At 41.9% G+C, this 576,716-nt stretch overlaps 1 protein-coding gene across 4 annotated transcripts; it reads left to right on the top strand.

The window, feature by feature from the left end:
* The first annotated feature begins 225,091 nt into the window (after positions 1 to 225,091).
* edil3a (EGF-like repeats and discoidin I-like domains 3a) lies at positions 225,092 to 494,292 on the top strand. Of its 4 annotated transcripts, none has more exons than XM_029677442.2 (11): positions 225,092 to 225,555; positions 268,469 to 268,543; positions 310,427 to 310,456; positions 337,150 to 337,278; positions 393,578 to 393,691; positions 408,200 to 408,381; positions 430,523 to 430,678; positions 432,391 to 432,535; positions 432,768 to 432,952; positions 488,938 to 489,093; positions 494,017 to 494,292. In XM_029677442.2, the coding sequence occupies exons 1-11, from the start codon at positions 225,492 to 225,494 to the stop codon at positions 494,164 to 494,166; spliced, it is 1,386 nt and encodes a 461-aa protein (XP_029533302.1). In that variant the 5' UTR covers positions 225,092 to 225,491; the 3' UTR covers positions 494,167 to 494,292. The 4 variants fall into 4 exon arrangements, with proteins under 4 accessions (XP_029533302.1, XP_029533301.1, XP_029533303.1 ...); XM_029677441.2 differs by having other exon boundaries at positions 310,424 to 310,456; XM_029677443.2 differs by lacking the exon at positions 268,469 to 268,543 and having other exon boundaries at positions 225,093 to 225,555; positions 310,424 to 310,456.
* Positions 494,293 to 576,716: the final 82,424 nt, after the last annotated feature.

Below are 576,716 nucleotides of genomic sequence, written 5' to 3'. Positions count from 1 at the left end.
CAACATCCCAGAGTACGACCCTGCCTCACACAGGAAGCGGCGCAGGTCCTAATCCAGGCACTTGTCATCTCCCGTCTGGATTACTGCAACTCGCTGTTGGCTGGGCTCCCTGCCTGTGCCATTAAACCCCTACAACTCATCCAGAACGCCGCAGCCCGTCTGGTGTTCAACCTTCCCAAGTTCTCTCACGTCACCCCGCTCCTCCGCTCTCTCCACTGGCTTCCAGTTGAAGCTCGCATCCGCTACAAGACCATGGTGCTTGCCTACGGAGCTGTGAGGGGAACGGCACCTCACTACCTCCAGGCTCTGATCAGGCCCTACACCCAAACAAGGGCACTGCGTTCATCCACCTCTGGCCTGCTCGCCTCCCTACCACTGAGGAAGTACAGTTCCCGCTCAGCCCAGTCAAAACTGTTCGCTGCTCTGGCCCCCCAATGGTGGAACAAACTCCCTCACGACGCCAGGACAGCGGAGTCAATCACCACCTTCCGGAGACACCTGAAACCCCACCTCTTTAAGGAATACCTAGGATAGGATAAAGTAATCCTTCTCCCCTCCCCCCCTTAAAAGACCTAGATGCACTATTGTAAAGTGGCTGTTCCACTGGATGTCATAAGGTGAAAGCACCAATTTGTAAGTCGCTCTGGATAAGAGCGTCTGCTAAATGACTTAAATGTAAATGTACTATACATCAATCATGACATATTTGACAAATATCCACTTTTTTTTACACTTAATTAACCCCTTTTCTAGGGAAGGCACAAAACTACCTACATACTTCCATTCCTTTTTCAAACCAGTACAGTGTACCTTCAGTCGAGTATCGTGACACTTGTGGGGGTCGTAGAGTGAAAGTCTCCCTTTCCACAGTGGGGTCACATTAGTTTGTAGCCCAAACAGTTCGGATGCTACAGCTGTATTCATGAGAATCCCAATTTTTGGGATGTCTCATGGTCTCACAAACATCACTGTAGCTCGGCTACCTTCCACCGGAAGGCCATCATAGGCGGATGTGTTGGATTGAGACGGAGCCCATGCAATAACACGCATACTGTATCTATCGCTTAACGCATTCTGATGTTTTTAAAAAAAATTATGTTACTTATTTTGACGCACCAGTGCACTAGGGTGATTTATACAGGATGCACAACCCCCACCTAGCATCAACCAATCATGTCAATATAGAGCTATGTGGAGCTCTCCGCATTGTACAAAAATTGGGGAGGTGCACGACATCGTCATAATGAGCTTGATTTGGCCTCTGCAAGCCTCTGTAGGCTCCGTAATTCATCACACCCTCTGTACGGAGTCTGTGGACCTAATTTCTGGATCAAACATATTGGCTTTAAGTGTGCTTGCAGTGTGAGTGACCATCTCCCTCCTTCTCCATGGGCACGCCTTCCCCAACTGTATGCACTTTTTAATTGTTCTTGAAAGCTGATATTGAATCTAACTATTGGATGGCTTGTTGTTTGAGCAATAGTGGAGATCGCTCCAATTATTTGTTATTTATGGTGGTATTGAGAGCATTGCTGCTTGCTGCTACAAAATAAAACTGTCTATTGCAATCTCACCTTGTAATTTACAAGCTCCACCACTGATTTGAAAGTGCCTGTGCTTTTTTTTTATTATATTTTTTTATCTGAGGACTTCACCTTGTTAAAAAAGGTGGCATAGTGGCTACAACCTTCTCCCTATCACAATAAGAACGGCATTCATGTCCGCTTTGGTTTCTGGATTATTTTCGATCATCTCATTGCCACCAGGTTCATGATGTATTCTTTATCTTTTTTATTTCAAAAGTACTGTCTGCTTACAGCTCTTTCATTACTGTTGGATAGTCTTCTGACTGAAGATACCTTTTTCAGGCCTGACTTAATGATCCATGAGGGCAATTGTCTGGTGCAAAATTGACATACTGTACCTTGAGTAGGCAAGTCCTTCAGTAAATTATGTAGTTTATTCCAGAAATTGGAAAAGCTGCCTGTCAACATGACTTGTAGCATTGTGCACATTTGGCATTGTGGGTCAATTCTGCCAAATCCACTAGCCTAGCGTATTGGCATATCTGGTAGAGGACAGCAGCTGGCACATAATTGTCCCACTATAACAGCTTTGGAGATTTTGGTTTGAGTGACCCACAGTGCCTCCTGTTTCTCCTGTGATGTGGCCATCTGTGCCGAACACTATCCTGTCTCCTCTCAGTCCCTGGATTTGGGAGAAAAACTAACAAAAAGGTTATTTCCCAGAGGGCTCTAGAACAGGGATGGACAACTGGAGGCCCAGGGTCGCATGCCCTTCTGTTGTAGGCCGCGGATCAATTTCCCAAAAATGACCTCGGTCGGGGTTTCAAATGACTTTTGAAAGATAGAATAGTAGAACTCATAAGGTGCAATTTCAAAATGTGGTTGTGTATAGTTATTTTTCTCCCGACCGGGGGACCCCATTGATTTTGTTAATCACTCTCACTCGATATCATATTAAGACCTGCAAACATGTCTCTAAAATGCTCAAATGTTTTGCTCACAAGGTGCCCCAACAAAATGTAGTTTAGAGTCCCCAAAAGCTAGGGGTATGGACTTCATGTGTGGGTATGGATGTGGGTACGCAGACCAGTGAGCCACAGTGATCCCTCATGATGAGTTCAGATTTTTGAGGCCCTCATCAAAGTTGCCCATCCCTGCTCTAGAACATTCTCACGACACAGTAACACCTGCATAAAACAATCACAGTTACAGAGACAGTGGTGATTGTTTGAACACAGGCCTACATTCAGAGGAAGACTGTAGGAATCCATTAGTCATAGACCGCTCAGAAAAATGTAAATATACTTTACAGAAGATCATGTAGGCCTACAATACATCTACATATATGATTCAGTCAAAAAGTATGGACGTGGTTGAATCTATGGTTGGCTAGCAATGGAATGGCCTTACTGAATCACCTGTTTGATGAAAACACTGAGACACCCTATCTGCCCTCTTGCCTCCCAATGGTCATTCAATTCCCCATATCAGTCACGGTGAGAGGGGTTTATCACCATCCTTCCCATCTCGTCATCCTCCTGACGGTGTCAGAGCAGGAAGGAGACAGAGTACACTACAGTATGTGCACATACTGTACCTCATGATGACATGATGTGCCTATGATAATCCTAGGGTTTGGAGCAGTTTCTATGTATTTAGATTTCATTTGCTCACAAACAGATATTACTGTATTTTCAACTGGTGCTGTTGGTGATGTAATCTAGTTCTCTTAATTCAAACAAACTATTTCAAATGTTTGTATACCTTGAGTGTCCTAAAGTTGAGCTGTGTCCATGTCCCACTGCATTTATTTAATGTATCCATAAAAACTGCTCCAGAAGGAAGGAGAAACAATTCACACCCCACTGGACACACCACCTACCACTAATGGCTTAGCAGCTAAAGTTACTAGAAAGTAGCTAGCTAAGTATCTTGGCTAACTTGGTTATAAAGGCAACCCAATAATGCCAATACTGACCTGAACAGTTGAATGGCGTTATTGCGTTGCTCAGCAGGGCAGAACATTACATTTACATTTTACATTTAAGTCATTTAGCAGACGCTCTTATCCAGAGCGACTTACAAATTGGTGCTTTCACCTTATGACATCCAGTGGAACAGCCACTTTACAATAGTGCATCTAGGTCTTTTAAGGGGAGGGGGGTGAGAAGGATTACTTTATCCTATCCTAGGTATTCCTTAAAGAGGTGGGGTTTCAGGTGTCTCCGGAAGGTGGTGATTGACTCCGCTGTCCTGGCGTCGTGAGGGAGTTTGTTCCACCATTGCGAACAGTTTTGACTGGGCTGAGCGGGAACTGTACTTCCTCAGTGGTAGGGAGGCGAGCAGGCCCGCAGTGCCCTTGTTTGGGTGTAGGGCCTGATCAGAGCCTGGAGGTACTGAGGTGCCGTTCCCCTCACACACTAGCAAGCACCATGGTCTAGCGGATCGAGCTTCAACTGGAAGCCAGTGGAGAGAGCGGGGGTGACGTGAGAGAAGTGTCACTCACTACATACAGATTATATACAGCCTATATAGAGACTACATACAGATTATATACAGCCTATATAGAGACTACATACAGATTATATACAGCCTATATAGAGACTACATACATATTATATACAGCCTATATAGAGACTACATACAGATTATATACAGACTATAGAGAGACTACATACAGATTATATACAGCCTATATAGACACTACATACTCACTACATACAGATTATATACAGCCTATATAGACACTACATACTGCTACATACAGATTATATACAGCCTATATAGAGACTACATACAGATTATATACAGCCTATATAGAGACTAGATACAGATTATATACAGCCTATATAGACTACATACTCACTACATACAGATTATATACAGCCTATATAGAGACTACATACAGATTATATACAGCCTATATAGAGACTACATACAGATTATACAGATTATATACAGCCTATATAGAGACTACATACAGATTATATACAGCCTATATAGAGACTACATACATATTATATACAGCCTATATAGAGACTACATACAGATTATATACAGCCTATATAGAGACTACATACATATTATATACAGCCTATATAGAGACTACATACAGATTATATACAGCCTATATAGAGACTACATACAGATTATATACAGCCTATATAGAGACTACATACAGATTATATACAGCCTATATAGAGACTACATACAGACAGACTACATACATATTATATACAGCCTATATAGAGACTATATACAGATTATATACAGCCTATATAGAGACTACATACATATTATATACAGCCTATATAGAGACTACATACAGATTATACACAGATTATATACAGCCTATATAGAGACTACATACAGATTATATACAGCCTATAGAGACTACATACATATTATATACAGCCTATATAGAGACTACATACATATTATATACAGCCTATATAGAGACTACATACATATTATATACAGCCTATATAGAGACTACATACAGACTATATAGAGACTACATACATATTATATACAGCCTATATAGAGACTACATGCAGATTATATACAGCCTATAGAGACTACATACATATTATATACAGCCTATATAGAGACTACATACAGATTATACACAGATTATATACAGCCTATAGAGACTACATACATATTATATACAGATTATATACAGCCTATAGAGACTACATACAGATTATATACAGCCTATATAGAGACTACATACAGATTATATACAGCCTATAGAGACTACATACAGATTATATACAGCCTATATAGAGACTACATACAGATTATATACAGCCTATATAGAGACTACATACAAATTATATACAGCCTATATAGAGACTACATACAGATTATATACAGCCTATATAGACACTACATACAGATTATATACAGATTATATACAGCCTATATAGAGACTACATACAGACTATATACCGCCTATATAGAGACTACATACAGACTGTATACAGCCTATATAGAGACTACATACAAATTATATAGAGACTACATACATGTTATATACAGCCTATATAGAGACTACATACAGATTATATACAGCCTATATAGAGACTACATACAGATTATATACAGCCTATATAGAGACTACATACAGATTATATACAGCCTATATAGAGACTACAAACAGATTATATACAGCCTATATAGAGACTACATACAGATTATATAGAGACTACATACATATTATATACAGCCTATATAGAGACTACATACATATTATATACAGCCTATATAGAGACTACATACATATTATATACAGCCTATATAGAGACTACATACAGATTATATGCAGCCTATATAGAGACTACATACAGATTATATGCAGCCTATATAGAGACTACATACATATTATATACAGCCTATATAGAGACTACATACATATTTATACAGCCTATATAGAGACTACATACATATTATATACAGCCTAGAGACTACATACAGACTATATAGAGACATTACACAGATTATATACAGCCTATATAGACTACACACAGGTTATATACAGCCTAGAGACTACATACAAACTACATACATATTATATACAGCCTATATAGAGACTACATACAGATAATATACAGCCTATATAGAGACTACATACAGATTATATACAGCCTATATAGAGACTAGATACCAGCCTATATAGAGACTAATACAGATTATATACAGCCTATATAGAGACTATATACAGATTATATACAGCCTATATAGAGACTATATACAGATAATATACAGCCTATATAGAGACTACATACAGATTATATACAGCCTATATAGAGACTACATACAGACTATATACAGCCTATATAGAGACTACATACATATTATATACAGCCTATATAGAGACTATATACAGATTATATACAGCCTATATAGAGACTACATACAGATTATATACAGCCTATATAGAGACTACATACAGACTATAGAGAGACTACATACATATTATATACAGCCTATATAGAGACTATATACAGATTATATACAGCCTATATAGAGACTACATACATATTATATACAGCCTATATAGAGACTACATACAGATTATACACAGATTATATACAGCCTATATAGAGACTACATACAGATTATATACAGCCTATATAGAGACTACATACATATTATATACAGCCTATATAGAGACTATATACAGATTATATACAGCCTATAGAGAGACTACATACATATTATATACAGCCTATATAGAGACTACATACAGATTATATACAGCCTATATAGAGACTACATACAGACTATAGAGAGACTACATACAGATTATATACAGCCTATAGAGACTACATACATATTATATACAGCCTATATAGAGACTATATACAGATTATATACAAGAGACTACATACATATTATATACAGCCTATATAGAGACTACATGATTATATACAGCCTATATAGAGACTACATACAGACTATATAGAGACTACATACAGATTATATACAGCCTATATAGAGACTCATACAGATTATATACAGCCTATATAGAGACTACATGATTATATACAGCCTATATAGAGACTACATACAGACTATATAGAGACTACATACATATTATATACAGCCTATATAGAGACTACATCAGATTATATACAGCCTATAGAGACTACATACATATTATATACAGCCTATATAGAGACTACATACAGATTATACACAGATTATATACAGCCTATAGAGACTACATACATATTATATACAGATTATATACAGCCTATAGAGACTACATACAGATTATATACAGCCTATATAGAGACTACATACAGATTATATACAGCCTATAGAGACTACATACAGATTATATACAGCCTATATAGAGACTACATACAGATTATATACAGCCTATATAGAGACTACATACAAACTACATACAAATTATATACAGCCTATATAGAGACTACATACAGACTATATACCGCCTATATAGAGACTACATACAGACTGTATACAGCCTATATAGAGACTACATACAGATTATATAGAGACTACATACATGTTATATACAGCCTATATAGAGACTACATACAGATTATATACAGCCTATATAGAGACTACATACAGATTATATACAGCCTATATAGAGACTACAAACAGATTATATACAGCCTATATGACTACATACAGATTATATACAGCCTATATAGAGACTACAAACAGATTATATTATATAGAGACTACATACAGATTATATAGAGACTACATACATATTATATACAGCCTATATAGAGACTACATACAAACTACATACAAATTATATACAGCCTATATAGAGACTACATACAGACTATATACCGCCTATATAGAGACTACATACAGACTGTATACAGCCTATATAGAGACTACATACAGATTATATAGAGACTACATACATATTATATACAGCCTATATAGAGACTACATACAGACTATATGCAGCCTATATAGAGACTACATACATATTATATACAGCCTATATAGAGACTACATACATATTATATACAGCCTATATAGAGACTACATACATATTATATACAGTCTATATAGAGACTACATACAGACTATAGAGAGACTACATGCAGATTATATACAGCCTATATAGAGACTACATACAGACTATATACAGCCTATATAGAGACTACATACATATTATATACAGCCTATATAGAGACTACATACATATTATATACAGCCTATATAGAGACTACATACATATTATATACAGCCTAGAGACTACATACAGACTATATAGAGACTACATACAGACTATACACAGATTATATACAGCCTATATAGACTACACACAGGTTATATACAGCCTAGAGACTACATACAAACTACATACAAATTATATACAGCCTATATAGAGACTATATACAGATAATATACAGCCTATATAGAGACTACATACAGATTATATACAGCCTATATAGAGACTAGATACAGATTATATACAGCCTATATAGAGACTATATACAGATTATATACAGCCTATATAGAGACTACATACAGATTATATACATATTATATACAGCCTATATAGACTACATACAGACTATATAGAGACTAGATACAGATTATATACAGCCTATATAGAGACTACATACAGATTATATACAGCCTATATAGAGACTATATACAGATAATATACAGCCTATATAGAGACTATATACAGATTATATACAGCCTATATAGAGACTACATACAGATTATATACAGCCTATATAGAGACTAGATACAGATTATATACAGCCTATATAGAGACTATATACAGATTATATACAGCCTATATAGAGACTACATACAGATTATATACAGCCTATATAGAGACTAGATACAGATTATATACAGCCTATATAGAGACTATATACAGATTATATACATATTATATACAGCCTATATAGAGACTACATACAGATTATATACCGCCTATAGAGACTACATACAGATTATATACCGCCTATAGAGACTACATACAGACTGTATACAGCCTATATAGAGACTACATACAGACTACATACATATGATATAGACTACATACATATTATATACAGCCTAGAGACATTGTCTTATGTGAAGATCTCCATAGACCTGTGATGACCAAAAGTATTTATGCTATCTTGAATATGTTCACTTCATATGATTACATGAGCAAAAATGTATAGTAACCACAAAATTGGTCATAGACGTGTTACACGTTTTAAGGCTGAATGAGACATTAGTTTGTAGGATAGCCTTAAAGATGCAGTAATTCATGTCAGAAGCTAGCAGATTGTTCACTTACCAACAACAGAACGGCAATTGCACCATCCGCAACCACAGGGCTCACCAGAGGGTGGTGCAATCTGCCCAAGGACATCTACAGCACCCGGTGTCACAGGAAGGCCAAGAAGATCAAGGACCTCAGCTACCCAAGCCATGGCCAATTCACCCCATTATCATTCAGAAGGTGAGGTCAGAACAGGTGCATCAAAGTTGGGACTGAGCAACTGAAAAATAGCTTCGATTTCAAGTCCATCAGACTGTTAATAGCATCACGATTTAACCGTCTACCACCCGGTTACTCGACCCTGTACCTTAGAGGCTGCTGCCCTATGTACATACATTTTTCTTATTTTGTTGCCTTACAACCTGGAATTTGGGGTGTTGTATCATTTGATTTACACAACATGCCTACCACTTTGAAGATGCAAAATATTTTTGGGTGAAAAAAGAAAAAAAAACTGAAAATTTGAGCGTGCATAACTATTCATCCCCCCCAGCAAATACAGCTGCAAGTCTCTTGGGGTATGTCTCTATAAGCTTGGCACATCTAGCCACTGGGGTTTTTGCCCATTCTTCAAGGCACAACTATTCCAGCTCCTTCAAGTTGGATGGGTTCCACTGGTGAACATCAAATGTGCTTGCTTATTTTTTTCTTGAAGCAATGGCTTTCTTCTTGCCACTCTTCCGTAAAGCCCAGCTATGTGGAGTGTACGGCTTAAAGTGATCCTATGGACAGATACTCCAATCTTCGCTGTGGAGCTTTGCAGTTTTTTCAGGGTTATCTTTCGTCTCTTTGTTGCCTCTGATTAATGCCCTCCTTGCCTGGTTCTTGAGTTTTGGTGGGCGTCCCCCTCGTTTGTTTGTGGTGCCATACTCATTCAACTTTTTAATAATGGATTTAATGGTGCTCCGTGGGATGTTCAAAGTTTCAGATATTTCTTTACAACCCAACCCTACCCTAACCTGTTTGGAGCGCTCCTTGGTCTTCATGGTGCCCCTTGCTAAGTGGTGTTACAGACTCTAGGGCCTTTCAGAACAGGTGTATATATACTGATATCATGTGACAGATCATGTGACACTTAGATTGCACACAGGTGGAGATTATATAACTAATTATGACTTCTGAAGGTTATTGGTTGCACCAGATCTTATTTAGGGGCTTCATAGCAAAGGGGGTGAATACATATGCACGTACCACTTTTCCTTTTTTTTTTTTTTTTTTAAACAAGTTGAAAAAAAAAATCATTTCACTTCACCATTTTGGACTATTTTGTGTATGTCCATTACATCAAATCCAAATAAAAATCTATTTAAATTACAGGTTGTAATGCAACAAAATAGTAATAATGCCAAGGGGGTGAATACTTTTGCAAGGCACTGTAGTTATGGAACACTGGTCACTTTATTAATGTTTACATACTGTGTTACCCATGTAATATGTATTTTCTGTATTCTAGTCAAGGCCATCCTATTTAACTAATGCTGTACATACAGTGGGGCAAAAAAGTGTTCCCATGATGAAAATGTCATGCCTCTCTCATCTTTTTAAGTGGGAGAACTTGCACAATTGGTGGCTGACTAAATACTTTTTTGCCCCACTGTATACTATTTTATCCTATGTATTCTTCAGATTACTACATATTCTATCCACATACTGTCCATAATGTCTACACACACACACACACACACACACACACACACACACACACACACACACACACACACACACACACACACAGTAACAGTCAAATGTTTTGACACACCTACTCATTTAAGGGTTTTTGTTTATTTGGTCTATTTTCTACATTGTAGAATAATTTTGAAGACATCAATACTATGAAATAACACTTATGGAATCATGTAGTAACCAAAAAAGAGTTTAACATATTTGAGATTATTCAAAGTAGCCACCCTTTGCCTCGATGACAGCTTTGCACACTCTGTGTATATTTTGGGAAGTGAGGAGTTTTTTCCGTTTTGGATGGAAACATTGTCAATAAAGCGCTTATGTTTTTAAGGATGTGTGTCTGACCACAGATTTTCTCACAATCGAACGTCAGTTATAGTAAGTGAAAAATATCATAGCTAATGAGGTCTGGGTAAAAACCATGGATGCGAGAAGAAACTGTACATAGATCAATTCTCCAGTAGGAGGTGGTTCCCAGCCTTTTGTTTTTTCTTCCGACAGTGGATACAAAACTGACCTTGTTTTAAAGGTACCAATTCAGCTTATACCACAGCATTGTTGAATACTAATTTCTGATTGACCAGAAAGGCATTCAAGAATGGGCATTAAAACCAGATATACAGGACAACTAGAAAATACATAGGACACCTCTAAAGTAGTTCCAACAATAGTCACCTTTTTTACCATTCTTAAAGCACTGCAACATGCTACAAAGAAAGGAAGAACCACACAAACCCGAAATTGGATATATTGTAAATGCAGGTCCAACAAGGACCTGCTAGAATTCATTTGTTTTAGCAGATACATATTTGCAGCATATGATGACCTAACTTGCTGAGTCCTGTTTTCTGTTTTCAGCAACTGGTTTTGTTGAATTTGGTTGTTATATTGGCAGATCTACTAGCAACAAACTATTTAGCTAGTTTCTAGCATAGTGTTTCATTTGCAGTGTGATTTCCTCTGCTGTAAAGAACGATGTCCAGATGAGAGAGCAAATGTTCTATGCCAGGCGAAATCACACATGATCAGCTCATTGTTATGGAGGTATCCAAGTAAGTGTCACTAGAAAACAGCTTAAAGGGATGATTTTGGAAATGAGGCCCTATATCTTCCTCCCTAGTCAGATTAACTTGTGGATAACATTTTTATGTCTCTGTGCACATTGAAGGAAGTTGCTAAATAGTGTTAGCGCAACTGGAAGTCTATGCAAACAGCTAGACTAACAGGCATTGCACTAATGCTAGTTAGCATTGGCTCGCATAACTACCTCTAACTTCCTACATACTGGATGCAGAAACAAAATCCAGAACTATTCCCTTAAATCGCACTATTACTATCAACAGAATCCTAAAGTTGCACAAACTGCAATAGGATAAACATTTATAGTCAGGTTTGTGTTTAAAACTGTCATTTCCCTCTACCAGAGTTCTGACGGGAATGTTTGTATTTCCCAGTAGCAAGCAAGAGTAGCAGGGTAATGCATTGTGGGAGAAAGTGACATCCCTATTACCTGCTGGCGGCTGCAGGGACAGAGAGGGCAGATCCTCTGTGTGTCCTTTGGGTTGTGACACTCTCCCTTTTAGCTCCCCTCAGATTTACTGGAATCCGTGGTTGCTACTGAGCAGGGCACTTTATAAATACATCTCCTCTCAATTACTGTGTCCATCGGCCCTGGGCAGCCAAGTGGAGCTGGGATTACTTTATCCCCTGGGACCTGGTGCAATAAATCAGGCCTCCGAATGGCCGCCTAACCCGTTATCAATCTGTGCTATTGCACACCCACGCAAGGGACACACAAGATGCATTCCCATCTAATCAGTGCAGTGTGGATCACTGGGAGGTAGAATTTCAAAGGCTTTATATCCCTTGTCTTTAGGTTGATCAGTGGTACAGGGGAAAGAAGATCCGTGATTGATCTGGTAAAAAAGGATGTCTGCCTACAATGGTAACTGTATATCATCTGAATTCAAATATACAGGTCAATCAAACAATCAAAAATGTATAAATATATCCCTTTTTACTTCAGCCGATGTCACAAAGTGCTATACAGAAACCCAGCCTAAAACCCCAAACAGCAAGCACTGCAGATGTAGAAGCACGATGGCTAGAAAGGCCGGAAACTAGGAAGAAACCTAGAGAGGAACCAGGCTCTTAGGGTTGGCCAGTCCTCTTCTGGCTCTGCCGGGTTGAGATTATAACAGTACATGGCCAAGATGTTCAAACGTTCATAGATAACCAGCAGGGTCAAATAATAATAGTTATAATCACGGTGGTTGTAGACGGTGCAACAGGTCAGCACCTCAGGAGTAAATGTCAGAGCAATAAATGTCAGAGTTCAAGACGGCAGGTGCGGTAACTGCCAAATTAAAGGAAACACCCATAAAAACAACATCTTAATAGGGCATTGGGCCACCATGAGCCTGAATGCACCTTGGCTTCAATGCACCTTGGCATAGATTCTACCAGTGTTTGGAACTCTATCGGAGGGATGCAACACCATTCTTCCACTACAAATTCCATAATTTGGTGTTTTGTTGATAATGGTGGAAAACACAGTCTCAGGCGCCGTTCCAGAATCTCCCATAAGTGTTCATTTGGGTTGAGATCTGGTGACTGAGATGGCCATGGCATATGGTTAACATTTTCGTGCTCATCAAACCATTCAGTGACCATTCGTGTCCTGTGGAGTTGGGCATTGTCATCCTATGGGGGCATAGCCATGGAAGCCAAAATAATGGCCTTCCCAGCATGACCCTAAGCATAAGCATAACCAGACATGTGTGAAACACCTGCTTTCAATATACTTTGTATCCCTCATTTACTAAAGTGTTACCATTCCTTTGGCAGTTACCAGTATCTAATAAATGTTAGGTTACTTAGTACTTAAAGCATGCACATAGAGCCTTTATAGGCATGCATACAACCTTAATAAGCCTTAATAATGTAATTATAAAGTTTAAAAGGGTTTTGTTTGGATAACGGAGAGCAGGATACAGAACAATGGATCATTATAACTATTAAAGACATGCTCGGGTACTTTGGTGACTTACCAAGTATTTTTTTGCCTGCCGCTTTATTGGGCTGGAAGTGTCAATGCGTACAGAGCCCTGAAAGTGACATTGACTGAGATAAAACGTGCTCAAGATTTATAAAATGAGCTCATGAAGTATTAAACGTGTTCAAAAATTACTAAATCGCGTGCCTGAATTGATATAAAACAAGCTAACAAATTATAAAACATACAAATTATTAAAATGTGTGTATGAATTGATATAAAACATGCAAGACAATGACACACAACACAAATAGACACATACTGTGTCTTACTTTTGAAAGTGCTGCTTTCAAAAGTAAGAATGTTCTAGGTTATTGCATTATCCTGAAAGCAGTTAAGGTTCTTATTTCAGATTAACATAATGACCAACGTTAGCCAATGTTAGCTAGCTAAGGCCAGGCAATCTAGCTAGATAGCTAGCCTAGCTAAATCGAGAGTAAACGTGAAGGTAATCATGTGCTATTTTTGGAGGTGTAACTCAGCTAGTGCCTCGTGTCTTGCGTGTCCACATTGATCATTTGTGGTAAAGTGTTATTAATGTTAGCAAATGTTAACTAGAAATTAGCTAAGTAAACAAGGCTGGCTAACTAGCTACCGGTAGTTAACGTGACGCTAACCAGATGCTATTTTGGAGTGGTAACCCCAGCTATTTTCTCATGTGTGATGCAATGGAGGAAACATTTGATGTTTTTAAAGTCATCATCAACAGCAACATGGAAAAACAGTCTCGCTTACTACCCATTAATTTGCTCTACTACATTGGCAGTAGTGGCACCATTCTATCCCTTCCCTACTCCTTCAGTAATCAAGGAATAGATCTCAGGCATACTAGCTAGTTCCATGGCTTTGTTTTGTGATTGTGTCCATTGTGTGGCTCTCACCATCTCCTTTGTGTTTTATCTACTCAATAGAGAGGTTGTGTGTGTGTGTACTGTTCCCGCAAACTTTACATTATGTCCAGCAAGTCATCCAGCCTAGGATGTTGTTCCATTGTTCATCCATTCACTCACAAATACACAAACACTCAACGTGTACATTGTCATCCACCTGAACTCAACATTGTTAATGCCCTCCTCTATTGATTTGAACGTGTTCTTTATTGAAGCTGGGTTGTGTTCAGTAGAGCACACACCACAACAAAATGTGTTGCAACAGAAAAACCTAAACAAGCCTTTAATATTGCAGATAGTATTATACCTCTCGGTTTCACTGTGTTCTGCCTTATGCACATTACTCTGTCCTTTATTGACTTCTTCTCTGTCAGTCTCTGTAGTGGACTGTTGTTATTGTTATATTGACAATGTTGTCTTCTGTTGTTATTTCCCCAGTGGCCTGGCTGCGTTGGGCCGGGCTGTAAGGTTTCTGGGTGCTGGTCTAGGTGGAGAGGCTGTGGGTGTTGAGGTGGTGGCTCTGCTCTGCCCTCCCTACAGACACAGGTAGGAAGCAGCCTCAGCAATGGTTAAGGACCCAGGAACAGGTGAAAAATGGAGGGGGATGACACAGATATAGAGATAGAGACAAAAACAGACACTGTACTTCAACAAGCAGGCGTAACATCGCCTCCCAAAATAAAGACCCACACACACACACACACACACACATACTTTATTTATTTACACAAGGCTCAATCCATGGGAAATTAAATGTGTAAGCTTATTTGAGAACATATTTGGGGTTGACTATATGTCTGCAACTACCATAAAACAGTCATATCTTCCTGACGTAAGATGCCTGCCCTTTAATTTTCTCTCCCATTTTCTCTAACAAAGTCATTCCTAAATCCAGTCCTTGAGTAGTCCAACAGTAAACATTTTTGTTTTAGCCCCAGACAAACTCATCTGATTCAACTCATTGAAGGCTTGATGATTAGTTGACAAGCTGAATCAGGTGTGCTTGTCCAGGACTACAACAAAAATGTGTGCTGTACACGGGGGAATAAAAATTCTTGAAAACATTTTCCCTGAGGGGCAAGAAGGTATGGCAGCACAGAGGAGGGGATTGACCTAATGATATTGATTATTGAAGCAAGAAGGCCCAAGGAGGTTTGGTATATGGCCAATTTAACATGGCTAAGGGCTCTTACGCACAACGCAATGCGGAGTGCCTGGATACAGCCCTTATTCACGTGGTATATTGACCAAATACTACAAACCCAGAGGTGCCTCATTGATATTATAAACTGGTTACCAATGTAATTAGAAGAGTACAAATAAATGTTTTGTAATACCCATGTTATATGGTCTGAAATAGCACAGCTTTTTAGCCAATCAGTATTCAGGTTTCGAACCACACGGTTTAAAATGACGAATATACACTTATGGTCAAATGTTTTAGTACACCTACTCATTCATGGGTTTTTCTTTATTTTTACTATTTTCTACATTGCAGAATAATAGTGAAAACATTATAGTGAAAACAACAAAACTATGATATAACACATATGGAATCATGTAGTAACCAAAAAAGTGTTAATTAAACAAATCAAAATATTTTTTATATTTGAGATTCTTCATATCCTTTTGCCTTGATGTCAGCTTTGCACACTCTTGTCTTCTCTCAGCCAGCTTCACGAGGTAGTCACCTGGGATGCATTTCAATTAACAGGTGTGCCTTGTTAAAAGCTAAATTGTGGAATTTCTTTCCTTTTTAATGCGTTTGAGCCAATCAGTTGTGTTGTGACAAGGTGGGAGGTATACAGAAGATAGCCCTATTTGGTAAATCCATATTATAGCAAGAACAGCTCAAATAAGCAAAGAGAAATTACAGTCCATCATTACTTTAAGACATTAAATCAGTCAATATGGATCATTTCAGAACTTTGAAAGTTTCTTCAGGTGCAGTCGCAAAAACCATCAAGCGCTATGATGAAACTGGCTCTCATGAGGACTGCCACAGGAATGGAAGAGCCAGAGTAGGAACAGCATAAAGTAGTAGGAACTGCATAACTCAATTCTCATACAAACAAGAAAATGTAGGGTACATTAGTCGTATCACTAACTGAGGAAAGAGTGACCTAACACAATCAATCATATTTAGCTTACTCTCAGCTGACAGAAACCATAATATGAATTAGCTAATAGCAATTACTATTTACAATTCATCGCATCACAAGTGACCTCACCATTGATCAAAATAATTTTGTAAAACACTAAAACAATCTAAAGTAATCCGACGATGGCTAGTTTGTGCCCGCCGCCATGTTTGTATTTTCATGCCAACTAAAGATAAGAGGTTGCAAGAAGAGTTGGGTCAGTTTGCAGTATGCATGTTCAAGGACGTGTGTCGTTTACCATCATTCACTTCCGGAAGTTTACTAGAAAGACGAGTGAACCATCCCTTCACCTCGTTTTGTTATAACATCTTTGGTCTGAAAACCAGAATAATATTCCATGACGTAAACAAACATGGTGCCACACATAGCTAGCAATTAGCTCATCATAATCAGTACAACCTTCAAAAAACTATTTTACACACAATCTATGCAAGAATCGGAAAGCATGATTTTTCATCAGTACTTGAACACATGAATAAAACACAAAATACGTTATGCTCTATACATACATACGGTGTGCTACAGTAAAAACGACAACACGATATACAGAAACTATAATGACAAAGTAATAATGCACTTACTTTGATAGGAACGCACACATGTCCAAAAGTTATTATTAGTAGAGAAGCCTATGTGGCCGACTGCCAGAAAATGTGCCAGGGAGGAAAAAGGTTGTGCTTCGGGTCGAGTCGGATCAGGAAAGCCTCAAACATAAATTGTCTGCAACAGTGAAATGGGCTACTTCTATGTGAATTAATGAGGAGGCGGAAACTCACCTCAATTAAAACTGAAACTCTCCCCAAAAGAGTCTTCATCAAAATGATTGTATTGTCCCTTCAGGTTAGAATACGGTTTAAAACATCAATGATTAAAACTGTGGGATAACTGAGACCTCTGTGGTTTAAGACCTATTCTAATCTATTCTTAATTTGATGAAAAGCCCTGCATGTAAATCCATTTCTCGTTAGCTATTAGCTAAACTATCTGCTGTTCAAAAACTATTCCACAATGGGTGGTACCACCCACTCAGTTCTGCAGTATAACATGACAAATGTTATAAAAACACCTGTTGCTAGTCAACATGCATGAGGACCTGTCTGCCTGTCCTCTGATCAAGTAGGCAACAATTAAGCCTCTATAATATATGTTGTCCAGGGGGAAGGATAATAATAATAAAATTAATACATGTACAGAAATATAGAGCTGAAAAAAAATCAGACATACATTTTCTCAAGTATGATAAAATACTGTCCAAGCTCTGTTACCCAGGAATAAACAGGGTACGTACAACACCACTCATTCAGCTCATCTCTCCTCCATTCCTCTCCTCTCAGCTCATCCTTTACTCACCCCAATCTAGTTCAGGTGACCTTCTCTGTTGGCATCATCGAGTTCCTCTTCCCCACCCGGGTTTCTTAACATGCTCGTGGCCCAGAGAGAGAGCGAGAGAGAGAGAGAGAATGTGGACACATGCTCATCGAACATCTAATTCTAAAATCATGGGCATTAATATGGAGTTGTTCCCCCCTTTGCCGCTATAACAGCCTCCACTCTTGTCTTTCCACTAGCTGTTGGAACATTGTTGTCGGGACTTGCTTCCATTCAGCCACAAGAGCATGAGTGAGGTTGGGCAATGATGTTGGGCGATTAGGCTTGGCTTACAGTCAGCGTTCCAATTCAACCCAAAGGTGTTCGATGGGTTTAGATCAGAACAGTCATGTTATTCCACACTAATCTTCACAAAGCATTTCTGTATGGACCTCACTTTGTGCACAGGGGCATTGTCATGCCTTCCCCAAACTGATGCCACAAAGTTGGAAGCACGGAATTGTCTATAATTTCATTGTATGCTGTAGCGTTAAGATGTCCATTCACTGGAACTAAGGAGCCATGAAAAACAGCCCCAGACCATTACAAATCCTTCACCAAACTTTACAGTTGGCACTAAACATTCAGGCAGATAGTGTGAAAAGCAATCAAATTAAATCGTTTACCTTTGATGAGCTTCAGATGTTTTCACTCACGAGACTCCCAGTTAGATTGCAAATGTAATTTTTTTCCAAAATTAATATTTTTGTAGGCGAAATAGCTCCGTTTGTTCTTCACGTTTGGCTGAGAAATCGCCCAGAAATTGCAGTCACGAAAACGGCAAAAAATATTCCAAATTAGCTCCATAATATCGACAGAAACATGGCAAACGTTGTTTGTAATCAATCCTCAAGGTGTTTTTCAAATATCTATTCGATAATATATCCGCCGGGACTGGTGGCTTCTTAGTAGGAGAGACAGAAACAATGGAAAACAATTTGTCCTTTACGCACCAAACACTATGAGAGACTTCAGCTGACCACTGACGCAATGTTGACATTCAGGCTCATTTTTCAAAATAAAAGCCTAAAACTATGTATTGTGACAGATTAGGGAAGCCATAGAAAAAGTAATCTGGTTGATAGCCCATTCACTGCTCAATAGGGATGCATAGGAACGCAGAGCCTTCTAAATAAGAGTCCCTTCCTGTTTGGATTTTTCTCAGGCTTTCGCCTGCAACATCAGTTCTGTTAAACTCACCGACAATATTTTTTACAGTTTTGGAAACTTTAGAGTGTTTTCTATCCGAAGCTGTCAATTATATGCATAATCTAGCATCTTATCTTGACAAAAAATCCCGTTTACTACGGGAACGTTATTTTTCCAAAAATGAAAATACTGCCCCCTAGTCACAAAAGGTTAACAATACCGAAGAAAATATAAAAAAAGAAGGTCAAAGCTGATTCTATATCAATTTACAGAGGCCAGATCATGAAGGAAGGCTTGACCATTCAAGTTTTTTAGCAAGTGTCTATGACAAATCAGGATTCCAAATCAGGAAACCGATGACTATTATATTATTCATTCATTTAGAATTATATAAAAGCCCTTTAGATATTCTCAGATATTCTCACATTTCCTCACAGAAACTGCCCCTTAAATATTAATTTAGAACTCAATCTACGTTAAATGAAAACGAAATCTTCAAAATATAGTTACTTTTTAAACAAAGCAATTATTATTATACTTAATTAATTTAGAATAATATAAAAGCCCCTTAGATATTCTCACAGATCCTAACAGAAACTGCCCATCAGATATTAATTTAGAATACTCCAATCTTCTAAATGTAATTATTGGTGGAGAGTCACGTCTTTGAATTTAAAAATAAATAAATACTGTAGGCCTACTATAGGTGAAATGAGTTGGAGTTGAAGCAATTGGAGTTGAAGCAAAATATTTCAGCATTGTTTCGCCCTGCCCGCACGACACTGGGATTTTTTAGCTAAATAGCCCAGTACTATACTGCCGACCGTCACGTTGTACAGTGCCATATGTTCCGTTCCATCTAATGGAAACCCAGAGGGTTTTTCGTTTTTATTGGAATAGAAACACCATAATATTAATATTATATAATATAATAATAAATTAATTAAGCATGTACCATTCAAAAGTTTGGACACACCTACTCATTCCAGGATTTTTCTTTATTCTTCTTATTTTCTACATTGTAGAATAATAGTGAAGACATCACAACTATGAAATAACATATGGAATCAGTTTTAAAAAAACATTTTTTACAAGGACAGCCTACTCCTTCCTCCCCATCGGGGAATTGAACCCCGGTCTCCCGTGTGCCCGCAATCTCTAGTACAGACATGGCCTGCTCTCCCTTATATAAGGAATTAAGCACTTTCCCATGTTTACTATTGTAGGCTATGTTTACTTGTCAGACTGCACAGTAGCCTAATAAACAAATGCAGGGTGGCTTATATCTTCAAAATGCTTTATTATCCAAATGTAAAAGCATATACTGTACAGTACTGTATTTCTTCATCAGCCTCTTTATGCTTTCGTTAATAAACTAATGATAAAAATACTCTTGCAAAATGCATATGTTGATTTAGTTATGGATCCATAACAAATTACTATGGAAATAAATATCACTGATTTATAGAAATATTGGAACAAAGTTGTCTAATGAAGGCAAACAATTTATAATCATCCAATTCTCTCATGCTGTAGCCTACCCCCGACCGTCACTTTGTACAGCACTATATTATCCATTCCATCCTACAACTCATCCAGAACGCCGCAGCCCGTCTGGTGTTCAACCTTCCCAAGTTCTCTCACGTCACCCCGCTCCTCCGCTCTCTCCACTGGCTTCCAGTTGAAGCTCGCATCCGCTACAAGACCATGGTGCTTGCCTACGGAGCTGTGAGGGGAACGGCACCTCAGTACCTCCAGGCTCTGATCAGGCCCTACACCCAAACAAGGGCACTGCGTTCATCCACCTCTGGCCTGCTCGCCTCCCTACCACTGAGGAAGTACAGTTCCTGCGCAGCCCAGTCAAAACTGTTCGCTGCTCTGGCCCCCCAATGGTGGAACAAACTCCCTCACGACGCCAGGACAGCGGAGTCAATCACCACCTTCCGGAGACACCTGAAACCCCACCTCTTTCAGGAATACCTAGGATAGGATAAAGTAATCCTTCTCACCCCCCCTTAAAAGATTTAGATGCACTATTGTAAAGTGGCTGTTCCACTGGATGTCTTAAGGTGAACGCACCAATTTGTAAGTCGCTCTGGATAAGAGCGTCTGCTAAATGACTTAAATGTAATGTAAATGTAAATCTTAACAAAAACCCTGATGGTTTCGTTTTAGTTTTTTCCCGGAATAGAAACACCATAATATTAATCAGATTTTTTAAGCCAAATTTATTAAAATCAATCCCATGTACCATGTTAATACAAACCATGTTTTAAATGATCTAGTAATGCCAATTTGGGAGACCATCAAATGCTTCTCAAAGATGCTCTCTGGTGGTCAAACTAAAATGGCTAACAAATAAATAACGTGCCATAGAATGCTGCAGCGGTCCACAAGGTGTGCTGCAGTATGACAACTTTTAAAGGAGGAACCACTGCAAGTGGTTGTCTTTTGTGCTTGTCTTTATTTTCTGAAAGGTTAAATGGTGGTTGCAAAAAAAGTGAGGATCTGAAGATTGTTAACTTCTTGACACTACCCACCCCTTAAGCGGGATAATTGTCATCAGCAACCGCTGAATAGCATAGCGCCACAGTCAAATAATATTACAAAAAATATTCATATTCATGAAATCACAAGTGCAATATTGCAAAAACACAGTCTAACCTGTCGTCTCAGATTTTGTAATTATGCTTTACAGCGAAAGCAATCCAAGCGTTTGTGTAAGTTTATCGATAGCAAAACAAAACATTATGTACACTAAGCATTAAGTAGCTAGGTCACGAAAATCAGAAAAGCAATCAAATTAATCGTTTACCTCTGATGATCTTCGCATGTTTTCACTCAGACTACCAGTTACACAATAAATGTTCCTTTTGTTCCATAAAGATTATTTTTATATCCAAATACCTCCATTTGTTTGTCGCGTTATGTTCAGAAATCCGCAGGAAAGAGCGGTCACGACAACGCAGATGAAAATTCCAAATAATATCAATAATGTCCACAGAAACATGTCAAACGTTTTTTATAATAAATCCTCAGGTTGTTTTTAAAATATATATTCGATAATATATCAACCGTGAGTGTAGGTTTTTCAATAGGACCGGGATAAACAATGGCCGCTTTACTCTGTTACGCAAAACGATCTTTCTTGCTCATTTTTCAAAATAAAAGCCTGAAACTATGTCTAAAGACTGCTTAGGGAAGCCATAGAAAAAGGAATCTGGTTGATATCCCTTTAAATGGAGGATAGGCATGCATAGGAACAGAGAGGTTTCAAAATAAGAGGCACTTCCTGACACGCAAAAGGTTCAAAAGTAAAAAACGTAAAGTTGTCAGGTAGCAAAGTAAGGTTGGCAACAAAATGCACAGCAACACGTAAGCAAGTCTGCAAGTTGTGACATGCATACCCCACCAGACATGCCACCAGATGCCACTAAATATATGTCATGAACATATTATGACAGGTTGTGACAAGTTATGTCAGCAGTTGACATATTATGATATGGTTATGACCATGTCATAACGTGTTATGATGCTGGGTGTCAAGTAAAGTGTACTGAACTGTAACTCAGTAAAATCTTTGAAATTGTTACATGTTGCATTTTATATTTTTGTTCAGTGTAGTAATGAGTGATGAATTGGGATGTTTCACTACTAGTGCACACTAAATATTTCCTTCTCAATTCACAACATAATAATTTCTTAATGATTGCTGTCTAACTTCTGAGAGTTTGGGTATCTACTACCTACACATTCCTACATGTTCACTATTGTATTACCACACAATGCACATTCCTACATGTTCACTATTGTATTACCACACAATGCACATTCCTACATGTTCACTATTGTATTACCACACAATGCACATTCATACACGTTCACTATTGTATTACCACACAATGCCTACACATTACTGCTGTATGTTTATTCAATCCCATTGAATTACTACTGACATCTGTGTAGTGAACCAGTAGTTATTTCTGTATTAATTTAAGTAGCAATGGGGGTAAATTGGCATATACAGTATGTCTACTAGTGAACACCACATATTTCCTATGCAAATCACTACACAATTCGTCCTCATTGACTACTGTGCAACTACCGGGCTTTTGGGTGTCTACTACTTAAAACCTCCACATTCTTCAAACAAGAAATAAGCTTATACAAACGTAACTACATTAAATAAATTACTTAACTGCAACACTTTTAATCCATTTGAGTCTTCAATCAGCTTTCACTTAAGGCTAATCTGAAGATGGTGCTGGCTAACGCTAAAACTGGCGAGTGTAAAGATATTGTTATCCACGTCGGCACCAACGATGTTAGGATGAATCAGTCAGAGATCACCAAGCTCAACATAGCTTCAGCTTGTAAATCAGCTAGAAAGATGTGTCGGCATCGAGTAATTGTCTCTGGCCCCCTCCCAGTTAGGGGGAGTGATGAGCTCTACAGCAGTCTCACAAATCAATCGCTGGTTGATAACTCTTTTCTGCCCCTCCCAAAAGATAGAATTTGTAGATAATTGGCCCTCTTTCTGGGACTCGCCCACAAACAGGACCAAGCCTGGCCTGCTGAGGAGTGACGGACTCCATCCTAGCTGGTGGGGTGCTCTCATCTTATCTACCAACATAGACAGGGCTCAAACTCCTCTAGCTCCACAATGAAATTAGGGTGCAGGCCAGGCAGCAGTTTGTTAGCCAGCCTGCCAGCTTAGTGGAGTCTGCCAGTAGCACAGTCAGTGTAGTCAGCTCAGCTATCCCCATTGAGACCGTATGTGTGCCTCGACCTAGGTTGGGCAAAACTAAACATGGCAGTGTTCGCCTTAGCAATCTCACTAGAATAAAGACCTTTTCCATTCCTGACATTATTGAAAGAGGTCGTGATACCTCACATCTCAAAATAGTGCTATGTTAGATCCTTCACTTCATAGTCAATGAACTAATCACTGATCATAATCTTGATGTGATTGGCCTGACTGAAACATGGCTTAAGCCTGATGAATGTACTGTGTTTAATGAGGCCTCCCCTCCTGATTACACTAGTGACCATATCCCCTGTGCATCCCACAAAAGGTGGAGGTGTTGCTAACATTTACGAAAGCAAATTTCAATTTACACAAAAAAAATACATTTTCGTCTTTTGAGTTTCTAGTTATGAAATCTATGCAGCCTACTCTATCACTTTTTATAGCTACTTTTTACAGGCCTCCTGGGCAATATACAGCGTCCCTCACTGAATTCCTATCAGACCTTGTAGTCATAGCAGATAATATTCTAATTTTTGGTGATTTAAATATTCACATGGAAAAGTCCACAGACCTACTCCAAAAGGCATCATCGACTCAGTGGGTTTTGTCCAACATGTCTCTGGACCTCCTCATTGTCACATGGAATAAATGTTGTGGATCTTAATGTTTTTCCTCATAATCCTGGACTATCGGACCACGATTTGTATTACGTTTGCAATCGCAACAAATAATCTGCTCAGACCACAACCAAGGAGCATCAAAAGTTGTGCTATAAATTCTCAGACATCACAAAGAATACTTGATGCCCTTCCAGACTCCCTCTGCCTACCCAAGGCCATCAGAGGACAAAAATCAGTTCACCACCTAACTGAGGAACTCAATCTAACCTTGCACAATACCCTAGATGCAGTTGCACCCCTAAAAACTAAAAACCTTTGTCATAAGAAATTAGTTCCCTGGTACACAGAAAATACTCAAGCTCTGAAGCAAGCTTCCAAAAAAATTGAAACGGAAATGGCGCCCACCAAAATGGAAGTCTTCCGACTAGCTTGGAAAGACAGTACCGTGCAGTATCGAAGAGCCCTCACTGCTGCTTGATCATCCTATTTTTCCAACTTATTTGAGGAAAGTAAGAACAATCCGAAATTTATTTTTGATACTGTTGCAAAGCTAACTAAAAATCAGCATTCCCCAAGTGAGGATGGCTTTCACTTCAGCAGTAATAAATTCATGAACTTCTTTGAGGAAATGATCATGATCATTAGAAAGCAAATTACAGACTCCTCTTTAAATCTGCGTATTCCTCCAAAGCTCAGTTGTCCTGAGTCTGCACAACTCTGCCAGGACCTAGGATCAAGAGAGCCAGTCAAGTGTTTTAGTACTATATCGCTTGACACAATGATGAAAATAATCATGGCCTCTAAACCTTCAAGCTGCATACTGGACCCTATTCCAACTAAACTACTGAAAGAGCTGCTTCCTGTGCTTGGCCCTCCTATATTGAACATAATAAATGGCTCTCTATCCACCGGATGTGTACCAAACTCACTAACAGTGGCAGTAATAAAGCCTCTCTTGAAAAAGCCAAACCTTGACCCAGAAAATATAAAAAAAACTATCGGCCTATATCGAATCTTCCATTCTTCTAAATTTTTTGAAAAAGCTGTTGCGCAGTAACTTACTGCCTCCCTGAAGACAAACAATGTATACGAAATGCTTCAGTCTGGTTTTAGACCCCATCATAGCACTGAGACAGCACTTGTGAAGGTGGTAAATTACCTTTCAATGGCGTCAGACCGAGGCTCTGCATCTGTCCTCATGCTCCTAGACCTTAGTGCTGCATTTGATACCATCGATCACCACATTCTTTTGGAGAGATTGGAAACCCAAATTGGTCTACACGGACAAGTTCTGGCCTGGTTTAGATCTTATCTGTTGGAAAGATATCAGTTTGTCTGTCTCTGACAAATCAACTGTAAATGTCAGTGTTCCTCAAGGTTCCGTTTTAGGACCACTATTGTTTTCACTATATATTTTACCTCTTGGGTATGTCATTGGAAAACATAATGTTATCTTTCACTGCAAATGCGGATGACACACAGCGAAGCCCCGAAATTGACCTTATGTCACGCCTTGGTCATTATATTTTGTGTTTTTGGTATATGTTTGGGTAAGCCAGGGTGTGACATGGGTTTATATGTTGTGTTTCGTATTGGGGTTTGTAGTATTGGGATTGTGTTGATTAGGGGTGTGTCTAGTTAGGCTTGGCTGCCTGAGGCGATTCTCAATTGGAGTCAGCTGCTTATCGTTGTCTCTGATTGGGAACCGTATTTAGACAGCCTCAGTTTCGCTTTGTATTTCGTGGGTGTTTGTCCTGTCTCTGTGTTATAGTCACCAGATAGGCTGTAATTAGTTTAACGTTCCGTTTGTTGTTTTGCTTTGTATGTTATTGAGTTATTTCATGTACGCATTCTTTCATTAAAGTCATGAGTAACCTACACGCTGCATTTCGGTCCGACTCTCTTTCTACAAACGAAGAACGCCGTTACAGAAACACCCACAACTCAAGGAGCGAGCAGCGTGTGAACTGGCAGGATCTGAAGGAGGACGTTATGGACAGCAGAAGCATGGAGTATACTACGTGGGAAGAAATCGACAGGTGGGCGGCCGACCCAGAGCGAGTGCAGGAGCCCGCCTGGGATTCCCTACAGCAATGCGAAGAGGGCTATAGACGTATGGAGTCGAAAAGGAAAGCACGGAGGCGCAGAGCGAAAACCGAAAGTAACGGGAGAGAGTGGCTGAGTCAGGAGTCAGACCTGAGCCTACTCTCCCTGTTAATTGTGAGGAGCAGCAATATAAGGACTTCTGGTCTTGGGAGAGGATCTTAGACGGAAAAGGACCCTGGGCGCAGCCGGGAGACGATACGAGGGAACAAGGTTGGCAAGGAAGCCCGTAAAGCAACCCCAAAAAATTATTGGGGGGTGGCTAGAAGGGAGAATAGTTATGCCAGGTAGGAAACCTGCGCATACTCCCTGTGCTCACCGTTGGGCTAGAGAGACCGGGCAGGCACCGTGTTATGCTATGGAGCGCACGGTGTTTCCAGTGCGGGTGCAGAGCCAGGTGCGGCACATACCAGCCCTTCCTATTGGCCGGGCTAGAGTGGGCATCGAGCCAGGTAAGCTTGGGAAGGCTCGGTGCTCAAGAGCTCCAGTGCGCCTGCACGGTCCGGTCTATCCAGAGCCACCTCTACACACCAGTCCTCCGGTAGCAGCTCCCCGCACCAGGCTTCCTGTGCGTGTCCTCGATCAAATACCACCAGTTCCAGCACCACGCACCAGGCCTTCAGTGCGCCTCGCCTGTTCAGCACAGCCAGAGCCTTCCTTCCCTCCTACGCTGCTGGAGTCTCCTGCCTGTTCAGCGCAGCCAGAGCCTGTATCCTCTCCTGCGCTGCCGGAGCCTCCTGCCTGTTCGGAGCAGCCTGAGTTGCCAGTCTGCAGAGATCTGTCAGTCTGCCAAGTGCTGTCAGTCTGCATGAAGCAGCCAGAGCTGTCAGTCTGCCCAGCGCCGCCAGTGCTCCCAGTCTGCCCAGCGCCGTCAGTCTGCCCAGCGCCGCCAGTGCTCCCAGTCTGCCCAGCGTCGCCAGTCTGTCCAGCGTCGCCAGTCTGCCCAGCGTCGCCAGTCTGCCAGGATCCGCCAGAAGTGCCAGTCTGCCAGGATCCGCCAGAAGTGCCAGTCTGCCAGGATCCGCCAGAGGTGCCAGTCTGCCAGGATCCGCCAGAGGTGCCAGTCTGCCAGGATCCGCCAGAGGTGCCAGTCTGCCAGGATCCGCCAGAGGTGCCAGTCTGCCAGGATCCGCCAGAGGTGCCAGTCTGCCAGGATCCGCCAGAGGTGCCAGTCTGCCAGGATCCGCCAGAGGTGCCAGTCTGCCAGGATCCGCCAGAGGTGCCAGTCTGCCAGGATCCGCCAGAGGTGCCAGTCTGCCAGGATCCGCCAGAGGTGCCAGTCTGCCAGGATCCGCCAGAGGTGCCAGTCTGCCAGGATCCGCCAGAGGTGCCAGTCTGCCAGGATCCGCCAGAGGTGCCAGTCTGCCAGGATCCGCCAGAGGTGCCAGTCTGCCAGGATCCGCCAGAGGTGCCAGTCTGCCAGGATCCGCCAGAGGTGCCAGTCTGCCAGGATCCGCCAGAGGTGCCAGTCTGCCAGGATCCGCCAGAGGTGCCAGTCTGCCAGGATCCGCCAGAGGTGCCAGTCTGCCAGGATCCGCCAGAGGTGCCAGTCTGCCAGGATCCGCCAGTCTGAGGTGCCAGTCTGCCAGGATCCGCCAGAGGTGCCAGTCTGCCAGGATCCGCCAGAGGTGCCAGTCTGCCAGGATCCGCCAGAGGTGCCAGTCTGCCAGGATCCGCCAGAGGTGCCAGTCTGCCAGGATCCGCCAGAGGTGCCAGTCTGCCAGGATCCGCCAGAGGTGCCAGTCTGCCAGGATCCGCCAGAGGTGCCAGTCTGCCAGGATCCGCCAGAGGTGCCAGTCTGCCAGGATCCGCCAGAGGTGCCAGTCTGCCAGGATCCGCCAGAGGTGCCAGTCTGCCAGGATCCGCCAGAGGTGCCAGTCTGCCAGGATCCGCCAGAGGTGCCAGTCTGCCAGGATCCGCCAGAGGTGCCAGTCTGCCAGGATCCGCCAGAGGTGCCAGTCTGCCAGGGATGCCAGTCTGCCAGAGGTGCCAGTCTGCCAGGATCCGCCAGAGGTGCCAGTCTGCCAGGATCCGCCAGAGGTGCCAGTCTGCCAGGATCCGCCAGAGGTGCCAGTCTGCCAGGATCCGCCAGAGGTGCCAGTCTGCCAGGATCCGCCAGAGGTGCCAGTCTGCCAGGATCCGCCAGAGGTGCCAGTCTGCCAGGATCCGCCAGAGGTGCCAGTCTGCCAGGATCCGCCAGAGGTGCCAGTCTGCCAGGATCCGCCAGAGGTGCCAGTCTGCCAGGATCCGCCAGAGGTGCCAGTCTGCCAGGATCCGCCAGAGGTGCCAGTCTGCCAGGATCCGCCAGAGGTGCCAGTCTGCCAGGATCCGCCAGAGGTGCCAGTCTGCCAGGATCCGCCAGAGGTGCCAGTCTGCCAGGATCCGCCAGAGGTGCCAGTCTGCCAGGATCCGCCAGAGGTGCCAGTCTGCCAGGATCCGCCAGAGGTGCCAGTCTGCCAGGATCCGCCAGAGGTGCCAGTCTGCCAGGATCCGCCAGAGGTGCCAGTCTGCCAGGATCCGCCAGAGGTGCCAGTCTGCCAGGATCCGCCAGAGGTGCCAGTCTGCCAGGATCCGCCAGAGGTGCCAGTCTGCCAGGATCCGCCAGAGGTGCCAGTCTGCCAGGATCCGCCAGAGGTGCCAGTCTGCCAGGATCCGCCAGAGGTGCCAGTCTGCCAGGATCCGCCAGAGGTGCCAGTCTGCCAGGATCCGCCAGAGGTGCCAGTCTGCCAGGATCCGCCAGAGGTGCCAGTCTGCCAGGATCCGCCAGAGGTGCCAGTCTGCCAGGATCCGCCAGAGGTGCCAGTCTGCCAGGATCCGCCAGAGGTGCCAGTCTGCCAGGATCCGCCAGAGGTGCCAGTCTGCCAGGATCCGCCAGAGGTGCCAGTCTGCCAGGATCCGCCAGAGGTGCCAGTCTGCCAGGATCCGCCAGAGGTGCCAGTCTGCCAGGATCCGCCAGAGGTGCCAGTCTGCCAGGATCCGCCAGAGGTGCCAGTCTGCCAGGATCCGCCAGAGGTGCCAGTCTGCCAGGATCCGCCAGAGGTGCCAGTCTGCCAGGATCCGCCAGAGGTGCCAGTCTGCCAGGATCCGCCAGAGGTGCCAGTCTGCCAGGATCCGCCAGAGGTGCCAGTCTGCCAGGATCCGCCAGAGGTGCCAGTCTGCCAGGATCCGCCAGAGGTGCCAGTCTGCCAGGATCCGCCAGAGGTGCCAGTCTGCCAGGATCCGCCAGAGGTGCCAGTCTGCCAGGATCCGCCAGAGGTGCCAGTCTGCCAGGATCCGCCAGAGGTGCCAGTCTGCCAGGATCCGCCAGAGGTGCCAGTCTGCCAGGATCCGCCAGAGGTGCCAGTCTGCCAGGATCCGCCAGAGGTGCCAGTCTGCTAGGATCCGCCAGAGGTGCCAGTCTGCCAGGATCCGCCAGAGGTGCCAGTCTGCCAGGATCCGCCAGAGGTGCCAGTCTGCCAGGATCCGCCAGAGGTGCCAGTCTGCCAGGATCCGCCAGAGGTGCCAGTCTGCCAGGATCCGCCAGAGGTGCCAGTCTGCCAGGATCCGCCAGAGGTGCCAGTCTGCCAGGATCCGCCAGAGGTGCCAGTCTGCCAGGATCCGCCAGAGGTGCCAGTCTGCCAGGATCCGCCAGAGGTGCCAGTCTGCCAGGATCCGCCAGAGGTGCCAGTCTGCCAGGATCCGCCAGAGGTGCCAGTCTGCCAGGATCCGCCAGAGGTGCCAGTCTGCCAGGATCCGCCAGAGGTGCCAGTCTGCCAGGATCCGCCAGAGGTGCCAGTCTGCCAGGATCCGCCAGAGGTGCCAGTCTGCCAGGATCCGCCAGAGGTGCCAGTCTGCCAGGATCCGCCAGAGGTGCCAGTCTGCCAGGATCCGCCAGAGGTGCCAGTCTGCCAGGATCCGCCAGAGGTGCCAGTCTGCCAGGATCCGCCAGAGGTGCCAGTCTGCCAGGATCCGCCAGAGGTGCCAGTCTGCCAGGATCCGCCAGAGGTGCCAGTCTGCCAGGATCCGCCAGAGGTGCCAGTCTGCCAGGATCCGCCAGAGGTGCCAGTCTGCAGAGAGCTGTCAGCCTGCATGGAGCAGTCAGAGCTGTCAGCCTGCATGGAGCAGTCAGAGCTGTCAGCCTGCATGGAGCAGTCAGAGCTGTCAGCCTGCATGGAGCAGTCAGAGCTGTCAGCCTGCATGGAGCAGTCAGAGCTGTCAGCCTGCATGGAGCAGTCAGAGCTGTCAGCCTGCATGGAGCAGTCAGAGCTGTCAGCCTGCATGGAGCAGTCAGAGCTGTCAGTCTGCATAGAGCAGCTAGATCCGCCAGCCAGCCAGGAGTTACCGGAGCCTACTACCTGTCTGAGCTTCATCTCAGTACTGGGCGTCCTCTCAGTACTGGGCGTCCTCTCAGTACTGGGCGTCCTCTCAGTACTGGGCATCCCCTCAGTCCCGGGCTGCCCCTCAGTCCCGGGCTGCCTCTGTCCCGAGATGCCCCTCTGTCCCGAGATGCCCCTCTGTCCCGAGATGCCCCTCTGTCCCGAGCTGCCCCTCAGTCCCGGGCTGCCCCTCTGTCCCGAGATGCCCCTCTGTCCCGAGCTGCCCCTCTGTCCCGAGCTGCCCCTCTGTCCCGAGCTGCCCCTCTGTCCCGAGCTGCCCCTCTGTCCCGAGCTGCCCCTCTGTCCCGAGCTGCCCCTCGGTCCCGAGCTGCCCCTCAGTTATGTGGGGATCAGGGTGAGGACTATTAGGCCATGGTCGGCGGAGAAGGTGGATTATCCCAGGACGCGAAGGGGAGGAACTAGGACATTCATGGAGTGGGGTCCACGTCCCGAGCCAGAACCGCCACCATGGACAGATGCCCACCCGGACCCTCCCTATGCTCTTGAGGTGCGTCCCGGAGTCCGCACCTTAGGGGGGGGGGGGTTCTGTCACGCCTTGGTCATTATATTTTGTGTTTTTGGTATATGTTTGGGTAAGCCAGGGTGTGACATGGGTTTATATGTTGTGTTTCGTATTGGGGTTTGTAGTATTGGGATTGTGTTGATTAGGGGTGTGTCTAGTTAAGCTTGGCTGCCTGAGGCGATTCTCAATTGGAGTCAGCTGCTTATCGTTGTCTCTGATTGGGAACTGATTGGGTATTTAGACAGCCTCAGTTTCGCTTTGTATTTCGTGGGTGTTTGTCCTGTCTCTGTGTTATAGTCACCAGATAGGCTGTAATTAGTTTCACGTTCCGTTTGTTGTTTTGCTTTGTATGTTATTGAGTTATTTCATGTACGCATTCTTTCATTAAAGTGATGAGTAACCTACACGCTGCATTTCGGTCCGACTCTCTTTCTACAAACGAAGAACTCCGTTACACCTTACTAGAAGCCTGTGTTTCAGATGCAAACTTTCTACTTTGAAACGGACAAAATAGAGATGCTTGTTTTAGGCCCCAAGAAACAAAGAGATATTCTGTTGAATCTGACAATTAATCTTGATGGTTTTATAGTCGTCTCAAATAAAACTGTGAAGGACCTCGCCGTTACTCTGGACCTTAATCTCTCTTTTGACAAACATATCAAGACTGTTTCAAGGACAGATTTTTTCCATCTACGTAACATTGCAAAAATCAGAAACTTTTTGTTCAAAAATGAAACAGAAAAATGTATCCATGCTTGTGTTGCTTCTAGGTTAGACTACTGCAATGCTTTACTTTTCAGCTAGCAGGATAAAGCACTAAATAAACTTCAGTTAGTGCTAAATACGGTTGCTAGAATCCTGACTAGAACCAAAACATTTGATCATATCACTCCAGTGCTAGCCTCCCTACACTGGCTTCCTGTTTTATTAAGGCAAGGGCTGATTTCAAGGTTTTACTGCTAACCTACAAAGCATTACATGGGCTTGCTCCTACCTATCTTTCCGATTTGGTCCTGCCGCACATACCTACACGTACGCTACAGTCACAAGATGCAGGCCTACTAATTGTCCCAAGAATTTCTAAGCAGACAGCTGGAGGCAGGGCTCTCTCCTATAGATCTCAATTTTTATGGAATGGTCTGCCTACCCATGTGAGAGATGCAGACTTGGTCTCAATCTCTTAGTCTTTACTGAAGGCTCATCTCTTCAGTAGGTCATATGATTGAGTGTAGTCTGGCCCAGGAGTGTGAAGGTGAACAGAAAGGCTCTGGAGCAACGAACCGCCCTTATCTCTGTCTGGCAGGTTCCCCTCTCTCCACTGGGATTCTCTGCCTCTAACCCTATTACAGGGGTTGAGTCACTGGCTTACTGGTGCTCTTTCATGCCATCCCTAGGAGGGGTGCGTCACTTGAGTGGGTTGAGTCACTGACGTGATCTTCATGTCTGGGTTGGCGCGCCCCCCTTGGTTGTGCCGTGGCGGAGATCTTTGTGGGCTATACTCGGCCTATACTTGGCACAGTGGGTGGGGTTATATCCTTCCTGTTTGGCCCTGTCCGGGGGTATCATCGGATGGGACCATAGTGTCTCCTGACCCCTCCCGTCTCAGCCTCCAGTATTTATGCTGCAGTAGTTTGTGTCGGGGGGCTAGGGTCAATTTGTTATATCTGGAGTACTTCTCCCGTCTTATCTGGTGTCCTGTGTGAGTTTAAGTATGCTCTCTCTAATTCTCTCTTTCTTTCTCTCTCTCAGAGGACCTATGCCCTAGGACTACCTGGCATGAGGACTCCTTGCTGTCCCCAGTCTACCTGGCCGTGCTGTTGCTCCAGTTTCAACTGTTCTGCCTGCGGGTATGGAACCGTGACCTGTTCACCGGACTTGCTACCTGTCCCAGACCTGCTGTTGTAAACTCTCTAGAGACAGCAGGAGCGGTAGAGATACTCCTAATGATTGGCTATGAAAAGCCAACTGACATTTACTCCTGAGTTGCTGACTTGCTGCACCCTCGACAACTACTTTGATTATTATTATTTGACCATGCTGGTCATTTATGAACATTTGAACATCTTAGCCATGTTCTGTTATAATCTCCACCCAGCACAGCCAGAAGAGGACTGGCCACCCCTCACAGCCGCCTGGTTCCTCTCTAGGTTTCTTCCTAGGTTTTGGCCTTTCTAGGGAGTTTTTCCTAGCCACCATGTTTCTACACCTGCATTGCTTGCTGTTTGGTGGTTTTAGGCTGGGTTTCTGTACAGCAACCTGAACTGGAGCAGCAGCACGGCCAGGTGGACTGGGGACAGCAAGGAGTCATCATGCCAGGTAGTCCTGAGACATGGTCCTAGGGCTCAGGTCCTCTGAGAGAAAGAGCTAATTAGAGAGAGCATACTTAAATTCACACAGGACACCGGATAAGACAGGAGAAGTACTCCAGATTATACAAACTGACCCTATTCCCCCGACACAAACTACTGCAGCATAAATACTGGAGGCTGAGACAGGAGGGGTCATATACAGTGCCTTGCGAAAGTATTCGGCCCCCTTGAACTTTGCGAACTTTTGCCACATTTCAGGCTTCAAACATAAAGATATAAAACTGTATTTTTTTGTGAAGAATCAACAACAAGTGGGACACAGTCATGAAGTGGAACGACATTTATTGAATATTTCAAACTTTTTTAACAAATCAAAAACTGAAAAATTGGGCGTGCAAAATTATTCAGCCCCTTTTCTTTCAGTGCAGCAAACTCTCTCCAGAAGTTCAGTGAGGATCTCTGAATGATCCAATGTTGACCTAAATGACTAATGATGATAAATACAATCCACCTGTGTGTAATCAAGTCTCCGTATAAATGCACCTGCACTGTGATAGTCTCAGAGGTCCGTTAAAAGCGCAGAGAGCATCATGAAGAACAAGGAACACACCAGGCAGGTCCGAGATAATGTTGTGAAGAAGTTTAAAGCCGGATTTGGACACAAAAATATTTCCCAAGCTTTAAACATCCAAAGGAGCACTGTGCAAGCGATAATATTGAAATGGAAGGAGTATCAGACCACTGCAAATCTACCAAGACCTGGCCGTCCCTCTAAACTTTCAGCTCATACAAGGATAAGACTGATCAGAGATGCAGCCAAGAGGCCCATGATCACTCTGGATGAACTGCAGAGATCTACAGCTGAGGTGGGAGACTCTGTCCATAGGACAACAATCAGTCGTATATTGCACAAAGCTGGCCTTTATGGAAGAGTGGCAAGAAGAAAGCCATTTCTTAAAGATATCCATAAAAAGTGTCATTTAAAGTTTGCCACAAGCCACCTGGGAGACACACCAAGCATGTGGAAGAAGGTGCTCTGGTCAGATGAAACCAAAATTGAACTTTTTGGCAACAATTCAAAACGTTATGTTTGGCGTAAAAGCAACACAGCTCATCACCCTGAACACACCATCCCCACTGTCAAACATGGTGGTGGCAGCATCATGTTTTGGGTCTGCTTTTCTTCAGCAGGGACAGGGAAGATGGTTAAAATTGATGGGAAGATGGATGGAGCCAAATACAGGACCATTCTGGAAGAAAACCTGATGGAGTCTGCAAAAGAACTGAGACTGGGACGGAGATTTGTCTTCCAACAAGACAATGATCCAAAACATAAAGCAAAATCTACAATGGAATGGTTAAAAAATTAACATATCCTGGTGTTAGAATGGCCAAGTCAAAGTCCAGACCTGAATCCAATCGAGAATCTGTGGAATGAACTGAAAACTGCTGTTCACAAATGCTCTCCATCCAACCTCACTGAGCTCGAGCTGTTTTGCAAGGAGGAATGGGAAAAAATGTCAGTCTCTCGATGTGCAAAACTGATAGAGACATACCCCAAGCGACTTACAGCTGTAATCGCAGCAAAAGGTGGCGCTTCAAATATTAACTTAAGGGGGCTGAATAATTTAGCACGCACAATTTTTCAGTTTTTGATTTGTTAAAAACTTTTGAAATATCCAATAAATGTCGTTCCACTTCATGATTGTGTCCCACTTGTTGATTCTTCACAAAAAATACAGTTTTATATCTTTATGTTTGAAGCCTGAAATGTGGCAAAAGGTCGCAAAGTTCAAGGGGGCCGAATACTTTTGCAAGGCACTGTATATCCCATGGATGTTTATTCAACATATCCATTTCTGTGTGGTTTGTACTGAAAAATTTAAGTTTTAAGAGAATGAATCCATCTTTTTGTCGCCTTTGGGATGAGTGATGCACAGATGTTTAAGTCCTCCAATGACAGGCGTGTGGATCATTCTCATCATTTGTTTGCATGACACATTCTCAGGAAGCATCCCAATAGACTACCAGGAGGACACAAGCAAGTGAGATAGCGAGATAGAAAACACTTAAATGACTATATCATTGTTTTGGTTAACCCGTGAATCAAATACAAGTTTATGTGCCATTATAACCAGTGAGTGAACTAATTCAATTAAAAAACGTTGCACTGTGCTATGGTGCTTTGCTCCCAGACATCCATTGGCATGTGAGTCACAGCTCTCTCCATTTGTCCCTCTAACCAAGGCCATATGCTGCCAATGACCTTTGAAACAGGACATTTTCATTAATCTCATATCTAGGCTTCACTTTTACAATACTGATAGAGCCTCACTATATGTGTTCCTCTCTCAATGTCAGCATTGATTGACAGAAGCCTTAAGATGGGTGATAGAGCAGCCACATTTTAGGAGATGGACTAGGGAAAAGAGTCAAGTGAGGGTTGTAAAAAAACAAGAATGTTAAGGGTTTGATAGTTAACCTGGCAGGTGCATGATGCCCAGAACCCATTCAATAACCTGGACTTGAACACATCCAGTTCTTTGTCTTTCACAAAAAAAATCCATTAGAAAGTTCCCTCTCCCCGGGTTTACAATGCATTTGCCTTGTACCATAAAAATCATGCCCAGACTAGGCCCTCTGCCTACTGTGGTCTCCCATTTGTCATGCTTATTCACAAAAACACCCATACAGACAGCAAGATGCTAGGTCATAGAACCAAATGCGTCAGAAAAACAAAGACAGTTGTATGGGTTATATTCCATTGATTTGTTTGTGTCTTGATGGGAGGTTTTCAATGCAGTTATTAACTGAGTCCAAGAAGCAACACGCTTCATAATAGAGCAGGGGTGGGCAACTTTATGGGGGGAGCACACAAATTGTGAACTTATCATGATGTGCCGCAGAAGTTCGCAGGTTTGTGTATCCACATCCATACACACCCATGCAGTCAGAGCCGTTAGCCCTAGTCATTTTTGAGCCCTGAGTTAGATTTTATCGACCATGATTACTACAAATTGAGATAGTAGTCTAGACTAACTTACCAATCTAAAATATGTCCCAAGGTCTTACAAAAGGGGGGGGGGGGGGGTTGCCCATCCTTGTAATAGAGGGTTTTTAAACTTGTATGGAGTATCCAATGATCATTTGGATTGCATTGGGAGAGTGAACATCAAAACATTCTGTTATTAAATATAGAGACAGTGTATACAATTAGGTATTGTAGAAGGCCAAGGTATTGTTTTATTCAGTAGGAGAAAAAAACTAATTGCAAAAACCAAGCATAATTGAAACAGCCATATGGGGATATTTTCTGTTGTTTACTCTGACATTTTATGAAAACCTTCAATTAATCAACAAAACAAAGCAGGCAGGTTTCTCTCTAATTCATACCTCTGTGCTTAAAGTTTCAAATTCTAATATCGTAACTTGTGCAATGGCGATGCATACACACAGACACCAGTGGAGGCTCCTCAGAGGATTAAGTGGAGGACCATCATCCTCAGTGAATTTCAGAAAAATAAAATAGTGAAACAATTAAAGGTTATACATTTTTAGATAAAACTATTCTAAATATATTCATGTCACCAAATAATTTATTAAAACACACTGTTTTGCAATGAAGGTCTACATTTAGCTTCAACAGCACTCTGTAGTGCTCGGTACATTGACCTCCATAGAAACCTAGAAGGCTCGTGGTTCTCACTCCCTTACATAGACTTACACAGTAAATATGATAACTTCCGGAGGATGTCATCCAACCTATCAGATTTCTGGTAGCTTCAATAAATAGTACCCGCAAAACACCAGTCTCAACGTCAACAGTGAGAAGCAACTCCGGGATACTGGCCTTCCAGGCAGAGCTGCAAGGAAAAGACGTAGCTTAGACTGGCCAATAAAAAGAAAAGATTAAGATGGGCAAAAGAACACTGGACAGAGGAACTCAGCCTAGAAAGCCAGCATCCCGGTGTCATCTCTTCACAGCTGCCAGTTGAGGACTTGTGAGGCATCTGCTTCTCAAACTAAACACTAATGTACTTGTCCTCTTGCTCAGTTGTGCACCGGGGTAGGCAAGAGAATAGTTGTGGACATGCAAAAAGGTCAAAACCAGATCAGGAGGTCCAGGAGGTACATAGTGGCAGACTGACTCGTGGTCAAGGCAGGCAGAATGGTCAGGCAGGTGTGTACAAAGTCCAGAGACAGGCAAGTGTCAAAACCAGGAGGGCTAGAAAAAGGAGAATGCAAAAAGCAGGAGAACGGGAAAATGCTGGTTTACTTGGAATCATACAAGACGAACTGGCACAGAGAGACAGGAAACGCAGGGATAAATACACTGGGGAAAACAAGTAACACCTGGAGGGGGTGGAGACAATAACGAGGACATGTGAAACTGATCAGGGTGTGACAGAATGATGGTTGCTGATAATGGGCCTCTGTACACCTATGTAGATATTCCATTAAACAAATCTTCCGTTTCCAGTTACAATAGTAATTTACAACATTAACAATGTCTACACCGTATTTCTGATGACTTTTATCTTATTTTAATGGACAATAAATGTGCTTTTCTTTCAAAAACAAGGACATTTCTAAGTGACCCCAAACTTTTGAACGGTGGTGTACATTGTAAACTTTTATTCATAGGCTAGGTAGCTAGGTGGCAAACCTCATGATGCGCATAGAGAACGTTTTAGTATCATGTAGTAGCCTAAACCAATCAATGTTACATTGAGCTGGGTGATTGGTATATGAATGACAGTCATTGAATACGCCGTAATAGAAATAAAGCCATGCTCATAAAAAAAATCTTCCTCTCTCATCTTAAATGTCACGACCGCCACTGAGAGATGCACAGACACAAACACATGAATGAATGTGCACAAACAGACACACACATATAGCACAAGCAATGGGCTCACACAAATACACTGATTAGCAGAGCACGTGCACACACAACAAGATCTATGCACTGTAAAGGGGAGGATACTTAGTTATGCTTCACACTGACATTCTAATGAAGACAGAAAAGTTGGATGAATGAGTATCCAATTTCAGAATCACCAGCAATCCCCCAACGTACTCATAGATTTGCTGCCTCCTTCTTTATGCATTACCAGGGCAGATATTAAATGGAAAATTATTGGACATTTGCCATATTATGGTAAGTCTAAATATCCCTGAATCTTTTAGTACTTCTAGAAAAAAAATGGATCCCCACTTTGAATTGAAAACAGCTAACGCTACCACAGTTGTGGTAATTTTAAAAATAAATCAAACTCACCGCTAATCAGATATTCACATTTTATAGATCAATGTCTAAGGTTCAATATTATAACCTTTAAAATTGCTTTGATTGGAGGAAATGTCTGTGAAGTCATGTTTTCTGTTCATATTGATTCAGTGGCAGTCCAATTTGTGTTGACCTCCATTTACCCTTCCATATCATACAAACAAGATTATTTCATCCACACCTGTCCCTATCAATTTTATTTTGTTGGGATGGCCCCACTATGTCTTATCACTCCCATTGCTTGTTGTACATTTTTTCAGCTATCTAGACCTTATCTGTTTTTTGGATTCAAATGGCATGCCACACAACATGACTTGAGGAGAAGCCGAAGTGAAAGGACTGCATGCCGAGCGAGATGGCTCAACTAGTGAAGATTAGCTAGCTACTCTAATGTAATGAATATGTGTGGTGAGCTTTCAGTGTACCTTTTGGGGCACTGAAAGTGGGTGCTACACAGAGTGGGTGGAGAGGAGTAGCAAGGAAGCTAACCACTAAAGCCTGCTGAGGCTACGGACCTGACTGTCTCTCTGACCCTGACCGGTTCCCTCCTCCATAATACCATAAATGTTTCCTGCACTCTCAATGCCATCCGATCTTCTTCAACTCCTAGATCATCATCCATCCTTCAGCTCCCATCCTGACTTTCTGCTTTCTTATTATTGTTCTTGTTTACTTGTGTGCTGTTTTACTACAATTCCTCTAGTAGCTGCCAAGTACCGCCTACACGTGATAATAATAATAAACCAGGAAATCTTTTTTTATTTGTGCGCACAACATTTTATGAAATCCCTTTCTCCAGACCTACAGAAATCCATCAGTAACTTATTAAATTGTACTGTGAGTGAGTGTAATAATCAAGGTTAACCATTGTTACCAGCCTCTGAGCTGTCATGTCTTTCACCAATCCACAATACAGAGATAATTCCCCTGTCCATCTCTCTGTGTTAATTCAGTCATAAATCATGCTGTGACATTGACACAATTGCTTTTGATTGTGATCTTGAGGACTCCTGGTGTGATAGTGTGTTTGATTCCTGATGTAGCTCTTTTTTCTCAGCCACAAACAATCTCTCTATTTCTATATCAGCCTTCCATCTCTGTAGCCGTCAGAAAAGTTGAACATATGCTTTGGAAAGTCCAGGTCAAAGTTAATGTGGAGATGAATCTAGGTCTAGGAAGATAAGCTTCCTTCTCTTTTCTCCACTCCTCTCCTTTTGCTCCAAATTGGAGTCGTTTATAGTCTCTCTCAGTCAGATTGACATGAAAGTGGCAGGGATATGGAAGGCAATTAGTTGCGTCTCAAACTGACGTCACCTCAAGGAGGCTGGAACGGGCTGCGGAGGATGTGCTCAATTAGAGCTCTCGCAACATTTTACCCAGGATGCCGAGGGAAATGTCAATATACATTGAATACAATATACACTGCTCAAAAAAATAAAGGGAACACTAAAACAACACATCTTAGATCTGAATTAATGAAATATTCTTTTTTCTTCACAAAAATACTTTTTTCTTCACATAGTTGAATGTGCTGACAACAAATCACACAAAAATTATCAATGGAAATCAAATTTATCAACCAATGGAGGTCTGGATTTGGAGTCACACTCACAATTAAAGTGGAAAACCACACTACAGGCTGATCCAACTTTGATTTAATGTCTTTAAAACAAGTCAAAATGAGGCTCAGTAGTGTGTGTGGCCTCCACGTGCCTGTATGACCTCCCTACAATGCCTGGGCATGCTCCTGATGAGGTGGCGGATGGTCTCCTGAGGGATCTCCTCCCAGACCTGGACAAAAGCATCCGTGAACTTCTGGACAGTCTGTGGTGCAACATGGCGTTGGTGGATGGAGCGAGACATGATGTCCCAGATGTGCTCAATTGGATTCAGGTCTGGGGAATGGGCAGGCCAGTCGATAGCATCAATGCCTTCCTCTTGCAGGAACTGCTGACACACTCCAGCCACATGAGGTCTAGCATTGTCTTGCATTAGGAGGAAGCCAGGGCCAACCGCACCAGCATATGGTCTCACAAGGGGTCTGAGGATCTCATCTCGGAACCTAATGGCAGTCAGGCTACCTCTGGCGAGCACATGGAGGGCGGTGCGGCCCCCCAGACTCGTATCCAGACTCTGTCACGTCTGTCACATGTACTCAGTGTGAACCTGCTTTCATCTGTGAAGAGCACAGGGCGCCAGTGGCGAATTTGCCAATCTGGTGTTCTCTGGCAAATGCCAAACGTCCTGCACGGTGTTGGGCTGTAAGCACAACCCCCACCTGTGGACGTCGGGCCCTCATACCAGCCTCATGGAGTCTGTTTCTGACCGTTTGAGCAGACACATGCATATTTGTGGCCTGCTGGAGGTCATTTTGCAGGGCTCTGGCAGTGCTCCTCCTGCTCCTCCTTGCACAAAGGCAGAGGTAGCGGTCTTGCTGCTGTGTTGTTGCCCTCCTACGGCCTCCTCCACGTCTCCTGATGTACTGGCCTGTCTCCTGGTAGCGCCCCATGCTCTGGACACTACGCTGACAGACACAGCAAACCTTCTTGCCACAGCTCGCATTGATGTCCCATCCTGGATGAGCTGCACTACCTGAGCCACTTGTGTGGGTTGTAGACTCCATCTCATGCTACCACTAGAGTGAAAGCACCGCCAGCATTCAAAAGTGACCAAAACATCAGCCAGGAAGCATAGGAACTGAGAAGTGGTCTGTGGTCACCACCTGCAGAACCAGTCCTTTATTGGGGGTGTCTTGCTAATTGCCTAAAATGTCCACCTGTTGTCTATTTCATTTGCACAACAGCATGTGAAATTTATTGTCAATCAGTGTTACTTCCTAAGTGGACAGTTTGATTTCACAGAAGTGTGATTGACTTGGAGTTACATTGTGTTGTTTAAGTGTTCCCTTTATTTTTTTGAGCAGTGTACATATCTGCTGTCCACACAGCAGAGAAAGAGAGCAGAGGAATCAGGGATTTAAAGTTAGATGATGGATGCGCAGAGTGATGCGACTGAAACCTCTCAAGGAAAGAAGGCCTCAGCACTGAAGTAAATTAAAATGTGTAAATAGACATTGTGAGTCATTGAGATATTCAACAAGTTCCCAACTTCTAAATATTTCTCACCCCTAAAATGTTGATTTTCAGATAGAGTGCATTCAGACCCCGTGACTTTTTCCACATTTTGTTAAATTACAGCCTTATTCTAAAATGGATTAAATAGTTTTTTCCTCCCCAATCTACACAAAATACCACATTATGACAAAGTAGGTTTATTTAATTTTTTTAAGTATTCAGAACCTTTACTCAGTACTTTGTTGAATCACCTTAGGCAGCAATTACAGACTCAAGTCTTCTTGGGCTCTGAACTCTGGCTGGGCCACATTCAGAGACGTGTCCCGAAGGCGCTCCTGAGTTGTCTTGGCTGTGTGTTTGGGGTCGTTGTCCTATTGCAAGGTGAACCTTCACCCCAGTCTGAGGTCCTGAGCGCTCTGGAGCAGATTCTCATCAATGATCTCTCTATACTTTGCTCCGTTCATATTTCCCTCGATCCTGACTAGTTTCCCAGTCCCAGCCGCTGAAAAACATCACCACAGCATGATGCTAACACCACAATGCCTCACCGTAGGGATATTGCGATGTTTCCTCCAGATGTGGCGCTTGGCATTCAGGCCAAAGATTTCAATCTTGGTTTCATCATACCAGAGAATCGTGTTTCTCATGGTCTGAGAGTCCTTTAGGTGCCTTTTGGCAAACTCCAAGGAGGCTGGCATGTGCCTTTTACTGAGGAGTGGCTTCTGTCTGGCCACTCTACCATAAAGCCTTGATTAGTTGAGTACTGCAGAGATGGTTGTCTTTCTGGATCATTGTCCCATCTCCACAGAGGAACTGTGGTGCTCTGTCAGAGAGACCATCGGGTTCTTGGTCACCTCACTGACCAAGGCCCTTCTCCCCAGATTGCTCAGTTTTGCAAGGCAGCCTGCTCTAGGAAGAGTCATGGTGAATCCAAACTTCTTCCATTTAAGAATGATGGAGGCCACTGTGTTGTTGGATGTCACGAACTGGCTCAAAGCCCGTAACAAAAGGGAGACAACGTGGAGATAAGGAGTAACAAAACATATATTTATTAAATAAGTAACTAAGTACAATATACAATGGTGTGTGTAATCAGTAATGTAAGTGAGTGTTTCGCATGCATGAATGAATGTGATAATGCAGGGTGTTGAAAGGTGCCAAAGCAAACAACCAAAAGGCCACCAGATACAAAACACAATCTGTAAAGATGTCTGCATGGAGAGAGTCTCCTCCATGAATGGGGAAGTGGTGTATTTATCCTGGAACACACCAGGCCCAGGCGTTTCCCATGTAGCTGACGACCCTCCCAACTCTGCCCACCGACATCCTAATAAGGAAACAAGAACAAAGAGAGAATACGGCAGACAGAGTGGGAGGGTCGTCACATTCCCCCCCATAAAACCGCGGATCAACAAGGACCCCGGAACAACACACCAGCCTCTGCGTCCCAAATTGACACAGCCTCTGCGTCCCAAATTGACACAGCCTCTGCGTCCCAAATTGATGAGGGGTTATGTGTTCACACCTCCACCTGCCCCAGCCAACCTCCTCCTCCCCAGACCTCAGCAACCTTTGCGCATAGGAAGCAATGTTTAAGAGGAAAGAAGAACACAAGACCAGGAGGGAACAGACAGGAAAGATAGAACATGACAACACCAAACAATGGTCAGTCACATAAACCTTCAGGAACATGGCACAAAAGACCATAACAGCTACAAACTCCAACAAAAATAACATCAGGGTCCTTCTTAATTTTTATAACACCTTCCAACGATTCATAGTCACTTCCAACGATTCATAGTCACTTACAAAGAATCATAGTCACTTCCAACGAATCATAGTCACTACCCAACGTAACAGAATTTCACTAATTTCAATCATTCAACCTTGTAGTGTTCAGCGATCTTCAACAGCTTTTCTTTAGTACATAATTCTAACAGTTCCTCTGATGGAAAGCGAATGAACTTGTCTACATAAGACACCATAGTCATAAGTAAATAATCTTGCTCAACCCCTCTGCTGAGCACATCAGACCACAACCAGAGAAATGACAATCACCCTGAGCACCACAGAAGAGAGATGAGATACGGAGCTTCCCCAAAACCTACAATAACTCAACCCTAGTCTTCGTGCGGATTTGCGGTGGGTATTTACGCACTGTAGCCTGCTGGCAAGGAAATAAAACTCCCCAGCATGCTGACAAATTCCACCAAGCCATGGATGTGCCCCCGAGACAACTGCTCAGTCCACAGACACCACACAAAAATAACAAACATTTATCCATGCCCAACATATTTAAAAAATGAAACATGTCGCTAAGCCTATCAGGGGAAAAATGCTATAGCTCCAAGTGTCAAGTTCCACTACCCTACCCAAATCTCCCACCGAGGTACACAGCCGATTTACTCTCATCCTCAGACCAATGTCCCAACAGAAAGTAGAACAAGATTTTCCAGGCTGGAAAGGGCCTGGAAACCAACCATTATACTCTCTCCAACGCAGCACACAAACCAAACAACAAAGGCAACCAATATTGGACCCATCTAAATCAAACAAAATATGCAAACCAAACACGTACCTCCACGGTCTCCCAAACCAATACGTTCAAATATCCCGGATGAGCCCCCACTTGTCATGAACCGGCTCAAAGCCCGTAACAAAAGATATATTTATTAAATAAGTAACTAAGTATAATATACAATGGTGTGTGTAATCAGTAATCAGTAGTGTAAGTGAGTGTTTTGCATGCATGAGTGTGATAATGCAGGGTGACGAAAGGTGCCAAAGCAAACAACCAAAAGGCCACCAAGATACACAACACAATCTGTAAAGGTGTCTGCATGGAGAGAGTCTCCTCCATGAATGGGGAAGTGGTGTATTTATCCTGGGACACACCAGGCCCAGGCGTTTCCCATGTAGCTGACGACCCTCCCAACTCCGCCCACCGGCATCCTAATAAGGAAACAAGAACAAAGAGAGAATACGGCAGCAGAGTGGGAGGGTCGTCACATTGGAGACCTTCAATGCTGCAGACAATTTTTGGTACACTTCCCCAGATCTGTGCCTCGACACGATTCTGTCTCTACGGACAATTCTTTCAACCTCATGGCTTGGTTTTTGCTCTGACATGCACTGCCAACTGTGGGACCTTAAATAGACAGGTGTGTTCTTTCCAAATCATGCCCAATCAATTGAATTTACCACATGTGGACTCCAATCATGTTGTAGAAGGACGCACCTAACCTCAATTTCGAGTCTCACAGCAAAGGGTCTGAATACTTATGTAAATAAGGTATTTCAATTTAACTTTTTTTATTATTATTCATGCTAATGTCAAAGAAACCTGTTTCCACTTTGTCATTATGGGGTATTGTGTGTAGATTGATGAAAATCATATATATTTTAATAATGTTTACAATATAGCTGTAACGTAACAACATTTTTAAAAGTCAAGGGGTCTGAATACCTTGTGAATGCATCACACATAGGGTAGCAATCTCTAATAAGGGGTAAGGTTAAGTACCCGGTGGTAGCCGACTAGTAACAGTGACTGAAGTTAGGAGCAAGGTAAACAAAATAGATGGCATAATTAGACAGGAAAATTATGTGGAAATATTGAAGCAACATCTGAAGACATCAGTCAGGAAGTTGAAGTTTGGTCACAAATGGGTCTTCCAAATGGACAATGACCACAAGCATACTTCCAAGGTTGTGGCAAAAAGGACAACAAAGTCAAGGTATTGGAGTGGCCATCACACAGCTCTGACCTCAATCCTGCAGAAAATGTGGGGGCAGAACTGAAAAAGTGTGTGCGAGCAAGGAGGCATCCAAACCTGACTCAGTTACAGCAGCTCTGCCAGGAGGAATAGGCCAAAATTCACCCAACTTATTGTGGGAAGCTTGTGGAAGGCTACCCAATACATCTGACCCAAGTTAAACAATTTAAAGGCAATGCTACTATATACTAATTGAGTGTATGTAAACTTCTGACCCACTGGGAATGTGATGAAAGATATAAAAGATGAAATAAATAATTATCTCTAATATTATTCTGACATTTCACATTCTTAAAATAAAGTGGTGATCCTAACTGACCTAAGACAGGGCATTTTTACTGGGATTAAATGTCAGTAACTGTGAAAAACTGAATTTTGCTAAGGTGTATGTAAAGTTCCGACTTCAACAGTACATTGTAATATTTTGGAGCGGAGCATTAGTCTGCCTATTACCTGGTATTTGCATCAGGAGCCAATGTTTTCCACCCCATTGAGTCTTTCTCGGTGGTTTAATGGGAAAATCTCAGGAACAATTGCATGGGTGTTTTGAGTAAGTTTTAATAAGAAAATTGTACAGTCTCCAGCACACCTCCAGAGCAAGAGAATGAGTGAATTTTTCAACATGACATGTCAATGCTGGAGATACTGTAGATGTGGGTAATGTCACTTTGTATTGTAGATTAAACATGTAATATGTTCACATTGTATTCTGTTTGTTCCATTAACTCTATCTGGAATTGAAATGACCACATTCCCCTACTATAAGGTCAACCATGCCAAATAGTGATTCCCAGCAGTGTTACAGTGTTATAGTGTTCATGTTTACTTTTAAGCTGTGTTTGTGTATGAAATGAACAAGAGCTAATAGCCAGTTATCACCTCAGAACAAAGATCATTAGTTGGATGATTTTCTGCTTGGGCTCCCGAGTGGCACAGCGGTCTATGGCACTGCATCTCTGTACAAGAGGAGTCACTACTGTCCCAGGTTTGAATCCAGGCTGTATCACATCTGGCTGTGATTGGGAGTCCCATAGGGCGGTGCACAATTGGCCAAGTGTCATCCGGGGGTTGGCTGGGGTAGGCCATCATTGTAAATAAGAATTTGTCTTAACTGACTTGCCTAGTTAAATAAAGGCTAAATAAAATACAAAATATATACTGGGCTTCAGAGAGACAGAGTATCTTTTGTAGTACAATTTCATTAAGATCAAGGATTAAGCATCTCACTCGCTCTCTGCGAGTTTGCTCGGTCACCCACTTCTGTCACTGCTGAGACAGAGACAAAGAGGCAAAAATATGTTATTAAAAGTGTCAATCACGTTTTAAAATCTGATAATGTCCTCCTGCGGGAGTAATGTCAATGGTCACCTCGTGCCGTCAGAGCCAATATTCATCTGCAGACTGTCACTATTGGAGGAGAGTGGGAGGGCTGGATTAATAATTCAAAACAGAGTTATTCACAGGCTTGAAGGCAGACAGATTGAGTTTGTTTACCTCCAAAATATCCTCCACAGAAGCTGCCGCTGAGCACACACCTGGGGGAGAAGCCATTCTGCGATGCTGCCTCCACACAAAGACACTGGGAGTGTAGGGTAAAGCCAAACCTCTGGGTCCCCTGTAGGTCCCTGGTGCAGGGTAGTAATATGCTGGCTGCCCCAGAGGGCGGCACTGGGCTAACAGGGCCCGAATCTGTGGCAGTAGAGGAGAGTTGGGGTGTTGAGGGCGGTGGGATCAGGTGATACTTTAGGTGAAAGGAGATGGGATGGTAGAGGTAATGTTAGGGGATAAGGTGATAGGAGGGGGGTATATGGCCCAGAGTTTGTCTTAGTCAGGTCATGTGGTCAGCAAAACCTCTTGGCTGATCCTAATGTTGTCGGAACATCTTTAGCTTTCTGGAGATTTAAGAGTAACTTTAGAGAGCCGTTTTATTTCTCTATTTGGTTAGGTCAGGGTGTGATGTGGGGTGGGCATTCTATGTTTTGTATTTCTGTGTGTTTGGCCGAGTGTGGTTCCCAATCAGAGGCAGCTGTCTATCGTTGTCTCTGATTGGGAATCATACTTAGGCAGCCTGTTTTGCCACCTTAGTTGTGGGCAGTCGTCTTTGTTAGTCACCTGTATACCCCTGGAAAGCTGGCGACATTCTTAATAAATAAAATGTACGCTCACCACGCTGCACCTTGGTCTGGTCATTTCCACGTTATATGAAGATGTTTCTAAACACTTCTACATTCATGTGGATGCTACCATGATTATGGATAATCCTGAACGAAAAGGTTACAGAGCATACATATTTGGGAGTATATTGTATTTCTAACAAAGCCATTCTAGAATCAAGGAGTAAGCACTTTTCAGCTAGCACCAGTGGCGTTTCTGGAGGGGGGGCAGTGCCCCTGTGACAACAATTTTGGACCCCCTTGTGGCCCCCCTAAATGTGGAGTATGAAATAATTTTTATATAACTCATTTTTGCTATCGTTATTTTTTTTTTACATCTGTTATTAGACAGTGGCAACAATGATGATTATGATTATGGTCTTTTTCCTGCTAATGCCTGCAATGCAGTGAAGCGATGACAACAATAACATCTATGTAACTGGCCCCTCTAACAGTACAACTGGCCCCAGCTTGGCCCCCCCAGTAGAAATGGTCTAGAACCGCCACTGGCTAGCACTAGACACAGTCCAATGTGGTTTGAGTTCAAACAGTCTTTTTCTCTGTTGTATATTATTTTTATGACTTTTTTCAGGCTTCTTTGGCAGTATAAAATCCATCAGAGGTCCGGCAGACAGACTGTGCAGCACCAGTCTCAGCACACAACCACACAATATCACACACCAAGAACCCATAGGCCTACTGTGAGAGAACAACACAACCACATGTTTAATCCACAAATATCCATTCACACTGGGATGCACCTATACAGTAGATTCACCATCCAACTCTCCGTCTCAACCATTCATAGGTGTGTGGATTGACTTGAATGTAAATAAATAAAAAGCGCCAAAATAAGGAATGCTGCAGAGATCAATTCAAAAATGAAATATTAAATGTGGTGGAAGAATCTAACTCCCTTTATGGGCATGTATAAAAGTGTCATGCCAGCATTGCAGCGAGAGACTTGATTGATCTGCCAGAAGCTGCAAGGTGTTGTGCTGCATTAGAGACCTGTTCGTCAGACATTGCTCAAGCCAGGCTAAAAGTCCTACACTGTGTTGGCAGGCCCACCCTCAGTCTGAAATGTTAAAGGGGCAGTGCTGTGGAGAAATCCGCACCCAAAACAAATATATGATTTTCCTGTTTTCTTATTCTTTTCAAACTATGAGGTCAAAATAACACTCTGCAATTGTGATAATGCCCTTTTAGTGTAAGAGTTAAGAACAACTGCAGGAATTTTAGTCTGTTCAGGCTGAATGGAGTTTTTGGCCAACTGCAATACTTCACAGTCTAATAGGATTATGCTGACCAATGACCATTCCTCTTTTATTTTGCACATGTATCCTCCTACTCCTAGAACGAGACAGTGTCTTTTCTCAAATAACACGTCCTGCCCTAGGCTACTAATGTTGCCGTCAATATTTTAATAATGATAGGTCTTTGTATTACTCATATTTTCATCATGGACAACATGCAAGGTGAAGCTACAGCTTTTTCAATAATGTGTTGCCGTGAATTCAGCTGGTTGATGCCGAATGAAAATGGTTTCACTTTGTCTTCTGCCATTAATCATTTTTATTTATTTATTTTACCTTTATTTAACCAGGCAAATCAGTTAAGAACAAATTCTTATTTTCAATGACAGCTTAGGAACAGTGGGTTAACTGCCTGTTCAGGGGCAGAACGACAGATTTGTACCTTGTCAGCTCAGAGGTTCGAACTTGCAACCTTACCGTTACTAGTCCAACACTCTAACCACTAGGCTACACTGTGTAGCCTAGTGGCCGCCCATTAATAGCTACATACACAGGTAAGGACTATGTTACAGTTAAAATTGCAAGCTAGCTACATGTGGATAATTATTTAGTTAAACTGTGTCAAAGTAATTTTCTTTGGTAACTTTATTGTTAGCTACTGGTAACTAGCTAGCTAGCTGAACGGCAGCTGCATAGCTGATGTTAGTTTTGGGTTAATGGTGATTGCTCATGTGTTAGTTAGCTCAGATAATCATCTTTGACGCAATTGTCAGTTTTTCCTGTGTAGCCTAACTGGTTTAAATTGTTACTGGAGCCCATGTTGAGTCAGTGGTACAAACTGGTTGTTGGTTAAGTTGGCTAGCTAGCTAGCTTGGATTTGTCCAGTCAACTAGATTTCTAGCTAGATTAATACTGTATACTGAACAAAAATATACATTTACCATGATACAATTTCAAAGATTTTACTGAGTTACAGTTAATAAAAGACAATCAGTAAATCGAAATGAATTCCAAACATTTTGGGCTCATATTTAAACATGAAAATGTGTTTAGTGGCAAACTGTTTGTAAGGGTTTTCTTCTGGTGAAAGAGAGGCGGACCAAAATGCAGCGTGGTGGTTATTCATGTTTTTAATAAAGACGACTATACATGAACAGACTATACAAAACAAGAAAAGTGAAAACCTAAACAGTCCTATCTGGTGCAAACACAGAGACAGGAACAATCACCCACAAACCCAACACAAAACAGGCTACCTAAATATGGTTCCCAATCAGAGACAATGACTAACACCTGCCTCTGATTGAGAACCATATCAGGCCAAACATAGAAATAGACAAACCAGACACACAACATAGAATGCCCACCCAGCTCACGTCCTGACCAACACTAAAACAAGGAAAACACATACGAACGATGGACAGAACGTGACACTGTTGCGGTAAATCTGCGGCAATTCTGGAAAACTTGTGATGAACATTATTTTTTATGCAAACAGAATACAAATTAGATCAGGTTTTTATTTACTGTGTGTTAAAAAACATTGAAATGTATATACATAAACCAAATCACAAAGCTTTAAATGATCTTACTTCACAGAGAAAAAAAATGAAACATACTAAATGTAGTAAATATATGGATCAAAATAAATCAAATACAACTTGAAATCATCAGCATGGTAAAGAGGAAAATAGCAAAGACTGGATATTTCCCAAATAAATGGTTTATTTAATATTTTTATGTAGCTACAACATGTACATGAGAGAAATGTGAACACTATGGGGATATTGACCTTAGGATGTTTAAAGGGAAAACTACATAATTATTTACATGAGCCAAGTGACACTGAGCAATAGATTAACCAATGGAATTTCAAAACATCATAACAACATTACAAAAAATAAAACAAAACATAAATCAAATGCAATTCAGAAATATTGGTGTTGGCAACACTGTGGAAATCCTTCGTCCAAAGCTTGTTGAATGCATGCACTGAAACTATCAGAAAACAAAACTAAATTAGGATGCTGAAAACAATTACTGAAAATAATTTATATTTCTAGAAATTGAGTTATGCCTAATATGGCAATTCATATAATTTTTCCAAAATCAATGCTGGGTTAAAAATAACCCAACTTGGATAAATTCGACAACCCCGTGCTGGGTCAATATTGGTCAAACACAGCATTGGCCTAATTCAACCCAGCGGGTTTGGGTTGCTGCTTCTAACCCAGCACCTTGGGTTGAGCGTTTGACCCAACCGCTGGGTAAATTATATTATATTGTTTAAGACAACCCAGTGTGTAGTGTTGTCACATAAACCCAGCACATTGGGTTGGAAGATTTGCAGAGCATCCTAACTTAAATTTTGCTTGACTATTTTTGCCTTCTCTACCATCCCACCCACCCCCTCCGTTTCCTACACACACACAACCAAGATACAATGTTTCATTTCAAATAATTAATTTCTATTGTCTAAATTTCAAAACGTACAGTTGAAGTCGAAAGTTTACATACACCTTAGCCAAACACATTTAATCCTAGTAAAGATTCCTTGTTGTAGGTCAGTTAGGATCAGCACTTTATTTTAAGAATGTGAAATGTCAGAATAATAGTAGAGAGAATTATTTCTTTCAGCTTTTATTTCTTTCATCACATTCCCAGTGGGTCAGAAGTTTACATACCCTCAATTAATATTTAGTAGCATTGCCTTTACATGGTTTAACTTGGGTCAAAAGATTCTGGTAGCTTCCCACATTAATCCCACAATAAATTTGGTGAATGTTGGCACATTTCTCCTGACAGAGCTGGTGTAACTGAGTGAGGTTGGTAGGCCTCCTTGCTCGCACACACTTTTTCAGTTCTGCCCACACATTTTCCATGGGATTGATGTCAGGGCTTTGTGATGGCCACTCCAATACATTGACTTTGTTGTCTGTACCTTTTTATGGCTGCAGGGGCAGTATTGAGTAGCTTGGATGAAAGGTGCCCATATCAAATGGCCTGCTCCTCAGTAATAGTTGCTCATATTTGCATATTATTATTAGTATTGGATAGAAAACACTTTGAAGTTTCTAAAACTGTTTGAATTATGTCTGTGAGTATAACAGAACTCATATAGCAGGCAAAAACCTGAGAAATTCCACTTCCTGTTTTTTTTCGGGAGGTGGCAGATTTTCAACCAAGGTCTCATTGAAATTACAGCGAGATATGGATGAGTTTTCACTTCCTACACCTTTCACTAGATGTCAGCAGTCAATAGAACTTTGTCTGATGACTAATGTGAAGGGGGGTGGATTGACACAGGAAATAGTCACCACAGCCATGAGTTGACCATGCATTCACCATGCGCGTTCACAGGGGAAGGACTTGCGTTCCACCGCTCATCTGAAGTAATTTTAATTCTCCGGATGGAACGTTATTCAAGATATATGTCAACATTCTAAAGATTGATTCAGTACATCGTTTGACATGTTTCTACTGACTGTTACGGAACTTTTGGACATTTCGTCACGTTATAGTGGACGTTTGTTTACCAAACGCGCTAACCAAAGTAGCTAATTGTACATAAATAACGGACATTTTCGAACAAATCAAGCCTTTATTGTGGACCTGGGATTTCTAGGACTGCATTCTGATGAAGTTCATCAAAGGTAAGGAAACATGTATCATGTATTTTCTGGTTTCTGTTGACTCCAACATGGAGGCTAATTTGGCTACTGTTCTGAGCGCCGTCTCAGATTATTCCATGGTTTGCTTTTTCCGTAAATCTTTTTTTGAAATCTGACACAGCGGTTGCATTAAGCAGAGGTATATTTATAATTCCATGTGTATAACTTGTATTATCATCTACATTTATGATGAGTATTTCTGTTGAAATGATGTGGCTATGCAAAATCACTATGTTTTTGGAACTAGTGAATCTAACGCGCCAATGTAAACTCAGATTTTTTTTTACATAAATATGAACTTTATCAAACAAAACATGCTTGTATTGTGTAACATGAAGTCCTATGAGTGTCATCTGAGGAAGATAATTCAAGGTTAGTGATTCATTTTATCTTTATTTCAGCTTTTTGTGAATGCAATATTTTGCTGGAAAATGGCTGTGCTTATTGTGGTTTGGTGGAGACCTAACATAATCGTTTGAAGTGCTTTCGCTGAAAAGCCCATTTGAAATCGGACACTTTGGTGGGATTAACAACAAGAAAAGCTTTAAAATGATATAAAACACATGTATGTTTTAGGAATTGTAATTATGAGATTTCTGTGGTTTGAATTTGGCGCCCTCTATTTCCACTGGTAGTTGTCATATCGATCCCGATTGCAGCCATAACAGGTTAAGCCATTTTGTCACAACTTTGGAAGTATGCTTGTGGTCATTGTCCATTTGGAAGACACATTTGCGACTAAGCTTTAACTTCCTGACTGATGTCTTGAGATGTTACTTCAATATATCCACATACTTTTCCTGCCTCATGATGTCTTCTATTTTGTGAAGTGCACCAGTCCCTCCTGCAGCAAAGATCCCCCACAACATGATGTGGCCACCCCCGTCCTTCATGGTTGGGATGGTGTTCTTCGGCTTGCAAGCATCCCCCTTTTTCCTCCAAAAGACAACGATGTTTATTATGGCCAAACAGTTATATTTTTGTTTCATCAGACCAGAGGACATTTCTCCAAAAAATACGATCTTTGTCCCCATGTGCAGTTGCAAATCGAAGTCTGTCTCTTTTATGGTGGTTTTGAAGCAGTGGCTTCTTCCTTGCTGAGCGACCTTTCTGGTTATGTCGATATAGGACTCGTTTTACTGTGGATATAGATACTTTGGCACCTGTTTCCTCCAGCATCTTCACAAGATCATTCGCTGTTGTTCTGGGATTGATTTGCACTTTTCACAACAAAGTACGTTCATCTCTAGGAGACAGAAGATCGTCTCTTTCCTGAGCGGTATGACGGCTGCACGGTCCCATGGTGTTTATATTTCCGTACCATTGTTTGTACAGATGAGCGTGGTTCCTTCAGGCATTTGGAAATTGCTCCCAAGGATGAACCAAACTTGTGTATGTCTACAATTTTTTTTCTGAGGTCTTGGCTGGTTTCTTTAGATTTTCCCATGATCTCAAGCAAAGATGCACTGAGTTTGATGGTAGGCCTTGAAATACATCCACTGGTACACCTCCAATTGACTCAAATAATGTCAAATAGCCTTTCAGAAGCTTCTAAAGCCATTTTTCTAGGGGTAACTGGGAAATATACACATTCAGAGAAACAGTTTGTTGTTCTGCTTTGGTAGTTACATTACAAATTATTAAGAAACTTGACGTGATTGTCCTTGAAGGACCCACGGACAATTTTAACTGGATTGAATATAGAAATATTGTTATATTATTCAATATTTTTGAGGTTTCTATACTGCAAAGTCTTTATCTTCGGTAACAAATGGATTCATTTTGGCAGAGTGCGGAAAGGATATTTTGGTATTTACGACCATCAAACTTGCGGTGGGAGAGAGAGAGAGAGAGGAGGGGGGCTATGATCCTCACCCAAAAAGGGGCACGTCATGACACACCCTTTATGACAGCTTTGCACACACTTGGCATTCTCTCAACCAGCTTCATGAGGTAGTCAACTGGAATGCATTTCAATTATCTTGTCCGCCTTGGTAACTTCTTGATTTACCCATCCCGTTAGCGGGATCTTTGCCGGCAATATCCGCTGAATTGCAGAGGGCCAAATTCAAATTAAATTACTAAAAATATTTAATTTTCATGAAATCACAAGTGCAATATAGCAAAACACAGCTTAGCTTGTTGTTAACCTGTTCAACCTATGGGGGCGCTATGTCATTATTGGATAAAAAGACGTGCCCGTTTTAAGCGCAATATTTTGTCACGAAAAGATGCTCGACTATGCATGGAATTGACAGCCTTGGAAAGACAAAACTCTGACATCTCCAAAACTGCAAAGATATTATCTGTGAGTGCCCCAGAACTAATGCAACAGGCGAAACCAAGATGAAGTTTCATACAGGAAATGCCCCAGATTCTGAAGGCGCTGTGTTCCAATGTCTCCTTATATGGCTGTGAATGCGCCAGGAAAGAGCCTGCGGTTTCTGTCTATTCCCCGAGGTGTCTGCAGCATTGTGATGTGTTTGTAGGCATATCATTGGAAGATTGACCATAAGAGACTACATTTACCTGGTGTCCCGCCAGGTGTCCTGTGTGCGTAATCTGTAGGTCCATGCGCGTTCCATTTCTTCAGAAGAGAAAGTAAACTGCCACGATGGATTTTATCGTCGATAGATATGTGAAAAACACCTTGAGGATTGATTCTAAACATCGGTTTGCCATGTTTCTGTCGATATTATGGAGTTAATTTTGAAAAAAGTTAGCGTTTTAATGACTTAATATATATATATATTTTTTCCCCTCCCCAAATGTGATGAACAAAACGGAGCGATTAGTCGACACAAATAATATTTTTTGTAAAAACGGAACATTTGCTATCTAACAGAGTCTCCTCATTGAAAACATCTGAAGTTCTTCAAAGGTAAATGATTTTATTTGAATTATTTTCTGGTTTTTGTGGAAAATGTTGCATGGTGAAAGAGAGGCATAATACGATGCTAGGCTATCAATACTGTTACACAAATGCTTGTTTAGCTATGGTTCAAAAGCATATTTTGAAAATCTGAGATGACAGTGTTGTTAACAAAGGGCTAAGCTTGAGAGCAAATAGATTAATTTCATTTGCGATTTTCATGAATAGTTAACGTTGTGTTATGCTAATGAGCTTGCGGATAGATTTACACAATCCTGGATACAGGTTTTTTTTCGTAGCTAAACGTGACGCAGAAAACAGAGCGATTTGTCCTAAACAAATAATCTTTCAGGAAAAACTGAACATTTGCTATCTGAGAGTCTCCTCATTGAAAACATCCAAAGTTCTTCAAAGGTAAATTATTTTATTTGAATGCTTTTCTGGTTTTTGTGGAAAATGTTGCCTGCTGAATGCTAACGCTAAATGCTACGTTAGCCATTAATACTGTTACACAAATGCTTGTTTTGCAATGGTTGAGAAGCATATTTTGAAAATCTGAGATGACAGTGTTGTTAACAAAAGGCTAAGCTTGAGAGCAAATAGATTAATTTCATTTCATTTGCGATTTTCATGAATAGTTAACGTTACGTTATGGTAATGAGCTTGAGGCTGTATTCACGATCCCGGATCCGGTATGGCTCGACGCAAGAAATTAATCCACCTGGCGTGTCAGATTTCAAAAAAGCTTTTCGGCGAAAGCATACCAAGCGTTTATGTAAGGACATCTCTCTCAGTAGACAAAACATTACAAACCGCTAGCAGCCAAGTAGATTGGTCACGAAAGTCAGAAAAGCAATAAAATGAATCGCTGATCTTTGGATGTTTGCTCTCACGAGACTCCCAGTTACACAATAAATGTTCCTTTTGTTCCATAAATATTATTTTTATATCCAAAATACCTCCATTTGTTTGTGTTATGTTCAGTAATCCACAGGCTCGAGCGGTCACGATTGGGCAGACAAAAATTCCAAATAGTATCCGTAGAAACATGTCAAACGTTTTTCATAATCAATCCTCAGGTTGTTTTTCCAATATATAATCGATAATATTTCAACCGGGACTGTAGCTTCTTCAATAGGAGAGAGAGAGAAAATGTCTGCTCCAAGTTGTTGCACATGCATAATGCTGCTGGCACCCAGGCATACAATGACGCAATGTAATCTTTCTCGCTCAGTTTTCAAAATAAAAGCCTGAAACTACGTCTAAAGACTGTTCACAACATGTGGAAGCCATAGGAAATGGAATCGGGTTGATATCCCTTTAACTTCTTCGCTCTTTAAATTTTTGGATAAAAAACGTTCCCGTTTTAAACAAGATATTTTGTCACGAAAAGATGCTCGACTATGCATGTAATTGACAGCTTTGGAAAGAAAAAAACAAAACTGCAAAGATATTATCTGTGAGTGCCCCAGAACTAATGCTACAGGCGAAACCAAGATGAAGTTTCATACAGGAAATGCCCCAGATTCTGCTGTGTTCCAATGTCTCCTTATATGGCTGTGAATGCGCCAGGAATGAGCCTGCCCTTTCTGTCATTTCCCCAAGGTGTCTGCAGCATTGTGACGTATTTGTAGGCATATCATTGGAAGACTGACCATAAGAGACTACATTTACCAGGTGTCCTGTGTCGAAATTATCGCGTAATCTTTAGGTCCATGCGCGTTCCATTTCTTCAGAAGAGAAAGTCAATTGCCACGAAGGATTTATCATCGATAGATATGTGAAAAACACCTTGAGGATTGATTCTAAACATCGTTTGCCATGTTTCTGTCGATATTATGGAGTTAATTTGGAAAAAAGTTCGCGTTTTAATGACTTAATTTTCGTTTTTTTCCTTACCCAAACGTGATGAAGAAAACGGAGCGATTTGTCAACACAAATAATATTTTTGTTAAAACTGAACATTTGCTATCTAACTGAGTCTCCTCATTGAAAACATCGGAAGTTCTTCAAGGGTAAATTATTTTATTTGAATGCTTTTCTGGTTTTTGTGAAAATGTGGCATGCTGAATGCCAGGCTTAATCCTATGCTAGGCTTTCAATACTGTTACACAAATGCTTGTTTAGCTATGGTTCAAAAGCATATTTTGAAAATCTAAGATGACAGTGTTGTTAACAAAAGGCTAAGCTTGAGAGCAAATAGATTAATTTCATTTCATTTGCGATTTTCATGAATAGTTAACGTTGCGTTATGCTAATGAGCTTGCGGATAGATTTACACAATCCTGGATACAGGTTTTTTTCGTAGCTAAACGTGACTCATAAAATGGAGCGATTTGTCCTAAACAAATTATCTTTCAGGAAAAACTGAACATTTGCTATCTAACTGAGAGTCTCCTCATTGAAAACATCCGAAGTTCTTCAAAGGTAAATGATTTTATTTGAATGCTTTTCTGGTTTTTGTGAAAATGTTGCCTGCTGAATGCTACGCTAAATGCTACGCTAGCTATCAATACTGTTACACAAATGCTTGTTTTGCTATGGTTGAGAAGCATATTTTGAAAATCTTTTGTTAACAAAAGGCTAAGCTTGAGAGCTAGCATATTGATTTAATTTAATGTGCGATTTTCATGAATAGTTAATGTTGCGTTATGGTAATGGGCTTGAGGCTGTAGTCACGATCCCGGACCCGGGATGGCTCGACGCAAGAAGTTAAATGGAGCGAAGGCAGGCAATGCAACAGAGAGCTTTCAGGAAAAACAGCACTTCCAGGTTGGATGCAATATCAGTTCTGTTACACTCACAGACAATATTTGACAGTTTTGGAAACTTTAGAGTGTTTTCTATCCTAATCTGACAATTACATGCATATTCTAGATTCTGGGCCTGAGAAATAGGCAGTTTCATTTGGGTATGTTTTTCATCCAAACTTCAAAATACTGCCCCCTACACTCAACAAGTTAAAAGTTAATGTGTTTGAGCCAATCAGTTGTGCTGTGACATGGTAGAATTTGTATACAGAGGATAGCCCTAAATTCATTAGAGTTAACTGCACGTCAGATTGCAGCCCAAATAAATGCTTCAGAGTCCAAGAAACAGACACATCTCCATATCAATTGTTCAGAGGTATCTGCGTGAATCATGGTCGAATTGCTGCAAAGAAACTACTACTAAAGGACACCAATAAGAAGAAGAGACTTGCTTGTGCCAAGAAACATGAGCAAAGGATATTAGACCGGTGGAAATCTTTCCTTTTGTCTGATGAGTCCAAATTTCTGGTTCCAACTGGCATGTCTTTGTGAGACGCAGAGTAGGTGTCCATGCAAAGTGAAGCATGGAGGAGGTGTGATGGTGTGGGGGTGCTTGCTGGTGACACTGGTGATTTATTTAGAATTCAAGGCACACTTAACCAGAATGGCTACCACAGCATTCTTCAGTGATATGCCATCCCATCTGGTGAGTTTAGTTGGACTATCATTTGTTTTTCAACAGGACAAGGAACCAAAACACACCTCCTGGCTGTTTAAGGGCTATTTGACCAAGGAGAGTGATGGAGTACTTCGTCAGATGACCTGACCTCCACAATGTCACGTTGGCATAAATGATGCTGGAGACAGGCGCAGGAATACATAATAGTTTTTTTTATTATACACTTCTTAACATTGTTTCTTCTTATCTATTTTTTTTACTGTCTTTTTATATATACACTACTGTTCAAGGGTTTGGGGTCACTTAGAAATGTACTTATTTTTGAAAGAAAAGCACATTTTTTGTCCATTGAAATAACATTAAATTGATCAGAAATACAGTGTAGACATTGTTCATATTGTAATTGACTATTTTAGCTGCAAATGGCAGAATTTTTATGGAATATCTACATAGGCGTACAGAGGCCCATTATCAGCAACCATCACTCCTGTGTTCCAATGGCACGTTGTGTTAGCTAATCAAAGTTTATTGTTTTGAAAGGCTAATTAATTGATCATTAGAAAACCCTTTTTCAAGTATGTTAGCACAGCTGAAAACTGTTGTGCTAATTAAAGAAGCAATTAAACTGACCTTCTTTAGACTAGTTGAGCATCAGGGTTTGTGGGTTTGATGACACGATCAAAATGGCCAGAAACAAAAACTTTCTTCTGAAACTCGTCAGTCGATTGTTGTTCTGAGAAATTAAGGCTATTCCATGCGAGAAATTGCCAAGAAACTGAAGATCTCATACAACACTGTGTACTACTCCCTTCACAGAACAGTGCAAACTGGCTCTAACCAGAATATAAAGAGGATTGGGAGGCCCCAGTGCACAACTGAGCAAGAGGACATGTACATTAGAGTGTCTAGTTTTAGAAACAGACGCCTCAAGTCCTTATCTGGCAGCAGAAAAAGCCATATCTCAGTCTGGCCAATTTGTAAGTCGCTCTGGATAAGAGCGTCTGCTAAATGACTTAAATGTAAATGTAAAATGTAAAAATAAAAGATTAAGATGGACAAAAGAACACAGACACTTGACAGAGGTACTCCGCCTATACATTTAGTTATATTCAGTGGCAACACTTCAGTAAGCTAGTGTCATGAGCATGGTCGAGATGCTAACATTAGGTAGCTACAGGCTACATTAGGTAGCTACAGAGAATTTGTTGGCGAGTGGGTAACCCACTTTGACCATCCGTCCTATTAGCAAATGTGCAGTCATTGGAGAATGAACTGGATGAGCTCTATTTGAGACAATCCTACCAAGGGAACAAAAACAGTAATATCTTATGTTTCACAGAGTCGTAGCTGAATGACGACATGGATAATGTACCATTAGATGGGTTTTCCGTGCATCGGCAAGACAGAACAGCTACCACCTCCATAAGCAAACAAGAAAATGCTCATCCAGAAGCGGCACACCTAGTGTCCGGGGACTTTAATGCATTCAAACATAAATCCGTTTTACCTCATTTCTACCAACATGTCACACAGAGGAAAAAAAACTCTAGAACACCTTTACTCCACACACAGAGTAAGTAGCACAGACTGGAATATGTTCCGGGATTCATCCAATGGCCTTGAGGAATATACCACATCAATCAATGGCTTCATCAATAAATCAAATTGCAGTTAACGCGAGTGTAGCAAAATATTTGTGCTTCTAGTTCAGACAATGCAGTAATAACCAATGAGTAATCTAACCTAACAATTTCACATGAACTACCTTATACACACAAGTGTAAAGGGATGAAAAATGTGTACGTAAAGATATGAATGAGTGATGGTACAGAACGGCATAGGCAAGATGCAGTAGATGGTATCGAGTACAGTATAGTATATACACATAAGTGGCATTGTTTAAAGTGGCTAGTGATACATGTATTACATAAAGATGGCAAGATGGAGTAGATGGTATCGAGTACAGTATAGTATATACTGGGGCGGCAGGGTAGCCTAGTGGTTAGAGCGTTGGACTAGTAACCAGAAGGTTCAAGTTCAAACCCCCGAGCTGACAAGGTACAAATCTGTCATTCTGCCCCTGAACAGGCAGTTAACCCACTGTTCCTAGGCTGTCATTGAAAATAAGAATTTGTTCTTAACTGACTTGCCTGGTTAAATAAAGGTAAAAAATACACATAAAAGTGGCATTGTTTAAAGTGGCTAGTGATACATGTATTACATAAAGATGGTAAGATGGAGTAGATGGTATAGAGTACAGTATATACATATGAGATGAGTAGGGTTATTATATTAAGTGGAATTGTTTAAAGTGGCTACTGATACATGTTTTACATCAATTTTTCCAATATTAAAGTGGCTGGAGTTGAGTCAGTATGTTGGCAGCAGCCACTCAATGTTAGCAGTCTGATGGCCTTGAGATAGAAGCTGTTTTTCAGTCTCTCGGTCCCTGTTTTGATGCACCTGTACTGACCTCGCCTTCTGGATGATAGCGGGGTGAACTGGCAGTGGCTCGGGGGGTTGTTGTCCTTGATGAATTTTATGGCCTTCCTGTGACATCGGGTGGTGTAGGTGTCCTGGAGGGCAGGTAGTTTGCCCCTGGTGATGCGTTGTGTAGACCTCACTACCCTCTGGAGAGTCTTACGGTTGTGGGCGGAGCAGTTGCCGTACCAGGCTGTGATACAGCCCGACAGGATGCTCTCGATTGTGCGGCTGTAGAAGTTTTTGAGTGCTTTTGGTGACAAGCCGAATTTCACCAGCCTCTTGAGGTTGAAGAGGCGCTGCTGCGCATTCTTCACCACGCTGTCTGTGTGGGTGGACCAATTCAGTTTGTCCGTGATGTGCACGCCGAGGAACTTACTACCCTCTCCACTACTGTCCCGTCGATGTGGGTAGGGAGGTGCTCCAATGGTGTCGTTCTCAGTGACTGTACGTATACCCCAAACAGAACCCATGGATTAGAGGCAACATCCGCTCTGAGATAAAGGGTAGAGCTTTCAAAGAAGCAGGACCCTAACCTGGACACTTATACCATCCCGGGCACTATTCCCTCTGATGAACCATCAAAGAGGCAAAGCGTCATTACGGGACCAAGATTGAAGACTCCAGCCACCCTAGTCATAGACTGTTCTCTCTGCTACCGCACGGCAAGCGGTACCGGACCGCCAAGTCTAGGTCCAACAGGTTCATTAACAGCTTCTACCCCCAAGCCATAAGACTGCTGAACAATTAATTAAATGGCCACCCGGACTATTTACATTGACCCCTCGATTTGTTTTTACACCGCTGCTGCTCGCTGTTTATTATCTTTGCATAGTCACTTTACCCCTACAGACAGAACAGTACATATTCCCTCAGTTACCTCGACTATCCTGTACCCCCACATATTGCCTCTGTACCGGTACCCCTTGTATATATAGCCTCATTATTGTTATTTTATTGTCATTTTTTTTCCAAATTTAATTTATTTAGTAAATATTTTCTTAGCTCTTATTTTCCTTAAAACTGCATTGTTGGTTAAGGGCTTGTAAGTAAGCATTTCACAGTAAGGTCTACACCTGTTGTATTTGGCGCATGTGAGAAATAACATTTGATTTGATTTCAATAGCAAAAAGAGGATCAGGGAAATAAATTATTTTCATGTAGTAGTTATTAGACAGATAGTGATTTAAAATGTTATTACAAAGACTGCATGGGGGTTTTAAACAGAAATTAGGGGAAATATTTGAGTCAGGGCCTCACCTTGCACGTGTCAAAAGAATGAAGTCAGGGCTGCACCTTTGTACATGTCAAGATAGTAAAGTAAAGGGCCTCAGCTTTGTACCTGTCAAAAGAGTGGAGTCAGGGCCTCAGGTTTGTACCTGTCAAAAGAGTGGAGTCAGGGCCTCAGCTTTGTATGTGTCAAAAGAGTGGAGTCAGGGCCTCAGCTTTGTATGTGTCAAAAGAGTGGAGTCAGGGCCTCACCTTTGTACGTGTCAAAAGAGTGGAGTCAGGGCCTCATCTTTGTACCTGTCAAAAGAGTGGAGTCAGGGCCTCACCTTTGTACCTGTCTAAATACTTGTCAGGGCCTCACCTTTAGTTGCGTCAAAAGATTGGAGTGAGGGCCTCAATGTTGTACCTGTCAAAAGAGTGGAGCCAGGGCCTCACCTTTTTTGCGTGTCAAAAGAGTGGAGCCAGGGCCTCACCTTTTTTGCGTGTCAAAAGAGTGGTGTCAGGGCCTTACCTTTGTAAGTGTCAACAGAGTGGAATCAGGGCCTCACCTTTGTATGTTTCAAAAGAGTGAAGTCAGGGCCTTAGCTTTGTACGTGTCAAATAAGATGAGTTTGATGGAACCCAGACATCTTAGAGGCATTTTGCCAAGCAAAGTGGAGACTATACCTACTGTAACTGATTCTGGATTTGTCTGAACTCGGGGCTTGAGAGTGGTCAGTGAGGGAGCCTTGAGCTGCAGCTCCTCTCTCCTCTCCCTCAACCACACACTTCCTTCCAGCTTCATTAGAATTCTTCTGCTCCAGGTGTCTTAATCTACTGATAAGGCAAAGCTCCTAATCTGTCAAAAGAGATCACAGGGCTAACAGTTTCGTTTACCGTTGAGGAATCAGCTTTTGGCAAATTACATTTTTTTCCTTTGCTCTAAAACGTTGACTTTGCTCTTTTGTAAATGCTGATCTGTGTGGAATAAAATATACCATTCTAACATAATGCCTGGTTGTCTTTTTCTCAAATTATTTTGGTGGTGGTCGTCGGGGTGTGTGTACTATGAACACTACCAACTTAAATGTATCATAATGATATTTGAAGCATATTGTGTGATCTTGCTAACACTAGCAGGTAGTGTCAATGCTACACTGTCATTTTGGATACAATTTGTGACAGCAGACCTAAATGAATGACAGCAAACATTGGGATATCTGACAACTGTAGGTAAAATATCCAATATCTGACTTTGCTACACGGTGCCATTTTTGGGCTCCAGTTCAGCCAAACAATACTCGAAAATGTGTTCTGTGAATGTAATGAAAAATGTTCAGTGGAAAACATGAATAGCTCCATGCAATAGGTATTCTGTAGTACAAGAACACAAACCAACACCTTTGTTACTATGATTAGGGCCATTATAGGTAGGCTTTCCTACAATTTCTACTGAGCCATAAGTCAATCAGGAATCCTTATACAGTACACTGGTAGCTAGGCAGACCCAAATGCAGACACAGGAGGCAGATAGTTGGAATCTTACAATGTTTATTAATCTAAAGGGGTAGGCAAGAGAATGGCCATGGACAGACAAAAAGGTCAAAACCAGATCAGAGTCCAGGAGGTACAGACAGACTTGTGGTCAAGGCAGGCAGAATGGTCAGGCAGGTACAAAGTCCAGAAACAAGCAAGGGTCAAAACCAGGAGGGCTAGTAAAAGGAGAATGCAAAAAGCAGGAGAACGGAGAAAAACATCTGGTTGACTTGGAAACAAACAGGACGAACTGGCACAGAGAGACAGGAAACACAGGGATAAATACACTGGGGAAAACAAGTGACACCTGGAGGGGGTGGAGACAATAACGAGGACATGTGAAACCGATCAGGGTGTGACAGCTGGAGCAACTTGTTCCACAGGCCATGAACCTTGGCAGAGCAGCTGTCTATACCGAGATACATAATGTACTTCTGAATCACCTCGAAGGTATACTTCAAGCCCTTTAGATAGTCAATGTTCAGGGCATCAAGAATTTCCATCATCACATGAATGGGTTGGGGACGACCCTCAACTCATGCAGGATGCTGTGCTCCTCCAAGATAACAGAAACATTGATGATATCCTTAAAGAATGCATCTTCTCCCTTTTCAGTCACTATTCACTATTTCAATGTCTACTCCCTTTGTGGTCTGCTTTTCTGGACAGACAGGATTACAAAATAACCAATAACTAATGTGTGCACACACAACGCCAATATCATAAAGCTTATCCACTTATGAATTGACTTAGGTACAACCCACAGGGCACAAACTGGTGGAATCAACGTTGTTTCAATGTAATTTGTCAACATATTGTGATGTGGAATCAACGTCGATTTTATTTTGGGGGGGATTTTCATCGTTATATCCACTTTCAGAAAATAACAGTAGACTGGGCAGAATCTCCAACTGGAGAGTTGATCTATCTGAAGCTGTTAATTTGGTTTCCCATCCTGGGTTTTAACCAAGCCCACCGCTGCTTAGCTTTGATATTTGTCACTGACTACGAACAATGTGCTATCATGAGAATTAATATTAATAGCTAAATATCTCTTAATAACTAAATATATTCACTGATGCTATCAAAGTAATTCCAAGGGGTAGTTTTAGCAGAGAAAATTAAATGTAACCATACTTTATATATCCAACCCAATGTGCAGTAGAATAATTGGTGCTTGAGTCTGCGACTTAAAAATTGGTCACATGTCAGGGATAGGGTTAATAATATTCATGTACAGATTCCCCAAAAAACGACGTAAGTAGTACATTCAAGTATTTTTATTTAAGTACTTTACTCCACTGGAATTCTGAAAACTGAAACATCAAATGTTGAATAGTTGCTCTTTTGAGACTCTTGATTCCAACAAGATATTGGCTGCTCAAAGCTGAATAAAATCTTGCAACCATTCAAATGTCTATGTTATTGTAATGCTTCAAATGACTGTTGGACGTGCAGCGGTTCTGGATTGGGCCTTGAACATGTTCCTGAAATGTTTTCCTCCCTTTGCATATTAACGACTGCAAATTTCACTCCAAATTTCAGTCGCCCCAACCGTGCTGCGGAAGTGTAAACTCTGCCATTTGTCCTGCCATTCAAAAGGCAATCTTCTCAAGCATTACTGATTGTGTCATTAGCACTCAAGAATGAATCCGTTGCCATGTTTGGATGAAAGTTGCATCTGTACCCTTGGCTCCCTCAATTCCCTGAAAATGTATTTGTCAAGAGTCCATGCAGAGTTTCATCAGAGGCCAGATGGTGAGATGGTGAGCCTTCCACTGCCTAAAATGTGCTTTTACACAATCTTTTGATGAGAATTACATTTTTTCTCATTTTATAGGACATTTGAAAAATCATGAAATGGTACAGGGTCCAATTAAAGACTCACGATTTAAAACAAATGTCTACTCAACATTCAACTCACATAAATTGAGGGACCATCTGTATTTAAGCTCAACTGATTTCAATGATATAGTTGAGACACAGAACTGAGTCCCAAGACTAGTTAATACCAACAATGATGTGTCAAGTGATGTGTGAAAGCACTGCTTCATTGAAACGATAACTGCAGCCAGCAAAACCTGGCTTCTTACCTTTTGAAACCAAATCGGTTCTTCATGTGTCACAGAGTGCAACTCAATAAATATTTGTCAACTTTTAAATACTAGTCAAACCACTTCTCAAATAAATAGTTTTGCAAATTCTAGAGAAAAATACATAAATGAAATAGTGAACGGCATAGAAGACAATTACTTTCTTCACAGTTGCACATCCAAAAATTTGACCACAGCAAAAACAAGGTATTATTGTTATGATAAAACAATCCATATGTTGAAGCCAATTGAATACAGGCCAGAAGGCAAAGAAATACAAACACATAGAAAAATAACATAGAATGCCCAACCAAATCACACCCTGACCAACCCAAAAATAGAGACATAAAAAGCTCTCTACGGTCAGGGCGTGACAGTACCCCCCCCGGTCGCAAAACCTGAACCTATAGGGGAGGGTCTGGGTGGGCATTACTCTGCGGTTCTGGTTCTGGTGAGGGACGTGGACCCCGCCTCACCTCTGGCTCGGCCCACTTAGGTAACGCCTCTAGAGCGGGGACCCGGACTGAAGGCCCTCGTAGAGAGCCCCGGACTGGAGGGCGTCACTGGAACGAAGGGCGCTTCCGGCAGCTCTGGACAGGAGGGCGACTCTGGCAGCTCTGGACAGGAGGGGGGCACAGGACTCACCAGGCTAGGGAGACACACAGGCGGCCTCCTCCTTGGCCGAGGCACCGGACACACTGGGCCGTGGAGGCGCACTGGCGGTCTTGAGCGCAGAGCTGGCCCCACCCTTTTTGGCTGGATGCCAGCTTCCACCCGGCAAATGAGGGACGCTGGCACCGAGCACACCGGCCTGTGAATACTCGGCCGAGACACAGTGTGCATCACCCCATAGCACGGGGCCTGACCAATCCCATGCTCGCCACGGTAAGCACGGGGAGTGGGCTCAGGTCACCAACCTGACTCTGCCTAAGTATGGTTCTCAATCAGAGACAACGATAGACAGCTGTCCCTGATTGAGAACCATACCCGGCCAAAACAAAGAAATACAAACACATAGAAAAAGACCCTAACCAGCCTGCCTGGTGTGTTCCTTGTTCTTCATGATGCTCTCTGCGCTTTTAACGGACCTCTGAGCCTATCACAGTGCAGGTGCATTTATACGGAGACTTGATTACACACAGGTGGATTATATTTATCATCATTAGTCATTTAGGTCAACATTGGATCATTCAGAGATCCTCACTGAACTTCTAGAGAGAGTTTGCTGCACTGAAAGTAAAGGGGCTGAATAATTTTGCACGCCCAATTTTTCAGTTTTTGATTTGTTAAAAAAGTTTGAAATATCCAATAAATGTCGTTCCACTTCATGATTGTGTCCCACTTGTTGTTGATTCTTCACCAAAAAATACAGTTTTATATCTTTATGTTTGAAGCCTGAAATGTGGCAAAAGGTCGCAAAGTTCAAGGGGGCCGAATACTTTCGCAAGGCACTGTATATAGAGAGTTGAAGGTTGAAGGTTGAATATAATAGGTTGAATATATTATTATATTATTATTACCTGCTAGATCTACGGTCTCTTTTATATTATGACATTTCAGCTAGATCTACTGTCTATTATATTACAACAGACCAGCTGTATCGACTGTCTCCATTTCACTTTGGCCATTGATGGGGTCCTGCCCTCTCCTCAACAGCCTCAAATAGGCTATTTCATGTGGGTTGGGGTGGGGCGGCAGACACACGCATCTCACATTTCATGACATCACATGTTTATATATTGCTTCTAAAATAAAATTAAAATAAAATAATATTTTATATTATTAATTTCAAACAAGGGCATTAGCATGATAAGAACTTACCAGTCCAAAACGATGTCCTCTCCCGTTCAAAAGATATCGCCACAATCGCTAAATGAAGCGTCCTACAACAATCTCTGTCTCACCTTCCCAATCAATTTATTCTCAAATTGTGTGTACATCTGTATATCTAGACTTAGATTTAGCTTTCCCTGACTTAGTCGCCATAATGAATGACTCTCGTACAATTCCTTCGACCTCCTGGCTTGGTTTTTGCTCTGTCATGCTTTGTCAACTGTGAGACCTTATATAGACAGGTGTGTGCCTTTCCAAAACATGTCCAATCAATTGAATTTACCACAAGTGGACTCCAATCAAGTTCTAGAAACATCTCAAGAATGATCAATAGAATCAGGATGCACCTGAGCTCAATTTCGAGTCAATTAGCAAAGTATCTGAATTTATGTAAATAAGGTATTGTTTTTATTCATATTTAATACATTTGCTGAAATGCCTAAACCTGTTTTCACTTTGTCACTATGGCGTATTGTGTGTAGATTGATGAGGAAAATGTTTTATTTGATCAATTTTAGAATAAGGCTGTAACATAACAAAATACGTTCCCAATGCACTGTATGTCTCCATCCTCTAGATGTTGTTGCAGAAGCTGCTTAAAAAAGTAATGTTTTACAGGAAGAAATTAAAACATCTGGACTGCCAAATGGCCAATATGCCTCATATTGTGAAGGATAATTTTGTAAGGAGAATGGACTGCTGACTTGTGAGGATTTAAAGCTAGCTATTCAAATGTTTGCTGTACTCACTTGGTACATTGACGAAAAAAACATAAAATATGTTGTGTTTACTGGACTATCTCAAATATTTCCAACATATGGTTCATATCTGGATACAATAAAGCTGGCGTTGCTATGCAATTCAAATGACATGAAGACTTTGGATATGTCAAGGTTTTTGGGCCACTGACGAATGACCTGAAAATAATGGGAAAGGATTATATCTACAGTTGAATTCGGTACTTTACATACACCTTAGCCAAATGCATTTAAACAAATACTTTCAGTTTTTCACAATTCCTGACATTTAATGCTAGTAAAAATGCCCTGTCTTAGGTCAGTTAGGATTGCGACTATTTTAAGAATGTGAAATAATTGTAAGGGCGTTCTTCGTTTGTAGAAAGAGAGTCGGACCGAAATGCAGCGTGTAGGTTACTCATGTGCTTTAATAAAGGAAATAGCGATACATGAAATAACTGGGAGAATACAAAACAACAAACGGAACGTGAAACTATACAGCCTATCTGGTGAATACACAAAGACAGGTACAATCACCCACGAAATACAACGCAAACTCAGGCTACCTAAATACGGTTCCCAATCAGAGACAAAGAGAAGCACCTGACTCTCATTGAGAACCGCCTCAGGCAGCCAAACCTATACCACACCCCTAATCAGCCGCAATCCCAAATAATACAAACCCCAATACGAAACACAACATATATACATACCCATGTCACACCCTGGCCTACCCAAACTATTAACAAAACACAAAATACAATGACCAAGGCGTGACAATAATAGTAGAGAGAATTATTTCAGCCATCACATTCACAGTGGGTCAGAAGTTTACATACACTCAATTAGCATGGCCTTTAAAATGTTTAACATTGGTCAAATGGTTTGAGTAGCCTTCCACAACCTTCCCCCAATAAGTTGGGTACATTTTGGCCCATTCCTCCTGACAGAGCTGGTGTAAATGAGTCAGGTTTGTAGGCCTCCTTGCTAGCACGCAAGTTCTGCCCACAAATTTTCTATAGGATTGAGGTCAGGGCTCTGTTAAGGCCACTCCAAAACCTTGACTTTTTTGTCCTTAAGCCATTTTGTCACAACGTTGGTAGTATGCTTGGGGTAATTGTCCATTTGGAAGACCCATTCTTCCTGACTGATGTCTTGAAATGTTTCTTCAATATATCCACAATTTTCCTACCTCATGATGCCATCTATTTTGTGAAGTGCACCAGTCCCTCCTGCAGCAAAGATCCCCCACAACATGATGCGGCCACCCCCGTCCTTCATGGTTGGGATGGTGTTCTTCGGCTTGCAAGCCTCCCACTTTTTCCTCCAAACATATCGATGGTCATTATGGCCAAACAGTTCTATTCTTGTTTCATCAGACCAGAGGTGATTTCTCCAAAAAGTGTGAACTTTGTCCCCATGTGCAGTTGCAAACCGTAGTCTGGCTTTTTTTATGGCGGTTTTGGAGCAGTAGCTTCTTCCGTGCCGAGCGGCCTTTCAGGTTATGTCGATAAAGGGATCGTTTTACTGTGGATATAGATACTTTTGAAACTGTTTCCTCCCAGCATCTTTGCTGTCCTTTGCTGTTGTTCTGGGATTGATTTGCACTTTTTGCACCAAAGTACATTCATTGCTTGGAGACAGAACGCGTCTCCTTCCTGAGCAGACAGGAAGGAGACATGTCCTGAGCATGACATGTTTATATTTGTGTACTATTATTTGTACAGATGCATGCGGTACCTTCAGGCATTGGGAAATTTCTCCCAAGGATGAACCAGACTTGTGGAGGTCTACAATCTTTTTTTCTGAGGTCTTGGTTGATTTCTTTTGATTGTCCCATTATGTCAAGCAAATAGGCACTGACTTAAGGTAGGCCTTGAAATACATCCACATGTACACTTCCAATTGACTCAAATGATGTCAATTAGCCTATTATAAGCCATTACATAATTTTCTGGAATTTTCCAAGTAGTTTAAAGGCACAGTCAACTTAATGTATGTGAACTTCAGAACCGACTGGAATTGTGATAGAGGGAATTATACGTGAAATAATCTGTCTGTATCCAACTGTTGGAAAATGTACTTTTGTCATGCACAAAGTAGATGTTCTAATCAACTATAGTTTGTTAACTAGACTAACTAGTTTGGTAACTAGACATTTGTGGAATGGTTGACATTTAATGACTCCAATCTAAGTGTATGTAAACTTCCAACTTCAACTGTATGTTTAATCTTTTGATGAATGTATGCAGGGGACTATGTTGTGGATGATACTTTGGCTGCAGATGGACTTGGAGGGTTTAAAGAGAGGTTTAGTGGAAAATACTATTGCAGGTTTTGTCTTGAGTCTAAGGAGGACATTCAAACACATGCAGTTCTGAAGAATATGGTGTGATATTGTGTTTTTTCACAGCAACTGCAGTACCTATATTCAGTAAGTGGATTTCCTCCAGACATCTTTTATGATTTCCTGGAAGGTGTTGTGGCGGTAGAGTTGGCATTGTACCTACAACAACTGATTAGAAATACCTTTTTCTCTTTGGAACAATTGAACATAGTCATTGTGAAGTTTACATACAAGAACAGTGATTAGGTTGATTGGCCTCAGCCTATCCCTAAAAACATCTCAAAAACAAAATATTTTGGATGTAATGGGCACAAAAAGCTCACATTGCTAAGGCTTCTTCCTTGCATAATTATCTTGGAGGTCCCAGAGGATGAAAAAGCATAGTGGATTTGAAAGACCTGGTGGAACTTTTGTCCCATGTTTACTCAGAAAAATTTATACAGTACTTGACTTAAACAATGTCAGATCAGGGACAACTACTGTAGGGGGGTATTTCCTGATTTACGCATCCGTCCAAGGCACCATTTCATTGAACAGCGTTTCAGCTCGCTTGTCTATGTCTGGGTTATCAGATTTGAAGGAAAGCACAAAGTTTAAGAAGATTGTACAAGATGCACAAAACTTGACAGTATTTTTGATCATGCTTTTACAGCTCAGTAGGATGAAGCTCAGTATTTCATACAGGGAATAACTGACAGCATCACAGTGTAGAAAACATTAGTTTTGTCAATGGCATGTTTGTGTGAACTGAACTGTACAGGGGCTTACCCTGATTCAAGTAAATTATAAACATTGTACTGATCAGGAATCAAACTCTACTCATATCCAAAGACTGTCAATCGTGGTACCAGTGGTGTAAATTACTTAAGTAAAATTATTTAGGTTGTTTTAGGGGATATCTGTACTTTACTATTTATATTGGCAACTTTTACTTCAATAAATTCCTAAATTATAATAATGTACTTTTTACTCCATACATTTTCCTTGACAACCAAAAGTACTTGTTACATTTTGACAGGAAGGTGGTCCAATTCAAACACTTATCAAGAAAATATCTCTGGTCATTTTTACTGCCTCTGATCTGGTGGACTAGCTAAACTAAAATGCTTTGTTTGTAAATTATGTCTGAGTGTTGGAGTGATGGCTAACCATAAACAAAACAAGAAAACTGTGCCGTCTGGTTTGGTTACGCGGAGTGAACACAGGGGAACCCAAGAATGGACTCAGATGTGGAGGCAGGGATGATTGAACTAAAATGTTAATTGTACACAGAGAGATATGGAGTGGACAACCGGGGCAGCTCAGATGAGTTGCAGAAAAACCTGAAGTGTAGAGTGAGGTTGGAGTTGACTGAGTTGAACAGGGTAAACCGGTCCTGAGGGGAATCCAAGGTGGTGAGTGAAATCCAACAAGCACAGCAGAACAACAGGATCTTGATAATGAACAAAAGGCTAGGATAATAACTGACTGAGCAGAGATTACAATCTGGCAAAGTGGAAGTGGCAGGAAGGAGTATTTGTAGAGTTCTTGATTATGGAACGAGTTGCAGCTCATAGGGATCTGCTCTGACTCCAGCACACCTGTCTCCAACCACGCAATTTAACCTCTTGACGCTTGCGTCCCAACTAGAGCTCTGGAAATGCAAATGTGCTATGCTAAATGCTAATAGTATTAGTTAAAACTCAAAAGTTCATTAAAATACACATGCAGGGTATCAAATTAAAGCTACACTCGTTGTGAATCCAGGCAACAAGTCAGATTTTTTAAATGCTTTTCGGCGACAGCATGAGAAGCTATTATCTGATAGCATGCACCAATACACTACAACAGAAAAGCACAGCAGGGGACGTAAACAAAATAATTAGCATTTCGGCGTTACACAAACCGCACAATAAAATAGAAAACAGTCATTACCTTTCACCATCTTCTTTGTTGGCACTCCTAGATGTCCCATAAACACTATTGGGTCTTTATTTCGATTAAATCGGGCCATATAAAGCCAAGATATCGTTATATGTAGACTGTGTGATAAACGAAAAAAACAGCAATTTCCCAACGTAACGTCATTTTTTAAAATTCAAAAAGTAGACGATAAACTTTCACAAAACACTTGGAAATACGTTTGTAATGCTACTTTAGGTATTAGTAAACGTTAATAAGCGATAAAAATCATCCGTAGGCGATGTAAATATAATTAGCTGTCGTCTTGGAAAAAATTTCAGGAGAGAGCTCTTCCGGAATGATCTGGGCGGAGACCGGAGGTAAGTCGTGCCCCTCTTTCGGTTCAACCAAGAATCAATGATGATTCAATTCACAAGACTCTAGACAACATGGGGATGCTGTGGGAGTTGATTGCTCGGTCTTATCTAATTCGGCTCACTGTTAACAATTGCTGGAAGTGGCGCAAGGATATTTATTTCCATTTTCTGTGATCAGGTTTTCCTGTGCTTTCCGATGTAACGCACGTTATGTAATAGCCACAGTCGTGATTTAACCAGTTTTAAAAACGTCCGAGGGTTTCCTATCCACACATTCTAACCATATGAACGTACTATATTCCTGGCATGAGTAGCAGGGCGCTGAAATGTTGCGCGATTTTTAACAAAATGTTCAAAAAAGTAGAGGGTCGACTGAAGAGGTTAACAGAGAGTACAGTGGGAAAACTGCAGGTCAAGAACACACCGGACGAACACCAGAGGGCGTAGCCAGAGCAGATGTGACAGTTTGCTTAATATAAGAAATTTGAAATTATTTATACTTTTAGTAAACCCATCCAAAACTTTTAGACTTTTACAGTATTTTACTGGGTGAATTTCTTGATGCACTCATCCCGTTATCAGAATCATTTGTCAACATCCGCTGAATTGCAGAGCGCCAAATTCAAATTAAATTACTAAAAATATTTAATTTTCATGAAAACACAAGTGAAATATAGCAAAACACAGTTTAGCTTGTTGTTAATCCACCTGGTGTGTCAGATTTCAAAAAAGCTTTTCGGCAAAAGCATACCAAGCGTTTATTTAAGGACATCTCTCTCAGTTGACAAAACAAACCGCTAGCAGCCAAGTAGATTGGTCACAAAAGTCAGAAAAGCAATAAATGAATTGCTTACCTTTTGATGATCTTCGGATGTGTGCACTCACGAGACTCCCAGTTACACAATAAATGTTCCTTTTGTTCCATAAAGATTATTTTTACATCCAAAAATCCACAGGCTCGAGCGGTCAAGACCGGGCAGACGAAAACTCCAAATAGTATCCGTAAAGTTCGTAGAAACATGTCAACATTTTTTTAATAATCAATCCTCAGGTTGTTTTTACAATATATAATCGATAATATTTCAACCGGGACTGTAGCTTCTTCAATCGGAGAGAGAGAATGTCTGCTCCAAGCTGTTGTGCACGCAAAACGCTGCTGGCACCCAGCCATACAATGACGCGATGTGAGCTAATTTTTCTAAATAAAATCCTGAAACTATGTCTAAAGACTGCTCACACCATGGTGAAGCCATAGGAAAAGGATTCTGGTTGATATCCCTTTAAATGGAGCGAAGGCAGGCTATGGAACAGAGAGAGCTCTCAGGAAAAACAGCACTTCCGGGTTTGATTTTCCTCAGGTTTTCACCTGCAATAACAGACAATATTTTGACAGTTTTGGAAACTTTAGAGTGTTTTCTATCCTAATCTGACAATTATATGCATATTCTAGATTCTGGGCCTGAGAAATAGGCAGTTTCATTTGGGTACGTTTTTCATCCAAACATCAAAATACTGCCCCCTACACTCAACAGAGGTATCTTTACTTTTACTCAAGTATGACAATTGAGTACTTCACCGCTGCTGCAGAATTCTGATGAAAAAATATTACACTTTTTTTGTGTTTTATTGTTTTCCAGATTTAAAAAAAGTAATGCACTTCAAATGCAGATGATTTCAAATAGCCAAACGTGTTGAGAGATTAGATGTATGATGTGGTTGAGAGGTGACTAGTGTGTAGCTCTGACATCACATAAAATGCAATTACACACAACATTGTTCCGTGTATTTGGGGGCTATTCTTTGGGTGCTGAAATCAGTATTTTAAATGTTATGTGATGTTGGAGCTCCCTTCCACCAACACTAGTCTCTGCTTCGTAAATTGTTGAGCAACCACTTGTCACAAACGGTGTAATTGTTCTTTAATGAAAATCATTTACGACCATTGCTTTAGCCAAATAAATCAGTTTCAAAGAATAGCTAGCTATCAGCCTTGCTAAACCTTTTCTTAAAACATGTGAAATGTTGATTCATTGCAGAATATAGACAACATTAGGTAGCTAGCAAGTAACCATTTTCATTTAACATTACAAATAGCAACTAAGTTAGCTAGCTACCTGGGACCCAGCCCGCGAAAATGCCTCGTAAATGTGTGGCAAGCTAGCTAATGCAACTAGCCAGTCATATTAGATAGTTGACTCAGAGAGAGAGAAAGACAATAGTTTTGCAGTTGAAAACCAATTAATTTTTTAAAAAATGAATGAGAAGCAAGAGAGAGAGAGATTCTGTTCTATTTTTTTACTCTCTCACTTGCAGCTATCAAGTTTAGCATACTCAAACAACCGGCTCAAACAGAGAGGGATGCTATGTTAACTAGATGGCTATTGTTTATTCAACAACGGAACATTTCCAAGTCAAGGTAAGCTTTTGATTTTATTAATTTATTGCCACCGGGTTACCACAGGTATAACTGCACACTGAATTGCATGATTGTAGCAGGTTTGCTAACACATTAGTTATAGTAGCTATGTTGACTATGATGTTAGCTAATATGGTAACAACAATGTAGGCTGTGTGTAGCATTTAGCGGCTATGCTATGAAGGCTTGGGTTATTTTTTTTTGCCTGGTCATGACAGTTTATGTGCACTGAAGTCCACAAGCAAATGGAAAAGGTGAGAGGAAGAGAGCAAGAATAAATGATACAATGATCAAAGTGATCATGCTGTTCGTATGTGGCTTCTATGAAAGTGAACTGTGTTTGCGTGTCATCAGGGGTGTATTCACTCTGAAGATTCTGTTGAAAAATGTTTTCCAATAGAAACTCTTGTTGTTGCAACTGTTGGACTAATGATTACACCCTAGATGCAGGCAGGCGTGTGCAATCCGGTACTGCATGTGTCACTGCCTGTCATCTTGATTACTCAAATTACTCAAATCTCGACCTGTTCTCCTATGTTATACACTTTGATTCATAGGCTAGGTTGCAGCAACCTTGTGATGGGTATAGGAAACATTTGAGTATCATCTAGTAGCCTAAACCTATTGATGTTGATTTGAGCTGGGTGAATGGAATATGAATGACAGTCATCCAATATGCTGTAATAGAAATAAGGCCATGCTCATGAAAAATAATCGTCCTCTCTCATTTTAAACGTCACTGACCACCACTGAGTGACACTGACAGCACAGCCAGCTGAGACACACTGTCTGAGAACAGAGGAGGAAAGGGGAGAACTGAAGAGGGCAGGAGAGGAGATGGGCAGAAGGGGAGAGGGCAGGAGAGAAGATTAGGGTAAGAGGAGGCTGAGGGTAAGAGGAGGCTGAGACTGAATTAGGCTTAGTAGCCCCCTTTCCAGAACACAGGGCTGATCAGGGCCATCCATGTTGCTCATTATTTATGCCATTGCATTTCCCCTAAAATGTAATTAATTTGGCTCCCTTTTCATCTTTCTGCCTCCAGAGATGATTTGTCAGCCGGTGTGTGGTCTAATATTAAACAATAGTGCCATCGACCCCGTGTTACATGTTGAAATTGGCCCTGCAAGCACCAGTTAGCCCTGCTGTTGATAACTGGCTAGTGTGTCCCTCTCTGCTGTCTTTCCCATGCAACCACCAGACAGACAGCATGCTGATACCACACATCTGATGTGCCTCAAGCAACATTCACCAGAGCAGTGCTGTTAATCCCTATATGCCCAGAGGATCACCTTTACTCCCTAAGAGGGCCTGCATTGCTTCCCTCAATGACCTCCAATCAACAGCACAGCATTATACCACAGCAGCACGTAGATTTATAGCCTTAAACAGCCCTCCAGGGGAGAAACCAATGCAGCACATGCATCAGGAAGCATCATAGTTTCACAGCAAATTTTTCCAATTAGCTAGGCTACTGACATATGCTGAAAAAAACTATAAACGCAACATGCAACAATTTCAAAGATTTTACCGAGTTACAGTTCACATCAGGCAATTTAAATACATTAATTAGGCCCTAATCAATGGATTTCACATGACTGGGCAGGGGTGCAGACACGGGTGGCTCCCACCTTCTGAGGAACCAGGCCCAGCCAATCAGAATGAGTGTTTGCTCACAAAAGGGCTTTAATAGAGACGGAAATACTCCTCAGTTTAACCAGCTGTCCGGGTGACTGGTCTCAGACGATACCGCAGATGAAGACACAGGATGTGGAGGTTCCAGGCTGGTGTGGTTACACGTGGCATGTGGTTGTGAGGCCGTTTGGAAGTCCTGCCAAATTCTCTAAAATGATGGTGGAGGCAGCTTATGGTAGAGAAATTAACATTTGATTATCTGGAAACAGCTCTGGTAGACATTCCTGCACTCAGCATGCCAATTGCATACACCCTCAAAACTTGAGAGATCTGTGGCATTGTGTTGTGTGATAAAACTGCACATTTTAGAGTTGCCTTTTATTGTCTATAGCACAAGGTGCATCTATGTATTGATCATGCACCTTGCCAGGTGGATGGATTTCTTGTCAAAATAGAAATGCTCACTAAAGTGATGTAAACAAATTTGTGCACTAAATTTGAGAGAAATAAGCTTTTTATGCATGTTAAACATTTTAGTGATCTTTCATTTCAGCTCATGAAACATGGGACCAACACTTTTGTCGTGTCTTTGGCATAATTAAATTGAAGACTGTTATTTTATCAAATAAATTCTCTGTAATTATTATTACGTGATTACCCTAATCATGTAAATGTAATTAACTAGGAAGTCGGGGCACCAAGGAAAATTTCAGATGACAAAATTGTTATTTTAATATCTGATCAATTAGTCTTCTAATTAATGAATTATTCTTTACCTCACGTTAGTCTCATTCCAAACGTCGTAAATTGTCAGTTATCTGCACGAACCCAGCCTTTACTATGAATCATCCATACACCAATTGTCTTAATTAATAATGTATTTACTAACTAACTAAATAATCACAGAAATGCATCAACAAACAACAGTTATGGTTACAAGGAAATGATAGGGGAGGTTCCCCAGTGGGCTAAGCCGATATGATGGCTTGGTGGACACAGTACTACTATAATTATATGAATTGAAATGCTAATCCTTTGCACATGAATGCTCATTCAATCTGGGATAATTGCATCAATATATATACTTACGCCCAGTGTGTCGTCGTGATCTCTGTTGGAATCGTCAGTCTTTCTGTTGGAGAGTCAGTTCATCATCGTCTCTCTCTCTGCTTCCCTGAAGATCAAAGTCTTCCGTGGTTAGAATGCATACTTCGGAGTACCATTCAGAAATGTTCTTATAGATAGTTATGAAAACTTAGGACACTAAAGAGGCCTTTCCACTTTCTACTGACTATGAAAAAAACCCAAAAGAAAGAAGCCCAGGGTCACTGCTCATCTGCGTGAACATGCCCTAGGCATGCTGCAAAGAGGCCTGAGGACTGCAGATGTGGCCAGGGCAATGAATTGCATTGTCCGTACTGTGAGATGCCTAAGACGGCACTACAGGGAGACAGGACAGGCAGCTGATCGTCCTCGCAGTGGCAGATCACGTGTAACTACACCTGCACAGGATCGGTACATCCAAACATAACATCTGCGGGACAGGTACAGGATGGCAACAACAACTGCACGAGTTACACCAGGAACGCACAATCCCTCAATCAGTGCTCAGACAGTCCGCAATAGCCTGAGAGAGGCTGGACTGAGGGCTTGTAGGCCTGTTGTAAGGCAGGTACTCACCAGACATCACCGGCAACAACTTCGCAAATGGGCACAAACCCACCGTCGCTGGACCAGACAGGACTGGCAAAAAGTTCTCTTCACTGACGAGTCACGGTTTTGGCTCACAGGGGGTGATGATCGGATTTGCGTTTAGCGTCAAAGGAATGAGCGTTACACCGAGGCCTGTACTCTGGAGGTGCAGGATCCGTCATGGTCTGAGGAGGTGTGTCACAGCATCATCGGACTGAGCTTGTTGTCATTGCAGGCAATCTCAACGCTGTGCGTTACAGGGAAGACATCCTCCTCCTTCTTGTGGTACCCTTCCTGCAGGCTTATTCTGACATGACCCTCCAGCATGATAATGCCACCAGCCATACTGCTCGTTCTGTGTGTGATTTCCTGCAAGACAGGAATGTCAGTGTTCTGCCATGGCCAGCGAAGAGCCCGTATTTCAATCCCATTGAACACATCTGGGACCTGTTGGATCGGAGGGTGAGGGCTAGGGGCCATTCCCCCCAGAAATGTCCGGGAACTTGCAGGTGCCTTGGTGGAAGAGTGTGGTAACATCTCACAGCAAGAACTGGCAAATCTGGTGCACTTCATGAGGAGGAGATGCACTGCAGTACTTAATGCAGCTGGTGACCACACCAGATACTGACTATTACTTTTGATTTTGACCCCCCTTTGTTCAGGGACACATTATTCCATTTCTGTTTGTCACATGTCTTTGGAACTTGTTCAGTTTGTCTCAGTTGTTGAATCGTTATGGTCATAGAAATATTTACACTGAAAATAAACTCAGTTGACAGTGAGAGGATATTTCTTTTTTTGCTGAGTTTAGTTTCATTTTTACTTATTCATTTTATACAATAATTAGATGCAAACCCCATGATTGAGAAATGTATACATTCAGATAGTTGTGTGTTTCCTGTCCTCTCAGAGGTCACCAAATGAAAAACAGTCATTATACCCATTCCCCCCTTCTCACAAATGGTAATTTTGTATTAAATTCCCATTTTGGGGATTTAGGAGTTTGCCATTGTTCTCATTGTTCTCTCTATGTTTCTCTCTTTCTGCATGGCCAGGGAGAGAGAGTCTCCGCCAGGAATTTATGACCTGAGATAACAGAACCTGGGTGTAAGAGAGAGGGGGATGCCACGATCTATACCCAGAAAGGACCACGTCATGACATTTTACATGTTGCATAACAATGTTATGTTAGAAATGGTCAGTGGGGGAAAATGGTCAGTGGGGAACTATGTAAAACTAATGTAATATTGCTTTCAATTTTGTGATGTCATTAAAAACTGTAACTTGGAAAGTACATCCCCTTAATCTGTCAAGTTTTCATCCAATATGTTATGCTTTTAAAATGAAAAATGATGTAAAGATATGAATGTGATTATAGGAAGTTCAGTGGTTCTTCCTTTAAAAGTTGCAGCGTTCCGCAGCAAAGTTTGCGGGGCGCCACATAATTCTATGGCACGTTATTTAAGTGTCAGCCATTGAATCGGACAATGACCCAACACACCTGCAAGCTGTGTAAGTGCTGTTTGTCCAAGAAGGAGAGTGATGGAGTGCTGCATCAGATGACCTGAACTCTACAATCACCCGACCTCAACCCAATTGAAATGGTTTGGGATGAGTTAAGCCGCAGAGTGAAGGAAAAGCAGCCAACACGTGCTCAGCATATGTGGGAACTCCTTCAAGACTGATGGAAAAGCATTCCAGGTGAAGCTGGTTGAGAGAATGCCAAGACTATGCAAAAGCTGTTAACAAGGCAAAGGTTGGCTACTTTGAATAATATAAAATATGCAATATATTTGGATTTTTTGTTACTATATAATACCATATCTGTTATTTCATAGTTTTGATGTCTTCACTATTATTCTACAATGTAGAAAATAGTAACAATAGAGAAAAACCCTGGAATGAGTAGGTGCTTTCAAACTTTTGACTAGTACTGTATATATTTTCCAAACCGAAACCAAAGTGACCTCAAAAAGCACTAGGTCTATTTTGTAATAGCCTTTCAAAGATGTGCTTGGGAAAGCAAGATAAGCACAAAACTATGTTCATAATGGGTTTGTTGTGAGAAAAGATGACGAATTACATGGTTGTGTTCAGAACGCAGAAAAAGGGGGCACTTCGATTCTCAGAAAAAACAATGTATATCTCAAACGGACAACATGCACCCAATTCTATACATTTTGTTGTTGAAGATAACTAAGTCCATTGACTAACTTACCTTGGAAAATGTTATCACTTTCAACACCAAATATGAGATAAAAGTAGTATTGTGTAAACATTTCCAAAACATTGAGCGTAGAAAAGCAGACACAGCAGAAAATAAGCAATATACAGAGTAATCATGATTCAATATGTGGAGAAATGGGTTGATTCAATATGTGGAGAAATGGGTTGAGCCACCAGAATCACACTGATACTGTATGTTGACAAACGTCGAACAAAAAGTTTACCTGAAGCTACTACACTCAGAGATAGATATCAATGGACCCTGCCTTGGGTTATGTCACATCCGTAGCCTCAAAGATGTACAGCAGAAGCTTGCATTGAGATTGTCACCCAGGTGAGCTCTGAGAGGTTTTGACAGGTTCTCTCACATGAGCCTCCTCGGGCCACCGGCCGAGCGGGGTGGTAGAATTTACCAGCCAATTTCTCAGGGCCCAATACCCTGTGTGCTGAGTGACCAAGCATTTCACTGCTGATCACAAGAGAACCAGCCCAGCAGCAATGCTTGACACGTGAATATACGATCCAGGCAGAGCACTGCTCATGTATGGAGGTAAATTATAGTTCTCGGAGGCTGTGACGAGGAAAAATTGCTTGACGAATTGTTCCTAGGTCACCCCAAAGGAACAGGAAGGAGAGGCCAGACTAGGAGAGAACCTCTGGAAATATTTGTATTTTTTATTTATTTAACTAGGCAAGTCAGTTAAGAACAAAGAACAATTCTTATTTTCAATGACGGCCTAGGAACAGTGGGTTAACTGCCTGTTCAGGGGCAGAACAACAGATTTGTACGTTTCAGCTCGGGGGTTTGAACTTGCAACCTTCCGGTTACTAGTCCAACGCTCTAACCACTAGGCTACCCTGCCGTCCCAAATATATGGCTGTTCCCAAAAGTGAAGGACGGATGCTGCTATTTTCATCTTGCTTTTGTCTTCTGCTGCCTCTTGTTTGTAGACGTAGCAATTGCTTTGAGTTTGTGTGTAGCTTTGAACAAATGGGTCATCGATGGGAAGTGATTAAAAGATGACAAGGTTACAAAATGTGGTGTGTGGGAGGGGTGGACATACAGTTACACACCCCTTGCACAGTCTTCAACATTTTCTGCCTTATAATTAAATCTCAAAAGGGAATACATTTGATTTGTTTCTGTACCTATAAGAATATTTTGAAGATAAATACGCAACGCAGAGGACGAGAGCACTAAACTAAATATAGCATTAATGGTCAATAGGGAATTGTCAATGTAAATTGTTGGTCTTCAGTACAACAGCTGTTTAGAATATGTTCCTTTGTTCGGTGGAGAAAAGCTGAGGACAGGGGAGACTGAACATCTACCTCCCAGCATAACATCTTGATTTGTCCTTTTCAAATAAACCTATTTTTCTCCCCCTGATTTGCTTTGGAGTTTGTGTTATTGAAGAATAACATCAATTGCTAAGACTACCAATCTACACAACCTACTCCACATTTTTAAAGTGAAAGAACATCATGAAAAATATAAAGAGTCTTGATTGCGTATGGCTTCATACCCCAGAGTTAGAACCTTAAGCAGCCATTACTGCTGTGAATAATTTTGAATAAGATTCTACCAACAACGGGACAACGACACAGCTCGATCTTTGGACACTTCAAGATATGAAAACATTTGACCAAATTTGGGTACAACTTTACATTCCAGCTATGTAACAACCAGGTAATAAGATGGTAATAACTACTAATAGCTATTAATTACCATTAGTTACCAATAGTAGTTACCATGTAGTTTCCCCGCCAATTGTTTCCTGACAGCCCAACCAGCCTATGGTTGCTACCTGGAAACAGAGATGGTAGTTTCTATGTAATAACGCCAAATCAGTGCGGGAAAATTCAACAATACCTGTTTCTATTTAGTTCTACCATTATATCCCTTTAAATGTCCCAACTTGCACATGGTTTGTAACCTGGAAACAGAGATGGTAGTTTCTATATAATAACGCTGTATCAGTGCTGCAAAATGCATAATTACCAGTTCTCTCTTTAGTTATAGTATTGGTTTTTGTATGGTGAAGGGAACATAACAGTGACATATGTCCTTGTAAAGTTCAGGGTAGGGGAACATTACATGTAAAAAAACGTATCTGTAATCCTTTAGGTTACCAGCAAAAATATTGTAATCAATTTACAGAGACCTTTGAAAAATGAAATCAGGGATCGGCAATTGGCGGCCCCCCTTTTGAAGGCCATCGGATCGATTTCCACAAAAATGGTACTAAGTCGGGATCTCAACATACTGTTGAGAGTTAGAATAGTGGAATACACGATGTGCAATACCAAAATTTTATCTGTGCATCAGCAGTTTTTCTCTTGTTATGTCAGTCACTGACAGTCACTCAGTTAGCCCATGTCAACAAAACATGTTTTGATTGGTAGGTTAGTCTAGCCATCTATCTAAAGTTGTAGTAATCATAAAAACTGCAAACATTTCTCTCCACCCTGGGGCAAAATGTGTAGAATTAAATAACATTGTTATAAAATTGCAAAATATGATCTGCGCCTCATAGCAAAATGTGTAGAATTACTGCATGGATGTGGGTAAACAGACCTGTGAGCGATTGAGGCCCCTCATGAGTTCAGCAGCATCAAAGTCTCCGATTCCTGTTCTAAATACATAATTATTACCATCTCATTACCCGGTTATTACCGAGCTGGAATGTAAAGTGGTACAAACATTTGTTTTAAGTATTGCCCAATACATTTCATGTTCTCATCTTTTCAAAGTAAAATACACAGAGAGAGCGAGAAGGGGGCATTGAGAAACAGTGACAGAGGACGGACTGAGGCTTCCCCTCAAACAAAGCCCATTTAGGACAAACAGATGAATGGGGTTTACACTAATATGCACATAATGCATTTCTTTCCCTTCTTTATCTCTTACATAATCCTCACAATCCCATTTCAATTCATTGGCTAAGGGATTGTTCAGTCTTTGAAAATGTAATTGTCTAGCCTTAATACATTACTTTGGATTCCGTGTTCATTAGTTCCGTATTGCTCAATGGGTATTTCTTTAGGTTGTAATGAAATTGTTATGAGACCTCAATACAACCAGTTGTATCAGATTAGACTTTCTAATGATTTGATGCCCTAGAGTCCAATGCATAATTCAAGCGGATATTTCATTGTACGACATAGAAAAACTGTATAGTACACACATTTTCACGTATGAAAACTGAAAGTAGCATGGACATACAGAACTGTCCTTCCAAAGTAACCAAAATAGAGGAGTCAATATCTGGCTCTGAAAGGTAATTTGTGTCTTCAGAAGATAACTTTTATCGATGTCCTTGGAGAATGAGTCGCTGATGTATGATGATTAAACCCTCTTTCAGACAAATGAATTAGCTATGGAAGACATTTGATTGACTCTCAGTATACTGTAGATGAATCGTGCTTTCCCCCCCATTTCCTTTTCTTTGTGATGAAGATGAGATACTCCCTAAGTAGAAGTGAAAGGCTTTTTGTGTTCTAACACCGACACATAGCTCATATCCATTTCTCAAATCTACAGATTTTTTCCATATTAGTAAATGTTTCTATCACAGCCTTGGTCATTGCAATCAAAGAAGACAAGCTCTAAATAAGGTAGAAAGGAGACGTCTAATCTCATCTATGCAGAATTAGGTATCCTCAAATGTGCATGATTAAATTTATCTTTTTTTGAAAATCCTAACTTAAATTACTTTTTGAGGACCTCCATCTGGCTAATACTGCTTCTCTCAGACCAAAAGTGTATACAACAAACAAATTAATTCACCCAGGGAAAACTGCTGAAGTTACATGAAAAGATTGTCACAGCAGTGAAAAGTTTGACTTTTTAAACTATAAAAGGCAACCCAAGCTAAATATACAGATGGATGTTGTTTTTGTTTTTAATTCTTTAAATATCATTTCATATCGTGTTATAACATGTGAAACATTTTTATGCTACATACAATAAACAGGAAGTAGATAAACCTTTTTATTGTTCTACTACCTAGAATTGTCAGGAAGTAGATAAACCTTTTTATTGTTCTACTACCTAGAATAGTCAATGTACTCACAATGTTATGTAATTATTTTGACAATGTCATCTTCAATTGCTTACATATACAATTGAAATTAGGTTGCATGCATTAATATGAATCAAACACATTAAAGCTAAATTGATTATTTGATTTTCTCAGTCCCCCACTGAAGTAATCCATACCTTTAATAGACATCCAATTTCCAGTCCTCTGTGTGTTCCCTGCAGTGTCAAGTGTCTAATCAAACAAGCAGTGCAGTGACAGTCTATCATTTATCAAGTACAAATCATGTGTGACAATTAAGCAGTGGGAATGGTTAATGATGCACAAGTTGTCTCTTACCTTATTTTTTCTCCATTTAAACCAAGGGCTATTTATCAAATGCAAATTATGCCATTACCACTAAAACAGATCTTGGAAATGTCACTGGCACATCCATTCATTTATCAGGTGGGAAGTGATTCATATTCCATTAAGCATAATACATAAAAGAATGTCTACCTTCTGGAAATTAATGTTCCTGACCTTCATATAAATTAGATTTTAAATGCAAATGGGCTAGGGAAAGAGGGAAAGCTTAATCAATAGCTTGGGCATGAATACCAATGATAAATGTGTCTGCCTGGAATCAATAGGTCCCCATACACATGGCCTGAAAAAGGGCTAAGCTGTAAATCCAACATGAAAAGACAAACTTTCAAAAATAATTTCCCATACTATCCACTCAATGTAATATGTTTTAAAAATGCTTTGATGGAAAACACAAACAAACAATTAAGCCTAATTGAATGTATTGTACAGTTGAAGTCGGAAGTTTACAAACACTTAGGTTGGAGATATTAAAACTTGATTCTCAACCACTCCACAAATTTCTTGTTAACAAAGTCTAGTTTTGGCAAGTCGTTTTGGACATCTACTTTTCATTTACATCTACTAAGTCATTTTTCCAACAATTGTTTACAGACAGATTATTTCACTTATAATTCACTGTATCACAATTCCAATGGGTCAGAAGTTTACATACACTAATTTGACCTTAAACAGCTTGGAAAAATCCACAAAATTATGTCATGGCTTTAGAAGCTTCTGATCGACATAAGTTGAAAGGACGCTCAGCAAGGAAGAAGCTACTGCTCCAAAACCGCCATAAAAAAGCCAGACTATGGTTTGCAACTGCACATGGAGACAAAGATCGTACTTTTTGGAGAAATATTCCCTGGTCTGATGAAACAAAAATAGAACTGTTTGGCCATAACGACCATCATTATGTTTGGAGGAAAAAGGAGAAGGCTTGCAAGCCGAAGAACACCTTCCCAACCGTGAAGCACGGGGGTGGCAGCATCATGTTGTGGGGGTGCTTTGCTGCAGGAGGGACTGGTGCACAAAATAGATGGCATCATGAGGAAAGAAAATTATGTGAATATATTGAAGAAACATCTCAAGACATCAGACAGGGAGTCAAAGCTTGGTCGCAAATGGGTCTTCCAAATGGACAATGACCCCAAGCATACTTCCAAAGTTGTGGCAAAATGTCTTATGTCAAAGTCAATGTATTGGAGTAGCCATCACTAAGCCCTGACCTTAATCCTATAGAACATTTGTGGGCAGAACTGAAAAAGCATGTGCGAGCAAGGAGGGCTACAAACCTGACTCAGTTACACCAGCTCTGTCAGGAGGAATGGGCCAAAATTCACCCAACTTATTGTGGGCAGCTTGTGGAAGGCTACCCGACAAGTTTGACACAAGTTAAACATTTTAAAGGCAATGCTAACACATACTAATTGAGTGTATGTAAACCTCTGACCCCCTGGGAATGTGATGAAATAAATAAAAGCTGAAGTAAATCATTCTCTCTACTATTATTCTGACATTTCACATTCTTAAAATGAACTGAGTGTAAATGTATTTGGCTGTCACGTTCTGACCTTAGTTAATTTGTGATGTCTTTGTTTTAGTATGGTCAGGGCGTGAGTGGGGTGGGCAGTCTATGTTATTTTTTCTATGAATTGGTACATCTGTGTTTGGTCTGGTATGGTTCTCAATCAGAGGCAGCTGTCAATCGTTGTCCCTGATTGAGAACCATACTTAGGCAGCCTGTTTTCACCCTTGAGTTGTGGGTGGTTATATTTTCTATTCAGTGTTTTTTCAGCACCATTCAGGACTGTTCGTTTGTCGTTTTATTGTTTTGATTCAGTGTTCAATTACTTTATTAAAGAATATGGACACTTACCACGCTGTGCATTGGTCCTCCTCTTCTTCCACCTACGACGAATGTTACAGAATCACCCACCAACCAAGGACCAAGCAGCGTGGTAATGGGTAGTGGCAGAAATCTCAAGACTCCTGGACATGGGAGGAGATTTTGAACGGAGAAGGACCCTGGGCACAGGCTTGGGAATATCGCCGCCACAAGGCAGAGCTGGAGGTAGAGAAAGCTGAGCGGCGGTGATATGAGGAGGCAGCACGGCAGCGCAGCGGGGGCGAGAGGCAGCCCCAAAAAATTATTGGGGGGAGGCACACGGGGAGTGTGGCTAAGTCAGGTAGGAAACCTGAGCCAACTCCCCGTGCTTACTGTGGAGAGAGTTGGACCAGGCAGGCACCGTGTTATGCCGTGAGGTGTCCCCGGTGCGCAGGCATAGCCCGGTGCGTTACAGCGCAGCGCCTCGTTTTGGCCGGGCTAGAGTGGGCATCGAGCCAGGTGCCATGAAGCCGGCTCAGCGCATCTGGTGTCCAGTGCGTCTCCTCGGGCCGGGGTACATGGCACCAGCCCTCGCATGGTGTCCCCGGTTTGCCAGCACAGCCCAGTGCGGTCTATTCCATCTCGCCGCACTGGCCTGGCTACGGGGAGTGTCCAGCCAGGGAGGGTTGTGCAGGCTCGGTGCTCGAGACCTCCAGTGCGCCTCCACGGTCCGGTCTATCCGGTGCCTCCTCCACGCACCAGGCCTCCGGTGGCAGCCCCCCGCACCAGGCTGTCTCTCCGTCTCCTCCCTACCGGTGCTCCCGCCTGTCCAGCGCTTCAAAATGCAGTCAGGAGCTGCCAGAGCCGCCGCCAGTCAGGAGCTGCCAGATCCGCCGGTCAGTCAGGAGCTGCCAGAGCCGTCGGTCAGTCAGGAGCTGCCAGAGTCGTCCATTACTCTGGTGCTGCCAGAATCACCCATTACGCCGGTGCTGGCATAATCGCCCTTCACTCCGGAGCTGCCGGAATCTCCCGTTCATTCGGGACCCGTTGCTTGGGTCCCCAGTCCGAGGGCGGCGGCGAGGGTCGCCGCTCTAAAGGCGCCACGGAGGCAGGTTAAGAGGCGCAGAAAGACTATGGTGGAGAGGTGTCCACGTCTCGCGAGCCGCCACCGTGGACAGGTGCCCACCCAGACCCTCCCCTATAGATTCCGGTTTTGTGGCCGGAGTCCACACCTTTGGGGGGTACTGTCACGTTCTGACCTTAGTTCCTTTGTGATGTCTTTGTTTTAGTATGGTCAGGGTGTGAGTTGGGTGGGCAGTCTTCTTTTTTCTATGATTTGGTATTTCAATCAATTTATTAAAGAACATGGACACTTGCCATGTTGCACATTTGTCCTCCTCTTCTTCCACCTACGGTGAACGTTACATTGGCTAAGGTGTATGTAAATGTCCAAATTCAACTGTATATGTTGTACACTCTTTTTTTATGCAGTCGACATTTGTTGTCCAGGATTTCAATATTCACAAAACAGCATCATAAGCAAACTCATGAATTCAGATTAAAATGAAGGTATTGGTTCAAGAGGATAATATCACATTTTTATATTTCAAAGTATATTATTGATCAAAGAATGCAGGTGGGTATATTATAATTACAATGCTTGTCCTTCTCTCTTGGCCACAATCTTAGTCAGCATCTCCAGCCCACGGAGTCCATCACTACTTTGAGTGGTATTTCCCAGTCTCTTGACGCGGCCCGTTGCAGCTTATCGCACACACTGGGATAACTAGGGGGAGAGACTGGCTAGTCCATCCCTAGAGGCCACAGGGACTCTAAATGCCCGGGTCAGTGTCCTGCTGAGCAATCAATCTCCACACACTCCACACCGCTGGGCATCTGCTGAGAACCACTTCTGTCAAAGAGATCCGGAAAAGAGAACAGATATAAATCTAGACTAGACAACTGCGTTCCTCTCACTTAACATCACATCCCTCCTTGACAGAATCACCTCAGTCAGGGACACCGAGCAGCAAGCAATCGGCATTGAGCAACAATGGTTTTGAATGGTATCACACATTTGTGTTCCCGCCAACATGCCATCAGTTGGTTGTTTTTTGGTAGAGAGTTATCAAAGTAGATTAACTCAATTGCAGTTGTTTTCTCCTCTGGGTGTAAGCAACAGTTTGACAGGTAAATTATTTGGTTCAGATGGTGGTCATAGCTCACTTGAATTCACGCATGCACAGAAACAAAAAGACACACACACCGTTATTTGGATTGATAGCGGTTGTTATGGGAATCCAGAATGTAAAATTTTGACTTTGAGCTTTCAGTATTTTAGTACGCATGCACACACGCACACGCACACACACACACACACACAAGGATTGATTGCAGTTATTATGGGAAACAACAATGTAACATGTAGACATTGAGTTTTCAGTGTCACTATAACTGGTTTTAATGTTCTCATACATTGTGTCTTTCATGAGGTATTGAAAGTGTATACTGTATGTCCTTAAATTACAGGTTATACAAGGGACCAGCTGACAAGGGTTGTAATCTGTATCAAGTGACACATTGCTGTAATTTAGGATGGGAAATAAGCTGCAGTCATTATCCAATAAAAAATAGTCAATAAACACCTTGTAGAAAGACATAATGCGAAAAAAAACTGTGTAGGCCTAGTACACAGGTCTGTGTCGTTTCAGCAGTGGTGTAAAGTGGGGCGGCAGGTAGCCTAGTGGTTAGAGCTGACAAAGTAAAAATCTGTTGTTCTGCCCCTGAACAAGATAGTTAACCCACTGTTCTTAGGCTGTCTAGTTAAATAAGGGGGGAAAAAAACTCTCAAAATCTCACTTTTTTTTAAACAACTAGTTCACAACAATGCTTAAACCATGTCAGGTGACCACTTTGGAGAACTGGGAAAATGTGTTTTATTTTTGTGTGTAGTTGTTACCTTTTCATTCAGGTGTGCACCATGCATCTATAACAATAGTCTGTTGTTTCTGTTGCCAACATATGTGCAGATTTAGCAAAACATTCGCCCAATAGATTGATGTAAATAATCATGTCTTTCTGCCAGGTAGGCATAAGCTACAGTCTGTAGTTAACATTTATTTTAGCAGGATTTTGGGAAAGCCTTTCCATCTACCAGAAGGCGATTATCATTAGCATCTCTAACAGCTACACAAAGTGTTACAGATATGCATGAACTGCACAATGCAAAAACACAGATGGAGCATTCTTGTGCATTGCCTCTTCAGAAAGTGGCAGGAAATACAAATCACTGATGCATTCTATTCATGTCTTATGATATAGTTGGGCAAACTTAGTCTTTTGAATCAGTTTTCTTTGTAGCCTAGTAATGGTGCAACCATTAAGCTAACAAATCTGTGCTGGGTCTTTTCCTCTAAGACACTCGGAAACAATGGTACAATGGTACCATTAATGGTCACATTCCTGCTTGCACTTAGGTGCTCATCTTCAGAATCATTTAAAGGCCCAGTACAGTCAAAAACATGTTTTATCATTGTATTATATATACTTTCACATTGAGGTTGAAAAATTACTGTGAAATTGTTAAAATGATAATAATGCAAGTGTAGTGTAAGAGCTGTTTGAAAATACTGAAATTTCATTCTGTTTTGGTGGGATTGAAATTTGGCATGCCTGGTGACATCACCAGGCGGTAAATTAGTTAAAGGTCAACTGCCCCTTAGAACCAACTTTTCTGGTTTGATTTGCATCAGAAATATTAATTCTAGTGTCAAAATGTACTACAAAGTGTAAATAGGATCATGTTGGTCATAAAGTCAGTATCGTCCAAAGTTGAGTTTTGTAAGTGAGTTAGTGATGATTACTGGAAGGTTTGGTATGGATTACTTACATGCCCACGTTTGCCAATGACGCTCAATTTACAAGATACATGTTGTGCAACATGGACATTTCGCTAACCAAAAAAGGAGTGAAAATGGGCTCCCATAAAGTTGGTGTAAACTTCAAATGCATTTCAACAATATTGCTAAATGGCCAGGAATAGATTACATCTGACACTTCTGCTGCTTGTCAACCATCACTAGTGTTTGCCATAGACTGTTTACTCTGCTACCGTCCAGCAAATGGTACCGGTGCAGCCGCTCTTGGAACAACAGGCTCCGAAACAATTTCTACCCCCAAGCCATAAGACTACTAAAAAGTCGTAAGACTGCTAAATAGTTAATTAATGGTTACCCAGACTTGCACTGACTCTATGCACACTCACAAGACTACATAAACACTACGTGTACTAAACATTAAGGACACCTGCTCTGTCCATGACATAGACTAACCAGGTGAATCCAGGTGAAAGCTATGATCCCTTATTGATGTCACTTGTTAAATCCACTTCAACCAGTGTAGATGAAGGGAAGGAGACAGGTTAAAGAAGGATTTTTAAGCCTTGAAACATGGATTGTGTATGTCTGCCATTCAGAGGGTGAATGGACAAGACAAAAGATTTAAGTCCATTTGTAGGTTTCAGGTGCACCGGTTTGTGTCAAGAACTACAACGCTGCTGGGGTTTTCACGCTCAACAGTTCCCGTATATATCAGATACACTAACCAAAGGACATCCAGCCAACTTGACACAGCTGTTGGAAACATGGGCCAGCATCCCTGTGTAATGCATTCAACACCTTGTAGAGTCCATGCCCCAACAAATTAATGCTGTTCTGAGTGAAAAAGGGGGGTTGCAACTCAATATTAGGAAGGTGTTCCTAATTTTTTGGTATACTCACTATATTTCCTCTCATAGGTGATAGCTCAGAAAGCTATGACTATCTCTTGACTTCTTGTTGTCCTCTTATGCTAAAGTATACAGCTGAACAATTCTGGCAATTGCATAAACACGAACCATGATTATTTTCTATCCTATTCTATTTAGCTAGCCCATTAATCGTGACTCTGTGTTTGATTAAGGAGTTATTCAGTGGGTGAAACGAATGAAAATAGACTGTTGTAATAGAGAAAATAGGAGGAAGTGAGAAATATTAATTAGGAGAATGTTATAACGATAACTCAGAGTGAGCTTTTCTCATTTTGAGCGAAGAAGTTTGCTCTTTAATGAGGCCTGAGTTCAAATGACTCTCGATTCACCTCTTGTCCTTCCCATCTGTCAGAGTCCATCTTGATTGGACACATCGATGCAAAATTAATGAATCTCTTCAGAATATACTCTGCACAATAAGTAAAGGTTGTCACTATGTGTAGATACTGTAAGTATAGATACATTGATGTGTTCATGTTACAAAGACTAAACATTTTATGCTGCCTATATCATACTGATGTGCATATAAAAATAGTATGCCTGTACTCAAAATCAGTTGTGTGCAGAATGCTACTTCAGCTGTATAACCAAAACCTGAATGGCATTTCTATGGTCAATTTGCAAAAATCTTAGTATTTTGCTGTGTAACAGATAGACATGCACAGGACTCTGGGTGAGGTTCTGTCTTAAAGTCTCCAGTGGGTTATGAAGTCCCTTCCATCTATGTAATGTATGACAGGTTATGGACATGTGCAGTCAGTTGGCAGGAGGGGTGGAGTACGTGACAGAGTTTTACTCATGAGTCGAGCAGGCAGAGTTCAATACATTACCTTGCAAAACTATTCATCCCGCTTGGTGTTTTTCCTATTTTGTTGCAATACAACCTGTAATTTAAGTGGATTTTGATTTTGATTTCATGTAATGGAGATACACAAAAAAAGTCCAAATTGGTGAAGTGAAATTTTAAAAATAACTTAATAAAACCCGGAAAAGTGGTGGGTGCATATGTATTCACAACCAATTACCTTCAGAGGTCACATAATTAGTTAAATAAAGTCCATCTGTGTGCAATCTAAGTGTCACATGATCTCAGTAGATATATACACCTGTTGTGAAAGGCCCTAGAGTCTGCAACACCATTTAGCAAGGGGCACCACCAAGCAAGCGACACCATGAAGACCAAGGAGCTCTCCAAACAAGTCAGGGACAAAGTTGTGGAGAAGTACAGATCAGGTTTGAGTTATAAAAATATATCTGAAACTATGAACATCCCACGGAGACCCATTAAATCCATTATTTAAAAAATTGAAAGAATATGGCACCACAAAAAAATCTGCCAAGAGAGGGCCACCCACCAAAACTCACAGCCCAGACAAGGAGGGCATTAATCAGAGAGGCAACAAAGAGACCAAAGATAACCCTGAAGGAGCTCCACAGTGGAGGTTGGAGTATCAGTCCATAGGACCACTTTAAGCCGTACACTCCACAGAGCTGGGCATTACAGAAGAGTGGCCAGAAAAAAAGCCATTGGGTTATTTAAGAAAAAAATAAGCAAACACATTGGGTGATCGCCAAAAGGCATGTGGGAGACTCCCCAAACATATGGAAGAAGGTACTCTGGTCAGATGAGACAAAAATGTAGATTTTTGGCCATCAAGGAAAACACTATGTCTGGTGCAAACCCAACACCTCTTATCACCCCGAGATACCATCCCCGGCAGGGACTGGGAAACTGGTCAGAATTGAAGGAATGATGGATGGCGCTAAATACAGGGAAATTCTTGAGGGAAACCTGTTTTAGTCTTTCAGTCAGATTTGAGACTGGGACGGAGGTTCACCTTCCAGCAGGACAATAATCCTAAGCATACTGCTAAAGCCACACTTGAGTTGTTTAAGGGGAAACATTTAAATGTCTAGCAATGGCCTAGTTAAAGCCGAGACCTCAATCCAATTGAGAATATGTGGTATGACTTAAAGATTGCTGTACACCTGCAGTACCCATTCAACTTGAAGGAGCTGGAGCAGTTTTTCCTTGAAGAATGGCAAAAAATCCCAGTGGCTAGATGTTCCAAGCTTATAGAGACATACCCCAAGAGACTTGCAGCTGTAATTGCTGCAAAATTGTCTCTACAAAGATTTGACTTTAAGGGGGTGAATAGTTATGCACGTTCAAATTCTATTTTTTTTTGTCTTATTTCTTCCTAAAAATATATTTTGTATCTTCAAAGTGTTGTGTAAATCAAGTGATACAACCCCCCCCCGCCAAAAAATATATATATATATATTTTACTTCCAGGTTGTAAGGCAACGAAATAGGAAAAATGCCAAGGGGTTGAATACTTTCGCAAGACACTGTAACTACAGGCAGAAGGGAGATGCAGGAGGATGGCACTCTTCTCATACTGAGTAGCCTACAGAGTAATATGAGAAGAATGCAATTGCTGAACTTATGTAGATATTATAAACAAATCTTTAACACCTTTCAATTGAAACAAAAAAACAATAACAAGTAACAGCTGTGTCTTGCATAATTTTAATCCTGAGTACAAGGTCTTCCCATTTCAGACATCAGTATCAACCTGTATTTCAGTCAGAAGACTCCATGATCAAAGCCACTCACTCTCCTGTCCTCCATTTTGTAAAAAAAAAAAAAAAGAGTTAGTGACATGTATTGAAAGAGTGATGTTATTTTGTCTGTATTTTCCGTTTATTGGCTCTGTAAAATCTGTTTGTGGTAGAACTATTTCACTGAGTCAAATTTCCGTATATGCATTTGGCAAATAAAGCTGATTCTGATTCTGATAGTACTACACACTTGTGATGTCCTGACTTATCACCTTTTGTCCTTTCTGAGGTGTTTGCCAGTGCCAGTAGATCAGCTCCAGGCCCCTATCATCACAGATATGGTTATGAAGTAGACTAAATTACAGATCCGACCACGCTCCTATCACAGAGAAAAAGAGAGAGGGAGAGAGAGTAAGACTGTCATGGAAGCCAACAGTAAATACACGGTTGAACATAGCCAATCAGATCTCCTGATTCACAGCTAATTCACAAGGGACACGTGCCAGCATGGAGCAAGGAGTAGTCCATTGGCACAGTTAAATGAGGCACTTTCTTATAACATAAACCTTAAAATTGAGTTGCACCCCCCCACCCCCTGATTCACTTGTGGTCAGTCAATGTCAATATGTGACCTGATTCAGGAAATTAGGTGTATATCGCAAGTCATGCCTTCACAGGAGAGCTGTTTGAATGTAAAAAATATTTTTTTACCAAAATGCGTTTCTTGGCAGAAATGCCTTCTCCAACATGAACTTTCATGTGCCTTAATATCAAGCTTGTATGCCATCTGCAAATGTGAATAACATTGTTAAATTATGGGCCTAGTTGGTTTAGCCACAGAAAAAGGGGCAACCTTTCCGCTAGCCATGATTGGCTGAGATAATAAGTGGGCTGGGCATGCCGAGAGATCAGTTTGGATTGGAGCCTTGGTAATCATGTCAAACGGTGGCTTTCTTTGAAATGTATCGCACAGTAAAACTGCGTAAACCTAATGTCAAGTTAATCACTTCACTAGGGTAGGGGGCAGCATTTGGAATTTTGGATGAAAAGCGTGCCCAAATTAAACAGCCTGCTACTCAGACCGAGGAGCTAGGATATGCATATAATTAGTAGATTTGGGTGGGAAACACTAAAGTTTCCAAAACTGTTAAAATAATACCTGTGAGTATAACAAAACTGATATGGCAGGCAAAAACCTGAGGAAAATCCATTATTTTGAAAGGCTGTTTTTCCATTGAAAGCCTATCCACCATACAAAGACTTAGGACCCAGTTCACGATCTCTATGGCTTCTTCTACATGTGGCCAGTCTTTAGGCATTGTTTCAGGCTTTTACTCTGACAAATTAGGGAGTGTACAGTGGAAATTTCCAGACATCAGCCCAACGCGTGATCGGGAGTGCGCATTGCTTGTTTACCTTTTCTATTGACAAAGCTTTTGTCTGGTTGAAATCCTATTTAGTCCTTATGACAAACATCTTGAGGATTGATTTTATTAAAATTCGTTTGACATGTTTCTACGAACTTTTATTGATGGATGAACTTTCTTTGTCTGGATGTTGTGAGTGCGCATTGTGCCTTTGGATTACTGATCTAAACGCATCGACAAAACAGAGGTTTTTGGACATAAAGAGGGACATTATCGAAAAAAACTAACATTTATTGTCTAACATGGAGACCTGGGAGTGCCACCAGATGACAATCATCAAAGGTAAGTGATTCATTTTAACGCTATTTTTGACTTTTGTGACACCACTCCTTGGTAGGAAAATGGCTGTATGGTTTTCTGTGGCAAGGCGCTGACCTAACATAATCGCATGGTGTGATGTTGCCGTAAAGCCTTTTTGAAATCTGACACAGCGGTTGCATTAACCTTTCTAGCACAGGCCGCTAGCGAAACCCCTCGACAAACATTCCGCTGAAAAGGCAGCGCGTGAAATTCAAAAATATTTTTTTGAAATATGTAACTTTCACACATTAACAAGTCCAATACAGCAAATGAAAGATAAACATCTTGTTAATCTACCCATCGTGTCCAATTTCAAAAATGTTTTACAGCTAAAGTACAACATATGATGATGTTAGGTCATAGCCAGGTCAAAAAAACACACAGCCATTTTTCCAGCCAGATAGGAGTCACAAAAAGCAGAAATATAGATAAAATGAATCACTAACCTTTGATGATCTTCATCACTCATAGGACATCATGTTACACAATACATATGTTATGTTCGATAATGTGGATATTTATATAAAAAAAATCGCAGTTTACATTGGCGCGTTACGTGCAGTAATGTTTTGATTCCAAAACATCCGGTGATTTTGCAGAAATACTCATAATAAACATTGATAAAAGATACAAGTGTTACAAATGATACAAGTGTTATTCACAGAATTAAAGATAGACTTCTCCTACCGCTGTATCAGATTTCCCAAAAACTTTACGGAAAAAGCAGAATCTGGGAACGACGCTCATTGCCCAAAACAGCCAGAGAAATATCCGCCATTTGAGTCAACAGAAGTTATAAATAACACCATAAATATTCACTTACCTTTAATGATCTTCATCAGAAGGCACTCCCAGGAATCCAAGTTCGACAATAAAGGACTTAGTTCCATAAAGACCATAATTTATGTACAAATATCCACTTGTTGTTAGCGTGTTCAGCCCACTAATTCATCTTCATGAGGCGCAAGCACTTCGTCCAGACAAAAACTCGAAAAGTTCCGTTACAGGTCGTAGAAACAAGTCAAACGATGTATGGAATCAATCGTTGGGATGTTTTTAACATAAAACATCAATAATGTTCCAACCGGAGAATTCCTATGTCTGAAGAAAAGCACTGGAATGAGAGGTAACTCTGTTGGGAGCGTGCGTCACGAGCCTGAGACACTCTGCCAGACCACTGACTCAGAGGTCTCATGAGCCCCTCCTTTATAGTAGAATCCTCATTCAAGTTTTTAAAGACGGTTGACATCTAGTGGAAGCCGTAGGAAGTGCAACTTTATCCATATCCCACTGTGTATTTGGTAGGCCAAGCTTTGAAAAACTACAAACCTCAGATGTCCCACTTCCTGGTTGGATTTTTCTCAGTTTTTCACCTGCCATATGAGTTCTGTTATACCCACAGACATCATCCAAACAGTTTTAGAAACTTCAGAGTGTTTTCTATCCAATACTAATAATAATATGCATTTATTAACATATGGGACAGAGTAGGAGGTAGATCACTCTGGGCACGCTATTCATCCAAAAGTGAAATTGCTGCCCCGGTTAAGGAGAAATGTATCTTTAATCGTATGTTAAACACTTTATATTTCATCAATGTTTATGATGATTATTTCTGTATTTTGATGTGGCTCTCTGCACGCTCACCAGATGTTTGTTAGAGATAATGATTTCTGTACATAACGCGCCAATGTCAGGTTTTTGGACATAAAGATTGACTTTATCGAACAAAACACACGTTTATTTTGTAACATGAAGTCCTGTGAGTGCCATATGATGAAGATCAAAGGTTAGTGATGAATTTAAATCGCTATTTCTGACTTTTGTGAGCCCTCTCCTTGGCTGGAAAATGGCTTTCTGTGACTAGGCGCTGACCTAACATAATACGATGGTGTGCTTTCACCGTAAAGCCTTTTTGAAATCGGATACTGTGCTTGGATTTACAAGAAGTGTATCTTTAAAATGGTGTATAATACTTGTATGTTTGAGGAATTTTAATTATGGGATGTCTGTCGTTTTGAATTTGACGCCCTGCAATTCCACGTGCTGTTGTCGAGGTGGGACACTACCGTCCCACTGGTACCAGAGAGTTTTTAAAGTGTACTGTTAGCTAGCTAATGTTAGCTGGCTGGCTGGCTCGATAGCTAATGTTATGTGTATGCTCGCCACTTTCTGGGGGACCGAGTATTAAAATCAGTGGAATTTGTGTATGATAGTTCAGGAGATAGAGAAAACACCAGTCTGGATTACATCGTCAAATTAAGGGAAACCATGCATGGCATCAGTCAGGAGACACTTCCAAGCATGATGTATACTGGTAGGATAGTCTAGCTAGCTAACATAAGCTAACCCCATTCCATACAAATGTGCGTAACCGCGACATTCAAATGAGGCTGCAAAGAAACTAATGGGACTGTAGCGACTGTGTTGACATAAAACTCTGGGGTGTGAACTACGATTCTATTGAAGCGTTGATTGACATTGTAATGGCTCTATAGTATTGGAGAAAAGTTGAAAAAAAAACGGACCCCACCGACACTGTACGTTACGTCGTGACATGTCATGGTGTAACGTACAGCACGCATAAAGCAACTAATTCTGTCTTACTTCCTCTCTCCACCAGATGTAGCACTTCTCTCACCATTTAAAAACAAGAAAGGGACAAGGACAGGGTAACGGGGGATACCTAGTCATTTTTTGCGTCATCACTGCAAGCCGTCATGACTCAAAAGCCGCTGTTACCTTATGAAGATCACTTTAGCAACGCCCTAAAAACCTGATTCAAATTTGACCTTCAAATAGATATGTAATGACACATTATATGAACTCTTTATAGTGTTTTATTTACATTTCAGAGGCGGTAAGGTGATAAGTTGGACAGATCGAGTGAAAAAAGCAGTTTCCCCACACGACATCTCTCCTTCTCACTATCACGCAATAGGTTTAGCTTCCCCACCTGCCATTTTTAAAAAGACCTGACGGAGCTCATTGCCTTGTTGAATCATGCAGAGATGAGCATCATGAAGGTTTCGTCATTGATTTTGTTGGAAAGGGGAGAAATTGTGCTTAACAACGGTATTGATATTACAGTTGATCTGGAAGTATTACGTTTTTTTGGTGCTAAAATAGGTCAATTGTACAGACCAGCGTGATGTACAGAAGTGAGTTAGTTTACGTTACATTTTCAGATATTACACATTTCTAATTTTGACAAAGTGGTTTCATTTCAAGTGTACTGTTAGCTAGCTAACATTGTGTATGATCTTATTCTTCGTATTTCAGGCACATTTGCTTGACTAGTTATTGCCATAGAACCTGGTTGGTTAGCTACCTGCAGATTCATGCAGGGTAGTAATGTTATAAGTTGTGATTATGGTCCATTGTTTAGCTAGCTTCATGTTTTAACAAAAGACTCCACTCTAATTTCGACAAAGTATTTTCATTTCAAGTTAGTGTGCTGTTAGCTAGCTAGCTAACGTTAGCTGGCTGGCTCGCTAACCAACGTTACGTTATGCGTTGGGATTCATTGTTAAACTAGCTAGCTATCTATTTCGTTTTAGTGTGCCACACCGCAGAAAAACAAATGAATTTTTGAACACTCAACACCGCTTGAATATGTCCGGTGTCAGTAAACTTAATTCAATTGTTGCCAGCAGCACTGTTACAGTCAACAACGCTCTGGATAACATGAAAACTGACTGACTAGCTCTGCTAGGAGGAGTAAGATGGTCAGAGTGGGGTGTTCTCTCATTATGTGTCTGGAAGTAGCTAACCAATGTTAGCTTGTTGCTTGACTGTCGTTGTGAGTTCAGAGCTTTCGGAACAACCCTATTTATTGGCCAGAGCATCCAGTGTGCCCTGATCGCGAGACGCTCTGAATTTACAAACGGACAATCTGACAGCACAGTTGCAGTCACCAAAGCTCTGGTTAAAATAGCCTATCCAGCTCTGCTAGGGCGAGTAATGTTCAGTGAGCTGTTCTCTCTCTCTCTCTCTCTCTCAGATGTCTGGAAATAGCTGGCTGGCAAGTTAGTACAGAACGAACGTATCAACCCTTAAAGATATGGGGTGTGTAGACAAAGAAGGGCTCTCCAATAGTAGTATCAAAACATTGAAAGATGTGAGTTTACAAGTTGATCAACTTTCAAAGCATAATTACTTTCCCATTGTTTCCTCAAATGCAGTGTATGTATACCATGTGTAGCTCTGTCTCTACTTTTATCCCATGTAAAAAACAGAAATTCAAATGTTGCTACATAAGACCGAAACAATGTGGTGAGTCACATATACTCAGCGTATATTCCTATTTACTCTCAAACTCAAACTTAAAAAACATGCATGTACTCACACATACAAACTGGGTTTAAATGAGGTCTATCTATGTATCATCTTCACAGAGCAAGACCTCTCCAAATAAAACATAAATCAATAGCAGTGATCCTATTTCTATGTAAGCAAGTGTCTTAACTTACCCTGAAGCAAGGAGTTGGACTTGTCTGTGAATAGCCCAGGGCCCGGTTAATCAATAGCGATGGAGCTTAGGCTTACGAGTGTTTTAACGATGCATCTTTCCTACAATGGCCAAATATGTTTCCCAAAATACCACTCAGAGAGAACGTTCGCTAAGTGAGTTGAGGCATAGTGGCAATACTGATAGGATCGAAAGAAAGATGGCACTGCTCTAGGATCAGATTTCTCCATTTAAATCTTACCTTAACATTACAATTATTCCACAATACTGACAATAGATCAGCTCCAAGAAACATCCTATCACCTATGGCTGCAAAGATTTGGCACATCATTGCATGTTGTTACAAATCATGAAATATATTGAGACAAAAATATCAGACAGTAGCCTATTAGCAAAATAGAACTCAATTGAATGAACATGAAAATCTTGTCAATGTTATTTAATTACTGTGCCTTCGGAAATTATTCAGACCTCTTAACTTTTACCACATTATAGCCTTATTCAAGAATGTATTAAATAAAAAAGATTCCTCATAAATCTACACACAATACCCCATAATGACAAAGTGAAAACAGATTTATGGAATATTTTGAAAATTGAAAACAAAATGTTTGGAACCACCAAGACTCATCCTAGAGCTGGCTGCCCGGCCAAACTGGGCACTCGGCGGAGAAGGGCCTTGGTCAGGGAGGTGACCAAGAACCCAATGGTCACTCTGACAGAGCTCCAGAGTTCCTCTGTGGAGTTGGCAGAACCTTCCAGAAGGACAACCACCTCTGCAGCACTTCACAAATCAGACCTATATGGTAGAGTGGTAGAGTGGCCACTCCTCAGTAAAATGAACTTTACAGCCCACTTGGACTTTGCCAAACAGCACCTAAAGACTCTCAGACCATGAAAAAAAAATTCTCTGGTCTGATGAAACCAAGATTGAACTATTTGGCCTGATTGCCAAGCATCAGGTCTGGCGGAATCCTGGACAATCCTTACGGTGGTGGGGATGTTTTTAAGCAGCAGGGACTGGGAGACTAGTCAGGATCTATGGAAAAATGAACAGACAAAGTACAGAGATCCTTGATGAAAACCTGCTCCAGAGCACTCAGCACCTCACTGGGGTGAATGTTCACCTTCCATCAACACAACATCCCTAAGGACACAGCCAAGACAATGCAGCAGTAGCTTCGGGGACAAGTCTCTGAATGTCCTTTAGTGGCCCAGCCTGTCACGGCCGTTAAAAGAAAAGGACCAAGGTGCAGCGTGGTAGGCGTACATTTTGTCTTTATTTGGAAAATGAGAATAAACACTACAAAGACAAACCGTAAAGCTAAAGGCTATGTGCCCTAAACAAAGTCAACTTCCCACCAAGACCGGTGGAAAAAAGGGCTACCTAAGTATGGTTCTCAATCAGAGACAACGATAGACAGCTGTCCCTGATTGGGAACCCTACCCGGCCAAAACATAGAAATACTAATAATAGAATATCCACCCCAACTCACACCCTGACCAAACCCAAAATAGAGAGATACAGGATCTCTAAGGTCAGGGTGTGACACAGCCAGAACCGGCAGCAACGCTCCCCATCCAACCTGACAGAGCTTGAGTGGATCTGCAAAGAAGAATGGGAGAAACTCCCCAAAAACAGGTGTGCGAAGCTTGTAGCGTCATAACCAAGAAGTCACAGGCTGTAATCGCTACCAAAGCTGATTCAACAAAGTACTGAGAAAAAGGTCTGATTACTTTCAGGGCATAGATGTGCCTATAGACCTTTTTCTGCTTTGTCATTTTGGGGTAGTGTTTGTAGATTGATTCGACACATTTTTTTATTCATCCATTTTAGAATAAGGCTGTAACATAAGATGTGAAAAACGTGAAGGAGTCTGAATACTTTCTGAATGCACTATATACAGGCCTATGTAGCCTATACGATAGGCTACCCATAGTGAACAAAAATAAACTCTGTTAAAAAAGAAATGTCCCTTTTTCAGGACCCTGTCTTTCAAAGATAATAATAATAAGATAATAATTTCACTGGTCTTCATTGTAAAGGTAAACCCTGTTTCCCATGCTTGTTCAATGAACCATAAACAATTCATGAACATGCACCTTTGGAATGGTTAAGACACTATCAGCTTACAGACGGTAGGCAATTAAGGTCACAGTTATGAAAACTTAGGACACTAAAGAGGCCTTTCTACTGACTCTGGAAAAACACCAAAATAAATATGCCCAGGGTCCCTGCTCATCTGTGTGAACGTGCCTTAGGCATGCTGCAAAGAGGCATGAGGACTGCAGATGTGGCAAGGGAAATAATTTGAAATGTCCGTACACTAAGACATATCCTGTAGGTCCAAACTTGAAATCTGATGAATGTTGTTTTTGACAGTTAAATAAAATGTTAAGTTATAAAGAGAAATAACTATATTATTACTGTAAATTGTTTCTTAGGACTAGTGACTAATTTCCTCGAAAGTGTTATTTAATTTAATTAAGGCGCTAGATCATTTGATTTATCATCCCAATTACGTGTTATTATTATAATTCTCTAATGTTGATTCAGCTCTTATGGCGATTTGTTTTAATTTGTTTCGCTTCTGTGTATGCCCACTTAAAAACTGTGGATCTGTGGGAGTGCAGGCGTGAAGATAACTTTGTACCTAACCTGATCTGTGCAATGTGGTTGGCTAGCTGTGACAGGAAATCATTTGTGTGCCCATAAAGGTTAATTCGGGTTAGCGGATTGGCCAACACTGTGAATATTTCATTCCCTTTATTATTATTTTTAGAACTTGCTTTGCCCTCACCTTCAATTCAGTTTTGGTTTAATTATTCATGAATAGTGCATAATTTATTACAGACTTATATATGCATGACTGGCTGTCCAAGGGTTTTGTTTTGTTTTTCCTTGTTATATGTTTGGAACATGGTTAGAAGGCTCGGTTGGTAGACAATTGTATCTTGCTGCCATGAGTTTAACATCTGAGTCTCACCAGGGAAAGGCTGGACAGACTTTTAAAGAACACCTGCGACTTGCCTCAGTCCATGAACCAGACACAGTCCAAATACACTGCTTTTCCAGCTTTTCTTTAGGATTGTATTTACATCTTTGTCTTCACACAGTGAAAACATTTACTCTATTAATAGATTAATTAATATTTCCTGAAGACACTGCGGTACAACTAAGATTCATCAAATGTACCACGATGACTAAATTGAGGAAGATAATGTTAAATTGAGTCATGTCACTGCTTTGCCTTTATTCTGATCGATAACAACCATAATGTACTATTATCTTTTGTTAGAACTTACAAAGCCAGGTTTGGATTTTATTCAACCTCCATTGAAACAGAGCGAGATCATAATCACTCATATCATGTATTCTGGGGCGGGCAAATTAAATGTGCAAGGGTGACTTCCTCCCCCATGAGGAGTTGGAAATCGATCCAGCACCGTTGGATCTGCACCTGACCTTTGACCTTTTAAGCATGTGTGGTGTGGTTATTATTTCTATGGGCGTCGCAGTGGTCCACCCATATATCAAAGGGAGAATGAGTATGGACAGCAGCCATGGAATTTGTCAGATTCAGTGGTTATGTGGGATTATTGTATAATTGCAGTACATGATAGCCCCCTCTCAACACAGTGGGAGACAATAGGATTCCATTCACCACCAGCTGGGTTAAAAATGGCTAAAGGTGATATGGCAACAAAAAAACATATCACATCCTTTATCATCTTCTTTCATTTGACAAAATATAATCATTGTTTACTAAGTTGTTGTGTTTGGAGGCTGCATTGCAAAGGTATTGGGTTTGGTTTGAAATTCGAATTTGCACTGACATGATATCATTGGAAAGTTCTTGGTAGCAAGCTAGCTTCTTAGTTTGGATCCCGCCATGCAGTTGGCATCAGTTACTGGAACTGCTTGTCCAAGGACGTGTCTTTCCGTTATTTAACCACGTAGGCCAGTTGAGAACAAGTTCTCATTTACAACTGCGACCTGGCCAAGATAAAGCAAAGTAGTGTGACACGTGGGATAAACAAAAGTACATTCAATAATACAATAGAAAAATATATACAGTGGGGCAAAAAAGTATTCAGTCAGCCACCAATTGTGCAAGTTCTCCCACTTAAAAAGATGAGAGAGGCCTGTAATTTTCATCATGGGTACCCTTCAACTATGACAGACAAAATGAGAAAAAAAATCCAGAAAATCACATTGTAGGATGTTTTATGAATTTATTTGCAAATTATGGCGGAAAATAAGTATTTGGTTACCTACAACCAAGCAAGATTTCTGGCTCTCACAGACCTGTAACTTCTTTTTTAAGAGGCTCCTCTGTCCTCCACTCGTTACCTGTATTAATGGCACCTGTTTGAACTTGTTATCAGTATAAAAGACACCTGTCCACAACCTCAAACAGTCACACTCCAAACTCCACTATGGCTAAGACCAAAGAGCTGTCAAAGGACACCAGAAACAAAATTGTAGACCTGCACCAGGCTGGGAAGACTGAATCTGCAATAGGTAAGCAGCTTGGTTTGAAGAAATCAACTGTGGGAGCAATTATTAGGAAATGGAAGACATACAAGACCACTGATAATCTCCCTCGATCTGGGGCTCCACGCAAGATCTCACCCCGTGGGGTCAAAATGATCACAAGAAAATCCTAATTTTGTCTTTCATAGTTGAAGTGTACCTATGATGAAAATTACAGGCCTCTCTCATCTTTTTAAGTAGGAGAACTTGCACAATTGGTGGCTAACTAAATACTTTTTTGCCCCACTGTATGCGGTGGTGTGTGCAAATGGAGTAAGGAGGTAAGGCAATAAATAGGCCATAGTAGCGAACTAATTACAATTTAGCAAATTAACACTGGAGTGATAGATGTGCAGATGATGATGTGCAAGTAGAAATACTGGTGTGCAAAAGAGCTAAAAATAATATGGGGATGAGGTAGGTAGTTGGATGGGCTGTGTACACATGCAGCAATCGGTAAGCTGCTCAGATACCTGATGCTTAAAGTTAGTGAGGGAGATATAAGTCTCCAACTTCAGCGATTTTTGCAATTCGTTCCAGTCAGAGAACTGGAAGGCAAGGTGGCCAAAGGAGGTGATGGCTTTGGGAATGACCAGTGAAATATACCTGCTGGAGTGCGTGCCTCGGGTGGGTGTTGTTTTGGTGACCAGTGAGCTGAAATAAGGAGGTGCTTTACCTAGCAAAGACTTATTGATGACCTGGAGCCAGTGGGCCTGGCGACGAAAGCATACAGGTCACAGTGGTGGGTGCTATATGGGGCTTTGGTGACAAAATGGATTGCACTGTGATAGACTGCATCCAATTTGCAGAGTAGAGTATTGGATGCTATTTTGTAAATGACATCGCCGAAGTCGAAGATCGGTAGGATAGTCAGTTTTACGAGGGTATGTTTGGCAGCGTAAGGGAAGGAGACTTTGTTGCAAAATAGGAAGCTGATTCTAGATTTAATTTTGGATTGGAGAAGCTTAATATGTGAGTTTACAGTGTAGCTAGACACCTAGGTATTTGTAGTTGTCCAGAGTAGTGATACTTGTCGTGCAGGCGGGTGCGGGCAGCGATCGGTTGAAGAGAATGCATTTAGTTTTAATAGCATTTAACAGCAGCTGGAGGCCACGGAAGGAGAGTTGTATGGCATTGAAGCTCGTTTGTAGGATTGTTAAAACTTCTTAGAGCTACCCCCTACTTTTTTCAATTTCCGCCTGAAGACATACCCAAATCTAACTGCCTGTAGCTCTGGCCCAGAAGCAAGGATATGCATATTCTTGGTATCATTTGAAAGAAAACACTCTGAAGTTTGTGTAAATGTGAATTGAATGTAGGAGAATATAACACAATAGATCTGGTTTAGATAATACAATGAAAAAAAACACATGTTTTTTATTTGTATTGTCGTATCATCTTTAAAATGAACAAGATAAAACAAACATTCAGATAGGATGATGGGGACAATTTCAGTGAAACATATAAGAGGGCAACAGTACTTGTGCAAAGTTTCAGAATGATAACTTCCAAAATGAGTGGGCTACATGACATTTATCATGAAGTCACCCAGGTGTCCCACACAAGTAGCCCAAATGTACCCAAGTGGCCAAATTGGTGAAGGTATACATTTTGAAACAAATAACTATATACAAAAAGCCAAAATGGTATTCTAACACACACCCCCCCAAAAAATGGAGAAAAAAAATAAGAAGAACAAAATATATAAATTTACAAAATAACATTATTTACACACTTTCAATATTTGGAAGACCCTCAGTCCTCTATCAAATCAAATGTATTTATATAGCCCTTTGTACATCAGCTGATATCTCAAAGTGCTGTACAGAAACCCAGCCTAAAACCCCAAACAGCAAGCAATGCAGGTGTAGAAGCACGGTGGCTAGGAAAAACTCCCTAGAAAGGCCAAAACACAGGAAGAAACCTAGAGAGGAACCAGGCTATGAGGGGTGGGGTGGCCAGTCCTCTTCTGGCTGTGCCGGGTGGAGATTATAACAGAACATGGCCGAGATGTTCAAACGTTCATAGATGACCAGCAGGGTCAAATAATAATAATCACAGTAGTTGTAGAGGATGCAACAGGACAGCACCTCAAGAGTAAATATGAACAAATGAGCAAATTTCAATAAGCATTTCTCTACGGCTGGCCATGCTTTCCTCCTGGCTACCCCAACCCCGGCCAACAGCTCCGCACCCCCCGCAGCTACTTGCCCAAGCCTCCCTAGCTTCTCTTTCAGCCAAATCCAGATAGCAGATGTTCAGAAAGAGCTGCAAAACATGGACCTGTACAAATCAGCTGGGCTAGACAATCTGGACCCTCTCTTTCTAAAATTATCCGCCACCATTTTTGAAACCCCTATTACCAGCCTGTTCAACCTCAGTTTCCTATCGTCTGAGATTCCTAAAGATTGGAAAGCTGCCACGGTCATCCCCCTCTTCAAAGGGGGTGACACTCTAGACCCAAACTTTTACAGACCTTTATCCATCCTGCCCTGCCTTTCTAAAGTGTTCGAAATCAAAGTTACAGCAAACAGATCACTGACAATTTCAAATAAGACCATACCTTCTCCACTGTGCAATCCGGTTTCCGAGCTGGTCACGGGTGCACCTCAGCCACGCTCAAGGTAGTCAACGATATCATAACCACCAACGATAAACGACAGCACTGTGCAGCCGTCTTCATCGACCTGGCCAAGGCTTTCAACTCTGTCAATTACCGTATTCTTATCGGCAGACTCAACAGTCTTGGTTTTTCAAATAACTGCCTCGCCTGGTTCACCAACTACTTCTCAGATAGAGTTCAGTGTGTCAAAGCGGAGGGCCTGTTGTCCGGACCTCTGGCAGTCTTCATGGGGGTGCCACAGGGTTCAATTCTCGGGCTGACTCTTTTCTCTATATATATATCGACGATGTCGCTCTTGCTGCGGGTGATTCCATGATCCACCTCTACGCAGATGACACCATTCTGTATACATCTGGCCCTTCTTTGGAGACTGCATTAATCCATACTGCTGTGTTGCTGAGTTGAAATTGTCAGCACATGTACATTATCCCAAATGTACATTATACATTAAAATTACTAAAAATATTTAATTTTCATGAAATCACAAGTGCAATATAGCAAAACACAGCTTAGCTTGTTGTTAATTCACCTGGCATGTCAGATTTAAAAAATGCTTTACAGTGAAAGCAAACCTAGCATTTATTTAAGGACATCTCTCTCAGCAGACAAAACATTACAAACAGCCAGCAGCAAAGTAGATTGGTCACGAAAGTCAGAAAAGCAATAAAATGAATTGCTTACCTTTGATGATCTTCAGATGTTTGCACTCACGAGACTCCCAGTTACACAATAAATGTTCCTTTTGTTCGATAAAGATAACCAATTTCTGTGTTCATGCAAGTGACTGATTAAACTTGGTGTCACGTTGGCATGAAGGATCAGGAGACAGACGCAGGAATGTGTAATAGTTTTTTTATTAAGCCCAAATTACGACGTGCCGTGTACAGGGGACGGAGACAAAGACCAAACAAACAAGTAACAAAAACACAGGGTTGAAACCCAAACAAAAGAGCGAGGAGTACCTCAAATAAATACACACGCATGCACGATAATTAACACAGGGGACAAGACCCACAATCTCCGCAATCCACAAGGGCACAAAAGCCCAAAACTCACAGCACAGGTACTCACACACACCAATGGACATTGTAACAATAATCGACAGACAACGTAAACCAAAGGGCACACTTAGTGCTAATCAGTGGGAATAGGGTACAGTTGTGCGTGATGAAAGTTCCGGAGGGATCCGTGACTGTTCCCCCCGTGACACGCTGCACTAGCAGCGCAACAACACCTGCCTCGAGGACGATCACAGGAACGCAGTGTGGGTCGATCAGGACCCGATGCAGCTGCCGAAGTTGCGTTGTCGTTGGATGGACCAGTGGCTTCGGACAGACCGGTAGTGGTGGAGTCAGACAGGACAGTTGTGGCGATGTCGGATGACCCAGATGCAGCTGCCGAAGTTGCGGCGGCGCCTGATGGACCAGTCGCAGCGTCGTCGAACGGGCCATTCCCACTGTCTCTCTTTGGTCGATTATTCTGTCACGTTGGTATGAAGAGATTCGGGAGAAAGGCCCAAATTGCAACGTGCCGTGTCATGGCACGGTGACGAACACCAAACAAGCACGTAACAAAACACAGGGTAGAAACCCAAAACAAAAAGAGCGAGGAGTACCTTGAATAAATAACACAAGCTCACAATGATTAACACACGGGACGAGACCCGTAATCATCTGCACAATCCACAATAGCACGAAAGCCAAAACACCCAGCACAGGTACTCACCCCAACGGACTTAGTAACAACAATGGACCGCACAACGAAAACCAAAGGGCATACTTATTGTCACGAATCCCGCTTCCTGAGTCTGTGTTTGCCTGTGTTTCTGTCCTGGAGTGTGTTTCCGGTGTCCTGGAACGCACCCTGTCTGGTTGCCGGGTGAATTAGCTTGTTGGGAGATCGATGTTCACCCGCACCTGTATCCCATCAGTAATCTGCACACCTGTCCTGATCATCACCTCTCCCCTTCAAAAGCTCTGACCTGACATCCATTCCCTGCCGGATCGTTAGCCATGAACAGTATGTTGTGCCATAGTATCAGCCTCAAGTTGGATAGAATTTGTTTTGTTGTTTTTTACGTATTGCTTGCCTTAAACTTACCTCCGTTTGTTCTGTCTTCAGTTACTCACCCGGAATAATTTACCCCATTCCCGCCTGGTCGTCAGAGGATTCCGCTACCCCATTGGATCCACCTATTTACTCCCATCAACTCACCACCCGCTGCCCGCTACGCCACCTGGATATATCTACCCATTCACATTCACTTGTAAATAAATACTCACCTTCTTCCTACTCTCCTTGTCCTGGTCTGCTTCTGGGTTCGATTTTGAAAGAACGTGACAGAACGATCCGGCCAGTGATGAACCCAGCGGACCTGGACTCCGTTTGCCATACAATTACCCAGCAGGAGAAGATGTTGGGACAACACAACAAGGCGCTACACGAGATAGCGGGTTCAATCCGGACTTTATCGGATAGATTAACGAGTATCCAGGATCAGCTCAGGTTGCCGGCGGATCATCCACCACCTGTTTCACCCATATCACCTGCCGATTCGGGAGCGGGTTCCTTCCGTGAGCCCAAGGTTCCGACACCGGAGAAGTACGAGGGAGATCTGGGAGGATGCCGTTCATTTATTTTACAGTGTGGGTTCGTTTTTGATCTGCAGCCCTACTCTTACGCCACAGATAAGGCTAGGATAGCTTTTGTTATTGAGCTGCTGCGTGGTAGAGCTCTGGAATGGGCTTCAGCTGTTTGGGAACGACGGGACACATGCATGACCAGGGTTTCACGGCAGAGATGAGAAAGCTTTTTGACCATCCAGTCCGAGGTAAGGACGCAGCTAAACGTTTGTTCTCTCTTCGCCAAGCTGCTCTTCCTCCCGGGGAAGGACTGCCCGTTCCATGATCTCGCCATCACGGTTGACAACTCCATTGTGTCCTCCTCCCAGAGCGCCAAGAACCTTGGCGTGATCCTGGACAACACCCTGTCGTTCTCAACTAACATCAAGGCGGTGGCCCGTTCTTGTAGGTTCATGCTCTACAACATCCGCAGAGTACGACCCTGCCTCACACAGGAAGCAGCGCAGGTCCTAATCCAGGCACTTGTCATCTCACGTCTGGATTACTGCAACTCGCTGTTGGCTGGGCTCCCTGCCTGTGCCATTAAACCCCTACAACTCATCCAGAACGCCGCAGCCCGTCTGGTGTTCAACCTTCCCAAGTTCTCTCACGTCACCCCGCTCCTCCGCTCTCTCCACTGGCTTCCAGTTGAAGCTCGCATCCGCTACAAGACCATGGTGCTTGCCTACGGAGCTGTGAGGGGAACGGCACCTCAGTACCTCCAGGCTCTGATCAGGCCCTACACCCAAACAAGGGCACTGCGTTCATCCACCTCTGGCCTGCTCGCCTCCCTACCACTGAGGAAGTACAGTTCCCGCGCAGCCCAGTCAAAACTGTTCGCTGCTCTGGCCCCCCAATGGTGGAACAAACTCCCTCACGACGCCAGGACAGCGGAGTCAATCACCACCTTCCGGAGACACCTGAAACCCCACCTCTTTCAGGAATACCTAGGATAGGATAAAGTAATCCTTCTCACCCCCCTTAAAAGATTTAGATGCACTATTGTAAAGTGGCTGTTCCACTGGATGTCTTAAGGTGAACGCACCAATTTGTAAGTCGCTCTGGATAAGAGCGTCTGCTAAATGACTTAAATGTAAATGTAAATGCCAAGGAGCTCGCAGTGTGGCAGACTTTGTGATAGAATTCAGGACATTGGCTGTGGAGAGTGGTTGGAATGAGGAATCACTACAAGCGTTTTTTTACCAGGGGTTGTCGGAGCAACTCAAGGACGAGCTGATCTCCTATCCAGAGCCTAGTGACCTAGATAGTTTGGTCACCTTAGCTATTTGGGTAGATAATAGAGTCCGAGAGAGAAGGAGGGAGAAGCAGTGGGGTCCATCTAATCAATCTGAGACTCGGTTACCATTCGGGTCAGGAAGTGGACCAGAACGGGTTGATCATTTTCCCTCACACGGGATTAGTGGAGGAGTCCTGCCGCCAGATCCTGAACCTATGCAAGTGGGGCGGCACGGGTTAACTAAGGACGAGCGCCAACGTAGACGTGAGACCAACAGCTGCCTCTACTGTGGTAGCTCGGGACATTACATCTCCGTTTGTCCTCAGTGCCCGTTAAACTGCTCGGCTCGTTAAGTTTGGGAGGTTTGTTAGCGAGCCAGTTTCAACCTCTCAAGAGCCCTGTCAGACCTCGTTTTCCTGCTACCCTCATAAATAAGAATCAGAGTTTAGCAATTAACGCTTTCATCTATTCAGGTGCCGATGACAGCTTCATTGATGCCGACTTAGTGGAACAGCTGGGGCTTTCCAAGGAGCAAGTACCGGAAGCCATTGAAGCAACCACTCTGAACGGCAGTAGTCTGGCACGGATCACGATGAGGACTGAACCGGTTAATATGTTGTTGTCGGGGAATCATTCAGAGGGTATTTCTTTTTTCATTTTGCCTTCCCCCCCATGTTCCTCTGGTTCTTGGATACCCCTGGCTAAGAGAACACAATCCTTCGTTCGATTGGGTGACTGGTAAGGTAACTAGTTGGAGCATTGAGTGCCATGCTAACTGCCTCAGGACTGCCTGTTCTCATGCTGTCCCCAGTCGGGTCAGTGAGTCTGCTCCTCCTGATTTGTCCCTGGTTCCTGAGACATATCACGAGTTGGGTGAGGTGTTCAGTAAGCAGAAAGCTCAGTCACTTCCTCCCCACCGACCTTATGATTGTACAATTAAGCTGTTCCCTGGAGCTGCCCTTCCCAAGGGACGGTTATACAGTATTTCTCGACCTGAGTGGGAAGCCCTGGAGACCTATATAAAGGAGTCTCTTGCTGCAGGTCTCATTCGTCCCTCGTCATCACCCCTGGGAGCTGGATTTATTTTTGTGAGTAAGAAGGATGGCTCTCTTCGACCGTGTATTGATTATCGGGGGTTGAATGATATTACGGTCAAGAACAAGTACCCCTTGCCCTTGATGAGCTCCGCTTCCGATTCTTTACAGGGTGCTACTATGTTTACGAAGCTTGATCTACGCAATGCGTATCATCTGGTTCGGATCAAAGAGGGGGACGAGTGGTTGACTGGATTCAATACACCTATGGGACATTTCGAGTACCAGGTGATGCCGTTTGGACTTTCCAACGCTCCAGCAGTGTTCCAAAGTTTGGTGAATGACGTGCTGAGGGATATGATCGGTCTGTTTGTGTTCGTTTACCTGGATGACATCCTGATTTTCTCCAAGGAGCTTTCCAGCCACATCCAGCATTTTAAGCAGGTCCTGCAGCGGTTATTGGAGAACCGTCTGTTTGTGAAGGCAGAGAAGTGTGATTTTCACGCCCACACTACATCCTTCCTCGGGTACATCATCTCCAGGGGTGAGATCAAGATGGACCAAGAGAAGGTTCGGGCGGTTCGGGATTGAGCCCGGCCCGGTAAGAGATTGCAGCTCCAGAGATTCCTGGGATTTGCGAACTTCTATCGGAGGTTTATCCGTGATTACAGCCGGGTGGCTGGGTGGCCCTTTAACTGCTCTGACGTTTTGCACCAGAATTTTCTGTTGGACTCCTGAGGCAGACTGAGCATTTCTGAACTTGAAGAGCCGATTCACCAACGCGCCGATTCTCTCTCAACCTGACACTTCCCGTCAGTTTGTTGTTGAGGTGGACGCGTCTGATGTGGGAGTGGGCGCCATCCTGTCCCAGCGTAGCTCCACTGACGGTAAACTCCATCCCTGCGCCTTCTACTCTTGTCGTCTTTCACCAGCTGAGAGAAACTACGATGTGGGTAACCGGGAGCTTCTCGCTGTGAAGCTTGCCTTGGAGGAGTGGCGTCACTGGTTTGTGGTCTGGACTGACCACAAGAATCTGGCTTACGTGCAATCGGCTAAACGTCTCAACTCCCGTCAGGCCAGGTGGGCTTTCTTTTTTGGACGCTTCAATTTTTCCCTGACGTTCCGACCTGGGTCGAAGAACGGCAAAGCGGACGCCTTGTCCCGGATGTTCTCCAAGACGGATGAGAGTGGGGCCAAGACTGAGACGATTCTTCCCCAGAACCTTGTCGTGGGAGCCGTTACATGGAGGATTGAGGAGGGTGTGATGGCGGCCCTTCGGACGCAGCCCGGCCCCGGTAACGGTCCACCCGGTCGGTTGTTCGTGCCTGAGTCGGTCCGTTCTGCTGTTCTTCAGTGGTCCCACGCCAGCAAGATAGCTTATCACCCTGGCGTTGCTCGGACTATGGCACTACTGCACAGACGATTTTGGTGGCCTGCCATGGGAGAAGATACCCGGAGGTTTGTTGCCGCATGTCCTGTTTGTGCTCAGAACAAAAGTACCAATCGGCCCAGCTCTGGGCTTCTTCACCCCCTACCTATTCCTCGGCGACCTTGGTCGCATCTGGCCCTGGATTTTGTCACGGGATTGCCCCCTTCTGTTGGGAACACGGTCATTCTGACCATTGTGGACAGATTCAGCAAGTTTGCTCATTTTGTCCCTCTCTCCAAGCTTCCATCTGCCAAGGAGACGTCCGAGATCCTGATTAGGGAGGTTTTCAGGGTCCCCGGATTGCCCAGTGACATTGTTTCTGACCGTGGTCCTCAGTTTACCTCTGCTGTCTGGAGATCCTTCTGTTTGGCCATTGGAGCTACAGTCAGTCTCACTTCTGGATTTCACCCACACTCTAATGGTCAGGCGGAGAGAGCCAACCAGAAGATGGAGTCCACGCTGCGTTGTCGTGTCTCCTCTGATCCCACCTCTTGGTCATCTCAATTACCCTGGGTCGAGTATGCCCATAATACCCTTCCTTCATCTGCCACTGGGATGTCCCCCTTCCAATGCCTGTACGGATACCAACCTCCCTTGTTTCCTTCTCAGGAGAGGGATCTCGGTTCGGTTCCTTCTGTCCAGGCCCACATTCGTCGTTGCCACCGGACCTGGCATCGGGCCAGGAAGGTCCTCAGAGTTTCTGACCGGTATCAGATCCAGGCGAATCGTCGCCGTATTCCTGCTCCCGCTTATACCATCGGAGATAAGGTTTGGTTGGCTACACGGGATCTTCCTCTACGGACTGAGTCGAGGAAACTGTCACCAAAGTTCATTGGTCCGTTTGTGGTGGAGAGAATCATTAACCCTGTTGTGGTCCGACTCAAATTGCCGGCAACGCTTCGAGTACACCCCACCTTTCATGTCTCCTGCCTCAAGCTGGTTCTCCTCAGTCCTCTGTTGACCCCTCCTCCTCGTCCTCCTCCTCCTCGGATGATCGGAGGTGGTCCTGCCTACACGGTGCGCCGCATAATGGATTCCAGACGGCGGGGTCGAGGTTTCCAATATCTCGTGGATTGGGAAGGATATGGTCCAGAGGAGAGGAGTTGGATTCCTCAGCGTCATATCCTTGATGACGACCTGCTTCGTGACTTCTACCGCCTCCACCCTGGCGCTCCAGGTAGTCCGCCCGGTGGCATTCGTCGGAGGGGGGTACTGTCACGAATCCCGCTTCCTGAGTCTGTGTTTGCCTGTGTTTCTGTCCTGGAGTGTGTTTCCGGTGTCCTGGAACTCACCCTGTCTGGTTGCCGGGTGAATTAGCTTGTTGGGAGATCGATGTTCACCCGCACCTGTATCCCATCAGTAATCTGCACACCTGTCCTGATCATCACCTCTCCCCTTCGAAAGCTCTGACCTGACATCCATTCCCTGCCGGATCGTTAGCCATGAACAGTATGTTGTGCCATAGTATCAGCCTTAAGTTGGATAGAATTTGTTTTGTTGTTTTTTACGTATTGCTTGCCTTAACCTCTTGCCTCTAGTTGGGACGCTTGCGTCCCAACTAGAGCTCTGGAAATGCAAATGTGCTACGCTAAATGCTAATAGTATTAGTTAAAACTCAAAAGTTCATTAAAATACACATGCAGGGTATCAAATTAAAGCTACACTCGTTGTGAATCCAGGCAACAAGTCAGATTTTTAAAATGCTTTTCGGCGACAGCATGAGAAGCTATTATCTGATAGCATGCACCAATACACTACAACAGAAAAGCACAGCAGGGGACGTAAACAAAATAATTAGCATTTCGGCGTTACACAAACCGCACAATAAAATAGAAAACAGTCATTACCTTTCACCATCTTCTTTGTTGGCACTCCTAGATGTCCCATAAACACTATTGGGTCTTTATTTCGATTAAATCGGGCCATATAAAGCCAAGATATCGTTATATGTAGACTGTGTGATAAACGAAAAAAAACAGCGATTTCACAACGTAACGTCATTTTTTAAAATTCAAAAAGTAGACGATAAACTTTCACAAAACACTTCGAAATACGTTTGTAATGCTACTTTAGGTATTAGTAAACGTTAATAAGCGATAAATTCATCCGTAGGCGATGTACATATCATTAGCTGTCGTCTTGGAAAAAATTTCAGGAGAGAGCTCTTCCGGATTGATCTGGGCGGAGACCGGAGGTACGTCGTGCCCCTCTTTCGGTTCAACCAAGAATCAAAGAGGATTAAATTCACAAGATACTCGACTGCATGGGGATGCTGTGGGAGTTGAATGCTCGGTCTTATCTAATTCGGCTCACTGTTAACAAATGCTGGAAGTGGCGCAAGGATATTTATTTCCATTTTCTGTGATCAGGTTTTCCTGCGCTTTCCGATGTAACGCACGTTATGTAATAGCCACAGTCGTGATTTAACCAGTTTTAAAAACGTCCGAGGGTTTCCTATACACACATTCTAACCATATGAACGTACTATATTCCTGGCATGAGTAGCAGGGCGCTGAAATGTTGCGCGATTTTTAACAAAATGTTCAAAAAAGTAGAGGGTAGGAGCAACTAGTTAAACTTACCTCCGTTTATTCTGTCTTCAGTTACTCACCCGGTTCATTTACCCCATTCCCGCCTGGTCGTCAGAGGATTCCGCTACCCCATTGGATCCACCTATTTACTCCCATCAACTCACCACCGCTGCCCGCTACACCACCTGGATATATATATATATATATATCTTCTGATGACCAGGTGGCGAATCGCATCTCTGCATGTCTGGCAGACATATCAGTGTGGATGACGGATCACCACCTCAAGCTGAACCTCGGCAAGACGGAGCTGCTCTTCCTCCCGGGGAAGGACTGCCCATTCCATGATCTCGCCATCACGGTTGACAACTCCATTGTGTCCTCCTCCCAGAGCGCTAAGAACCTTGGCGTGATCCTGGACAACACCCTGTCGTTCTCAACTAACATCAAGGCGGTGGCCCGTTCTTGTAGGTTCATGCTCTACAACACATATGTCAGAGTCAAGGCCCGCGGGCCACATCCGGCCCGCAAGAAGGTTTTTTACGGCCCCTGGGATGATCTTGATTTATTATTAGAACCGGCCCGCAGCAAGCCGGCAGCCCGCAGATCTTTTACACGCACCAATACTACATTTCCCACAATGCAAAGGTGACGCACCGAGCAGTAGGCTGCTTCATTTCAATATTTATTGGCACAGCAGTCGTCAGCATCACAGTAAAATTAACTTTCAGATACCCATCAAAAATGGCAAAACGGAAGGTGGATACTGAGAACCGGGGTTTCAAACAAGGTGGGAGTCGGAGTATATGTTCACGAAGGTAGCTGGAAAACCTGTGTGTCTTCTGTGTGGAGAAAGTGTGGCGGTACTGAAAGAGTATAATCTGAGACGACATTATGAAACGAAACACGCGGACAAAAACAAGAATATGGACATGGAACAAAGGCTACAAAAGGCAGAGGAATTAAAACGAGGCCTCAAATCTCGACAGGCTCTGTTCAAAAAAGCCAAATCACAAGGCCAGGCTGCTGTCAAGGCCAGTTTTATTTTGGCAGAAGAGATCGCTAAATCAGCCCGGCCATTTACGGAGGGGGATTTCATCAAAAACTGCATGATTAAAGTTTGTGACGAAGTTTGCCCAGAAAAAAGGCAACTCTTTTTAAATGTGAGTCTGAGCAGAAACACCATTGCCGAGAGAGTAGACCAGTTGTCCATCAATCTAAAAGAGCAGCTTGTGAAAAAGGGAAAAGATTTTATTGCATATTCCTTGGCTGTGGATGAGAGCACCGACATTTCTGACATTGCCCAGTTGTCAATTTTCATCCGCGGAGTGGACTCCAACCTAAGCGTGACAGAGGAGTTTTTGGCTTTACGTCCTATGCATGGCACAACTACGGGGCATGATTTGTATGAAGAGGTGTCAAGATGTGTAAATGAGATGGAGCTGCCTTGGGAAAACTCGTGGGTTTGACAACCGACGGAGCACCTGCGATGTGTGGACACAGGAGCGGACTGGTGGCGAAGATACGGGAAAAGATGCAAGAGGAAAACGCGACAGGTGAGCTGACAGCTTATCATTGTATCATACACCAGGAAGCGTTGTGCGGTAAAGCCTTGAAAATGGAGCATGTAATGAGCATCATCACGCGCACAGTTAACTTTATCAGAGCCAAAGGTTTGAATCACCGCCAGTTCAAGGCATTTCTGACGGAGTTAGAAACGGAGCATGGTGATTTGCCTTATCACACAGAGGTGCGATGGCTAAGCCAGGGAAAGGTGCTTCAAAGATGTTTCGAGCTTCGTGAGGAGATTTGTCTGTTCTTGGACAGCAAAGGGAAAGACACAACACAACTCCGAGACGAAATGTTTCTGTGTGAAATGGCTTTTCTGTGTGACATTACGAGTCATCTGAATGCAATAAACTTGCAGCTGCAGGGTCGGGATCGTGTCATCTCTGATATGTACAGTACAGTGAAGGCATTTAAAACCAAACTGACTCTGTGGGAGACGCAGATGCGGAAAGAAAATTTGAGCCACTTTCCCAGCTGCCAGACCATGAAAGAGAAGCTCTCTACCAGTGCGTTCCCGAGCACACAGTTGGCTGATAAAATAGGTATGCTTGCCGCTGACTTTCGACGCCGATTTGCTGACTTTGAAGCACAAAAAAGCAGGTTGGAACTGCTCGGTAACCCATTTGCTGTTGACGTGGAAAGCTCACCACCAAACCTCCAAATGGAGTTGATTGACCTCCAATGCAATGATGCACTGAGGGCAAAATATGCGGCAGTGGGTGCTGCGGAGTTCGCCCGCTTCCTCCCGGCACAATGCCCCAGCTGCGCATCCAGGCTGCTCAAACGTTGTCTATGTTTGGCAGCACATACCTGTGTGAACAACTGTTTTCTTTGATGAACCTGAACAAAACATCACACAGAAGTCGACTTACTGCTGAACACCTCCACTCAATTCTGAGGATTTCTTCAGCTCAGAGCCTTACCCGAACATTGATGAACTTGTGGAAAAGATGGGACACCACCAAGTATCACCCTCAACCTCAAACAAGTGAACATTACTGTGCAATCACATATTTAGAGTTTTTACTCAGTTCAAGTTTAAAAGTTAAAATTTAATATTTGTTTTCACTGCATGTTACTTCTCCTTAAACAAAGTGTTGTTTTTGATTAATAGATTTTTGCACTTTATTTTTTGTATTTCAATCCAATTATATTTTAAAAATATTTCAGTTGAGTGGATGATAGAAAATTGCTATTATTGTTTTTTCTTTGAAGTAAATTTAGCCCACTTTTGCTAAAATAGAAAATATAGTCTACTGATGGTGCCTTGAATACCGGTTTCTTTCATTTAATGTTCATGTTATGGGGATATTTATATAAAGGAAATTTGTCTTTTGTGTCTGTTGAAAATTAAAGATTACTGACAGAGCCATAAGAAAATATTGCTTTATTTATCTGATCATATTGTAATATATTTGTTAGGTTTTCAGTAGGTTCAATTAGGTTCACTAGACTATATGCGTCATTTAAAAAAATTTCAATGAACATTCGAACAGTCCGGCCCTCGTCTTGTAGCTGATTTTTTTATTTGGCCCTCCGTCCATTTGACTTTGACACCCCTGCTCTACAACATCCGCAGAGTACGACCCTGCCTCACACAGGAAGCAGCGCAGGTCCTAATCCAGGCACTTGTCATCTCCCGTCTGGATTACTGCAACTCGCTGTTGGCTGGGCTCCCTGCCTGTGCCATTAAACCCCTACAACTCATCCAGAACGCCGCAGCCCGTCTGGTGTTCAACCTTCCCAAGTTCTCTCACGTCACCCCGCTCCTCCGCTCTCTCCACTGGCTTCCAGTTGAAGCTCGCATCCGCTACAAGACCATGGTGCTTGCCTACGGAGCTGTGAGGGGAACGGCACCTCAGTACCTCCAGGCTCTGATCAGGCCCTACACCCAAACAAGGGCACTGCGTTCATCCACCTCTGGCCTGCTCGCCTCCCTACCACTGAGGAAGTACAGTTCCCGCGCAGCCCAGTCAAAACTGTTCGCTGCTCTGGCCCCCCAATGGTGGAACAAACTCCCTCACGACGCCAGGACAGCGGAGTCAATCACCACCTTCCGGAGACACCTGAAACCCCACCTCTTTCAGGAATACCTAGGATAGGATAAAGTAATCCTTCTCACCCCCCTTAAAAGATTTAGATGCACTATTGTAAAGTGGCTGTTCCACTGGATGTCTTAAGGTGAACGCACCAATTTGTAAGTCGCTCTGGATAAGAGTGTCTGCTAAATGACTTAAATGTAAATGTAAATATATCTACCCATTCACATTCACTTGTAAATAAATACTCACCTTCTTCCTACTCTCCTTGTCCTGGTCTGCTTCTGGGTTCGATTTTGAAAGAACGTGACACTTATACAAGTACTAATCAGTGGGAATAGGGGACAGGTGTGCGTGATGAATGTTCCGGATGGATCCGTGACACATGGATTAATTTAAGATTGACTTTGAGTGTCCCTGTGTAAGAATGTCCACAACAATAATTTGCAAGTAAATCTCTCATGGCTCAATGTGCAGGAGAGATTGATTTCACCACTACTTTTTTTGTAAGTGTTGACTTGCTGATTGCACCGAGGTGTATGTTTAAACTACTAGCACACAGCTCTGACACCAATGCATACTCTACAAGACATGCCATCAAAGGTCTCTTCACAATCCCCAAGTCAAAAACAGACTGTGGGAGGCGCACAGTACTAAATAGAGCCATGGCTACATGGAACTCTATTCCACATCAGGTACCTAAAGCAAGCAGTATAGTCAGATTTAAAATACAGAAACAAATACACCTTACGGAACAGCGAGGACTGTGAAGAGACACACATACAGGCGATGTCATTTACAAAATAGCCTCCAACACTCTACTCAGCAAACTGGATGCAGTCTATCACAGTGCCATCCATTTTGTCACCAAAGCCACATATACTACCCACCACTGCGACCTGTATACCTGTATGCTCTCGTTGGCTGGTCCTCACTACATATTCGTCGCCAAACCCACAGGCTCCAGGTCATCTATAAGTCTTTGCTAAGTAAAGCTCTGCCTTATCTCGGCTCACTGGTCACCATAGCAACACCCACCCGTAGCACTCGCTCCAGCAGGTATATTTCTGGTCATCCCCAAAGACAACACCTCTTTGGCCGCCTTTCCTTCCAGTTCTCTGCTGCCAATGACCGGAACGAAATGGAAAAAAAATCACTGAAGTTGGAGACATATCTCCCTCACTAACTTTAAGCCTCATCTGTTAGAGCAGCTAACCGATCGCTGCAGCTGTATACAGATCTGTAAATAGCCCATCCAACTACCTACCTCATCCCCATATTTGTTTTTGTTTTTCTGCTCTTTTGCACACCCATATATTTACTTGCACATCCTCATCTGCACATATACTGTATCACTCCAGTGTAAATTGTTAAATTGTAATTACTTCGCCACGATTGGCCTATTTATTGCCTTACCTCCTTACTTCATTTACACACACTGCAAATTGTGTTATTGACTGTATGTTTGTTTATCCCATGTGTAACTCTGTGTTCTTTTTGTCGCACTGCTTTGCTTAATCTTGGCCAGGTCGCAGTTGTAAATGAGAACTTGTTCTCAATTGGCCTACCTGGTTAAATAAAGGTGAAATAAAAAATAAAACAGACACACATGATAAGACAAACTCTACACACACGTAGACATGGATTTTGTATTGTAGATTTGTGATGGTAGAGGGAACACACTTAATGCATTGTGTAAAGTGTTATGAAATGTAATGTCATGACATATTTTAAATTGTACAAAACTGCCTTAATGTTGCTGGACCCCAGGAAGAGTAGCTGCTGCCTGGGATCCTTAATAAATACAAATACAAATGCAAATACATGAAGCAGAGTGATTGGTTTGTCACCTGCAGCCTGGTACAGCTGTGGATCCATGACATGAAGGATCTGATCAGCCCACTTATATAATCAGTTTTCAGACCAATTATATTATCAATTTACAAGCTCATAAAGAGCCATTCATAAGAGCCATTCATAAAAGCCACAAAAAACAACAGGCTTCAATCTTTCCCACAATCGTTCACTTCCTGTCCACGTCCATTCATTTGAACGGGAACATCATTAGCAGGTTTTAATTATGATTCGTAATTAAATATTTCCCTTTAACTCTGCCATCTCACTATTTGGCCAGTTACAGTTCCATTCTCATTGTGGGTTTTGCTGTGGAAGGTCACACAGATGGTTCTAGTTATATGAGTTTTTCTTTACTGTTTTTGTTGTTTTCTGCAATATGAGAGTTATATTTTCAGATTTGAGTCAACAAAATGGGCTCTGCTTTGACAGAGTACCCGGCTCCATTGGGTTGGAGTTTGGTAGATAAAAGTTCCTCTGTGTGAGTGCAGAGCACAGTGACACAGTGCAATCATTTCCACAGGAAAATATATACTTTTGTAAGAGTGGTTTAATGGTGGCAATGAGTGTAATATCACAATGTGGGTCCATGTGGCCGGTTGTGTGAGTGTTTCTAGACTATGGAACTCTCTGGAGAAACACGATTAACTTTTAGCAGACTGCTCCTCAGCAGGGTAGGAGGTTCAAGAAGATGGGAGGGAGCCGCAACAGGCTGATGGTTAATCTAACATGACAATGTTATCATGTAGGAGGGCACAGTTGGCACTTTTCCCTGCCGCCTCTTCTCCACTCAGCCATAGCCAGATACAATACAAAGATTGTTCTCTTTGTACATTTTTCCCATCCACCAAGCTTCAAAGCAACCAAACACAGAGGGAGAGAGAAAGGAAGAGCAATAAAGAGACAGAAAACTAAATAGAGAAGAGGGCGATGGAGAGAGAGAGGAAGAAAGTAATCAACCAGTACAGATGGACATTCACTAATGCCTCCGTTACCTTCAAGTTCGTTCTAGCTTTGCTTGCAGTTAAGATTATATTCATTCAGCATTTTAATTTCTGAATTACTTATTGCCGTCCGTCGGCTTCCATTATTGGATATATAAATTGTAGCTGTAGCAGTGAGTTTTAAATATAAATGTGTAATGCAGATGGGAAAATAAATCATGCTTGTCTCCTGTCAGAGGACTATTAATTACATATAGATTTTTACCAAAACAAATGATTGTGCATAGTTGATATTGCTGATATTGCTGATTGGGTCTCATTTTATGCACTCCGAGCTATGAGGCCGATGTAGGAACCCGAGTGAGTTAAAAAAAAATCACAGTTCTAGGGGTTTGAGGCATTAACCTAATCTAAACCTTGGATGAGATGGTTGGATCTGATCCAATTGACATATTCAGACTAAATTTCCACTCCAGCTCAGGTCACTGTTTTCTACCCCCGCTGTTAGAAGAGCATGGGACAGAATACTAAGAATACTATACATTCATAAAGCCTTTATAACAGCTGTCATAAGCAGTTTTAAATAGTTATGATGCCATTAGATGTTATAAAACTAGTTAATGGTTCTTGTAGGTGACTGTTCATCCTGTTGTCATATACTCTGTTATTATATGCTACATAAGAGTCTACATACCAGACGTTAATACAGGGTGTTATGTAATTTACCAACCTCTGTGTCACATTATTACATTGAATGGAATGATGGCATCAAAAACATGTCATATCCTGTTATAGTGTGTGCGCAGACACCTTAAGTAAATTAAATGAATTTGAGGTATTATAAAATCGTTATGAATGTGCTTATACCACAGGAGGAGTTGAGAGTATCACAACATTTTACAATTCAAATTATCTCAAAGTAACATGGGCAAATGGGAGCACATATGTACTTAGGATGTGTTGGGGGGTACGAGACAAACTGCTCTGAGTTGTACAAATTGGACCACGTACAGATATAAAAAAAAGAACACATTATAATACCATCAACTTACCAAAAAAAGACCCAAATGTTGGAACTAAATGGAAGCAAATGTATATATTTTTTTAACAAAATCAAGGTTGCTGGAGCAAATAAGGATTTGTGACAGCTGTGAAAAATGGAAGATGAGCAGGCCACAGTAACAATGACAGCTATACAATAAAGGAAATTGGTAGTTAGTCAGCTAGCTAGCTAGTCATTAATGGTGCAATTGTGACGTGATGCTCTCCAAGAACAGAGTTGGAGATCACTGCTCTTCACATTCCAAACATATTGCCTCTAGCTAGCTAGCCATTCACAACCGTAGGGCCACAACGTGAGCAGCCCCACTGTGCCCCGATCGCTGCACAGCTAGTTAGCTAGAGAGCTTGTGCTAACTAGCTAACTTACCTAGTTAGCTAGCTACGGACAATATGTTTAATTATAAAGGTGACTCTGCAGCACATTACACAATACATTCGCTTTCAGTACACTATAAACACAATTGATTTTTTGTCTTAATACACGTTGTTTAACTCAATTTAACTAACATTATCTTAACAATGTTCTTTATGTTGGCAATGAGCTGATCATTTAGTTTCTTATGTTTTGTTGTGTTGATAAGTCCCACCCTTCTTCCGATTTCAGCTAAATGATTCGCTGACACAAGAGCTCTAAATAACTTTTCATAGTATCTGCAAACTGTCAATTTGTTTCAGCGAATTACACTAAACAAAAATATAAATGCAACATGTAAAGTGTTGATCCCATGTTTCATGAGCTGAAATAAAATATCCCAGAAATGTACTCAAATTTTGTGGACAAATTTGTTTGCATCCCTGTTAGTAAGCATATCTCCTTTGCCAAGATAATCCATCCACTTGATAGGTGTGACATATCAAGAAGATGATTAAACAGCATGATCATTACACAGGTACACCTTGTGCTGGGGACAATAAAATGCCACAGATGTTTCATGTTTTAAGGGAGTGTGCAATTGGCATACTGACTGCAGAAATGTCCACCAGAGCTGATGCCAGATGATATAATGTTTCTTTCTCTACCATAAGCCACCTCTAAAGTTGTTTTAGAGAATTTGGCAGTACGTCCAATTGATCTCACAACCACAGATGGGTGAGCGGTTTGCTGATGTAAGCGTTGTCAATAGAGTGACTCATGTTTTTGGTGGGGTAATGGTACGGGCAGGCATAAGCTATGGACAACGAACACAATTGCATTTTATCGATGCCAATTTGAATGCACAGAAATATTGTGATGAGTACCTGAGGTCCATTGTGTTTTTTTTTACATTGAATAAAAGTAGAGACTTAGAGCTACACTTCATTTGAGGAACAATAGGAAAGTAATTCTTTGAAAGTTGATAAACTTGTCAACTCACATTTGAGAAAATGGCATTTGAATGTTTTGCTAGCAACTGGAGAGCACTCCTTTGTCTACACAGTGTTCACACCCTCTTAAGCCAGCCCCACCCATCTTTTTAAGGATTCACATGTGAGGTAATTTGATAAACAGTGAGAAGTGTAATAAAGATTAAAACTTAGTGGTAAAAGTAGCAGCCTATAATAAGGAAATATTCCAGGTAAACAGAAAGTACAAATATTTTATAAATATCAGAAGATGCTTATCCAGATATACTTGTCTAAATTGATGGGTCATGTGAAATAAATGCTATAACACCTAGCTGTCAGGACCCGGTTACGAACTCAGGTCTCCGGTGTGAGAAACGGTCACTTAGCAAACTGAGCCACTAATAGTTGGCAGAACCCAGAAGATGAGGCAGACACAGCAGTACTTGAGACGGTGTTTTAATAAAGTAAAAAGGAAAGTACTTCAGGCAAAAATATAAATCCACAACGTCAAAAGTAATTCCAAGAGAAAAAGGTAATCCTCCAAGTGAAAAAGTAAATCCACAAGGTGGTAGGTACAGCAGGGAAAAGCCTCAAAAGATAATAAAAAATAAATAAACGAGACCAAAAACAGGGTACCACAAGAGAGTCCAACTGGAGATGTGAAAATGTTCACAGCATCGCTGGGGCTGGGTGCTAACATTCAAACACAGAGCAAAGAACTGAGGAAAACTAAGGGTTTAAATACATTCAAGGGAAACGAGGCGCAAATAATAATCTGGAAACAGAGGGAAACAAAAGGGTCAAAAAAGCACAATGGGGGCATCTAGTGGCCAAAACCGGAACAATCCTGGCCAAATCCTGACACTAGCCACATATTGCCAAGTGGATGGGTCTCTACAGAAGGTGTAAATGGTACAGCCAAATTGTTACTTGCTCTGTAGCAATGTAAGAAATTGATTGCATCAATATAAATAAATATACAGTATGTATGTCACACAGCCAGGAGTGGTGGGTGTGGAGTCAAGTGCAGAGAGCAGAGGTTAATAAAACCAAACTTTATTACGGTATCTAAAAGTAACGCCAAAAACGACAGACAAAAACAAATATGTCCAACCCAAAACTGGACACCAAACAGTCAGTGAACATAACACGCAACCAACCTAGCCTAACAGAGAATAAGCCCGCACAAAAGCAGGCGGGCCTAACAGGCTTAAATAGCCCTGAACCAAAGCTCAAACAAGAAACGGGTGTAACCAATAAGACAACAAACAGAAAAGGAAAAGAGGATCGGTGGCAGCTAAGACCGGTGACGACGACCGCTGAGCGCCATGTACAAGAACAATATCAATATCAGTGATAGATGAGGTAGTTATATGCATACAATCAGGGGTAAAGTGACTGAGCAGCAGGATAAAATGAATGTAGCAACAACGTGTGGCGTGTGTGTTAGGACAGAGTCATTTGAATAGAGGCACCTCAGATAGTGCTGATGACTGATCCGTCCTAACCACGCATGAACAAGGGAATCTATATTCGGAGAGCCTGTTTCTGTCCTGCCCTTGACTTTGCTGCAGGGCATGTGATGTCCATAGCCTCTTTATCACAAAACTCCTTGATCTTCTCAAAAATATACGTTTGTCTAGTTGTGTCCAGTCCAGGTGGTGCTTGTACAGGCAGACCTTCTTTGGGAGGAATGATGTCAGAGATGTGCAGGAGCTGAAACCTGGTCCTGACAGTCCGAACGCTCCTTGGCGACAACAACACCAGGCTCCAGAGCATTGAAGCTGTAAAACAGGAAATAACCTTGCATAATCTTAATTCACCTATCAAGTTTAGTTAACCTCTTGCGACGAGCAAACCTGTATCCGGGAGCGTAATCATAGCCTCAAACGCATTAGCATAACGCAACGAACATAAATACCCCTAGAAACTTTTCCTATTCATGAAAATCGCAAATGAAATGAAATAAATATATTCAAACACAAGCTTAGCCTTTTGTTAATAACCTCTTAGGGATAGTGAGACGCTAGCGTCTCAAGTGGCCAATAGCCTCGGGAAATGCATAGCGCCAAATTCAAATAAAATGCGATAAAACTCAATTTCATTAAATCACACATGCAGGGTACTCAATTAAAGCTACACTCATTGTGAATCCAGCCAACATGTCAGATTTTAAAAATGCTTTTCGGCGAAAGCATGAGAAGCTATTATCTGATAGCATGCACCCCCCTGAACCACCTGAAGTTGTAAACAAAAGAATTAGCGTAGCCGGCGCTACACAAAACGCTGAAATAAAATATAAAACATGCATTACCTTTGACGAGCTTCTTTGTTGGCACTCCAATATGTCCCATAAACATCACAATTGGTCATTTTTTTCGATTAATTCCGTCCATGTATACCCAAAATGTCCATTTATAAAGCAGGTTTGATCCGGAAAAAAACAGCTTTCCAAAACACAACGTCACTACAAAACATTTCAAAAGTTGCCTATAAACTTTTCCAAAATATTTCAAACTACTTTTGTGATACAACTTTAGGTATTTTTAAAGGTTAATAATAGATCAAATTTTAGACGGGGCAAACTGTATTCGATAGAGAAAGTAAACAAAACATGCTCCTTTTTCCCTTTTGCGTAACTATCAAAAGTGTAACGTTGTTCCAGGAAGTGCCTCTTCTTCGTTTCACCAATGATTAACTTCAACCCAATTCCAAAGACTGGTGACATCCTGTGGAAGTCGTAGGAATTGTAAAATGGGCGCTATCTAATTTCCCTTGGCAAAGACAAGCTCCTGTTTCTTCATCATGCTTGGCTGAGAAATCGACCGTAAAATGCTACAACAAAATTTGCTCCATAATATCGACAGAAACACGGCAAACGTTGTTTAGGATCCATCCTCAAGGTGTTTTTAACATTTATATTCGATAATATATCCGTCGAGGCAATTGGTTTCTCATAAGAAGCGATTGGAAAAATGGCTACCTCAGTATTTTATGCGAGATTTTCTGCGGGAGACACCATGTGACCACATGCTATATATGGTCCCTTACAGCCATTCTTCAATTGAAATGCCTAAAAAGACGTCACAATGCTGTAGACACTTTGGGGAAAACGTGGAAAACGTAAGCTCATTCGTAGCTCATTCACAGCCATATAAGGAGTCATTGGCATGAGGCGATTTCAAAAAATGTGGCACATCTGGGTTTCGCCTATAACAATAGTTCTGTGGCACTCACAGACAATATCTTTGCAGTTTTGGAAACGTCAGAATGTCTTCTTTCCAAAGCTGTCAATTATATGCATAGTCGAGCATCTTTTCATGACAAAATATCTTGGACGCTTGCGTCCCAACTAGAGCTCTGGAAATGCAAATGCGCTACGCTAAATGCTAATAGTATTAGTTAAAACTCAAAAGTTCATTAAAATACACATGCAGGGTATCAAATTAAAGCTACACTCGTTGTGAATCCAGGCAACAAGTCAGATTTTTAAAATGCTTTTCGGCGACAGCATGAGAAGCTATTATCTGATAGCATGCACCAATACACTACAACAGAAAAGCACAGCAGGGGACGTAAACAAAATAATTAGCATTTCGGCCGTTACACAAACCGCACAATAAAATAGAAAACAGTCATTACCTTTCACCATCTTCTTTGTTGGCACTCCTAGATGTCCCATAAACACTATTGGGTCTTTATTTCGATTAAATCGGGCCATATAAAGCCAAGATATCGTTATATGTAGACTGTGATAAACGAAAAAAACAGCGATTTCACAACGTAACGTCATTTTTTAAAATTCAAAAAGTAGACGATAAACTTTCACAAAACACTTCGAAATACGTTTGTAATGCTACTTTAGGTATTAGTAAACGTTAATAAGCGATAAAAATCATCCGTAGGCGATGTACATATCATTAGCTGTCGTCTTGGAAAAAATTTCAGGAGAGAGCTCTTCCGGAATGATCTGGGCGGAGAACGTCGTGCCCTCTTTCGGTTCAACCAAGAATCAAAGAGGATTAAATTCACAAGATACTCGACTGCATGGGGATGCTGTGGGAGTTGAATTTCTTATCTAAGCGGCTCACTGTTAACAATTGCTGGAAGTGGCGCAAGGATATTTATTTCCATTTTCTGTGATCAGCATCTTTCCATGACGCACGTTAAAGCCACATCGTGATTTAACCAGTTTTAAAAACGTCCGAACTATTTTCTAACCATATGAACGTACTATATTCCTGGCATGAGTAAGGGCGCTGAAATGTTGCGATTTTTAACAAAATGTTCAAAAAAGTAGAGGGTAGGAGCAACTAGTTAAAAAGGGAACGTTTTTCATCCAAAAATTAAAATAGCTCCCCCTAAATCCAAGAGGTTAAGAAGAATAACCTCATACAATGCAATAAAAATTATATTCACCTGAAGTGCTGGTACTGTTTGAACTGTGGCAGCTGCCTGAAGTACAGAGTCATGTGTTGTTGCCAGCCATTGCTTTCCACCAGCACCATACTATCCTCTAGTCTAGTTGTTCCCAAATGTTTTATAGTCCCGTACCCCTTCAAACATTCAACCGCCAGCTGCGTACCCTCTCTAGCACCAGGACCAGCGCCCTCTCAAATGTTGTTTTTTGCCATCATTGTAAGCCTGCCACACACACACTATACAATACATTTATTAAACATAAGAATGAGTGTGAGTTTTGTTACAACCCGGCTTGGGGGAAGTGACAAAGAGCTCTTATAGGACCAGGGCACAAATAATAATATAATAATAATCAATAATTTTGCTCTTTATTTAACCATCTTACATATAAAACCTTATTTGTTCATCGAAAATTGTGAATAACTCACCACAGGTTAATGAAAAGGGTGTGCTTGAAAGGATGCACATAACTCTGCAATGTTGGGTTGCATTGGAGAGAGTCTCAGTCATTTTCCACACACAGTCTGTGCCTGTATTTAGTTGTCATGCTAGTGAGGGCCGAGAATCCACTCTCACATAGGCACATGGTTGCAAAGGGCATCAGTGTCTTAACAACGCGATTTGCCATGGCAGGATACTCTGAGCGCAGCCCAATCCAGAAATCTGGCAGTGGCTTCTGATTAATTTCAATTTTTACAGAACTGCTTGTTGCAATTTCAATGAGGCTCTCTTGTTCAGATATTTGTAAATGGACTGGAGGCAGGGCATGAAAGGGGTAACGAATCCAGTTGTTTGTGTAATCCATTTTGGGAAAGTACCTGCGTAATTGCGCACCCAACTTACTCAGGTGCTTCGCTATATCACATTTGACATTGTCCGTAAGCTTGAGTTCATTTGCACAAAAAAAATCATACAATGATGGAGGACCTGGGTGTTGTCCTTGTTAATGCAGACAGAGAAGAGCTCCAACGTCTTAATCATAGCCTCAATTTTGTCCTGCACATTGAATATAGTTGCAGAGAGTCCCTGTAAGCCTAGATTCAGATCATTCAGGCGAGTAGAAACTCACCCAGATAAGCCAGTCGTGTGAGAAACTCATCATTATGCAAGCGGTCAGACAAGTGAAAATTATGGACAGTAAAAGAAACCTTCAAGCTCGTCTCTCAATTTAAAAAAAGTGTCAATACTTTTCCCCTTAATAACTTCTGTATGTGGTAAAAGTGTTACATGTCCATATCATTGCATAGCGCAGAAAGTACACAAGAGTTCAGGGGCCTTGCTTTATTAAAGTTAATCATTTTCACTGTGGTGTTCCCTTGGCAGCACAAACTTCTCGGTGGATGCTGCAGTGTACCCAAGTGAAGTCGGGAGCAACTGCTTGCACGCACGTTACCACTCCACTATGTCTCCCTGTCATGGCTTTTGCGCCATCAGTACAGATACCAACACATCTTGACCACCAAAGTCCATTTGATGTCACAAAGCTGTCCAGTACTTTAAAAATATTCTCTCCTATTGTCCTGGTTTCCAGTGGTTTGCAGAAGGGGATGTCTTCCTTAATTGACCCCCTATAACATAACGGACATATACCAGGAGCTGTGCCAGGCCCGCCACGTCTGTTTACTCATCCAGCTGTAATGCATATAATTCACAGGCTTATATGCAAAGCAGTATTGTTTCAAAACATCTCCTGCCATGTCACTGCTGCGTCGTGCAACAGTATTGTTTGATGAAGGCGTTGTCTGTATATTTTCTTGGCCATTGTCCCAGCCATATCTGCGGCAGCAGGAAGAAATAAGTCCTCCACAATAGTATAGGGCTTGCCTGTCCCAGCCACTTGGAAGCTCACCATATAAGATGTTTCTAGCCCCTTCTTATTAATGGTATCTGTTGCTTTTATACATGTCTTACTACTCGAAAGTCATCTTAATTCTCACTCAAAAAACTCCCGTGGCTTACTTTTCAAATTGGCAGGTTTTGTTTCTAAATGTCTGCGCAAGAGTGAAGGTTTCATCGAGTTGTGAGATAGTACATTTGCACATATAACACACTGTGGATGAGGAAAGGCACTATGCCCAATATAAGTGAACACCCAAATCAATGTAGTTCTCATCATATTTGCACCTCTTCGATGGTCCAACGTCCCTGTCTGTTGTTTGGTGCTTTCCTGGGTAAGGGGGCAGTAGCTCTTCGGGTGCATCAGATTCACAACTGTCAGTGTCCATACTAGCTGGGCTAACAACAAAGGTAGAATTACTGATGCTAGCATTTGATGTGCTCGTGGAAGCAGAACAACATGTGTCTACGGCAGGTGCAGGAGTAGTACTGCTGGTAGTAGCATCTCTGGATGCAGGCCTTACTGTTTTTAACCATTTATACATTTTTGAGCAAACGGAATGAGCAGAAGCTACGTTTGGCTACATAATGGAATTCCAGCAAGAGAGTAACGGTTAATATGATTCTATGTTAATTATTTGACTAGGCTAGCGGTATTTTACATTGATTTGTTATTTCACTGAATACTAGATGGTTTAATTTGATTTTTGGTAGTGAAACGAATGTATAGCCCCGTTGTAAAATATTAATGGACTGTTTGAAAATGTGAAATAGAAAAAATTTACAATTTTTAAAAATTATTTTATATATGAATCACATTTTTATTTGGTGTACCACAGACGGCATTGCATGTACCCCAGTTTGGGAAGACCTGGTGTAGGTGATGTCAGCGATGTGAAGTCTTGGCCAGAGGATGGATAGGGGGCGTGTGTGTGTGTACTCCCTTGGTCTCAGACTGGATACTGGAGATGGACCTGCTTCATTAGTCTTTCAATGGCAAGGTGTTAGCAACTTCCATCAACAGCACAGAGGACAAGATAAACGTTCACTGACTTTCAACTACCATATGCAACTCAAATTCCAGGGAGTCTCAGATTGACAACCTATATGAGTTACTCTTAAAATTAGATTCCAACTCAATCTGTACTCTGTGATTTCCTCACTCTGACGTGTGAGTCGATAAGTCATTGAGTACGGTTACATGCACACAATAATATGACTATTGTGGATAATTAGATTAAAATAATAGTTTAAGACTTCTGTATGCTTTGCAAGAAGAACAATTTCCCTAGTAATCATGTTTACATGCACACATCTGAAATCAGGCTACCCAATGGGAGTTAAATTAACTTCACTCGGATAGGGGGCACTATTTTCACTTCCGGATAAAAAGCGTGCCCAAAGTAAACTGCCTGCTACACAGGCCCAGAAGCTAGCATATACATATCATTTTAGATTTGGATAGAAAACACTCTAAACTTTCCAAAACAGTTAGAGTAATGTCTGTGAGTATAACAAAACTGATTTGGCAGGTGAAAACCTGAGAAAAATCCAACCAGAAAGTGGGATTTTATTATGTTTGTAGTTTTCTATTGAATGCCATTACAGTATCCATTGACGTAGGACCCAAATTGCACTTCCTATGGCTTGCACTTCCTACAGTCTTTAGAAATTGTTTCAGACTTGTATTATGAGAAATGAGGGAGTAAGACAACTCTGAATGAGTGGACACTGCAGTGTCCCAGAGCTTTTTCTTGCGCACGACCGAGAGTGCGCCTTTCTTGTTTACCTTTTATATTGATGACATTATTGTCCGGTTGAAATATAGATTATTTAGGCTAAAAACAATTTGAGGCTTGATTAGAAACATTGTTTGAAATGTTTCTACGAACTTTACGGATACTATTTGGATTTTTCGTCTGCCTGTTGTTACTGCATTTGAGCCTGTGAATTATTGAAGAAAATGCGAACAAAACTGAGGTTTTTGAGAATCATAAAACACGAGACGAGATGTTAAAAACTGTCCATTGTGCCAATTAGATGGAATGCACTCACATGAGATTTGCCTTGATGTTGACAGAGTGGCATGGGAGGTTTATTTCTTAGACTGGGTTAAGATGTCAATTTTGGGACACATCCTCAGTAGTGTGCCTTCGAATCAGTCGGTGTTTTTCGGCCTCTAAATCACTAAACACCCTCATCAAAGGTGGTCAGCTAAAGGGTGATCAAGCCTTAGCTTGTGTCCCATGCCCAATTAAGATATAAACAGGGACTTTATCGAACAAAACAAACATTTATTGAGTAAATGGAAGTCTTGTGAGTGCAACCATATGACGATCATCAAAGGTAAGTGATGCATTTTATCTCTATTTCTGACTTGTGTAACTCCTCCACTTGGCTGGTAACTGTTTGTAATGATTTGTCTGCTGTGCCCTGTTCTGAGATAATCGCATGGTATGCTTTCGCCGTAAAGCCTTTTTGAATTTTTATAATGAGTATTTCTGTTTTTGAATTTGGCGCTCTGCAATTTCACTGGATGTTGGCCAGGTGGGATGCTAGCGTACCCTAGTGAGGTTAACTTAAAATCGCCAATAAAAACTAAAGTTCTACCACAGTGACCATGCTATTTTTGCAAAGCCTATTTGATTCAGAGACACAGATGCACATCTGCACACTGGGCCGGCTCTAGCCTTTTGGGGGCCCTAGGCGAGATTTGTCTCTCTGTCACTTGTTTGGGAATACCTGCTCTAGTTCATCCAGCTGTGGGATGTTGACCCGTGTCACTATGCTGTCCTTCACAACACCAGCAATCTCGGACAGTGTTCACTCGGGTCTTTCTGAAACGAGGCTTGATGAGGCCGAAGCACCAGTCGGGCGCAAACTTGGTGTGGCCTGTGTACAGGAAGTAAAGGTCCAGACTGTGGTGGAGCTTGTGCATGGTCCGTCAGGCACAATACCAGAGCACAACCTTTTTCCTGTTTTGGCCACTGCAGTTATGACAATTCAGGTCCACACGTGTTTCCCCAACTCCGTAGTTGGTGAAGAAATGGTGCATGTAGTTGACTGCGCTGTTGCCTTTGCTGGATGACATGCCTTCATCAATCAAGTAGTTGACTTGTTGTGTTATTCCTTCACAGCAGGCACCAAACAAGCCACACTTGCAAGGAGTTAAAAAGTTGATGGGACCTGGTTGCATAGGGTAAGAAAGAGAGTGCACCTGCAAAAGAACATTAAGATAACTTAATGAAATGAAAATGTAAAACGTAATATAATTTTGTTCCCACAATGACTATTAAAACCTACCAAAACCAGAAACCGTGGAAAGACGGCAGCATTCATGCAAAACACATTTAACCATGGCAAGGTGACTGGGAATATGGTTGAATACAAAAAGTGTAGTTATTTCCTCCGTAAGGCAATAAAAAGTGAAAACGTAATTACAGAGATAAAGTGGAGTCACAATCAATGGCTCAGAAACGAGATGTAGAGTACCAGTGAAAAGTTGACACTTACTCATTCAAGGGCTTTTCTACGTTTTAACTCTTTTCTACATTGTAGAATAATAAAGAAGACATCCAAACTATGAAATAACACATATGGATTCATGTAGTAACTAAAAAAGTGTTAAACAAATGAAAATATATTTATATTTGAGATTCTTCAAAGTACCCTTGATTCCTTGATGACATCTTTGCACACTCTTGGCATTCTCTCAACCAGCTTCACTTGGATTGCTTTTCCAACAGTTGACGGAGTTCCCACATATGCTGAGCACTTTCTGGCTGCTTTTCCTTCACTCTGTGGTCCAACTGAACGTAACTCTGGGTCTTCCTTTACTGTGACAGTCTTCATGAGAGCCAGTTTCATCAAAGCGCTTAGCCATTGTAGTGGCGAGAGGAATGAAGGAATCTATTTCATAGCTATGTTATCCACAGTGGAGCTAACCTCACGACGGAAGGACTCTATCAGCACTGAACAAATCGAACGCAGGGGTGATCATATCTCAAGATGTATTCTAAGGTTATCCCCGCCGAGGCGCTTGTCTGACCCTTTCTGTTCTCATGGGGAAGTTTACAACTTGATTTGTTTCCTGATCAGGCAGCCTCATACAGTGTTGCATGTTGCCTTGATCCCACCACTGGCCTTGACGAGGCTCATCATGGGTCAGGGCTAGAATTCCCTCACTTTGTGTCAGGAATTCTCGACAAGTGAAGAAGATAAAGACTACACATGCACAGTCTGCAGCTGTATATGTAAAATAGTCTAGGAAACTTGACCGGAGAAAATAACATTTCCCTTTCAAACAACCAGTGGTTGGTGTTAGTGTCCGAGGCACAAACAAAAAGGTTGTGCCCTTTGTGCAAGTTATTAGCAGCCGCATTGTTAGTAAATTGGCTGTAACTTTTCAACCCAATGTCCTGGTGTTTGCACTTCAAAACTCTCCGTGGCTATCGTGGCCTGCCATTCACCATTGCGTCCGCGTTTGGCAATCGTTCCAGTACTTGCGGACTAAGACGAGGATATCTTTCGGCGATTCCGCACAGTGTTTCAACATTTGAAGTCACCGTCTCAATGGTGGGACAGACGGCGTTAGCTGCATTTTAAGGGGTTTCGGTCCCCTCAAAGTGGAAAATGTATCATCGAAAGCAGAGTCCACTCTGAACGTTGATGCTTTCTTTCCTGAGATGGCCGTTGTGCTTCCGAACGACAAGAGAAGTTCATTTTAGCTACAGTATCGCATGACTCCAAGGAGGAGGGAAGTTGCTCACTCAGAGACTGCTGGCTCAAAACAATTAAAAGAAAAGTCAATCAGGTTTGCTGATTGAATGTGGCAAGATATAGTAATATCTGCTTGAGTCAGATTCTGCACCAAGAGGTTTCAAAACGTATTTTTCCAAAGGGGTCCTGTCGACAGGTACTCCTTGTGGGTGACTGTGTTGCAGCCAGCGTCAGGAGAAGACAGTGTAGAAATACGTTTTGGAAGTGTAGTTTCAGCGTGAGTTGTATTATGAGAGGAGAGGTAGTCTGAGTGAATCCTCAAATTTAGTGTCGCATCGTTCGATTTTTTTACCAACGTTTAGCTGGGTTCACATCCCTTTTGAGATCATTGAACAAGGTCTGAGAGATGAGCGATATTGTCAAGCCTGAATCAATTAGTGCATCACAGGTTAAGCGAATTTCAAATTTGCGTATTCCCCACAAAGTTGAGTGATTGCTCGCAATGCATGATGTACCTGTACATAGCCCATCTGTAAATAGCCCATCCAACTACCTCATCCCCATACTGTTATTTATTTTATTTACTTTGCTCCTTTGCACCACAGTATCTCTACTTGCACACGCATCTTCTGCACATCTATCACTCCAGTGTTTACTTGCTATATTGTAATTATTTCGCCACAAAGGCATATTTATTGCCTTACCTCACTTATGCTACCTAATTTGCACACCCTGTAAATATATTTTTTCTATTTTATTATTGACTATATGTTTGTTTATTCCACATGTAACTCTGTGTTGTTGTTTGGGTTGCACTTCTTTGCTTTATCTTGGCCAGGACGTAGTTGTAAATGAAAACTTGTTCTCAACTAGCCTACCTGGTTAACCTCTCTGCGCACGGAACCCGCTAGATGGGCTGAAATTCCACAACATACGGTGATCGCTACATAAATAGTTATATTACACATTCATGGAAATACAAGTGTCTCACATGTATCGAAAGCCTATAATCTTGCTAATCCAACTGCGTTGTCAGATTTAAAAAATGATTTATTGCGAAAGAATACGATGCGATTAGCTGAGCATAGAGTCCCATTAAAAAAAAAACATTTTAACCAGCACAGGCGTAACATCACAATCTGCATTAAAATAAATTGTTTACCTTTGACGATCTTCGGCTGTTCGCAATTCCAATGCTCATTGTTACTCAATGAATGATCTTTTGTTTGATAAAATCAGTTTTTATTGCCTAACACGAAACATTTTGTGAACCACTTGTGTCGTGAATTCCGTCTCATTCCATTTTCGACGACACATTCCAGGTAAATAACCCACACAAAACGTGACTTTTCCAGTCATGTTTGGTTTCACTGCAATCAACTGCGTTGTTGGTAACACAATCAAACGTGATGGGCCATTTCGTGGGACATATTGACTGAAAGAAACCGATTTGAAGACAACAAGTCATGACATCATTGTTTACCAGTGATTTGCCCGCTGTTTCGTTGATTGACTGTCTTTTAACCCAATGACCACTGATCGTCTTGAAATCTAGCTGGGTAGATAGCCAATGAGCTGAGGTAAACGGCAATAGGTCAAGTTTATGTGTTGCAAAACCAACCCATGTAGTAAGCTCCAGCGTAAAGAGAGTAATTTGCTATTGAAGTTTCATACCAGAAGGAGAAACACATATTACATCGCGTCAAGTGTTCGCATGACTTTTGCTCCGCAACTGAGTTTGGACAGCCATTGCTTTTCCCTCTCCTACTGATAAAGACATTTGCGGTTGATATATTATCGATTATATATTTTAAAAACAACCTGAGGATTGATTATAAAAAATGTTTGACATGTTTCTGTGGACATTATGGAAACTATTTGGAATTTTTATACGTTGTCGTGACCACTCTTTCTTGTGGATTTCTGAACATAACGCGCCAAACAAACGGATGTATTTTGGATATAAATATAATCTTTATGGATCAAAAGCAACATTTGTTCTGTAACTGGGAGTCTTGTGAGTGAAAACATCTGAAAATCATCAAAGGTAAACGATTAATTTGATTGCTTTGCTGATTTTCGTGGCCAAAGCTACTTAAGTGTACATAATGTTTTGTCGTGCGATCGATAAACTTACACAAACGCTTGGATTGCTTTCACTGTAAAGCATAATTTCAAAATCTGACACGACAGGTGGATTAACAAAAGGCTAATATGTGTTTTCCTATATTGCACTTGTGATTTCATGAATATAAATATTTTTAGTGATATTCATTGAATGTAGCATTATGCTCTTCAGCGGTTGTTGATGACAATTATCCCATTAACGGGATTGCAGCCATAACAAGTTTTAACAACCCTTCAGACGAGCTTCAATGCCATACAACTCTCCTTCTGTGGCCTCCAACTGCTCTTAAATGCCCAAACCCCCTCCCCCCCGCCCCACCCTGCCTTGCATGTCCGGTACGCCAGTGCATGTAACAACATATTCTAGAAGTTTTCATGCAGACTTTGTAATAGCAGTTGTTATAACAGTTGACATTGAAGCATATGACAACAGGATGCACAGTCATCTGTAACACACATACGATCGTATACGGTTAGTCAACTTTTAAAAACTTCTTATGACAGCTTGACACGTGTTATATAGCTGTTATGAAGGCTCAAATTTATGAGAAAAAAAATGATGTAAAGATGAATGCAGTAAAATAAGTAGAGTAAGATCACTCATTTAAATAAATAACCTTGATTAAAATAGTGTAGTGCTTTATTAATCTTCATGTCATTCCCAAGGATAAATGGGAGAAGTAATTAGAACTAATAGGAAATTAATTTCTTCCCCATTTCCCAGAGTTTTTCTTCACTATCTGTTCTGATGGAAAAGGATGGCACAAAAATAGTTCCTGCTACCTAAGTGGTATAATTGATGGAGATAGCTCTTCCCATTAAGTTTGAATTTCAGATCCAAAGCTGCTTACAACAGAATTGGAATTTGTTTTGAGTCGTTTCTTCAACCGTTTTACGTTGACCAGCAATTAACCCACTACTTCCTTATTGTATGAGCATCAGTCATCTGACAGGAAAATATATATGACTCCTCCATTATTGGGGTAAAGCACCAGTTAAGCATTACTGTCACGCCCTGACCTTAGAGAGCCGTTTTATTTCTCCATTTGGTTAGGACAGGGTGTGATGTGGGGTGGGCATTCTATGTTTCTTTATTTCTAGGTTTTTGCCGGGTATGGTTCTCAATCAGGGACAGCTGTCTCTTGATGTCTCCGGTTCGGAATCATACTTAGGTAGCCCTTTTTCCCTCCTTTCAGTGTGGGTAGTCATCTTTGTTATTGGTACTTAGCCCTGTTAAGCTTCACGGTCGTTTCTTGTTTTGTTGGCGACATTTTAATAAAAGTAAAATGTACGCTCACCACGGTGCACCTTGGTCCATTTCTTACGACGGCCATGACAATTACACAACTCATATGATGTAAGAGGGGATTTTCATATACAGTACTAACTTGAAGCACATTGCTAATTGTATTATGTAAAGTATCACAAACATCTGCTTATGCTTGTCTTTGTCTTAGATATTCAAGCCCATAAATTCATGGTTATTCTCAAACCACCTGCACATTCTCACAACCTCCAAATACTTCCTTTAATCATCAGGGTCTTAAGTACATTTGAAAGCTCCCGAAAATGAAAATGTACTCGGGTAAGCCTTAACGATCCTTTTTGGCCTGTAGCACAAGAATAAAATTTTAATTTGAGATTTTAATGGCACCGAAGGAGAAGGCTGCCGTTTTACTATCCAGGAACAAATTGTGAATATTTTTTCATGTTATTTATAACTTATTTTGTACATAATGTTTCTGCCACCATGTCTTATGACTGAAAATAGCTTCTAGATATCAGGACAGCGATTACTTACCGGATGTTTTTTTTTTCTTCAACGAGTCAGACGGGATGGATTTCTTCAGACGCCTGACAAGGCCCTAATCCCGTCATTCGCAGGAGAAATAGACAGAGGTATCAAGGATGAAGGTTCGGGTGCCTTGTAAGGATCCGTCGCCAAGAGGATAATCTACCTTTTCCATCGGTCCTATTAGCCAATCGATAATTAAATAGACAAACTACGATCACATACAGTATATCCTACCAACGGAACATTAAAACTATAAAATCGAAAGTTTCACCGAGTCGTGGCTGAACTTCGACATGAATAACATATAGCTGGTGGGTTTTACGCTTTTCAGCAAGATAGAACAGTGGCCTCTGGTAAGACAAAGGGTGGCGGTACATGTATATTTGTAAACAACAGCTTGTGCATAAATCTCAGGAAGTTTCGAGGTTTTTCTCACCTGAGGTACAGTATCTCATGATAAGCTGTAGACCACACTATTTATCAAGAGAGTTTTCATCTGTATTTTTAGTAGCTGTCTATATACCACCACAAACCGAGGCTGGCACTAAGACTGCACTCAATGAGCTGTATATGGCCATAAGCAAACAGGACAACGCTCATCCAGAGGCGCTCCTAGTGGCCAGGGACTTTATTGCAGGGAAACTCAGATTAATTTTACCTAATTTCAAACAGCATGTTAAATGTGCAACAAAAAAACAACAACTGTAGACCACCTTTACTCCACACAGAGAAATGCGTACAAAGCTCTTTGGCAAATCTGACCCATGATTCCTGCTTACAAGCAAAAACGAAAGCAGGAAGCACCAGTGACACGGTCAAAAGAAAGTGTTCAGATAAAGAAGATGCTAAGCTACAGGACTGTTTTGCTAGCACAGACTGGAATATGTTCTGGGATAGTGCAGATGGCATTAAGGAGTCCACCACATCAGTCATTGTGCTCAACAAGTGCATCGGTGAAGTCGTCCCCACAGTGACCATATGTACAGTTGAAGTCGGAAATTTACATACACTTAGGTTGTAGTCATTAAAACTGTTTTTTCAATCATTCCACACATTTCTTGTTAACAAACTATAGTTTTGGCAAGTCGTTTAGGACATCTACTTTGTGCATGACAAGTAATTTTTCCAACAATTGTTTACAGACAGATTATTTCACTTATAGTTCACTTATAGTTCAGAAGTTTACCAACACTAAATTGACTGTGCCTTTAAACAGCTTGGAAAATTCCAGAAAATGATGTCATGGCTTTAAATATTCTAATAGGCTAATTGACATCATTTGAGTCAATTGGAGGTGTACCTGTGGATGTATTTCAAGGCCTACCTTCAAACTCAGTGCCCCTTTGCTTGACATCATGGGAAAATCCAAAGAAATCAGCCAAGACCTCAGAAAAAGAATTGTAGACCTCCACAAGCCTGGTTCATCCTTGGGAGCAATATCCAAATGCCTGAAGGTACCATGTTCATCTGTACAAACAATAGTACGCAAGTATAAACACCATGGGACCACGCAGCCGTCAAACCGCTCAGGAAGGAGACTGATTCGGTCTCCTGGAGATGAACGTACTTTGGTGAGAAAAGTGCAAATCAATCCCAGAACAACAGCAAAAGACCTTGTGAAGTTGCTGGAGGAAACGGGTACAAAAGTGTCTATATCAACAATAAAACGGGTCCTATATCGACATATATCGTCATACGGTTTGTAACTTCACATGGGGAGAGTCCTCTGGTCTGGATATATTGAAGTAACATCTCAAGACATCAGTCAGGAAGTTAAAGCTTGGTTGTAAATTGGTCTTCCAGATGGCCAATGACCAAAAGTACAACAAAGTCAAGGTATTGGAGTGGCCATCACAAAGCCCAGACCTCAATCCCATAGAACATTTGTGGGCAGAACTGAAAAAGCATGTGCGAGCTGTTGTAACCGAGTCAAGTTTGTAGGCCTCCTACAAACTTGACTCGGTTACAACAGCTCTTTCAGGAGGAATTGGCCAATATTCACCCAACTTATTGAGGGAAGCTTGTTGAAGGCTACCCGAAATGTTTGACCCATGTTAAACAATTTAAAGGAAATGCTACGAAATACTAATTAAGTGTATGTTAACTTCTGACCCACTGGGAATGTGATGAAAGAAATGAAAGCTGAAATAAAAAATTCTCCCTTCTTTTGTTCTGACATTTCACATTCTTAAAATAAAGTGGTTATTCTAATTGACCTAATATTGGGAATTTTTACCAGGATTAAATGTAAGGAATTGTGAAAAACTGAGTTTAAATGTATTTGCTAAGGTCTATGTAAACTTCTGACTTCAACTGTACATACCCCAACCAGAAGCCATGGATCACAGACAACATCCGCACTGAGCTAAAGGGTAGAGCTGCCTCTTTCAAGGAGCGGGACTCTAACTCTAAGAAATCCCACTATGCCCTACGATGAACCATCAAACCTGCCCTACGATGAACCAATACAGTACTAAGATCGAAACATACTACACGGGCTAGTACCTTCGTCGGATGTGGCAGGGCTAGCAAACTATGACAGACTACAAAGGGAAGCACAGCCACGAGCTACCCAATGACAGAAGCCTACCAAACAAGCTAAACAACTTCTATGTTCGCTTCGAGGCAAGTAACACTGAAGCATGCATGAGAGCCTCAGCTGTTCCAGACGACTGTGTGATCACGTTCTCCGTTGCCGATGTGAGTATGACCTTTAAAAAGGTCAACATTCACAGACTGATTACCAGGACATGTACTACGAGCATGCGCTGACCAACTGGCAAGTGTCTTCACTGACATTTTCAACCTGTCCCTGACTGATTCTGTAATACCATCATGTTTCAAGCAGACCACCATAGCCCCTGTGCTTAAGAACACTAAGGAAACCTTCCTAAATTACTACCAACCTGTAGCACTCACTTCTGTAGTCACGAATTGCTTTGAAAGGCTGGTAGTGGCCCACATTAAGACCACTATCCCAGAAACCCTAGACCGACTCCAATTTGCTTACCGCCCCAACAGATCCACAGATGATGCAATCTCTATTGCACTCAACACTAACCTTTCCCACCTGGACAAAAGGAAGACCTATGTTAGAATGCTATTCATTGACTACAGCTCAGTGTTCAACACCATAGTGCCCTCCAAGGTCATCACTATGCTAAGGACCCTGGGACTATACACCTCCCTCTGCAAATGGATACTGGACTTCCTGACAGGCCGTCCCCAAACACATCCACCACTCTGATCCTCAACACGGGGGCCATTCAGGTGTGTGTGCTCAGTCCCCTCCTTTACTCCCTGGCCAGGCATGACTGGTTTGCCGATGACACAACAGTGGTAGGCCTGATCACCAACATTGAAAAAGACAGCCTACAGGGAGGAGGTCAGAGTCCTGGCGATGTGGTGCCAGTACAACAACCTCTCCCTCAACTTGATCAAGACAAAGGAGATGATTGTGGACTACAGGAAAAGGAGGACCGAGCACACCCCCATTCTTATCGCTGCAGTGGAGCAGGATGAGAGTTCCTTGGTGTCCACATCACCAACAAACTATTATGGTCCAAACACACTAAGACAGTTGTTAAGAGGGCACAATAAAGCCTATTCCCCCTCAGGAGACTGAAAAGATTTGGCATGGGTCCTCAGATCCTCAAGAGGTTCTACATCTGCACCATCGAGAGCATCCTGACCCGTTTCATCACCTGGTATGGCAACTGCTCAGCCTCCGACCGCAAGGCACTAGAGAGTGTAGTGCGTACGGCCCAGTACATCACTGGGGCCAAGCTTCCTGCCAACCAGGACCTCTATACCAGGCGATGTCAGAGGAAGGCCCTAAAAATGGTCAAAGACTCCAGCCACCCTAGTCATGGACTGTTCTTTCTGCTACTGCAACGCAAGAGGTTCCAGAGTACCAAATCTAGGTCCGAAAGTCTTCTTTACAGCTTCTACCCCTAAGACTCCTGAACAGCTAATCAAACGGCTACCCAGACCCCTCTATTACGCTGCTGCTACTCTCTGTTTAGTATGTATGCATAGTCACTTTAACTCCACCTACTTGTACATATTACCTCATTTACCTTAAACTAACCGGTGCCACCGCACATTGACTCTGTACCTGTATCCCCTGTATATAGCCTCGCTATTGTTATTTTACTGCTGCTGTTTAATTATTTGTCACTTTTATTTTCCACTTATCTACTTTTTCTTTAACACTTTTTTAAAAATTCTTAAAGCATTGTTGGTTAAGGGCTTGTAAATAAGAATTTCAATGTAAGGTCTACAACTGTTGTATTCTGTAAAGTACAATTTGATTTGATTTGTTGTGTACCTACAGTGCCCCTTGGCGTTTTTCCTATTTTGTTGCATTACAACTGTAATTTAAATTCATGTAATGGACATACACAAAATAGTACAAATTGGTGAAGTCAAATGAAAAAAAAAATATTGTTTCAAAGAAAATAATAATATTAAAAATGGAAAAGTGGTGCGTGCATATCTATACACACCCCCTTTGCTATGAAGCCCCTAAAAAAGATCTGGTGCAACCAATTACCTTCAGAAGTCACATAATTAGTTAGATGGTACACAGGTGGACTTCATTTAAGTGTCATTTGATCTCAGTATATATACACACCTGTTCTGAAAGGTCCGAGAGCCTGAAACAGTAATAAGCAAGCGGTACTATGAAGAACATGGAGCTCTCCAAACAGGTCAGGTACAAAGATGTGGAGAAGTACAGTTTAGGGTTGGGATATAAAAAAATATCTGAAACGTTGAACATCCCACAGAGCACCATTTAAATCCATTATTAATAAACTTTAAAGAACATGGCACCACAACAAACCTGCCATGAGAGGGCCGCCCACCAAAACTCACAGAACAGGCAAGGAGGGCATTAATCAGGGATGCAGCAAAGTGACCAAAGATAACCATGAAGGAGCTGCAAAGCCTCACAGCAGATATTGGAGTATCTGTCCATAGGATCGCTTTAAGCCATACACTCCACAGAGCTGGGCTTTACAGAAGAGGGGCCAGAAAAAAAGTAATTGCTTAAAGAAAAAATAAGCAAACATGATTGGTGTTCGCCAAAAGGCACATGGGAGACTCCCAAAACCTATGGAAGAAGGTACTCTGGTCAGATGAGACTAAAAGTGAGCTTTTTGGGCATCAAGGAAAATGCTATGTCTGGCACAAATCCAACACCTCATCACCCCGAGAACACCATCCCCCCAGTGAAGCATGGTGGTGGCAGCATCATGCTGTTGGGATGTTTTTCATTGGCAGGGACTGGGAAACTGGTCCGAATTGAAGGAATGATGGATGGCGCTAAATACAGGGATATTCTTGCGGGAAACCTGTTTCAGTCTTTCAGAGATTTGAGACCTTCACGGAGGTTCACATTTCAGCAGGACAATGACACTAAGCAAAACTCGAGTGGTTTAAGGGGTAACATTTAAATATCTTGGAATGGCCTAGTCAAAGCCCAGACCTCAATCCAATTGAGTTGACTTAAAAATTGCTGTACACCAGTGGAACCCAACTTGAAAGAGCTTGAGCCGTTTTCTCTTGAAGAATGGGCAAAAATCCCCGTGGCTAGATGTGCCAAGGTACTTGCAGCTGAATTTGTTGCGAAAGGTGGCTCTACAAAGTATTGACATTGGAAGGATGAATAGTTATGATGAGTAGTTATGCACGCTCAAGTTTTCATTTTTTTCCTCTTATTTCTTGTTTGTCTCAAAGTAAAAATATTTAGCATTTTCAAAGTGGTAGGCATGTTGTGTAAATCGAATTATACAAACCCCTAAAAAATATATTCTAATTCCAGGTTCTATGTCAACAAAAATAGGAAAAATGCCAATACTTAAAACCTGTTATGGCGAGGGGAACTCCCCTTCCCATTCAGCTGAAAAGGTGGCACGGGGAATTCAAAAACATTATTTCAAAATATTTAACTTTCACATATTAACAAGTCCAATATAGCAAATGAAAGATAAACATCTTCTTAACCTGTTGCTTCTACTCGGGACGCTTGCGTCCCAACTAGAGCTCTGGAAATGCAAATGCGCTACGCTAAATGCTAATAGTATTAGTTAAAACTCAAAAGTTCATTAAAATACACATGCAGGGTATCGAATTAAAGCTACACTCGTTGTGAATCCAGGCAACAAGTCAGATTTTTAAAATGCTTTTCGGCGAAAGCATGAGAAGCTATTATCTGATAGCATGCAACACCCCAAAAGACCCACAGGGGACGTAAACAAAATAATTAGCATTTCGGCGTTACACAAACCGCACAATAAAATAGAAAACATTCATTACCTTTCACCATCTTCTTTGTTGGCACTCCTAGATGTCCCATAAACACTATTTGGGTCTTTATTTCGATTAAATCGGTCCATATAAAGCCTAGATATCGTTATATGTAGACTGTGTGATAAACGAAAAAAACATGTTTCAAAACGTAACGTCATTTTTTTAAAATTCAAAAAGTCGACGATAAACTTTCACAAAACACTTCGAAATACGTTTGTAATGCAACTTTAGGTATTAGTAAACGTTAATAAGCGATAAAATTCATCAGGAGGCGATGTAAAGATCATTAGCTGTCCGTCTGGAAAAATGTCCGGCTAGAAACTCAACGAAAATATCCGGTCCTAGACCGGATTAGATACGGTGTCCTGTATGTGTTTGACCAAGAAAAAACTCGAAGGGAAATGACAAGACTCTAGACACCCTGTGGAAGCTGTAGGTACTGCAACCTCAGTCAATTAATTGTGGTTCACGTTTATCAATGGGTTCAAGTAGCGCATGGATATATTTTCCCCATTTTCAGTGATCAGTTTTTCCTGTGCTTTTCGATGTAAATGCCGTTCTGGTAAAGCCACAGCAGTGATTTAACCAGTTTTTTAAACGTCTGAGTGTTTTCTATCCACACAGACTAAGCAAATGCATATACTATATTCCTGGCATGAGTAGCAGGGCGCTGAAATGTTGCGCGATTTTTAACAGAATGTTCAAAAAAGTAGAGGGTCGACTGAAGAGGTTAATGTCACGCCTTGGTCATTGTATTTTGTGTTTTCGTTATATGTTTGGTCAGGCCAGGGTGTGACATGGGTTTATGTTGTTGTATTTCGTATTGGGGTTTTGTTTATTGGGATTGCGGTTGAGTAGGGGTGTTGTATAGGCTTGGCTGCCTGAGGCGATTCTCAATCAGAGTCAGGTGATTCTCGTTGTCTCTGATTGGGAACCGTATTTAGGTAGCCTGAGTTCGCTTTGTATTTCGTGGGTGATTGTTCCTGTCTCTGTGTAGTGTTCACCAGATAGGCTGTAATAAGTTTCACGTTTCGTTTGTTGTTTCCATAGTATTAAGTATTGTCATTGTATCGTTCTGTTTTCTTTCATTAAAGAAACATGAGTAACCACCACACTGCATTTCGGTCCGACTCTCTTTCCACAACAGACAAACGCCGTTACAGAATCACCCACCACTCACGGACCGAGCAGCGTGTTAACAGGCAGCGACAGCGACAGCTTGAACAGCGAAGGGAGGACGTTATGGATAGCAGAGGCATGGAGTATACGACGTGGGAAGAAATTGACAGGTGGGCGGCCGACCCAGAGAGAGTGCAGGAGCCCGCCTGGGATTCGCTGCAGCAATGCGAGGAGGGCTATAGGCGAATGGAGTCGAAAAGGAAAACACGGCGACGCAGAGCGAAAACTGAAAGTAACCCCCAAATATTTATTGGGGGAGGGCTCAGAGAGAGAGTGGCTGAGTCAGGAGTCAGACCTGAGCCAACTCTCCCGGTTAATCGTGAAGAGCAGCTGCAGTGGGAGAGGCTGCACCACTTGGAGAATTGGACATGGGAGGAAGAACTGGAAGGAAAAGGACCCTGGGCTCAGCCTGGTGAATATCGCCGCTCCAAGGAGGAACTAGAGGCGGCTAAAGCTGAGAGGCGCAGATATGAGGAGGCAGCACGGCGTAGCGGATGGAAGCCTGAGAACCAGCCCCAAAAATGTATTGGGGGGGGGCTCAGGGAGAGTATGGCTGAGTCAGGAGATAGACCTGAGCCAACTCTCCTTGTTTATCGTGAGGAGCCAAGGAGGAGACCAGAACCAGAGCCGGTGTTAGAGGTGAGCGAAGCAGAGACTGTGAAGGAGTTAATGGGGAAAGTGGAGTGGAGGTAATGAGGGAGTTGCTAGCTTGGTGCTATAGATACGATATTCCTCCGACGGATCGTGTCGGGGATTTGATAGCACCTGAGTTAGCGCTCTATACTCAACCTGAGGTGCGTGTTAGTCGGCTGGTGAAGTTGGTGCCAGCCTCACGCACCAGGCCTCCTGTGCACATCCCTAGCCTTGCACGTCCTGTGCCAACACTGCTCTCAAGATCTCCAGTACGCCTTCACGGTCTAGTCTATCCTGTGCCACCTCCACACTCCAGTCCTCCGGTGGCAGCTCCCCGCACCAGGCTTCCTGTGCGTGTCCTCGATTCTGTAGCACCAGTTCCAACACCACGCACCAGGCCCCCAGTGCGCCTCGCCTGTTCAGGGCAGCTAGAGCCTGTCTCCTCTCCTGCGCTGCCGGAGTCTCCAGTCTGCTCAGCGCCGCCAATCTGCCCAGCGTCGCCAGTCTGCCCAGCGCCGCCAGTCTGCCCAGCGTTGCCAGTCTGCCCAGCGTCGCCAGTCTGCCCAGCGCCGCCAGTATGCCCAGCGCCGCCAGTATGCCCAGCGTCGCCAGTCTGCCCAGCGTCGCCAGTCTGCCAGGATCCGCCAGAAGTGCCAGTCAGCCAGCATCCGCCAGAGGGGCTGTCAGTCTGCATAGAGCAGCTAGATCCGCCAGTCAGCCATGATCTTCCAGATCTGCCAGACAACCAGTCTCTTCCAGATCTGCCAGACAACCAGTCTCTTCCAGATCTGCCAGTCAACCAGAATCTTCCAGATCTGCCAGTCAACCAGAATCTTCCAGATCTGCCAGTCGACCAGTCTCTTCCAGGTCTGCCAGTCAACCAGAATCTTCCAGATCTGCCAGTCAACCAGAATCTTCCAGATCCGCCAGTCAACCAGAATCTTCCAGATCCACCAGCCAACCAGGATCTACCGGAGCCTACTACCTGCCTGAGCTTCATCTCAGTACTGGGCTTCCTCTCAGTACTGGGCTTCCCCTCAGTCACGAGCTGCCCCTCAGTCCAGTGGGGATCTGGGTGAGGACTATTAGGCCATGGTCGGCGGAGAGGGTGGATTATCCCAGGACGCGAAGGGGAGGAACTAGGACATTAATGAAGTGGGGTCCACGTCCCGAGCCGGAGCCGCCACCATGGACAGACGCCCACCCAGACCCTCCCTATGCTTTTGAGGTGCGTCCGGGAGTCCGCACCTTAGCGGGGGTTCTGTCACGCCTTGGTCATTGTATTTTGTGTTTTCGTTATATGTTTGGTCAGGCCAGGGTGTGACATGGGTTTATGTTGTTGTATTTCGTATTGGGGTTTTGTTTATTGGGATTGCGGTTGAGTAGGGATGTTGTATAGGCTTGGCTGCCTGAGGCGATTCTCAATCAGAGTCAGGTGATTCTCGTTGTCTCTGATTGGGAACCGTATTTAGGTAGCCTGAGTTCGCTTTGTATTTCGTGGGTGATTGTTCCTGTCTCTGTGTAGTGTTCACCAGATAGGCTGTAATAAGTTTCACGTTTCGTTTGTTGTTTCCATAGTATTAAGTATTTTCATTGTATCGTTCCGTTTTCTTTCATTAAAGAAACATGAGTAACCACCACGCTGCATTTCGGTCCGACTCTCTTTCCACAACAGACGAACGCCGTTACACTTAATCTACCCATCATGTCTGATTTTTAAAATGTTTTACAGCTAAAACACAACATATATTTATGTTAGACCACCACCAAATAAATAAAAAATACAGCCATTTTTCCCAGCCAAAGATAGTCACAAAAGCAGAATTAGAGATTAAAATGAATCACTAACCTTTTGATAATATTCATCAGATGACACTCATATGACATGTTACACAATACATTTATGTTTTGTTCGATAATATGCATATTTATATCCACAAATCTCGGTTTACATTGACGCCATGTTCAGAAATACCTCCAAAATATCCGGAGGAATTACAGAGAGCTACGCCAGATAACAGAAATACTCATCATAAACTTTGACTAAAGATACATGTTCTACATATAATTAAAGATACACTGGTTCTTAATGCAACCGCTGTGTCAGATTTTTTTTAAATGTTACGAAAAAGGGCATACCATGCAATAATCTGAGACGGCGCTCAGACGTAAATATATTTCTCCGCCATGTTGGAGTCAACAGAAATACGAAATTACATCATAAATATTCTCTTACCTTTGATGGTATTTCATCAGAATGCAGTGCAAGGAGTCCTAGTTCCACAATAAATCGTTATTTTGTTCCATAATGTCCAATACTAGTGTCCAATTAGCTGCATTTGCTAGCACTTTCAGCTCACGTGCCCAAAAGCTGATGCTGGTCCAGGAGAACTCGGACGAAAACTTCAAAAATATATATTCCAGGTCAAATAAACTGGTCAAACTAAGTAGAGAATCAATCTTCAGGATGTTATTTTCAAAAATATCCAATAACGTTCCAACAGGAATATACATTTTCATCTGCAGCCAAATGGAACGATGATCTACAGACAAATGTGCAACCAGGAAATGGCATTCTGTCGGGACAGTGACTCATTCCTCTCCCATTCGGTCAAAGTTCACACCAGAGGCTCCATTCCACGTTCTACTGAATGAGGACATCTAGTGGAAGGCATAGGAAGTGCTAACAGATCCATATCTTATTTGGAAGTGAAGAGGCGATGACTTAAAATTAGACCCGCATTCATAATTTCACTTCCTGTTTGGAAGATTGCCTGCCCTATGAGTTCTGTTATGCTCATAGACATAATTCAAACAGTTTTAGAAACTTCAAAGTGTTTTCTATCCAATAGTAATAATAATATGCATATATTAGCAATCTAGGACAGAGTAGGATGCAGTTCACTATGCGCATGCAATTCATCCAAAGTGAAAATACTGCCCCCTATCCCCAACAAGTTTTTAAGCAATTTTTATGTTATAGAAAGGGAATAAGATCCTCTGGGCTTACCAAGTACAATCACACCTCATTTTTCACCAAGTCTTTCAATGGATTCATTTCCTTTGTCCTCCCAGTTCTCGTTGATGGTGTCAAGACGGTATGCATCTTCTCGCCAGAAGAAGAAGGTGTTGTGTTCACAATTCCCATGTTCATGAATTTGAAGAGCAATGCAATCTTATAATAGTTATTACCTGAGAGAAGTATATTCATTGACAGCATGTGGTCCCCAGCCTGCATCCCCACCTCAGAGTTGGCTGAGAGTTCCACTGCCAGACCGGGTGGCCTTTACGTTGTTAGTTAAATTATAATTGCCCACCTCCCAGAAAAAGATGATTCTTCAATATTGGGGGCCAGTAGGCTTTTGTGTTTATTCAGTGTAGGTCATGTTGTGAGATGCGTTCTTTGGTTACTAAAAAATAGTCCGAATGGAGCAATGATAGCGAAGTAGCCTTGTTAGCAAAATTGAACATTGTACACACTAAGATTAGCAGGCTAAAAAGACAACACAACACTTACCTGTGTATGAGAACGGTGGCCATTTCAGAGTAACTCTTCCACAAAAAAGGGTTTAGTTGTGCCATGTGAAGTTCATTCTAAAGTAGAAAACCAAAGTTCAAGCATCCATTGAATTTAGGGAGCCATACATTTCTTTTTAAAATCTAATTCTATACAGAAATGTTTTCAGATAGAGTTATTTTATCAGCCAAGGCTACGGATACAGAATCCCCTCCACCTAGAAACTTCGATCTCACATTTTAAGATCCAAATCACGTTCTGCGCATGTGTTATTTACACACATGAACGTTTCTCTCTTTACTCACCCTCTTCTGAACGTTAAAGCAACTTGATCAATATGATGACGTAGTGGCAGCCTATCGATGGGTTGGTTGATTAGCAACAAAACTGACGCGTGCACAACTATGGGGACAAAACAGACAGGATTGGCTTAGACTGTTGACAACATGTTAACTAGATTTTGTCTCCAAATGTTTATTGAAAACATAAATACATTTGCACAATGAGCAATTGTTTGCTCTCATACATTGTTACAGTTGATGGTTACTATTTCACTTATATTATGACCTTGCAAACATCCAGTGTCGTCAGAGAGAAAACAAATAAACACTGCTCAATTATCCAAATGATCACAAAAATATCCAACAGGAGTATCCCTCCTCCTTATCCCAGGAATGACCAGGCCACTTTTCCTTACAGAGTGGAGATGGAACCAGACTCATTAATTCGTCACTCTATCAATGCCCCCATACAAAAACTCCTCACCTGCTTAATGTGGACCAGCCGCTCCCATCTAATCATTGGTTTTAAGGAGCATAGTAACCCACGTGGTGATTGGAAGAAGGACGAGGTCCACACATCTGTCCAGTTTGTGGCAGTAATGCTTCTTAAAGTTGACTGCCAACTGCCATATACTGTAAAATCCACAGAAGAAGAAGAAACAGCACACTAGCTAAATGTCCATAAATATATAATATGTGTTTCGACCTGTCCCCAAGTTAATATATCTGGTTCACAGTTGGTTTTGGTATTTTAAAAATATAGAAACATTTTGATTGTAGAATTTATTAGTCAGCATGATTTCAATAAAGCTGTCAGTCTGATCAAGGCGTAACTGTCCTTTGTTGATTGTATGACATGGCCTTTCTCTCAGTTGCCTGCAGAGCTCTCTCCTTGTTGTGTGTGAGGGTTACTTTGTGTGTGTGTGTTAATGTGGGCCGGGGGATGCACACGCACATGTGTATGTGTGTATAGGGGAGCTTTAGACAGTTTCATTGTTGATGGGGTTCTTTTTTGCACACTCTGCAATATGCTGATGCAGTTTTTCCACCCTGCCCACATAACCGCACATTGAGATCACACTCTAACGCTGACTCTGAAGTTCTAGGAGGACATGATTCTGCAGTGGGACGATGATCAGACTAGTTAAAACTCCTGTAGGTTTAAGCCCTTAGATCGCAATATCTACTAAGCTAACATATGGAATTGTTTTAAGATGGTCATAAAACATTTAATTTACCCATTTGATTTTAGGACCAGTGTAGGTAAAAAAAAATAAAATATATAGAACAAAAATACAAACACAGCATGTAAAATGTTGGTCCTATGTTTCATGAGCTGAAATAAAATATCCCAGAAATGTTCTATATGCACGAAAAGCTTATTTCTCTCAAATTCTGTGCACAAATGTGTTTACATCCCTGTTAGTGAGTATTTCCCCTTTGCCAAGATACTCCATCCACCTGACAGGTGTGGCATATTAAACAGCTGATTCAACACACTACCATAAACCGTATCTAACATAGTTTTTGGAGCATTTGGCAGTACATCCAAGAGGACTCACAACCGCAGAGCACATGTAACCACGCCAGCCCAGGATCTCCACATCCTGCTTCATCACCTGCAGGATCGTCTTCAACTAGCCACCCAGACAGCTGATGAAACTTTGGTTTTGCACAACTGAAGAATTTCTGCACAAACTGCCAGAAACTGTCTCAGTTCAAACTCATCTGTGGGCTTGTTGTCTGATCCAGGGTCTTGACCTGACTGCAGTTCAGCGTTGTAACTGACTTCAGTGGGCATATGCTGACCTTCGATGGCCCCTGGCATGCTGGAGAAGTGTACTCTTCACAGATGTAGAGTTTCAACTGTACCGTGCAGATGGCAGAAGTCATGTATGGTGTCGCTTGGGTGAGCGGTTTGCTGATGGTTACATTGTGAACAGAGTGCCCCATGGTGGCGGTGGGGTTATGGTATAGGCAGGCATAAGCTACGGACAACAAACACAATTGCATTTTATCAATGGCAATTTGAATGCACAGAGATACCGCAACGAGATCCTGAGGTCAATTATTTATGATACATTTATCAGTATTTCTGTTGAATGATGTGGCTATGCAAAATCACTGGATGTTTTTGGAACTAATGAATGTAACGCGCCAATGTAAACTCATATTTTGATAAATATCAAACAAGTCATACATGTATTGTGTAACATGAAGTCCTATGAGTGTCATCTGATGAAGATCGTCAAAGGTTAGTTATTAATTGTATCTCTATTTGTGCTTTTTATGACTGCTATCTTTGGCTGGAAGAAATGGCTGTGTTTATTGTTGTTTGGTGGTGACCTAACAAATCGTTTGTGGTGCTTTTGCTGTGAAGCATATTTGAAATCGGACACTGTGGTGGGAATTTTAATTGTGAGATTTTTTATGTTTTGAATTGGGCGCCCTGCACTTTCACTGGCTGTTGTTATATCGATCCCGTTAATGGGATTTCAGCCCTTAGAAGTTAAACAAGGTCCTTTGCTGTTGTTCTGGGATTGATTTGCACTTTTCGCACCAAAGTACGTTCATTTTGTAGGAGACAGAACGCCTCCTTCCTGAGCGGTATGATGGCTGCGGGGTCCCATGATGTCTATACTTGCGTACAATTGTTTGTACAGATGAACGTGGTACCTTCAGGTGTTTGGAAATTGCTCCCAAGGATGAACCAGAATTGTGGAGGTCTGGGCTGATGATTTCTTTTGATTTTCCCATGATGTCATGCAAAGGGGCACTGAGTTTGAAGGTAGGCCTTGAAATACATCCACAGGTACACCTCCAATTGACTCATATGCTGTCAATTAGCCTAACAGAAGCTTCTAAGCCATGACATCGTTATCTGGAATTTTCCAAGCTGGTTCCAACCATCTGGAGCAAGTGATCAAACTCGCTTTGGTACAGACGAAAGTAACTTCGAAATTCCTCTCGAAATAGTTGAAGCTCTTGAATGAGACAATGAAACTCCCCTGCATGCTTTCGGGACTTCTCTGCACCCACACAGACCTGCGACTTTGGCGGGCCGGTCCCAGCCCAACAGCGCGATCAAAACCACCTTCCTCAACATTGGTCTCATTGTTGAAAGAGCCTACTCTCTGCTATCTTGACTATTTATTATTGCATTTCGCTCCAAAACGATGCATTTTGGAGGCTAATTATATTATAGGCTCTCACAATACATTTTTAGATGTCATCGAATAAATAATATGTAAGCTAATTTGTAAATTAATAAAATATGTAAAGAAATGATGCAATCAAACTGTTTTTATTATGTAGTCCCACTTTTTTTACTGGATATGTGTGCAACAAAAATTAAACATTCACATTTTTCTACTATCTGTCAAGTCTACGCATACAATTTGATGCATATGTTTGATAAATCGAGTGTAGCAGCACACAGAACGCACTGCAACTGCCTCTGCAGCGCAATGTTACAAGGCAAAAGCAGTGTTCCATTGGAAATGAATGTACTTCTGGTGTACCAAAACGCAATGACGCAGTCGGTGTGTTCGAAGCCGTAGTCAATGAGGTTGCTTCAGTTGAGGATCTATCCAGAATCGGATCCAGACAAAAATTCAAGTTGCCCCCAAGTAAGAGTGTTCCCTGAAATTCTGCTACCTTGAGGAATACAGTGCATTCGGATAGCACATTTTTAGATGTCATCCAATAAATATGTAAGCTAATAAATTGTCCCTTCCCACATTTTGTTAAATTGCAGCCTTATTCTGAAATGTATTCTAAATGTTTCCTCATCAATCTACACACAATATCCCATAACGACTAAATTAAACCGTTTTTAACCTCTGCGCACCGAACCCCTCTGCGCACCGGTGATCGCTACATAAATAGTTATATTAAAGATTCATGAAAATACAAGTGTCTCACATGTTTCGAAAGCCTAGAATCTTGCTAATCCAACTGCGTTGTCAGATTTAAAAAAAGGATTTATTGCGAAAGAATACGATGCGATTATCTGAGGATAGAGCCCCATAAAAAACAACTATTTCAACCAGCACAGGCGTAACAAAATCACGAACTGCAATAAAATAAATTGTTTACCTTTGACGATCTTCCTCTGTTTGCAATCCCAATGCTCATTGTTACACAATGAATGGTCTTTTTTTTAATCAAATCCATTTTTATAGCCTAACACGAAACATTTTGTGAACATCTTGTGTCGTGAATTCCGTTTCATTCCATTTTCGATGACACATTCGATGTAAATACACACACTAAACGTGACTTTTCCTGTCATGTTTGGATTCATTGCAATCAACTGGTTTGTTTGTAACACAAACAAACATGATGGGTCATTTCGTGGGACGTATTGACTGAAAGAAACCGTTTTGAAGACAACAAGTAATGACATCATTGTGCACCAATGATATGACCGCTGTTTCGTTGATTGACTGTATTTTAACCCAATGACCACTGATCGTCTTGAAATCTAGCTGGGTAGATAGCCAATGAGCTGAGGTAAACAGCAATATGTAATGTTTATGATTTGGAAGACCAACCCATGTAGTAAACTCCGGCATAAAGAGGGTCATTCGCCATTGAAGTTTCATACCGGAAGGAGCAACGCATGTTACACACAGCATTGTTTTGGTAAAGTGCATCTTCAGCTGTTTATATATCAATCAGTATGGCGACTAAGTCAGAGAAAGATAAATCTAAGTCTAGATATACAGATGTAGACACAATTTTAGAAGAAATTGATCAGGAAAGTGAGACAGAGTTTGTTGGAGGACGATTCATTTAGCAATTCCCAAATGGAGGAATATTTTTTGAACAGAGAGGACATCGTTTTGGACTGGTAAGTTCTTCTCATGCTAATGCCGTTGTTTGAAATTAATAATATAAAATATTATTTGTGATTTTTAAAAATTTTAGTAGCAATATATAAAAATGTAATGTAATGAAATGTGAGATGCGTGTGTCTGCCGCCCCACCCCACCCCCACATGAAATAGCCTATTTGAGGCTGTTGAGGGGAGGGCAGGCCCACAACAATGGCCAAAGTGAAATGGAGACAGTATATTTAGCTGGTCTGTTATAATATAATAGAGACAGTAGATCTAGCTGAAATGTCAGACAGTAGATCTAGCTGGTCTGTCATAATATAAATGAGACTGTAGATCTAGTACAGTGGTTCTTAACCTTGTTGGAGGTACTGAACCCCACCAGTTTCATATGCGCATTCACCGAACCCTTCTAATTGGAAAAATAAAACATGATTTTTTTCAAATTCAAAACATAGGAATATATTTTACTGGTGCACAAAATGAACTGTGCATCAACATCACTGTGTTCAAAGAACAAAATCATCAAAACATGATTTTCACACAAAAACAAAAACATAATAATGAATATTTACTGCGAATCAGTGTGACTTCTGCTGTTGCCTTTCAGAGACCAGTTCAGAAATGCGCGGCTTCACCTTGGCAAGTGCCACTCTCATGTCATTTTCGCAACAAAGTCTGTTCCTTTTCTTCATTTTTATGTCCATCCTCAAAGGATTGCTCGCAAAGATATGTTGTTACAAACGGTATGAAAATCTCCAGAGCTTTCTTAGCAATAACAGGGTACGTTACCATTTGTTGACACCAAAACGTTGAAATCGTTGTTGTTCTGAAGAGTTGCTGTTGAACCTGGCTCTGCTGAATTTCAATGATTTCATCGAAGTATTCATCATTGACATCTGTTGTCTCAACACTAAACGTGAACGGCTGTCTCACCCATGCTGGATATGACTCTCTTGTAGGGAAGTATCCGTGGAGAGACTTTGCAAGCTCATCTAAGTGCGTGGCAATTGCTTGCTTCAGTTCCGCGGGTACAGAAATGTCTCCGATTCCAGATACATCTTCAATCTTACTTACACAGTCGTCCAGCAGGGGAAAGTTTGCGAAGTTATCGTTCCCTGTTCGTCGTTTCCATAACGGTAGCTTTTTTTGAAAAGCCTTTAGGTTTTCCTCCGCTTCAATGATGTTGACTCCACCGTTCTTCATCTTTTGATTGAGATGATTGAGAGCTGTGAAGATATCAGCCATATACGCTAAAATGAGAATGAACTCAGAATATTTTAAACAATCTCCATGACAATGTTGGTGCTCTTGCAAAAACAGGGCTAATTCCACACGCACAGCAAAAACACGATTCAGTACCTGTCCCCGGGATAACCACCAAACGTTAGAATGGTACATAGGTACCTCGAATTCAGAGCCCATTTCTTTACACAGCTCACTGAAGATGTGGTGCCTCAGAGCACTAGTTCGCACATAGTTCACGCATTCCACTACAATTTTTAATACTTCTGCCAGTTTTGGAGGCAAGGTTTTTGTTGCCAACGCATGCCTGTGCAGAATATAATGTGTAACAATGATGTGTGGTGCATCGGCTTTCACTAGCGCACCAAAACCAGACTTTCTTCCCAGCATGACTGGAGCTTCGTCCGAACAAACTGCAGAAACCATATCCCACGAAAGATTGTTGTCTTTGAAGAAGTCATCCACAAGTTTCTGTACATCGGCTGCCATAGTTGTTGTTGTAAGAGGCTTAGAAAATAAAAAATCTTCCTTTATCACGTCGTCTTTCACATAGTGCATGAATACAGCAAGCTGGCTTAGATTGGAAACGTCTATGGTCTCGTTGAGTTGAAGGCTGAATTTTGCCGGGCTTGAAATCAGATCTGCAACTACTTGAGCCAAGATGTCTTTGCTCATGTCCTCTATTCTGTCGCTGATGGTGTCATTTGAAAGAGGAATTTGGGATAACTTAACCTTTCTAGCGCAGGCGTTCCACTAGCGGAACCCCTCGATAACATTCCACTGAAAAGGCAGCACGCAAAATAATTTTTTGGGGGGGGGAAATATTTCACTTTCACACATTAAAGTCCAATACAGCAAATGAAAGATACACTTCTTGTTAATCTACCCATCATGTCCGATTTCAAAAATGCTTTACAGCGAAAGCACAACATATGATTATGTTAGATTACCGCCAAGTAAAAAAAAAACACAGCCATTTTTCCAGCCAAAGACAGGAGAAACAAAAAGCAGAAATATACATACAATTTAGAATTTTGCGCGCTGCCTTTTCAGCGGAATGTTGTCGATTTGCCCTAGAAATGATTCTAGCCATCCCGGATCCGGGATCGTGAATACAGCCTCAAGCTCATTACCATAACGTAACGTTAACTATTCATGAAAATCGCAAATGAAATTAAATAAATATATTTGCTCTCAAGCTTAGCCTTTTGTTAACAACACTGTCATCTCAGATTTTCAAAATATGCTTTTGAACCATAGCTAAACAAGCATTTGTGTAAGAGTATTGATAGCCTAGCATAGCATTTAGCCTAGCATTCAGCATGCAACATTTTCACAAAAACAAGAAAAGCATTCAAATAAAATCATTTACCTTTGAAGAACTTCAGATGTTTTCAATGAGGAGACTCTCAGTTAGATAGCAAATGTTCAGTTTTTACAAAAATATTATTTGTGTAGACAAATCGCTCCGTTTTGTTCATCACGTTTGGGTAAGAAAAAAAACGAAAATTAAGTCATTAAAACACGAACTTTTTTCCAAATTAACTCCATAATATCGACAGAAACATGGCAAACGTTGTTTAGAATCAAGCCTCAAGGTGTTTTTCACATATCTATTCGATGATAAGTCATTCGTGGCAGTTTAGTTTCTCCTCTGAAGAAATGGAACGCGCATGGACCTGGAGATTACGCAATAATTTCGAAGCAGGACACCGGGCGGACACCTGGTAAATGTAGTCTCTTATGGTCAATCTTCCAATGATATGCCTACAAATACGTCACAATGCTGCAGACACCTTGGGGAAACGACAGAAAGGGCAGGCTCATTCCTGGCGCATTCACAGCCATATAAGGAGACATTGGAACACAGCCCCTTCAGAATCTGGGGCATTTCCTGTATGAAATTTCATCTTGGTTTCGCCTGTAGCATTAGTTCTGGGGACTCACAGATAATATCTTTGCAGTTTTGGAAACGTCAGAGTTTTTTCTTTCCAAAGCTGTCAATTACATGCATAGTCGAGCATCTTTTCGTGAAAAAATATCTTGTTTAAAACGGGAACGTTTTTTATCCAAAAATTAAAAGAGCGCCCCCTATCTCGAAGAAGTTAAACTCCTTAATGCCATCAGATGAATCCTGGAACATATTCAAGTCTATACTAGTCAAAAAGTCCTGTAGCTTATTATCTGCTTCAACAGACCATTTCCGTATTGAGCACATCACTTGTACTTCCGGTTTGAGTTTTTGCTTGTAAGCACGAATCAAGAAGAAAAAGTAATGGTAGGATTTGTCAAATGGAGGGCGAGGGAGAGCTTTGTATGGCTCTCCGTGTGTGGACTAAAGGTGGTGTAGAGTTTTTTTTCACCTCTAGTTGCACAGGTGACATGCTGGTAGAATTCAAGTCAAATGGATTTCCTGCATTAAAATCCCTGGCCACTAGGATTGTCACCTCTGGGTGAGCATTTCTTGTTTGCTTATGTCCCTATACAGCTCATTGAGTGCGGTCTTAGTGTCAGCATTGGTTTGCAGTGGTAAATAAACAGCAACGAAACATGTAGATAAAAACTCTCCCGGTAAATAGAATAGTCTACAGCGTATCATGAGGTATTCTAACTCAAGTGAGCAGAACCTCAATACTTCCTTAATATTAGAGTATGTGCACAAGCTGTTGTTAACAAAGTGACACACACCACCCCCCTGGAGTTTATTTCACGATGCTGCCGTTCTGTCCTATCGATGTATAGAAACAACAGCCAGATTTATATGTTCCATGTAATTGTTCAGCCAAGACTAAGAGAAACACAGGATATTACAGTTCTTCAGATCACATTGATAGGATAGTCTCAAACAGAATTCTTCCAGTTTATTCTACAGTGATTGCATGTTTGCCAATAGAACGGAGGATAGAGGTAGTTTATCCACTCGCCGATGTAGTCTTGTCAGGTTTCCAGCACATCGTCCTCTATAACGCTGACTCTTCCTTTTTCGAGTTTCAGGGATTTGGGCCTGGTCAAAGATGAGCAGTATGTCCTTCGCCACCCACTCATTGATGTAGAAATCCTCATCCAAATTGAGGTTAGTGATTGCTGTTCTGATGTCCAGAAGCTCTTTCAGGTCATAGGAAACAATGACGGAAACATTAGGTACAAAAAAAAACACAAAATGACACTATTGGTCAGGAGCTCGTAAAATGGCTGCTGTTCCCTCCAGCGGCATTCTTTTTGTTTCATCACGTGTGCTATCTTACAATCGTTGTAAGATGATAACCAACTGGTGATAATTAGTGTGCGAAAGCATGCACAGGAATTCATACAACTTTCCTCTGCTCTCTAACCAAATAGTTCCCTCCTAAAAACACCCAGCCCTGGATGACTCTGAGGAAGTGGTGACAAACAAACATATATGAAGAAGAAAATGTAACTAGTCTGCCCACCAGGACAATCCCAAATATTTATCCTGAATACCAGCTCATTTTCCCGGGCGGACTACACAAAGAAAACCCCCAAAATACCTACCTAATGTAAGGGACACAAACTAACAAACAGTTAGAGCAGCGATAAGTCTTCTACAAAATGTTCTGTAAAAAACAAGTACCAATTATAAACCCTGGTTAATTTATCCAAAATAGCGATATCCCTTTTTTAGTTATCAAACCTTACTAAAAACACATGATTTACATTACAATGTTAATAGTGCCGCTGACTACATTAAGATCTAGAGAGGAATAAAGAAATGAGGTTGCAGGACTGGATTAGTACAAGTATAGATCAGTGCAGCTAGCATCATCGTGAATGTCTACTAGGCCTACTGTTACTACTGGTTCGAAAACGAAACTACTGAAACCATATTAGCAAGTGCACATCATAGCATATAAATAGGCTCGGGGTACTTGTTAAATGTTGGAGGGCTACTACTGTGAATGCACACTGAGTGTACAAAATATTAATAACACCTCATGCTCTTTATGAAGCAAGACAAAAAAAAAATATTTAAGTGCCTTTGAACGGGGGTATGGTAGTAATTGCCAGGCACACAGGATTGTGTCATGAACTGCAACGCTGCTGGGAATTTCACGCTCAACAAATTCCCCTGTGTATCAAGAAAGGTCCACCTCCCAAAGGACATCCAGCCAACTTGACACAAATGCGAGAAGCATTCGAGTCAACATGGGCCAGCATGTCCCATTGAAATGGGGCTGTTCTGAGGGCCAAAGGGGGTGCAACTCAATATTAGTTAGGTGTTTGGTATATTCAGAGTATAACAGTATTTCTCTAAGCCAGGTATACTCGGCCCATGAACCTAACTGGATCGAGGTCCAACACAGTAGAATAGAATACCAGAGCCAACAACCCTAAATCTGTGATAAATTCTGAATACGTACAATTCTTTAGTGTAATATTGATCCAGAATGGATTTGTTGTGGATCTGCCTGATTACTGTACTGTGTTCGTAAGAAATACAAAACACTGAAGTCCATCTTTGTCACGCCATGATCTGTTTCACATGTCTTTGTGCTTGTCTCCACCCCCACTCCAGGTGTCGCCCATCTTCCCCATAGTTTTCCCGGTTTTGACCTTTCTGCCCGCCCTGAGCCTGTCTGCCATCCTGTACCTTTGCCCACTTCTCTGATTATCGACCCCTGCCTGCCTTGACCTGTCTTTACCTGCCCCTGTTGCTGTAATAAACGCTCCGATACGTCATCTCCTCCCAAGGAGCTACCATTGGTAGGGACAAGGAGTTAGTTTGTGGTCTGATGGAAGGATTCCGGGCCGTGGTCGAATGTCAAGACCAATCATTGGACCCTTTAATTAAGGAGCAATTCCTTGGGTTGTCTAGTAGGCAGCCTACCACGTCGGTAACCTCCCAGTGCCTCAATTACCCGGCTGGTAGCAGCACCGTCACCCCGGTTTCTCGGGAACCCCATTGGTAAGTCCTGGCCTGCTGAGGAGTGATGGACTCCATCCTAGCTGGAGGGGTGCTCTCATCTTATCTATGTTATCGAACTCCCTTAGCTCCACAATGAGATGCAGGCCAGGCAGCAAGCTGTTAGCCAGCCTGCCAGCTTAGTGGATTCTGCCACTAGCACAGTCAGTGTAGTCAGCTCAGTTATCCCCATTGAGACCGTGTCCGTGCCTTGATCTAGGTTGGGCAACACTAAACATGGCGGTGTTCACTCTAGCAATCTCATTGAAATAAAGACCCCCATTCCTGACATTATTGAAAGAGATTGTCATATAAGATATCCCTCAAGTGGTGTGGGGGGCTGTGCTTTGGCAAAGTGGGAGGGGTTATATCCTGCCAGTTTGGGTCTGTCCAGGGGTATCGTCGGACAGGGTCACAGTGTCTCCCGAACCCTCCTGTCTCAGCCTCCAGTATTCACGCTGCAATAGTTTGTGTCAGGGGGCTAGGGTCAGTCTGTTATATCTGGACTATTTCTCCTGTGTGAATTGAAGTATGCTCTCTCTAATTATCTCTATCTTTTTCTCTCTCTCCCGGAGTACCTGATCCCTAGGACCATGCCTTAGGACTAACTGGCCTGATGACTCCTTGCTGTCCCCAGTCCACCTGGTTGTAATGCTGCTCCAGTTTCAACTGTTCTGCCTGCAGCTATGGAGCCCTGACCTGTTCACCGGACGTGCTACCTGTCTCAGACCTGCTGTTTTCAACTCTCTACAGACAGCAGGAGTGGTAGAGAAACTCTGAACGATAGGCTATGAAAAGCCAACTGACATTTACTCCTGAGGTGCTGACCTGTTGTACCCTCTACAACCACTGTGATTATTATTATCTGACCTTGCTGGTCATCTATGAACATTTGAACATCTTAACACATGTTCTGTTATAATCTCCACCCGGCACAGCCAGAACAGGACTGGCCATCCCTCATAGCCTGGTTCCGCTCTAGGTTTCTTCTTAGGTTCCAGCCTTTCTAGGGAGTTTTTCCTAGCCCCCGTGCTTCTACATGTGTATGGCTTGCTGATTTGGGTTTTAGGCTGGATTTCTGTACAGCACTTTGTGACATCAGCTGATGTAAGAAGGGCTTTATAATTCAATTTGATTGATTGAAATGTGATTGTTTACCTCTCCCAGAGCACTTCGATGAAGAGTTGGGCACCTGTCGGGCGTTTCTCGCTCAGTGTTCCCTCGTCATGGAGCTGCAGCCTTCCTTCATCCCATTGGACCGCTCTAAGATAGCGTACCTCACCGCCCTGATGTCCCGGAGGGCCCTTTCCTGGGTAACGACCGTTTGGGAACAACAGTCGGCCATATGTTTCAGTATGGAGGGATTCATGGCGGAGGTGAAATAAGTTTGAGGCTCCCGTGTCTGGGAGAGAGGCTACCTGGAAGTAACACCAGCTTCGGCTGGACTCCCTCAGTGTAACAGACTATGCCGGGGATTTCCGCACGCTAGCAGCGGAGGGTGCCTGGAATCCGAAAACGCTGTTTGACACGTTCCTGCATGGATTATCGGAGGAAATAAAATACGAGCTTGCAGCCCGGAAACTACCAACGGCTCTCGACTCACTCATCGCTTTAACCTCTTCAGTCGACCCTCTACTTTTTTGAACATTTTGTTAAAAATCGCGCAACATTTCAGCGCCCTGCTACTCATGCCAGGAATATAGTACGTTCATATGGTTAGAATGTGTGTATAGGAAACCCTCGGACGTTTTTAAAACTGGTTAAATCACGACTGTGGCTATTACATAACGTGCGTTACATCGGAAAGCGCAGGAAAACCTGATCACAGAAAATGGAAATAAATATCCTTGCGCCACTACCGCAATTGTTAACAGTGAGCCAAATTAGATAAGACCGAGCATTGAACTCCCACAGCATCCCCATGTTGTCGAGTATCTTGTGAATTTAATCCTCTTTGATTCTTGGTTGAACCGAAAGAGGGGCACGACGTACCTCCGGTCTCCGCCCAGATCATTCCGGAAGAGCTCTCTCCTGAAATTTTTTCCAAGACGACAGCTAATGATATGTACATCGCCTACGGATGATTTTTATCGCTTATTAACGTTTACTAATACCTAAAGTAGCATTACAAACGTATTTCGAAGTGTTTTGTGAAAGTTTATCGTCTACTTTTTGAATTTAAAAAAATGACGTTACGTTGTGAAATCGCAGTTTTTTTCGTTTATCACACAGTCTACATATAACGATATATTGGCTTTATATGGCCCGATTTAATCGAAATAAAGACCCAATAGTGTTTATGGGACATCTAGGAGTGCCAACAAAGAAGATGGTGAAAGGTAATGACTGTTTTCTATTTTATTGTGCGGTTTGTGTAACGCCGAAATGCTAATTATTTTGTTTACGTCCCCTGCTGTGCTTTTCTGTTGTAGTGTATTGGTGCATACTATCAGATAATAGCTTCTCATGCTGTCGCCGAAAAGCATTTAAAAAATCTGACTTGTTGCCTGGATTCACAACGAGTGTAGCTTTAATTTGATACCCTGCATGTGTATTTTAATGAACTTTTGAGTTTTAACTAATACTATTAGCATTTAGCGTAGCTCATTTGCATTTCCAGAGCTCTAGTTGGGACGCAAGCGTCCCAGGTAGAGGTAAGAGGTTAACCTCTTGAACCTCTGGGGGCAGTATTTCATTTTTGGATGAAAAACGTTATGACACTAAAGAGGCCTTTCTACTGACTCTGAAAAACACCAAATGAAAGATGCCCAGGCTCCCTGCTCATCTGTGTGAACATGTCTTAGGCATGCTGCAAGGAGGAATGAGGACTGCAGATGTGGCCAGGGCAATAAATTGCAATGTCAGTACTGTGAGATGCCTAAGACAGCGCTGCAGGGACACTGGACGGATGGCTGATTGCCTCTCAGTGGCTGACGACGTGTAACAACACCTGCACATGATCAGTACATCCGAACATCACACCTGCGGGACAGGTACAGGATGGCAACAACAACTGCCCGAGTTACACCAGGAATGCACAATCCCTCCATCAGTGCTCAGACTGTCTGGAATAGGCTGAGAGAGGCTAGACTGAGTTATTGTAGGCCTGTTGTAAGGCAGGTCCTCACCAGACATCACCGGCAACAACGCCGCCTATGGGCACAAACCCACCAAAGCTGGACCAGACAGGACTGGCAAAAAGTGCTCTACACTGACGACATGTGGTTTTGTCTCAACAGGGGTGATGGTTGGATGCATGCTTATCATCGAAGGAATGAGCGTTACACTGAGGCCTGTACTCTGGAATGGGATCGTTATGGAGGTGGAGGGTCCGTCATGGTCTGAGGCGGTGTGTCACAGCATCATCACGCTGAGCCTGTTGTCATTGCAGGCAATCTCAACGCTGTGTGTTACAGGGAAGACATCCTCCTCCCTCATGTGGTACCCCTGCTGCAGGCTCATCCTGATTACCCTCCAGCAAGACAATGCCACCAGCCATACTGCTCGTTCTGTGCGTGATTTCCTGCAAGACAGGAATGTCAGTGTTCTGGCATGGCCAGCAAAGAGCCCGGATCTCAATCCCATTGAGCATGTCTGGGACCTCTTGGATCGGAGGGTGAGGGCTGGGGCCATTCCCCCCAGAAATGTCTGGGAACTTGCAGGTGCCTTGGTGGAAGAGTGGGGTAACATCTCACAGCAATAACTGGCAAATCTGGTGCAGTCCATGAGGAGGAGATGCACTGCAGTACTTAATGCAACTGGTGGCCTCACCAGATACTGACTGTTACTTTTTGACCCCCTTTGTTCAGGGACACATTTATTTCATTTTTGTTTGTTACATGTCTGTGGAACTTGTTCAGTTTATGTCTCAGTTGTTGAATCTTGTTATGTTCATGCAAATATTTACACATGTTAAGTTTGTTTGAGTTTATGTAATTTAGATTCCGCAAAGTTTTTTTGCCTTGATGACCGCATTGTACACTCTTGGAATAATCTCAACCATGTTCACCTGGAATGCTTTTCCCAACAGTCTTGAAGGAGTTCTCACATATGCTGAGCACTTGTTGGCTGCTTTTCCTTCACTGCGGCCCAACTCATCCAAAACCATCTCAATTGAGTTGAGGTCGGGTGATGCAGCACTCCATCACTCTCCTTGGTCAAATAGCCCTTACACAGCCTGGAGGTGTGTTTTGGGTCATTGTCCTGTTGAAAAATAAATGATTGTCCCACTAAGCGCAAAAAAGATGGGATGGCAAATAGCTGCAGAATGCTGTGCTAGCCATACTGGTTAAGTGTGCCTTGTATTCTAAATAAATCACAGTGTCACCGTGACACCTCCTCCATGCTTCACGGTGGGAACCACACATGTAGAGCTCCTCCGTTCACCTACTCTGCATCTCACATATACACAGCGGTTGGAACCAAAAATCTAAAATTTGGACTCATCAGATCAAAGGACAGATTTCCACTGGTCTAATGTCCATTGCTCATGATTCTTCTTCTTATTGATGTCCTTTAGTAGGAATTTCTTTGCAGCAATACGACCATATAAGGCTGATTCACACAGTCTCCTCTGAAAAGTTGATGGTGAGATGTATCTGTTACTTGAACTCTTGAGCATTTTCTGTGAAACATTTTCTTCATGTCTTAAAGTAATGATAGACTGTTGTTTCTCTTTGCTTATTTGAGCTGTTCTTGCTGTAATATGGACTTGGTCTTTTACCAAATAGGGCTATCTTCTGTCTACCCCCCCCCCCACCTTGTCACAACACAACTGATTGGCTCAAACACATTAAGAAGGAAATCATTTCCACAAATGAAATTTTAACAAGAGAACCCTGTTTATTGAAATGAAGCTGGTGAGTGTCCAAGCTGTCATCAAGGCAAAGGGTGGCTGCTTTGAAGAATCTAAAATATATTTTGATTTGTTTCAAACTTTTTTTGTTACTACATGATTCCATATGTGCTATTTCATAGTTTTTGATGTATTCACTATTATTATACAATGTAGGAAATAGTAAAAAAATAAAGAAAGACCCTTGAATGAGTGGGTGTATCTAAACGTTTGACTTATACATCACTGCAGATTTTCATCTTCCTACATCTAGTCTGCTGTGCATATATTTACATGCCATGTGGTGGAAACTAGTGCAAATACTGTATCTGACTGTTCGACTCTGTCTTGTGTGATGTCTTTCAAAATGATTTATTTCTCTGTGACATCGTGTAGACTGTATGTAAATACTTTATTTATTCTGAATATTGTTTCAATAATGTCACAATCAGAATCCCCTTTATTCGTCAAGTACTGCCAGCAATAGCCAATATACAATCAGAATGCAGACACAAGTCCACATAGACATCATACAGAATATACAACATTGGAAGAGTAAACATAAACTATAAACTTCTTGAGTATAGACTGATAACAGTGGGAATATATAATTTACAGAGGGGATAAACCTATATAAGCAGAGGGAGGGATGCTGTCGTGGACAATATATACGGTGTTGTGCGGAGGTGTACATAGTACAAATGTAATATAGTGCATATTTGTGTTAGAGGTGCTGTAATTGGCTCAATGCAAAGCCACTTAATCCCTATGAGCCCGATGGCCAGTTGATGAGGGCAATGGTGGTTCTAGCTTGTATGACTCCCTGGGCGAACCCCCCTCAGCATCCCCTTCCCCCCCTGAACAAAATTGTTTATTCAGACATTTGGAACAACACAAATAAATAATAATAACATTTAAAACTATATAAATATATATATATATACAAAAATAAGACGCATATCAAAAAGAAGAAACAAAGACAAATAGAAACAAATTGTAGTATGTAAATACAAATAAAGAGAATTGAATTACCCTATTGCTAACAAACACACAAATACAACTAAATAGCACAAATGCTATATCACACAAATCTAACAACACACTTATAAAGAATAGATCCTGATTATTACAATGTTGCACTTCAAACAAGAAACACACTAACTAAATCTCACCACTAATTGCATTAGTGTTGTACAAAGTTAGAGGTGCGCTATTTGATAGATTCCCCCGCTCCCCTACCTCGGTCTTCCAGTGGGGAAACCTGAGGTCAACCTACCCCCGCCCCCCTCCCCGTCTCGTACTTCTGAGTGGGAGACCGTCCCAGGCAGTAGCCTGCCTAGCTCACGAACTAGAATCAGCGAGCCCACTCCGACAAGGTTAATTGACCTACAGTCCCACACGGTTACATGATATCATTGACGTGACGTGCAAATGTCACCATTCGGAATATACATATATATTTTTTGGGTGCAGGCGCCCCATGCAACCCCTGGCAAGATGCCTAAATCCGCCACTGGATGAGAGCCACAGCAATGGGGAAGAAACAGTTCATGTGGCAGGTGGTTTTGGTCATGATTTCCCTAAATCGTCTCTGAGAGGTGTTTTGTAAAAAAAAAAATGGGGTGGGCAGGGTCGGCGGTGATCTCACTTGCACCGTTCCTTGTCCTGGAGGTGTGCAGGTGCTTGCGCTGCAGTTTGCCCTTGCAGTGGACAGACGCAGACCCAAACCAGATGGGGATAGAAGACGTGAGGACGAACACAATGATGGACGTTTAGAACCAAAACAGAATTGTCAGAGAGAGTTTGAGTTTCCTCAAGTGACACAGATAATACATCCTCTCTTGAGCCTTCTTGGTTACCACTGTGATGTTATCCTCCCACTTGAGATTGTGGGAGATGATGCTCCCTAGGAATTTGAATGACTTGGCCATGCAGATGGCTGAGCCATCAATCTCGAGGGGGAGAGATAGTGAGGTGCATTTCCTGAATTTAACCACCATCTCCACAGTTTTGACTGTGTTAAGTTCCAAGTTGTTAAGACTGCATCAGGCCACCAAGCTCTCAACCTCTCCACTCTACTTGGACACGTCGCTGTCGGAGATGAGTCTGACCAAGGTGGTGTTATCAGCAAACTTAAGTAGTTCGACAGATGCGTCATTGGAGGTGCAGGCATTAGTTTAGAGTGAATAGAGGAGGGGGGAGAGCATGCAACTCTGCCGCACCCCGGTGCTGAGAAACAGGGAGTCTGAAAGAGGTTCACACAGCTTAACGTGCCTTGTCCTGTTGGTCAGGAAGTCGCTGATCCACCAGCAGATGGAGTCAGATGGTTTGTGCTGTAGCAGGTCCGGAATGAGTGTGTTGAAGACTCAGCTAAAGTCCACAAACAATACCCTCACATATATAAATACGACTTCCTCAATACTGTACTTAGACTTAATCCAATAAAAATGTTACATATTTGTATTATTTTATCTGCTGTACTTTGTACAGTGAGACATTGTTTACCACAAATATTACAGCATCATATTGAAAACCTGTTTGTAGCTCCCACAGTCCAACTTAAAAGATCACAATTAAATGTCACCGTTTCATTTGGTCTAATGACTGTTACTGAGCTTGTTGAATGTGAAAATGTAGGAAAGAATATAGCTGGGGAATAAAACACTATGAGATGACCCGACTAGTCCATTTGCTAAGTATATCATTAAATATATCTGTACAAAACCATTAATGACACACTAAGAGCATTTGAGAAAAACACTACCAGTGACTACTGAGATACATCTGAAAACCTTGGCTCACAACATTGTTTCCAGAATATCTCCGAAAAACAAAAACAGCAATTTTAAGATCAAATATGATATTCTCATTTAAATTAGCAAGATTACAGTGTTCTAATGAATCACATCTATGCCAAACATATACTCTATAGGACTGATTAACTAAAAGCGCTGCGAGAAAAATACATATTCTCAAAACAGAACACCCAAGTCTGCATTGAGAAACCCTGAAAACCTGCATGAATGTCTAATTTCTCCCTCAAACATGACCTAATTCTTTACACCCTATCTTGAACAAAAATATAAATGCAACATGTAAAGTGTTTGTCCCATGTTTCATGAGCTGAAATAAAAGATCCCAGAAACGTCCCAGAAACCTTCATATGCACAAAAAACGTATTTTGCTCCAGTTTTGTGCACACATTTGTTTACATACCTGTTAGTGAGCATTTTTCCTGAGCCAAGATAATCCATCCACCTGACAGGTGTGGCATAGCAAGAATCTGATTAAACAGCATGTGCATTACACAGGTGCACCTTGTGCTAGGGAAAATAAAAGGCCACTCTAAAATGTGCAGTTTTGTCACACAACACAATTCCATAAATGTGTCAAGTTTTGAGGGACTGTGCAATTGGCATGCTGACTGCAGGAATGTTGACCAGAGAATGTAATGTTAATGTTTTTACCATAAGCTGCCTCCAATGACGTTTTAGAGAATTTGGCAGTATGTCCAATCGGCCTCACAACCTCAGACCACGTCTAACCACACCAGCCCAGGACCTCCACATCCAGCTTCTTCACCTGCGGGATCGTCTGAGAGCAACCACCCGGACAGCTGATGAAACTGTGTGTTTCCTGATGTCAACATTGTGAACAGCGTGCCCGATGGTGTACTAACACAATTGCATTTTGTTGATGACTATGTGATGGCAATATTCGTACGGCACCATCAACTCAAGTTTCAGCATGATAATGCACGGCTCCATGTCACAAGGATCTGTACACAATTTCTAGAAGCTGAAAAAGTCCTAGTTCTTCCATGGCCTGCATACTCACCAGACATGTCACCAATTGAGCATGTGTGGGATGCTCTGGATCAACGTGTACGACAGTGTTTGCCAATTCCCGTCCAATACCCAGCAACTTTTGCCTAGTGGTTTTTGTCTCCTTTTGACCGTTTCAATTGATAACAAACAAGGTAAGGTACTTAGTTGTTAAACAGACAATATTTGATATTGAGATAAAAAGAAGCATTAGGGACAGATTTAGAGCACGCAGCCTTCTAAACCACAGACATAAGAAAGGCATATTCAGGGATTTTCTGATTGATGCTAAGATTTCAGTGAAATACTGGGATTTCATGATTTTGTGGGAAAGTTCTCTGTTAATGGCTCTGCATGGTCAATCCATTATCTGAAATAGCCCTACAGTATTTACTGTGATGGCTCCGCAATTGCTTTCAAACCCTCCATACGAAGCCTCCTTTTCGGATCAAGCAAAAAATTGACATTTAAAGTGAATCTTTGCAAGTGCAGTGTGCGAGAGCATCTTTACTTCAAGTTCTCTGTAACAACCCATGCACTATCTACAGTACATGATACTAACTTCAGTGTAGCTATTAGAGGTGAGAAAATACAATTATAATTGCCATAAAATGTATTATTATCTTTGTTTAAGGCCGGGACTATCAATGAAACAAAACAGAAATGTGAGGGAGAGTAATATTGTTATGCAGGTGAGTGAGGACCCAAAAGCGATTTAACAGAAACAGAGTCTTTTAATGTCCAAACAGGGAAAACATAAATCCTCAATCTTTACAGGAGATGTCCAAACAGGGAAAACATAAATCCTCTCTTTACAGGAGAGTCCCCCTTCTAGTAGTAGAGGAGAATAGCAGGGCTAGCGGCAACAGACTGCTGGTCCCTCCGGGTAGGCGCGGGCCGTAGAGGACAGAGACACCTGCTCACACGCAGCATCTGATGAAGAGGCAGATTACGACAGGACGGGACAAGGGCAAAGCAAACAAGAATCCGACAAGGACAGAAGCAGAAACAGAGAGAGAAATAGAGACTTAATCAGAGGGCAAAAGAGGGGACAGGTGTGAGAGAGTAAACGAGGTCGTTAGGAGAATGAGGAACAGCTGGGAGCAGGAACGGAACGATAGAGAGAGAGAGAGAGAGAGAGAGAGAGAGAGAGAAAGTAACCTAATACGACCAGCAGGGGGAAACGAAGAGAAGAGAAAGCACAGGGACAAGACATAACATGACAATACATGACAGTACCCCCCCACTCACCGAGCGCCTCCTGGCGCACTCGAGGAGGAAACCTGGCGGCAACGGAGGAAATCATCGATCAGCGAACGGTTCAGCACGTCCCGAGATGGAACCCAACTCCTTTCCTCAGGACCGTACCCCTCCCAATCCACTAGGTACTGATGACCACGGCCCCGAGGACGCATGTCCATAATCTTCCGGACCCTGTAGATAGGTGCGCCCTCGACAAGGACGAGGGGGGAGACGAACGGGGGCGCGAAGAAAAGGCTTGACACAGGAGACATGGAAGACCGGGTTGACGCGACGAAGATGTCGCAGAAGAAGAAGTCGCACTGCGACAGGATTAACGACCTGAGAAATACGGAACGAACCAATGAACCGCGGGGTCAATTTGCGAGAAGCTGTCATAAGGGGAAGGTTACGAGTGGAGAGCCATACTCTCTGACCGCGACAATACCTAGGACTCTTAGTCCTACGCTTATTAGCGGCTCTCACAGTCTGCGCCCTATAACGGCAAAGTGCAGACCTGACCCTCTTCCAGGTGCGCTCACAACGTTGGACAAAAGCCTGAGCGGAGGGGACACTGGACTCGGCGAGCTGGGACGAGAACAGAGGAGGCTGGTACCCGAGGCTACTCTGAAAAGGAGATAGCCCGGTCGCAGACGAAGGAAGCGAATTGTGAGCGTATTCTGCCCAGGGGAGCTCTTCTGCCCAAGACGCAGGGTTTCGAAAGGAAAGACTGCGTAAGATGCGACCAATAGTCTGATTGGCCCGTTCTGCTTGACCGTTAGACTGGGGGTGAAAACCGGAAGAGAGACTGACGGAAGCCCCAATCAAACGGCAAAACTCCCTCCAAAATTGAGACGTGAATTGCGGACCCCTGTCCGAAACGGCGTCTGACGGAAGGCCATGAATTCTGAAAACATTCTCAATGATGATTTGTCCCGTCCTTTTTCTTAACAAAAAAAAACCCCGCTCCGGCGGGAGAGGAGGAAGGGACTACGGTACCGGCGTCGAGAGCTACAGACAAATAATCTTCGAGAGCCTTACGTTCGGGAGCCGACAGAGAGTATAGTCTACCCCGGGGGGGAGTGGTACCCGGAAGGAGATCAATACTACAATCATACGACCGGTGAGGAGGAAGGGAGGTGGCCCTGGACCGACTGAAGACCGTGCGCAGATCATGATATTCCTCCGGCACCCCTGTCAAATCACCAGGCTCCTCCTGTGAAGAGGGGGCAGAAGAAACAGGTGGAATAGCAGACATTAAACACTTCACATGACAAGAGATGTTCCAGGAGAGGATATAGTTACTAGACCAATTAATAGAAGGATTATGACACACTAGCCAGGGATGGCCCAAAACAACAGGTGTAAAAGGTGAACGAAAAATCAAAAAAGAAATGGTTTCGCTATGATTACCAGAGACAGTGAGGGTTAAAGGTAGCGTTTCACGCTGAATCCTGGGGAGAGGACTACCATCCAAGGCGAACATGGCCGTGGGCTCCCCTAACTGTCTGAGAGGAATGTCATGTTCCCGAGCCCAGGCTTCGTCCATAAAACAGCCCTCCGCCCCAGAGTCTATCAAGGCACTGCAGGAAACTGCCGAACCGGTCCAGCGTAGATGGACCGACAAGGTAGTACAGGATCTTGAAGGAGAGACCTGAGTAGTAGCGCTCACCAGTAGCCCTCCGCTTACTGATGAGCTCTGGCCTTTTACTGGACATGAAATGACAAAATGACCAGCGGAACCGCAATAGAGACAGAGGCGGTTGGTGATTCTCCGTTCCCTCTCCTTAGTCGAGATGTGAATACCCCCCAGCTGCATGGGCTCAGCACCTGAGCCAGTGGAGGAAGATGGTAGTGATGCGGAGAGGGGGGAAACGGATAACGCGAGCTCTCTTCCACGAGCTCGGTGACGAAGATCTACCCGTCGTTCTATGCGAATAGCGAGTTCAATCAAATAATCCACGCTGGAAGGAACCTCCCGGGAGAGAATCTCATCCTTTACCTCCGCGTGGAGACCCTCCAGAAAACGAGCGAGCAACGCCGGCTCGTTCCAGTCACTGGAGGCAGCAAGAGTGCGAAACTCTATAGAGTAGTCCGTTATGGATCGATTACCTTGACATAGGGAAGACAGGGCCCTGGAAGCTTCTTTCCCAAAAACTGAACGATCAAAAACCCGTATCATCTCCTCCTTAAAGTTCTGATACTGGTTAGTACACTCAGCCCTTGCCTCCCAGATTGCCGTGCCCCACTCACGAGCCCGTCCAGTAAGGAGAGATATGACGTAGGCGATACGAGCTGTACCCCTGGAGTACGTGTTGGGCTGGAGAGAGAACACAATATCACACTGGGTGAGGAACGAGCGGCATTCAGTAGGCTCCCCAGAGTAACACGGTGGGTTATTAATTCTGGGCTCCGGAGACTCGGAAGCCCTGGAAGTAGCCGGTGAATCGAGGCGGAGATTGTGAATATGTTTCGAGAAGTCGGAGACTTGGGCGGCCAGGGTCTCAACGGCATGTCGAGCAGCAGACAATTCCTGCTCGTGTCTGCCTAGCATCGCTCCCTGGATCTCGACGGCTGAGTAGAGAGGATCCGAAGTCGCTGGGTCCATTCTTGGTCGGATTCTTCTGTTATGCAGGTGAGTGAGGACCCAAAAGCGATTTAACAGAAACAGAGTCTTTTAATGTCCAAACAGGGAAAACATAAATCCTCAATCTTTACAGGAGATGTCCAAACAGGGAAAACATAAATCCTCTATCTTTACAGGAGAGTCCCCTTCTAGTAGTAGAGGAGAATAGCAGGGCTAGCGGCAACAGACTGCTGGTCCCTCCGGGTAGGCGCGGGCCGTAGAGGACAGAGACACCTGCTCACACGCAGCATCTGATGAAGAGGCAGATTACGACAGGACGGGACAAGGGCAAAGCAAACAAGAATCCGACAAGGACAGAAGCAGAAACAGAGAGAGAAATAGAGACTTAATCAGAGGGCAAAAGAGGGGACAGGTGTGAGAGAGTAAACGAGGTCGTTAGGAGAATGAGGAACAGCTGGGAGCAGGAACGGAACGATAGAGAGAGAGAGAGATAGAGAGAGAGAAAGTAACCTAATACGACCAGCAGGGGGAAACGAAGAGAAGAGAAAGCACAGGGACAAGACATAACATGACAATACATGACAAATATTATGAACAAAGTAAGTATATGATTGATTCTCAGTGCAGTCATTAGACAAAGCCCAAACCTGAGCTGGAGATGATGAGGCGTAATACCAGGCCCAGGATCTGAAGTGAAATGTTTTTTTCCTGCCAGCATGGACGTCTCCTTTTTCATAGGTGCTCATTCCAATCCCTAAACTTCAAACCAGACTGGAGGGTGATTGGATGCTTAGCTTGATATGCAAAAGATTGTGGCAAGACAACAGTAAGCAATAAACATGCTACATTAAGAGTTTGTAGCAACCACTTCTCTGTGTCCAAAAATAGCACCACATCTAAAAGGTTTAACATTCTGTAAAGCTCAAGAACAGAGAGACAAGTAAGTGGGCAAGGCAGATGGCGCAGGGAAGAGGAGGATGAGCCACGTAGTTTTCTCTTTTCCGCCCATAAATACTACAGGGTGTTTTTATTGGAATATTTTGATTGGCCTTCCATTTAAACTGAGTTAATGTGTAAGAGAGAGAGGGAGATTGAGAGAGAGCAAGAGATGGGTAGACTATTAAAGAATCAGGAGTAAGAGAGTGAGGGGGGAAGTGGGAAAAGAGAATGGAGAGAGGGCATAATGGGATAATAGAAGGGTGCGTACAGAACTTGATTGGCGGAAACTAAAAAGGAGAGAGATAGTAAGCGGACACATTAATGAGATTTCCCTCACCTCTGCCAGTGTGTGTGCATATGTGTGTGCGTGAGTTTGTGTGCAGATCCATCTCACAAAACACAAATCTATATCAAAATGTAAAGATTTCCAATGAGTATGCAGTTGTATGCTATCACAGTGATGTGATTCAATGGTTTTCTAAACATAGAATTGGTGACACCTTCCCAGTATATCAAATTTAGATTGCATCCAGAGTGTAATTATCAAATTCATTCATGTTGAATCTATTGATTGAAAAATCCAATCTTAATCCTTATTATTATATAACGTTCTTCACATACTGTAGTGGCTGGTTTACTCTAGGTCATTGGTTACTAACATTTTTCAGTTACTGTACCACCAACTGAATTTTGCTCTGCCCGGAGTACCCCTGAAGAACCCCCTCATTTGCATATTACCAGTAGGTCTACGGTCTCATGAGTCTTCTCATGTACCCATGTGGATAAGCCAAGTACCCCCAGGGTGTAGGTTATACATCATTGAGCTTCACATTAGTCATTGTACATTAAAATATCAAGACAAAACATAATTGACTCCCCCACATCGTATGCTTGCATGGAAGTATCCCATCACAGGGCTATGAATCACCATCCCCCAACCTAGGCTTCCTTCCAGGCAAAACTGGCATTAATATTGCATTTTCCACCTTTACATCAGACCATTCATCATGTGTCAGGTAACTGCACACACAGTCTCACATTTACCATACTTGTAATGCAGCTGAGGCAGACACACATGGAACAGAGCCACTGTCTGACCCCCCCCATGTCTGGGCTTTTGTAACTTCTGGTGTTATACTTGATGGTGGGCGGACCTGATGCAGACATCTTTTTATTATGCTTCAGGCTGGGCGGTGTGAAAGGTTTTTCATGGGGATGAGAAATGCAGGGCTGCTAGAACGGACTGTTCCAAGACCAGAGGGATGTCAGAGGCACAGCAGAGAGTTGTGCAGTGGATGGACAGGATCTCTAAACCATGTAGATCTATTTACATGTAAACGATGGACAGTATTTATTCTTGAGAGGGCTTGCACTTCTACTTCACTTCTACTGATCATTTCCTCAGTGTTTTGAGTGACCTTTCCATACTGTATGGCTGATGGTTGGGTGCTGTTCAGTCAGTTACGTTTTTACATTGTAGAGTGCATTTCATCATTGTACCTCCAGGGGGGTTCACGACTCTCGTGGCCTCTACCTCACCTTGACCACAGGGGTTCAAATGAGCATCATTGGATCCCGTTGTTACTGTCATAAACCCAGTGAGACAATCCCAATAAAAATAGACACATGTAGAGACACCCCAGCCATTAGATTAGAACTTCACTCCTGTTTATTGCCTAACGTTTAAAAAAAAAATGTTTAAATGGATATTGAATTCACTCCCCTGGAGATAAAAAAAAAAAAGAAGAATCTTAGCTGGGAAATCGAAGTGCTTATCAAATAGTTGCCATGGCTGGCAGCTGCTCAGGAAATTAGTTTAGGCATGACCTCATAGATCCCCATACCTCCACCACATATGGCTGATAGAGAATGAGAGAGAGCGAGATGGGGAGAAAGAGAAATTGTGAAGAAAATATAGCTAAAGAGAGAGAGGGAAGAGAAGGAGACAGAGAAAGATATGGGTGGGGGCTGAAAGTATGTATGCAGGGGAGTGTTCTCCTAATATACTGACTAAGGCATGTTTTCCCAAATTGGGTACCCCAAGGGGTGCGCGTTTTGTTTTTTTCCCTAGCACTACACAGCTGATTCAAACAATCAAAGCTTGATGATGAGTTTATTATTTTAATCAGCTGTGTAGATCTAGGGCAAAAAAACAAATGTGCGTTAGTCAGTATATCAGGAGAACACTCCCCATGCATACATACTTTCAGCCCCCACCCATATCTTTCTCTGTCTCCTTGGGGTCCCGAAGACTGAGTTTGGGAAATTCTGTGCTAATGTAAGAGGTCAAAGCAGACACTGTATCTATGAAGTTGAGGGTCACTAAACTTCTTATTATACTTCCTCTCACTGCAAGTTTACTGACCAGCTGTATCCTCAAGGGTGTGAGAGGTGTTCAAACGGATTTCATTTCGCTTTTACAGGTCTCCTCACTCCATTCCTGTACTCCCTCCTTCCTCTAGAGTGGACTTCCGGAGCCCCTCTGAGTCATTCCTCCCACAGAAAGAAAGACAGTAATAAAGGTTTGGAATCCTTGAGGGCTTGGCTTTCATTTCACACATGTCCAAAGCAGCTGACTCTAGGTCAGTCTGACTTGTTTAAAGCCCATAAAGAAACTAAAGTGTTGAACCCCTCTGGACGGCCCACATCAATCATCTCTAAATGAGTGAAGTGGATAAAACACCCCACAGTGAACCTAACACTTGAAAGTGCTCTAATTTAAACGGAATCACACACGTTAGATATATTGTATATCTACCATACAGTTCAGTGCAGTGTAGAACAGACCAGTGTGTGGGGTTTTGTACATAGCTAGTTAAACTCCATTATTCATACACTGCCATGAATTTGCCATTAGCTTACAGGCAGCTCTGTGGCGAGTAGAAATAAAATGTCATATTATTGTACACCTGCAATGACACAAAGTACAATAAAGTAAAATGTACTATATGAATTAATGAAATTCATTGAGGGGAGGGCTTATATTTCACATTATTTTACTGTAATTAAAAGAGATTAGTGCAAGCTGGTTGGATGCTAGGTAAAGTGTTTATACATTACAGGATATTATGCATAGTTAGTATTTCATATTACTTCCACTTCTAGAGGCCTTGAAAAAGGCTTCCAAACTGACAATGACTAAAGGGCAAAAAAGACCAAAAGTACATGGCAAAATGATCAACCATTTAAGATCAAAGACTGGCTGCCTCCCCTGTATGTTTACATTTCATGGGGCACTATAACTGAAGTTCAATTGGTACAGCATTCTCACTCACGGGTGCAGCAAATATACAACCTCTTACAAGGCACACCTCAAAATATGTAAATGAACCAGAAACAACAATACCATGCACCCACTAGTGATCAAAATGTTGTGGTGCTCAAAAGATACTGTATGGTACTGAATTCTGTGGGGTGAAATTAAAGTACCATTTGAAATACAGAAATTTTCCAACAATGCACCATTATTTTCAGCATGCTGCAATAACACGTTTCAGAGTTTTTTTATTCTTGATAATACCTGAAATGACTGTATAAATTACAGTATTCTATTACAGTGTACACATACTGACAAACTGGCAGTCGGTCTATCCACTTGATAGCCATTCATTTTTAGGTTTTTCTCCTCTCTTGGGATATCACAGGAGGTCATGAACTAATCATAACCAGCCTTGAGGCCCACTGTGAATGTTGTTTAATTCCAAAGCATAATACAGTCAGACACCATACTAGTTTGACTGTATTACACACAATAGAGTCACTTTCACATGAATATGATCCGCCACTATAGGTATGGATACACTAACAGTGCATTCAAAGATAATACTTTCAAAGACAAATAAATTGCCCTATCTGAAAGGAGAGCCATAGCGCGTTGAGGATGAAATGCAAGGTCAGACTGAAACCCATTTACTGCATTATTATTTGCACTTTTAGATTTGAATTGATTGCATGCTGCGCTTGGACTCGGAGGCTCTCTAAGGCATCACACTGCGCTCCAATAACTAGAAGGTGGTGGTACTCAGACACCAGAGATGATACACAGAGAAGAAGCAAAACAGAGCTGATTTGATGTGCATTCATACATGTCCATTTCGCTGCAGCCTCGTGTTTATATGGATTCATTTTCCTCAAAGTAACTAGGTTTGAAGTATCAAAGGGATATTTGACACTGGACAAACACTTTGTCAGACCCTTTTTGATACCCTGTGGTTATCCTGAAGTCAGGGTGTTCAGAGAATGGAACATCAAATTAAGACTTGGACACGAGACAGCATACGGAGCCACAGTGGCTTGCGAAAGTATTCACCCCCTTGGCATTTCTCCTATTTTGTTGCCTTACAATCTGGAATTCAAATTGATTTTTGGGGGGTTTGTATCATTTGATTTACACAAGATGTCTACCACTTTGAAGATGCAACATTTACAACATTACAATAAACAATATATAAGACAACAAAACTTGAGGGTGCATAACTATTCCCTCCCCAAAGTCAAAACATTGTTCAGACACCTTTTGCAGCTATTACAGCTGCAGATCTCTTGGGGTATGTCTCCATAAGCTTGGCACATCTAGCCACTGGGATATTTTGCCCATTCTTCAAGGCAAAACTGCTCCAGCTCCTTCAAGTTTGATGGGTTCCGCTGGTGTACAGCAATCTTTAAGTCACACCACAAATTCTCAATTGGATTGAGATCTGGGCTTTGACTAGGCCATTCCAAGACATTTAAATGCTTAAACCACTCGAGTGTTGCTTAGGGTAATTGTCCTGCTGGAAGGTGAACCTCCGTCTGTCTCAAATTTCTGGAAGACTGAAACAGGTTTCCCTCAAAAATGTCCCTGTATTTAGCACCATCCATCATTCCTTCAATTCTGACCAGTTTCCCAGTCCTTGCTAATTAAAAACATCCCCCCAGCATGATGCTGCCACCACCATGCTTCACTGTGGGGATGGTATTCTCGGTGATGAGGTGTTGGGTTTGCGCCAGACACAGCATTTTGCTTGATGGCCAAAAAGCTCAATTTCAGTCTCATCTGACCAACATTCTTCCATATGTTTGGGGAGTCTCGCAAATGCCTTTTGGCGAACACCAAACGTGTTTGCTTATTTTTTTCTTTAAGCAATGGCTATTTTCTGGCCACTCTTCTGTAAATACCAACTCTGTTGAGTGTATGGCTTAAAGTGGTCCAATGGACAGATACACTAATCTCTGCTGTGGAGCTTTGTAGCTCTGATCAATGCCCTCCTTGCCTGGTCTGTGAATTTTGGTGGGCGGCCCTCTCTTGGCAGATTTGTTGTGGTGCCATATTCTTTCCATTTTTTAATAATGGATTTAATGGTGCTCTGTTGGATGTTCAAAGTTTTTTTTAACCCAACCCTGATCTGTACTTCTCCACAACTTTGTCCCTGACCTTTTTGGAGAGCTCCTTGGTCTTCATGGTGCCACTTGCTTAGAGGTGTTTTATTATTTAACTAGGCAAGTCAGTTAAGAACAAATTCTTATTTTCAACGACGGCCTAGGAACAGTGGGTTAACTGCCTTGTTCAGGGGCAGAACAACAGATTTGTACCTTGTCAGCTCGGGGATTTGATCTTGCAAAATTTTGGTTACTCGTCCAATGCTCTAACCACTAGGCTACGCTGCCGCCCCAGTGCCCCGGGTTTGCAGACTCTGGGGGCTTTCAGAACAGGTGTATATATTGAGATCATGTGACAGATCATGTGATACTTAGATAGCACACAGGTGGACTTTATTTAACTAATTATTTGACTTCTGAGGGTAATTGGTTGCACCAGATCTTATTTAGGGGCTTCATAGCAAAGGGGGTGAATACATATGCCCACACCACTTTTCAGTTTTTAATTTTTTCTATATTTTTGGGTTTTTTTTCATTTCACTTCACCAATTGGACTTTTTTGTGTATGTCCATTACACGAAATCCAAATAAAAATCCATTTAAATTTGAGGTTGTAATGCAACACAATAGGAAAAATGCCAAGTGGGATGAATTATTTTGCAAGGCACTGTAAGCAGGAACTGGCTTTATTCTGGTTTAGGCATCCACCACCTCAATTAGTTCACATTACATACACGAATTTATAGACACATGTAAGACATTTCTAATCCATCATGAACATCCCATTCACATCCTTACCGACCTGGGCAGAAAATACCATTTAAAAAAAAACTGAATATAGTTTACATAGAGTTTCAACTAAAATACTATTTATTCTTTGATATTGAGATACAAGTCTCAGAAAAACACATAATATTTGAAGGTATTTGAATATACTGTCTGCACGGGATTGGAACCCCCCCCCCAAATAATGTTGTTGATGGCTGCCAAATATTTGATGAAGAACCAAAAACGAATACATTTAGTTGAATTAACCCTAATGTTAATACTGAGAATGCTACAAGTAACTAAATGAAGTGTCGATGCCCCAGGGGCACATTGAAAGAGTCATACAGTAGTTGAGCGTCACTACTTATTTATACTTATCTGTACAAAATATAATTGGTTAATTGGTTTGACTTGATTATGTAAACCTGGGGTAATGGACATTCAGGGTAATGGACATTTACAGAATGTTAAATTTTTTACATTTACATTTAAGTCATTTAGCAGACGCTCTTATCCAGAGCGACTTACAAATTGGTGCGTTCACCTTAAGACATCCAGTGGAACAGCCACTTTACAATAGTGCATCTAAATCTAGTAAGGGGGGGGGTGAGAAGGATTACTTTATCCTATCCTACGTATTCCTGAAAGAGGTGGGGTTTCAGGTGTCTCCGGAAGGTGGTGATTGACTCCGCTGTCCTGGCGTCGTGAGGGAGTTTGTTCCACCATTGGGGGGCCAGAGCAGCGAACAGTTTTGACTGGGCTGCGCGGGAACTGTACTTCCTCAGTGGTAGGGAGGCGAGCAGGCCAGAGGTGGATGAACGCAGTGCCCTTGTTTGGGTGTAGGGCCTGATCAGAGCCTGGAGGTACTGAGGTGCCGTTCCCCTCACAGCTCCGTAGGCAAGCACCATGGTCTTGTAGCGGATGCGAGCTTCAACTGGAAGCCAGTGGAGAGAGCGGAGGAGCGGGGTGACGTGAGAGAACTTGGGAAGGTTGAACACCAGACGGGCTGCGGCGTTCTGGATGAGTTGTAGGGGTTTGGGGTTTAATGGCACAGGCAGGGAGCCCAGCCAACAGCGAGTTGCAGTAATCCAGACGGGAGATGACAAGTGCCTGGATTAGGACCTGCGCCGCTTCCTGTGTGAGGCAGGGTCGTACTCTGCGGATGTTGTAGAGCATGAACCTACAGGAACGGGCCACCGCCTTGATGTTAGTTGAGAACGACAGGGTGTTGTCCAGGATCACGCCAAGGTTCTTAGCGCTCTGGGAGGAGGACACAATGGAGTTGTCAACCGTGATGGCGAGATCATGGAACGGGCAGTCCTTCCCCGGGAGGAAGAGCAGCTCCGTCTTGCCGAGGTTCAGCTTGAGGTGGTGATCCGTCATCCACACTGATATGTCTGCCAGACATGCAGAGATGCGATTCGCCACCTGGTCATCAGAAGGGGGAAAGGAGAAGATTAATTGTGTGTCGTCTGCATAGCAATGATAGGAGAGACCATGTGAGGTTATGACAGAGCCAAGTGACTTGGTGTATAGCGAGAATAGGAGAGGGCCTAGAACAGAGCCCTGGGGGACGCCAGTGGTGAGAGCGCGTGGTGAGGAGACAGATTCTCGCCACGCCACCTGGTAGGAGCGACCTGTCAGGTAGGACGCAATCCAAGCGTGGGCCGCGCCGGAGGTGCCCAACTCGGAGAGGGTGGAGAGGAGGATCTGATGGTTCACAGTATCAGATATACATTTATTGTGTCGATCAAAAATGACTGTCAGGTAGATTAGAATAGTACAGGAGATTGTGTGTGCCCTATTCATTATATTTATTTCTTCAACATGCAGTTCAAGACATATCCCTGCCATTAGTTGAAGGCAGCCAATCCAATAGTTTCAGAAAAGTGGTCACTTTCTGAGAGCTGTATTCAGATAGTTGTAGTCACCTCCAAAGTAACGATTACATACAAATATGTTTGGGAGTATCTGTTCTTTACTTGACTATTTATATTTTTGACAGGTTTGACTGTTAAGTAACTACATTCCTAAAGAAAATAATGTACTTTTTACTCCCTACATTTTCCTGACACCAAAAGTACTCAGCAATATGGTCCAATTCACACAACTATCAAGAGAACATCCCTGGTCATCCCTACTGCCTCTGATCTGGCATACTCACTAAACACAGATCTTTACTTTTACTAAAGGATGGCAATGGTTACTTTTCCCACCCCTATTTGTTAGTCAAACAACATTAATGAAAAGTCTAGACTTTATTTTCCCTATTCATAATACACTGAGTGTACAAACCTTCCTAATAGTAAGGTGCACCTCCCCTTTTGGCTGCAGAACAGCCTCAATTCGTCGAGGCATGGCCTCTACAAAGTGTCGAAAGTGTTCCACAGGGATGCTGGCCCATGTTGACTCCAATGCTTCCCATAGTTGTGTCAAGTTGGCTGGATGTCCTTTTGGTGGTGGACCATTTTTGATACACACTTGAAGCTGTTGGGCATGAAACACGCAGCAGCGTTGCAGTTCATTTCACAAAACGGTGCACCTGGTACCTACTACCATACCCCGTTTAAAGGCACTTAAATGTTTTATCTTGCCCATTCAACCTCTGAATGAGACACATATACAATCCATGTCTCCATTTTCTCAAAGCTTAAAAATCCTTCTTCAGTACTGGATCAGTGTCCTGAAATCGGGACAGTTGCTGCTCAATATGCGATATTTGACCAGAAGTGCATTGTAAATAACAGCCAACTTTCCGGGACATAGACATTTCTAACATAGCTCAGGATATGCATATTATTGATACCATTCGAAAGGTAACACTTTGAAGTTTGTGGAAATGTGAAATTAATGTAGCAGAATATAAAACATTAGATCTGGTGAAAGATAACACAAAGTGTATTCTTTTTTTACCATCATCTTTGAAATGCAAGAGAAAGGCCATAATATATTATTCTAGCCCATGCGCAATGTAGATTTTGGCCACTAGATGGCAGCAGTGTATGTGCAATGTTTTACACTGATCCATTGCATATATGCTCAAAATATTGCATCAAGACTGCCCAAATGTGCCTAATTGGTTTATTAATACATTTTCAAATTCAAGTAATAGCTACTGTAAATTGGACAGTGCAGTTAGAGTAACTAGAATTTATGTTTTCTGCCCATATCAGATATGTCTATGTCTTGGGAAATATTTTTGTTACTTACAACCTCATAATAATCACATTAGACTACGTTAGCTCCACCATTCCGTGGGGGGACACCGATCCCGTAGAGGTTAATTAACCTCTTGCCTCTACTTGGGACGCTTGCGTCCCAACTAGAGCTCTGGAAATGCAAATGCGCTACGCTAAATGCTAATAGTATTAGTTAAAACTCAAAAGTTCATTAAAATACACATGCAGGGTATCAAATTAAAGCTACACTCGTTGTGAATCCAGGCAACAAGTCAGATTTTTAAAATGCTTTTCGGCGACAGCATGAGAAGCTATTATCTGATAGCATGCACCAATACACTACAACAGAAAAGCACAGCAGGGGACGTAAACAAAATAATTAGCATTTCGGCGTTACACAAACCGCACAATAAAATAGAAAACAGTCATTACCTTTCACCATCTTCTTTGTTGGCACTCCTAGATGTCCCATAAACACTATTGGGTCTTTATTTCGATTAAATCGGGCCATATAAAGCCAAGATATCGTTATATGTAGACTGTGTGATAAACGAAAAAAACAGCGATTTCACAACGTAACGTCATTTTTTAAAATTCAAAAAGTAGACGATAAACGTTCACAAAACACTTCGAAATACGTTTGTAATGCTACTTTAGGTATTAGTAAACGTTAATAAGCGATAAAAATCATCCGTAGGCGATGTAAATATCATTAGCTGTCGTCTTGGAAAAAATATCAGGAGAGAGCTCTTCCGGAATGATCTGGGCGGAGACCGGAGGTAAGTCGTGCCCCTCTTTCGGTTCAACCAAGAATCAAAGATGATTCAATTCACAAGACTCTAGAGAACATGGGGATGCTGTCGGAGTTGAATGCTCGGTCTTATCTAATTCGGCTCACTGTTAACAATTGCTGGAAGTGGCGCAAGGATATTTATTTCCATTTTCTGTGATCAGGTTTTCCTGCGCTTTCCGATGTAACGCACGTTATGTAATAGCCACAGTCGTGATTTAACCAGTTTTAAAAACGTCCGAGGGTTTCCTATCCACACATTCTAACCATATGAACGTACTATATTCCTGGCATGAGTAGCAGGGCGCTGAAATGTTGCGCGATTTTTAACAAAATGTTCAAAAAAGTAGAGGGTCGACTGAAGAGGTTAAGAATGATAAGTAAATGTAATTGCTCAAATATACTTAAGTATCAAAAGAAAAAGTATAAAAAATGTAAAAACTTTTATTAAGCAAATCAGGGGGCACCATTCTTGTTTTTGTTAACAAATTACATCTTATTGGTCACATACACGTGTTTAACAGATGTTTTTACGGGTGTAGCTAAATGGTTGTGCTTCTAGTTGACAGTGCAGCAATATCTAACAAGTAATATCTAACAATGTCATGACAAATACCTAATACACAGAAATCTAAGTAAAGCAATGGAATATAGAAATATATGGACGAGCAATGTCAGAGAGGCATAAACTAAGATACAGTAAATAGTATAGAATAAAGTATATACATATGATATGAGTAATGCAAGATACAGTTAAAGTCGGAAGTTTACATACACCTAGGTTGGATTCATTAAAACCCTTTTCAATCCACAAATGTCATGTTAATTAACAAACTATAGTTTTGGCAAGTCGGTTAGGACATGTACTTTGTGCATGACACAAGTCATTTTTCCAACAATTCTTTACAGACAGATTATTTCACTGTATCACAATTCCAGTGGGTCAGAAGTTTACGTACACTAAGTTGACTGTGCCACTAAACAGCGTGGAAAATTCCAGAAAATGATGTCATGGCTTTAGAAGCTTCTGATAGGCTAATTTACATAATTTGAGTCAATTGGAGGTGTACCTGTGCATATATTTCAGGGCCTACCTTCAAACTCAGTGCATCTTTGCTTGATATTATGGGAAAATAAAAAGAAATCAGCCAAGACCTCAGAAAAAAATTGGAGACCTCCCCAAGTCTGATTCATCCTTGGGAGTAATTTCCAAATCCTTGAAGGTGCCACGTTCATCTGTACAAAAAATAGTACGCAAGTATAAACACCATGGGGCCATGCAGCTGTCATACCATTCAGGAAGGAGACGCGTTCTGTCTCCTAAAGATGAACGTACTTTGGTGCGAAAAGTGCAAATCAATCCCAGAACAACAGCAAAGGACCTTGTGAAGATGCTGGAGGAAACGGGTACAAAAGTATCTATATCCACAGTAAAATGAGTCATATATCGACATAACCTGAAAGGCCGCTCAGCTGCTCTGATGAAACAAAAATACACTGCTCAAAAAAATAAAGGGAACACTAAAATAACACATCCTAGATCTGAATGATTGAAATATTATTTTTAAATACTTTTTTCTTTACATAGTTGAATGTGCTGACAACAAAATCACACAAAAATGATCAATTATCAAATATATCAATCCATGGAGGTCTGGATTTGGAGTCACACTCAAAATTAAAGTGGAGAACCACACTACAGGCTGATCCAACTTTGATGTAATGTCCTTAAAACAAGTCAAAATGAGGCTCAGTAGTGTGTGTGGCCTCCACGTGCCTGTATGACCTCCCTACAACGCCTGGGCATGCTCCTGATGAGGTGGCGGATGGTCTCCTGAGGGATCTCCTCCCAGACCTGGACTAAAGCATCCACCAACTCCTGGACAGTCTGTGGTGCAACGTGGCGTTGGAGCGAGACATGATGTCCCAGATGTGCTCAATTGGATTCAGGTCTGGGGAACGGGCGGGCCAGTCGATAGCATCAATACCTTCCTCTTGCAGGAACTGCTGACATACTCCAGCCACATGAGGTCTAGCATTTTCTTGCATTAGGAGGAACCCAGGGCCAACCGCACCAGCATATGGTCTCTCACAGGGGGTCTGAGGATCTCATCTCGTTACCTAATGGCAGTCAGGCTACCTCTGGCGAGCACATGGAGGGCTGTGCGGCCCCCCAAAGAAATGCCACCCCACACCATGACTGACCCACGGCCAAACCGGTCATGCTAGAGGATGTTGCATATGCCACATGTGCTCAGCGTGAACCTGCTTTCATCTGTGAATAGCACAGGGCGCCAGTGACAAATTTGCCAATCTTGGTGTTCTCTGGCAAATGCCAAACGTCCTGCACGGTGTTGGGCTGTAAGCACAACCCCCACCCTCATGGAGTCTGTTTCTGACCTTTTGAGCAGACACATGCACATTTGTAGCCTGCTGGAGGTCATTTTGCAGGGCTCTGGCAGTGCTCCTCCTGCTCCTCCTTGCACAAAAGCGGAGGTAGCGGTCCTGCTGCTGGGTTGTTGCCCTCCTACGGCCTCCTCCACGTCTCCTGATGTACTGGCCTGTCTCCTGGTAGCACCTCCATGCTCTGGACACTACACTGACAGACACAGCAAACCTTCTTGCCACAGCTCGTATTGATGTTCCATCCTGGATGAGCTGCACTACCTGAGCCACTTGTGTGGGTTGTAGACTCCGTCTCATGCTACCACTAGAGTGAAAGCACCGCCAGCATTCAAAAGTGACCAAAACATCAGCCAGGAAGCATAGGAACTGAGAAGTGGTCTGTGGTCACCACCTGCAGAACCACTCCTTTATTGGGGGTGTCTTGCTAATTGCCTATAATTTCCACCTGTTGTCTATTCCATTTGCACAACAGCATGTGAAATGTATTGTCAATCAGTTTTGCTTCCTAAGTGGACAGTTTGATTTCACAGAAGTGTGATTGACTTGGAGTTACATTGTGTCGCTTAAGTGTTCCCTTTATTTTTTTGAGCAGTGTATAACTATTTGTTCATAATGACCATCGTTATGTTTGGAGGAAAAAGGGGGAGGCTTGCAAGCCGAAGAACACCATCCCAACCGCGAAGCACGGGGGTAGCAGCATCATGTTGTGGTGGATCTTTCCTACAGGAGGGACTGGTGCACTTCGCAAAATTGTTGGCATTATGACAAAATATTGAAGCAACATCTCAAGACATCAGTCAGGAAGTTAAAGCTTGGTCGCAAATGTGTCTTCCAAATGGACAATGACCACAAGCATACTTCCAAAGTTGTGGCAAAATGGCTTAAGGACAACAAAGTCAAGGTATTGGAGTGGCCATCACAAAGCCCTGACCTCAATCCCTTAGAACATTTGTGGGCAGATCTGAAAAAGCGTGTGCGAGCAAGGAGGCCTACAAACCTGATTCAGTTACACCAGCTGTGTCAGGAGGAATGGGCCAAAATTCACCCAACTTATTGTGGGAGGCTTGTGGAAGGCTACCTGAAATATGTGACCCATGTTAAACAATTTAAAGGCAATGCTACCAATTCTTAAAATTAAGTGGTGATCCTAACTGACCTGAAACAGGAAAATTTTTACTTGGATTAAATGGCTACGGTGTATGTAAACTTCTGACTTCAACTGTGTGTAAACTTCATAAAAACGTCTTATGGATCGGACCCTTTTTTTCAATTGTTACCTTAAATGACATTCCCAAATCCAACAGCTCAGGATATGCATATTATTAATACCATTTAAAAATGTTAAATTAATGTAGGGCAATATAACACAGTAGATCTGGTAAAAGATAATACATTTTTTGTACCATCATCTTTACAATGGAAGAGAAACGCCATAATGTATTATTCCAACCCAGGCGCAATTTTGATTTAGGCCACTAGATAGCAGCAGTGTTTGTGCAAAGTGTTAGACACAACCAATGAACCATTGCATTTCTGTTCAGAATTTTGTATCAAGACTGCCCAAATGTGCCTAATTTGTTGTTAATAACTTTAAGTTCATAGCTGTGCACTCTCCTCAAACAATAGCATTGTAAATAATGTACTTACATTTCGTAGTCTTGCTCTGATTTGTCATCCTGAGGGTCCCAGCGATAAAAAGTTGCCCAGTTTTGTTTAATAAAATCCAATTTTATATCCAATCACGATCCATGTTACACAGCATTTCGCATGAATTCAGACTTTTTCAACTTGCAACAAAACTATTTATGAAATGTGATCGGCTAAACCTTGTCTCATCTGGTCATGTTCGGTTCTGTGCAATCCTCATACCCTCTAGAAGGCAACCAAACTTTGTTTCATCACTCTACATTACGTATTGGCTACACAACATGTCAATTAGTCCATGAAGGTCAGCCACCATTAAACACCAATGAGACGGGCGGTGTTTACTTGATTGACAGTGTCTTGGTCCAATGACCACCTATCATTTTGAAATATAGCCAGCTAGATAGCCAATGAGCTTGGCTTTCCATGAGTATGTAATCGCCCATTGTAGGACAAACGGCCATTTACACTTGATATGTGCGTAAGACGATTATTCTCAATTGAAAATCTGCACGCAGGGAAGTTTACATTACGGAGCGCTTCTCTTTCTTCTACAAAGTTTCTCAAAACTGAAAAAGTACAACATGGCTACTAAGAGTGCAAAACTTAAATTGAACTTCAAGTATACACAGTTGTATACACATTTTTAAAGCCCTTTGAATTGAATTGAAAACTTGGTCTGTCAGATAAAATGGCATTTCTTCCATAGAAAAGCATTAAGCCCCCGAGGGCTGCAATTGAGCTAGCTAACCATTCTTGCACACAAACTATCGTGACCTTACAGGGATGCCCTGTGCTAAGGTTAATATTCCTGAGACAAGAGGAAGTGGCTTTATTCATCCTCAACATGGTCCTTTATTCTCTCTCTTACACAAAGAGTTTCCCTAGGAGGCCGTACATTGATTTTCAGATTCCTGCGATTACAGGCTGTGACTTAATTGGTGGTCTTAGGGGCTGTTTTGAAGGGTTTAAAAAGTTTAAGTATATCGGCCCAAAATGATTTTTGACCACCATTGAACACAATGGTCTTGCAGTACTATGGAAGAGGAAGGAGGGATAGTGAGGGACGGAGGGAGTGAGGGAGGGGGAGAGCAAGAGAAACGGGGTGTAGGGAAAGAGAGGAGAGAGAGGAAGGTAGAGCTTGAGAGAGGGAGGAGGGAGAGAGTGAGATAGAAGGATTGAGAAAGAGAGGGAGAGGTAGAAAAGGTAGAAAAGAGATAGAAAAGCAGGGAAGAGAGAGGGAGGAGAGAGAGAGAGGGTATAGATAGAGAAAGAGAGGGGGAGGAGAGCGAGAGGGAGGATAGTGAGAGAAATAAGAGAGGGGGAGAGAGGGAGAAATAAAATAAAGAGGGAGGGAGAGAGAGAGTGGGAAAGAGGGTGCAGTGGATGAGAGATAAAAGAAGGGGGTATAAAGAGGAGGTAGAGGGAGAGAGAGGGAGGCGGTTGAATTAATTTTGACAATTTTAAATGAAATGAAGCATATGAATTGTGTTTGCCAATGCTATTTAGTAAAATTATCATGTGGTTTTCATTATTAGACTCCTGTATTTTTTTAAACACACATTCGAAGATTGTTGAAAACAGGAAGAGGATGTTAGCAAACCCAAACTCATTAATCACACATTTTCAGTACTAATAGTGTATACAAAATGGTAAATTACAAGAATGAAAATATTGTTGACCTCTAAAGCATAATTTTGGAATGAGGAAATTATTAAAACATGTTTTTTATAATTTCAGGAACTCTTGAAAAAAAATATGCTCATTGAGTTGCCCATTAAAGGAATGGTATATAGTCAAAGCCAGCTATTATGGACAATGGAGAAATATTGAAATAATACAACAATCTTTTCATATTCGTATCAGTATTTACTGTCTGCATGTTATCTTCAATATGTTTCACATTATTATTCAGTACATGTAATTTTACAGCAGGGGTGTTAAACTCATTCCATGGAGTGCCTAGTGTCTGCAAGTTCTGTTTTTTTCCTTTTAATTAAGCCATAAACAACAAGGTGTGGGGAGTTCCTTACTAACTAGTGACCTTAATACTTCAATCAAGTACAAGGAGTGAGAACCCGCAGACACTCAGCCCTCCATGGAATGAGTTTGACACCTGTCTTTACAGGTATTATGAGCATATGAACAGTAAACACACATACATTTACATATAGTTGAATATTCATATTTTGACACAATGTGTAATATTTTATTCATATTTGATAAGTCCTCATTGAACTAACTTCCATTATAAGTCACTGAAGCAGACATAATGTTAATTAGTGTATAATTTTATAGATGATTTAAAAAGTCTATTCAAATTCTAATACAAAATGAGTTTACACTAATTGGTTAACTCAACCGGCTGGATGAGATGTTTCTGATGCGTTATCTATAAAAGTTTAAGTCATGCATATATAAATGATTAATGTGTAGCCTATATTAAGAGTAAATATACATAGTTTTATGAAAAAATAAATGTTGTGAGATGTAACTCACCTTTACCAAATCTCACTTAGGGCCCCAACATTTCTAGAATTGGCACTTCCTAAGCCTCTCAGGATTCCTCAGAATTGTGCAACAGCTGCTGTCACTAAAAATGTCTCCCCGGGAGAGCATGCCCCCAGACACCCGTAACCCCCTCCCAACATAGCACACCATTTGTTAACATTTAACAATTAAACCCCTGCATATAGCCATAAACACCTCTGCAGACTTGATTAATAGAAGGAATGGGAAAACTAATTTAGCAACTAATTTATGGTAATTCTAGCAAAATTGTCCCCCCAAAAATGTTTTATTAAGTGGTAGCTTAATTCTCAAGAGTAAGTTGATGCACCGTTGCGTCAATATAAGTAACATAATAAAGTCTCCATCAAAATTTGTCAGTTTAAGCGAGACGTGTCAAGTACGTTACTGTGATTGTTTTCAATTAATATGGTAAAAAATATAAAAAATGTATAGCTTCTTAGCAAGAGCAATTTATCAAGCAAACATTTTACTAGGGCTGTTTGGGAGTGGTCTGAATAGGAGGGGAGAACTGAAAACTAACAGTTGTTTTATGTCTCCAGACAGGCCAAAATGCCATCCCACCAAAACAAGCTGAAATTTCAGGCGGTCCTTTCAAACCGCTCTTACACTAAAAGGGCATTATCATAATTTTTACAATTGAACTAATGTGCGAAGGAAGTCGCCTAGATTGCTAGCTAGTCTACATCCAGACACAAGACCTGGTTAGACTGTTTCAAGATACAGTGAGGCAAAAAAAGTATTTAGTCAGCCACCAATTGTGCAAGTTCTCCCACTTAAAAAGATGAGAGAGGCCTGTAATTTTCATCATAGGTACAGTTCAACTATGACAGACAAAATGAGGGGAAAAAATCCAGAAAATCACATTGTAGGATTTTTTATGAATTTATTTGCAAATTATGGTGGAAAATAAGTATATAGTCAATAACAAAAGTTTATCTCAATACTTTGTTATATTCCCTTTGTTGGCAATGACAGAGGTCAAACGTTTTCTGTAAGTCTTCACAAGGTTTTCACCCACTGTTGCTGGTATTTTGGCCCATTCCTCCATGCAGATCTACTCTAGAGCAGTGATGTTTTGGGGCTGCTGCTGGGCAACACAGACTTTCAACTCCCTCCAAAGATTTTCTATGGGGTTGAGATCTGGAGACTGGCTAGGCCTCTCCAGGACCTTGAAATGCTTCTTACGAAGCCACTCCTTCATTGCCCGGGTGGTGTGTTTGGCATTATTGTCATGCTGAAAGACCTAGCCACGTTTCATCTTCAATGCCCTTGCTAATAGAAGGAGGTTTTCACTCAAAATCTCACGATACATGGCCCCATTCATTCTTTCCTTTACACGGAACAGTCGGCCTGGTCCCTTTGCAGAAAAACAGCCCCAAAGCATGATGTTTCCACCCCCATGCTTCACAGTAGGTATGGTGTTCTTTGGATGCAACTCAGCATTCTTTGTCCTCCAAACACGACGAGTTGAGTTTTTACCAAAAAGTTCTAATTTGGTTTCATCTGACCATATGACATTCTCCCAATCTTCTTCTGGATCATCCAAATGCTCTCTAGCAAACTTCAGACGGGCCTGGACATGTACTGGCTTAAGCAGGGGGACACGTCTGGCACTGCAGGATTTGAGTCCCTGGCGGCGTAGTGTGTTACTGATGGTAGGCTTTGTTACTTTGGTCCCAGCTCTCTGCAGGTCATTCACTAGGTCCCCCCGTGTGATTCTGGGATTTTTTCTCACCGTTCTTGTGATCATTTTGACCCCACGGGGTGAGATCTTGCGTGGAGCCCCAGATCAAGGGAGATTAGCAGTGGTCTTGTATGTCTTCCATTTCCTAATAATTGCTCCCACAGTTGATTTCTTCAAACCAAGCTGCTTACTTATTGCAGATTCAGTCTTCCCAGCCTGGTGTAGGTCTACAATTTTGTTTCTGGTGTCCTTTGACAGCTCTTTGGTCTTGGCAATAGTGGAGTTTGGAGTGTGACTGTTTGAGGTTGTGGACAGGTGTATTTCATACTGATAACAAGTTCAAACAGGTGCCATTAATACAGGTAACGAGTGGAGGACAGAGGAGCCTCTTAAATAAGAAGTTACAGGTCTGTGAGAGCCAGAAATCTTGCTTGTTTGTAGGTGACCAAATACTTATTTTCCACCATAATTTGCAAATAAATTCATTAAAAATCCTTCAATGTGATTTTCTGGAGAAAAAAAATCTAATTTTGTCTGTCATAGTTGAAGTGTGCCTATGATGAAAATTACAGGCCTCTCTCATCTTTTTAAGTGGGAGAACTTGCACAAATTGTGGCTGACTAAATACTTTTTTGCCCCAATGTATCTATAAGGGTGAGTGACTGTTCCTGTGCACTGTTTTGGCAGAGTGAAAGTACAAACGCTTCCCACGTTCGATCACAAACACAATAGACACCCACATCAAAGCACACTCAAAGACCCAAATCAATTATTTTGTCACATTTCCAAATGAGAATGGAAACTGAGGCTAAATCAGGATGTTTGCCTAACTCCTAATCTAGCTGTACGTGTCTTGCTCTCCACCTTTGAATTCACACTGTATATGCCTTTTGTTTCAGAGAGTCACACTGTGATCAAGGTCTTTTTACTGAAAATACACATATCAAAATATGAATACAAAATGCAAGCATAAAGAATACACGGTCATAAAAAACTAACACACTAGCCCTCACACTCAACTCTGAACCTTGAAGCCAGTTCCACTCTGGATTTTCATTGTCCCCTTCATTGTCCCCATTGTCCCCTCGTGACTGATTTGGACCTGGGACTCCAGGTGGGTGCAATTAATTCATCAGGTAGAACAGAAAACAAGCCGGACCTCGTAGGGTAAGAGTTGAATAGCACTGCCCTAGACATACCAAACAATCTCATTTAACAACATGTTGAAGATTGTTCCACAAACAAGTTGCAAGAAAACTAAAAGCTGATTTACCTAACTCAGTAGAGACTGAAGACATTTCCAGACTTAGCCATCCCTGAGACCGGGTGTGGTAACTCATATGTCTAAAGTTGAGTAATTAGGTTATGACTTGTGATGTGATTCAAGAAACAGTTGATAATAGTCTTGTTTATGCGCCTGCAACTGTTTTATTATCATCGTGTCATCGATTTAAGGGAAATGCATTGATCAAGATGGCGCCGGAGGGGAGGGCTGCTGTCTTGTCAGCTCTTAACCAACCATGCTATTTTGTTTGTTTTTTCATAATGTTGCTGCTACCATCTCTTATGACCGAAAAGACCTTCGGGGCATCAGAATTGGGATTACTCAACGCAAATTGGATGAGGAGTTATTTTTCAATGAGTCGGTCGTGAAGGATATACTACAGACACCCGACCAGGCCCAGATCCCCCGGGATTCGCTGTAAAAGGAAACATAGGTTCCGCGGGAAACAGATCAGGATGCCTTGTGAGGATCAGGAGACGAGTGGATAATCTGCCCATGCCATCTGTTTGCTAGCTGATGTTCAATCGCTGGAAAATAAATGGGATGAACTGAAAACACGTATATCCTACCAACGGGACTTTAAACATGTTGTTATCTTATGTTTCACCGAGTTGTGGCAGAACGACGACATTAAGAACATAGAGCTGGCGGGTAATACACTCTATCGGCAGGACAACACGGGGTGGGGTCCTATGCATATTTGTAAACAATAGCTTGTGCACAACACAGCGCCTTGCAAAAGTATTCATCCCCTTTGGCGTTTTTCCTATTTTGTTGCATTACAACCTGTAATTGAAATAGATTTTATTTGGATTTCATGTAATGGACATACACAAAATAGGCCAAATTGGTGAAGTGAAAAAAATGACTTGTTTCAAAAAATTATAAAAAATGTAAAACAAAGTGGTGCGTTCATATGTACTCAGCCCCTTTGCTATAAAACCCCTAAATAAAATACTGTGCAACCAATTACCTTCAGAAGTCACATAATTCATTACATAAAGTCCACCTGTGTGCTATCTGTCACATGAACTCAGTAATTATACACCTGTTCTGAAAGGCCCCAGAGGCTGCAACTCCTCTAAGCAAGGGGCACCATGAAGACCAAGGAGCTCTCCAAAAAAGTCAGGGACAAAGTTGTGGAGATCAGGGTTGGGCTATAAAAAAATGTAAAAAACATTGAACATCCAACAGAGCACCATTAAATCCATTATTAAAAATGGAAAGAATATGGCACCATAACAAACCTGAAAATAAAAGAGAGCCGCACACTCTAGGAGCTCAGATGCAAAAAAAATGTAATACCAACGTTTCGACAGCCAAGCTGTCTTCATCAGGTTATAATCACAAACACTGCGGGATGAGTTGTTTATATAGTGTCAAAAGACACAGGTGTCTGTAATCATGGCCAAGAGTGGCCTAATATCATTGGTTAATAATCCAATATTAAAATGTCATACAAAGAACAGCATACAAACATAACAAACCTGCCATGAGAGGGCCGCACACCGAAACTCATGGACCAGGCAAGGAGGGAATTGAACAGAGATTACAAAGCTCCACAGTGGAGATTGGTGTATCTGTCCATAGGACCACTTTAAGCCGTACACTCAACATAGCTGGGATTTATGGACAAGTGGCCAGAAAATATCCATTGCTTAAAGAAAAAAATAATTAAACACATTTGGTATTCACCAAAAGGGATGAAGCATGGTGGTGGCAGCATCATGCTGTGGGGATGTTTTTCATCGTCAGGGACTGGTCAGAATTGAAGGAATGATGGATGGTGCTAAATACAGGAAATTCTTGAGGGAAACCTGTTTCGGTCTTCCAGAGATTTGAGACCTGGATGGAGGTTCAACTTCCTGCAGGATAATGACCCTAAGCATACTGCTAAAGCAGCACTTGAGTGGTTTAAGGGGTAACATTTAAATGTCTTGGAATGGCCTAGTCAAAGCCCAGACCTCAATCCAAAAGAGAATCTGTGGTGTGACTTAAAGATTGCTGTACTCCAGCAGAACTCATCCAACTTGAAGGAGGTGGTGCAGTTTTGCCTTGAAGAATGGGCAAAAATCCCATTGGCTAGATGTGCCAAGCTTATAGAGACATACCCCAATAGACTTGCAGCTGTAATTGCTGCAAAAGTTGTCTGAACAAAGTATTGACTTTGGGTGGGGGGGTGAATAGTTATGCACTCTCAAGTTTTATGTTTTGTTGTCTTATTTCTTGTTTCTTTCAAAATAATAAAACGTTTGCATCTTCAAAGTGGTAGGCATGTTGTGTAAATCAAATGATACCGACCTCCCAAAAATTCCAGGTTGTAAAGGCAACAAAATAGTAAAAATTCCAGGGTGGGTGAATAATTTCGCAAGCCACTGTATAGTCAAGCACACCATCTGGTTTTGATCTTTGTCCTTCTCATCAGGTGGTCCACCTTCCCTGTGGCTCTCTCTTCTCCTGAGGCTCCAATGCCTGGCGATTGGTCTCGTCCACTAAGTCTCCCACCAGCTCCTCTGTCAGAAACAACATGAAGCCCTCTGCCTCAGGGGGAGATGGCAAGGGGATTAGTACTCCAGGCTGGGACTCATCAAATCAAACTGCAGAGCCAAGATGGGTGAAATGGCCGGCAGCCTTCCTGCTACCGCAGACCTATCGTACTTCTCCCACTATTGTTCTGCCTCCATAACCACCAGCATCTTCAGAGGGACCTGGGATTTGTCTGTGGGAAAGGGTTCTCAGTGGCTACAAGCTTTAGGGGTAGCTCCTCACTGTCAGTGTCAGAATCTGATTCCTCCCTGTCATACTCAGAATCATTGTCAGAATATACAAAAGCCTCCAGATGTTCCACATTTGTGAGTTGTCTCCTTTTAAAAGGCATTGCTAATGCTACATCTTAGCCCACGAGCTACATACTGTACATAAACAACAACAATGAATGGCTACAAGTGAGTGTCAGGGGTGACGTGATTGATTGCTGGTGTGGTGATACTGAGGATTTGTCTCCACAGGTGGTTTGTTTACATAACAGCTTAGGATAATTAATGTAGGAGGTTCAGCGAATGAGGTTGTCGGTTAGGGTTAGGCTCAGGTACAATGCTACAGTTGTCAACATGTGTTGTCCCCGACTTGACCACTAGATACAGCTGTTGTAGGCCAATCTACTGCATCTAGCCACAATGGTAGAAACATAAACAAACTATCTGTGGAGACAAATCAACACTATCATGACACAGGCACAGGCCACTTCTATCACTAAATCCCTATCAGAAAACGTCTTTAAGTACTGGTAAAAAAAATGACCCATACCAATTGTTGTATAGATTGTAATGGACTCATAAGACATGTGCAAAATTATATTTGGAAGATTGTACTGATTATGATGAGCTAATGCTATGCATGCTATGTGTGGAGGCATGTTTGTTTACATATTTCAATGCGTCCTGGGTATCACGTAAACATATGTCAGACCAAAGGTATTTTTGCAAAATGAGGTGAAGGGATGGTTCACTCATTTTTTGAGAAATGAATGATGGTAGAGGACACATACCCTTCGCCTTCAACATGCATACTGCAAACAGACCTGACTCACTTGTCACCTCTTCATATCTTTGGTTGATGTTGAAAAACAACAATGGCAGCGCACACAAACTCTACCCACCATCGGATTACTTTTTACTTTTATTACTTTTACTTCAAAAGTGTTTTCAATGATTTCAATCTCTGGTAAGCTCACCCGGGATGTGATGAATTGTAAATAGTAATTGCTATTAGCAAATGAATATCATGGTTTCTATCAGCTGAGGGATGGCTAAATATGACCGATTGTGTTAGCTCACACTCAGAGCTAGGATTAATACAGTATATATATTTTAAAAACTCAGATTCCGATTAGAATTGTGTTATGCTGTTGCTACTTTGAATGTCTGAACATTGCATCCAAGTATTTACTGGTCACATTGAGGCTCAAACGGTGACTGTTGCGTCAATCGTAACTAGACATTCTAATGAAGAGTTCTAATCAAACTGATTTGAGCCTACGCTGCATGGACCACTGTAGAATGATCACACCTGTGTGTTCGTACGTGTCAAAGAGTTAAAAAGAATCATGTGCAAATATTGTACAATCCACGTGTGCAAAGCTCTTAGAGACTTACCTAGAAAGACTCTAAGCTGTAATCACTGCCAAAGGTTATTTTCACATGTTTCGAGTCAGCTTTGTGAATAATTGACTATTTCATTTTCATTTTAAATTATTCTGCAAAATTTCATAAAAACGTTTTATCACTTTGTCGTTACGGAGCATCGTGTATAGATCGGTGGGAAAAAATATGTTATCCATTTTGAATTTAGGAAGTAAATGTAGAATAAGTCTATGGGTAGTTATCGGTTTGATTAAGTGATTCTAAATTATATTGTTAACAAATGTCAAAAGTCATATCAAAAGGAAAGTGATTATTTCATTTTTAAAGCAGATGTATCTAAACTGAAAGAGTGATTTGGTGCAGTGATCAAGTGACTTTGAATGTATCTGTAGTACTCAGTTAATTGAAAATGTGCTTAGAGTTTGAAACATGAGCCCTTTCTTGATCTGAATGTCACGTTGGTATAAAGGATTCGGGAGACAGGCGCAGGAATGCGTAATAGGGGTTTTTATTTCCCAAATTACAGCGTGCTGTGCAAAGGCACAGGGATGAATACCAAACAAACACGTATACAAAATACAGGGTAGAAACCCAAACAAAAGAGAGAGGAGTACCTTGAATAAATACACAATCGGACAATGATTAGCACACAGGACGAGACCCGTAATCATCTGCACAATATAAAAATAACAACATAGCACAGGTACGCACAAGACCAACGGACATTGGAACAATAATCGGCCAGACAGTGGTGAACAAAGGGCACACTTATACAATTTATAATCAATGGGAATAGGGACCAGGTTTGCGAGGGACAGTTCCGGAGGGATCCGTGACACTGATTCGATTTTCTGTGCTTAATGTTGTGAAGATGTTCCACATACTTGTCAAAATTGCACCGAAGTGATCGATTTTTTGTTTTACATATTTGGCTGGTAAATGAAACATTGTGTAAATAGGAGAATAAAATAATCCAATCAACACATCCAGCTAACAATCCACCCCAGACTCTGGGGCACCATGGCCTGACACCTAACCTATTGTCTTGCTGCTGCTACAACCAAAAAGCTTGACCATTTGGTCAGATCAAAGAGCAAGACACCCTTTCAAATGGATATATCCTCTCAGCCTTGATTGCCTAAACTAATCAAAGACTAACAACACACACACACACACCACCCCTTCCAGATTAAAGTAATCATATCATGGCAACCCCACAGTTATAATATGTTGTAACACACCAAGGAGACTAATAAATCATGAGGTGTAATTTACCTATTATAATATTCATAACCCCAGACACACCCCCCTCATAAATCACGAGGTGTGATTAACCTTTTGACAGATTAAACCCTACATCAACTACTTTTGTTTAATTGGGTGTGCTCAAATAGCCTAATAGCCTATTTTCATCATAAGGATAGTTGCCATGAAGGGGGAAATACTACTGTTAGTAAAGCACCATGGATTGTTAATGAATATTTGCCATTATGCACAGATTTTCTGTAAACTACTGTATGTAGGCTATGCATGTTGTTCGCCTAGGCTACACAACAGAATGTGGTATCGAATTTGGATGGTAGACCGACAGGGACTAAACCCTAATTCTCTTTGCAGTCAGTGACAGTACAAGATAGTTTTTTGATTGTGCTCATAATGCACCATGGCCGTTAGAAGAGTGTATGCCTACAGTCTGAAGTTGCCAAGTTGCATTGTGGTCTCTGTTTTTTTAAACATTGTGTGGAACATACTGTAAATGTGAAACATACGGAGGAAATAAGTAGTGTGCAATTAACTGTGGTAAAACTCCCGAACAAAACTATTAATCTGCATTTGTTTGCTTACTTCCTTTACGCCCCCCAAGGTTGCTGGTTTCTATGGATACCGCCGTGGGCGGTGAGCGGAGCTTTTACCTGCTTAGGTCCTGGAGATGCTTAAAGAGATTCACATCTCCATTATTGTAAACATCTACAGGTAACTGCCAAAATAATGGAAACTCTTGAGTAAATGAGGGATACGAAACATATTGAAAGTAGGTGCTTCCACGCAGTTGTGGTTCCTAAGGTAATTAGGCAATTACCATCCCATCACGCTTATGCTCGTGCATAACAATGCTGGGCAAGCCATTATTTTGGCCATTAGTTTGACTACCATGGCTTTAGGATGTCAATTTCCCCTTCCACAGGGCACGAGTGGTCTCTGAATGGTTTGTTGAGTATGCAAATTATGTAAACCATATGCCATGGACTTCTCAGTAACTATATCTCAACCCAATTTAACACTTAAGGGATATTGTTATGCAGATGAGTAAGGACCCAACAGCGATTCAACAGAAACAGAGTCTTTTAATGTCCAAACAGGGAAAACATAAATCCTCAATCTTTACAGGAGATGTCCAAACAGGGAAAACATAAATCCTCTATCTTTGCAGGAGAGTCCTCCTTCTAGTAGTAGAGGAGAATTGCAGGGCTAGCGGCAACCGACTGCAGGTCCCTCTGGGTAGGCGCGGGCCGTAGAGGACAGAGACACCTGCTCACACGCAGCATCTGAAGAAGAGGCAGATTACGACAGGACGGGACAAGGGCAAAGCAAACAAGAATCCGACAAGGACAGAAGCAGAAACAGAGAGAGAAATAGAGACTTAATCAGAGGGCAAAAGAGGGGACAGGTGTGAGAGAGTAAACGAGGTCGTTAGGAGAATGAGGAACAGCTGGGAGCAGGAACGGAACGATAGCGAGAGAGAGTAACCAATACGACCAGCAGGGGGAAACGAAGAGAAGGGAAAGCACAGGGACAAGACATAACATGACAGTACCCCCACTCACCGAGCGCCTCCTGGCGCACTCGAGGAGGAAACCTGGCGGCAACGGAGGAAATCATCGATCAGCGAACGGTCCAGCACGTCCCGAGATGGAACCCAACTCCTTTCCTCAGGACCGTAACCCTCCCAATCCACTAGGTACTGATGACCACGGCCCCGAGGACGCATGTCCATAATCTTCCGAACCCTGTAGATAGGTGCGCCCTCGACAAGGACGGGGGGAGACGAACGGGGGCGCGAAGAAAAGGCTTGACACAGGAGACATGGAAGACCGGGTGGACGCGACGAAGATGTCGCGGAAGAAGAAGTCGCACTGCGACAGGATTAACGACCTGAGAAATACGGAACGGACCAATGAACCGCGGGGTCAACTTGCGAGAAGCTGTCATAAGGGGAAGGTTACGAGTGGAGAGCCATACTCTCTGACCGCGACAATACCTAGGACTCTTAGTCCTACGCTTATTAGCGGCTCTCACAGTCTGCGCCCTATAACGGCAAAGTGCAGACCTGACCCTCCTCCAGGTGCGCTCACAACGTTGGACAAAAGCCTGAGCGGAGGGGACGCTGGACTCGGCGAGCTGGGACGAGAACAGAGGAGGCTGGTACCCGAGGCTACTCTGAAAAGGAGATAGCCCGGTCGCAGACGAAGGAAGCGAGTTGTGAGCGTATTCTGCCCAGGGGAGCTGTTCTGCCCAAGACGCAGGGTTTCAAAAGAAAGACTGCGTAAGATGCGACCAATCGTCTGATTGGCCCGTTCTGCTTGACCGTTAGACTGGGGGTGAAAACCGGAAGAGAGACTGACGGAAGCCCCAATCAAACGGCAAAACTCCCTCCAAAATTGAGACGTGAATTGCGGACCCCTGTCCGAAACGGCGTCTGACGGAAGGCCATGAATTCTGAAAACATTCTCAATGATGATTTGTGCCGTCTCTTTAGCAGAAGGGAGTTTAGCGAGGGGAATAAAATGAGCCGCCTTAGAGAACCTATCGACAACCGTTAGAATAACAGTCTTCCCCGCTGACGAAGGAAGACCGGTAATAAAGTCTAAGGCGATGTGAGACCACGGTCGAGAGGGAATGGAAAGCGGTCTGAGACGGCCGGCAGGAGGAGAGTTACCGGACTTAGTCTGCGCGCAGTCCGAACAAGCAGCCACGAAACGACGCGTGTCACGCTCCTGAGTGGGCCACCAGAAACGCTGGCGAATAGAAGCAAGCGTACCCCGAACGCCGGGATGGCCGGCTAACTTGGCAGAGTGAGCCCACTGAAGAACGGCCAGACGAGTAGGAACGGGAACGAAAAGAAGGTTCCTAGGACAAGCGCGGCGACGGAGTGTGAGTGAGTGCTTGCTTTACCTGCCTCTCAATTCCCCAGACAGTCAACCCGACAACACGCCCCTCAGGGAGAATCCCCTCGGGGTCGGTGGAGGCTACTGAAGAACTGAAGAGACGGGACAAAGCATCAGGCTTGGTGTTCTTTGAGCCCGGACGATAAGAAATAACGAACTCGAAACGAGCGAAAAACAGCGCCCAACGAGCCTGACGAGCATTAAGTCGTTTGGCAGAACGGATGTACTCAAGGTTCTTATGGTCAGTCCAAACGACAAAGGAACGGTCGCCCCCTCCAACCACTGTCGCCATTCGCCTAGGGCTAAGCGGATGGCGAGCAGTTCGCGGTTTCCCACATCATAGTTACGTTCCGACGGCGACAGGCGATGAGAAAAATACGCGCAAGGATGGACCTTATCGTCAGAATGGGAGCGCTGGGACAGAATGGCTCCCACGCCCACCTCTGACGCGTCAACCTCGACAATGAACTGTCTAGAGACGTCAGGTGTAACAAGGATAGGAGCGGATGTAAAACGCTTCTTGAGGAGATCAAAAGCTCCCTGGGCGGAAACGGACCACTTAAAGCACGTCTTGACAGAAGTAAGGGCTGTGAGAGGAGCTGCCACCTGACCGAAATTACGAATGAAACGACGATAGAAATTCGCGAAACCGAAGCGCTGCAGCTCGACACGTGACTTAGGGACGGGCCAATCACTGACAGCTTGGACCTTAGCGGAATCCATCTGAATGCCTTCAGCGGAAATAACAGAACCGAGAAATGTGACGGAAGAGACATGAAAAGCGCACTTCTCAGCCTTCACATAAAGACAATTCTCTAAAAGGCGCTGGAGGACACGTCGAACGTGCTGAACATGAATCTGGAGTGACGGTGAAAAAATCAGGATATCGTCAAGGTAAACGAAAACAAAGATGTTCAGCATGTCTCTCAGTACATCATTCACTAATGCCTGAAAGACAGCTGGAGCGTTAGCGAGACCGAACGGCAGAACCCGGTATTCAAAATGCCCTAACGGAGTGTTAAACGCCGTTTTCCACTCGTCCCCCTCCCTGATGCGCACGAGATGGTAAGCGTTACGAAGGTCCAACTTAGTGAAAAACCTGGCTCCCTGCAGGATCTCGAAGGCTGAAGACATAAGGGGAAGCGGATAACGATTCTTAACCGTTATGTCATTCAGCCCTCGATAATCCACGCAGGGGCGCAGGGTCCCGTCTTCTTTCTTAACAAAAAAAAACCCCGCTCCGGCGGGAGAGGAGGAAGGGACTACGGTACCGGCGTCGAGAGCTACAGACAAATAATCTTCGAGAGCCTTACGTTCGGGAGCCGACAGAGAGTATAGTCTACCCCGGGGGGGAGTGGTACCCGGAAAGAGATCTATACTACAATCATACGACCGGTGAGGAGGAAGGGAGGTGGCCCTGGACCGACTGAAGACCGTGCGCAGATCATGATATTCCTCCGGCACCCCTGTCAAATCACCAGGCTCCTCCTGTGAAGAGGGGGCAGAAGAAACAGGAGGGATAGCAGACATTAAACATTTCACATGACAAGAGACGTTCCAGGAGAGGATAGAATTACTTGACCAATTAATAGAAGGATTATGACACACTAGCCAGGGATGGCCCAAAACAACAGGTGAAAAAGGTGAACGAAAAATCAAAAAAGAAATGGTTTCGCTATGATTACCAGAGACAGTGAGGGTTAAAGGTAGCGTTTCACGCTGAATACTGGGGAGAGGACTACCATCCAAGGCGAACATGGCCGTGGGCTCCCTAACTGTCTGAGAGGAATGTCATGTTCCCGAGCCCAGGCTTCGTCCATAAAACAGCCCTCCGCCCCAGAGTCTATCAAGGCACTGCAGGAAGCTGCCGAACCGGTCCAGCGTAGATGGACCGACAAGGTAGTACAGGATCTTGAAGGAGAGACCTGAGTAGTAGCGCTCACCAGTAGCCCTCCGCTTACTGATGAGCTCTGGCTTTACTGGACATGAAATGACAAAATGACCAGCGGAACCGCAATAGAGACAGAGGCGGTTGGTGATTCTCCGTTCCCTCTCCTTAGTCGAGATGCGAATACCCCCAGCTGCATGGGCTCAGCACCTGAGCCACTGGAGGAAGATGGTAGTGATGCGGAGAGGGGGAAACGGATAACGCGAGCTCTCTTCCACGAGCTCGGTGACGAAGATCTACCCGTCGTTCTATCCGAATAGCGAGTTCAATCAAAGAATCCACGCTGGAAGGAACCTCCCGGGAGAGAATCTCATCCTTTACCTCCGCGTGGAGACCCTCCAGAAAACGAGCGAGCAACGCCGGCTCGTTCCAGTCACTGGAGGCAGCAAGAGTGCGAAACTCTATAGAGTAGTCCGTTATGGATCGATTCCCTTGACATAGGGAAGACAGGGCCCTGGAAGCTTCTTTCCCAAAAACTGAACGATCAAAAACCCGTATCATCTCCTCCTTAAAGTTCTGATACTGGTTAGTACACTCAGCCCTTGCCTCCCAGATTGCCGTGCCCCACTCACGAGCCCGTCCTGTAAGGAGAGATATGACGTAGGCGATACGAGCTGTACCCCTGGAGTACGTGTTGGGCTGGAGAGAGAACACAATATCACACTGGGTGAGGAACGAGCGGCATTCAGTAGGCTCCCCAGAGTAACACGGTGGGTTATTAATTCTGGGCTCCGGAGACTCGGAAGCCCTGGAAGTAGCCGGTGGATCAAGGCGGAGATTGTGAATATGTTTCGAGAGGTCGGAGACTTGGGCGGCCAGGGTCTCAACGGCATGTCGAGCAGCAGACAATTCCTGCTCGTGTCTGCCTAGCATCGCTCCCTGGATCTCGACGGCTGAGTAGAGAGGATCCGAAGTCGCTGGGTCCATTCTTGGTCGGATTCTTCTGTTATGCAGATGAGTAAGGACCCAACAGCGATTCAACAGAAACAGAGTCTTTTAATGTCCAAACAGGGAAAACATAAATCCTCAATCTTTACAGGAGATGTCCAAACAGGGAAAACATAAATCCTCTATCTTTGCAGGAGAGTCCTCCTTCTAGTAGTAGAGGAGAATTGCAGGGCTAGCGGCAACCGACTGCAGGTCCCTCTGGGTAGGCGCGGGCCGTAGAGGACAGAGACACCTGCTCACACGCAGCATCTGAAGAAGAGGCAGATTACGACAGGACGGGACAAGGGCAAAGCAAACAAGAATCCGACAAGGACAGAAGCAGAAACAGAGAGAGAAATAGAGACTTAATCAGAGGGCAAAAGAGGGGACAGGTGTGAGAGAGTAAACGAGGTCGTTAGGAGAATGAGGAACAGCTGGGAGCAGGAACGGAACGATAGCGAGAGAGAGTAACCAATACGACCAGCAGGGGGAAACGAAGAGAAGGGAAAGCACAGGGACAAGACATAACATGACAGATATTCTGGAGCGGTGTCTGAGAAAGCGTTTTCTACTCATTTCTCATGGAAGAATGGTGTCGCATACTCCAATAGCGTTCCAGACACTTGTAGAATTTATGCCAAGGTGCATTGAAGATGTTCTGGCTTATAGTTACCCAATGCCTTTTCAAGACACATTATGTTGGTTTATTTTGTCAGTCACCTGTACTGAACACTGCTAATATACTACATATGGAGTTGTGTTCAAGCTTCTGTAATGTACAGTATATTAAATGAGCTGCTTGTGACCAATGGGTCTCAATGGGTTTCTGTGCAGTCCATACTGTTTAAAGGTGTAGTATCTTCATTTGAGCCAGTTTGCTGCAACGCGAAATGTGAATTATAATGTGGATAATAATTAATGGACGTTTTTGAAAGGGTTGATTTCGTTAGGGCAAATCAAGGCTGAAATTTCAAGGTGGAAATGACAAACTTAAGAAGACTTTAAAAAAAAATACAATACAATACAGGTTTGCATTTCCTGGGGTGCAGGACAATTCTCCAGCAAAAAAAAGAGTGTATGTATTTAAAATGCTGCTCTGATACAAGACACAATAAGCAAGGGAATTGTCACGAATATTACCGAAGGTGGCTCCCCTTCTTGTTCGGGTGGCGCTCTAGCTGCCACCGATCCTTTGTTCTGTGTTCGTTTGGTTTTGTCTAATTGGTTTCCCCTGTTCCTTGTTTGGTTGTTAGGGTGGGGTTATTTAAGTTCGTTCAGCCCCCTTCTGTTTGTGCAGGCTTGTTTATTCTGTATGTGTTAGTGGTTAGTGTTACGTTGGGTTTCTCGCTGTCCTTGTATTTCACGATAGGGTACTATTTTGTTTTGTAGTTATACCTGTGTTGGGTATACTATTTTGTTCCTGTGATTTTTGGGGGACATTAAAGCGTGTTTTTTCCCACATCCTTTGCTCTCTGCGCCTGACTCCACACCCATTCACTCATTGAGCGTTACAGGAATGGATCAGCATAATGTGTGTTTTAGATGCTGGGGATTAATACAGTAATTTATATATACATTTTGTCTTTATTAGAATACAACTAGATGTGAACTGTTTTGATAGAAGGACTGCATTGAACGCTCCACGTAATAATTTTGACAGTTAATCTTTGTAGATGCAGAGAGCGAGTGCCATCCTGGCGATTGATCTATACCATCACAGTTGTCTTGTCTGCCCTGACGAGGGAGTGACAATTTCAACGGAAGGGGAGTAAGTGTGTCAATGCATTAAACACTGTCAGCAGTTCGAGGTTATTTACCTGAGCGTGGCTGTGTGGCCACCCATCCATTTATTGCTCTGGAAGTCTCTTATTCTCAGAGATGCTAGTGGTATAACTAAGATGGTGGACAACATCAACACCAGTTCTCAGAGACACACACTGAGCGTGGCGAGTGCCCTCTGTTGGACACGGAAAGGTACCGGCGGAAAGACTTGATCTTTCGACAGTGTAGCCCGAAAAAATAAAGAATGTAGCTTGACACCTAGGTTTTCCATTCTCTAAATGGGCACCAAACATCTCTTGAACCCTAACTTGGCAAGGTGTTTAGGAAAATGGACCTGTCCATAATGGGGTGCAATTCCCATTATGGCGGGAGCTAGCCCTTTGTAGTGTCGTTAGCTAGTTCTCCAGCTAGCTAGACGAGAGACAGGAACTAGCAATATTACTGCGATGCAGTAGTAATTCTGGTGTGGTTAGCTTGCTATACAGTGAGTAAGCCAGGTGAGCTTAGCCCTTGTTACCTGAGCTAGCCCTTGTTGCTTGAGATTTTTAGCATAGTTAGCTAGCCAGGTATCTAAAGCCTTGAGGTGAGGGCAAACAAAGCCTTGATAGATAGCCGTGTGACGCTAGCTACAATGGACACTGAAGAGTAGAGAATGAATTCTTCTCGAAGCAAAACTTTCCTTTCGGTCAGTATTCAACACTATCTACAGGAGCTGAGGTCCTACCTTCAGCAGCGTTAATCTCACAGTTCGCCTAAGAACAGCTTGGTAGGAAGACATGAATCTTGTCGTGCTGAGAGCTTCAGTGAGTAGTCTCTTCCTCAAGGAAAAGAGACAAGAATGACTAGTTGGCTGGCGAGTGGCTACATATATATATATATATTGAGGAGAGGGGCTCACCTCATTGGTCATTTGACCTCCTTCTCCCACAGACACTGGGTGATTGGATTCTTTGTGCCAGTTATCCACCCGTAGGCGTATCCCATAAATGGCGCATCAAAACGAGTATTATAAATATAACAAGCCTCTTCTTTCCATTACTGATGAAGTCCTTTGTCTGAAATGCAGGTCGTAAGAAAAAACACTATGCCTTTGTCCTCAAGGAGCCATTCCATCTTATATGTTCTCAGAAACATTTATGCCTATAATGGCCTGAAAGTATCTACACAACTCATAGGTCTTAACACCTGACTGCTTTCACAGTAAGCTTCCCTTTCTCTTTGAATCAAAACATTTCCAGGATTTGTGACCCTACTAAAATCTATCCAATTCAATATCATTTTGTACAAAGCAGCTGTCAGAGCAGCTTACCAATCATTGCACCTGTACATAGCCCATCTATAAATAGCCCACCCAACTACTTCATCCCCATATTGTTATTTGTTTTTGTGCTCCTTTGCACCCCAGTATCTCTACTTGCACATGCATCTTCTGCACAGCTATCACTCCAGTGTTTAATTGCTAGATTGTAATTATTTCACCACTATGACCTATTTATTTTTATTAGTATTTTTATTTCACCTTTATTTAACCAGGTAAGCTAGTTGAGAACAAGTTCTCATTTGCAACTGCGACCTGGCCAAGATAAAGCATAGCAGTTCGACACATACAACAACACAGAGTTACACATGGAATGAACAAAACATACAGTCAATAATACAGTAGAAAAAAAAGAGAAAAAAAGTCTATATAGAGTGATTGCAAATAAGGTCAAATAAGGGAGTTTAAGGCAATAAATATGCCATGGTGGCGAAGTAATTACAATATGGCAATTAAACACTGGAATGGTAGATGTGCAAAAGATGGATGTGCAAGTAGAGATACTGTGGTGCAAAATGAGCTAAATAAATAAATACAGTATGGGAATGAGGTAGATAGACGGGCTGTATACAGATGGGCTATGACCAGGTGCAGTGATCTGTGAGCTGCCCTGACAGCTGGTTCTTAAAGCTAGTGAGGGAGATGGGAATCTCCAGCTTCAGTGATTTTTGCAGTTCGTTCCAGTCAGTGGCAGCAGAGAACTGGAAGGAAAGGCAACCAAAGGAGGAATTGGCTTTGGGGGTGACCAGTGAGATATACCTGTTGGAGCGTGTGCTACGAGTGGGTGCTGCTATGGTGACCAGCGAGCTGAGATAGGGCGGGGCTTTACCTAGCAGAGACTTGTAGATAACCTGTAGCCAGTGAGTTTGGCGATGAGTATGAAGCGAGGGCCAGCCAACGAGAGCGTACAGGTCGCAGTGGTGGGGAGTATATGGGGCTTTGGTGACAAAACGGATGGCACTGTGATAGACTACATCCAGTTTGCTGAGTAGAGTGTTGAAGGCTATTTTATAGATGACATCACCGAAGTCAAGGATCGGTAGGATGGTCAGTTGAACGAGGGTATGTTTGGCAGCATGAGTGAAGGATGCTTTGTTGTGAAATAGGAAGCTGTTTCTAGATTACATTTTTGATTGGAGATGCTTAATGTGAGTCTGGAAGGAGAGTTTACAGTCTAGCCAGACACCTAGGTATTTGTAGTTATCCACGTATTCTAAGTCAGAGCCGTCCAGAGTAGTGATGCTGGATTGGCGGGCAGGTGCAGGCAATGATCAGGCAATGATCGTTTTTTTTTTGCATTTAGTTTTATTTGCGTTTAAGAGCAGTTGGAGGCCACGGAAGGAGAGTTGTATGGCATTGAAGCTCGTCTGGAGGTTAGTTAACACAGTGTCCAAAGAAGGGCCAGAAGTATACAGAATGGTGTCGTATGCGTAGAGGTGGATTAGAGAATCACCAGCAGCACGAGCGACATCATTGATGTATACAGGGAAGAGAGTCAGCCCGAGAATTGAACCCTGTGGATCCCCCATAGAGACGGCCAGAGGTCCGGACAACAGGCCCTCCGATTTGACACACTGAGCTCTATCAGAGAAGTAGTTGGTGAACCAGGTGAGGCAATCATTTGAGAAACCAAGGCTGTTGAGTCTGCCAATAAGAATGTGGTGATTGACAGAGTCGAAAGCCTTGGCCAGGTCGATGAATACAGCTGCACAGTAAAGTCTCTTATCGATGGCAGTTATGATATCGTTAAGGACCTTGAGCGTGGCTGAGTGGCACCCATGACCAGCTCGGAAACCAGATTGCATAGCGGAGAAGGTACGATGTGATTTAAAATGGTCAGTAATCTGTTTGTTAACTTGGCTTTCGAAGACCTTAGAGATGCAGGGTATGATAGATATAGGTCTGTAGTAGTTTGGGTCTAGAGTGTCTCCCCCTTTGAAGAGGGGGATGACCGCGGCAGCTTTCAAATCTTTGGGAATCTCAGACGATACAAAAGAGAGGTTGAACAGGCTAGTAATGGGGGTTGCAACAATTTTGGCAGATAATTTAAGAAAGAGAGGGTCCAGATTGTCTAGCCCGGCTGATTTGTAGGGGTTCAGATTTTGCAGCTCTTTCAGAACATCAGTTATCTGGATATGGGTGAAGTCTCCTTCATGGTGGGGGCTTGGGCGTGTTGCTGTGGAGGGTGTCGGTCAGTTCACCGGGGTAGGGGTAGCCAGGTGGAAAGCATGGCCAGCCCTATAGAAATGCTTGTTGAAATTCTCAATTATAGTGGATTTGTCGGTTGTAACAGTGTTTCCTAGCCTCAGAGCAGTGGGTAGCTGAGATGAGGTGCTCTTATTCTCCATGGACTTTACAGTGTCCCAGAACTTTTTTGAGTTCGTACTGCAGGATGCAAATTTATGTTTAAAAAAGCTAACCTTAGCTTTCCTAACTGCCTGTGTATATTGGTTCCTAACTTCACTGAAAAGTTGCATATCACGGGGGCTATTTGCCTTACCTCCCTAATCTTACTACATTTGCACACACAGTATACAGACGTTTCTATTGTATTATTGACTGTATGTTTGTTTATCCCATGTGTAACTCTGTGTTGTTTGTGTTGCACTGCTTTGCTCTATCTTGGCCAGGTTGCAGTTGTAAATTATAACTTGTTCTCAACTTGCCTACCTGGTTAATAAATAAAGGTGGAATTTAAAAAAATGAAGAATAATCTATTTCCCCTCCATGTCCTGCGTGTCATTGATGTCCAACTTGTCATCTGATACATCACAGTAACTGGGTTGTGGAAAATGCACATCTATCTCTGACTAAGGTTTAAAGGGAGGCTATTAGTCTGGTAGGATTGCTGAACATGGATGAACTCAAACAAAACAATCTGTTTTAACCTAAAGGCTGTGATACATATATATTATTTTATTGATTTACTGAGCTTGAAGCTGTCCACTGGACAATGTAAGCACTTTCTTCAAGGCCATGACTACAGAGTTCTGTAGGAAGACAGGTCCAATGGCCTTTTAATCAATTCACTGGGCTGCACATTAGCGTGGTTGTCTAAAATTCTAAACACATTGAGTTGAGAATTTCAGACTACCACAAGTATGAGGTATTTTTCCTGGCCATCGTGTGAATAAAGGAGGATTCCATGATTGGTTTGGCTGGGTCGAGGAACGTTCACCGTCGGGGTGGTCAGCAGCTTCAAACAGAGTGACTCATATGAGTGGGCACTTCCTCTACACAAGGACATTACTACTTCCCTCTGCCATTAGAAAATACCAAATCAATGGCTAATGTCTGTGTGACTCAAGTGTACCACAAGGTGACTGTAGAGGGTTCTTGCTTTTCAGATTGTTGACTATATGGACATGGAAGAATTGACAACGCAAATCGATAGGTCCTGATACAAACTCTAATGAAATCAAGCTTACTTCTATTCCCTGAAAGTACGAGAAAATAACACTTCATGTTTTAATCATCGACATTATAGTGCATCTAAACAGCTTCCTTGCTTTGGACTGAATTGATAACCTTGTCTCAAGAAGGGGGATCCTCTGTTCTCTCGCGTCATTGATGATCATCAGGGTGGGGGAGGAGGAGGCGGGGGAATGTATGTTCATAACTCACACTGTTGTGCTTTAAATCTGTGGGTGCACCGCATGTATAGTCCTCCCAGCCCATTCCCAGTGTTGATATATGGTCTTGTGATGCTGAGTCGAGCAGGTCTTCAGATATGTGCAATGCTGAGACCAGGGCCGTATTGTGATGGCCTGACTCGCCCCATATTAAAAGCCACATCCCATGGCTACGATGCAGTGTGAGGGGTCCACCGCCACCATGGGTATGCCATACTGTACCTGTACAGCGTGAGCAATGCAGGCGTGACATTCAACAATTACCCAAAGAAATGTTAGTATGCCAAAACCTGAAATCATTCCAAAACAAGAGCAAGATGGGGCCATGAAAGCGAAGTCCTGCTTAATTGCCCAGACAGAAAGTAAACAAAGTTTTTGAAGAATAGAGGTGCGTAGGAGGCAAGTTATTCCAATCAGTCCATTAAAATGACACCCCGCCAGGCGTCCCTCTGAGGAGGAAACTGTCTGTGGTTGAGTTTACTGAAGCCTTGAAGAGTAACTGAAAGACGAACACTTATTTCCCTGACTTGAAGTTGTTGGTCGATAGTCACTTATCACATTTGTTGTGTATTGCTTGAGGTAGAATAACTTTCTCGAGCATTGACAGGGATTGTAGGGGAATACTCTCAAAGAAACACAAACTTTTATGGATGACATGCAGTTTTGTACTGCAAGCCCAAATGTGTGAATATAATTATTTAAATGTTGTCTCATCACTTATGTGCATATGACTGGTTTAAAATCAGTATCCTAGTCAATTAAGCAGAGTTTGTGTAGATTCAACAACATATTTTCTCTCCCAGACGCCTGCAAGCCAATTTCAGAACAGTACACTTTTTCAAAGCAAATATGGAACGTGTTATGCAGAACACAGGAACACACCATAGACACATCGTTCTTGCAAAAAAACTGTCTACCAATCTATTATGCATTCAGAACAAACTGACAAAAAGCTTCAGAGCGTAACGTCAGCTAACCATTGTGGGCTTAGTCAGCAAACTCAGCCAGATATAATTTCCAACCACAGTTTGAATTGAAAATGCAGGTTTTTGGATCTCCCAATACAGGCCAAGTGTTTCAAGAGGCCGCCAGCAACGTCCCTTGGCTGCATGTGCAGTGGAAACAGATGGGAAGGGGCGTTCAGTGGCAAAACGCCGTGATTATGGTCACACGGTGGTGACTTACGGGAAAATGTTCCTCATAGCAACACAAGTCCCCATAGCTCACATTTGGATTGTTCTTTAGAACGTTTCTCACCTAAAAAGTTGTGAATTTACTATAGGTCTACACATTTCAGATCAGATCTATTAATGCCCATATGATGCAGTCATTACAGGATAATCTATTTAACATATTCATTATTGCAATGTGTTTCAGCGCTATACTTCCTTTTCTATATTTGTCAAATATGGCTAATATTCCACCACAACTACAAAATATTAACATGGTTTCACAAATCACTGTAAATTGAGCCTCTTTTAGCTTAGCTTTTAGCACTATTACAGTGTTAGCGCTGCCGCAATAACATAATAATGACAGCAGAATAAAAATCGAGCATAAGAACAACCCATAGGATGACCACATGTCCCAGATTGTGCGGGACAGACCCGTATTTTGGCCATTTCTCCCACGTCCCACAACCAAACAATCCTGTCCCGCATTTTGTCAACACATTCAAACACCACTAATTTAGAGAATTTTTTTTTAGGGCTTATGAAAATAGATACAGTTGAAGTCAGAAGTTTACATACACTTAGGTTGGAGTCATTAAAACTTGTTTTTCAAACACTCCACAAATGTATTGTTAACAAACTATAGTTTTGGCAAGTCGGTCAGGAAATCTACTGTGTGCATGACACGACAAGTAATTCTTACAATAATTGTTTACAGGCAGATTATTTCACTTATAATTCACTGTATCACAATTCCAGTGGGTCAGAAGTTTACGTACACTAAGTTGACTGTGCCTTTAAACAGCTTGGAACATTCCAGAAAATTGTATCATGGCTTTCGTAGCTTCTGTTAGGCTAATTGACATAATTTGAGTCAATTGGAGATGTACCTGTGGATGTATTTCAAGGCCTAACTCAGTGCCTCTTTGCTTGACATCATGGGAAAATCAAATGAAATCAGTCAAGACCTCAAAAAAAGTGGAGACCTCCAGAAGGTACCACGCTCATCTGTACAAACAATAGTACGCAAGTATAAACATCATGGGACCACTCAGCCGCCATTCCACTCAGGAAGGAGACGCATTCTGTATACTAGAGACGAACGTACTTTGGTGCAAGAAGTGCAAATCAATCCCAGAACAACATTAAAGGATCTTGTGAAGATGCTGCAGGAAACAGGTACAAAAGTATCTATATCCACAGTAAAACAAGTCCTATATCGACAAAACCTGAAAGGCCCCCCAGCAAGGAAGAAGCCACAGCTTCAAAACCTCCATAAAAAAGCCAAACTACGGTTTGCAACTGCACATGGGGACAAAGATCTAACTTTTTGGAGAAATGTCCTCTGGTCTGATGAAACAAAAATAGAACTGTTTGGCCATAATGACCATCGTTATGTTTGGAGGAAAAAGGGGGAGGCTTGCAAGCCGAAGAACACCATCCCAACCGTGAAGCACGGGGGTGGCAGCATCATGTTGTGGGGGATCTTTCCTACAGGAGGGACTGGTGCACTTCGCAAAATTGTTGGCATTATGACAAAATATTGAAGCAACATCTCAAGACATCAGCTAAAGCTTGGTCGCAAATGTGTCTTCCAAATGGACAATGACCCCAAGCATACTTCCAAAGTTGTGGCAAAATGGCTTAAGGACAACAAAGTCAAGGTATTGGAGTGGCCATCACAAAGCCCTGACCTCAATCCAATAGAAAAGTTGTGGGCAGAACTTAAAAAGTGTGTGCGAGCAAGGAGGCCTACAAACCTCACTCATTTTCACCAGCTCTGTCAGGAGAAATGTGCCAAAATTCATCAAACTTATTGAGCCAACTGAGCAAGAGGACGAGTACATTAGAGTGTCTTGTTTGATAAACAAACACCTCACAAGTCCTCAACCAGCAGCTTCATTAAATAGTACCCACAAAACACCTGTCTCAACGTCAACATTGAAGAGGTGACAACGGGATACTGGCCTTCTTGGCAGAGTTGCAAAGAAAAAGCCATATCTCAGACTGGCCCATAAAAACAATAGATTAAAATGGGCAAAAAAACACTGACACTGGACAGAGGAACTCTGCCTAGAAGGCCAACATCCCGGAGTTGCCTCTTCACTGTTGACGTTGAGACTGGTGTTTTGCGGGTACTGTTTAATGAAGCTGCCAATTGAGGTCTTCTGAGATTCTTCAAAGTAGCCACCCTTTACCTCGTTGACAGCTTTGCCAAATGGCATTTTCTCAACCAGCATCACCTGGATTTTTTTTCTAACAGCCTTGAAAGAGTTTCCACACATGTTGAGCACTTGTTGGCTGCTTTTCCTTCACTATGCGGTCCAACTCATCCCAAACCATCTCTATTGGGTTGAGGTCGGGTGATAGTGGAGGCCAGATCATCTAATAGAGCAATCCATCATTCTCTGTCTTCGTCAAATAGTCCTTTAGTAGTGGTTTCTTTGAAGCAATACAACCATGAAGGCCTGATTCACATAGACTCCTCTGAACAGTTGATGTTGAGACGTGTCTGTTACTTCAACTCTGGGAAGCATTTATTTGGGAGTCAATTTCTGACGCTGGTAACTGTAATGAATTTATCCTAGGCAGCAGAGGTAACTCTGTGTCTTCCTTTCCTGTGGCGGTCCTCGTGAGAGCCAGTTTAATCATAGTGCTTGATGGTTTTTGTTTCTGCACTTGAAGAAACTTTCAAGGTTCTTGTCCTTCATGTTTTGAAGTAATATTGGACTGTCGTTTCTCTGCTTATTTGCGCTGCTCTTGCCATAATATGGACTTGGTCTTTTACCAAATAGGTCTATCAACTGCACAACACAACTGATTGCCTGAAACGCATTAAGGACAGAAATTCCACAAATTCACTTGTAACAAGGAACACCTGCTAATTGAAATTGCATTCCAGATTACTACCTCATGAAGCTGGTTGAGAGAATGCAAAGGTGTCATTAAGGCAAAGGGTGGCTATCTCAAATATAAAATATATTTTGATTATTTAAACACTTTCTTGGTGTTATTCAATATGTGTTATTTCATGGTTTTGATGTCTTCACTATTATTCTACAATGTGAAAAATAGTCAAATATATGTATTCAAATAAAGAAAAAGCCTTGAATGTGTAGGTGTGTCCAAACTTTTGACTGGTACTGTATATTAAAGGGTGTCTTAACCTAAACCTACTGGGTATGTTAAATACTTCTCCAATCGTAGTTGCACTGCACAGGACCAGATGTAGGCCAATGTCATAAGCCTATTGTCAACCAATCATATTTCTCAAATCCTTTTGAGCTAAATTCCAGCTAAACTTGGAGAGGACAGTTGTGCTCGCTTGTAAAGTTAGATCAAAGCTGAATCAATTTCTTGGTAGATTCCATAGTGATTAATTAGTATTCTACGTAATAGTATAGTAAAACATTACTGTTCCCCCAAACATAACTATATTGCGGCCCAAACTCAACAGCGTGCACCACTAGGCAGAATGTGCTTAAATTGTAACAAAATATAGGAAGGCTACAAATTTGAGAATCTATGACATCAAAAATAATTATCATGCGGCCAAAACTGAACCACGCTTGCCACTAGACAGAATGTGCTTTAATTGAAACAAAATATAGGAAGGCTATATAGTTAAAACGATCTGCTCTAATTTGCTCAAGACACTGTAATTCAAGAAGATCTAAATGCATATTCCCATGAAACTGATTGAGATCAAATGATTGGCATGTAGACCTAGTTTGGACATTTCACTGGTAAAACGTGTTAGGTATATGCCTAACTTGGTGTTTGAGGGTACTAAAAATAGAAAATCTTGAGACAATAGGCCTATACTTGGGCATAGCCAGAAGTTGCAATTGAGGTGGGAGGGTGCTGCCATTCAGGCAGGCTACACTGTCCTGTGAATGTCCCGCAAAATCATCCTCTTGTCCCGCATTTGAGTATTTCAAATGTGGTCACTATAACAACTCAATGTGCACAAATGTCAGTTCAGCATTTAATTTTGATTTACATTTGGTTGAGTTGTCAGCTAACGTGAATTCAACAACAAAAATTTCACAATCATTATATTTAAGTTAAAAGTTGTGAAATAAAGACAACATTTATATTGATGACTTTTTTCCAAATCCAATCAGTTTTCCATGTGGGTTTAACATCATTAAATTGCATTTTTTGGTTGAAATGCCAGTGGGAGGTCTGAAGCCAGCATTATCAATGGGCAGGGACTAACTGGAGAAAAGAACAGAGGAATGAGGATGCCAGCCCAGGGAATATAACACTGCTCTGTGTCCCAATGCAGAGAGAGTGTAAGAAAAATAAGAAACAATGCAATATTCTCTTTCAAATTAATTCAGGGTCTCTGCTCCAAGAGGATTTAATTTAGTCCTACATGCCCCCCTTACACTCACAATCTGTCCATTGTCCTCTCTGTCTCTCCCCCTATTTCTCTCCTTACTTCTCTCCTTTCCCTCCCTCTCTTTCCCTCGCTTCTCATTTCTCTCATTCTCTATCTTTCCCCATCCCTCACTGCTTTCTCTCTCTCTCTATCTTGTTCTCTGTCCCTCTTGCCTTTGGTAGACTGGTTTTGGTTGTGAATGTGGCAGAGGGAGAGAGGGAGGCCTTGAACGGAATTCAAGGGCCCTGATTTGGAATGAGAGCACAAGGATCTGCAGACACAAGAGATAAAACAGACAGTGAGAGCATATGAAAAACCTCTTCCCCCCTTGAGAGAGAGAATGGGAGGGAGGGAGAGAGAGAGAGGGGGGGGTACATTCACCTCCATCTGTAATTCATAGGTAGAATAACCTCTATATATTGGTCCAGTTTCAGGTCAAACAAAAGATGGATGCAGAAAGACAATGTTTTCAGTCTGAATTCATTCATCCTTCTTGACCTTATTACATTTTGAATTGGAGCTGAAAAGATAATTGAGCCAGGTAATTTTGGGAACAGAGGCAGGCTAAATCTATGGCTCACTTCAGTACAATTGTCTATTCTTATTGTACTACAGTAAAAACTCACACATTATATGCAGAGCAAGCATTGCTTTTTCTGGTATCAGAAACAGCAATGTAAGAGACAAATGTGGGAAGGTCATTACTTTTTCTAGCTGGTTGCTAATCCTAACGTGGTCCCAGTAGCCCAAATGAGGATGGATAGTGAGGTGAGGGAGAATAAGTGATCTGCGTTCAGTCTATATCTGGGTCTAGTGGATACAAGGTCAATGGCATAGTCCACAGCGGGCAGGGAGATTGGTAAACATATCAGTTTACTGGTGCAGCAAATGGAGTCCTTACAGTGAAGACAGTGTTTGAAGAAAAGGAGGAGAGTTGAGGGGATACATAATAATACAATACATACAATTCAAACTATATATTAAGCTAGAACGTGTCAGACCTGCATTTCAAATACTATAACAAATATTTGAGTCAAATACTTTATTAGAAGCGATCTGCACAGGAATTGGCAACAGCAAGTGAAGAATGGCCCACCAGTCAAAAGATCACTCAGGGTCGAGCAGGAGAGCAGTCATTCTCAAAGTACAACCCACCATCAGGGAGCCTAACTACTGCTCAGGACTGGCAAGCTGACAGCAGGCCTGGAGGAGAAGCTAAAGTTCCCGCAGCACCTGGTCAAGACAGAAAAAAAGGATTCCAATTTGTCTATCCCCATAAGAAAACCCTTTAAGGTTCCAGATAGCACCTTTGTTTTTAAGACTGTGGACTCAGAGTCCACAAAGACCATCATTTTTCTGGAGCTGACCGTCTTTGGAAAGATCATCTGGAGGAGGTTTACGAGAGGGAGAGAGCCAAGTATGAGGGACAGGTCATTGACTGCCGGAAGCAGGGTTGGTAAGGTGAATGCCTATCCAGGTGGGCTGCAGCAGTTTTGCTTGATAATCGCTCTATAGAGCCTATAGAGGGATTAGCATCAATGGAGCGAAGAGGAGGAGTGCCATCAGAAACACCATTGAGGCAGCTGAAAAAAACTCAAGATGGTTCTGGATCAAGAGAGGAGATCCATGGGGAGCAGCGTAACGCCACCAGGACACAAGTTGGGGTCTGATTAACCTTGACTGGATCGCCTGGGCGAGGGTGTCTGATGTTGAAAGACCCAAAACACCCTATGACGCCAGGTTACATCACTGATGATGTGTCCAGGGGCATAAAGGGATGTATTCATTCAATCAATAACAATGCAGTGTACCTCACTAACAGTTTGTATATCGGGGAATGTTCAATTTTGTTACCTTGCAGCCTTATTCTAAAATTGATTAAATACATTTTTTCCTCATCAATCTACACAAAATAACCCATAATGACAACGTGAAAAAAGGCATTTAGCCATTTTTTCACATTTATTAAAAATAACAAAACCAAATACCTTGTTTACATAAGCAGTTTGCGTTGAGACTCGAAAATGAGCTCTGGTGCATCCTGTTTCCATTGATTATCATTGAGATGTTTCTACAACTTGATTGGAGTCCACATGTGGTAAATTCAATTGATTGGACATGATTTGGAAAGGCACACTCCTGTCAATAGAAGGTTACACAGTTGACAGTGCATGTGTAACTGATGTGAAATGGCTAGCTAGTTTGCGGGGTGCACGCTAATAGATTTTCAACCGGTGACGTCACTCGCTCTGATACCTTGAAGTTGTTGTTCCCCTTACTCTGCAAGGGCCGCAGCTTTTGTGGAACGATGGGTAACGATGCTTCGAGGGTGGCTGTTGTCTATGTGTGCAGAGGGTCCCCGGTTCGAGCTCAGGTAGGGACGAGGAGAGGGACAGAAGCTATACTGTTACATTGATGCTGTTGACCCGGATCACTGGTTGCTGCGGAAAAGGAGGAGGTCAAAAGGGGTTGAGTGTAACCAACGTGAAATGGCTAGCTAGTTTGCGGGGTGCACGCTAATAGCGTTTCAATCAGTGATGTCACTCGCTCTGAGACCTTGAAGAGGTTGTTCCCTTTGCTCTGCAAGGGCCGTGGCTTTTGTGACGAGATGGGTAACGATGATTCGTGGGTGTCAGTTGTTGATGTGTGCATAGGGTCCCTGGTTCGGGGCGAGGAGAGGGACAGAAGCTAAACTGTTACACATGTCAGAGCAAAAACTAAGCCATGAGGTCGAAGGAATTGTCGTAGAGCTCAGGGACAGGATTGTGTCAAGGCACAGATCTGGGGAAGGGTTCCAAAACATTTCTGCACCATTGAAGGTCCCCCAAAACACTGTGGCCACCATCATTCTTTAATGGAAGAAATGTGATTTTTCATTATAATATTTTTTATACATTTGCAAAAAAAAAAAATAACCTGGTTTTGCATTGTCATTATGGGGTATTGTGTGTAGACTGAAAAAATGCCAATACGTTTTAGTATAAGGCTGTAAAATAACAAAATGTGGAATAAGTGAAGGGGTCTGAACACTTTCCAAATGCACTATATATTATCTGGTTAATCTAGTTTCCTGACAAGAACTCGCCAGATGATCAGAATATATCATGGTATCAGAAATTGCTATCTGTCTATATTTTAGTTCCAAAAAATTACGTACTTACTGCGTTTTGCCTTTGTAGAGCTGTATGCTTATCCTAATGTTGGGATATGTAAAAACAAACACATTTAGTGGTTTTGTAAATAATAATGTCAAGTCAGTTAAGAACAAATTCTTATTTACAATGACGCCTACCACGACCAAACCCTAACCCGGAAGACGCTGGGTAAATTTTGTGCCACCCTGTGGGACTCCAAATCACGGCCGGTTGTGATGCAGCATGGAATCAAACCAGGGTCTGTAATGACGCCTCTAGCACTGAGATGCAGTGCCTTAGACCGGGAGCGGAGGACAACAACTAATGGTTAAATTAACCCATGTTTGGGTAATCCAATATTGGGTTATTCGTGCAACCCAACTGGCTGGGTCAAAATAACCCAGCATGTGATCTGTCCAATGTTTATCCAGTTCGGGGTCATCAAATAACCCAAATTGGGTTGTTGTTAACCCAGCATTTTTTTGAGTTTACAAATTGGAGCTGGGAGCAGCTAAACTCAGGGACCTGGTTTTCATGAGTGCGCATAGCCCTCTTTCCCAGAGGTCCGGTGGAAGAATAGAAAACGGGGAGAAGAGTGGCTGATAAAATGTAGGTCTGCACCCTTTTGAATTTGACGGTGTTTTGTATTGGCAGTATCAGCACGTGTGGGGAGGAGCAGGGGTTTGTCTTTATCAGTGAGACAGCGCCCCAGTTGGATAACTGTGAAAGACCGTGTAGCCGACTGCGCGCTCCTCAACCGCCAGGGTTTGTACACACACATTCGGACACACACTGCCTGACACTCACGCGCACTCTCAGTGAAACCGTCTCCCCGGGACCAGCACGCACGCACAATCTCTCGTCTATCACAGCGCAACGCGCACCACTGCGGTAAGACGAGAAGGCAGGCAGCGAAGCCCTGACACTCACTTGTTTCAACACTCGGCATTCCAGGTAGTGCGTCTGCGACTCTCCGGGAAATAAGAGGACTTACCACCACCAATCGAGGAGGTATAAAACCACTAGGCTACTACCACTCAGAGACTAGCCATACTGCTCGTGAAAAGTTATTCATCTTCTTGATTTCCCCACATTGGAAGTGAAACCTGCTGTTTGAAAGAGGATGAGACCGTTACTCGTATCCATCGTCCTCTGCTTGAGCGCTTCTGTCCCACATTTTGTGAAAGGTGAGTAGAGGAGAGCAATTACTGGTTATGGATGAGGATAGTCGAGAGGAAGTAGGCAAAGGTTTAAGACTGGGTGGTTTGCTGTAAATCAAATGACATCAGCTAAAGCAGTTTATCTGAGGCGATAATAAACATTTGACTTCCTATCAATATGTAATATTTTAATACGGAAGGTGACAAAATAATTTAAATACGCGCTGCTTGTCATGTTATGTAAATGGGAAACACAGTAGACATATACAGTGAGTGTTAACTGAGTTATTTTGGGATTTGCCAGTAGTGTGTGGCATTTTATGGAGATGATAATACCGATTTTAACGAGTAAGCACACTAGCCTTCCCAATTGAAATACTGTGTCAACTGTAGGCTAAGGCGCTCAAATTCTGTCAATATGACATTACTCTCCATGTTAGTCTACTGGGGTGGCTGGGACCTACATTTCTAACTAATAACAGGACTTCAGCTGTTCTTTTTCTAAATGTCTAACTAATAACAGGACTTCAGATGTTCTTTTTAGTAGCCTTATATCAAGTGCAACTACAAGACGACTCCGTAGCCTATACGAGCGCAATTGATGGATACAGCATGATATGCCAGAGCCACATTCGAATTTAATCCAGTGGAGTAAAATTATTTAACATGTGGATTCTCTCGAAAGTTTAAAGATTGGCGAATATATTTGCTCTATATGATTTAAGCGGAAACTATTAAACTCGTGTTTAATTAAATAGAAGTACACTAACGATATGTTCATAGTGCACATATGTCGTTCCCAAGGACTAATCATTTTGTTTAAGACTAAACTCTGTAGCATCATTTTATGCGTTGCGTTCCCACATATAATTAAGGCGACAGAAGCCAGAAAATGACAAATGTCTCGAGCAGATCAAAATGTGGAAGCTATTAATTAAACAAAGAAGGATGGAAGGAGATGTAATCTTGCTCATCAATGTCAGAGAATGACAAACCGCTTCTTCTTCTCATTATTACATTAGTTGCAATGCGGAACCCATATTACCCATGACATCATAAAACATCTCGATGCAATTCCGCCTGGGATTCCAATGAACAGGCTACCAATAGGACTGTTGCATGTTAAACTCTGCTGAGAGGGGATTAGGCCAAAGATTGTGGATACATGAAGATAGTTCACTCAAGCCATTTACCATAAAAAAGGCCAGTTTCGGTCTACCAAACTGGGTGTGTCTCCCATAGACACCAATGCAATAGTGTCTGGGTCGTGCTGCTGCTCCAATTTCAACTGTTCTGCCTGTGGCTATGCCAGACGTGCTACTTTTCGACTGACATTTACTCCTGAGGTGCTGACCTGTTGCAGCCTCTACAACAACTGTGATTATTATTATTATTTGACCCTGCTGGTCATCTATGAACGTTTGAACATCTTGGCCATGTACTGTTATAATCTCCACCCGGCACAACCACAAGAGGACTGGACAGCCCTCAGAGCCTGGTCCCTCTCTAGGTTTCTTCCTAGGTTCCTCCCTTTCTAGGGAGTTTTTCCCGTTCTTCCACATCTCCATTGCTTGCTGTTTGGGTTTTAGGCTGGGTTTCTGTATAGCACTTTGTGACATCGGCTGGTGTAAGAAGGCCTTTATAAATACATGTGATTGATTTGATCTGGTCTACTTAGTTCATTGACTTTCATTGAACCATAAACAAATACAGAAAAAAATAACAGCCAGTGGGGGTGTCTCTCTTCCTCTTCCGTCTCTGATTAGGCTAATGTTAATTGACTGCAGTTTGTAGAATGCAAATGACTAATCAACATTGAGAGATTATGATTGAGAAATCAACCGTTATCCTGCGCAATTATGGTGACCATAGAATATTTCATATTGCATAATGTTTTACACTGAGTAATTTTTACTTGATTGACCTGCCAATTACCCTCCTTTGATGTGTTCAACTGTTACTGAAGAGCAGTAGCGGATTTAGGTATAGGCGACATGTGCAGCCGCCCAGGGCGGCATCATGCCGGCGGCGGCACGGGTCATTTGCACGTCACCGTGTGGGACTGTGGGTCAATTAATCTTGTCGGAGTGGGCGCCCTGATTCTAGTTTGTGAACTAGGCAGGCTACTGCCTGGGAAGGTCTCCCACTCAGAACTACGAGATGGGGAGAGGGCGGTGTAGGTTGACCACAGGTCTCCCCACTGGAAGCCCGAGGTAGGGGGAGAGGGGGAATCTATCAAATAGCACACCACTAACTTTGTACAGTACCAATGCAATTAGTAAAATCAGTCACACTACGACCAAATGAACCACAACTCATTCTTAAACTGTGAATATAAAGTTTCACATATTGTTAAAAAAAATTCTGGTTTGTGTGAAATCATTGAGAATAATATAAAACCAGTCTGCACACCACCAAGGTGAATTGGTTTACTCTTGACTCTTGGTTGACAATGTTGGGGGATGGGTAATGTATTGATGCTCGAGTGCCAAATCAACAAATTTGTTTCTATTTGTCTTTGATACTACTTTTTGATATTTATGAGTCTTATTTTTGTATATATTTTTATATGTATATAGTTTTAAATGTTATGAATATTTATTTGTGTTGTTCCAAATATCTGAATAAAAATACAGTTAGTGCATGTCACGTTGGCTTAAATGATACGGGAGACTGGTGCAGGAATGCAAAATAGTTTTTTTTATTAAACCCAAATTGCGGCGTGCTGTGTAAAGGCACGGGGACAAAGACCAAACAAACACGTAATAAAACACAGGGTAGAAACCCAAAACAAAAGAGCGAGGAGTACCTTAAATAAATAACACACGGTACGAGGGAATAGGGGACAGGTGTGAGTAATGAAAGTTCCGGAGGGATCCGTAACAGTGCAGAATGGTGTTTTGGGCGGGGGCTGAAGTGGGGGGTTCGCCCCGGGTGCCATACAACCTAGAACCGCCACTGCTGAAGAATATGAGGACAGTGAGTTGAAGCATCACACAGTATTAAGCCCACTGTAAATTAGTGAGTGGAATGGCATCAAACACCACTAGGCCCCTTAGTTCCAGTGAAGGGAAATCTTAACACTACAGCATACAATGACATTCTAGATGATTCTGTGCTTCCAACTTTGTGGCAACAGTTTGGGGGTGGCCCTTTCCTTCAGCATGACAATGCCCCTGTGCACTAAGGTCCATACAGAAATTATTTTTCAAGATCGTTGTGGAAGAAATTGACTGGACTGCATGGAGCCCTAACCTTAACCCCATCGAACACCTTTAGGATGAATTGGCCGAATTGTCCAACATCCATGCCCAACCTCACTAATGCTGTTGTGGATGAATGGATGCAAGTACCTGCATCAATGTTCCAAATTCTAGTGGAAAGCCTTCCCAGAAGAGTGGAGACTGTTATAGCAGCAATGGGCCGACCAACTCCATATTAATGCCCATAATATTCGAAGTAGATGTTCGACGAATGTGTCCACATGCTTTTGGTAATGTAGTGTAGGTGTCTGTTATGTGTATGTGTGTGCGAGAGAAAGAGCGGAAGGAAAAATATATTTTATAGAATGTCCGTGGTGTCTTTGTCAATCTGCGAAGAAATCATTATACAACTCAAGAACCCTTCAATTTACCCATCAGCCCTGTGGATTCGAAATGAGTTCTGAGTCATGAGATTGTGTGATATTGGCGATGGCTGTTGATTTAACCTAGCGCATTGTCTTCGGTTCATGGGGTGCTTGAATCGAAATTGGAGGGCAGGAGATGTTAGCTTCGTGTAACTTTAATTCTGAAAATCTATGTGGTTGTTACGGTTTTCTTCTGGTGAAAGAGAGGCGGTCCAAAACGCAGCGTGGTTGAAGTTCATGTTTTTTTTTATAAGAAAAACTATACATGAACAAACTACAAAAACAAGAAATGTGTAAACCCGAAACAGTCCTAACTGGTGCAAAACACAGAGACAGGAGACAATCACCCACGAAATACTCAAAGAATATGGCTGCCTAAATATGCTTCCCAATCAGAGACAACGATAAACACCTGCCTCTGATTGAGAACCACTCTAGGCAACCATAGACTTACCTAGAATACTATACTAAACACAACCCCATTAATCTACAAAACCCCTAGACAAGACAAACACATAATCATCCATGTCACACCCTGGCCTAACCACAATAATAAAGAAAACACAAAATATTAAGGCCAGGGCGTGACAGTGGTTGATTTGTCATAACATGATTATGAAGCTTAATCAAGCAACGTGCATTATGTGTAATTCTCTTAGATGTCCCAGAAAATTACCAACCATACCTGGGTAATACTGTATGTGACCTGTCATAGCGATGTGGCTAGTGCACTAGTCTGACAACCCCGGAGATGTCTTTTAGAGCAGACTTACAGGTAAATTGTACTCATTTGACCATAATTGCATTATGATATCCAAAATCTCAAATCAGTATAAAAATAAATGACTGATATTTGTACAAGATTGTCTGTGGTATTTCTTAAGAACAACAGACAGAGCATTATACTGTATATTTTATATATGCAGTGTCTGTGAATACTAAACTATCATTTAAATTCTTGAATTGTCCTTGGTTAGCATTGAATTGGACATTTTGAAGTAAATTGAAACTGATTGCCTCAACGGAAATATGAAAAAGCTGCCCTCACGATGAAAGAGACAATAGATTTGGTTTCCGTTTAACAAGCAATTGCATATTAGTAAACCATGTGAGGCTTAAATTAATGCAGATGATAGCAATCTATCTGAAAGCCCATTACATATGTACACCATTCCCTGTTGAAAGTTTATAGCTTATGTTTAGGTCACTTTTAATAACACAGACTTGCAATCTACCTCACTGACCTTCACTATCGCTGTAAATGGCATTGTCTTCAATCATAGGCAAGAGGTCAAACTATGAGATCATCAGCCACGATAACGGTGACAATCCTAGGTGCTGATTGGACGACAACCCAAGCGTACGGAAATGCAACATAGACACGGGCGAAACAGGAATTAATCTTTGCATAATACATTTTTGCCAAATTCCATTTTCTTGGTTGTGTTTTTCCAGGTTTTGGAAAGTGCCCAGATTTTTCAGATATCCGCTCTCAAAATCACACTTTTTTTATTATTGAAAAACAACTACATTGGATGTTCTAAGGCCACAACAATGCTTAAACTTCTTAGGGCTGAGATTCCGCTAACGGGATCGATATGACTACAGCCAGTGAAAGTGCAGGGTGCCAAATTCAAAACAACAGAAATACCATAATTAAAATTCCTCAAACATACAAGTATTTCACACCATTTTAAAGATACACTTCTTGTTAATCCCACCACAGTGTCAGATTTCAAATAGGCGAAATCACCACAAACGCTTATGTTAGGTCAGAGCCAAGTCACAGAAAAACACAGCCATTTTTCCAGCCAAAGAGAGGAGTCACAAAGTTTAGAAATAGAGAGAGAATGAATCACTAACCTTTGAAGATCTTCATCAGGTGACACTCATAGGACTTCATGTTACACAATACATGTATGTTTTTTTTTCGATAAAGTTCATATTTATATCAAACAAACCTCAGTATACATTGGCGCGTTATGTTCAGTAGTTCTAAAAACATCCGGTGATTTTGCAGACAGCCACATCAATTTACAGAAATTCTCATAATAAATGTTGATGAAAATATTAGATACACTTCTCCTTAATGCAACCGCTGTGTCAGATATCAAAAAATCTTTACGGAAAAAGCAAACCATGCAATAATCGGAGTACGGTGCTCAGAGACCAAACAAGCCAAAAAGATATCCACCATATTGTGCAGTCAACAGATGTCAGAAATAACATTATAAATATTCACTTACCTTTGATGATCTTCATCAGAATGCACTCCCAGGAATCCCAGGTTCACAATGAATGTTTTGTTCGATAATGTCCATCATTTATGTCCAAATAGCTACTTTTGTTAGCGCATATTGTAATCAAATCCAAACTCACGAAACGCGTTCACTTGGAGCAGACATAATGTCAAAAAAGTCCGTAGAAACATGTCAAACGATGTATAGAATCAATCTTTAGGATGTTTTTAACATAAATCTTCAATAATGTTCCAACCGGAGAATTCCTTTTTTTCTGTAGAAAAGAAATGGAACACCAGCTAACTCTCACATGAACGAGCGTCACGAGCGTCACGAGCTTGTGGCACTCTGCCAGACCACTGACTAAAAGAGCCCTTATGAGCCCCTCCTTTACAGTAGAAGCCTCAAACAAGTTTCTAAAGACTGTTGACATCTAGTGGAAACCTTAGGAAGTGCAACATGACCAATATCCCACTGTATTTTCAATAAGGAATGAGTTGAAAAACGACCAATCTCAGATTTCCCCCATCCTGGTTGGATTTTTTCTCAGGTTTTTGCCTGCCATATGAGATCTGTTATACTCACAGGCATCATTCAAACAGTTTTAGAAACGTCAGAGTGTTTTCTATCCAAATATACTAATAGTATGCATATATTAGCAACTGGGACTGAGTAGCAGAAGGTTAACTCTGGGAAACTTATTGATCCAAGCTACTCAATACTGCCCCCAGCCATAAGAGGTTATTAAACAACATCAGGATACCTTAAAAAACATTTCTTACGTTTTTTTTAATGTAGTTACCCTGTAAGGTAAGGGTAAGTATTAAAAAAGTAACACGGCCACTCATGGATTACGTGTCGTGATTTTACACTCTCTGCCACCCTCAACAAACCAGCCTGCACTTCACACCCTTTAAAACCTCTTAAGGATCTGACATTTTTTTTCAATTTTCACCTAAAATTACATACCCAAATCTAACTGCCTGTAGCTCAGAACCTAAAGCAGGGACATTGATACCATTTGAAAGGAAACACTTTTTAGTTTGTGGTAATGTGAAATTAATGTAGGAGAATATATTAACACGTTAGATCTGGTAAGATAATACAATGATGTTCCATCAACTTTGGAGTCTAGATTTTGGCCACTAGACAGCAGCAGTGTGTGTACAAAGTTTTAGACTGAACCAATGAACCATTGTATTACCGTTCAAAATGTTGCATCAAGTCGGCCCAAATGTGCCGAATTGCTACATTTTCAAGTACGTAACTACAGAGAACATACAATAATTATCTGGTAATACATTTTTTTAGCTTACACACTCCCAGGAATGTCATAAATGATGGCTAATTAGCTTCCCTTACTAACCTTCACACATCTAGATGGGGGGGGGGAGACACAGCAGGGGTTTAAACTGTAGAACCCAGTTCCTACATTTCATATAAAAATAGGTTTTATCAAACAAAACAATGCCGCATATTATCTCTGGGACCCTCAGGATGACAAATCAGAGCAAGATTACTGAATGTAAGTATATTATTTACCTTCAGAGGTGAATGTATCAAGCCAGTTGACGTGATAACAGTTTTTTTGTGCACTCTCCTCAAACAATAGCATGGTATTTTTCAATGTAATAGCTACTGTAAATTGGATGGTGTAGTTAGATTAACAAGATTTTAAGATTTCTGGCCATACAAGACATGTCTATGTCCTGGGAATGTTCTTGTTACTTACAACGTCATGCTAATCACATTAGTGCACGTTAGCTCAACTGTCCCACGGGGAGGACACCAATCCCTTAGAGGTTAACAACTAGGACAGCTTAACCTGGGGCAGCAGTGTAGACTAGTAACCAAAAGGTTGCAAGATCGAATCCCCGAGCTGGCAAGGTACAAATCTGTCGTTCTGCCCCTGAGCAAGGCAGTTAACCCACTGTTCCTAGGCCGTCATTGAAAATAAGAATTTGTTCTTAAATTGACTTGCCTTGTTAAATAAAGGTTAAAAAAAATTAAGAACTAACCTCACTCTACGACTTACCCTAGCCACTCGTAATATACGTAATGGCTCGGCTGGTCATCTCCTTAGCATTCTGATATTGGTATTTCTTCAGTCCAATAAGGCTCCTGGAAGCTGGACATAGGCATATTGTAGTGATAGAGCCCTCTAATCCAGTAAAACAGATATTTGTTTGTAGTTTCAGTCTGTGTTAAAGAAAGTGTGCTTAAACTTTGCAGCAAAGAACTCAGTAGCCCATTCGTTTACAGATTTGGAATTCATGAGACCCGTGGCTTAGATTAAGAAGATATGATGACTCAACTGCTAAAATACTTTGTATATGCGTCAAGGGGTCATCAAGTCATCTGGGTGCTATTGTCCTTGGTAAGGTTTTGAAATAGCGGGTCAAGTACAGTAGCATCGGCTGGCAATGATCCACAAATATCTACATTTTGACTAGCCTTTCCAAGTGTTTCTGTACCAGCATTATGCTTATTGATGCTTTGGGATCTTCAGGCCTATAAGTAAACTCGTTATTGTCATGTTGCCTGGTAATCCTTCAGAACTCTCTAACAACAGGGCAACACAATGATGACAATACTTTGCACTTCCCTGCAAACTAAGTAAGTGGTATAAGGTGTTAACTGTTTCCATTCATGTGTCTCAAAGGGTAGTTACATATCACTGAAATCATGTTTCTCGATAAGAGAATGTTACGCGACCACAATACCAAGACCAAATCAGAGGCCAATAGGTTTCCTAAGGTTTCCAGCGAGTTAGAGATTTAGAATAAAACAGATTCGTTGAGACTGTTTGTGAGATTAAAGTTGGACAGGCATTGTGAGGGGATTATGGATCCAGGAATTTAACAGAGGGATGAGGCAGAGAGCTTTGGATGTGATTTATCTTTTATCTGTTCACAACAAACCAGAGCCAGATGCTTTTTGTTTTTGGCCCTTTAAGGTCTATTAGTGTCACGCTTTATTTTATTTGTATTGTTCCGGTCACGATATTATCCACGTTTTATCACAGATTTGGTGAAGGAGTTTTCCTCAAATCATATCAAATTTGATTGGCCACACACACATCTTTCGCACATGTCATTGCGGGTGTAGCGAAATGCTTGTGTTCCTAGCTCCAACAGTGCAGTAGTGACTAACCATTCACAAAAATACACACAAGTCTTAATGGAATCAAGAAATCTATACATTTTAGATTGAGCAATATCGGAGTGACATTGACTAAAATACAGTAGAATAGAATACAGTATATACATATGAGATGAGCAAAGCAGCATGTAAACATTATTCAAACATTATTAAAGTGACTAGTGTTCCATTAATACAGTGGCCAGTTATTCCAGTCGATGTATTAAGGGCAGCAGCCTCTAAGGTGCAGGGTTTGGTAACCGGGTGGAAGCCAGCTAGTGATGGCTATTCAACAGTCTGATGGCCTTGAGATAGAAGCTGTTTTTCAGTTTCTCGGTCCCAGCTTTGATGCATCTGTACTGACCTCGCCTTCTGGATGATAGCGGGATGACTAGGCCGAAGCTCGGGTGGTTGATGTCATTGATTATCTTTTTGGCCATCCTGTGACATCGGGTGCTGTAGGTGTCCTTGAGGGTAGGTAGTTTGCCCCCGGTGGAGGTGATTTAAGGTCTTTCCTCCGACATACCCCAGGAGACAGGGGGAGCTTTTAATTCTTGAGGGGTGCACTCCAAATCATGGACTTTTTACACTTTTGTTCTCCTGCAGCATAAATACAGTGCATTCGGAAAGTTTTCAGACCCCTTTATTGTTTTCACATTACAGCCTTATTCCAAAATGGATTAAACCGTTCCCCCCCCGCATAAATACCGCATAATGACAAAGAAAAAACATGTTTTTTTTTATGTTTACATATGTGAGAAAAAAAAAGAAATATCACGTTTAGATTAGTATTCAGACCCTTTACTAAGTACCTTGTTGAGGCACCTTTGGCAGCGATTACAACATTGAGTTTTCTTGGGTATGAGCTACAAGCTTGACACACCTGTATTTAGGGAGTTTCTCCCATTCTTCTCTGCAGATCTACTCAAGCTCTGTCAGGTTGGATGGGGAGCATTGCTGCACAGCTATTTTCAGATCTCTCCAGAGATGTTTGGTTGGGTTCATGTCCCGGCTCTGGCTGGGCCACTCAAGGACAGTCAGAGACTTGTTCTGAAGCTGCTCCTGCGTTGTCTTTGCTGTATGCTTAGGGTTGTTGTCCTGTTGGAAGGTGAACCTTCACTCCAGTCTGATATCCTGAGCACTCCGGAGCAGGTTTTTTATCAAGGATCTCTCTGTTCTTTGCTCCGTTCATCTTTCCCTCGATCCTGACTAGTCTCTCAGCCCCTGCCGCTGAAAAACATCCCCACAGCATGATGCTGCCACCACCATGCTTCACCTTAGAGATGGTGCCAGCTTTCCTCCAGACATGATGTTTAGCATTCAGGCAAAATAGTTCAATATTGGTTTCATCAGACCAGATAATCTTGTTGATCGTGGTCTGAGAGTCCTTTAGGTCCCTTTTGGCAAACTCCAAGTGGGTTGTCATCTGCCTTTTACCGAGTAGTGGCTTCCGTCTGACCACTCTAGAATTAAGGCCTGATTGGTTCGGTGCTGCATAAATGATTGTCCTTCTGGAAGAATCTCCCATCTCCACAGAGGAACTCTTGAGCTCTGTCAGAGTAAACATCAGGTTCTTGGTCACCTCCCTGACCAAGGCCCTTCTCCCCCGATTGCTTAGTTTGGCTGGGTGGCCAGCTCTATGAAGAGGCTTTGTGGTTCCAAACTTCTGCCATTTAAGAATGATGGAGGCCACTGTCTTCTTGTGGAACTTAAATGCTGCAGACATTTTTTGGTACCCTTCCTCAGATCAGTGCCTCGATAACAATCCTGTCTCTGAGCTCTATGGACAATTCCTTTGACCTCATGGCTTGGTTTTGGCTCTGACATGCACTGTCAACTGTTGGACCGTATATAGTGGTTAGTGCGTTGGACTAGTAACCGAAAGGTTGCAAGATCGAATCCCCGAGCTGACACGGTACAAATCTGTCGTTCTGCCCCTGAACAAGTCAGTTAACCCACTGTTCCTAGGCCATCATTGATCTTAACTGACTTGTCTAGTTAAATAAACATAAAATAAAATACATTTAAAAAAATATAGACAGGCGTGTGCCTTTCCAAATCATGTCCAATCAATAGAATTTAACACAGGTGGACTCCAATCAAATAGTAGAAACACGATTTCGCTGAGCTCAATTTATAGTCTCATTGCAAAGGGTCTGAATACCTATGAAAGTAAGCTATTTCTGTTTTTATTTTGAATACATTTGCATACAATTCTAAAAACCTGTTTTCGCTTTGTCATTATAGGGAATTATGTATAGATTGTTGAGGAAAATATGTATGTAATCAATTTTAGGATAAGGCTGTAACCTAACAAAATGTGGAAAATGGGAACTGGTCTGAATACTTTCCGAATGCACTGTACATTTTGTTTCGGTACAAAAAGCAACAATGCTAACTAACTTTGTGGAAACATAAAGGAATGTAGAGGTATAGTAATTCAAACTATATTCAAGACACAATATATTTTTTACTTTAACCAAAAACCTATTTGGCATGTTTGATTGAAGAGGGACCTGAGTTTCTTTAAGGCTTTGGGTCTAACGACCACTGAAAACCATGTGATTTATTGAAGAGGAACTTTACCCTGCAGAGGTGAGCTCTCTGCTTGATATACTCTACTTGTCAATCCAGCACTTCTGGGTCATCTTTGGTACCCAAATCTTGTTTATTTTCTCTGTTGTAGAACATGATAAAAAGTGTTTTTTTATTGATGGTTTTGTCATTACATTTGCACATTAATGTATGTTTTTATGATCACATTAGCATAGACACAATGTATCTTGGAATGTGGATTGGCATGCAAATGAGACTGTGTGTGCATTCACGTGGGAGTGAGAGCCATCCTCTTCTTTAGTGTTGGCAAAATATTTTGGATGACACGGATGTCGAAGACTTCTTACTCTGCTGCTGCACCATTCGCTCTACTTCTCAGCATATGTCTATATCCCTACCCCTTCTCTCTCCCTCTATTCCCACCCCTCCATCTCTCCCTCTATTCCCACCCCTCCATCTCTCCCTTTATTCCCACCCCTCCATCTCTCCCTCTATTCCCACCCCTCCATCTCTCCCTCCATACCTTCTTTTCCCCCATCTTCCTATATCCCCTCTGCTTGTCTATGCCTTTCTCTCTCCCTCCCTCTTTCTCTCTGTCCTTCTCCCTACATCCTCTCGCTCTCTCCCTCTCTGTACCTTAGCCAACACTCCCAGTGTGATGTTGTTAGTCATGTTAAGTGCATTAGACACAGGCAATATCCCAGGATTTGTCTGTGCATTTCATCCCTGTGCATTTCATCCCATTCTCAGACATCACCATGCACTGTTAACTTTTATTTAATTTGATGTGCCAGAGCGTGTGTGTGTGTGTGTGGTGCAGGGATCTAACTGTACATTTGTGTGTGTGTACAGTACAAGTGTGTTTGTCAATGTGTGTGTATGTGTGTTTGTGAATACCAACTGTTTTTTAACTCTGAAGCTTTGAGGGGTAACCTAGAAATGTCATCGCAAAAATAATAATTATTCCAAGAATTGTTCCTCCTATGTTTCGCGCACAAAGCTACTGTATAACTGTATATCCAAAAGCTTCAGTCACCCCACCCTCTGATATAGCCTAATAAAGACTATTAGCCTTCTCTCTATATGTAAACATTTGTCTTTTTTGGTTTTCTCAATAATGATCACACCTATTGGAATAATACTATTGCGTATGAGTATGTGAGCAAGTGTGTGTGTCGGTAAGAGGAGCTCAGACAAGGCAATAGCCAAATGTGATTTTTTTTTTTTTGAGGGGGTAGCAGATTATCCCCGAAAAATGTTGAGTGAGAATGAAGGTGCGATTTAGTTAAGTGAAATATCTCCAGTCCAGCTGTTTTAGATTACCCTTGGTGTGTTGGTTTAGACAGAGAGCAGCTCAAATACAAAGCACAGGATGTGGGGAAGGTCCCTGCCAACTGGTGTGTGTTGCGTTGTAGTCCCTCTCTCCAACCTTAAAAACATCAACACGAGAGGAGGAGAGGTTAAGGAGGGTACAAACTAATGGTTAGTGGAAACCTGCTCGTCCCTTCTTCTCTGGAGGCAGGGAAAGGGTTACAGTCTCTTGCATCAGTACAGTGATTTTAGTTCTCTCCTGGTTTTCCCCTTTAGTACGTTTCCCTGCTGCTTCCAAGGCACCTGCTCTCCCTTTGGTGCGTTGTCATTCTCTCACTCCTCCTCTCCGATGATTTAGATGGTTCATTGTAGAATCTGATGGTTGTCAAAGGTCATGTTGTTTTTTTATTGTAAAGGTTTTCCATGTAGACCATATGTCTAACACTGCAGTGCACATGTATGTTGGAAGAATGTGAAAGTGGAATGGAGCATTAAATCTCATCTTGCACAGGGATGTGGCCTGTTGAGAGAGAGAGTGTGTGTGCATGTGATGCGTGAGTGTATGTCCAGAGAGAGAGAGAGAGAGAGTGCGAGAGAGAGACTGTAAATCACATCAGACAGGTGGGCTTTGCCACCTGGGTTTCTTTTCGGTTAAATTTCGCATTTGAATCCAGTGTAGAATATAATGGAAAACACCTAACAATAATTCCACAAAAATGTTGGGTATCTGTGTCTAGCTGTTCTTTTTCAAATAACATTGTTATGTTCCTTAGTGGAGGAGTCGTAATACCTAGTCTGGAAAAAAGTTAACCATTGGAAAGCAGATACTTTTCCCCCTTTAGTTTGCATGGTATATTAAAATAACATGAACCAATACATTTCTTGTTCATTTGAAACGTTTTTATTCTGAAAACATTTTCAGTATGTGTGTGTTTTAACGTGTTGGTCATTGTACAGTAAGTCAGCTTGCACTATCGGCCTGTTTTGTAACTGCACAAGGACCTCTACTATATCAGGGGACTGAGCTAACATTTATTTTATCACGGCACAATATGTTTGGCAGAACTTCTTCACAGTTCCAGTGGAAGGCTACAGGTTGATGACACTGTATCTTTAGCACCCTTGCTACCATTTTGTTGCCAAGGCAGCCCACGTATGCAGGACTTGAGCAGCCATGCAATACTGTAGTAGAGTACATTTGAGTTGTTCACCTTGGCCCCCTTGCAAGTGAGACCTTGGTGATCTCAGCTGGCAGGATGCCAGGGTTAATCAGGAAGAGTTGTGTGTACACACTGGGCATCCCCACCCATAGCTGTTGGTCCCAGGCTGCTGACCAGCCCAGCATGTAATCCATGGATCATGTTGTGGGGTTCAGCTGCTTATTTAATGAAATCGTATTCCCTTGAAACCCTCTGAGATTTTAATCAAAATGTACGTTTTTAGGTTGACGTACCATAGGCCTACAAGTGAGACGCAATTAAAAAAGCTAGTATGGCATTGAAAGGTTTGTATCCATGTTTCAGAAGCTTCTTCAAATCACCCAAGTTTCCCAACACCCCCAGATCCAACATTCACAACCAATTGAAGACATAAAATAAAAAAACATACAAAAACATTGTCTGCAACTGACATTTTGATATTGTAGATATATTTATTCCTCTTGTGTAGGCGATCTGACTGACAAAATAATGTAATGTGGACTTTGGGTGGAATTTGTCTGTTGGTTGTCAGTGTTCCATTATCCGGTATGAACGTGATAAATGTTCCTCAAACTCCCTCCACAGAGTAACAGCCTCTTCGCTCAGGGTGCCCACCCTCAACATGTATCACAACCGTCAGTCTTATGTGTTTCACCATGCGTAATATGCGGTAGGCTATGTTTTGTACAACAGCACAATAATACATTTTTATTCAGGTATGTTATTTGAGCTTGGGCTCATAGGCCTATGTGTATGCATAAGCTCTAATATGCTGATGGTTGTTATCAAGTTGGGTACTACCAAAGCATGTCCAGAATGCATAAAAGGAGATTACTGTGACTTAACTGTCACGTGGAATTTTATTGTGGTCATGACTGCTGAGGTGGTGGTAATATGGTCTCCACAACAGCCCATAGCTTGATAAAGACCTGTTGGTTTCTGATAGATTTCAACAACCATACACATTTAAAACCGAGTGTAGAAAATGTCTTCTGCTGTTGAAGGGTAAAGCTCACTACTGTGAGACCTGAAATGGAGCAAATGCATATAGCGAGGAAGTGGAAAGGTGGCAGGCAGCATGATGGGGTCTATAAGGCGCATCTGCAACATTGATCAAATCCAATTTTATTGGTCACATACACATGGTTAGCAGATGTTAATGCAAGAGTAGCGAAATGCTTGTGCTTCTAGTTCCAACAGTGCAGTAATATCTAACAATTCCCCAACAACGATCTATTACATAGTAATCTAACAACTACCTAATACACATACAACTAAAGGGGTGAATGAGATTAAGTACATATAAGTGTATGGATGAGTGATGGCCGAGCGGCATAGGCAAGGTGCAGTAGATGGTATAAAATACATTATAAACTGTACATGTGATATGAGTAATGTAAGATATCTAAACCTTATTAACGTGGCATTCTTTAAAGTGGCATTTATTAAAGTGTCCAGTCATTGGGTCTCAGTGTAGGCAGCAGCCTCTCTGAGTTAGTGATGGCTATTTAAACAGTCTGATGGCCTTGAGATAGAACCTGTTTTTCAATCTTTCAGTCCCAGCTTTGCTGCACCTGTACTGACCTCACCTTCTGGATGATAGTGGTGTGAAGAAGAAGTGGCTCGGGTGGTTGTTGTCTTTTTGGCCTTCCTGTGACACTGGGTGCTGTAGGTGTAATGAAGTATTTTGCCCCCGGTGATGCGTTGTGCAGACCGCACCACCATCTGAAGAGCCTTGAGGATGAGGGTGGTGCAGTTGCCATATCCGGCTGTGAAACAGCCCGACAGGATGCTCTCAATTGTGCATCTGTAAAGGTTTGTCAGGGTGTTTTGGTGACATGCCAATTATATTCAGCTTCCTGATGTAGAAGAGGCGCTGCTGCGCCTTCTTCAACACACTGTCTGTGTGTGTGGATTGTTTCAATTTGTCTATGATGTGTACGCCCAGGAATTTTAACTTTCCACCTTCTCCTCTGTCCCGTCGATGTGGATAGGGGGGTGCTCCCTCTGCTGTTTCCTGAAGTCCACGATCATGTCCTTTGTTTTGTTGACGTTGAGTGAGAGGTTGTTTTCCTGACACCACACTCTGAGTGTCATCTCCTCCCTGTAGGCTGTCTCGTCATCGTTGGTGATCAAGCCCACTACTGTTGTGTTGTCTGCAAACATAATGATTGAGTTGGAGGTATGCATGGCCACGCAGTCATGGGAGTACAGGGGAGGGCTGAGCACACACCCTTGTGGGGTCCCAGTGTTGAGGGTCAGGGAAGTGGATACGTTGTTTCCTACCTTCACCACCTGGGGTGCGGACCCAGTTGCACAGGGAGGAGTTGAGACCCAGGACCTCCAGCTTGATGATGAGCTTGGAAGGTACTATAGTGTTGAATGCTGAGCTGTAGTCAATGAACAGCATTCTTACATAGGTATTTTTTTATCGAGATGGGATAGGACAATGTGCAGTGTGATGACGACTGCGTCATCTCTGGACCTGTTGGGGCAGTGGCAAACTGAAGTGGGTCTAGGGTGGCCGGTAAGGTGGCGGTGATATGATCCTTGATGAGCCTTAAAGCACTTCATGATGACAGAAGTGAGTGCTACGGTAGTCATTTAGTTCAGTTATCTTTGCCTTCTTGGGTACAGGAACAATGTGAGCGATCTTAGGAAGAGATTAAATATGTCTGTAAACACACCAGCCAGCTGGACTGCACATGTTCTGAGGTCTCGGCTCGGGATGCCGTCTGGGCCAGCAGCCTTGCAAGGGTTAACTAGTTTAAATGTTTTACTCAAGTCAGCCACTGAGATGGAGCCGCAGTCTTTGTTAGCGATCCGCGATGGTGGCACTGTATTATCCTCAAAGTTGGTGTTTAGTTTGTCTGGAAGCATGACGTCTGTATCCGTGACGTGGCTGTTTTTATTTCTGTACATCCTGACGTTTTGTGTCTGAGCCATTGAATTGCATCTCCACTTTGTCCCTGTACCAGCATTTTACATGTTTGATTTCCTTGCGGAGAGAATAACTACACTGTTTAAATTCAGCCATTTCTCCAGACCGCTTTCCATGGTTAAATGCGATGGATCGTGCTTTCAGTTTTACGCAAATGCCGCCATCCATCCACGGTTTCTGGTTAGGGTAGGTTAATGGTCATAGTGGGTACACGTCTCCAATGCACTTATTTAAAAATGCACACAAAGTTAGCGTATAGGTCAATGTTGTCCTCTGAGGCTGATCAGAACGTATTCCAGTCCGTGTGATCAAAACAATCTTGGAGAGTGGCTTCCGATTGGTCCGACCAGTGTTGAATGGTTCTCGTCACTGGTACATCCTGTTTGAGTTTCTGCCTTTAAGCCGGGACGAGCAAGATGACGTCGTGGTCGGATTTGCCGGAGGGAGGGCTTTGTATGCATCGCAGAAGTTAGAGTAGCAGCGGTCGAGGGTATAAGACTTACGTGTCGTGCAATCAATATTCTGATAAAATGTAGGTAGCATTGTTTGCAAATTTGCTTTGTTAAAATCCCCAGCTACAATAAATGCAGTGTCCTGATATATAGTTTCCAGTTTACATAGAGTCGAGTGAAGTTCATTGAGGGCCGTCTTGGTGTTCACTTGAGGGGGGAGGTACACAGCTATGAATATAACTGACGAGAATTCTCTTGGTAGGTAGGATTGCCAACATTTGATTGTAAGGAATTCTAGGTCGGGTGAGCAGAAGGACTTGAGGCCCTGTATGTTGTTATGATTACACCAAGAGATGTTAATCATAAAGCATACACCCCCGCCCTTCCTCTTCCCATCAAGGTGTTTATCTCTGTCGGCGCATGGAGAAGCCCGGTGGCTGAACTGATTCCGACAACATATCCCGAGAGAGCCATGTTTCCATGAATCTTACCATCTCTGATGTCTCTCTGCAAGGCAACCCTCGCTCGAATTCCGTCTACATCTACCTTGCTGTGAAGAGACTGGACATTGGCAAGTAGTATAATCAGGAGCGGAGGGCGATGTGCCCGTTTTCAAACCCTGACCAGAAGACCACTCCGTCTGCCCCTTCTTCGCTGCCGTTGTTCTAGGTCAGCTGCTGGAATTAGATCCATTGTCCTGGGTGGTGGTCCAAAGAGAGGATCTGCTTCGGCAAAGTCGTATTCCTGGTCGTAATGTTGGTAAGTTGACGTTGCTCTTATATCCAATAGTTCTTCCCGGCTGTATGTAATAAGACTTAAGATTTCCTGCGGAAACAATGTAAGAAATAATACATTAAAAAAAATATATACTGCATAGTTTCCTAAGAACGCGAAGAGAGATGACCAGCTCTGTCAGCGCCATCTTTCACATTGACATTACATGCAATGGAGGGGAGGAAGTACCATCATCTCAAGATGTATCTGTGAATGACATCCGAAGAAATGTGGACCTGGAGGGAAATATAAAGTGCCATGGTGTGTTGGTTAAAACCTCTTGCGACGAGCAATCCCATATCCGGGAGCGTAATCGTAGCCTCAAATGCATTAGCATAACGCAGCGGACATAAATACCCCTAGAAACTTTTCCTATTCATGAAAATCGCAAATGAATGAAATAAATATATTCAAACACAAGCTTAGCCTTTTGTTAAACACAAGCTTAGCCTTTTGTTAACCTCTTGCTTCTACTTGGGACGCTTGCGTCCCAACTAGAGCTCTGGAAATGCAAATGCGCTACGCTAAATGCTAATAGTATTAGTTAAAACTCAAAAGTTCATTAAAATACACATGCAGGGTATCAAATTAAAGCTACACTCGTGAATCCAGGCAACAAGTCAGATTTTTAAAATGCTTTTCGGCGACAGCATGAGAAGCTATTATCTGATAGCATGCACCAATACACTACAACACAAAAGCACAGCAGGGGACGTAAACAAAATAATTAGCATTTTGGCGTTACACAAACTGCACAATAAAATAGAAAACAGTCATTACCTTTCACCATCTTCTTTGTTGGCACTCCTAGATGTCCCATAAACACTATTGGGTCTTTATTTCGATTAAATCGGGCCATATAAAGCCAAGATATCGTTATATGTAGACTGTGTGATAAACGAAAAAAACAGCGATTTCACAACGTAACGTCATTTTTTTAAATTCAAAAAGTAGACGATAAACTTTCACAAAACACTTCGAAATACGTTTGTAATGCTACTTTAGGTATTAGTAAACGTTAATAAGCGATAAAAATCATCCGTAGGCGATGTAAAAATCATTAGCTGTCGTCTTGGAAAAAATTTCACGAGAGAGCTCTTCCGGAATGATCTGGGCGGAGACCGGAGGTAAGTGGTGCCCCTGTTTCGGTTCAACCAAGAATCAAAGATGATTCAATTCACAAGACTCTAGACAACATGGGGATGCTGTGGGAGTTGAATGCTCGGTCTTATCTAATTCGGCTCACTGTTAACAATTGCTGGAAGTGGCGCAAGGATATTTATTTCCATTTTCTGTGATCAGGTTTTCCTGCGCTTTCCGATGTAACGCACGTTATGTAATAGCCACAGTCGTGATTTAACCAGTTTTAAAAAAGTCCGAGGGTTTCCTATCCACACATTCTAACCATATGAACGTACTATATTCCTGGCATGAGTAGCAGGGCGCTGAAATGTTGCGCGATTTTTAACAAAATGTTCAAAAAAGTAGAGGGTAGGAGCAACTAGTTAAACAACACTGTCATCTCAGATTTTCAAAATATGCATTTACAGCCAACGCTAGACAAGCATTTCTGTAAGTTTATCATGGCATAATGCTTTGCTAGCTCTGCTGGCAGCAGGCAACATTTTCACGAAAATAAGAAAAGCAACCAAATTAAATCATTTACCTTTGAAGAACTTCAGATGCTTTCACTCAGGAGACTCCCAGTTAGATAGCAAATGTTCATTTTTTCCAAAAAGATTCTTTTTGTAGGCGAAATAGCTCCCGTTTCTTCATCATGCTTGGCTGAGAAATCGACCGGAAAATGCTGCAACTATAAAGCCAAACTTTTTTCAAAATTTGCTCCATAATATCGACAGAAACACAGCAAACGTTGTTTAGGATCCATCCTCAAGGTGTTTTTAACATATATATTCGATAATATATCCGTCGAAGCAATTGGTTTCTCATAAGAAGCGATTGGAGAAATGGCTACCTCAGTATTTTACGCAAGATTTTCTGCGGGAGACACCATGCTATATATGGTCCCTTACAGCCATTCTTCAATGGAAATGCCTAAAAAGACGTCACAATGCTGTAGACACCTTGGGGAATACGTGGAAAACGTAAGCTCATTCTTAACTCATTCACAGCCATATAAGGAGTCATTGGCATAAGGCGGTTTAAAAAAATGCGGCACTTCCTGGTTGGATTTTTATCTGGGTTTCGCCTGTAGCATCAGTTCTGTGGCACTCATAGACAATATCTTTGCCGTTTTGGAAATGTCAGAGTGTCTTCTTTCCAAAGTTGCCAATTATATGCATAGTCGAGCATCTTTTCGTGTCAAAATATCTTGTTTAAAACGGGAACGTTTTTCATCCAAAAATTAAAATAGCGCCCCCTAAATCCAAGAGGTTAAGATGGTATCTGTTTGGAAGCATTTGTGACTCGTTTCAGGAAACTATGCATATGTCGCCACTTCACAAGAGGCATTTTAACTATTTTATCATTTGTTTTTGCATACATGCCTTCTGGAACATGTGAGCTGTCTTGTGCCTTAATAACAAACAAATTTACATCTGTAAATATGAATACAATTGTTAAATTACGAGCTTAGTTGGTTTAGCCACGGAAAAAGTTTGGATCCTTCTTGCTAGCCATCATTGGCTGAGATAATGAATGGACTGGATATGCACCTTCTGTTTATATCATGACCTGCACTGTATGTGTAGATAATACTTTAGTAGAAAGATTTTTTGAAAGAACTGCAAAAGTGTTTCTCCGGATTACATCGTCATACTTAAGGCAAACATGACATCCGTGACAGAGAGGGAGAAAGATCTGATGATTCTTATGGCATTGCACACAGTCGGTATGAACCAGAGTGAGTTGAGCCATGCAAGCTGTGTAAACAAAACAGAAACCTTTAATGAAAGGGGTTGCAGTCTGCCGTGAAGCGTTAATCCATGTTTTTTTCTATTGTCAGAAAGCTATGACAATCAGTTTGTATTGCTCGTAATCTATGGTTTGGGATTATGGTTCATTGTTTAGCTAGCTAGCTGCATGCCTAAACAACATACTCCAAAGTTAAAGAGTACTGTTAGCTAGTTAGATAGTGAGCGAGCCAGCTAACTTTACTTGTATGATCTCAGAAATCTAGTTTCATTGCTAGTTATAGCCTAACGTTAGCTAGCTAACTAACATGTAACCTAGTTGGGTAGCTTTAGCTAGTTATGACAATCGGTTAGTATATCTATGGGTTGGGATTATGGTTCATTGTTCAGTTAGCTAGCTGTCTAAACAAAAGACTCCACTTCGCAAGATGATTACATGACCCATCAAGTTAGCCAGGTGTGTCTGGCGGTGATTACGGCCATCTCTTATATAATAATGCAAAAATATTTGTACCTGGAATTTGTCTTTCACCATCAAACAAGGAGAATGGTCTAATGGCTCCCATCAAAAAGAGGTTACACCTGAAGTATGAGGACTTGCAGCGAGTTGTGAACTTCATCCACAACAATGCAGAGGATAATGCAATAGTATTACCAGGACGCCACCCAGGACACAAACACTTTGGTGGAAAGCTGCTGCCATCTCATGTGACAAAGGCAGCGGTGTGGCGTCTCTACAAGGAATCAATGACAACACGTAGGTAAAGCATAAACAACATATATTTTGATTATTTTAATTCGCCTCCAACATGATTGGCACTACTTTTATTGATCACATTATTTGTGTATTTTTCATAGGTAAGTGTAGTCAGGCTGCCTTCATGAATCTGTGGAGAGATCGCTGGTGTGGTGAAGGACAGCACTGTGACAGTGGTTAACATTCCACAGCTTTTTTGGACTGGAGGATGGTACGGTGCTGTTGGAAAGTTATGGTTGGCAAGAACACCTGACTCGGTACTTTAGGTGAATATCATTTTCATTGCATTGTTTGAGGCATTTCTTATGATCTAAACATGTGAGGTCAATTAATGTTATACAAGGTTGTAAAATCTTCTACAGTTTTACAGCTTCGATGCTCTGAAGCCTGATGTTGTCACACACACATGCCCTGCATCAAAGTCAAAAGCAGGACAGAAACAGGCACTCCGAATATTGATTCCCTTGTTCATGCGTGGACCATTGCTCATGCGTGGTGCAGACGGACCGGTTCATCACTGAGGTCGAGTTCCCAGTCATCCGGACTATCAGCAGGGCCTCTATGCACATTCACATGACTATCCTAACACACACACACACAACACACCATATGCTGCCGCTACTATTCATTTTTTTATTCTACTGCTGAGCCACTTTACCCCTTATTGTATGCCTACCTTGTTCTTTGACATACTGTATTTTATTTTCTCCTCTCTCTACTGGGATTGACACTTTCTATATTGCTACTATGCAAATAACCATTCCACTGTGCTGTTTACACCTTCTGTATCTTGTGCATGTTACAAATAAACTTAGATTTTATTTCATATACAGTGGGGCAAAAAAGTATTTAGTCAGCCACCAATTGTGCAAGTTCTCCCGCTTAAAAAGATGAGAGGCGCCTGTAATTTTCATCATAGGTACACTTCAACTATGACAGACAAAATGAGAAAAAAAATCCAGAAAATCACATTGTAGGATTTTTAATGAATTTGTGGGTGACCAGTGAAATATCCCTGCTGGAGCGCGTGCAACGGGTGTGTGCTGCTATGGTGACCAGTGAGCTGAGAATGCGGGGCTTTACCTAGTAAAGACTGAGATGAACTGGAGCCAATGAGTTTGGCCATGAATTTGAAGTGAGGGCCAGCCAACGAGAGCATACAGGTCGCTTTGGTGACAAAATGGATTGCACTGTGATAGACTGCATCCAATTTGCCGAGTAGAGTGTTGGAGGCTATTTTGTAAATGACGTCGCCGAAGTCAAGGATGAGTAGGATAGTCAGTTTTACGAGGGATGTTTGGCAGCATGAGTGAAGGAGGCTTGTTGTGAAATAGGAAGCCGATTTGATTTAATTTTGGATTGGAGATGCTTAATGTGAGTCTGGAAGGAGAGTTTACAGTCTAGCCAGACACCTAGGTATTTATAGTTGTCCACATATTATAGTTGTCCACATATTCAAAGTCAGAACCGCCCAGATTAGTGATGCTGGTGGGGGCATCGATCGGTTGAAGAGCATGCATTTAGTTTAACTTGTATTTAAGAGCAGTTGGAGGCCACGGAAAGAGAGTTGTATGTTATTGAAGCTTGTCTGGAGGTTAGTTAACAGTGTCTAAAGAAGGGCCAGAAGTATACAGAATGGTGTCGTCTACATAGAGGTGGATCATTGATGAATACAGAGAAAAGATTTGGCCCGAGAATTGAACCCTGTGGCACCCCCATAGAGACTGCCAGAGGTCCGGACAACAGGCCCTCCGATTTGACACACTGAACTCTATCTGAAAGGTAGTTGGTGAACCAGGTGAGGCAGTCATTTGAGAAACCAAGGCTGTTGAGTCTGCCGATAAGAATGTGGTGATTAACTGAGTCAAAAGCCTTGGCCAGGTCGATGAGTACGTCTGCACGGTATTGTCTTTTATTGATGGCGGTTATGATATCATTTAAGACCTTGAGCGTGGCTGAGGTGCATCCATGACCAGCTCAGAAACCAGATTGCATAGTTGAGAAGGTATGGTGGGATTCTAAACGGTTGGTGATCTGTTTGTTAACTTGGCTTTCAAAGTCTTTTGAAAGGCAGGGCAGGATCGATGTAGGTCTATAACAGTTTGGGTCTAGAGTGTCTCCCCCTTTGAAGAGGGGGATGACCGCGGCAGCTTTCCAATCTTTGGGAATCTCAGACGATATGAAAGAGAGGTTGAACAAGCTAGTAATAGGTTTTGCAACTCCTTCAGAACATCAGCTATCTGGATTTGGGTGAAGGAGAAATGGGGGAGGTTTGGGCAAGTTGCTTTGGGTGGTGCAGGACTGTTGACCGTGGTAGGGGTAGCCAGGTGGAAAGCATGGCCAGCCGTAGAAATATGCTCAATGAAATTCTCAATTATCGTGGATTTATTGGTGATGACAGTGTTTCCTAGCCTCAGTGCAGTGGGCAGCTGGGAGGAGGGGCTCTTATTCTCCATGGACTTTGCAGTGTCCAGGAACTTTTTGGAGTTTGTGCTACAAGATGCAAATTTCCACTTGAAAAAGCTAGCCTTAGCTTTCCTAACTGCCTGTGTATTAGTTCCTGTATTAGTTCCTAACTTCCCTGAAAAGTTGCATATCTCAGGGGCTATTCGATGCCAATGCTGTACGCCACAGGATGTTTTTGTGCTGGTCAAGGGCAGTCAGATCTGGAGTGAACCAAGGGCTATATCTGTTCGTGGTTCCATTTTTTTTAAATATTGGGCATGCTTATTTAAGATGGTGAGGAATTCACTTTTAAAGAATAACCAGGCATCTTCTACTGACAGAATGAGACCAATATCCTTCCAGGATACTCTGGCCAGGTTGATTAGAAAGGCATGCTCGCTGAAGTGTTTTAGGGCGTGTTTGATAGTCAAGAGGGGTGGTCGTTTGACCGCAGACCTGTTACGGACGCAGGCAATAAGGCAGTGATCGCTGAGATCCTGGTTGAAGACAGGTGTATTTAGAGGGCAGGTTGGTCAGGATGACATCTACGAGGGTGCCCGTGTTTACAGATTTAGGGCTGTACCTGGTAAATTCATTGATCATTTGTGTGAGATTGAGGGCATCTAGATTAGATTGTAGGATGGCCGGGGTGTTAAGCATGTCCCAGTTTAGGTCACCTAACAGTGCGAACTCTGAAGATAGATGGGGGCAATTAATTCACATATGGTGTCCAGGGCACAGCTGGGGGCAGAAGGTGGTATATAACAAGCGGCAACAGCGAGAGACTTGTTTCTGGGAAGATGGATTTCTAGAAGTAGAAGCTCGAATTGTTTGGGCACAGACCTGGATAGTATGATAGAACTCTGCAGGCTGTCTCTACAGTAGATAGCAACTCCACCCCCTTCGGCAGTTCTATCTTGTCGGAAAATGTTATACTCAGGAATGGAAATGTCAGGATTTGGTTGCCTTCCTAATCCAGGATTCAGACACGGCTAGGACGTCCGTGTTGGCAGAGTGTGCTAAAGCAGTGAGTAAAACAAACTTAGGGAGGAGGCTTCTAATGTTAACATGCATGAAACCAAGGCTTTTACGGTTACAGAAATGAGAGCGCCTGGGGAATGGGAGTGGAGCTAGGCGCTGCAGGGCCTTGATTAACCTCACATCACCAGAGGAACAGAGGGGCAGTAGGATAAGGGTACGGCTAAAGGCTATGAGAACTGGTCGTCTAGTGCGTTTGGAACAGAGAGTAAAAGGAACAGGTTTCTGGGCACGGAAGAATAAACTCAAGGCATAATGTTCAGACAAGGGTATGGTAGGATGTGAATACAGTGGAGGTAATCCTAGCCATTGAGTGACAATGACAGAGGTTTTGTCTCTAGACATATCATTTAGACCAGGTGAGGTCACTGCATGTGTGGGAGGTGAAACAAACAGACTAGCTAAAGCATATTGAGCAGGGCTGGAATCTCTAAAGTGAAATAAGACAATCACTAACCAAAACAGCAATGGACAAGACATATTGACATTAGGAAGAAGCATGCATAGCCGAGTGATCATCGGGACCAGTGGGAGGCAAGCCGGAGACAAGGCGATTCAGACAGCTAGCGGGCCGGGGTCCAGGCCAATTGGCAAAATATGTATTATAGCCCAAGGAGAGGCTGATGGACCTAGCCGGGAGATGGGCCTAGCACGAGGCTAGTTCCAGGCTCACTTGTGCTTGCTTCGGGACAGAGACGTTAGCCAGGGGGTAGCCACTCAGATAGCACCTAGCTAGCTACGATGATCCACGTGAAAAGGTTCAGAACTTGCGGTAGGAAACCAGAGATGTGGAGAAAAGGCAGTCCGGTATGCTCTGGGTTGAATCACCCTGTGCAGACTGGCAGGAGTTGATCAGGTTAAGGTTAGCTGATGACTGCTAGCAGTGGCTAACTGACTATTAGCTAGTAGGGATTATGGTTCTAAAGTATAGAAAATAGCAGATCCATAACACATTGCGTGAAGTTGGTTGCAGGATAGTATGTTGAAACTGAGGTTAAAAAAATTAAGATAATATATATGCGAGTTTAAATGTATTTGGCTAAGGTGTATGTAAAGTTCCAACTTCAACTGTCGGAATGGGGATGAAGCCCAAAACAAACAGGTATATATAAAAAAAAACAGGGATGTAACCCAAACAAAAGAGCGAGGTTAAACCTCTAGTAAATACATTGGACAAGACCCGTAATTACAATTCATGGAACGAGTACACAATACATGCAGCATGAAAGCACAGGTACTCCCAAGACCAACGGACATGGGGACAATAACCGACAAGACGAGGTTGAACAGAGGGCACATAAATACAATTACTAATCAGGGGAATAGGAATCAGGTGTACGTAATGAGACAGTTCAGTGATGCATAGAGGCCAGTGACTTAGATCCCCAGAACTGGTGCACGGAATGAGCAGCAGTACCGGGGGAATCCTTGACAATACCCCACAATACATGCCACCAGTGGTCTGGTCCAAAATGAATTCACGGCAACGCACAGTATTATACAGAGCCATGATCACATGGAATCTCCTTCCATCTCCAATTACTAAAGCAAACAGCAAAATTACATTTAAAGTTTAAACAACTACTCACGGAATGGCAGCGACACACACAAAGTATTATTATTATCTGTATATTTCTCCGGGGGTATGCCATGGTATTTTAAATTTGTGTGACTGTCCTTGTCTATCAAAATGTCTTTTGTTACTTTTTTTTGTGGACCCCTGGAAGAGTAGCTTCTGCATCTGCAAAACCTAATCAGGATCCAAATAAACACATTTAATGAACAATTTCACAGAAATGCCTCAATGTACTGTTAAATATTCATTTTTTTTCTTGATCTCTGACACTGTTCTAAAAATATTTCTATAATGCTATACCCTAATCGCCTTGCACCTTTCCTTAATCCACCACGCCCCCATACAGAATTTGCATGCCCCACATTCATCACCATGTATTCAATGCAGAAGTGCATTTAATTTAATGGCATGTTTTATGAATCTTATTAACTGTGCCCCGAGAATGAATCAGGGCGATCTTGTCTCGGGAAGTGATAGGAACCTCCAGGTTTCTAATGAATCTAGCAGCAGTAGGCTCTCCTGGCTCGCCTTGGGCCTGAAGTAGGGCATCAGTAATGAGATAGTAGAGACAGGAGCAATCACACCACTGAGTGTTTGATGTGGTCAGCTCTGGGATCTGAGAGATGGATCAGTAACCTGGATGACTGGGTTGAAACGGTTGTCATGTAACAAGCTCTCTGCAGTAACTATTGAATGAGATGTGGGGCCCCTTCCATCTCATCAATAATGCTGACTACTAGTGTTTAGGATCATTCGATCCAATGTGAGATGTGATTTTCTTATTACAGACATTAGCTGTACTCAAACAAAGTGGATGATTCATCCAAGTAAAAGTGATCAGGATTGTATATTTCAAATGTATTATTGGGCTGAATATGATTATAGTGGGATTGTATGTTGGTAATGAATGGGTAGCAGGGAATGTCAAAGCTGTCATCCTAGCAGACCTTGGTTCCACCCCCATTCAGTGGCAGGGGTAAACCACAATGCCTTGGTGTTGGCACCAGCAGCAGAAAGTGTGATGAAGTGAGAAAGTCAAAGGAAACACTCTGCTACTTACAGAACCTCAAGCTGTATCACTGTGCAGGGTTTAGATACACCATATGCCTGACAGGCATTGGAGATCCGAAAGAGGCACTTCGGCGTGAACATCAGCTGGGTAACATTGTCAGGCAGCAGCTTCTTGGACCCCCTTGAGACTTGTCTATATTTGTGTGAAGTGTGGCTTGATTATCTTTTAGTATTTCATGCTATTTGGCACTGTCATATTTTGAATTCAAGAGACAAACAGACAAGAACACAAGCAAATTGTGGCATATGTTATTACATAACTTTATTATCTATTAATTTGGACATGTGGTAAGCACTATAGAGTTTTGCAATTTGCCTTTGCAATTAGACAATATTCAATCATTCTCAACAAGTTCAGTTTAATAAAGTGGGATGAAGAGCTGAAGTAAACATTCAAATAACCTTGAGGGCTTTTACCACATACATTAAGTATGTGGACACCTATTGCTGACAGGTTAATAAAATTGAGCACAACACCATGCAATCTCCATAGACAACCACAGTCATTCCAACAAGTCAGTTCATCAAATGTCTGCCCTGCTAGTGCTGTTATTGTAAAGTGGAAACTTCTCAGCCACGAAGTGGTAGGCCAGACAAGCTCACAGAATGGGGCCGCAGAGTGCTAAAGTGTGTAAAAAAACAACTGTCCTTGGTTGCAACACTCACTGCCGAGTTTCAAATTGCCTCTGGAAGCAGCGTCCGCACAAGAACTGTACATCGGGAGCTTCATGAAATTGGTTTCAATGGCTGAGCAGCCGCACACAAGCCTAATATCACCAAGCGTCAGCTAGAGTGGTGTAAAGCTAGCCGCCATTGGACTCTGGAGCAGTAGAAACGCCTGCTCTGGATTGAGGAATCACGCTTCACCATCTGGCAGTCCAATGAACGAATCTGGGTTTGGCGGAAGCCAGGACAACGCTACCTGCCCCAATGCATAGAGCCAACTGTAACATTTGGTGGAGGAGGAATAATGGTCCGGGGATGTTTTTCATGGTTCGGCTAGCCCCCTTAGCGCCAGTGAAGGGAAAGCTTAAAGCCACAGCATTCAATGACATTTTAGATGATTCTGTGCTTCCAACTTTGTGGCAACAGTTTGAGGAAGGCCCTTTTCTCTTTCAGCATGACAATGCCCCTGGGTACAAAGTGAGGTCTATACAAAAATGGTTTGTCGGTGTGGAAGAACTTGACTGGCCTGCACAGAGCCCTGACCTCAAACCCATCACACACCTTTGGGATGAATTGGAACGCCGACTGCAAGCCAGGCCTAATCGCCCAACATCCAATATCAGTTCCCGACCTCACTAATGCTCTTGTGGCTGAATTGAAGCAAGTCCCAACATCCAGTGGAAAGCCTTCCCAGAATAGGCTGTTATAGCAGCAAAGGGGGGGGGGGCAACTTCATATTAATGTCCATGATTTTGGAATGAGATGTTTGACGAGCAGGTGTACACATACATTTGGTAGTATTAGTGTATTACACAACATTGGACTTTTCTAGATGTTGGTAGATGTCCAAGATAATAGCCAATCAGTATGGCATTCCTTAGCTCTTTCTTTAGTAGATACATAATGTAGGAAAATGCAATTTTGGAGAGTTCCTTGAGAATACAATTACTATGTCCTTTTGTAGGAGTTCTGATTATCAAAGTATCAAACATTTTACATTATCTTTCATAGTGTATTGATAAACGCTATGTCTGTGTTTTACCTCAGAAAAGGAAGAATATGTCATTGATAATTGCCTCCACAGTACACATTGTTCAATCAATATATTGATTGATGTCCATGATGGGCTATAATTGTGTGATTTGTAACCATATTTTACCTAGGCTACAGGTTGAGTTTGTGAAAAGCCTTGGTCCATGCTACATGTTAGTCTGAAGCCCCTAAACCTTACAGGCTCTGAGCAGAGTGCATTATGGTTGCCCCTTGCCCATGATGAGGTGAAGTAGGATCTCTTCCTGAGACGGATGCTCTCTGTGTTCCCCTACAGGCCTTAGAGTTGGGCTAGCAGGCTAGGCAGTGCACAGTAATGAGGGCTATAAAAGTTAGAACACGGACCAGATGATTTAACATTGAAAAATACCTTTTTCCTCCCACAGGAATAAAAGCTGGGTGGAAAACTTACTGAAAAAGAAAAAAATGATGTGTAGTAAGTCTGAGTTTGACCACACTTATTTTGGCCAAGATAGGATTCCCGGAACTTTCTTACCGCAAACAGTTTGAAAGCTATTTTGATGAAATCTCGTTATTGAGGAAATGAAGTGGTGGAGACCGTCTTATGTGGATGGAAGCACTTATCAGACAAAGTGGTGTGTGTTGAATAGCTAAGTCAGACCAGGAAGTGGCGTACTGTTGGCCTCTGGCTGGGTGGAAAGACCCTCAGTTCCTTTTAATGGTTTGGAAGGAGATGGAGATTTATGTGACTGCTGAATAAGGTCTTTAGACATAGAACCTAAAGTGAAGAGCACGTGTTTAAGTTCAAGCAATAATTATGTTTGGGAGAAGCCACCTACCTCACAGCGACCCGACACACAACCACACCATGGTGATTATGGCTTCTGGTTCGTCCCAAACCATGGTCACCGCGACTGACTGTAGTGGTTTGGGTTGCGAACGCAAAGCGCTGACATCATGTATATGAATGTCGGGTAAGCAAACGGTATAGTAGATGGAACATTCGCTGAGTTCAGGTCCAACATCATATAATTCAAGGTAACCTCTCAAAGTTGACATGATATTGTGATCCTTTGGCTTTCATCACGTGTCATGCTATTAGTTTTGTTTATTTGAATTGATTTCATCACGGTCTGAACTTCCTCACAGCTTCGCTGCAGCTTGGAACTCATCGGCTCAGCAGAAGTATCTTACCCTGCAGGGGGCAAGTTTAAAGGATGCCTTCAGCGATTTACTTGATTCCCAGCACCACCAAAGGCCTCACTCATCTTCAAACCCCTAGAATGCTAGCAGCAGAGCAGATCCATCTCTCAGGGCTGCGTCCTCCCTAAAGCAATCAATCTATTTGGAGTTGAACGGCCGGCCTGTTCCCTGACATTGCTACCTGCTACGGCTTTCACAGCATTTGTGATGCTCTTTAATTCTCTCTTTTTTTCCCTCTCATTGTCTGCTCAATTTATTTTATTTTTGTATTGTTTTAGAGCTGCCTTTCTTTGAGAACAGATTCTTACTGTTGGCTTGATAAGATCACAATGTCTGTCTTTCATGTTTGCCTGTGGTGCTTTGACTCTTTCTGCATACTTTTGCGTTTCTTCTCACTGTTCTTTCTCTTAACCATGACCAACCAAGCTAATTACCTTTAGCCACTGCATCCAATTAACAGAGTGTCTTAGGCTTTTCTTTAATTAAAATCAATCATGTTCTAATCATTTGCCATGTGTTTAAAAAGCCTCATTGTAGTTTTTTCACCTTGTGATTTTTTTGCCATTTGGTGAACTGACATGAAATGCAAGGATATAGGCCTTTTGTGTTCCCTTAAAATACATTATATTGGTTTGTATCCAGTCAAACCATTCTCTTTGTGAAGCCCAATAAGTGTGTTTGGGGGGGGATGATGGTCAAAGTCTAAATAGAGTTTTTAAAGTATTTACTATGGACTTTGGTTTCATCCCAACATGTACAATTTACAGCCAATCGTTCTGTAATGTCTCCCACTGAAAGTCTACCCCATGGTAGATGGCTGGAGTGGAATCAGTGGAATGGTATCAAATACAGCAAACACATGGTTTCCATTTGTTTGATGCCAATCCATTTTCTCTGTTCTAGCCATTATTATGAGCCGTCCTCTCCTCAGCATCCTCCACTACTTACCACATAACGGGAACCGGCCAAGCCAGCCAAACCTTTTCCCGTGGATAAATACAGAGCCTTCAGAAAGTAGTCATACTCCTTAACCTATTCCACAGTCTGTTGTGTTACAATTCAAAATGTATTAAAACAAATACGTATAATTCACCCATCTACACACAATACCCCATAATGGAAAAGTGAAACATGGTTTTAGACATTTTTTCACATTTTTTAAAATTAAATACAGAAATCAAATTTCCCTTAGTATTCACACCCCTTTGCAGTGACACTCCAAATAATGCTCAGGTGCATTACATTTCCCTTGATCATCCTTGAGATGTCACTACAACTTGATTGGAGTCCACTTCTGGACATGATTTAGAAAAAACACTCCTGTCTATATAAGGTTCCACGGTTGACAGTGCATGTCAGAGCAGAAACTATACCATGAAGTCCAAGGAACTGTCCGTAGATCTCCTAGAGAGAATTGTGTTGAGCCATATATCTGGGGAAGGTTATTAAACTATTTATATTGTGTTGAAACTTTCCAAGAACACAGTGGGAAATTGAAAAATATGGAACCAATGAGAGTATGCCTAGAGCTGGCCATCCGACTGAACTGAGCAACTGGGCAAGCAGGACCTTGTTCAGGGAGGTGACCAAGAACCCAATGACCACTCTGACAGAACTACAGAGTTCCTTGGCTGGGATGGGAGAACCTGCCAGAAGGACAACAGCTTCTACAGCACTTTACCAAGCTGGGCTTTATGGGAGAGTGGCCAGACAGATGCCACTCCTGAGAAAAAGGGACATGACAGCACACCTGGAGTTTGTAAAAAGGCACGTGAACGACTCGTAGAGCACAAGGCAAAAGAATCTGTGGTCTAATGAGACAAATGTAATTATTTGGACTGAATGCAAAGCACTATGTCTAGAGAAAACCAGGCTCATCTCATGACCCATCTAACACTCTGACTACCATGAAGCATGGTGGTGGCAGCATCACACTATGGAGATGCTTTTAAGGGTCAGTGACTGGGAGATTGGTAAGGATAGAGGGAACAATGAATGGAGCCAACTACAGGAAAATCCTTTATGAGAACCTGCTTCAGAGTGCAAATGACCTTATAATTGGGCGAATATTTATGTTCCAACAGGACACTGACACCAAGCATGCAGCCAAAGCAACACTGGAATGGCTTCAGAACAAGAATGTGAAAGTCTGTGAGTGGCCCAGACAAAGCCCAGACTTGATTCACATTGAAAATCTGTGGAAAGACTTGCTGTTCATCACTGACCTTCTCGGCAGAGTTGCAAAGAAAAATGCATATCTCAGTCTGGACAAAAAAACAAAAAAATGAAGATGGGCCAAAGAACACAGACACGGAACAGAGGAACTCTGCCTAGATGGCCAGCATCCCAGTCACCTCTTCACTGTTGATGTTGAGACTGGTGTTTTGCGGGTAGTATTTAATGAAGCTGCCAGTTGAGGACTTGTGAGGCATCTGTTTCTAAAACTAGACACTAATGTACTTGTCCTCTTACTCAGTTGTGCTTCGGGGCCTCCCACTCCTCTTTCTATTCTGGTTAGAGCCAGTTTTTGCTGTTCTGTGAAGGGAGTACTACACAGCGTTGTATGAGAGCTTCAGTTTCTTGACAATTTCTCACATGGAATAGCCTTAATTTCTCAGAACAAGAATAGACTGACGAGTTTCAGAAGAAAGTTATTTCTTTCTGGCCATTTTGAGCCTGTAATCGAACCCACAAATGCTGATACTCCAGATACTCAACTAGTCTAAAGAAGGCAGTTTTATTGAACAACAGTTCTCAGCTGTGCTAACATATTTGTAAAAGGGTTTTCTAATGATCAATTTGGCTTTTAACATGATACACTTGGATTAGCTAACACAACGTGCCATTGGAACACAGGAGTGATGGTTGCTGATAATGGGCCTTTGTATGCCTATGTAGATATTCCATTAAAAATCTACTGTTTCCAGTTACAACAGTCATTTACAACATTAACATTAACAAATACATGTCTACACCTTATTTCTGAACAATTTTGTTATTTTAATGGACAAAAAAAATGCTTTTCTCTCAAAAACAAGGACATTTCGAAGTGACCCAAAACTTTTGATGGTATTGTATATATACAGTAATGTGCTAAAGTTTTAGGCAGTTGTGAAAAAATGCTGTAAAGTAAGAATGCTTTCAAAAATACATATGTTAATAGATTATATTTATCAGTGAACAGAGTAAAAATCTACATCAAATCAATATTTGGTGTGACCACCCTTTGCCTTCAAAACAGTTTAAATTCTTCTAGGTACACTTGTACACAGTTTTTGAAGGAACTCGGCAGTTAGGTTGGCCCAAACATCTTGGAGAACTAACCACAGTTGTTCTGTGGATTTAGGCAGCCTCAGGTGCTTCTCTCTCTTTATGTAATCCCAGATAGACTCAATGTTGAGATCAGTGCTCTGTGGGGGCCAAACCATCACTTCCAGGACTCCTGGTCCTTCTTTACGCTGAAGAAAGTTCTTAATGACTTTCACTGTATGTTTGGGGTCATTGTCATGCTGCAGAATACATTTGGGGCCAATCAGATGCCTCTCTGATGGTATTGCATGATGGATAATGTACTTCTCATTATTGAGGAAACCATTAATTCTGATCAAATTCCCAACTCCATTTGCAGAAATGCAGCCCCAAACTTGGAAGGAACCTCCACCATGCTTCACTGTTGCCTGCAGACACTTATTTGTGTACTGCTCTCCAGCCCTTTGGTGAACTAGCTGCCGTCTGCTTCAGCCAAATATTTCACATTGTATCTCATCAGCCAAGAGTCATTTTTCTGCATCCCAGTTCCTGTGTTGTCATGCATATTTGAGTCACTTGGCCTTGTTTCCACGTCAGAGGTATGGCTTTTTGGCCGCAAGTCTTCCATGAGGGCCACTTCTGACCAGACTTCTACGAACAGTAGATGGGTATACCAGGGTCCCACTGTTTTCTGCCAATTCTGAGGTGATGGCACTGCTGGACCTCTTCCAATTGTGAAGAGAAGTAAGCATGATGCGTCTTTCATCTGCTGCAGTAAGTTTCCTTGGCCGACCACTGCGTCTATGGTCCTCAACGTTGCCCGCTTCTTTGTGCTTCTTCAAAAGAGCTTGGACAGCACATCTGGAAACCCCTGTCTGCCTTGACATTTCTGACAGGGAGAGACCTTGCTGATGCAGTATAACTACCTTGTGTCTTGTTGCTGTGCTTAGTCTTGCCATGGTGTATGACTTTTGACTGTAAACTGTCTTCAGCATCCTCACCTTCTTAGCTGAGTTTGGCTGTTCCTCACCCAGTTTTATTCCTCCTACACAAGCTGTTTCTGTAGAATTGATGATCATTAGCACCTGTTAATACATAATTTTGTGACTTCTGAAGGTAATTGGTTGCACCAGATGTTAATTTTTTTTTTTTTAACAAGTAATAATTGTCATTTCACCTTACCAATTTTGACTATTTTGTGTATGTCAATTACATGAAATCCAACAAAAATCTATTTAAATTACAGGATGTAATGCAACAAAATAGGAAAGGTGCCAAGGGGGATGAATACTTTTGTTAGGCACTATATAATCTTATAACATGTCTATTTTTACAGCATTTTTTCACACCTGCCTGTATATATATATATATATATATATATATATCCAGTGGTGTATATTCATGGATGCCAATGGAAGCCAGACTTCCTCAAAAGCTGACCATTGTATTTCATAATTTTCCTTCAATTCGCAAGAGGCCGAACGAATCTCACAGGAGACAGCATCCGAGCGAGCGAAATATCGCCCCTCTGTCTCTCTACGTGTAGGCCATCGAATGCACTAAATTGTTTTTGGTATCTTTTAGTTGACACTTAATTAGACTAAGCAAAGGTGATTTGATGATGTTGAAATGGTCCTGGAATAGTAGACGCAGCTCCTGTTTTCTTTGCAACTAACTCTATGTGGTTCTAAATAAATAGTTGTTTTGTGGTCCAAAAATGTCAGAAACTTTCAATTGAATGACCATGCTGTAAGTCATGCAATAACTTTGTGGACTTCACCAGACAGATGTTGCTATCTGGTTGTGTGATCAAACAAAGGTGTGTTGAATTTATTCTGCCACTGTGTCTTCTTATTGTCTCGGCTTTTAGGCCTACATATCACGGTCGCAAGGCAAATTAATGAACAGGTTAAAGCAATGCAATTAACACATACAGTAGGTTGTAATAGGGTTTTACCCACACACCGCTACTGTGTACAGTACTAATCAAAAGTTTGGACACACCTACTCATTCAAGGGTTTTTCTTTATTTTCAAATTTTATAAAACAATAGAACAATACATCAAAACTATGAAATAACACATTTGGAATCATGTAGTAACCCAAAAAGTTTAAGCAAATCAAAATATATTAGAGATTTTAAATTATTCCAATAGCAACCCTTTGCCTTGAGGACAGCTTTGCACACTCTTGGCATGCTCTCAACCAGCTTCATGAGGAATTGCTTTTCCAACAGTCTTGAAGGAATTCCGACATATGCTGAGCACTTGTTGGCTGCTTTTCCTTCACTCCGCGTCCCAACTCCTCCCCTTAACCATCTCAATTGTGTTGAAGTTGGGTGATTGTAGAGACCAGGTCATCTGATACAGCATTCCATCACTCTCCTTCTTGTTCAAATAGCCCTTAAAAGCCTGTAGATGTGTAAATCAAATCAAATCAAATTGATTTATACAGCCCTTCGTACATCAGCTGATATCTCAAAGTGCTGTACAGAAACCCAGCCTAAAACCCCAAACAGCAAGCAATGCAGGTGTAGAAGCACGGTGGCTAGGAAAAACTCCCTAGAAAGGCTAAAACCTAGGAAGAAACCTAGAGAGGAACCAGGCTCCTCTTCTGGCTGTGCCGGGTGGAGATTATAACAGAACATGGCCAAGATGTTCAAATGTTCATAAATGACCAGCATGGTCAAATATTAATAATCACAGGCAGAACAGTGGAAACTGGAGCAGCAGCACAGCCAGGTGGACTGGGAACAGCAAGGAGTCATCATGTCAGGTAGTCAGAGGCATGGTCCTAGGGCTCAGGTCCTCCGAGACAGAGAAAGAGAGAATTAACAAAAAAACAGAGCAAACTAGAATGCTATTTGGCCCTACACAGAGAGTACACAGCGGCAGAATACCTGACCACTGTGACTGACCCAAAATTAAGGAAAGCTTTGACTATGTACAGACTCAGTGAGCATAGCCTTGCTATTGAGAAAGGCCGCCGTAGGCAGACATGGCTCTCAAGAGAAGACAGGCTATGTGCTCACTGCCCACAAAATGAGGTGGAAACTGAGCTGCACTTCCTAACCTCCTGCCCAATGTATGACCATATTAGAGAGACATATTTCCCCCAGATTACACAGATCCACAAAGAATTCGAAAACAAATCCAATTTTGAAAAACTCCCATATCTTTTGGGTGAAATTCCACAGTGTGCCATCACAGCAGCAAGATTTGTGACCTGTTGCCACGAGAAAAGGGCAACCAGTGAAGAACAAACACCATTGTAAATACAACCCATATTTATGCTTATTCATTTTATCTTGTGTCCTTTAACTATTTGTACATTGTATATATATATATAATATGACATTTGTAATGTCTTTACTGTTTTGAAACTTCTGTATGTGTAATGTTTACTGTTAATTTTTGTTGTTTTTCACTTTATATATTCACTTTGTATGTTGTCTACCTCACTTGCTTTGGCAATGTTAACACATGTTTCCCATGCCAATAAAGCCCTTGAATTGAATTGAATTGAATTAGAGAGAGCATACTTAAATTCACACAGGACACCGGATAGGACAGGAGAAGTACTCCAGATATAACAAACTGACCCTAGCCCCCCGACACATAAACTACTGCAGCATAAATCCTGGAGGCTGAGACAGGAGGGGTCAGGAGACACTGTGGCCCCGTCCGAGGACACCCCCGGACAGGGCCAAACAGGAAAGATATAACCACACCCACTTTGCCAAAGCACAGCCCCCACACCACTAGAGGGATATCTTCAACCACCAACTTACCATCCTGAGACAAGGCCGAGTATAGCCCACAAAGATCTCCGCCACGGCACAACCCAAGGGGGGGCGCCAACCCAGACAGGAAGATCACATCAGTGACTAAACCCACTCAAGTGACGCACCCTTCCTAGGGACGGTATGAAAGAACCCTAGTAAGTCAGTGACTCAGCCCCTGTAATAGGGTTAGAGGCAGAGAATCCCAGTGGAAAGAGGGGAACCGGCCAGGCAGAGACAGCAAGGGCGGTTCGTTGCTCCAGAGCCTTTCCGTTCACCTTCACACTCCTGGACCAGACTACACTCAATCATATGACCGACTGAAGAGATGAGTCTCTAGTAAAGACTTAAAGGTTGAGACCGAGTTTGCAGACCATTCCATAAAAATGGAGCTCTATAGGAGAAAGCCCTGCTTCCAGCTGTTTGCTTAGAAATTCTAGGGACAATTAGGAGGCCTTCGTCTTGTGACCGTAGCATACGTGTAGGTATGTACGGCAGGACCAAATCAGAGACATAGGTAGGAGCAAGCCCATGTAATGCTTTGTAGGTTAGCAGTAAAACCATAAAATCAGCCCTTGCCTTGACAGGAAGCCAGTGTAGGGAGGCTAGCACTGGAGTAATATGATCAAATTTTGGGGATCTAGTCAGGATTCTAGCAGCCGTATTTAGCACTAACTGAAGTTTATTTAGTGCTTTATCCAGGTAGCCGGAAAGTAGAGCATTGCAGTAGTCTAACCTAGAAGTGACAAAAGCATGGATACATTTTTCTGCATCATTTTTGGACAGAAAGTTTCTGATTTTTGCAGTGTTACGTAGATGGAAAAAAGCTGTCCTTGAAACAGTCGTGACATGTTCTTCAAAAGAGAGATCAGGGTCCAGAGTAACACAGAGGTCCTTCACAGTTTTATTTGAGACGACTGTACAACCATTAAGATTAATTATCAGATTCAACAGAAGATATTGGGTTATTGTCCTGTTGAAAAACAAATGATAGTCCCACTAAGCGCAAACCAGATGGGATGACGTATCGCTGCAGAATGCTGTGGTAGCCATGCTGGTTAAGTGTGCCTTGAGTTCTAAATCAATCACAGACAGTGTCAATAGCAAAGCTCCCTGACACCATCAAACCTCCTCCTCTGTGCTTCACGGTGGGAACAACACATACAGAGATTATCCATTCATCTACTCCGCGTCTCACGAAAACCAAAAACTAAAAATCTCACATTTGGAATCATTAGACCAAAGAACAGATTTTCACTGGTCTAATGTCCATTGCTCGACCAAGCAAGTAAGTATCTTCTTCTTATTGGCGTCCTTTAGTAGTGGTTTCTTTGCAGCAAATCGACCATGGAGGCCTGATTCACGCAGTTTCTTCTGAACGGTTGATGTTGAGATGTGTCTGTTACTTAAACTCTGTGGAGCATTTATTTGGGCTGCAAATAAATGCTTCATAGAGTTAGCTCCTGTGGAGTCCCAAGAAAAGCTTGACTAAAATAGCTTGTTTGAAATCTTTTTTTTTGTGCATTTGTTATACTAATACGCTATTCAAACAGGGATGCAAGCTTGCTCTGGTTTTCTGAATGTTAAATACAACAGCTAAAATACTCACAGGGAGTTTGAAAGAAGAGAGACAATGTTTGGTTTTGATTGATTATGGGTTTAAATAACAGCTATAACCTATGTTCCCTCAAATGTTTTGGGGCACTGAGCAAATGTTTTTTTGGAAACTTGAACATTGTTAGAATTTGGAGCAACATTTAGGTTGTACCCTTACAGTTTTAAACAGTGGCCAATAGACTATTGTGGCTATTTGAGCATATCATAGGCCTACAAGCAAAACGAATAAAGCAAATACCATAAATCCTCTAAAGGATCGGTGGGTCCCCCACGGGACGGTTGAGCTAACGTAGGCTAATTTGATTATCATGAGGTTGTAAGTAACAAGAACATTTCCCAGGACATAAGCTTTCTGCCAACATCAGATATGTCTAAATACTTGATAATCTAACTGCACTGTACCATTTACAGTAGCTGTTACAGTGAAATAATACCATGATTTTGTTTGAGGAGAGTGCACAGTTATGAACTTGAAAATGTATTAATAATCCGATTAGAAACATTTGAGCAGTCTTGATACAACATGTTGAACAGAAATGCAATGGTTTATTGGATTAGTCTAAAACTTTGCACATACACTGCTACCATCTAGTGGCCAAAATCTAAATTACATCTGAGCTGGAATAATACATTATGGCCTTTTTCTTGCATTTCAAAGATGATGGTACAAAAAAAGCATGCTTTTTTCATTGTATTATCTTTTACAATACCTAGTGTTATATTCTCCTACATTAATTTCACATTCCCACAAACCTCTAAGTTTTTCCTTTAAAATGGTATCAAGAATATGCATATCCTTGCTTCAGGTCCTGAGCTACAGGCAGTCAAATTTGGGTATGTCATTTTAGGCTAAAATTGAAAAAAGGATAACATTTTCACATGGGAATAGCTTTTGATTTATATGATATAGCCTATAGTAGACTATATGTGGTGTTCAATGCAGGCCTATATTGCATGAGACTTAAAAAAAACATTTTGCCATTAGTCCATGACTTGGTCTGTAACACCATGGGCCAAATAGGTGAGTGTAAATGTTATTGTTTTGTATGACGCAATAAACCACTTTACAAAATACAATTAATTATTATTACCATACAGAAAATTAGACAATGTAGGCTACCCCTCTGCCTATTGGTTTATTAGCATATTCAAGCCTGTCTCAAAATACAACCCTTCCCTTTTAATTTAAACAAGCTTTATACTGGCTTTTCAAAGACAGCTTGAAATGTAGCCTTCACGTTTTGTGCTCTTGTAGAAAGCAGTAACTCCACATTGCTGATCTATACTTATCTATAACTAGGCTAGTAACTCGCTAACGAGCAAATAATATCAACAAATGTGCACACGTGAGGCTCTGATCTGAAATCTCGCAGGTGATTGAAAGACTTATCAGTGAAGTTCAACCTAGAGGGACCATTGCCATAACCATTCAATCTTTCTGAAGAGAAGTGAAAGACTGGCCACTGCATCTTATTCTAGTCCAATAGCCTATGATTCAAGCATGTCATTACAATGATGAAGATAAGGTCATAGGCAATTTTTATTAAACTGTTGCGAGTGAGGAAGGAATGAAGGAACAAACAATAGAGAGAGAAACAGGAGGTAGCCTAATACCCACATCGCACAACATTAGCGGAAATATTAGGTCATCAGCCTACTAATTATTGCATTTGCAAAAAGTCATCAACGTAAGGGCATTTCGTAATTTCTTTACCCAACTCTTAACCTAAATCAATGTTTTTGTTGATTTCATGTTGAATTCACACTATTTGCCAACTCAAACAAATGTAAATCAAAACTGAAGTCTGTGCCCAGTGGGAACATAGCTACAGTGCCTTCAGAAAGTCTTCACACCCCTTGACTTTTTCCACATTTTTCTGTGTTACAAAGTGGGATTAAAATGTATTTAATTAAAAAAAGAATTGTCCTACAATCTACACAATGTCAAAATGGAACAAAACTTTTAACATTTGTAAAAAAAAAAAAGAATGAAAAATAAGACGTCAATATTTCTTGATTAGATAACTATTCTACTCCCTGAGTCAATACATGTTAGAATCATCTTTGGCAGTGATTACAGCTGTGAGTGTTTCTGGGTATGTCTCTAAAAGCTTTCCAAATCTGGATTGTGCATTTTTTGCAGTACAACTTTAGTGCCTTGTTGGAAAATGTTTATTCTCTACAGGCTTCCTTCTTTTCACTGTCATTTATGTTAGTATTGTGGAGTAACTACAATGTTGTTGATCCATCCTCCATTTTTTCCTATCACAGCCATTAAACTCTCTGTTTTAAAGTCACCATTGGCTTCATGGTGAAGTCCCTGAGCGGTATCCTTTCTCTCCGGCAACTGAGTTAGGAACGACGCCTGTACCTTTGTAGTGACTGGGTGTATTGATACACCATTCCAAGTTGAATTAATAACTTCCCCATGCTCAAAAGGATATTCAATGTTTTACCCATCTACCCATGGGTGCCATTCTTTGTGAGGCATTGGAAAACATCTCTAGTCTTTGTGGTTGAGTCAGTGTTTGAAATTCACAGCTTGACTGAGGGACCTTACATATAATTGTATTTGTGGGGTACAGAGATCAAAAATCATGTTAAACACTATTAAGAGTCTTTATACTCCTGAATGTATCTAGGCTTGCTTGTTGACTCAAGACATTTCAGCTCCTTGTTTTTAAATTATTTTGTAACAATTAATTAGGGAAACCTTGCTTTTGAATGACACATCCGGTTTTGGTAGGAAATACCAGGTTACCTTGGAGAAAAGTGATTTATTCTCGGGATGGAATATTTTTTACATGCCAGGAACATTTTAAACCGTAATAGTGACTACACCCATGGATCCACTTAAATCATGTTTTTCTAATGAGACAACTGTCTTTGACACAAAACACATTCTCTTATCCAGCACGCACATTGACAGCTGAATCGTGATTTACTTCTGCCTTCAGAGCTCTGTTTTTGTTCTGGATTTCCCTGTCAGTCTTTTTGTCGAAAATTGTCCTTCACACGGTGTTTCAGAGCTGATCAAACATCAGAGCAAAGCTAGGCCTATTAGAATGTCATGGCTGCAAACTTTGACTTTGAAGATGGAGTAGCGTTCTCTGCATATTACAAACCCCATAGAAGCTTGTGACCAGTCTGACACCAACTCAATCTCTGAACTGGTTTGAGTTCTAATCAGACTTCTGATTCCAATTCTCCCTCATTAGATTATTGTGCCAAAAAAAAATACTCACAGGGCATTTGTCAAGGCTTTTATTGAGTAATTCTAAGGACTCAAAATACTTAATGACAGTATCATCAGTACTGCTGGCTGATCCAGCTGTCTGACCATTTTAATGAGCAGAGGGTTGTTCTCTAACCCCATGGGACCCTGTGTTCTTGTATCCCCGTGTCTTGCAGGGGAAGTTTACGAGCCCAATCCCTGCGAGAATGGGGCTGCCTGCCTCAATGTTCTGGCTGACGAATCCTTCTCATGTGAGTGTTGCACTGGTTTTTCAGAACCTAAACTTGTCTTAGTAGTGTGGAGATTGGTAAGTGAGATCAGAAACACTTGCTGAAATTACACAGGTGTCAACTGTGATTGTGTGTGCATGAGTCAAAAGTTTTAGAACACCTACTCTTTCATGGCGCCGTGGATTGTTGGTGGTTATGGATTGAAGGCTTGCGTTCCGCGTCTGTCAGTATGGTGTCAATGGTATCATATTTAACGGCTCTATGTTTGAATTGTTAAGATGGTGTCCCATCTGGTGTGTGGCAGCTTGTCTCCTTGACTTCTGATGTGCCCGCCCTTCTCCCATCACCCCTGCCTGCTCTCCTCATGGCAGTGAGACCCTTAATCCAAATGTACATGCTTCAGTCATCTGTACATGCCCATCCTAGAGATATAATATTTTCCTGCAAATTTCCCTCTCTCCTGCTCGATTTTGTGCTGCCTCTTTTTTTGCCACCCTTCCTCTGCTTTTGCATCCCTCTCACTCACGCCGCCATGTGTATGTGCTTTATGTTTTATATACACATATGGCTATAAAAGTCATGAAAATGTACATGCGTGAAGCCACTGTAGGTCTTTGACAAAACCACATGTTAGTCAGAATGCAACTACTGTGACTTTTTAGAGAAGTTGGCTGGCATTTGGCTGGCATTTGCATATTATAACAGCTTTTACAAGTCATTTTTGCAGTCAACACAATATTGCCTTTTCTCTGTTCTCTATTTATGTGGACTATTCTGCAAAGTGCATTTGGAAACACAATAAATCCATTGTGGAAAGTATTTTCAGAATACTGCTGAACAGCACAATAGCTACCGCATGACATTTGGAGTCTGCCTTGTCCTTAACTCTCTGGGGAAGCTCTGTAGCATCAGACAGATTCGAATCATATCAAATCAAATTGTATTAGTCACATGCACCAAATACAACAGGTATAGACCTTACAGTGAAATGCTCACTTACGAGCCCCTAAACAACAGTGCATTTTCCAAAAAAGATGGATAAGAATAAGAAATAAAAGTAATTAAAGTGCAGCAGTAAAAAAATATAGTATATATATAAAGGGGGGTGCTGGTACAGAGTCAATGTGGGGGGCACTGGTTAGTTGAGGTAGTATGTACATGTAGGTAGAGTTATTAAAGTGACTATGCATAGATGACAGAGAGTGACAGGGGTGTGGAGGGGTTGGGGGGGCAATACAAATAGTCTGGGTAGCCATTTGACAATTCAAGAATGCTTATGGCTAGGCCCAAGAAGCCTCTTGGACCTAGACTTGGTGCTCTGGTATCGCTTGCCGTATGGTAGTAGAGAGAACAGTCTATGACTAGGGTGGCTGGAGTCTTTGACAATTTTTAGGGCCTTCCTCTGACAACGCCTGGTATAGAAGTCCTGGATGGCAGGAAGCTTGGCCCCAGTGATGTACTGGGCCATTCGCACTACCCTCTGTAGGGCCTTGCGGTCGTAGCCCGAGCAGTCGCCATACCAGGCAGTGATGCAACCAGTCAGGATGCTCTCGATGGTGCAGCTGTAGAACCTTTTGAGGATCTGATGACACATTCCAAATCTTTTCAGTCTCCTGAGGGGGAATAGGTTTTGTCGTGCCCGCTTCACGACTGTCTTGGTGTGCTTGTACCATGTTAGTTTGTTGGTGATGTGGACACCAAGGAACTTGAAGCTCTCAACCTGCTCCACTGCAGCCCCGTCGATGAGAATGGGGGCGTGCTCGGTCCCCTTTTTACTGTAGTCCACAATCATCTCCTTTGTCTTGATCACGTTGAGAGAGAGGTTGTTGTCCTGCACCACACGGCCAGGCCTCTGACTTCTTCCCTATAGGCTGTCTCGTTGTTGTCGGTGATCAGGCCTACCACTGTTGTGTCATCGGCAAATTTAATGATGGCATTGGAGTTGTGCCTGGCCGTGCAGTCATGAGTGAACAGTGAGATTCTTAGCTCTGCCTGGAATAAATGTGAGCTTTGAGACCTTGACATGTCATCCAAATAACATATGGGCTTGTAGGAGACTGTATTTGATGCACCAGAACAAAAACTTAAGAATGATATGTTAAAACGCGGCGGCAAAAGATCCTGATGTTCCTGTGACAAAAGATCTCCAAATCCCCTTAGTGTGCATCTATATTTGTCATCTGTAATTTTCAAAGATTTGAAAATGATTCAATCACGAAATGTATGTATCCCATTGCATTAAATGATGCGTTAACTTCTGTTGCAATTCATCTCTCATACGGTGCTAACACCATGAGGTAGCACAGCCATATCACACTAAATGTGGATACAAACACAATTGTTTTATTGCCATGTGTAGATAGGATGTTCCTCATTACATTCACCTCAGGTAACTTTGCAAGCAGCTGCTCCAGCATGATCTTTACGTGGAACGGACAGTGCTATTGAGCACCTCCAAGCTGACATGTGATTGGTTTCTCACGGAGACACTTCAAAGCAGATGTAGAAAAGGTATTGATTGAAAGTAGAAGACCGATGATCTTTCACACTCAGGAAGTGGATGTGTGACTATTGGCATGAGATGAAATGGTGAAAGCATTCTTCTAGTCTGTCACATAAATGTTTTTTCTTTGACCTTTTCTTATGCTCAGAAGGCCAATTTGACGCTCAATTTTACATTTGGTCTTTGGACACATTTGAAAATGTTATTTTTACTTGCAAATCATTATAATTTGGTTGCAAGATGTTTAAAATACATTTAATGAATCCCTAATACGAGGCAGATGAGTAGTAACAGAGACTCAAAGCTCATTCGAGGTGTGAGTGCAGTATGTTCATTATTTTACTAATGCCACATGTCAACATAGGAGCTAGCGGTTTTTGGATGGCTTTACCCATCACTTTTACAGTGCTGACAAGACTGGAAAATGTAAAAGGATGAAGACAGAAACAGAGGGCCATTGTTTCTTATTCTACTGGGTACAGCGCGGAAGCATCAAACAACCTTGCGTGTGTGAATGAGTGTGTGCAGGCATGTAGCTTGTGGGGGGGACAGCGGGGTCATGACCTTCCCCTATATTAGAGACGGACTAATTTGACCCCCTCAATAATAGAACATGATGAATTGTTGGATTGGAAATGATTTCCCCACCGTAGCTACTGGCTTTCTGTGTTTTTACAGTACACAGTACTACTAATTCATCATTTTATGATTGGATCCCCCCCCCAGCCACAAATTACGCTTTTGGTTTGGCACGTTCCTCAGAGGCCGTGGCTTGTGAATTAAAAGTTGTGCATGGCTTGTAAGGGGAGGGAGAAATAGCTCCTATCTTTCTCTCTCCCGCCTCTCTTTTTAGCAAATCCTTCATTCGGTGAGATATGGTAAAAATAAAGAAGTACAGTCACATTTAACATGGCAAATTCATAATCATAAATAAGAAAATCATATTTTTCAAATTGATAACATTTCTATTGTGAAGTGAAAGGATGTGCATCTCACATGAGCACTTTCTCAAAACAAGTGGTAATTGGTAATGGTTATATTGGGCTCAATTTTGTGAGTTCAAAGACAATGTTGGTAGTATTATAAACTTTAGTTCAACTGGTTTTCTAATAGGCGACACAATTAGAGAAGGGCTGTTTCCCTGAACCTCAGGAAGTAGGCTCAATCAAGCCTGTTTCTCTCCCTGCACAGCAGCATTCACCTATCCTTATGTACAGTATGTTTAGAAAAAACATTGTTATTGCTCACTCCTCATGCTAATGCTTAAAGCACACCTCATGTTAATAGTCATCCTAAGAATACTTCCAGAACCACATTTATGATTTATTTTAGTTGAGAAGATCAACATAATAAATTGACAGAGATGAGCTAGCTAGCTACATGAATATGAACAGCTATATGAACATGAATATGTATCACGTTCTGACCATAGTTCTGTTATTTTATTCTTTGTTTTAGTATGGTCTATGTTGGTTTTTGTGTTCGGCCTCGGCAGGTGTCGTTAGTTGTCTCTGATTGAGAATCATACTTAGGTAGCCTGGGTTTCACTTTTGGTTTGTGGGTGTTTGTTTTCCGTGTGAGTGTTTGGTCCACACGGTACTGTTTCGGTTTTCGTTCATTCACTTTATTGTTTTGTATTTCAGTGTTCAGTTCGTTTCATTAAATATTACATCATGAACCCTTACCACGCTGCGCTTTGGTCCTCCTCTCTTTCTCCCGACGACAACCCTTACAATATGCAGGTAGCTAACCAATCAGGTTCAAGGTTAGCTAGCTGACATTAGACTTTAACTAGCAAATCAAATGGCTCTAAGATACGAATAAGAAGATCATACGTTAGCTGTAACGTTAGCTAGCGAGCCAGCCAGCTAACATTAGCTAGCTAGCAGTACACTTTAACTTGAAATGAAACCAGGTTACCCATACACATCATGGATGGAAGCTTCTCCCTCTCACGGATGCCATGGTTGCCCTTAGTCTGAAGATGTATTCTGGAGACAGGGGTTTTCTCCATCTCCTTATCGATCATACTCTAATTCCACTGATTTCAAAACTTGGTCTTCCAGAAAGTGGAGAGCTACACTTATGCAGATCTACTATGCGATATGAATGAAAAGAATCTGCGTTAGACAGGATTACCTACACATACTTACCAGCTCAAATAGACAGAAGCATGTTATATGGCAGACCAAACCTTAAACAATGCAGATGTAGAAGCACGGTGGCTAGGAAAAACTCCCTAGAAAGGCAGGAACCTAGGAAGAAACCTAGAGAGGAACCAGGCTCTGAGGGGTGGCCAGTCCTCTTCTGGCTGTGCCGGGTGGAGATTATGACAGAACATGGCCAAGATGTTCATAGATGACCAGCAGGGTCAAATAATAATAATAACAGTTGTTGTAGTGGGTGCAACACGTAAGCACCTCAGGAGTATATGTCAGTTGGCTTTTCATAGCTAATCATTCAGAGTTAGAGACAGCAGGTGAGGAATTGAGAGAGAGTCAAAAACAGCAAGTCTGTGACAGGGTAGCAAGTCCGGTGAACAGATAGGGGTTCCATAGCTGCAGGCAGAACAGTTGAAACTGGAGCAGCAGCAGGTGGACTGGAGACAACAGGTGGACTGGGGACAGCAAGGAGTCATCAGGCGAGGTAGTCCTGAGGTATGGTCCTGGGGCTCAGGTCCTCCAAGAGGAGAGAATAGAGAATGAGAGAGAGTTAGAGGGAACATACTTAATTTCACACAGGACACCAGATAAGACAGGAAGAAAACTCCAGCTATAACAGGACTGTGGACTTTTCCATGTGAATATTAAAGTCACCAAACATTTGAATATTGTCTGCCATGACTACAAGGTCCAATGAGAATTCAGGGAACTCAGTGAGGAACGCTGTATATGGCCCAGGAGGCCTGTAAACAGTAGCTATAAAAAGTGATTGAGTAGGCTGCATAGATTTCATGACTAGAAGCTCAAAAGACGAAAATGCTGTCATTTTTGTAAACTTTAGCAACACCTCTACCTTTGCGGGATGCGTGGGGATATGGTCACTTGTGTAACCTGGAGGAGAGGCCTCATTTAACACAGTAAATTCATCAGGTTGAAGCCAAGTTTCAGCCAGGCCAAACACATCAAGATTATGATCAGTGATTAGTTCATTGACTATAACTGACCGCCTTGGAAGTGAAGGATCTATCATTAAGTAGCTCTATTTTGAAATGTGAGATATCACAACCTCTTTCAATAATGACAGGAATTGAGGTCTTTATTCCAGTGAGATTGTTAGAGCGAACACCGCCATGTTTATTTTTCCCCATCCTAGATCGAGTCACGGACCCGGCCTCAATGGGGAGAGCTGAGCTGACTATGCTAGTGGCAGACTCCACTAAAGCTGGCATGCACCATATCTCATTGTGGAGCTAGAGGTGTTAGAGCCCTGTCTATGTTCATAGATAAGATGAGAGCACCCCTCCAGCTAGGATGGAGTCCGTCACTCCTCGGCAGGCCAGGCTAGGTCCTGTTAGTGGGTGAGTCCGAGAAAGAATGCCAATTATCTACAAATTCGATATTTTGGGAGAGGTAGAAAACAGTGTTCAACCAGCGATTGAGTTGTGCGACTCTGCTGTAGAGCTCATCACTCCCCCTAACTGGGAGGGTGCTAGAGACAATTACTCGATGACAAAACATCTTTCTAGCTGATGAAGCTATGTTGCACTTGGTGACCTCTGACTGTTTCATTCTAACATCGTTGGTGCCGATGTGGATAACAATATCCCTATACACTCACCAGTTTTAGCCTTAGCCAGCACCATCTTTAGATTAGCCTTAATGTTGGTAGCCCGGCCCCCTGATAAACAGTGTATGATCGCTGGTACATTCTTTTTTAAGTCCTAATACTGCGGGTCGCCAATGACTAGGGTTTTCAGAGCTAATGGTGGGAGGCTACGGCGTTTCAGACCCCGTAATGGGTGGAGGAGCGACCAGCTTAGTCTCTGACTCCAACTCGCTGCCTAATGGGTAAAACAGGTTTAACGTTTCTGTCAGATGAATGACCGACACCAGTTAAGTATTCCTACAGCATTTCCTTCCAGAAGCCATTAGAAAATTGTCCGGATGCGGGGACTGTGCAAGGGGATTTATACTACTATCTGTACTTATTGGTGGCACAGACGCTGTGTCATCCTTTCATACACTTAAAGTACCCTTGCCTAACGATTGTGTCTGAAGCTGGGCTTGCAGCACGGCTATCCTCACCATAAGGCGATCGTTCTCCTGTACATTATGAGTACAGCGATTGTAACTAGAAGGCATAATGCTAAAGTTACTACATGTCTTCGGCTGGTGGAGGTCGTGTAGAACCATGTCCAGATAAAGCGTCCGGGGGTGAAAAAGTTGAATTAACCAACTAGGCTCGTAATTTAACAATTGTAATTGTATTTACAGATTGTATACAAGTTCGTTATTGAAGCACATGAAAGTGGTCCTAAAAAAATCACAAAAAAGTGTCTGAACCCTTTTATAACACTCCATTTAAAGAAAATAAGATTTACTTCAGAAGTTGGAAAATTATTTTTTAAATGGCCAAAACCAATATGGCGTAATGCGTTGGCACCCAGGTGCATATGTGTCTCTCTCCTCAGTGAATGAATAACATCAATGGATGAATCGGCAATAGAAACCATATAGAAACTGATAATTGTGCACGACTTCATTTTAATTTCAATTAACTGAATAATGAGAATGAAGAGGGTGAAGAGGGTCACTGAATTGTAAGAATTGTGGCAGCAGCACGTCCTTCTCTTGCTCTTCCCCACGCACACAACAGCTCTCACCCGGGAGAAAGACACCTCGTTTCCCTTTCTACTTTGTCAGAAGAAGATGTAACTGGACAGTAGTATTACTTACTTAGAAAATCGGACCTCTCTGAAATGAAAATAGATGGCTCTCCCTTCAGCAAAATCTATTTTACCTAACCTCTCCATAAATGCTTGAATGCTTTAGCCTCCCCTGTACCCAAAATAATATACTGAACAAAAATATTATGTTTCATGAGCTGAAATAAAAGATCTGAGAAATTTTCCATGATCACAAAAAGCGTATTTCTCAAAATTTGGTTCACAAATCTGTTTACATCCCTTTGCCAAGATAATCCATATCAAGAAGCTTAAATAGCACCTTGTGCTGGGGACAATAAAAGGCCACTCTAAAATGTACACACAACACAATGCTACAGATGTCTCAAGTTTTGAGGGAGCGTGCAATTGGGATGCTGACTGAAGGAATGTCCACAAGAGCTGTTGCCAGAGAATGCAATTTGAATGCACAGAGATACCGAGACAAGATGCTGAGGCCCATTGTCATGCCTTTCAACTGCTGTCAGCATGATAATACACAGCCCCATGTCGTAAGGAACTTTGCACAATTCCTAGAAGCTGTAAATGTCACTTTTCTTCCATGGCTTGCATACTCACCAGTAATGTCACCCATTGAGCCTGTTTGGATGCTCTGGGTCAACATGTACGACAGTGTGTTCCAGTGCCCACCAATATCCAACAACGTCACACAGCCATTGAAGTGGAGTGGAACAACATTCCACAGGCCACAATCAACAGCCTGATCAACTTTATGCGAAGGAGATGCATGAGGCAAATGGTGGTCACACAAAATCCATGCACTTTGTATTCCCAGTCATGTGAAATCCAAAGATTAGGGCCTAAAGAAGGTATTTCAATTGAATGATTTCATTATGAACAGCAACTCAGTTAAATATTTGAAATTGTTGCATGGGGCGTTTCATTTTTTTTTTGTTCGGCGTAATTAAAACAAAGTGGATAGCAGAGAACATGTCTACTGTTTACCTTCACTTCTTGGACGGACCAGAGCCTTAGTTTTAGAAACTGTTCTTCATCCAGTAACCATTACATGGCAACGCAGGAATTTTAATAGCTCACGGGGCTGCGGGCCAGAAGGTTGTGGGTTCGCAGACCACCGTGGAAAGATCTTCTAGTGACACAGAAAAAAGTGTAAGCTTTAACTGCTGGCTACTCTTCTTCCATGGCTGAACCTTTAATGCATTGGGCTAAATCAGGGTCACATAGTGTTTCTTGGTAGTCTTAAACAAATCTACTTTCAATCAAAAGTTTTACACCTCACACACATGGTTATAAAAGAAGTCACCTTTACCATGTAAGATATAGATACGACCCTGTCATTCATTTCAAATGTTCCATTGACACACTGTCTTGCAAAGTTCTTATCTCTTGCTTGCTAGATAGCCAACTACAGCTAACTTACAGTCACGTCAAACAGTGTAGCCGGAATGACAACAGTAGCTGCAATTGCATTTGTTTAACTTCTTGCGTCGAGCCATCCCGGATCCGGTATCGTGACTACAGCCTCAAGCTCATTACCATAACGCAACGTTAACTATTCATGAAAATCGCAAATGAAATGAAATTAATCTATTTGCTCTCAAGCTTGGCGTTTTGTTAACAACACTGTCACCTCAGATTTTCAAAATATGCTTCTCAACCATTGCAAAACAAGCATTTGTGTAACAGTATTGATTGCTAGCGTAGCATTTAGCGTAGCATTTAGCGTTAGCATTCAGCAGGCAACATTTTCACAAAAACCAGAAAAGGATTCAAATAAAATCATTTACCTTTGAAAAACTTCAGATGTTTTCAATGAGGAGACTCAGTTAGATAGCAAATGTTCAGTTTTTCCTGAAAGATTATTTGTGTTGACAAATTGGTCCGTTTTCTGCGTCACGTTTAGCTACAAAAAAAACCTGTATCAAGGATTGTGGAAATCTATCCGCAAGCTCATTAGCATAACACAACGTTAACTATTCATGAAAATCGCAAATGAAATTAATCTATTTGCTCTCAAGCTTAGCCTTTTGTTAACAACACTGTCATCTCAGATTTTCAAAATATGCTTTTGAACCATAGCTAAACAAGCATTTGTGTAACAGTATTGATAGCCTAGCATAATATTATGCCTCTCTTTCACCATGCAACATTTTCCACAAAAAACAGAAAATAATTCAAATAAAATCATTTACCTTTGAAGAACTTCAGATGTTTTCAATGAGGAGACTCTGTTAGATAGCAAATGTTCCGTTTTTACAAAAAATATTATTTGTGTCGACTAATCGCTCCGTTTTGTTCATCACATTTGGGTAAGGAAAAAAAAAATATATATATTAAGTCATTAAAACGCGAACTTTTTTCCAAATTAACTCCATAATATCGACAGAAACATGGCAAACCGATGTTTAGAATCAATCCTGTTTTTCACATATCTATCGACGATAAAATCCATCGTGGCAGTTTACTTTCTCTTCTGAAGAAATGGAATGCGCATGGACTTACAGATTACGCACACAGGATGGGACACCAGGTAAATGTAGTCTCTTATGGTCAATCTTCCAATGATATGCCTACAAACACGTCACAATGCTGCAGACACCTCGGGGAATAGACAGAAAGCGCAGGCTCATTCCTGGCGCATTCACAGCCATATAAGGAGACATTGGAACACAGCGCCTTCAGAATCTGGGGCATTTCCTGTATGAAACTTCATCTTGGTTTCGCCTGTAGCATTAGTTCTGGGGCACTCACAGATAATATCTTTGCAGTTTTGGAGACGGGCGGGACACCAGGTAAATGTAGTCTCTTATGGTCAATCTTCCAATGATATGCCTACAAACACGTCACAATGCTGCAGACACCTCGGGGAATAGACAGAAAGCGCAGGCTCATTCCTGGCGCATTCACAGCCATTGGAACACAGCGCCTTCAGAATCTGGGGCATTTCCTGTATGAAACTTCATCTTGGTTTCGCCTGTAGCATTAGTTCTGGGGCACTCACAGATAATATCTTTGCAGTTTTGGAGACGTCGGAGTTTTGTCTTTCCAAGGCTGTCAATTCCATGCATAGTCGAGCATCTTTTCGTGACAAAATATTGAGCTTAAAACGGGCACGTCTTTTTATCCAATAATGACATAGCGCCCCCATAGGTTGAAGAGGTTAAGCTGTTTTCTAGTGACATTTATTTGGATACAACCATAACAATGAGCTAATGAGGCGCGATTTCACCTGGTATTGAAAATGTGCTCTCTTGTCAGGGCACTGTTCTTCAGAGGAGCTAGCCAAAAACAAAGCTAACACAATGACTTCAAACTGAAACTGGAAAGACTGCAACTAGCTGCACTTTGTTTCATTTGATCTTTTTCCAATTTACATTTCTTTGAATATATCCATAAAAGTGATGCAAGGTGATTCATGATTTTGACTGGCTGAGAAACACTGCCTGCCTGTCTGTCTGTCTGTCTTGTGCCAACTCCCAACATGTTCATTACTATGGGACAGCTGGAGATCGAATTTGAATATTGCAACAATGTTACAACCGACAGCAAGGTTAATACAAATCTCTGCTGTTGAAAACTAAATGTTAGTCCAAAAAAAATGTGAGATAATGTCTAGATGCTTCTTAGATCAAGTTTATAAATTGCCTGTCTGCGCTGATGAGACAGTGGATTACACAGTCAGATGGAATAGAGTAAATAGGCATTTTAATGTCCTCGATTTAGCCGGTGAATTCAGGATTAGAACTACCCGTTGTATAAAAGTCTGATAAATACATCATGGGCAACAAACATTTTCTATTTTATTAAATCAATTATAGGTGTAGAAAGCTATTAAAGTTGACCTCCGGTTCTCCTTGTCATCTTTGTGCTCACCTTCTCAAACTGAACAGAACATAGGCAATAGGCTACATATTTTCGGAAGAAGCCTTTGACTCTCCTCCTGAACTGCCACTGTAGTTCTACACAGCACATCCATTGGTTAGGTAGCATACACAAACGTTTTTGATCAGCAAGAGCAGAGCAGGCTGGGGCTCAGGGTTGGAATATCCATTGAAGTGTGTAATGCCGCATAGCTTTATTTACATCATCCCATCTTAGAAATACTGTAAATATATTTATTTATTTTTTCGTGCTCGTGGTTAGGCTGGTAGTTAAAAGTAAAATGTTCTATGTTGTGTGGATAGTGGAGATTATTTATTTGTAGAACAACATGATTATACTCAATAGTGAACCATTGTATTTTCTTACAGGACTACAAGGCCAACAAGCCTATGGTGGCTTATTGTACCTTTTTTTAAGAAACAATGTCTGAACTGGGAAGAAATGTGATAAGGAGAGAAATATCTTATTATTTGGATGTTGTTATCTTAACCAAAGAAAACGATGCAAAGTGCTATCTTTTATAATAACATTTTAATTGTCTGTCACTGTTGCTGAATTTCATGTGGTATTCATTAAAAGTTGGTCTTCAATCACTTTATTTTTGCAGAAGAGTAACCTCGATGTAGGCATATTTTGACTTAGCAATTGTCTGCAATTAAACATGTTAATTAACTACTGTAAATCATCGTAATTGACTTAGGCTACATTTTCAGACGAATAAGTTGTAATATGTCATATTTTTCCATTTATCTTTTTCATATTTTAATTTAGTTGTTCCTGATTGGCTGTTATTTCGCTGGAGCGGGAGAAGTGAACTTGACCATTTTCCATGCCTTTTCTGTTGTCTAATATCAAGCCAGTTGAACAACGTAACAACATCAGATCAGCTGGTCTACTAGTTTTATTCCTGAGTTTCTTTATTGTAATCAAGCTTAGTTTATCCTGCAGGTGCATGTAATCTCCTGTTAGTGGCATTTTAAGAAATCCAATGGTAACCTGCAGGAGCAAGTCAAATTATGCCAAGATGATCTATTATGTTAGTCGGGTAGTCGGGTGACCGTTCTAACAATGGAAATACATGTCATCAAAGATGGAAGGCAGGCGGGAGGAGGCAAGCTCCGGTGGGACCATTCTAGCCGTTGACAGGGCAGATATGCTTATGAACAACAGACACAACACTGATATTAATTTTTTTCTTTTTTCAAGTTGCAGAGACGTGTTCACTCATATCAGTGCATTCGTAACAACTTAACAATTACAAAACTTCTATTCGATCAAATAAGCCTCATGTAGCATATTAGCAGTTACAATTTTTGTTGACTAAATTCGAAACTCCCTCACTTTCTGGTCTTATTTTGGTGGACAGATTTTGGGCGGAGTAAACCCTCTCACATTGCTTCTTCCTCCATGGTTCTGCCTGTTTGTTTCAAACACGTCGTTATGTCTAAGGAGTGTTCAGATAGTGTGAGTTGAGCTCCAAGTAAAACATGGACAAAAATCAAGAGTGCATACTGCTCCTACACAAGAAAAACAAGAAGTTCACATAAAGCAAAACCTCATGAAATAGCATGTCCATTTACGGTCATCTTTACTAAAAGGAATCAGGCACAAAATTATCCCTGCAAGTTTTCACACAGTCACATTAAGTAGATCAATGATAATAATAATACAAAAATGGTTAGGTTTAATAGGATTAAGAAACACGTTCTCATTATCTATTCTTCACTTTTACCTAAACCCCTGTCTTATAGAGATAGGGTCTGCGAAAAGGCACTAGTGATGACTTAATCAAATGGTTCCCCTCCTCTTTCCCTGAGATGGTATTGTCCGTGTCATGATAAGATTTCCCTGGGACAGATTGGCTTAATCTGAATGACAACCAGGAGGAAGAAATAACCATCCTTAATGCAAACAGGTACCAGGCCGGATATGACCACAAGGTGTTCTGAGGAGATAGAGGGAACCATGCATTGAGAACACATACAAAACTCCACAGATGTCTGTGGGTAGATGTGTTAGAATAATCACGAGTTGCATTTGCCCAACAATGGGGCCATGCAAAAGACAACATGGTTGCCATAGTGTAAACACAATCCACCCCTACACACCGTGGAACAATCAAGGGGTGCATGAGCATGTCATGTGTGGTTGTAGATAAACTCAGCAAAAAAAGAAACGTCTCTTTTTCAGGACCCTATCTTTCAAAGATAATTCGTAAAAATCGAAATAACTTCACAGATCTTCATTGTAAAGGTTTTGAACACTGTTTCCCATGCTTGTTCAGTGACCCATAAACAATTCATGAAGATGCACCTGTGGAACGGTCTTTAAGACAGTAACAGCTTACAAACGGTAGGCAATTAAGGTCACAGTTATGAAAACTTAGGACACTAAAGAGGCCTTTCTACTGACTCTGAAAATCAGCAATAGAAAGATGCCCAGGGTCCCTGCTCATCTGCGTGAATGTGCTTTAGGCATGTTGCAAGGAGGCATGAGGACTGCAGATGTGGCCAGGGCAATAAATTGCAATGTCCGTACTGTGAGATGCCTAAGACAGCTCTACAGGAAGACAGGACGGACAGCTGATCATCCTCGCAGTAGCAGACCACGTGCAACAAGACCTGCACAGGATCAGTAATTCCGAACATCCCACCTGCGAGACAGGTACAGGATGGCAACAACAACTGCCTGAGTTACACCAGGAATGTACAATCCCTCCATCAGTGCTCAGACTGTCCGCAACAGGCTGAGAGAGGCTGGAATGAGGTAGGCATGTTGTAAGGCTGGCCCTCACCAGACATCACTGGCAACAACGTCAGCTATGTGCCCAAACCCACCGTCACTGGACCAGACAGGACTGGCAAAAAGCTCTCGTCACTGACGAGTCACGTTTTTGTCACCAGGGGTGATTTTCGGATTCGCGTTTATCGTAGAAGGAATGAGCTTTGCACCGATGCCTGTACTCTGGAGCGGGATTGATTTGGAGGTGGAGGGTCCGTCATGGTTTGGGGCAGTGTGTCACAACATCATCGGACTGAGCTTGTTGTCATTGTAGGCAATCTCAACGTTGTGCATTACAGGGAAGACATCCTCCTCCCTCATGTGGTACCCTTCCTGCAGGCTCATCCTGACATGACCCTCCTTCATGATAATGCCACCAGCCACACTGCTCGTTCTGTGCGTGATTTCCTGCAAGACAGGAATGTCAGTGTTCTACTATGACCAGCGAAGAACCCGAATCTCAATCCCATTGAGCACGTCTGGGACCTGTTGGATCGGAGGGTGAGGGCTAGGGCCATTCCCCACTGAAATGCCCTGGTGGAAGAGTGGGGTAACATCTCACAGCAAGAACTGGCAAATCTGGTGCAGTCCATGAGGAGGAGATGCACTGCAGTACTTACTGCAGCTGGTGGCCACAGCAGATACTGACTCTTAATTTTGATTTTTACCCCCCTTTGTTCATGGACACGTTAGTCACATGTCTGTGGAACTTGTTCAGTTTGTCTCATTTGTTGAATCTTGTTATGTTCATACAAATATTTACACATGTTAATTTTGCTGAAAATAAATGCAGTATACAGTGAGAGGACGTTTCTTTTTTTGCTGAGTTTATATAATCATTGTATATTCAAATGGCACTCGCACATCTGAGCAATGTTTTTGCAGGTGCATGGTAACAGTTGAACAAGATGAAGGAAAAAGGAAAACGCACACTGCTCTTGATAGTATCACTGATCTTTAATAAGCTTACATATCGTCCTCACGCCCTTCCTCAGAGCTTTTGTGAGTTTTTTTAAATTAGCACCCTTATGTAGACCTAGCCTCGCCCACATCCATTCCATGCATCGAAAGGGGTTGGAGGCAAAGGAAAAACAAATAAGTGCAACCAAATATAACAATATGCATTTCGTAAATAAGACGTATTAAACACGTCTGTAAAAACACAATGACATAGACCTACGGAACACGTTTGAATGAATCATTGGGTACATCGTACGAAAAACATCAGAGTAATCTTAAATAGGGGCATAAATCCTGTTCAAATTCACAACATAACATACATAGTCATTTCATCATTTAGGAAATAATGTCTGCAGGGTGAAAATCCAAAAACATTCTCTTTTACTCAGAGTATTGTTAAAATCACCTCCCCTGTCTGATATCTTAACTTTCTCTATTCCACAAAATCTAAAAGGTAGAAATGTCATGATTTAGGTCATTAAAATGTACTGCGACTGGATAATCCCTGTCGTTTCTCCTGATTTAACTCTTATGTTCACTGATTCTCTGTTTGAGAGAACGAGGTTTTACCTACATAGCACAGCCCACATGGACATTTAATAATGTAAATTACATTTATTTTACCTTTAATAACATTGGTGGTGAAACATGTAATAATGTCATTTATTTGGAACTGTTTTCCTGTATGTGGGTGGCAGAAATATTCACACTTCATCATATTGTTGCTCTCTGCGCATCCTCTGCGTTTATAGCTACCATTTGGAAGAGGGCGTAAAAGAGCCTGGCTGATTTTATTTTGTGGCTGGCAGTTGGCATGAACCAATTTATCTCATAAATTGCGACCTCTCCTATACACAATAAGTGGTGGATTTTTAAATTCAGCCGGCAACGCTGGGTCCGATGATAAAATATGCCAGTGTTTCTTGACCGCATCTCCCACTTTTCGCGAGTTGAAAGTGGTTGTGAACATTACGGAGTGTTCTTTAGCTTTAGCGGGTCTCTTTTGCAGCAATTCATCACTTGTTTTTCCCAATGCCAAATTAAGAACTTCATCCACACATTGTGGCGAATAGCCTCTTCTTAGAAACCTAAATGCGCATCTCCGCTGCTTTTTCTAGATAATCCTCTGTGGATTGGCAGAGTTCCTCTGTCCAGTGTCTGTGTTCTTTTGCCCATCTTTTATTTTTATTGGGCAGTCTGAGATATGGCTTTTTCTTTGCAACTCTACCTAGAAGGCCAGTATCCCGGAGTCACTTCTTCACTTCACTTTGAAACTGGTGTTTTGCGGGTACTATTTAATGAAGCTGCCAGTTGAGGACTTGTAAGGTATCTGTTTCTCAAACTCGACACTCTAATGTACTTGTCCTCTTGCTCAGTTGTGCACCGGGGCGTCCCACTCCTCTTTCTATTCTGGTTAGAGCCTGTTCTGTGAAGGGAGTAGTACACAGCGTTTTACAAGATCTTCAGTGTCTTGGTAATTTCTCACATGGAATAGCCTTAATTTCTCAGAACAAGAATAGACTGACAAGGTTCAGAAGAAAGTTCTTTGCTTCTGGCCATTTTGAGCCTGTAATTGAACCCACAAATGCTAATGCTCAACTAGTCTAAAGAAGCCAAGTTTTATTGCTTCTTTAATCAGGACAACAGTTTTCAGCTGTGCTAACATAATTACCAAAAGTGTTTTCTAATGATCACTTAGACTTTTAAAATTATAAACTTGGATTAGCTAACATAACGTGCCATTGGAACACATGAGTGATGGTTGCTGATAATGAATGGGCCTCTGTACGCCTATATAGATATTCCATTTGTTTTTTTAATCAGCGTTTTCCATTAACAATAGTCATTTACAACATTGTCGACACTGTATTTCTCATCAATTTGATGTTATTTTAGTGGACAAAAAATAATGTGATTTTCTTTCAAAAACAAGGACATTTCTAAGTGATCCCAAACTGTAGAAAGGTAGTGTATATACATGTTCATTTTTAAGTGGATGGGGATGGTGGTGGGGGGGGGGGGGGGGGGTGCACACGACATACCTCCTTTTTTATATATTGTTTTACTATGCTTCAAATATGCATATTGCATAAGATACCTTGGAAGGCTGATGTGGTTCCCTCCAGAATCTCCTTCCCTAGGTGTAAACTTAATTATGTTCACCCTGGATAGAGCTCTACTGAGGTTCAGTTTAACATGGTAGCACTTTTGCTCTCGTCTAGGAGAGGTAGATGCAGCCATCCACCATGGCCAGCATAGGGGTCCAATGTTATCTTCTGAGTATTCTGTTGTTTTTAGCTGTTTTTATGATTTATATATTTTAATACTCTGTCCTTTCAGCACACTGGCCATGTGATCTTACTAGCATTCATTTCTGATTACTATGATTACTATGACTATGCCTAATTCACATACTCTAGGCTCCACTTGCTTTATCAGCTGGAAAGGAAACACGGTGGTTAAACGTAGCGGAGTGTAAAGCTCATTTTAAGTCCTTATGCCCGGACATTGTTTTTCTCCAAATCAGAATTTGACAATCTTTCCACCAAACAAAAAAGGAGATGCTTCTGTTTAAGTCGAGGCAAAAATTCTATGAACACGGAGAGAAAGCTGGCAAGTTGTTATCTCACCAGCTGCGAGCAGCACCATACCTGAAATCTGTGTTGCAGCTGATTTCTACCAATCCCAAAGATACCAACAATCAATTTAAGCAATTCTATTCTGCTCTTTACTCGTCAGAGGCTCATCCTGACACATCTCATATGCATGCATTTCTAGAAAATCTGGACATCCCCTGTCTCAATTCAGATGAACAAACCAACATGGATGCCTCAATAAGTGATGATGAAGCTACTCTGGCAATCCAGTCCATGCAGAGCGGTAAAAGCCCCTGGGCCTGATGGCTTCCCTGTTGAATTTTATAAAGCATTCTCCTCTAAATTATCCCCTATCCTCAGCTCAATGTACAATGAAATCCTTTCTAGTCAGAAACTGCCACAGACACTTACCCAGGCGATTCTTTTGGTTTTGCTTAAAAAAAGACAATAATTCCCTAGACTGTGGCTCATACCGCCCTGTAAGCCTTTTGTGCTGCGATTATAACATTCTCACTAAGGTCCTCTTTCGCTGTTAAGAGACAGTGATGCCTAATATAATTAACTCTGACCAAACCGGATTTATCTCAGGTAGGCAATCTTTCTATAATATGCGTCGGCCACTTAATGTTCTTTATTCTGCCCACTCAACTCCCCAGCCAGAAGTTGTCATCTCTCTTAATGCTGAAAAGGCTTTCGAACGGGTTGAGTGAGAATATCTATTTACAGTGCTAGAGAGATTTGGGTTTGGCCTGTCCTTCCTTTCCTGGATTAAGATTTTGTACTCGTCCCCAGTGGTTTCTGTTCGCAACAACAATGCTACCTCCAGCTACTTCCCTCTCCACAGGGGGGTTGCTGTTTATCCCCTTTCCTATTTGATATGGCTATTGAGCCTCTTGCTATCACCCTGCGGATGGAGGAGAGGATTATGGGAATATTGAGGGGAAACATAACTCACAAGGTGTCCTTATATACAGACAATATTTTATACATCTCTAACCCTGTGGAGTCTATACCCTATCTCTTGGACATGCTACAAGGTTTTGGGACATTCTCTGGTTTTAAATGAAACCTAACAAAAAGTGTGCTCCTCCTCATTAATCAGTTAGCAGAAGACATTGGGTGTGCCAATTTCCAATTTAAGGTGGAGCATCAGGTCTTTACTTATTTTGGGGATAAAGGTCACACACTTGTTTAAGGCTCTGTTTAAACGTAACTTCAAAACACTCATGAAGTCTTGCTTAGTGCGCTCCAGAAGGTGGTCGTCTCTTCCCATTACATTAACAGGTCACATTAATTATGTTAATTAAGATGACTGTAAACCCTAGGTTTTTGTACTTATTCCAAATTATTGCCGTTTTTCTGCCAAAGTCCATGTTCAACAACTGTACAGCTACATTTGCAACTTCATTTGGAATAAGTAAAATCCACGAATGAGAATGGTATATCTGGAGAGACCTGATCCCACAGGCGGGCTGGGCCTTCCCTATTTTTTACACTACTACTGGTCAGTAAATATATCTTAATGTGTTTATTAAGTTTCTACATTTGAAAAACAAGGATGGCCCAACTTGGGCCATCATGGAGTTTCAGTCAAGCCTTCCAACTTCTCCGGTCTCGCACAATCTCCAGATTATAAAACATAATACAGAAAATGAATCTTACCTTCCTTTGCAAGTACAAAATCTACATGGGAGCAAGACATAGCTGGCGAGCTACCCGATAATATATGGCAACAAAGTATTGAGAGTATCCATACATCATAATTTTGCATAAGGCATGGGCTTACCCAGTTTAAGGTTTTGTACCGACTCCATTACTCAAATGACAGATTGGCAAAAATATACCCAAATGATGACCCCAAGTGTTTGAGATGCCACCAGAGTCCAGCGACTGTGGGACACATGTTTTGGTCGTGCCAATCTCTGAGTGGCCTCTGAGACCCAATTTTTGAAGAATTCTCACATATGTGTAATACAACTGTTAGCCCCAACCCGTCAATGCCATTTTTGGGGTACTTCCTCTAGACCCGAATGCTACCGTGCATCAGGCAAATGCGAAAGCATTTGCTTCGCTGCTAACTCACCACCTTGTCCTCTTTCACTGGTAGTCTGCAAAGCATCCCTCCTTTATGCAGTGGGTTAAGGAGGTGATGTCATCGCTGCCTCTGGAGAAGGTTAGGTACACTGTGCTTGGGTCCCGACAAAGGTTTGATTTAAACTGGTCCCCAAGAGAGCCTGTCTTTTACTTAGTGTTACTTGCATAGTCAAGTGGCCACCTTTTTCCCATTGTCCCATTGTTTTTGTTTCTATTACTGTTTGTTTCTGTTTTTATTTCCTTTTTAACTTAATTGTATAGATGGCTGGGAGGGAGGGAGGGAGGGAGGGAGGGAGGGAGGGAGGGAGGGAGGGAGGGATAGGAGAATGAGGGGTTGGGGTTGTACTGTTTTGTTGTTATACTGTATCTGAAAATCTTTAACAAAGTGAAAAAAGATATAATAATAATACGTATATGTATAGATAAGTAGCAAAGAGCATTTGACAAATGATAGTCCACATTACGTAATGTTAATGGTAAACCTAATATTTTACTTATTTCCCTATTACTTCTTTGACAGATAGCATACCATTACGCAAAACGACATGGTATGAATTGCACAAGCCATTTTTACCAACAGCGATTTCCCATGATTTAAAGAATATAAAAGAAAACTATATAGGAACATGCTTACTGGGAGTTCTGAATAATCATATTCAAATCACTCGTAGTCGGTTTCCTTGAACAATCTGACAATCATGCTCTCATTGGAAAATAATGTGGTAAATACCAGGCAGAACAGCATGTAGCTAGCAGTGGATATGTGCGATAACAGCTTTTGGATGGCCTCGGACTCATAAAAGAACCACATGACTGTAGTTTCAGCCCTACTGACACCCTGAGAATCAGCCAGAGGAGAGCACTCTGAGATTCTGCCCAGAGGTAGTAGATAGGGGGGACCACACTGATGTTGGACCATCTCACATCAATCAGACATGGCGCACATACAGTACTTTTAAATGCTTGCTTGCCTGGTACAATATAACAAACTCGGTCCACCCTGCACACTCTTCATAAGTATAACCAGTTAACTGGAGAGTACAACTTAAATGGACCGGTGGTACATTCAGGCATAACAATTGACTAGTGATTTATAAAGCAGGGCAACGAAGACCTCGGTGAATAACTAATGCATTATATAATGACAAATCCTTGGGCATTGAGAGCTCCCAATAATGTCTGAACAATGCTGAACAGTGATGTCGTTGAGGGGTAATGCATATCACTCGTGCTGTGTGCCCCCCGGCTCACGGCAAGGTCACAACCAATCTGTGTAATTGATCTTATCTCCATTTAGCAGTGTGGCATCAGGAGTGACAGTGCTGTCACAAATAATGCTGGCAGCCCAGACACCACTCTCAGAGGTTGAGAAATCCTGTTAGTGTCTGTCAAGTGGCCTGGTGATACATCTAGGACGCTAGAACTTGGGTTGGAGATTTCGTGGATCTATGGGTTTAGCGTTCCAGAAGACCAACTGACGTGATGAATGGGTGTCTGTGATAACATTGGTTTGTTTTGCAGTGAGTACACTAGTTTTTATAATAAAAAGCTATATATTGCACCCATATAGCTGTCTACTAATCATTGACAGATGTATGTTTTGATTTATGTAATGTGGTGAATGTGCATCAAATAATATTACTTGAATTGTATGCTTTGCTTTTAGTGTGCCAGAAATATATAATAAAAAAGTGTTCAGTATATAGAGAGAAACAGATGTATATTAAATTGTCATAATTAGCCCAGGAGATGGAGGCTTGTCATACTATGAAAGGACTTGTTTTTTTATGAAACCTCCCCTCATGTGGTACTATGATTGATGTACACAGGAAAATAACAGACTTCTCGATTGGTTTAGTTTGAGTATATGCATTCCTAGAATGGACTTCCAATGGAGCCATTCACAGTAGGTAAATAATTAAATATGCAATTACATTGGTAAAGAGTTACATCAAACCATGACATTCCCAGTATAATTTGAGGAAATAGTGAGTGACAAATACAGGCACAACTCCAGAAAAACAGAAAGTACCTGTTGATTGATTAGAGGAGATCTAGCTCTGGTTGTGATGGGTTGTCCAATCACAGTCACTTGTTCCTTTGCCAAACACCTGTAATTGGACAAATAGATCAGCCAATTAGTGAGGCATACATCAGAGGAATAATACAATGCATTGGCAAATGACGAAGATGGTTGAGTGGTGAATAAAGGATGCCTTGTTGTGAGTGTTAAGCTAATACAATTATTTATTAGAACTTTTTATGTGACATAATCTTCAAGGGCAACTGTATTGCTGGATTTAATGAGCACAAAAGACAGACTATTCTCTCTGTTTCTCGCCTTCTCTCTCACACGCTCTGAGAAGGAACTGCTCATCTCACATACAGCCTAGATATCATCACTCCTCCGTTGTTTGTTCCATAACACAGCAATTGGTGAGACTTAGAGTGGGTGGGCTGAGCAGTGAAGTGACTGAGTATCAACAGCTGGAAGTCATGTGGTATCTAGAAGCAGAGGAGTCATGCCCATAGGGGACATGAGCAGATTTGTCCTGTTTCAAAAAAAAAGTGTTGTTGTTTCTCTGTAATACTACTAGGAATCTACCAATTTTATTAAGTTGGCTTTAGCTAGCCCCGATAGGTCCCCAATCTCCCAACCTCATATCTAGCTAAAAAGAAGCCATTTTAGGCTATTAATAAAGTGAGAGTAGTAAGCTTGTCTCACCATCTTAGCTGGCATGCCTGCAGGCAAGGTTGGTAGACCTAGAAAAAAACATATGCTTCTCTGGGTAAACGATTGAAAGGAATGTGAGTATTATTCAGTACATTTCATAATTGCCTGCTTTAAAAAAAAAAAAAGACATTACATACAATTAAGCATAATAATTATGGCTCTAGATTGCAGGAAAAATATGTTTCAGGAGTTTGAAAAATTCTAATTTCCCAAACCTCCCCCCAGCCATCCTCACGTGCTATGTGCCCCCCCAGTGCATAACGCCACTCATTAGGAGGTGAAGAGGTGACAACACTCCTCTTCCGTTCTCTGTTAAGACACAGTGATACCATCTTACACTTCCAGAAATGTGAAATTGGGTTTAATGCTAGAACCGCTGGGCCTTTCAGCATAAGTATCTCCAAGAGAATGTTGTCTGTCAGCCTTCACCACTAGCATACACATAATATCTACTATTTTGTTATCAACTTAAATGTTTTCGATTGAATGTAGTCTTAAGAATTTTTAGTTTATTTTGAATACCCGTGTATAGTATGTTTTGAAGCACATAAAATGTATGTAAGGATATGTTTTACACTACAAAGGAATTATTTTTCTTACAATGTAATACATTGGATACATGTTATTTGTAGATCAGATTTGTTACAGTTACAGCTTATTTTGACAATGTAAAAAACAAGTGGTTATCAACCAGCAAGGCGCCCATGTTAAATTATTTGCCATAAAGTTAGGCCTAAGCACCAAAGTTTGATAAATAACCTAGTGCAATTGTATGCATAGACAGTGCATAAACAACAAGTAGACTACAGTTGTAATAAGTAATACAGTCCCAGTTAATGCTTCTTCTGACAAAGTAGGAAGGAAAAAGAGGCGCAGGTTAAATGCGATCTCATCGCTATTTTCTACACAAACTGTGCCATCCCTCCCAGACTACTGTTTCACCGTGCCGGTTTGGATCACCATCTCAGTTGGCCCTGTTCTGGTTTTTCTGTGGTGAGGCTCAGGCATCGGAGGTGGAGGCTCTCAAAGTCAACATCAGAATCAGATGGGGACCCATTGTCATCAGCAACGTCGGTATCAGGCTCAATATCCAATCCTACATCCAATTCCATCTCATCTAAATTCTCCAGCATCTTGCAATGCTGTCAGTGTGTCCATTTGTTTGGTTTGGCTTGCCATTGGGAACTACATACATTTGACTCAATGTCTGATTTTTAATTCTCACTGTAGGGAGACTGCATACCATTTCCAGCCTGTCATAACAAAACAATTAGACCCATGGAGGTCTGGATTTGGAGTCACACTCAAAATTAAAGTAGAAAACCACACTACAGGCTGATCCAACTTTGATGTAATGTCCTTAAAACAAGTCAAAATGAGGCTCAGTAGTGTGTGTGGCCTCCACGTGCCTGTATGACCTCCCTACAACGCCTGGGCATGCTCCTGATGAGTTGGCGGATAGTCTCCTGAGGGATCTCCTCCCAGACCTGGACTAAAGCATCCACCAACTCCTGGACAGTCTGTGTTGCAACGTGGCATTGGTGGATGGAGCGAGACATGATGTCCCAGATGTGCTCAATTGAATTCAGGTCTGGGGAACGGGCGGACCAGTCCATAGCATCAATGCCTTCCTCTTGCAGGAACTGCTGACACACTCCAGCCACATGAGGTCTAGCATTGTATTGCATTGTCTTGCATTAGGAGGAACCCAGGGCCAACCACACCAGCATATGGTCTCACAAGAGGTCTGAGGATCTCATCTCGGTACCTAATGGCAGTCAGGCTACCTCTGGCGAGCACATGGAGGGCTGTGCGGCCCCCCAAAGAAATGCCACCCCACACCATGACTGACCCACCGCCAAACAGGTAATGCTGGAGGATCTTGCAGGCAGCAGAACGTTCTCCACTGCGTCTCCAGACTGTCACGTCTGTCACATGTGCTCACTGTGAACCTGCTTTCATCTGTGAAGAGCACAGGGCACCAGTGGCGAATTTGAAGATTTTATTTCAGTTGTACAGAATGATTGTTAAATTGTCCTAAATCTGCTCAAGAAGCAAGATTAAAATGTTCCTATGATAATACCCACCAGAGGGCGAAATCGTCTTGAAAATGTTTGGTTGCAATCAGGACTAAAAGATAACCCCAACATCTACACTATGGTGGTGGATGATGGTTGCAATTGAGATCAGTTGTGCAGGTGATTTGAGCCCACATTGATGGTTTAGTAAGATTTCAGCTGGTGACAATCTAGTAGACACCAGTGGTTGCAATTGGCCAAACATTTTCAAACAACGTACAGTTGAAGTCAGAAGTTGACTGACTAATGTCTTGAGATGTTGCTTCAATTTATCCACATCATTTTCCTACCTCATGATGCCATCTATTTTGTGAAGTACAAAGGGTGGTATGAGGGCCCCTTCTGCAGCAAAGCACCCCCACAACATGATGCTGCCACCCCCGTGCTTCACAGTTGGGATGGTGTTTTTCGGCTTGCAAGCCTCCCCCTTTTTCCTCTAAACATAACGATGGTCATTATGGCCAAACAGTTCTATTTTTGTTTCATCAGACCAGGACGACATTTCTCCAAAAAGTACGATCTTTGTCCCCATGTGCAGTTGCAAACTGTAGTCTGGCTATTTTATGGCGGTGGCTTCTTCCTTGCTGAGCGGCCTTTCAGGTTATGTCGATATAGTACTCGTTTTACTGTGGATATAGATACTTTTGTACCTGTTTCCTCCAGCATCTTCACTAGGTCCTTGCTGTTGTCCTGGGATTGATTTGCACTTTTCGCACCAAAGTACTTTCATCTCTAGGAGATCGAACGCGTCTCCTTCCAGAGCGGTATGACGGCTGCGTGGTCCCATGGTGTTTATACTTGCGTACTATTGTTTGTACAGATGAACGTGGTACCTTCGGGCGTTTGGAAATTGCTCCCAAGGATGAACCAGACTTTTGGAGGTCTAGGCTAATTTCTTTTGATTTTCCAATGATGTCAAGCAAAGAGGCACTGAGTATGAAGGTAGGCCTTGAAATACATCCACAGGTACACCGCCAATTGACTCAAGTGATGTCAATTAGCCTATCAGAAGCTTCTAGCCATGACATCATTCTCTGGAATTGTCCAAGCTGTTTAAAGGCATAGTCAACTTAGTGTATGTAAACTTCTGACCCAATGGAAATGTGATACAGTGAAATAATCTGTCTGTAAACAATTGTTTTAAAAATTACTTGTGTCATGCACACAGTAGATGTCCTAAACGAATTGACTAAACTATAGTTAGTTAACAAGATATTTGTGGAGTGGTTGAAAAACAAGTTAAGACTTAAGACTATGTGTATGTAAACTTCTGACTTCAACTGTATTCATTTGCCTCAGAAAACATATGCAACAATTGGCACGAGAACAGATCAGTTGGGCAGAAATCCACTGAAAACATATTCACTAAGCTGTATCCAAACTGAAGTTCACACTCTTAGAAAAAAGGGTTCCGAGAAGGTTATCCAGCTGCCCCTATAGGAGAATCCTTTTTTGGTTCCAGGTAGAACTATTTTGTGTTCCATGTAGAACCCTTTGTGGAAAGTGTTCTATGTGGAACTCAAAAGGGTTCTACAAAAGGGTTCTCCTATGGGGACAGCCAAAGAACCCTCTTAGGATCTAGATTTCTTTTTCTCAAAGATTGTATGAAACAAGTGTTAGGCCTAATATGCAGCTCTTTTGCATGTTGTTCATTATATTTCCATAACCCAGCACACGTAATGATAGCACATTGGTTTAGTTCACACAGTGGTTGAAAGGAAGTGAGAAACAAAATACAATGCAAAAGAAAAGAAAAGCACAATAGACCCATGAGTGTGCAGTTGAAGGGAGTCTGATCTGGAGCGAGACACAGCCAGATGTCTCAGATCACGCAGCCTTAAATCACTCTGACATAGACTGTTGTGTTTTTATAGGAGAAATTGACCAGAATGTCTGGTACAGCGAAAACAACTGTACTGCAGGACGCCAAAGCACACATAATATGTTCAGCAGGAGGAGAAAATAGTTTGGGGTGGTGAAGTATCTTAAAATGGTTGCTAAGAACTATATTTTCATAGGATTTGTTTTTCAGAAACTATCTGAAACATCGGTTTGCTTTATCACTGACCTATGATTATTGCAGTTTGATCAGTCTTGACACTTTCTATTTTTATCTGGCAACTTCTTAAGCATAATAATGCCTCTAACATGTCATTAATGCACTGCTACTGTTTGGGATTTGACTGTGTTGAACATATTGGATTTATCAGTAAGCAAACATGCTATATGTGGATCTACACTCACATTGAATCTGATTACATTTTTGAGCTTCTCTGTCCTGACTACCATTCTGTACAGAAAGGCAGTATCCTTCCATCTAATTTCTGAGTACTCCTATGTCACTATTACATCTGTCAGTACTTGTTCAATTTGCAGTTGTTCAGCAACTCCTCAACAACACTTTCCAAGCAGGCAACATCTGATATGGCTTACTGACACGTGCCACTCTGCCACAATAAAATAGGCTGGGTCGCCTCTCCTTCCTTGCTTATTTATTATTATTATTTATTATTTAAAAATTAAATGTATATAGACACAGACACACAAGCAATAGAACTGCAATTTGAAGTTACTGCCAACTTGTCATAGAATAAGCCCTAGACAACAATTGTGGTGGAAGAGGCAAATCTCACCACATCCATTAAATTAGAAAACTGTGCAATTTGTAAACGTTTAGAGGGTGAAGATGTTGACAGGATACAATAATTGCAAGTTGTGTGACTGATAATGCAATAGTCATGTTATTTTCTCTTAAGCGTTTGCAAATTGTAAGGAAAGTGAGGTTGGAGCTTTTCCCACTATGGTCAAGCCTTTGAGTAGTTTTATAATGTTGTCAGCATTGCTTGAGTTTATTTATATTGTGGTGCTGGGCAAATGACAACTAAACTCTTAAGCAAGTCTTATTTCATAGAAATGTGTGGTGTAAAATGTCTTGCTGTAAGCCATTTTTACCAAACAACGTAACAAAAAACATAGCATTTATCAACAATATACAGAAATGTTTGGAGGCACTGGGAAAATAAAACAAGAACAATAGTTCATTTGAGCATTCGTTAGTTCTCCAATTTAAATGTATAGGGCTGTAGTAATGAATGTTTGTTATGCCCCCAGTACAAATTGTATTGAGCTGAGCAAGGTCAACAATATGTTTTTCTTGGAAAGACACAATAAAATAACATTACAGAGAATAATTCATTCTCATCCAACAACAGCATACTGTATGAATGATCATACATAGATGTACTCATACACGCCCAAATGCACACACAGACATACAGTTGAAGTCGGAAGGTTACATACACCTTAGCCAAAAACATTTAAACTCAGTTTTTCACAATTCCTGACATTTAATCTGAATAAAAAATGTTCTGTTTTAGGTCAGTTAGGATCACCACTTTATTTTAAGAATGTGAAATGTCAGAATAATAGTAAAGAGAATGATTAATTTCAGAAGTTTACATACACTCAATTAGTGTTTGGTAGCATTGTCTTTCAATTGTTTAGCTTGGCTGAAACGTTTCAGGTAGCCTTCCACAAGCTTCTGACAGTAGCCTTCCACAAGCTTCTGACAAGTTACTGACAGAGCTGGTGTAACTGAGTCAGGTTTGTAGGCCTCCTTGCTCGCACAGGCTTGTTCAATTCTGCCTACAAACGTTCTATAGGATGAGGTCAGAGCTTTGTGATGGCCACTCCAATACCTTGACTTTGTTGTCCTTGACTTTGTTGTCCATTTTTCACAACTTTAGAAGTATGCTTGGGGTCATTGTCCATTTGGAAGACTCATTTGCGACCAAGCTTTAACTTCCTGACTGATCTCTTGAGATATTGCTTCAATGTATCCACATCATTTTCCTACCTCATGATGCCATCTATTTTGTGAAGTGCACCAGTCCCTCCTGCAGCAAAGCACAACCACAACATGATGCTGACACCCCCGTGCTTCACAGTTGGGATGTGTTATTTGGCTTGCAAGCCTCCCCCTTTTTCCTCCAAACATAATGATGGTCATTATGGCCAAACAGTTCTATTTTTGTTTCATCAGACCAGAGGACATTTCTCCAAAAAGTACGATATTTGTCCCCATGTGCAGTTGCAAACCGTAGTCTGGCTTTTTTATAGCGGTTTTGGAGCAGTGGCTTCTTCCTTGCTGAGCGGCCTTTCAGGTTATATAGATACTTTTGTACCTGTTTCCTCCAGCATCTTCACAAGGTCCTTTGCTGTTGTTCTGGGATTGATTTGCACTTTTCGCACCAAAGTACGTTCATCTCTAGGAGACAGAAAACTTCTCCTTCCTAAGCAGTATGACGGCTTCGTGGTCCCATGGTGTTTATACTTGCATACCATTGTTTGTACAGATGAACGTGGTACCTTCAGGTGTTTGGACATTTTTGTGGAGATCTACAAAAAAACAATTCTGAGGTCTTAGCTGATTTCTTTTGATTTTCCCATAATGCCAAGCAAAGAGGCACTGAGTTTGAAGGTAGGCCTTGAAATTCATCCACAGGTACATCTCTAATTGACTCAAATTATGTCAGCCTATCAGAAGCTTCTAGCCATGACATCATTTTCTGGAATTTTCCAAGCTGTTTTAAGGTACAGTCAACTTAGTGTATGCAAACTTCTGACCCACTGGAATTGTGATACAGTGAATTATAAGTTAAATAATCCGTCTGTAAACAATTGTTGGAAAGATTACTTGTGTCATGCCCAAAGTAGATGTCCTAACCGACTTGCCAAAACTATAGTTTGTTAACAAAAAATGTGTGGAGTGGTTGAAAAACGGGTTGTAATGACTCCGACCTAAGTGTATGTCTGGACCCCTGGCCATGTTTTTGTATTTGCTGTCCAGGACAATTCCTCAGTGTTGGTGGGCTAGTTGCAGCCAAAGATAACCTTGGGCTTACTGTCATCTTTGGAACACACATTTCACATAAGAGTTGAAATTGGCCTGGACAATATATCATTGGAATAGTACATTTCTGTCTGGGCCTGGGTGCACGTACTGTATGTTCGTGTATGGTGTAGACCATCAGTGAAATGATTACTTTGGGGCCTTTTATAGGTTTTCATGGATGGTCATTCATATGGGTCTGTTTTATGGCATACTGTCAGCTGACAGATGAGCTGTCATAATACGGTAAGCGCACTATGACACTGTCCAAATGATAAATGTTAGAGGAGCTAGGAGTTTTCCCTGAAATGCTCAACAGGCTTTTAAAACACATGAAGTATCTTGATTTTCCATTAATTTTGTCCTCCAAGAATGGCTGAACATGTCCAATCTGTCTCTGATGTCATGCACCTTGGTTGGAATTAAATGTTATTTACAATGGAGACAGCGATAAAGAGACTAGATACAGAGATATACTGTATACAAATGGCAAAATTATGAAGAATAGGTGACAGAATTCTTAACTTGGTTGAAAACCAATTAGTTATTTGTTCAATACTATAGCCTACTCACTCAACTCGAGTACAAAGGCAAAATGTCTATACAATTGATGGAAGGCCTAGCAGTAGAATACACTCACTCAATTGAGTGTATCTGTCAGAGCTAGCAACTATAGAGCTAGCCTAATAGCTCCCAATGAATAAGGAGAGTGGGCATGTGGATGAAAGGACCTGTCCTATCCTGGCATAAACCATTCACAACATGTCGTCGATAATACACCGCCTAACTTTTCAATGAACAGACTGATAATACTTCACAGGCAAAGCTATTGCACACTTCACAAAATGGCCAACAATTCAAATCAAATCAAATCAAATCAAATCAAAATGTATTTGTCACATACACATGGTTAGCAGATGTTAATGCGAGTGTAGCGAAATGCTTGTGCTTCTAGTTCCGACAATGCAGTGATAACCAACAAGTAATCTAACTAACAATTCCAAAACTACTCTCTTATACACAGTGTAAGGGGATAAAGAATATGTACATAAGGATATATGAATGAGTGATGGTACAGAGCAGCATACAGTAGATGGTATCGAGTACAGTATATACATATGAGATGAGTATGTAGACAAAGTAAACAAAGTGGCATAGTTAAAGTGGCTAGTGATACATGTATTACATAAGGATGCAGTCGATGATGTAGAGTACAGTATATACGTATGTATATGAGATGAATAATGTAGGGTAAGTAACATTATATAAGGTAGCATTGTTTAAAGTGGCTAGTGATATATTTACATCATTTCCCATCAATTCCCATTATTAAAGTGGCTGGAGTTGGGTCAGTGTCAATGACAGTGTGTTGGCAACAGCCACTCAATGTTAGTGGTGGCTGTTTAACAGACTGATGGCCTTGAGATAGAAGCTGTTTTTCAGTCTCTCGGTCCCAGCTTTGATGCACCTGTACTGACCTCGCCTTCTGGATGATAGCGGGGTGAACAGGCAGTGGTTCGGGTGGTTGATGTCCTTGATGATCTTTATGGCCTTCCTGTAACATCGGGTGGTGTAGGTGTCCTGGAGGGCAGGTAGTTTGCCCCCGGTGATGCGTTGTGCAGACCTCACTACCCTCTGGAGAGCCTTACGGTTGAGGGCGGAGCAGTTGCCGTACCAGGCGGTGATACAGCCCGCCAGGATGCTCTCGATTGTGCATCTGTAGAAGTTTGTGAGTGCTTTTGGTGACAAGCCGAATTTCTTCAGCCTCCTGAGGTTGAAGAGGCGCTGCTGCGCCTTCTTCACGACGCTGTCAGTGTGAGTGGACCAATTCAGTTTGTCTGTGATGTGTATGCCGAGGAACTTAAAACTTGCTACCCTCTCCACTACTGTTCCATCGATGTGGATAGGGGGGTGTTCCTTCTGCTGTTTCCTGAAGTCCACAATCATCTCCTTAGTTTTGTTGACGTTGAGTGTGAGGTTATTTTCCTGACACCACACTCTGAGGGCCCTCACCTCCTCCCTGTAGGCCGTCTCGTCGTTGTTGGTAATCAAGCCTACCACTGTTGTGTCGTCCGCAAACTTGATGATTGAGTTGGAGGCGTGCGTGGCCACGCAGTCGTGGGTGAACAGGGAGTACAGGAGAGGGCTCAGAACGCACCCTTGTGGGGCCCCGTGTTGAGGATCAGCGGGAGGAGATGTTGTTGCCTACCCTCACCACCTGGGGGCGGCCCGTCAGGAAGTCCAGTACCCAGTTGCACAGGGCGGGGTCGAGACCCAGGGTCTCGAGCTTGATGACGAGCTTGGAGGGTACTATGGTGTTGAATGCCGAGCTGTAGTCGATGAACAGCATTCTCACATAGGTATTCCTCTTGTCCAGGTGGGTTAGGGCAGTGTGCAGTGTGGTTGAGATTGCATCGTCTGTGGACCTATTTGGGCGGTAAGCAAATTGGAGTGGGTCTAGGGTGTCAGGTAGGGTGGAGGTGATATGGTCCTTGACTAGTCTCTCAAAGCACTTCATGATGACGGAAGTGAGTGCTACGGGGCGGTAGTCGTTTAGCTCAGTTACCTTAGCTTTCTTGGGAACAGGAACAATGGTGGCCCTCTTGAAGCATGTGGGAACAGCAGACTGGTATAGGGATTGATTGAATATGTCCGTAAACACACCGGCCAGCTGGTCTGCGCATGCTCTGAGGGCGCGGCTGGGGATGCCTGTCTGGGCCTGCAGCCTTGCGAGGGTTAACACGTTTAAATGTCTTACTCACCTCGGCTGCAGTGAAGGAGAGACCGCATGTTTTCATTGCAGGCCGTGTCAGTGGCACTGTATTGTCCTCAAAGCGGGCAAAAAAGTTATTTAGTCTGCCTGGGAGCAAGACATCCTGGTCCGTGACTGGGCTGGGTTTCTTCTTGTAGTCCGTGATTGACTGTAGACCTTGCCACATGCCTCTTGTGTCTGAGCCGTTGAATTGAGATTCTACTTTGTCTCTGTACTGACGCTTAGCTTGTTTAATAGCCTTGCGGAGGGAATAGCTGCACTGTTTGTATTCGGTCATGTTGCCAGACACCTTGCCCTGATTAAAAGCAGTGGTTCGCGCTTTCAGTTTCACGCGAATGCTGCCATCAATCCACGGTTTCTGGTTAGGGAATGTTTTTATCGTTGCTATGGGAACGACATCTTCAACGCACGTTCTAATGAACTCGCACACCGAATCAGCGTATTCGTCAATATTTTTATCTGACGCAATACGAAACATGTCCCAGTCCACGTGATGGAAGCAGTCTTGGAGTGTGGAGTCAGCTTGGTCTGACCAGCGTTGGACAGACCTCAGCGTGGGAGCCTCTTGTTTAAGTTTCTGCCTGTAGGCAGGGATCAACAAAATGGAGTCGTGGTCAGCTTTTCCGAAAGGGGGGCGGGGCAGGGCCTTATATGCGTCGCGGAAGTTAGAGTAACAGTGATCCAAGGTTTTACCACCCCTGGTTGCGCAATCGATATGCTGATAAAATTTAGGGAGTCTTGTTTTCAGATTAGCTTTGTTAAAATCCCCAGCTACAATGAATGCAGCCTCCGGATAAATGGTTTCCAGTTTGCAAAGAGTTTAATAAAGTTCGTTCAGAGCCATCGACGTGACTGCTTGGGGGGGGATATATACGGCTGTGATTATAATCGAAGAGAATTCTCTTGGAAGATAATGCGGTCTACATTTGATTGTGAGGAATTCTAAATCAGGTGAACAGAAGGATTTGAGTTCCTGTATGTTTCCTTCATCACACCATGTCTCGTTAGTCATGAGGCATACGCCCCCGCCACTCTCCTTACCAGAAAGATGTTTATTTCTGTCGGCGCGATGCGTGGAGAAACCCGTTGGCTGCACCGCATCGGATAGCGTCTTCCCAGTAAGCCATGTTTCCGTGAAGCAGAGAACGTTGCAGTCTCTGATGTCCCTCTGGAATGCTACCCTTGCTCGGATTTCATCAACCTTGTTGTCAAGAGACTGGACATTGGCAAGAAGAATGCTGGGGAGTGGTGCGCGATGTGCCCTTTTTCGGAGTCTGACCAGAAGACCGCTACGTTTCCCTCTTTTTCGGAGTCGTTTCCTTGGGTCGCTGCATGCGATCCATTCCGTTGTCCTGTTTGTAAGGCAGAACACAGGATCCACGTCGCGGAAAACATATTCTTGGTCGTACTGATGGTGAGTTGACGCTGATCTTATATTCAGTAGTTCTTCTCGACTGTATGTAATGAAACCTAAGATGACCTGGGGTACTAATGTAAGAAATAACACGTAAAAAAACAAAAAACTGCATAGTTTCCTAGGAACGCGAAGCGAGGCGGCCATCTCTTAATATGTTAATCAAAACAAAGACATCATTTGCATAAACATTAGTGTTACTGGTAAACAATAAAAAAAACACTCCTTTATTGCAGGGCCAGCCCACGGCATAAGCAACATAAGTGACTGCTTAGGCCCCGGAAACAATGTTTGTAGCTGAAATGTGTGGAATGGAGGGAAAGGTTGCGACATCATCACAATGTTGAATACTGATGTCAGCATAGCCCTGATTATTCTCTCTCTCCCTCTCCCCAATTTTCTTTATTGGCATAACATAGCACTGTACATATTGCGAAAGCTTAACAATAAGCATGTGCTTATAGGAATAAGCATACCCTTCTCAATGGCAAGGATGTACTTTGTCAAACTTTGTCTGTAGTTTTGATCAGTAACCATGGTCAAATTGTTTGCCACGGTGTACTGTCAATTTAGGGCCAATAGCACTTCATTTTGTATTGTGCTTGTGTTTCCCAATAAGTAATGTAATTCTGTTTTGACTGTGTAGTAATTTGTTTTGATCTGATTGATCGGATGTTCTGGTCCTGAGGCTTCAGTGTGTTAGTTAAACAGGTTTGTGAACTCAATCCCAGGACCACCTGGATGAAGGGATTATTTTCTTTGCTTAGCTCTTGGTATTGCAGGGCTTGGTAATAATATGAGAGGTGGTCACTATTTTAGATGTTTCCAAATCTTAAGTGATATTTTTTTTCTGTGGCTATTTGCCCAACTCTGCGCTGCAAGCATTGTTTGTAGATATCCTCCTGACGTAGGAGAATCTTACAGAACTCTGAGAAATTAGGTATTTCAATTTGAAGTGGTTTTTTAATGTCGTAGAATGCCCTGCGTGCTTTGTCTCTCAGTTAATTCACTGCATCATTAAGGTGTAGAAGGCCAGCATCCCGGAGTCGCCCCTTCACTGTTGACGTTGAGACTGGTGTTAGACTGGTGTATTATTTAATGAAGCTGCCAGTTGAGGACTTGTGAGTCATCTATTTCTCAAACTAGTCACTAATGTACTTGTCCTCTTGCTCAGTTGTGCATCGGGGCCTCCCACTCCTCTTTCTATTCTGGTTAGAGCCAGTTTGCGCTGTTCTGTGAAGGGAGTAGTACACAGCATTGCACAAGATCTTCAGTTTCTTGGCAATTCCTCGCATGGAATAGCCTTCATTTCTCAGAACAAGAATAGACTGACGAGTTTCAGGAGAAAGTTATTTGTTTTTGGTCATTATGAGCCCGTAATCTATCCCGCAAATGCTGATGCTCCAGATACTCAACTAGTCTGAAGAAGGCCAGTGTAATTGCTTCTTTAATCAGGACAGCAGTTTTCAGCTGTGCAAACATAATTGCAAAAGGGTTTTCTAATGAACAATTAGCCTTTTAAAATTATAAACTTGAATTAGCTAACACAGGAGTGATGGTTGCTTATAATGGGCCTCTATGCCTATGTAGATATTCCATTAAAAACCAGTGTCACGCCCTGACCATAGAGAGCCCTCGGGGGTTCTCTATGGTGTTTTAGGTCAGGGCGTGACTAGTTTTTTTTTAGGTATTATATTTCTATGTTGGTATGTGTGTTGGAGGCAGCTGATGATTGTTACCTCTAATTCGGGATCATACTTAGTATGTCCTTTTTCCAACCTGCGATGTGGGATATTGTTTTGTATGATTGCCTATGTGCGCAACGTATTTCACGATCGTGATGTCTGTGTTGTTTTGGAAGTCTCACTATCATTAAAATGTGGAACTATACTCACTCTGCGCCTTGGTCCAATTATTAATACTACGGTCGTGACAGAATATCCCACCAAAGCAGCCTGTCCAGGAGGTGAAGGAGAGTTGGTCATGGGAAGAGATACTAGGTGGATGCGAGAACCTTCCTTGGCGGGAGTCGCCGAGGAGTAAAGGAGGACAGCGACGATGCCGGGGTCCACGGCCACAAACAGCACAAGGGCAAAGGAGAGGTCGGCCGAGCCGAGGAGAGAGCCAGAGAACGTCTGGAAGTCGATGGAGTAATTTGAGGAGGGATATCGGAGAGAGATGTTGGCTAGGAGTATGCTGCAGCGCAGGCGTTATGGGGAGCATGTCATCAGTCCTGTGCAACCTGTGCCGGCTCCACGCACCAGGCCTCCAGTGTGCCTCCCCAGCCCGGTACGTCCTGTGCCGGCTCCCCACATTTGCCCTGAAGAGTGTCATCAGCCCTGTGCAACCTGTGCCGGCTCCACGCACCAGGCCTCCCCAGCCCGGTACGTCCTGTGTCAGCTGCCCTCACACTTCCACCAGTGCATGTGTACAGTCCGGAGTCTCCAGCGACGGTCTACAGCCCGGAACCTCCAGCGACGTTTCACGGTCCGGAGCTTCCAGCGACGGTCCACGGTCCAGAGCTTCCAGCAACACTATCACGGCCCAGAGCTTCCTGCGCCGGTGCCACTGCCGGAGCCACGGCCGGAGCCTTCCACTGTGCCGATGCCCAGTCCAGGCACGGCGTTCATCCCGGATTCATGGCCGGATCCGCAGTCTGAGCAGGTGCTTCGTCCCACACCGAGCCGCCACCGACGCTAGTTGCCCACCCTAACCCTCTCCATCTAGTATCAGGTTTTGCGGTTGGAGTCCGCACCTTTGGGGGGGATACTGTCACGCCCTGACCATAGAGAGCCCTCGGGGCCTTTTGGGGGGGGGGGGGGGGTTCTATTATATTTCTATGTTGGTGTGTGTGTATGGTTCCCAATTGGAGGCTGCTGGGGATCATACTTAGTGTGTCCTTTTCCCTCCTGCGATGTGGGATATTGTTTTGTGTGAGTGCCTATGTGCGCTACGTATTTCATGATCGTTATGTCTTTGTTGTTTTGGAAGTCCCACTATCATTAAAATGTGGAACTTTACTCACGCTGCTTCTTGGTCCAATTATTCAAATGATGGTTGTCAAATTTCCAGCTACAATAGTCATTTACAACATTAACAATGTCTACACTGTATTTCTGATCAATTTCATATAATTTTAATGGACAAACAATTACTTTTCTTTCAAAAACAAGGACATTTCTACGTGACCCCAAACGTTTAAACAGTAGTGTATATACAGTGAAGGGAAGTAATTGATACACTGCCGATTTTGCAGGTTTTCCTAATTGCAAAGCATGTAGAGGTCTTATACTTATGTCATGCAATAAAATGCTAATTAATGACTTAATCATACAATGTGATTTTCTGGATTTTTGTTTTAGATTCCGTCTCTCACAGTTGAAGTGTACCTATGATAAAATTACAGACCTCTACATGCTTTGTAAATAGGAAAACCTGCAACATATCAAATACTTGTTCTCCCCACTGTACATATTCCTATTAATTGAACAAGTAAACTTTTAGTACAATAGGTGTGGTGTGTGTTTAGTGCAGATGTATTGGAGGAGCTATTTAATCTCACTCAATCCTACAAAGTTATCCTGTCCTCCGATGACCATGCTGAACTGGTCCTGCTGTTGGGCCCTGTGGAGTGGAGGTGGGCCAGGGGGGCTTCCTCTCTGGTCTGGTAGAGGTGGTGGTCTGGTGCGGGGTAGTAGTCTGGGCCCGGTCCAGCCTGGCTGAGCTGATGTAGGTGGTGATGCTCTGGTGGTGGGTGGGGCCTGTGGGGTATGCTGGGTCTGGTGGGGCATTGAGGGGGCCTGGGCCTCCTTGGTGGTGCAGTGTTCTGTTGGGGTCTCTGCGGGCGGATGGCCAGAGTAGTGGTTTACGGTGTGGTGCTGGGGTACACAGAGCCTGTGTACTAGGAGGGGTGTGTGTGTGTGTGGGGGGGGGGGGGGCAGTGAGCTTCTGTCTGTAGTATTTGTCCCCATTTGAGCCTCCTTGTTGACTGGGGGTAAAGGTTGGTCAGTTTGGGGGAGTTGTAGGTGAGGGTTGGTCAGTTGGGCTGTTCTCTGTGCTGCAGCACCCTCTTGATGACAGACAACTCATTTGCCATCTCCTTCTTTACCTGCACTAGCTCTCTCCTCATGGTGGCCTTTACCTCAAGCGCTGTGGGAAGGCTCTCTCTCAGCTCCTGGACAGAGTTCTTCAGCTGTGTCCTGTAATGGTTGATCTGGTCCTGTAGAAGTGCTGTGTCTGGTTTGGAGGTGGTGTAGCTTGGGTGCTGCTCAACAGGATAGACCTGTTGTGTGGGTCTGGGCCTGGGTTCCTGCTGTTGGAGTGACTGAGGTGATGGAAGAGGTCAGAGTGCTGTTCTTGTCCTTTTTGGTTTCCGTTATCTTTCCTAGGGTGAGGAAGTCCTGTACCAAAGAGCTGAGTGCAGCCTCACTGCCCTGGACCGTGACAGTGCCATTCTGGTACATGTTTCCCATCAGAAACCTATTTTTCTGGTCCTTTTCGTTGTATAGCTGAAATGCCTGGTCTGGTCTGTGTAAAATAACAGGTTTGTAACAGTCCATTTGTGTGAGCAGTCGGCAAACAAAGTTTCCGGGTTCTCCCTCAGAATTCTGTTTTTAAAATGGATTCTTCCCTTCTCTGATTTCTGCTGTAATTTCTTTTTTTAAAGGTAGGAAAGTCTCTCAGTCTCTGCTGCTGGTGCTGCTAGCTGCCTTAGTGACCATGTTGCTATGGTTACCACCAGTTAGAGCTGGACGTAAATTAGCTGACAAGTTTTATTTGGCTAGCTAGCACAATTAAGATTGGTCTTTTAACTCACTCCGTCAATCTTTTCCTCCTGTGTTGATCTTTAGTTTGATTACCTATATATTTTTTGATAATTTTATCTTGTTAATCTCACTCTTACCAACAAGAAAGCTATAACAAGTCAGGAGCTGTTATTCTGATCTCTCTCTCTCTCTCCTTACCCTTCCCATATGCTAATATTTCATTGGTATACAGTGTTTAAGATGAAAACGTGCACATAAAATTGTATGATAATTTGGGAGTCCTCTCCTTAGACAGGCCCCCAACTCCTGAGAAATACAGACATGCTCTACTTAGATTGCAATATAATGTTTACATCAATAACACCACAGAAAATGCATTCAATACACCCAGATTGGCCATCTGGCAATTCAGGCAAAGACCAGATAGGAAACACTTTTTAGTAGGCTGGTCTTTTCCGAAATTGACACACAAAAGAAATGTGTTTTATACAGTACCAGTCAAAAGTTTGGACATACCACTTCTTTATTTTCTACATAGTGCAATGGTAGTGAATACATCAAAACTATGAAATAACACATATGGAATAATGTAGTAACCAACAAATTGTTAAACAAATTAAAATATATTTTATTTTTTGGATGCGTCAAAGTAGCCACCCTTTGGACTCTTAGCATTCTCTTAACCAGCTTGGCTCAGCGCTAAAGATGTCACGACAGACCCTGGTTTGATTCCAGGCTGTATGACGGTCGGGAGTACAGTGCTGGGCTATTTAGCTGAAGAATCCCAGGGTTCAATTCAGTGAAAATAAAAATGTCATTGATTTATCAAGAACAGTCCCCATGCTTGTCTCAGAGCAGCGCAAAACAGTGCTAAAATAGTTGTAGACTATTACTTCAAATCCAATTGCTTCTAACTTCAATATGCTCTTGAAATAAATAAGACCTTCACCACTTTTAACAGCACATTAAACAAAACTAGTGAGACTCATGTTGCCTACGGTAAGCCTACAGTATATGACGTGAATCTCCTTCAATAATTACATACAGAGGATTGGAGGATATTTTTGTAATTCAGTGATTTTTATTCCTATTGTAATTTGTTATGTAAATAAATCAAATACATAAACACTAGGCTATTTAGCCAAAGTATCAAAATACAGAGAGGTGTTGGTAAAGGTATATTGTCCTTTTTCGGTTGTGCAAACCCACAGTTTCATCAGCTGTCTGGATGACTGGTCTCAGATGATCCCGCAGGTGACAAAGATAGATGTGGAGGTCATGGACTGGCATGGTTACACCTGGACTGCAGTTGTGAGGCCGGTTGGACGTACTGCCAAATTCTCCAAAACAATGTTGGAGATGGATTAAATGATCTAGCAACAGCTCTGGTGGATATTCCTGCAGTTAGCATGCCAATTGTACACTCCTTCAAAACTTGAGACATCTGTGGCATTGTGTTGCGTGACAAAACTGCCCATTTCAGTCTTTTATTGTCCCCAGCACAAGATGCCCATGTGTAATGATCATGCTGTTTAATCATTGTTTTGATATGCCACACCTGTCAGGTGGATGGATTATTTTGGCAAATAAGAAATACTCTAACAGGAATGTGAACTACTTCGTGGCTTTTGGTTTATATGGAACATTTCTGGGTTCTTTTATATTGAGCTTATGAAACCAACACTTCACACATTGCGTTTGTATTTTTGTTAAGTATATAATGAGCCTTTTGCTGATCAGCGGGCAATGGCCGGCCGGTCATGCAAACTCACATTCAAATGGGCACCGGCCATTGCGAGGGCATACAGTGGCTTGCGATAGTATTCACCCCCACTGGAATTTTTCCTATTTAGTTGCCTTACAGCCTGGAATTAAAATATATATTTTTGGAGGTATGTATCATTTGATTTAAACAGCATGCCTACCACTTTTAAGATGCAAAATATTTTTTCTTGTGAAACAAACAAATAAGACATAAAAACTGAAAACTTGAGCTTGCATAACTATTCACCCCCCCCCCCCCCCCCAATCAACAGTTTGTAGAGCCATATTTTGCAACAAATAGAGCTGCAAGTCTCTTGGGGTACGTCTCTATAAGCTTGGCACATCTAGCCACTGGGATTTTTGCCCATTCTTCAAGGCAAAACTGCTCCAGCTCCTTCAAGTTGGATGGGTTCTGCTGGTGTACAGCAATATTTAAGTCATACCACAGATTCTCAATTGGATTGGCATCTGGGCTTTGACTAGGCCATTCCAAGACATTAAAATATTTCCCCTTAAATTACCCGAGTGTTGCTTTAGCAGTATGCTTAGGGTCATTGTCCTGCTGGAAGGAGAACCTCTGTCCCAGTCAAATCTCTGGAAGACTGAAACAGGTTTCCCTCAAGAATTTCCCCGTATCCCTGCCATCCTTCATTCCTTCAATTCTGACCAGTTTCCCAGTCCCCGCCGATGAAAAACATCCCCACAACATCATGCTGTCACCACCATGCTTCACTGTGGGGATGGTGTTCTATGGATAATGAGAAGTGTTGGGTTTGCACCAGACATAGCGTTTTCCTTGATGGCCAAAAAGCTACATTTGAGTCTCGTCTGATCATATTACCTTCTTCCATATGTTTGGGGAGTGTCCCACATGCCTTTTGGCAAACATCAAATGTGTTTGCTTATTTTTTTCTTTAAACAATTGCTTTTTTCTGTCCACTCTTCCGTAAAGCCCAGCACTGTGGAGTGTACGGCTTAAAGTGGTCCAATCTCCGCTGTGGATCTTTGGAGATCCATCAGGGTTATCTTTGATCTCTTTGTTGCCTCTTTGATTAATGTCGTCCTTGCCTGGTCCGTAAGTTTTGGTGGGTAGCCCTCTCTTGGCAGGTTTGTTGTGGTGCCATATTCTTTACATTTTTTAATAATGGATTTAATGGTGCTCCATGGGATTTTCAAAGTTTTGTTTATTGTTTTTTATAACCCAACCCTGACCTGTACTTCTCCACAACTTTGTCCCTGACCTGTTTGAGAAGATCCTTGAGCTTCATGGTGCCGCTTGCTTGGTGGTGCCCCTTGCTTAGTGGTATTGCAGACTCTGGGGCCTTTCAGAACAGGTGTATATATACTGAGATCATGTCACACTTAGATTGCACACAGGTGGACTTTATTTAACTAATTATTTGACTTCTGAAGGTAATTGGTTGATCAAGATCTTATTTAGGGGCTTCATAGCAAAGGGGTTAAATACGTATGCAGGCACAGACAAGTAATTTTTTTCATTTCACTTCACCTATTTGGACTATTTTGTGTATGTCCATTACATGAAATCTAAATAAAATCCATTTAAATTACAGAATGTAATGCAACAAAATAGGAAAATCGCCAAGAGGGATGAATACTTTTGCAAGGCACTGTAACTGAGTGTTTGTCACTCATCCGATTGAGTTTATTGCAAATGCAAAACATTCAGTGTTCATGATTGAGTTATACCATTAAATCCTTTCTAATTACATCACAATTATATCTCTTTCTCTCCTTTCTCCCTTCCTCCCCTTTTCCCCTCCTCTATCTCTACAGCAGCAGATGGTGAGGAGGAGACGACTTCAGCAGGTGGGATATTTCTACACTTGGTATCTTGTGTTCCCCTCGTGTGTGTGTGTTCTACCTATCAGCAGTAAAATCCTATGACATGTCATGTATCCTTTCAACCACTTTCTTACTCTTTCAATCCCCCCCCCCCCCCACACACAGTGCAGTAACATCAACTCCCATTCAAGGTAATATATCATGTGGTGCAACAAGACACACACACAGAACCATGTAGATTTCAAGACCTTATCCCACCCTTCTCCTTCCTCATTGACAGCTGTGAATCCTGCTGCATTGATTGATTGATCATGCCTAGTCAGCACTCTTAGGTTGACTGATCTCCAATTGTCTTTCTTTTTTTGTTAAGTTCTCTTTTTACCCCATTTTTGCAAGCTTAGATCATCACTTTTAGTGCCTCTCTTTCTTTTCATTGAACCAATCAGAGACGTCTGCTGTTCTCCATTGCAACAGCAAATTTCACCTAACAAAAATCTAAACAAGTCAACAACATTTGATCACGCAAATATGAATGAAAGAATTCAACTCATGTTATCCTTTTTCTTAGTGAGTGATCTGTAATTGAGCCAAGGCGATAGTAGTGATTCTTCCATTAGATGTCCTCATCTATAAAAAAAAAGCCTCAATAGGCATTCTACACATTCTACACAAGTTCCTATCTTAGCTTAGCTCTGGTTAGTGTACTTCCATAAGCACTCTTCCCCAAGGAGCTGGCTAACGATATTTAATTCACTTACTATTAGCATACGGTGCACAGCAGGGTTAAGATCAGCATAGTGGATTATCATAAAAGCCCTCAGAAAGCATGTTTAGCAATCACATGCAATTTCCAGCTAACCTGAAAGTAAGGAGCGTCTCAGAATAAACTTTTTAGAAGCTCTGTATGAATTTCATGGAACAGTTTAACAAAAGGAAGGATAACTGAAATATTATTTGGCATTTTAGATGGAAAAGCAACATGAATATCACATGATCTTATGTGAAGTCATTTTTTTTCAATCGCTAACATGCATTGGTCAAAACTCTTCACACAATCAGCAAAACAGAAGTGTATGTGGACCAAATGGTGAATCATTTTTCATTGCTTTCACACAAAATGCATTCAATGACCACATTCTCTGAAATCCATGAACTCTTTTCTCATTCATACTCCACTACCTGCAAAACTATATACAAAAAATAAAGGGAACACTTAAACAACACAATGTAACACCAAGTCAATCACCCTTCTGTGAAATCAAACTGTCCACTTAGGAAGCAACACTGATTGACAATACATTTCACATGCTCTGTGCAAATGGAATAGACAGCAGGTGGAAATTATAGGCAATTAGCAAGACACCCCCAATAAAGGAGTGGTTCTGCAGGTGGGGACCACAGACCACTTCTCAGTTCCTATGCTTCCTGGCTGATGTTTTGGTCACTTTTGAATGCTGGCGGTGCTTTCACTCTAGTGGTAGCATGAGATGGAGTCTACAACCCACACAAGCGGCTCAGGTAGTGCAGCTCATCCAGGATGGTACATCAATGCGAGCTGTGGCAAGAAGGTTTGCTGTGTCTGTCAGCGTAGTGTCCAGAGCATGGAGGCTCTACCAGGAGACAGGCCAGTACATCAAGAGACGTGGAGGAGGCCGTAGGAGGGCAACAACCCAGCAGCAGGACCGCTACCTCCACCTTTGTGCTAGGAGGAGCACTGCAAGAGCCCTGCAAAATGACCTTCAGCAGGCCACAAATGTGCATGTGTCTGCTCAAACGGTCAGAAACAGACTGTATGAGGGCCCGATGTCCACAGGTGGGGGCTATGCTAACAGCCCAAAACCGTGCAGGATGTTTGGCATTTGCCAGAGAACACCAAGATCGGCAAATCCGCCACTGGCGCCCTGTGCTCTTCACAGATGGAAGCAGGTTCACAATTAGCACGTGACAGAGTCTGGAGACGCTGTGGAGAACGTTCTGCTGCCTGCAACATCCTCCAGCATGACCGGTTTGGCGGTGGGTCAGTCATGGTGTGGGGTGACATTTATTTGGGGGGGCCGCACAGCCATCCATGTCCTCGCCAGAGGTAGCCTGACTGCCATTAGGTACCGAGATGAGATCCTCAGACCCCTTGTGAGACCATATGCTGGTGCGGTTGGCCCTGAGTTTCTCCTAATGCAAGACAATGCTAGACCTCATGTGACTGGAGTGTGTCAGCAGTTCCTGCAAGAGGAAGGCATTGATGCTATGGACTGGCCCGCCCGTTCTCCAGACCTGAATTCAATTGAGCACATCTGGGACATCATGTCTCGCTCCATCCACCAACGCCACATTGCACCACAGACTGTCCAGGAGTTGGCGGATGCTTTAGTCCAGGTCTGGGAGGAGATCCCTCAGGAGACTATCCGGCACCTCATCAGGAGCATGCCCAGGCATTGTAGGGAGGTCATACAGGCACGTGGAGGCCACACACACTACTGAGCCTCATTTTGACTTGTTTTAAGGACATTACATCAAAGTTGGATCAGCCTGTAGTGTGGTTTTCCACTTTAATTTTGAGTGTGACTCCAAATCCAGACCTCCAAGGGTTGATACATTTGTAAAGACCTCCACGGGTTGTAAAGAGAAAAGTATTTAATAAGAATATTTAATTCATTCAGATCTAGGATGTGTTATTTTAGTGTTCCCTTTATTTTTTGAGCAATGTAGTTTGCAGCACATGTTTTCAAATGCTAACATACGGTTTACAAAACGTTTAAAAACACATACAAAACAGTGTGGGAAATGTCATGCATTTCTGCAATAACCAGATTGAAACATATAGAACAGTGGCCACAATTATTGGCCATGTTGTAAAGAGAGAGCGGTTTAAGGGTGCAACCAAATCTGCAGCGTTCAACAGTAGTACGAATTCTCCGGCAAAACAACAGGTGAGATGTGCATCCTTCAATTATAATTTAACTATTCATTACAGTACAATACAGTATGTTCACAGTTTTACATGTACTGACATTTTGAAATGTATTATTTTGTGATTTTCAGTAGGATCCAAAGGTTGCTCCCACAGGAGGGTGAGGCAGAATATTATCAGATGCCCAGGAAATTGCCATTGTTGACATGGTAATTGGCAACAATGCAATAAAACTGCGGGAAATTCGGGACAGAGTGCTGGCAGACGATATCACTTTTGTGAATGTGAATACAGTCAGCACAACGACAATTTCCAGAGTCCTAGAGAAACAAATAAGGATGAAGCAGTTGTACACTGTACCCTTTGAGAGAAACGGTGAATGTGTGAAAGAGCTCCGGTATCAATATGTCGAGGTACGATGTCTGTTCAATAACCAAACAGGATACATACACAGCTATGCATAATGTAAAGTACTATAAAACTGTGGATTTACTATATTTTAGAGACTAATGGAGAAGGAAGCCAGACAAACTGCATGCACGTTCATCTTTGTGGATGAAGCTGGATTCAATCAAGCAAAAACACGCCACAGGGGAAGAAATGTGATTGGACAAAGAGCAACCATGGATGTCCCATGCCAGAGAGGAGCTAACATCACAATGTGTGCAGCGCTGTCCAATGATGGTTTGCTGTTACACAAACCACTCATTGGCCCCCACAATACAGAGGCTCATTTATTTTCTGGATGACCTGCATCATTGACTTGTGCCATCGGAGGAGAGAGGGGCATGAAACTCCCCTACCTTTGTTGTTGTGTGAGATAATGTGGCATTCCACCACTCTGCTGCAGTCACACACTGGTTTGCTGCACATCCCAGGATGTCAGTACTATTCCTGCCTCCAAACTCCCCCTTCCTAAACCCCATAGAGGAGTTTTTCTCTGTGTGGAGGTGGAAGGTTTATGACCACCATCCACATGACCAGATGTCCTTACTGGATCCCATGAATGCAGGGTGTGGAGACACTTCTCCTGAAAACTGCCAGGGTTGGATTAGACATTCCAGAAGATACTTTCCAAGATGCATCGCCAGGGAAGACATAAGATGAGATGTTGATGAGAACTTGTGGCCAAATGCAGGAGAGAGGCAGAACTAGAACCCTCACTGTACTGTACAGTATATATATATATATATGATTATGTGATTATGCTATACATGTTGACTTTTTATAAAATTATTATTATTGCAGCCCTGGAGTTTCAGGAATTTGTTTTTTGTTTCAACTTTTTATTTTTCACAAGTAAATTATTATATATGCAAAGATATAGAAAAAAAGGCTTTGAAGCAAATTGGTGTTTTTCTGATTAATTCTTGCTACATATACTTTAGTACAGTCAATAAAGTGAAAAGGTGTTATTCTCATTCTACAATGAAATACTGATTTATGTAAAAAAAAAAATATATATATATATATATATCTATCTTCAAATAGAAAAGTTCATCATTTATGTAATATTCCCTGTTAGTGTTTTTTTAGGTCAGAGTTATGAGTGACAATGTATGCTTTCTGAGTGGGAGTTGTTGCCAGTGTTATGAGACATGTATGAAGTGTTTTGGTTTTGGAGGTGAGATTAACTGTTTGGCCAGGATGCATGTTGGTAATGCAAGACTGTGAAGAGTTTTGAAAAAGTTGCTTCAGTATTGACCGATGCTTGTTTGCAATTGAAAAAAAACTGTGTAATGTGATAACATATGACAAAATATAAAAGCAACATGTGATAACATGAAACTACACATGTGAAAACATTTGAGAATGTGAAAACATGATCTCATGTGAAATAAATGTGACATCAGGATGCACATTTTTTACATGTGATACCATGAAACTAACATAATACAATTTGAAAGGTTTTCACATGCAAAACTGCAAATGCAATTCCACATGTAAGAGTTAGGTTTTCACGTTAAAGTTTTTTGCATGTGAAAATGCACATCTGCAATTCACATGTGAGGTGAAAATGTTTTTTTCTCCTCACATGTGAAAAGGTTGTGTCAACACATGGTTTCACATGTGAACAACTGACCTCTCTTTTGTTTTTGCTTGTGAAAATATATCAGCTCAACATGTGAAAACAGCTATTTCACATTTGAAAATTAGATTTTCACACGTGAAACTACACATTGCACGTGTTTTTTTTTAAAGGAAAGTAATGACATGGTATGGGGGTTTTAAGGTAAGTGGTACAGTGCTCAGCGAAAATAGTGCAAACATATTTAATCAATATTATTACATTTGACATGAGATTTGAACTCACAGCCTCTAGATGTGGAATACACTGATCATTCTGCTGTGCCACAAAGTCTGTAGCATTCTCAGAAGTTCCCTGCAGATTCATTACCTTTAATACATCTCTGCACTTTGCAAAATAGTGCCATCTGCACTGTTATTTTAGTTTCAGCAATTTGTATAGTTGCCTAATGTTGGTGGGGCACATTATTCTGTTTTAATGTTACTCCTGAATCACTATGATAAATATAATAGTTGTTATTGAGTGTTTTTTTTTAACAAAGTTGATATTTACTTTGAAGTCCAAGGGTAGGAATACAGGTGTAATCAGTTATTGACACAGACATGGTGGTGTAGCAGGAAGCTCTGAATTCTGTGAACCAAGAGGTTGAAACATCAAATCCCAGGTGAGGACATATTCAATAATAAACACATACAATGTAATCAAGTGTGTCAAATACGTGAGTTGAAAAGACTGCATGAAGTTCCGGGGACATCCTGATGACTCATTTTTGTTTGCAGGGCATCACCTGTGACATCTCATGTGCAAACGATCCACGTGTGAAGTGTTACAAAACCACATGGTTTCACAAAGTGAAATCACGTGTTTTTTCGGTAAGGGTTGAGCGAGTTCAGTGTTATCTCGGTCGTTATTTTTTCTGGTTGTAATGGGACAACTTTGGGTATACAGGATAGATAGATGATCCTATGTATTGTTGGGGATACATTCCATTTCACTTATAGTCAGTTTTATTTGGAATTGTTCAATTGGAATGGAAATGAATTCCTGAATCCATGCATTTAGATGGATTTGACATATTCAACTGTGGCCAACACACTGCATTGCTGGCTCTATTAAAAAACAGCATTTATATATTCATGTTCTTGTCCTGTGTAAGTCTACTCAATCCCATCTCCTTCTTGACATGGTTACATTGATTTTCCTCTTTCTTGTTCAAGGATACGGTTTAACTTAATCTGGGACTGTTCATATTTCTGACATTGTTGTTTGATATTTTTTAGGGATAAAGCCTCTGTTTTTTTTCCATAGCAAAATAAATATTCTCCTTGTGGCATTTCATATCACAAGCTCTTTGAGTTTGCGAATGAAAAATTGTAAACAATATGTAAGACAAAACACATGTAGTATAGGGTGATGCCATTTCAGTTACTCCCTCATGCATACACAAACATGCACACAAGCAGGCAGACACACACTTCTCTGCTTAGTAGTCTCAACCTGGAATTTTTTGCAATGATGGCCTACCCTGGCAAATCCCTCCCCTAACCCGGACGACGCTGGGCCAATTGTGCGCTGCCCTATGGGACTCCCGATGACAGCCAGTTAAGATACAGCCCGGGATTGGAGCAGGGTCTGTATTGACACCTCTAGCACTGAGATGCAGTGCCTTAGACCACTGCGCCACTCGGGAGCCATGAGTAGATAATATAGTGCATTTGTAAAGTATTCAGACCCCTTGACTTTTTCCATATTTTTTTATCTACACACAATACCCCACAATGACAAAGCAAAAACAGGTTTTTATTACAAATGCAAACCTGAAATATCACATTTACATAAGTATTCAGACAATTTACTCAGTACTTTGTTGATGCACTTTTGGCAGTGATTACAGCCTAGAGTCTCCCATTATTCTCTGCAGATCCTTTCAAGGTCTGTCAGGTTGGATGGGGAGTGTCGCTGAACCACTATTTTCAGGTCTCTCCAGAGATGTTCGATCGGGTTCCAGTCCAGGCCCTGGCTGGGCCACTCAAGGACATTCAGAGACTTGTCTCGAAGCAATTCCTGCATTGTCTTGGCTGTGCGCCTAGGGTTGTTGTCCTGTTGGAAGGTGAAACTTTGCCCAGTCTGAGGTCCTGAGAGCTCTGAAGCAGGTTTTCATCCAGGATCTCTCTGTTCATCTTTCCCTTGATCCTGATTAGTCTCCCAGTCCCTGCTGCTGAAAAACATCCACACAGCATGATGCTGCCACCACAATGATTCACCGTATGGATGGTACAAGGTTTCCTCCAGACCTTGACGCTTGGCATTTAGGCCAAAGAGTTGATTATTGGTCTCATCAGACCAGAAATCATTGTTTATCATGGTCTGAGAGTCCATTAGGTACCTTTTAGCAAACCAAGTGAGCTGTCATGTGCCTTTTACTGAGGAGTGGCTTCGTCTGGCCACTCTACCATAAAAGCCTGATTGGTGGAGTGCTGCAGAGATGGTTGTCCTTCTAGAAGGTATCAGACAATGTTTTCTGTTTGATAGGGTCAGGTGTTAAACTACAAGCTTTAGTTGTGTTTATACACAGTTTTACAAAACATTAGGAGTGTACTTGGTAAATGTAGATGAAGGGGAGGAGACAGCTTAAAGAAGGATTGTTAAGCCTTGAGACAATTGAGACATGTATTGTGTATGTGCCATTCAGAGGGTGATTGGGCAAGACAAAATATTTAAGTGCCTATGAACACGGTATGTTAGTAGGTGACAGGCACATCGGTTTGAGTGTGTCAAGAACTGCAACACTGCTGGGTTTTTCACACTCAACAGTTTCCAGTGTGTATGAATAATGGTCCACCACCCAAAGGAAATCCAGCTAACTTGACACAACTGTGGAGTCAACATAGGCCAGCATCCCTGTGGAATGCTTTCGACACCTTGCCCTGTCCATGCCCTGATGAATTGAAGCTGTTCTGAGGGCTAAAGGGAGTGCAAATTCAATATTATGGAAGGTGAAATCAAATCAAATTTTATTAGTCACATGCGGCAAAAACAATACAAGCCCCTAACCAACAATAAACTTTAAAAAATATGGATAAGAAAAACATGTAAATAAAGAGCAGAAGTAAAATAACAATAGCAATACTATATTTAGGGGGGTACCTGTACAGAGTCAGTGTGCGGGGCACCAGTTAGTTGTACATGAAGGTAGCAGTGGTGTAAAAGAGGGGGGGGTCAATTCAAATAGTCTGGGTAGCCATTTGATTAGGTGTTCAGGAGTCTTATGGTTTGGGGGTAGAAGTTGTTTAGAAGCCTCTTGGACCTAGACTTGGCGCTCCGGTACCGCTTGCCATGTGGTAGCAGAGAGAACAGTCTATTACTAGGGTGGCTGGACTCCTTTTTTTAGGGCCTTCCTCTTGTGTCGCCTGGTAAAGAGGTCCTGGATGGAAGGAGCTTGGCCATTCACACTACCCTCTGTAGTGCCTGACGGTCGGAGGTCGAGCAGTTGCAATACCAGGCAGTGATGTAACCAGTCCGGATGCTCTCGATGGTGCAAGCTGTAGAACCCTTTGAGGATCTGAGGACCCATGCCGAATCTTTTTCAGTCTCCTGAGGGGAATAGGTTTTTTTTGTGCCCTCGTCACGACTGTCTTGTTGTGCTTGGACCATGTTAGTTTGTTGGTGATGTGGACACCTAGGAACTTGAAGGTGCCCCTAATGTTTTGTACACTCAGTGTATATAAATAAGTGGAGAGAATCCTGTGCTTGTAGAAAAAGAAAATGGTGCCTGACCCCATGGGGAAAGAGAAACTGGATAAATGTACAGTATATGTTTACGTCCTACAAAAGCACATCAAGATTTAGGATTGCTAAAGTTAATATGAAGCAGTGATTAATAAAACCAAGCTTGACACATTTGCGTAACAATCCGCTTCATCATTAAGAAATGATCTGCAATTTTATGAACATCAAGTCTTATCACTTCTCTTTACTGTACAGAGTGCACATTACTTTTATTTACGGCACTACCCCTTTGCTGGTTTTAATTAATTATGAATTTGATATGGATTTTTAATATGTGGTAAGGGAGCATCCATTCCTTCACCTGTGAGGGCCTTTATTAGTCACCATAAACTTGTGTAATACATTAATAATGTATATACGGCTCTTTTCGTGAATGTGAAGTAGAGTTGCAGGTTTAATGGGCACTGAACGGCCATTATATAACAACATACTAGACTTTCGGGCGAAAGTGGCACTTAATATATGAGCCTTGTGCAGCATTTCTGTGCTTCACATCAACTCTGAGACCTGGCCCACTCAGACTATGACATGCTAAAACTTCCTCACCATTACGGTGCATTCTGCGTGCTTTCTTGCACATTGCGAGCTGTTTACAGTATGCATAATGGTGCTCCTAAAATAGCCATTCTCTTTCAATCCGCAAATAATCTGTGTGTTCCACCATGAATTTTCATCCTGTTGAGAATTCAAGTGTGGGAGGAAGACCCTGTACGCACTAACACTACAGTCCCTCTATGATTTTCATAATTTTTTTGTGATATTTGCAGACCAAAATGATTCCTTTTACTGCAGAAATTCTGACATTTTGCATGGTAATATGCAATGATTTTGTCCAATTTGTCGTGAATATGTGCTGACGAGGGAAAATGTTTGCGGACGTGTGGCTTGATTGAACCACAGTATGCGATACATTTGCAGTGATTGGTTGAAATTGCGAGCCCTCTTTTTGTATTACGCTGATTGGTTAATTTATATACGATAATATTGCAATGATTTGACGCTTTTATGTGGAAATAGTGCAGTGATTTGTAAAATTTGCAGGTAATTGTAGATTTTGCTAAAAAAAATATTATTGCAGAATTTCAGAATCCTGGATGGACTGAATGATAATTTTGCCTTATTGCAGATTTTTTCACATAATCGCAGTATAATCCTCTCCATGCAGTCTACTACACTATTTAAAACAGTCTTTGAACATGTTGAACAGACCACTCTTACACACATAATTATGTGCTGATTTATTTCTAATGCATTTGGTGTCAGAAGCAGTGCTAACGTGAAAGATGGTCCTTATTAATATTTATTAACTATTAAGAAAGTAGCCATGTCTGTGTGCTGCACAGATATACGTAAGAGGAGTCAGCTTGGGCTTATTCTGTGGATCCATTCCCTGTTCATATTGGATGAAAGAAAATAGAAAACATCACACATTTTGAAATTCCTTGATGAATATGGGTCCACTTCGGACGACATAAATACACTTTTTTAAACATTTTTATTTTGTTGTGACGTCTACATTGTACACACATGGTACTTTTTGAATTTTTATTTTACAGTAGCAAGAATAAAGTATTTTGATATTTTGATATAAATCATGTTCAGTCAACTATTATACATGATCCTTTTAAACCAACCCATCAACTACTCTCAGTCCATCCCACCTATCTCTGTAAACTGCCCTCTTATGATTTCAATGTGCTATGTACTGTAACTGTTTCAAATAAATTCTGAACCTGTCTAATCGCATAGTATCCACAGATTGTAAGTTAAAAATACATTATATTTTTGATTCATTTGCGATGGTTTTCAAAATCTTCCAACAGTGCTATTTGTAGGGTTAATTTGAGATTTTTAGGTTTTTCAGCCATTCGTGAACCTGTGACAAGAAACAAGCTTTCATAGGGGCAATAACAAAATAAGTGATCTAATGATTCTGTCTCTTCATAGCAGAATCTGTGGAGCTGAGATGGTTGTATTCACGTAACATTCTGTTTGTATAATCATTAAAATTGAAAAACTCTACATTTTGAATCAAGCTCTGTTTTGCGTATAAGTTCATAAACCATGTGCCACGGAATCAGCACATCAAAAAATGTCATCCCATCTATTTTCCAACCTGTATGGTGCTGCCGCCAATTTTTTTTTGTATTGCTTTAAAAAATGTATGACTTTTTTTGTTGTTGCCAATTTTGGTCTTTAAATAATAAAGGGCACACAAACAACTTCCCTACCTTATCCCACTTGCCTCCTCTATTTTTGCGGTAATTCTGCTCATCAGAATAATTTTGTAATTTGTTGTAATTTTGGATAGAGCAAACTACACAACTCCATCTTTCATATTCATATCATTAAAAAAGATAATTGCTTTTAAAAAATCCATTAATACTTTTTTTTAAGCAATTTTTTATGTCTTATTTGGAGGATGAAACTGGAATTGCAACCAGCTTTGTGTGGCTTGTTTTAGAAATATATTTTGAAATTGGTTCCATTTTCAGTTAACCGAAAGAGAGAGCTTGTAATCTCGATAAAGGGAAATATATATATTTTTTTAACAAGGGATGAGCTATTCTTACTAATCTACTGGAGAACAAGTTTGGGTTTAAGTATAACTTGTGTATGACTGATGCTCTTAGTGAGAGGTATAATGCTTTAATATTGAATCATTTTAGACAAACTGTTCGGCGTAGGGAGGGCCATAAGTAAATAGGTCAAATGTGATATGACAAAAATAATCATCAGCATTATTTTTTTCTCAAATAGGACAGGTAGCAAGGACAGGTAGGACAGGTCCTTTCCATGGTAGCAAGAATTTATCTATTTTTGCCAACTTTACTTCTTTAGGGATATGAATACCAAGTATTTCCACTTCACCGTCAGACTATTTTATTGGTAAACTACACAGTAATGTAAAAGTCATATTTTGTAGCAATCCAATACGTAGTATGGTAAACTTATCATAGTTCGGTTGTAATCCAGAGGGGTTAGAAAGTGTATCTAAATCCTCTATGAGGCTGTGCAGGGATCCAGATTGCGGATTTAAGAGGACATTTGCATCGTCAGTGTACAATGACATCTTTGTTTTTAAGCCCTGGATTTCTAGCCGCTCTATATAATTGTTGGATCTTTAATAGCTAACATTACATGAACCATACTAATAGATATGCTGACAGTGGACAACCTTGTTTTACTCATCTTGACAGGATAATACTTTCTGAGAAGTAGACATTATTTATTAATTTAGAGCTGGGGTTATGATACATAACTTTAACCTATTGTATAGGAGATTGATTATATCAAAAGCAGCACTAAGGTCTAGGAGCACGAGGACAGATGCAGAGCCTCGGTCTGACGCCATTAACCTGTTGCTTCTACTCGGGACGCTTGCGTACCAACTAGAGCCCTGGAAATGCAAATGTGCTACGCTAAATGCTAATAGTATTAGTTAAAACTCAAAAGTTCATTAAAATACACATGCAGGGTATCGAATTAAAGCTACACTCGTATATTTTCCCCATTTTCAGTGATCAGTTTTTCCTGTGCTTTTCGATGTAAATGCCGTTCTGGTAAAGCCACAGCAGTGATTTAACCAGTTTTTTAAACGTCTGAGTGTTTTCTATCCACACAGACTAAGCAAATGCATATACTATATTCCTGGCATGAGTAGCAGGGCGCTGAAATGTTGCGCGATTTTTAACAGAATGTTCAAAAAAGTAGAGGGTCGACTGAAGAGGTTAAAACCTCTTAGAGATACCCCCCTACTTTTTTCAATTTCCGCCTGAAGACATAGCCAAATCTAACTGCCTGGAGCTCAGGCACAGATCCAAGGATATGCATATTATTGGTAACATTTGAAAGAAAACACTCTGAAGTTTGTGTAAATGTGAATTGAATGTAGTAGATTATAACACAATAGATCTGGTTTAGATAATACAATATTTTTATTGTTGTATCATCTTTAAAATGAACAAGATAAAACAAACATTCAGATAGGATGATGGGGACAATTTCAGTGAAAAACACAAGAGGGCAACAGTACTTGTGCAAAGTGTCAGAATGATTACTTCCAAAATGAGTGTGCTACATGACATTTATCATGAAGTCACACAAGTGGCCAAATTGGTGAAGTTATACATTTTGAATGGAATAGCTATATACAAAATACCAAAATGGTATTCTAATACACCCCGCCAAAACATTTAGAAAAAACATGGAAAAAAATATACACATTTACAAAATAACACTTTCAATATTTGGAAGACCCTCAGTCCTCTACAAAATAGTATGCTGCTGAATTATTTATGGAAGCATTTCTAGGTTGAAGATACCCCCAAAAATTGGTGCATTTTTCACAATTTTCCATCCAATTTTTTTACAATATATTACACTAGATCATTCCCGAATATGTTCCTCCATTTCTTTTTGTTTTTCATCTAACTTTTTCTGTGCCTCTATGGTACAGTATTTATTGCTATAGATCAGAACTGTTAATTTTTACATTTCCTTTGTTGATACGAACTATTTTGACCAAAATTGTTTTTGTTTTAAAGATGAATGTTGAATTGCATGACCTCTAAAGGCACACTAAGTGTCCCATACAATATGGGGATCTGCTGTACCTATGTTATGCAGGAAAAAAATATGTTCTAAAATCCTTTCTTTTATAAAACAGCTTACATCTAATAGGCTTTGAAAAAATGTCCAATATCCTTGCACACATTTAAATTCTGTCAGAGTAATATGTCACCAATAATAATTTTTGGTGACAGCGCGAAGGACACAAGAAAGTAATCAAGACGACTAGCTTGATTAAGCCTCCTCCATGTATATCTCACTAAGTCTGGATTTTGAAGCTTCCATATGTCCATGATATTCGTAATTACCCTAGGAGGGTGGTAGTTTGTAGTGTGATTGTCTTTACGATCCATTGGTGTACTTAACCATTTTATTCATATTTATGGGTAGAATACAAGTTTGTTATTAAGGCACATGAAAATGCACGTTCCAGAAGGCAATTCTGCGGAAAAAAATGTTTTAAGTTCAAATGCCACTCCCGTGAAGTAGTGACGTGCGACATCTGCCTAGTTTCCTGAAACGAGTCACATTTAAACTTTAGATCTAAATAAAGTTTTATTCCAGGACATCCCCTTTTGCACCAGTGTTGCTGTTCCAACACTTAGGATGTTTTACAAAATGTGGAAAAGGTGTGGAGAGAGAAAGATATAGCGTAGACAAAACAAATCAATACAGTTGAAGCCTCACAGCAAAGTTTAAAGCTGTATGGCAAATAGAAATCCAAAATGAATGCTATTAAGAGAGAGATGGGAGGAGTTGAATGGAGCTGAAGGGTGGGACTAATAACAACAAGATAACACATGTAAAATATACTGTGTCTGTATATAGGTTCAGAACTTTTGTGAAACGCCACAGTAAAACATATAGCAAATACAACTGAATCAAATTGAATGGACATCAGAAATAGATGGTTGAGGGTAGACAGGACTAAAAACAAACAAAATATAACTATTGTAAAATACTTTGTGTCCATAAAAGGTATATAGTGTGTATAAGCTGGAAGTAAAAGATAAAGTGTTGTTGTTCAATGGTTCAAACGTTTTGGGTAGCCTTCCACAAGCTTCCCACAATAAATTGGGTGAATTTTGGCCCATTTCCTCCTGACAGAGCTGGTGTAACTGAGTCAGGTTTGTAGGTCTCCTTGCTCGGCACATACTTTTTCAGCTCAGCCTACAAATGTTCTACAGGATTGCGTTCAGGGCTTTGTGATGGCCACTCCAACACCTTGACTTTGTTGTCCTTAAGCCATTTTGCCACAGCTTTGGCAGTATACTTGGGGTCATTGGCCATTTGGAAGACCCATTTGCGACCAAGCTTTAAAGCTAATCTACACCCTAAAAATAAAATAATGATCAACATGTCTGACCCCATGGAAAAGTACTGGTTTAATATGTACTTTCTTAAACCAGTTACTGTTGGCTTTACCAACTTAATTTAACCTACCATTAGAGTGAACAAGTGTTCATTTACCAGCCGCGAGCAGGCGGATTCAACCAACTCTGGCGACCATAGGCCTAACCGATTGTCGATGTGCATTGGAGCAATATTGAATCCTTTACAGGTTATATCTTATCGTAACCTTCTTAAACTAGTCAATAATAATCTCTATCAATACTATTCGTTCTGATTCACATCCGCTAGGAGAGTAACCACACTATAACAATGTTCAGACTTCCTGTAACGGAGACACAGGGAGTCAGGAAGCAGTTGCAGCAGCTGGGGAGTTTAATATAAATGACCACGTAACGATACAAAAACAGGGAATGTGTCTTAACATAGAAATAGAGACAAAAATGCCTGATGGAAATAACATCGTGCTATATATAGAGGGAGTAATCAGTGAAGTTAAAAGGCTCAGGTGTGCCTGATGATGAGGTGTAGGTGCGCGTAATAAAGGGTCCCAGGACTGGAGGTTAATAAACCAGTGATGTCGAACGCTGGAGGGGAGGAGCAAGAGTAGACTGACACTTCCATACATTCATCTTAGATCAAAAAGAATAGGCCTAATACCAAACCATTCATTTAACATTTTAATGCCAGTGCAATCATGTAAAACAGTCTGCCTATAATCACTCGTTTTCGTTTGCATAGTTCAAGAGTCCAGATGCAGTAAAACATAAGCTATACCAAAAAGAGTTTATAGGACTGTAAGGGCACCTTGAACATGATGTATGGTTCAAGGTCTAGTAGCCTGATGGAGCCAAAAAGGAACAACAGTTATTTTCAAAAAGTTGATAAAAAAAAGAGTGGTAATGTGTATTGTGGCATAGTGCTTTGTATTGGGAACTAGCTTAGCAAGACAGAATCACTCACAGCCACATAGTAACCTTTGAGTTCCTGAAGAGCTGGTTGTTTATGTACAGCTTATCTAATACTAAGGGCAAATTCTGGTTCTCTGCTCTATGTTTTTGAAAATTGGATAAAGGATACGACGTCTATCTTTTATTTCATGGGGGAGTTGTTTGTTGATAGAGAATGGTGTGTCCTTCAACTCCCTACCCCTTTTCAACACAGCCACCTCCATCTTGTAATGCGACAGTCTAGCAACAGTGGGTCAGGGTTTCTAGGGAACCCTTCGGCCAAAATGATGCTCCCGTTGGAAATCAATCTTATCTACCTGTTCTTTGGTCATTTTAAGGTTAAGTTTCATGAAATCTTTCATTTTTTATTCGGTTGCCAGATAGTTCTCATCTTCATTCTCTTTAACTCCCATAATGACAATATTTTTTACTCATGCTTCTGCATTATAAATAGCTCCACTTTAATTTTTGTTGTTATCACTCAGGAGTGTCTCCGTCGTTGATTGTAGGTCGTCTACTAAACTTTGGTTTTCAGACCTAATTTCTTCCATTATTTTGTTGCTGTAATCCATCTTGGTCACTTTGATTTATTTGATTGATGTTCAAGCATATCAAAATGATGATGTATGAAACATTTTCTATGTTATCCAGAAGCTAAATTCTTACATTTTAAGATATATTCATGGGACAAGTTGTTCCTACCATGCCGCTACCTGCCACATCATTTCCCCCCTAATTCCACAAGAAAACGGCATATGGATCTACCTAGAACCCTCTATGTGTCTCTTTGTTGTTTCTTTTCTTCCCGTACTTTCTTTCGTTTGAGAAATGTGCTAGACGGATTTCCATGCAGTCATATGAGTTTGACAGGCTTCGTTCCATTCCATTACGAGCTGGGAAAACAGGACTAATGAATTGCCAATAATAAGTGAATCAGTGAATGCCTTACTTTCTTATGGAGAGACCTATGCCAGCAAACTTTCATTGACCACCCCAGTCTGGAACAGTTCACCCGATTGGCTCAGGCCTTATTTGGTCTGATTGGCTCAGATTGAAGGAACAGGAAGTACTTTCCATGGCATTTAGTCTGATCTTACTGCTCTTCCCTTCTCTTCCTCTTCTGTCAACGTCTTGAGAGGTGAACTTTGTCTTGACCCCCCTGGGAGATACATTTGACACGCCGGAGTCTCAAACCATTCCATCTTACGTCTTTGATGATCCTTTATACTGTCTGATTTTGGAAGCGCATTTGGCTGTCATTGTCAAATGTCAATGCGTCTAATCCATTCTGTCATGACAGGGTGCAAGAACACATAAAAATAGAAAGGTAAAGAGAAAAGCGACTTACTAAAAACATCAAGGGATGTAGCCTGCTGAGTAGGCTGCTGTCCCTTTGTGGATCCATGCCAGTTGCTATCAGGGTGCAGTAACCATGAGCTTGTGAACCAAGAAAACCAACAGGCTGAAGAAGCAGTGTTAAATAAATGGAAGTGACATAATCAGGGCAACGTTATATCCCTCTACCAGCTCACCAAGTATACGTATAGAGCAGATGCTCTCTATTGGAAAATCGTAATTGACCACTCATGAATGCATGCACGTGGAAAAGACACAAATGACATTGTATTGCTTATGGTCTGTAAATTGCTTATGTTTGTAAATTGACTATGTGGTGATGCTGAAAAAAAATATGTTTTGCCCGCACCACAGATGGCTATATCGGTCCGCTAATACAGGACTAGTAAAGGTGCACTATTTTTGTGATTTTTTTTGGTTGCATGTAAATCTAGGATGCAAATATCAGTGGGATACATGCCAGCAAAGCCAGCCACTACTTTATCTTTGTAAATATACAATCCCTTCGGCATCGGAATGAGCTAAAAGCTGCACTGTAGGATTTAGGGGCTTTACTATACCCGACATTAAAAAAATGTCAACCTTTGGTGATTGATCTAAGAGGAAAAAGGACACTTTTGTCTGTTTAACCACTGGTCAGGTTTTCACATTGATTGATTGGGCTCTCTTTGCAGCCCGAAAGGAAACTGTGGCGCCCGTGCAGGCCGTAATGCGGCCCACATCAATCACGGCCCATGGGCTAGCTCATACAAGACTACAGCGGCTGGCATTTACACAGCAAAGCCCCCAACCTCTTATCAACACACACACACTAACAGCAAAGAGAACAATGTCGTAGGACAAAGACTTTCATCAGGTTGACGTCTCAAAGGACCCTGTGCAAATATAGACAGACACTTCTCTCCCTCTCTCTTTTACCTCTTTCTCTCCGATGTGGCGGCACTTTGAGAAGGGATGCATTCTCTATTAGAGAGGCTGCCAGTGTTCCTTTGTGCCGTTATAGATCGTCACGTCAAAACAGTTGTGACACCTGTCACCCTCTCCCCCTCAGAGAGCGGGCCCTTTGTGAAAGCTATTATACTTTCCTCTGTTCAACTAATTAGCCACCAGTCTCATTATTACTGATGCAGGGCTGAGGCGGAATGGGCTTGACTGTGTTACCCTAATTTGAAATTCATATCCAATGGCGGGCCACTGCAAGCAACACATAGTAATAAGCTAGGCTCTGTTCATTGTAAAGGCTAATTCTACCCTGGATTTAGATGATGTCGTGGCAGGTCCAGCTCTAGGCTTTTGGAGACCCTAAGTGATATTCGGTTGGGGGGCCCCCCACCTTGCAGGAAACATTTTAATGGCCCACCTCTTGACGGCGGAGAGAATTGCAATTCTACACATTTTGCCATGTAGTGTAGAGTAGAGAAAATGTTGCATTTTTAAAGGCAGTAAAAAACATGATTTTGCTTATTTACAGGGCCTTCAGAAATTATTCATACCCCTTTAGTTATTCACTCATCTACACACAGTACCACACAATGACAAAATTAAAACATGTTTTTAGAGGAAGAAAACAATTCTGATTCATTGAAAATTAAGCACAGAAATATCTTCTCCATTTGCCAACCAATAACCAGCAATATGAGAGAAGTTTTGGAACGGATCTCTCTCCATGCTCACTACACGTCGACTTCTGTTTCACTCCTGAGAGAAAAAGACAGTTAATAACTTCAACCGGATGCTGTACACCGGTTGCTGGCTCAGACTCAGGTCCCTCGATAGAAGTGGTGCATGACAGGGCTGTAGTGAACACCATTTCTACAGCCGGTTAGAGGGGGCTTTGAGGACCACACCAATTGGTCAAATTATCCTTCCCATGCATGTATATACCATCGCTACCATTACCTCGAGAAAGGACAGATCAGAACAACAATTCAGTTCAGTTAATTTATGATTCAAGAAATTCAGCCAAGTATTCAATCATTCTAGGGTTACATCAAGCAGTTTAGTCTCCTCAACTTACTCAATTGCCACATTATTCATTACAATTTTTTTTATTTAACCTTTATTTAACCAGTAAGGGCTCATTGAGATTAAAATCTATTTTTCAAGAGCGCCCTAGCCAAGATAGGCAGCACCAAGTCATTACAAAAAAATTACAGACAACATGAAAAACTACAAGTAATCTAGTAAAAACCATTGAATTAACAAGAGTATAAAACGGCAAATTAAAAACATTGACAGGTCAGGGAATCAGCCTCAAAATCCTTCATCAGTGATTTAAAAACACCAATTGGGACAAGTTCTTCCAGTTTAAAAGTATTTTGTAAGGTGTCCAAGACGATGGCGCAGAGTACATAAAAGCCCTTTTACCAAATTCAGTTCGGACATTTGGAACAGTTAGCAGGATAAAGTCCAGCAAACGTACCCACCACATTTCTGAACAATAAAAATGCACAAATAAAAAGGTAGTAAACCCAAAATGGCTTTGTAAATAAAAGTATGCCAGTGACTGAGCCTACGAGTGACTAGAGAAGGTCAGCCAACCCTGGTATACAAAGTGCAGTGGTGCATAAGGGTTTTGCAGTTTAAAATAAATCTCAAAGTGCCATGGTAAAGAGTGTCAATTGACCTTTAACACTGAGTGGAAGCATTCATATATAAAATATCCCCATAGTCTAGTAAAGGTATAAATGTAGCTGATACTAGCCTCCTTCTGGCTTCAAAAGAAAAACAGGCCTTATTCCTAAAATAAAATCACAATTTCAGGTTCAATTGTTTTGTAAGTTGTTGAATATGCAATTTAAAAGAGAGGCCGTCATCAAGATATTTATGAGGTTACAACCTCAATCTCCTTGCCCTGACAGGTAGTAATAGGTGAAAGGTTCAGAGGTCTATTTCTTGCATTATAACACACCATTAGTGTAGTTTTGTCAGTATTGAGGATAAGCTTCAATTGACACAAGGTATGTTGAACAGTATAAAAAGCAGTTTGCATGTTCTAGAAGGCTTTTGTAAGAGATGAGGGCACAACAGTAAATAACAGTATCATCAGCATAAAAATGAAGTTGTGCATTTTGGGCATTTTTGTCTAAATCATTTATATAAATAGTGAATAAGAGAGGACCAAGTACAGAGCCTTGGGGCACACCATTCAAGACATACAATTTAACAGACATACGCCCATCAAATTGAGTGCACTGAGTTCTATCAGACAGATAGTTAGCAAAACATGCAACTGCATGCTCCGAAAGACCTACACTCGACAATCTCTGCCTTAGTATAGCATGATCAACTGTATCAAAAGCCTTAGGGTGATCAATAAAAAGTGAGGCACAGTTCTGTTTTTTTATCAATGGCTTCAGTGATATAAACATAAGATGACACTACTTTTCACTTTCTTCTAGATGAGATCCTAATAAACACTTTTGCCACCAACTGATGCCCAATCTTTATAATTACCAAACCAGAAATTGTCAGTCTAAATGGAATACCTTTGCAGCTTGTCAACACTGCAGTTCTGCTTCTCCGAAACAGTCTTGTACATTGTCAAAAAGGTGAGTTTCTGAAATGCGACATATGCTAAATACTCATTAGATGTCCAGAGATGCCTGACCCAAAATTGGGTCCGGGTTTCTAAGGGTTGAAGAACACCCTCTGTGTTCTATTGTACAGGTTAATCTCGATCCACAATATGCCAGAGTATGTAAAGACATAACACACAGAGAGTGTTCACATTTTCAGCAGCAGACTATGATCGATCATGTCAAAAGCTGCACTGAAGTGAAACAAAACAGCTCCCACAATCTTCTTACTATAAATGTCTTTCAGCCAATCAACTGTCATTTGTGTCAGTACCGTACATGTTGAGAACCCTTCCCTATAAGTGTGCTGAAAGTCAATTGCTAATTTTTTTAATGTGAAATTGCATATTATCTGGTCAAACCATTTTTTATACCCAAAGTTTACTGATGGTCGGTAGCAGGCTGATTGGTCGGCTGTTTGAACCAGTGAAGGGAGCTTTGCTAATCTTGCAAAGCTGAATTACTTTTGTTTCCCTTCAGGCCTGATGGCATAAACTTTTCTACAGGCTTAGATTGAAGAGATGGCAAATAGGAGTGGCAATATAGTACGCTACCGTCCACAGTAATGTTCCATCCAAGTACCAGGTGGTTTGTCATTATTGATAGACAACAATATATTTTTTCACCTCTTCTGATATCTGATTGGAAGTCGACTTCACAGCAATACTAATGGTCAGCAACAACAATCCAAACAACTCAGATGCATGTGAAGTATCTGTAAAATATACAGAATTACTGCCCACTACACGTGTCTTTCATAACAAAATTATAATTTATGCACACATATGAAGGTTCAGAGTTATTGTTTTGTCATGTTTAAATGTGCTAATCTTACCAATGAAAACAACATTAAAGTATTTGGCAATATCAGAAGGTTTTATAATGAAAGAGGCATCTGATTCAATGAAGGATGGAGCAGAGTTAGCTTTTTGCCAAAAATTTGATTTAAGTTGCTCCAAAGCATTTTACTATTGTCCTTTATATAATTTACTGGGAAGCTTATCAGGGGTAGACAGTGATATTTACATTTGAGCTGATGTGCAGGGTGAACTTCTCACAATGAGCTTCCTACTAGGGAAAACGTGTCTCAGTGCTAAGAGTGTAATTCAGGTTTATAGGCACATGATTACTGCTGACAATAGCTGTCGTATTGACAGTGGTATTCAGGGGAGTTAGAGGAACATAAATTGGGTTGCTTACATTGACCATACTACCATCTCTACGGGAGTTGATATGCTTTCAATGTCTTCCTGTATGTTGCTAATTATGAAACATAGGACTGGAGCACAATACACGCAGGCCGTCAGGCTCTAAACCATCTCATAAAAAAGTATCTGATCTTGTAGATTGTTATTTAGGAACATATTTAGGAATCATTAAAAACTGCTTTGGAGAGCTTTTTCACACTAAATACATTGTTGAACAAAAAATACATTGGTTTGATTAATCCTGAAGGTTTCCATTCAGTTGTTCAATCCATTAAATATTGGAAGGGGAGAAAACTATAATAGTAACGGTTCACCAATAGTCCTATAAATACACCCTAATCCCAGTGATGTAAAGTAGTTCATTAAAAATACTTTAAAGTACTACTTAAGAAGTGTTTTGGGGTATCTCTACTTTACTTTACTATTTATATTTTTTGACACGTTGTACTTTTACTTCAATACATTCCTAAAGAAAATAATGTACTTTTTACATTTTCCCTGACACCCAAAAGTACTTGAAACATTTTGAATACTTAGCAGAACAGGAAAATGGTCCTACTCACACACTTATCAAGAGAGCATACCTGGTCATTCCTACTGATGATCTGGTGGACTCAATAACCACACATTCTTCAGTTGTAAATTATGTTTGAGTGGTGGAGTTTGCCCCTATCTAACAGTAAATAAGAAAATGGTGCCGTCTGGTTTGCATAATATAAGGAATTTGAAATGATTTATACTTTATACTATTGAAACCTAGGTGTATTTTAAACCACACACTTTTAGACGTTTTACTCAAGTAGTATTTCACTGGGTGACATTCACTTTTATTCGAGTCATTTTCTATTAAGGTATCTTTGCTTTTTTAAGTGTGACAATTGGGTACTTTTCCACCACTGCCTAATCCTTGCTGATCATGGAACTGATACTTTTTCGCCATCACGGTTGACAACTCCATTGTGTCCTCCTCCCAGAGCGCTAAGAACCTTGGCGTGATCCTGGACAACACCCTGTCGTTCTCAACTAACATCAAGGCGGTGGCCCGTTCCTGTAGGTTCATGCTCTACAACATCCGCAGAGTACGACCCTGCCTCACACAGGAAGCGGCGCAGGTCCTAATCCAGGCACTTGTCATCTCCCGTCTGGATTACTGCAACTCGCTGTTGGCTGGGCTCCCTGCCTGTGCCATTAAACCCCTACAACTCATCCAGAACGCCGCAGCCCGTCTGGTGTTCAACCTTCCCAAGTTCTCTCACGTCACCCCGCTCCTCCGCTCCCTCCACTGGCTTCCAGTTGAAGCTCGCATCCGCTACAAGACCATGGTGCTTGCCTACGGAGCTGTGAGGGGAACGGCACCTCAGTACCTCCAGGCTCTGATCAGGCCCTACACCCAAACAAGGGCACTGCGTTCATCCACCTCTGGCCTGCTCGCCTCCCTACCACTGAGGAAGTACAGTTCCCGCTCAGCCCAGTCAAAACTGTTCGCTGCTCTGGCCCCCCAATGGTGGAACAAACTCCCTCACGACGCCAGGACAGCGGAGTCAATCACCACCTTCCGGAGACACCTGAAACCCCACCTCTTTAAGGAATACCTAGGATAGGATAAAGTAATCCCTCTCACCCCCCCTCCCCCTGAAAAGATTTAGATGCACTACTGTTCCACTGGAGGTCATAAGGTGAATGCACCAATTTGTAAGTCGCTCTGGATAAGAGCGTCTGCTAAATGACTTAAATGTAATGTAATGTAAATGATATGGCAACGGTCCAGTCGTAGTAAACTATATGCCAGGCTCCAGGATTAAACTGCCTGGCTTGGTTTGCGTTCCATGATGATTCCATGAAGTGGAACATGTACATGTCCCAAATGATTGAGCAACTTGTAATACGTTAAATATTCCCACTATTGCTTGCACTCTCAGGATCAATATTAATTCATATTTAACATTATTATTAATCCCTGCAAATTACTAGGCTAAACAGTTTAAATTCTGCATAACGGCACATAACTTCATATACTTAACTGTGGGCACACATATCTTATCTGTCATCCCTCTGCAACTGGATCTTGGACTTCCTGACGGGCCGCCACCAGGTGGTAAGGGCAGACAACACATCTGCCATGCTGATCCTCAAAACCAGGGCCCCTCAGGGATGCATGCTTAATCCCCTCCTGTACTCCCTGTTCACCCATGACTGCATGGCCAAGCACGACTCCAACACAATCATTAAGTTTGCTGACGACACAACAGTGGTAGGCCTGATCACCAACAAAGATGAGACAGCCTATAGGGAGGAGGTCAGAGACTTGGCAGTGTGGTGCCAGGACAACAACCTCTCCCTCAATGTGAGCAAGACATGATAGTGGACTTCAGGAAAAGGAGGGCCGAACAGGCCCCCATTAACATCGACAGGGTTGTAGAGGAGATGGTCGAGAGTTTCAAGTTATTCGGTGTCCACATTACCAACAAACTATCATGGTCTGAACATACCAAGACAGTCGTGAAGAGGGCACGACAACACCTTGTCCCCCTCCGGACACTGAAAAGATTTGGCATGCGTCTCCAGATCCTCAAAAAGTTCTACAGCTGCACCATCGAGAGCATCCTGATCGGTTGCATCACTGCCTGGAATGGCAACTGCTCGGCATCTGACCGTAAGGCGCTACAGAGGGTAGTGTGTACGGCCCAATACATTAGAGGCCAATCTTCCTGCCACTATATACTAGGTTGTGTCAGAGGAAGGCCCAAATCATAGACTGTTCTCTCTGCTACCGCACTGCAAGCAGCACTGGAGCGCCAAGTCTATGTCCAAAAGGCTCCTGAACAGCTTCTACCCTCAAGCTTTAAGGCTGCTGAACATTTAATCAAATGGCCACTTTTTTTTACATTGAACCCCCCCCCCTCTTTGTTTTTACACTGCTGCTACTCACTGTTTATTATCTATGCATAGTCACTTTACCCCAACCTACAAACTACCTCAACTAATCTGTACCCCAGGACATTGACTTGGTACCAGTACCCCCTGTATATAGCCTCGTTATTGTTATGTAACTTTGTGTTACTTTTTAGTTTTTACTTTAGTTTATTTAGTCAATATTTTCTTAACTCTAATTCTTGAACTGCATTGTTGATTAAGGGCTTGTAAGTAAGCATTTCACGACAAGGTTCTATTCGGCACATGTAACAAATAAAAGTTGATTTGATTTGATATGCTTCAGTTTGCTGCCCTATGACTGGTTTCATATTTGTGACCCATCACCTCAATTCAGTCTTATGTAGCAACATTTGAAATGGTGTTTTTTACATTGGATAAAAGTACAGACTTAGAGCTACAAAATGGTTTGTCATGCACTGCAGTTGAGGAACAATGGTTAAGTAATTCTGCTTTGAAAATTGATCAACTTGTAACCACACTTTTGAGAACATGGCCCTTGATTATTTTGGAACACCTACTGGAGAGCTCTTCTTTGTCTTTACCCATTCAGCATTGTTCACAGCCTCTTAAGCCCCACCCATCTCTATATGATTCACATGTGAGGCTATGTGCTAAACATAGTGAGTAAGGTAGTTTAGAAAACACCCAACTATTTCAAGACTAAAGTGTACTGTAGTAGCAAAAGTGGTAGTAAAAATACACTTTATCTAGTCCTCGGACAATATCCTATTCTGACTTTGGTGCAGATCATGTTGTTATTTACGTTGTCGTAAACACACACTATATCAAATAAAATGTTTGTTTGTCACATGCATAGGATACAGAAGGTGTAAAAAGTACAATTAAATGATAACTTGCATATTTGCAGAGTAGCGAAATGCTATAACCACCCACAGCCACATCTAGCTAAGTGGATGGATCACTATTGTCTAGACATGTTGATGAAATACAATATATGGCCGTAATCACACTCAGACATACCTGGCCAACCTGATGGGTTTTGTCGTCACATCTTCCGCCAAAGTCGGCTCCCCTCCTTGTTCGGGCGGCGTTCGGCAGTCGACTTCACCGGCCTTCTAGCCATTGCCGCTCCATTTTTCATTGTTCCATTTGTTTTGTCTTGTTCCCCGCACACCTGGTTTACATTCCCTAATCACACTGCATATTTATATATATTCCTCTGTTCCCCCCATGTCTTTGTGTGTAATTGTTTTGTTACGTGTTTAGTGTTATGCGCCAGACTGGTTCCCGGGTATTGTGTGTTGACCCGTAGTATGTTGTTTGTCATATATTTGCATTATTGTGAGTGTTTTCGCACTTATTCACTTTTGCCATTGGCTGGAGGGGTTTTCGACGCAGTTGCGTCTCTCTTTTGTGCTTCTGCCAAATAAAGTGTGCCTGATCACAACTCTCTGCTCTCCTGCACCTGACTTCTTACCAGTAGCACACAACTTTGACATATGTAATCATCTGGCAAAGTGGAGTCTTTTGTTAAGACATGTAGCTAGCTAGCTAAACAATGAACCATAATTCCAGCCCATAGCTACAGTACAAATGGGTTGCCATAGCTAGCCATCATGCATTAAATTAATTTGTAGTATGAATCTGCAGGTAGTTACCGCTAGCCAACTAGGTTCAATGTCAGCTAGCTAGCTAACATTAGGCTATAAATAGCAATGCAAATGGAAAATCATATTACTACGCAGATCATACACGTAATGCTAGCTAGCGAGCCAACATGTTCTAGATAGCTAACAGTACGCTTTAACTTGCAGTAAAAACAACTTTCTGACCAAATTAGAAATGTAGCTAGACTCTTACCCGTATACATGGATGAATGCTTGTTTGGCCTGTTGTGTCAAGTCACACTACACATAATGAGCAGCTCACAGAAGCATGCTACATCGCTTCAGGACCCTTCTATAACATTCCATTTACATCAGAAATAGAGATTTGATTGTAAAAAATCTAACTTCTTATAATTACAAAACACCATTTGACAATGTTTTATCTCCTTCCATTTGTTTTTTTTTCTACACTCAGGACCTTGCCAACCGAACCCATGCCACAACAGAGGAATATGTGAAATCAGTGAAACCTACAGAGGCGACACGTTCATAGGTTACGTCTGCAAGTGTCCAACCGGCTTCAACGGGATCCACTGCCAACACAGTAAGTTGGATGATTATCATTATACCTTATAGATACCGGTGATAACATTTCTAGGAAAGAAATTCAAATGAAGAAAAGTAGAGCTCTTAGAGAAATATACACATTATGCCCTTCATATAAATACTTGCCACTGGTTAATACTAGAACCACTAAAGCAGTCATTTTGACTGCTCATTATTTTTTAACTCACACCCCCCTCTGTCCTTGACTTTTCCTAAATAAGTCTATATAACACACTGCCGCTGTTAGAATCTTAATATTGCAAACAGAACTGGAGTTAAACCAGTTTTAGGGGGGCATGTCATTTTTTTGAATGGTTTTCCCCCATTGGGCCTCCTTCTCCCAAAAGTAGGGCCTGCTCCACTCCATTTTACTACAGTTTAAAGTGCAGAGCTCAGATGATAATCCCCCGAAAATGTACCCAAAACTGAACCAAAACTAATTTCACACATACAGTACCAAAAGTTTGGAAACACCTAGTCATTCAAGGGTTTTTCTTTATTTTTTACTATTTACTACATTGCAGAATAATAGTGAAGACATCAAGTCTATGAAATAACACATATGGAATTATGTAGTAACCAAAACAAGTGTTAAACAAATCAAAATATATTTTATATTTGAGATTCTTCAAAGTAGCCACCCTTTGCATTGATGACAGCTTTGCACACTCTTGGCGTTCTCTCAATCAGCTTCATGAGGTAGTCACCCGGAATGAATTTTAATTAGCAGGTGTGCCTTGTCAACCTTTTTACACATACCAAAAAAAGGGTGTGATCATTCTACAGTGGTCCCTGGAGCATACGAGCCAACTGGTGTGATTAGAACGCTTATTTAGCACGTCCAGTTTTGATTGACGCAACAATCAGCACTTGAGCTGGCCACACTGTTTATTCACTGAAATATTTTGCAAAACACAGTCCTTACAAAGTTATGTCCAGAATGTGACCAGTTCATTTTTGGATGCAATGTTCAAAAATTCACAGATATAGCTGCAGCATTACAAACCGGAAAATGTAGGCTACATTTCTCCTAGCACTAACTGAGGAAAGATTGACCTAACAAAGAAGGCCATATTTTATATCTCTCGGCTGACAGAAACTACAATATGAATGAGCTAATAGCAATTACTATTTACAATTGATCACGTCATGGGTGAGCTCACCCTTGACCGAAAAAATTGAGTTAAACATTTTCTAGAAATCGAAAGTAATCCGACAATGGGTAGTTTGTGCGCGCCACCATGTTTTGTTTTTTTACATCAACCAAAGATAATAAGAGACAAGATGAGTTTGGTCTGTTTGTATTATGCATGTTGAAGGGGATGTGTTGTCTACGATCATTCACTTCTCTTCATTTACTTCCAGAAGTTTACCCGGAAGTTGAATGAACCATACCTTCACCTCATCATAACCACTTTGATCTGACAGACCTTTACGTGATACATTGTGTAATGTCAACAAACATGGCACCACACACAGCTGGCAAATAGCTTAGCATTAGCTAATTATAATCAGTACAACATTCAAAAAAGTATTTTACACACATCATGGGTGTCCATTAAAATCTTTGCAATAATCAGAATGCATTATTTGTCACCAGAACTTGAAAACATGTGAATAAAACTGGAAATACATTATGCTCCAAACATACATAGATCCAGTTGAAGTCGGAAGTTTACATACACTTAGGTTGGAGTCATTAACATTCTTTATTCAACCACTCCACAAATTTCTTGTTAATTAACAAACTATAGTTTTGGCAAGTCGGTTAGGTGCATAACACAAGTAATTTTTTTCAACAGTTGTTTACAGACAGATGATTTCACTGTATCACAATTCCAGTGCGTCAGAAGTTTACATACACTAAGTTGACTGTGCCTTTAAACAGCTTGGAAAATTCTAGAAAATGATGTCATGGCTTTAGAAGCTTCTGATAGGCAAATTGACATAATTTCAGTCAATTGGAGGTGTACCTGTGGATGTATTTCGAGGTCTACCTTCAAACTCATTGCCTCTTTGCTTGACATCATGGAAAATCAAAAGAATTAACAAAGACCCCCCCCCCCTTGTGAAGATGCTGGAGGAAACCGGTACAAAAGTATCTATTTCCACTGTAAAACGAGTCCTATATCGACATAACCTGAAAGGACACTCAGCAAGGAAGAAGCCACTGCTCCAAAACCGCCATAAAAAAATCCAGACTATGGTTTGCAACTGCACATGGAGACAAAGATCATACTTTTTGGAGAAACAAAAATAGAACTGTTTGGCCATAATGACCATTGTTATGTTCGGAGGAAAAAGGGGGAGGCTTGCAAGCCGAAGAACACCATCCCAACCGTGAAGCTTGGGGGTGGCAGCATCATGTTGTGGGGGTGCTTTGCTGCCGGAGGGACTGGTGCACTTCACAAAATAGATGGCATCATGAGGTTGGAAAATTACGTGGATATTTTGAAGCAACATCTCAAGACATCAGTCAGGAAGTTAAAGCATGGTCGCAAATTGGTCTCCAAATGGATAATGCCCCCAACAATACTTACAAAGTTGTGGCAAAATGGCATAAGGACAACAAAGTCAAGGTATTGGAGTGGCCATCACAAAGCCCAGACCTCAATCATATAGAAAATGTGTGGGCAGAGCTGAAAAAGTGTGTGTGAGCAAGGAGGCCGACAAACTTGACTCAGTTACACCAGCTCTGTCTGGAGGAATGGGCCAAAATTTACCCTACTTATTGCGGGAAGCTATCCGAAACGTTTGACCCAAGTTAAGCATTTTAAAGGCAATGCTACCAAATACTAATTGAGGTAATGTAAACTTCTGACCCACTGGCAATGTGATGAAAGAAATAAAAGCTGAAATAAGTCATTCTCTCTACTATTATTCTGACATTTCACATTCTTACAATGAAGTGGTGATCCTAACTGACCTAAGACAGGGAATTTTTACTAGCATTACATGTCAGGAATTGTGAATAACTGAGTTTAAATGTATTTTGCTTAGGTGTATGTAAACTTCCGACTTCAACTGTAGATAATGTATGCGCTTACGGTAGAAACGACAAAACGATATACAGAAAATTATTTGTAAGGAAAACAACAAAGAATACAATGCGAGCGCCAGCCAGAAAATGTTCTAATTCGTGCAAACTGCGCCACTGTCTGTATACCTGATCTGCGCAAACATTGGTGAAGTGCGTGGGCTCTCCTCGAAGAGCGGCTCAGTAAAGCCTGAAACATAAATTGTCCACAATGCTGAAATGGGCTACTTCGATGTGAATTAATGAGAAGGCAGAACCCACCTAAATTCAAACTGTTGTTAGAAAATAATTGGAATTTGACAAGTTGAAACATGGCCTATAGATAATTAGCTGGCAGCACGTGTTAACTGTCCTAATGAGTAATAATCACATTTTGGAACAGTGAGTGCATACAACAACTCACGCTGGGGAGATCATTAGAGATATTTGGAACTCACGTATGAAAAGGTTAAAAGTTAATTGGTTGAATTTATTTCCTTCTTAATATGTTAGAGCCAATCAGTTGTGTTGTGACAGTATAGGGGTGGTATACAGAAGATAGCCCTATTTGGTAAAAGACCAAGTCCATATTATGTCAAGAACAGCTCAAATAAGCAAAGATAATCTACAGTACATCATTACTTTAAGACATGAAGGTAAGTCAATCAGGATAATTTCAAAAACAGGCTCTCATGTAGACCACCACAGGAAAGGAAGACCCAGAGTTCTCTGCTTCTGAGGATAAGTTCATTAGAGTTACCAGCCTGATAAATTGCAGACCAGAGTTCAAGTAACAGAGACATTGCAACATCAACTGTTCAGAGTAGACTGCGTGAATCAGGAGTATATGGTCGAATTGCTGCAAAGAAACGACTACTAAAGGAAACAGATGAGAAGAGAATACTTGATTTTGGCCAAGAAACACGTGCAATTGACATTAGACCAGTGGAAATCTGTCCTTTGGTCTGATGAGCCCAAATTTGAGATTTTTGGTTGCAACTGCCGTGTCTCTGTGAGACGCAGAGTAGGTGAACGGAAGATCTCCGCATGTGGTATTCACACTGTGAAGCACAGAGTGTAACGGTTGTCGTTGGTTGAAGAAGGTGAAGAGGACCAAGGTGCAGTGTGGTACGTGTTCATGGTAAATTTAATAAAGAAACTGAACACTAGAAAAAAAAGAAGAAAAAACTAAACAGTTCTGTCTGGTACAGACACACAAAGACAGAAAACAACTACACACAAACACAGGTGGGAACAGGCTACCTAAGTATGGTTCTCAATCAGAGACAACAATTGACAGCTGCCTCTGATTGGGCAGCATACCAGGCCAAACACATAGAAATACAAACATAGAACAAAACCTAGAATGCCCATCCCAACTCACGCCCTGACCAACCTAAAATAGAGACATAAAAAAAGGAACTAAGGTCAGGATGTGACACAGAGGAGGTGTGATGGTGTGTGGGTGCTTTGCTGATGACACTGTCTGTGATTTATTTAGAATTCAAGGCACAGTTAACCAGCATGGCCAACACAGCATTCTGCAGCGATACGCCATCCCATCTGGTTTGCCCTTAGTGGGACTACCATTTGTTTTTCAATTAGACAATGACCCAACACACCTCCAGGCTGTGTATGGGCTGTTTGACCAAGTAGGAGATTGTGTTTTGGTGTCTTCACTACAATGTTCTACAATATAAGAAAAATCCTTGATTGAGTAGGTGTGTCCAAACTTTTGACTGGTACTGTATAACAAAAGCTGAAATAAATGATTAAAGTATGATGGGGAGAATGGGTGAGTTGATGAGCTAGGGTAAGCGAAAGAAGAATCATTATGTAATTACCCAATCTGAATGAAGAACAGGGAGGGCCATTCTATTTGTAGTCTTAATCTTAAAGTGGTACTCTATCTACCCTATGTCAGTTCTCCTTATAAAAGCAGTCTTATTATCAGTCTACTCTGGCCTACTTGGAGTAGGCTGCACAGCGAGAGCGGGCATAATTGTAAATGCTGAACTGCTTTCAATCTCTGGGGAAATATCCACATCATGCAGCAGGCATGAGTGTCGGAGAATGTGGTGATCAGGCTTGGGGAAACTTACATGGCAAGGGAAGCAATGTCCCCATGGATCATTTCTTCACTTCACTGTCATTGGTGAAAAAGTTGCTTGCAAAGAAAACAAGTCTGAAAGGTGTTGGGCCGAAAATCTCACCCCTGACAGAATTCTCCCCAACCCTTTGCGTTCTTAATTGCTGTGACTTGCTTGCTAGTTGAGATTTCTGCTCTTCACTCCATTGTCAGTTAAGCCTATGTTTCACTGATCGTACAGTATAAAAAAATACTAATTACACTGTTAAAATGTTGCAGTCAAAAGGACTGCTCATTAGCTTGAAGGGGGAGTCTAATGTTAAATGCTCACCTGTCATGTCAATTGGAGAGGTTAGAGAAAACAAATGATAGCCCTTTATGTAAAAATCGGTGATTTTAAAAGGGGTGATCGATGTCAACCTTTGTCCTATCGTGATTATTGTACTCGTAATACATAGTATAGTATAAACCAGTGGTCCCCTAACATTTTTGGTTACTGTAAAACCAACTGCATTTGTTTATGCCCGGAGTACCTCTGAAGTGCCCCCTCATGTACATTCTACCATTAGGCTTGTGGTCTCATGAGTCTTCTTAACCGTGTGGTGTTCATGTTTTTGTTATTCACCCACTGTTCGCAGGTCTGATGGACCCACAAACACAGGCAAAACGTACATGTTAACATATCAATTACAAGCAATATAGATGGCATACATGGTTAATATTTGCCATTTCCCTCTGATAGAACACATTTATCAATAAAAGCTCTATTAATTTAATGAATTAAAAAGACAAATATCTATTATAATCAAGACATGGGTGCAATAAATCATGTTTACCTTGAACATGTATTAATGTAACAAGGTTTTCATCACTATTGATGTTTACTGCTTTGGACTGAAGGACAAATTTTATATACAGTATTTTATGGACATGATAAATGATCGCTATTGAACACAAATAAAGGCCGGTCTACACACCACATGAGGGACAGATTTTACTGTTTTGTGTTGCAAATGTATTTCTTGCATTTGATATATGTAGAATGATGAAAACACATCTCACACACTCACTCACATATATAGTTACATCAGGCCAAGGTAGGAGAGACAGCCATACACACATGCAACAACATCACTCACACTTCCGGTATTGGAGTTGTTGGGGTTTCCGAGTCGGGAGGATGGGGAACCAGCATCCTCCTCATGATGGCTGCAAAAGCTGGGGTCCTTGGGATATGTTGCCTCCTCTGGATTTGAAGTCTTACCAATGCCTTTCCCTGCTCCTCGAGAAAGAGTCGTCTCCTCTGGAGCTTCCCTCTGTTCCAATCTGGGTTCAACGCCATCCAGACGACAAATGAGTTGTACCCCGAAATGTCCAAAATGTTGAAGAATATCAGAAGTGGCAAGCATATAAGATTCTCCCTTTGCAGCTGTAGCCAGTCACCAGTTTGTCCACCTCTCCTTTTGTGGCATGATTTCTGTTTTTTTATTTTTCTGGCCACAGATTCTCCCATCCCTATGCAGCGTACTAATGAGTACCACATTTTTCCCTTTCTTTGGCACGTAGGACACTAGGGACGTGTCGGCTGTGAACACAAACTTAGAGCAATTGATAGGCCTGTTCCGTGTATTCAACAGCTGAGGTGGGAGCTCTGGCTTGATTTTTCTTACTGTTCCTACCATCGTCAGCTTCCTCTTGAGGAGCTCCTGTCCCAGCTTAAGCAAAGTAAAAAAGTTATGACATGTGATGTTGTGGCCACGGAGTCCCTGTGTCACATCCAGGACAACCCACATCGCTTGGTTCTTCTCAGAGGCTCCTCCATCTGGCTTCCCCATAAACACTTGCAAGTTCCACACATACAGTATGATGAAGTAGTATCACAGGCAGCCCAGATCTTGATTCCATATTTTGGTGTTTAGAGAGTATGTACTGCCTTAAGGGGCAGCGGCCCCTCAATGGCATAAGCTGCTCATCAACAGTAACGTTGGGCCCAGGTTTGTAAAACAGGGAAAGGCGGTCCACCCGCTTGTCCCACACTGACCTGATTTCAGCTACCTTGTCTCTCTGACGCCAAGCTGGTCTGGTGTCTCGGTTAACGAGGCGGTCATCCTGGAAAAAATGTGGAAGTTTTCCAGAGTTAATGTTGCATGGAAAAGTTCTCTGCCAGTTTCTGCATCCCGCAGGGATTCTGTGGTTTCCCCATTGGATCTGAAAACACCAGCAAGGATAAGAACCCCAAAATATGCATGCAAAAACATGCCTTCCCTCCAAATTAGTGCAGTCCAGAATGAGTTAGTGGATGGTGTCTGGGATGAACAGCTCAAAATAAGACTTTATGTCCTGCACATGAGTAACCGCCATCTGCGTCGGCCTTGGTTGCATCCTTATCACATTGGCAGCCATGCGTGGTGGTTCATTCCATGAATTTTCAAAATTGTTTGGACAACCATATTTTTCCTCTTGCTGCTCTCTCTCTGCTGATGAGCTGGTTGCTGACTGGCTGATCCTGGGGCTGGCTGAGGGTCAATCTCATCCTTGTCTTCCAACTCACTGTCAGACTTCGAATTGACAGAGACATGATCCTCATATTCTGAAAATTATTCATCTTTCAAAATGGAAGAAGCTCATTCCACACTAGCTTCTCCCTCTATAAAACATATTTCTAAGGCCCTCCGAGCAAAGATTATTTTTGCCATACTGATTGATTGTGGTAAGGAGATACACATGCAAAGCTACTTATTTGTTGTGTCCCTCTCCCAATTTGCACCTGGCTGGGGTAGAGTGTGGGAAAATACTGAATTTTTTACAATGTAGCAAAATAATGTATTGTAATAACATTTTGCAGGTTCCCGTAAGATGTTGTGTAGTTTCACACACTACAAAGGGTAAAGGGTGAGAGAAAAGCTGGAGACAGGAAGACAGGCAGGGAGACAGACATGTTACTGGTGCTATGTTGAAACAGCAGGCCCAGGGAGGAGGAAGACACACAGCAAACCTTTTTGTTAAAGTTTGACTTGTTTTCACCTACACACACACACTTTTCCACACTTCTATTACCCTCGGGTCCAGTTGACCTGAACACCACATATGTAATATAAATGTGTAGGGGGTGCACAGTGTGCACTCAATGAAAATGTTTTCTTTAACATGTTCTTACCAGAAAGTGAGGCATGGCCAATGAGTCTCAGGATGAATCTTTTTTTTTTTTGTAAACATTGAAAATGGGTCCCACAGACCCGAATACTACACAAGCATCAAGAACCTCCTGTGCAGAGTCCAAGTAACCCCAGAGGTCCTATAGTACCCCTGGTTGGGAACCACTGGTATAAATGATGGTATTGCCCCACATATTGGCCAACTAAAAACATAACATTTAATTAAGCAACAACAATAATAAAAAAAAAAACACTGTCGGACTACTGCACGGAATTGCATGCTAGAACTGGACGAATCATGGTAATAGATAATGTTGTTGAAAGCCCTTCCTTTCTGGCAGAGCTTCAGCGTGAAACAGTTGTGTGTGTGTGTCTGTTTGGCGTGCACGTGATGGAGCAAATTGACAGTCAACTGATGAGGAATGGGCTGTCTTGCCATAGTGAGTTTGTTTATGAATCCTGAGCTGAAAATATGCAAAGTCTACAGCCTCCAGAGATGGATAATAATTGCTTTATTTGCATCAATCTCCTCTCTTAATTTTGTTTGTTCAATCTCTCATAAAGCTGTGATTGTGAATAGCCTACAGTATGCCTAGGTCTTTAGACTACTTTCATTCTTGTTCTTTTTGAAAGCGGCACCTTAGGACGACACCTTCTTAGGCTATTTGAATATGTGGGAAATAGGTTTCTCTTCATAACTTGAATTTGTCTTTAAGCATGATGATAGGTCTAGCAGGAGGACTTGCCATCTGGTTTTAACATGAAGGGATTTTTCCGGGCCTCACGGAACATTTCCTTCTTGATAAGATTAAACTTGATTTAACATAACATTCAAGTTTTCTATAGGCTATTGATATTGTTTGTTCCCTCATATTATTAGTCGTCTGGCTACCTTTTGTTTTAGCCTATTCAAAGGTTTTGAGATGGAACTCCGTTAGATTAATGCATTGTATGATCAGGAGAAAGCCATGTATAAAATGATGAAAGCGTAGCCTAGACCAGCCCAAAGTCATATTAAACGCCTAGAGAATGGAGAGAGACGGTTATTTAACCTGTTTTTACAACAGCTAGACACAAGACAGATAGATAAGGAGTGTCTCTTATATAAAGAAATTAATACACCACATGACCAAAAGTATGTGGATACCTGCTCAGAAAACATTGCATTCCATAATCATGGGCATTAATATGGAGTTTTTCCCCCTTTTGCTGCTATTACAGCCTACATTGTTCTGTGAAGTCTTTGCACAAGATGTTGGAAAATTGTTGTGGGGACTTGCTTCCATTCAGTCACTAGAGAATTAGTGAGGTTGAGCACTGATGTTCGGCGATTAAGCCTGGCTCACAGTCGGTGTTCCAATTCATCCCAAAGTTTTTCGATGGGCTGAAGAACAGGGCTTTGTACAGGCAAGTCAAGTTCTTCCACACCGGTCTCGACAAACCATTTCTGTAAGGACCTCGCTTTGTTCATGGGGACATTGTCATGCTGAAACAGGAAAGGGCCTTCCCCAAACTGTTTCCACAAAGTTGGAAGCACAGAATCGTCTAGAATGTAATTGTATACTGTAGCATTAAGATTTCCCTTCACTGGAACCAAGGGGCCTAGCCTGAACCATGAAAAACTGCCCTGGACCATTATTTATCCTCCACCAAATGTTATAGTTGGCACAATGCATTGGGGCAGGTAGCACTCTCCTGGCATCAGCCAAACCCGAATTTGTCCGTTGGACAGCCAGATGGTGAAGCGTGATTCATCACTCCAGAGAACGCGTTTCCACTGCTCCATACTCCAATGGCAGCAAGCTTAACACCACTCCAACCAACGCTTGTTATTGTGCATGGTGATTTTAGGCTTGTCTGAGGCTGCTCGGCCATAGAAACCCATTTCATGAAGCTCCCGACGAACAATTATTGTACTGACTTTGCTTCCAGAGACAGTTTGGAACCGAGGACAGACCATTTTTACGGGCTACGTGCTTCGGCACTCAGCGGTCCCATTCTGTGAGCTTGTGTGGCCTACCACGTCCCGGCTGAGCTGTTGCTGCTGCTAGACGTTTCCACTTCACTATAACAGCACCTACAGTTGACTGTGGCAGCTCTTGCAGGGCAGAAATTTGACGAATTGACTTGTTGAAAAGGTGTCATGACGGTGCCATGTTGAAAGTAACTGAACTCTTCTGTAAAGCCATTCTACTGCCAATGTTTGTCTATGGAGATTGCATGGCTGTGTGCTTAATTTTATATACCTGTCAGCAACGGGTGTGGATGAAATAGCCGAATCCACATACTGTTGTATACATACAGTGGGGCAAAAAAGTATTTAGTCAGCCACCAATTGTGAAAGAGGAGGCCTGTAATTATCATCATAGGTACACTTTAACTATGACAGAGAAAAATGAGAAAAAATCCAGAAAATCACATTGTAGGATTTTTTATGAATTTATTTGCAAATTATGGTGGAAAATAAGTATTTGGTCAATACTTTGTTATATACCCTTTGTTGGCAATGACAGAGGTCAAACGTTTTCTGTAACTCTTCACACACTGTTGCTGGTATTTTGGCCCATTCCTCCATACAGATCTCCTCTAGAGCAGTGATGTTTTGGGGCCGTTGCTGGGCAACACGGACTTTCAACTCCCTCCAAAGATTTTCTATGGGGTTGAGATCTGGAGACTGGCTTGGCCACTCCAGGACCTTGAAATACTTCTTTCGAAGCCACTCCTTCGTTGCCCGGGCGGTGTGTTTGGGATCATTGTCATGCTGAAAGACCCAGCCACGTTTCATCTTCAATGCCCTTGCTGATGGAAGGAGGTTTTCACTCAAAATCTCACGATACATGGTCCCATTCATTCTTTCCTTTACACGGATCAGTCGTCCTGGTCCCTTTGCAGAAAAACAGCCCCAAAGCATGATGTTTCCACCCCCATGCTTCACAGTAGGTATGGTGTTCTTTGGATGCATCTCAGCAGTCGTTGTCCTCCAATCACGACAAGTTGAGTTTTTACCAAATAGTTCTATTTTGGTTTCATCTGACCATATGACATTCTCCCAATCTTCTTCTGGATCATCCAAATGCTCTCTAGCAAACTTCAGACGGGCCTGGACATGTACTGGCTTAAGCAGGGGGACACGTCTGGCACTGCAGGATTTGAGTCCCTGGCGGCATAGTGTGTTACTGATGGTAGGCTTTGTTACTTTGGTCCCAGCTCTCTGCAGGTCATTCACTAGGTCCCCCATGTGGTTCTGGGATTTTTGCTCACCGTTCTTGTGATCATTTTGACCCCTGGGGTGAGATCTTGCGTGGAGCCCCAGATCGAGGAAGATTATCAGTGGTCTTGTATGTCTTCCATTTCCTAATAATTGCTCCCACAGTTGATTTCTTCAAACCAAGCTGCTTACCTTCCTTTGTAGAGTATACACTTAAAAAGGTTAGTGTTAGATAATGTGTGTTTTTACAACCAATTATGTATTACCGCATCTTGTGTGTGTAGACATAAAAAATAAAAAATAAATACAAAGCTTTACATTGTTTGGCAAATCCCCACACTGAAACGTGCTTTTGAGTCTTTTCTTCTGAGTGTTGGCCATTTTATTGGATGAGTCAAAGCACAAACAACCGCTGTTTAGAAGAAACAAAAGGAACCAATCATGAATATATTCAAACCACATTCATCTTTGTTTTTATATTGCATAAAACCACCAAAAAAGACATGGCAACGATGTGAATAGATCAACATGTAGTCATAGCTACAAGGTCGTAGCTACAAGGTCAAAAAAAAATAGTGATTCCACTGCATAACTCTTGGGAGAGAGAGGGGGGAGGGTAGAGAGAAAGAGAGAGAGGGTGAAAGAAGGTGAAACAGATAGTAATTCTAAAGAAGATGCATCTGGCTCATACTTCAGTCTTTCCTCACTTGTGGCAAGGATAAACAAGACCCAAAAGATATAGCAGAGATGTTCTGGAGGAAAGTGATGTTTCTAGTCCTCCCTGTTTTTGAAATTAAACAGAAAGAGATCATTTGAGACGCAGTGTTATGGCTGTCTAAAGGGAAAGGAGGTACAGTGGAGATTGAGATCAGTCTTTTACATCTCCTACGTTTTGCTGTTGATTTTAGTATCTTTCACATCTGAAAATAATTCCAGTTACTTTACATAATAAATGTGTGGAATGAATTATTAATGGACTTCTTGCTCTCCCTTTTTGGATGATACACAAAATAGCTGTTCATATGTACTCTAAAATGCTGCAAAATGCTACACATATTTGAACTTAACCAATAGTCTATTTTCTTCATACTGAGAAGTATCTAAATAAAACACAATGGGACATTGTAATTTATTGTTCTACAGAAAGGCCTGATGAGGACTGTATCATCCATGTGCATTTGTTCTACTGCTGTCCTTTTGTGTGATCAAGTATACGGGCAAAGTTATTTGACTGAGTGACAGCACCACATTTAATCATGACTTTGTCAACATTTGCCAAACACATATGGCCCAGGGCTGATTTCAGAATGAGCGAGACATTAGCATGTGAGTCATAATTCAGTTATTGTTTCCCATTAAGCCCTGTGGGCGAAAACCAATTTGAAATGGCCTGAATACGTACCAATATCTGCCAATTTTCTTTTCACCCATTACAGTCTAATTATTAAAAAATCTGTATTTGAAGACATTATTAAACAAAATCTAGATTCTGGATAATTTGAGCAATTAAATGATAAAGGCGTGGCCATAATTGTTCTCTCAGAATGACAGTTTGGCTGACTTCATTGTGGTGTGGGTGGGCATTTGCTGATTAGCTTAATGGAAAATATACAATTTAGTTGATGAGATTTTTATCGGAGGGGAACAAACTCGGGTTGAATGGCTGCCTGCATGCCAGGGAATCCAGCAGAAACCAGAATGACAAGGAGCGAGTGGAGATGTTTGCAGATTGAAAACTGGTCAAACCTGAATATTGTCCTTCTTGACACCATTGCACTGCTTATTTTGCTTCAAAACAAATCACAAGTCAGAGAACTGCACTAGAGTACCTCACCATTCCATTTACTACTATTCTAACCACAGTCTGTTAACCAAGCCTAATTTTCTCATTTGTAGGTATGGCCATCTCTTGCTCTTGGATTCTGATTTAACATGTACTACATATGATATGCATGTTTATCAGTACTGATTATACTGTTACCAATACTCTGGCATGAGTGTGTGCAGAGATACCCAAGCCTTTGCAGTTCGCTTTACTTGCTCACTCAGACCCAAATCCAATTTGACACGGTTGAGCATCATCCTAAACACAGCCAGTGTTGCACACCATGCTGTTGAGAGCTGGTTTATGAAGCACAGATAGAAATGACATGAACAGCTCAGTACAAATGACCTATTTTAAGTCTTTATTGTTGGACGGGTAAAACATTTATGTTGAGGTGTTGATATGTCAAGAGCATAGACAGTCCATTTCGGACAACAACATATTCACATAAAGGATAGGTTTGTACAATCATGGTCTGCGACTGAAGTACATTTAATAGACTCTGCAATTTCATGAAGGAAAAATAGTAAGGTGTGTTTTTCGCATCTGGCCACTCATCCAAGGGCTACATGAGATGTCTCAAAATTAAATCAGACATGTAGGTAATGGTGGCTATTCACCAGCCTGATGGTCTGGGGTTCGAAATTATTGGCCAGTCTTCCAGTTTTCAGCATTATGCCACCCGCGTCTGAGTAATGGAAACAGGGAGAACAGGCCATGGCTCGGATGGCTGAGGTCCCTGATGTTCTTCTTGGCCTTCCTTCGACACCTGGTGTTGTAGGTGTCCTGGAGGGCAGGCAGCGTGCACCCAATGGTACATTTGGCTGCATGTATCACCCTCTGAAGAACCTTGTGGTCCTTGGCGGTGGAGTTGCCATACCAGGCTGTGATGCAGCCCGATCGATGATTAGGGGCAACTCTGTTTGGGGTAATGGGGTACAAGGGGGTGAACCACACTATAGGAGAGTTTGGGCCGGAGAGCATCCAGGGGAGAGAAGTCAGCACAGCATCAGGAGGTCCTCGTGGGGCTCTATAACAAACCTCCTAAATTCTGATTTGTCAGCTCTTCTCACCCCTAGGACAAGCATAGAAACAGAAACAATAGAATGCTCTCAGAGAGCACCAGGTCTGTTGGTAAAAAGACAGGGGACAAGGGACATATCAGCCTAATTCATGTATGTGTGAATGTGTACTTAGTTCGCTAGAGGTCTTCATTCGCACTCAATGAGCTCTTGGAAGAATGGGGCATGATTGAGAACAAACAGCTGGCTTCCTCTGGGCCACCTTGTCGTGCACTTTGTTCCATCTTCAGGATTCATCTTTGGTGGATTCAGACCTATAGCATATATGTCAGATTATTTTACCAGACTCACAACATTTTCCTTTCTAGCTGTGCCACCAAATGTTTGCGAATTAATAGTAATGTGAACACGTTTAGCTAATACTGTAACATTATGGAACAACGTTTTTAAAATTGAACAAATGGTTAGTGGGATAGGCAATATGGACAATCCTGGCCTACAAAACTATGATTTATGTCACGCAGAGAAGAGCCAAGTTAACCGAATCACCGGGTTGTGACAGCTAAGGAGGACACTCTGTCCCTGTGTTTTTTCCATTCAAGCTCTCCCGATTGAGTAGAATATATCACGGTGACATATCAATATCTGTTATTTCTAATAGGCTGCTATCCTATTTGAAAAACAGTATAATCTTCAGAGGGGAAAATTTGCCACGTTACTAGTTTCCCCGCTGACACTGTGATATGCTACAGCTGACCAGTGGCACTGCACATTAGGTCGGCAGGCACCATGATACAATATGGCTAGCTAGCTTGCAAATGTTAACCAATTATCTAGCTAGGTTAGCTAAGGAAACATGTAGTAATTCAACATTGTCTAGCAATAAATATGCTTATAAACAAGGCAAGGTACCTACCCAGCACCTACTGAAAATATTCTTCCACTTCACAGCCACTTCAAGAAGATATTTAGTGAAATAGTTTGTGTCTCATGTGTCTCACTAAACAGCTTGTTGGTGCCTGAAACATATCATTTGAATCTACGGTATGTATAAGATACTACTGTAAATAAATACTGTATGTTAGAGCAATTTTTACAGGAGGCTTCCAAATTACAGTTAACAGTATTTTTCAGCATTTTACCCAAAATGCAGTTCTGTCTACAGCATGAATGCTGTAAAACACGTATGGTATTATACTGTGGAAATTACAGAAAAGTATGCCGTGTACTGTAGTTCTTTCTAATAGAATGTGAATCCTGTGAACATTCGGTTTTGTTACACAAGTGATTCTCTGATTCAGAACACAATTGGGCATCTGGTCCTTGAAATTATGTAAGGTTTTGACTTTCATCAATATAAAATGGACTATTGTTTTGGACACAGTGCCAAAAAAAGTCTGGGAATCCCTGGATTGTGAAGATTATATTATGTGAGTGAAAGTGTATTGTTTGAAATTCCTTGGGACAGATGGATGTACCCTCGTTTATCCAGCCTCTCCTAGGTAAAATGGGGTCAGTGCACAATCTGTCTGCTGTGAAAATACATGGGAAATGTAAACAATGTATTGTAGCTTAACGTCATCAAATAAAACAGAGAAATAAAGCACTTGATTGTCCTTGAATCAGGACGTTCTATTGCACACACAGTCGGTAAAATCAACCTATTTTCTGGCATGCCTACATGCAGCAAATAGATAAACGGAACACAGACAGTGGGGGAAAGAACAACAACATATTCAAAAAATCCGATTTTACAAGGTATATATTCATCAAATCCGTCTTGACTTTTGTATTCTAACAGGCCCACAATGTGGTTACAAATATCCGATTACGTTAATACTGTATATGGCTATTTTCGCTGCATAATATTTAGAAATAGTCCTTTTTGCATTTGAAAAAAGTACTGCTAAATGCTAACTCTCATTCTTATAAGCTGGTAGCATAGCTAGCCATATACTGTAGAAATCAGTGGTGGTACTTGAAGCATTTTTTAAGTGGAATGCAGTTGATTGGTGACAATGACATTAAAATAATTTTTTACCCCCAATTATTGTGAAATACACATACCAAGAGCCTAAATGTAAGCTAATGTTGATGGGGGAGGGGAATGAGGATATTCTGAATCTATCCCTTATTGGGGACATGTGAGTGGCGTTGCCATTGCAGGAGTCACCACGTGGTCTATGAAAGGCACAGCAGCTCTCTGGCGGTTTGGCTTATTATTAACACTGTTATTATCACAGGTCTTATTTTGAGAGAAAGTGCCTCTACACTGTGATTACTCAAATGATTCGCTGTCTTGTTCCTGTGGTGACAGGGGGCCGACTGGCAGACCACAGTATTGGGGAAATGGCCAATTATAGTAATGAAGTGTCACAAATGCGATCGGGAGTGATCACCTCTGTGCCTGTAGAGATTAAGCGTGTCCTGGACACACATACGATATATTCCGTCTACCAAGGTCAGACACAATTTTATTTACAGTTGTTTTTTCCCGGTAACATTTTTGCAGCATCATATTTTTTGGCTTTCTCTATGTGTTGCTTCTGTCTTTTTTGGAGGGTTAATGTGGCACGATACAACTAGTTGTCTTGGGGTTTTCAACTCATCCAGTGGACAACATTGGTGGTACTGTAAAGTACCCCTGTTGACTCCATTGTAGAATTGCCAGCAGCAATCAGAGGGCCAGCTTTAGTCATTTCAGCAATGAGACATGTCCTTTTCAAAACATGAGACCTATCCTGTCAGAAAGATATTATAAAGTAGGCTTGCCGGTAATTAAAAAATCACACCATCATTATAACAGGCCCAGTCATTATCAATGCTCTCACTATGATCTATTATCTTCTCACTGATGTAGAAGAAGGTTAAAGCACATCAGCTCAGTATGAGTAAACAGGGAAGCAGTTCGCTGTGTGCCTATTGACGTCTTCAACACTCTCCTCTTGAAATAGGATAACGTAGGCAGAGAGGACACAGAATCAGAGCCAGCGGAGAAAGGCTTTGCAGGTGATATGTACAGCGTTCCCGAGCGGGCTCCATGGAAAGCAAGGTTAAACGTGGCTTCTTCTCAGAGTGGGCTGGGCCGGTGCTTCAGCTCCATCCCTTTATTACTGGGCCAGAAGTCTCTGAGAGTATTTCATCTCCCTTTTATTATCAATAAGCAGCCTTTGCCCTCTTTTTTTCAACCCCTGCCGGCAGGACACGATTGATTGGTGCTAAACGTAGGAAAGACACTGCTCCATATTTGATCATGATATTGACAGGTGCTATCATGTCTTGTTAGCTCTGAAACCTATTCGGCTCCCTGTTCCGGGGTAATCACCTCGTGTTTATGGTGTGGTCTAATGTGAGCCATTATTGTAAGTCAATACACCTGGGCAACATCAGAGCAGCCTTTCATCTGCACATCCGACAGAGATGCTAGCTCCACATCTGGGCATACTCTTGGGCTCTCCAATTAGGCCTGTGTTATGAAAATGTATTTGATATGGTGCTTTTTCGCACACACAGTCACTCACAGTCAAACACACACACACATAGAGGGAGAACGAATACACACCTTTCACACTCGCCAATTCACTTATATTCATGACACACACACACAGGGAGAAAGCAAACAAATTTTGCACTCGAACCAATACATTTATATTCACCTCACAGCATCCCGTTTTCATGAAATGCTCTCAGTGACTTTGATCCACTTCCCCTCCATTTGTTGTGCTCTATCTACTGCTTAAGAGTGTGTGCTGATTTTATAAACACAGCAGCAGTCCATTTACAGACTGAGAGGCAAGGTGTGTGTGTGTGTGTGTGTGTGTGTGTGTGTGTGTGTGTGTGTGTGTGTGTGTGTGTGTGTGTGGGTGTTTAGCTATCTGTGGGTACTAGAAGTCTTCACAAGGAGAGTAAAACAATGAAAATTCAGACAAGTGGAGGAATTTTTCCAGTCCCGAGGAGGAAAAATGCTCTTTTAGGTTTATGGGTTAGGTTTGGTGTTAGGTGTTAGGTGTTAGGGTTACGAGTTATGGTAGTTCTGGCTGTGTAAAATACTGATAGTGAATGTTTTGAAGCCAAGAATACTTGCTAGCTACAGAATTTCTTGCACAATCACTGTCTTAGTCTTCATCATAGTTAAAGTTTGCATTGGCTGTGCAACCAGTCAAGAAGAGAGAAAAAAAGAGCACCTTAGATATCTTTCAAAGGAGTGCAAGTAAGATTATTGGCAAGTGCCCAGTGGTGGAAAAAGTACCCAAATGTCATACTTGAGTAAAAGTAAAGATACTTTAATAGAAAATGACTCAAGTAAAAGTGAAAGTCACCCAGTAAAATACTAATTGAGTAAAAATCTAAAAGTATTTCTTTTTCAATATACTTAAGTATCAAAATTAAATATAATTGCTCAAATATACTTAAGTATCAAAAGTTAAGGTTAAAGCATAAATAATTCCTTGTATTAAGCAAAGCAGCTGGCCACATTTTGATGATGTCAAGCAAAGAGGCACTGAGTTTGAAGGTAGGCCTTGAAATACATCCACGGGTTCACTTCCAATTGACTCAAATGATGTCAATTAGCCTATCAGAAGCTTCTAAAGTCATGACATAATTTTCTGGATTTTCCAAGTTGTTTAAAGGCACAGTCAATTTAGTGTATTTAAACGTCTGACCCAATGGAGTTGTGATATAGTGAAATATTCTGTCTGTAAACAATTGTTGGAAAAATTACTTGTGTCATGCACAAAGTAGATGGCCTAACCGACTTGCCAAAAGTTTAGTTTGGTAACAAGAAATTTGTGGAGTGGTTGAAAAACGAGTTTTAATAACTCCAACCTAAATGTATGTAAACTTCGGACTTCAACTGTATATTCTTACATACTGTACAGTGAGGAATTCACCTTCAAAATACTAGTCTTCTCCCATTTTTTAAACCATTGCCCCCACCCACAAGGTGTATTAACAACAACTATAAATAAGAATAAGATACAAAATGAGAAAAACATAAATCAATCAACTCTAACTAGCACATGTAGGACAGTATGCACGTGTGTGTGCATGGACTTTGCAGATGTATTTCTCACATGTGCAGCACATAGTATTTGTTTTACCGTCCTTCTTTGGGTGGCAGAATTGTCATCTCCTCCTCTTGCCTGCCCCAGCTGCAGCCTCAGGTGGATCAGGACAAGATTCAGCCCCCTGAACAGCTTTCACAAGCGCTGCAGAGGTGCCTTTCCCAACTGCTCCAAGAACACCCTCCTCTTGTTCCGCTTATCAGGCATTCGGGTAGGGTTGATCTTGTTCCATATCACAAAGGCGTTGTATGAGGACACATCAATGATGTTATGGAAGATGACCAGGGGCCAGTGGGCAGTCATCCTCCTGCAGCTGTAAGTTCCAATTACCTTGTCCATGTTGTCCACGCCTCCTTTGTTGTGGTTGTAGTCCAGGATGATGGCTGGCTTGCTGTCCTCACGATCACTGATATCAGCCGTTTTGTGGAGTGTGCTCAGGCGGACCACATTCTTGTTCCTCTTTGGGAGGTAAGAAACTAGAGTGGTGCGGGTGTGCAGGCAAACTTTGATGAGAAGGCCTCTCTCCCCCTTGTTGCGCAGGGGAAGCTCAGGCTTGTTCTTTCTAACTGTGCCAACCATGGTGATCTTTCTCTTCAGGAGCTGTTGGCTGAGTTCAATCAGTAGCACACAATCTCAATTCCTCAGTGTGTGTGTGTGTGTGTGTTTGTGTGTCAATCATTAATTTATCGATAAAGCCCTTTTTACATCAGCCAATGTAAAAAAAAGTGCTGCACAGAAACCCACCCTAAAACCCCAAACAGCAAGCAATGCAGATGTGGAAGCATGGTGTGTATGTATGTCTTTGTGGTTTTTGTGGTGTGTAAATTATTTTATAACTTCCGGGTCAAAAATGACCCTAAGACAATATTTGTAGCCTGGTGGTGTACAGCTTTCATGGAAATATGAACAAAGGCGATGTTTCCCTTTTTCTAATGTTAGGGTCACTCTAGGATAAGTCATCAAATTTAAAGTAGAAAAAATATAACTTAGGGGGTTTTTCTTTGCTGTTAAACATAGTGGTGGGTAATTTTTCCCCTTAAGACAACACAAGGGTGAAGTAGTACTTGAAAGTAGTTTTACTCAAGTACTTTACACCACTGCAACTGCCTGCACACCACCCCTGGCAAACTAGCTTGCTAATGTGAATACTTTCAGCTTAGATGTATTTTTCTTCATCACAGTGATTATGGGCCATGAAGGTCTGTTCCATGTGTTATGACTTTGTTTGGTGCTATCATGGCAGAGAGGGAGAGAGAGGCCACACTCCAAGCCATTAGAGTTCATAGACTGATTCACAACATGAGAGATCATCAATCTGAATAACCATATACTGTAGGATCTGATGAAATCATAGCATCTTAGGTCTAGAGGGTGGCAGCCATGATTATATTTTGGGGATAATTGTGTAGAGTGGAGATTGATTAATTTCAACACAATAATGAAACATTTAACTATGTAGGTTGCCAGTTATTTTTACAGTATAATAACTATTATGTGATTAAAATATGATGTTAGGTTTTAAACCATACGGCATGTAGCGCAGCAGTATTAGCAACCTGACATAGGGAATGTGAGGAAATGAATCACACAGTAACAGAGAAAGAGTACAAAATGGTTGTTTAATTGAATATATCCACAGTCACTCCGGTATTCAGTACGACATGAATGGCCATGGCATTAAGACTGATCGAACTGCACCAGAGTAAATACCCCTCTGCAAGGCCCCCCAAGCCTTGTAAATTTGCAAGTTAAGATGTGGTTATATCCTTTTCTCAAAAGTCACTAGAAATGAGCATTTAAAACCAGTTCTTTCCCAACAAACGTGTCCCCGCAATGTCAGTCTCTCTTACGCCCTTGGGTGTGCCTGTCACTGCCTTGCAAGGAAGGGAATTTTTTAGAGGCAGAGAAATGGCGTGACGGCCAATCAACTGTCATTATACAACCTTTGTCCTCTCCCTGGCCAGAGATACAAGTTTAAACCACCCAGAGAGAGAGAGAGAGAGAGAGAGAGATAGGGCTGTGGTGTCACGCTCACTATCCTCAAACTCCCTGTCATAAATCAACCAAGGCGCAGTGTGCATGTAGTTCCACATCTCTTAATGAAAGTGAAACCAAAATAACCAAAAAACAAAGAGGTAAACAGCAAAGACCGTGATGCAACCGAGGTGCCCACAAACACACACGGAAAAATAATTACCCACAAAAGACAGGTGGGAAAAGGCTACCTAAGTATGGTTCTCAATCAATGACAGCTGCCTCTGATTGGGAACCATACCAGGCCAAACACGTAGAAATAGAAAACATAGAAAAAACACAGAATGCCCACCCCAACTCACACCCTGACCAAACCAAAATAAAGACATAAAAAAGGAACTAAGGTCAGGACGTGACATGTGGTTTCCATTCACTCTCTGAGACAGACCAGTTATCTCCATGTTCAGTTCAGATGTTGTATTGTTAATTTCCAGTTACAGTCATGGGTCGAACACACACAGCCTATATGTATTTAGCATTGATTCTGATTGGTGAGACCAATGTTGAACAGTCCTTACCACGGGTGTTTCCTGCTTAAGTTTCTGTCTTTAGACAGGGATGAGCAAGATAGAAGTGTAGTCTAATTTGCTCGATGGTAGGGCAGGGGGAGGGCCTTGTAGCCGTTCCGGAAGGGAGAGTAACAATGGTCAATTGTGTTCTCTCCGTATAGAGCACAAGAGATGTGTTGATAGGATTTTCAGAGTGTTTCCCTCAGATTACATTTATTAAAGTCCCCAGGTACAACGAATCCAGCCTCACACTCCAGTTGTCTCCAGACACTCTCCCATCACCCTCCACAAACCCACAGCCAACCCACTTCTCTTGGTCTGCGGACAAAGACCTAATTTGAACAAAAAACTCCAAAAAACAATAAAGATAAAGGTTGATCTGTCTTCCATCAGGGAGCAAAAGATGAAGAACAACAAAACTAATCTCGGAGAACCAGTCAATGTGGAACGGTATGTCTGCTTTTGCCAACCTCCTCACAAACCAAACCCAGGCAGTATTTCTCCTGTCATATGTGTCAGATGTTAGCTCCCTGTGTGCTTAACCCGTCGGTTTTCAGTCACAGAACAGAGGCATGTCACAGAACCCAGAGGGGAAGTCTCTCATGGTTCTCAAAACTAAGGAGAGATTCAGTATGACCTGGTTTCTCCATGTCATGTAGCTTGACAGAGAGCATGGAGATGCATTGGAGTTGAAGTCCCCAGGTAGTACAGGTCACATAAGCTTACATTTACAGATATTGGATCTTGATTTGATCATTTTGTTTCTTAGAATTTTCCTGTACTGCAGCAAATGCAGATCAGCTTCGGGATTTACATAAATTCAATCAAAACCCAACTAACACATGATTATATTAAGTGTATTGCACTTTAATGTAGCCTACTTTTGGCCAGCCTAATTGCTGATTTAGCAACATTATGGACTGAACGTTCAAAACCTTTTGACGCAGGATTATTTTACTATAGATTCTACATCTGTATGTTATTCGTATGCTTCTTGCTTTTTAACAAAGTTCTGTGGAAAAAACGGAGACAAACAAATACAATTGCAACATTTTCATTAGAAAGGAAATGCCCTCATTACCTTTAATCCCAAAGAGTTACCCTTGGAGACTAACTGTGGCACAAGACAAGGAAAATTATTTGATTTACTTTTTTTTTACCTAGGCAAGTCAGTTAACCTGTTGCTTCTACTCGGGACGCTTGCGTCCCAACTAGAGCTCTGGAAATGCAAATGCGCTACGCTAAATGCTAATAGAATTAGTTAAAACTCAAAAGTTCATTAAAATACACATGCAGGGTATCGAATTAAAGCTACACTCGTTGTGAATCCAGGCAACAAGTCAGATTTTTAAAATGCTTTTCGGCGAAAGCATGATAAGCTATTATCTGATAGCATGCAACACCCCAAAAGACCCACAGGGGACGTAAACAAAATAATTAGCATTTCGGCGTTACACAAACCGCACAATAAAATAGAAAACATTCATTACCTTTCACCATCTTCTTTGTTGGCACTCCTAGATGTCCCATAAACACTATTTGGGTCTTTATTTCGATTAAATCGGTCCATATAAAGCCTAGATATCGTTATATGTAGACTGTGTGATAAACGAAAAAAACATCGTTTCAAAACGTAACGTCATTTTTTAAAATTCAAAAAGTCGACGATAAACTTTCACAAAACACTTCGAAATACGTTTGTAATGCAACTTTAGGTATTAGTAAACGTTAATAAGCGATAAAATTCATCAGGATGCGATGTAAAGATCATTAGCTGTCCGTCTGGAAAAATGTCCGGCTAGAAACTCAACGAAAATATCCGGTCCTAGACCGGATTAGATACGGTGTCCTGTATGTGTTTGACCAAGAAAAAACTCGAAGGGAAATGACAAGACTCTAGACACCCTGTGGAAGCTGTAGGTACTGCAACCTCAGTCAATTAATTGTGGTTCACGTTTATCAATGGGTTCAAGTAGCGCATGGATATATTTTCCCCATTTTCAGTGATCAGTTTTTCCTGTGCTTTTCGATGTAAATGCCGTTCTGGTAAAGCCACAGCAGTGATTTAACCAGTTTTTTAAACGTCTGAGTGTTTTCTATCCACACAGACTAAGCAAATGCATATACATTTACATTTAAGTCATTTAGCAGACGCTCTTATCCAGAGCGACTTACAAATTGGTGCGTTCACCTTAAGACATCCAGTGGAACAGCCACTTTACAATAGTGCATCTAAATCTTTTAAGGGGGGGGGGGGGTGAGAAATATACTATAATAATATATATAATATATATAATATATATATAATATATATACTATATTCCTGGCATGAGTAGCAGGGCGCTGAAATGTTGCGCGATTTTTAACAGAATGTTCAAAAAAGTAGAGGGTCGACTGAAGAGGTTAATAACAAATTGTTATTTTCAATGATGGCCTTTAAACAGTGGGTTAACTGCCTGTTCAGGGGCAGAACGACAGATTTTTTTTATCTTGTCAGCTCAGGGGTTTGAACTTGCAACCTTCTGGTTGCTACTCTAACCACTAGGCTACCCTGCTGCCCTGTTTTGATCCCTCTTCCACAAATGTTATCCGTAATCATGGTAGCACCACTTTAACCTCTTGAAGCTAGGGGGCACTATCTTTATGTTTGGAAAAATAACGTTCCCAAAGTAAACAACCTATTTCTCAGGACCAGATGCTAGAATATGCATATATTTGACAGATTGGGATAGAAAACACTCTACAGTTTCCAAAACGGTCAACATTTTGTCTGTGAGTTAAACAGAACTGATATTGCAGGCTAAAACCTGAGGAAAATCAAATCAGGAAGTGCCCCTGTTTTTGAAACCTCTCTGATGTTATGCATCCCTATTGCCCATTTAAAGGGATATGAACCAGATTCCTTTTTCTATGGCTTCCCTAAGGTGTCAACAGCCTATAGACACAGTTTCAGGCTTTTATTTTGAAGAATGAGCGTGAATGACCACATTGCGTAAGTGGATAGGTGGGGGCTCTCAGAATGAGTTGTGCGCAAAAGAGAAAGGCGGCCATTGTTACTCCCGATCCTAGTGAAAAGCCAACTGTCCCGGTTGATATATTATCGAATAGATATATGAAAAACACCCTGAGGATTGATTATAAAAAACGTTTGACATTTTTCTGTGGACATTAAGGTTATCATTTTGAATTTTTGTCTGCGTTGTCGTGACCGCTCTTTCCGATGGATTCCTGGGCACCAAACTAACGGAGGGATTTGGATATAAAAAATATCTTTATGGAACAAAATGAACATTTGTTGTCTAACTGGGAGTCTCATGAGTGAAAACTTCCGAAGGTAAACGATTAATTTGATTGCTTTTCTGATTTTCGTGACCAAGTTACCTGATGCTAACTGTACTTATTGTTTTGTCAAGCGATCGATAAACTTACACAAACGCTTGGATTGCTTTCGCTGTAAAGCATAATTTCAACATCTGAGACGACAGGTGGATTAATGTAGACGTGTTTAAAAACATTGTATTCTTATTTACAATCAAAGTGATTCCAAAATGACACAATACATTATTCACGATTAATTTATGTTGGACACAAAATAATCTGAAACACAACCAAAACAAACTGCAAATGTCACGTCTGCTCCAGCTCTTCCCCCTCATCATGCACTCCGGCCATCATCAATTACGCACACCTGCCTTCCCTCGTCACGCGCATCAGCGATATTGGAATCACTTGGACTCTCATCACCTGTTTATTTCCTCCCCGTATATTTGTTAGTTTCCCTGCTCTGTTCCCTGCTGATGCATTAATTGCTGACGCTGTTCCTGTCTCGTTCCATGTCCGTTCCATATTAAATGTTTGATTCCCCGTACCTGCTTCGTCTCTCCAGCATGATTCCATGTGACAGCAAATGCCTCCAAAAATGTTGTAGAGTCATTTCAAGCTAGGAAAATGGGGCCAAATACTAAACATTTGACTTTATTTATAAGAATCTTTAGGGGTGTCAATAATTTCAACCCCTACCATTTTGAGAGAAAAAAAGTATTACTTGTTAAACAAAATCTCTTTCTCTTAGAAATGGTATTAGTATAAAATAATATAATTTCTCTTTGTTTTAGCATACAATATAGCTCAGTATTTTAATTATTTATTTTATACCGTCATTGTTGCTCATCTTTATTAAGGGTTTAAATCGTTTTGGACACCGAATAGTTTTATTTTGACAGAAATCTATTTCATTATGCTCCTTGGTTAGAGGACACCCATTTCAGCACGCAATATTTTACATTCTATAATAAGGTGAGTGTGTTAATGGAGACACCTCTGATTGGATATAATAAGCTGGGAGCTAAGTTGTAATGGAGTTTGGTCGAATGTGGTTCAATACTCCAAATCCAATTCACTCTCCCCCAGCAATGGCAATGGCTTATTCACCATTAGCCTAGGTGGATGGAATTTACATAGCTAGAAAATAACCAGAAAAACAAAATGGCAGGCAAGAACTTGGGTTACAGCATGGTGTTTTCTACTATGACTGTGACTGTGTAATCCATTAATGATGCCCTTTTGTTGCGTTGCCCTTTTGTTGTTATAATATTATAGTGGAATTGTCTTTGTCTAGTGTGCGTGTTTGTGTGTGTTTGTGGCTGTCTGTCTCTGTGTCTGTGACTGTGTCTGTTCATTTGTGGGTGACAGATCCAGACAGAAATCAGTGTTATGCTTCAAATGTCAATTTGCCCCCTCGTATCCCGCTGGCCATTTCTCAGGCCCAAGAGGAGTTGACCTTATCTAAGGTTTGTCAGAATACAAGCTGGGGAAACAAGCTGGAATCAATGCACTTAGGGGGGTCTGGGAGACCTGCCTCAGACACAGATGTCTTATTCAGTCTCTCTCTCAACACCCTTAGCCCCACAGACCTTTCCATCTCTGGGTAGGGTCATTGACTGAGCGACACGATATGCCTCCACATCCAGCACTCATGAGAGACTGAGCTCAGCTGTCAGTCAAATGATTGCCTGTCTCAGCTGAGGGAGAGGGAGAAAATAGAGGACATAAAGAAAGAAACAGGGGGAACTGAGGTAAGGAGAAAGAGAGGGAGAGAGAGAGAGAGAGGGGGAGAGAGAGAGAGAGCGAGAGAGAGTGAGGGATAGCGGCAATGAGAGAATAGTAGAGACAGAGCTGGTAGTGAACAAAGCCAACAAAGGAGGAACAACAGAGATACACACTCAACATTTTAGTTTAGACAGTACAGGAACTGGTGATGTAATTAGAAGCCTGCGAACCAAAGAGAGAAATAAAAAGCTCAAAAACATATGGGAGAATCGGGCCAAAACTTATCCTGAACCCGTTTGTTCCAGTTGTGGTGTTATTATATTTAGCTTCCCTGCTTCCCTCTCTGTTCGTGTGCACTTATTCACCTGGTTTACCTTTCCTGTGGAGGAGTCGCCAGGATCGAGTGGTTATCAAGCTTAATTGTGCGGACATACTTGGACTGCGCTGTCACCCCGGCCTCTACAGCAGGCAGGGGCGGCCCCACTGGCTCACCGCCAAGCAGCACAAAGAGAGACACATTCCCAAATCCCAGGTGACAGTTGCACTTACAACAGGATTTACCCTGGGTGTTTAGCGAGCACCAACAGCCTAAACACTACAAGCAAATGTTCAGGTCGAAGAGGCAAATACTTATTCATTCTGGGTGGTCGGTTATGGGGCCAAAACCATACTATTCTTAATTGTTCAGCGCAGCTGTAAGAGTGTACTTCATCACCAATAAGAAAGTAGACAGGTTGGCAAATGGGAATATGGCAAGAGAGAACAAGCAAGAGAAGACAGAATACTCTATCATATAGTGCTGGGAAAGATTTAGCAACTTTTACTTATTAATCATTAATTTGTCCACAAACCAAATGGATGTACCTCAAACAAGCAGAATATTCCATGTTCCGAGGCCAGTTTTTTTCTGTTGAACATTTATCTAAAGGTGTAACTAGTTGTATTTCTACTTGAGTGAAATGTAATTAAAGTAACAGTACTTCTAATTGAGTAGGATACTTCGGTAACACTTTATTTGGATAGTGTGTCAAACATCTACAGATTAACTATCAGTAACATTTCAACTAACTGTCTACTAACCCTAACCCTAACCTTTACCCTAACCCTAATTCTAAACCTAACCGTAACCTTAGCAAGCAGTTGCTAATCAACAGATAGTTTGTTGATAGTATGACCATCTGTACAGACTTGTACTTTGTGCACTACATCATCACACACCAACAAGTCATTTTGGTGAAAACACACCACAGCTGGGAAAATATGTATATTTTCTTTATGAGGATTTTAGAATATTTGTATAATGATCTGTTGCCAATTAGATAGAAACCTAGCTACTGACAAGCAAAAATGTAGCTAACAATATTACAGAGCTAGCATAAACATGGGATGCATAAATGGTGCACGCTGTAGAAATTCCTCATTGTAGGTTCGGAGCTCTCCACATCAGCTGCACCACATCTTCTTCCAGGACTACCACCGTACCCTGTTCCAGGTGAACCTTACTTATCTCCAGGACAAAGCATGCCTTATCCATTAGAAGCAGCTCCAGGCTTAGGCGTGCCCTATTCCAAGTGGGAGTTGTTGGTCGAGGGTATGGAGCCGCAGCTGCTAGTCTAGGGTATGGAGTCGCAGGTGCTGAAGTAGGCTGTGGAAGGAAGGGAGCTGAAGCGGGGTGCAGAACCATGGGTGCTAGAGCAGGGTGTGGAACCATGGACTCTGAACCACGGTGCGGTACCACAGGCGCTGGAGCTGGATGCGGAATCACAGGAGCTGGAGCCGCAGGTGCCGGTCCAGGGTATGGAGCCACAGGTGCTGGTCCAGAGTATGGAGCCACAGGTGCTGGTCCAGGGTATGGAGCAGGTTGTGGAAGCAAGGGCGCTGGACCAGGACGCGGAACCACAGGAGCTGTATCTGCGTGTGGCACCACGGGAGCTGGGTATGGGACCACGGGAGCTGGAGCTGGCTGCGGAAGCCTGGGTGTTGGTGATGAGTGCCTCTTGTAGGCAGGGAGAAGAGGATGTTGAGTCTTCAAAGGCTCTACCTCTTTCCCCTAGGTTGGTGTGTTGTGGTTGTGCCTGGGACAGACACAAAGCTGTCACATGATTCATCAGACAGTGCAGTTGAGGGGCTTGTCTTAGCTAAGTCATCGGGCTATTTCAAAATGTACTTAACCTCTCTCAATAAGATTTAGTACAGATCAGGCCTGAGACAAAATGTAGAAATAATAGCCTACTTTGACAACAATTCAGTGAACGCAAGTATTAGATAGATACAGATCAGGAGAGAAGATACAAAACACAACTATGGTTCGAGACAATTTTAAAAAGTACACATTTTCCCTAAAAGATTTCTAGGGCAAATTCATGTTTCACACTGTCACGGCCATTGAATGAAGAGGACCAAGGTGCAGCGTGGTGAACGTACATATTATTTTTATTAGAAAAGACGCCGAACAAAACAATAAACACTACCAAACAAACCGTGAAGCTAAAGGCTATGTGCCATAAACAAAGTCAACCTCCCACAAAGACAGGTGGGAAAAGGGCTACCTAAGTATGGTTCTCAATCAGAGACACCGATAGACAGCTGTCCCTGAATAAGAACCTACCCGGCCAAACATAGAAATACAAATATATATAGAATATAGAATAACCAAACCAAATAGAGACATACAAAGGATCTCTAAGGTCAGGGCGTGACATGGAACTTCTGGAAGCATGGCCCCATCTTGCAAAGTGGCACAGAAAACTTAGAGCACCCTAAAAAGGGTTCAACACATCTCCAACTCTTTATCCTGTGTCCACTCCGGATTCACACCACACACACACACACTCTTTCACCCTTCAAACTTCACCAGCTTTCAAATGATGAATTACAACTTGGTCCACATGCCCTGGTGCCACATTCTTGGGTCCCATCTTCCTGCCACTGTAGCGATATCACAAAGTGAATGCACAAGCTGCATTTTCAATGCCTTCAGGAGCCTGCGGTTTCTTGGAAGGGGCCATTGCAGGGTCCCCTACACAATGTTCGCATTTATTACGGAAATATTGAGCACCCCCCACCAAAAACACATACTTCCTCAATGCTCTGCCTGTGTGTCCAACATTGTAATAGCTACTCAGTTGGTGAAGATGGTCAACCCTGCCCATTGTCTTGTTGTTATCCATTACAAGCTCTGCAACAGATAAAAGATCCTTCTTCTTTTAAAAACAACTCCAAAACCCCTGCCACTGTCACTTTAGGCCCAGACAGTGTGGTACAAGAAAAAAATATACTAAATTGTTTATTTGAGTAAAAGTGTTTTTACTTTCACAGTGGTTGCTCAACTAAAAGTTTTGAGATTATACTGTGGGTTTTAGAGGTAATCTGTGGTTTAGTACGGTACCCAGCGTCACTGTTTAACTGCTCCAGACCAGCGCAAGGGGGAGAGAGAGCACTGATTATGCTTTTGGGTCCCAAGGCGCTAATGTGTCTCTAACTGACAATGAATGGGCAACATAAACCAAATAGAAACTGATAATTGTGCAATAATTCAAAGTGTAATTTCAATGATTAAAGGATGAAGAAGGTGATATAATTTAGAACAATAGTGTAAGGATTGCTATTCCTCTGTCCTGCACACGTACACCCTGAAAAATACACTTGTTTTTTGTTTGTACTCGTCAGTATTACTTTCTAAAACTGTTGTTACACTAAGGTTTTATTCAAAGAGAAACTAAAATGTTCAATTATATTCCATGATATTCTTAAGAAATATGTGTTGACTGAATATAAGCAAGTGATGTCTGCTAAATAATTACATTGATGGCGCAGTCATGTGGCCTCGGCACCTACATAAGCTGAGTGACTCACTCATTCATGGCTTTGGATCAAACTAAATAAGTACCGACATTCTTTCTGATAGTCTTAAATAAAGAAATGTTTTGGTTATCCTGACCTGGACACTATGTATAATTATAGCCCATCATGGGCTATTAGCAGGACAATAGACTCGTGCCAACACTTCTCTGTATGTTGATACTTTGTGCAAGGCAATTGATCAGCATTAAAAACTTTGTGGTAGGGGCCTCCCGAGTGACGCAGCGGTCTAAGACAATGCATCGCAGTGTAAACTGCATTGCTACAGATGCTGTTTCGATACCCATGCCAGCTGCCACCGAGAGACCCATGAGGCGACGGTGGGCATTTGGTTTCTCTCCCTCTAAAAACAGAAATAATTCTAAATAACAAACTGGCTTTATTTACAAATTAGTAAGAATGTCTCTCACCCCATGTTAAAAAATGGCCTTTTTCTCGCTCACTTTTCATCTCCAAAATATAGTTCTTTTTTAAAAACAAAGCGATTATTATTATTATATAAAAGCCCCGTAGATATTCTCACAGATCAGGTTTTCCCAAATGAAAAAGGCCCATAGATATTCATTTAGAATCCCCCAATCCTCTAAATGTAATTATTGGCTGAGAGTCACATCATTGAAAAATGTATTTCTAGATATACTCTAGGCCTACCGTAGGCGACACGAGTCTCACTCGTGTTGAGTAATGTGCTCTTAAAGTGCTGTAGGTCTTATTTATTTAAAAACTTATCGCGACTAGCAATCACGGATCCGGGATCGTAATCATAGACTCAAACGAATTAGCATAACGCAGCGGACATAAATACCCCTAGAAACTTTTCCTATTCATGAAAATCGCAAATGAAATATATGCAAACACAAGCTTAGGCTTTTGTTAATCACACTGTCATCTCAGATTTTCAAAATATGCGTTACAGCCAACGCTAGACAAGCATTTGTGTAAGTTTATCATGGCATAATGCTATGCTAGGCTCTGCTGGCAGCAGACAACATTTTCACGAAAATAAGAAAAGCAACCAAATTAAATAATTTACCTTTGAAGAACTTCAGATGTTTTCACTCAGGAGACTCCCAGTAAGATAGCAAATGTTCCTTTTTTCCCAAAATATTATTTTTGTAGGCGAAATAGCTCCCGTTTGTTCATCATGCTTGGCTGAGAAATCGACCGGAAAATGCTACCACTACAACAAATTAGCTCCATAATATCGACAGAAACACGGCAAACGTTGTTTCGGATCAATCCTCAATGTGTTTTTAACATATATATTCGATAATATATCCGTCGAGGCAATTGGTTTCTCATAAGAAGCGATTGGAAAAATGGCTACCTCAGTATTTTACGCAAGATTTTCTATGGCAGACACCATGTGACCACTTGCTATATATGGTCCCTTACAGCCATTCTTCAATGGAAATGCCTACAAAGACGTCACAACGCTGTAGACACCTTGGGGAATACGTGGAAAACGTAAGCTCATTCGTAGCTCATTCACAGCCATATAAGGAGTCATTGGCATGAGGCAGTTTTGGTAGTTTGCTATTTACAACTTTTACTTTTACTTCACTACATTCCTAAAGAAAAGTATGTACTTTTTACTCCATACATTTTCCATGACACTCAAAAGCACTCGTTACATTTTGAAGGCTTAACAGCACAGGTCAAGGTTCCAATTTGAACACTTATCAAGAGAATATACCTGGTCATCCTACTGCCTCTGATCTAGCGGACTCACTAAACATGAATACTTCATCGGTAAATTATGTCTAAGTGTTGGAGTGTACCCCAGGCTATCCGTAAATAAACAAAAACAAGAAGATTGTGCCGTCTGGTTTGCCGTCTGATTTGATATTTAACCTCTTAAGCCCACCCGACACGCAGGCGTCCCATCTAGCCATCTGGAAATGCAAATGCACTACGCTAAATGCTAATAGCACTCGTTAAAACTCAAACGTTCATTAAAACACACATGCAGGGTACTGAATTAAAGTTACACTCGTTGTGAATCTAGCCAACAAGTCAGATTTTTAAAATGCTTTTCGGCGAAAGCATGAGAAGCTATTATCTGATAGCATGCAACACCCCGAAATACCTGAAGGGGACGTAAACAAAATAATTAGCATAGCCGGCGCTACACAAAATGCAGAAATAAAATATAAAACATTCATTACCTTTGACGAGCTTCTTTGTTGGCACTCCTATATGTCCCATAAACATAACTATTGGGTCTTTTTTTTCGATTAAATCGGTCCATATATACCCAAAATATCGATCTATGAAAAGTGTGTGATTGAGAAAAAAACAGCGTTTTAAAACGGAACGTCATTTTTTTTAATTAAAAAAGTTGACGATAAACTTTCACAAAACACTTCGAAATACTTTTGTAATCCAACTTTAGGTATTAGTAAACGTTAATAATCTATCAAATTGATCACGGGGCGATGTGTATTCAATAGCTCCACGTCTTCAAATCATGGTCGGAAATCTCTCTTCCAAAACATCCTGTCGGAGACCGGAAGGAATGGGGTCTCTCTTCCTCGTTTGACCAAGAAACAACCCCTAGGCAATTGACAAGACTGGCGACATCGTGTGGAAGCTGTAGGACTTGCAATCTCGGCCCCATCTAATTTGCTGAGCCATAGACAATACATGCAAGTGGCGCATTGATATTTTTTCCACTTTTTGGTGATCAGTTTTCCTTGGGCTTTTCGACGAAACGCACGTTCTGTTATAGTCACAGCCGTTTTAGAAACGTCAGAGTGTTTTCTATCCACACATACTAATCATATGCATATACTATATTCCTGGCATGAGTAGCAGGACGCTGAAATGTTGCACGATTTTTAACAGAATGTTCGAAAAAGTAAGCCCTAAGCTTAAGTGGTTTAGTATATTTGAGCAATTACATTTAGTGTTGATACCTAAGTATGTTTAAAATACTTTGACTTTTACTGAAGTAATATTTTACTGGGTGACTTTCACTTTTACTTGAGCAATTTTCTATTACAGTATCTTTACTTTTCATCAAGTGTTACAATTGTGTACTTTTTCCACCACTGTCAAGGCCTTGCTCAGAATTTATTTCACAGAGCAACCACTGCAGCATTCTAATTTGTCATGACAACATCAATATTGAAGTCGACATAAACCATATACGTATTTTCAGTTCATTATGAAATCCAGCGAGATCTTGCTGGATATCATCCAGGTTTAAACATATGTTGCTTTGGCTTTTCCAGTGGTACAGTGGTATTTTGTTGCCTTAGATGTTAGAGTCGTGTAGATGGATATAAATTGCACAGCCTAATAATGCTGCAAATACTCTGAACTAGGTCTTAATCCATTTTAAAAAATGTTAGTGCTTTGGTGGCAAAGCGTTAACAGTTTTCTGACAGTTGGTTAGCAATGGAGATAATTTCTCACCGTTACTTATTAGACATAATTCATTTGATGGCATGAAGGCAAGTGTCCACAAAGATCGTGAGATGCTTGGCAACAGATGACTCGAATGCAGAACTAGGCAGAGCTTGAGAGTGGACTGTTTGTCAGGTTTTGAACAAAAACCCAGGGATTGGTGGAGGGTTGTAGATTGTCTTGAAGACAGATTCATTTCTTACTGAGCTGTATTTGCTAGATTCTATCTGGAAGAGGTAGAGGTCCAAGCTAACGAGGTCTTGGTGCTGGGTGCGCTAAGATAGTTGGTACAATTCCCGTAAGGGTCACTTGTACTGAACAATCAACATCTTTGGATAGGAATGTCTGCCAAATTACCATATAAAGCACTGAAGGTGTTTGGACCTTACTGTTTTTATTTATTTATTTGTTGTTGAATTGTAACAGTGGATGAGCGGGTATAATTTTCTTTAACTTTCCAACAGTGTCACCCCACCCTCTTTCTCTGACCTTATCTCCTCCTCATCCCTCTAACCTGCTGTGTTTACTCTTTGAAGGTCTTTCTTAGAACACCTCAATGATGTTAAGTGCACCAGTTGTGGATCAGACACTCTAGTTATGGCACAGATTAAAATTCATTTCACACGTCTCCTACATGCTCACTCTCTGAGTTTAAGATTACTCGCTCAGAGCACTCCTCACAATGCTATTTGGCCAGGGAGCTGAGGGCTCTTCACATCTCCCCTGAATGCCAGGCATACAGCCCTCTAGTGTCTCCATCTCTCCCATGGATGCTTTACTTCTTACATGACTCCATTAGCCCCAGCGCTCTAAGATGCCTTTTCAACAGTCACCATGCACATTGTGCCTCTGAACAGCTCCTAATCCCACTTCAATACGTATGTCCTTTCAATACACTGCTCTTAATCCCTCATTCACCAGTAAATGTGTCATCATGTCCCTCAGTGGGGATCTCATACTGTACAGTACATGCCACTCAAAATACAGCAACAGGGAAGCTGAGTAAGCTGTACAGTACTTTCAGAAAGGGTTCAAAGACCCCTTGACTTTTTCCACATTTTGCTAAATTACAGCCTCATTTAAAAACCCTCAGCAATCTACACATATTGACAAATCAAAAACAGGTTTTTAGAATATTTTGCAAATCTATTAAAAATAAAAACAGAAATACCTTATTTACATCAGACCCTTTGCTATAAGACTCGAAATTGAGCTCAGGTGCAACGTGTTTCCATTGATTGTCCTTGAGATGTTTCTACAACGTGATTGGAGTTCACCAGTGGTAAATCCAGTTGATTGGACATGATTTTGAAAGGCACACACCTGTCTATATAAGGTCCCACAGTTTACAGTGCATTTCAGAGCAAAAACCAAGCCATGAGGTTGAAGTAATTGCCTGAGCAATCTTGGGAGAAGTGCCTTGGTCAGAGATGTGACCAAGAACCCATTGGTCACTCTGACAGAGCTCTAGAGTTCCTCTGTGGAGATGGGAGAACCTTCCAGAAGTACAACCATCTCTGCAGCCCTCCAACAATCAGACCTTTATGGTAGGTGCCATGAGGTACCTAAAGACTCTCCATGAGAAACAAGAATCTCTGATGAAACCAAGATTGAAGGAAGGAAAGGAAAGGAGGAAACGTCTGGAGGAAACCTGGCACCATCCGTATGGTGAAACATGGTGGTGGCAGCATCATGCTGTGGGGATGTTTTTCAGTAGCAGGGACTCGGAGACTCGTCAGGATCAAGGCAAAGATGAACGGAGCAAAGTACAGAGAGATCATTGATGAAAACCTGCTTCAGAGCTCTCAGGACCTCAGACTGGGGTGATGGTTTACCTTCCAACAGGACAACGACCCTAAGCACACAGCCACGACACACAGCCATGGCTTCGGGACAAGTGTCTGAATGTTCTTGAGTGGCACAGTCAGAGCCCGGGACTTGAACCCGAGCAAACATCTCTGGAGAGACATTTACATTTACATTTACATTTAAGTCATTTAGCAGACGCTCTTATCCAGAGCAACTTACAAATTGGTGCGTTCACCTTAAGACATCCAGTGGAACAGCCACTTTACAATAGTGCATCTAAATCTTTTAAGGGGGGGGGGGGGGTGAGAAGGATTACTTTATCCTATCCTAGGTATTCCTGAAAGAGGTGGGGTTTCAGGTGTCTCCGGAAGGTGGTGATTGACTCCGCTGTCCTGGCGTCGTGAGGGAGTTTGTTCCACCATTGGGGGGCCAGAGCAGCGAACAGTTTTGACTGGGCTGCGCGGGAACTGTACTTCCTCAGTGGTAGGGAGGCGAGCAGGCCAGAGGTGGATGAACGCAGTGCCCTTGTTTGGGTGTAGGGCCTGATCAGAGCCTGGAGGTACTGAGGTGCCGTTCCCCTCACAGCTCCGTAGGCAAGCACCATGGTCTTGTAGCGGATGCGAGCTTCAACTGGAAGCCAGTGGAAGCCCTATCAACCTGACAGAGCTTGCAAGCTTTGCTTTGTCATTATTGGGTTTTGTGTGTAGATTGATGAAAAAAATAATAATTTAATCAATTTTAGAATAATGCTGTAACAAAATGTGGAAAAAGTCAAGGGGTCTGAATACTTTCCAAAGGCACTGTATATTGGATGATGTTCAAGCCATTGCATTATCAGAGAAACACTCACAATGTTGAGCTGTGAGATCTATATGTAATTGTGACTGGAAATTTGTGTTTATTTATTTATTTCACCTTTATTTAACCAGGTAGGCAAGTTGAGAACAAGTTCTCATTTACAATTGCGACCTGGCCAAGATAAAGCAAAGCAGTTCGACAGATACAACGACACAGAGTTACACATGGAGTAAAACAAACATACAGTCAATAATACAGTATAAACAAGTCTATATACAATGTGAGCAAATGAGGTGAGAAGGGAGGTAAAGGCAAAAAAGGCCATGGTGGCAAAGTAAATACAATATAGCAAGTAAAACACTGGAATGGTAGTTTTGCAATGGAAGAATGTGCAAAGTAGAAATAAAAATAATGGGGTGCAAAGGAGCAAAATAAATAAATTAATTAAATACAGTTGGGAAAGAGGTAGTTGTTTGGGCTAAATTATAGGTGGGCTATGTACAGGTGCAGTAATCTGTGAGCTGCTCTGACAGTTGGTGCTTAAAGCTAGTGAGGGAGATGTGTTTCCAGTTTCAGAGATTTTTGTAGTTCGTTCCAGTCATTGGCAGCAGAGAACTGGAAGGAGAGGCGGCCAAAGAAAGAATTGGTTTTGGGGGTGACTAGAGAGATATACCTGCTGGAGCGTGTGCTACAAGTGGGAGATGCTATGGTGACCAGCGAGCTGAGATAAGGGGGGACATTACCTAGCAGGGTCTTGTAGATGACATGGAGCCAGTGGGTTTGGCGACGAGTATGAAGCGAGGGCCAGCCAACGAGAGCGTACAGGTCGCAATGGTGGGTAGTATATGGGGCTTCGGTGACAAAACGGATTGCACTGTGATAGACTGCATCCAATTTGTTGAGTAGGGTATTGGAGGCTATTTTGTAAATGACATCGCCAAAGTCGAGGATTGGTAGGATGGTCAGTTTTACAAGGGTATGTTTGGCAGCATGAGTGAAGGATGCTTTGTTATGAAATAGGAAGCCAATTCTAGATTTAACTTTGGATTGGAGATGTTTGATATGGGTCTGGAAGGAGAGTTTACAGTCTAACCAGACACCTAAGTATTTGTAGTTGTCCACGTATTCTAAGTCAGAGCCGTCCAGAGTAGTGATGTTGGACAGGCGGGTAGTTGCAGGTAGCGATCGGTTGAAGAGCATGCATTTAGTTTTACTTGTATTTAAGAGCAATTGGAGGCCACGGAAGGATAGTTGTATGGCATTGAAGCTTGCCTGGAGGGTTGTTAACACAGTGTCCAAAGAAGGGCCGGAAGTATACAGAATGGTGTCGTCTGCGTAGAGGTGGATCAGAGACTCACCAGCAGCAAGAGCGACCTCATTGATGTATACAGAGAAGAGAGTCGGTCCAAGAATTTAACCCTGTGGCACCCCCATAGAGACTGCCAGAAGTCCGGACAGCAGACCCTCCGATTTGACACACTGAACTCTATCAGAGAAGTAGTTGGTGAACCAGGCGAGGCAATCATTTGAGAAACCAAGGCTGTCGAGTCTGCCGATGAGGATGTGGTGATTGACAGAGTCGAAAGCCTTGGCCAGATCAATGAATACGGCTGCACAGTAATGTTTTTTATCGATGGCGGTTAAGATATCGTTTAGGACCTTGAGCGTGGCTGAGGTGCACCCATGACCAGCTCTGAAACCAGATTGCATAGCAGAGAAGGTATGGTGAGATTCGAAATGGTTGGTAATCTGTTTGTTGACTTGGCTTTCGAAGACCTTAGAAAGGCATGGTAGGATAGATATAGGTCTGTAGCAGTTTGGGTCAAGAGTGTCCCCCCCTTTGAAGAGGGGGATGACCGTAGCTGCTTTCCAATCTTTGGGAATCTCAGACGACACGAAAGAGAGGTTGAACAGGCTAGTAATAGGGGTGGCAACAATTTCGGCAGATAATTTTAAAAGAAAGGGTCCAGATTGTCTAGCCCGGCTGATTTGTAGGGGTCTAGATTTTGCAGCTCTTTCAGAACATCAGCTGAATGGATTTGGAAGAAGGAGAAATGGGGAAGGCTTGGGCATGTTGCTGTTGGGGGTGCAGTGCTGTTGACTGGGGTAGGAGTAGCCAGGTGGAAAGCATGGCCAGCCGTAGAAAAATGCTTATTGAAATTCTCAATTATGGTGGATTTATCAGTGGTGACAGTGTTTCCTATCTTCAGTGCAGTGGGCAGCTGGGAGGAGGTGTTCTTATTCTCCAGGGACTTTACAGTGTCCCAGAACTTTTTTGAGTTAGTGTTGCAGGAAGCAAATTTCTGCTTGAAAAAGCTAGCCTTGGCTTTTCTAACTGCCTGTGTATAATGGTTTCTAGCTTCCCTGAACAGCTGCACATCACGGGGGCTGTTCGATGCTAATGCAGAACGCCATAGGATGTTTTTGTGTTGGTTAAGGGCAGTCAGGTTTGGGGAGAACCAAGGGCTATATCTGTTCCTGGTTCTAAATTTCTTGAATGGGGCATGTTTATTTAAAATGGTTAGGAAGGCATTTAAAAAAATATCCAGGCATCCTCTACTGATGGGATGAGATCAATATCCTTCCAGGATACCCCGGCCAGGTCGATTAGAAAGGCCTGCTCGCTGAAGTGTTTCAGGGAGCGTTTTACAGTGAGGAGTGGAGGTCGTTTGACCGCTGACCCATTACGGATGCAGGCAATGAGGCAGTGATCGCTGAGATCTTGGTTGAAGACAGCAGAGGTGTATTTAGAGGGCAAGTTGGTTAGGATGATATCTATGAGGGTGCCCGTGTTTAAGGCTTTGGGGAGGTACCTGGTAGGTTCATTGATAATTTGTGTGAGATTGAGGGCATCAAGTTTAGATTGTAGGATGGCTGGGGTGTTAAGCATGTTCCAGTTTAGGTCGCCTAGCAGCACGAGCTCTGAAGATAGATGGGGGGCAATCAGTTCACATATGGTGTCCAGAGCACAGCTGGGGGCAGAGGGTGGTCTATAGCAGGCGGCAATGGTGAGAGACTTGTTTTTAGAGAGGTGGATTTTTAAAAGTAGAAGTTCAAATTGTTTGGGTACAAACCTGGATAGTAGGACAGAACTCTGCAGGCTATCTTTGCAGTAGATTGCAACACCGCCCCCTTTGGCAGTTCTATCTTGTCTGAAAATGTTGTAGTTTGGAATTAAAATTTCAGAATTTTTGGTGGTCTTCCTAAGCCAGGATTCAGACACAGCTAGAACATCCGGGTTGGCAGAGTGTGCTAAAGCAATGAATAGAACAAACTTAGGGAGCAGGCTTCTAATGTTAACATGCATGAAACCAAGGCTATTACGGTTACAGAAGTCGTCAAAAGAGAGCGCCTGGGGAATAGGAGTGGAGCTAGGCACTGCAGGGCCTAGATTCATCTCTACATCGCCAGAGGAACATAGGAGGAGTAGAATAAGGGTGCGGCTAAAAGCAATAAGAATTGGTCGTCTAGAACGTCTGGAACAGAGAGTAAAAGGAGGTTTCTGGGGGCGATAAAATAGCATCAAGGTATAATGTACAGACAAAGTTATGGTAGGATGTGAATACAGTGGAGGTAAACCTAGGTATTGAGTGATGAAGAGAGATATTGTCTCTAGAAACATCATTGAAACCAGGAGATGTCATTGCATGTGTGGGTGGTGGAACTAATAGGTTGGATAAGGTATAGTGAGCAGGACTAGAGGCTCTACAGTGAAATAAGCCGATAAACACTAACCAGAACAGCAATGGACAAGACATATTGACATTAAGGAGAGGCATGCTTAGTCGAGTGATCAAAAGGGTCCAGTGAGTGGAGAGGTTGGTTGGGGGTCACTGCGATTTAGACAGCTAGCCATGCCATCGGTAGCAAGCTAACATAGGATGGAGGTCTGTTATTAGCCACCTCTTGCGTTCCGTCAGTAGATTAGTGGGGTTCCGTGTGGTAGAGGGGATTAATCCAAATCACACAACAACAACAAAAATAAAAACAATAGATATAGTTATAGAGGCCCAAGAAGAAAACATAATAATAATAAAAATATTGTCTATTCAGATAGCAGCCGGTAAGACAGCTAACGGTTAGCAGGCCGCAGATGGGCGTTCAGGTAACATCGCGACGGAGGAGCCAGCCGGATAACTCCTTCGGGTAGATAACGTAATGACCCAAGCCAGGTTTGAGTGCCATAAATGCATTTTCAAGGATGCATGAATGGACTGTTCAGACAGAGATGTGGTCCCACAAGTTTCCTCGTATGACTGTATCAACCCCTGATTCTAATCCCGACTAACAATAATCCACTGCATGGTGCCTGAAAAAGACACATACAGACTGACATATTTAGATGGACAGCTCTCTGATATGAGTGTTAGAGATGGGCGATGCCCCGGCCTTGTCTGTCGACAGATATAAACAGGACACATTCCACCTCACAGGCAACCAGCACCCATCACATGAACAACACTCAAGGCTGCCATGTTTAAGAAGTGGCAATTCTAAAGAAGTGTCAACACTTGTGAATTAAGGCTGACTGTTTCCTGTCCGTGCAGTTCACACAGCTAATGGGATTTCACCCTGAGGTCTGACATTATTTACTCTAGTCAATTAATTTCCTTTGTGAAAATAGCCTTAAATTAAGAGCTCAACAGACCAAGAAGAGAACTGATACTTCACACCGAGCTCTGTGTATGCATGCGTGTTAGTTTTAGTTGTGTGTGTGTGTGTGTGTGTGTGTGTGTGTGTGTGTGTGTGAGAGAGAGTGCTACTTCTAGAGTAGTCATTGTATTAATTCCAGTTCATTTCACCTATTAATATAGTCCTCACTCTCAACTTTCAAGGCGAGGAGGGGCGGTCTGTGCATATTTGTCAACAACAGCTGGTGCACGAAATCTAAGGAAGTCTCTAGATTTTGCTCACCTGAAGTAGAGTATATTGTGATAAATTGCAGGCCACACTACTTGCCTAGAGAATTTTCAGCCATACTTTTTGTGGCTGTTTATTTACCACCACAGACAGATGCTGGCACTAAGACCGCACTCAGTTAGCTGTATAAGGAAATAAGCAAACAGGAAACCACTCACCCAGAGGCGGCGCTCGTAGTAGCCGGAGACTTTAATGCAGGGAAACTTAAATCAGTTCTACCAAATTTCCATCAACATGTTAAATGGGAAAACCAGAGGGAAATAAATTCTAGATCACCTGTACTCCACGTACAAAGCTCTCCCTCACCATCCATTTGGTAAATCCGACCACAACTCTATCCTCCTGATTCCTGCTTACAAGCAAAAAGTAAAGCAGGAAGCCCCAGTGACTCTGTCTATCAAAAAGTGGTCAGATGAAGCCGATGATGAACTACAGAACTGTTTTGCTATCAAAGACTGGAACATGTTCCGGGATTCTTCCGATGGCATTGAGGAGTACACCACATCAGTCACTGGCTTTATCAATAAGTGCATCGAGGACTTCGTCCCCTCAGTGACTGTGCGTACCTACCCCAACCAGAAGCCATGGATTACAGGCAACATTCACACTGAGCTAAAGGTTAGAGCTGCCTCTTTCAAGATGCGGGACTCTAAACCCAGAATTTTACAAGAAATCCTGCTATGCCCTGCGACGAACCATCAAACAGGCAAAGCGTCAATACAGGGCTAAGATTGAATCATACTACACAGGCTCCGATGCTAGTCTTATGTGGCAGGGCATGCAAACTATTACAAACTACAAAGGGAAGCACAGCCGCGAGCTGCCCAGTGACACAAGCTTATCAGACTAGCTAAATCACTTCTATGCTCGCTTCGAGGCAAGCAACACTGAGGCATGCATGAGCATCAGCTGTTCTGGACGACTGTGTGATCACGCTCTCAGTAGCCGACGTGAATAAGACCTTTAAACAGGTCAACATACACAAGGCTGCGGGGCCAGACGGATTACCAGGATGTGTGCGCCGGGCAAGTGCTGACCAACTGGCAAGTGTCTTCAGTGACATTTTCAACATGTCCCTGATTGAGTCTGTAATACCAACATGTTTCAAGCAGAACACCATAGTCCCTGTGCCCAAGAACACAAAGGCAACCTGCCTAAATAACTACAGACCTGTAGCACTCACGTCCGTAGCCATGAAGTGCTTTGAAAGGTTGGTAATGGCTCACATCAACAACATTATCCCGGAAACCCTAGACCCACTCCAATTTGCATACCGCCCAAACAGATCCACAGATGATGCAACTCCTCTTTTTACGCTGCTGCTACTCTCTGTTTATCATATATGCATAGTCACTTTAACTATACATTCATGTTCATACCACCTCAATTGGGCTGACCAACCAGTGCTCCCGCACATTGGCTTACCGGGATATCTGCATTGTGTCCCACCCACCACCCGCCAACCCCTCTTTTACGCTACTGCTACTCTCTGTTTATCATATATGCATAATCACTTTAACCATATCTACATGTACATACTACCTCAATCAGCTTGACTAACCGGTGTATGTATGTAGCCTCGCTATTTCTATAGCCTCGCTACTGTATATAGCCTGTCTTTTTACTGTTGTTTTATTTCTTTACCTACCTATTGTTCACCTAATACCTAAGTATTAGTAAGCATTTCACTGTAAGGTCTACACCTGTTGTATTCAGCGCACGTGACAAATAAACTTTGATTTGTCTTTCCTTTAAAGATGATGTGAGATTATGGTTATTGTATTCTGCTTTGTGAGGGTACATTGTAATCTCTAAACTGTCAGGATCGAGTGGAGATATTCACAAAGAAACAAGCACAAGACTAGGGTTGAACCACTGAAGTGGTGAGAGGACAAGCACTAGAGGCAGCTGAACACAGAACTGTAGGGAAGTATTCCTCCATCTGCATTCAGACCTAAAGACAGTAAATCATGACCATAAGGAACCACCTAATGGTAAAATAACATTCCATTTCTGTCCCCTATCAGGAATACCTATGATCAATGGCTGCAATCTTTCCCACACCAAAGTATGCTGTTGCATGACTGATAAGCTAATGATATATGTTCCTCTGCTCGACAGATTGAGATGTCTGTCTTTCTGCGCCCAACACGAGGGTAGCCGCGGCAGCTCAACCTACAAATATGTGTTTCATTTCCCACATGGATTTTATCAGGCATCTGTGAAGAGATATATATATATATTTCAACATCAAATAGAACATCAGCTTGAATGGTCATAGTGGGTCTTCAAGCTGATTTGATGGTGAAATATATATATCTCTTGACTAGAGGGAACACGCTGACCCCTCTCAAGTAGAATGATTGCTATATAAACTCAGCTAAAAAAAGAAACGTCCTCTCACTGTCAACTGCGTTTATTTTCAGCAAACTTAACATGTGTAAATATTTCTATGAACATAACAATATTCAACAACTGAGACATAAACTGAACTAGTTCCACAGACATGTGACTAACATAAATGGAATAATGTGTCCCTGAACAAAAGGGGGGATCAAAATCAAAAGTAACAGTCAGTACCTGGTGTGGCCATCAGCTGCATTAAGTACTGCAGTGCATCTCCTCATGGACTGTACCCGATATTCCAGTTCTTGCTGAGAGATGTTACCCCACTCTTCCACCAATGCACCTGCAAGTTCCTGGACATTTCTGGGGGGAATGGCCCTAGTCCTCACCCTCAAATCCAACAGGTCCCAGATGTGCTCAATGGGATTGAGATCCGGGCTCTTCGCTGGCCATAGCAGAGCACTGACATTCCTGTCTTGCAGGATATCATGCACAGAACGAACAGTATGGCTGGGGGCATTGTCATGCTCGAGGGTCATATCAGGATGAGCCTGCAGGAAGGGTACCACATGAGGGAGGAGGATGTCTTCACTGTAACGCACAACGTTGAGATTGCCTGCAATGACAAGCTCAGTCCGATGATGCTGAGACACACCGCCCCAAACCATGATGGACCCTCTACCAAATCGATGGCCTCGGTGTAACGCTCTTTCCTTCGACGATAAACACGAATCTGACCATCACACAAGGTGATACAAAACCGCGTCTAGTCAGACAAGAGCACTTTTTGCCAGTCCTGTCTGGTCCAACGATGGTGGGTTTTTGTCCATAGGCGATGTTGAGGGCCTGCACGCCCTCAGTCCAGCCTCTCTCAGCCTATTGCGGATAGTCTGAGCACTGACAAAGTGATTGTGCATTCCTGGTGTAACTCGGGCAGTTGTTGTTGCCATCCTGTACCTGTCCCGCAGGTGTGATGTTCAGATATACCGATCCTGTGCAGGTGTTGTTACACGTGGTCTGCCACTGCGAGGACGATCAGCTATCCATCCTATCTCCCTGTAGCACTATCTTAGGTGTCTCACAGTACGGACATCTCACAGTGCAATTTATTGCGCTGGCCACATCTGCAGTCCTCGTGCCTCCTTGCAGCACGCCTAAGGCACGTTCACGCAGATGAGCAGGAACCCTTCTGTTAGGAGAATCTTCTCCCCTTAGGCCTGGCAAGTCTGAGAGAAAGATACTGTAATAAAAACAAATAGGTGGATTTTTAGCAACACCAAAGTGGGATCATAACTTTGAGTAGGCTGTAGTTGTGATGCGGGGGTAGCGCCTTTGAGGGGATTACCTTCCATTCTCCTAATTAAGGTTGGGGTGTTTACAAATATGACAGGACTACAAGCTAATAGTGGCCATTTATTTTAATGAGGGTCACTCGACTGTGCTCTTTATCAGGCTTACTGACAGTCTGTTGAATATGTGTAAGCCACGTGTCACCTCATAAACCCCTTCGATAGAAAACGCAAATATTATACTAATTACAATTAAGTCACACAGCGGTGGATTACTGCTCTGGTAGGGATCTGTTCAAAGGTTTTGTTTGAAGTCATTGTGACTCTCTCAATTGTAAACCTAATTCCCATTCCCTGGGATTTGATATAGTCCCTCCGATGTATTAGCCTACAAGATGGTGCTGACTATGGCTGTAGTGCATAGTATGGCTGCAGCGTAGCAGTGCTGTAGTTAGGATGGCTGTGGTTTAGCAGGGCTGTAGTGTAGGATGGCTGCAGTGTAGCAGGGCTGAAGTGTAGGATGGCTGCAGCGTAGCAGTGCTGTAGTTAGGATGACTGTGGTTTAGCAGGGCTGTAGTGTAGGATGGCTGCAGTTTAGCAGGGCTGCAGTGTAGCAGGGCTGAAGTGTAGGGTGGCTGCAGTGTAGGATGGCTGCAGTGTAGCAGGGCTGAAGTGTAGGGTGGCTGCAGTGTAGGATGGCTGCAGTGTAGCAGGGCTGAAGTGTAGGGTGGCTGCAGTGTAGGATGGCTGCAGTGTAGCAGGGCTACAGTGTAGCAGGGCTGTAGTGTAGCAGGGCTGAAGTGTAGGATGGCTGCAGTGTAGCAGGGCTGAAGTGTAGGGTGGCTGCAGTGTAGGAGGGTTGTAGTGTAGCAGGGCTGTCGTGTAGAATGGCTGTAGTGCAGCAGGGGTGTGGTGTCAAGGCTGTGCTGTAGTAGTGTTGCAGGTCTGTAGTGTAGCAGTGTTTTAGTGTAGCAGGGCTGTAGTGTAGCAGGGCTATAGTGTAGCAGGGCTGTAGTGTATCAAGGCTGTAGTGTATCAAGGCTGTAATGTAGCAAGGCTGTAGTGTATCAAGGCTGTAGTGTAGCAAGGCTGTAGTGTATCAAGGCTGTGGTGTATCAGGGCTGTAGTGTAGCAGTGCTGTAGTGTATCAAGGCTGTGGTGCAGCAGGGCTGTGGTGTATCAAGGCTGTAATGTAGCAAGGCTGTAGTGTATCAAGGCTGTGGTGTATCAGGGCTGTAGTGTAGCATGACTGTGGTGTATCAGTGCTGTAGTGTAGCAGGGCTGTAGTGTTTTAAGGCTGTAGTGTAGCATGACTGTGGTGTATCAGTGCTGTAGTGTAGCAGGGCTGTAGTTTAGCAGTTATGTAGTGTAGCAGTGCTGTAGTTTAGCAGTTATGTAGTGTAGCAGTGCTGTAGTGTAGCAGTTATGTAGTGTGGCAGTGCTGTAGTTTAGCAGTTATGTAGTGTAGCAGTGCTGTAGTTTAGCAGTTATGTAGTGTAGCAGTTATGTAGTGTAGCAGTGCTGTAGTTTAGCAGTTATGTATTGTAGCATTGCTGTAGTTTAGCAGTTATGTAGTGTAGCAGTTATGTAGTGTAGCATTGCTGTAGTTTAGCAGTTATGTAGTGTAGCATTGCTGTAGTTTAGCAGTTATGTAGTGTAGCAGTTATGTAGTGTAGCAGTGCTGTAGTTTAGCAGTTATGTATTGTAGCAGTGCTGTAGTTTAGCAGTTATGTAGTGTAGCAGGGCTGTTGTGTAGCAGTGCTGTAGTTTAGCAGTTATGTAGTGTAGCAGTGCTGTAGTGTAGCAGTTATGTAGAGTAGCAGTGCTGTAGTTTAGCAGTTATGTATTGTAGCAGTGCTGTAGTTTAGCAGTTATGTAGTGTAGCAGGGCTGTAGTGTAGCAGTGCTGTAGTTTAGCAGTTATGTATTGTAGCAGTGCTGTAGTTTAGCAGTTATGTAGTGTAGCAGGGCTGTAGTGTAGCAGTGCTGTAGTTTAGCAGTTATGTAGTGTAGCAGTGCTGTAGTGTAGCAGTTATGTAGTGTGGCAGTGCTGTAGTTTAGCAGTTATGTAGTGTAGCATTGCTGTAGTTTAGCAGTTATGTAGTGTAGCAGTTATGTAGTGTAGCAGTGCTGTAGTTTAGCAGTTATGTATTGTAGCAGTGCTGTAGTTTAGCAGTTATGTAGTGTAGCAGGGCTGTAGTGTAGCAGTGCTGTAGTTTAGCAGTTATGTAGTGTAGCAGTTATGTAGTGTAGCAGTGCTGTAGTTTAGCAGTTATGTAGTGTAGCAGGGCTGTAGTGTAGCAGTTATGTAGTGTATCAAGGCTGTAGTGTAGAAGTGCTGTATTGTAGCAGTGCTGTAGTGTAGCAGTTATGTAGTGTGGCAGTGCTGTAGTTTAGCAGTTATGTATTGTAGCAGTGCTGTAGTGTGGCAGTGCTGTAGTGTAGCAGTTATGTAGTGTGGCAGTGCTGTAGTGTAGCAATTATGTAGTGTAGCAGTTATGTAGTGTGGCAGTGCTGTAGTGTAGCAGTTATGTAGTGTAGCAGTGCTGTAGTGTAGCAGTTATGTAGTGTGGCAGTGCTGTAGTGTAGCAGTTATGTAGTGTAGCAGTGCTGTAGTGTAGCAGTTATGTAGTGTGGCAGTGCTGTAGTGTAGCAGTTATGTAGTGTGGCAGTGCTGTAGTGTAGCAGTTATGTAGTGTATCAAGGCTGTAGTGTAGAAGTGCTGTATTGTAGCAGTGCTATAGTATTGCAGGGCTGTAGTGTAGGAAGGCTGTAGTGTAGAATGGCTGTAGTGTAGCATTGCTGTATTGTATTATGGTTGTAGTGTAGCAGAGGTGTAGCCGTAGCAGATGCAGTCTCAGTAGGGGTCAGTGCAGCCCAAAAGAGAGGGCAGCTCTCTCCCCTTAACTCCACACCACAGGCATATTCCTGTTCCTTGGACACGCTGCAGCCAATTTAACACTCGCTGCAAGTGTCCTTCCTGCCACAGAGTGCTATTCATCGCTCTCATTATCGTCCGACTGAGACACGTTTTGTAAAGGACAGGACGGGGGAGGGAGCAGGGATTGAGTCATCATGCTCGTCCAATCAGAATGGGCCCCAGGTCTAACTATAGACTAAGGTGTTGTTGGGGGCCGGATGAAAGGGGAATTGTGGCATGAGTAAGGGTTTGCCGAGTGCAGAGAGCTTAGTAGCAGGGGCTAGCTGCCATGCATTATTACTGGTCCATCCAAAACCTATTGCAAATTATATGATTTAGGTTTTAGTGCTTAAACATCTAATTAGCACTAGGATTTAGAATGGGCCATGCTGAAATTGAAATATTACATAACATTTTAATTTACCATCAAGAAGACTCCCCTTATGCTCTAGCCATAGTAGTAGCTAAATCAAGAAACATATATGCTTATGCAAATGCCAGGGAATGCACAGGGCAGTCTGGACACTGTTTTTGAGGGAGAAGAGCTAGTCAGCGGAGGACATAGAGAACCTTGATATACTCTAGTCCCAAATACACACACACATGCACACACACATCCTTTAACCTGATAGCCTGTCCCTCCTCACCCTCCTTCGTGATGTTGACAGCGTGAAAACCGCCTGATGTGCTCTGAACACCAAATCAGGTTAAGTCTCTGCTCTGCCGTCTCCTCTGTGCAAGAACGCTTAGTTTATCTCACTCAGACAAGCGCCTCAGGATCAACTGAATTTTCACTCTCTCCCTGACTCAGCCCATATTACAAAAATGGTAATACTTGCATAATGGTACATTATATGATCAAGATGTTGAAATCACTGATCGTTTGGAATATTCACCAGGTTATGTTGTGTTTTTCTCACTTTGTACATAACCAAATCAAATCACATTTTATTGGTCACATACACATTGTTAGCAGATGTTAATGCGAAATGCTTGTGCTTCTAGTTCCAACAGTGCAGTAATATCTAACAAGTAATCAAACAATTCCATAACAACTACCTTATACACACAAATGTAAAGGGATGGAATAGGAATATGTACGCATATATATATATATATATATATATATATATATACAGTATATGGATGAGCGATGGCCTAGCGGCATAGGCAAGATGCAATAGATGGTATAAAATACAGCATATACATATGAGATGAGTAATGTTAGATATGTCAACATTATTAAAGTGGTATTATTTAAAGTGACTAGTGATACATTTACAAAAGTTGCCAATGATTTGCATCTGTATGTAGGCAGCAGCCTCTCTGGGTTAGTGATGGATGTTTATTAACAGTCTGATGACCTTGAGATAGAAGCTGTTTTTCAGTCTCTCTGTCCCAGCTTTGATGCACCTGTAGTTACCTCACATTCTGGATGATAGCGGGGTGAACAGACAGTGGCTCGGGTGGTTGTTGTCCTTGATGATCTTTTTGGCCTTCCTGTGACATCGGGTGATGTAGGTGTCCTGGAGGGCAGGTAGTTTGCCCCCGGTGATGCGCTGTGCAGACAGCACCACACTCTGGAAAGCCTTGCGGTGGATAGCGGTGCAGTTGCCATACCAGGCGGTGATACAGCCTGACAGGATGCTCTCAATTGTGCATCTTTAAAAGTTTGCCAGGGTTTTAGGTGACAAGCTAAATTTCTTCAGCCTCCTGAGGTTGAAGAGGCGCTGTTGCGTCTTCATCACCACACTGTCTGTGTGGGTGAACCATTTCAGTTTGTCTATGATGTGTACGCCGAGGAACTTTCCACCTTCTCCACTACTGTCCCGTTGATGTGGATAGGGGGCTGCTCCCTCTGCTGTTTCCTAAAATCCACGATCATCTCCTTTGTTTTGTTGACGTTGAGTGAGAGGTTGTTTTCCTAACACCACACTCCGAGTACCCTCACCTCCTCCCTGTAGGCTGTCTCGTCATTGTTGGTAATCAAGCCCACTACTGTTGTGTCGTCTGCAAACTTGATGATTGAGTTGGAGGCGTGCATGGCCACACAGTTATGGGTGAACAGGGAGTACAGGAGGGGGCTGAGCATGCACCCTTGTGAGGCCTCAGTGTTGAGGATCAGCTATGTGGAGATGTTGTTGTTTCATAACTTCACCACCTGGGGGCGGCCCGTCAGAAAGTCCGGGACCCAATTGCACGGGGCAGGGTTGAGACCCAGGGCCTCAAACTTAATGATGAGCTTGGAGGGTACTATGGTGTTGAATGCTGAGCTGTAGTCAACGAACAGCATTCTTACATAGGTATTCCTCTTGTCCAGATTGGATAGGGCAGTGTGCGGTGTGATGGCAAATGCATCGTCTGTGGACCTGTTGGGGCGGTATGCAAACTGAAGTGGGTCTAGGGTGGCAGGTAAGGTGGAGGGGATATGATACTTGACAAGTATCTCAAAGCACTTCATGATGACAGAAGTGAGTGCTACTGAGCGATAGTCATTTAGTTCAGTTATCTTTGCCTTCTTTGGTACAGGAACAATGGTGGCTATCTTGAAGCATGTGGGGACAGCAGACTGGGATAGGGAGTGATTGAATATGTCCGTAAACACACCAGCCAGCTTGTCTGCACATGCTCTGAGGACGTGGCTAGGGATGCCGTCTGGGATGCCGTCTGTGCCCTTGAAAATATCTGTAGTGTAAAATAAGGAAAAACTGACGAATACAGTAGATGAAAACATGTTTGAAGCACATAATCATTCTAATCAAATTACCTTAGCAAATTGAACCATTTGGCAATGTGCAGAGCATTAAATTATTATATGTTAATGACAGAATCAAATGCAAAGAGGCTGCCTTGGACTGTTTTTGGCCCTGTGCCTGTGGTGTAGCGAGATATAACAGGGGAATGTTAGTTGAACTGACATGTGGACTAGCACATGCCCATCTCTCGCTGGGCGGATTAACTGCATTCCCCCAGGTAATCCGATCTCTCTCACCTGATTTGCTGACTATAGAACGCTTTAAAGTCCCACTTTTCCACCTCTGACCTTCCGGGGGTTGCTTGCTTCTCACAAAGGACCAAATCATGGCTCAGGCTGTGTTTGACTCGCTGTGTTATCGGCTGCTGCAGGCAATCGGAATGGCTCAGTCATTTAAAGTGGTGGCCGTGAACTAGACAAAGGGAGAGGAGACCTTTAGATGGGTTACACTGAGAGCAGCTCGACTTACTCAGGCACAGGTTGTTCACTGGATTGACTGTTATACCCCCTATGGTATCTGTGGTGTCATACATGTGTATTCTGCCTGCTATGGTTCTATTGCTGCCAGTGATGTTTAAAAGCCCTGTGCTGTACTACTAATAACATGTATTTATGGGATAAATATAGATTAAGTTGATCTGCATGGTGATCTGCATATATTCAAGGTGCCTAAATGCCTAAAAAGGTGCCTAAAAAGGGAAGTTGAGAGAGGAAAGTACAACAAATGCTGTCTGTGACATCCCACATCTGGACACAGGCAGGTGACAACCATATTAAATACCTCAGTGTCCCAGTCAGCCAATTACATACTTTGCTGTGTGTTGAGCTCTGAATGGAATCACTGATTTATGTTTGCAATATGCATTAGACTCACTTTGGTATGAGTAGACCCTTCTTTGATCATTCATACTGTATTCTCACGCAATTCTATTAAATAATGCAGGATAATGATCTTGAAAAGCATTTTTTTTCAAAAGCTTGTATAGCTTAATGATGATTGGCTGTTGTTGTTGTCAATAATGCACACACTAGTCATTGTTTGTCAGGTTCATAGTTCTTAACGAGATCGTTCGGCCCCTCTTGGTTGAATTAATTAAAACATAATCTCCCTTGATTGCGACAGCCTCTCGCTATCAAGATGGCGTCCCTTCGACAAGTGCTTGTTTGTTAACTTGGGCGCTAATAATGTTTTAGTCAGTGGGGTACTGAGTCTGTAAACGGGTGTTTTCATTTCAATCACACTGCCGTTTACATGCAAGAATAATTACTTGTGATTGTCCTCTGGTGACACCACATATCACAGTTACAGCCAAGGTCTCCAAAGAGAAGAGCTGGAGATAAACAAGAAATGTGCTGTTTCACGTCAGCAGCGTTACAGGGTTTCTTTCAAACTAATCTTATCACACTTGCTTCACTTTGCCAGCATCTCCAATTGACACCAATGATTAGCAACAGTTCCTTCAAAAATAATTCACACCCCTTGACTTTTTCCGCATTTTCTTGTGTTACAGCCTGAATTTAAAGATGCGATATGCAGAAATTGCTACTCAATTTCCTGGTTGCTAAAATTCTAATAGTTTATGACAAAATAAGTAATATATAGTGTAGAGAATTATTGTACTGCAATGAAATGTTTTTTTTTCAGCTGTTTTAAGCTGGTGTACAAAACCTAAAGAACAAGATGCAAAAATAAAACCTAAGAACGGCAAGCATACAAATAGCGCATGTAGAACAGATCTACCACTTCTTAGACTTGCTTTCAATGAGAATGACATCTTTAACCTCTCTAGGGTATGTGGGACGCTAGCGTCCCACCTGGCCAACATCCAGTGAGATTGCAGAGCGCCAAATTCATATACAGAAATACTCATTATAAAAATTCAGAAAACATACAACTATTAAACACAGGTTTAAAGATGAACTTCTTGTGCATCCAACCACGGTGTCAGATTTAAAAAATGCTTTACGGCAAAAGCATACCTTTCAATTATTTGAGAACATAGCCCAGCAGACAAATCATTACAAACAGTAACCAGCCAAGTAGAAGAGTTACACAAGTCTGAAATAGAGATACAATTAATCCCTTACCTTTGATGATCTTCATATGGTGGCCCTCAGAAGACATTCATTTACTCAATAAATGTTCCTTTTGTTCGATAAAGTCTCTTTATATCCAAAAACCTCCATTTTGTTCGAGTTTTCTTCAGTAATCCACAGGCTCAAACGCAGTCAAAACAGGCAGATAAAAAAAAAAATCCAAATTGTGTCCGTAAAGTTCATAGAAACATGTCAAACGATGTTTATATTCAATCCTCAGGTTGTTTTTAGCCTAAATGATATATAATATTTCAACTTGACAATAACGTTGTCAATATAAAAGGTAAAGAAGAAAGCCACTCTCTCGGGGTTGCGCATGAAAAAGCTCTGTGACACGGTAGGGTCCACTTATTCAGTCTGGTCTTACCCCCTCATTTATCAGAATACAAGCCTGAAACAATTTCTAAAGACTGTTGACATCTAGTGGAAGGCATAGGAACTGCAATTGAGTCCTAAGTCAACGGATACTCTAATTGCATTGAATAGAAAACTACAAAACCCCTCCCAAAAAATTAAGTTAGTTTCCTTACCTTGTAAGCAGTCTGTGGATACCAATGCATGCTTTGGTTTTGTTTACCTGGTTACAGTTTCAAATGCAAACGTTTTAGCATTTTTGGTACAAATCCAATGCAAGTTAATGATACCTATATTAGCATGTTTGCACTTCATGTCCAAATTATATTATTTAACTTCATTGAGTTAATCAATCTTTCTATACTTTATAATGACATGAACCCAAAATGCGAATAATGCTAATGCTAATGCTAATATAGGTACCATTACATTGGATTTGTGCCACGCGTTTGAAACAGTGGCCATGGATTGCTGTCATAACTTGTCCAAAGTCTACGTATAGAAACCAATATGTAATTTGGGTGAACTATCCCTTTAACGTTGAGGGGGGAAAATCTTGACACTTTTCCTACCTAATAGCAGGAACAGCCCAATCTAGTGTTCAGAACCTGGTTATACCAGGATGTATTATGTGACATAAACCTAAAATCTTCAATGACTAATTTCTCTGAACAAGGTAAAAAGAAACATCACCAAATTTGCTGGGAATATATTACATAGTATGAAGAAACAATCATTCAAACCCCATCTCCATACTGGTTTAGGTTGTTGGTTTAGGTTGGCATGGGGTCTGAATTATTGGTGGCTTTTTAATTTATTTTGGGATTCCTCATGTCCTACTCATTGGTAGAAAAACGTTTGTTCCAAATGTGATGCTGGGTACTGTATTTATAATATTATATGAATCCTATCAATTCAAATTACCAATGTGGGTGCAATCAATTAGATTAATTTCTCAGAAATCAAATTATACTGCAACAAAATAATTTCACAGCAATGCTAGTCTAAAGAAATTATTTTAAAACAATCTGAGATGGTTGGTGTCAATATCTATTTGAGGTGTATCAACCCATACTCTACTGTGTGTCTCAGCTCTGGCAGTTCAGCTCATAGAAGTCTGAGCAGTCAGGTCTGTTTCATGTCTCTCCATCCCATCCTCACTCCCAAAGTTTAAAGAGAGAGGGGAGTATGTCACCTCTTAAAATCTTGTTAATCTACCCATCATGACCGATTTCAAAATGACTTTACAGAGAAAGCATAACATATGATTATGTTAAATCAGAGACTAGTCACACAAACACACATCCGTTTTCCAGCCAAAGAGAGGAGTCACAAAAAGCAGAACTAGAGATAAAATTAATCACTAACCTTTGAGGATCTTCAACAGATGGCACTCATAGGACTTCATGTTATACAATACGTATGTTTTGTTTGATAAAGTTCATATTTATATCCAAAAATCTCAGTTTACATTGGCGCGTTATTGTTCAGAAATGTTTTGCTTCCAAAACATCCGGTGATTTTGCAGAGAGCCACACCAATTTACAGAAATAGTCATCATAAACTTTGTGTTCCTCCATGTGCTCCTTAAAAATAACGGTGTATATATGGCAAGTTTGCCTATATGATGTCTGGAACATTGTCAAGGTAGCACATGAAAACATTACATACCACAATGGACACAGGGCTTACCTATGTGGTTGTGAAGTTCCTCAACTTTCAGAACGCAGTATTGCATGCGTCTTTCAACAGTCACGCTGCTAACATTCAGAAATAGACAGAAAATCCTAATTTGGAGTTTTGATTGTATGCTGTGTGATGTGGACTTGGACAAATGCCATCAGCTGATTTGAGGTAATGTGTGTGATTATGGATATGTTAGATCCTGCACTTAAGATGTTGAAGACAACATCTCAGAAAGACAAAGCATCCAGACAGGCTTACATTTGAATCATATTTGAGTTCTTAAGCTTGCAGAGTATGTTCCATATTCAGGAAGTCAGTGTGTATATTCTCTGAAGAGTAGGGGCATGCTTTAGAGTGTGATTAAGTGTCTTAGTACTCACTTTACTAGAGGGGGGAATAATGGGTATATTGCCAAATTTCATTCATGCCAAGTTATGGTTCTTCTCAAAATCATATGCAACCTTATACTTGTGTTCATGAGGCTGACATAATGTCATAAAGTAGGTTCCTTTGTGAGATATACTGTACTATCACAGGACACATGTTATTCTTAGCAGGACTTGGCCCCATACACTAAACAACGCCCGTAACAGATTCCAGACATAGAAAACCGAGACTGTGGACCAATGTTGATTTTCGAAAAAGAAAACACAGTTTGCTGACTTCGATCTGCCTCAAAAGAACAAGATGACCGACTTTTATCACTGTTGAAGACGCATACATTCCTTAAATTCCTTTAACTTATTGTAACCTACTTTCTTTACATTGCATTGCTAATCTCTACACGAGGATTGGTTTAGCAGCCTGCTATATGTGTTTGTTGAGAGTCCCAAACCTAAAATGGTGTGTAGCATTAATGGTCGATCCCAGGAAACCATTTGATTTATTAGATTCAGGGAACCAGCCCGTCTGTCTCTGTGAAAGCATCTTGTGGGAGGCAGAATCAACTAACAAATGGAGCAAATTCAATACATACTCCCCACCAATGCATGCTAATGAGAATGATGTCCTGCTAATTGCCAACATGTGTGCTTCAAAGAAGTTAATGTGCCTCTTTTCTGTTTTCTTGGCTCTTGCAGATGTTAACGAATGCGAGAAAGAACCGTGTAAAAATGGGGGCATCTGCACAGATCTGGTTGCCAATTACTCGTGTGAATGCCCTGGGGAGTACATGGGAAGGAACTGCCAATACAGTAAGTGCTGTGTCTTTCATGATCACCCTTGCCTGGCTCTTCTGCGTACAACTGATGACGTTGGTAGCTAGTGCTGGCAAACAGGGAAAGAGCATTCTTTCATTTTGTGAGGGCTTTAGGTAATGGGATCGTTCCATCTCCACCTCTTTGTCCATCTTTCTGTATCTAGATCCCCAAGCGACTTTGTCTGTGTGCTGTGGAGATTGTTGTCAGTATTCAGTGTTGTTCAAGATGAGTCTGACTTTGACAAAAGCTCCTACATGATTTCAGACAGACAATCAATGAGGAAGATGTTGCAAGAAACACACACACATGCATACATATTCTTAACCTTACCCAGACATCACCAGACATGGTCCCTGTGTAGGGACAGGCACAATTATAGTTACAGCAATGTGCTAGTTTTGAGTAGTCCGGTGGGAGCTGAACTGAATATTTTATAACTCAGACATTGGAGCAACTTGTGGCACCGTCTAGCAGAGATTTTGTCAAAGAGAAGGAAAAGATGTTGCCAGAGAATGTACAATATGCAGTCAAGTACAGCTGCGGTGGTTTAGTATTAAAGTTGTTGTTGAAAACGATAAGTCCACACACATTTATGTATAATCGGTTCTTGTGCTATAATTTACCTGTAGAGTGCAATCTTCTATTATTGTCTCATATTGGATCCATATCTTACAGTATGATCATATACTACATCATTTCACAATGTGTGGCTATGAGAAATGTTTGGGCTTTAGTTAGAAACATCTTGCCAAAAACAATGATGACAAAGTTTTTCCCAGAAATGCATACTGAAGCATAGTTCATGCTTTCCTGGAAGAAGACTAATAATTTCCTTCATTTCCTGTCTCTTATTTTGTGGTGAGTCAAATAAGTGAAGTCACTCATTAACAATTTTCCGGCATATCCCCCTCAGCATTGCTTATTCATAGCAACCCCTTCATATCAGTTATCAGAACACAGTTATGCAACCACAGTTTTGAGTTCAGAGATGATTACCCACTTATTTGATAAGCATCAATATTGGAAATATGGCACCACAGTGGATACCATTTCCACCAGCAATGTTTGGTCTTTTTGACGCATTCAGAGCTCAGTTCTGATTTCCGATCTGTATTTTTATTTTATTTTTATGATTACGCACTGATTCAGGAGCAGACAAAATTACTTTTTTAATCAGGCAAGGGTTGGGAGCCTTGAACTGTTTTTCAAACTGGCTTCTGTGCTTCACCACAGCCATTGCTGTGAAGAAAGTTGTTTGAGGGATTAATTGAAGTCTGCACATGCCAGATAGCAGAGTCCTTTTCCAACAGAGGGAAATATCACTACAAAGTGCCTCCGCATTTACAGTCTGTAAACAATTTAATCTAGATATGCTCCAGAAAATCATCATAATGTCCTTATGTTTGTATTTTGTAAAGGCCTCAAGTGTGAAGGTTGTCTTTTTTACCTTATCGTCATGACATTTTCAATGTCCGAACAATTTCTATGGAGCAATAACGTTCGTGTTGTAGAACATTGTTCTTGTCCACAACTAATTGTAATTGTTGCTAAAGATATTTCATCTGAATAATGGTTGGCAGTAGAAAACTCAAACAAACCATGCCTGTGAACTGTTTCATAAAACACATATCATGGAAATCCATGGAAAGTTCGAACTGACCATCTGATACTATGTTTAAGTCCTGAACAATTCTGGTATTGTGATACAAAGGTGGCTGCTGAGGGGAGAACGGCTGATAATAATGGCCTGAACGGCGCAAATGGAATAGCATCAAACACATGGAAACATGTTTTTCATGTATTTGATGCCATTCCACTTCAGCCATTGTCACAAGCCCGTTTTCCCCAATTAAGGTGCCACCAACCTCCTGTGATTGTGAAGCATGCTGCAAGGAAATCCATAACAAACTGTTTTAGTCTGAGAGCTGTATGGAGGAGAGAGAAAGTAGCCTACTCTAGGTGGTTATTTGATTATTTCCAAGGCTGCACAGAATGAGAGGACTGTTCACTGCCTCTCTCATCATCTTCAAAAGTGGCTTGTTTTTCCAAACCTTGGAGCTTGTTGGCAAAAAGAAACCTTGTTCGTTCGTTAGGCCATTTCTGGATATTGGGTCCGGTTTCCTCCCACTGTTAGCACCCTACTGTGATTGTCTCTGTGTCGCCTCAGGCTAATAGCTATATCATCAAGCAACTGTTACTGCCTATAAATATTTTGGGGGATGTCTTGAGTGTGTCATTCAATAGGGCCAGGGGTGGTTTATCTCAAGCTAAATGAGTGTAAGTGAGTTAAAGGACTGCCTTGAGGATTGGTGGGAGTTCAGTCGGGACTTAATCACCCTAGTGAATGCCCACTGTTATGATGTGTGTGTGTGTGCATGCCTAGGTGTGTGTTTTGCTGTGTGTGCATGCATCAAGTCAGTGGGTATTCACAGTAAATGAGTAAAACATAGTTCTGTTTGTGTGCAATTTTTCTTTTTACGAATCCACATATCAGAATGTGTTTGCTATTCTCTCCCCATTCCTCCAGTCTTTCTTCTCCTGAGTATTGGTGCAGTTACTTTAATTTCAGTGTGGCTCTAATTAGTTGCTGCTGTAGGTTGGCCTTGTGGGAGATGGATTCAGCTGTCACATGATAGCGATGGTGGCATTAGTGATGTGTGCTGTCGGAGGGGCTGATGTATGCACAGGGGGCAGCAGGCCGAGGCCTAGGGCTGGCAACCACAGCTGCTCTGCTCTGACGGATGCACGGCTGACAGACAGCTCATTAAAGATGTGCCTTCATCCCGACAAGGAGATCATTGTCACAGAGCTGCGTTAGCGTTGTTATAGTGTTGCTTCTACAGGATTGATAAAGTGTTAGAGCATTTGCTTGTGTTTTTCAGTGTGAAAGAATGGCTTCCCTGGCAATACAGTTTGGGAGTGGGGTGGGGCGGTAAACTGAACTGGTTTTCTGGACAGGCATTATATGATAAGGACATGGTTAATTGTACATGATGCTGCCAGAGATTCCCTGACAAGCGTGTTTTACATACGTACCCCTTTCAAAACAAATTGAATGTCTTTGATTGAGTGATCGTGTGTGTGGTAAGAGAGAGCAATAGATAGCTAGTGAGAGTTTTTCGAACAGACTGTTTAGCATTTATGTTTACAGCTGTTAAACTACGTTTAGTCAGGAAGATACACTATATGACAGTATGTGGACACCTGCTCGTTGAACATCTCATTCCAAAATCATGGGCATTAATATGGAGTTACCGTTTGCTGCTATAACAGCCTCTACTCTTCTGGGTAGGCTTTCCACTAGATGTTGGAACATTGCTGTGGGAACTTGCTTACATTCAGCCACAAGAGCATTAGTGAGGTCGGGCACTAATGTTGGGCAATTAGGCCTGGCTCGCAGTTGGCATTCCAATTTATCCCAAACTTGTTCGAAGGGGTTGAGGTCAGGGCTCTGTTCAGGCCAGTCAAGTTCTTCCACACCGATCTCAACAAACATTTTCTGTATGTATCTTTGTGCACAGAGGCATTGTAATGCTGAAACAGAAAAGGGCCTGCCAAAAAGTTTGAATCACAGAATTGTCTAGAATGTTATTGTATGTTAAGATTTCCATTCACTTGAACTAAGGAGCCTGAACAATGAAAAACAGCCCTAGACCATCCTCCATCAAGCTTTACAGTTGGCACTATGCGTTTGGGCAGGTAGCGTTCTCCTGGCATTGGCCAAACCCAGATTCGTCTGTCAGACTGCCGCTGCTTCAGAGTCCAATGGCGGCGAGCTTCACACCACTCCAGCTGACGATTGGCATTGCACATGGTGGTCTTAGGCTTGTGTGCAGCTGCTCGGCCATGGAAACCCATTTCATGAAGCTCCCGACGATCAGTTATTGTACTGACGTTGCTTCCAGAGGCAGTTTGGAACTTGGTTGCAACACTTGCTACCGAGGACAGACGATTTGTACGCGTTGAGCTTCAGCACTCAGTGGTCCCGTTCTGTGAGCTTTTGTGTCCAACCACTTCGCAGCTCAGCCATTGTTGCTCCTAGATGTGTTGACTTCACAAAAACAGCTCTTATAGTTAACCGGGGCAGCTCTAGCATGGTTGAAATATGAAAACTGACTTGTTAGAAAAGTGGCATCCTACGACGGTGCCACATTGACAGTTACTGTAAGGCCATTCTACTGCCAATGTTTCGCTATGGAGATTTCATGGATGCGTGCTCGATATTATACACCTGTAAGCAACGGGTGTGGCTGAAAGAGCTGAATCCACATTCTTGTGTGTATATATAGTGTAGTTTGCATCATGCATCACACCAATTCACCGTTGTACTTTGTAAATATCACACAAATGAACGATATGGTTTTGATAAATGGTTGCACTGATTTTTCTCATGACAAACACACAGTATACCTTACAATATTTAATGTCAGATATGACAAAGTGTCCTATTATAATCAAAACATTAGATAAGTTCGATTGTGCATCTGTGGTCACAAAACTGACTCTGATATCCGGTTTTGAAATGGCATTTAAATTTGATTTTTGGTGATTACATTGCATGTAACTCATATCAGCTATACATTAGGACTAACAAAAAAATCCAGGTGCGATATTAAGTCATACAATGAGGGGAAATCAGAGTAGGAAAAGTCCGAAATTCAATAATGAAAGAAATAAGCATCATAAAACAAATTATTTTGTAGTGAAGATGAAATAACAAAATAAAGAGAGTGACAAGAAAAAAAACAAGGCATATTGTTTTGACATTATTGAACTCTGAGTCAGGAACGCAGCTCTGGAAAAGAATCCTTGTGAAAACTCATCATGAAAATACAGTAGGTGTCATAAGTCTATCCTGTGATGTGCTTTTCTTTGATTCCGCCCAAACCGTATTTTGATTGAGGAATGAAAGGATGAAGAAAAATACAAAATTGTATTATATTCTCGGGTCTGGCATAACACGATTTAGATGGTTTCTGCCAAGTACCATGGGAAGGCAGCCTTTGGTAAACATTAGTATTCATTGCCAACCTGCAAATGGAATTGGGATTATATGTCAACACAATGTTACTATGGTAATGCTTAGCCATCACTTTAATACTAATGTTTGATAAGACAGCAAATATATTTCTTCTCCCCAAAGAAAGTTGGGTTATTTTGAAACATAACACCCTTTTTCCATCAATATATTTCTATCAGTAGAAGCAGAGGATCAGGCAAAGCTGACAAGAGCAAAGACGTAAATTGAGATTACAGACTTAAGCAAGCACAAAGGCCTTTTGGGGAGACTTGCCATTATACTCATATCTGCTCTTACAATGAATTGACCTTCTGGCAGGCCAGGTAAAGTTCTTAACAAAGTACAACTAATATACAGCAAGTAGAGAGATATGATCATATTGTACACAATATACTGTCTTCTCAGATGTTTGAGGATGAGTGCAATACAAATGAAATCAAATGTATTTATATAGCCCTTCTTACATCAGTTGATATCTCAAAGTGCTGTACAGAAACCCAGCCTAAAACTCCAAACAGCAACCAATGCAGTTGTAGAAGCACGGTGCCTAGGAAAAACTCCCTAGAAAGGCCAAAACCTAGGAAGAAACCTAGAGGGGTGGCCAGTCCTCTTCTGGCTGGAGATTATAACAGAACATAGCCAAGATGTTCAAATGTTCATAGATGACCAGCAAGGTCAAATAATAATAATCACAGTAGTTGTCGAGGGTACAACAGGTCAGCACCTCAGGAGTAAATGTCAGTTAGCTTTTCATAGCCGATCATTGAGAGTATCTCTACCGCTCCTGCTGCCTCTAGAGAGTTGAAAACAGCAGGTCTGGGACAGGTAGCACGTCTGGTGAACAGGTCAGGGTTCCATAGCCGCAGGCTGAACAGTTGAAACTGGAGCAGCAGAATGGTCAGTTGGACTGGGGACAGCAAGGAGTCATCATAGCAGGTAATCATGAGGCATGGTCCTAGGGCTCAGGTCCTCCAAGAGAGAAAGAAAGAGAGAAAGAGAGAGCATATTTAAATTCACACAGGACACCGGATAAGACAGGAGAAATACTCAAGATATAACAGACTGACCCTAGCCTCCCGACACATAAACCACTGTAGCATAAATACTGGAGGCTGAGACAGGAGGGGTCAGGAGACACTGTGGCCCCATCCGATGATACCACCGGACAGGGCAAAACAGGCAGGATATAACCCCACCCACTTTTCCAAAGCACAGCCCCCACACCACTAGAGGGATATCTTCAACCACCAACTTACCATCCTGAGAAAAGGCTGAGTATAGCCCACAAAGATCTCCGCCATGGCACAATCCAAGGGGGGGGGGGCAACCCAGACAGGAAGATCCACTCAAGTGACATGAGGAGGGATGACATGGAGGAGCACCAGTAAGCCAGTGACTCAGCCCCTGTAATAGGGTTAGAGGCAGAGAATCCCAGTGGAGAGAGGGGAACCGGCCAGGCAGAGACAGCAAGGGTGGTTCGTTGCTCCTGTGCCATTCCGTTCACCTTCACACTCCTGGGCCAGACTACACTCAATCATAGGACCCACTGAAGAGATGAGTCTTCAGTAAAGACTTAAAGGTTGAGACCGAGTCTACGTCTCTCACATGGGTAGGCAGACCATTCCATAAAAATGGAGCTCTATAGGAGAAAGCCCTGCCTCCAGCTGTTTGCTTAGAAATTCTAGGGACAATTAGGAGGCATGCGTCTTGTGACTGTAGCGTACATGTAGGTATGTACGACAGGACCAAATCGGAAAGATAGGTAGGAGCAAGCCCATGTAATGCTTTGTAGGTTAGCAGTAAAACCTTGAAATCAGCCCTTGCCTTAACAGGACGCAAATGTAGAGAGGCTAGCACTGGAGTAATATGATCAAATTTTTGGGTTCTAGTCAGGATTCTATCAACCGTATTTAGCACTAACTGAAGGTTATTTAGTGCTTTATACAGGTAGCCGGAAAGTAGAGGAAAGAGCGGTCACAGCACAGACAAAAATTCCAAATAGTTTCCATAATGTCCACAGAAACATGTCAAACGTTTTTTATAATCAATCCTCAGGTTGTTTTTAAAATATATAATCGATAATATATCAACCGCAAATGTCTTTCACACTAGGAGAGGGGAAAACAATGGCTGCCAAAATTCTGTTGCGTAAGCAAAACTCATGTGACCACTTGACGCGATGTTATCGTTCTGGCTCATTTTTCAAAATAAAAGCCTGAAACTATGTCTGAAGACTGTTGACACCTTGAGGAAGCGATAGGAAAAGGAATCTGGTTCATATCCCTTTAAATCCAGCAAAGGGAGGCTATGGAACATGGAGTTTTCAAAATAGAAGCCACTTCCTGTTTTGATTTTCGTCAGGGTTTCGCCTGCAATATCAGTTCTGTTATACTCACAGACAATATTTTGACAGTTTGGGAAACTTTAGAGTTTTCTATCCAATACTAATAATAATATGCATATATTAGCAACTGAGACTGAGGAGCTGGCCGTTTACAATGGGCACCTTTTCATCCAAGCTACTCAATACTGCCCCTGCAGCCATATTAAGTTAAACAGGAGAAAAACGTTTTCAATAGAAAGGAAAATAACAAACGGCACGCTCACAGGAGCACGCCCAAATCAGGCCTGCATACTTCCTCTGTCCTCTGACCAAAATGGCTTTCTACTCGTCGTTTTTCAAAATAAAAACCTGAAACCATGTCTAAAGACTGTTGACATCTAGTGGAAGCCATAGGAACTGCAATCTGATTCCTAACCCATTGGATTCTGTATAGGCATTGAGTTGAAAAACAGCCACATGAAAATAATTCCACTTCCGGGATTGATTTTTCTCAGGTTTTCACCTGCAATATCAGTTCTGTTATACTCACAGACATTATTTTAACAGTTTTGGAAACGTAGGTGTTTTCTATCCAAATCTACTATCATATGCATATCCTAGCTTCTGGGCCTGAGTAACAAGCAGTTTACTTTGGGCACGCTTTTCATCCACAGGTGAAAATACTGCCCCCTAACCAAGAGAGGTTAAAATGTCATTTGTCACCTTCACAAGTGCAGTTTCGGTGCTATTATGGGGTCTAACACCAGACTGAAGCATTTAGAATGCATTGTTTTCAGGAAGGCAGCTTTTTCTAACATTTTAGAGAGGAATGGAAGATTCGATATAGGCCGATAGTTTTTTATATTTTCTGGCTGAAGGTTTGGCTTTTTCAAGAGAGGCTTTATTACTGCCACTTTTAGTGAGTTTGGTACACATCCGGTGGATAGAGATTATTATGTTCAACATAGGAGGGCCAAGCACAGGAAGCAGCTCTTTCAGTAGTTTAGTTGGAATAGGGTCTAGTATGCAGCTTGAATGTTTAGAGGCCATGATTATTTTCATCATTGTGTCAAGAGATATAGTACTAAAACACCTGAGTGTCTCCCTTGATCATATGTCCTGGCAGAGTTGTGCAGACTCAAGACAACTGAGCTTTGGAGGAATATGCAGATTTAAAGAAGCGTCCGTAATTCGCTTTCTAATTATCTTTTCCTGAAAGAAGTTCATGAATTTATCACTGCTGAAGTGAAAGCCATCCTCTCTTGGGGAATGTTGATTTTTAGTTAGCTTTGCGACAGTATCAAAAATACAATTTAGTATACAATTCTTCAAATAAGTTGGAAAAATAGGATGATTGGGCAGCAGTGAGGGCTCTTCGATACTGCACGGTACTGTCTTTCCAAGCTAGTCGGAAGACTTCCAGTTTGGTGTGGCACCATTTCCATTCCAATTTTCTGGAACCTTGCTTCAGAGCTCGGGTATTTTCTGTATACCAGGGAGCTAGTTTCTTATGACAAATTATTTTAGTTTTTAGGGTGCGACTGCATCTAGGGTATTGCACAAGGTTAAATTTAGTTCCTCAGTTAAGTGGGTAACTGATTTTTGTCTTCTGACGTCCTTGGGTAGGCAGAGGGAGTCTGGAAGGGCATCAAGTATATCTTTGGTTTTTCTGAGTATTTATAGCACGACTTTTGATGTTCCTTGGTTGGGGTCTGAACAGATTATTTGTTGAGATTGCAAATGTAATAAAATGTTGGTCCGATAGTCCAGGATTATGAGGAAAAACATTATGATCCACAACATTTATTCCATGGGATAGTATGACTGTGACAGTGAGTAGGTCCGGAGACATGTTGGACAAAACCCGATGATGGCTCCGAAAGCCTTTTGGAGTGGGTCTGTGCACTTTTCCATGTGAATATTAAAGTCACCAAAAATTTTAATATTATCTGCTATGACTACAAGGTCCGATAGGAATTCAGGGAACTCAGTGAGGAACTCTGTATATGGCCCAGAAGGCCTGTAAACAGTAGCTATAAAAAGTGATTGAGTAGGCTGCATAGATTTTATGACTAGAAGCTCAAAAGACGAAAAACGTTGGGTTTTTTTTTAAATTGAAATTTGCAATCATAAATGTTAGCAACACCGCCGCCTTTGTGGGATGTGCAGGGGATATGGTCACTAGTGTAACCAGGAGGTGAGGCCTCATTTAACACAGTAAATTTGTCAGGACAATCACTTTAAGATTATGAACAGTGATTAGTTAATTGACTATAACTGCATTGGAAGTGAGGGATCTAACATTAAGTGGCCCTATTTTGAGATGTGAGGTATCACAATCTCTTTCAATAATGGCAGGAATGGAGGAGGTCTTTATTCCAGTGAGATTGCTAAGGCGAACACCGCCATGTTTAGTTTTGCCCAACCTAGGTCGAGGCACAGACACGGTCTCAATGGGTATAGCTGAGCTGACTTCACAGACTGTGCTAGTGGCAGACTCCACTAAACTAACAGCCTGCTGCACCCTATTTCTTTGTGGAGCTAGGGGAGTTAGAGCCCCATCTATGTTCGCAGATAAGATCAGTGTACTCCTCCAGCTAGGATGGAGTCCGTCACTCCTCAACAGGCTTGGTCCTGTTTGTGGGTGAGTCCGAGAAAGAGGGCCAATTATCTACAAATTCTATCTTTTGGGATCTGCAAAAAACTTTTTGTCAACCAGCGATTGAGTTGTGAGACTCTGCTGTAGAGCTCATCACTCCCCCTAACTGGGAGTGGGCCAGAGACAATTACTCAATGCCGACACATCTTTCTAGCGGATTTACACACTGAAGCTATGTTGCGTTTGGTGACGACGTGGATAACAATATCCCTATACTCTCTACACTCGCCAGTTCTAGCTTTAGCCAGCACCATCTTCAGATTAGCCTTAACGTCGGTAGCCCTACCCCCTGGTAAACAGTGTATGATCGCTGGATGATTCGTTTTAAGTCTAATACTTCTGGTAATGGAGTCGCCAATGACTAGGGTTTTCAATTTGTCAGAGCTAATGGTGGGAGGCTTCGGCATCTCAGACCCCATATTGGGAGGAGTAGAGACCAGAGAAGGCTTGGATACAGACAAAGATACAGACATGGATGCTGTCCTCAAGGCTGCAGCACACGCAGACACACACACTCCCTCATAACAATCCTCGGACATCACCGGCTCCCTGCTCGCCCAGCTACGTTGTTACAGAAGCTGGATCTGCTCTTGGTGTTGTTTTAAATGTCGCCATTGTGTCTCCCACTGTGTTGTCACATGGTGAGAATGGTCTCCTTGCTTTCCAGGCTATACAGGTTCACAGTGTTTGCCCAAAAGGTGAAGGTCACATCACATAATTTGATGACTGGTGCTGCAGGCTAACCCTGTGGGGTAGTGTTTCGTGCCAGATGCTATTGGCTAGGGGAAGCACTGCCCAAGGCTAGTCTTCTAAAAAGTGGACAGTTTTGTCAACATGCTGACCATAGTCAGTAGACATCAGTTAGGCATATTTACTGTGACCAATTTAGTATATACCCATCTTCTCACGTAAGTGTTAAACTAGGATATATTGATGTGTGTCATAAACTGTCTGCATGCTATGACAGAAGCGGGGGGTTGGATGGTTTGGGTCCATGGTTGACCTGGCGGTTGGGAACGTTGGACCGGTGGCAGAGAGGTCGCTGGTTCGGGTCCCCAAGTTGGTTGGGTGGGGGATCTGTCGATGTGCCTTTGAGCGGGGCGCTTGACCCTGATTGCTCATGTGGGTCGCTCAGGATAGGAGTATCTGTTAAATGACTGGAAGTAAATGTTGAGGGGCTTCACTGCAGGTGCAATGTGGTTTTAAAATTCAATAAAAATAAATCAATAAATAAAACATTTGATGACTGAGTCGGGCAGTATTTGCTGTTGATGTGCATGGTCCTTTTTAAACATCAGAGACTCACATTGCTCTGATTTAAGATCCAGCTCAGTCTTAAATGATTTCCTAACTGCAATAGAAGTTCTGAGAATACTAGCTACTGTGGCCAACTATTGGAAGCAGAACATCTGAAGAGAGAAGATCGCTTTGGAATAAGTAACCGCAGCAAGCTTTTCTAGGGTGGATAGAACAACTAAATCAGTCAACTGGGGCTTCACCATGTTTCATTGAAATGTACAGCTGTGTGTCATCCGCATTGCAGTGAAAGTAAACATTATGTTTTCGAATGACATCCCCAAGAGTTAAAATATATAGTGAAAACAAAAATGGTCCTAAAACGGAACCTTGAGGAACACCGAAATGTACAGTTGATTTGTCAGAGGACAAACCATTCACAGAGACAAACTGATATCTTTCCGACAGATAAGATCTAAACCAGGTCAGAACTTGTCCGTGTAGACCAATTTGGGTTTCCAATCTCTCCAAAAGAATGTGGTGGTCGATGTTATCAATAGCAGCACTAAGGTCTAGGAGCACGAGGACAGATGCAGAGCCTTGGTCTTATGCCACTAAAACCTCCCACTTCACATAATTGCATTGCCAACGATCGATAAGAAGGAGAAAAAAAGCTGGAATACTTTCTAATTAGTACAAATTAAAACAGTATTATAACAATGGACTGTAAATGAAATCACTCTCAATGTTTCTTTGTTATTAGCCACCCAGGCAACAATAGTTTTAACCCTGTGACTTCCAAACGTTTAAGTGTGGTTTCTCCCAAGTCCTTGTCATGTTCATGTTGGTCATGCCTGCATGAAAACATATGTGTTAGCCAGAGAGGGGTGGGTGTTTAGGGGATGTTTAGTCGTTGCTAGCTTTTAACTTACCCAGGTTTACAAATTCATCCTCAATCAGAAGTGCTATGTCAGTTAAAGACATACTTGTCTGTAATTATATGCAATTATGTGAAGTGGGTGCCTGATGGAAAGTACTCATTACAAACTAAGCATACGAAGCAGGTCTGAAAGCACAAGACACCTTTATGCTTGAGCCTAGCTCAACGACATGCTGGTTTGTTCACCTAAGGAGAGTGCCATAGTTAGCTACTCAGCAGTGTTTTTGCCCAACCAGGGTGTTAGTTGGGAACGCTCAAGGATATTGTTTACAGAGGCCTAAAATATGCTTTGCAAAGCAGTGTCATAACAGCCTTGTTAATGCCCCACTGAGCAAAACACTCTAATGGCATTAAAATCTAATTTTATTTGTCACATGCTTCGTAACCAACAGGTGAAGACTAACAGTGAAATTCTTACTTACATGCCCTTTCCAACATTGCAGAGAGAAAAAGGGAAAAATAATAGATAGATACATCACGAGGAATACATACACAACGAGTAACAATAACACGGGGTACCCATACAGAGTTGATGTGCAGGGGTATGAGGTAATTGAGGTAGATATGTACAGTTGGGTAGGGGTAAATTGACTAGGCAACGGGATAGATAATAAGTGGTAGCAGCAGCGTATGTGATGAGTCAAAAGAGTTAGTGCAAAGGTGGATACAGAGGAGGCTGTGGAAGAGGAAGCTGCCCCATTTTACCTCTTCAAGTCTTCAGTGGTCCTCTTAACCTGAAACACAGGGACAGATTGGTTGAGATGCAGCACATTGAATTGGTCTATTTTGAAAAGAGAGTGACATTTTGGTTTTTATTCAATATGATAAGTCAGAAGATTGTCCATCTCCTATTATCTACTGGCGTTGACTTTATAAAGTGTCCATCATTTGTTGTAGAGCTGAAGTTAAAGAAGACTCATGTCTATAGCACAACTGTTTTTCTCCAGATAGCACCAACGTATCCAAAAACAGTTATTATTGCTACATGGTCATTCCAAATCATTCCATTCCCATGGATATCAGATATCACTCTAATTGACTACAGCATGGGGTAGGTGAAATCTAATAAACTGTTGTGTGATTTGAGAGCAAACCAGATGTGTTTGCACACAGACTAGCTATTATTCAAAGTCTTATCTAGGATAGTAGGTGCTAACCACCTGCCATTTGAGGGCTGTTGTGCAGCTACCAAAACAATTGCTGTTAATGCATCCACTTAAAAGTACTGATGGAAGAGCAGCCAGAATTTGGCATATCTTGGCACACAGTTACTCACTGGAATGGGCATGTGACATATCTACCTCTCTTTATAATGAGACTTTCTAGAAATGGTTTGATTATGGTAAATTACACCATTGACAAGGTGCACATTATAGCGGAGGCACATCAAAAATAAGCACTCCAAGTTCAGCACAAGAAGCCATTTATCTTTGAAGGCATTGGCAGAGTTTCAAATCCACACATGTGGCTGTTAAAAGGCTGCTATTGTAACTGAAGATGCTGCTTAGCAGTTCCTAAGTAGGAAGAAATAAGGCCTGGAAAAAAGCTGAGTGCTCTGAAAAGGATTTTAACACTTTGGATGATTTCATTAGAGCTTTATTTGTGTCATGCCTCTCCACTTTAGCTCTGCAGCCTTGAAGGTAAAAACTATGTTGCAGTCTGTTGTCTGTGTTGATTATGTTGTCCAGGCAGAATAGTCGGAGCTCCTTTGGAGCCAGTTTGAGGGCCCTCTTTTTGGTGGAGGACTTGGAGAAAAGACCCATGGCTCCTGTGCATGTGGATGGCCCTGTAATGAAGGGCTATGATGAGAGAGGGCTGTGGCATAGTGGAAACTTTGAGGATGTCTTGGCTATGAACCGGAGCAGCGAGAAAAGTTTGACGAACACGAGTCAAAGTGACCTGTCTCTTAACGACATCAAGGACAGGATTTCTGTGAGAGAGAGGAGCAATAAAGATACAATTTCAGTTAGCGGAGGGAAAGACACAGTGTCAATGACTGAGACTCTGCCCGATGTAACGGAGGGGAGCCCAACCAAGGAATACATCTTGTTCATCTCTGAGACAGAGATGGACTACAACAGAAAGTCATGGACAGAGGAAGGAACAATGAAAAGCAGCAGTGTTGTAGAGAACGGGACTGTGGATGATGAGATTAGTCTGGTGAAGAAAGAATGCTGCCCCTTTGGTACACAGCTATACATATCTGTCTTATTACTATATGCAACCTGTATGTCTGTAACTCACTGGACAGATATGTGTGAAAAGTATGGTGGCATTCATATTTCATCCCTCATCTAACCTCATACATATGTCTGTCCTCTCAGAATGCTCTGGATCACTGGGCATGGAGGGGGGTATCATCTCCAACCAGCAGATAACAGCCTCGTCCACCCACCGTGCTCTGTTCGGCCTGCAGAAATGGTACCCCTACTTTGCCCGGCTCAACAAGAAGGGCCTGGTCAACGCCTGGACAGCTGCCGAGAACGACAGATGGCCCTGGATCCAGGTAAGACACAGACACTGGCCGGGAGACACGAGTCACTCAGGTTACTAGACAGAGATGAATTAACTGGAGTTTAGGAAGTTGTGAATTATCCCTCACTGTATTAAATGTATCTGTTTGGAGAGTTGAAGGGACTTAGGTCCTTTACAGTTAATTCGTGTTTCAGTTTCAGTTGACTGATTGGGTTAACTGGCTAATAACTGTGAGCACTGGACAAAAAAAGCTGTTGGTTCTGCTCCTGTGTATATTACTAGTGATGTTACGTTTGATACCAGAGCTCCGAGGTATGCGTCGAAATCGCTACGCAGCTAAATTCAAAGCAGTGTGCAGATTTGTGTATCGCTTTTCAGAAGTATGTCATCAATGACGTCCGAAGCTTCGTTTGATCACGTTTTTTCAAACCGTGTGTTACAAAATGCAAGATCCCACAGATTTTGCTGTGGTGCTGGTGCTTTCTTCAATTCCAAGCTGCTTTCAAACACTGACCTCTACTGCACACCGTACATTACAAATATAGTTAGGATGTTGTTCAAAAAGTTTCACCTGACAGGTAGCTTAGCAGGTAGAGTAGGGAACTATGGAACATTCAGGGAAATGATGGTATGTGGTCGAATCGCTATGAAAGCACAACATTTAGATTTTTTTTGATGTGACATGACACTTTCTGCACTGTTGTTCAAATATTTTGTTTTATTTAGTATAGTATAATAAGCTTCTGTCTTAAGCATCCTATATAATGCCATAGCTTCAGTTTTTGATAAATATTCAACTTGAATGCAAAATAAGGTTACATGATGTAAGCTGCGAACCTGGTATTCCAACTGATTTTAGGCTATTAAAGTCAACAACAGTTTTGCTTAAAACAGTGGAGAAAACGTCTCTGATAATCAAACGCTGCTATTTATGGCTGACCAGCAGATGCGCCTAATGTGCATTGTGAACAAATAATTATGCTCTGAGTAATGAAGTTTTTCAGTACAATTAAGTAAGCACATTGTCTTCAGAAAGCCTCAGTTTCCCATCACTATGTATTACCAGTGGGGTTGCTAGAGCGAATCACAGCATGTATGTGATACACCTCAGAAGTTTTTAGTAAATACAAAATACACACCCTTCACTCAGACATAAACACTTCTCCAACGTTTGTCTTAGAGGGGCCAGTTCAGAAATCTCCACTCTTCAAAAAAAAAAGCTGTTAGAACCTAAAAGGGTTATTCAGCTGTCCCCATAGGAGAACTCTTTTTGGATCCAGGTAGAACACTTTTTGGTTCCGAACCTGGTATTCCAACTGATTGTAGGCTACTAAAGCCAACGACTTACTGCTGCACCAGAGTTTTACTTAGTTTTGCTTTTTTTCTAAGAGTGTAAGGGTTTAATTGGAATTGTATTAGCAACCATGGGTTCATTACAATGTGGGGATATTGAAAGCAGTTAGTGATAGGAACTGTCTCTTATACAATAGAACTGTATTATATATATTTTTATATTTTTTCACCTGTTATTTAGTAATGTTTCCAACAAATCAAATCAGTTTATGTGATACCATGTGCGTTGGCTCTGGAACCCAGTGTAAATCTTTAACGAGCACATAAATGAGGACCCGAAGATGTGTGATGAAATTTAATTAGGCCCGCAGTACAGTGAGGGGCTGTAACTGGCAACACTGTGTTCATTCCTAACAGGTTAAACAACAAACACTATCAGGGGTTGCTCACAGCAACAGAGCCAGGTGGAAGAGAGAGAGGCGGAAGAGGGGGCGAGAGAACGTGTCAAAGAGCACGAGGAGGGGAGGGTGTAGAGAAAGAATGATCCAACTACATCATCTGAGGAGAGAGGTAGAGTGAGAGAAGACAGAGACATGTGGAAGGGAAAGGTGAGAGAAACAGAGAGAGCAAGAGAAAAGCAACCAAGCGCAAATAGTGTATAAGGAAAATCAGATATGAATCACTGAGGCGGTTTGGTTGGCTTTAATGATGCCACGTGGGATGATGATGTGGATTCTGGGAGCGCTCTGGGTTTCAGGAGAGGGACTTCTTGGTAATTGGGACGTGAGTAGAGAGGTGTAGACTTCTCTCAGCGCTGTGGAGTTTTAGGCTTGGGGGCTGTGTGTTCTGAAAGTGTGTGTGTGAGTGTGTGTGTATGTGGTTGTTTTCTCATCTGAAATCAGTTTGAGGGTTAGAGCTGGCAGCCCTGTCATTGTTCAGGTATAACACCCCTGCTCTGCGTGTCTGTCTGTTCCTCATGTGGATCTATAGTTCCTCAATACCTCCTGAATCTGCCCCCGGCCCTGTAATACTGAAGACCAAATCAATCATTCAGACAGTCATACTTTTAATAATACTGAAATAGTGTATATATACCCTACAGTATGTGTGGCTATACACTTCCATGACATAGACTGACTAGGTGAATCCAGGTGAAAGCTATGATCCCTGACGTCACTTACTAAATCTACTTCATCAGTGTAGAAGACATCAAAACTATGAAATAACACACATGGAATAATGTAGTAACCAAAAAAGTGTTAAATAAATCCAAATGTATAATATTTTTGGGAGATTCTTCAAAGTAGCCACTCTTTGCCTAGATGACAGCACCCTCTTGGCATTCTTTCAACCAGCTACATGAGATAGTCATGGAATGCATTTCAATTAACAGGTGTGCCTTGCTAAAAGTTCATTTGTGGAATTTCTTTCCTTCTTAATGCGTTTGAGCCAACAGTTGTGTTGTGACAAGGTGTGGTGGTATACAGAAGATAGCCCTATTTCGTAAAAGACCAAGTCCATATTATGGCAAGTACAGCTCAAATAAGCAAAGAGAAACAACACTCCATCATTACTTTAAGACATGAAGGTCAGTCAATCCGGAGAATGTCAAGAACTTTGAAAGTTTCTTCAAGTGCAGTCGCAAAAACCATCAAGCACTATGATGAAACTGGCTCTCATGATGACCGCCTCAGGAAAAGAAACCCCAGAGTTAAATCCGCTGCAGAGGATATGTTCATTAGAGTTAAAAGCCTCAGAAATTGCAGCCCAAATAAATGCTTCACAGAGTTCAAGTAACAGACACATCTCAACATCAACTGTTCAAAGGAGACTGCGTGAATCAGGCCTTCATGGTCGAATTGCTGCAAAGAAACCACTACTAAAGGACACCAATAATAAGAAGAGACTTGCTTGGGCCAAGAAACATGATAAATGGACATTCGACCGCAGGAAATCTGTCCTTTGGTCTTAGTCCAAATTTAGCCCAAACCGCCGCGTATTTCCCAACATGAAGCATGGAGGAGGTGGTGTGGAGGTGCTTTGCTGGTGACACTCTCAGTGATTTATTTAGAATTCAAGGCACACTTAACCAGCATGGGTACCAAAGAATTCTGCAGCGATACGCCGTCCCACCATCATTTGTTTTTCAACAGGACAAAGACCCAACACTCTTCCAGGCTGTGTAAGGGCTATTTCACCAAGCAGAATAGTGAGGCAGTGCTACATCAGATGACCTGGCTTACACAATCACCCGACCTCAACCCAATTGAGATGGTTCGGGATGAGTTGGACAGCAGAGTGAAAGAAAAACAGCCAACTAGTGCTCAGCATATGTGGAAAAGCATTCCAGGTGAGGATGGTTGAGAGAATGCCAAGTAAGCGCAAAGCTGTCATCGAGGCAAAGGGTGGCTACTTTGAAGAATCTAAAATATGAAATCTAGTTTGACTTTTTTGGTTCCTGCATTATTCCATATGTTATTTCAGTTTTGATATCTTTTCTATGATTCTACAATTTAGAGAATAGTAAAAATAAAGAAAAACCCTTGAATGAGTATGTGTGTCCAAACTTTTTACTGTATATATAGCCATGTTTTTTTTTTTTTTTTATTCACTGTGTATATATTCCTTGTCACTATTTCCGATTTTTATTTTGTATCTTTATCTTTAACTGTGCGTTGTTGAAGAGGACCTGTAAGTAAGCATTTCCCTGTTAGTCTACACCTGTTGTTTATGAAGCATGTGACAAATAACATTTGATTAAATGTTTTTAATATCATTGCATGTAAAAACAATTCAGGCAACATCCAATCAAATCAAAAAGAATGTGCGCCAAATACAACAGGTGTAGACTTTACCGTGAAAAGCTTATTTCCAGTTCAGAAAATATTTACTAAATAAACTATAGTAAAAAACATAACCAAATAAAATAACTATAATGAGGCTATGCAGGGGGGTACCAGTACCGAGTCAATGTGCAGGGGGTACAGGTTAGTCGAGGTAATTTGTACATGTAGGTAGGGGTAAAGTGTAGCATCAACATCATGTACAAAATAAGTTCCAAATAATGCTAAAAAACACACAAAATAGAACAATTGGTTACATTTACATTTACATTTAAGTCATTTAGCAGACGCTCTTATCCAGAGCGACTTACAAATTGGTGCGTTCACCTTAAGACATCCAGTGGAACAGCCACTTTACAATAGTGCATCTAAATATTTTAAGGGGGGTGAGAAGGATTACTTTATCCTATCCTAGGTATTCCTGAAAAAGGTGTCTCCGGAAGGTGGTGATTGACGTGAGGGAGTTTGTTCCAATGGGGGCCAGAGCAGCGAACAGTTTTGACTGGGCTCAGGAAACTTCCTCAGTGGTAGGGAGGCGAGCAGGCCAGAGGTGGATGAACGCAGTGCCCTTGTTTGGGTGTAGGGCCTGATCAGAGCCTGGAGGTACTGAGGTGCCGTTCCCCTCACAGCTCCGTAGGCAAGCACCATGGTCTTGTAGCGGATGCGAGCTTCAACTGGAAGCCAGTGGAGAGAGCGGAGTCGGTTAGGAGTCGGCAGCCATCCCCGTAAAACGGCAGCCATCCCCTCCGACAGAGAAAGCCATGTATACATTAATGAATCAATTATGCAATCATACAATCAATTTGACTTTGGTTAAACAATATAACTACATAACATAATGCTAATAATTTATTTGAATTGTAAGTCTCTATTGATAAACTGCGTAAATCAAGATGTAGCCTAGGCCTATCCAAAATACAGGTGAATGCATATTCAGTAGGAGTGTGTGCATGCATGGAGTTATTGAGCTTGTTTTGGCTGATTTCATGGGGCAGATGGTAATCTGTTTCCCTTCCATTTGGGACTTACTTTATTGTACTGATCAACAACATTTGTATAGAATTAGCTTATTCTGTAAAAATGTATCTTTAAGCAGTTATGACGTCATACATGAGGCAAGAGGGGGGCGTGCCCATCAGTCAGATCACAGAGGCAATAGATCATCTTTAGGAGACACATAAGACAGAATAAGTGAATTAATAAAGTTTTTGGTTGCAGTCAGCTTTGAAATCAGCATATTTTGTGTTATGGTTTGCAAAGTATCACAAACTAAGTACTAGGGTAGTGAATTGATGTTAGCTTTAGCTGTCAACAGGCAGGGAAAGTTAGCCAGCTGGAAGCTACTGTTTTTGTTCTTGCATTGTAAAGTGTTCTAGCCTGTATGGACATTGTTTTGCAAATAGTAATTTCTTCATGCCGGGTTGCATTATTCAAGTGTGTTAAACTTCTTTGCAGCATGAGAGGGAAGCTAACATATTGCAGCCCAGACTCCCATTGCAGGCTAGCAATGAGTAAGTGGAGCAGACAGGGTGCGCTATAACAGACAGGCTTGATCCGTGAGACATATTTGAACACTATTTTATAGTAAAAAAATATATAATATCATGTCTACCCAATGTGGACCTGACTGAGACAATGGGATGCTTTCAATGTTTTGGCAATTAAATGTTCACTATTTTTGGCTTTTGAATTTCTATTAACTCCTTACACTCGTGGGAATTGGGCTATATGGATAGGGCCAAATTAAAATGTTTCAAACAGAAGAACTACACTGCTCAAAAAAATAAAGGGAACACTTAAACAACACAATGTAACTCCAAGTCAATCACACTTCTGTGAAATCAAACTGTCCACTTAGGAAGCAACACTGATTGACAATATATTCCACATGCTGTTGTGCAAATGGAATAGACAACAGGTGGAAATTATAGGCAATTAGCAAGACACCCCCAATAAAGGAGTGGTTCTGCAGGTGGTGACCAAAGACCACTTCTCAGTTCCTATGTTTCCTGGCTGATGTTTTGGTCACTTTTGAATGCTGTCAGCGTAGTGTCCAGAGCATGGAGGCGCTACGAGGAGACAGGCCAGTACATCAGGAGACGTGGAGGAGGACGTAGGAGGGCAACAACCCAGCAGCAGGACCGCTACATCCGCCTTTGTGCAAGGAGGAGCAGGAGGAGCACTGCCAGAGCCCTGCAAAATGACCTCCAGCAGGCCACAAATGTGCATGTGTCTGCTCAAACGGTCAGAAACAGACTCCATAAGGGTGGTATGAGGGCCCGACGTCCACAGATGGGGGTTGTGCTTACAGCCCAACACCGTGCAGGACGTTTGGCATTTGCCAGAGAACACCAAGATTGGCAAATTCGCCACTGGCGCCCTGTGCTCTTCACAGATGAAAGCAGGTTCACACTGAGCACATGTAACAGACGTGACAGTCTGGAGACGCCGTGGAGAACGTTCTGCTGCCTGCAACATCCTCCAGCATGACCGGTTCGGCGGTGAGTCAGTCATGGTGTGGGGTGGCATTTCTTTAGGGGCCGCACAGCCCTCCATGTGCTCGCCAGAGGTAGCCTGACTTCATTAGGTACCGAGATGAGATCCTCAGACCCCTTGTGAGACCATATGCTGGTGTGGTTGGCCCTGGGTTCCTCCTAATGCAAGACAATGCTAGACCTCATGTGGCTGGAGTGTGTCAGCAGTTCCTGCAAGAGGAAGGCATTGATGCTATGGACTGGCCCGCCCGTTCCCCAGACCTGAATCCAATTGAGCACATCTGGGACATCATGTCTCGCTCCATCCACCAACGCCACGTTGCACCACAGACTGTCCAGGAGTTGCTCCTCATTAGGAGCATGCCAAGGCATTGTAGGGAGGTCATACAGGCACGTGGAGGCCACACACACTACTGAGCCTCATTTTGACTTGTTTTAAGGACATTACATCAAAGTTGGATCAGCCTGTAGTGTGGTTTTCCACTTTAATTTTGATTGTGACTCCAAATCCAGACCTCCATGGGTTGATAAATTTGATTTCCATTGATCATTTTTGTATTGATAAATATGAATATTTCATTCATTCAGATCTAGGATGTGTTATTTTAGTGTTCCCTTTATTTTTTTGAGCAGTGTATTTAAAAAAAAATATGCGTGACCACGGTAGAAATGTGAAGTGAACACTTTGGAGATTATGGGGAAAGGATCAGACCAAAGGTGATGACAATTGTTGATTTTATGTGCATGTTACATTTACTGTACTTTTCACAGCATTTGTCAATAACAAAATCTCTAAATACTCTATATACATTCAGTAAGATAATAATAATTTACATTTTGAAGTAGGTGCAAAATATATATATTTTTAAAAGATTACAAGGGTTTGAGTGAGTCTGGTGTCTCCAAGAGGCTACGTACAGTGCATTCTGAAAGTATTCAGATCCCCTTTCCACATTTCTTTTTAACGTTACAGCCTTATTCTAAAATGGATTAAATATTTGTTTCCCCTCATCAATCTACACACAATACCCAATAATGACAAAGCAAAAGCAGGTGTTTAGAATTGTTTGCATATTTATAAAAAATTAAAATAAACTTTTTTTACCTAAGTATTCAGACACTTTTATATTCAGCACAGGTGCATCCTGTTTCCATTGATTGTCCTTGAGATGTTTCTACAACTTGATTGGAGTCCACCTGTGATAAATTGGACATGATTTGGAAAGGCACACACCTGTCTACAGTCTATAAGGTCCCACAGTTGACAGTGCATGTCAGAGCAAAAACCAAGCCATGAGGTCGATGGAATTGTCCATAGAGCTCCGAAAAAGGATTGTGTCGAAGGCACAGATCTAGGTAAGGGTACCAACAAGTTTGTGTAGTATTGAAGGTCCCCAAGAACACAGTGGCCTCCATAATTCTAAAATGGGAGAAGTTTGGAACCACCCAGACTCTTGAGCAATTGTGGGAGACGATCAGGGAGGTGACCAAGAACCCAATGGTCACTCTAACAGAGCTCCAGAGTTCCTCTGTGGAGATGGGAGAACCTTCCAGAAGAGCAACCATCTCGACAGCACTCCATCAATCAGGCTTTTATGGTAGAGTGGCCCGGGATCGAACCAGAGTGTGTAGTGACGCCTCTAGCACTGAGATGCAGTGCCTTAGACCGCAGTGCCATTCGGGAGCTACGTTACAACCTTATTCTAAAATGTATTTAATCTTTTTTTCGCCCTTACCTACACACAAAACCCCATATTGACAAAGCAAAAGCATTTTTTTTTTTTTTTTTTTTTTTTTGCAAGTTTATAAAAAATAAATTAAATATTACATTTACATAGGTATTAAGACCCTTTACTTAATACTTTGTTGGGGCGCCTTTGGCAGCGATTACAGCCTCGAGTCTTCTTGGGTATGGTGCTACAAGCTTGTCACACCTGTATTTGGGGAGTTCCTCTCATTCTTCTCTGCAGATCCTCTTGAGCTTTGTCAGGTTGGATGGGGAGCGCACAGCTATTTTCAGGTCTCTCCAGAGATGTTTCATCGGGTTCAGGTCCTGCGTTGTCTTGGCTGTGTGTTTAGGGTTGTTGTCATGTTGGAAGGTGAACCTTCACCACAGTCTGAGGTCCTGAGGCCTCTGGAGCAGGTTTTCATCAAGGATCTCACTTTACTTTGCTTCATTCATCTATCCGCCGATCCTGACTAGTCTCCCAGTCCCTGCTGCTGAAAAACATTGCCACAGCATGACACTGCCTCCATCATATTTCACCATAGGGATGGTGCCAAGTTTCCTTCAGATGTGAAGCTTGGCATTCAGGCCAAAGAGTTCAATCTTGGTTTCATCAGACCAGAGAATTTAGTTTCTCATGGTCTGAGAGTCCTTTAGTTGCCTTTTGGCAAGCTCCAAGCGGGCTGTCATGGGCCTTTCACTGAGGAGTGGCTTCCGTCTTGCCACTCTGCTATAAAGGCCTGATTGGTGGAGTGCTGCTGAGATGGTTGTCCTTCTGGAAGGTTCTCTGATCTCCACAGAGGAATTCTAGAGTGGCCATCGGGTTCTTGGTCACCTCCTTGATCACTCAGTTTGGCCGGGCGACCAGCTCTAGGAAGAGTCTTTGGGGTTCCAAACTACTTCCATTTGAGAATGATGGAGGCCCCTGTGTTCACAGCAGTTGCATTAAGGAGAAGTTTATCTATAATTCCATCCATCACTTTCTGTAAATTGATTTGGCTCTCTGCACCGGATGTTTGTTTGAGACGATGGATTTCTGAACATAACACACCAATTTCAAATGAGGTTTTTGGACATAAAGATAAACTTTATTGAACAAAACACACATTTATTGTCTAACATGGAGTCCTGGGAGTGCCATCCCGTGAAGATCATCAAAGGTAAGTGATTAATTTTAACACTATTTCTGAGTTTTGTGACACTTCTCCTTCTTTGGAAAATGGCTGTATGTTTTTCTGTGACTTGGCGCTGGCCTAACATAATGGCAAGGTGTGCTTTCGCTGTAAAGCCTTTTTGAAATCAGACACTGTGGCTCTATTAACGAGAAGTGTATCTTTAAAATGGTGTATAATACTTGTATGTTTGAGGAATTTTAATTATGAGATTTCTGTTTTGAATTTGGCGCCCTGCAATTTGAACGCTAGCGTCCCACATATCCCAGAGAAGTTAATCGTGGGCGCAGTTCCTTGCTTTTGTGGCGTACCTTTTCAGAGAAGAGTTTGGTTCCCTTCATGCAGTTGGCTCTCCTGTGAGTCTCCTCCTTGAATTTGAACCTGAGCAGTTTCACAACTACACACCTGGGCTGTCCATCTGGGAAGAAAGTGCCATCTGGGAAGAAAGTGCCATTCCTATATAGTTTAGGGTCCAGTTTGAGTTGATCTGCCTGGAGTTTCTTGGCCTTGACTTCTGTGTCATGCCAAGTTTCAGTCTTTACGTCCTCAATTCCATCGATTTGAAATGTTATTGCACCTCGATTGATTTTCAACTTAGTCTCCTTTGGAAGAGAGCTTGTCAAGTGACATTTTGAAAATTGCGAAATCCCCAGACATGGTTTTGAATGCGGTCTTGCTGTTGACATTGGCGGCCTTTAGCTCCCTCACCTCTGACTGCGTAAATTCAAAACTGTGCTTAAATTCCGTTACATCCTAAAACAGATCATCACCCCTTTTGTTGGCAGGATCCATAAAGAGTTACAGGAAGGACAAAGTTATTTTCCTGCGACTCTATTACATCTTCGTAAAAATAGTTTTAGTGCATGGATAGTTCATGGATTGTAGTGCTTGATACGTATTCTTCTTCCACCTTGAGCTTCGCTGTTGTTTTTCTGTCTAGTATTCGCCATGCTACAAGCTTATTGCGAGCTAAAATGAGTCCGCAAACACAGCCCACACCCTGCCTCCCAAAAACAAGCTCTGCCAGTGAAATGGCAAAACATACAAGCAACACAGACTTGATCAGACATGCACCAGTATGATAAACTTTTCCCCTTCTGATGACCAGGTGGCGAATCGCATCTCTGCATGTCTGGCAGACATATCAGTGTGGATGACGGATCACCACCTCAAGCTGAACCTCGGCAAGACGGAGCTGCTCTTCCTCCCGGGGAAGGACTGCCCGTTCCATGATCTCGCCATCACGGTTGACAACTCCATTGTGTCCTCCTCCCAGAGCGCTAAGAACCTTGGCGTGATCCTGGACAACACCCTGTCGTTCTCAACTAACATCAAGGCGGTGGCCCGTTCTTGTAGGTTCATGCTCTACAACATCCGCAGAGTACGACCCTGCCTCACACAGGAAGCAGCGCAGGTCCTAATCCAGGCACTTGTCATCTCCCATCTGGATTACTGCAACTCGCTGTTGGCTGGGCTCCCTGCCTGTGCCATTAAACCCCTACAACTCATCCAGAACGCCGCAGCCCGTCTGGTGTTCAACCTTCCCAAGTTCTCTCACGTCACCCCGCTCCTCCGCTCTCTCCACTGGCTTCCAGTTGAAGCTCGCATCCGCTACAAGACCATGGTGCTTGCCTACGGAGCTGTGAGGGGAACGGCACCTCAGTACCTCCAGGCTCTGATCAGGCCCTACACCCAAACAAGGGCACTGCGTTCATCCACCTCTGGCCTGCTCGCCTCCCTACCACTGAGGAAGTACAGTTCCCGCGCAGCCCAGTCAAAACTGTTCGCTGCTCTGGCCCCCCAATGGTGGAACAAACTCCCTCACGACGCCAGGACAGCGGAGTCAATCACCACCTTCCGGAGACACCTGAAACCCCACCTCTTTCAGGAATACCTAGGATAGGATAAAGTAATCCTTCTCACCCCCCTTAAAAGATTTAGATGCACTATTGTAAAGTGGCTGTTCCACTGGATGTCTTAAGGTGAACGCACCAATTTGTAAGTCGCTCTGGATAAGAGCGTCTGCTAAATGACTTAAATGTAAATGTAAATGTAGATGAAGGGGAGGAAAAAGGATAAATTATTTTTAAGCCTTGAGACAATTGAGAAATGGGTTGTGTATGTGTACCATTCAGAGGGTGAATGGGCCAGACAAAAAATATAAGTGCCATTGAACGGGTATGGTAGTACTTGCCAGGCGCACCAGTTTGAGTGTGTCAAGAACTGCAACGCTGCTGGGTTTTTCAGGCTCAACAGTTTCCGTGTGTATCAAGAATGGTCCACCACCCAAAGGACTTCCAGCCAATTTGACAACTGTGGGAGGCATTGGAGTCAACATGGGCAAGCATCCCTGTGGAACGCTCCACACCTTGTAGTCAATGCCCCGACGAATGAGGCTGTTCTGAGGGCAAAGGGGTGTGCAAATCAAAATTAGGAAGGTGTTCCGAATGTTTTGTGCTCTCAGTGTATCTTGAAGTACAATAGTTAATGTAGGTGCAGCAGAAACCCTCACTGGGTTAATCATATTTCAGTATATCATGAACAAATGTGAACAACAACAATTAAATGAAGTAATAATATGATCAGTCATGTTTACAATTCAGTGCTGACTTCCTCCACACACTAAGATTTAAACTACTGCCTAGAAACAACGCTCACATTCTCAACATGAGGTGTCTCCTAAGTCAGCTGGACTAATCCAGCCTGGCATGAAAGCGTGTTCTTAAATCTGACAGGAACACAGTATGCAACCGGTACTTTCTGACTCTGAAGAGTTTGTGCCAGCATTAATACAGCCTGTGTGAATGACGCAGTGTTTAGCGCTAAGGGTTAATTAATCAAATGATACAATTCTACATGTAGGACCTAATATAGAACCCTCCCCCCCACACGCAAAAAAAAGGTTTCAATTTGCTTTTTCTTTTTTAAAGTAGGCCATTACCACTTTAAGAATAATTGAAAAAAATGTAGACCTTGCCATTATATTGGTATTGAATTATTATTACATTCTAAAATATGTGAGAATAATTTGGACATTGCCTGACTTAGATTGGATGCATGAATGCCGATTTTTCTGTAGCCTATATTGCCGACGACCTTTTGAATCACAGCATCGTTCTCTCACAAAAACTGAAAAAAAGTAATCTCATACTATTATAAGGTGGCGGGAATTGGCTACAATAATTATAAGAACTTTTCAAGCACCAAATTGAGGAAATGTTCTGAGTTTCAAGGTAGACCTATTCCAGTACTTGAATTTCTGAGCTCCAAATTGTAGTTTGAGTAGACTACTTCAAACCCCTTGCAGGTGTCATATAGAAGACAAATTATTTGTCATGTCATTTCAGTACTAGATCGTATTGTAAATGAGTCTCGTAGGCTTAGATTTTGTTGGGGACATTATATCCAAAATAATTAATAGGAATAGTTTTGTGCAATAGTCTATCTTACACAATTGCACACACTATACTTGGTGTCCGATCCGAGGCACACACACATCTGAACACATTACATTGATGCTTTCTCTGTTAAATCTAACGAGACCCTGCTGTAAAGCAAGCAGACAACAACAGGTGATCAACCTCAATTCTCTAGGGATATTAGATTCAACGTGGATCCAGGTACAATTGTCTTCACGAATGGACATTTCTCGGGAATCCCTTTTTTTCCAGCACTTGGGCTGTTGTTGCATTGCATTTGCTATCAAAACATCTGTTCATCACTTGACTGTCATTCAGAAAATTCCTTTGTGGATCAGATGATAATGTGTGAAAATATACACTCTGCAAAAAAAGAAACGACCTTGTCTTTCAAAGATAATTCTTAAAAATCCAGATTTTCATTGTAAAGTGTTTAAACACTGTTTCCCATGCTTGTTCAATGAACCATAAACAATTAATGAACAAGCACCTGTAGAAAGGTCGTTAAGACTAACAGCTTTCAGACGGTAGGCAATTGAGGTCACAGTTATGAAAACTAAGGACACTCAAGAGGCCTTTCTACTGACTCTGAAAAACATCAAAAGAAAGATGCCCAGGGTCCCTGCTCATCTGCATGAACGTGCCTTAGACATGCTGCTAGGAGGCATGAGGACTACAGATGTGGCCAGGGCAATGAATTGCAATGTCCGTACTGTGAGATGCCTAAGACAGGGCTACAGGATGGACAGCTGATCGTCCTCTCAGTGCCAGACCACGTGTAACAACACCTGCACAGGATCGGTACATCCGAACATCACACCTGCGGGACAGGTACAGGATGGCATCCATAACTGCCCGAGTTACACCTCCATCAGTGCTCGGACTGAGGGCTTGTAGGCCTGTTGTAAGACAGGTACTCACCAGACATCACCGGCAACAACGTCGCCTATGGGCACAAACCCACCGTCGCTGGACCAGACAGGACTGGTAAAAAGTGCTCTTCACTGACGAGTCACGGTTTTGTCTCACCAGGGGTGATGGTCAGATTTGTGTTTGTCGTTGATGGAAGGAGCATTACACCGAGGCCTGTACTCTGGAGTCGGATCGATTTGGAGGTGGAGGGTCTGTCATGGTCTGTCACAGCATCATCGGACTGAGCTTGTTGTCATTGCAGGCAATCTCAACACTGTGCGTTACAGGAAAGAAATCCTCCTCCCTCATGTGGTACCCTTCCTGCAGACTCATCCTGACATGACCCTCCAGCATGACAATGCCTCCAGCACGTCTGGGACCTGTTGGATCGGAGAGTGAGAGCTAGGGCCATTCCCCCCAGGAACTTGCAGGTGCATTGGTGGAAGAGTGGGGTAACATAACACATCATGAACTGGCAAATCTGGTGCAGTCCATGAGGAGGAGATGCAGTGCAGTACTTATTGCAGCTGGTGGCCACACCAGATACTGACTGTTACTTTTGATTTTGATTCCCCCCTTTGTTCAGGGACACATAATGTAATTTATGTTAGTCACATGTCTGTGGAACTTGTTCAGTTTGTGTCTTAGTTGTTGAATCTTGTATGCTCATAGAAATATTTACACATGTTAAATTTGCTGAAAATAAACACAGTTGACAGTGAGAGGACGTTTATAAGGCTCAGCCCTTCTCCCTACTGATCACCTTGAGGTTTTTGGCATCTGGAGCCTTCCGTCATGAACTGAAAGACAATTACAGCAAGTTCCCTGATGCTACTGCCCAAGCCAACTACAAGATAGAGTTCTATGAATATGGGAACTACCCTGGAGTCATTGGTTGTATAGATGTATGTCATATTCCCATCAAGTGTCCCTCTGCAGCAGATGCTGAGGAGTACAGGGATTGTAAAAACTGGTTCTCAATAAATGTACAACATTATTGCACGTTGGAAATGTGCAACTCATGAGTCATGCACAGACAAACTTCTTGTTCACCCCCTATCTTCATGCAATAGGACCTGAGCAATGATGGTACAACCAAGCTCATATCCACACCAGATGTGTAGTGGAGTGCATGTTTGGTGTATGGAAGAGTCGATTCCAGTGTTCTCAGAAAAACATTGCGCTTTCAACCAAGACGATGCTGTGTTGTCATAATTACCTCAAACACCATGGCTGCCCAGATCATTGCATTGAAGATGAGGATGACCCAGTTGACCCAGATGTACCCCGACATTGGTACTGGTGCTGCTTCATGTTTCTCTCTTCCTCTCTCGTAACCAACTCAACATAACATATTTGCATCTTCATAACATGCTCTTCTTTTAAATATATTAGTTTGAGCTCGTTAAATTCCATGGGCAGTTTTTCATGCATGCTCAGCCTCTGTCTTTGTCCTCTGGCCCAGGTTAGTGACACAATCTACCCACCTGGCTGCTGCACATGTAGCAGGCTGACCTTCAGTCGGTCTTATCCCCCCCATGCTATGGTGATCATCTGCCTCTACAATAATGATTACATTGCTGCATTAGAGAACATTATTTCTTCAAGAGTTGAGCTCATTTCATAATTTTATAATGGGTGTACAAGAGATGACTGACAACCTTACATGCAGTCCTGGGATGGGACATGTTGAGTGAATGTCTCCTACCAAATGAGGATTGGAACGGTCCCCCACTTGAACTGTCCAAATGGTCATCTTCAGGGATACCTTCCAGGAGTTGCTGTCTGTAAATGATCAAAGTCAACAAGTCCCCCAACTCTCTGCCACCAGTCTTGAAATGCTCCCTACCAGCAAGTCTTCTTTAAGTTACATGTCATGGTTTTCCACAGGACCTAAGGAAGACAATACAGAAAGTATATTAATAATTATGTTTGATATGGTTTGTGTTACATTTCTGACACACAAATACATTTAGGCTCCACTGTGTTGTGTTGCACAAGAATTTTCACAGATTATTTTCTTTGCAAATTAAACGAGTGGAAATATAAAATCGATCGTGCACGTTTTTAAGATATGAAAAATGATTTTATGTAACAAAACAACACTTCATGTTATCTCTGGGAACCTTTGGATGATAAATCAAAGCAAGATTTCAGATTTCTCCAATCCCAAATTAAATCTAGCATCGGCTTCCTATTTCACAACAAAGCAACAAAGCTCTGCTGCCAATGACTAGAACGAATTGCAAAAATCCCTGAAGCTGGAAAGACATATCATTACAGATCATTGCACATCTGTAAATAGCCCACACAACTACCTCATCCCCATATTGTTAGATATTGTTTTGCTCCTATAACCCCCAGTATCTCTACTTGCACATTTATCTTCTGCACATCTATCGCTTCAGTGTTTAATTGCTCAATTGTAATTATTGCGTCACTATGGCCTATTTTTTGCCTTACCTCCCTAATCTTACCTCATTTGCACACACTGTATATAGACTTTTCTATTGTTTGTTTATTCCATGTGTAACTCTGTGTTTCTGTTTGAGTCGCACTGGTTTGCTTTATCTTGGACAGGTCGCAGTTGTAAATGAGAACTTGTTCTCTAATAGCCTACCTGGTTAAATAAAGTATTAAAAAAAATGTAAGTACACATGTCACCTTCAGAGGTGAATTGATCAAATCTATCGCGGTGAAAAAAATGTTTTGTTGTTAGGAGCTCCCTCTCTCAAACAATCGCATGCCATTTTTAAATTGGACAGTGCAGTTATATTAACAAGAATTTAAGTTTTCCGCCAATATAAGACTATGTACTGACATTTGTTGTTACTCTAAAATCTTCGATCTTGACATAACGAGCTGCATGATTTAGAACTGTCCTGTTGACGGAACGACGATCCTTAAGAGGATCCTCAGGTCAACACCAAATGCACAATGTTAATCTAATTAGGCTTCACAAAGATTAACTGGTATAGTCCTTATTTACCTTAGTCTGGGACTCCCTGGTCTAGTATTAGTTAATCTAAAGGTCAGTAACATCTCAGAAAGTCTTTAAAAAAAACTGGATTAATTTAAGTAGAATAAGCCTTATCCTGACATAAATTAAACTCTGTCCAGCAAACCACCCCCAAATACACATCCAAAAAGTATTATGCATAATTATTGAAGAACCACGTTAATGAAAGTATTGATTTAGGTTTTAAGTATCAAGGTAAGGTGACATTTTGGTTAGAAGCATAACATTTAGCATGAAAACCCATAAGGAGACACAAAATGTTGAGTAGTTACACTACAATTCTGAAATCTTTATTTAACAACCTTTCAGCTAGATCCAAGATTCTTACAGGGTTCACATTCAATGTCTAATTTAACTGATTCGTTCTTAAAGTAATGACATTAAAAACATTTGCAGATTATTATCAATGACTTATGAACTACTGTAACAAGTTGTCCAGTGTAGGAAATCCTCACTGGTACCCTAGATAATAGAAAGACACATATATAGTTTGCATATGGGTGTGGGGTGGTTGCAATACATGTAGAATAGTTTTGTTTTATGAAAAGGGGTGGGTTTGTTTGGAGTACGTACTTACACTATATGGTTTGTGTGTGAACTATGAACCAATTTACACACAAGTGAGGTCCCATAGTCCCAATAAGCAGTGGCACAGAACTAAAATTTGAAGAGAAGCCAAGATGGGTGCCAGATAAAGGCCCTCAACCTTTTCCGCTTCAGAGACCCTCAACTGGGCCATCTCTTCCAGACCTACCCCCTTCCTCTCTTGCGTCCATGGAGCACATGCTGAGCTCCTCCCTGTCACTGCCGAATTGAGATCATGATTGGGAAAATGATCCTCATGTGATGCCGTGTCATTTTGATATACAGCCGGGGGAATTAAGGGCCTTTTATGTCAGTCGGCTCCTACTGAATCGATTTCCTCAAACTGACAAACACCACTGAGCAGTATCGTGGCAGATGTTCTCAACAGTGCCATACTGACATGGAATGGCAGCATTGGCAAAGGCATCAGTATTAGGTGGGGGGTGACTGAGGTGTTTGTAAGTGATCATTATCAGTGTGAAGGATCACGCCAATTACCTGAGCCAATGACCAAATACTTATTTGCCACCATAATTTGCAAATAAATTCATAAAAAATCCTACAATGTGATTTTCTGGATTTTTTTTCTCATTTTGTCTGTCATAGTTGAAGTGTACCTATGATGAAGGGAGAACTTGCACAATTGGTGGCTGACTAAATACCTTTTTGCCCTACAGTATATAACTTTCAAAATACAGAATGTGATTGCTGACATGTAAAACATGTTGGGACTATATCAACAATTCACAAATGAAACAAATAACAAAATATATATTTTGGGTGGAATTTTACTTATTTTACCGCTGTGCTACCTGCCACTAGGCTACCTACCAGGACATTTTAGCCCAAAACCTGATTGCCTCCGCAAGGAGGCTAAAACTTGGCCGCTAGCAAATCTTCCAGCAAGACAAAGCCCCAAGCACACATCAAAAGCTCCTAGGGATGATCCCATTTAGTCGACTGGTCGATTATTTGGTCGATAGTCTGACGGTCGACCGAGATTTCTTTAGTCGAGCACGTAGTAAAAAAATAAATAATGGTGTACAACACCCCTGTCTGATTCACACCTGTCTGAGTGGACTAATCCATTCTGGACGCCATGGGGATGGCACAGTCCATCGCTCTAAGACATGCACTTCCGAAATTGTAGCCTATATGGCTATATTACATAAGAACAATGGTGCAACACTAATACAAATATTATTTTATAACAAATGCGCTTTCCTCCACGTTGATAGCAGTTGCTGTCTGTGGATCTGAAACATCAGTGTGCTGTTGAATTGCCGCCTTTTCCTAGACCATGTTGCTGTGTGCATAATAGCAAAGTTACCCACCATATTGGCGTTGCGAACAGCCCTTGCCTTAATTGTCTAAGAATAGTGAGGAGAGAGGACAACCCAACTTAATTAAGTCTATAATCAACAGCCTAACTGTTAAATCTGCCTTGCTTTATAAATCATTCATATCAATTTAGCTACAGAAATAAGACAGATCCTGCTTGTGTAGCCTGTTTGAGTGTTTGTTTAATAGCGTACTGATTCCATGAGCACCAAGCCTCAAGCAACCACAACGTCTGATAAACAATTTCACAAATTTCGGCTGTTTTTAATCTTTGCTATGCTGGAATAAAGGCTTTACACTTTTTTGTTTTGTTAGAACAGCCTCTCTGGTATTACTTATAATTTATTTTGTGTTTACACTGTTACAAATTGTCCGAAAAAAATAACCCTCCTTTTTCTTGATCTCCGTATTGTTATTATTATTATGATCATCATTATAATAAGTAATGTCATTATCATTAGGCTTAGTATAAGCAGCCTTGTATAACCACCATTGAGCTGTAGGCCTAAGAGTAAGAGTAACTTAGGCCTACAAGAGTAAGATGGCGCCGACAGACATGCCGGCTCTGCTTCTAGCTCCTAAGCAACTTTGCGGTATTATTTATTTGTTCTTTTTGACATTATTTCCCCAGAATGTTTTTTGTGTTATTACATACAGCTGGAAATAACTTTTGGATGTCAGAGCGGTGGTAACTTACCAGCATTCCGACCATAAATACGACATTCCCGAATTGGATCCTATGTTCGTACCCCTCAAGGCAATTGAAATTACCCCAAAGCCTGATCCAAGATGCTGCCGGCAGAGAAGAGGTATTCGGAGTGACTTCTAGTCCGACTCAGGAGGCGTGCACACCATCCACCACTTCTGAGTATATTACCCGCTGATGTTAAGTCCCTGGACAATAAAGTAGACAAGCTCAGGGTGAGGATCTCCTTCCAGAGAGACATCAGGGACTGTAACATACAGCCAGCTGGGTTCTCATTACATCACATCACACAGTCCAAAAAAGTTGTTAGATGAAGCAGATGCTGAGCTACAGGACTGTTTTGCTATCACAGACTGGAATATGTTCCGGGATTCTTCCGATGGCATTTTTGGAGTACCCCACATAATTCACTGGCTTCATCAATAAGTGCATCGATGATGTAGTCTCCACAGTGACTGTACGTACATACCCCCAACCAGAAGCCATTGATTACAGGCAACATCTGCACTGAGCAACATCTCACAAGGGGCAGGACTCTAACCCGGAAGCTTATAAGATATCCCGCTATGTCCCTTGATGAACCATCAAACAGGCAAAGTGTCAATACAGGACCAAGATCGAATCATACTACACCGCAGGGCTTGCAAACTTTTACAGCCTGCAAAGGGAAGCACAGCCAAGAGCTGCCAAGTGACACAAGCCTACCAGATGAGCTAAATTACTTCTATGCTCGCATAGCCGCAAAACACCTTCTAGGCAGAGTTACATAGAAAAAGCCACATCTCAGACTGGCCAATGAAAAGAAAAGATTAATATGGGCAAAAGAACACACTCTGCCTAGAAGGCCAACATCCCAGAGTCGCCTCTTCACTGGTGATGTTGAGACTGAAGTTTTGCGGGTACTATTTCATGAAGCTACCAGTTGAGGACTTGTGAGGCGTCTGTTTCTCAAACTAGACACACTAATGTACTTGTCCTCTTGCTCAGTTGTGCACCGGGGCCTCCCACTCCTCTTTATATTCTGGTTAGAGCCCGTTTGCGCTGTTCTGTGAAGGGAGTAGTACACGGCGTTGTACGAGATTTACAGTTTCTTGGCAATTTCTTACATAGAATATCATTCATTTCTCAGAACAAGAATAGATTGACGAGTTTCTGAAGAAAGTTCTTTGTTTCTGGCCATTTTGAGCCTGTAATCAAACCCACAAATGCTAATGCTCAACTAGTCTAAGGGCCAGTTGTATTGCTTCTTCAATCAGAACAACAGTTTGGAGCTGTGCTAACATAATTGCAAAATTCTAATGATCCATTAGCCTTTTAATATTATAAACTTGGATTAGCTAACACAACGTGCCATTGGAACACAGGAGTGATAGTTGCTGATAATGGGCCTCTGTACACCTATGTAGATATTCCATAAAAAATCTGCCGTTTCCGGCAACAATGGTCATTTACAACATTAACAATGTCTACACTGTATTTCGGATCAATTTGATGTTGTTTTAATGATCAAGAAATGTGCTTTTCTTTCAAAAACAAGGACATTTCTAAGTGACCCCAAACTTTTGAACGGTAGTGCATATGAAAAAATACACATTTTTAAATTTAAACCAATCGATTTGTCAAAAGAACAGACGACTCTCGGCCGACCAAGATTTTTGTTTTGTCGGGATAGCCCAACAAAAAGTCTCTGGACTGGAACCCGATTGGTTTGTGGTTTGAATTGGAAAGGGCAGTCCATAAGCGCAGGGAAAATATATCAAGGATCCTGAAATATTGGGTTTAAGATTCCTCCCAATGTGTTCTCCAATCTCATAAAACATTTTTAAAAAGTAGCCTGTGTCATTATACACAAGGGGAGGATGCTGGAGTATTGAAAACAAGGGTTCAGTCATTTTGACAACTATTATTATAATTTTTTTATTAATTAAAATCTCTTAATCTGACCAATTGTGTTAGTTTATACAATCCTATATAATCCTGAATGCTTATTGGATAAAACCACATTCCAGCCGATGTCTATTCCACAAGTTGCCACCGGCTAAATATATGACGTTAAAATGCCTATTTACTATGTTCGATCTGACTGAGCAATCCACTGTCTCATCAGCCCAGCCAGGCAATTTATAAACTTGATCTCCACTATAAAAATCTAGACATTATCTCTCATTTTGTTTAGATGTGACTGTAAGTTAGGCATAGTTGGCTAGCTAGCAAGCAAGGGATAAGAACGTTGCCAGCCAGTATGACAATGGAACATTTAAAAAGCATGATTGGGTCGCGTCCATAGATACGGAACAAAAAGACTGAACAACTGGGTCATGTCCATAGATACAAAAAGACTGAAAGACTGGGTCACGTACCTAGCAACCCTATTTTTGTGGAAGGATGAAATAGTAGTATGAATAAATTCATCAAAATAATGTTTTTAATGAAAATCTGTCAATCATTATTTGAATATGTTGGCAACCTGTTGTATAAAAATGATAAAGCTGGCCCTCGACTTCATCTCTGGCTTAACCACACCTGTGCCAATATATTCTCCAAACATCGGCTTCTCTGGCATTATCACTGAAATGAAACAATATAATATCCCGAAAACACACAGAAACACACACAAACAAGGTTTTTGATTGCTGTTTTTATTCCTTTTTCCCCCCACAGATTAATCTACAGAGGAGGATGCGGGTCACAGGACTAATTACCCAGGGTGCAAAGCGTATCGGCAGCCCAGAGTACGTCAAGTCTTACAAAGTGGCCTCCAGTGACGATGGCCAGACCTGGAGGACATACAAAGTCAAGGGCACAGATGAGGACATGGTGAGAAACACACACACAAATTATTTATCTTTGTTTTACACACACGCCTGCACGCACGGACGCAGAAACTGGAGGCCACACACCAAGTCTAGGGCAGAGTGGAGGACATGATGAGGTGGCTTTTTAATTAGCCAGCTCACACTGATAGTATCTTCCTGACACTTACCCCCCTCTTCTTTAATGACTTTTAGATTGATTTTGTATACTATTTGAAGCCTTGAAGTCTGTAAAGCATTTTTTATTCTCTGATTTGCTGTTACTCTAAAACAAATGAAGCATACAGAGCATTGGGGTGAGAGACTGAACTCAAAACCCAGTTGTTAATTTTGTTCCCTGAGATCTTTGAGAGGTAGCTCTGACTGTAAGAGCATGCTAGCCAGAGCTTAGACTCAGTGATGCTCTGACCTGTAGGGATCACCCTTTTGAGTCCTGAATTCATCTAGAGACAGCTGCATTCCTAACAAACACACAAACATTCCTTCTCCTCAGAGTCTAGTTGTCCTCGGATACGTCCTTTCGGAACGGGTCCAAATTTCAGTATGGGCCCAAAGCCCCAGGTTAATTTATGGCTTTGTGTGGGTCTAAGTTTTTGGACCAGTTCAAAAATTAACCTGGGGCTTTCCCTTCCGGATGGATCCATGGACAACTAGACCCGTTCCGTATATACCTGATCGGATCCAGACCCGGTCCGAATGAGCGAAGCAGCAGTAAAGTCAATTTTAAACTACTTTATAATCCGGAGTTGATAATGCGCGAGGGAGAGGAGGAATAGAGGGGTGATGCTCTAACAGGGGCTGTGCTGTGTGTGTAGGTTACTGTGAGTGTGAGCGAGTGACACGGAACAGGGAGGAGGAAGGGAGAGATGAGAGAAGGCAACCAACCAAGCAGACTCACGCTACAGTAGATTAATAGCTGCCACAGCTGGGTTATCATCCAATATGATTACGTAGTAGGTGCCTGTCTTGACTGCATCAAACTGGGAGAAGCTAGTTAAGATAGCTAGCTTGGTTGGCTAATTGAGGCTGCATGCACGTTCTCATCCAGCAATTACAAACAACAACTCCATTCAGAATATAAAGTAGCAGTATACCTGTTGGCCCTTGGTCGTTGTAGCCTATAATTTTAGTTCCATCTTCCATTGATTAAGATATCTCCTAACTTTAGTCCCACATGGAGTCTCATTACTGTATCCTATTGCCGCTTTGTTGATTTAGGATTGGCCAACAACAAATAAAAGCTACACGCGCCACTCTCGTGAAAAGCAAAGGATAGCAGCATAAATGATACAATATATTTCTCTCTCGCTCTCTCTCTCTCTCTCTACTGCAGAAGCTGCTTTCTGATCTGTATGAGTTCCTCGGACAAGTCAGTTAACATTGCACATACCTGATACGTGTATTTTGAAATCTGGATCCATACTGGTGAATCCGTGAAGACTTCTACCTCAGAGGGCTCTTTGAAACACTATATAAGTTCTTTCTGGGGTAGTTTTTTAAAACAGTCTATACAGTATGACCGTGTAATTGCTTATAAATACCCATCTCATTTTTCTTATAATTCTAGCTAATTGACCTTGAATGGCAGCAATTTGTTGAGGGGCGAATAGACACTAGAGACACTGCGAGAGACTCTTGCATTGACAGATAAACAAATTTATCCCCCCTTCTAATCCCATTTTAACCCTTTGTCTCTCATATAATTTCCCTACTCAGATATTCCGTGGAAATGTGGAGAACAACGCTCCTTCTGCCAACTCCTTCACCCCTCCCATTGAAGCACAGTACGTGCGCATCTACCCCCAGGTCTGTAGGAGACACTGCACCCTGCGCATGGAGCTGCTTGGCTGTGAGCTCACAGGTGGGTCCCAGTTCTATAAAGTCTTGACCGTAAACATTATGGGTTCAAACACAATCATGACTAGAGGTTCAAAGCTGTAGGTAGAAGTTGCCTTTCAGATCAGAATCTAGGAAGTTTCTGTATTACTCAATAATTACAATAGTGGGCACCATTGAGTATAATAAAATGGAGTATTTTAGGATTTCTGCCTTTGTAAAAAGGACTGTGTCCAGTAACTAGTTTGTTTCTCCAGGCTGCTCTGAGCCCATGGGGATGAAGTCTGGCCACATCCAGGACTACCAGGTCACAGCGTCCAGCCTCTTTAGAACACTCAACATGGACATGTTCACCTGGGAGCCCGGCAAGGCCCGTCTTGACAAACAGGGCAAGGTCAATGCCTGGACGTCTGGACACAGTGACCAATCCCAGTGGCTACAGGTAGGAAGCTACTCCCCTTCTTCCCCTGTCTAAGGAAACATAGGAACATGAGTTTCTCCCCGGGCCACATGACCAGGAAAAACAGAGGACTGCAGTAATAGCCTAGTCACATTGTCATGAAAAACTCCTGGCCCAAATTAATAACTTATTTTTGTGGGGCAGAAACTTGCGTAAAGGAACTTATGACATACTGTATTATATTCAGTGCTTCTGGTCCATAAAAGGGATCAATTCAAATCCAATTGTATTTGTCGCATGCTTCATAAACAATGCAGAGAGGAAAAAATATAGAAATAGTAATAATAAAAACAACAAGGAATAAATACACAATGAGTAAGGGACAGATTGGGGGGGGTCCAAAAAAGAGGAGGGTTGGCAAACTTATTTTTTTTGCTTTGGGGAGGGTTTTTTTTATTTTTTTTCTTGGGCACAGGGGAGGGTATAGTGAGTTTTTTCCCCCTTCGTTCACATTCAACAGTTGCAGGTTTTACTATATAATTTCTTAATAAGAAATACGAAATAAGCTAACTAGCAATCATACAAACATTCAAGCTGCATACATTTTCAATAGGAATAGCTGATTGGCAGCGGAGGCCACATTCATCATTACGCATGAAAGAACAGTAAAGACAGCTCTATAAAGCTCTCCTATTGATGTTGTTTAGGGACACTAAAATGATCCTACCAAGACGAGCCTACAACACCACAATGCAATTGAATAATTAATTACTGTTTTCAAGCCAGTACAAAATTCTATTTTAGGCTGCAGTAAAAATGTAATTTGAATAACGGTGCAAAAGCCCTGTGATTTGAATGTTTTATTCAAAGGTTTCTATCTCTCTGGGGTTAGGCCTTAGCGTCTCTTCCTTTATATAGGTTATATATATATATATATTGTTTTTATATGTATATATATTAATATCATACAGTGGACAACTAAGCCTATAGGCCTATGATGCATACAATGCCCTCATACATTGAGTGCTCAAATCTCTTGACAGCTGAACCTTGAGGTAGACAATTATTAGCCTAAAAAAACATTAAAAGTAGGCTATAAAGTTTTACATATGTTACACGTTGAAACCCAAAGAATAGTGTTTTTGTCAGTTGTTCATTTGGCCAATATCCCTAATTTATTGATGGTGCTGGCTAAGCCAGGTCGGATCTGAAGGCATATGGATGTCTAGTGAATTACTCAAATGTCCGGTAAATTTAAATCTTCATGGTCCCATTGTCTGGCACCAAATTTCCCTGAAGATAACTAAAATGCACATTCACATGATAATCTGTCGCCAATTGGATGGAAACCTAACTATAGACTCTCCTAAAGCCCAGTTTCATTTTGATTTATCCCTGCTCATCATGGTTCACCAGCAGCGTCAAACATCCAAATAATAAGCTACAGACCAGCCAAACAAGCTTGTAAGATTTGTACTCCCCCCTCATGCTCATCTGGAGTTTTTTTTGTATTTGTTTGTGTATATCTGAGGTGTGTTTGTATCTCTGCAATTGTATACAGTAGCAGTCAAAAGTTTGGACACACCTACTCATTCAAGGGTTTTTCTTTATTTCCACTATTTTCTACATTGTAGAATAATAGTGAATAGATCAAAACTACAGTATGAATTAACACATATGGAATCATGTAGTAACCAAAAAAAGCGTTAAACAATTCAAAATATAATTCTTCATAGTAACCACCCTTTGCCTAGATGACAGCTTTGCACACTCTTGGGATTCTCACAACCAGCTTCATGAGGAATGTTTTTCCAACAGTCTTGAAGGAGTTCCCACATATGCTGAGCACTTGTTGGCTGCTTTTCCTTCAATCTGCGGTCCAACTGAGCTCGGGTGATTGTGGAGGCCACGTCATCTGATGCAGCACTCCATCACTCTCCTTGGTCAAATAGCCCATACACAGCCTGGAAATGTGTTTTGGGTCATTGTCCTGTTGAAAAACAAATGATAGTCCCACTAAGTGTAAACCAGATGGGATGGCATTTCGCTGCAAGATGGTGTGGTAGCCAAGCTGGTTAAATGTGCCTTGAATTCTAAATAAATCAGAGACAGTGTCACCAGAAAAGCACCCTCACAGCATCACACCTCCTCCTCCATGCTTCATGCTGGGAAGCACACATGCGGAGATCATCCATTCACCTAGTCTGCGTCTCACAAAAACACGGCGGCTGCATCTCAGAAAGACACTAATTTTGGACTCATCAGACCAAAGGACAGATTTCTACCGGCTAATTTCAATTGATCGTGTTTCTTGGTCCAAGCAAGTCTCTTCTTATTATTGGTGTCCTTTAGTAGTGGTTCCTTTGCAACAATTCGACAATGAAGGCCTGATTCATGCAGTCTCCTCTGAATGGTTGATGTTGAGATGGGACCATCTTCGTAAATGTTCACGATGGTGGAAAAACCTCATCATATCAAGCATCTTAAACCAATCTCGCAACCTGAAGCTAAAGACAGGCAGAAAGTTGTTGACTTATGGAAATACATAAGAACAATCAGATTTGGTGGCATTTGCGTTGTTCTGAATTCAATAACCTAAAATGTACACTTAGGAGTCTGGACTATACGCTTACTGAAGAGAATCGTATGGCTTTCAAATAATCTCATCCGAAGACTTCCTCTTTCAATGCGTACCCATGCAGTGATGTTCCACTCAGGGCCTGTTCAATCTGACATAGAGCAAGACTTAGCTTAAGCCATTTTCTCATGTGAAACGCAGGAGAAAAACTCAAAAAAAATTGACTGAAAAGGGGTGTTAAGGCAGCTGTGTGAGAACATCTTCACTGTTGAATTGTCCGTTTGGAAAATGTAACCATTATGGCCTTCACTCATATCAATCACACCATTAAAACTAATCAGGTAGATTACAAAGAATGGCATTGATGGTTATGTCATTTTCACCCCAGACATGAAGGACACAATACACCTATAATTGGAGCAGGAGACATTTTTTACTGTAGTTTTCTGTGATTTATCTCTCGAGGTTTCTTGTCACTCGTAGTGTTCACAGGACTAGGTCTAAGTAAGTCTAAGACTTACTTATACTGAGGCAGACCAACCGGAAATTACTTTTTCCATTTCATTCTACATAGGGTCACAATCTCACTACACAGCAGCTCCATAAGTTCACTACAAAAATGCTCAACTGTTTCAACTATTCAAAGAGTTCAAACTCAGGCCTCCCCAGAAAATACTTTTGCTTCAAACAGATTTTACTTCAAACACGTTTCCTTAATTTCAACAAGCTCACAACACATCAATCATTGCAAACGTGTTTTAGTGCAGCTGTTTAGTTGAAGTATCAAGTTACATAATCATACACTGAACATCTGGAGAGGATGTCATTAACAGGTCAACCACAGGACACAGGACAAACTCATCAATCACTTCTGACAGAAACTGTCTACTGTATTTTTTCTCATGTGTTACAAAACACCAAAAAGTTTAATGACATTTGGCGATTGTAATATTTAGCACACGGAGGAGTTTAGTGCCAAGCCTTTGATACTGGGCAAGCCTACAAGGTAGGAAATAAGGCTGTCCCCATTTTGGTTGACCGAGAGATGTCTGTTCTTTCCACCAATCAAATTTTAAAACATGTATATTTCCATATGCCTATAAAAACACCATACAGTATGTGTTTTAATAAAATAACTGTATATGCACTGAGCATGTCTGATATGTTAAGCACACTGTTTGATGAAATGATTAAGACCTAAATTACTCAAGAGGGAGCCCGACTGTGTAAAAAAAAAAGACAGTGAGTGCCTGCACGCACGTTCTCTCTCTCTCCTCCCTGCTGCAGCGACCAAGGACCATACCATAGCAACAGTGTTTATCATGATGTCCGTAGCGCTGAAGCTGCAACAGAATCACAGTCATGTTTTGATTCTTACTTGTTTTCTCTCTCACTGAAAAGTTATTTTACCGAGATCCCTCATTTGTTAAGGAAAAACATTCCTTATTCCCCCAACCCTTGCTCTCTTTAAGTGACACATGTATGGATCACATGCACGTGACCAATAGGGCCTGACCTATAGCATTTCATCAACACATCAAGAAATGTGTTATAACAAACTCCAACACTGTTACACATGTGACAGCATAATGGATGCGGAGGATGTGAAAAATGTATTTGAAATGGGGGAATGTTTGCTGGTTGCTCAGGAGGAAAAGGGGAAGTCCAATATGGAATATATTTTACTTAGTTGTTGAAGCTTACAATATAAAAAAACATCTGACCATTTGGAACAGTGTAAACAACATTATATAAATGATAAGTCTACCATAGAGTCTGTTATAATCAACAACAAAAATGTAAAGCCTTTATTTTTTATTTTTTAGAGCTTAATATTGCGGAAAGAATGTTGCTTCCAATGTAATTGTCTGCATAATTTCCAATCCCCCATGTATTTTTGGTAAATATATATAAACCATATACGCATGTATACATATACACATGTATACATACCTATATAGACATACATACTTTTTAAAAGAATATACCTTTATTATTATTCCCCGCAAACCCTACCGCCGATCCCCCAATTGGAGTAAACTAATAAACACTTCTGCTTTTACCTTCAATTTATACATCTTATACACATTTTACAGACAGTCTACTTTACAATAGTTCTCGCTTGTTTGTTCTTAGTCCTTCCTCTATTTCTGATGTCCATCCAGTTTGATTTCTATTTGTAACTATGCTATTTCACCGAAGTTCCGAATCTATATACATTTTATAGATACCGTATGCTTTACATTGTTTAGTCCCACCCTTCAGCTCCATTCAACCCCTCCCATCTATCTCTCAACATCATCCATTTCGGATTTCATTTCACCATATATTTTTCAACTGTGCTGTGATGCTTCTCAAAATAATTGAACCTTCCTATTCTCATAGATTCTACAGATTGTAAATTAAAAAAAAAAAAATTTGTTAAAATAATAATTATATTATTGATTGATTGACTATGGCTTTTCAAATCACTCAGTATTGCTATCTGTAGCATTAGTTATAGGCAAATGTTGCAATTCTTCAGCCATTCCTGGACCTGTGACCAAAACCGAGCTACATATGGACAATACCAAAACAAATGATATAATGACTCTGCCTCCTCACAGCAAAGCCTTTATTACCGCAAAGACTAAAAACAGTCACATCAGGCCCAATTATATTAATTATCTACTTAATTGATAAATTCACCTCTGAAGGTGAAATGTGTACTTACATTCTGAAATCTTGCTCTGGTTTAACAGAGGGTCACAGAGATAACATGAAGTGTTGTTTTGCTAGATAAAATCCTTTTTCATATCCTAAAAAGGTCCATATAGCATGCACAATCGATTTTGTATTTCCACTCGTTTAATTTGCAAAGAAAGGAATCTGTGAAAATCTCACCCTAAACATTGTTTCAGCGAGTCAAATGACATTCGTAGCTATTCCTCAGAGATATTAAAAGGTAACAAGACTTCACTATTTCATTAGGGGTGTAGTATATCCTATAGGACACTATATTTGGTCAGAGAGCGAACCCTTCATGGCATGCCGATGACACGGGCGGTCTTCACTTGAACGACTCTAACTTTGTCAAAGAAGCACCATTCGGGGTCAAACAAAGCTAGCTAGATAGCCAATGAGCTGGGCTTTACGGTAGTATCCGGAAACCCTGTATCTGTCACAAAATGTAGCTACTAACCTTGTACAACAGCATGCCTTTCACTTTTGGACAACAATAAGATATGAAATCTGGTTGTTTTGCAAATGTTGAACTTATAATATGGCTACTAATACTGGAAAAGCTAAATCAAAATCCAAGTATACAGATTTGACAATATTCTTGCAGAAAAATGTCATATGAATGCAAATGTATCCTTCACTATTTGCCAAATGCGTTATATGTGTTATATTCTCCTACATTCAATTCACATTTCCACAACCTTCAAAGTGTTTCCTTTCGAATGGTACCAAGAATATTCATATCCTTGCTTCAGGGCTTGAGCTACAGGCAGTTAGATTTGGGTATGTCATTTTAGATGAAAATTGAAAAAAAGAGGGCTATCCCTAAGAAGTTCAGTTTTATTGGTTCTTTATCAGAACAACAGTTTTCAGCTGTGCTAACGTAATTACAAAAGGGTTTTCTAATGATCAATTAGCCTTTTAAAATGATAAACTTGGATTAGTTAACACAACGTGCCATTGGAACACAGGAGTGATGGTTGCTGATAATGGGCCTCTGTACGCCTATGTAGATGTTCCATTAAAAATCTGCCCTTTCCAGCTACAATAGTTATTTACAACATTAACAATGTCTACACTGTATTTCTGATCAATTTGATGTTATTTTAATGGACAAAATGTGCTTTTCTTTCAAAAACAAGGACATTTCTAAGTGACCCCAAACTTTTGAACGGTAGTGTATAGACATATCCTATGTGTTTTAATCAAATCAACTATATGCACTGAGCATGTCTGATACTATAAGTGCACTGACCCCAAACTTTTGAACAGTAGTGTACATGTAGGTAGAGTTATTAAAGTGACTATGCATAGATGACAACAACAGAGAGTAGCAGAAGTGTAATGGGTGGGAGGGGGGGGGGGCAATGCAAATAGTCTGGGTAGCGATTTGATTAGATGTTCAGGAGTCTTATGGCTTGGGGGTAGAAGCTGTTTAGAAGCCTCTTGGACCTAGACTTGGCACTCCGGTACCACTTGCCATGCGGTAGCAAAGGGGCCTTCTTCTGACACTGCCTGGTATAGAGGTCCTGGATGGCAGGAAGCTTTGCCCCAGTGATGTACTGGGCCGTACGCACTACCATCTGTAGTGCTTTGCGTTCGGCGGCCGAGCAGTTTCCATACCAGGCAGTGATGCAACCAGTGCTCTTGGTTACGCAGCTTTAGAAACTTTTGAGGATCTGAGGACCCATGACACATTTTTTCAGTCTCCCGATGGGAATAGGTTTTGTTGTTCTTACATAATACAACCATATACAATTTCAGTAGCACATGTCTTAGAGGGATGGCCTGTCCTATCCCTGTGGCCTCAGCAATGGATTAGTCCACTGAGACAGTCTCAAATCAGATGGGTGTCCTGTGCACCATGAAAAAATGTATATACTTAAGAATGATCAACTAAAGAAATCTCAGCTGACCAAAATGGGATCGGACCTAGTATGGAGGGATACATTTTCTGTTTGATGAGATTGCCATGGTCTATTATTGTGATGTTGAACAAACAAGCCATTTTATTTTAATGCCTGAAGTCGGCATACTTTGTTACTAGGTTGTTTGGTGCATTGGCACAGTAACATGTTGGTGGAAAAATACTTTGAATATATTTTCACGAGGGTCATCTATACATTGGGTACACGTACCGAGTCGATGTGCAGAGGTATGAGGTAATTGAGGTTGATACAGTTGAAGTCAGAAGTTTACATACACCTAAGCCAAATACAGTGGGGCAAAAAAGTATTTAGTCAGCCACCAATTGTGCAATTTCTCCCACTTAAAAAGATGAGAGAGGCCTGTAATTTTCATCATAGGTACACTTCAACTATGACAGACAAAATGAGGAAAAAAAATCCAGAAAATCACAATGTAGGATTTTTTAATGAATTTATTTGCACATTTTGGTGGAAAATAAGTATTTGGTCAATAACAAAAGTTGATCTCAATACTTTGTTATATACCCTTTGTTGGCAATGACAGAGTGACAAATGACAATGACAAACGTTTTCTGTATGTCTTCACAATGTTTTCACACACTGTTGCTGGTATTTTGGCCCATTCCTCCATGCAAATCTCCTCTAGAGTCATGTTTTGGGGCTGTTGCTGGGCAACACAGACTTTCAACTCCCTCCAAAGATTTTCTATGGGTTTGAGATCTGGAGACTGGCTAGGCCACTCCAGGACCTTGAAATGCTTCTTACGAAGCCACTCCTTCGTTGCCCGGGCGGTGTGTTTGGGATCATTGTCATACTGAAAGACCCAGCCACGTTTCATCTTCAATGCCCTTGCTGATGGAAGGAGTTTTGCACTCAAAATCTCACGATACATGGCCCCATTCATTCTTTCCTTTACACGGATCAGTCGTCCTGGTCCCTTTGCAGAAAAACAGCCCCAAAGCATGATGTTTCCACCCCCATGCTTCACAGTAGGTATGGTGTTCTTTGGATGCAACTCAGCATTCTTTGTCCTCCAAACACGACGAGTTGAGTTTTTACCAAAAAGTCATATTTTGGTTTCATCTGACCATATGACATTCTCCCAATCTTCTTCTGGATCATCCAAATGCTCTCTAGCAAACTTCAGATGGGCCTGGACATGTACTGGCTTAACCTCTTGCTCCTACCTGACACGCAGGCGTCCCATCTAGACATCTGGAAATGCAAATGCGCTACGCTAAATGCTAATAGCACTCGTTAAAACTCAAACGTTCATTAAAATACACATGCAGGGTACTTAATTAAAGCTACACTCGTTGTGAATACAGGCAACAAGTCAGATTTTTAAAATGCTTTTCGGCGAAAGCATGAGAAGCTATTATCTGATAGCATGTAACACCCCAAAAGACCCGCAGGGGACGTAAACAAAATAATTAGCATAGTCGGCGCTACTCAAAACGCACAAATAAAATATAAAACATTCATTACCTTTGACCATCTTCTTTGTTGGCACTCCTAGATGTCCCATAAACATCACTATTGGGTCTTTTTTTCGATTAACCTGTTGCTTCTACCCGGGACGCTTGCGTCCCAACTAGAGCTCTGGAAATGCAAATGCGCTACGCTAAATGCTAATAGTATTAGTTAAAACTCAAAAGTTCATTAAAATACACATGCAGGGTATCGAATTAAAGCTACACTCGTTGTGAATCCAGGCAACAAGTCAGATTTTTAAAATGCTTTTCGGCGAAAGCATGAGAAGCTATTATCTGATAGCATGCAACACCCCAAAAGACCCACAGGGGACGTAAACAAAATAATTAGCATTTCGGCGTTACACAAACCGCACAATAAAATAGAAAACATTCATTACCTTTCACCATCTTCTTTGTTGGCACTCCTAGATGTCCCATAAACACTATTTGGGTCTTTATTTCGATTAAATCGGTCCATATAAAGCCTAGATATCGTTATATGTAGACTGTGTGATAAACGAAAAAAACATTGTTTCAAAACGTAACGTCATTTTTTAAAATTCAAAAAGTCGACGATAAACTTTCACAAAACACTTCGAAATACGTTTGTAATGCAACTTTCGGTATTAGTAAACGTTAATAAGCGATAAAATTCATCAGGAGGCGATGTAAAGATCATTAGCTGTCCGTCTGGAAAAATGTCCGGCTAGAAACTCAACGAAAATATCCGGTCCTAGACCGGATTAGATACGGTGTCCTGTATGTGTTTGACCAAGAAAAAACTCGAAGGAGAAATGACAAGACTCTAGACACCCTGTGGAAGCTGTAGGCACTGCAACCTCAGTCAATTAATTGTGGTTCACGTTTATCAATGGGTTCAAGTAGCGCATGGATATATTTTCCCCATTTTCAGTGATCAGTTTTTCCTGTGCTTTTCGATGTAAATGCCGTTCTGGTAAAGCCACAGCAGTGATTTAACCAGTTTTTTAAACGTCTGAGTGTTTTCTATCCACACAGACTAAGCAAATGCATATACTATATTCCTGGCATGAGTAGCAGGGCGCTGAAATGTTGCGCGATTTTTAACAGAATGTTCAAAAAAGTAGAGGGTCGACTGAAGAGGTTAAATCGGTCCATATATAGCCTAGATATCGATCTATGAAGACTGTGTGATCAAGGAAAAAAATAGCGTTTTATAACGTAACGTCATTTTTTAAAATTAAAAAAGTCGACAATAAACTTTCACAAAACACTTCGAAATACTTTTGTAATGCAACTTAAGGTATTAGTAAACGTTAATAAGCGATCAAATTGATCACGAGGCGATGTATATTCTATAGCTGTACGTCTGGAAATAATGTCCGGGTAAATCTCAACCAAAATATCCGGTCGGAGACCGGAAGAACTGCGCTGCCTCGTGTCCGTTTGACCAAGAAACAAATCATAGGCAAATGACAAGACTGTTGACATCGTGTGGAAGCTGTAGGTATTGCAACCTCGGCCCCATTTAATGTGGGTCACGTTTAACAATGGGTTGAAGTGGCGCATGGATATATTTTCCCATTTTCAGTGATCAGATTTTCCTGCACTTTTCGATGAAACGCACGTTCTGTTATAGACACAGCCGTGATTTAACCAGTTTTATAAACGTCAGAGTGTTTTCTATCCACACATACTAATCATATGCATATACTATATTCCTGGCATGAGTAGCAGGGCGCTGAAATGTTGCGCGATTTTATGGTCCCTTAGTGTGGTTCTGGGATTTTTGCTCGCCGTTCTTGTGATCATTTTGTCCCCAGATCGAGGGAGATTATCAGTGGTCTTGTATGTCTGCCATTTCCTAATAATTGCTCCCACAGTTGACTTCCTCAAACCAAGCTGCTTACCTATTGCAGATTCAGTCTTCCCAGCCTGGTGCAGGTCTACAATTTTGTTTCTGGTGTCCTTTGGCAGCTCTTTGGTCTTGGCCATAGTGGAGTTTGGAGTGTGACTGTTTGAGGTTGTGGACAGGTGTCTTTTATACTGATAACAAGTTCAAACAGGTGCCATTAATACAGGTAACGAGTGAAGGACAGAGGAGCCTCTTAAAGAAGAAGTTACAGGTCTGTGAGAGCCAGAAATCTTGCTTGTTTGTAGGTTACCAAATACTTATTTTCCACCATAATTTGCAAATAAATTCATAAAAAATCCTACAATGTGATTTTCTGGATTTTTTTTCTAATTTTGTCTGTCATAGTTGAAGTGTACCTATGATGAAAATTACAGGCCTCTCTCATCTTTTTAAGTGGGAGAACTTGCACAATTGGTGGCTGACTAAATACTTTTTTGCCCCACTGTACCTTACACCAAGATTTTTCAGTCATAGCTGGTTCAAAACCCCCACCCATATAGATTGGGTTCATCTTGTGGTCATCTGCCTCTTGTGTTGTCTCCGAGTAGCCAGTATAACAGTATAACTTTAAACCGTCCCCTCGCCCATACCCGGGCGTGAACCAGGGACCCTCTGCACACATCAACAACAGTCACCCACGAAGCATCGTTACCCATCGCTCCACAAAAGCCGCGGCCCTTGCAGAGCAAGGGGAACTACTACTTCAAGGTCTCAGAGCAAGTGACGTCACCGATTGAAACGCTATTTAGCGCAAACACCGCTAACTAGCTAGCCATTTCACATCCGTTACACTCACTCCCCTTTTGACCTCCTCCTTTTCCGCAGCAACCACTGATCCGGGTCAACAGCATCAATGTAACAGTATAACTTCAAACCGTCCCCTCGCCAATACCCGGGCGCGAACCAGGGGCCCTCTGCACACATCAACAACAGTCACCCACGAAGTATCGATACCCATCGCTCCACAAAAGCCGCGGCCCTTGCAGAGCAAGGGGAACTATTACTTCAAGGTCTCAGAGCAAGTGACGTCACCGATTGAAACGCTATTTAGCGCGAACACCGCTAACTAGCTAGCCATTTCACATCCGTTACACCAGGATAATTAAGAATACTGAGGTCTTTGTTCTGTTCCTCCAGGCTCTCTCTATCTCGGTTACACCCACTACATCTGATCTATGGAATGCCAGCTGTAGGCTTTTTATCACCAAGCCATCACTTAATCAGTTGCCAGCCCAAGCTTCAAAATAATCTTCTCAGTTAACTCTATGAAATATAACAACCATTTGGTTCATAAATATAACATCATCTTGTAATCCTGTTAACACAATGTCCAGGATTCAGCTGCAGAGGGAGGTGTTTAGTGAAGTGCAATAGAGATTGTGTCATCTATGGGGCGGTATGTGAATTGGAGTGGGTCCATGGTCATGGCTCACATTCTGTTGATGTGAGCCATGACCAGCCCTTCAAAGTATTTCATGGCTACAGATGTGAGTGCTATTTAGACATGTTAGCTTGGCGTTCTTGGGGTCTGCTTGAAATATATAGGTATTACAGCCTGAGTCAGAGAGAGGTTGAAAATGTTGGTGAAGACACTTGCCAGCTGGTCAGCGCATGATCTGAGTAATCTGCCCTGGTAATCTGTTTGGCCCTGCGGCCTTGTGAATGTTTATTTGTTTAAAGGTTTTACTCACATTGGCTACGGAGAGCAAGATCACAGAGGCATCTGGAACAACTGCTGCTCTCTTGCATGGTTCAGTGCTACTTGCCACAAAGCGAGCATAGAAGGAATTTAGCTTGTCTGATAGGCTCGCGTCACTGGGCAGTTGGTGGCCGGGTTTCCATTTGTAAACCGTGATAGTTTGCAAGTCCTGCCACGTCTGACAAGCGTCAGAGCCGGCGTTGTACCCACAACTTGAATTTTCAAGCATCATGTCTCACCTAATTTATCCATCAGAACCTCATAACCCAAATTCAAAAAAACTTTTCCATAACTACTCCTGAAAGCAACACCCACAACTCTTGCACTGTGCCTGTGAATCTGTCCTCCTCTAGTCCTGTTATCTTTGGTTTGTAATATGACATTTTAATTGTACGTGTCCAGATAACTGAGTATGTGACTAGCCTTGTGAAACCTTGTGAAACTATCCTATTATCATCTCCTGTCCGCTCATCATGTTGCAAACCAGCTTTCACCTGCGTCCTTGCATAGATAAAGTACCGCCCAAAAACAGTCCGGTCATGTCACACTTCAGCAATGTGTCATCCTAATTGTGGTTATTTTAAGGTAACTGATTGTCTCTGACGACTCCAGACAGGGCATTAAGCAAAGACTCAGCACTCAACGGTCGCTTATACACTTAGTAAACAAAACATTAGGAACACCTTCCCAAAATTGAGCTGCACCCCCTTTTGTCCTCAGAACATGGGCTCTAGAAGGTGTTGAAAGCGCTATACAGGGATGTTGGTCCATTTTGACTCCAATGCTTCCAACAGTCAAGATGGCTGGATGTCATTTGGGTGGTGGACCAGTCTTGATACACATGGGAAACTGTTGAGCGTGAAAAACCTAGCAGACATACAGTTCTTGACACGCTCAAACCCGTGTGCCTGGCCCCTACTACCATATCCTGTTCAAAGGCACTTAAATATTTTGTCTTGTCCATTCACCCTCTGAATGGCACACATACAGAATCAATGTCTCAATTCTCTCCTTATTGTATTGTAGTGCCATAGTCAACTTATGATAATGAAAAGTTCATGGGCAGGAGACAAGACAGGTAGTTAGACTGGCCCCAGACAGGCCATGAAGCTCAGTTGAATTTATTGCTGTGGATAGTGGGAAATTTGTCGTTTGATGTTGCATGCTGTGCCTACAGGAGCAGGGAAAGGAATTGGAGGAAGCTATAAAAAAATCAATGACTTACTAGACCTTTGGCAAGGAAAAGAAATAGAAACATTGATGTTTTCAACTCACATTAGTGTCTATGTCATAGGAAGTATTGATGTACGTATGGGAACACTGATGTGTTTGTTTTTGTGTATGTGTGTGTAGTATAGTGTATGAATATGTGTGATGTGTATGAATGGATGTACATATGCGTGCTGATGCCTGGTACTGACAGTTCAATGTCTTTTCTGCACCAGTTGTCATGGTGAATAATTGATTCCCAGTGACATTACTGGATGACTTTAAACTTGATAGATTAATGGAATTAATCAGACTTAATGACACATTAAGTTATTCAAATGATTCAACACAACTGCAGTGCAGGAGCAGCAAAGAATATGTACTTTACTGAGTGCAAACACGCCAGACTAGATTTTGTCTTGCAAGAGACTGAACCTGCTCTCATCCAACGAATGAACCAGTCATTGTAACGAAATGTTGATATTGTGACCTACAGTACCAGTCTAAAGTTTGTACACACCTACTCATTCAAGGGTTTTTATTTTTGCTATTTTCTACTTTGTAGAATAATAGTAAAGACATAAAAACTGAAAAGTAGCCACCCATTGCCTTGACAACAGCTTTGCACACTCTTGGCATTCTCTCAACCAGCTTCACGAGGAATGCTTTTCTAACAGTCTTGAAGGAGTTCCCACATATGCTGAGCACTTGTTGGCTGCATTTCCTTTCTCTCTGCAGTCCAACTCATCCCAAACCATCTCAAATGGGTTCAGGTCGGGTGATTGTGGAGGCCAGGTCATCTGATGCAGCATTTCATCACTTTCCTTCTGGTCAAATAGCCCTTATACAACCTGGAGGTGTTTTGGGTCGTTTTCCTTTTAAAAAACAAATGATAGTCCCACTAAGCGCAAACCAGATGGGATGGCATATCGCTGCTGAATGCTGTGGTAGCCATGCTGGTTAAGTGTGCATTGAACTCTAAATAAATCAGAGACAATGTCACCAGCAAAGAACCCCCACGCCATCACACCACCTCCTCCATGTTTCATGGTGGGAACCACACTTGCGGAGAGCATCAGTTCACCTACTCTACTTCTCACAAAGACACAGCGGATGGAACCAAAAATCTCAAAATTTGGACTCATCAGACCAAAGGACAGATCTCCACCGGTCTAATGTTTCTTGGCCCAAGCAAGTCTCTTCTTATTATTGGTGTCCTTTAGTAGTGGTTTCTTTGCGGCAATTCGACCATGAAACCCTGATTCACGCAGTCTCCTCTGAACAGTTGATGTTGAGATGTGTCTGTTACTGTTACTCTGAGAAGCATTTATTTGGACTGCAATGTCTGAGGCTGGTAACTCTACTACTGAACTCATCATCTGCAGCAGAGGTAACTCTGGGTCTTCTTTTCCTGTGGCGGTCCTCATGAGAGCCAGTTTTATCATAATGCTTGGTTTTTGCGACTGCACTTGAAGAAACTTTCAATGTTCTTGACAATTTCTGAATTGACTGACCTTCATGTCTTAAAGTAATGATGCACTGTATTTTCTCTTTGCTTATTTGAGCTGTTCTTGCCGTAATATGGACTTGGTCTTTTACCAAATAGAGCTGTCTTCTGTATACAACTCATACCTTGTCACAACCCAACTGATTGGCTCAAACGCATTAAGAATGAAATAAATTTAACAAGGCACACCTGTAAATAAATTGAAATGCATTCCAGTTGACTACCTCATAAAGCTGGTTGAGATAATGCCAATAGTGTGCAAAGCTGTCATCAAGGCAAAGGGTGGCTACTTTGAAGAATCTCAAATATATTTTCATTTGGTTAACATGATTTGGTTCTACATGATTCCATATGTGCTATTTCATAGTTTTGATGTCTTCACTATTATTCTACAATGTAGAAAATAGTAAAAAATAAAGAAAAACCCTTGAATGAGTAGGTGTGTCCAACATTTTGACTGGCACTGTGTGTGTCTTTATCTTGAGGAGACCAAACAAGTGTTGTGCTTAGTATGGGTGAGCCAGATGGTTGACTTACCTTGTGACTTTCAAATGGCCCTTCTTGTAGCTATTGAGTTAGTTAGCTGTATCCTAGTTCCATTGTTTTCCCATGTGAACTACCTACTCTACGATGATCATGCAAATGTTCAACATTCATTGACTCTCCTGATACCCTTGTTGGATGTTCTACATTGATAGTAGTTGAAATTAGATAATAATGCTGAGAACCCCCCCCCCCCCCAAAAAAAAAGCTCAAAATGATGTTTTCATTCAGGCAACCATTTTATTTTTCAGTAGACTGCCAAACAGTACAGAAACTTAGCGCATGTGTTTTTCTTTTTTTCTTCTGCTCTTCATCAGTCTATATTGTTCTATTCTGGGTCGCCATTCATTTCTTCAGGAAAACCCGCCACTCCAGGCATGGCATTCCTTTGACACCTCTGAATGTCTTGAAATTTCCTCTTAATGAATGCATAGTGACCTATCACATTTCCCTGCAGCATCTTAGGGAACCTCTGGGCACACATGTGCAGGATAAAGTTCTTAACGTTGTTTGGCAGTGCCCACTTGCCCCTGCCGCCATCCCAGTTGGTGGTCTGGCACCAACACTGATTCTCATGAGATACGAGACCACGGAACAGCAGCACAGAGTTCATATGGATCTCTCCCTTACTCACTTGGCACTGGAAGTTGTGTTCCTCTGGAGTTAACCCATCAGGTAGTGGATTATGACTGCATTGTGGTGATCCCAATAGGATTTCAGAGGGGTGTGGCTGTGCCGCTGCCTCTTCCTTGTGACCAGGGAAGAAGAGGGACGTCTGGGCATTTTGTTGGTGCCCATGGGGTTTGTATCTGCTGTAGGGTGGTCTTAGGGATGGGTTGTGGCCTGAATCCCTCTACCTTGCAATCTGGGAGCAAGGTCTTTGTGGAGTAAGTGTAAGTGGCTTGAGGAATGCTGGGGAGAACGGTGTTGTTATTCCCTCTAAGGGGTCAGAATAAATCTTAGCGATTGGCTGTGGTCCTTGCTTCTCCTTAGGACCAGGGAGTCAGGTCTCTGTGGGGCAGATGGATGTGGCTTCAGAGCTGCTGGGGAGCATTGAGTTCAGCCTGGCCTAATTTCAGTTCATGTGACAAAACAAGCAATGGGGGAAGGATATATACCATCTAAATCCCTGTGAAATATATTAATAATATATTTTCAATATCCAACCATATTGTATTTTCAGTTGTTTGAAGCTGTTGTACAAAACCGAAAGTAAAAAACACAAACAACGACACATAAGCATGGGATGCATAGAAATGGCACACATAGAAAAGGTATGCCGCTTCTTACACTTGCTTTCCATGAGAATGACATATCTATATCTCTCATTTCTATGTGAATTTGGTCGGATAGCCAAAAAGTTAGATATTGCAGCTTTAAATATCAAACAGTTAGATACTAAATGGAATACAAAGCACGTTTAAGATATTTATAGTAAGTTAAGTAAATGTAAAGTAGGCAAATTAAAGATAGGTACTAGCCTATCTAAAATAGAAGTTTAGCTGGATAAACAGAGAAAACTAAATACAAAATAATTAACAAGAGGAAAAGATGATCATGTGTGGTTGGAGTCAGTTATGTTTGGCTTGGTGTGGTTATGTTAAGGATAGGGTGTTGTGTTGATTCAATGTAGGTTTCAGTCTGGCTTTGACATCTGCAGCATGGTTGGTAGTGGTGTTTCTGTAGCCCGTTTGTGCTTCTTGTACGGTTCTCTTGAGTGATTACTCGATTCAAGTATTTCTGTCCTATTATTGCTTGTCTTTCTGTGATGATGTTGACTGCAGATATGTTGTAGATGTATTGAGTGTTGATTAAGCAGATCATCTGTATGCCAATTCTATTGCTTGGTTCTGTATTCGTTGTGATAAAATGAACATCAGCTTTTTATTTATAGGTTTTAGTTCCCGTCTTTCCCCTTAAAAGTGTTAGGGGTGTGGCTATACGTGGCCCCTGGTTTGCATATGAACAGATTAACCAGAAGAATGTATCATAACAGCCCTCACAACAGATAGCCCATGCCTGGTGTGGCTGTAGTGAGAGACTGCACTGTGAGCACATTCCATTAGAAGGTGTGTCCTTCACTTTATAACATTGGCTACATGCAACAACGCATTTGGGAGAGTAAAATAGGGTCGGGTGTCTTGATTTATTTCCCCAGTGAAAGAAATTGTCTTGACATTAAACATGACAAGAAAAGGGTGTAGTCCCTGAGCAGACATTAGGATTGTTGACATTAGGATTCCTAAAACTATGAGTACGAAAAGAATAACAGTATGGCTGTTACAAGATGGGGAGTTGATCTGAGATAGTGGTGACCCTTGCGTTTGTGCCAAAAGAACAAGACAGCCTGTGAACAATCAGTCTTACTGATAGGGCTGGAGCTATTGGGTTATCTAATGACAAGCACCCATAAACTAATGCAGACAAGTGTATCTTTGTTCAATCAAATGCATTGGCTTCCTAGCTCTCCTCTTGTATGTCTTCACTACAGAGATCCTCAGATTTTGTTTGCCTCCAAATTTGTTTCTGCACATCCACTACTAACTACTCTCAAAATGACTGAGCCAGTAGAAAGTCTGACAGGCAGGCCTCTGCAAAACCTGACATTGAAAACCATGAACCTCTTTCCCTCCCTGTGAGTGTATCTCGCCTGTCGGACATAGTCGGTTTCAGACTTACTCTCCTGTTTTAATCCTAATTATGACATTAAATAGCTTGTTCCACTGCTTCCTGTCCTCACTGATTTGTCTATCAAATCAGTTTAGTTTTACTGTTGAAGACCCGCTTGTGTGGTGTTCACATTTTTGTTATTCACCCAATGTTCGTGGACCCACAACATCATTGGGTTTTTCAAATATTAACAATTTATGTAAAAATACGTAGATGTTGACTTATATCAATTGCAATATAGACAGCATATATGGTTAATATTTGCCATTTACCTCTGCTAGATCACATTTATCAAAAAAAGCGCTATTTGTTAAAAAATATATATATATTATAATACGTACATTTCAATTTAATCAAGACATGGGTGATATAACACATGTTTTTCTTTGACAAATATAAATGAAACAAGGTTTTCATCAGTATTGATGTTTATTTCTTTGAACTGAACAAATTGGAGTGACACATTTTACATACAGTATTTTATAGAGATGATGAATGAGCCCCATTGAACACAAATTAAGGCCGGCCTACACACCACATGAGGGACAGAGTTTTACTGTGTGTGTGTGTGTTGCTAATGTATTTATTGCACTTGATGCATGTGTACTGTGTCTTCCTATCCTTCTTGGGTCCACACACATCGTAGCACCTCTCCTTGCCACTACCGGCTGCAATCTAGAACGATGAAAACACTTTTTACTAACATCTCACTCACCAAAAAAAGAAATGTCAATTTTTCAGGAACCTGTTTTTCAAACATAATTCACAAAAATTCAAATAATTTCACAGATCTTCATTGTAAAGAGTTTAAAAACTGCTTCCCATGCTTGTTCAATTAGCCATAAACAATTAAAGAAGATGCACCTGTAGACACGAACAGCTTACAGACGGTAGGCAATTAACGTCACAGTTATGACAACATATGACACTAAAGAGGCCTTTCTACTGATTCTGAAAAACACCAAAAGAAAGATGTCCAGGGTCCCTGCTCACCTACGTGAACGTGCCTTAGGCATGCTGCAAGGAGGCATGAGGACTGCAGATGTGGCCAGGGCAATGAATTGCAATATCCGTACTGTGAGACGCCTAAGACAGGGCTACAGGATGGACAGTTGATCGTCCTCACAGTGGCAGACCACGTGTAACAACATCTGCACAGGATCGGTACATCCGAACATCACACCTGCGGGACAGGTACAGGATGGCAACAACAACTGTCCGAGTTACACCAGGAATGCACAAATCAAATCAAATGTATTTATATAGCCCTTCGTACATCAGCTGATATCTCAAAGTGCTGTACAGAAACCCAGCCTAAAACCCCAAATAGCAAGCAATGCAGATGTAGAAGCACACAATCCCTCCATCAGTATTCAGACTGTCCGCAATAGGCTGAGAGTGGCTGGACTGAGGGCTTGTAGGCCTGTTGTAAGGCAGGTCCTCAACAGACATCACTGGCAACAAACGTTACATATGGGCACAAACCCCTCATCGCTGGCCCAGAAAGGACTGGCAAAAAGCGCTCTTCACTGACGAGTCACGGTTTTGTCTCACCAGGGGTGATGGTCGGATTCGTGTTTATTGTCGAAATAATGAGCATTACACCGAGGCCTGTACTCTGGAGCGGGATCGATTTGGAGGTGGAGGGTCCGTCAGGGTCTGGGGCGGTGTGTCACAGCATCATCGGACTAAGCTTGTTGTCATTGAAGGCAATCTCAACGCTGTATGTTACAGGGAAGACATCCTCTCCCTCATGTACCCTTCCTACAGGCTCATCCTGACCTGACCCTCCAGCATGACAATGCCACCAGCCATACTGCTCGTTCTGTGTGTGATTTCCTACAAGACAGGAATGTCAGAGTTCTGCCATGGCAAGCAAAGAGCCCGGATCTCATTCCCATTGAGCACGTCTGGGACCTGTTGGATCGGAGAGTAAGGACTAAGGCCATTCCCCCCAGAAATGTCCAGGAACTTGCAGGTGGTGGAAGAGTGGGGTAACATCTCACAGCAATAACTGGCAAATATGGTGCAGTCTATGAGGAGGAGATGCACTGCCGTATGTAATGCAGCTGGTGGCCACATCAGATACTGACTGTTACTTTTGATTTTTACCCCCCTTTGTTCAGGGACATATTATTCCATTTGTGTTAGTCACATGTTTGTGGAACTTGTTCAGTTTGTGTCTCAGTTGTTGAATCTTGTTATGTTCATACAAATATTTACACATGTTAAGTTTGCTGAAATGAAATGCAGTTGACAGTGAGGACATTACATTTTTTTGTTGAGTTTATATAGATGCAGCATGCCAAGGTACGAGAGTCAGACACACACACACCGTACAAGGGTTAAACATCAACACATATATCCCAACATTTGTATCATAACTAAAGTTACATTATTTACTCTAAATTAAGCATATAGGGTTACCTGTTATTTTGTTAACCGATCCAGACAGAACAGTCGCATGTGCTCACTCCCTCAAATCGTTTGGAGAAAATATTTATTTTATTTTATTCAGCTCTGTTCAATTGTATTCTTCATACTATAAAATGATCTAAAATAATGCCATGAAATTCTAAGCAAATCATGTCTGCTAAATGAAGTAGTGTAGCCCACAGCCAGATGGCATAGCCAGATCAGGGCCTAACATAATGGAGAGTATATATTCTGAAATACATAGGAGGTACGCGCAAGACATTGTGTTGTTTCACACACTACAAAGAGTAAAGAGTCTGGCCACATTTTCTTCATATCATATTTCTTTAGAGTTCTTATGAGTTTCTAAAATAAATAATGTATTTATTGTGATGGTGTAGGCTATATTGCATGGATTTATTAGACTTTTTAAAATGTAGATGTGTGGCAGCAAGGAGATTCTAAATGTTGTTTAGGTTAATTAACCGCCCTGGGATATTTGGGATGGTAGCGTCCCACCCCGCCAACAGCCAGTGAAAGTGCATGGCGCGAAATTCAAACCAACAAAAATCTCATAATTAAAATTCCTCAAGCATACAAGTATTTTACACCATTTTAAAGATACAATTCTCTTTACTCCAGCCACAGTGTCTGATTTCAAAAAGCCTTTACAGCTAAAGCACCACAAACTATTATGTTAGGTCACCATCAAGTCACAGAAAAACACAGCCATTTTTCCAGCCAAAGAGAGGAGTCACAAAAAGCAGAAATATAGATAAAATTAATCACTAACCTTTGATGATCTTCATCAGATGACACTTATAGGACTTCATGTTACACAACACATGTATTTTTTGTTTGATAAGGTGCATATTTATATCCAAAAATCTCATTTTACATTGGCGTATTATGTTCCAAAAAAAAAAACATGCTGTTATTTTGCAGAGAGCCACATCAATTTACAGAAATACTCATAATAAACATTGATAAAAGATACAACTATTATACATGGAACATTAGATAAACGTCTCCTTAATGCAACCGCTATGACAGAAAAAGCACAACATGCAATAATCTGAGTATGGCGCTCAGAGACCAAAACAGCCAAAGAGATATCCACCATGTTGTGGAGTCAACATTAGTCAGAAATAGCATTATAAATATTCACTTACCTTTGATGATCCTCATCAGAATGCACTCCCAGGAATCCCAGTTCCAAATTAAATGTTTGATTTGTTCGATAAAGTTAATCATTTATGTCCAAATACCTCCTTTTGTTAGGGTGTTTGGTCAAAACCAAACGGGCGTGCAAGTCCAGCCGAAAGGTCGGATGAAAAGTCAAAAAATGTATATTACAGGTCGTAGAAACAAGTCAAACAAAGTATAGAATCAATCTTTAGGATGTTTTTAGCATAAATCTTCAATAATGTTCCAACCTGCGAATTCCTTTGTCTGTAGAAAAGCAATGGAGCACAAGCTAACTTTCACATGACCGTGCTCCACGAGCTCGTGGCAATCTGCCAGACACCTGGCTCAGAGAGGGTATCTCTCATTCGGCCCCCCTTCACAGTAGAAGCATCAAACAAGGTTCTAAAGACTGTTGATATCTAGTGGAAGCCTCAGGAAAATGACCCCACAGACACTGTATATTGGAATGGCAATGAGTTGAAAAACTACATACTACAGCTGCAAAACAGCTGCAAAAACAAAGACATGTTTGCACAAGTACATATAGTTATACACTCTACTGGGCGGAGTCAACTCCTTGCACTTCTAAACAGCCAATACATCTCTGTTACTAGGTAGGAACTCAAGTGCATCCTCTCATTGGTGTAGTCATGGCCCTGCGTCCTATGTGTGTTAGTCATAGTACTGTTCCTCTTTACTTCATCTGACCTCAGCCCACATTCCTCACTCCTCCCTATCTCATGGATGTCCAACCCTGTCTGTTGACTGAAACCAGACTGTGACCCTTCTCCTCTGCACAGGATACATGGGATTTAACAATAATCATAATAATAATAATAATAATAATAATAATAATAATAATAATAAAGATTATTGCAAATAATTTGTTGATGACTGGATTCTTTATTGTTGGTTGCTTATTAGTCACTCAAATCGTTATTATTTTATGATGAATTATTGGTTTGGTTACCCCTGTGCTGTGACGTGTGTTTTTATATGGTATGTCTTATCCTTTCGCTCCACTGGCTATCTGGCAAACAGGCTACACTCTAGATCGTTCAAACATACCATCACACGGGTTTGATCATTCTACAGTGGTCCCTGAAGCGTACCATCACGCCCCCGTGTGATTAGAAAGCTTATTTAGAACGCTTAGTTAGAACGGCCAGTATCGAATGACGCAACAATCAGCATTTGAGCTGGCAACACTTTTTTCAGGAACATTTTGGAAAAAACACAGTCCTTACAAAGTTATGTCCAGAATGTTAGCAGTTTATTTTTGGATACATTGTTCAGACATTCACAGAAGTATCTACAGCATAACACAATCATACAAACCGGACAAATGTAGGCTATATTTTTCCTAGCGCTAACTGAGGAAAGATTGACGCAACACAAGCAGTCATATTTGTATAACTCTCGCTGACAAACTATAATATGAATTAGCTAATAGAAATTACTATTTATAATTAATCACATCATGGGTGAGCTTACCGTTGATCGAAGTAATTGAGTAAAACAATTTCTAGAAATCAAAAGTAATTCTACGATGATTAGTTTCTCTATGCGCCACCTGCTTTTTATCCTCACAGAAACCAAAAATAATAAGAGAAGACTAGATGAGTTTGGTCTGTTTATATGATGCATGTTAAAGGGGTGTGTCCACCATCATTCACATCCCACCATTCACTTCCTGAAGTTCTCAAAAAAGGAGTGAACCCTTACTCATCTCATTTTGTTATAGCATCTTTAGTCCGACAGACGATTATGTGAAACCCAGAATGCATTGTATGTCAACAAACATGGCTCCACACATAGCTGGAATTAGCTTAGCTCATCATAATCAGTGCAACCTTCAAAAAATTATTTTACACACATAATATGTGCCCATTACAATCTATGTAAGAATCGGAATGCATGATTTATCACCGTGAGTAAAACAGTAAATATATCAATAATTACCACACAAAACATTTTCTGATAGTGATTTATTGCTAGAAATGGCGCGTGCAGGCAGTCAATCGCATAACCTCTCACTCTGAGCCATTCAGTGTTTTTGTTTATGCATGTAGCATTAGCAATGTCTTTCAAAAGGAGACAACTCACAAATGCGGAAATTCTGGAGATGTTTTAAAAATTCTGACAATGGGTCTGGAAGTCAGTAATCAGATTCTGACAGTGACAGTGAGGAGCTGCCCTCCAGCCATTGAGAACCCTGAATCTGAGGAACCCTTGTCCACTGACAAAGTCCCTTTTCCCTTTGACGATGCTGGTGGTGATGGAGGCAGACAGACAATGGATGAAGTACAGGGGTTCTGTGGTAGCTGGAAGGCTGACAGCCATTTCACCCCTCCTGGCCCTGCTGTTTGCTTTGATGAGTCCCAGTCTGGGGTGCAACGCCCCTTACCATTTCCATCTGAGGCAGAGTGCTTCAAGTTGTTTCTGACAGAGGGGCTGGTGGTAGACATAATAAAGACTAATCGCTATGCCTGGGAGCTACAGGAGAAGAGAGAGCCAGGAGTGGGGGGGACAACCACAATTAGTGAAATGCATACCTTCCTGGTGACAGTGGAGATAGTAAAGAAGAACTCCCTAAGAGAATACTGGAGCACAGTTCCTATGTTTGCAACTCCCTTCTTTTCCACCCTCTTTTCCCAAGACTGCTTCCTAGTTCTGCTGCGATGACTGCATTTCATCAACAATGCTACTGCCATCCTTAATAAACCGTTATACAAAATAAGAAATGTCAACAGCTGGCAGTAGAGTGGCATGACAAACGAGACATCCATGTCCTCTCCACTGTCCATACAGAAACCATGTCGGCCACAGGGTAGGTGGACCACCTGAAGGGAGAGAGAGAAATCGAACCAGACTGCGTGCTTGACTATAACCTCAAAATGGGGGCGATGGACATGATAAAGAGCATTGTGGAATGCACAAGAATATATTTTTCCATCTGATCAACACAGCCCTCAATGGCCACATAGTTCACCGTAACGTTACCTCGAGTGTCCGAGGTTAAAAGGAATATACACAAAAATATTATGCTACAGTAGAAATGACATGCAGAAACTATTATAACGTAATAAGGCACTTACTTTGATAGAAACGCACACATTTCCAAAGTAATTATTGGTAATGAACACAACTATGACTGCGAAGTCGGCAACAGACGGAAAATGTGAACACGTGTAGTAGAAAGGTAGAAGAATTCGCCCACTCCCCTGGCCGGTCCTGACTAACACCTCAGCAGGAGATTTCCCTGGCTTTTCACCTCCTCACCCATCTGTGGATAGAGGGCAGGTCAGGGAGAAATGACCCTTCTCTCCACAATAGGAGCAGAGGCTCAGATTCCTCCTTCTCCTACGCTCTGCCTAGGGCAAATGTGCAGAGCCCACCTCCATCGGCTCTGGCCACGGAGAAGGTGTAGTCATGGGCTCCGGATTCCGCTCAAGTCTTTGTCGGACCCACAGGAAGGTGTTCAACCGGATCGCCATGCTGATGAGCTGATTGAGTGACAGGTTGTCATCACTGCAGGGAAACTCCAGCTGTACCTCCTCCCGCAGTCTGCTGTGGTAACCAGAGCTGACTTGTTCCATCCGGTGGAGTCCACGATGGTCCGGAACTCTAGGGCAAACTAGAGTTCTGGCGGTCCCAGATCCCTGGAGTAGTCGGAGTAGATGCTCACCCCCTCTCGGCCCTCCACAGGATGATCAAACACCAAGCGGAAGAGGAGAGTGAAGCGCTCATAGGACTCGACCTCGGGTCCGCCCGTTTCCCAGACCGCGGCACCCCAATCCAGGGCCAGTCAGGTCAGTGCCGAGATGACGGTGGGTCGTAATTAATCCAGTTCAGTGAAGCCGAGAAAGCCGGTGACGTACACCTCCGCAGCTGGTGCACAGAATGAGCAGCAGTATCGGTGGAATCCATGACAATCGCCGTCAAATGGAGGAAAAACAAACTGTTCAGAGACAGAAATATTTTACATTTACATTTAAGTCATTTAGCAGACGCTCTTATCCAGAGCGACTTACAAATTTTCATGATTATCTGAAGCAGGATGTTCAAGGGAAAATACAAAGTTTAAAAACACTCATAGAAACTAACCATCATCTAGCTATGACCTATCTTGAGGAGGAACAAAAACAGAGAACAGATGAGTCAGCCTCTGTTGTGAATGAAGTGTGTTCTCACCTGAAGAAACTCTCACATTTCTGATTTAACAATCTAAAAAGGAGACATCTAATGAGATGGAAAAGGCACAGAAGGCCACAGACCTTGAACTGGAGGAGCTACACCTGGAGGTAATGCAGTGCTTTTCCTTCTGGGCAAATCTTCTGCACCTCCCTCAGTGTTTACCACTGGCTCTGCCATTAAGGGACTAAGAATAGGTAGCACTAGAGAAATCCATCTCAAGACACTGTTAAAAAACAAAACTCCCGTTGCACCAAGACTTTTTGCCTCTGTCATGCCTCCTCTAGAGAGCTTCCTCCCTTTCAAGCTACTTTTCCTCACTTTTGGGAGCTCAGAAGATGTTGATCCGTTGCTTTTCCTATCTAAATGTAATGATTTCCTTTCTTTATTAAACAAGCACCATTCACCAGAGTAGCATGTTCTATTTCATTAGAGCAGGGACTGTGCGTAAAGTAGAGAATCCCGCATGTTCGCAGAAGCTTTAGCGCTCGGGAAGAAAGGTCCTGAAAAGTCGGATCCATAGCCACTCCGTTGAAAAACCCGTTGTCTTGCCTCAACTTTAACCCTGCACCTCTTAAAATAATTTTTCTGTGAAAATCTCTGTCAGAAGTTAATATTATGTCAACTAATAACCAAATAATATTGTTGACTCTATACTCATATGTGGACAAATCATAAATTGGAGAAGAAAAATATTCAAAAACCCCACTTCAAACTTGTATCTCAAACAGACTGTTTAAAAAATGCTACTTTTTAGCATACTTAACCATTTTTTTGGACGGAAGACTATGTCATTGAAGTCTGGAAACACTGGACAGTTACTTTAATCCTGCACCATCTAGGGTGATGAGGTGAGAACAGCAGGCAGATTTTGATAGGCAGTTATGGGTTTGTGTATGAAATACTGTAGCATCTTTGGCTGAAAAAAACAACATTTGTAATCAAGCCACAAGACTACTATACTTAGCTGATATCACATGCAGACAATTAAGCTAGAACAATTGATCTACAACCATTGTGAGAAGGGACAGAGGGGAATGGATTGAATTGTAATTAATATTCCATTGCCCTCATCTTAATCTCTCGCACAATCTTTTGGAGAACACATAAACCAAAGGTTTACTGCAATTAACTGCAGAGAATAGACAATTATTTTCTGTAATATTTTACCTGCATGGCTGTGTTGATGCCCCCTGGCCTGCCAGTTATTGTAAATGAGCAACTTTTTGGGGGATTATATACATTAATTCCAAGTTACATTCTAATGACAACTATTACTCTTTTTTTTTAACACAACATATAATATCTTAACAAACTATCTATTCTGGTATATATCTGCTTAATCTATTCACGCCTTGTGGGAGAAGCGATACACATCAGGAGCCTGAAATAAAATCTTTCAAGATGTTTCCAAGACTGAAGCTGGAAGCTGTTCGAAGCAAGCTTTCTAGCATTCCAGCTGGCATAAGCTGATTAGTTAATTATGCACATTAACATGACCATATAGCAAAGGAAAATGCCAGAGACAGTGCATTTCAAGTTTCACGAGGTCCCTGCTACAGCACGGAATACATATGGAACTTCTGGCAGTGCAACTGTTAGAACAGCATTAAGACTGATTATGCTAAACAGTCCTCAGAAAAGAGATTAACAAAGGAGGAACGGAGTGCTTCAAATCTGCCTCTTAACTTCTGATTGTCTGTTTGAATGTAAACTAGGCATTATGCTGGACTAGTGTCATTATTCATAATGCACCTTTCCGTTTGGTCTTAGTCGTTGTGTCCTTGTACCTAATATCATTAGACGACAGAATGCTTTCTAGTTTGTTATTCAAACTGATAAACACAAGAAACTGCTAACTTTTGACATTTATGTACTAAATGTCTTGATTCAAATTGCTTGGGAAGAGTGAAAGGTTATGAAAGCATTCCCCTCTCCAAATCACCCCTTCAGATAGTTTGGTGATAGTGTGGTGATCGAGTTTAGCAGTGTTGCCGCCCAAGAGCAGCATCCCATAAAATAATGTTATCCTATTTCTCTACCAAAAACTCCCTTATTCTCGATGTACCCCACCACTGCTTTCCACTGCTTCTCTTTGCACTGCTACTCTACTCTGTACAACTACTTTAACTGGTCATATAGCCTATTGAGGAACCCAGTGGTGAGAAAAGTGTTGAAATCACTGTTGTTACAAAGTGAGTGAGCAGAATGCTTGGAGCTGTGGGAATGCACTCCTCTCATCTCCACAGGAAGCTAAACATCGCCATCACTCAATCTCCATAAGATTGCTATGACAACACACACAAAATAAATAGTACAACGCCATTATCTTTGAGATCTTGACCTAAGTGATGTGTCTGTATTAGACTAACAGCGGACTATGTAGACCATGATACGCCTCTAGTTAATCCTAGTTAAGGATACTGGGATATGTATTGTCTCAGTTAGTCACACACCTTTCAGTGTACGCACGCGTGCACACACACTCACACACACACACACATGACATGCTTGACACATCGGTGTTTATGTATTCTCAATGTCTTACGCATGTCACTATGAAAAGAAACAGATTCATATTTGGTATACTAATAGATATGCATGTCCGTACCTCATAACTGACTGTTTATTAGTTTTAAAATAAGCTTAATAACATTCTCGTTTTCATGTGTTAAATGTAAAATAGTACTTCTTTAAACAGATACAGCGACAGGTGCTGCTTCCTATTTAGTTGTAAGTGAGGAACTAGAGGAGTTTAAGCTAATTGCTTTCACCTTGGGAAACCAGGTTTAAACCCCTCTACACAGCCTCTCTTATAAGCTTACATATCCCCATGGCACAGGCAAAGAGATGAAATATGGCCTGTAAGCACAGCTCTGGTGGTGCAGTGTCATCTTTTAACTCTGCAAGGAAGATTAAACGCTTTACAAGCCCACTTTGAATGTCCCAGAGAGCCCTATGAGAGGTAGTTAAAATCTTGGTTCATGTTGTGGAGATATGACGTAACTTCTTAGCCATATATACACGTGGCATCCCTGATGTGCACTGGCTTCTTGAGATATATAGATTGGATACTGTGTCAGGGTGACTTCACTGGGATAGCTTGTTAAATTATGGTGGGGGGTACTCCCAAGCCTCTCCCCTATAAGGCAGGATTGATGATAGGGCTCATTCTTACATCTTTTCTTTGAAGTAGACCGGATCTGTAGAGCTCGCTTCATACAGACAAGACAATATTTTAGAACAAAACACAGCCTCTTGTACTATCGCTGCAGTGCTTTGGGCAGTGATGTGTGGTGAGGTCGGTGGCTGGGTTTTAAAAAATTAAATATTATTTCACCTTTATTTAACCAGGTATGCTAGTTGAGAACAAGTTCTCATTTGCAACTGCGACCTGGCCAAGATAAAGCATAGCAGTGTGAACAGACCACACAGAGTTACACATGGAGTAAACAATTAACAAGTCAATAACACAGTAGAAAAAAAGAGAGTCTATATACATTGTGTGCAAAAGGCATGAGGAGGTAGGCGAATAATTACAATTTTGCAGATTAACACTGGAGTGATAAATGATCAGATGGTCATGTACAGGTAGAGATATTGGTGTGCAAAAGAGCAGAAAAGTAAATAAATATAAACAGTATGGGGATGAGGTAGGTATAATTGCGTGGGCTATTTACCGATAGACTATGCACAGCTGCAGCGATCGGTTAGCTGCTCAGACAGCAGATGTTTGAAGTTGGTGAGGGAGATAAAAGTCTCCAACTTCAGCGATTTTTGCAATTCGTTCCAGTCACAGGCAGCAGAGAACTGGAACGAAAGGCGGCCAAATGAGGTGTTGGCTTTAGGGATGATCAGTGAGATACACCTGCTGGAGCGCGTGCTACGGGTGGGTGTTGCCATCGTGACCAGTGAACTGAGATAAGGCGGAGCTTTACCTAGCATGGACTTGTAGATGACCTGGAGCCAGTGGGTCTGGCGACGAATATGTAGCGAGGGCCGCAGTGGTGGTCCTCAGGTCGCAGTGGTGGGTGGTATAAGGTGCTTTAGTAACAAAACGGATGGCACTGTGATAAACTGCATCCAGTTTGCCGAGTAGAGTATTGGAAGCTATTTTGTAGATGACATCGCCGAAGTCGAGGATCGGTAGGATAGTCAGTTTTACTAGGTAAGTTTGGGCGGCGTGAGTGAAGGAGGCTTTGTTGCGGAATAGAAAGCCGATTCTAGATTTGATTTTAGATTGGAGATATTTGATATGAGTCTGGAAGGAGAGTTTACAGTCTAGCCAGACACCTAGGTACTTATAGATGTCCACATATTCTAGGTCGGAACCATCCAGGCTACTCCAACCTGTTGGCCTAGGTTGGAGTAGCCAGGAGGAAGGCATGGCCAGCCGTTGAGAAATGCTTGTTGAAGTTTTCGATAATCATGGATTTATCGGTGGTGACCGTGTTACTTAGCCTCAGTGCAGTGGGCAACTGGGAGGAGGTGCTCTTGTTCTCCATGGACTTCAGTGTCCCAGAACGTTTTGGAGTTAGAGCTACAGGAAGCAAATTTCTGCCTGAAGAAGCTGGCCTTTGCTTTCCTGACTGACTGCGTGTATTGGTTCCTGACTTCCCTGAACAGTTGCATATCGCGGGGACTATTCGATGCTATTGCAGTCCGCCACAGGTTGGGACTAGCTATTATCAAAGCCTGATTTACTTAGAAATAAACCCATGTTCACCATACAACGGGGGCACCCTAGTGGTGCAGCGGTCTAAGGCACGGCATCCCAGTGCTAGAGGCGTCACTACAGACCCTGGTTCGATTTCAGGGAGTATCACAACCGGCTGTGATTGGGAGTCCCATAGGGCGGCCACAATTGGCCCACCGTCGTCCGGGTTGGGTTTGGCTGGGGTAGGCCGTGATTGTAAATAAGAATTTGTTCTTAAACATTTACATTTACATTTTACATTTAAGTCATTTAGCAGACGCTCTTATCCAGAGCGACTTACAAATTGGTGCATTCACCTTATGACATCCAGTGGAACAGTAGTGCATCTAAATCTTTTAAGGGGGGTGAGAGGGATTACTTTATCCTATCCTAGGTATTCCTTAAAGAGGTGGGGTTTCAGGTGTCTCCGGAAGGTGGTGATTGACTCCGCTGTTCTGGCGTCGTGAGGGAGTTTGTTCCACCATTGGGGGGCCAGAGCAGCGAACAGTTTTGACTGGGCTGAGCGGGAACTGTACTTCCTCAGTGGTAGGGAGGCGAGCAGGCCAGAGGTGGATGAAGGCAGTGCCCTTGTTTGGGTGTAGGGCCTGATCAGAGCCTGGAGGTACTGAGGTGCCGTTCCCCTCACAGCTCCGTAGGCAAGCACCATGGTCTTGTAGCGGATGCGAGCTTCAACTGGAAGCCAGTGGAGGGAGCGGAGGAGCGGGGTGACGTGAGAGAACTTGGGAAGGTTGAACACCAGACGGACTGCGGCGTTCTGGATGAGTTGTAGGGGTTTAATGGCACAGGCAGGGAGCCCAGCCAACAGCGAGTTGCAGTAATCCAGACGGGAGATGACAAGTGCCTGGATTAGGACCTGCGCCGCTTCCTGTGTGAGGCAGGGTCGTACTCTGCGGATGTTGTAGAGCATGAACCTACAGGAACGGGCCACCGCCTTGATGTTAGTTGAGAACGACAGGGTGTTGTCCAGGATCACGCCAAGGTTCTTAGCGCTCTGGGAGGAGGACACAATGGAGTTGTCAACCGTGATGGCGAGATCATGGAACGGGCAGTCCTTCCCCGGGAGGAAGAGCAGCTCCATCTTGCCGAGGTTCAGCTTGAGGTGGTGATCCGTCATCCACACTGATATGTCTGCCAGACATGCAGAGATGCGATTCGACACCTGGTCATCAGAAGGGGGAAAGGAGAAGATTAATTGTGTGTCGTCTGCATAGCAATGATAGGAGAGACCATGTGAGGTTATGACAGAGCCAAGTGACTTGGTGTATAGCGAGAATAGGAGAGGGCCTAGAACAGAGCCCTGGGGGACACCAGTGGTGAGAGCACGTGGTGTGGAGACGGATTCTCGCCACGCCACCTGGTAGGAGCGACCTGTCAGGTAGGACGCAATCCAAGCGTGGGCCGCGCCGGAGATGCCCAACTCGGAGAGGGTGGAGAGGAGGATCTGATGGTTCACAGTATCGAAGGCAGCCGATAGGTCTAGAAGGATGAGAGCAGAGGAGAGAGAGTTAGCTTTAGCAGTGCGGAGCGCCTCCGTGATACAGAGAAGAGCAGTCTCAGTTGAATGACTAGTCTTGAAACCTGACTGATTTGGATCAAGAAGGTCATTCTGAGAGAGATAGCGGGAGAGCTGGCCAAGGACGGCACGTTCAAGAGTTTTGGAGAGAAAAGAAAGAAGGGATACTGGTCTGTAGTTGTTGACATCGGAGGGATCGAGTGTTAAATAAAGTTTAAATAAAAAGTGACATTGCCTATTAACCGAAATTGACAAACAATTTTCACCAAATATAAATTCCAATGTAACCAAGATATACAATAGATAGCCTCCGATGGCGGCTGATTTCATATCATCTGACAAAATGATTCACTGCTCAACTCAGCTCAGCCATAGACCGATGTAGCTTCCAGACTTACAACCAATAGGTGGCACTAAAATACCAATAATGGACACATTTCATCTGAATAGTTTGCAACACAAACTACATAGCCCTTCACAATGGATTTACAATTCTTCCAATGCACCATGTGCAGCGCCAACAAACACACACATAATAGGATTATTATGTGAAATATTATTACACACACACACACACATATATAATAAACTAGGATATAACGAAATTTACATATAAAAATAAAAATCTAAATTATTGAAATTCTAGCTTGATAAATCAAATGCATCAAAAGGATGTTGTCTATTTGTATCTTCATTCAACAGTAGGCCAACCCGCAAATTACAAAGAAAAACTCATTTAGTTGTAAATTAAGTCCATTCGTCTGTCTTTCAGGGTGAATCTCTTGGTGATCAAACTGATCATAAAAAGTGTCAACTCATGTCGCCAGGCATCCACGACTTTCATTGTGTCACTGATATGTGCAAAGAAGAACCCCATGTCCATTATTTAATTCTCCAGAACACGAAAGAGTACATCAGTTTTGTTGAAAATCTCCCCATAGACCCATCAGCAGAAAGCCGGTTGATGCCTTTGACAGCCAGATATCCTAGCCACAGCAAGGTTTCATTTTCCCGATCTGATGATTTTCAGGAACCACAGGTGTTAGTTATTATCCCAAGTTTTCCTTGGAAATCCAACTTGGAAAATTATTTTAAGTGCAGTATGGTGTTCATTTGTCAGGTTGTTTTTGCTAGCTAGCTTCGTTGAGTTCAAGCGTCAAAATGATGTAGACACGCCCGAATGTGCAGAGCTTACCCCAGACTTACTCACACAACATGTTTAGGCAATACTCATGTGTACGATTTGAAATTTGCTCAATGTAATGACTGAAGCTAGGCAAAGCAGCAAGATCTATGTTTACCCTGTCCATCTAGAGTCAGGAATGGCTGCACGCATCAACTATTTGAATGGATGGGACAGAAGGCATGCATACCCTGGTTCCTTTCCTGAGGAAAAGCACCAGGGTGCCATTTTAGCAAACGTTGAGATTTTGAGTATAAAAACAAAAAACACCAGAATCATTGTGAAATGATACATTTTCTAATTTGGCTTTTCATAACAGCTTTTTTAAGCACTGCCTACCCTGCCAACCCTGACTGCATGTCACTGGATTTGAGTTGTTTAAGTGAAACAACTGGCATAACAAATCACTCCAGTAATCAGGAAGAACCAAATGCACAATGCCTGGGTCGTCATGCTACTTCAGTTCTGTTGTATCCATTTATTCTGGTCTCAACAATCTGCAAAGGTTATGAACAAGCTATAAAGTAATCTAATTTCACCTGCTCGTTTGCCATCCCTCGGCCCCTTCTGTTTCACAGTTAATTATCTCCAGTGCAGTGATAAATATGTGTGGTGCGTGTCTGTGACATCTTAATAATTATACCCAGCTCTGATGATGGGGAGTGGGGGTGAGAGAACTTCTGCATGAAACTTTGAGAGAGAATCAGTTTGGTCTGTGTGTAATTGGTCTCTGATAATGTTAAACACAGCGTACTGCCTTAGTCACACATCAGTGACTCTCCACGCTAATGTAGTCGCAACAACCCTACAGATGTAGGATATTCATTTGAGCCATTTTGCTACAGCAGGAAAATAATCGTACAACAGGAAATGTGAATTAAGGCTGTGGCTGCGAATACAGTTTTCGTCCCTATATTCAGAGTTTTGTGTGATGTAGACTAATCTTTATAGTTAGAGTGCGTGTGTGTGTCTTGCTTGTGTTTGATATGCTGCCTAGATAGCTGCATGTAACTCCCCGCTTGAGGTTTGCATTGTGGCGAAAAACTGTATTTTAACCACACACAGGCCCTAAATTGCTATTTTGCTTCTCAATGGTCATGCAAGTGTCACACAAGTAAGCTAGTTAGCTTTTCCACCTCTGGGCAGCCAAATGTTGCAGGCAGCCGAGTGTGTCTATGGACCGGTAACCAGAGTCTGACAATGGGCAAATTAATTTTGCATTGCTCAGTGCCCCAACATGTAAATAGCTGCAGTACCCTAACTCCACTCCTGAAAAAAATAGCGGATGGGCTTATAAGTGGGCTTATGCCTTCTTCGGGATCGGTGGTTGAGCTAATGTAGGCTAATGCGATGAGGATGTAAGTAACAAGACAATTTCCCAGGACATAGACATATCTGATATTGGCAGAAAGCTTAAATTATTGTTAATCGAAACTGCACTATCCAATTTACAGTATCTATTACAGTGAAGGAATACCATGCTATTGTTTGAGTGCACAGTTTTGAAAAGTTATTAATAAACAAATAGGCAGTCTTGATACAACATTTAGAACATAAATTCAATGGTTCATTGGATCAGTCTGAAACGTTGAACATACACTGCTGCCATCTAGTGTGCCAAAATATAAATTGCACCTGGGCTGGAATAATATATTATAGCCTTTATCTTGCATTTCAAAGATGATGGTACAAAAAAAATAAAATGGTTGTTTTTTTCTTTGTATTATCTTTTACCAGATCTAATGTGTTATATTTTCCGACATTCCTTATGCATTTCTACAAAATTCAAAGTGTTTCCTTTCATATGGTATCAAGAATATGCATATCCTTGTTTCAGGGCCTGAGCTACAGGCAGTTAGATTTGGGTATGACATTTTAGGCGAAAATTGAAAAAAAGGGGCAGATCCTTAATAGACTACGGAGGCAACAACAATAGTTTGAAACATGTCGACCATGTCTTTTGTGTACATTATGACATTTTTGGCTAAACCAGAAATATTTATCAAGTAGGGGGATTGGGGGAAGCGGCAGCGGAGCACTGAGCAGCAGCTACATATAGGCAGTGGAGTGAGCTCAGCTACTGTACATAAACAAACCTGAAAAGAGGGGAAATGTAGTCTTTTTAAACCTCAAATACACTACAAGTTTGTCCTGCGACACGGTGATCAAATTAAGATCCTACATCTGTAGCTGCACAACTGTCCTGCTGGATATTTGCTCATCTAGTGGGCTGGACTGTGTACCTGTCAGAGTCATGTGTGTCATCGTGGAGTAAGGGATCAAAGGCCACCCAGTCATAATTGTCCAAGTGCAAAGGAATCTGGTCCAGCAGGGAAATGGATCAGAAATGGACTGCTTCAAAACAAGGGAATGATTGAATCACTGATGGATTCTCCATTACTGCTGAGATTGATGTATTGAGAGGAACGTTTATGATTGCTGTGCTTTTAAAACTTGATGTGGGTGAAAGCATGGGTACATTAGCAGTACATTTACCCAAAATTCAGAAACTCCCAAGTGATTTCATACAGTATATTGAAACTAGTTCAGTGGAGTTTATCCTCTCCCCCTTGCTTTCCCTGTAGTGCTGTACTGAAATGGCTGAAAAAACGGGTCATATGACTCGTGACTTTGCTCGATGCAGGCCTCGCTCTGCTCCGTTATCAGTGAATTCATGATTCAGAAATCCGCAAATTGTGGACAAATTCCTTGTTTTATTGAACGTTTACAACCAAATGATCAATTTTCGTCAAAAGTACTATAGGTTTTGAATCAGGAAATGTGTACTTTTCCACCTAAAACATTTGTGATTATTTGATATCATTCATTTATAGCCGATTACACAGCAGCGGAGATGGGTAACAACTGCGCATGTGCACTCTCGGAGGAATCCCTGCTATGCCGAAATGGCATGATATGCCTTTATTCACTTTTCGGCAGAGAAGCAGTGAAGACAACAAAATACTACTACTGGAAGGGTGCCGATGGTGTCATCACATCATATTTATTTGAGCCTGAGTATTCAGACAAAGAATTGGGGAAAATTGAGCTTCAGGTGGCTAACCACATATCTAGCCACCAAAGCCGTTTTACTGCTGGACCACAGCCCCAACCCATCCATTGATCAACACAGACTGGTGGTGCAGTTGTGGTAATTGGTCTCCAATGCCATGAATGAGGAATGTTTGTGTTGCAGAGAATTTGAATACAGTGACTACACATCTTACAGAAATGGAACACAATGATGACGAGGAGCACCTGCACATATTCCAACTCCTTTTTAGAAGTAAGAGTTATTTTGTACCTCCAGCCAATCGCAATCACTCTATTGAGACATATTGCAGACTTGTTGAAAAATATGTTGTTCATCTCCTTAAGAACAAACGGGAGTACATATCTTTCCAGAATTGACCTAAGGATGAAAAACAAGCTCTGCTTGATTTACAATCCGATACGTCAGTCCTTATTCGTCCTGCTGAGAAGGGTGGGTCGGTTGTACTCATGGATAGGACAGTTTATGTAAATGAGTGTCATAGTCAACTGTTTGACAACACCTTTTACAAGAAACTCAGAAGTAACCCCACTGCCCTATTTCAGAACACTATCTTTACTGCCCTAGATGGGTATTTAAGTTCTGGTCAGATAACCAAAAAAGAACACAACTTTTTGGCTATTCAACACCGTAAAATTGCCACTTTTTATACTTTGCTGAAATTACACAACAATGTTACTAAACCTCCAGGGCGTCCTATTGTAGAGGGCATTGATGTGGTAACTGCCCCTTTATCGACTTTTATTGACTTTTTTTATTAGGCCACTCGCAGAACAGCTCCCCTCCTTTTGTAAAGAACACCAGCAGTATGATCTCTATTATTGAATGTCTTGATCCTCTCCCTGAGAAGTTTGTTACTTTGTTTGTTACTTTTGATGTTGAGTCATTACACACAAATATTCCACACGATGGTGGTATTGAAGCTATGGAACATTTTCTTCTGCAACGTGACCCTAATGAACTACCTCCCAGTGCATGCATTATAACATTGGCTGACATAGTACTCACTCACACACACAACTACTTCATGTTTCCAAATTATTTCTTTATTCAGATGAAGGGTACTGCTATGGGATCCCCAATGGCTCCTAACTATGCTAATTTATATGTGGGTTACATGGAGAAACAGTCTATTTTCAATCCTCTCATAAATGTTTTCTTGCCTAACATCATTATTTGGAAACTATAAATTGATGATATTTTTGTTCTATGGAGGGGTGATGCAAAACAGCTCCAGGCGTTCCATGCTTTTCTTAACTCCTGTTCTGAGCATCTGAGATTCACTATGCAATCTGATACACGTCAAATCAGTTTTCATGATCTTCTGATCTTGTGTGAAGATAATGTTCTATACACTGATCTTTACAGGAAACCTACTGATCGTAACAGTTTGTTGAGGGCTGATAGTTATCATCCACTTCCCTTGAAAAACACTTTGCCCTACAGCCAATTCTTTCAAATCAAAATAATTTGTAAAAAAAAAAATCAGATTTCAACAGAAATATGGCTGAGACGCAAAGAAAATTCAAGGAGAAGGGGTACAAAAATGGTCAGATTAATACTGCCATTGTGAAAATTCAAAACAAAACGAGACATGATCTTTTTCAAGGTCAGTATTGCAAAAGTAAGCATTCTTGCGTTTTAACTATCCGCTATTCAAAGTGCTCTGAACAAATTAAGGGAATCGTTCACAAACATTGGCACATTCTAAGATCTGATGATAGTATCGGTAATGTGTTTTCTTATCTGCCCTTGATCGTATTCTCGCGGGGCAGAAACCTCGGAGATCAATTGGTAAACTCTGATTAACTACCCCAAGATATCCCTGCACAACGTGTATTTACGCCCCTACTGGATGGAAACTACACATGTAATAGCTGTGCTCTATGCAATGGCACTTATAAATGTAGATCCTTCAAACACCCACAAACAGGGAAACAGATCCCAAACAAAGGTGTTATCACGTGCTCCACTAAGGCAGTTATTTATCTTATAGCTCGTCCTTGTGGTAAAAGAAAATGTGTGTAAAACTAAGCACGAATTAAAAGTATGTATTTTGGAGCATCGTAGCACGATTAGGTGCAAAATCTCAATTTACCCAGTTGCGGCCCACTTTCTGGAAGAAAACCACTCGATTTCGTCCCTACGTTATATTGGCATCGAACATGTCACCCTCATAGGAGAGGGGGTGACCTCGACAATTTGTTGTTAAAACAAGAGGCTGCCTGGATCTTTAATTTAAAGACCCTTGCTCCCTTCGGTCTCAACGTAGACTTTGATCTGAAGCTATTCTTGTGATTTATTGTGATTTTGTTATTGTAAATGTATGTAGGCTTATGTAGACAAATTTTATATATGATCGTTAGCTAGCCATTTGTTTTTTGTATGCTATTTTAATATATGAAAATTAACCAATGATATCAGGCCACACCCGTCCATGATTACAGACACCTGTGTGTGTGTGTCTTTTGACACGATATAAATGAGTCATCCCGCAGTGTTTGTCATTATACCCTGATGAAGACAGCTGGTTTGTCGAAACGTTAGACATAAATATTTTTGCATCTGAGCTCCTAGAGTGTGATGCTCTCGTTTATTTTTTGACATGTTCCACTCCGCCTAAATAGGTGTGCGTTTCTTTCGCCTCTAAATAACGCAATAAAAACATTAAGAATCATGCGAACATACCTCCGCACGCTAGCTTTCTCTTCTCAAACGTGCCTTTGTATTTTGGCACTGCGCCAGCTCCAGTCCATGGAAATACAGTAGCACCAGCTGTATCTTTTAGTATCCTTCTGGTTTCTGTCCCCATGATTTCAGATTGCATATCTCGTTCATATACATCGTTACTGTGCTTGCTACACACATGCAGTGATGCAATGTTGCCTGCTTGAGTGTTTACATCGTATTAACTACACTGAACAAAAATATAAACGCAACATGTTAGGTGTTGGTCCCATGTTTCATGAGGTGAAATAAAATATCCCAGGAATGTTCCATATGCACAAAAAGCTTATTTCTCTAAAATGTTTTGCACAAATTTGTTTACATCTGTGTTCGTAAGCATTTCTCCATTGCCAAGATAATCCATCCACCTGACAGGTGTGGCATATCAATACGTTGATTAAACAGCATGAGCATTACCCAGTTGCACCTTGTGCTGGAGGCTTTAAATAAAAGGCCCCTCTAAAATGTGCAGATTTGTCACACAACACAATTCCACAGATGTCTCAAGTTTTTGAGGGATCGTGCAATTGGCATGTATGTCCACCAGAGCTGTTGCTAGATCATTTACTGTTTATTTCTCTACCATAAGCTGCCTCCAATGTTGCTTTGGAGAATTTGACAGTATGTCCAACCTACCTCACAACCACAGACCTCGTGTAACCATGCCAGCCCAGGAGCTTCACATCCGGCTTCTTCTACTGTGGGATCGTCTGAGACCAGCCACCGGCCAGTTGATGAAACTGTGGGTTTGCAGAACCAAAGAAATTCTGCTCAAACTGTCAGAAACCGTCTCAGGGAAGCTCATCGGTGTGCTCATCGTCCTCGCCAGGGTCTTGACCTGACTACTGTTATGTGTTGAAACAGACTTCAGTGGGCAAATGCTCAACTTTGATGGCCACTGGCATGTTGGAGAAATGTGCTCTTCGCGGATGAATCCCAGTTTCAACTGTACCAGGCAGATGTGTGGGCGAGTGGTTTGCTGATGTCAACGTTGTGAACAGAGTGCATCATGGTACAATTGCATGTTATCAATGGTAATTTGAATGTTCAGAGATACTGTGGAGCACATCCTTTCTGATCCACGTATTCCCAGTCATGTGCAATCAATAGATTAGGGCCTAATTTATTTATTTCAATTTACATATTTCCTTATACGAACAGTAATCTTTCAAATAATTGCATGTTGGGTTTATATTTTTGTTCAGTGTATTTAAAATTGCTACTTACTATCTTCTGCATCTCGTCGTATCTTTTCTCGGAAAACAGTGATATTTTTGGCATTCTTCCCTTTAATTTATTGTGCAAAGTGCAGCCAGGGACAGCCAGCTTGCTCTTGTTGTCATCTCTTTTTCCACTTTAAGTAACTAACTTCACCTGTAATATTAATTTATCAACTTTCCCTCCAGCTCCTTCTCCCCCTCAATTTTTTTTATTTGTGAGATCAAGCTCCATATAAGGGCATATCATGACATTTCTACGTATTAGGGTCTCTCCCACAAAGGCTGCCGTGGCAGTCGGCTGCATATAAAAATTATATAAAATAATCACAAATGTTTTACGTGGAAAAGTACACATTTCCTGACTCAAAATGGATGGTACGTTTGACAAAAATAACTAATTGGTCCGTACGTTTTTAATAAAACAACAACAAATCATGAATTCACTGACAATGAAGCTGAGAGAGGCCTGGATCCAGCAACGTCACGAGTCACGTGACACTTTTTCCCCCAACAGTTTCGGTACAGCACTACAGGGAGAGTGAGGGGGTTGGACAAACACTACTGAACTAGTTTTAATGTCTAATTTAATCTCTTTGGAGTTTCTGGATTTCGGGTAAACTTGGGACAACTGTAGAGTGAATGGTGGTGTTAGGACTACAGTGAGGGAAAAAAAGTATTTGATCCCCTTTTGATTTTGTACGTTTGCCCACTGACAAAGAAACTATCAGTCTATAATTTTAATGGTAGGTTTATTTGAACGGTGAGAGACAGAATAACAACAACAACAAAAAAAGTCCAGAAAAACGCATGGTAAAAACGTTATAAATTGATTTGCATTTTAATGAGGGAAATAAGTATACTTCCTAGTTTCTAGTCCAATGCTCTAACCACTAGGCTACCCTGCCGCCCTGATAATTAATCTGCTGCACTGGTCCCTAACATGTGAGGGACGCTGACAACCCCCCAAGTTAGGCTTGTGAAGAAGGGGTAAACAGGGACATTAATTAGAAGTAATGGTAGATCAATTCCTGCTCCGTTCCTCTTTGCGTGTATTTGCGGTAATCAAAGAGGGGCTTTATGGTTACTTGGCTTCCGCAAGGCAATGCTTCCCTAATAAAATTGGTGCAATACTGCTCTGACAACAAACTCAATGTCTCTATGCCAATAGAATTAGCTGGATGTTTGTTTCTATCTATGCTGGAGAACTGTTCTATTGCCTTCCCGTCGGCACTCCCAAGGATTTTCCCTGTTGACACAGTAGTGTTTAATCAGTACACAGCGCATAGATGAAGCATGTCTCTCTCCTAAGGAGTGAGAAGCTCTATGAGAGAGGAAAAAGGAAAGGATGGGAGGTATTTTGATTGAGACAAAAAACTAGAAAGCAACAACTCATTGGGGACTTTGAAGGGTGATCTGTCCTCCGTATCCTTCAAGATGAGCCCACTGGAGGCATCTAGTCATGTATTCTCAGGCAGTCAGCAGAGCCCCCTTCAGCCTTACTATTGCTATCACCAGCCTTCCCTATTGATCTAGTCCAAAGTATTAATGATGGCGTTTTGTCCCCGCAGACTCAGGAACCATGAGTGTTCAAAATTCTAAATCAGTTTAAATCCATTCTTTATTTGCTTTGCTGCCCGGCATTTCGTTTTTTTATTTAACCTTTATTTTGACAGGGAGTCAATGCTGAGACCAAGTTCTCTTTTCCAGATAAGCCCTGTTTAGCACAACAATACACATCAAAATCAAATACACATTAAACTACGCATCCATATATACATTAAAATACATGTTATTGTACACAACAATATGTGAAAAGCAAAACATAATCATAAAAAAGACACCTTCACTAAAGGTCCCTTAACAGATGTCTGAAATGCCCCGGAGGCACCAATTCCTTCCATTTTAAAGTTCAAAAATCAGATCTACCCAACTCAGTGGAGATTGAAGAGATCTCCGAAGTTAGCCATCCCTGAGACTGGTCTAGTATCTTGTATGTCTACATGTAACTATCTAACATTGTTGATGTCATTAATAGTGGGGTATACTGGGGGGGCTACAGCTGCAGGACTATGGACATATTGAAACCCAATAAGGTCAGTGAAATGATGGCATATCACCATGCCAGAGCAGCTAAGAAGGATACCATCTAGTGCCGTTCGATGACATCTTTACCCCCGACAGAGGACGGGGGTGCTACCAAGACTGCTCCATAGGGAGAAAAATAAGCAAAGGAAATACTCATCTAGTGCGTAATTAATAGTATATACATCACCCTTGCTACTAGGTAGATGGATTCATTTTACCTTGCTATTGAAAAATAAAAGAAACAGGGCAGACCAGTCATAGACAGGTGTTAAGGACGTTATACACAGCACGTGTTCCTTTAATTCAGTATACAGGGCAGTCATTCTCTTTACTGACTCAGCATGGCACAGTAGGACTGTGTATGCGTGTGTGTTGTTATTTGTCTTATTACTACACATGCAGAAGGGGATCAATAGGAACAGCACCTGCAGCCAAGTTGCCTTGCTGAACTAATTGAAGAAACAGAGTGTTACAGAGACAGTCTCCAGGTGGTTCCCAATGCAAATCAGAGAGAAGCACATAAACATTTAGCCACAGCTGTGATATTTGATGAAGATGGCAAATATGAAATGTGCGTGTATGCGTTTGCAAATGTTTGCACACACGTCTCCATAAAAGAAATATCCCAAAACAAGTTCATCTCTAATGTGAACAGAAAAGGCTTCCACTCTTAATGTGCAGGTGATAGGTTATGTGATGCACAAAAGACGCTGCTGAATGCAGTGGCATGTGTTGGCAGGTGCAAAACAGCAATCTTGGCCTTCACGCCTACAGGAGGAAGCTGTTGTAGAGGGATGACTTATTGGTGAGTGCTGCCTACTCATTTTAAGCATATTTGCCATTGTCCTAATGGTCCTGTCTTTGTAGCTATGTTTCAATGTTTACTGGTCAAGTCACAACTGAGCCTGCCATATAAAACCTTTAGACACTTTTACGCTAGCACCTCTCTTTCAGTCTCAGTAAAGTTTAGATTTCTTTGCTTTTTTTTGGTTGAGCCGTTGTATTTTATGGTACGGTGTTGTATATAATCCCCATGGGCTTTAAAGGGATGAATTTGACCATATATGGTTAAATAGGGGTATTGCTAATAGCCAAGGCTGTGCATGAGCACCCTTGGCTGAGAACAGTTGGTATTTATCAATTATTTTCTCTTACCGGTCTGCGTATGACTCTCATAGGATTGTTTGATAAATCACACCTTTTCTATGCATAGGAACATTCAACATGTTGTCCATAAGTAGTATTTTAGAATGTTTTCTACACAATATTGATAAATGAGGCCCCATGAATACCTTAGAGGTAACTTTAAACTAATTTGAAAAACACATCTGATGCTAATTTCATTCAAGCATTATCAACAGAGCGTCATTTTAATCCAGTCCGATTATGGCCCTTACTTTGCTCTATTTTATGCACTTTCCCTGCAGCTAGCATGCTAATTAAGTTACTGTGGGGACACTAGATCCATCTGCCTCCCTGTTTCAATGGCATGCTTTAGATTGTCCCCATTCCATCTTTAAATAAACAGCCCTCCTTTGAACCTGGATAATGCTATACCTCTTCTATTTAGTCTTGTCTTCTAGCGCACGTCGGCCACATCCCACTCTCTTTTATTCTCTCCGCTGATGCTGGGTGCTTGAATCTTTTTTTGATCTGAATTATTGATTCACGGGATTCCAGCAGAGTTTGCCTTAATCTGAGGGATCTGGAGGAATGTAGAGATTGAAGGCGCCTCGACTCAAACCAGGGCCATCCAGATTGTTTTGCATGTGTATCTGGCTGTTTCATGTCTAAACCAAACTCCCACTCCAATAAATACTGTATCCATGTGCTCATCTCATTGCTTGACATTTTTTTTAAATTATTATCAGAGATTCTTATTGAAAATACAAAAGTAGATGTATCACCTTGTCATTCACATATATGATGATACAGCTACTCTGATTCATTTGGATCTGCCCATTGTAAGCAAGAGAGCAACACTATAGAAAACGGATTATTGACTCATGTGACATGAGTGGTGTTCACGAGCAGACCTTTTTTCATAATTATGTAATCATCTCACAGATGCCTTGGTGCATGGGTGTGTGCATGTGTAAAATCACTGGGGAAGCCAAGCCAGGAAATAAAAGCCCTTTTGCAAACTATGTGTAGTGAAAATTGCATTGTTTGCTCTATAACCTGTTAGTCCATATGCCTTGCCACCGTGATATATAGGCCTAAGGCCGAGACAATAAGAAGACACAGTGGCAGAATCAATTCAACCACACCTTTGTTTCATCACAAAACCTGAGAGAAACATCTGTCCGGTGAAGTCCACAAAGCATATTGCACGTAGCAAACACTTACATTGCCTTCAATCTAGTCAATTCCAAAATTTCCTGGACTACTAAACAACCCTTAATTTAGAACCACAGAGAGTTTCTGCAAGTCGAAAAGAAGTCTCCACTATTCCAACACAATTTCAGCTTCAGCAAATCACATTTTACATATTAGCAGACACTCTCATCCAGCGCGACTTACAATAGTGAGTGCATACATTTTCATACTTGTTCGTACTGGTCCCCAGTGGGAATCGGAACCACAACCCTGGCGTTGCAAGTGCCATGCTTTACCAACTGAGCTTCACCTATGCTTAGTCTAACACAGAGAGAACTAAAATATACCCCAAAATGATTTATTCCAAGTAAGCTAAATCTGATGTAGCTGTCCATGGAACTGATGTGTGTGTGTGTGTGTGTGTGCAAGTAGAAAAAGCATGTTGACTCATCCTATTTGTAGAAAAACGCCTATGACATCCTCCTCACAATGTATGAATGTATTCTTGGATCATTGGCCAGTACGGAGAATTAGGTAAAACCAGAAGTCCCCAAATCCTTTTCTCCATCTAGCTAATAGATGGAGAAAAGGGAAGATTTTAGCCAGCTATCTAGCCAGCCACCGGACGACAATCACACAACGAGACGCAAAAATTCAAGTTGTTTTTTGTAAATTAAGTTTTGCTTAATGTGATTGGTGTGAAACCAAATCCTAACTGGCTTCCCTTGACACTTTTTTTTCACTCAGTTTAGCTCAATGCTGATTGGCTATTATTATTATTATTTAAATGTTTTATCAAGGGATGCCAAATGCTCACTGACTTCCCTTGTATTCAATGCTATGGGCAGCAACAATGTCATACTGTTTTTGACCAAACAGCCTTAGATCGATGGGTTACACATAAAAAGAAAGAGGGGCGCTGTTTCGCTTGCTCGTATGCTTTCTCCAGTGAGAAACATTCAGCCTCTTGCGAATATAAGGACAAATGTGAAACACAGAGAGACAAGAGATAAACATTTAGTTTTTCTTGGTATGCTCTTGGGGGATTTCCATAACTCCCCACTGGTGCGTGCATGCTTGATTCATATACTGTTCATATACAGTTGAAGTCGGAAGTTTACAGACTTTTCAACCACTCCACAATTTTCTTGTTAACAAACTATTGTTTTGGCAAGTTGGTTAGGACATATGCTTTGTGCATGACACAAGTCATTGTTTACAGGCAGATTATTTCACTTATAATTCACTGTATCACAATTCCAATGGATCAGAAGTTTACATACACTAAGTTGACTGTGCCTTTAAACAGCTTTTAGAATTCCAGATAATGATGTCATGGCTTTAGAAGCTTCTGATAGGCTAATTGACATCATTTGAGTCAATTGGAGGTGTACCTGTGGATGTATTTCAAGGCCTTCCTTCCAGCGCAGTGCTTCTTTGCTTGACATCATGGGAAAATCAAAAGAAATCAGCCAAGACCTCCACAAGTCTGGTTCATCCCTGGCGAGCAATTTCCAAATGCCTGCAGGTACCACGTTCATCTGTACAAACAATAGTACGCAAGAATAAACACCATGGGACCACACAGCCGTCATACCGCTCAGCAACGAGATGCGTTCTGTCCCCTAGAGATGAATGTACTTTGGTTGGAAAAGTGCAAATCAATCCCAGAACAACAGCAAAGAGCCTTGTGAAGATGCTGGAGGAAACGGGTACAAAACTATTTATATCCACAGTAAAACTAGTCCTATATCGATATAACCTGAAAGGCCGCATAAAAAAAGCCAGACTATGATTTGCAACTGCAGATGGGGACAAAGATCGTACTTTTTGGAGATATGTCCACTGGTCTGACGAAACAAAAATAGAACTGTTCGGCCATAATGACCATCATTAAGTTTGGAAGGAAAAAAAAGGGGGATGCTTGCAAGCCGAAGAATACCATCCCAACAGTGAAACACAGTTTTGGCTGCTTACTCTTGAAGCGGTAATAGTAGAACGCACAAGGTGCAATTTCAAATTGGGTGGTGAATCATCCGTTTTCCTCTTGACATGTCAGTCATTGCAGACAAGAAAGCTGTTTTATCACTCGTCAGAAATGTCCAGATCAACTAGCCCATGTCATTAAATATTTTTGAGCTAGATTTTTTTTTGCCCAAAGATTTTGTTGTAATGTTTGAGTCACTCAAATATCACATGAAGACATGGCAAATGTGTAGATTTGCAGTAAATAAGCTTTAAACCTGCAAAATGTTCCCTCCACCACCAAGAGGGGTGTAAAACAGTGCTTGCTCCTCAATGCTGGAATGGGGGCCTGAGTGTAATATTTTGTGATCCCTGATTTAGCAGACACTCTTAGCCAGTGCAATTAGGGTTAAGTGCATTGCTCGAGGGCACATTGACAGATTTTCTTTCTTAAGTCAGCTCATGGATTCAAATCAGCAACCTTTTGGTTATGGGCCAAATGGCTTGACCACTAGGTTATCTGCCAATTGAATGTGCAATGACTGCTTTGATAAACATCATGAGAAAGTGCTGCTGCTGAGACTGCAGGGAATGCAGTTATTTTTAACATCACCAAGTGCGCTAGAAGAAAACAGACACGACTCTGCACCTGATCTGAAAGTGTTAACCCTGTCACCCGTCAAATCCAACGTGGATGTAATTCCCAGCGTCCTCTCTGCTGTGGTAAGACCATGGATGCGTCCCAATAATCGATATAGAGAAACGTATTTTTAACCCACTCCTGCACCAATCCAATGCTTTTAGATTTGTGGGAAAGAGTGAACGAGTGCACACTTCAGGAGAAAGGAGGTATTATTGGGATGCACTCCACGGATTGTCACGTGTGGATCAGAGCGCCTCTCTCCTCCAACAGATATCGGACACGACACAATGAACCAATGGAGGCTTTCCACACTGTTATACCTTTTAAATGATCTGTCAGCATGGTTGATTTTCTGACCGTTTTCTTCCCCCATTTGATTTGAGTTAAGTAGACAATCAGAGGCTATTTCCACCCCATGGGTAGATACATAGTATTGCATTTTTATTCCGCAAGGATTTTTAAATTAGACGAAATGTAACATGTTCTATTACCTGGATTTGACTAAGCTTTTTGGGGGGGAAATTGATTGTCCTCCATAAATGTGTTTTTATAATCTTTTTGTAATATATAATATATAATCTCTTTATTTTTGGCACACAGGTGAATTTATGCTTGTCTTCTTCTTAAGCACTTAGCTTGGGCCTGCTGGTTTAAATGATGTATGGGAAAAAAGACTCCGACTAAATGAAAAGCTGTGAAGTTTTTTCGAACTGTATGTGTTGTGTCAAATTCAGAGAGCAGTTTTCTCTCTTATAGTAGCCTCTCCTCACAGGCACTCAACAGTTTTACACTGCCATGTTTTTGATACATATTTTTTTCAAACGTGCTAAGTTTAGCAAACAAAATAGTTATTCTGGAAAAATATGGAAATGGGGTTATTTACGCAAGTGTGCTTTACGCAGAGGAAGAAAGGAGGGAGGGTAGAAGGAAGTGATATTACGAAACCGATGAACTAGCCTACTAATATTGATGCAATCGCTTTGTCTAGGTGGTCCTAGGTCTAGTTACACGGTCTGTTACCTGAATGAATGTGTGCATTTATGTGAGAACCGTGTTTGAGAACCGTGTTGGATGACCAACCAGGAGACAACAATTTACGAGTTCTGGTCCCACTACCACTTGGCCTTTTGGACAGCCAGTCCAAGTGGATGATTATTTGTTAAGATGGTGAAGAAACATAAATATGTACATAAAGGAAAAACACCAAAGGCATTTCAAAATTAAAACCTAAAAAACTAACGAAAGGCCTCATGGCCAGCAAAGAAACCCAGCAGCCTCGTGGCTTGCCAGCTGGGATACTGACTGACAATCACCCTAATTGGCAGCACCAGTGGGGTATACTACAGTGGAAGCTAGATCTACTCAGTATTTTATAAAGCTAGTCAGCTTCAGTCAGCTTCAATTTCCAGCTTAAGCTTCATCCATACTACGAAGGTGGATATTGATCATGCAACTGCCGCTAAGTCAAACAGGCTTTTAACTGTGCGTGCATGTCACACATGGCTAGTCGAACTATTCATTGAGACAATGCTGAACCATCAATCCATGGGCGAGTCAGTGCCACATTTTCATTTTAGCCGAAATCAACATGAAAGAAAGGTTCTTGCAATTTCAGCAGGTTATGGCGTGTTAGAAGTGCCGTCTTTCTTTTATTGCTTATCGTTAATGCCGTCTTTGATGTGCTTTGGTGTGCTTATCAATGCACAAGCACCTTTCTTCCCACTCCTCTCAAAAGTTTAACTGTGCTGGAACTTTCAAAATGCATCCTGTCAAAATGTGTGATGTGATAAGACATTTTCATTGAACTGTTTTTAACACACACAAAAAAAACATTTGATTCATAAAATATTTAATCAGTCGTCTTCCTCAAAAGAAGGGGATGATGACGCAATCTTTGCAAGGGGGATGGATTCACTGTTACTGTAATGCTAAAGACTACCAGTCTGGTTTAAAGATGCACACTTTTATTAGTTCACTTTGCGCCAATCTTACCAGCAGGGGAAGCTGTCAACAATGTTTCTTCCAATTTTTTTTAACATAGCCAAGTTTTTCTACTCAACACTTGACATGACTTTTTTCCTAAAGTGGATTCGGTACACGCCACAACTGCAACTGTTATTAGACCTTTGCACTAGGAGTGCAAGGCGACGTGAAACATTTAAAAGCATTTCACTCTGGTCGATATCAGAGTGAGCAGGAAGTCCTGTTTTTGCATGTTTGGCATTTAGCACATCCTGGCAGTGGCTGGCTGGTCTCACACTGATACAGCCAGTGCAGAGACTTTTTAGTTTGTGGCCGTATCTCCGCTGTGAGTTAGGCCCCAAGGTAACAGAGGTGTCCACACTTCTTACTGGACAGAACCCACATTTCGCCATGTCAGTGCTCAGCAGACGCCTTATGTGATTTGACATCTCGCCACCTCAAGTGGAAACGGTAGTCATGAAAGGAGTTGGGATTGTGTGTGTGTGTGGGTGTGCGTGTGTGTTAGGTGTTTCACTCTTATATTCTCACGCGGAGTCTCCCAGTTGGGCCGGCCTGAGTGCTGCCTGGAGTTAGAATCAAGACTGTGATTATCCGATCAACAGGCTTAAGGCATGACATGACCACATGTTCAAAAGGCTTTCCCAGAGCATGTGGTTTGACCTGTTAAATTCTTTGAGGTGGTATTCTAGAACATGCTTGGTGCTTTTTTCGAACTGATGCAAAGGTGCTTGGTGCTTTTTCACCAAGCCTGGATCTGTATTGCCTCAAACATTTGGCATATCAAAACTTACACAACTCTTTTTTTTCTCCCTTCATAATGATGCACCTCAAAAGCATTATGTTTGCATGTCTCGATACTGTGATGTTTTATTCAAATACAGGGCCCTCTGCTAAGATACAATAAGAGACATTTCTATCCAGTTTTCTGAGCACAGATGCCACGTTATGGAAACACCATGGGAATTGACCTATTCCTTCTCACACGTCTGCTTTAAGCTTTAATGATGGCGACCCCATCGTGGCGTTAATGGGCCGTGATATCATCCTGTTGCGTCCATATGCCTGTGTGAGCTGTACTTACAGTACACTACCCCGGCTCCTGCCGTTTGCTCTGTGTACACTACACACACACACACACACTTCCAACAGTCTAGAAATTGGGTGAGGTTATATGAGCAATGTAGATTTAAATGAGTCTTCAACACATACAATTCAACTAGCTCAGCTAGAGGGAGAGTGCTACGGATGTATACAGTGTGGAGTAGTAGAGGGGCTAATTGTATTCCTCTACAGCAGCATTCTTTTCACCCCTCTGACAAAAACAGCACTTCAAATATGAACATGGGCGTTACACGCAGACAATAATCTCAATGAGTAGATGGGGGGGGGGGTTCTCTCTCCTCTTTTTCAGTTTATATTCTCTTTTTTTTCTCTCTTTCCCTATTTGTCCTGCAGAAACACATGCATGTGTCGCCTTGAAGCGCCATGCAGGGATAATTCATTCTGCCAAATGTTATGAATGTTTTCCACTGATGGGGGAACAGACGGTGATGGAGGAGAACATGGGGTGGGGTGAGCGAGGAGGGGGTCTCTTTGAGGTGTTGCTTGTATCGACTTTCACTCACCCGAGGAGAAGGAGTGAGTGAAAGAAAGAAAAAAAAAAAACATTTGTGCCTCTCTGTCACGAGGATCCAGAGGTTGCCGCTAAGACTTCAAAGCTACCGGTGTGCCAGGGTTAAGTGTGTTGGAAGGTGGGTTTTGGGGAACGCCTGGCTCTAACAAGTTTATCTCGCCCTTTAAATCAGTTTGGGGCATGAAAGTGTTGGGAGCAGGCTGTACCAGAGGCGGTCGTCTTTGTTGACTGCTACCTATGTCCGCAAATACAGGTTCCGCTTAAAGCGTGCCTTTGTTTTGTTGGCAGACTCGACAGGTTGGCCAGAATGAGACTACCTGCTTGGAGGGTAATCAAGCCTCACAATGCAACGTGTCATTCCTTCTCCCTGAAGCAGCCACAGCCTCTCCCATTCTTTTAGTGTCCCTTCATGCATAAGGCTGTTTGCAATTACTCTAATTATAAGAGAGGTTATTTAAAGCCCCATTTATATGTCCTGTCCCCCCTCCCAAAACAGACATGAACACTTCATTAAACAAAGGGGTGAAGCATCTGTACAGGTCTGGTTTTGAAGGAGGTATTTCTGTTTTAATATAAAACAATGTAAGCCCATGTGTATAATTACCTACATGACATCATGGTAAAGTGCCCTTGTGCCAAAATGTTTAATTAAGACCATAGCTGTTCAACTAGCATACTGCCTCAGAGAGCCAACCCTTTTTATGTTGTTTTCAGAACCCCAAGAGCTGGCTGCTTACTCCATATCACATAACTCTTGTTCTGTAAGAGCACAGAAAGATTGACAGCAAGCCATGTCTTTGGTTCCCTATAAGTCAGGGACCCAGGCCTGAGCCTGCCTGCTCCTCCAAACAGATGTCTACAGTGAAAACCTCTTTGAATCGCTGGAGAAAGTCTGTCAGAATAGGACTGAAGACCAGCTCAGGAGCAATCTCCTGGCCTCATGACAGATGTTGTGGAGATGTGGGCTCATGTGCACCACGTGCCATAGTGAGGCATGTTTGTGTGCTGTGTTTGTGCATGTAATGCATTGTGATATGTTGTAATGTGTTGCAATGCATAGTGATATAATGTATGGGATGATGTACAGTAACATTATATAGTCAGGCGAGGGTCTTGAGAACATGAGAGAGCGAGAAGCCTCTGTGTTTTGGCCCACATTTATCACGTTATATATAGCAGGCTTGGGTTCAATTCTGAACTGAGTTGTAAATTGTTCTTGAATTTGAGTTGGCCACGCCCCACAGGGAATTGAATTTGATTGAAAGAAAGTCGATTTTAAATAAATGAAATTCAAATGGCTTATTTATTCTACACATCACTACTGTATACACGTTTATTTTGACATTGTGTATGGTTACCAATACTCTCATAAATATTGTAAGAACACGTTGTGGGTTGTCTGTAATAATTTATAATTCCCTTAATGTTTTACCGCAGATCAAACACTGCAATAGGAAAGGGAAGCAATCTAACAGTTCATGACAATCTGAGTTATAATCCAAATAATGTTTGAAATGGTATGTATAATCTTTGCATTAATAAGTGACAGATCCTTTTGATAAAATATTTGTCAAATGAATGAGACTTTCATGTATCAGTTGAATTGCTTTGAATTAAATTATACTTGTAACGGCTCTCTTCTATCTCCTCCTCTGACGAAGAGGTAGAACAAGGATCGGACCAAAATGCAGAGTGATGATGATTCATGATATTTTAATGAAGGGAAAACTATACATACAGAAACTACAAAAATAACTAAATGAAATAACGAAAACCGAAACAGCACTATCTGGTGCAAACACAAAGACAGGAACAATCACCCCCCAAACACTCACAGAATATGGCTGCCTAAATATGGTTCCCAATCAGAGACAACGATAATCACCTGACTCTGATTGAGAACCGCCTCAGGCAGCCATAGACTACGTAGACACCCCACAAAACCCCTAAGACAAAAACACACCACAATAACCCATGTCACACCCTGGCCTGACCAAATAAATAAAGAAAACATAAAATACTAAGACCAAGGCGTGACAGAACCCCCCCCTAAGGTGAGGACTCCCGGACGCACCTCAAAACCATAGGGAGGGTCCGGGTGGGCGTCTGTCCATGGTGGCGGCTCCGGCTCGGGACGTGGACCCCACTCCATAAATGTCATAGTTCCTCCCCCTCGCGTCCTGGGATAATCCACCCTCGCCGCCGACCATGGCCTAATAGTCCTCACCCAGAACCCCACTGGACTGAGGGGCAGCTCGTGACTGAGGGGCAGCTCGGGACTGAGGGGCAGCTCGGGACTGAGGGGTAGCTCGGGACTGAGGGGTAGCTCGGGACTGAGGGGTAGCTCGGGACTGAGGGGAAGCTCGGGACTGAGGGGAAGCTCAGGACTGAGGGGCAGCCCAGCACTGAGGGGAAGCCCAGCACTGAGGGGAAGCCCAGCACTGAGGGAAAGCCCAGCACTGAGGGAAAGCCCAGCACTGAGAGGAAGCTCAGCACTGAGAGGAAGCTCAGCACTGAGAGGAAGCTCATGCAGTTGGCTCTGGCAGATCCTGGCTGGCTGGCAGATCTGGAAGAGTCTGGTTGACTGGCAGATCTGGAAGAGTCTGGTTGACTGGCAGATCTGGAAGAGTCTGGTTGACTGGCAGATCTAGCTGCTCTGGCTGCTCCATGCAGACTGGCAGCTCTGGCTGCTCCATGCAGACTGGCAGCTCTGGCTGCTCTATGCAGACTGGCAGCTCCATGCAGACTGGCATCTCTGGCTGCACTATGCAGACTGGCAGCTCTATGCAGACTGGCAGCTCTGGCTGCTCTATGCAGACTGGCAGCTCTGGCTGCTCCATGCAACCTGGCAGCTCTGGCTGCTCCATGCAACCTGGCAGCTCTGGCTGCTCCATGCAACCTGGCAGCTCTGGCTGCTCCATGCAACCTGGAAGCTCTGGCTGCTCCATGCAGACTGGAAGCTCTGGCTGCTCCATGCAGTCTGACAGCTCAGGCTGCTCCATGCAGACTGGCAGCTCAGGCTGCGCTGAACAGGCAGGAGACTCCGGCAGCGCTGGAGAGAAGGAAGGCTCTGGCTGCGCTAAACAGGCGGGAGACTCCGGCAGCGCTGGAGAGGCGAGGCGCACTGTAGGCCTGATGCGTGGTGCTGGCACTGGTGGAACTGGATAGAGAACACGCACAGGAAGCCTGGTGCGGGGAGCTGCCACCGGAGGACTGGTGTGTGGAGGTGGCTCTGGATAGACCGGACCGTGCAGGCGCACTGGAGCTCTTGAGCACCGAGCCTGCCCAACCTTACCTGGCTCGATGCCCACTCTAGCCCGGCCAATACGAAGAGCTGGTATGAACCGCACCGGGCTATGCACCTGCACTGGAAACACCGTGCGCTCCATAGCATAACACGGTGCCTGCCTGGTCTCTCTAGCCCCCCGGTAAGCACAGGGAGTTTGCGCAGGTCTCCTACCTGGCATAGCCATACTCCCTGTGAGCCTCCCCCCAAGAAATTTTTGGGGCTGACTCTCAGGCTTCCATCCGCGTCGCCGTGCTGCCTCCTCATACCAGCGCCTCTCCGCTTTCTCCGCCTCCAGTTCTTCCTTGGGGCGGCGATATTCTCCAGGCTGAGCCCAAGGTCCTTCACCGTCCAGTTCGTCCTCCCATGTCCAGTCCCTCTCTCGCTGCACCTTGGTGCGGCTACACTCCCCTGGTTTAGCCCAGGGTCCTCTCCCTCCCAAGTCCAGAAATTCTTGTCGCGCTGCTCCTGCTGCCGCTGTTGCCTGTTACCATGCCACTTGGTCCGGGTGTGGTGGGTGATTCTGTAACGGCTCTCTTCTATCTCCTCCTCTGACGAAGAGGTAGAACAAGGATCGTGACAATACTTCCTTCAATTGAAATTCATTTCAAATTCTGCTTCCTGTGGGGTGTGGCCAATTAAAATTCATGGGTTGAATTGAATTACATTCAGAAATGTAGGATGATATATGTGCTCCTCTGTATTGTAAATCCAGCTTAGGAAATCCATATCTCTCTCTCTCGCACTCTCATTTGTACTACCTCTCTCCTTTTGGACCGCCTCTCTTGCTCTCTCTTCACCCCGTGAAGGGGATTGGTGTGCATGGATCTAGCAAGACAGTTATTGTACCGCCATGGTGTTATTGACATTGAGCCAAATCAAGAGCAGACTTCTGGATCATTTGTGGTTATGGTTTCAAACTATGTCATGGTTGCCATGTTGTGTGTAAAACATTCCCTTGATGCCAACGTTTATATTTATGAACTACGAATGAAGCCTTTGATCCTCAAGCCGTGCATTTAAGTGACCTCTTTGTTGGCATGTGAAAGAGATTCAAATGATGTTACAGTATCTTTGACGGAATGGACCATTTGCGTTTTTCACCCTGGTTCCTCTTTGGGATGCCGCCTGGGATGATTAGGCATTCCACATGCACACATTGGGTTATTTTTCTCTTCTGATTCAAAGCTATGCTGATTCATGCTCAATTATAAAAGATGAACCAAAAATGCTCATAATTCTGCTCAGACATCTCGCTTGATCTCCCTAAATGCACAGTTTTATGCTCCACGGAAACCCATCTCATCATGCACTGTTCTTCCACTTTACATTCAAATTATTTGTAATTTTCTGCATTATGAATTCCCATACATTACTCATTGAGCATAATTAACAGAGAATAAATATAGGGAAGCTAAACCTGACAATCCATTGACTTCATTGCATGGGCTTGGTAATAGTGAAGCAGATAGTAACGGTGCATTCTGTACACACTAGCCAAAAAACTGCACTGTAGTGTTAGCTCTAAATAATTGAACTTGGAGAAAACTGAGCATCTGACACTTTCGTTTAGCTGAATTCGGAGGTGATAAAGTAAAGTTTTCCCTGTTTCTATCTCTCTCCCTTACCCACCACACACCTCTCTCTCTCTCTCTCTCTCTCTCTCTCTCTCTCTCGCAGGTTGACATGCTCCTGCCTACTAAAATCACCGGCATCATCACCCAGGGGGCCAAGGACTTTGGCCATGTCCAGTTCGTCGGCTCCTACAAGGTGGCCTACAGCAACGATGGAGAGAGGTGGCTCGTGTATCAAGATGAAAAACAGAGGAAGGACAAGGTGAGCCATCCTCACTCCATTACTATGAAATACATGTAACCCAAACCCTGCATGACATTAGTAGTGGAAGGGACAGTATCCACCAAAACTCAAGTATAATATTAGTAGATTTAAAAGGCCAACACTATTTTGATATGCAGTAAAATCCCAAATGAATCCAAATAGAAATGTTAATTTTGCAACCAAGAATTGAATCCAATTGAATGAAAAAGTGAATGAGTGGGAGAAGCACAACGTGCAGAAAAAAAGACAATAAATGCTAAAGCGAACAATCAAACCCAAAACAACGATTGACAGAATGAATGGAGAAATGTATTGTGCTGCTTATAGTTGTCAAGCTCTGACCCAGTCTCACCGCTCTGTGTTAACACTGCACCTTCCCATCTCAGGCTCCAGCACAGCTTGCTGAGGCCTCTCTCTGACTTTCTCTTGGCTCCTGGATCAGATAAGGGCACGTTGTCTAGCAGTCCTGGTCGGCTCGCTGCCTGAAATTGTGTTTACGGTCCTTCAACAGAGTACATGTGACCATTGCGATCGCCCACGCCAGCTAACGGAAAGGGAAGGAGGCTGTGACAACACTCTGTCAGGAGAGCAGCAGCACTCCCTGGCCTGTTGTTTTAAAGGAGGCCTGTTAACTTTGCTGCTCTCGCTGGGTTGTTTAATGATAAGGATTTCCTGGAGCTTCTGCTGATGATGGTCAGAGCAGGGCTAACCTGTGAGGAAACACACCTACACATACACCTAAAAACACATATGTGTGGCAGAGATGGTTGTCCTTCTGGAAGGTTCTCCCATCTCCACAGAGGAACTCTGGAGCTCTGTCAGAGTGACCATCGGGTTCTTGGTCACCTCCCTGACCAAGGCCCTTCTCCGATTACTCAGTTTGGCAGGGCGGTCAGCTCTAGGAAGAGTCTTAGTGGGTCCAAATGTCTTGCATTTAAGAATGATGGAGTCCACTGTGTTCTTGGGACCTTCAATGCTACAAAAAAAAGATTGACCCTTCCTCAGATCTGTGCCTCGACACAATCCTGTCTCTGACAATTCCTTTGACCTCATAGACAGGTGTGTGCCTTTCCAAATAATGTTGAATCAGTTCATTTTACCACAGGTGGACTCCATTCAAGTTGTCGAAAAATATAAAGGATGGTCAATGGAAACAGGATGCACCTGAGCTCAATTTCGAGTCTCCTAGCAAAGGGTCTGAATAATTATGTAAATAAGGTATATGTTTTAGATTTTTTTCTAAATTTGCTAACATTTCTAAAAACCTGTTTTCCTTTTGTCATTATAGTGTATTGTGTGTAGATCAACGAGGCAAATGTTTTATTTAATACATTTTAGAAATAAGACTAATGTAATAATATGTGGAATAAGTCAAGGGGTCTGAATACCTTCCTAAGTCACTGTATATATGATGTTGGCTTGTTAAGACACATATCACCCTCCAATGGGCACACATCAATTTATGCCAACATGTACAAATACATCTTCAGTTTAGCGGCCCATGCCTGAAAACTCTTCTCCATCCACCACTCAAATGCCTCGCTTGAGTAGTTTATAATTTCAACCACAAGATGATCTTTGGATGTGGGCCACCGCTTACTCCGTGTGAGTTTCAGCCAAGCAATCTCAATTTTAACAACTGGAGGAATTCCAAATGTTTGGCAAGCCTGGCAGGGCTGAGAGAAAAGTGATAAAATATACACTGTCAAGATCATTGCAACCTTCGTGTTGAAATCTATAGTTCGTCCTCAGGATTTGTGGCCATAAAAAGAGTACAGACTGAGAATACAGTGATACTACAATGATGCTATTCATACGTAGTAAAACAATAAAATATGCAATCCACAAACAAAGCATCCTATCAAATCATCCCATGTCCTATTATCCTTACTCAGGTTCTACTGCATCTTTTAGAGCAAGGCCTGGGGGGATATTAATCAGTGTGTCCCAGCACAGAGCACAGCACTGTGAGGAGCTTTCCAGATATAGGACTTTTCAAGGTGTTTCCGCCTCTCAGTCGAGTGGAGCAGGTGATTAATGCTAGAGGACACATTAGGCTTCCGGACTCCAGAGACTTTTCCTGTCACGCCACAGGCTTGGAGAGGTTGGCCTGGGCTAAGAGTCCTGTGTCTCTGTCTGTCTGTCTCTGAGAGAGAAAATCGGAAGTCCAGAGAGTTTGTGTGCGTACAGTATGTGTGTGTTTTTATGTGCACATTCATGCATGTATGTTTGCACGCAAGACAGAGTGTACGTTTGAGTGTGTGTCTGGCTGGATGGGTGTCTGACTGGGCAGAGCATTGTACATTTTCTCCTCAGGTCTCTCCCCTCCTGAGCCTGAGTGTGGCAGAGACTGCAGGCAGTTAGATCTAGATTGAGAGAGGAGAGGCCTCTGTCAGCATATAGATACCCATGGACACTATAACAATTTATTTTATTTAACTAGGCAAATCAGTTAAGAGCAAATTCTTATTTTACAATGACAGCCTTCCCTGGCCAAACCCTCCCCCTAACCTAGATGACACTGAGCCAATTGTGTGCCACACTATGGGACTCCTGATCACAGATGGTTGTGATACAGCCCGGTATCACACCAGGGTCTGTAATGATGCCTTTAGCACTGAGATGCAGTGTCTTACACCGCTGTGCCACTCGGGAGCAAACCAGGGACATGCAAGCTGTCACTCACTTATATGTTGCATGTAGTTATAGAAATACTGTTTAATTTCAAGTTTGGATACACCTACTCATTCAAGGGTTTTCTTTATTTTTACTATTTTCTACATCGTAGAATAATAGTGAAGACATCAAAACTAATAAATGACACTTATGGAATGATGTAGTAACCGAAAAAGTGTTCAATCCCGTTAATTTAATCAAATGCTTTTTCTGTGTAATTTGTTTAAAATGTTAAAATACGTATCACATTACACATTTAGCAATAACATAATGCATTTGAAACATCACGCCGAGTAAAACTTTTGTATGACTTAAATACAATTATTTTATCGATAGGATTAGAGAAGAAAGTGCTTGTTTAATTGACAAGCACACCGAAGCATACCAAAGACAGCATTAATGATACGTAATAAAATAAATAACTTCTCATACGCCATAGCCTGTTGAATTTGCATGAATTTGATTTCATTTTTATTTCGGCACAAATGAAAATGTGGCACTCGCTCACCCATGGATTGATGTTTCAGCATTCTCTCAATGAAGAGTTCGACTAACCACGTGCAACATGAATGCGCAGTCCACAACCCAGCTCGAGCAGGCTTGAGTAAGCGGCAATTGCACGATCAATATCCACCTTTGTAACATGGATGAGGCCGGATTGTGAAGCTAACTGAAGCTGGCTAGCTTTAGAAATCCCAGTAGGTCTTGCTTGCATCGTAGTGCACCTCTTTGGGCTTTGTCCTGACCACGTGATCGGGCTGGGAAAATCTCTGGGCCCTAACGACAGACTTTAGTAGCCTAGTGGTTAGAACGTTGGACTAGTAACCGAAAGGTTGCAATTTCAAATCCTCCAGCTGACAAGGTACAAATCTGTTGTTCTGCAACCTGAACAGGCAGTTAACCCACTGTTCTTAGGCTGTCATTCAAAATAAGAATTTGTTCTTAACTGACTTGCTTAGTTAAATAAAAAGAAAGTATGCCCTACTCACCATGCTCAGTTAGAACTGTAGTAATTCTCGAGCTCTCAGCAGCAGACTCTCATGATTTGAGAGCTATTGCTGATCATACGCAGGGCCCCAGAAAAGCCATTGAGACGTCACCCTCCCTAGAGGGGGAATAAGCTCAGTTTGTATTAGCGATTTGCGGAATAATTTGGGAATTGAGCAGCCTGAAGTGACTATGAAGTGCCTTTCATTGGGAGAATAATGCAGGCATTCTCACTGCTCTCTTGTTTCAGTAAGAAGCAGGATTCTTTGAGTGGAAATGCGCTGGTGCTTGTTCAAGTGTCATTACTTTACGCAAATCCTGTGCACGATGAAGCAGAACATGTCAATATATATCTCAAATGGAATGTTTCACTTTTCAGACCTATCAAACGTACAGTACATACCAGTTAGAGTAACATCATCATTTAATATCCCTGCTGTTGGGGACCATCAGAATGCATTTTGTAAGAAACATTTTTTGAGCCCTGGTGGGGGCTCCAGGAACAGGACTGAGAGCCTACTTTCCATAGAAAGGGTTCTGGTTGAACGTATTCTAGGGGTCATAGTTGGCTAATTTCAACCACTCAATGGCAGATTGTTTTCAGCACCTGCTGGGGTCCGGCCCACCGGTTTTACATTTCACATAATGACGATGACAAGTCCCATTACATTCCAATTAAATAGTCATAATCACACTTTTTTAAATTGAAATGATCATGGAATTTAGTTAAGCTGTCCCAATAGGTACATATTGCATATCATTCTACTGTCGATTAACCACACTTAAGCACAAGGCTTCTAATTATCAACAACACAGTATACATCCCAATACGTCCATTATGCTTGTTTATATTGGAATATTTCAGGCTTGCACGTTTAACTACATATCAATGGTGAGATTGATCATTTGCTTCTGGGCCGTTGTTTTGCATACTGCCTGCCTATTGGGTCTTGTTGGATACTATGGCACTAAGAATGGTCTGCCGTGGGGCAACGGACAAAAGGTCGCTAACTCCGCTGCCATGTGTTTTTTTACGGCCAAAAAGCGCAGGTCGTGACCATACCTCCTAGTATTATGGAAATGTACCATCAGCATTATGTAGCCTACACAGCATGTCCATCACTCCTCGTCTATCCTTTCTAATCTCACTTCTGTGCATAATGAGGCTCACATACACTAACAAGCTCGCTGAGATGTGTGTGGGTGTTCAAGATCACCATTCATTTAATCTCATTCCCACTGTCCTTCCTTTCGCAGGTGTTCCAAGGAAACTTTGACAATGACACGCACAGAAAGAATGTGATAGATCCGCCCATCTACGCCCGATTTGTCCGGATCCTTCCATGGTCGTGGTACGGAAGGATCACTTTGCGTGCAGAGTTACTGGGATGCACAGAGGAAGAGTGACCACCCTTCCCCCTCATCTGTCCACCTGTCCCCCTCTCCCCCCTTTAATACTGGATCATCTAACCCAGATTCAGTGTTTCAATATAAACTGTGCAACCTGTAAAAAATAAATCATTTTCCAATGGATTTTTCAAGAATATGTGTTTGGTTATGGTGGGTTGCTGTTTGATTTAAACCTGCCCTTGTCCTGATTTTGTCCCTTTTTGTTTTCTGATTTTTGTGGTCAATGTCTTTTTATTCCTCTCCAGATTTCCCCCCCCCATTATGTTTGGAATGAACTTGGGTAACCTATTTGATGGGGGGAATCACACTGTGGTTTAAACATATTGCCCTGGAAGCTACTGCACAGTGTCACTTGTTGAACGTGAAACCTGTCTATCATGCTTCATTGGACATTGTTATCCCCACTGAAACTTATTTTGGAACTATCCCAAAAATCATTAAACTATCAACTGAATACGACAGTGACAGATATATATTTACTTTGGATTATAACACCTCTTCAAGCCAGGCTTTTAACATTACTGACACTGACATTGTAGAGCAAATACAATACAATGGCAATGCTTAATGCTGTTGAATTAAATGTAAAACACTAAATAATTGCATGGTGCATAAATTATGATATTAAAAGTTTGACATGAAACTCCTTCCCTAAGAGCAATTGCTTTGGTTTCGTTTAACGTGCATTTCTCAATAGTTCTGATACATACTACAAAAGCTTAAAAGTGATCTACTAGACGAATAACAAGGACAAAAGTGGCACTGCAGTATAGATACGGAGGTTGATGGGCTGGCTGATTGAAGTGTGTCCAAATATTCTTGAATTTTCTATCTCATCTTTAATTTATTTAAATGTAATTAGCATTTAAATTTTGTGTTTGAAAGATATCTTCTTGGAATGTCACATTTATAGAATTGTATACATTGTTTAGTTTTAGTTTATTTTCTCTGCTTTTGTATCCTGGTGCCCAATCCTTCTGCCTTTACAATATCATTTTTAATCAATGTGAAAAGCTCAGGATAGAAGTCACCCATCCATACCCACAAAAAGAGTAAGCCCTCCTTTGAATAATAATATTTGACAATATTTTGTGTGTACAGACATTACCATGCTAATGAAATAAATCAAATTATATTAAAAATCTATCACACAAATAGCTTTCTATTCATGTGTTTTCACAAGAATATAAATACATGTAAGAACTTTGAATATTTAAATATGTGTACAATGAACATTATCAGTTGTTACAGTGTGTCACTGTATTTCAGTGTTGCATCATGACATGCATCATGAAAGTCTAATATTTCTTAGATCCATGGACACAGCATTAGCATCATGCCATGCAACTCACTTTTTATAATGGATTTATTTGGCTGTGCATAATAGTTTTTATTTAATTTTTTAATATCTTGGCTTTTGATCAAGCTATTTGTGAGTATATCTTGTCAAGAAGTTTCTGTGTCCATAACGTTGTCTTCTTGATCACTGTCTGTGTGCGCTTTTCACACAATGGGATCGTTACTAACCAATGGAGATGTCAGCATGACATACAGTGGGGAGAACAAGTATTTGATACACTGCCGGTTTTGCAGGTTTTCCTACTTACAAAGCATGTAGAGGTCTGTAATTTTTATCATAGGTACACTTCAACTTGTGAGAGACGGAATCTAAAACAAAAATCCAGAAAATCACATTGTATGATTTTTAAGTAATTCATTTGCATTTTATTGCATGACATACCGTATTTGATCACCTACCAACCAGTAAGAATTCCAGCTCTCACAGACCTGTTCGTTTTTCTTTAAGAAGCCCCCCTGTTCTCCACTCATTACCTGTATTAACTGCACCTGTTTGAACTTGTTACCTGTATAAAAGACACCTGTCCACACACTTACACAGAGCTGTGTAAGAACATCAGGGATAAAATTCTAGACCTGCACAAGGCTGGGAAGGGCTACAGGACAATAGGCAAGCAGCTTGGTGAGAAGGCAACAACTGTTGGGTCAATTATTAGAAAATGGAAGAAGTTCAAGATGACGATCAATTACCCTCGGTCTGGGGCTCCATGCAAGATCTCACCTCGTGGGGCATCAATGATCATGAGGAAGGTGAGGGATCAGCCCAGAACTACACGGCAGGACCTGGTCAATGACCTGAAGAGAGTTGGGACCACAGTCACAAAGAAAACCATTAGTAACACACTACGCCGTCATGGATTAAAATCCTGTAGCGCACGCAAGGTCCCCCTGCTCAAACCAGCGCATGTCCAGGCCCATCTGAAGTATGCCAATGACCATCTGGATGATCCAGAGGAGGAATGTGAGAAGGTCATGTAGTCTGATGAGACAAAAATAGAGCTTTTTGGTCTAAACTCCACTCGCCGTGTTTGGAGGAAGAAGAAGGATGAGTACAACACCAAGAACACCATCCCAACCGTGAAGCATAGAGGTGGAAACATCATTCTTTGGGGATGCTTTTCTGCAAAGGGGACAGGACGACTGCACCGTATTGAGGGGAGGATGGATAGGGCCATGTTTATTTTTTATTTTTATTTTTTATTTTACCTTTATTTAACCAGGCAAGTCAGTTAAGAACACATTCTTATTTTCAATGACGGCCTGGGAACAGTGAACTGTGAACTGCCTGTTCAGGGGCAGAACAACAGATTTGTACCTTGTCAGCTCGGGGGTTTGAACTCGCAACCTTCCGGTTACTAGTCTAACGCTCTAACCACTAGGCTACCCTGCCGTATCGCGAGATCTTGGCCAACAACCTCCTTCCCTCAGTAAGAGCATTGAAGATGGGTCGTGGCTGGGTCTTCCAGCATGACAACGACCCGAAACACACAGCCAGGGCAACTAAGGAGTGGCTCCGTAAGAATCATCTCAAGGTCCTGGAGTGGCCTAGCCAGTCTCCAGACCTGAACCCAATAGAAAACCTTTGGAGGGAGCTGAAAGTCTGTATTGCCCAGCGACAGCCCCGAAACCTGAAGAATCTGGAGAAGGTCTGTATGGAGGAGTGGGCCAAAATCCCTGCTGCAGTGTGTGCAAACCTGGTCAAGAACTACAGGAAACATATGATCTCTGTACTTGCAAACAAAGGTTTCTGTACCAAATATTAAGTTCTGCTTTTCTGATGTATCAAATACTTATGTCATGCAATAAAATGCAAATTAATTACTTAAAAATCATACAATGTGATTATCTGGATTTTCGTTTTAGATTCCGTCTCTCACAGTTGAAGTGTACCTATGATAACAATTACAGACCTCTACATGCGTTGTAAGTATACTTGTTGTCCCCAATGTATGAGGAGGGATACAGTATCAAATATGTCCATGTCCACAGGCACATTTAGTCATAACATTGTTACAGGTCTTTTACCTTGCACTCACCATTGGTGCATTGTAAAACCTTTGCTAACTGGTGAAGGGGAACCAATAAGTCAATTTTGTGTTTCTGTGTCTACTCAGTCTGAGTATCAAGCGCTATATAGAAAAGTGTACCAATGATATGCTAATTAGTCCACGCCTGCAGAAGAGAGAGTCAGAAACTACGACTGTACAGCTGAGAAAGGATTCTGCTTTTTCGGTCTTTCTGTTTGACCAATAAAAAAGATGTCTGTGAATCAAATGGCTTGCCTTCTTTTTGCTCGCAAAAGGTGTCACATTACCCTACTTTAATAATATAATGCTCTTCTCTTGTTCTCTGTGGTCATGCTCTACTTTCTCCCAGCATCTAATTTCACATAGCTGTGCTGCAGCGTGTCGTCTTCATTGATTTACCTTTAGGCTGCCATGCTTAGTTCCTTTGTAGCACATTCATCTTCATTTTCATGGCTGTGGCAGGAGATCAAAACATGATTCAAAGGCCAAATGTGGAAATGCATTGTCCAGTAATGATTAAATTATATCGGAGTGCTTATGGGGAGATAGTGCCTTCAGAAAGTATTCATACCCTTTGACAATTTCCACGTTTTGTAGTGTTACAAATTGGGCATAAAAATTAGTTGTCTTTTTTTTCTATGATCAACACAAACTACCTTAATGTCAAAGTGGAAGAAAACTTTGTTTTTAAGATTAATGAAAAATAAAACACTCATATCTTGATTAGATAAGTATTCGACCACCTGAGTCCATATACAGTTAGATTGGAGTCATTAAAACTCATTTTTCAACCACTACACAAATTTATTGTTAACAAACTATAGTTTTGGCACGTCGGTTAGGAAATCTACTTTGTGCATGACAGGTAATTTTTCCAACAATTGTTTACAGGCAGATTATTTCACTTATAATTCCAGTGGGTCAGAAGTTTACATAGACTTAGTTGACTGTGCCTTTAAACAGCTTGGAAAATTCCAGAATATTATGTCATGGCTTTAGAAGCTTTAGTTAGATTAATTGACATAAAATATTGTAGACCTCCACAAGTCTGGTTCATCCTTGGGAGAAATTTCTAAATGCCTGAAGGTACCACATTCATCTGTACAAACAATAGTACGCAAGTATAAACACCATGGGACCACGCAGCCATCATGCCGCTCAGGAAGGAGGCGTGTTCTGTATCCTAGAGACAAAACGTACTTTGGTGCGAAAAGTGCAAATCAATCCCAGAACAACAGCAAAGGACCTTGTGAAGATGCTGGATGAAACGGGTACAAAGTTTCTATTTCCACTGTAAAACGAGTCCTATTTCGACATAACCTGAAAGGCCTCTCAGCAAGGAAGAAGCCTCTGCTCCAAAACCGCCATAAAAAAGCCAGACTACGGTTTGCAACTGCACGTGGGGACAAAGATCGTACTTTTTTAGAGAAATGTCCTCTGGTCAGATGGAACAAAAATAGAACTGTTTGGACATAATGACCATTGTTATGTTTGGAGGGAAAAGGGGAGGGCTTGCATGCCAGAGAACACCATCCTATAGAACATTTGTTCGGCAGAGAGTGTGTGCGAGCAAGGAGGCCTACAAACCTGACTCAGTTACACCAGCTCTGTCAGGAGGAATGGGCCAAAATTCACCCAACTTTTTGTGGGGATCTTGTGTAAGGCTACCCGAAAAGTTTGACGCAAGTTGAACAATTTAAAGGCAATATTACCTAATATTAATTGAGTGTATGTAAACTTCTGACCCACTGAGAATGTGATGAAAGAAATTAAAGCTGAAACATATCATTCTCTATTATTATTCTGACATTTCACATTCTTAAAATAAAGTGGTGACCCTAACTGACCTAAGACAGGGAATTTTTACAAGGATTAAATGTCAGGAATTGTGAAAAACTGAGTTTAAATGTATTTGGCTAAGGTGTATGTTAACTTCAGACTTCAACTGTATGTTAGAATCATCTTTGGCAGTGATTACAGCTGCAAGTATTTTGGGGTACACCTCTATGAGCTTTGCACACCTGGATTGTACAATAGTTGCCCATTGTTATTTTTGTAATTCTTCAAGCTCTGTCAAGTTGGTTGTCGATCATTGCTAGACAGCCATTTTTAAGTATTGCCATGGATTTTCCAGCCAATTTAAGTCAAACTGTAATTATGTCAATCAGGAATATCCAATGTCATCTTGGTAAGTAACTATTGTATATTTGACCTCCACTGGCTTCCAGTCTAAGCCCACATCCACCACAAGAGCATGGTACTTGCCTACGAAGCAGTGAGAGGAACTGTCCCTCCCGATCTTCAGGCTAAGCTCAAATCCTACACCCCAAACCCGATCACTCCATTCTGCCACCTCTGGTCTCTTGGCCCTGCCCCTCCTATGGGAGTGCAGGCTCCCACTCAGCCCAGTCCAAGCTCTTCTCTGTCCTGGCACACCAATGGTGGAACCAGCTTCCCCTGAAGCTACAGTAGGACAGCAGAGTCCCTGTCCATCTTCCCGAAAACATCTAAAACCCAACCAGGACCTTCCTAAACAGAGCCAGTCCTGGCCTGTCCATGGATGGGAGATCCATTGCTGATGGAAGTGGTGTTGGAAGACCAGTAGAGGGCACTCTTGCCTCTAGTCTAAGGAGATCCCAATGCCCCAGGACAGTGAAGGGGACATTGCCCTGCGTAGGCGTGTCGTCTTTTGGATGGGACATTAAAACGGGTGTGGTCATTAAAAAGAGGAGGGGTTTTAACACCGGTATCTTGGCTAAATTACCAACCTGGCGCTATTCCATCATGGCCACATAATCATCCCCCTCATTCCTGATTGGAATATCACTCCTCACCTCTCCACCTGATAGCTGATGTGTGGTGAGTATTCTGTCAAAAAATGGTTGCCCTTCATCACCCAGGTGTGTGCTACACATTGGTGGTGGATGAGGTGAGTTTCCTCCTACTACGAAAAGTGCTTTGAGTACCTCAGTTGGTAGAAAAGCACCGGCATATAAATCCAATCAATTAAAGAATATCTTAAATAATCCCACAAAACCCCCATCTCACCCTGACCCCCCCCCCCCCCCCAAATAACTAACACTCACACTTTACTTTTCTCCCCTTAAAAGCTCTGACTCTGCTGATAGCTACTTTATTGAGAAAAATTAATCTTAAAATGAATGCATTAACTGTAAATTGCTCTGGATACGTGACTAAAATGTAATGTAAATGCAGTTACGAATCACGCCTATCTGTTATCACAGATGGTCTCTGTATTTCAGGGCTATAAATCACTGTTGTAATAATAATAGATGGGATTTATAGCGCTTTCAAGGACCCAAAGTTGCTTAACAATTGTAGAAATGAAAAGAAAAACAAAGTGTCAGACTTAACAACAACATTAATAAAGAGAGGGGTGGGTTCAAAGAAGTGATAAAGTTGATTTGGATACAGTGATGGACTCCGAGTCATGGATGGCTGGAAGGAAGGAGTTCCAGAGCCTAGGAGCAACCCTGGAGAAGGCCCTGTCGCAGAAACGCTGGAGCTTCGACCCGCGGATGACAAGGTGGCCTGCTGTGGTGTAACGGAGTGCACGTGTGTGTTGGTATGGGAGAAGAAGGTCTGAGAGGAAGGAGGATCTTGTAATTAATGTGTTGGGAGAGAGGAATCCAGTGGAGTTCACAGAGGACATGGATGATGTGCTGCCAGGACTTAGTGTGGGTGAGGAGTCGGGGTGCAGAGATTTGAACCGTTTGGAGCTTATAGAGGGAGCTTGAGTTGATGCCGGAAAGTAGTGAGTTGCAGTAGTTAAGATGGGAGGACAATGTTGACAATTTGAGGAGGTGGAAGAATGAGGATTTGACAGTCTGTCTTATGTGGTGGTCAAAGGACAGTCCATGATGTCCAGAAGGACACCAAGGTAGTGTGCATGGAGGGATAGACAGTGGTGAGGTTGCCAGCTTGGGTGAGGGAAGGATTCAATGTGGGTCATAGGTGGGTTGAGGAGGGATTTGGTGCAAAGGTAGATCTGGGTGTCATTGTATTGGGTCCGGTTTGGGAGGGATGATTGTAGCCAGGAGAGTGGGGTGCCCTCAACACCCAGACCCCAAGCCTGGTGAGGAGGATATGAAGAAAAAAAAAGTGGCACTCAGGTCAAGGAGAATTAGGATGTTGAGGGCATCAGCATCAGCAGATGTGAGGAGGTCATTGGTAACTTTGAGGAGAGCAGTTTCAGTACTGTGGAGGGGGTGGAAACCAGACAGGAGGGGCTTGAACAGGTTGTAAACTAGCAGGTGGGTTTGTAATTGGGAGGCAACAGTACGTTCCAGAGTCTTGGCTAGGAAGGGGAGGTTGGAAATGGGGCGGAAGTTATTGAGGATGGTGGTGTCCAGTCCTCAATTTTTGAGATGGGGGGGGGGGGCTGCAGCTATTTTGTCGATGGAGGGACAGTTCCATGGGCGATGGAGAAGTTGTCGATGTGAGGGCAGGCAGGCTTTGATGAGAATAGTTGGGAGAGGAACCAGGGAGCAAGTTGTATTCTTAGATGACATGTTGAGTTTTGAGATATTATGAAAGTCAATAGGGGCAAATTCAGAGATCTGAGTTTCAGGGGTGTCAGTTGGGAGGTTGACAGGGGGAGGTGCGGCTGGGGGAGATTGATCAGTCAGTGATGAGTTTATTTTGGCGATCTTGTCCTTGAAAAACTGAAGGAAGGAGTTGCAGAGTTCAGCAGATGGGATAGAAAAGGTGTAGTCAAGGGGCTAAAGTACACTACATGACCATAAGTCCTCGTCGAACATCTCATTTCAAAATCATTGGCATTATTATGGAGTTGGTCCCCCCTTTGCTGCTATAACAGTCTTTCCACTATTGCTGAGGGGACTTGCTTCCATTCAGCCACAAGAGCATTACTTCTGTACCAACAATAATACGCAAGTATAAACACCATGCGACCACGCAGCTGTCATACAACAAAAGTAGAACTGTTTGGCCATAACGACCATCATTATGTTAGGAGGAAAAAGGTGGAGGCTTGCAAGCCGAAGAACACCATCCCAACCGTGAAACACGGGGGTGGCAGCATCATGTTGTGGTGATTGACTAACATCAAGGCGGTGGCCCGTTCCTGTAGGTTCATGCTCTACAACATCCGCAGAGTACGACCCTGCTTCACACAGGAAGCGGCGCAGGTCCTAATCCAGGCACTTGTCATCTCCCGTCTGGATTACTGCAACTCGCTGTTGGCTGGGCTCCCTGCCTGTGCCATTAAACCCCTACAACTCATCCAGAACGCCGCAGCCCGTCTGGTGTTCAACCTTCCCAAGTTCTCTCACGTCACCCCGCTCCTCCGCTCTCTCCACTGGCTTCCAGTTGAAGCTCGCATCCGCTACAAGACCATGGTGCTTGCCTACGGAGCTGTGAGGGGAACGGCACCTCAGTACCTCCAGGCTCTGATCAGGCCCTACACCCAAACAAGGGCACTGCGTTCATCCACCTCTGGCCTGCTCGCCTCCCTACCACTGAGGAAGTACAGTTCCCGCTCAGCCCAGTCAAAACTGTTCGCTGCTCTGGCCCCCCAATGGTGGAACAAACTCCCTCACGACGCCAGGACAGCGGAGTCAATCACCACCTTCCGGAGACACCTGAAACCCCACCTCTTTAAGGAATACCTAGGATAGGATAAAGTAATCCTTCTCCCCCTCCCCCCTTAAAAGACCTAGATGCACTATTGTAAAGTGGCTGTTCCACTGGATGTCATAAGGTGAAAGCACCAATTTGTAAGTCGCTCTGGATAAGAGCGTCTGCTAAATGACTTAAATGTAAATGTAAAAATGCTTTGCTGCAGGAGGGACTAGTGCACTTCACAATATATATGACATCATGAGGGAGGAAAATGATGTGGATATATTGAAGCAACATCTCAAGACATCAGTCAGGAAGTTAAAGCTTGGTCGTAAATGGGTCTTCCAAAGGGACAATGACCCCAAGCATACTTCCAAAGTTGTGGAAAATGGCTTAAGGACAACAATTTCAAGGTATTGGAGTGGCCATCACAAAGCTCTGACCTCATCTTATAGGAAATGTGTGGGCAGAACTGAAAGAGTGTGCGAGCAAGAAGCCTACAAACCTGACTCAATTACGCCAGCTCTGTCAGAAGGAATGGGCCAAAATTCACCCAACTTATTGTGGGAAGCATGTAGAAGGCTACCCGAAACATTTGACCCAAGTTAAACAATTTATAGGCAATGCTACCAAATACTAATTGAGTGTATGTAACCTTCTGATCCGCTCGGAATGTGATCCTAACTGGCCTAAAACAGAATTTTTACTAGGATTAAATGTCAGGAATCGTGAAAAACTGAGTTTAAATGTATTTGGCTAAGGTGTATGTAAACTTCCAAATCCAACTGTATATATACATACACACACACACTCAGGACTCCTACACTTCCCATCCTAATATTTCAATATTCCATTCTTTAACTTTTTAGATTTCTGTGTATTGTTGTGTATTATTAGATATTACTGCACTGTTGGAGCTAGGAACACAAGCATTTTGCTACACCTTCAATAACATCTGCTCAACATGTATGTGACAAATAAAATTTGATTTGATTTCAAATGAATATTCAACTACGTGGAGTTTGTAGTTTGTGACAACAACTATGTGAGCTTATTACAGTATTATAGACACTATGTCATGTGTTTTTCGATGATCTTCTGTGTTGAAGAACCCCTTATCTTCTATCATAGATCAAAACAGATTACATGCTCATCTTTTCATAGTGGGGTAATATTAGCTCAGCCCCTTTTAATCACACAAGCTAATGGTTGGTATCAGTGGATACAGAAGAAATAGACAAATTCAATGCAAAAACCCAGAAGTCAAACACACAATGTTTAATTAAGAGTGGTTAGAAGCACTAAATCACAGTGCAGGTTCAAAGGATAAAATCTATGTTGATATTTTAACAATTTCTCTGCTAAACCTTTTCCCAATGGGAAAGCTGGTTTCTCTCTTGTTGGTCAACTCATGACTACAGTGTAAACCCACAGACTTTCTAGACGTAATGCCCTTTCCCACCATAGACAACAAAATAGGATATGTAAAGTAAACAGCAGAATGCACTGTTCCTGTAACATTTTATCTGGGGGACATCGGGGAGCTCTTAGACAGCAAATTGGTTGTATATGCGTGACCTTGAGGGAAAGTTCAGCCTAATACAATGCATACATCCACAATGTTGGGAGTCTGGTCTCCTCTCTAACATATAGGATAGCTGTGTGTTGCCTAGTCAAGTCACACTGCTCCCAGATACATCTGGTGCTCACGGTAGATCTGACCTAAATAAGATACAGGAGAGGAGTTTTGTTGGCGGTTTTTGAAGCTTTTTGGTCACATACTTGACCCACTTCAAATGTTCCATAGGTAACTGGAATGCCAAATAACATTAGCAACAATTTCATTAGAGAAGCGAATGCCGCACTCAAGATTGGCCTAGTTCTGCCAAAGACTCCCCACAGACTACAAAAACAAGATAACGAGAACGTTTTTGTACCGTATGTGAAATCCATGTGCCCCCAATCGTGTGTGTGACAAGCATACAGCCATGCTGACAAATTAGGTAAGTGTTTACGACAAAAATCTGCTATAAATAACTAGCATTGGCTTCTTAGGTAATTCAGTCCCTTCTTGGAAAACTGCTGACAAGGTCCTTTGATGGTTCGCATATCAAATGTTCCTCAATTATTTGACTGAATAGTTGTTTGTCCTCACACTCTGCTTAATATACAAAGTGAGTTTACTGTATGAATGAAAGCATATTATAATCAGTTTTGTGATTTTAACTGTATTAGAGACAACCTATATTAAACAATGTTATAGAAAATAAGGGCTCTAGATATGAAAGATACGTTTAATCTGATCTCTGGAATAGCATCTGTAAACATGTTACGCTGCAGCTGATCTAATTCCACAGGGCTATTAAATTAAATTGTTATAGGTGTGTCACACCCTGACCTTAGAGAGCCCTTTTATGTCTCTATTTTGGTCGGGGTGGGTATTCTATGTTCTTTAGTTCTATGTTTTGGCCGGGTAGGGTTCTCAATCAGGGACAGCTGTCTATCGTTGTCTCTGATTGAGAACCATACTCAGGCTGCCCTTTTTCCCACCTGTGTTTGTGGGAAGTTGACTTTGTTTAGGGCACATAGCCTTTGAGCTTCACGGTTTGTTTTTGTAGTTTTTTTTTTCGGCTTCGTTTTCCAAATAAAGAGAAAACTGTTAGCTCACCACGCTGCACCTTGGTCCTCTTCCTTCAACATCCGTGACAAGGTGGCACTCTGGATGGAAGCTAGATACCTGAATTAAATTTTACTGGTAGCTCTGTTCTATTGTCTAGTTTGAAAAAGGCTCTGAAACATAACATTATGACTATAACTACTGATCCCTGAAGGAAGGAAGTGAGGTACAACACATAACTTTGGGGAGTTGCGCTCTCGCGACTTCGACTGAAGAACTGACAAGGCCAATGAAAACTGTGCTTCCCTGGAAGCCCCGCCCTCCACAGGTGATAACTTTGAGGCGTGGATCCCTTCCTTAATTCAGTACCGCTCTTCAACGACCCCAGAACGGACGGCGCTGGGCCAAAAAGGTGTTGTTCCTCGTTTCCCTTCTTCGGGGAACAGTAGTCAAGACATAACTTTCCCTTTGAGTTGGTATTCTCGGTACAATACATCACAATGGGGAACTGCAATCCAGCCCCAAGCCGAACCCAACGGATACCAAAAGAAATTACCTATGGCAGACCACCCAGATAGTGGTAGTCTAGGCAGGACGCAATTTGTGTAATACCCAATTACATACTCCTTTCCCAGCTTTAAGTACACTGTGGGATCATTGTGGGCTATACTCGGCCTTGTCTCAGGATGGCAAGTTGGTAGTTGACGATATCCCTCTAGTGGTGTGGGGGCTGTGCTTTGGCAAAGTGGGTGGGGTTATATCCTTCCTGTTTGGCCCTGTCGGACGGGTATTTATGCTGCAGTGGTTTATGTGTCAGGGGGCTAGGGTCAGTCTCTTATGTCTGGAGTATTTCTCCTATCTTATCCGGGGTCCTGTGTGAATTTAAGTATGCTCTCTCTGTCGGAGGACCTGAGCCCTAGGACTATGCCCCAGGACTACCTGGCCTGATGACTCCTTGCTGTCCCCAATCTACCTGGCCGTGCTGCTGCTCCAGTTTCAACTGTTCTGCTATGGAACCCTGACCTGTTCAGCAAACGTGCTACCTGTCCCAGACCTGCTGTTTTCAACTCTCTAGAGACAGCAGGAGCGGTAGAGATACTCTGAATTATTGGCTATGAAAAGCCAACTGACATTTACTCCTGAGGTGCTGACCTGTTGCACCCTCGACAACCACTGTGATTATTATTATTTGACCCTGCTGGTCATTTATGAACATCTGAACATCTTGGCCATGTTCTGTTATAATCTCCACCCGGCACAGCCAGAAGAGGACTGGCAACCCCTAATAGCCTGGTTCCTCTTTAGGTTTCTTCCTAGGTTCTGGCCTTTCTAGTGAGTTTTTCCTAGCCACTGTGCTTCTACACCTGCATTGCTTGCTGTTTGGAGTTTTAGGCTGGGTTTCTGTACAGCACTTTGTGACATCAGCTGACGTAAGAAGGCCTTTGATTGATTGAGGGCCACACTGGGAGCAGTGACATCCAAGCAATAAAACCTCACAAAAGTGTGTGATGCCCAACCCACCTCTGCACAAATATCCCCAATACAAATAGCCCTTACACAGCCTGGAGATGTGTTTTGAGTAATTATCCTGTTGAAAAACAAATGATAGTCCCACTAAGCGCAAACCAGATGGGATGGCGTAATTCTGCGGGAACCATGCTGGTTAAGTGTGCCTTGAATTCTAAATAAATCACTGGCAGTGTCCCCAGCAAAGGACCGCCACACAAACATTTATATATGCAGGCCTCAACCACTACCCTGAGAGCACTTGATTCAGTATATCATGCTGCCCTCGGGTTCATTACAAATCAAAAACGTCTAACACATCATTGTGATCTCTCCAGCGCTTTTGGCTGGTCGTCCTTGACCTTGCGTAGGCTTAAACACTGATATACACTGATTTATAAGGCTATACTAGCTAAAATGCAATTTTGTCTCTGTTCTTTTTTAATCAGGTCGGTAAATAAATGTCAATTGTTTCATTTGGAGAGGGGGATGGGGCTTGCTATACCCAAAGAGGGCAACGTCATGACAGTGCTTAGGTCGTTGTCCTGTTGGATTGTGAACCTTCAACCCAGTCTGAGGTTCTAAAAGCTCTGGAGCAGGTTTTCGTCAAGGATCTTTCTGTACATTGCACCGTTCATTTTTGCCTCGATCCTGAAGAGTCTCCCAGTCCCTGCAAATGAAAACATCCCCATTCCATGATGCTGCAACCACCATGCTTCACCGTAGTGATGGTGCCAGGTTTCCTCCAGATGTGACGATTGGCATTCAGGCCAAAGAGTTCCATTTTGGTTTCATCAGACCAGAAAATTTAGTTTATCATGGTCTGAGAGTCTTTAGGTGCCTTTTGTCAAACTCCAATCAGGCTGTCATCTGCCTTTGAGGATTGGCTTCCGTCTGGCCACTCTACCTTAAAGGCCTGATTGGTGGAGTGCTGCAGAGATGGTTGTCCTTCTAGAAGGTTTTACCATCTCCTCAGAGGAACTCTGGAGCTCTGTCAGAGTGATCATCATGTTTTTTGGTCACCTCCCTGACAACGGCCTTTCTCCTCCGATTGCTCATTTTGGCCGGGCGGCCAGCTCTAGAAAGAGTATTTGTGCTTCCAAACTTCTTCTATTTAAGAATGATGGCCACTGTGTTCTTGGGGACCTTCGATGCTACAGACATTTCATGGTACCCTTCCCCAGATCTGTTCCCTCGACACAATCCTGTCTCAGAGATCTATGGACAATTCCTTCAACCTCATGGCTTGGTTTTTGCTCTGACATGCACGGTCAACTGAGGGACCTTATATAGACAGGTGGTTGCCTTTCCAAATCCAATCAAGTTGTAAAAACATCTCAAGGATGATCACTGGAAACAGGACTCACCTGAGCTCAAATTCGATTCTCATAGCAAAGGCTCTGGATACTTATGTAAGTAAGATGTTTATTTTTATATGTCATTATGTGGTATTGTGTGTGGATTGCTGTGGAAAATGTTTGATTTAATACATTTTAGAATAAGGCTGCAATGTAACAAAATGTGGAAAAAGTCAAGGGGTCTGAATACTTTCCAATAGCAATTGTATGTACACACTACATGACCAAAAGCATATGGACACCTGCTCGTTGAACATCTCATTCCAAAGTCATTAGCATTATTATGGAGTTGGTCCCCACTTTGCTGCGATAATACTCTTCTGGGAAGGCATTCCACTAGATATTGAAACATAGCTGTGGGGACTTGCTTCCATCCAGCCACAAGAGCATTAATGAGGTAGGGCACTGATGTTGGGCATTTAGGCCAATAAATCCCAAAGGTGTTCGATGGGTCAGGGCTCTTGCAGGCAAGTCAAGTTCTTCCACACCGATCTCAACAAAACATTTCTGTATGGACCTCACCTTGTGCACAGGTGAATTGTCATGCTGAAACACAAAAGGGCCTTCCACAAACTGTTGCCACAAAGTTGGCTGTACAGAATCGTCTAGAACGTCATTGTATGCTGTAGTGTCAAAATCTCCTTTCACTGGAACTAAGTGACACAAACCATGAAAAACCACCCAGACCATTATTCCTCCTCCACCAAAACCTACAGTTGGCACTATGCTTTGGAGCAGGAAGCGTTCACCTGGCATCTACCAAACCCGGATTCGTCCATTGGACTGCCAGATGGTGAAGCATGATTCATCACTGCTCCAGAGTCCAATGGCGGCAAGCCTTACACCACTCCAACTGGCGCTTAGCATTGCTCATGGTGATCTTAGGCTTCTGTGCGGCTGCTCCCATGGAAACCCATGAAGCTCCTGACAAACAGTTATTGTGCTGACGTTGCTTCCAGAGGCAGTTTGGAACACAGTAGTGAGTTTTGTAATCGAGGACAGATCATTTTTACGTGCTACGTGCTTCAGCACTCATTGGTTCCGTTGTGTGAGCTTCTGAGGCCTACCCCTTCACGGCTGAGCCGTTGTTGTTCCTTGACGTTTCCACTTCCAAATAACAGCACTTACAGTTGACCGGGGCAGCTCTAGCAGGGCATAATTTTGACAAACTGACTTGTTGGAAAGGTGGCATCCTATGACGGTGCCATGTTGAAAGTCACTGAGCTATTCAGTAATGCCATTCTACCACCAATATTTGTCTATGGAGATTGCATGGCTGATTGCATTGCCGTATACTGCCTGAACAGGATGTTCTCAATAATGCACCTGTAAACATTTGTGAGGGTGTTGAGCCTTTTCACCACACTGTCTGTTTTGGTTGACCATTTCAGATTGTCAGTGATGTGTACGCCGAGGAACTTAAAGCTTCTCACCTTCTCCACCATGACCCCATCGATGTGGATGGGGCATGCACCCTCTGCTGTTTCCTGAAGTCCACGATCGGCTCCTTCATTTTCTGAACGTTGAGGTTATTTTCCTGGTCTCGTCGTTGATCATGTTCCACTGAGCAAACAATTTCTGTACTTACAGCATTCTTACAAATGCATTTTTTAAGCAGGTGTTTGCTTGGCGGGCCATTTTATGAATGCAACTGTTTATGTCGAACTAATGAAAAAAAAACTGATTTTTGCTGTGGTCCCTGGGACTGATGAAGTTAATTAGTATTGCTAAAGGCATGACTGTTACAATCATGGTCTTCACTGTGGATTTGACTTTCACTTGACCAGATTCAAGGGATTTCTTGGAACTAATCCTATGACATTAACACAGCATGCCAGCACAGAAATGGTCTCTGAAAAAAAGCATGTAATAGCAATTAAAAGTCACAATGTTGAGCTTCACCTTGGACTCATATGTCCTCTTGTACAAATATTTTCTCTCTAAGTGTCTGAGTCCAGAGGGAACATTCCTTTGGCAAGTCTTAATATGTGATGAAATTACCAGCCAAGTAGAGTCATTGAAATCCCTGCCAACATCAGAGGATCAGTATGATGAGTCAAGGTTTTAATAGAATATTGTGGGAGCAACTGTAATACAATATAATGTATTTCATGAAAGAGTTTACCAGGCCTGGGTGGTTTGGAAGAAGACCTATTTGGACACACGAGTAAAATACTTTCAAATTCTCAAGGTGCACTTTATGTAACGGATCATTTTCAATGTCCTGTACCTTACCTTTGAAATAATGGATGACACAGCGCAAGTCGAAACCCTTTGCAGAGTTCATTTTTCCAAGCTAATGTACGGAACGAAGGTGTTTATCCCACTTACACCACAGTTGCCAAAGAAAACAATACTCAATCACAAATTTATTGGTATATATATATATATATATATATGGATATATTTTTTTAAGCAGATGTATACTTTCTCATCTTTTGGTTGCAAGAGACGTGACCCAGTTGTTCGTTCGTTTAGTTCTATATTTATAGGCGCGACCCAGTTATTCGTTCTATATGTCCAGTTGCCATGCTCACTGACAATTATTCTTCATCCAGAGCTCTGGCACCATTGCATGCTATGTGTTTGACTACATTGACCGATTGGAATGACTGCAGATTGCTGTGTCTAATTGTGTACATTTTACTGGCAATAATGGAACCAGAGGTGAATTCCTTGCTGTCCCATGTGGTTCAGCTGGTAGAGTATGGTGCTTCCAATGCCAGGGTTGTGGGTTTGATTCCCATGGGGGACCAGTATGAAAATGTATGCACTCACTACTGTAAGTAGCTCTGGATAAATATAGCCACGTATGGTAAAACAATTATTGAGGACTTGGTAACCAACATCAAGTTAGGGAAATCAAGACTTACTTGTCATGTTATATGCCTAAATGATTATAATGTGATAGGATTGGCCATTTGTATTACATTGTTATGATCAGAACGTGCATGATTATTCCTGAAAAGGTTTTCATTGTTAAAAAATAATGAGACTAAACACATTACATAATCCGGTGAAGATGTAGGAGATAACATTAAAAAAAGAGAACAATTCTGTGTGGGTTGAAGTGCAGGCAAGCATGAAAGTAGTTACATCCCACAACAATAACAGTGGTCTGATTGGAGGGTTAAACAAGGGTTAAGTGAGAAGCTATACAATAGAGAGAGAAATAAATGTGCATCCACACGTGGCCCTTGTCGAGACAGCTCTGGTATTTTCGTCACAGCTCACAGGTATGCAAATTGCCTTTTGTCAATACGTTAAACTCGAGAGCAAATGGCTCACCTGATGGCACCATACGACAGGGAACTTTTAATATGTTTGAAACAATAACAGACAGCTGTGTGTGCGTGCTTGTGTGGTTACTTGCAATGGTACAAGAGCACACATCATTCTCTAATATTAATTGTGTCTATAGTGTGGGAAAAACATAAATGTGTTCTGATTAAATAAAGGTATTGAGATTTCAAATAACTGTGCTAGCCTAACTACTATCAGCTGGCAATTAAGCATTTCTCTGCTCTGACATACTTAATGTACTAAGCAAAACTTAGTGACAAATTGAAGAAAAAACTAAGAAGAAATTGTCAGAGAAAAGTCCATAAAGATAAAGGGGAACAAGAAGACAGTATTAAAGGTGACAAACAGTAAGAGTGACACGCGGGAGAGAGGAGTGACCAATGAGAATTATAAGAGAGATCAGAGCCAGACAGAGAAAGAGAGAAGGGGAAAGCTGGACAGAAAGTGAAAGACTGTGGTTCCCTGTAGCAAGAGAGAGAGGGTCCGACAAAGCCAGAGTGAGGGTGTGACCGAGAAATGGCTCCCTCTATGCTGTGACAGCATTGTGACAAGTAATCATGAAAGATGCATGAGCGAGGTTTTGGTGAGCTCCCATTCCTTGTCAAGAGGAACTACAAATACCAAGAGCCTGAGAAAGTCACCTCTAAGCTCCCTGTACACTTTTCAAAAGAGTGAGAATGGAAATATTGTCGCGGTCACACTGTAGGCTATGCTTAAGGGCTTGAAAGTAAGCATTTCACGGTATTCGGCGCATGTGACAAATACAATTTAATTAGATTTTTTGAAACATTTGATTACAGTTGCATACAATTAATTTGTCCTGTATTATAACAGCAAAATAATCCTGCAGCAACAGCATTTGAACGTTTAGTCCATAATGTTGCTTGATCGGTGGTTAGGTTATTTTATGGCCAAAATAAGGGTACATGAAAAGTGCTAAACGTTTAATACAACTGTGGGTTTTCAGAGCATTTATGTCAATCCTGAAGTTCATCTGCATTTCAGCAACAAAAGTGATCAAATTTAAGATCCTACATCTGTAGGTTAGATGTATTGGCTAAATATCACGGGTCCATTAAAAGAGCAAGCAATTCATTTGTCTACTCTGATTATAAGATTAGCTAGGGCCAAACCCAAGGATATTAAAAAATAAAACTGAAAGTATACAAACTTAATCTTATTTGACCATAGACAAATTAGCTACAGTGTACATTTCATTGAAAGATGTTGAGTGTTTAGATGATGAATCTTCTGCATGTGGAAAGTGATGGTACATGCACTCATAATTTCTGAAAATATATAACTAACAAGCAGCAGTATCTACAATATAACTGAGAATTAAATATGAATAACTTTAATCGGTTGTTTATGTTAATTGGCTCAGGCATGTTTGAGTTGACATAGTAGGCTTAACTAATATACAGAATGCGTACATGGAGGAAAATAGGTGAGGGTCATGCTCTTTCAATTTCAGTCAAGGGGAGTTTTTTTTATCTAGGCATGTAATTGTATAATTGATAAAATGTCAATATTTCTCAGTATTTAAGAATGAGTTGCTTATTTGGCTATACAGTGTATATTGATGTATGCCAGATGCCACCCCTCGTCTCTGATTATCTGCTGGACACGCAATATTACGTGCGGTCTCAATCAACTGTTCTCTAGCCTATAAGCTATGAAGTACACGCTCAGAGAAGCACAGATATATTACTAAGAATATTAACTTCCTTCCTGATTCTTTTGCGCTGCTGGGAATGGTGTAAATTAAACTAGGCTGCATGACACGCTGCAATGGATATTCCAGCCCGGGCCTCCTCTGCTCTGCTCTGCTCTTGCTGATCAAAACATTGTTGCTGCTTAACCAATGCTATGCAGTGTAACTCTACAGTGGCAGTTCAGGATGAAAGTCAAATTATTCTGTTCGGATCGATTCCCAAAAATCCAATATCTTGCAAAAGAACTAGCCTTACGTTCAGTTCAGTTTGAGAAGGAGAGCGCCAAGCTGAGAAGCATGACTATAGGTCATTTTCGATAGTGTGCTACTAATAATTGATTTTTATAAAAACATATGTATTTCTTTCCCATGATATTTATCAGAGTTATTGATCTCACAATAAGCTAGATTTGAGTAGCTTACATTGTGGTGCTGAAACTTGAAGCGGGAGCCACAGCACACTCAATCAGAAATGGACAGCTCATGGTGCGGAAAGTAGGCAAATTCTCGTTAACTAACAAGAGGGCTTTGTGTTGGAGCCTATTTCTTCTTATTGAAGAAAACATTTACTAAATAAACTAAAGTGAAAAAACAATCAAATCAAAAAGTAACAAGAACATTACATAATAACGAGGCTATATACAGGGGTTACCGGTACCACAGGTTAGTCGTGATCATTTGTAAAGTGACTATGCATAGATAATAAACAGCGAATAGCAGCAGTGTAAAAACAAAGGGCCCTTTCCTCTCAATAGTGCAGCTATAGAATGTTTTGTTGATTAAGGGGCCATGCCAAATATTTTCAGCATCCTGAGGAGGAAGAGGAATTGTCGTATTCTTCCCGACTCTGTTGGTATGTGTGGACCATGATAATTCCTTAGTGTTGTGGACACCAAGGAACTTGAAGCTCTCGACCCGCTCTACTACAGTCCTGTTGATGTGGATGGGGGCGTGCTAGTCCCTCTGTTTCTTGTAGTCCACGATCAAGCTCCTTTGTCTTGCTGATTTATTTAAGCGTGTTAAGCCCAGATTGCATTCCAAGCCAGGCCCTAACAGCATGTACAGACCAGTCTGCTGTCCCCACTTGCTTCAAGATGTCCACCATTGTTCATATACCCAATAAAGTGAAGGTACCTATTAAATCACTCTCTCCATGTACAACTTACTTCTGTCAATCAGAAGTGCCTTTAGAGGCTTGTAAATTCTTCAGCGTTTCAATGCCTTTTCGGAAGTGGGGGGATGCTATGTTGACATATGGAATTGTTTTAAGATGGTCATAATTTGGGTCATTTAGCTATTTGACATTGAATTTTAGGATGCATTTTGGTATACAAATGAATATATGGCCTCCTGAGTGGCGCGGTGTTCTAAGGCACTGCATCGACGTGTTGCGGCGTCACTACAGCCTGGTGTTCGATGTTTGGTTAATATACTTAACTATCAAAAGTAAATGTACAAATCATTTCAAATTCCTTATGTTAAGCAAACCAGGCGGCATCATTTCATTTTTTAGGGATTAGGGTTTGTTTCTGGACAGGGCCATAGTGAACTATATCAAATGCTGAACCCTTTCTCCTCATAGGGTTCTGTATTCATGGGACTTGAAAAAATATATATTGTTATCTTGAACATGGTTTCTTTCTTACACATGTTCACATAGAGGTCATCTCAAGTAGACAAAGAATTACTAAATAGGTCAGTTTGATGTACAGTATGTACCATTCTCTTGATAAATTTTGTTTCCAGTCCATACCACCTTGTTATCGGGTTAATGTGTTAATCATTAATAGTACCTAGTAACACAATTGGATTCATGTGTGTGAAATTGAAGATAACCTTTAAGGGTTTTATATTGTAATTTCAATCAGGTTGGGGTGGCAGGGTAGCCTAGTGGTTAGAGAGTTGGACTAGTAACTGGAAGGTTGCAAGTTCAAACCCCTGAGCTGACAAGGTACAAATCTGTCGTTCTGCCCCTGAACAGGCAGTTAACCCACTGTTCCTAGGCTGTCATTGAAGAATTTGTTCTTGACTGACTTGCCTGGTTAAATAAAGGTTAAAAAAAATACAATTAAAAAAGCTTGAGTGTAAGTACTTTGAAAAGACTGACAGTTATTGATGAGTCGGTGAACATGATAACTAAAGAGGGAAAAGAGGGATTGGTGAAAATGAAATGATATTAAACTATTTACAAAACTGTGTTTTATAATTTGTCATCTTCCAAGTAAAAGTTTGGCTAAATGGTGGAAAATATGTATACATTTCATGTGTATAGGCATTAATATACATTTCCATCCCACTCAGAAATCTATATTAAATTTGATATGGCACAGATCTGAACAAACCGACATCAAAGCCCACAATATTGGAGGAATGTAAGACTTTATCCATGCAAAAAACTTATCCTCCTTTAAGTTAGTATACACATGAAGTCCATGATATAGGCATTCATTTACTTTTTCCTCCCACTCTGAAATTTCCTTTAGATTTGTGATGGCAAAGCTCACAACAAATTGACATCAAAGTCCAACAAGTAAGTATAGAAAAAGAGCTTTTCAAACCCACCGCCCTCTCATCTCCTCCAATGAAGACTCTGTGTCATGAAAGTTAAATTACCAAACATTTGCAGAGACCTGTGAAGTATCAAAAAAATAAATGAATGTGACTTGAATATCACATGAGGATGGAAGGAGATGGTAAAATAAGTGAGTGTTTATTACTTTAATGCTCACGTGTGAAAGATTGAGAGACTGGTATTAAAGTGGAACTGACAGCATTTTAGCCACATTAAATCTTATTCAAATCTGGTCATATGCACCCCTATGCAGAATATGACACAAAAAAAGACAAGTGACCGAGCTTTTGGACAATTAATAGACATTGCAGTTAATAAAAACATCTGTCTCGTCAAAGACGGAGTCTACACAGACTGGTGCGCTATGGTCAATCAGAGCTACAGCTGGCCTTTATAAAAACAAGCCATTTGCCACACGGTGTTGTCATCATTACACTTTGAACGGGTCTATGTTTTTACAGGAAGTTGAAACAGAGCGACTTTAGGTCAATTGAACGCATTCAAAAAATACACATAAATGTATTTCTGAAAATATGTAAAGACCACATGACTTCTCTTAGATTTGGGAACCTTCCAATCCTATTGATCAAACAACCATGAAAAGGTAGGCTCTCTCAGTTATGCACATGAACAACAACTAATGCTAGCCAGAGCAAGATGAGCTAAAATCTAAATAAAAACTAAAACCTTTTCAGCTAGTTGGCTGTCAAAATAGCACTGATAAACGATGGGGAATTATAGCCTACTCCTCTTTCTGCAGCTTGCCTGCCAATGTACGCTTGTCCCAACCAAGCACCCAAGCTGACTGGGCTAAAGTTGGCTAGCCTACAAGCTAGCTACTTCCAGACACAAATGTGAGAACACTGATCATTTTACTCACCATAGCAGAGCTGGTTTGGCAGTTTACATGTTATCTAGAGTGTTTGTGAATAACTATTACTTGTTTTGCCTACTTTTACTGACACTGTTCACCTTCAGCGGGTGTTAAATGTTCGTAAATTCATCTGATATTTTGCGCTCTGGCACACTCAGAAGCGAGTGCTCTGAAATCGGAATAGATAGCCAGAGTGAATTTGCGAATGGAAGAGATATGATAACTGGATAACAGTTGTTCAAGTTCTTGCTAGCTAAACACATGACACCTGCATCTTTAGCTGTGTATTTCAACTGAAAAACAATATGGGGGGAAAAAGTCAGTCACTCATCCACTCCTCCAATGGCATGACATGGCATCCTCCTAGCAGTTAGCCAGCTAGCTATTTAGTTGACGTTAGGCTCTGTGTTCATAGCTTGCTTCATAAATAGATACGCTAACCTACAGTGGGGAGAACAACTATTTGATACACTGCCGATTTTGCATGTTTTCCTACTTACAACGCATGGTAGAGGTCTGTAATTTTTTATCATAGGTTCTAAAACAGAAATCCAGAAAATCACATTGTATGATTTTTAAGTAACTCATTGGCATAGGCCTATGTCACTGTAAATAACATCAACTCACACACGGCCCAGAAAACTGACAGAAGATTCTCTTTCTAAACACAAAATACAAATCATGTCAACGTCCATGATAGGTGAAGTAGAGTAGATTCAGGACGTAGCTGGACAATCATGGGTGGCTGGACCCGGGTGTTGATGTACACAGCGGGTAGGAACCCGACAGCACTGTCTTGACTGTATACACAGAGAGAGAGAGAATCCCTGCCTGATTCTCAGTTCTCTGTGCTAAACTAAAAACAGCAAAACGGTAATGTATGAACAGGATCCATGACAGACATAATGACATTTCAACAACCTACCTATGCATTGCATGTGTCTTACAGGACTCCCGGGCTATGTGATGCAAATCAAGGACAGAGGCTGAGCAAGCAGCAATATTATAATATTGACATAAAGTGAGGATGTGAATGACATTATTCCCCCCAAAATATCACAGAATGGGTCCATGTTTTGTGCTCATTCAATGCCTGTTCTGATAATGTGTACATAAACAACTACAATTAAAAGCTGAGCAAACAAGGGAATGGAAAGTAAATTATTACAATGTACAGAAAACCCACATGTTCTGTTCATTTTAGTCTAACCATGCGCTCAGATCTTATCACACATTGACTACTGAGGGTTCCCAATTGACACATTGACATTTCAAATGTTATGGGGGTCCTGATGAGCACCACTGAAATTAGAACCATGTCGGTGCTTTAACGAGCCACCACTTCCTCCTCTCTTGGCTATAACCTATATTACAGTATACACAGTCTGCTACAAGAACACTGGCGGTAATTTTGCACTCCGTACACATCAATAGTGTAATATCCAGGGCCAGCGTTACCGTACTGCCTTGCCCATCCAAATAAAATATTTACATTTTGATCATTTCTTTGACCGAGACACGTGCCGACAGAAAGACGTATCAATCTCAGATAAATCATCAGAGCGAGTGCAACAGCGCCCCTCTCTCAGTGTGTGTATCTGGACTAAATGCCATATCTGTTATTTCATAGTTTTGATGTCGTCACTATTAGTCTACAATGTAGAAAATAGTAAAAAGAAAGAAAAATCCTTGAATGAGTAGGTGTGTTCAACCTTTTGACTGGTACTGTATATTTTTTTAAATACATCCTCACTGAGCTAAAGGCTAGAGCTGGACACTAATCCGAACGCCTATAAAAAAAATCATGCTACGCCCTCCAATAAACCATCGAACGGCAACGCGTCAATAGAGGACCAACATCGACTCCAACTGCACCAGCTCTGACTCCGGTCGGATGTGGCAGAGCTTGCAAACTATCACGGATTAGAAAGGAAAACCCAGCTAGCAACACTGAACCATGCATGAGAGCACCAGCTGTTCCGGACGACTGTGTGATCGTGCGCTCCATAGCCGGTGTGAGTGAGACCTTTAAACAGGTTAACATTCACAAGGCCATAGGGCCAGACAGATTATCAGGACGCGTACTCACAGCATACGCTGACCACCTGGCAATTGTATTCACTGACATTTTCAACTTCTCCATTACCCATTTTGTAATACAGAAACTGTTTACCCCTGGATTTTCCCAAATTTTGTTGTGTTACAGCCTGAATTTAAAATGGATTGTGTCACTAGGCTACACACAAAATACGAATTAATTAAAAATGAAAAGCTGAAATGTCTTAAGCCAATATGTATTCACAATCTTTGTTATTTCAAGTCTAAATTAGTTCAGGAATAAAAATGAGATTAACAAGTCAAACATTTGCATAAAGTCACTCTGTGTGTAGTAATAGTGTTTCACATGATTTAAAATATCCCTTTGAGTATGGTGAAGTTATTAATTTCACTTTGGATGGTGTATCAATACACCCAGTACACCAGCGTTCTTCCTAACTCTGTTGCTAGAGAGGAAGAAAACCGCTCATAGATTTCACCATGACAATTGTGACTTTAAAACATTTAGAGTTTTATGGCTGTGATAGGAAAAAACTGTCACACCCTGACCATAGAGAGCCCTCGGTTCTCTATGGTGTTTAGGTCAGAGCGTGACTGGGGGGGTTATCTAGTTTATAGATATCTAGGTTGGTGGTTTGTGTGGTTCCCAATTAGAGGCAGCTGGTAAACGTTGCCTCTAATAGGGATCATATTTGGGTAGACTTTTTCCCCACCTGCATTTGTGGGATATTGTTTGTGTTAGTGTGTTTGAGCACTACGCCGTCACAGTCTTTGTACGTTTTGTTTCTAGTGTCACTTTGTAATTAAAGATGTGGAACTCAATTCACGCTGCGCCTTGGTCCGATCATTTTCAAGAACGTGACAAAAACTGAGGATTAATCAACAACATTGTAGTTACTCCACAATACTAACCTAAATGGCAGAGTGAAAAGAAGGAAGCTTGTACAGAAAACATATTCCAAAACATGCATCCTGTTTGCAATAAGGCACTAAAGTGAAACTTTAAAAAATGTAGCAAAGAAATGTACTTGAATGCGTGTCTTGAATACAAGATGTTATGATTGGGGCAAATCTAACAACAATTCACCGAGTACCATCATGTTATGGGTTTGCTTTCATTGTAAAGCTAACAGGCAAAATCCTAGAGGAAAAATTTATTCAGTTCCCTTTCTAATAGACACTGGGAGACATTCACCTTTCAGCAGGACAATAACCTAAAACACAAGGCCAAAGACACACTGGAGTTGCTTACCAAGATGACATTGAATGTTGAGTGGCGTAGTTACAATTTTTACTTAAATTGGCTTGAAAATCTATGGCAGACTTGAACAGGACTGTCTAGCAACAACCAACTTGACAGAACTTGAAGAAGGCTAAAGGAATAATGTGCAAATAATGTACAATCCAGGTTTGCTAAGCTCTTTGAGACTTACCCAGAAAGACTCAAATGTAATCGCTGCCAAAGGTGATTCTAACATGTATTGACTCATCTAAATTAGATATTTCTGTATTTCATTTTTAATATGTTTGCAAACATTACTTTTTTTTTGTTACTTTGTCATTACGGGATATTGTGTGTAGATGGGTGAGAAAAAAAATGTATGTAATACATTTTGCATTCAGGCCGTAACACAACATAATGTGGAATAAGTGAAAAGAGATGAATACTTTCTGAATGCACTGTACATGTTTCAAGCAGACCACCATAGAACACCAAGGTAACCCGTCTAAATGACAATCGCTCTGTGGCACTCACATGAAATGCTTTGAAAGGCTAGTCATGGCTCACATAAACACCATTTTCCCAGATACCCTGGACCTAGTCCAATTCGCGTACCGCCCCAACAGATGACGCAATATCTATTGCACTCCATACTGCCCTTTCCTGTCTGGACGAAAGGAACACCTAGGAGAGACTGCTTTTCATTGACTCAGCGTTCAACATCAGCCTTCCAAAGTCATCACTAAACTAAGGACCATGGGATAAAACACCTCACTCTGCAACTGGATCCTGGACATTCTGACTGGTCGCCCCCAAGTGATGAGGGTATGCAACACATCCACCACACTGACCCTCAACATGGGGGCCCATCAGGGGTGCATGCTTAGTCCCTTCCTTTACTTCCTGTTCACCCACGACTGCGTGGCCGCGCACGACACCAACACCATCATTAAGTTTGGAGACGACACAGCAGTGGTAGGCCTGATCACTGACAATGATGAAAATGTGGTGCCAGGACAACAACCTCACCCACAATGTCAGCGAGACAAAGGAGTTGATCTTACTTCCACATCACTAAGGAATTATCATGGTCCACACACACCAATGCAATTCATGAAAAGGGTCCAACAACACCTATTTCCCCTCAGGAGGCTGAAATGAATTGACATTGGCCCTCAGTTTCTCAAAAAGTTCTACAGCTGCACCATTGAGATCATCTTAACTGGCTGCAGCTTGGTATGGCAACTGCTTGGCATCCGACTATGAAGCTCTACAGAGGTTAGTCCCTACAGGCCAGTACATCACTTGGGCCATTTCCCTGCAATCCAGGACCTCTATACCAGGCGGTGTCAGAAGAATGCCCTGAAAATTGTCAACGACTCTAGCCGCCCATGTCATAGACTGTTCTCCATGCTACTGCATGACAAGTGGTACCGATGCACCAAGTCTGGAACCAACAGGACCCTGATTAGCTTCTACCCTCAAGCCATAAGACTGTTAAATAGCTGAGCTACTAGCATGCCCCTGTGTCCCATGTAAGCATATTCTGTTATCTATCTGTGTGTGCGCATCCGTGCGTGTGTATGAATGTGTGACAGCGAGGGAGAGAAAGAGTGGAAGAAATTAGAAAACATAGATAGCAAAAATAACTTGCAGTGCAACAGCATAAGAACTTGGACGAGTTGATGGTCACAGGATACTTTTAATGAAAGTGTGGTGAGGAAAAGAATGTACTTTGCCTGCTACCCTCATCAAAAAGCTGCCTCGTTGACCCAACACAAAAACATGGATGATTAAAAACCCTGCATCTGTCCCTGGCAGCTGTCCTCACTCGTGTTCTCATCTGCGGAGGTCAGTCCACCCACGACCCCTGGGCTGGCCAGGTGCCCTCGGGCATGGGCCGCTTTGCCGCCAGTTGCTCAACCATCCGCTCAGATGAATGGTCTTGGCTGCATCCAGGCTTTTGATCTATCTACCCTGTTTTGTGAGAACAAGAAGCGCTCATGCCGCTGCCAATTTTGTTCAACACCAAGCCTGCTCTGAAACATCGGCTGTTAAACTCCCCAGGGTTTCAGGTACAGGGAAGCCAGAGAGAACCCTTAACAGAACTGCATCAGTGGCTTCCAACACCCAGTAGGAATAATGCTGTTATAAACATTAAAATGGGTTATTGTGCAATGTCCAAGTAAAAAAAATGCCTTTGACAATGGGTTAAGTCTCCAATGAGGGAATAATGATTTGGTCTCTCCCTGGCTCTCTCCCTCAAATATATAGGGCCAATAAATCATGGTAGTAAAATATCTAATAATCGGAATTGGTTGTTGTGTTGGGTTTGTCTGTTGTTCCTGTCAGTATCAGTTGGCAGGGCCCTTTATAGCAGCTGAGAAGACACAGTTAAATGGTGATCTACTGCTGGATAATTAATTGCACTCTGTGCTGTGCATATTGGCCTTCATGGCCTGCCAGTTCAGTGATGATGGAATTCAGTTGTAACCCTAATTGTATAACTCATATTTTCCTTATAACCAAGAATAGATTGTCCTAGATAGTGTTTGTTGACTTTTTGCATTGAAATTGCAATTTTATTCCATCTTCTTTTAACTGCGGAAAAATATCTAGAAATATACATTCGTCTATTTATTTAAGTATGTGTAATGACCGCAACATTTTAAGCAAATCCTAATTCAAACTGGACATTGACATTTTTGTACGAGCAATGTACCCTTGATCATTGAAAAAGCATTTATATCGTTTGCCATTAATGGTCATTTGCTAAGATGCATCATATTTAATCATTGTATATTACTGTGTGTCTATCCATCTCTAACAATTCATTTCTCTTCACTCCTCTGACCATCTAATCCACCTACATTATGAAACCCATGAAACCGTGATAATGATTTTTCGATTCCATTCCGTCCTTGGATGTCTCTCAAATAGCTCACGTTTTACAAGCCTTATGACTCACACATTATTGTATCCCCATATGGTGTGGAATTGTGACCTGAGTGGAAATCTATGGAATGACTATATCACAATGGCCACATTTGAAATTACACAACATAATTACAAATGTGGATATATCTAGCAGTGGTGTAAGCAAATTCTTCATTATCAAGATTAAAATGATTGTCACACCCCAACATTATAACCCTGCCACACTCAATAGATACAAATTTGCATAGGGGGACAAACGTGTCACGGAGTGTGTATTCGTGCGTGCGTGCGTGTATTGGGATGACTAAATTGTGAATCATCAAAGCCACTAAACTAGGTGATCGTAAAACGTAATTCTCTTTTTCTATGAGATATTTGCAGGGAGCGACTATTTCTACAAATTAAACTCAATACAACACAGATGAAATGTAATTAGGTAATTGCCAAAATGCTATGCAGTCTGTTGCAGACACATATATTTGGAATTCATGGTCTATTGATTCATGGTACATGTTTCACATGAAGTCTATCCCCAAAACCTAACAACAGAAATGACCATCTGGAGCTGGCAGAGAAAAGATCAGAGACAAGTTTGAAGATCCAGGTAAGTTGACTGGGTCACACTTTATTTGAATACACTATCTGTAGATGCTCTACAGATGGTCATACTGTCAACAAACTATCAGTTGATAAGCAACTGCTTGCTAAGGGTACAGTTGGGTAAGGTTTAGAGTAAGGTTAGTTTAGTAGATAGTTAGTTGAAATGTCATTGATAGTCTGTAGACTTTATTTGGGTAGAGAGACAGTGCTACTGTTGACTGCCTCTGGTTACAACCGACACACCCTCTCCTGTCACTGTCACGTTAAACTGCTAGGAATAGCCTATTTTAGGTTAAGGTTAGGTTAAGCCTGTGTTCCCAATAGCGAGGATGTACAAGTAGATTGAGGTTAACTTAGGTGGTTTAGCAGTAGAGGCAAACCCTCCACATAAAAAGCCTAAAATATGGCCTCTTGATAGCGACCTCCCTTCTCCTTAATTCAGCCAGCCAACACAAATGGACATGCATTTGCAGCACTAAATGGCTATTTGTTGTTTTTGTGCTCCAATAAGGATCATGTGTGCTCAGTTTTCTTCTTTAAACATTGAGACAGTTTGGATTAAACACAAGCTAGCATTCCGTTCACTGTGAACAGGAGTCGAATGCAACTAATTCCCATTCCATTTGGGACTGAATGCGTACTACATTTGGTGAGTAGTAATTGTTACATTCTCTTCATTTCGAGAAGCTCAAGTTCTTCTAGCACTCGATCACTTTGTGGCCAACATTGTCTCCAGTGTGAAGTAATGTTTTTGAATAGCATCGCTTTAAGGTTGTTACTGAAAAGTCATCCAGCGCAATTTTCTCAGTGGGCCTCTTCTGCTGAATCAAAGGGGTGGAGGCCAGGTGATTATGGCTACTCAAAGTTGCATCTTTATCTTGTAGAATTGTTCTATAACTCTGTTGTGACTTCTTTGTTTTTTATATTGATAAGAAAATAACAGTATTACCTCTTTTACAAGTCTTATCAAAACACTACTCTGCCCCTGAATGCTACCCACATCAGGCAGAAAAGACACTGCTCAATATCAAGAATCCTATCTTGTGATTTCCGGCGTGTAACCAGAGATTACATGCTGGAGATAAAAATATATATATATTGCAATCAGATGGACCCGGGATAGGCTGAAGTGTCATTCTCCTGAGACGAGGCTAGGGACGTATCTTTTATTGAAAAGAGAAAGGGGTATAAAAACCTTTCAGAGATAATCTGAGTGGGAGTTTATCTTCTTTCACCTCTGTCCACTCATTTTCCCTCCTCCACCCTCATTTATTTATCTGCTGTTTATGTCCAGACTGTATTTTGGTTTCTGTAAATTACACCTATTTGATATTTTAGGGGACAGATATTTGACTAGAATGCTTGCCTATTGTGGCTCAGTCAAGCCGATATAGTAATGTCAGTCAGTGTGTGTCGTTCCTTGCTCACTTAACTAATCAACTTTCACAATTCACAGTTTCTGTATTTTCGTAATAACCTAGGTAGGCTCAATACAATCTCACCCAATTGCCTATTGGAGCAAGTTTTCTTACGGTCTGGGTAACCCGAGTTGCACTATTGGTGTCCACTACAGTACCCTCAGTGACCAGTTACTCATCCACTGCTCTCTTTATCAGAAAAGTAATTCCCTGATTTACTGTCACGGAATCATTGGTGCCAATGAGTGCACATACAGTATCATCCGTCAGGCAAATTACAAAATATTAATTCTGGCCTAACGAGCTGTTCGTGGTCTGCGGTATTGAGGCGGGCCACACGGCTTCGTGATGTGGTAATGAGGAGCGATGGCTGGGGCAAAAGAGAGGCTGAGCAGGGGAGTGAAGGCTGCTAATTCACCTCCTCGCCTGGAACGGGAGATAAGAGACAGATTGAGATTTACAATGCCCAGTCTATTTAAGCACTCAGAACAGCCGCTAACTTCCTTTAATGGTACATCACAGAAGAGGGGGAGGGAGGGGGGAGGGAGAGACCGTGTGTAAATGCACAGACTGGGAGCAAGGCTTGTCATCCCTCAGAACATGTCTGTGTAGATATGTATCCCTTTTGTTCACTCTCTCCACGTCTCCTTCTGTACAGCCTCTCCATCCCTCTACTGTTCCTCCTCTCCATCACTCTTTAGTGACTAAATGTCAAATCAGCTATTGTCGCCAAGGTTATACTGCAAGTATGTAACGGAAAGTATTTTTCTCCTTCAAAAATAGATAGAATATTGCTTTACATTCGTAGGTGGGGGATCAAGATAGCTCTTGATATCAGAAAGTGGGTAATGCAATGCAATCATTCATTAATTAATACTCAGGGTTGGGAGAAACAGATTACATGTAATCTGTTAAAAGTAACTTATTACAACAACAAAACGAACGAATACGTTACATTACCAGCACATTGCAAATTCACTGATTATATGATTGAGGGCAACACAATACTGGTGAAGTAGTTGTGCGTCTAGAACGTTTATTTCATTTGACCTTTTATTTTATTATTGACTTGAACAGCATAACATGTTTTTAGGTTTGTGATGTTCGTTTTTGCAAGAAGTAAACCCAATGAGTTTGCATTCGTCATCGACGGGGGTAATGTGCTATATCTCATTAGTAAGACATGTCATTCAATGTGGTGGTCTTCAGAGTTGATAGCTAGCTAACTTTGATCATTTTTACAAACAGTCGTCTGACGTTGGAAAATCTTAAAACGTGGAAAGAAGAAACACATCATGGAATGTATCTTGGGTGGTTATAGCCATGAAATATAAGGGTATGACAAAATATCTATTGTTAGTGCTATAATTACGTTGGTAACCAGTTTATAATACCATTTGTGGTATATGGCCAATATACCACGGCTAAGGGCTGTGTCCTTGCACACCGCATTGCGTCATGCTAAGAACAGACCTTGGCCATTGTATATTGGCCATATACCACACCTCCTCATGCCTTATTGCTTAAGTATAGACGTAGATTTACCAAGAAGTTAGTTTTCGAATCAACAGCTTTGAATCATTCAAATATCTTGGCGCTTAGCAAGTAAGTCAATCAGACGTCAGCTGAGCGTGAGAGTCTAGAAAAAGTTCAGTTGCCTTGGCTATTCATGAGGTACCACCTCATAGAAGAGGGAAAGGACCTGAACATGAGAGTGCAGCATGTCACGGTAAGTAAAATCTTTCAATTTATTCCTGCATAATTATAGAATACTTCTTTGAGGTTGTCAATCGTTTTAATATATATCATTTTCTAAAACATGGCTTCAAAAACAAATTCGCTAGGCTATCTAGCTAACGTTAACTTAGCCAGTGCAGTGCGCACTAATTTGGTTCATTAACTTAAAGTTGGCCGCTGCACTGGTGCAATCATTCTTTGCCATGAGGTATGAATATAATTATTTGAGCCAGTTAGCTAGCTGTTCGAGGTGGTTAGCTAATGACTGCTGTGCGAGCACTGTTCTCGTCCTCTCGCACTGTGTTTGTAGCTGTTATTGCTCATCTCCACTTAATCGCCTGATTAAATCGAGTTAGCTAGTTAGCCAATTTAACAAACATGAAGTGTGTGAATGTAGCAAGAAGAAGCTGCATGGTCAGCAACTTATTTCCTTATTGCCAGCTTATTGTCAGCATTATAGCAGTAGAGCCATGTGCTCTGTCCCCTTCTTTCACATCCACAATAGAATGTACTCAATACAATTTAGAGCCGTTCTTAGAAATGTGAAAAGGCAGAAACATTTTCTAAATGTAAGCTAATTATTTGATAGTCAGTAAGGGGAATCATGACTAGTTTCATCTGTTGCCCCTGATAATGGTCATATTTAAAACCACTCCACTTTTACCTTTCCACAGATTTGGCTAAGCAGCATTACTTCAACCACATGGCTGGGTCAAGCTACCAAGTGACTAAAGGTAAACCTGTGAGAGAAAATTCCACTGTAAACAATAATCTTGCATGTGTATTTAAAAACATTAATTATTTCACATTCTTTGTGTTTCTAATAACCAATTCCTTGATGTATTATTACAGTGCCATTGAAGAATGGGTTGGAACTGTAAGCTGTCTGCTGCCGAATCTCACTCCAGGACAGTATTACATTTGTTTGTAGCACAATCATTATTCTAGGGTCAGACCACTTCCATGTCTCTAAAATGGATTGTAATCTGCACATTCCAGTCAACCATTTCCTTCTAAACGCAAGAGCAGAAACTTAAAGTGATCTCGTATAAGGTGACACATGATAATTGTAATAACGCACGTAATACAATACTCTCAACATCTTCATTGCACTGTGTTCTGCTCTGATCATGTGTAGTGACAAATGTCTGTTTTTGCATGTTGCCAGTTGAAATTGGAATAGTTGGAATTTACTGGGGCTAAAGTCACTTTGTGCTTGCACCTCTGTTTCCAGTTGACACTCTGCACTAATTACTTGTGTGCACATTTATGGATAGATTGATTCCCTTTATTTCACATCTTTAGCCTGAGTTTATTTTGAAAGTGTCCCTCAAAAGTCTGTAGGAAAAATCTATATAAAGACCTCCTTATCTCCTTTGCTCTATTTAGCTGCCTGCACAGGCCTACGGCCCTAGCAGAGATTTAGATATAATGACGAGATGGTTGTGTCTCCACACTAACAATGGGATTCGTTGACCACAGAGCGGAATGGTGGGCTGTCAAGCTCCCGCCTATTCCTTTCCTTGGATTGGTGAATACATCTTATTTTAATATTTTTGGGAATATTCGATGAGGGGTGTTGAGGTCAAGTACTTGTATTCAATGGAGAGATATGCTATGCTACTAGCCTCATGTCATGAATATGCATAGCCATCTCAGGGATGTCGGGTGTCCTACTTATCAGTACACTTGTAGCATTACTAAACTTGTATTTCAATCAAATAAGCCATTACATTTTAAACTCTCTCTCATTGACCTCTTTTGGCTCATATCCCTAATGCTTGGCCTCTTCGTCTCTTGCCCTTAGGCAACCTCTTTTCCCTTTATGGAACAAGGGCAGTTTTGAAGAGGTTGAAAATGTTTTTTCACTCCTGCACTTTGAAGTTGACCAAGTGTAACTCTTCTGCTTTTTGAGTATAGTTAACTCACAGTTTTGTATTTAATGTTTATAATTGAGTTCAGGCTAATGGAAAAAATGTAGATCATCTGTTTCCTAAAATGTTTTAAGTAAACTTAGTTACATTTGAGTAATGGTGAACTTTGCTAAACTCAAACATTTCAAGTATTGCAGCTATATACTGACAGTGACTGACTTAAAAAGATTGTCGTATTTTAACTAGTGATTTTTATGGAGAGAAATAAACTTTTGAGTTACATGAAAATATAAGTATACCTCACTCAAATAAAAGGTAGTACTGCTCACTTAAGCTATAAGATTTTTTAACTGCATTTTGAGGCAATCAGTTACGCAAAAGAAATAGCAACTTCTGGTTTCATAGTGCAAAATATTAGATCATTTTGAAACATTAGATGATTACTTCTAGGATTACTTGTGAAAACATACTGACACTTTTTTTTCTCAGCATTGAGAAAGGTGCAAGTTTGTTTCGCCTGAATGAGTCTGACAAGTCAGACACACCAACTGCATTCGATGAATTGTGGGAAAAGACCAGGAATAGATTTTTGTAGGCTGCAGTGCAGGTTGTCTTCCAATGGTGAAGAAGTGTAGGCTAAACTGCCTATCAATCATTGTTAACGCAACCGGTGGACAGCCAGTGAAATATGTGGTCTTGCAACAGCTGTATAGTGCGGATCCCAGCCTATGGAATCACCTAAAAGTTTGCGGAAGTTCCTCCTTTGTAAATTCCTCTGTGATATTGTGCTTTTATTGCTTATTCTAATTGGCGCTGAACCCCCCCAAAAAGTCCAAAGGCCTAATAGACACATGCTTCAACTCAAACACTTTTGATAGACTTCAACAGCTGAAATTATCAACCATAGCCGTCCTATAAAATTTATAAAATATTCTAATTCAATGGTGTCACCAACAAAAATGAAATATGCCTATAGCAAATGCAACATCTGGTGTTAATTGTTTCACATCTTGCAAATAGCACTTTTCAAGAGTGCTCACGGCATGTGTGATGATGGGGCGGTGAGTCGGAAGCAGGTGAAACCAAGAACACGACACTAACATCAATATACGTGAACATGGGAGAGTGACCTACAGTATAAAAGGGAGGAAATTATGAAGGTAATGGAGGGGAGGAGCAGATGTAACAGCATGCCATTCCATGAGCCCAATCAGTCCTCCACGACAGAAACTTAAGTCCTTTGTTTTTGGGTTAAGTTCAGGTAAAACAATTAGTCAAATCTGTATTTCCAAGTCTTATTCTTGAAGATCAAGGGGTATTTATTTAATTGGAATGACTGGAAATGATAGATGTTGGTTTTTAAATGTACATTTACAGTGCATTCGGAAAGTATGTATACCCTTTGACTTTTTCCACATTTTGTTACGTTACAGTTTTATTCTAAAATGGATTTGAAAAAGAACATCCTAATCAATCTACAGTACACACAATACCCCATAAGGACAAAGCGAAAACAGGTTTTTAGAGATGTTTTCTCATGTAATACTTTTGTTACATCAGTATTCAGACACTTTGCTACGAGACTCAAAATTTAGCTCAGTTGCATCCTGTTTCCATTGATCATCCCTGAGCTGTTTCTACAACATGATTGGAGACTACCTGTGGTAAATTCAATTGATTGGACATGATTTGGAAAGGCACACCCCTGACCGTGCATGTCAGAACAAAAACCAAGCCATGAGGTCAAAGGAATTGTCTGTAGAGCTCCAAGACACAGATCTGGGGAAGGGTACCAGATGTCCAATCATTTTTTTTGCTCAATCTACACACAATACTCTGTAATGACAAAGCTTAAAACTGACATTTACATATGTTTTCAGACTGTTTACTCAGTAATTTGTCGAAGCACCTTTGGCAGTGATTACAGCCTTGAGTCTTCTTGGGTATGACACCACAAGAATGGCACACCTGTATTTGGGGAGTTTATTCCATTCTTCTCTGCAGATCCTCTCAAGCTCTATCAGGTTGGATGGGGAGCGTTGCGGCACAGCTATTTTCAGGTCTCCACAGATGTTCGATCAGGTTCAAGTCAGGGCTCTGGCTGGGCCACTCAAGGACATGCATAAACTTGTCCCGAAGCAACTCCTGTGTTGTCTTGGCTGTGTGGTTAGGGTCATTGTCCTGTTGGAAGGTAAACCTTTACCTACCCCCCCCGTTTAGGGTCCTGAGAGCTCTGGAGCAGGTTTTCATCAAGGATCGCTCCGTACATATTTCCCTCCTGTCCTGACTAGTCTCCCAGTCCCTGACACTGAAAAACATCCCCACAGCATGATGCTGCCACCACCGTGCTTCATCGTAGGGATGGTGCCCAATGTTTCCTCCAGACGTGATGCTTGGCATTCATGCCAAAGAGTTACATTTTGGTTTTATCAGACAAGACAATCTTGTTTCTCATGGTCTGAGAGTCCTTTAGGTGCCTTTTGGCAAACTCTAAGAAGGCTGTCATGAGCCTTTTACTGAGGAGTGGCTTCTGTCTGGCCTCTCTACCTTAAAGGCGGAGTGCTACAGAGATGGGAGAACCTTCCAGAAGGACATCCATCTCTACAGAGGAACTCTGGAGTTCTGTCAGAGTAACCATCAGGTTCTTGCTCACCTCCCTGAACAAGAACCTTCTCCACCGATTGCTCAGTTTGGCCTTGCGACCAGCTCTAGAAAGAGTCCTGGTGGTTCAAAACTTCTTCCATTTAAGAATAATGGAGGGCACTATGTTCTTCATGACCTTCAATACTGCCTAACATTTTTTGTACCCAGATCTGTACCTCGACACAATCCTGTCTCGAAGCTCTACGGACAATTCCATCAACATCATGGCTTGGTTGTTGATCTAACATGCACTGTCAACTGTGTGCCTTTCCAAATCATGTCCAATCAATAAAATGTACAACAGGTGGAGTCCAATCAAGTTGTTGAAACATCAAGGACGATCAATGGAAACAGGATGCACCTGAGCTCAATTTCGAGTCTCATAGCAAATGGTCTTAATACTTACATAAATTGGCTTTGTTATTGTGGGCTATTGTGTGTAGATTGATGAGCAAAAACATACATTTAATCCATTTTAAAATAAGGCTGTGAAATAACAAAATGTGGAAAAAGTGAAGGGGTCTAAATACTTTCAAAATGCACTGTATTTAAAGTGAAGAGCAACTTTTACAGTTAACATATAATTACTTGGTACTCATTAAAACTTTAGTCAACTTTTTTGCAACATGTAAAAATACTTACAATTTCTTACAAAAAAATGTAAGATTTTTATTGTTTAATTAATTAGATTAAACAAATATATTGGCCTATTCAATAACATAAAAGGACTATTCCCGTGGGAAAATCTGGAGCCTGGTACTAAATCAGAAAACTGGGATTGTCTTCTTCTCCCCTTTCTAACATTACAAGTAGCTAGCTAACAGTGGAAATCTGTGGTAGAGAAGAATGCATTACATTTTAGCATAGCCACTCTACATGTCCCTACTAATACTAGTTATCATCATTATCATATTTTCTATAGTTTAGTCCTAGCTAGTTGTTGTGTTATATAGCTAGCAATTATATTGTTTGCTAACACCAGAAAGTTAGCTAGTGCTATCATTGAAAAGGATCTAACGTTATTGATGAGTGTGTTGAAACAAGTAGCTAGCTAATGCCAGCTAACATTAACACGCTGGGTGTGTATCATGTAATACCGTTGGCCTATGGATACAGGATACCATGAGAACAAGGGTTGGGAAAAATAAGACCAAAATTTCAACTTAATTTCTTAAAGTACTTCTGATGCGAGTAGCAACCATTGCAGATATTTGCCAGCTTTATGTAGCTAGCTAATGCAAAATATATCAACAAATTGCATGGAAAGTCTATTCTGTAGGTGCTAACTCTCTAACTAACTAACTTACTTGGCAGGCCTACCAAAAACAGCAGCTAATGTTTGACTAGCTAGCTTGATAGCAAAGTTACCTATGAAAAATTGTCCCACATAATATATGTATCCAATAAAGTAAAACAAAATGCATGGACAACTTAACCTTCTCTCTCCTTTGTTGATGTTTTTGTCTTATCCTCAAAACTATTTATTTCGCAGGAATTTCACTTGGATTTTGCACACTGGTCTTCTCGATTCCGGTTCTTTGGGAACTATCACATTTCGTCTTTGTCAACACAAATTGTGGGCACGTTTGAGACCATCATTTCGAGCATGTTGGGCAGATCTTGATGTGCACCAATGCATCCCATCCAAAAGTGAGAATGTTTCATGATGGAATAAGAGTTTGTTTTATAACCATTTTAAGTGCTTTTATAAAACATGATTTAACCAAGCTTAATAGAAAATCTGGTTAATTATGAAGACATGTATAAACTGGCTCACTTTTCCTATAGAAATCCCAGATCACTAGTGTAGGCGTTCGCTGCTTAAGCTTGTGCGCAGAAACTGTCGTGTCGCACCTAACTGCGCATGTGAATGCCGTCAAAGTAAAGGCACTCCTTCAACATGAACTTGTTTTAGACTAAAATGAAAACATATCAGTTTGTCACTTTCATGAGGTTGGCGTAATAACATGTTCAGCTACATTAGCTCAAATCTATGTTGTGCCTTTAGAAATCAAGAAAAATAACAAAGAATTTTTCACTTCTCTCATTGACCCCAAAACCTGGTCTGGTCTGCCGAGTCTGCTTCGCAAGCTTTCCCGGGCGTCTCGAGATGTTGGAACTCTGGGCTTAATAACTCTGTGTTAAGAGGCTCTCAATTTGGCAAGCACTGAATGACTATCTCACAATTTTAACCATAATGATTTATTAATGGATGATGGTTAATAAAGTAATTGACCCATTTTCAAGCTACTGTTGCTATCCAGGTCAAATGCACTGTTAAATGATTTTTAAAATATATTACGCTCATAAGCTCCCATGATTTTGAAAATAAAGTTTGACCTTGGCCTAGACACCAGAACCTTTTATTGCAGAGTTGTGTCAGAGGTTGTGAGGTTGGAGGTTTTCAATTGGCAAACACAGGCTGAAATATGGTGCGTTCAGATGCTATCGGACACATTAATATTTGTGACAAGCATTCGTTGTTACACCTTTGCAATTACAGACTGAAAATACCACCAGTCACATGTTGTTAGTACAGTATAATTATGAATTATTATAATTACAATACTTGTTACACTGTAATTACATATATTTGTATTTTAATTAAACGATTTTAGGATCTAAGAGGACATGGTTGGAAATGTCTCTATGATACTGTAACATAAGCCAACATGTCTCATCCTCATGGGTTAACATGGTCCTGTCTTTCTCAGTTGGTAGAGCATGGAGCTTGTAATGTCAACAGTAGTGCATTCAATTCCCGCTGGGGCCACCCAAACGCAAAATGTACAGATTCCTTTTTAAACCTCAAGTACACTAAACTACACATTTTAAATGTCCTCTATTGCAGAAAGGTTATCCTGCAACAAGGTGATCAAATAAAGGCCCTATATCTGTTTGCACGCATGACTGTAAAAAAAATTCTGCTAAATGGTATATATTGATTACATAATCATTTCATAGATTCTCATTCTAAACACCCGCACTATGTTCAAATTCCTAACATTTCATTCCCTTCCATTATCTCTCTCGCTCTCTGTGTCTCTCCTTGGATCTCTCTCTGCTTCTTTGTTAATTTCAGCCAACTCTCTCTCCCTGTATCTCTATTGTACTCAGTCTTTCTCTATTGTGAGTGCATCCCTCGGGAAGGGCGGGATTGTGGTCTACTCTGAGCTCACCGGACACCCCTGCTTTCTTAACCTACATTATTGAGTGCTCTGTAGCAGGTCGAGCAGAAGACAGGAGACCCAGCCACTAACCCAGGATCAACTTCAAAAGACAAACTGGCTTTGAGTCCAAAAGCAGTGACAAAGAGTTACAGTCCCAGTATCAGTGAAACTGGTGACCAGAGCTAAAGACAAAAGTCCAAAAGCATTTAGCTGTGTCAGACTGTGTTGGGTGGGAGCCATAGGTCCATAATCAATGGAAATGGAGAGTCTGTGTAGTAGTAGCGTTACTGTCAGTGTATCTGGGCCTCATTTTGACATTGATCAATTCTGGAGCTGCTACCATAAAACCGTGTTGGTTTAAAAACCTGTCTTTTTGCAGCCTGGACCTCAGAGTTCCATTGGGGACGATGTAGAAGTACATTCAGGATCAGTGGTAAAGGAGAGACTGTGTTAAAGTCAGTGTGGCAGAAGTCTTGGGAACAGTGGCTTAGGAATGAATTAGGTTAGACTGAGAGGAGGAAAGCCATGGAGACTAACACATGCCGGCCACATTACCTTACAAATTGAGTTAGACTTTCTGTTAATCATCTCTGAATGCGAGCCTGTCGCTCTATTTAACATCAATGATGCCCAGTGCAAGGGCCTAATCCCTATCAACACGTGTTAACGGGAAAAAAGTATTGCATCGTGTTTGGATCGGACTTCAAATAAAACACGAGGGTGGTTTTTAATTTACAGATTGAAAACATGTGCTGTGGTGATAAAACAAACACATGGTTCTATCTGAACCAGCACTGACTACCACATCAGACATTTCTCTCTGTCTGCTCCCATACAAGTCATATTACAAAAAACAGTCACTTTTAAAACATCTCATTTGTGGAAACAAAACACATAATTGAAGAGACTCTGTGGGGCATGTGCCTATGCTCTATGGGGAATGGTTAACAAAAGGCCATTTGGGATCCAAGGAATTTAATTTCGGTGCTTTTGATAAGGCTAGACTTTCTGTCACTGGTATGTGCAGGGGCCAAGCATATTCTGGACACTTTCTGAAGCTTCATAAATTGTCACACAGAAAGAAAGAGAGGGAGATGGGTGAAAGAGAGAAGGAGGGAGAGAGTGGCTCTTTGTAGCAAACAAATACATTAAGCAAGAGTGGGTTAGTGGTAGCGAAAGATAAGGCTGGAGATTGTGACAAATCATGACATGCAATAGAACCCATACAATATTGGTCCCGTACTTGCAGTTACCCCCACACGGTCCAGGAAAAGCTAAGTTGTTCCTCTCCTGAGGTGGAAAATGTGCTGTTCTGTCTACCTGCAGTATTTCCACTATTTTCAGAGAACATAACTCCAGTGGGGTATGAGGCCCATGCTTTAGCAGTTTTCCTGTGCCAATGGGATCACCTGGAATGCCAAGCCAATTAATCTTTGACATTCTCTGGGTCACAGAGGAGACGGGCATGGGCAGAATTCCATTACCTCAAGAGTGGAATGAGTCAAAAAATTGGACAGGGAAAATAGGTCTATTGGAACAGGTACTGGGACACGGTGTTAAAAGACCTGCCTACATGTCTGTTCCATCTGCAGACCTTGTCAAACTGGTGTCTATTCATGAACATAACAGCTGTAGGTTATATTGCTCAGGCAGTGTTTTCAAAGATTTCTTTTCAGTAGTGGTGGCAAAGTTAGCTTGGGGAGAAGGTCACTTCAGGTGTCTTTTTAAAAGGACATTCAACTCCAAAATGAATGAAAATATATAGTTTTCCTTTAAAATCATCATAACCTTTAGCCCAACTGATGAAACAGCAGATTTAAATAAATAGGCGGAAGCCTGGGGTTGCCCATATGCATTTAGCTCATTGAAAGAAAAACAGACTGAATACATCCAATTATTTAGATGATGGTGACATTTCTGGATAGATTGAGATGATGAGTAGTTGCTGGTTGCTGACAAGCTGGTCTTGGGGCTGGCTGCCGATTTTGGCAACACGCTTTGTCGTGTCTGAGTGATCCGTATAACACCGGGGGAGCAGGAGAGGAGAAGATACTGTCTGGCGCAAAGCGGGTGTTATGCTTGTTTTCGTGCCCAATGGTGATCTGCACAGCATCCATACTCACAGCCCTACTTCCTGCTGATTGCCCCAGGGAAGCCCTTAAGTCAGGGCTGACTCCATGGCAGCCATCTTGGATGAGCCGAGATATTTACATCCAAGCAGCACTCGATGTAGCCTGTTATGAGACACTGTAACAGCTGCCTCAGACCTAATGTATAGTATGACTGGTTATGGAAACTGGAAATGAACCAGATCGACATGGTTCATTCTCACAATGTAAAAAAAAAAAATCAAAGATAATTCCTGCTACACTAGGAGCCTGGTGTAGAGGAATGTATACTGAACTCCATACAATTATACGCATATACTTTATTTGAGAAAACCCCAGGCCTTGTGACACCTGTGTTGGTTGTTATAATAATCATTTGTTTGTATTCCCATTAGCTTTTGTGGAAGCAGCAGCTATTCTTCCTGGGGGCCACAAAAAACGACATGTAACAAAACACTGATACACTGACAGACAAGAACAGTCACACAAACAGGACAACTAAACAAATAATTTGTGTATTAGTGTCTGTGTGTGTGTGTTTGTTCCTGTGTGTGTCCCCTCACAGTGCCCACCGTTCCATGAGATGTTGTTTAATCAATTTCTTAAAGGTAATTTTGCTGCTTGGGAGTGCCATGCGATTATGGCTCAGTATAATACTGTGCGTTGCCATTAATTTTTAGGGGACTTTGGGACTGTGAAGAGACCTCTGGTGGCATGTCTTGTGGGGTATGTATGGGTGACTGAGCAGAATATTATTTGATTATACAGACAATCTGGAATTTCCATTACAGTAATCCTTATCATAAAAAACTAGAAGTGAATCAGTTAATCTCTTATCAACCCTCATCCAGGAAAGACTGGGATGCATGTTGATGCATGTTGATGTTAGTTCTGTATGTGCAGTTAAGGGCAAGTCATGCTACTCTGTTTTGAACCAGCTGCAGCTTTGCTAGGTCTTTCTTTGCTACACTTGAAAACATTTTGATTACTGTCTGGTAATATGGACAAGACCAGAGCCTGAACAACTAGTACAGTTGATATGTGTCAAAAACGCAGAACACATTTTTAGAGCAGCAATACCCCCATCATCACACCAACATTGTCAATATGACTTGACCATGTTACATGACCATCTAATGTTATACCTAAGAGTTTAGCTTCCTCATTTTGTTCAATGGTCACACGCTTTATAGACAACTCCAGTTGAGGTTAAGGTCTTAAACAATGTTTTGAAACAAATACTAAAAGCATTGTTTTAGATGTATTTAAGACCATCTTTTTATTAAACACCCATTCTGATTCTGACTAACTCCTTATTTAGAATTTCAGTGAGCTCACTGGCTTTGGGTTATGACATTTAGAAGGTGGAATCATCTGTATACATAGTCATTCTAGCTTTGTAATGGCCCAGTTGCAAATCATTTGTAAAAATAGAGAAGAGTAATGGCCCAAGGCAACTGTCTTGAGGGACATCACACTGTACATATCTGATGTTAGAGAAGCTTCAATTGAAGAAGACTTTGGGTTCTACTGGATAAACAACTCTCCAACCATGTAATGGCAGGTAATGTAAAGCCATAGTAAGTGAGTTTCTTCAACAGCAATTTATTATCAATAACATCAAAGTCTGCACTGAAATCAAACAATACAGGTCCAACTATCGTCTTTTTATTCATTTATTTTAACTAATCGGCGGTCATCTGAGTCAGTTTAGTACAAGTTGAGTGCCCTTCTCTATATGCATGCCAAAGGTCAGTAGTTACCCTGTTCTCTGCAAAATAGGATTGTGCAGTATTTGGTTAAATACAATTCTCTCCATCAGTTAACTTCTTGACGCTACCCATCCCTGTAGCGGGATCATTTTCGTCAGCCACCGCTGAATAGCATAGCGCAACAGTCAAATAATATTACTAACAAATATTCATATTCATGAAATCACAAGTGCAATATTGTGAAACACAGCTAAGCCTTTTGTTAATCACCCTGTCGTCTCAGATTTTGAAATTATGCTTTATAGTGAAAGCAATCCAAGCGTTTGTGTAAGTTTATCGATAGCCTAGTATAGCATTATGTACACTTAGCATCAGGAAGCTTGTTCATGAAACTGGACTAGACAGGACTGGCAAGAAGTGCTCTTCACTGTCGAGTCGCAGTTTTGTCTCACCAGGGACGATGCTCGGATTCGCGTTTATCGTGGACGGAATAAGCGTTACACCGAGGCCTGTACTCTGAAGCGGGATCGATTTGGAGGGGGAGGGTCCGTCATGGTCTGGGGCGGTGTGTAACAACAACATCAGACTGCCTGCAATGACAACGTGCGTTACAGGGAAGACCTCCTCCTCCCTCATGTCGTACCCTTCCTGCAGGCTCATCCTGACATGACCCTCCAGCATGACAATGCCGCCAGCCATACTGGTTGTTTTGTGTGGGATTTCCTGCAAGTCAGGAATGTCAGTGTTCTGCCATGGACAGCGAAGAGCCCGGATCTCAATCGAATTGAGCATGTCTGGGACCTGTTGGATTGGATGGTGAGGGCTAGGGCCATTCCCCGCAGACATGTCCGGGAACTTGCAGGTGCCTTGGTAGAAGAGTGAGGTAACATCTCACAGCAAGAACTGGCAAATCTGGTGCAGTCTATGAGGATTGAGATGCATGGCAGTACTTACTGCATCTGGTGGCCACACCAGATACTGACTGTTACTTTTGATTTTGACCCCCTTTGTTCAGGGACACGATCTCACATGTCTCTGGAACTTGTTCAGTTTATGTCTCAGTTGTTGAATCTTGTTTTGTTCATACAAATATTTACACATGTTAAGTTTGCTGAAAATAAACGCAGTTGACATTGAGGAAGTTTTATTTTTTGGGATAAGGAGAAATGCAAAAAATGAGTGAAATAAGCTTTTTGTTGCGTATGGAACATTCATGGTATTTTTCATTTCAGCTCATGAAACATGGGACCAACACTTTACATGTTGCATTTATATTTTTGCTCAGTGTAGATTAAACTATAGTAAATAAAGTACCAGTCAGTTTGGACACCTTCTCATTCACAGGTTTTTCTTTATTTTTGCTATTCTCTACATTGTAGAATTAATAGTAAAGACATCAAAACTATAGAATAACACATATGCAATCACGAAGTAACCAAAAAAGTGTGAACCAATCAAAATATATTTGAGATTCTTCAAAGTAGCCACACTGTGCCCTGATGACAGATTTGCACATCCTTGGCATTCTCTCAACCAGCTTCATGAGGTAGTCACCTGGAATGCATTTCAATTAGCAGGTGTGCCTTGTTAAAAGTTCATGTGCTTGAGCCAAGGTAGGGAAGGTATACAGAAGATAGGCCTATTTGGTAAAAGACCAAGTCCATATTATGTCAAAAACAGCTCAAATAAGCAGAGAGAAATGACAGCCCACCATTACTTTACGACATGAAGGTCAGTCAATAACTTTGAAAGTTTCAAGTGTAGTGGCAAAATCCATCAAGGACTAGGATGAAACTGGCTCTCATGGGGATCGCCACAGGAAAGGAAGACCTAGAGTTAAGCTTATTGGAGTTACCAGCCTCAGAAATCGGCAATTAACTGCACCTCAGATTGCAGCCCAAGTAAATAATTCACAGCGTGAATCAAGCCTTCGTGGTCAAATTTCTGAAAAGAAACCACTACTAAAGGACACCAATAAGAAGAAGAGACTTGCTTAGGCCAAGAAACATGAGCAATAGACATTGGACCAAATTTGAGCGATTGCCTCAACCAAATTTGAGCGATTGCCTCAATCTTTACAGGGTACACTTGGATGCCCAGGGTAGAGATAATGTGACCCAGAAAGGAAACCTGGGAAACGTGGAACTCATGCTTCTCTATCTTGACGTTGGTGTGTCTCAGGACATGGCGGACGTTTAGTATGTGTTCCAGAAGGGTCTTGGGGAACATCAAGATGTCTTCAAGGTAAATATAGACAAACCGGTTCAACATATCCCTCAGGGTGTCATTGATCTATTATTGAAAGTCTAACGGTGAGTTCGATAATGTGAAGGGTAGGACTAAATACTCATTGTGGCCACTAGCGGCGTTAAAGGCAGTTTTCCACTCATCTCCCTCCATGATTCTCACAAGAATGTAACTGTGGCAGATGTCCAGTTTGGTGAAGAATTGGGCCCTTTGGACCAACTCCAATGTGGACATCAGGGTTAGTGGGTAACGATTCTTTATCGTAATCTGGTTCAGCCCTCTGTAGTCAATGCACGGACGCAGACCTCCATTCTTCTTAACCAAGAAGAAGATCCCTGCACCAGCAGGGGATGTAGAGGGGCAAATTAAACCTGCCTCCAGCGACTCCCAGATGTAATTGTCCATGACAGCTGCTTTAGGGATCGAGGGGGAATACAGACAACCCAGGGAGGTGCAGCGCCGGGTAGGAGTTCTATGGCACAGTTGTAAGGATGAGGAGGGGGAAGGGTGGCGGCCTGCCTTCTACTGAAGGCCTCCCAGAGGTTGGTATTCGGGAGGGAGAGCGGAAAAGTCTTGGTATTCAAGGGATGCAGGAGGACACGGCAAGGCTCTTGGTGGGGGTCTTAGAAATTTAGTTTGGGAGTCCTTACCACAGTGTCCCGTGGACGAGGAAACTAGTGGGTTATGTAGTGCTAGCCAGAGATACCCTAGGATAAGGGGGTTCTTGGGAGCACAGAAAACAAGAGTCTCAGAGTGGTTCACCCCAAACTGCAGTAAAATGGGCTTGGCCTGATATTGCACCTGACCTGAGCCAATGGGGTGTCCATCGAGGGCTTGATTCTGCAGAGGGATGAGACATTTCACGCAGGGGATCTGTAACTCTCTTGATCAGTGAAAGTATCCGCTGCCCCGGAATCCACAAAGGCTTGAATCTGGTGCCAACGGTTATTCCAGTAGAGGGTTGGGGGTAGTAACAGACAGTGACTGGATAGCTGGGAGGAAACTGCACAGCTCGTCAGGGTTTCCCTCTGTCCTGGCGAGCCCTGGCGTTTCCCGTCAGCTCTGGGCTGGTAGCACAGAGATGGCAGAGGCCTCTGCCATAGAGGCAGCAGCCTTAGCGCATTCACCTGTCACGCTTCTGTGGGCTCAGACGCGTGCGACCCAGCTATATGGGATCCTCCATGATGGGCTCGATGGGGTGATCAGGAAACCGGAATGCTGGAGTGGTGTCAAAAGTGAGCTGTCTCACCCGTTCCCGGATGTGGTTGTCCATCCTGATTGCCAGCATTATCAGGGACTCAAGGTCCTCCCCCAGTTCCCGAGTGGCCAGTTCATCTTCGATGGAGTGCCTCCGTATTCTACCCACTCTCAGTAGCGTGGAACACAATGGCGAATAAGCCACTGGTCTGGCCCCTTGGGGGAGGTTAAACACTCGGCTGGCCACTTCTCGTCCGCCGACTGGGTGGTCCAAGACTCGTCGCAGCTCGGCAGTGAAGGCTACTATGGATCTGCAAGATGGTGGCTGCTGTTCCCACACCACCGTTGTCCACACCAGGGCCTTGCCAAGAGTAGAGAGATGATGTAGGCGATTATGTCCCAATCAGTGTGGAACAAAGAGGACTGTAGCTCGAACAACAGAGGACACTGAGTGAGGAACCCCTTGCATCTTCTCGTGTGGCCGTCATACCGCTCGAGGGCTGGGACCTTGGGTTCCCTGTGCAGGTTCCCTGAAGGAACCATGACAATGAGACCTGGGCATTGTCTCCTCCTGGGTTGGAGGGGGCAAGTGCCCGAAGGATCACCTCGATTTGGGAGAGCTGTTCTTGCTGCTGTCCTAACAGTGCCGGATCTGGGTGATCTCTGCTGGATCCAAGTTGTGGCAGAAGCTTGCTGTGACCTGGTAAGGTTGGACCCAGGTGCAGAGAAGAGAGCAGATGCCAGAAGGAACCATGACACAAAGCTGTCAAGGCAAAGGGTGGCTACTTCGAAGAATCTCCAATTTAAAACATATTTTAACATTATTTTGCTTAGTAAATGTTATTTCTTAGTTTTGATGTCTTCACTATTATTCTACAATGTAGAAAATACAAAAAGTCACAAAAAGCCATGGAATGAGTAGGCCTGTCCAAACTTTAAATTGGTAGTGTATATTCACGTCTCCAAATAAACACACAGTTTTGCAATGAAGGTCTACAATAGCCTCAACAGCACAATCTAAGGTAACACCATAGTGTAGCCGGAGTACAGATAGTTTCCGTCCTTCTCTGGTTACATTGACTTCAAAACAAATCCTATGTTGGCTCATGCTTCTCACCCAATTCCATTGACACAGAAATTATGACAACTTCCGGAGGATGTCATCTAACCTATCAGAGCCCTTGCTGATTTGTTGTTGACCCAATCAAAGGATCAGAGATCAAATCTATCACTGAAAGCATACACTTCAGCTAGCTAGCACCGCAGTGCATAAAATGTGGTGAGTAGTTTGCACAAAGAAGGAGAAAGACAATAGTTGAACAGTTTTGAACAAATTAATTTCTTGAAGCAAAGTTGAAGCAAAACAGAGTGCAAGAGCTAGCTTAATTTCATTCACTTTCACTCACCTAGCTAGCGAATGCACCTAGCAAGTTTAGCCTAGTCAAACACCTGACTTAAAACAGAGATCGATGCTATGTTAGCTAGCTGGCTGTGGATTTCCAAAACTGGAACTCTTCCAAGTCAATGTAAGCTTTATGTTTTATTAATTTATTGCCACTGGAGCCTGCTTGTGTAACTGCTAGCTGCACACTGTACTGCATGATTGTAGCGGGTTTATTAACGAGTTAGTTCTAGTAGCTAGCTATGTTAACTATGACGTTAGCTAATATGGTGACAACAGTTTATGTCCTGTGTAGCGGTTAGTGGTTATGCTATGAAAGTTTGGCTTGGAACTTTTTTTTGCCTGGTCACAGACAGCTGTTGTACTGTGCACGGAAGTCCACGCGCAAAAGGGAAAATGGTGTAGATGCGAGAAGGAATTATACAATGAGCAAATGTTCATGCTGTTTGTATGCGGCTCCTATGATAGTGAACTGTGTATTCATTCTGCTGATTCTGCTGATTTTTCTTTTCTTAAACGGAAGTAAACTGGATTAAACATACCTGAATTTGTCCAATATAAACTCTTGTTTGCAAGTGTTGGACTAATGATTACATCTTAGGTCAGCTAGAAGCAGGCAAGTGTGCAAGGCGGTATTGAATGTGTCACCTACATTGTAAACTTACATTCATAGGCTAGGTTGTTGCATGCTCATGATGTGTGTCAGGAAAAAGTGAGTATCACGTAGTAACCCAAACCTATAGATGTTACATTAAGCTGGGTGAATAGAATATGAATGAAACTCATCCAATATGTTGTAATAGGAATAAGGCCAAGCTCATAGAAAAAAATATATATGTTGTCCTGCTTCATTTTAAATGGCACCATCCTCCACTGCTTGAATGTCAGGACAATATTTGTCCTGCAAAGAACATTTTTATAGTTGAATTTTTTTTTGGTGAGCAGTAGGCATTTATAATTAAATGTGGAGTGGAGCTTGTAGTTATGTGACAACATCACATGAACAACATACCTTCAAAGTATTCAGCAATCATAATTCATTTGAAAAATACAGTTCCCCTAATCATTTGTCAGAATAAAATAAAGTTTGACAAAAGTCTACGGACAAAAATGTTGTCAATCTTTAGAAAATGCCTCCCATATCTGCCGTTTGCATTACACATGTCGCATCGATTTTTTGGGGGCGATATTGCTTTTGTCGAATAAACCTGGGTCAATGGAAGCCTTGGCTAGTGTTTCATGGAGCTATCTGCTGGTCCTTACGTTACACTGCACTCCCTGCCACAAGGATGAACCTTTGAGGCAGTGTTAACAACATCAGGAGATTATTTTAGGATATGTTTTTTTGTCATGAATCTAATCATCTCACACTGATCATTTATAAATCTTCTCTCACTGATCATTTATATAATGTTAGGGGAATATATACATATAAATTCTCAGTCTGTTTTAGCATTGTTCTCCTAAAATATAAAAAGCTGAATATGATTTGTATTAGGGCTTAATGATATGTGGACATTATTGAAACTAGACTGCAATGCAGACCAATTCAGAATAGAGTTGGACTAAGGTCTGTGTGAACAAGGGAGACAGCCCCCCCTGCTGGCTTTCTTGGGGTTACACGTGGTAAAAAGAGAAATGTAGATAGATTGACTCAGCCCAGAAACAGCCACTAATTTTTATATGTTAACACACTTTGTAGGCAGATTATTGATCATCACATGATCATATGCTATCCAAGAAGCAGGCATTGCAGTTAAAGGGGTGGAAAAATCAGGGAAAAATTTAAAACACTCATCCCTCATTGGATATTGATTTTAGACTCTTCTCTCTCTCCTTGGGGGCTAAAACTGTGCTGCCTGTCCCATTTTAATTTCAGATTAAGAGAACACATGATTTATAAAACCCAGCACCAAATAATCATTTTTTTCTCCCCCTCCTCACTACTCCATCCATCTTGGTAACTAGGTATAGGGGTGGTCGAGCCCCATGGAAACATCTGTCACACCCCCGGCCACTAAGGAAGAAAAAAAAGTGCCATGAGACGGGGGTCAACGTACATAACCAATCATAGCTCATTAAAGCCAACACTAAGGAGGAGGGTAGGCTGCATTAGACGTGTGTGTTCTTGTTTTGTACATGTGTGTGGTGTGTTTGGAGGGGCGGGGCAGGGGCAGTCAATGGATGTGAGTCTTTAGATGTGAAACAAATGTGGTTCGGGGATCAAAGAAAATAGTGTGTTTTGACACTGTATTACACATACAAATGGTTTGAGACCAGAAAAAAAGTGAGTCTATTATGATAGCAAAGTCTAGAAAGAGTAAGGGAAGCGAGGTTGACGTACATCAATCTATAGCCACAGGACTTCTGATATCTCCAGGAGTGATATGTATAATGTGTCTTAATCTGTTTTCTAGAACTGTCTTTTCCTACTTTAAGTGTAGTCTGTCTTCTCAGTAACTTACTTGGTGTGTGGACTTCTGATTTCTCATAACTTGCAGTTGATTGTTGACACATAAACCAGGATAAGGGGCAGGTCAATTTGTGACTGATGTTGTTTTGGTAATCAGTGGGTATGTTGGTTTCACCTCTTTACTGAGTATATAACCAGCTTCTCAGGCTCTATGTCAGTTTCATTCAATCTATAGCCAGAGGACTCCTGTTATATCCAGGAGTTATAAGTCAAATTTTTGTCTTAATCTGTTGATGTCTTTTTGCTAGCTAAGGCAATCAACTTTAAGAGTTGTATGTCTTCCCAGTAGCCTACTTGGTGTGTGCTCATAACTTGCAGTTGATTGTTGACCAGGATTAAAGGGCAAGGACATTTGTGACTGTTGCTATTTTGGAACAGGAGTGGTTTCTCCCCTCTCCTAGGCAATCAGAAATTAGTACCGGGAGGTGTGGTATTCACCTCTGCTAGGCATTTCGAAATTACTCTTAGTACTTCAATCTCCCCTGTTTTCTCAGTTGTTTGTGTCAGCGGTGGTCTTGTCGCCAAAACTAAGACGGTTCTGTCAAGTTCATCTTCGGAGTTATTTGAGAAATGAAAGAGAGGAAGGCTCCTCTCTCACTTGAGCAACTTGCCTAGTTATTTTCAGATATAATTGTGCTCTTTTAATGCTTTGTCAACAATGTATGTGTTTTCTATACTTGTTTGCTCCTTACCCTGTAGGCTTTAAAGACGCTCTTCACCCCTTGGCTAGAACCCTTCTAATTCGTGTACCCTGTGCAAACAACCCATGTGGAATTCCTAGTATTTGGAACTGCCAATCTGCCATCAAAAATGCTGAGTTCATCTCAGTCTGTGCTGCCCTTCAATTCCAAATGGAGGCATGGATCCCCGAAGAGAATACTGCTACTCCAGTGCCATCTGACTACGTGTTCGCTCATAGTCCGAGAGCTTCTGGTCATCGCAGTGGTGGCACAGTGCGACTCATTTCTCCTTAGTGGAGATTTTCTCTTTTCTCCACCACACCGGCCAATCTAAATTGAATTCCATACTGTCACATGTCCACTCAAGCTTAACATTGTTGTCATCGATCGCCCACCAGGTGCTTCCCTCCATGATCCTCCACCCCTCCTCCTCCCTGTTTGCGGACGACTTTGTCAACCACTTTGAAAAGAAGGTTGACCTCCGCTCCTCATTCTCTCAGCCTATAGAATCTTGCTGGTCCCACTCATACAGAACTACACTACTCCTTGCCTCTTTCTCCCCTCTCTCGTGCAAAAATTCTGAAACTAAAGATGTCCGGACGCCCGACAACCACCCCCTCCTCCCTTCTCCGGAGACCGCATAAACTCATGGGTCCCCTCTGACTTCAAGAAAGGCCAGTCACTCCCCTCAAAAACATCAGCACTCAACCCCTCTGATGTCAAACTACAGACCGGTATTCCTTAATTTTCTGACCAACCCTCACACTATCTCTCTCAGATCTTCTTGGGCCTAACCAGTCAGGCTTCAAGACGGGTCACTCAACCAAGACTGCTCTCCTCTGTGTCACACAAGCTCTCCGCACTGCCAAAGCTGACTCTCTCCTCTGTTCTCATTCTCCTAGATCAATCCGCTGCCTTTCTTCACCGTGAACCATTAGATCCTCCACGCCACCCTCTCAGGGCTGGGTTTCTCAGGCCTTCCAGGTGATGTGGAGAGGATCTGTGTCTGCACCACATACTCTCACTACTGGTGTCCCCCAAGGCTCAGTTCTAGGCCCTTTCCTCTTCACTCTATACACAGTCACTTGGCTCGGTCAACATGGTCTTCCCTAGCGTTGCTAAGCAGATGATGCTCTACTACCCGCTTGCTTGTTCTATCAAACCCCTGTAACTCATCCAGAACGCTGCAACCGGCTAGTTCTCCCATGTCATTCCTCCTCTGGATCATCCAGATGGTCATTGGCAAACTTCAGACGAGCCTGGACATGCGCTGGCTTGAGCATGGGGACCTTGCGTGCGCTGCAGGTTTTTAATCCATGACGGCGTAGTGCGTTACTAATGGTTTTATTGAGACTGTGGTCCCAGCACTCTTCAGGTCATTGACCAGGTCCTGCCGTGTAGTTCTGGGCTGATCCCTCACCTTCCTCATGATCATTGATGCCCCACGAGGTGAGATCTTGCATGGAGCCCCAGACCGAGGTTGATTGATCGTCATCTTGAACTTCTTCCATTTTCTAATAATTGCGCCAACAGTTGTTGCCTTTTCACCAAGCTGCTTGGCTATTGTCCTTGTGCAGGTCTACAATTTTAACCCTGATGTCCTTACACAGCACTCTGGTCTTGGCCATTGTGGAGAGGTTGGAGTCTGTTTGATTGAGTGTGTGGACAGGTGTATTTTATACAGGTAACGAGTTCAAACAGGTGCAGTTAATACAGGTAATGAGTGGAGAACAGGAGGGGTTCTTAAAGAAAAACTAACAGGTCTGTAAGAGCTGGAATTCTTACTGGTTGGTAGGTGATCAAATACTTATTTCATGCAATAAAATGCAAATTAATTTCTTAAAAATCATACAATGTGATTTTCTGGATGTTTGTTTTAGATTCCGTCTCTCACAGTTAAATTGTACCTATGATAAAAATGACAGACCTCTACATGCTTTGTAAGTAGGAAACACTGCCGATTTTGCAGGTTATCAAATACTTGTTCTCCCCTCTGTATATGGTGACATTACTGCTATTAGCCCACGCAAACTTACTGAATAACAGATTCACTACAAGGAACTACTAATTGTACCCCTGAAATTAATTAAAGTTTGTTTTGAAGTGTCTGTCTTTATATCTGAGAGAGATCAAGATGTATTTAACCCCTTAACAATATCCATATATTTCTATACATTTTTCAATGGGTACCATGGACCTTCAGATGAATCTTGCAAGGCCAGTGGGCATCCTAGAGCAAAACAATCGACATGTACGTGTTGTTTGTGAGTGTCTCAACTGTCCACAGATGGGTCATATTAGTGTGTAGCCCAAACTGTTCGTTACAGAAAGAAGTTGGCAGATCGGCTGTACCAACTTCAGACGAGTCCCAACACGCTTGCGGTGGGTGGGTGGGTGGGTGGGGTGGAGGGTAAATAGAGCAAAACCGTTTGTACGCACTATGCAAATAGCCCGGCTAGCCATTTGATTACCTGTTCAGGAGTCTTATGGCTTGGGGGTAAAAACTGTTGAAGCCTTTTTGTCCGAGACTTGGCACTCTGGTACCGCTTGCCATGCGGAAGTAGAGAGGACAGTCTATGACTGGGGTGGCTGGGGCCCTCCTCTGACAACCGCCTGGTGTAGAGGTCCTGGATGGCAGGCAGCTTAGCCCCAGTGATATACTGAGCCGTACTCACTACCCTCTGTATTGCCTTGCGGTCAGAGGCCGAGCAATTGCCTTACTAGGCAGTGATGCAACCAGTCAAGATGCTCTCGATGTTGCAGCTGTAGAACCTTTTGAGGATCTGAGGATCCATGCCAAGTCTTTTTTAGTTTCCTGAGGGGGAATAGGCTTTGTCGTGTCCTCTACACGACTTTCTTGGTATGTTTGGACCATTCTAGTTTGTTGATGATTTGGACACTAACGCACTTGAAGCTCTCAAACTGCTCCACTCTACAGCCCCATCGATGAGAATGGGGGCGTGCTCTGTCCTCCTTTTTTTTCCCTGTAGTCCACAAACATCTCCTTAGTCTTGGTTAATTTGAGGGATAGGTTGTTATTCTGGCACCACCCGGCCAGGTCTCTGACCACCTCCCTATGGGCGGTCTCGTAATTGTCGGTAATCAGGCCTACCGCTGTTGTCATCTGCAAACTTAATGATGGTGTTGCAGTCGTGGGTGAACAGGGAGTACAGGAGGGGACTGAGCACGCACCCCTGGGGGGCTCCAGTGTTGCGGATCAGCATGCACCCCTGGGGGGCTCCAGTGTTGAGGATCAGAGTGGCAGATGTGTACCACCTTGGGGCAGCCCGTCAGGACGTCCAGGATCCAGTTGCAAAGGGAGGTGTTTAGTCCCAGGATCCTTAGCTTAGCGATAAGCTTTGAGAGTACTATGCTGTTGAATGCTGAGCTGTAGTCAATGAATAACATTCTCACATAGGTGGTCCTTTTGTCCAGGTGGAAAAGGACAGTGTGGAGTGCAATAGAGATGGCTTCATCTGTGGATCTGTTTGGGCAGTATGCAAATTGGAATACAATCAGATAAACTTGAATGGCACTTAAAAAATAAAATGCAAAACTTAATGAACAAAAGCAGTGGAGGTTGGTGCCGTTTAAAATTAGGGAGGAAAATTGTTTTCCATGAGCATGGCTTTATTTCTATTACAGCATATTGGATGACTGTCATTCATATTATATTCTGGATAAAGCACTAAATAAACTTCAGTTAGTGCTAAATACGGCTAATAGAATATTGACCACAACACCCCCCCCACACACACACACAAAAAAATATATAATTGTACTCCAGTGCTAGCCTCTGGCTTTCTGTTAAGGCTAGGGCTGATTAAGGTTTTACTGCTAACCTACAAAGCATTACATATATTTGCTCCTACTTATCTCTCTGATTTGGTCCTGCCCTACATACCTACAAGTACGCTACGGCCTCCTTATTGTCCCCAAAATGTCTAAGCAAACAGCTGGAGCTATAGCTTTCTCCTATAGAGCTCAATTTTTATGGAATGGTTATCCATGTGAGAGACCCAGACTTGGTCTTGATATTTAAGTCTTTACTGAGACTCATCTCTTCAGTATGTCCTATGATTGAGTGGAGTCTGGCCCAGGGGTGTGAAAGTGAACGGCAAGGCACTGGAGTGACAAATGCCCTTGCTGTCTCTGCCTGGCCGGCTCCCCTCTCCACTTGGATTCTCTGCCTCTGAGCCTATTAAGGGGGCTGAGTCACTGGCCTACTAGTGCCCCTCCATGCCATCCCTAGGAGAGGTGCATCACGTCGTGCCAGGATTTTTTTTCCTATACTCGACTGGTTTGAGTGACTGACCAATTCCTTTCCAATTTTGCGCCCCCTCGGACTCGTGCGGTGGAGATGATCTTCGTGGGCTATACTCAGCCATGTCTCAGGGTAGTAAGTTGCTGGTCTGTTGATATCCATCTAGTGGTGTGGGGGTTTGGCTTTGCAAAGTGGGTGGGTTTATATCCTGCCTGGTTGGCCCTCTGGGGTTATTGAGTAGGCTAAAATTAGCTGCATTAGCTAAGTAAGTGAAAGGTAAACTAAGTAAAAAAAATACAACTCTGTTTTTGCTTAATTTTTGAAGAAATACATTTGTTCAAAACTGTTAAACTATTGTCTCTCTGTCTTTGAGTAAACTACTTACCACACTATGCACTGCTAGCTAGCTGTAAGTGATGCTTTCAGTACTAGATTAATTATCTGATCCTTTGATAGGATGGACAACAGGTTAGTTCATACAGCAAATGCTCTGATAGGTTGGAGGACGTCCTCTGGAAGTCATGTAAGTCTAAGAAAGGGAGTGAGAACCATGAGCCTACAAGGTTTTATATTGAAGTAAATGTACCCAGAAGAAGATGGAAAATAGCTGTCCTCCGGCTACACAGTGGTGCTATCCTAGAGCGTTATGTTGATGCTACTGTAGACCTTCTGTCACACCCTGACCATAGTTTGCTTTGTATGTTTCTATGTTTTGGTTGGTCAGGGTGTGATCTGAGTGGGCATTCTATGTTGGATGTCTTGTTTGTCTATTTCTATGTCTGGCCTGATATGGTTCTCAAGGAAGGTGTTAGTCAGTGTCTCTGATTGGGAACCATATTTAGGTAGCCTGGGTTTCACTGTGTGTTTGTGGGTGATTGTTCCTGTCTCTGTGTTTTTGCACCAGATAGGGCTGTTTTTGGTTTTCCACGTTTATTGTTTTTGTAGTGTTCATGTTTATCTTTTGTTATTAAACATGAATCAAAGAAACCACGCTGCATTTTGGTCTGCTTCTACTTCACCTAAAGAAAACCGTTACACCTTCATTGCAAAACAGTGTGTTTTAACAAGTTATTTGGTATAGTTTTATCTGAACCTTTTTTTAATGTTCACTATTTTTATTTTCGGAAATACAGTGAATAGGATGGTCCTCCCTTTCCTCCTCTGAGAGGCTTCCACTGAACAAGAGAAAAAGGGGCATATTATATGCAGATGGCTTGACTGGAATGAATGTCACACATTGCCTGAGGAGTTCGATTGGTAGTCATTACAACCACAGAGGAAGCAAGAAACGGGGTCTCTTTTTGAACTTTGGGTAATTGTTTCAGAGGTTGCTTCCAATTATCCTGACTAAGTCACATCCCTCAGGGTAGCATTGAGTTTTCAATGTGTACATGTCACACACACTTTCAAAGCTGGGGCTTATATGTTTTGGTTTATTTCGCCAGGCTCATTTGTGAATGTTAGCTTCACAATATATCTCCTTCGTTTCCAGTGCGTAGTTAATTGAGTAAAAACAATATTTAACCCAGATGCTTCAAATAATGCATGTCATTAGAGGCTTTGATAAGGAAACATCTTTCAACCTCTTGATCCCTCCCAATAATTCTGAGCACAGTATCAACAATAGTTCAAATATTTCATATGTTACCCATATGGTCACTGGAGTAAAAACAAACCAGCCACCTAGTCAGTCACTAATAAACTATTTTCCATGGAATAATGTGCATTGATTTATTTTATTGTAAGTCTAGGTCCACGAGGCTTCTAATCAGCTTCTACCCGCAAGCCATAATCAAATGGCTACCCAGACTATTTGCATTGCCCCCCCCCCCCCCCTTTTACGCTGCTGCTACTCTATTATCTATGGATAGTCACTTTTTAATAACTCTACCTACATGTAAATAATACCTCAATTACCTCGGCTAACCACTGACTCTGTAACGGTACCCCCTGTATATAGCCTCCCTATTGTTATTTTACTGTTACTTTTCTTTTAAGGTATTTGTCTTAACTGCATTGTTGGTTAAGGGCTTGTAAGTAAGCCTTCACCTGTTGTATTCGGCGCATGTGACAAATACAAAAATCTAATTGTATGTTATATGGACCACTTCACAAACTGGACCTAAATTCTCTCCAAATCAGCTTTCACTGTCCTAATCTTTAAATGGGTTTGATACAATCACCAGTCATTGCTATGGATTTCATTACTACTGATGATATCTGGAAATGTGCATGTACACCCTGGCCCGTCTCCTGTCGCTTGCCCCAATTTTCACTCTTTGCTCTGATTTCTGCCTCACAGATTTCTGATCTCACAAAAGCCTGGGGTTTCTGCATTAGAAGCTTGTTACCCTAAATGTATAAATTGAAAGTGTAGGCCCAAAGCTTTAATCCAGATAAGTTTGGTCATTACTGAGACTTGGTTAAGAAGTAGAGTTTTAAACACTGATGTTAACCTTTCTCGTTGGAACTTTTTTGGTGAGACATATCTTCCAAAGGTTGTGGAGTGGCAATCTTTACCAAGGAACACCTTCAGTGCTCTGTTGTCTCCACCAAGTCTGTCCCAAAACAATTTGATTTGCTGGCTTTAAGCTTTCAAATACCTCTTTGTTAACTGACTCCAAACACCCAGAGAAGGCTATTATTCTTGATGTTATCACCACAAATAATCCTGATAGGTTTCAGTCTGGTGTTTTCTGTAATGACCTTAGTGATCACTTTGTTACAGCCTGTGTTCATAATGGCTGCTCAGTTAAAGTGACCTGTCCTGATTTGTCATAGACACTTGCTAAAGAATTTTAATGAACAAGCCTTTCTTCATGACCTGGCCTCTGGAAATTGGTATAGAATCAGCTTTGATCCCCTCTGTCGAAGACGCTTCGTCTTTCTTTTTTGAAAATTTCTGCATTATTGTTATTAACAAACACACCCCCATAAAGGAAATTTGAAATAACAACAGGTTCAGCCCCTGGTTCGACTGTGATCTGGCAGAGTTACTCCACCTCAAGAACACCATTTGGTGAAAGGCTCGGCACACACTTACTCAGGCTTGCACTCAGGCTATCCAGAAGGCCAAAGGCCAAAGTCAGTTCATTTAAGATCCACAGAGAGAGGACTGCTCCTAACACCAAGAAGTTCTGGAAAATTGTGAAATACCTGGAGAATAAATGTTCCTCCTCACAGCTGCCAATGTCCCTTAATGTTGATGTGGCTGTTACTAACAAGGAGCGTAGGGCTGAGTTCTTTAATCACCACATCATTAAGTCAGGATTCCTATTTGACTCAGCCATGCCTCCTTTCCCTTCCAACCTGTCCTCATCTCCCAGCCTTTCTAATGTGACTAGCCTCGATGCGCCTCCCTCTTTTTCCCCTGCCCTGCTACACAGTTTCTCCCTGCCAAAAGGAGCTCCTTAAACTTGACCACAAAAAAACATCTGGGTCAGATGGTTTGAATCCTTTCTTTAAGGTTTCAGCCCCTATCATCACCAAGCCTCTCTCAACTTTCTAACCTGTCTCTCCTCTCTGGGGAGGTTCCCATTTCTGGAAGGCAGCTACGGTGCATCCTTTATTTAAAGGGGGAGATCAAGCGGATCCCAATCCCAATTTCTATTTTGCCCTTTTTATCAAAAGTGTTGGAAATACTTGTCAATTATCAACTGACTGGTTTTCTTGTTGTCTGTTGTATTTTCTCTGGTATGCAAACTGGTTTCCGCTCAGGTTATGGTTGTGTCACTGCAACTTTAAAGGTCCTAAATGATGTCAACATTGCCCTTGATTCTAAGCAATGTTGTGCTGCTATTTTAGTGACTTGGCCAAAGCTTTTGATACGGTAGACCATTCCATTCTTGTAAGCCACATAATAAGTCATCATGACTTTACTTTCCTTAACCTGGTGACTGTTTATTTCATCAATGAAATGTGTTTAATGGTTACCTGATTAAAGGAATCATGTAACAATTAAATCATTAGGATTTGGGGCACCACGGATGAGGTTGTGTAAAAGAGTTACCATCTCCCAAATGAAACTAAGGTATTTTCCCTTTCACATCCATAAAACTGTCAACGTATTAATCACTGCCTCTAATCATATCATTCTGAACAGTTGTAACTTCATGCATCTGCAAAAACCCCAGGGTTGTTTATGATTCACTAATACACCAATTGGTTTAGTTATTTATTTACTAGCTAACTACAGAATAAACATATACCCTTTACATGAGACAAAGGTCCCCTAGTGGGCTGACACAATATGATGTTTGTTACAACGGAGGGGGTAGAACGAGAGAAAAAGTACGCTTATCATCCATATATTTTAGAACTATTGTCACATTTATCATATACTTTGCACACAAACCGCCACACGTTTGGGAATAAGAAATCATTAATGTATTTGTTCACCGTTTATCTCTGTCGTAACCAGGCCTTCTTACCAGTGGTTGTCTGGGAGGTGAGTTTCTTGCCTACACCTCGTGTTGATTATTCAGGATTCAGACCAATTTACACTCACAGCTGCAACCTGACAATGCTCTGGTCTAAAGGAAGGTGAGTTTTTCTCCACCTCTTGTTGAAGTTCAAAGTTCCAACCATTTCAAACGTGTAGCTCCCTTCTCACATTTCCTGGACTAATGTTAATCTCTGTTGGCAACCCTTTTATGCACTCTGACCAAAGGGAATGGTTCCATCAGTCTGACACACTCGGGGCATGGCTACTTACTATAAAAAGTTATGTAAAACGTATCTCTTATGGTGCCTAAAATCATGTTCATATCTTAAAAATACTTTCATAATTTCTTATATGCACAATGTATTGGATGGAAACTTAACAGATGAAGGGGAGATGTTTTCCAAGTTACAATATTTCATCCATAACCTTTTTAATGACATCACAAAATAAAAACCAATATTACATTAGTTTTCTATAGCTCATCTCTGACAATTCCCCATGTTCTTATGTTGTTTCAGTATTCACTCTTGAGCGTGTTAGACTTTCGGTGGGAAAACTGTCTTTGAAACAAAGGCACATGCCTATGCGCATTTGAAGAGGGAGGGAGAGAGTCTTCTACCTTATTAGTTTATGACAGGGTGTGGAGGTGTTAAAATCCCCCACACCAGTTCCCTCCTCCCCTCTCCTGTGTGTGAGAGAAGGTCTGGTTACTGTCAGCCATTGCCAAGCTGATCTGAACCATTCTGATCCTCACAGGAGAGTCCCCCTCTGGTGGGTTCAATCTTGGAAGGATTCTGCAAGTTACAACCCACTATAAAAATGACCAGGGGATGTCCTGACGGTGGATCGCCTTTCCGGACGCGTCACCCAGGCTGGTAGATCTACGCAGTATTAAACACTTGGGCAATACATCCTTATATTTCTTCCCAAAATGAGCGGAGTATGGGGAACTTGTTTGTGACTCTATCCCTTCCTAAGTGTCAAATAAAATTAAACAAAAACACAAACAATAGATAGTTACTACATCTTAATAATCTAATTGGACCCTATTCTTCAGTGGTTCCACCTTTAAAAGTTGCGTCATAATGTAGCACACCTTGCGGGCAGCCACAGAATTCTATGGCATTTTATTTAATTGACAACCATTATTACTATTAACCTCTCTATTGTATGTGGGACGCTAGCGTCCCATCTGGCCAACATCCAGTGGGGTTGCAGAGCGCCAAATTCAATTACAGAAATGCTCATTATAAAAATTCAGAAAACAAAACATATTTTACATAGATTTAAAGATGAACTTCTTCTTAAACCAACCACAGTGTCATATTTATAAAATGCTTTTCAGCGAAAGCATACCTAGCCCAGAACATAGCCCAATTGACAAATTATTACAAACAGTAACCAGCCAAGCAGAGGCATTACAAAACTCAGAAATAGAGAATATTAATCCCTTACCTTTGATGATCTTCATATGGTGGCAATCAGAAGACATTAATTTACTCAATAAATGTTCCTTTTGTTCGATGAAGTCTCTTTATATCCAAAAACCTCCGTTTTGTTTGCGTGTTTTCTTCAGTAATCCACAGGCTCAAACTCAGTCAAATCAATCAGCCCAAAAAAATCCAAATTGTATCCTTAAAGTTCAAAGAAACATGTCAAACGATGTTTATATTCAATCCTCAGGTTGTTTTTTAGCCTAAATGATCTTTAATATTTCAACCGGACAATAACGTCATCAATATAAAAGGTAAAAAATAAATGCACATGCGCCTGAAAAAACTGTGCGTCACGTTAGGGTCCACTTGTTCAGACTGGTCTTACTCCCTCATTCATAAGGGAATACAAGCCTGAAACTATTTCTAAAGACTGTTGACATCTAGTGGAAGGCATAGGAACTGCAAATGGAGTAGTGGCTGTACTAGGGAATTTAAAACCTTTTTTGTAAGAACATAGTATATGGGATTGATATTATGGTGTTTCTATTCCAAGAAAAAAAAAAGAAACCGTCGGGGTTTCCATTAGGATAGAAGGGAAAATATGGTGCTTTACAATTTGACGGTTGGAGTAGGATACAGTACTAAGAGAATAACATTTCCACATCCTAATTGTATCTTAAGAATATCATGAAATATAATTAAACATTTTCATTTCTCCATGCTTGTCTCACAGCAGCGTGAAAAGGTGTTGAAATAGTTCACCACAGCATGTATCGATTCAGTAAAAATAAAAATCTCATTGATTTATCAAGACCAGTCCCCATGCCGGTCTTAGAGCAGTGTGAAACGGTGCCGAAATAGTTCTCCATTGCTTCAAATCTTATTGCTTCGAACTTCAATATGCTTTTTAAATAAATAAGACCTTCGCCACTTTTATAAGCACATTACACAACACTAGTGAGACTCATGTTGCCTACAGTGGGCCTACAGTATATCAAAGTTTTTTTTTCCAATGATGCGACTCTCCGCCAATAATTACATTTAGAGGATTGGAGAATTCTAAATTAATATCTAAGGGGCACTTTCCCGTTAAGGAATATCTGATCTCTGAGAATATCTAAGGGGGTTTTATATCATTCGAAATTAATTAATAATAATAGCTTTGTTTAAAAAACTAACGATATTGAATATTATTTTGATTTCATTTAACCTAGAGTGAGCGATAAAAATGCCTTTATTGAACATTGGGTGAGACATTCTCAATAATTTGTAAATAAAGCCAGTTATTTAGAATGATTTATTCCTGTTTTTAGAGGGAGAGAAACCAAACGCCGCCTCATGGATCTCCCGGCACGTGTATTGAACCAGCATCTGTAGCAACACAGTTTGCACTGCGATACAGTGTCTTAGACCGCTGCGCCACTCGGGAGGCCCCATCCACAACACTTTTAATGCTGATCAATTGCCTAAGCGTATATTGTCCTGCTAATAGCCCATAATGGGGCTATTATAATATTGTACATGTTGTCCAGGTCATGATAACCAAAACATTTATTTTTTAAAGAGTATCAGAAAGAAAAGTTGGTAATAATTGATTTTATTTCAATGTCATGAATGAGTGAATCACTCAGCTTCATGTAGGTGCCGACGCTATATGACTGTGCCATCAACTTGATTATTTAGTAAACATCACTTGTTTATATTCAGTCAACACGTATCTTTAATGGAATACAATTGAACATTTTCGTTTCTCGATGCTTGTCTCAGAGCAGCGCGAAAAGGTGCTGAAATAGTTGACTACAGCAGGTAGGCCAAATACCAATATTTTGGAGATTTAAAAAAAAAAATGGCCAAAATATAATGGAAAATTTGCCAAAATATTTATTTGTTTTTATAGGGAGAGAAACCATAAGCCCACCTTGCCTATTTGACTCTAGGGCAATGGTGCGCCGCTCTACGGGACTCCCAATCACGGTCTGATGGGATACAGCCTGTATTCAAACCAGGGACTGTAGTGATGCCTCTTGCACTGAGATGCAGTGCATTAGACCACTGTGCCACTCTGGAGCCATGACCAATATCTATTGTCGTGCTAATAGCCCATCTTGGAAACATTGTTTGCAGAATTCACAGCCTGCAATGCATGTGAAAAACAAGGTTAATAATAATGCATTTTCTCCCTTTCACATGGTAAAGCTTCCAATTGATAAAGTTGTTTTAATCAATTAGTATATTTGAGTTTAACCACAAAATTGGTTGTATTATTTGTTCGGTCTTTTCTGGTGGATTAAACTGAAATTGCAACCAATCACGGCCGGTTATACTGCCAACCTAACTAAGAAATACATTTGACCAAGGCCGTAGCCATGGAGTCAACATTTGGAGGGAACAAATCTTCCAGAATGTTTTATTTATTTAAAAACTTATTTCATGCCATTCTAAAATATTTTTAAAAAATCACTAACACATGGGATTAACGTTTTTTGTTTTACCATATCTAATAGTGTATTGTATTACATTGCTCGGTTTTAAAAAAGGAAATGTTTTACTTTTTCATCATATGTAATGACAGAGATTAGGGATTAATAAAGTACAACCATAATCATATAAACATAAATCTATGCATTGTTATATGAAGACATGTCCAGATATTGTGGCCAAGGTATAGCTAATTGTTGTTTGTGTTTACATATTTACAGGTAAACTTGGGCGGGCAGCAGGGGCGTTTGCTCTGCTCTCCTCTTGTCCTATCATCTGCTCTCCAGCCCCCTCTCCTCCTCTGGTCCTATATTCTCCTCTCCAGTCATCTCTTCTCGTATACCCTGCTCTCCAGTCATCTCTTCTCCTTTCCTCTGCTCTCCTATCCTCTCAAGGAAATTACATGTGTTTTGATTCGCCGTTCTTCAAGCAATGGATCTGGAAGCCTTGTTGCACTTATCGTTGCCACTGATAAAAGGCATATTCCTTCAAGGTTCAGTCTGTCCAGTTTCTCTTGGTGCACATGACCACACTATTCAGCCTTGTTTGACTTATCGATGACCTAAGCCATGACCTAAGCCTTCTCAGGGCACTAAAACTCCTCTCAGCCTCTACAGAGGAGGCAGGGACGACCAGCAGAAGCATTACTAAAGCTTCCACCTGACTGAAGAAACCTCTCATGTCTGGCACCATTTCCCGAATAATGCTAGCAACATCTGAGCTTGTTTGATATGTGAAAATAGCTCCAAACATGGACAGCTGCACCTGCAGTAGTCTTGAATTTAATTCAGGATCCTCATCTACCACCTTGTCCATGTTTCAAGGTAGCAGCACATTTTCCAGCTTGATCAAACCTCTCTATGAATTGAGTATTCATTGTGTCCAAGGCGTAGTAGAATTTGGCTCTGTACAAATATTGGGCATACAGATGGAAATGGGCTGCAGCCTGACCGGTCTAACGATTTGTAGATTTGCGGATATGAGGCACCTGCATAGGTTGTAGGTCCAACTTTGTTGCCATAGCAGTTGCTTTTGTGAACAAGACATCAAAATGCTCCTCCGTTTGCTTGTTTTGACATGGTCCACAGCCTCCAACATGCCTAAAACAGTCAGTTTCCTAAGCTGCAGAGAGGTTTACAGGCACTCCAAATCCACCATCAGGTCTTTAGCCATTACAAGGCCGAGCACAGTATTCCCTTTTAGAAAGGTTCCATGAAGACCATTATACCCTGACTACACCCCTCGCGTCGTGTGCACGACCGTTGCGAAATCAATTAAGAAATCTATATTATTAAATTAATGTGCGCCAACGAGCGTCTGCATTGCCTATGGCTAAAATAGATGTCAGTTACAGTGCCTTGCGAAAGTATTCGGCCCCCTTGAACTTTGCGACCTTTTGCCACATTTCATGCTTCAAACATAAAGATATAAAACTGTATTTTTTTGTGAAGAATCAACAACAAGTGGGACACAATCATGAAGTGGAACGACATTTATTGGATATTTCAAACTTTTTTAACAAATCAAAAACGGAAAAATTGGGCGTGCAAAATTATTCAGCCCCCTTAAGTTAATACTTTGTAGCGCCACCTTTTGCTGCGATTACAGCTGTAAGTCGCTTGGGGTATGTCTCTATCAGTTTTGCACATCGAGAGACTGAAGTTTTTTCCCATTCCTCCTTGCAAAACAGCTCGAGCTCAGTGAGGTTGGATGGAGAGCATTTGTGAACAGCAGTTTTCAGTTCTTTCCACAGATTCTCGATTGGATTCAGGTCTGGACTTTGACTTGGCCATTCTAACACCTGGATATGTTTATTTTTGAACCATTCCATTGTAGATTTTGCTTTATGTTTTGGATCATTGTCTTGTTGGAAGACAAATCTCCGTCCCAGTCTCATGTCTTTTGCAGACTCCATCATTCTTCCAGAATGGTCCTGTATTTGGCTCCATCCATCTTCCCATCAATTTTAACCATCTTCCCTGTCCCTGCTGAAGAAAAGCAGGCCCAAACCATGATGCTGCCACCACCATGTTTGACAGTGGGGATGGTGTGTTCAGGGTGATGAGCTGTGTTGCTTTTACGCCAAACATAACGTTTTGCATTGTTGCCAAAAAGTTCAATTTTGGTTTCATCTGACCAGAGCACCTTCTTCCACATGTTTGGTGTGTCTCCCAGGTGGCTTGTGGCAAACTTTAAACAACACTTTTTATGGATATCTTTAACAAATGGCTTTCTTCTTGCCACTCTTCCATAAAGGCCAGATTTGTGCAATATACGACTGATTGTTGTCCTATGGACAGAGTCTCCCACCTCAGCTGTAGATCTCTGCAGTTCATCCAGAGTGATCATGGGCCTCTTGGCTGCATCTCTGATCAGTCTTCTCCTTGTATGAGCTGAAAGTTTAGAGGGACGGCCAGGTCTTGGTAGATTTGCAGTGGTCTGATACTCCTTTCATTTCAATATTATCGCTTGCACAGTGCTCCTTGGGATGTTTAAAGCTTGGGAAATCTTTTTGTATCCAAATCCGGCTTTAAACTTCTTCACAACAGTATCTCGGACCTGCCTGGTGTGTTCCTTGTTCTTCATGATGCTCTCTGCGCTTTTAACGGACCTCTGAGACTATCACAGTGCAGGAGCATTTATACGGAGACTTGATTACACACAGGTGGATTGTATTCATCATCATTAGTCATTTAGGTCAACATTGGATCATTCAGAGATCCTCACTGAACTGCTGGAGAGAGTTTGCTGCACTGAAAGTAAAGGGGCTGAATAATTTTGCACGCCCAATTTTTCAGTTTTTGATTTGTTAAAAAGGTTTGAAATATCCAATAAATGTCGTTCCACTTCATGATTGTATCCCACTTGTTGTTGATTCTTCACAAAAAAATACAGTTTTATATCTTTATGTTTGAAGCCTGAAATGTGGCAAAAGGTCGCAAAGTTCAAGGGGGCCGAATACTTTCGCAAGGCACTGTATATTTGTGACGCAGATATTGCTGCAAGTCCTGCCTCTCCCATCTCCTCATTGTTTTATAGAAGCAGGTACCCACGTGCCATCTACTCCTTGGTTATACCAACGTGGGTGACTGAACGATGAACAAGATCAGTGGTGGTAATGCACCTAATTTATGAAAGTTGCCATTCACAATATGAAGTCAAGAGAAGGAAAAAGCCTAGAAGGAGGAGAGATGGCTAGAAACGATTCGCTTGACCGTTTCATGTGTGGACTAATGGTCGGAGTACACTGTGCATTTCTGGTAAAATAACAACTCAATGTTTATATCCCAGGACAAATTAGCTAGCAACAGCAATGTCACGCCCTGGTCTTAGTATTTTGTGTTTTCTTTATTTATTTGGTCAGGCCAGGGTGTGACATGGGTTTATTTTGTGGTGTGTTTGTGTATTGGGGTTTTTCGTAGGTTTTGGGATTGTGGCTTAGTGGGGTGTTCTAGCAAAGTCTATGGTTGCCTGAGGCGGTTCTCAATCAGAGGCGGGTGATTCTCGTTGTCTCTGATTAGGAACCATATTTAGGCAGCCATATTCTTTGAGTGTTTCGTGGGTGATTGTTCCTGTCTCTGTGTTAGTTCACCAGATAGGCTGTATAGGTTTTCACGGTCCGTTTGTTGTTTTGGTCATGTTTTTTAGTCTATTAAAGATGTATCGAACTAACCACGCTGCATTTTGGTCCGACTCTCCTTCAACGGAAGAAAACCGTAACAAGCAAGCTAGCTAAATATGACAAATTAGCTGGCAAGTGCAAGCTAACTAAATTGCCATAAATGTTTAATGCTTTTCGACCCATCTCCAAATTAATGTTCAGTTTGTTTTGATATTTTAACCTGGGTGTCGTGATCGCGTTTGGTGTGGTGGGGACAAAATAAATGTATGCACGATGACACACGCACGCAGCTGGTTTGGGTTCTGTGTTCACCTTTCACAGTTGAAGTGTCAGATGAGCTGCATGATGCCATTTCTTCAAGGGCGGTCAGCACTGACTCATACTGGCTGAGGACTGAGCGGATGGCAGGGGTGCAAACAGTCCACAAGGCGGGACAGATATTTCAACGAGGTGAAGCCATGCTTTGATTTTGTGATTTCCTGGAAAATCCTCTTGAACTTGCCAGATTAAAGAAGCCAGCCAATTCATGCACCAGACCCATTGAATCTCTTACTAGTGTATAGGCTACACAGGCAGCCTGCGTAACTAAGTTCATGCAGTGTGGACCACAGTGACAATGCATAGCCAGCGGTTGTTCTTTCCTTAAAATTGCTTGCACCACCCTGCAATCGTCCAGCCATGTTTGCGGCACCGTCATAGGTTTGTCCTCGAAGTTGTGACAGGAAGGTCTAGACACATCATCACCTGCATCTTGGCTATATTTTGCACTGTTGATGATGACACTGTCGAGTCCCAGGAATTATTCTATTGGTTGTAGATCTGCATCAACAAAGCGTGACGTCTGCTCAACTCCTGAGTGCATACTTGACAAGTTCTTTGATTGTATTGCCCTCCAGCTTCAAAATGTTGTTTTACATTTGGGGACTTGAAATGAAATGAAAATGAAATGAAAATGACCTTTCAGCCAGGTGGTAAGGTCTCCATCACCCTCTGCCTTGTACTTTAGAAGCTGGCTGAAATTTCCACAAGATTTCTCCTCGCTTGTTGCTGCTGTCTTTCAAGCTCACGTGAAAGATGCACATTAACAGGCTTTGGCTCCTGAATCTGAATCATCACAGCTGTGTGACATTGGCTGTCTTTATGCGCACTAAATTTCTACAGTGCATTCTTTCAATTTTGAAAGCCAGTCTTGACAAAAGCTGAATCTGCTTTTGACACAAGCTTTGACCTTTGTGTTGCAAAGTATTTAGCACAATACAAACAGAGGACCCCCTTTAATGAGGGGCTGCAATGGAGGCAAGTATAATCTTTAAACCATTTCTCCTGAAAGTGTCCAATTTGATCAAGTTTGACTAGGTAACGTAAACTCACTCACTTTTGTACATCACCTTGGTCTGTACAATTGACCTTATTTTAGCGCCCCAAAAATGTAATACTTCCAAATCAACTGTAATTTCAATACCATTGTAAAGCACATTTTCTCCCCTTTCCAACAAAATAAATGACCTCAACGCTGCCCGTTTCTGCATGATTCAAGAAGGCAATGAGCTCCGTCGGGACATTTTAAAAATGGAGGGTGAGGAAGTGAAACTAATGCGTGACAGTGAGAAGGAGAGATGTCTTGTGGGAAAACAGCTTTTTTTTCACTCGATCTATCCAACTTATCACCTCTAAAATGTAAATAAAACACTATAAAGTTTATATAATGTGTGATTACATACCTATTTGAAGGTTTGTGTCGAATTTGAATCGGGTTTTTTAGGGCGGTGCTAAAGTGATCTTCAGAAGTGAACAGTTTCTTTGAGAGTCGTGATCGCTTGCAGTGACGACGCAAAAAATGACTAGGTAGCCCCCTTACCTCAGTCACTGTCCATTTCTTGTTTTTAAACGATGAGAGAAGTGCTACACCTGGTGGAGAGAGATTGTAAGACAGAAATAGTTGCTTTACCCGTGCTGTACGTTACGGCATGACACGTCACGATGTAACGGAGGGTCAGTTTTTTTCAACTTTTCTCCAATACTATAGAGCCATTACCATGTCGATCAACGCTTGAATAGAAATGTAGTTCACAGCCCAGATTTTGAAGTCAACACAGCCGCTACAGTCCCATTAGTTTTCTTTGCAGCCTCATTTGAATGTTGCGGTTGCGCACATTTGTACGGAATGGGGTGAGTTTACATTATGACATTTGGCTGATTTGGGCGAGGTCCAAGCTCCTCCCCTTCCTCTCCTGCACCTTCATCTTCGCCTGCCTGTCCTCGCTCTCTCTCTCTCTGCCGTTGTCTGAAACGCACTCTCCCTGCTTGATTGTATTATCTGAAATTCACATGAGAAGCCATACTTAGAGGAATATCTCATCTTAAATTAACATTAGGATTAGACGGTTGTGATGTCATTATTTCGGTCTTAACCATCAAAATATGCTCCTTTTCTCACTCACCTCCATATCACCTGCTCTCCCTGTCCTGTTGGCATCCTCAAGCTCTCTCTCTCCCTCTACTCTAAATGCACCAGAATGAATAAATATTATCAGTAAACAAGTGGTGTTTCTTGCCATGATGTTCAGGAATGGATTTTCTAACCATTTCAGATCTGAATGGCAATGATTATTATATCAAGAAACATTGACTCTTGTGCTACTGTATACTTCTATCATCTGACTGGTAATCATTTACCAGTCAGATGCTCTCAAATTACTTTTCTTATTTTCTGAGGCTGTCCAAAAACTGACGAATGTCACTACCACCCTTCCTCTTGCTCGTGATGACACTCACTGTGAATGAACCCTGACTGTAATAAAAACAGCTTTCACTTCAATCACAACACTAATAAAGCTATTTATCATAACCAAGTACAGCTATACAGTATATCATACGAATACGCAATAAATGAAAGCTACTACTGTCTCCATGAATTACACATGCAGCACAACATAAACGATTGACACTTTACTCAGACTTCAAGTGGTCGCTGGGTGACTGTATGGCTCATTAACTTTCCAGGTAACTTAGCTATGATAGCTAACATTAGTGATGGTTGATTAGCACTCGCAAATCGGCCCGTTTTCACCAAATACGTTTGTTTCCACTCCATGCAATTACTGACACTTTTTTTAGCAAAATATTATTTATTTCCACAATTACAGTTCCAGCGCAAAATGACGTGTTGAGGTTGAAACAATCGACAGTGATATAGCCTGCGTAACACTCATATTACATTCTAGTTTTCCACTTTTTAATAAAAATGGCAATTTGTTAAGTTTAGTTATGATTACATTTGCCAATGATTATTTCGGAAGGCGGTGCCTGTCGTAGCATAGCAAAAACAAATTGTACAGTACATGCTTTATCTGACATTTTTCAGTTGCATGAGGTCGCCCATACACTTTAGATATTTGGAAAATTAAGCATTTAAAGCATTTTGAAGATAAACAAATGCAGTTGGCTTCTATTACCCTACAGTACATACTGTAGTAAACATTGTAAAGTGCCTAATTCCCTACATAAGGAAGAGCAGGCCATGTCCAGACTTTCTCGGTTACCTCAAGTGCTCAATAACTCTGTCTTTAATGCTTATTCGGGTTGCATCAGTCATGGACAGAAATGTTTGAGACACAGAATTAATGATGAACACCCGGCGGTTCACCGGTAAGCCACATTTTCCTCTGGATCCATCACAGTTGGTATTCTGTGTCCACTCGTGGTCTCTCTCTTCGGCTACACATCCTTAGAACAGCATAACGGTCCGGACGGCCCTTGCTGTGCCTGGTGAGTGGTTGGTCAAGTTCTGTTGTCAGAAGAGGAATGGAAATATCAGGGTGAACCGACGACCTGACGAACCCACAAGTTATGTTGACTCTGCCTGTCGGAGGTGGAGTTTCAGAGCTCACATGGCCTGGCATGGAATGGAGCCTGGCATGGATTGTGACTCCATCTCGTTCCTTGCCCTTTTCAACGTGTCATTTTCCGCCAATGCCGCCTGACTCTCTGCCAGTGACGAGTGACTCTCTGCCAATACCTCCTGGCTCTGGACCAATGCATCAGCTGTCGCCCGTATCTCCGCCCTCAGATATATATTATCTTTCTGCTGGTCTGCCTTCAATGACTCAATCTCATTCTTCAAAGTATGAATCTGATCCATGTGCACCTTCATCAGATGAGCAGAATGGTACTGCCCTGGTACTGCCCTGAGCCCCCATTGATTACATTCTTTATTGGAACCATAATGTCACTAATAATTTGTATCTACCTTTCCAATTACTTTTAGAGTTTGGGATTTACAAAATGTGCGCTTTTCATGTCATTTTTTGTTAAATCCAGTTTGGATTTAAGTATAACTTTAGACTGACGCCTTTAGTGCGGGGTCTAATGCTTTAATATTTAATATTTTCTGCCCACCCATATCTATGTGGCATTTTTCACGCCATTATTTAGTTATGTTGTTTTAGTTTGAATGTGCAGACAGGCACTAAGAACGGGAACGTTTCCCTAGTAAGCTCCAGTATTCGTGCAATGTCCCTTAAAGTGTTGCTCTGTGCTACCCAGTGGGACGGGGTGGAGGTCCACCCTTCCTCCCTTCCACATGGGCTAGATCCGTCTTCTGTGCGCTGCTCTGTGGCCCGTCCCGTGGCCACTACCCTCTTGCCTTGAACCTCGTTTGCCCACCTCTGTCTCAGTGGATAAAGCTGGAGAACTGCAAGGCAATCCCATTGTGCGCCACTCGGGAGCCATGACCAATACATATTGTCCTACTAATAGCTCATCAAACAGGGTGAGTAATATATCTGTGAGAATATCTAATAATTCTTAATTAATAATAAATCGGATTATAAATTGATATCTCAGGGGCAATTTCTCGTTAAGGTTCATCTGATTTGTGAGAATATCTAAGGGGCTTTTATGTCATTCAAAATTAATTACTAATATTTGTTTAAAAAATAACTATATTTTGGAGATTATTTTGTCTTCAAATAACAAAGTGAGTGAGAAAAATGTGCAAATAAAGCCACTTTGTTATTTATTTCTGTTTTTAGAGGAAGAGAAACCAAAAGCCTACCGTTGCCTCATGGGTCTCCCAGCCACAGCCGGCACGGTATTGAACCAGCATCTGTAGCAATGCAGTGTCTTAGGCCGCTGCGCCACTCCGGTGCGGTACAACTGGACTGGTCGGGAGTAGGCTACAGTACAACAGTAAGAGCAAGAAAATCTGAATATTTTCACACCCTAATTGTAGTCAAAGTTTCTCTTAAAATAAAAACCTTAGTGTAACAACAGTTTTAGCAAGTAATACTGAAGTCGTGCACAATTATCAGTTTCTATTTGGTTTATGTCTCCCATTCAATGTCAGTTAGAGACACAGTAGCGCCTTGGGACCCAAAAGCATAATCAGTGCTATTACTCCCCCTTGCGCTGGTCTGGAGCAATGAGGTAGTGACGCAGGGTACCGTACTAAACCACAAATTACCTCTATGTCCCGCAGCATAGTCACAACTTTTAGTTGAGCAACCACTGTATTTCTGTCCACTGTCTTGGCAAAATTACTCTATCATGGCGTTTTGTCTGTTATATCTAGGATGATCCTACTCAGCGGTGTATTGCTTTGGGAACTCTTCTAAGTTGATAACTACATGATACGTCTACAGCTGTAAGGCACAAGCTTCGGACAGTCTACAGCAAGGGTGTCCAACCCTGTTCCTGGAGAGCTACCTTTCTGTATATTTTCGTTCCAACCTCAGTTGTAACTAACCTGGTTCAGTTTATCATTGAGCAAATTATTAGAATCAGGTGTGCTAGATTAGGGTTGGAGTGAAGACCTACAGGATGGTAGTTCTCCAGGGTTGGAGGGTTGGAGAGCCCTGGTCTACAAGGATGACCTATGGACCTCTGTGGAGAAACTGGGGATTCATGTTGCTGTAGTTTCAAAGGGCTCCAGGGTAACTAAGGCTGATAGTTTGCTCTGACCCATAAGTAATCCTAGTATAAATCCTCGTTAAATGTTAAATTTTACATGTGCATTTATGTTTACACAAGCGCACATGCCAAGGGAAAGAAAACCAAGTATCCTTGTAGGTTGCAACCTGTTCAGATTCGAGTCAGATTTCATCAGATCATTTCCGTGTCAATAATTTCTGTGCCAACCTCAATCCATATGTCAAGGGGACCAGTCGTGGTTTTACTTCAAGTCAACATGTCTTACACCATTGTAGTGGCGATAGGTTTGAAGGAGTCTATTTCATAGTGAGGCGATTTCAGCGCCAATATCTTTGTTAAGGCAGGGTTTACACATAAAACCACACACCACCAGTCCAAGTGAAGTTTTAAACCGGTTTATTACTATCAGGCTTCAGAAGTGTTCCTGATATACAAAACTCAAAACAAACACTATGTCACTGGTGGAAGGTCCTCCAATCTTGGTCTTTAATCCTTCTTGAAATCATAATTTCCTTTACTCTTAAAAACCTTCTCCACTGTGTGCTGTGTCTCTCCAATAACATCCTACTCCAGCTGCTGGGGTCAGAAAAAGAAAACCCAGGGCGCGGTGAAGTAGTGTTACGCACGGGAATGAAACACCCTGCTACAACTCAACTCTCCGTGAAGTGAGAGGTATGGACTCTAGGTGCGAGTAAGGATGACAAAAGGCAGAATGTGGTACCATTCAGGCACTGATTGGTTTCACCTGTCTGCAGTTTGGCTCTGATTACAACTGGAGACAGGCGTGGCTGTTCTGCTGCAGTCTAGATGTTTTCCCCTGAGCTGTCCATGGCCCTGCCTCGGGAATACTTCACAGTGCTGTCCGTGGTCCTGGCAGCCAAAAAACAAAAAACCTTGCAGGCACATAACATCCATCCGCCACACTATTATATCAACGGTGGAACTAATGTCACGACAGAAGTTCTCTATTAGCACTGAACCAGTCGTACACGGTGTGATCATGGTTCATGACTTCTAATAACTTTCCTCCTGAATGGAGAGTTCTATTTATTTTAAATTTTATTTAATATATTTTTTTACCCTTTAATTAACTAGGCAAGTCAGTTACGAACATTTTCTTACGACACTGGGACAATTGTGTGCCACCCTATGGGACACCCAATCACGGCTGGTTGTGATACAGCCTGGAATTGATCCAGGGTCTGTGGTGACGCCTCTACCACTGAGATGCATTGCCTTAGACCACTGTGCCACTCGGGAAGCCCCCTATTAGTGTCCTGTGTGTTAACCATCAGAAAAGTGTTTTGGAGATTTCCTTCCACGTGTTGCAATCTGAGTGACTACTACCTCTGTCACTGTTATCAAGGGCAATTGACTAATTGTGGCTGGACTGACTGTTGCTGGCATTGGTACTGGTACCCAAGGGAACCAGCTATCCTGACGATTTATTCCGAACTGTATCCTACCGGAACACATGATTAGAGCATTGTAATAGTTGTAGTTGTGACTACACATGCCAAGGAATTATTATTATTGCCATTTTTTGGGGGAAGTGGAAAGTCCACTGGACTACTTTTACGACAAGTATGGTACACCTTTGTGATATCTCAGATGTATTCTAAGGTTATCCCTGTCAAGGGGCTTGTTCGCTCCTCGTGTTCTCGTGGGAAAGTTTACAACTTCATTTGTTTCCTTATCGGGCGGCCTCGTACAGTGTTGCACGTAGTTTCGACCTCCGCACTGGCATTGATGAGGCTCATCATTGGTCTGGGCTAGTATTCCCTCTCTTTGTGTCTCGGGGCCCTCCACCAGCTGTTGGTGTTGGTGTCTGAGGCACAAACGAAAGGTTAGACCCTTTGTACGAGTTGTCAGCAGCCATGTTTTTAGTAGATTGGCTGTAACCTTTCCACAAAATCTCCTGGTGTTTGTGCTTCAAAATGCTCAGTGGCTGTTGTGGCCTGCCAGTAACAAAAATAAATACATTTAAAAAGCTATTTTTGAACATAGGATGAGCTTTTCTTAATAATCTACTGGATAACCATTTTGGGTTTAAGTATGATTTACGTACGAGTGAAGCTTTTAGTGAGAGGTTTAAAGCTTTAATATTTTATCATTTTATCCCCCCAAACTCATAGTCATTATATAAATAAGCACGTTTAATTTTGTCTGGCTTAGCATTCCAAATAAAATGAAATATTTTTTGCTCATATTATTTTAAAAATGAATCATCTGGAATCAACTGTGACAGGACCAAAAGGTTAATCAATGTCATTTTTCCATAAATAGACAAGTATTTACCTCTTCATTTTTCAAAATCGTATCTATTTTTGCTAACTTTCTATTGAAATGAATTGTGGTAAGTTCATTTCTATGTTTTGAGATGTGAATACCAAATATGTTTACTTCCCCATCCTCCCATTTTATTGGTCAACTACAAGGTAGAGTAAACACTGTTTTTTTACGATCCAAAATGTAATATGGTACACTTGTCAAAATTAGGTTTTAATCCATAGAGGCTAGAAAAGGGATCAAGATCTTCAATGAGACTGTGCAGGGATCCAGATTGGGATCAGTCCCAAAGCATGATATTTACACCCCCATGCTTCACAGTAGATATGGTGTTCTTTGGATGCAACTCAGCATTCTTTGTCCTCCAAACACGACGAGTTGAGTTTTTACCAAAAAGTTATATTTTGGTTTCATCTGACCATATGACGTTCTCCCAATCTTCTTCTGGATCATCCAAATGCTCTCTAGCAAACTTCAGATGGGCCTGGACATGTACTGGCTTAAGCAGGGGGACATGTCTGGCACTGCAGGATTTGAGTCCCTGGCGGCGTAGTGTGTTGCTGATGGTAGGCTTTGTTACTTTGGTCCCAGGTCTCTGCAGGTCATTCACTAGCCCCCCCCCCCCGTGTGGTTCTGGGATTTTTGCTCACCGTTCTTGTGATCATTTTGACCCGACTGGGTGAGATCTTGCGTGGAGCCCGAGATCGAGGGAGATTATCAGTGGTCTTGTATGTCTTCCATTTGCTAATAATTGTCCCACAGTTGATTTCGTCAAACCAAGCTGCTTACCTATTGCAGATTTTGTCTTCCCAGCCTGGTGCAGGTCTACAAATTTGTTTCTGGTGTCCTTTGAAAGCTCTTTGGTCTTGACCATAGTGGAGTTTGGAGTGTGACTGTTTGAGGTTGTGGACAGGTGTCTTTTATACTGATATCAAGTTCAAACAGGTGCCATTAATACAGGTAACGAGTGGAGGACAGAGGACCCTCTTACAGGTCTGTGAGAGCCGGAAATCTTGCTTGTTTGTAGGTGACCAAATACTTATTTTCCACCATAATTTACAAATAAATTCATTAAAAATCCTACAATGTGATTTTCTGGATTTCTTTTTTTCATTTTGTCTGTCATAGTTGAAGTGTACCTATGATGAAGATTACAGGCCTCATCTTTTTAAGTGGGAGAACTTGCACAATTGGTGGCTGACTAAATACTTTTTTGCCCCACTGTATATATCAATTCTATAATGTACTTCATCAAACGCCTTTTCAAAATCTGCTATGAAGACCAGACCTGGTGTCTTCAATGTTTCACAATGTTCAATTGTTTCAAGTAATTGTCATAGATTATCTCCAATATATCGTTCACGTAAAAAACCTGTCTGATCAGGATGAACAATATCTGTTACAACCTTTTTTATTCTATATGCAATGCATTTCGCCAGGTTTTTCGCATCACAACATTGAAGTGTTAGAGGCCTCCAGTTTTTTAAATTGGACTGAATCTTATTACTTATCACCTGGGTCCTGTTTTGGTAGTAATGAAATTAGACCGTCTTGTTGAGTACCTGAAAGTCTACCATTTGTATAAGAGTAATTAAAACATGTTAATAATAGATCTCTGAGTACATCAAAAAATACCTCTACTGGTATACCATCAAGCTCTGGTGTTTTTCCAGACTAATAATATTTTATTACCTCAAAGTTCCTCTTCTCTAAATTGTCCTTCACACCGGTCTTTCTGTAAATTTGTTAATTTGACATTATTATTGTTATTATTATTATTGTTAGGAAATAAATCCATACAGTTAACATCATTCAGTGGAAATGGAGGAGATTGAAAAGAGAACATATACTTAAAATATTTTGCTTCCCCTTTCAAAATATAATTTTGTGAATCATCCATCATTTATAACGAGTTTCTGCAAATTATTTTTGGTAGAATTTCTGTGTTGAAGGTTCAATAAAAATGTGTGCAGTTTTGCCCATGAACCATCCAATTCGCTTTATTTTTGTAATACACTTCATCGTTCTTGAATAAGTACTTACATTTCTATTTGTTTTTCCTCGATCCAATATTGTACCTCTATAATACAGTTTCCATTATCATCTACCTGTGCTGTTACTTCTTCTGTTTCCTTTATTAGTCTAATCTCTTTAGACCTACACTGCTTTTGTTTTAATAATGATTGTCATCCAAAAGGCTTTGATTACATTTCCAATATCCCCGTCCACGTGTAAATTCTGTAAGGGTTATATGTAGGCAAATTAGATGTTGGTCCGATCGCATTTATACTTTTTAAAACTTTTGTTGCCAGCAATAACGAGACTAGGAGGTAATCAAGATGGCTAGCTTGATTAATCCTCCTCCATGTATATCTCAATAGGTCAGGGTTTTTCAACCTCCATATATCCACTAGTTCTAAAGTGCTTGAGGGTCATAGTTTGTAGAATGATTTCCTTCACGATTCATTGAGGTACTTAAAACCGTATTATAATCTCCTACCATAATAATACATTATTTTGCTGCTTATGAGTTTAATAGATTATTCAATATATTTTTTTTTTAAAGTGTAGATCATCATTATTTGCCCATATAGATTAATTAGCCAAATCTGTTTTGGTTCCAATAGCATATTTAAAATAATCCATCTTCCTTGCGGATCTGTTTGCACAATCAGATAAAAATTGTATTAATTAGTATAATCACCTCATTTTAGTTTCTTTGACCATGACAAAAAAAAATCTCCCTCCCAGTCCTTTTTCCACCCAATCTCATCTATATTTGTAGAATACGTTTCCTTTAACCTGTTGCTTCTACTCGGGACGCTTGCGTCCCAACTAGAGCTCTGGAAATGCAAATGCGCTACGCTAAATGCTAATAGTATTAGTTAAAACTCAAAAGTTCATTAAAATACACATGCAGGGTATCGAATTAAAGCTACACTCGTTGTGAATCCAGGCAACAAGTCAGATTTTTAAAATGCTTTTCGGCGAAAGCATGAGAAGCTATTATCTGATAGCATGCAACACCCCAAAAGACCCACAGGGGACGTAAACAAAATAATTAGCATTTCGGCGTTACACAAACCGCACAATAAAATAGAAAACATTCATTACCTTTCACCATCTTCTTTGTTGGCACTCCTAGATGTCCCATAAACACTATTTGGGTCTTTATTTCGATTAAATCGGTCCATATAAAGCCTAGATATCGTTATATGTAGACTGTGTGATAAACGAAAAAAACATCGTTTCAAAACGTAACGTCATTTTTTAAAATTCAAAAAGTCGACGATAAACTTTCACAAAACACTTCGAAATACGTTTGTAATGCAACTTTAGGTATTAGTAAACGTTAATAAGCGATAAAATTCATCAGGAGGCGATGTAAAGATCATTAGCTGTCCGTCTGGAAAAATGTCCGGCTAGAAACTCAACGAAAATATCCGGTCCTAGACCGGATTAGATACGGTGTCCTGTATGTGTTTGACCAAGAAAAACTCGAAGGGAAATGACAAGACTCTAGACACCCTGTGGAAGCTGTAGGTACTGCAACCTCAGTCAATTAATTGTGGTTCACGTTTATCAATGGGTTCAAGTAGCGCATGGATATATTTTCCCCATTTTCAGTGATCAGTTTTTCCTGTGCTTTTCGATGTAAATGCCGTTCTGGTAAAGCCACAGCAGTGATTTAACCAGTTTTTTAAACGTCTGAGTGTTTTCTATCCACACAGACTAAGCAAATGCATATACTATATTCCTGGCATGAGTAGCAGGGCGCTGAAATGTTGCGCGATTTTTAACAGAATGTTCAAAAAAGTAGAGGGTCGACTGAAGAGGTTAAACAATAGATATCATATTCTTTCTCTTTTAGACATGTAAAAATGTAGATTTTTGTATGTTCTGCTAAGTCATTACAATAAATTGCTATACTTATTTCCCCACTTACCATAATGATACCCAAGTTTCAATTATACTTACCATAACCAATGTTTTTTAAACTTACCATGAAAAGCACCATGATGATTAAGTGTCCGGGCTTCCGGGTTGGAGCGAGCGGTCGCATCTGCACTCGGTCCGCAGGTAGTATTACATTTCAATACATTATACATTTCATTATAGTACAACGGTTTGATTTGTCTGATCTTAGCAATTTCTTCTTAGCTAGCTACATAGCCGTCTTTCTATCATAGATAATTGCGTAATTATCGTATTTTGTCGTCCTAACGCAGTCTACACTGCCCTGCAGCTAGCCAGCTAGCTAACGTCCACCGTTAGCTAGTCCACCGTCTACCGATTAGCAGCACAACTATTACACTCAACTGAACGACTTGATTAGTGTAGTGTTAGCTAGCTACATAGTTGTCTTTGCTGTCTTCGTATCCAAGATAATTGTGTAGTTAGAGTGTGTAGTTTTAGAGTGATTATCTTAATTTACCGAGGTTAGCTAGCCAGCTATTTGTCGTCCTTAACGTAGGAGACACTCCTAGCTAGCCAACAGCTAGCCAACGTCTACCGAACAGAACTTCCGCACTCAACAATCCGGTCGCATTTCGCTTCGCTCCACAGGTAGTATCATTTCATTTCATTACAGTACAACGGCTTGATTTGTTTGATCGTAGCTAGCTACATAGCTAGCTACATAGCCGTCTGTGTATCAAAGATAATTGTGTAGTCTTGAGCGATTTCCTAGGTTAGCTAGCCAGCTATTGTCGTTCTTTTAACGCAACGTAACGTAATCAACACTGCTAGCTAGCCAGCTAGCCCCGAATAGCAGCACAGTAGCACAGTAGGAACTATTACACTCAACGGAACGACTTGATTAGTGTAGTGTCAACAACGCAGACACTGCCAGCTAGCCTACATAGTCAACAACGCAGACTCTGCCAGCTAGCCTACTTCAGCAGTACTGTATCATTTTAATCATTTTAGTCAATAAGATTCTTGCTACGTAAGCTTAACTTTCTGAACACTCGAGACGTGTAGTCCACTTGTCATTCCAATCCCCTTTGCATTAGCGTAGCCTCTTGTGTAGCCTGTCAACTATGTGTCTGTCTATCCCTGTTCTCTCCTCTCTGCACAGACCATACAAACGCTCCACACCGCGTGGCCGCGGCCACCCTAATCTGGTGGTCCCAGCGCGCACGACCCACGTGGAGTTCCAGGTCTCCGGTAGCCTCTGGAACTGACGATCTGCGGCCAACAAGGCAGAGTTCATCTCAGCCTATGCCTCCCTCCAGTCCCTCGACTTCTTGGCACTGACGGAAACATGGATCACCACAGACAACACTGCTACTCCTACTGCTCTCTCTTCGTCTGCCCACGTGTTCTCGCACACCCCGAGAGCTTCTGGTCAGCGGGGTGGTGGCACCGGGATCCTCATCTCTCCCAAGTGGTCATTCTCTCTTTCTCCCCTTACCCATCTGTCTATCGCATCCTTTGAATTCCATGCTGTCACAGTTACCAGCCCTTTCAAGCTTAACATCCTTATCATTTATCGCCCTCCAGGTTCCCTCGGAGAGTTCATCAATGAGCTTGATGCCTTGATAAGCTCCTTTCCTGAGGACGGCTCACCTCTCACAGTTCTGGGCGACTTTAACCTCCCCACGTCTACCTTTGACTCATTCCTCTCTGCCTCCTTCTTTCCACTCCTCTCCTCTTTTGACCTCACCCT

The sequence above is a fragment of the Oncorhynchus nerka genome, linkage group LG13, assembly GCF_034236695.1.
Source record: "Oncorhynchus nerka isolate Pitt River linkage group LG13, Oner_Uvic_2.0, whole genome shotgun sequence".
NCBI lineage: Eukaryota > Metazoa > Chordata > Actinopteri > Salmoniformes > Salmonidae > Oncorhynchus > Oncorhynchus nerka.
This window is presented reverse-complemented; position numbering and strand designations above follow the sequence as displayed.

Bases quoted from the DNA above. Each gene is read 5' to 3' on its own strand.
- edil3a (XM_029677440.2), top strand. From the start codon at position 407,553: ATGTTGTCCAGGCAGAATAGTCGGAGCTCCTTTGGAGCCAGTTTGAGG. The intron at 408,382-430,522 runs GTAAGACACAGA...TTCCCCCCACAG, and splicing joins ACAGATGGCCCTGGATCCAG to ATTAATCTACAGAGGAGGAT. The intron at 432,953-488,937 runs GTAGGAAGCTAC...TCTCTCTCGCAG, and splicing joins ACCAATCCCAGTGGCTACAG to GTTGACATGCTCCTGCCTAC.